Source organism: Psittacula echo (genome assembly GCF_963264785.1).
Source record: "Psittacula echo genome assembly, chromosome: 15".
NCBI classification, from domain to species: Eukaryota; Metazoa; Chordata; class Aves; order Psittaciformes; family Psittacidae; genus Psittacula; species Psittacula echo.
In genome coordinates this window covers 1,762,880-2,339,595 of record NC_137751.1, presented here as the reverse complement: position 1 = coordinate 2,339,595, position 576,716 = coordinate 1,762,880, and the positions used below count along the sequence as shown (strand labels likewise).

The following is a 576,716-nucleotide window of genomic DNA, read 5'->3' as shown; positions in this document are numbered from 1 at the left end:
TTCCTGAAACCATAAATCAGCAAGCGTGGATGGCTGCATTTTACTAACTTCTTGCTTCAATTTACTGGACCTAAGGGAAAAATGTAACAAAAGCTGCAATTACTACAGACGCTGATCCTCCGGGCCCTCGGCCAGCCGTGCCCGCAGCCCATGGGCTTTCTCAGGACACTTAATGGCCTCGATCTGTAGATAATGGATAAATCTATGATACAGAGAAAAGCAGTGATGCAATCTCCTGTGCCAGCTAAAGGGAGAGCAGGGAACAGGAGGATACATTCTGGCCATAACCAGCAACCCCAGAACAGATGAGAACAATAGGATGAAAATGAAAAACACTTCTGGAGTTGGGCTTTTAAAATGTAAGGGGAAGCGAGTGTGGTCAACTCCTTTAGGTAGCAGGACACTGGCAGGAGGTGGTGCAGCCATGCTTCCTGTCACACTGGGGGAAATAAGAGGGCTTTGCATAGAGAGGTACTTTCCCCCTCTCTCCTAGGAGAGAAGCCAAAACCCATTCAGTTGATGGACTTTACTCAAGGTTTAAAGGAAGGCTACCTACCTACCTTCAAGTGTAGGCCACGTATTTTTAACACTTCCGACACACATAAAGGTATGTGGGCAAATTTGCAGCACAACTCATTCACAACTGCTCCTATCTTACAAAATAGGCCCTGCAAATTTCAGAGTCTCCTCATTCGAGCCTAGTGCAGTTTTGATCTGGGAAGTAAAAGGCATTCAAGAGCAGAAAATGGCTGCAATTTTCTTTAGCCGTGGTATGATCCTTCATCTATTTAATGGCCCTTGGCACACTTCTGAAGCAATAAGCACTTTACCACTGAAAACAGCACGTATGAACGTGTCTGGTAACTGTCATTTCTAATTTTTTTTTAATTGCACTTTCAATACCTAAAAGCACCTAACAGAGGAAATTCATGACAGGAACAACTATAGATCATATTATAGAATCATAGAACAGTTAGGGTTGGAAAGGACCTTAAGATCATCCAGTTCCACCCCTACTTAAACAACACTGTGGAATTCTCACACTTGTGAAGAATGACAACTATGAATGCTCCGAGGATTTATCGCTGGGTAGTAAAGATGATGCATTGAGCAAGTGTCCTCATTTAATGCTGCGTGAATGCTCCAATTGCAGCTGATAAGGATAGCACGAGATAGCTTCCTTTCCAAAGCATAATCCCTCGTGATACTGATGCATCCTCAATATCCATTTAGCACCTTCAAGGGCCATAAAATAAGAACAATAGTCCATTTCCAGGTAAACATCACCACACTGCTTTGGGAAACATTCAGAAAACAAACAACCCCAAGTGAGAGGTGGCTCCTGCCAGACCAGCTCTTGCTGCGGACTTTGGTCCAGTTGCCAACTCAACCAGATCCACTTCCTTTTTGCAAGAAAGCATGACTGTACTTGCAGTAGGTCTCTCATGGTCAGTGTCTGCTCACAGGAAACGTCTCAACACTGTATACAATCAAGAAGAAAATACGTGAGCAAACACTCATAGACGCAAAGCAGCAGCAGGAATGTATCAGTACACCAAGACTGTACATAAAGTACCTTCGGATCCTTGTTTCAAAAGCATTGCTTCCGAGAGCAAAACCTTCATGTACGTAAGGGATCATTTCACTTTTGCAATAGATTGTTTTGTTAGAAGTGTCATTATGGTTAACAGCAATAGTGAACAACGGATTAAACTGAGAAAATATCAGACTTACCTTTTGTAAACAACTGACGGGTTTCAGACAGAAATGTAGTTGAGGTACAGTTTGCTCATCAGTTATTGGAGACAGCGTTTCCTTCCTTTTCCATGAACCAACAAGCCAGCGATTCACCTGCTGAAGTTCTATTTTCCTTCTAAACTGCCATCTACCTGCAAGTGCACACATGCAAGCAGCAGCAAGATCAATTCTGACCTGACTCTTGTGTCTCTGAGCTGTTACTCCTCTACTGACTAAGATTTTTGCCTTGAACTTTTCAGTTGGTTGGCCTTACGTCTTTGCAGCAACTCACAACTTACAAGCAGGATACACTAGCATGCATTAAAATAATATCCACAAACACAAGCATCATGGATGAAAATTATTCTAGGTGAAATCTCATATTCAACTTGCAGTAAAAAGGCCGAGTATTTTCTCAAATACAACATTCTCTTTCTTCCTTTCCTTTTTCAGTCTCGGTGTTATGACCCGACACATGCAGGTAGTGCTTCCTCCAGCAGTAATGTTATCGAATGAGCCAGATCTCCAGCAGAATTTGCCTTGCTAAACTCAGTATGTATCTTGTGCGACATTTTCTAAGGGCGTCTGGCCATCAGCATTACCCTCACAGTGGCGTGGCTTTTTAGAAAGTCAGACTTCCTGAATCCACTGTTAAGTCTCTGTTTAATATGAAAACTCCATCTTCCTTCTGCAGGTGGTACCAGAAACCGGGCTTCAGGATGGCTTCAGGTTTTTTCCTTCTTAAAGAAAAGAAACCCAGTGGCCATGGTGGCAAAAAACCACATTTGCCATAACTTGTAAAGAAAACCAAACCGTAACCAAACACATTGCCCTCTGTCCTGACCACAGCCACAGTACAGGGACCTGCTGGGTGAACCGAGGCGAGCTTCCAGCAGTCAGACGGAGCAGACGACCTCCTTTTTTCCAGCCCAAGTCATTCCGTGATTTTACAGACTTAGGAGGTTACAAAACACCACTGAAGGAAGCGACGATCGCCTGTGCCACAGCGTGGGGCTCTTCCTTCACCTACAGGGAGGGATTTCCTTTGCCGCACAGCAGTTTCATTCTCCACCTGTGCAAACTGCAGCCTGGAGAGGAGCAGGCATCTGCACTGAGGACACACACATTTATTTCTTGGACTGTTCTCGTGAACTGTGTTTATTTTAACTTGCATCTTTCCTTGTGCGTCTGTGTCTCGTATGAATCATATATCGAGAGAAGGGTTTTCATCTCACAAAAGCAGGTATCCTGCTTGACCTAAAATGCCTACTGATCGATTACACAAGCACTATTAAATGCTTACATGCAGAATTGCTAAGCGTCATTCAAGTCACACTCATTCGCACGCAAAGAATTTTAACTTCAGACACTGTTCCTCCTGGTGAGGCAAACCCCTCTGTGCTACCGCAGACAGAATGAGTGCATTATGAAACATGAGTTCAGGTTTCTGGTCACAGAAGGGAGCAGGCAGGCAGTGCTGCACTGCCCTGGGTCCAGCTGAGAGCAGAAGTTCAGCATATGCTATTAAAACGCTCTCATCGTACCCTCCAATGATGGAATCTGATTTGCTCATCATCCCGTTATTTCTGGAACATACTGAAGACAAGGTTTTTTATATCTAATGCCTGTTCAACTCAAAAGGAGCCTTATTTACTACAGCATGAGAACCTGGAATGAAATTATTACAGCTCAAATTTTAGTTGTCCAAGTACACATCCAAAAATTAAGGAATTAAATAGAGAAAGAGACATTTCACTTTTTTTGCCCACTTTAATAACCTACAGAAGGATTCTCAAGGGTAGGTAAGAAGGAATCCCATGTGCAGCCAGTGCACTTCTAAGCCATCACTGATCTCACTTCATATCTATGAGAATTACACCACGGATGAGAAAATGTGAGAACCACTGACTTAATGTGCTTTAGTGCGCTAGTTCTTAAGACTTACTTGTAAGAAGGAAGGTCTCATTCTCTCTCATGTACATAGGCACATATTTGAGATTAAATGGATTAATTCTTTAAAATAAAAACAGAATGTTCTCAAAAGAAAACCTAAAAGAACTTAAACCCAAAACTTAGAGGAGCTGAACTATCCTGGTAACTCAGAACTAAGTGCTGTGCTGGACAAACTGCGAAGAATTGCTCTACGCTTCCTCACATGTTTCAGTTTTTTGGATTGACAAATACATTTAAGCTTAATGAAGAGTACAGCAACTTCAAAGTGGGCAAACAGCTCTTAAAAATCATCTGACAAGAAGTGACACTTCATCTGCATCCACAGTATTTAATTTGCTTGAATAATATAGTTACAGATAAACAGGTTCACTCCATATACAATTACCGATACCTTTTTTTAATACAGTTCATATTCCAGTACATCAACACTATTTTATTTACAAGGTATTTATGTACATTAACATCTTTCTAAAGTCAGTGCATTGTCAATAAGTTTTATACAAGAATTTACAAAGTGAATGTAGTTAACAGTTAACTTAATAAATTTACTACTAATTCATGAATTAATTTAATTTAAAAAATTAATTACAACCAATGTAACAAACACAGAAGATCAAATAACATTAGTAAATTGTGCTACCTGCTTAAATTAAACATCTTAAAGTAAATCAGTTGAAAATCTTTCACTTTTCATAGAGTTTGCAGAGGGAGGAGTAGACAAACGGGTACTGAAAAAGCTTCTAACCTAGAAATTCACAAGCATGTTTGCTTGTCTTCAGCCTCAATGTTTAGACCACTTTAAAGATAAAAGACCATACAGGATAGGGAGCAACACTTTACAAGAGAGACAATACTTATTTTGGAACTGATCTGCTTCCCTTAAAGAGGCGTGACCTCCAAGGAAGACAGGGAGGTATTTGCCCGACTAAAGACAGCAAGATCAGTTGGCATCACTTCTTAACTGGATAAAACTCAGCTCCTTCTGGAAATGATAAACTTACTGGTAGGTTTGGCATTCCTGTAAAACACATTAACACGAACCCAAACATTTATTTCAGATCAACCGGATAAGTATCGACATTGTTAGTGAAGATACAAAACCTAAAGAATTTGGTAGATGATGTATGACAGAATTAGTAAGCTGCTTAGACTCAGCTGAAGAACAGAAGGCCAAAAGAGTGAAACGTTTATCTTCATTCAGATATGCAAACAATTTAACACTGAAAATGTTTAAAGAAATGCCTACTCAAAAAATAACCATCTTTCTTCCAGTCTCTGCTAAGACTCAGTCATGCTTTCCTTCATGCAATAAGCCCATTGACTTAATAGAGCATGTTGCAAGGGCATGGAAAGCAATTCTGGTTTCATTGCAAGTATATGCATACCCTGTTGTAAAAAAACAACCAAAATTTGAAAAGGCAACCAAATTTCGACAAAAAAGAGAACTCCATTAAATTATGAAATCAAGAAAGAAAATCCATCCATGAATGCTACGACAGCTACCTGACAGCCACAGCTTCTTCTCTGTTTGAAATACACAGTGGATAATTCACAGCCATTCACTCCAGAGCCCTTACAACAACAAAAACAAACTATGTTTTTGAATTTAATTATACGAATCTTTAAAAGTGCAAATTCAAAAGCAACACCAGTCATGAAACATAAGCTCAAGCATCTCTTTCCTTCCAAAAGCTGGGAACGTTCTGTGCAATGTGCACATTTTAAGACGCCACTCGTGTAATCACAACTACTCTCTCCAACCTGAAGTTTCTTCTCGAGGCACCTCAGGAGTCTGAGATGGCACTCTCCAGGCAGAAAAGCCATTCCTGAAACATGTTGATCCGCACAGCCAACATGTGGAGAAAAGACAATTATAATAAACCATTCAAGTGTAGAAATTAATCTCTTCTCAAATTATCATTTGGTCGTGCTCCCAACATACAGAAAGAAAGCAACTGACACACATCGGTGGCGGCAAAACTAGAAACTTCTCCTACTCTCGATGATAATCCTTCATGTTTGTGCACTTTTCATTCTCTTGCTTTCCCTGTTTTGCCAATAAAATGCAATAAAACTGCAGGAAAAAGGAGGTAGCAATATCATGTTGTCCAAAGACAACACTACAATTTTTTTCCCCCATTATCTTAAACCTAAAGAGAGCCTTGGGGGCTTGTTAGAACAGTTGGTAAACTCTACACTACTTTGTTTAGCTCTTATTTGGACTGTTTAATTTAGCTCTTATTTGGTCCTAGTTGGCTCTTCTCAAACCATTTTACTTAAAGGCCAATGGCAGTCTCAGCCTGATGTCTTAACATCAGAAATGTTTAGAGCATGTAGTGAGATAACAGAACAAAACAATACTATCTTTATATTAACTGCTATTTAATTAGGGTTTTCTTCTTGTGCTTTCAGGTCACAGGGTACAACAACTACACTTACGTTATCTGGTTCAACAACATTTTCACCAAATGTAAGTTTCAGGATGTTATCCCTCACATTCTCGGAACAGTCCATGGAAGATCACCTGCTTACTGTAAAACACAGTACTTCTTATAATCGGACTCAAAATCTTCGTCCATGCTGCTCGTGTCTGCCATCTTTTTGCCGTCTATCTTTGGCAGAAATTGTGCATAGTCCACCCCCTGCTGCTCATAGAAAAGAATGTAGGCAGAGTCCGTGTCGATTTCATCGGGATGCAATTCCTGAGAAAGAGAAAGGCATGCTCTGAAATATGCAGGGGGACTGTTGCTTTACTGTCACTGAACTTAAAATACCACCCAATTGCCCTGGAAACCATATTTTTAACTGTCTATTTACAACAAGAGGAAATCCATTTTCCTTCTCCCTTATTACAGTTATCAGGCTCCATTATTTACTTGAAAAGTGTGACAAATTTTATAGTGAGAACTGGAAATGCTCAGAAATATCGGAACTTAATTATTCAGTAATTGAATACAAAACTGCCAGCATCATGAAGAAGTATTCTTGGCCTTCCATTTTTAGTAAGCTTTCCATCAGTGTATAAAATAAGCATCTTTCCTTAACCATAGCAGCAGCTGATGAACAGATGTTAACTCAGAGAAAATAAATCTCATGTACAGTTTCAGTTAATTTTCATATTAATCTGATGTGACTTTTGAGATGCTCCTGATTGCAAAGAGCAGTTCTCCCCAAATGTAAATTTCTCTGGCTCTAGGTAACCAAGACAAAAAGAAGCGATTTACCTTGCAGCTACTGTCATTGTAGCAGTACCACTTGTTGTTCGGGTTTTTGGCATACGTGACATAATGACCCCCTCCCATAATTCCTGAATGGCACTGAGGAAGATGAAAAAGAAAAGAAATTCTTTTCTTAACGCCCAGATTTCACAGAATAAATGATTCATGATCTTTAAGTGAGTGACAACAGTTCATGACAATCTGTACATCTAGAGCTGACTAACTTTATACACCCAAGCAGAAAAACAGTTGTACTCTGTTTAATGACAAATTAAGTTTTCCTGACAATGGCTCTACTTTGTTCTCCTCCTCAATACATCCCTACTTTCAGTGATGAAAACAATGGAGTAAATGACTTATTCAAACCAATGCCACATGAAGACAGTTTACCTGCATAAAGGAAGTCAACTTACCGAAATTGCATATAGATTGTAAATTGGGTTAACACATACTTCTTCTCTTTGGTCATCTGTAATATCATCCTCACTGTGGTTATCAATTTGACCGTTGATGCTGCCATTACTATATGCATTCTGCTCACAGATGTATTCGTTGGCTAGAGTCATCTCATTGTCCTGAGCAGTATATAGTTCACTCTGGCTACCACCTAAAACACGCCCTCTAGTAAGAGCATCACCTTGATCAAAAGTAAATCTCTGTTCCTGGTCAGTACCGTTCTCTTTACTTGCATCCAGATTTTCTTTGCTACTTGACAGTTTGTTTTTACCCAGCTGTGGCAGACGCAGACGCCCCTTACCCCTTCCTAAAGTCCTTGGGCTACTATTTGGGCTACTGCTTTTACTTGAAGGACAGCTGGTTCCACTTTTCCTCCCCAAGGATGGAGATGCTAAAAAAGAAAACATTGAAAAACACTGTTTCACTACAACTTATGAGTAGTATATTATATTATAAGATTATCCTTGCACACACATACACCTATAAACTCAAATTTAACCCTTTTAAGAAGCACATTCCTCATCACTTACAAAAGTAGACAGGTCCAATATCTGTTGTGATCAGGATAAAACCCAACAGAAGTGAGTGTTTCAAAGTAAAGTATACTGCTTTGGCCAAAGAAACATTAAAATTTTGTTCATAATATAATTCCTCCCCCCCCCCCCCCAGATATCAGTACTGACTGTAATTTTCCCTAATTATTACTTACCTTTGATATTATTCAGGACAGTAGTGTTAAGGGAGGATGGACTTCTGTTCAGTACATCTCCTTCTCCCGGTGTGTAAGTGATCGGCCCATCTGTTTTCTTGGCCTCCCCCTGCAGAGTCCGTGGTTCTGGAAGGCTGTCAACCTGGAGAGTTAGCTGCTTCCTTTGCAAATGACTTGGATCCCTTTGTACCAAAAAGGCACTTGGGTCAAAGCTTTCTCTGGGAAATTTAACAATTTTCTGAGACTTTATCCAGCGGCCATTTACAAACTGAAATCTTTTCAGGTGAATGATCTAAGAAGAAACACATTACAGAACATTAAAGGAGGACAATTCCATCACAGTGAGTAATTCCACTGTTCAAAAACAGGGCTTTTACAAACCATACATTTTATCATGTGCTAATAAAACCCAGGAAGCATTGCTGCATATGACAGTTTGCATTTTGGGATCCAGGGGTAAACTAAGGAACTACTATTTTCATGGGGAAATGATGAAAAAGGTTGACTGGATTCAGTGATCAGCACTGTGGGTTTTGAGTAACCCACCAAATCTGAAAAGCAGCAAATGTCGGGCTTACACAACTAGACAGAAGATCATGTTCCTGGAAACACTGCCTAAGCATGAATTCTATGTCAAAACAGATGACACTGAATGCAAAACACCACCATTTCCTGCAATCTATCAGCTAAAAAGATTCAAAAGGATTTGAGGTTCGTTTTATTTGCCTGCATTACAGAAACGTATGATGCAAAGTCAATGCCCCTCATGAGACTGGGAACAAAAGCTAATCTTCTTATTCAGAGCAAGGGGACATACGGAGCAATTTGTGATCAATGCACTTTGGTTTGGTTGCTGTAGAGGAAAATTACACAAGATCATACCAAAATAGGGGGAAGTCTCCAAAGATCCAGTTTTTTGGTGGCCAAACAATGGGTCTTGCATTTGGAACAGTAGTACATCTCATCCTCCCCCAGTTCTTCCTCACTGGTGAAGGCTCTAAGACAGCTATCCAGATTGATGGGCTCTGCTTGAGCTCGTCGGCTTTGTTCAACACTTTCATGTTCTTCTACAATCTAAAGTGAGATAAAACTGTAACTGATTTGGAAACACGCACACACTGCTCAGAGGAAGGCTCTACTCACAGTATTATGAAAATAACATCAAATAGTTATTTAAGATTAAAGATAAAAACTAGATGCCTGAGTTTTAGCACACATTTTATTTCAATGAAGAACAGGCAGACATACAAATACCACATTGTCCTTACTCTTGGGTTCTACTTACAAAATTATCCATAAAGCACAAGTTTATAGGTTCAACTCACAAGTCTGAACATCTATTCTAGATTATTTCTCCTATAGGCTTACTTTTAGATATGCTTTGTTGACTCAAAGAGGAAACGGGTTTACTCACATGCATAACTGGTTCATAGCACTGGTGCGCTTAGAAAATGTATCAAATTAACATACTTTGTAATACATCATGGAGACGAGATCAAAAGCAACTCACAACGGATAGAAAATACATTGCTGTGGTTTCTTAAAAGCTGCCCTTCCACATTATGGTCACATGAGAGGTCTAACATTAAGACATTAATTTATCCAGAATATACTGTTCGATGGTCACTGACTTGAGTTTAACAGAAAATGGACAAAAGCAGCATCAAATGAAACAAAAATGGTGAAATAGGGTGTGCTTCAGAGCTATGAACAGCAAAGGGTTTACATGGCAATTTTACCCGTTCTTGTGATGTCTGGTAGCGCAGATGGAGCGCTGTTGGATCCCAGTCTACAGCAATATAAGCATTCCCAACACAAGCTCTATCTTCTGTGCACTCAATTTTACAGCCACGGCAAAATCTAAATCAAGAAGTTCAATAGTTATTGGACAGTTTATATACCACAAGTGTTACGTTACTTCACACTCTAATTCTGCTCCTTATTCTATCATCAAAGTCTCAAGCCTTGCTTTCAGTGTAAAAGAGAGGCATTTCTACAAAGTAATGAATGTCAGTTTGCTATTTTACTGCAAAACTTTAATAGAGATGAGAAATGGAACCTGTCTACCTGTGTATAATGCTGGCAAAGCTTACCTATGACACAAAAGAACTACAGGTACTTTACAGCATGACAGCTAATGTAAAGCTGTGAGTAGATGGTCAGAATACCTTCCACCAAGCATCTGGAATTTTCATTAGTATGTTTTTATTTAGGGAAAATTCCAAACCTGCTTCCAGAGTGGATTTCTTATCATCCAGATTAGTTCTTACTCTTCAGATAGCACAGGAACTAGTGCCATCTGAAAATGGACAAAAGGTAGATGGGTAGATGATTTGCATCTGAAGTTTGGGTTTGTATGAAATGCCCAAAAATCTTCCAAATATGTACACATATGTGCATATGTACACATCTATATGTACACATATGTGTACATATAGAATACTGTATATGTGTACATATAGAATATTGTAAGGGGTTAAGAGGTTTGGATAACCTGATGTCTGTCTCCTAATTTAAAGTTTCTGTGTCAGCAGAGATTTCTGCTCTCGAAGTCATAAAAAGCTACTGCCATGTGAGCCTGGATTAAATTAGATTCCATATTCTTGTTGGTTTGTATCACCTCTGAAATGTAGCACAAATCCATTACCGTAAATCACCTTTCTGCTGGAGTGATCCCCTTTCTTAAATCTAAGAAGGACAATTTACCTGTACCAAGGACACCAAGCACAAGAATTTCCATCCTTCTGAACTACCCTGAGGGTGAATGGATACTGGTACCCCATGCTATCATCACTGAAACAGAAGAGAACACAACGTGAAACATGAGCACTCATTCAGACTGCCAAGCACCTTCCTTCACTGTGCTTGCTATGTTTACTTTATCAGCCCCCCAATTATAATTTGTATTAATGAAGGTTGCCTTTATATTGCCTAAATTTGTCAGATATAATGAATTATCAGTCACTGGATGAGAAATGAATCAACCGATTTGTGTAAAGCCACCTCTTGAGTGCAGCTACAGATTATACTACATTTAACTGCAAATGCAGTTAAAGGATTAGATGTTATTTATAATGACTGCCATTATTATAAGAAGTCAAAACTAAGAAAGATGAAGCTGAATATAGTTCTACACCTTGTAAGCAAGTCCAAGCCACTGTATTATGTCATCCAAGGCAAAGACTGAGATGCCAAACTCACCAGTCTTGTGCATGATTACTGGCTTCCTGAGGCGGGAGAGGGCTGGCAAGCCTGGAAACCTGAATCCACACAGCATCATAGAGGTCTCTCTTCCGTGTATGAACTGTACAAGGAACAATCAGTGGCATTCCAAAGAGACTGGGACGATTCTTCTGAGATGAAAGAAAATATAATTCTGTCCGCATCTGCATAGGTGAAATAAAAGAATGACTCAGATGTTAAGTATGCATGAACTCACGTTACCGTCATTACAAGGATGCTGACCTTGTTACTTAGTTCAGGATTCGGCAATTAAAATAAACCATAAAGTCTATTAAAAGCACTTTATTTCAACCATTTTTTCCCAATATGATTACTGCAAATTTTGCACACCAACTTGAAAACCTTTTTCTGCTTTATGATACTATGGCAATGTTATTTAGGCATTAGAACACAAACATAAATCTGCATTTCAGCCACGTTTGATATTTTTTATGATGTGTATTTCTTACTTTTCCTACCACATGGTAATACTGTAATGCAGACATGCACCTCATGATGCTAATACCTGTCCCAAAATGACCTCTACACTAGGCATGCTAATACCTGCCAGAGAAAGAATACCTTCCTGTCTAAAGGGGGCACTTGTACAGAATTTATTCCAAGCAGACAAACTAACCTTCATGCTACATCTCCCATTTATAAGAAAGATTTAACACACTGACTTAATGACACAGGTACAGCCAACAGCTACTGCCCTGCATAAGATTTATATAACTAACCCTTTCCTTTGGTAAGATTTTGACAATGACAAGTGTGGACTCCTGGAATAGCTTCCACAAAGAACTTTTCCTAGTTTTTAAGCTGTGTATTTAGCAGCTTATAATGGCTCAGAAGTTATACCAAATCTGCAGGTACCACCAAATCCAGCCCTGATGGCCCATTGCCAATATTATAGCTTTTATCATCTTCCTACAAAATTATATATTATATATATAATATTATTTTATTTATATATTCTATTTCTTATTATATAATAATATTAATATAATTATATAATATTATTTAATATAATATTAAATATTATTATACCAATCACCTGTGAGAGTCTGCAAAATCTGAATCAAGGTAACAGTGATAACAGCGGTTAGCAGCCAGTACTTGAGCGAATAAAGCAAAGAAACCTCATACAAACACACAGTGGAAAGGGAAGTTAAAGGCCTCCTGGGCAATATCCACCAGGCTCTAAACATCAGACTTTCAAGTGTAGACACAGTACACACTTGACGTGTGGCTGCCTGAGGTGTTCAGTCATCCAGCTTTGACATTTAGAGCTCAACTTTACAAGACGCTTTCATAAAGAGTATGCCAACGGAATGACCCAGGAATGTACTATGTATCTTCACACTGTTTCCATGTGAGAAATAAAGACTTCCACATAATGGATAAGAAATGCTTTCCTAGCAGCTCCTTTAATTAGAAATTTTTCTCCTCAAAGAGTCTGGAACATTTAATCAGAGAGTCAGCGAACGCCCAAGTATGCATCTCAGCGTTAAAGAACTGGGAAGCATGCCAGTACTCAGGGAAGAAAAATACACCAACATCAGACATTATAATTTAAATTCACAAGAGTTGTGTTTCCATAGAACTGGGTGCTCACTTACGAGGGAAATGTATTCATGCTCCCTCTTCTTAAGAAATAGGGATTAATTCATCATATGGGCATTAAGAAAAAGCCTCGCTGCCTTTCCTTCAAAGTGTGTTACGCCAGCAATTCATAACAAATGAATTAGCTATTAACCATTTACTAACCAATAGCTACTAACCATTTTTCTGTGGACTGCAATGATATACCCTGTACATGGACTATCAGAAAGCAAGGGCATGTGACTGTTGAGAGTCCAGTTGGCAAGGTTACACTCTGTTCCACATGGCACTACAGTATTTGGCATTCCGTTTGGAATTAGCGTTGGTTTAGGAATGTCCCCGTTCATCATTATGTTGGGTGCTCCATTAGCTGAGGGTCCAGTTGAGACATCTGTAGATAGACAATTACATTCTCAATTACCTACAGTGACCAGAACTGACAGTGCAATTTTTATCCTTTCAATTCTATTAAATGCATTTCATGGAATATCTTCTACTCTCCTTAAGACCAACATAGAATCATAGACTAGTTAGGGTTGGAAAGGACCTTAAGATCATCCAGTTCCAACCCCCCTGCCATGGGCAGGGACACCTCACACTAAACCGTGTCACCCAAGGCCTCATCCAACCTGGACTTGAACACTGCCAGGGATGGAGCATTCACAACTTCCCTGGGCAACCCATTCCAGTGCCTCACCACCCTCTCAGTAAGGAACTTCTTCCCTATATCCAATCTAAACTTCCCCTGTTTAAGTTTTAACCCATTACCCCTTGTCATTTGCCTACAACTCTGCATATTGGAGCATGCAAGAGCAAAGAGTACCAGAGGTGTTTATAACTCACAGACGAAATCACAAACAATAAAACCAGAACCAAAACTGGACACCATGCTTCCAATTTTTCACATGTTCAGCCTTGGAGCCCATCCACAATAAATAAAGTATTTTATGTGTTTCTTGTGTCTTTAACTACAATAAGTATATAGTGATCTTCAGCCTGCTATCCTGGCATGATTCTAAGAAGAATATAGGTAATGAGACTTACTCATAGCTTCTTCGTGGATCAAAATCCTTAATTTATTTGTCTTTTGTTTAATCCTCACTGTTTACTTAGTAATAAGAAGTAAAGTTTTCTCCTGAATTTCTCCAGTACCTAAGCACAGTGCATTTGAAATGAACAGGAAAATGAGCATGTTTACTTTTACCTGTTTGCACAGGACTCGATGCTGATGTAGGGGATCCTGGAATCGGTATTTCAAATGCACACAAAAACCCACTCACTGATAACCGGACTTTCTGGTTGTCTTGAGGAAAGTTCTCCAGTAAGAAAGAGTAAGTTAGTCAGACATGTACATACTTCTACCTGTGACTCTGAACATGCTTTGTTCTTTTGACAACACCTATCTATCAGTTCAGCTCTCCCCTCCCATTTGCTTTCTTATGCTTTTCTAGAAGGAAAATAGGAAGCCAACCTTTGCAGATCTCTGTGGCAAGACCTGAGAGAGTTATGAATGGTTCTCTAACCAGACTGAGAGCAGTTTTAGTTTCAAGCAGTTTTAATCCTATTCAATGACAGCAAAATAATCTATATACACACACATACACCACAGAGAACTAAGCCAGTCATTACTTATGCCTCTGACATGTTGACAGTGTTTAAACTCATCACAGCACTCTAACTTGAGATTTATTACCACAAGATGATTTTATCCTTTTTTTTCCTAAAAATATCATTAGTAATCAATTCAATTAAGCTTCTCCAAGCTTCTGCATTGCTATTAATTCTGTTTGCAAGTGGTTTATTTTGGTTCAGCTTACTCTGATTTAAAACCTATTCAAAGTAAGCCAAATTACAGTTTAAGAACAAAAAAAATCAAAGTTTATCTGGAGATACAACTATGCTGACTTTTCATTCATACTTTTAGTTAAATTATTCACAGATCCTGTAAGCAAAGCTTAATGTCAAAAAGAATGAAGAATTATGCTACTGTACACAAATAACAAATAAAAATACCGAAAGTATGGTACAGCAATAACTACTTTCTTTTCTTCTTACCTTTATATTGGAGCTATGCACCTCTGCAAGTAGAATCTGTTCTGGTTTTAGCCCACAGAGTTCACTTAACTGTTTTTTCAAACCTGTGTACTTTTCATCCATGTTTAATCTCAGGCCATACCGAACAGGAGTAGTACCATCTAATTTAATTACTTTAAAGGGCAAAAGAAACACACTGGTCAGCAAACCATGAAAGTTTTAATGAGAATATCATGTTACAGCTACTTACTTATTAGAAAGCACTTTTTGCCCCCGGTTGAAGACATGATTTTTTCTAGCAGTCTATTTCCAAGGTCTGCAGACAAGTGCCAGAAAATCTCTTGCTGCACAGGCAGTAGTAAATGGTTTCAAATTTGATTTCACTGTTTTAATCATCTTTCCTTTTGCCTTTTTTCCAACAATACATGGGGTTCTTCACAGTATAGTTCACGACCCATTAAGTATTTCTTGTTTATACAGTCCCCGCCAACCCTTCTTTTTCTCTCTAGGGAGATTTAGGACAACCTCCACAACACAGTGAACAGAAGGATATTTCTCAGAGTCTCCATTTTCCATGTTTCTAAGTCTTGTAGTTAAGACTGAAAATGGGTTATCTGTGCTGTTCTTAAAGGTTTTATTTTAGTTTAACTGTATTCCAATGCAAATGATTTTATTCTATTCTATTAAAATGGTTACACTATTTTTCAAGTGTAAATACTAGCACAAAATGTAAATGTTTTATAGGTGTTCCACATATAAAAATGTTTATTTTAGCAATGACAAGTTTATAGGCAGTTAAACACTACTACTCACCTGTAATTTCTAAGTGCATGTAGCTATCCATTGGCAACGGCAAGGATAAAAAATTAAAAGGGTCAAACCTAACACTTATATGTCCACAAGTTTTACATTTTACTTGGGACTTCAGTTGCCCATGAAATAAATCTACAACAATGGATCTGTTTCTTCTCAGGTGGTTTTCCCAGGCCTAAAATGAAGCACAAAAACCCAATACAAAGTTAGAAACTGAAGACTATTCGCTTGAACTACCAGAAGTAGGATATGCTGGAAAACTTCCAAAGTTTCAGTAGCTATAGAAGTCAAATTATTTCCATAGAAGTTCTTTGCCAATTTCTAAGAAATACAAGTATTTAGTTTCAACATGAGTAAATAAAAGTTATTTCAATTAACAAGTTATGACATAACTTAAAGTATTTCTGAAAGGATCATCAGGATCTTGAAATATTCTGATACTTCATAATTCTGAGTTGTTCAAAATGATAATGAATTATCATCTTTATACCTTTATTTTAGTATTCAAAGCTCATTTTCAGCTCAAAGGTGAAACTTGACTCCTGAAATCACAGCTCTAACAGGTTACAAAAGGTTGTACAGTCCTGACAGTATTGCACAGACAGCCTCATCAGCAACTTAGCAACATAGTACTATACGGCGTGGGGGGAAGCAAGCAAATCCCAAGCCCAACATTTTTATCTCATACCTCTGCTGCCACTTCCCAGTCTGGTCGACCATCACTGTCTTTGAGTTCAACATATGGCTTATCATGAACTCTGTTCAAATCCTCATGAAGACCATCCAAAAGAAAAGCCAAAAGCTCCTGTGAGTCTTGCTGTTGAAAGCCATTAAATCTCGGAGCATATTTTGCTATTGTCCACTAGAAAAAAAAGCAGCCAGAAAGTTATTTAACATCATGTAACAAAAGTTTTAACAATAGGTCAGACTACTGTAGGCAAGATGCATGCTGTCTGTGAGCAGAAATCCAATTACCAAGAGTTAAAGGTAACACCCTATGACTTTGGAACAAAAGACCACTTAGAGCCAAATGCATTACCTGTTGTCCTTAACAAGGGTTATAAAAGTCACATCTTATACCACAACCTCTGATTCATATCAGGTAACTCCTTTGCTCTTACAACCACTGAACCATGACTATATTCCACAGAAAGCTGCTCAAGTCTTGAGCACCAGGACTGATGAACCCTGGCCTCCTCCAGGAGGAGGTGCACAAGACTGCATCTTGTCCCTGCACAGTCCCTTCCTGAACACCTCCCCTGCAGTGCCTACAGGCTGTGACCAGTTTGCAGTAACATACTCTGATCACTGACTGTCCAGGGTATACGGTCATTGGCTTCACAGCCAACCTCTAACATGTGAAATATATGTCGAAGTTTCCTCTCCCTTCTCTAGAGGAGACAGACTCCCAGACAGAGTCCCAGAACCATCACAATACAGGTAACATCAATTAAAAGTGCATTACAAGGTTTCTGAAGAAATTCTTGCTTTTTGCCTTTAAATAGCACACATCACAGACTTACCCGCAGCTTTAATGGTGCTATATTCTTCTGAGTTCCACTCCACAGCTCCTGAACCAAATCCCCATAGCATTTGGCCATGTGTCCTTTCATTCCTATTGGATTTGTCCTAGAAATCATAAAGTAATTAATACCACACTAAAATTAAAACGAAGTTCGAGCATGGGGATAAATAAGGAAGTGCAAAGGCTTCTTGCTGAACTGTTTCAAGTCTCCCAGAAACAAATGTTGTATTTTCCTGTAAATAATCAAGAACCTGCTGTAGAGCTGATGGTTGGTAACACTGAACTCAAGGATTTATTCACACTGTCTGCTTCTGAAGAGCTGAAACTCATTTTAAAGAAATGCTACAACATTGAAAATGCCAGTGGTCTCAAATAGAAAATTACCTGTTAAGCTCATAAAGATGTCTTCCTGAGATGAAATACCGTGTTAGAGGTTGTGTGTTACTGACGCACTGGATACTGGAGTTCATGAAGCACGTGTTACCCAGGTTGCTTAATCCAGTAGCACCCTTTTCAGTAGGAACTGAGAAAAAGAAAATATAATTATAGCAATTGTGCAGATGTGAGAAATTCAAAATGGTCTATCAGTGAAGTGAAGAACGTGACCTTTTCACAGTAACTAATTCAATTTAACCTCCTCCCAGTTATGAGACTACAGCCGCATAGATGCGACAAAGGACCAGCCTGTTCAAAATACCTGCTCTCTCAACTCCACTTAACAGAAATTGAAGTATTCAGTTTGATCTGATCCACCATGGCCATCAGTACAATCTATACAAACTATTTCCAGCTAAATACTTACGGTACTGAAATTTCTGGATTAACTGGTTAAAATCTTACCTTGCTCCTTACGTTAAAAATAGGTAATAGACACAAAATACAGAATTTGCTACATACCATTTGCTACTGTTGCATCTGAACATCTATAAATTTATCTCCCTGTACATCCAACCCTCCCATATTTCCAGCATCTCAGTTAATAAAACAGAAAGAACAAACAAAGCAGCAGAGGCATAAAAGACCTCTTCCAATGTTAAGAGCACATATATTAAAAAGAACTGTTTCAACATAATATAGCCTCTTGGAATTTTCTTCTCATCATAATTCAGTTACTAAGGTGAAACACTTACCTTTATGTCTGTCTATTTTACTGCTGTTTGCTATAAAAGACATCTCTTCTGGCCAGCTCATGTCTTTGTTTCGAACTAGAAAGAGATATGGCGTAAGGATTTGTTTAAATGGTTTGTTACTTACTCTAGACAGCTCATACAGCTCAAGAGGCTGAACTCACATTTTCTAATATCTAATACTTTGCTTATTTTTAGTTATTATTTTTGCTATTTTCATTTCAACGTTTCCAATCATTATTGGAAGTTGTTCTAATACTGCCATCATTCCAATAAAGCCACTCATGTCTTTAGAAAGTAGCCCTGAGATTTCTTTCCTGTCAGATAAGTTTTTCAGTACTTATTCTAATACTTAATAAGCATCCCCCATTAAACAACTTGGGCAGAAACAATACAAGACCCAGATTTCTATATGACCTCTGTGATGTAAGGACAACAGTAAAGTGCATTATGTATGTACTCCTCTGTTTCTCATGTTAAAAATTTAGCCAAAAAGGTCAAACCAGTTGAAAACCCAGCTGATCTGACACCTCTGACAACGGCTTAATGTGTCTGCGACAGACAGCACCGCATCATAGCACATGGCAATAGGATGTGACACAAGAGACATGTGAAACATGATGTGAAACAAGAAATGCTGAGATTGCTGACAATGCCTTTACATCATGACAAGAGCCAGTCAAGCAGCCAAGTCCAAACGTGCTAGGCTCTCTCCAGATGCACAAATAAAAGCAGCTTGTAATGAACATCTTAGAAATGAACCCAACGTTGACCGACACATGCGGTTTTCTTCACCTTTTGCTTGGTGAGAATGTGCTCATGTAAATAACATAACCTGAATTCTTGTAAAATTAGTGCAAGGAGAATCAGGTAATGAAACAGCTTCAGATGCCTCGCACTGCTTTTGTTAAATCTGGTATTTTAGTTGTTACAGTGGTTTATTTAAGTTTTTGTATTTCTTCCTGTATTTCTTTCAATAGATACATACATAGACAAAGATCTATTTACACACCTTTCCTTCCCAAAACAGTTACAAGATTAAAGTATTTAGGCATTATGCCTATATATTTGTGTAGGTTGGGCAATTACAGAAATGGGTACTACACACAATTCATTAACCATATATATATACACTCATATAAAACTATTAGTTTTTAGTGTGTAAACCAATTATAGGCCTTTTTTAATACCTTCTATTACTAAATGCTGCTCATCTTGAATTTTAAGATACTCCAGTCTGTGGTCTTCATCATCCAGCAAGGTAAGATAGTTCTGCAGGAGAAAAAAAACTTTATATAGTTACTGCTTCTAGATTTAAAATTCTCTGAGGATATTTTAATCTCAAAGTAATGAAATTAAAAGAGTATTAACAATTTCTTCACAAAAGCGAGAACACCAATTTCCTAATCATGTCCATTAAATACAGAAGTTCACTATCTTCAGAAGCATCTAGTTCAATGCTTTAATTTTATGTGGTATTTCTCTAGAATGGAGAGAATTACAGGCATGATTCCAAGGAATACATTCTTGTTTACTGTGATTTGGTCACATACACATTTGAAAAAGATCCTGGATAGCTGCTGGCTTTTGTGCCACGAGAAACCTACAGCATCATTCGTGTCAATGAAATAATATACTTTTATTTCCATTTAAAACAGTTTCTATGAAGCTTCATACCTTTTAGCCCATTGTTAAATACATGACAGGATAATTACATGTTTACCAGGCTAAGAGGGAAAAAAGAGATGTTTTCTGAGTCATTAACACCACTGCTTGGAGTGCACAAAAACCTCCAGAGAACAAGTGGCAAGAGTTTTCCAAGCTGGGCAATTAAACTGCAAAGCAAAGCTACATCCATATTTTTTCCCCCTCTGCGTGTGTATTTAATAGCTTCTAGACAAGAGGAAGATATACAGTATCCAATAGATGATTGAAAAGAAAAGGAAAACGGACGACAGACCGACGTTACCTCACTGTTGTATAACCACAGGCGCATATCTTCTTCCTTTATTCGTAACCTCTGGGAGAGATATTCGTGTATCTCTTTAATCGTTTGCATTCGACTAAAGCAGCCGGTGTAAGCCAACACTCGCTTTAAGGGAGCATTCGGTGAAGGTACATTCCCTGGATTCACAATCACGAGAAAAGGGCAAAAGGTAACACATATACCCATAAGCCAGCTGAAATGAGATCAGTGACAACTTATACGCTACCTATACTAAAAGTACTCCTAGGTATGCTGTTCTACTGCTTTTGTTTATGGATAAAACGAGTGAGACTGAAAGCTATTTGTTACTAACCCTTCGAGACAACAAACTTACTACGACAATGCAGAAAAATTTACTTCTCTTCATACCAAAACCTATTAAAAAACTGCTCCCATAAGGTTGTCATAGGAAATAATAATTTAAAAGAAGTTTTATAAGACTGGACTACTCTTTATTTCTCTTCAAAGCATTAAATTTCAAGAGGATTTCCTTTTTGGGAGAACACGGTAAATAAAATATGTCAAAAAAGACAATCTGACTAATCTTGGCAGCAGCGTGACTTTGCTTCAGCTCTGCTACAGAGATGAATGCTGATCTGTGAAGATGAAATCAGCCTGGCACTTCCACAATAGAAGTATTCTTAATAACTACATTCCTTTCCACATATTCTGTGACGCTGCCTGGGATTTTCACCAGAACTGCTCAACACTCTCACGTCTGCAACACTGATGAATTCCATCAGTGAAGATTACTGCTCTTTTGTGTAATACGAGCTCATCTTTAAATAAAAGATCGGCACAAGGGATGAGACCAACTTTACATGCTTTATTTGTTGAGCTTCCTTAGTTTTAACTTACGAAGTTCCCCACTCCTCACAGAGACAAGTCTACAACATATTCATGAAAAGCTTTTATTACACAGCCAATCTTAACTGGGCAACTGCATTACTTCAGTAACCAGAGAAGGGAGTGTTCTACTTTCACTGTCAAGAGATTAAGATAAAATAAATAGTACCATATGAAAAGATGCAATATTCCATGCACTTTGACAAGAGAGTAAAACTCTACTGTAATAAAGGCAGCAAAGCATCAGTTTTGCTTCAGTATATCAAGCAAAGTACTCATTTTTTTAAAGAAAACATAAAAAGCATTTACTGAGATTAGGTATCAGAGGATTAGTTGTAAGATTACAGCAAGAAAGCATATCTGAAACCCCAAAAGATTAATCACTGACTGGACAAATAAATTAGTGCAGAGCAAAATTATTCCAAATCAAGATCAAATCTGGCACATTGAAAGATTCTCTTTATTTGAATTTTGGCAGTTTAGGATGTCCAAACAAAGCAGTTTCCATTTTATTAGGTCAAGAAGGAAAAACGAATTTGGGTAGCGGGCAGTTTCTGCAGCGGAACTCGATCAAGCAGGCAGCTGCATCCACACATGATGTTTTAGGTTCTATCAAAACAGTGAAAAATTGAGCATCTGCATGAGATTTTTAAACAAAGGCTAACACTAGCAAGGCTAAAGGATTTAATTGGTCAGGAGAGGCCATTTCTGGGCATGGGTTACTGTGGATGCATATGAATACCTGTGTGCATCCAAACGCATATGTATGTGAGTGTCAGGGATTTCTTCAAACCTGGTGTGCAAGGCACGTACGCAACTGTGCAAACAAACTGGTAACTGCCAACAAACCGTGCAACACTTTTCAGCTGAAATGTGAAGCTGCCATCTAAGGACTATTCTTCTATTGTACCATCTTTTTGGTGAATATCACTGCAACTATGGCACATGTATTTCACTTCCTACTGAACTGTCTTTCAAAACCTCATCCGATAGTAGGCTTTATATTCCATTAACTCAATTGCTTCCTAAAGATTATTAAGTAATTTTGGGCACTAAAGCCTGGCTGCCCAAGCAACTCGGACCCCGTTGGCTGAACAGCGCTCGTCCGGCCACACCTGGAATACCATGCTCAGTTTTGGTCCTGGCTGTATAAAAAAGACATGGACAGGCTGGAGAGGGTCCAGAGAAGGGCCACAATGATGCAAGGACTGGGCAGCCGTGTGAGGAAAAGCTGAGTGAACCGGGTTTGTTCAGCCTAGAGAAAAGAAGGGTCAGGGGAGACCTTGTCACCATGTTCCAGTATTTAAAGCATAGCTAGAAAGAAGGAGACTCCCCATTTACAAGGAATCACATGGAAAAGATGAGGGGTAATGGGCACAAGTTACTCCAGGGGAGATTCCAACTGGACACAGGAGGAAAATTTTTCACAATGAGAACAATCAGCCACTGGAATAATTTTCCTGGGAAGTGGCGGATTCCCCGATCTTTTAAGATTCAGTTGGACAGGGTGCTGGGATATCTAGTCTAGGCCATGCTTTGCCAAGAAAGATTGGACCAGAAGATCCTTCAGGTCCCTTCCAACCTGATACGCTACGATTTATTACACACCACTGTACTACCAGATACATCCACCCACCCCAATGCACAGTTGCATCTATCCTATGGCTACAAAATTAACTACCACCAGGACTAACCACACCTGCCCTTCTCAGCTGTTCAGTTTATGCAGTGCTCGTTTCTCACTTCCAACTCAATCTATTTGCAGTAACTATGCGACTGAACTCACTTCCCTGAAAATGCTCCCTCATGCCTCTTCCTTTCAAGAGAAGATAGGAGGAAAGCCTTTAAATCTTTACCAAATGCTGATTGTTGCCTTTCAGTTGATTAGCTGGTGCACAAGCACAGTGGCAGCAAGCTTCTACAGCTGTGGGTCTCGCTTTCTTAGAAACTGCGCACTTGTATTCTTGCTGCATTCTTAAGTTACCTCTAGGTAAATGCTGAGGAAACATTCTCAGGCTCATCATACCCATATTCACCCAGATGTTTGACTGCTGCGTTCGAGTGGCAGGCTGCTGTCTCAGGAAGAGCAGATAGCGAGGAAATAGCTCTAGTTCAGGCACATTTGTTTTGCTGTTTTTGATCACCTAGTAGAGATGTTTAAAGCACATTTTAGAGGCTGCTGTTCAAACATGTAGGAGATGCCAACAGGAACAGGAAATAATGATGAAAGCAGATGGTTAAAAATATAAACTCTGTTTTATTATTATGAGAAATCTTCTGATCTTCTTATGGGGTCTTAGGCAAACACCCACAGGAATAGCAATTTTCTCAATTCCAAGCACTTTTGGAAACTTATTAGTTGCAGATTTTTCAAAGCAAACACCTTATTTAGTGGAGCACAGATTCCTGTGCCGCACCATGGAGAGCACAGCTTTACGATTCCTGCAATACATGTGAACCTACAATGAAGCCCATTAATTCTACTCAGTGCATATTCCCACATAAAAGTTTCACAACTGTTGAAAAAACACACATGCTGAAGGCATTTGTTCTGAACTTTAACGACAGCATTGAATTAAAGCCTTCATATTGCAAGAACAGACTGAAACTTACTTCTGCTCCATTTTTATATGTTGACAGAAAAAGCTTTTCAGTCACCATTTCTATGATGATTTTGCTGTCTACATCCAAATGCAGACATCCATAAACAGCAGTAATGTTCCCTATTTTTGTTTTAATTCTGCTCCATGTGAAGCAGAAGAAAACAGCTTAAGTCGTGAGAAGCACTATAATGCACTGAAGTGCATTAAGCTTCAGTTCCAACAACAACAATAAGGATGACATTTTCTGGAAAGCAGCAACATAATAGTCCCTACTGTGGGGTGGGAGACAGGGACTGTGAGTGCCTCTATATGTGGTTGCAAGTAACTAAATGTCAAGTTATTCCTTAATTATGGACTGAAAAGCTACAGTTTATACATACATTACTTATAATCTTTTATAGACAGGATACCCAAACTCAAATCCTCTCATTCTGAACAGAATTCTCTTTTCCAAATGACCCCACCATAAAAATCACATCAGTTCATGTATAAAGAGATATGGCCTTTTCTGGATCATGAAAGGTGTTTGTTTCCATGGAGAAGATGTGGGAGGAAGGTAACAGAAGCCAGTGATTTTTCACTGTAAAATAATTGCCAGTATTACAGCTAACAGACCAAATCATCAAAAGTCACACAGCTAATTCCCTCCCATTTGTGACACTGAATATTTGTGACACCAACCACTTAATCTCTATTGTTACCATCAAAAAATCCCTTCAAGTCTTTTTCAGTGTAGCTCCTGTAAGAGGCCACCTGACACAGAATAAATCAACCACTACATGGAATAAATATCCTCAACAGAAACTAAAGGAAGTTTCCAGCGTTTTTAAGTGAACAGACCAAATTACTTCCATTTTTCCTGCCTCTAAGATCAGCCTGGCTTTGATAAATTCAACATTAATAATTCAAAGCATGCCAGCTTTAGCTCCAAATGATTATGACCTGTTAATTGTTTTGCACTATTACACATAGAGAAACAGAGAGACAGCTCAATAAATTGTGAGTAAATGGTATGATTCAACATTGGCTATTGCTGTGTAATTACTGCTTCTCCATCAGAAATCTTGTTACCGTTCTAACTGCAACCAAAAAAAAAAGAAACCCACTGGGAGAACACAGACTGATTATGAGCCCATTTGGTCAATTCCACTTAATATACAGCACTTTCACATCTGAACATTGTATTCTGCAATACTTTCTGCATTGTGCCTAAAATTAATTGTTAATTAAAGATATTACAGCTTGAACATAGGAAATACCAGTGTCAGTCACAAAAAGCAATTTCAGTTCAAGGGTTTTTTCTTTTTTTAACTAAACTTTCCTGCAAACAATTGTTGCTTCTGAACAACAATTCTGACAAAGAATAACTTGCCTGGTTTTGGTCACTGGGATCACCTATTGCTTTCTGCTTTTTAGATCTTCACCAAATCTTGCGTGTTGTGCTTTCTATGACACTGCACCCAAAGGATGGCAACTGTTCCCTTCCTCCCCACTTCATGAAATTTAAAAGAGATGCATTTTCAATGCTGCAGGTGTCCCACTTTTAATTTCAGTGGTTTTGCAGACCTTAGCTTTTAAAGATGAGTGTTTTGAGTCTTTTAATCTGATCTCAAGCTTACTTTTGTCTGCTTTAGTAATCATGATCAGTTGAGCACCACTTCTGCCCTGCTGCAGTATCTCCTGGGGACTGTGGTACAAACCTTGTGGTACATATCCACAATTTTCTATTCATCTCCATTTCTGAGACTGCTTTTCCCCAGCTTGCTCTTCAAGGCTTTTCATTTACACTATCCATTTTGGATGATGTGGGAGATGACCATAAAAGATTACCTTGTGCAACTAGCAAAGCTCGGACACATCAGGCTTGTACATAACCACATTATCTTGGTGGTTATGGCAAGCAAACTGTGTCTATAATCACAACTTACCGGCCTGGGCAAGGACAGATTTGCTCCATACCAATGGTAAAGTGCTCTCCAAACTGGTTCTGGTACCATTACGTAGTCCCTTCCTTCAATCAATTGTGGAGATCGTTTTAGTCTTCCACCCTCCATTGTTAACGATGCAGCCTTGAAACAAAAAGGGATGTTGTCAAATCTTAAGCGGAAGAACCAGTACACAGCTACAATGGTTTTAGTTCACAAACACACAGCACTTTGGAATTATTAAAACAACTTTTAAGTAGTAATTAGCAACTGCTCTTCACACTGAAAGCTGGTATAGAAATATAACAATTAACACTCAGGTTTCACTATTTACTTTCTCTAAAAAGCTGTCCAGTACAAAACCCATAATAAGTTTCTCTCTTGTGTCACTTACACTGACAACTGCACACAGAAATGCAATCCTGCTCATCACTGATGGTGCTGGTCTGTGTTTTACATTCTGCTTGCATGAATACTGGAATAACTGTCAGTTTTGCTTTACTATTTTGTTACCTATATTCTGGGCTTATGCAACAGCAATAAACTCATACTTAGATTGAAAGCACTGAAGTGTTCAACTATTAAAATATTTCAATACTGAAAGTTGTGTTCAATTCTTGAGTTTCGTTTAAGAACATTTTGAATGATTCTCTTCTTACAAAGCACTTTATTGTAGCCTCAGAAGTAGAACACATTTTTCTCCTCTTAAAGTAAGAGTAAGAAAGCCAAATTTTGTTACATGACAAAGCAGTGTTAATTCAGAATTAGGCCACTAGCTGAAAACAAGAAAGAAATAAAAGGCTGTGATGAAAGGATGCTAAAAGGTATTTTTCCTATATTCACATGACTCCGATGCATTTACCTTCACTGGTTCTTGTGTTACTAGGGGCTGGTTATCAATAGCTCCTGGCTTCTGAGGATTAAGCTGTAGCAAATTATTCCCGTTGGTTCCAAGGAAACACTGGTTATTATTGTCCGAAGTATTATGCTGCCTAGCAAAATCAGTCCCTGGTGTGCCAGGGTGAAGATTATCTGTAATGTAATACAGGAAAAAAAAAATCAAACCCAAAAAACTCAATTTCAGTTCATGATTCCGTAAATCATAAAGGAATGAGTTAAACACTTGTACCCTTTTTTGTTTGTTTTTAAAGAAGGCTGTTGATGAAGCTTTTATATCCTTCATACCTCAGTAAAACACGCAACTCTTCCAAACTACAGTGACAAATACGCTGTTACTCTCAGAAAAGAAGTGGATGTACAAGATCCAAACACCAAAGCAGATACCTACACAAATATTGGTTTCAAACAGCTTAACTAGGTTTGTGTGAGTAAATGTGTTTAGCATTTGCTTGTTGTCTGGATGTCTGAGTATCAAGCTCCTGAAAATCTTACATGCATAACCAAATATATGTATGCAATAACAACTTATTTTTAGTTTTTCTCCTCGAAAAGGCAAATGTTTTTATCTCACAGAATCACCTTCGGTTAGAACACTAAACAGAAGAAGAAAGAACCTTTAACCCAAACCTTGTCTCCCTTCCTGCCCTTTGTCCATCTCCCCTCACCCCCACACCAGAAAGAGCCACAGTAATTTATCTACTTTAAATGGCCATTCAGCTGCTTCATAAATAAAAAGATAAATCTCAAATTCTCACAAGAACTGACTGAAAATTATCACTAAAATCTCTTCTTTCACAAAGATGGCTCCTAAAATCTGCATTCATTTGGATCATGTCCTGTTAAACTCTAAGTGTGCTTTCCCTAACTTTTTTTCTGCTTCCTTCTTCTTTCTATTAGCTGAGGTCATCCCACTGCAAGACACGGTACAATGACAGCTGGGTATGAGCTAGAAGAACTTTATGTGCAGAGAGGACAAAAAAGTCCACTTCGAAAATAGATGCTAGGACAAAAACTTGTAAATCTTGAAACAATTCTGGAAACTAATCATAACGTCACAGATGAATTGCGGTTTAAACAAGGCTCTTTCTTATCCACCGCAGACTGAAAAACCCTTTAATTCGCCAATGTCCATGTGTAAGCCACTTCTGTAATCTAAACTGTTATCTCTTCACCTGGAGGAATCCATGCAGTATGTAGTTTTCTCAAAACCTGCTCTACATTAAACCTCCAAGGAAATAAGATGTTATGCTTACTGCTGCTAATAGTCTCTGAGGCTTCTGATGCAGTAGAAATATTATCTGAACACTTTTCTTCTGTTGCACTGAATTAAGACCCCCCCATTTTGTCTTCTCCCTGTTCTGAAGCATTCGCTGCAGCAGCTATGAGTGAATTCTTACCTCCACTCAAGACAGATGAAGGCTCTGTCACAACAGGGTTTGCATCCTAAAATTGGTAGGCAAGTAGAAAAGTTAATGATAAGCCAGTTACCAAAGACGTTTAGCATCAGTCAAACCAAGAACCAAAATTCACAGCTGCGGGACCACTTCTGCATATCGCAAATGAGCTTTGTAGAAAAAATAAAGTAAAATTCTACATGTGCAGAAACAAACAGCCAAAATGGTTAAACCAATGGAATCAACTCTTCTGTAGAATATAAAAATTGCAAAATACCAGAATTATTTCCTCTATCCCAATCCATGAAAAGACAACCATTTTAGACAGCTGTAATTACAGTTTATATATATATGAAGATTCATCCTTGTTGAATTTCATATGGTTAAATGAGAACACCAGCACAACAACAACAAAAACATTCTTTCCTCAAACCTGCAACAATTTAGTCGCCCCTAACTTTGTTCTGAAACAAAGTTCCCTTGTTTCCTTTGGAGAAACAGCACTGCAAGGGCAATCTGGTTCAAAATGAGGCAAGATTAAGGGGGAGAAAAAGATCTGCATCCCTCTAAAAGCGTAACTTAACCAGTACAGACAAGATGCAACAAGAATCTTAATCAATTTACAGCACCAGTCACAACATGAAGTGGTAATAAATGAGAAAAGAGAAGAAAAAGGGAGCCTCACTGAGCCTTAGAGAGGAAAAAAGAAAATCCATGCAATGAACATCACTGGAAAAAGGGATTTTTCCTGTCTTATGTTGTCCCCTATTTACCACATCATTAAAGATAATATTCTGTCAAATGACAAATTGTGCAGTGCAGCTGAAAGTATAAAAGCAAGACTAAAATATATGTTGGAATTACAGTAATCATTTCTAGAGTTTCATGGAAATTCCAAGTGTTCTCTTTGCTCAGAGGCTGACAGGATGACTAATGGTCATGCTATTATGCAAAGGATTTGGTATGAGATCTTGTGCCCCTCTGAGCACTTACACTATGACAAGGATTATCTTATCTATTATTTCAGGCATTTAAGCCATCATTTGTCCAATTCACTGTGCATAAAGAACAACTGTAATTGCATTGTTATTTAATGCATACGCTGCATTTTCTGACTATTTTTAGTTATCTGCATTTATAAAACAGTTCAAATACTTTGATATCACTATATCAAACTTTGATGAGAAACAGTTTATTTTTGTGTAACCTGCAAAGAATATTTATCTCCACCTCAATTGTTACTAAATTTATTAAATATGATTTCTTTTGTAAAAAATCAGAGTGATGCTTTAACTTGAAAGTTTAAGTTGAAGGATATTAAAGAGCACTCTGTACCTACGAGGTTTTAGTAGGACTCTCCTGATCACCATCAGGTACTGGGTTACTTTTCATCATTGCCTGTAAACCAAATATGCCAATTCCCTTCTCTCTTTGTCCAGAAAACGCACAAGGGTGTATCTGTGGCTCAAGTGAAGTCAGAACCAATACAGGCAGCTTTATTATCAAATGGATCCAAAGACTTAAGGGAAGTACTATTGCGAGAGTATGTTTTTATTCAAACAATATTTTGACATGCAGGAATCATGAAGTGAAGCACAGAAAGGGATGACAGGTTAATGAAATTACACTGAAAATCTCACCACGCAGCAGTGATTCAGCAAAACAATTCTTTGCCACTAAGAGACTGAAGACGCTTAATTTCAAGCATTATTGGTTAAGCTGTCATTTGCTCCACGCTGTTTTTTCCATCCACACGTTCACAGGTTTAGAGAAATCACTTATTCAGTACACTATTATTATTATTATACTTACGTATTTGACATATTCTTTCCACTGGTGCCACCATGGCATTGCAATAAGAAACCAGTTGTGCCCTGGTTGAAGGCCATACCGGCTTTCTCTTTCTAACCAGCCCCTGCACATAAAGAATGAACAACATGAAGCACCAGCTGGAACAGGGAAAATGCAATCCTTCTGAAAAGTACTAAAAGGTGATTCTGAAACCCATTAAAAATTCTGAGCAAAACATGTACCTAATAATCTGCCCTTCCTCCTCTGGAGTGGCAGGTCGTAGCCCCAAAACTATATGACACACCTGGAAGAAGAAAGTAATTGTTATTAAGAACCAAACCAGTATGAAACAAGCATTGGGCAAATGAAAGAAAAGAACAGCTTTAATGAGACTTTTCTGAAAATTCTTTTGAATCATGTAGCAAGACTACATAAAATTGAACTTATCACTAAAAAAAGCGGCATTGTGAGCTATGAGATTCACAACCTGTTCCCACTGTTAAGATGAAGATACCAAGAATGACAAATGCCCCACGACAAACTACGGTGAACAGAAAATGAATTTTCAGGGCTGAAGCGCATGCTACAAAAGATCACAGGAACTGACACAGAGCAGAAATACAAAAAGTTAAGGTGTCTGTATGTACTGGGGAGAGGGAATGAGGAACAGGAGGAATGCAAGTGGTTGGAAGAAGATAAGCGAAAGGCTAAAAAAAAGGCAAAATGGAAAGTGGGATTTTATCCCGAGGACAAGAGAGCAGCCCTGGATGGCTAATATTTTACTCCTTTCTTCCTAGGAAAACCATCCCAGCCTTGCTGCAGTGAGTACATCTCTGCTGGGCTCTCCCAGCAGCTCCCTGCCATAGGGCATGCGGCTGGGAGCGCTGAGCAGAGAGGAGCAGGCTCTGCAGGAGCCTTTGTTTCCCATTGCAGGAGGAGGGTCAGCTGTCTCGTCTGCGAGACAGTTCTCAAATTGGTTGCTACTCATAACATGATTTATAGTCTTTTCCTTATGTCTCTTTGGAGGGTATCAATTTGCGTCTCAGCTGGAGATCTCTAATGACTGGTGAGATATCTTATTTAAATTTATACTACAGTGTGAGAGACCATTTCACATTCTGAATACAACAAAGGCCATTCGCTGCTGGGAAGCAACAGATTTTCCAGCACACACAACACAGCTGGTTCCAGTGTTTCTTTTTAAACTCATGGAGCACTGTGCCAGTATCAGATTCTTCCTCTAAACTAACCCTGCTGCAAACAAACCAATTTGTTGACAAGCTTTCCAGAGCGCTCCACTCAGACTACTCAGCTTTTCTGTCTGCAGATGAGACACACAAGCTCATGACAGCTCAAACAGACGCCCAGACAAATCAATGGCAGACTCTGTCCCCTGTGTGAGTGTGTTATGGAGCCTGCAGCATGAGATGGGGGTGCCTCATAGGATAAAGTTTATCAAAAGATGCTACACTTAATATATTTCTTTTAATGATGATTATCATGAAGTGTTCATTATTTCTATTTCAGTCTTGCTCGGATATTTGTTAGTTCATGAATATTAACTTATGATAGGATATTTAATGCTAGACAGTCCAAAAATAAAGACAGCCCTTTTTGAGAAGGTTGCAATGTAAGCAAAACCTGATGCAATCAGAGACAGAAAGAATCTGCAAAACTAATTTTATTCTTTTCAGCTGTGGTGTAGTTGATGGCCTCAGAATACTCTCCCTCAGTTGCCCTGAAGTTCTTGGAAAAGTATAGTTCAAAATACAGTACATAAAGTAGTCTGGGGCCATAACCAGGAGAATGAGTTGTGTGCAACCACACTTGGTGTAAAAGCCACACAGCTTCTCTCTGATGAACTATGTTTCTGCTGCAATCTGATCCTGTAACCATTTAAGCTTCACTGGTAAGATGAGAACAGAGACCACTGGTTCTCCCCAGTCTTCCTGGGAAGAGGTGAGATTGTCATATGGGCTGGAGGTGAATGCAAAACTGGGGCAAATCTTCAAGGCTCCATTCAGATTATTATTACTTAAAACTCAAAGTATCAACCTCTCACAGCAAATGGGTAAAGGAACAAACCGCAGGGAACAAAAATACTCTTAGGGGGTTATTTTCTGCACAAAGTGAGCCAGCGCTAAAGCATGGATAAATTATGAAAATCCAAATCAAGCTCAATTAAAACCAAACTCAGTACACACTTAATCTTCAGCTTCTGCAACACAATACTGATATGATATCACAGCTTTCAAGGACTGCTTCATTAAGAAAGCAATGAAAGGTTTCTTAGAAGGCCTTAACAGAAAACGTACAGGGAAAGTGGTTGCAAAGAGTCAGCAATACCTTTTCTCATGTCTTGTGTCACTTTCTCAGCAAAGATTTGCAAGAAGTGGTCAAGAACAGCCTTTTTCTAATGGAAAATGTAACTGCCGATATACTGGAAATGTCATTGCATAAACAGTAGCCTATGTTCACTTTAACAAATAAGGCATCTCCATACACTAAAAAGAATAATAATCAAATAGAGAATCATTCTGTCAAGGTAATGCACAATTGCAAACCCACATAACTTACTGCAAGAGACAAAACTGTAAGCAGGGTGACACAAATGCTGCCGCTGCACTTCGTGGCCACGCAAAAAGCTCATTAATTATTTGCCATAATTTTTGAGTTTAAATTGACTCTAAACATACCTGAAAAAGCAGATTTAGAAATTCATTGGCAAGCGCACTCTTCACACTCCATATCTGGTAGTCCTCCAGAGTGAGGTGTCCAAGCTTAGATAAAGGGAGAAGAAGGAAATGGGAAGGAAAAACCATCAAACCATTACCCTATTTCTATTACACTGCTCATTAAATGTGTCATACATACAAGGCACGACAAAGCCAGTGAGTTGATAAAAATTAGCATCTACCACTCTGCTAATAAAATTTGATGCAATCAAAGAACAAAAGTGCAGTTTTAGCATAACGTAGGCAACCTGTAACAGACAGAACCAAAAAGCTTTGAGAGTACAGAGGATGAACTAAGCCCAGCATGTAACCTTTGCTCCTCCTCTCCACTGTTCAGAGTTAGTATTCATGCTCAACTGCAGTAGTCATATTTTCTCAAACCATGAAACCAGCAGCAGCAGTATGTGACTGGTTTTGTGTCCTATTAAATGATTGCCCTAAAAAGATTGAGACAAGCTAGGACTTTGATTGTCCAAACAAGCTCTGCACATACAGTACTTGCATCCATTCAGAACCCCACCATTCTCCTCTGTGGCTTGGGAAAAACTATTTTGGATTATTGTATCCTTATGACCTTACCTTACAACACGAGTCCTAGTAATTCTTAACCACTTGCAAAGTCACAGTAGCGTAACACTGACCAATGTCAGTGGAACTTCTGATTTTCATTAGTTCAGTGATAGGATAAATCTGAATTTCTTATATTGTACTATCATTCAGAGCCATTTTTACAGCAGTGGCAGTTACTCTGCCTCTTCTTACAGACCATTTCCTCCAGAGTTCATATAGGTCAAAGCTAACATATGAAAAGAGGTTAAATAATTTATGTAATTACTGCACCATCAGCTCTTTCAGCACTACATCCATGATGCAGCTATTAAAGACAAACTGAAGACTTAGGGAGTTTAACTCTTTGTTGAAACAAGACTGCAATACACTTGCTAATAAAGTACCCCTCTGAAAAAAGCAAACACTAAAACCTTCAAAGGATGAAAGAAAGAGCTCAGTGAAGCTGCAATTTCTACTGCTTTGGTAATATAAGAAGGAAAACACTTGCCTACCGCTTTGTTGGAGTACAAGCAGGCAAGACGAATATTAAAACAAGTAATTAAATATTTCTAGGCATTCTTTATGGTTTTTATTGAATTATTTATAGCTTCCAGACACTCTCCCTAATTAGTGAAGCGAAAGATGAAATAATGGAAACAACTTCCTCTCTATTGTTTGCAGATGATAGTGCCCATCTCGAAAAAGCAAGAACATAATTAAAGATTTACACACAGCCAACTATAAAGCACAATATAAACTACTCAAGCTTTTTGCTGTGTGTCATGACAGTCATGATAGATGCCTCCACAGTTTCATGAATACTTAGTTCTGAAACAATACCACTGGCACATAGTTCACTGGTTGTATACAATATTATTGCAAGCAGAGTAGTTTGATAATGATAATGCGTAACTTATTATTGAATTAATACAACTCTGTTCTAGCACAGGAGGATAATGTGTCTTCCACAGCATAAAATATAAGATATGCTAATGCACTGCCTTCCTTTTTTCACAAGATCATTTATAACATGAAACCAAAGAAGAGCTTCTCCAGAACAAAAGTCAAGCCTCAGATTTAAAACTGGGGTTAATTTTTCACAGCAAAGCCTTGCAAACAGAATGGGTACGCTTCGAATTGATTTCATTGGTTAGGTATTTTTGGTTGAGTTTCATATATAAAAGATGGTTCATAAAATTCAAACATGTTCTTTCTCTCACAAAACAATGTGGAAAATTTAATGGAAAAGTGACATTTCTTGAGAGTGTCTTTTATTGACACGTCTCTGCTTTAAAGAAAGCGTAAGATTTTACTTTCTTTCCTGTAAATAAACTGAAGAAGCTAGGGTATAAAAATGACAAGGAAAGAACTGGAAATTCCTACCTTTGTGTTATCATGCATATTCAAAATATCTTCCACAATTTCAGACAAATCCATGTTCAATTCCTTAACAAACAAAAGCATTACAAAAGAGAGTCAAATTCCCACAGCAATCCCTGGAGCTGCATGTGTTCAGAACAAAAATACAACTAAGAAATGTTGATGATTCCTCTATGTAATCCGCAACTGAGCACTTCTAGACAGCTGTACTTTTGTACCTAAGGCTTCTTTATATGAAGCAATGTACATTATAGTCCCACCATTCTGCTTTGGTCAAAGTTACGCAAGGTAAGTTACACCCAGTTACCAATACTCCTCCGCTAAGGTAGGTAGTTCAAGGAAGCCTGTGTTTCACTGAAGCCACGTTCAAACAACATTCCCATTCCTACTTTTGAGGGATGATTTTAAGAAAGAGAAGCAACTGAATAAAACCCCCAAATAGAACTTACAGGTATTTTATCAGTACGGTTATCCTTCCAGACCTCTAAAAGTGCAACCACCATTTCTTTAAGTTCAGTGCGAGACAACACACCATCTCGGTCAACGTCAAAAACCTTGAAGCAAACTGAGAGAAAAGAAAATTACTTTTCTACGTTAGAACTACTCAACAACTATTATTTTCCGTGCCTCCCTTGCAGAATGTAAGTCTGCAGAGTCACAAGAACCTGATTTAGTGCTGACAGTTTTGACGAGGCAGGATGCATGTGTGGTAGTGAGGATACAGAGCAGCTGTGTTTAATAAACTGAAATCTAGATTCTTGCAGTTCTGTGCTGTGTTTTTTGATGTGACATAGAAGGGAACATATGTGCATCCAGAAATTTCCAGGGAAGGATGGCCTTTAAGCTGCAGCAAGAGGGCTTTGGAAAAGTATGGAACAAAGGTATTTCAAAACAAAAGAACCTTGCAGGGAGACAGCTCAAAACTGGACAGTCAATAAGCCAGAACATGCTATTTACCACAAAATCAAATAGGAGAACCGGTTTATATCTAATGAAGAGGTGTTTGCATTTCCTTTACTGAGATTCACATTTCTGCATCATAATGCAGAACACTGAAAAATAACTTGTGAATTTTAATCTCTTCCCCCCAAACAGGTTGATAATTTATACGAAGCTATGGGTAAACAATAAAAGATACAGAATCAGGTTTAATCATCCTTTATAAAATGAAGCCCTAATAATTAGAATTCCTTTCATTTTTTAACTTCTGCAGCCTGCCTCACACTTCTCCAATGGAAAAATTCTAAACACGTGGAAACAACTGAACTTCACTGCTCAAACTGAAAAGCTTCTCTAAAATAAGCAGTTAACACTTCACATACTTACACTTCTGTCTTTCTGCCAAGGGTCCCCTGCAACACGCTGAGAGCCCACAGGAAATTTCTTTAAAATCTATGTGATTGTCTCGGTTTTCATCAAAAGCATTAAATAAACCTGCAGACCACAAAAGCATCTCCTGTTACAGCATGTGGCTGGCAGAGCTGACAGTGATACTTAGCATTTACATGGAGGGTTAATGGTTAACATTTGCAAGGAGAAATACAAACACTTATGATTACAACTCTACGCATAAAAAAGGTAATTAAGCCCTACTAAGACCATTTTAAAGGTGAATCAGATCACTCTTGTATCAAGAATTCTGAACTGTAGCCTTATTCTCACACCTTCCTTCTAATGACTGATTTATAGAGCATCCACCTACACCAGCATGGGCAGGACAAGCAAGGAACAAGATGGCAAAGGTACTCAGATGCAAGATGCTTTCACTTTTCACAGTGCCTGACAGAAACAAAACTCACTGACTAATGTTGCAGATTTTGCCATGAGTGAGTTAGGAGTTTGAGTTACCAGCCTTCAAATGATTTGAGAGTTCTATTCATTCAGCACATAGAACTTTTTTTTGTCCAATAACCATTTTTTTCTCTTTGTGCAAATGACTCAGTTGCATTATCCACAAAAGACATATTAAATGACCAGAAACCATTTGAGTTTCCCCATAGCAGCTGCTCAAATTTATATCACTAAGTAGATAAAACACACTTCCGAGCAAAAGGATGTGGGGAAATATCCCTATTGAATTGAACATAAATTTTGGTGTTTTAACAGCTTGCATCCACTGCAGATGGATTTCCCATTTTCTACTTAGTGTTGCCACTTGTCAGTAAAGCTGACCGTTTGGTAGTAAAAAATTGTCACTTTAGGACTGCAGACAAGTACTAGCACATAAGTAGAATGCTACTTAATGTCCTTATATTGTGCAGTGAATGGCAATTAGACAGTTGCAACCTCCACTTATTACCAGAGTGGCTTCAACTTGAAAGAACAGCTTGGTTATTAATGGCTAAGTTGCAACACACAAATCTCCTGACCAACTCTTCTGAACAAAATCTTCCTTCACTTCCAGTGTTCAGGTAGACTGTTTCATTGACTGCATGATACAACTTCTGACCTGCAAGCTGAATTCTCATTTAACAGATGAAACTCACATTTATCAGTTTAAGAATGGTCTTCTACTTTATCTCATTCAGGGACAAGAGTATATCTTGTCATTAAGGAGCACAGTGAAAAATTTTAAGCACTCACAGGGCAAATTGTAGATAAAGTCTGACATATTTCTTGACAAATAAGAAGAACGTAACACACATCGCTTCCTTTGTCATTCCAGATTTCCCAACAAATAGAGATTTCTCAGGTGTCTTTTCTCCTCTTCAAACATTCAGAATTCAGTGGAACAAATCTCTCTAATTTAAGCTTAAAATACATTTTTAAATCAGTCCACTTTTAAAGCTATAAAATGTACATGTCAGTGGACCATCAGGTACTGAACACCTCAGCAACATCAGTTCCTCACAGGTTTGATCGAATTCCATACCTTCACTCAGAGATGGATGAATAGGAGGGGAAACTAAGGGGGCAAACGTTTCTAAATCAAAACGTCCAGTTCTTGATTGAGCTTTTAGCAGCCAGTATCGTTTTTCGAGATCGATGATGTCAGATTCTTCCACTGTATAAGCAATAAAAATAAAAGCAATTGTTGGTAATATCTAGACCATGTTAGAATTCAGCATCAAATAAAAATGCAGCATTATTTTGTCACAACAAGAAATAATGTTCATTTTTTTAATGCCCAACTCCTCCTGCTTGCAAACATTAAAAATACGAGCAATAGAGAAATAAAGATCCAATTTTACCTTCTTTATCTACAGAATCATGTCACCATCTAGAAGCTCCCATCAATAACACACAAGTGTTTAGAGATATAGAAATGAACTTTTCCCACTGCTAAAGGCTACAGCAGTCTCTTCATTTTCACTTATTTCTTCTTGGTGAATTGCACCGGCAGATTATATATGCAGTACCTTATTTTCCATGGTATCTAGTATTTAAATCCTCTAAAAGGATGCAAAGCAGCATATAAAGAAAATCACAGACTTTAAAATACATAATATAAAAAGATTAGTAAAAGGCTGCTCTTGAAAAATTCCTGTTTGCAATTTTTCATCTTCTGAGACAGTAACAATGCTAAATTTTAAAGTGACTTTTAACCACTGCATCTCATCATTAACTTTTTCTAAATATAAACCACACTTGTTTCACTTTATTTTTACACTACAGATGCACTCGGGAACCTAGTCAATATATTGGGGAGTGAAATACAAACCTAGAAGATGCTTTAAATGGAGGAACTTACAAGCTAATTTACAGAAGGGAGGACAAAAAGCCAAACTCCCAAACTAACAATGAGTAAAGCAAGGTGCTAAAAAAAGGAGAATAAAAACAGGCAGAGGAAGAAGTTGTGTTTTCTTTCAAAACCTTCTATACGAATTTTGGTCTCTATGTTTTACCCTTGGAAATAAAAAATAGAGATAGATAAACATATACTTTCTGCTCCACAACAATTTTAACCTTTTTACATATGCAAGTGTGTCACAACACTGCTTTAGGTCACTACAAATTAATTGGTTCTCAAATAGAAATGTAATGACAAAGCTGTCTATATTAAGAACCACTACGTGTGATCCCATTCCCAGATGGTTCTGAGCCTTTAAATCCACGCCAGCTTTCTAATAGGTTTAACTTGAGCTATTTGGCCTGGTTTAGTCAACAGAAACAATAATAATCCTGTAAGGCTTAAGAACAGAAGAGAACCCAAAGAAGTTATATGCCAAATTGAAACTTTATTGATTTCTTTTCCTATTTCTGTCATAAGTAGTAGTAACTTGCTCAGAATAGTAACTCAGGTAACCTATACTAAGCATGAATTAGCAGTAACTACCCAGCAGGCACATCATATAACGCATCAAAACTTACACAGTATCTTGCTCTCAGCAGCAGAAAGTTTGGAAAAATTTTCACAAAAGTCATGTCTGAATGAATCTTTCCATGCTGCTGGAAGAGTGCACGGGATTTACATCTTCCTGTAACGTATTTCTGGACAGGCTAACCAGAAAAGTAAGATCAGTAAAAACATGTCCTCCTTTTCCTTTGTACAGTCAGTACAATCACTAGACAGGCCATACAGTAGCATAGAGAACATCCACACCAAAGCTGCAGTTGCAAGGTCACATTAAACTAACCCAACTTCAGGCTGAAAAGAAAAAGTTTACCTTCCCCCTTAACCCCAGGTATGGGTGCAGCATCCTCACTTGCATCATTATCAGCTATTGTGCGTGTATACAGTAAGTGGGATAAGAGAACTGATCCAAAAATAAAACTAAACTGATTTTTCCCTTCTCTTCTCTCTCTCCTTCCTATATGGATCAATTCCTTTATCTGGCTTACCATCTCCTGGCTCTTGGTTGTGTTGTAATCATAAAGTCATTTGGGTGTGAAGAGACCTCAAAGATCATCTGGTTCCAACCCCCTGCAGTGAACAGGGACATCTTCAATCAGATCAAGTTTCTCAAACTTTGTCCAACCTGATCTTGAACATGTCCAGGGATGGGGCATCTACTGCCTCTCTGGGCAACCTGGTCCAGTGTTATACCACCCTCATCATCTAGTCTCAATCTACCTTCTTTTAGTTAAAACTATTACCCCTCATCCTATCACTACAGGCCCTACTGAGGTCTACCAAATCCATAAGGGAGCAGTAATCTAGAAACACAAAGGAATGTTATTCTACTAGAAATCAAGGAAGAGAAATGGAGCGGTTATTTCTTTGAAGATCAGCACACAGAAATATCATAGGTGCTTTGGACTGGCACAGATGTAAGCAGCTTCAAAATCCTAAGCTGAGCAGTCAGGTGATGTGGAACTGCACTGCATCTGGTATGTTCCAAGACATAGAAGGATGTCATGATGTAACAACATACCTGCCCCATAATGGTCAACAGATGGGAGCAAATCTACCAAATAAAATGCACTTTCCCTCAATCTTGCTGCCTCTGCAGGTACCAGGGTGCTACAGCACTGATAAGAAAGAGCTCACAAGACATGACATTAGGACTAGAGCACCAGTATTCTGCAGGAAATCCAAGAAAGAGTATATTTGTGGAGTTCCAAGAACAGAAATAAACAAAAAGTAGAATAACAAAGGCATAAGCCACTTTATGAGACAGAACCATAAGCACACGAAGAGAATCACTGTACTATTGTGCTACCTAAACAACTGCACATAAAGGGCAAGTTTGTACTGGCATTTAGAGGAATTGCACACACACATCATTGCTCTCATTAGCAAACACAAAAGCATTATGCTAACTCTCTTGAGCATATGCATGTAAATCAGTTTCCTTTTAATCTACCTTTGTGACTGGCAAGAATAACAAATGTGCTAGTTTGCACTCCATTTGTGAAATAATGCAACACTAAGAATATCCAGAACAACAGAAGTTCACATTGTCTTTACTGAAGAGTAAATCTGCAGAAACCAGCTTTAATGGCAGGTGCATTATTTCTTTTTAGTAATTAGGAACTGCAAGCCAGGGTCTCTGGCCAAATAAAACATTCTCCAGATCTATAGGAGAAGCTATTTGTGCTCCAGTTTTTAAATTGTACTTCACAGATGGTTTTTACAGTGCAAACTTTACTGGTTTATTATTTTAATCTCAGACAAGAAAGGTTATCAGAAAGCATCTTATCTGCAGTTCTGGCCAGCAGCGGTTGAAATAACATGGTCATTTAAAAGACAAAATACCGGTGAGTACTGGCAAAAATGCTACACTGATGTTATAGCCAAAGCAGGTCCAGGCTATTGATTTCCTGCATAAAAGCTGAACATTTTAGAAAGTGAAACTGAGAAAGTGGTAAATAATGTTGTTTGTACTGATAAGACTTACACAAGTAAGGTTGAATACAAGTAAAAATGTGACAAAAGAATACTTTTCACTCATAGTAACAACTAACTGAATGGCAGCTCATTGCAATAGTTTCACTTACATAAAATACAGAAGGATTTATTGGATTACAGCACACATGAAAGAGTAATTCTGCAGCTGAAAAGCCAGCTCTTACAGAATTTGATTTCTCCAGAGTGATTTTTGGCACATAATCTTGTAAATCAGTCTTGGGATATGTTGTGCACCATCTATTCCTCCATAAAAGTAAACTAAAAGAAATCTCTTGCAATTTATGATGTATGCATATAATCATATTTGGTAGTGAAGTTTAAATGAAGCCTGATACAAGCAGACTGCACTTATTATCCAAACATACTGATGTGTATGAAAAAAATGGTGTGTTCTAAAGAGCTTTCATAAAAAGGATTTTACCTTTTCAAAGTACAGGTTTTTTCTCCTGATTTCTGCTCAAATCCCATCAGAAGGGTGAACTGGGCTCCCATTCAGCAGTCCGCATCTTAAATAACCTCTGATTATATTTAGAAGTGTACCTCATACATCTATACAACGTAGTCCAAACCATCAGAACAGCCTGGCTTTCTAGGCAAGTAAGCACTCATTTTTGTCAGTTAGAAACATGATCTGATTATTTCAGGTCACGCAGAGGTATTACACATCTGTGAAGCTTCACCATATACTACCACATTACTACCATGTGCTATTTTATATATCACTCATCCCTTGCCCATTAAAATTATGAAAGCCTTTCAGAGCTGATCATGAATAATCATGAATAGTGTTTCTTAGCTCAATTCTCTAAAATGAGACGTATAATTCAAAGAACGATAATGTCAAGCGCACCACAAGCTTTCTATTGTAAGGGAAGGACAAGTAAACACTCTCAGTAAAAAGAGGCATCTGAGAAACTGTAAATATACTAAGAATGTGTTAATTTAAACCCAACTGCCACATTGAGATGGACAGTCAGGTCGCACAACAGTGATAAACACTGGAAAAAGCATCCTTCATTTCAATGCCATTCCGAAGGAATGTATGCCCTTCTTAAACACTACAGAGGTAGCAAGCCACAAATAATCTTCCATCAGGAAAAAACTAAAAGCCTGTTTTCATTTCAAGCACTATTTATGATAATTCTTCGTACAACCAGAACTACGGATTTCAATATATGAAAACTTTAATTTTTACCCACCTATTGGCACAATCCTCTCTGGTTCACAGCAGCAGAAGCATACCATATTCCCAGCATTTTACCTGAAACTGGGTTTGCTTTACTGTTTACCATGATATCCTAAACACAAAACCCAGTCCCTGGTCGTGGAGAGCACTCTTCATCACGCAGCAACAGAGCCAGAGCCCCCAAATGACTGAACACCAAACTCTTTCTGACTGACTACACCTGTTTATTGCTTTCAGATTAACACATGGAAGGCTCCAGGACCTGGGCACAGAGAGCTGCTTTGCAAGACACAAAATAGCCTGAGAACTAAGAGGATAACTAAGTGACAAGATGCAGATTAAGTGAGACTGAGGCTTTTTCTTATTGGCCTCATCTGCTATAATACTTTCATCTTTTCCTTTTTCATTTGAAATATGGACACACATTAGAGAAGGGAATATTATAACTTCAGCCAAAATCCTTGTCAGACACACATTCCACGCATTCATCTAGCAGAATATGGATTATCAGTGCCTTAATACAGGAACACATACAGAACAGGTATTAAACATGCTCTTAAAGGCACCTTTCACAAATCAGAAACCTTCAGAATTTTCTTCTAGTGGCCTTCCACATATCAGGAAGAGATGGTGTTTCAACAGTGGGTACCACAACTGAAGTGGGCTACCTACAGAGCATGTATTTTACATCCAGCCTTTTAATGTGAGCAAAGTTAAGTGATCACTTCACTTTCCTTTTCCTCTATAGACTCACATCTCCATCTTATCATAAAGCTCTACAGGTTTATAAACCCATCGCTGACAGAAGAGGTTACTTCTACCACATTCAGTTTCAACTTCATGGTGTTTCAAAACCTCACTCTTTCACTTCACCCATGCTGCTTGGTTAGCCAGGGTTTTTCTTATTTATTATGCTAAATTAGCAATAACTGCATGTTCTAAAATACAATTATTATACTGATTACACACCGTCTTAACTGCATCTCAGAATGTAAGAGCTGTCAGAAAAAACAGGAGCATTTTGATGAATACTTCTGATGACAGAAGAGAGTGCCTTCAATTCAAAGCAGAATTAGGGTGCTATTTAGTGAGAACTCAGTGACACAAGAAGAACCGGGTAACAAAGAAGTACAAATTACAGTCTTCCAGTTTGAAACCAGTAACCCCTCTGATAAATAGAAGTATTCTCCCCCTGAAAAAGGACTGAAAACCTAAGTATATAAGCCTGTCACATGTCACTGAGACACACCAAAATGAAACAGTCATCAAAAAAGGCAACCACCACCTATGCTGCACCAGAAGAAATCTCTCCAGCCAAGTGAAGGCAAACAATGAGGACTCACCTAGAGGATGACAGCTATGTGCCATCTGAGTCCAAGATGGAACAGGGAATGGAGCACCCGGTCTGAAATAGACTCAAACTGTGCTCATTTTACTTTGACAAAAAGGTCAAGAAGAAACATAGCAGTCACTTGCATTTATAGTGAACAGTAAAAAGGAAAAAGAACAGAGACTGTCTGAAACCAAGGACATTACTGATGGAAAACGAAGATAAACTGCCCACAAATACATGTAGAAGATGTACTGGCATCATTTTCCCCTACTGGATAAAAAACCCCAACAAAACAAATAAGCCTCAGTTATTTCATGGAAGAAATGATACAGTGACCCCCAGGGTCTGCACTGGGGGCGGGGCGGAGGAGATCTTTCCACTTCTCATGTTCCTCTACATCACTCTGACAGACCAAGCCACAGAAAGCTGTGCTTTGCAGGTACGATGGAGTCTGTTCCATTCTGATACCTACAGGAATAAACCAGTCAGAGTAGGCAGAAAAATGACACCCGCCAGTGGCCGAGGATTGTTGTATTACTGAATTACTGCATTTGGACCTAGAGCACTGGAGATGTTTAACTTGTAATTATTTAGGATGCGTAATGATCTGGGAGAATATTCCCCTACAGACACTTTTTGTATTAGGAGCAGTCCCTGAAAAGATTTACCTTTGATTTGCATGCTCCACCACAGTGCTATTCAGGATGGGGTTTAATAACAGTAATAAGAAAATCCAAATTCTTGCTAGTTGGTCAGTATTCAATGGTAGGCAACACCCATATCCCTGAAACGGTTTTTTAGGAATAAAGGTCTAGGAGAAACTTAAACTATTTTGGTAGTTTTCAAATTAAGTGATTTATATTTATGATATAAGTGAAATGGAACAAAATTTGATTAAAAGCAGCAAGTGTGTGCAACTTCCTGTAACTTTAAAATTTCATTTCTAATTATGTGTTGAGGAACATAATTAAAGTCATATGCATACCAAAATAAATGTTATTTACAAGCAAAACATTAGAATTCCTTTGTTTCCCTGGTAGCTTGGCTCATTAAGCAAATTTAAATGGAGTCACTGGTGCTTTGCAATAAAATGTTTGCTGTCTGTTTCTAAATCAATGTTAATAACTTCCAGTGTTTTTATCGCTGTGATTTTTTATGTCTCTGACATGTTAGTCAAGACGCCGAATGGGAAGCGTGCCCCAGTGAGAGGAGGCAGGGCTTGGCAGGAGGGGCGGAAGCCAGAGCCAGCAGAGGGCGCGCTGCAATCCAGCTGCAATCCCAGTTGGAGCCCAGCAGCCAGGTGAGACGTTCCCAATGGCACTGCGGAGTTTCACAAATTGCTTTTCTTTTTACAGGAGAAGAAACTGCACAAGCTTTGCTCTCTCACTGTACTCTGATAAGTGTTTGCCTAGATCCACTAAACATTATTGCGGGTACTTTGTTTAACAAAAGGCAACCATTATCCTAGGAAAAGTATTACAAACAACCTTCACTTAGAGAAAAGGAAGTGTCATAACAGCTTTTCCTATTTTACACATTAAGATGTGTACACATGTTAACAGAACTTCTCTACTAAACTTTTTACTATAGACTGACCCACTTAGACCACAATTCCTCCCAAGTGCTCAAGCATTGATACTTCCCTTACTTTTGCATTTGTTGTGCAGATTCCTATACTGCCTGAAATCACAAGGGAAATCATCCAATACATTTTAAAGAAATGTATTTGTTCACACCTGGGGAGGGCTGCTCAGTTCACCTGCAGGTTAGTTCAACGGTTCACCTTCCTATTACCTTAAATTCCTGTCAGTTTTCCGTATCTACCATCTGAAAGATCCCAGGCTTCAGACATCCTAACACAGACAACCACTTTCTGTTGTACTTATTACAACACTTCACTGGAAATCAGAAAAACAGTAACATTTCATTTTATCTAGAAGTCCAAACCAAACTGTCATTTGGTCTTTCCAAGTCTGGTTAAGTATACTGAGCCTGTGGCCAGTATGCAGTTTGAAACACGTTTTACCCATTCAAAAACACATGGAAGCTACATAGTTTTCTGGAACACAATGAAAAGCTTGTCCCCAGATCTGACATGCACTTGAAGATCTAATAATCACCTCAAACTGTCTCAAATATTTTATCTTTTTAATCCTAACAATGCAAAACTTAATTTTTTCACTCAGTTCTACCATCATTATACTCAGCCAACAGCTTATAAAAGCTGTCAGTAAAGAAATAGAGACCACCACCAACTACTAGAAGACACTGGATTTCTCAGTAATCTGACACAATATAAAGCAACAGAAGTTAAATAAAAACTTCAGAAGAAGTTTTGATTTCAAAGCATGGAAAAATCAAAGCAAGCTCTCAGGTAACATTCAGAGGCATGGGGTAAATCTTTCTTTGAACACTTAGGGCAACAGGCACTTGACAAGGATGGAGGCACAGCACATCTCCATTTGATACAGCTTGAGAGATTTTTTCCCAGGGCTTCGTTCGCTACCTTGTCTATTAGACCTCAGAGTCTTCTGTAACCTCAGTGCCTACCGCAGTCCCATGTAATGCAAATAAATTACCTGTCTATAAACTTCTAACTTTATTATGCATTTTCATTTCAGATGGTCAGAACAGAATTTTAATGCTCACATTTGAAACCAAGAGAAAAACCTGTACGTTGCTTTATTCAAGCAACCCATCCATTTAAGAGATTAAATGCCACACTGACACCAACAAAGAAAATCTATGAGAGCACAACCAGAATGCTCAAATCCCTGAGATCTCAACAGCGAACGCTCTTCTCCGAGGGATACCAAAGTCCCTTAGATGCCCTACTGTAACGTATGCTTACATTACACTTGCACATCAAGTATAATTTATCAGCCTTCTGGTTTTACACTTAATTTAAAAAACAGCTGCTCCTTTTATATCAATATAGACATAAGGAAGCACTTGCTCTTTGGAGATTATTCCTAAATGCAAATGCTGAGGACGTTTTTCTTTAGAGAATTCAGTTCCCTGACTGTATCACATGACAGGAATATTACTTATTTTACTGCAGAACACAAATTAAGAGGTAAAACTTGGTTTTGAAACAAGCATTATTTTCAGAGCTGCCTCCACAGTTTTATGATTCACAACATCTGAGAGACCCAGTATTAATGTCAAGTCACTTTAGATAAATGTCTTTGTCAAAAGAGAAGATATTTCTGCCCCCTTTTTTTTCCCTCCTATGAGAAGTATTGTAATCTCAGTATTGTTCTCTCTTACAAACAATGACCCGCAGTGTCCTTGTCCATGATGTTTTACAGGTTACAGCACAAAAAGCAGAGTACAAATTAACATGGAGAAGAAATTTCTCTCACTGAACATGTATCTCATCAGCGTAGTGAGATTTCCTGAACAGCTACACAAGGCAAAGGTTTCTGTCTCTGGAAAGCTTTGAAAACCACACATACTACCACCAAGCTTCATTTACTTACAGTGTGTGACTCCAGCCAGGGTTTGATAGAAGGTAGGGGTGTCGCTGTCATCCGTGAGTGTCACATACACACCTCCAGACAGCAGCCAGCGGGAAAACATGAAAGCATCTTTGTTGTGCAGTAGCCAAACCCTGAACTTCTCATAGTTTACCTTTTCACCCTGTAAGAAAAGTAAGAAAACAGGAGCTGTTTTTTCTCTGCTTTCTCAGTCCCCGTAAACAGGAATTGGGACGATCTCCTATGAAAATAAGTACTACAATAATTTTTTTCTTTGGAGCCATGCCTGGTTTTCCATTTCATTCTGAAATCCAGCACTGGGAAGGAAATTAAGACTCCTCAGCACTGTCCGTATTTCAACCACATACTCAATGTGGTCTTCAGAAAGTCATTTACTCTAAACCTCAGGTTAAAAGGATTAGGAGAAAAACAGTTACTGACAACTCAAAGTAACAGAGGTTATTTTTATGAATTTGAATTTATTGTGATAGATAAAAGCTCATCTGTGCCAAGTAACAGGTGCTATAAAATCGCAAACATTCTGTTCTATCTGCATGAGTATACAAACACTTAGCACATAAAAAACTGATTTTTGAATAACTAACACTATGATTAACCACAGCAGTTGCATTTCAATTTTTTGCCTCTATTGACCAAAACCCACTTTGAAGCATACATGCAAACATGACATTCACAGTATCTCCTGAGTCTCTCCTGCTGAATGTCTCATGGAACTGCCTGTTCAGGAATACATAAAAACTGGAGACTCGCAGAGTTTAACTGCTGGAGAAGCTGTTTAAACCATTTAGTTGAGTGGTTTCCAAGCTGTGGCCATGAAGCCATAGGGATCAACACACTAATTTCTACAAGATCCACAAAACTAACTAAACTAAAAGCAAACCTATTATCAGTAGGCAAACTCATTATGTGGAGATCCTCATCTCCATAGAAATAAAGAGGGGTCTGCCAAGTGAAAGAGGTTTCAAGTCACTGATTATTTAAACTTCCCTAATATCACAGATCATTAAACTTCACTGAATTACACCTCTACAGAATTCAGTAATTTGCATTTGGCCACAGACTATCTACAACTGCCAACCATAGAAAATGGAAAATCCACTACTTCCTTTGCCAGGTTGGCTAATCAAATGGCTAATCACCATCATTGCTAAAGTATTTGCTTCATATCCTAATTGTAGTGGATTAATTCAGGTTCCAGGTACTCATTCTTTTTATTCCTCTTCTTCCTAGACTAAAGAGTGTTACATTTTTCACCAACAAATACATGCAGAAATACCCCAATCCTTAAATCTACTATCATAGACTTCCACATGGTTCTAATTCAAGGAAGTCAAGATGCTACATTGCTATTCCATCACCAGTTTAATCTGTATGTACCCACACCAGTAACTGACGGCATGGCCCTAACCTTCCTCTTACCAACACAATTTCTGATCCTTCATCCCCTCTCTTATGTGACTGCAATCACAGTAGTGCAGTCAGGTGGCAAAACAGATCTAGCTGAGAAATAACCTAGAGGACTAGAAGCTACAGGAAAAGGGCTTACTTCTCAACCAGAGCAGTTTCCCAATCCAGTTTACCAAGGCATCACATAAGCCAGCGCAGGAGAATGAATGACAGACAGGAAAAGAAAGGGTAACTCGACACTGTGGACTTTGCAGGATTTAACCCTTGCTAAGCAAAAAAAAAACACCTCTACTGGGAAGTTAGTAGAGAAAAACCAAAAAAGGCAGGTTTTTGTTTGAAATTCCTCTAACAGTTTGGATTTGAGAGAAAATCATTCTCTTCCTACCTGTCCCACTCCACTTGCCCTCTACTTTTTGCATTGCCTTCTGTAAACACAACAAGAGCTGTGTCACATTTCAAACTCTGCACTGTTCCAGCTGATCACAGGAAGGACAAGGAAGGAGAGGGACAGGAAAATTTTGGACTGAGGGCAGAAAGCATTTGAAACAAGTAATGTTTACAGCTGAGCCATGATGGAACTAGAGCAATACAAGTATCACTGAATTTACTTCCTGTATTTCAGAAACAAGAGCGAGGAAAAACTCAGATATATTTTAAAGCTGGTATTTCTAGATGAGTACATGCAATAATTCTGAAGAACAGAAGTACCTACAAATCTCATCCTTGAAAGCATAAACTCATCCACCATATGGCAGGCAGGAAGGCCCACATCAGGAACATTAAACCTTCTCACTCTCCAGCAATGACCTAGTATGATTAACAGGCCAGTAAATCCTGCTGAGTGACTTATTATACTGTTTTCATTTTAAGAGACAAATCAAGATACAGCATTTTCTTGAACAGGAGAACTGTACGAAGTCAGACTGATGTCTCTTTTCCTGCAAATCTTCATTAAGTATTTCTGGATTTCTTGGTGTCGTGGTTTAAGTCCAGGTCATAAATCAGAACGACATAGTCTATTCCCCCCCCATCCTTTCTTCCCCCCGCTCTCGAAGGGATGGGAAGGAGTACTGAAAGAACGTAACTCCCACGGGTTGAGATCAGAACAGTCCAGTAACTAAGGTATAACACAAACCACTACTGCTACCACCAATAATAATAATGATAAGGGAAATAACAACGGAAGAGAATACAATACCACCCACCGATACCAAGCCCAACCGAGCAGCGAATTAGCCCTTCCAGGTAACTCTCAGTTTACCTCCTGGGCATGACGTGCTGTGGTATGGAATACCTCTTTGGTTAGTTTGGGGCAGGTGTCCTGTCCCTGCTTCCTCCTGGCTTTCCCTCCTCCCTGGCAGAGCATGAGACTCAGAAAGTCCTTGGTCAGACTAAACATTTGAGCAGTAACTAAAAACATTGGTGTTATCAGCACTGTTCCCAGGCCAAAAGTCAAAAACACAGCACTGCACCAGCTACTAAGAAGGAGAAAAAATGACTGCTGCTGCTGAACCCAGGACACTTGGACAGCATGCAATTAACTGTTAGGGTATAATTCATCACACAATATTGATAGGAAATTATAAATAGGAATACTGAAGTGGGCCAGCTCCAGAAACTGGACTGCAGTGTACATATGATCTATGATTCCAGCCAAGAATGCCTACAAAGCCAACATGATACCACCGACAGATTAAATGATCTGCCTCAGCCAATGCCCATAACCAAGGTTATCTTCAATACACTACAGTAAAATTTAGTGTAATTAAGTAATCTGATATCCACAAATAAAGCTTCTAGTCAACCAATGGAATGTATAACAACAACTAGGTTTTGCTGCTCTATAGTCTTCCAACAAGAAATGAAGCGACGAAAGCACAAACCTCTGACAATTCAACAGGATCACTAGTGCCAATGAAGTATCTGTGAATATTTAAAAGTAACAATAGTCTGTTTTAGAGGATTTCAGCAAGTCTCATAAAGATTGCATCTCTCAACCAACCCAAAGCATAAATAAATGTTGTAGCTCCTGGCAGGCACAGAAAGACAAAACTAATACTATAAAACTATTCTTTTTAAGCAACCAGTGCTGACGGGCATTTTTAAATCCAGGATGCAGATTTTCTTCTCCCTCTCAGATCTGTGTTCTAGATTCCTTCCCCACTTGCAATAAAATGGCCACACCAATGAATAAATTCCCACTAGTGATATTAGTATTCAAATTTACTTGATAATGTGATTACCCTTGGGAAACGACATCTTTCAAACTAGCACAGTAAGTAAAGCAGCATGGAGAATGCCTACATTTACATACTAAGCTGCTATTCACATCAATACAAATCACATGTAATATCACAACATAAAAAACTATGAGCTTTTATCCAATTTAGACCAGGTCAATTTGTTTCCATACATGCACAAACATGTCTATGCCAGAGGAAAACAAACTACCCGATCTAGTTTTCACATTTGTGTAACTGCAATAGGCTAAAACCTGTACGAAATACCTCAGAGAAACATTTCTTGAGTGACTCTGGGACTTTCCCATCCACCACATGCAGCATCTTCTCCATCTCTTCACGGACAACATAACTCCCAGATTCATTAGAAAAGAGGCTGAAAATGTCTGAGGAAGCAGAGATTTGTTTAAGCAACAGTTTTCAAATACCAAATTTACAGCTGGCTGACAAGGCTGGAGCTGGCTTTCCAGCAACTAAAGGACTAAAAACCGGTTGATTCAACTTCAATGTAGCTCAACAAGGTTTAGGTCAAGAAGTATCTCCTTTTTCTTTTATCACTGTCTGCTAATCAAAAGGAAAATAAATACTATCACATCAGATTAACAAGGAAGACAAAACAACAGAAGTCAGTAGGCAGATGCCTTCCTTTGTTTTGAAAAACATCAATGCCGTCCTCCTTCCTCTGCCCACATGCAGTTATCAACAGTCTTTCTGTAGGATCCTAACATTTATATTCATGATGACTTATCAAATATTTCATTTTGGTGAGTATAGAAAACAAAAATGCAGCAAATTTCAAAACATACGGCTAAAAATGTCTAAAAATACTGCATTTCTTGGCAAATATATGCCCTGGTTACATATAAAAATAGGGACTCAGTATATCACAATTTATGTTTGCTTTACATAGTGCATTTTACACTCACTATCCATTGTCCTGTTGTTACTGTTGTAAAAGACATTACTTACATTTTGCTTTCTCTTCCTCCCTGCCTCTTGTAAGTAAAACTAATCCGACTATCAAGTTATTGAAGTGCAGCCCTTTGGATATTCCTCCAAATGAACAGTAGATAACCTAGAAGAGTAGAACACAGAAGTTAACCAAGAAGTTAACATGGAGATCAGAGATGTCAGAACTAAAAGCAACAACTTATACTGAGACTCCATCATATATGGTTTTTAGGCTCATCATCTTACATTCAGCTAAGCACACTTCCAATATTAATTTTGTTACACTTGTGCAGCTCTTCCAGTACCTATGAAATAGCTTTTCCAGGGTCTTTTTTTTTTTTAGGGAAATGCAGGTACTTTTCATGAACAGCAATATAAAAAACATAGCTAGAATGCTCCAATGAAGAGAGCTTCTTGCTTGCTCATTGGTGCTATTTCCCCAGACTTCTTTATCAAGGTAGTAAAGATGAAGTCTCCTGCAGACTAGGCTTCGATAGTCTCAACACCATCCAGAAGTTGTTGGAGCATCAAGTGTTTCATTGACCCAAACACAGGAAATGCACTTCCAGTGAGCCATCAAAAACTACAGCTTTGAAAAGACGTGGCACACACAAAAAACCTCACAACTTTTCATCAACTATACCATAACTATCTCACCATGCAACTGCTGGCAGCATGGCCATTCCAGCTTAGCACCTGCCTCTAACAATAGGATTTAAATCTTTCTTCCAATACAATCAAGACTTCGAATGAGAAGTTACTCAAAGATCTACAGTGTGGATGCAGTCAGTGGAAGGGCTGAAGCATTTACCTTTCACATGGAAAGTCTGGACACTGCAGCTTGCCTTAATAGCATCTTAACAGTGATTCAACACTGATATACGAGATAGGAAGTTAACAGCTAGTGCTTTTAGTGAACAAGAATTACCAACTTGCTTACTGCAATATATTACTTCACCTTGCCTCTAAGACTACAGAGCACAAGTGAAAAGATGTATGCCGTACTGCACTTAAAACATGGACTCCTGCAATCCCAAATCTATTCCTACAAGCACCAGCACTTTATCAGTACGACACAAGCAAAATCTGCATTAGGTGTTAGAATTTAAATCAGACAGAACTTATCAATTATTCTTACATAGAAGAATTATTTCAGGGTCTATGTCTTATAATTTGATTTTCTTACAAGTATCACACTGAGCATCTAACCATAAAAAGAAAGTACTAGGCCTGGCTGATGGGGAACGATTACTGTGAAAGACCAGAACAAAGTGATTTATCACTGATCATGGTCTGTATAGCAGAGTTGTTTGCTGAACTTGTTTCTTAAATATAACTTCTTCAGAAGGAAAGATAAAGAGATCAACTTCTATTAGGAAAAGTATTGTGCACATTTAAATAGCGTTTTCTTTGCTGGCATCTGAATTATATTCTAAACACGCAATATTAAAACCAGGATGTGTAGACACTTATGTATTGCTTTTTCACTTTTCTCCAGTAAAGCCTTGAGTACGTTCTTTATACAAGAATTTAGCCAAATAGCAATAGCAGACTTCAGAGGTCAGCAGAGCTTCACAATTATGGTGGACAGATCCACTGTTTTGTGTGTTACCATTCATTAGCAGAGTGAATCATTAGTAAACCTAGGATGAAACCCACAGACCTTAACTGCAGCACCTGTGTCCCTTCCCCCTGCCTTTTGCTGGGTTTTAAACATCTGAACTCCAACCACACACAATTCTAAAGAGCTAAAGCAACATTTTTAACTTTTCTGTACTTCCCAAGCTCTGTTTGGGTTTTTCCCCCCTCTGAAACTACAAATGACATTCATTATGCAAGCATCTTTTTTGCAAGCCTTCCAAAGAAGCCATGACACCTTAGGGCCCACAGACAAAAATCCACCAACCTACAGAATTAAAATCCTCTTTTCCTTCCAATAACAGCATAGTGCTGCAGTCAGAAACCTCAAGCAGAAGGCAAAGGTGGAGGAAGAGCGCTGAATACCAGCCATGTGCATGCGTCGATGCTCTCATTATCTCAGGTGTGGTTTCCGGCTCAAGTAACAACTAAGCCAGGACTGGGAGTGACTAAACAAAACAGCCATGGACTTGTCAAGGGCACTGGATAGGTCTGGTTAAGCCACACAGCGGCAAAAAGAAGGGGAAATACCTAACAGCAGCTAGCTACATTCGATTTACTACTGCAACTGCCCTTTATGCTCTGTGTATAACGTGGTGTGGAAAATGTACTGCTGTTGCCTTTCCAGCAGTAGGAAGCAGACCAGCAGATTTCATTTGCTGGATGTGCTCTTGACAACCTCCAAAGAGATAACTGGGCAACAAGGTAGTAAAAACTGCTAGGATTTTGTCTACTTCTCTATCACAGTTATTACCAGACGTAATGCTGAAGCAGACAATTCCCTTAAGACACTCTATATAGTTCTGTGCATTACCTTCAGCAAATCCTCTCCTTGTTCACCCATCAAGCTACCCTTTTTCATTGCTATCCTCTTATTAAAAGATGTCTGAAGGCAAGTACATGCAAATGAGGCCAATAATACCAAAGGACCCAATTCAACAGAAAACATAAGGCAGAACCTGCAGCTTCATTCCACTATAAGACATAGCGCTACTCAAATACATTAACTTCCCATAGGGTGCTGAGATCATCCTCTTCTATTACTCAAGTGTAATCCATTTACAAATGCTTGCAGGGCTAAATTATTAAAACTAAATTTGTGCTCTATTTGGGCACAATGATTGTATATGCTTCATGGACAATGTCATGGCAGAAATTTCAATTCCACACTTTCTACATCTAATCATTCTGATTTCACAAGATGCCTTCGAGGCTCCACTGTGTGTGTAAGCAATTTACCTTTATATGTACATTGGAATCATTACCTTTTTAAAAATACGCAGTTAGCTCTGCTGAACGCTACAGTTTAAGTCCCAAAATAGCTATTTTTGATTTTAAAAACCACAAAGAGCACAAAAAAGAAGAATTCTTCTGTTTCAGATTAACAGCACTTCCAAAACAAAAAAACACATGTATGAACAAACAGATGAGCAATCACTGGTTTTCTTTCACAAATTTTAGTAAAACATGATCTTCATATTTTATTCTCCATCACTCAAAGGTAACTTTCCTTTTAGACTAAGCACAGCTATGTTATAAATGACCTCAAATAAAGCTATCTCCTATCTTCATCCAACTGAAAGCATATTTCTAATTCATACCAATATCTGAGCCTCTTCCACTGATTTCTGTTGAGCTTTGTATCTCAGTTCTGACTTCAGCTGAATGCCAAATATTACATTTCACAGAATCACAGAACAGTTAGGGTTGGAAAGGACCTTAAGATCATCTAGTTCCAACCCCCAACAGGGGCAACACTATGGAAGAGTTTTTTAAACATGCACAAGTGCAGGAAGGTAACTGTTTTTTATAGGTATTTATACGCACACACACAGTATTTATATCCATGGAGCATCTAGATATTATTTCAACATAACACATTGACTGTTCATGATATAAACATGGAAAAGGAATTCTACAGATAATGCCCAATATATTAGTATTATACATAATTACACCCATGGCAGTGGCACTACTTTAAGTTTAGCTGCTTAATCATTCTTTGGGATGAGTTTATAAACACTGGCTAGTTACCTAACAATACATAACAGAGATTAGATCACATTTCTAAGGAAGGAGCTCCACAATTGTTCACATTCATGTGCTGTTTGGAAAACCTCTTCTAATAAGATGGACCCTGAAATTATGATGCTATGTTGGATTTCTCAAAATTCCTTAAGACTGTTGCAGCTTTACTTAAAATAGCCACACCCGGGCAGCATCACAGCAATTTACATTGCAGAATGTAAAGTTTAGTATAATTATATGGTACATAGGCATCATTTTTTACTAACTTAAGTCTGACAAGTTATGTTTCATGGATAACGTCTTTAAAAAATAAAGCAGAAAGGAGCCAGCAGACATTTGAAACCCACAGTCTCTATTTGTGACCAAGTTTACTTCACTCAGATCAGTAATTTCATCCTTAAGACTTGCATAATAGGGATAAAAAAAGTACAAGTTAACTAAAAATACAGTTCTTCACATTTTATATTATTTCAAACCAACCCTATACAATGTAGGATACACTTCTTGTTTAATCTTACGGTCTACTAAAAGTCAAAGCATTCAGACAACATCATCAGAAATTAATACTGAAGACATGCTTTAAGCTATAAGTAAATCATAGATTTTCTTTTAATTTCATGGTGCTAACACACATTGCATTTTTTCCTGTTAAGTGCTTGAATACCCACATCAAAAAAATCAAACTGTTCATTATACTACAAGATGCAAGTAATATCCTCTTTGTCAATACTTAGGGAAAACAGGAAAAAAAAAAAAGAACATAGGAAAGATTAAGCTTAGGATAAAAGTAACTACCACAGTGTTAAACCTTTTGCAATGCACACTTCACTACTCACATTATCTAAATAAAACTGGAAGCCTTGTATGCTGCCTGTGAGGTCAGTAACACTGAAGACACCAGAAATAGAAGCTGTGATTAGAAATGACATGAAGCAAGATACTATTCGAAAGGTCTGGCTAATCTTTTTTATTTCACCAAGAGTATTTTAATTTCTCTCTCAAAACAGGGCCAACTCTAAAAAAGAATATAGTTTTTTAAACATGCACATGTGCAGAAAGGTAACTTTTTTTATAGATATATATACACACACTGTATTTATATAGCATATAAAATATGCTGGATTTTGGCCATTCTTCAGTTCATTTATGCATTTATTATACATAAAATTTTTTTAAGAGCCTGTAAAGATTAATCTGCACTTTAGAAAGCAAAGTAAAAGCTAATGGAATCTCAGAGAAACCAACAGCAAGTGCATCTCCAAAGTAAATGACATCCTCTGTTATAATGGCTACATATAGTGTTAAAACTTCCCAACCTTTCATCTAGCCAAATCTACATCTGGATATTCACCTTTACTTTAAAGTCATCTCCAACCTATTAGTTGGGCTGCAATCAGACACTCAATCAAGCACATATCCCTGACAACCCACGATGCAATTCTGGAGCATTACTGTCAGACAGAGAATGTACATTGTGATATTGTATGAAAAATGGATAGAAATCAAATGATTTGCTGTATGAATACAGGCACCTTTGTGTACATCAGTAACTGTGTGTATGCCTCCCCAGAAAACCAGCGAGCCCATAGATTACCTCAGCAACTTTTGGAGGAACTCCATCACCGAGAACTTCCCTGATGAAGCACTGCTGAGTCATATAATACGAGAGGCCACAAGTTCTCTTGAAAGCATCTTTCAGTCGCTTTAGCTCTATGTCTGTAACTGTGTTGAGTGAGGGGAGAGAAAAAAGAGTTGGTCAGTAAAGGTGCTGTAGAAATGTCATAGCTTACAGATTCTCAAAATCCCGTATGCCTTTTATTTATCTTAACAATAAAGAGATTGGAAGAAATTAAATACACAATTTCACCTAAATAGGGGGAAAACCTGACTACTAGCAAATGAGATCTAGTAACCTAATTCCTCCAAAAAGAAAGAAGTAGACCTAAAGTTAAAATCAATGATTACAACAGTTCACTGCCTAAGTTCTCTCTGCCTACAACAGCAGATTATTTGTTCTAAATTAAGCACCATTATTGTCACACAAAAGGCAAACAAGCTAGCTTTACAATAAGTTTTACATTGCATGTAAGCCAGAGAAATGATCTGTAACCAACAGTGGTGAATATTATTAAGAGCAGCTCCAGCAGCACACTTCAAGCAGTTTCATCCAGCAACCAGCCTACTTTTCTGGATTAAAAACCAAACCTATTTAAGCACCACTTACGTGCTCATAAGACAGTTCAGCAAATCAGGAGTTTAACAGGAATTCTACAGTTAAACTTCGCACTAAATGTAATTCCTCATGTAAGATTTTCCTGCACAGTCAACATCTGCTCACCAGCTAAAACCTGTTCAAACTTGCTTCCAATCTGTAAATGTTATGTCTGATGACAGACACCCCGTTCATACACGAGCTTCCTGAAAAGCAGCCCCGGCTTCCAGATTGCACAAGCATAAAGCGAATTTCTAATGAAGTGTTGAAGTATCTTGCTGAACAAAACAAGTGACCTGGATCACATGTAAGTACCACGTAGTGCAAAAAGAGCTATCTACCATCTAGAAGCCAAAAGCAATGATGCTGTGCATGATAGCTGCTTTACTATATTTATAGTAAGGCATTTTCCATGCCCTGATATAACAAGCCAGACAGAAACAATACTGACATGGCCAAAAGCTTGTCAAGCTTTTTGTCAGCCAAAATAAAACAGGATATTTGAGGGCTTAATCCAGAATTCTCTTCAAAGCTTCTACACTTCAATTCATTCATCAAAAGAGGAATCACTCCTTAAATCACGTTGAAACATTCCTCCCTAGTTCTAATCCTAGTCAACACTGAAACAGACCAGCGATTTCCTGAGCAATTGTGGGTAAAACCAGGTATCGGGTTATGTTTCTTTTCAAATTTTATTACAGATTCTGGGCACTTTTGACCAAAAAAACCAACCAAAGGATCTAAGAAATAAACCTAAAATGTGACATCCCACCACCACTGGCGCTATCGGTTAACACGGATGTGGCAAAAAGTATACCCCAGTTATCATCATCACATACCTTGTTTTAATAAAACAAGCACACTTTATATGGCAGATGAATGTTGGCATAATATTATTACCTGGCTTATATGGTGTATAATTTCACTGTTTCATATTAGCATCTGCCTATAGAGTCATTTTCATTGTGTCTTTACATGTGATGCTTTAATGAATGCTCAAACAGTGTTGGGCACACCAGTTAAAGCTTTCTTCCCTAGCTAACTGGAAACAGACTCTCAGGTATGATATTTACAACCTGAAGCACCATTCTCCACACTCCCCAGCTCTTCTGAATTACAGACACAGGAAGCAAAAGAATTCTGCAAAGAAACCGACCCCCAGGCCACAGCCTTCCCTCCAAACATGCGCAAGGAGTTAGAAGTGCTTCCCATCAGAGATGCTTCACCTCTGCTCCTCCTCGCCACTTCTTGCACAGTTTAACTACATCAAGTGTTCAGCCAACAGAGCCAACTCCCCACCACATGTTTAATGGGTAAAAGCTTGGGATTGCTGAAGGGACATAAAAAGGGGAAGCAACCAGCTTCGTTATTTTGGCAAGCTAAAGCAAACAACCCAGATCCTAGACAGACTCTAGACAGCAACAGTTCTTTGAGGAAGATGCTTTAATTCATTGTATTTTTTAATAGGCACACACACTTTTAATAAAAACAGACCCTGCATTCTGCTTCTTTCCTCCCCTTTGTCAATTGCTGTAACTCTTCACCAGCTAATTCAATCTGGTTTGTGGTCATCTGGCAAAAGAAATACACATACAAACAAAGCGTTAACTCACCAGACACTCACAGCTTTACACATATTACAACAGACTTTCAAGGAACATAATTATGCTTACTGCTAAAGTAAGGTTGAAACACATACAACATATACAGCCACTTCATACAGCGTTGTGTCACCACTGATGTTTACAGGTTTAGCTTCCTGGCTGCAGAGACAAGTCAAATAATTTTCATCAGAGATCATAAGAGAAGTATTTTTTCCTGCCATTCATTTATAACCACTGACTTGGTGTCCCTTCATCTAATTCCTAAAGGTTTCTCCTCAGAATGGCAGCAAGATGGGGAGGAGCAAAGGAGGCTCCATATGAACTCAGCTGCATACCAGTTCCACACAGCTCTGGTTACCTTCCAGCTACTGTCATGGCTGAGCCCACATCCTGCAAAAGCACTTCTCAATGGGAACACAAGTATAATCTTGCTGTCTTACTCTTGTGCATTATGTTGTTGTTAGGATTAATTAAAAGAAATGCAGCAGCCCACAGCCATGTAAACTTCCAATTACTGGTTTAATAGAAAATTTTATTTATCCAATAAATGTGAACTGACTACACTAAACAGGCCAGAGTATCAAGTGATTTTAGTCAGTCAGGTACTTTCCTAATCATAAAATTTACTGGCCATTCCTTTATGAGATTTACCTGTATTAACAGAAATTAAAGTAACTTCTAATACGACAACCTTAACTGCAGACCAGATAACTACTCCATTCCTAAGTGCACAAAACAAGTTACATGTTTGCAGTAGTCACTGAAACACAACCACCTTTCTGGTGACAGAACAGCATAGAGCCAAACTCTGGTGCAGCTAAGAGCAGTGAATTAGTTCAGCCCTGGTAGAGTTGCAGTTTTCCAGTTTCATAGGGCAGTGAAGGCCTCTACTCCAAGCAAATAGATCTCACTGTACTGAGAAAAGATGACAAGCAGAGCGAGGAAACTTGGACCAACTACATCCTGGGAACACACAGCAGGCAGCAGCCATCGCTACTTCCAGCTACAACTGCCAAGTGTGTACTTCAAGCAGTGTTCCAGAATAGGAAAATTCCATACCTACGTATCTACCACAGAAAGGACTGGACTGCTGCTGAAGGTGAGGAGAAGGTTGGGAAGGCTTGTCAACCGAAACTTCCAGAAGAACTGTCACTATAGCATTTAATAGTAGATGATAAGCTGATACCACTAGTCCACTTTAAATTCCAAAAGCAAGTTATCAGCGCTACAGACCACTTAATATCATTGGTTGCTGGCAGAATCTACAAAACAGGTCATGGAATTACAGGAGAAGTAATTACTTCCATTCTTTCCCCAGGACATATTAAAATGACTGATGCTGGCCATTTAAAATCATCTGTAAAGCTTTGTAAAAATAAGTTCATTACACATTTTAGATCCAGGCACATGAAAGTACTACTGAAATGAGCAGAGTATAAATCAAAGATATTATCAATGTTTAACATGAGTGTGGAAGATAAGTAAAATATTTGAATACAGAATCCCAACACCAAAGTACCAATTATTCAACAGAGACAGAACATGACGGCGTGGTGAGAGAAAATAAAACCAAGTCTTAAATTAGGAAAGTAACATTTCTAGAAGCAATACATCTATGACTATAATAATATTACAAAATGGAGCACTGATATACCCACAAGCTATGTTTTTTTCTCTCAATTCCATGAGTTCTATGCCCATGTAGTATTTTTAATCCCACCTTTAGAGGTAAATGTAGCTAACAGCCCCGTTTCCTACACTGACTTAAGTCCCTTCATCAACTATGCTCACTTTTTCCAAAGGAACAGTTTTACTAAAGACTGTCAGGAGCTAGTTGACAAAAACACCTCAGAGAAGACCATTCACAAGCTGCTTTCACTACACATACAAGCAGACACTACACTATCGGATACGCGGTTGCTGCTTTTGTAACCTGACAGTGAAAAACAGAACACGTAAGACTTCCCAAAATAAGTTTATAGTAGTCAACAGAGCAAAAGCATCTCCACATCACTCCTACCAGTAACAGGTGGCACAACCTCAATATTACTGCAGTGAAAGCAGCACAATTGGAACTGCACACCTAATCCTTCACACTTCAAGACTACAGAAGCTAACTTTTTACTGTAAGGTTCTAATTCAAAAGAATAAAAACAAGCTTCAGTATTTAGCTACTGTATTGTAATTCTTCAAAACGTATCTGCCCAATTCCAAAAACCACCACTGAAACAAATGGTGCTTTCCATAAAAGGAACAGTCACAGACTGTGCCCTTCTGTCTAGGTAACTGTACTTACACAAACCTCCTCATTGCTATGTTAGCTGGACGATTTCCAGCAAAGTTAAAGACAGTTTAACTGAAGATTAGTGCTGCATCCAACTCTCCAGAGAATATCCGAGCCCCAGTTTGTTTAATAATGTTTAAATGAAACCATGCAACCTCAGCTAAAAATGTCACCACCGCTGAAAGCAACTGTAATAAACCTTCAGCTCATCCAGCTGCTGAGGGTGGTTTTGGTTTAATGGTGTTACTTATACTTAATACTGTTTATATGGATTCACGACTCTACTATTTCTTTTAAATTCATATCTGTCCAAGTAACGGTTTGTGTAGTGCCTTCCAAAACAGTCCCGTGCTGGGAGCCGCCTTCTCTGCGCCGCTTTCGCTCCACATTTTTATCACCAAGTCATCCTAGAATTTTCCCGTTAGGATAAAACTGCACTGACGCTCAAATCATGCATGCCTAGACGCCTAACTCTAGACTTAAACCACACCTATAAAACTGACCTGAATTTCAAAGGGGATCCCCACCAGCTGTGTCACTGGGATAATAAATGGGAGCTGCAGGGAATCTGTCTCAGAAAGAAAAAGATGCTACGTTTATGTAGAAGCCTAATGTTAGATACCCACATTCTGGGCTTTAGAGAGCATGTTCCACTTGAAAAAGAAAGGCAGGCAACACCCCTGAAGTTACTGCCCTCCGCTTCCTTAAAACTAAGAGGGGTGTGTAAAACCAGGGGTAATCATCTGCAGAATTTACTGTCTACTACTCTGCAGTGTTTACATATGCTCAGTAAGCTACGCTCAAATATGAAGTTATGTATAAAAATCGCAGCCCAAAGAGTATACATAAAACCATAACTGACGTATCACAGTTTCCCTTCAAGCAGCAGATACTATTCTTTTTGCTTACCCATTCTGTAATGTTGAAGTAACAGCTTTAGATGTACCTTAAGTTCTGTTTAACTAAACTAAACTGGAGGAAATCAACCCTTACAAGGGAGTTTTGGCAAGTTTTGCAGGCACATTCTCTACTCATCTTCTCTTCACATCCTGTAGCACTAACCCCACCCCACCTTCTTGCCTTTAGCTTGGAAAGTTTTAAAATGCATTGGGAGTAATGAATGGTTCAAGGTACAACACAACCTCTGTCACTTCAAGACAAAGGTCACACTGAAAAGCCCAGGACAACCTTATGCAACAAACACCCATGCAAAACTCAGCAAGCTGGGAAGCAAATACCTGTCTCAGCAAAAGTTACTCTGCTGTTACAAGACTACTAGCAAAATTTATTAAGAGTCATCATAAAAATATGACTACATAGGTAAATACACCTAATATTGGTACTTTTGCTTGTTCACTTCCTGATTTAGAAAAATAGAGAGGAGAATTGTTACATCTAAGCCAATTTGTCACTAATCGGAGTACCTACATTGCATAGTGTGTCATAAATCCTTAGAGACTAATGAACCTAAGCTAAGGTTTGTACAGATCACCCCAATACCACGCTTTATTCAAATACTGCAAGAAAGTCGTTTACAACTTCCTTAATTTACTCTTTTTCTTTTGATGATGCAGCACTAGAAACACTATTGAGGCCAAGAATGTAACTGCCATACACTACAGTCTCTGCTTGGCACCAGTAACTAACCTGCACCTGAAGCGAGGCCCAACAAAGAAACTTATCTTCCTATCTTTCAGCATATGGCTGCTCTCCAATGCCCTTGCAAAAGAAGTGTAAAGATTTACAGGGGCACTGAAGAGAAGCAACACCTTCTTAAAGGTGCTTTAAGATGCGACAGTCCACACGTGAATGTTGAGCACTGCAAGAAACATACTCATTTTTTAAGGAACTTGTCTAAAGGTTAAAAGAAGTGACTAGTCAGGCTGAATGGATTTATTACAGCTGATATAACATAACTACTATATACCTTCCCTGTGACATGCGCAGTGAGAGCAAGCACAATGAATGCATTTTAAATTCCTATTTACTATAGGAATTTATCAGGAAGGTCAGACCAGCCACAAAAATACATTCCTTTACAGTGCTTCTTCCTCTACCCACCAAAACGCAAGCACAACTATTGTAAAATGCTGTGGTGATACAGAATGAGATACAAACTGCAGCTTTCAAAAGCATACAGCTGTCTCTTGTAGGAAAAGGTCAGAATAAAAGCACAGCACTTGAACTCTTAATACTGCCCAAGACATTCAGGCAAGAGACACTTAAACCTCTCCATTTCTTAATTGTCTCAACCCTAAAATTAATGTAAATTCTAGTCTACATCAGATGTTTGATAAATGATCTAAGCTACTCTGTAAAAGTACTGCAAGCTACTACTAAGAAGCTGCTTTAATCAGTAAAAAGGACAGAATCCCAGTAGTTTAACTGAGGGTAGATGGAGTTAATCTGCCAGGGCTACTACAAACTAAGAGCCAGTTTACATAATCTATAACTAACTGAACATAGACACAATGTACATACCATTTTCCTTCTTTTCATCCTATTAGAGAAAGCAGCGACTGCTGAAAACAAATGACTGGTTTCATAGCCTCTATTTAACACCAGAAACACAACTGAAACATGCATATCATCACTTCCGTTAGTATGAACAGCAGTAACAGCATTAAAAAGCTGATAAAATCTTTGTCTCAAAAGCTTCAAATATTTTATTTGGCTACATGAAATCATTTATTCTAGTATAAAGGTGGCCAGCCAAAAAAGAAAGAGAAAAGCCAAGGTAGAAGACCACAGTGTAGTGACAATGCTGGAAATCAAAACAGGAAACTAATTACTGCATAAGCAGGAAAAGAAAAAACAGAGGATAAGAAGTTCATCTGAGGTAAAGGGTCAATAAACCTGGAGCTCATCTGACGAAAGTATCTTATCTAGTAGGCTGCTACTTCTCCCCAGAACTGGAAGCATCCAAATGCCCACAACACTCTACAAACACACACACAGAATTTGAATTTCCAATGTCACTACTGGATGCAAACCAGCTTGCTACAGCAGGCCCCTAAGAACCCCATAAAGCCAAAACCAAAAGGACACCACCAGCCCTGCAGATCTCAAGTCTCCAAAACAAGGGGTAATTTGCCACCATGAGCATAGCGTTGCACTTATTCTTCACTAAAAATAACCAACCCTGAATTTTAATAGAACAGACAACTTGACCATCCTTCAGAAAACAAACTTCACTCACCTCAAACTCCTCCCGACTTTCAGCTCAGGTTTGAAGAATTCTAATATTTGGATTTTTAAGTGACAGTTTTACAGGTTCAATATCAAACTCACAGGGCATATAATTCTCTATCCAGACAATTATCTTCCCTGTAATCACTCGCTCAATATTTCCCCCAGGAATCTTCATCCTAGTTATACATGGGAATTTTATTACTTTTTTCATTAGTCTTTATTGTGAGTTAATGGCTGCGGTTCTTGCAGTTGTCAAGAACCAAAGCAATTACTAAAAAGCTTCAAAGAGGCAAAAATGTGCAAGTGAATGTAAAGCATGCTTGGGAACAACCCCAAATAGGAAGAAGAAATTGCAAAGTACAATTGAGATAAATGAACCAGCTCTGACTAAAAAGAAAACCTCCACACCCACCCCTGGCTGCCAAAAAGGGATCCAATGGGAATATTCTGGGGGAAAGCAAAGCCAAAAAAATCCTGCCTCCCCTCATGAAAAAAGTTAATCCACTCTTAAGGAGTCTTTCATAAGCAGAGTGTCACAAATGGCACCATTCAAATTACACAGCGCATCTCGCTAAAGACTTAACAGTCTTAACATGACATTTACCACTAACAGGAATTTGAGGATAACAGCAACACAGTCTTGGTATTTTGAAAAGAAAAAAACAAAAACAAAACCAAACCCAACATAAAACAAATCAAATTATTCAATCCAGTGGTATTTTTTTCCTGCTATCTATTCTTTGGGGTTTGGTAGTAGTGGCTTATCCTCATATTAGACCAAACTATGAAGGTTTAACATCTTGTGTGCAGAGACCGAAGAAGATTTAGTTACTACAATAGGATTTGCCAATTTTCTGTAACATGAATACTTAGCACTTACATGATGCTTTTAATCTTCAAAGAGCTTACTTCTCACAGTTACCATCCTCAAAAAGAATGCCAGTAAGCATCACTAGCCTGTTTTATCCATCTATAAAGTCCATCAGGGCACACACACATTGCTATTTGGATTGTGTTTGCTTCAAGCAAAGCTAATCAGTACAGGTTCTGTGATAAAACAACCCTCCCCATAAGACTAGTGTGGAAACGAATTGCTCCATAATAGCCCCAACAGTGAAATAATCCTCCCACCATTTGAACACTTAAATCTTATTGGCTATATTTTATATCCTGAGGAATTAAAGGAGCCTGGTTTTATACACTTACCAGTGCAACCCTGTAAGCCACAGAAGCAGCCTGAAAGAGCCTGAAAATTCAGAAACCTCTGCAGATCATTAAAATAACTTTTACCATGTGTACAATCACAAATGTAAGTGCAACAGACTGCAGTATTAAGAGACAAAAGTAATTGCTCTTATCAATTAAAAGAACTGGTAAGATCATTCTCAATGACAGCGATTTCTAGCCCTGATTAATCACAGCGTGCCACCTTTCCTGCCCACGGAGCCCTGCCAGAGCACTTAGCTCTTCTGCCAAGACGAGGTGCTGTTACTGCTCTAGATGCACTGAATAAATTATTGCTGATCCTGGAGAACACAGCTAACTGACCAGCACAGCCAGGCGTGAAACAGTACAGAAAGTCACAGGAAAGGCACAAGCTTTCAGTGGCTTTAAACACAGAGCATAAGCCATCCTGCAGCAACAGCACCAAGAACCCTGAGCTCTCATTAAAAGACAAGTATGAATGAGAACTTAGGGAAGCTCCGAAAGCAAGCAACCCAGTCTGGGATGCCTGCCTTCACCTTATCACAGCCATCGCTCTTTGCCCAGATTCAAACCTCCTCATTCCTTATTTTTCTTTTTTATTTTCCACTACATTTTCTTCTGATGCTTCTTCCTAGTTTACATAGCTCGTACATGATTTCCGAGGATGACGGGTTTAGCTCTCAATCTTCTCAGTATTTGGAATAGATATTTAGTCCCATTTAGATCAGAAACAAAAATCTGCTCTTCTGAGCTGTCCTTTCATCAGTTTTCCTGGCAAATACCATGAAGGTTTGTATTGTCATAGGTGAGCAGAACAGCTTCTGTCACAACTCAGAAAAGCTGCTTTCACTGTATTACCACCAGGAAAATCATCCAGACGGTTATGCTGTTAAGATACACAAAATTACATTATCTAACTCATTCCCAAGAAATAAACAGCCTATTAAAGGCAATGGCAAATGCCAACTATGTAAATGCAACCACTACATATGGACCTTGCTACAAAATAAACTGTAATACAACAAACATTTCATATCCTGTCTCCCAAAAGTGCCAAAAATACTAAATGTAGCTATACGATGAATTGTTCTTTAACTAAAAAATATAGTCTAAGCCTGAAAGTTGAATACAATCTGAAACTTCTACACAGGAAGGCTGTGTTTCCATAGCCTGTAGTGAGGACAAAGTCCAGGAGTTCTAATTCAAAATTGCTGGTATAGGTTTGATCAAGTATTTACTCAAGTGTTAGCCTCTGGCAGCCAAAAGAACCAACTCAAGTTAAGCATAGTACATAAATACCATGACAAGTAAAGAATAGTAATAAAATTGGACAGTATTTGTACACTGCTAAATCTTAATTTCTGAAGTTGAAGGGGCTGGTCTCTGCTCCCAAGGAACAAGTGATTGGACAAGAGGAAACGGCCTCAAGCTGCACCAGGGGAGGTTTAGATGGAGAGGAGGAACAATTCCTTCCCCAAAGGATGCTCAGGCATTGGAATAGGCTGCCCAGGGCAGTGGTGGAGTCACTGAACCTGCAAGTGTTCACACACTATGTAGATGTGGCTCTCAGTGCCATGGGTTAGTGGTGGCCTTGGCAGTGCTGGGCAACAGTTGGACTGGATGAGCTTAAAGGTCTTTCTTTTCTAACCTGGTTGATTCTGTGATTCTGTGAAGTTAGAAGAAAAATATTACTCACTTGCAAGTCAAGTGTTTTGGCACAAACACATTGCACATATGTACATACACACACAGCTGATGGACAACAAAAGGCTCTGTATTCCAAGTCTTCCTATTCTCAATACAGTTGTTTATATAATCTCAAACACAAATGCAATGTGAAGTATTTTTGTGTCAGGTCACAAATTAATGTCTTCTGTTAGACTGTTATAAACACATAACCACCACTCTGCTGCACAATCTGTGAATGGCTTACAACTCAACACAGAATCACAAATAGAGACAGCAGTCTATATGGACAAGAAATAAAACAAAAACATGTAGTTCATTTCAGGACCCTATTCCATGGTCGGTAGAACACCAAGAACTGAATCAGAGATTTATTTAACAGATAACAGCAAACAATCAGCATCATTATTTCCAAACGCCATTCCCACTGCTGCACCTCCAACTAAGAGAAATCTTCACTAACATCCAAGGACTAACATTTTGAAGCACTATCCTGAAGAACACCACACCAGCTTTAAGTATATCTGTGCTCTGTTACAAAATTTGTCTCTAGAAACATTCATCATTAGATGTACACTATTATTCCTAAGGTCCTACATTCAGAAGAATAAACCAGCCTATTTAGATACCCCATGTAGCAGCCGCCTGGCAAACAACCTGCCAGTCATTTTACTGCTGCTGACCAGCTTAGGTTGATGTGATGACTCAAATTGCAGAGCTTCGTATAAACGCACTGTCCACTGTTTCACAGAAACTTGAAAAGGTATCAGCACAACTTAACACTGAAGAGCTACACAGCATCAGCAGTTGGAATCTCTCCTTGAATCCCTGAAGAGACTCGCAAGATATTCTCAAGGACATTACAGCCTCTATTAGAAGCAGTACATCTACATAATAAACTATGAACTTTTTGCATTAAGAGATGTTTATGAAATACTTTATATTCTGATTTTTATTCTTGTATTTTGTTATATTCTTGTTTTCTATTCTTGTAATACTCACACTTCTGCAGAAATTTAGCCTGTGCTCTACATTAGAATTTGTGTATATTATGGTTCCTTCCTCCTTTAACCTGTCTGCATTGCAATCTACTCATTATTGAAAGAATAATGATTAGTTTACACAAAATAGTTACACAACCATTCTTTAAGCAAGGTGACTAGAAGACAATGCTGAACTGCAGGTAACACAAAAAAGTGGGGAATTTGTTAGTGATAAAATGAGTGGCTCTAATTCTTTAGGAAACGAAAAATGATGCTGTTAGCTGGAGGACTGGAAAACAGGGATGAAAGAGTTCTATTATTTTTCCACTGATAACAACCTTAGTTCACATCCCCACAGAAGGCAGAGCAGGCTACACTGACTGCACTAACTGCTGCTTCTTCTTAAAGCAATGCTGCTTCAGCTATGTGAAGGACAAATCCACTTTTCCTAACTTTTAAACTAAAGTCCAGGATTTAACTGCATCACATGGTTAAGGAAAAAGTGGCAAAAGCCTTCTTGACAAGACTGGGAAATTTCCAGTGCAAAGTTAGATTTTGCTTCTGGATAACACCTAACAATGAGAAACATGGATTGAAAGGAAGTACTTCTTCAGCCCAAAATAGAGTCATGATACCATATTCAGGTTCATTTTTAGAACAAATTCAATCTGCAAAACTGAAGTTCTCATAATTACTCTCCCAACACTTTCAGTTCTTTTTCTCTGCATCGACAGCCATTAAATCTGGCACCTCCTGCTCTGCTCAGGTTTCTGAGTTCCTCCCACATTTTTTTCATTCAAGGTTTCAGAATTTTAAAAGAAAAAAGAAATCCAAATTAAAGTGGTAAAATTAATCATTTAAGACAACTGTTTGTTGTAGAGTTCCACTGAGACAGTAGCGTATACCTGTTAAAGCATTTCAGTTCATGACTTGCTGCCAAAGCAGCCTGCCATAGGACAAAACCTGAGCATTTCCACTACCACTATAAATTAAGATAAGGAATATCAATTCAAAACACAAAAGAAATATAAGTACCCATTCTATATTAAATACTTGACATGAAATTAAATCATATGAGTAGATGACAACTGAAAGACCAGCTCACAAAAAGACAAGACACAATGAATAAGAAACACGGCTTGTGAGGAAGAATTCCAAAGGGCTTTAATAGGTTTTATTGTCAAAGAATGAAGAATACATTTTTCCACAGAATGCAATTATCCCTTCTTCTGGCCTGGTGACATTGCCTCTCATAACTTCTTGGTCTAATTCAGACTCTAAGAGAAACTCTAAAGGGTTTCTTCTTTATAATAATCATCAAAATAAATGTTTTACAAGACACTGAAAGGTATCACTGTGTTTTCCTTTGTAGTTACCAGTTAGAAGCATGTGTGGCACCGACAACTGATGTGGCTGCCTCGCTCCAGACTAGTTCTATGCTGCCTTTCCTTGTAGCTCATGGCATGTACCTGTGGAGAACACGACTAGAAGAGAACTCAAATCCCTTTTAAAGTACAGGATGTCTCACTGGCTGTTTAAAAACAAGTGTATGGCAATGTGTAAAGCCAGATGGTATTTCTGCCCACCTCCCCAGTTTGTCCAGAGATACCCACTATGAGTAAGGGGCTGTCCTGTTAGTTTCAACAGCATCCATGTACCAGAATCTCTGGATGGCTTTCAGTGCATTGCACCTTAATGCATTAGTGAATGCATTAACCTATGCAGCTTATGAAGACCATTCCAGAAAAGAGAACATTATTCGCCCCAAATTCATCACAAGCCAAGCACAATAAGCTTCTAGTCTTATCAGCATGTTTCCATGTGATATGAGAGGCTCATTATAATTGAGGTAGACTAAAAGGAGAAGGGAGAGAAGGGTGTAAACACGCTAGAGATCATGGCATGTCACTGGATATGCTAAGTCACCCTACCTGTGATAGCTAATCACTGTAGTGGCGGCAAAGGTTCACATAAGTAACTATTTCAGCACTTGCACCATTTTAACTTCAGTTATGTATACAATGGGAAAGAAACCCTGGCCATTCCAAACCGTCTCGATTATTATTTGTCCAAACCTTTCTCAGGCGTGTCCTATTTTGCGTCAAAACTATATGAAAACCTTGCTGTAAATCATAACAAAATTACCTTTTTTTTTTTTCTAAAATATACTAACTTATTAATTATTTAACCAAGAAACACACTTCTCTAGTTCCTAAAGCTCAGCTTCAGTGTCTGTAGTACACTGAAATCATGAAGGAGATTTTCTGTATTATCATTATAGTGAATGATTTACTGGTCTACACAGGAAAATGCTGTGGCTGCAGCAGTTTTTAAACAGATTTGGTGAACCACTACAAACTGTATGCAGACACATGTTGTTTCAAACCAAGATCTGCACCCAGCTCGTATTCATTAAGAATCAGGAATCCAGAAGAGCTTTTACACCAATTTCATAAAACTGCAGTTAAAAGAGATACACTCTTTCCAAACGCATCCCTACCTATAAGGATTACCCACTCCTCCTCAACTGTAAACACAAGCTCATTAAAAAAAACACTTCAGAGGTGTTAAAATTCATATGTAAAAAAGAAATGCTAAGTATTATGCACAGCTAAGCTGAAAACACTAAAGCTATACAGACACAGTCCTCACCAGCAAAACCAAGATGTCCCTGAAGAAATCACAAAAGAGAAAGTGCGTTAGGATTTTGCCACTCCTTAGGCAAGCAGGGTATTTTTATTCCAGTAAGTGCTAGCAATAACATAGTATTCAAAGTTTTGTGAATTAGACCCTTTCAAACTCTTAGGCAGAATCTACCTTAATGGCTTTTTCTTTTACATTCATCTTTGCCCAAAGGCTTCATTGTCTCATTATGTAAATGGCTTTTTCATATGAAAATTAGATGTTAAAGATGCTTTTTGTAGTTCTTCAATACTGCAAAATATCACATGGACATTCACAGTAATTCAGACTACTTAGAATTAACCTCCAGAACTTTCTTCCTATAAAGAAGCTTTAACTAGGAAGTCATCAGTTTTATTATGAACAATATCAAAGACTAGATTGTAAAATGCAGTTCTGAAAACACGCATGCAGAACTTGAAGACTTGCATGTATGCCTTCACTTTCCACTGCATGCCCTTGTAGAACACAGCTAGCAGTTAAGAGCACTCAACTGGAGCTCACCTGCAGAGAGGTTGGGCAGTTCAAATCATATGCTGCGTGCTCCTGAGTAGCCTCCACTGAACACTAAGTCCCACATGTTATTCAAAATAATTCTGTAAGTTACCACCAAACAGTTCAGTACTGACAGATACCAAGGGCACAGCAGAGTGCACAGCAAACACCAGACTCATCACAAAGGCAAAAACTTACCAGTCAAGGGCAGGCAGAAAAAGTCTCACTCTTATACTAGTGAAGAATACCATTTCACAGGTGTCCGTAAGTACCCAACTCCAAGGTTCCACAGTGAGACACCAAGCATTTCTTGGTGCACTCCCTCAGTCAGTGACAGTAAAATAAGACCACAGCTCCCAACCCTAGGAGGAACATAGCACCTATCCAGCCCTGCAGAACTCAAGTGGACACACAGCTCCTCATTGAACAAATCTTTACAATTAATAGACTACTGTTAAATAACCCAGGAGGCCTTAGAAACCCCAACTGAGTAGCTCTGGGTTACAACAGTCCTTGCACTAAGTCAGTGGACAAAAACAGTTATGGTATTCGAAAATGCAATACTTGCTCTATCCCCTCCTCCCCTCCCTTTTCCGTATGCTCACTGTATTTGGAACTTCCAGGATGAAAACCAGAAAGCAGGATTATATTAAAAATAATTAGCAGCTACGTCATACAGATGCCATAAGAGCTTGAGGACATACAACTCATTAGACCTACTTGGCACTTCCCATATACCAAATTATCTAGAATCAATGTAGAAATTCACAACCTAACCAAAAATATCCTCAACTTTCAGAAGATATTTTGTTAAATTACAGACATTAGTAACATCTGGGGTTGTTTTTTTCCAAATACAGAAACATAATAATCAGCCCTACCACAAAGCAGAAGTTTTATAATAATCTTGATTTATAGAATTAAATAGACATAGCATGCCTCACCTAATCACATCACTTGCTAATGATATGTTCTTTTTTATTCTCACAAAGCTTGTCATCCCCTCACAGGCCCATTTTTTGACCGTGATTTTTGTTTAAGTCCTAAGGAACCGAATGCTTTACTGATTTTCTGAAGTGAGACAGTAGGCTGACTTCCCTTCGAACAGAAGAAAGGGGCTGAGGGTTGTTTTACTCATTTCTGCCACAGTGCCAGCAGCCAGAAAGTCTGATGCTGTTACAAGTCAAGTACAACAGGACTCAAGCAGTCCCCTCTTTCTCCCCCCCCCCGGTTCATATTTCATTAGAGATGCTCCACATCATTTTGAAAAGCTTCCTAGTTTCTATTTTTGTCTTCTTTTATTTTCTCTGTAGAACACTGTCAGGTAGATTTAGGACCCCAATGTTGTATTTCACAAAAACAAGGCTTTACAAAATTCAAGAGGAACAGAAATATTTCATAGAATCTATCTGGTTGGAAAGAATCTCAGGAGGTTACCCAGTCAACCTTGTGCTTGAAACTGGGCCAACAGTGAACTCAAACCAGTATGGGTATTTAATAAAAACAAAAAGCCAGGAATAAAAACTAGAAAGTGATTAGAAAGAGGTGCCTGTGAAAATAGTGACTTCAATGATTGAAATACAAGAAATAAACCAGGACAAGCAACAGTTGTATGAGCTATGAGATACACAGGCATATAATCTATAAAACAAATACATGTTTTGAGTACTCCGTTTTAGTCTGCATCAATAGAAGAAAATACATTGTGTATATAATAGCCTGATAGTGTACTTTTAGCCTCTATCAAGATGTTCAAGGCCAGCTTGGATGAGGCCTTGGGTGGCATGGTTTAGTGTGAGGTGTCCCTGCCCACAGCAGGGGGGTTGGAACTGGATGATCTTTCACTTGGTCCTTTCCAACCCTAACTATTCTATGATTCTATGTTTAACACTCAAAATCAGGATTTGCTCAGCTTACCCTTTAACTTCCAGCCAACATGGCTGGAGTATTACATATTTACACTCATTTGGGAGCTTTCCTGATCACTTTGATTCAAATCTCTAGTACCATGCTGACAGGACAAAAATGCATCTAATACTATGAAACTACTGTTATGTAGAGACACAATTCACCTGCTGAAGTGAGAAAACAGAGGACTCCCAAAATTTACTGAACCATATTTAAAGGTTTTGAGGTCTTTTCACTTTAAGATACTCAACTGTTTCTTGTTTACGAGATACCTACATTCTTAAACTCCCCTTTTATTGCTGCACATACAGCATTTGAGCACTTAGCAAGCTACTGCCCCACTTAGTAGAGGGACTTGGCCACCACCTAAGAATTACTAGATTACTAGAATTACTAAAAACCTACTAGAAAGCATGCAGTCAGCTCCGTCAGGACCACAGCACTCACAGAAGCCTAAGCAGAAGACAACATTTTCCTCCAATTTGTAAGTTTTCAACTGGTATTTCATAAAGAACTTCTAAAGACCACAAAAGGCGTCTCAGGAAAGGAAACTTACTGTTAGTTAACTTAAGTTCACTAGACAAATGTTCCTCATTCCAATAGGAAATAACTTGAGCAGTTATATGAAGAGGTTGAAAACCACTGAGTACACTTCTCTGAACTTGAAACCTGAAGTGAAAGAAGAGAAAGTGGTCACTGCAACTTAACAGATGAAAAATTACAGATAAATAATCTCTTCTCTTACAGCAACCTCTTTTCATCAGTTTGTGGAAGCAGAATTCCCCGAGTCATTTGTGCATTGCAGCACATGCTCAAGAGAGACTACTGAGGTATCCTCCTGAAACAAGTATCAGAAGTGAATGCCAGAGTTGTGAAATAATTACTGGTCTGTGAATTTGAGCAGCTACTTGCAGCTCTACAGATTTATAAACAGGAAGCGTGAAGCTATGCATTCATACCTGCTTTAATTATAGGACAGAGACCTAAAGCCATCAAATACTGGCTGACATAAGTCTTGCTGTATAATCTACACTGTCTCAACAGTGGATCCTATTCATTGTGAGAGCTAGAAGAAAAAAAAGTGGCTGACAGAGACCAACGTGTCCTGAAGTATCTTCACCTGCCTATGGCATCCAAGCACTGCTTTTCAGATGTGAAGGAAAAGCAAGTAGAACAATTGCCTTCACGGGATATAGAAAGAAAAGAATAAACCATTAAACTGGTTTCCTGATCATTTTTCCTAAAAAACATCATCTGGGATTCAAAAAGTTAATTTCATAATCGGGAGTAATAAAAAGTGGTTTTCTCTGGGCTCAAGGGTTGAGTCCATGGATTTTGTCACCAGGTTGAGATTAAGACAACCTCAAATAAATGATTATATATTTGCACAAGTTCTCCATCATCCTTTTGTCAGATTTATTATATCTGTACGCTTGAGAATGTTAATGATCAGACACCACATATATACGTCTTGATTTAAATAAAACAAATGTAGCTATTCTTCAAACTCAAGCAAGACACAAAAGGTCATCAGCCAGATTTATCCTCTGCCCCCCAATAGAACATCAGTCATTTCTGGGAAGCACACTAACTAACCTTTTTTTGGATGAAAGCAGGTTTTCATTGCTTTGACAGGCTTGATGTTCTCCAATTGCACAAACATGAAAGAAAACTGTCTTCACAAATGACTATTTCATGACCTCTCCAGAGGAAAATCCTGTGAAATTGATACACCTGCAAGTTTTCCCTCAGTATTAGTCAGTCTTTAATTGAATGTACATTTTTAAAAGATGGCACCATTTTTGTTCTTTCTTTTTGCTTTTTCTCAGAGATCGCTGCACACAAACCACAATGAAATGGATCTATCTGCAGCCACTCATCTCTCCAAACAGTATACTCACTGAGCACACCAACACTGTGGCAGTTCTCCCTTCTTTACCTTGATTTAAGCAGAAAGAAAACCTCACCATCCTCTCTGGTGCAAATTTGACAGATCCATGATTATTCACTGACATTTCTTTTTAAGCCGTTACCTGACTGAATATTTACCATACATAAACCGAAAATGGTGTGAATTAACATATCTGGTTTAGGTAGCATTCACAGAAACACTGACTATAGATTCTATAATCTCCTAATTTCCAAGTACCTTCATAAATTTATGCTGTCTGTGATTATATTCTGAAAGTTCCTTAAGCAGAACACATTAACAGTCACTGAAAAATGCAGTCCTTAGGGATATGGAATAAATTGGCCATCAATACCACATAGCCACCTCTCTCCTAGGGAATCCTTATTGAAATATTCTGTACACAACACAGCTCAGAAGCTGCTGTGCTGAAGCTAATACAACAGTAACAGCAACTTCTTCCTTCTATAAAGTTTTATTGGTCTAAACATAGCCCTTTAAGGAACAGGGTGTCAAGGCTGCCAGCAGAACAAGCAAAAGATAAGGCAGACTTTAGAGTGCTACCTCCTTGGTGGAAGGCAAGGCCTAACACTGAGCAGTTCTCAGAAAGAATGAGGACTCAAATCAGAGACACACATTGGAAAAGGCACCAAGACAAAAAGGAAAGTCTGGCTGACCTGAGGCACTGCCCTAGGAAACAACTGCTGTTGGAGCTGAGAGCTAAGAAAAAAAGGCAACAAGCTCAAGAGCCACATTTCCAGTTTATGCCATCACAAACTTAAGCTTGATAAAATAACCAATAATCTCATGCCCGTTTTGGAATGAAGCGCTTCTTTTACTTCACCTATAATGACCTGTCCACGAATTTCACCTCCTGTCAAAGAAGTCATACTCAGGAGGAGGTCTAAACAGTTAGGAAGAGCTCTCACCACAAGTTCAGAACCCAAACCTTTTCTACAGCAACAGGAAAAGTAGTGCCTCTGGCTACTATAAATAAGATGACTATAAGCTGACAGTGTTCATAACGAGAGAAGAGATGTCTAAAATAGCATCCCTTACTTTTCACTCCCAAACTATGCAACTGGACTCAGATTTTACAGAACATAAGGAAAAAGGGAGACTGACGAGACTCAGTGTGACCTGCACTGGTGGACACAAGACAACTTCATCATACCCATCCACACAGCCACGTCATCCCCAGTGCAGTGAGCTGTCTCTGCCAGCAAGGAGGAAAAAAATATATACAACTGCAGTACCATCTCATGCTCAAGGGTGAAAAAGGCCATTAACACAAGACTGCTCTCATGTTTTCATCTCCTTGAATAGAAGTTATATTTTAGCTATGGTTATTTATATTGTGAGCATTTAACCACAGAAACTTTCCTCACCTTCACAACCTTTGGTTACTCCCAAAATGGAATTGCAATAAATCAAATCACAGCCATTTACAGCTTAAAAGTCAGCCTTGTTTTCTGAAGCTTACAGAACCAGCAGCACTCACTGCATTCTTCCAGGCATTCTGAACAACCAAACTTAAAATTAGCAAAACTCAAAACTATGACCACAACATTCTGAAAGCGCACAGTTCTACAGGTCCAGTTAACCACTACTGATTACATGTGAGGAATTCACAGTTGAAGAATTTGTACAACATGACCTCATAAAAAGCTTTCTGAGCATCTAACGGCCAGGACACAACGTTACAGAAGGTGGATCTAACTGGGCATAAACATTAACAAAAGAAAGCCAAATATCTTTATGTTTATCCACGAAGGCTGTTTGTGTCCGCTCTAACACCACAAGTACCAAGCATGGTTCTGTGCAAGTAAGAAAGGCCTAACAAATAATGTTTTGATAACTAGCCCATTTTATACATACAGTGATTCACTGGTTAAGTAAACAACGTAGTTATTTAGCAAAACATCAATTTATATTAGAGAGCCTAAAACAACCTTTCTGTTCTCCTACAGAAAAACAGTATTAAATGCCTCATACGGATAGAATAACATCAAAGAAAAATATTCCATTCACTGTGGAAGAAATAATTTTAAGTAACTTTCTAAAAATCAACCTCATAACTTCAGAAAAAAAAAAACCAATATTAGTTTTATGTCAAGTAAACTTTTCATAATGAAACATCCAGATCAAAGCAGAATGAGAGTTTAAACCTAACTATAAAATTCAAAACATTTGATTTTTCTTATTTATGACCTTTGGAATATACACCTTGACCAAATGAAGGTATTTTCCACCACAGAGCTTATTTCAAACACTTCCTGTTACATTCAACTTCATACCTCTACCAAGCTACATTCATAGCTCCGGTTCCTCTAAAAAATACATACACCCGTGCTTTTAAAGACTTTCTATACTTTCACTAGAAGTGAAATTCTTCAAGGCTGTTAAGTTTAAAATCTGCAAGGAAAGGGAGTTTGCATCCTACATTTGTTTTTTCTGCTTCGCAGTACGTTACTCCATTTCCCATCTGACATGGCATCTCTCAGAGAATTCTCCATAAAAAATAAACATTTAGTTTAAAAAGACTTTAAAGTCCATTTCACATTTATTTGCTTCTCCTTCAATGAACACTCAATATCTCCTCACACTTTTCCCATATCAATCATTGCGTGCTTCTCAGATTTAAGTAGACATAAAAACGGCAGCCATATACTAGTTTGTAACTAACTACAAATGTTATCAATGCTTTAAATATCAAACAGGTTAACTGCTTTAACTGAGCTACATCACACGAATGAACAATTGAGCAACAACTATTAAAATAAACGCCTATCCTCCCTGCGAACCCTTTACTGCTGAAAATTACTGTCCCTCTTTGTCCTTGGACTTGGATGTCAGTTCTAGGCAAGGTAGCTGATAGGGTTTAGCTTGCCTGTCGCCTTGGAGCCCTGCAGCTGCAGGCATTCAGCTTGTTTATGTTTTCCCTTCATTAGTTCCTCTTTAAATTCAAGGAGGCATCTAGAAACGGATTAAACCGGCAACATACATAATAAACCACTCAAGCTACATCCATCTTCCAGCTCTGAGATGCCCGATGCGTGCTCCCTATCGCGGGCAGCAGTAGGTAAACATGAGGTGCCGGCAGGTATGGGAGAGCCGTGAGGTAACAGGAGCGCGGCGAGGAGCAGCGCGGCACCCACCGGCGCCCCGGGATGGCAGGATTTCCCAACGCCGTTTTCCAGGGTGGCCGGGAGAGCCGGCAAGCGGCGGGGGACGGCAGAGCCGAGGGCTGCGAGACGGCGGGAGGGTCTGAGCTACCAGCGCCCGCCGGGTGCCTCGGCCCGTCGCCTGCCTCCCTCCGTCCCTTCCCTTCCCTCGCGGGCCGGCTGCGGGACGGCACCGCCGAGGGCCACCGGCGACCGTTGCCAAGGCGTGAAGGCGGCCGGGAAAGGAAGATCCTGCCCAGGCCCCATGGCTGAGGCAGGGGAGATAAATAAATAAATAAGGGGAGGGGAGGAAGGGGGCGGGGAAGGAGCCTGAGGTGGAGGAACGGCGCAAGTGCCTCCGCGCCGGGTCTGCCATGGTGGTGCGAGGAGCCGCCTCACGCCGCCCGCTGACAGGGGCAGAGCGGGCCCCCCTCCCGCAGCCGCCCCGCCGCGCCCCCTCCCCGCCCCACCGCGGCTCGCCCCGCACATCCCCCCCCCCCAAACACCACCCTCACCCCTTCGCAGGGCCTCGTCGTAGCTGAGGAAGCCGATGCGGGACTCCTTGGCGCCCATGGTGCCGCTCAGTCCATGGCCTCCCCGCCGGCCGCTCGGCGCCGCGGACCCGGGCTGCGCCGCTACCGACTCGGGAGCGCAGGGCGCGGGCGGGGGGGGGCGGGGCGGGCCGGCGAGAGGAGGCGGCCGCGCGCCCTCCCCGCCGCCGCCTCCTCCATGGCGGGTCACGTGAGAAGCCTGCCCGCCCGCCCGCCCGCCCGGTCGCCGCGTCACGTGACGGGGGAGGGCTGTTGTGGCTCCCCCCTCCCCTGGCACCTCCTAACGGGCGGCGCGCGCGCGCGCGTCTCTCTCCCTCTCCCCTCCCGCCACAGGGCAGCGCCCAGCGTCACGTGACGCGCCAGCCCCCGCCTCCCCGTAGCGGCCCTCCGAAAGTGGCAGCGGGCGGTTGTCGCTTTGCCTCAGCGGCGGCGGAGCGGGACGGGCTGAGGGCACCCGGCGGCCGGCCCTTGGCCCAGCGAGGGTCTGTGGGCATCGCGGGGCCGGGGTTTGGCCCAGTGACGGGCAACGGGCGCGGAAGAGGCCAGCTGAGGCTGCGCAGCAGGGCTGGCATCTCGGGCCCTGGCTGAGGGCCGTGCCGCACAGGGTACAGAGGGAAAGGGGCTGTGGAGAAGAGCGCTCCCCGCTTCACGATTTGGGACTTGCGAAGCCGGCAGCGCTCCGCAGGTGCGCACACACGCACCGGGGGAAAGGCGCAGCGGAGCCCCGGGCGAAAGGGCCGGTCTGACTGTGGCAGAGCGGCGGTCGCGGGTCTCTTTGCTTCGGGCCTTAGCCCTATCTCGTACCTCACAGGGGACCGCGGCTCTCCTCGAGAAGTGCCCTAAGGAGAAGTACTGGAAGCGCGGGGTGACAGTAGGGAGTTCCTGTCCCACTAAAAAATGGTTTTTCTGAAACAGAAACACGGGCTGAACTGTAAAATGATAAAAAATGCGCTTGTCCTCTGCTGTTCTGAAGCGTATTTACTTTAAGTATTCAGTCCACACACAATGAGAGGGTTTCCCAGCTGCCTTTGTTACACCATTAAGCCTGATGACATACCCTGGGTCACTCCTGAGCAGAAAAGGAGTTTGAAAGAAAACACTGATTTCCAAGGGCAGCTCGTTCCAAGGATGGTTCCTGCACAGAAACAAAGCCTATGAAAACACCAGTTGCAAGTTATTCCCTAAGTTCTGGTTTCCGTACTGAATGATCTTACCACATCAGAGCTGGAGGAAGATCAGGCCCAAGTTACTTTCTCGCTGATGTAAGTTCACACGTAGGTATTTTTATAGCAAACATTCCAAACAAATTTCATCTCTGATGTGCGAAGCCAGGAGTGCTGCTTACAGAGAAGCTTAGCTTGAAGGCCATATTTCTCCTCATGCAGCACTATTTGAGTGCAAAGATGCTACGAATGAATTAAGCTCCTAAAGTGTTTTTACATTGTTTGACATGTTGGAAACGTACTTTACCCACCAGCCATTTGTTACATATTTATGTCTTAAAGGGAATTTAAGTTCCTTTATGTCCTCTTACTCCTGTGCTACCTTTGCATACCTCTTCTCCAGATAGTCCCTCACCCAAGCAACTTTCCATATAATGTAAACTCTTCAAAATATTTGAATGAATTCAACAAAATTGGCAATATCAGTCAAAAGTATAAGTTGGCAATATTAGAAACAGCCAGAGAAGTCAGTTTTATCTTGTGATTCAATGAAGTATTCCAACCCCTAATGGTAGCATTCCTTGTGCTATGCTCCATTTGTGATGGATCCCTTTTTTTAAGTATTAATTTGCAGCTGAGGAGACATGGTTTAATCCCCGGCCTCGCTGTGGTGGTATTGATGTGTCACCTTATGTCTAGTGGTAATCATTTTGGCTCCTCTGTATTACAGAGATAACAATACATGGAGAGTCCTGTTTTGCTTGGGATAGGCTGTACTGGGATGCAGTCACACACCCAAACTGGCAGAGAAGTTACAGAAAGCAACTAGAGCAGGAAGCAAACACCATGGTGTTGTAAGACAGCTTCACACCAATTTCGTCTCGTTTTCACACTGATTTCTCCATGACTACTTATCCTTGTCTCACCTCCCTCAAGCCTTTTACTTTCAGTAAGTTATGTTATTAAACAGCAACAGCAAAGTAGCAAGGCTCACTGTAAAACTGCCATAACACTCCCAGGCCTGTTTCATCTAGAGACATAGGAGCAAAGGAACCTGCTGGGACAACAATTCCCATCCAGCGCTATTGCAGCCACTGCGGTTTAACTGCTGTCCTGCATCCTTTCAGTTTCGTATTGCAACGTGAATGAATTACCAACACCCCTTTCTGTATATTTACAGAACCAATTCTATTTCTTTTCAGCTTAAAAAAAAGATAAACCCTCAACAAATTAAGCTGTAATTGCCCCCCTCTGAAGTACATCATCCCACCAGTTCCTACCAGACTCCATCTGTGCTGGTTTGAGATCACGATTTCAAGACTTTTATTCCATTTTCACAAGGCCTCACCAGCACTTCACAAAACATTCCATTTTTACCTGTTTTGTCTTGACAGAGCCTCTACTTGTAGCACACTGAACTGTTCATTGGAGATTATTAAGCAGAACAGGGGCTTTAAGGACAACTGGTTCACTTGCTAAATCATGAAAAAATTAATGTCTAAAATTATAATTACAAGTCAGATCCAGCTACCAGCTTCAAGTATAGTCACAAATGGCTGACTTGGTATTTGATGCAAATGAGGAAGCAGAATTCTCTAGTGAGGAGTTCTTCTAGAGGAAGGAAAATGGATTGGAATGATGGTTAATAATGATGGCTAACACTTCATATTTTAAAAACCACACTCTTTCCAAACTGGTTAAAAATATGTATTACATTCAAGCTTGCTGCTTTTCACAGCTAAGTTGTTTAGACTTACACTGCATTTTTGTGACATTTAAAAAAAAATACAAACTGAAGTGACATCTCTCTTATGTCCCAGAGATACAAACGATGTCTAACAAGCAGTAGAATTCTGTTTGAAGAGTGCTTTAAAATAATTTACTTGATCCATTGTATGTACTATGGCTTGCACCAAATTTAATAACACAGATATTCTAGATTGGAAAATCAGGCTGGAGTCTTATGATGGCAGTGTCTTTGTTCAGATTAAATTAAGCATGTTCTCAAAGGCATTGAAGCAGGAACCTAGAGATAAGACTTTATATGCTAACCATGGATTAGATCTGGCAGTAAGTTTTTAATGAAGCCTTGTCGGGGAGCATAAGATAATAGATGTTGCTACTATTTAAATGTTAATGTCAAAGGTAAATCAAATTAAGATACAGTGAATTTGGACTTGTATTAGATGAATGGAGCTCCTATTTTCTGGCAGAAGAGTGCTCTCTATGCAAATCTAACTGGCCACGTGACCTTTTGATTGCTGGTATTTATTTAATTAATCACTAATCACAAATTAATTCATAAGCACTTAGCAAATATCTTTAAGTGTCTTTGCATCATTGTCAAGTATCTGTAGAAAAACAGACATTTAGTGCTGCACAGAAGCTGCAGGAGGCTTGCAGCAATGTGGCAATCAAAAACAAGTCATAAGAGAGCATGTAAGTCCCTAGGATTTCCTGATTTAAAAGTCACTAAAACAAAAGCCAAAAATGCATGTTCTAGGCCCTGCTCTGTTATTTTTCTCTAAATCTCTGCCTCTCTTTCCCCACTATCTGTATCCCGCCCCAGGATATCATTAATTTTTTAAGGATCAGTTGATTTTTGCAAACTACTTCAGAATATATAAATATATGATGCTATTCTATGTAAATGCTGCATTCTATTCTCCAGAATAGTGGCAGTCTTTATGCTGAGTATGATATTAAAAAACCCAAACCAAAACCCATGAGGCTACTCTTTAATATTAGTACTTACTTAATTAGGAAGTAGGAAGCAGGGTTAGGAAGTAGGATTAGGAAGTAGAGCTGAAGGGGTTTTCAGCACAAAGATGAAAAAGCATCCAGAGAGCTAAAACTAAAGCTGAAACTGCCATAAGTGTTGTATAGAAACTGATGGCCCAACAAACAATACAAAATAGAACAAGGGAATGAGGAATTGGTAGAATAAGATACTTGGTATCTTATTTGATTGGTAGAATATTGAATATAAAATAGATTGGTAGAATAAGATACTCCTGTCAGAGAGAATTGGTAAAATTGATACCTGGTAAAATAAGATACTCATGTCAAAGGCCAAAGTCGAATAGAGCTGAAGGGGTCTCAAGTTTTGTGCTTCCACAGAACGTGCCCATAGCACTAAAGATTCTCTGACTCTCCATATCTCATGAGTATTTCCCTATAATCATTACTTAGTTGTAATATTTTTGTAAAGTAGCTTCGTATTATTAAGGATTATTTGCAAAAAGGAGAAATCTGCTAAAACATGCTGTGGGATGGGTCCTCCTTAGGAATTTATGTATCAGGAACCCAGTAAAGGAGTTTTGGGGTTTTAATATTCCAGCAAGTGAGCTTGTGGCCATCAAAATAAAATCTGTGACTACGTGTGCATGTAAAAACTCAAAAAATCATTTAGGGCTTAAATTTGTTCCATGTCAAAGGTCAGCACTTCAGTCCTGAATTTAAGAAACCCTTCCTTTTCTGTCATGGGCTGCTCCAAGCAACTGGAGGCAGGAAGGGAAGTCCACTCCAGGCATTTAAACTTGATCATTTTGTTTTGTTCTCTTGGGCTTTTTAAGACAAAACCCCAAACCTGAACAAAATCATGGTCCCGCTCTACAAGCATGTAGAAAACTTTGTTTTCTGAAATGGTCACACAGCAGAAACATAAGAGCAGAATTTATTATCACATATAATGGATTCTGGCCAGACAAGTCGTACTCACTACACTAGGATTTATTCTTTTAAGACATTTAAGTGCTTTTGAAATGTATATCCCAAATCTCCAGCACAGACACAACTGAGAGAACTATCTTCACCCCTCAGTCTGGAAGGAGACTTGGTACAGGACTGTAAGAACTGATTATCATCTGTAATTTGCATTTCTTGTCACCACTGAGGATTTGAGACACACTGTGCCAGGCACTGTACAAATATGAGGCAACTTCACTCCTTCTTGCTTCCCAGACAGTGCTGAATGGAGTGCAGCAGAGCACACCTCAAACGTTTGAAAAGAGCAGAAGGTGGGAGAGAGATGAAGGTGCAGTTAAGGGTGTTCGGTCACTGTAGGCCTGCAGTGTTCATAGCAAAATGGTTTCATATCTTTCTAATTATAGTGAGCTGATGAATGAGAAAAATACCTCGAATCATTCTCTGCCAGTCTAATTCTGGTGTTATTAGAGGGAGAGGGGAAGATCCAAAAGGCTTCCTCAAAGAACAACAGAACTATGCTATCGTCAGCATGAACTTTGTAGCAAAACACTGCAGGGGAAAAGGCCATGGCTGTTATGGTTAAAGATTTAAAACAAAAACCAAAACAAAACAGATGTAATACGCACAGAATTCAGTTTTAATAAGCCCACTTGTAACTACCAGAAGCAGATAAGAAAATGGAGTCTTAATGCTATCTTAACACTAACAGGAACCCCACCCTATTTTTAATCATTTTTGTGTTGTTTTTTAGCCACAAATATTCAAAAGGGATTTCTGCAAGCCCAGTTATCATCCCACCCATTCAAGGGACACGTTAGTGAATGCAGTGCTCACCAGGGCTGTGGTGTGGTGTCGCCAGGGGACTCTCAGAGTGAGATAGTTTGGACTTTTCACCCTTATTTTCAGTCTGAGGGCACTTCTGGTTTTACACCTGCCCTACAGATCCCCACTTCCCAGCTCTCTCATGACTGATTCAAGCAGTGGCCCTTCCCCACCCACACTGACACCGTAACAGCCAGGCTGTGTACCCCTGGCTGGCAGTCAGCCCCTGCTACTTCCCAGCAGCAGCAGATGACACTTCATACCTTCCTCTCTCCTGATGAGTCAATACCACATAAGCAGGGTGGGGAGGCAGGAGGGAACAGCATGTCCCTCCCCCTGCCCCAAAGGACTGAACTCTAGTGACAGTACAGCCTGGAGGTGACAACTACTGCTACACAGGCAATAGTGACAGGAGACCTGTGATGCACACCCACATGTGGCAAACACCATACCTGTATATCAGGTTGTGGCAGATACGGGAAGAGAGGTTTGGACAGGAGTGCCCAGCCCTGCGGTCTGAAAAGACGGCAGGTAGAAGCATCCCACAGGTTCTGAGCTGCGGAGTACCTCTGTTTAATTTTACCAGCCCTTTAGATGACAATGAATTAATATTTTTGCTGAGCTGATGGTTTTGTTCAGGGAGTTTATGACAGGTTTAAAGCCACTCAGAATTGCTGCTCAAATTACTACTCAATACATGATTTCAGCTGATGTTATTAATAGTGTTATCTACACAACCAAGGAAAATGAGGCATGTCACACGCATTCTTAGCTATTTTAAGATTTGTGGGTAAGCAGTCCTCCACTTTTACTGCAGTTGCCTTTGAAACCCACAGAAGAAAACACCGTAAGGCACCCTCCACTCTTGATGTTCTCTTAAGTAAAGCTTCCATGTGTGTGGAAGTGTGACGTAATCACACTTGAGGCCCACAAAGAACAGTAAAAACACCCTTTTTTTTACCCTGGCAGACTTTGCTGGTGTTCTTCCAACTGAGAAGTAACAAGGTGCCACAGCTAATGAAAGTCACAAGGTGAATGGAATGCATTAGGAATTTTTATAAATATCACATCCTTCCTGATTTCCTATCGACCCATTTGATTATGCCATATAGAGGGAAAAGTGTGACAGAATTAATCAGCCTGCTGGAGTGAACGCTGAAGGAACAGAGAAGCTTTTGCAAGGCTGTTGTTAGCATTGGAAAAGAGAAACTGTGACAAAATAAAAAGGCAGACCTCAATCCAGAAGCACGTCAGTCAGAAAGTGAGACATGCTATGATTTATCAACGTAACACAAATTGATGGGAACGTAGATCTCCCACCTCAAAGTGTTGTATCTGTGCAGATTAAGAGTAGCATCTGTCATCAGGAAACAATGGGAAAGAAAAATGTTTGATAAAAGTTATTCTGTACTCTCTTGTAGGCAGAAAACCACTGTGTCATTGGAATGGAAGGAAGGATGCCTCTGCAGTTCCATCTTCAGCAGCAAAAAATACAAGTGTTGTGACAAGAGGAAGTGCAAATAACTAAATAACAAAAGATCAAATGAAAGGAGTGACTAACGTTTGCCCCATTTCAGAAGGTCCAAATCACATTGTAGAAAAAGGATGCTTCCGTTACCCCCAGAGCACAGCAGCAAACCGGGGCCACAGCAGGCAGTGGCTTACCACTGTGACACAACAGGGCAACTTTCCCTTTCAAAGAAAGGGCTTCTTTCTTCTCAGCTCAACAGCTGCTGCACACAGGGTCTCTGACATCCTAGCAGTTTGATTGTTGTACATAGAAAAAGCAATACCAAAGCATAAGACATGTAACAACTTCATGAATGTTTTGCCAGCAGTTGATACAATGGAAAGCACATCTAAAAACAGCAGGGCAGCAGAGTAAAACAAAAAACGTGGAGCCAGTAGTGTCATGTCATTTGGCACATTCTTGCACTTCCCTTAATGCGGTTTCAGATCTTGGAAGGGAAGGCCAAGGCATCTTATTTGCTAATTAAGGTTTCACATGATTCAAACACTGAACAAACAAAGGACATCCCCGACTAGAGAGACCTGCCAGCCTTCATGACCTTGCCAACAGACTGATGTCTCAGTTCAGTGCTTTCATGACACAGATAGTGAAAGAACTTTGGACAACTGCATAAACAAATGTGTATGCACATGCACACATTTTTATGCTGGTATGCACACACTACCTCTGATCGTGATCCAAAAGTTACACCTCCCTGTTTAAGGACGCTCCAGACACCCTGCAGACACAGGCGTAACAAATAGAAGACATGAAAATAACAGACTTCTATTCTATGGTGCCAAATGGCTAATGATAGTAATTAAGGATTTTAAAGTTCTTTACCAAGTGGTATTATCTAAGATAGCATCATGCCTGTAATCTGGCCAGAGTCAATGAAGAACTGCTGATCAAGCCACCAAGGCAACAAAAACAGTCCAGTGGCTTGCCATCTGCTCAGAGCTCTGCATTACACCTCATCCCCCTCCGTACAGCAGTGAGCCACAACAGGATGCAGATGACCAGACTGTTTAGCTGTCATTTCAGCTGAACATGCACTGGCTGTTGATGTGTTACAGTGGACTCTCAAAACCAAACATGACATATCACTGCTGGATAAATAGCTCCTTCAACATCTTGCCTTGCCATTTTTGCAGGTTGATTGTACCCACACAGCAAGGTAAGTATCAGGGGTTGATCAAAATTTTGCCTACTATATTAAGTATTTGCATGTGGTTCTATTATATAGAACACGCTGCTAAATGATCCATAAAAGCCTTTGGCACTCACTCTCCCTTTGGTTAGAAGCCCAGCTACTCCTAGAAGAGCTTTTGGCCTAGCAGCTCCTTTCAGCTACTCCACTTAAAAATTAGGCCTGGAATATTGAGTAGATTCTTGAGCAGGTTCTTAGCAATAAAAGTAAAGTTCAGGGTAGCTGGAGATTCCCAAATTGTTGCAGCTTGAAAAAGAAAATTGGTTCATTCAAGGAAGGGAGCAATTTGAAGTTCTTATAAAACACTTGGACACTTCAATGATGGACGAGAGTTTCTCCACTCATTTCTCTTTCTCTTACCACTTCCCCACTGTTTTTTCCACTTTCAGTTTCAATTTATCCCTCCATTTGTACCACACAGTTAACTAACAGCCTTCTAGTTGACATTCTGCTGGTTTTAGTGATGAGGTACCAGCTGTGCAGCCCTGCAACCTGGTACATGTATGACCTTGAAATTTTGTCTGTAGCCAATCAGAAAAATGCCTTTAAACAGTGTTTTCTGTCTCCCAGAGAGCATCTCTCAATTTTCCGCATTAGCTATATATCACTTCATAGCATCCAAAGCATTGTGCAAACATTAGCCAGCTAATACCAACAAAAATCACTCCCCTCCCAGCCTAGAGACAATAACAGGGTAAGTAACAGTGCCTCCATTTAGCTGAAGCCAGCCTAGGGAGTTCTGTTGGCTTGCTTCTCTGCAGGAATATTAAAATGGAATGAGAATGAAGATAGCTGTTAATTTAATGTCACAGCTAGGAAACCGAAGGTCTTCAGATCACACTTTCTCCTCAGTCTTTTAATTGCAAAATTATACTTCAGGATTTGACACAAGTTTCTCACCTCCCTATTTTCAAGCTACTAGGAAGCAAAACCAGACAAAAAAGTACATTTTTCCCCCTAATCTGCAGAGCCTGCACAATGCTTTAATTTCAAATAGGAGAAATCCTGCTAACTACCAGCATATTCTAACAGTCCTTGTGATTTTACAGGAAGCTGTGTCAACGTAAACCAAATTATAGGTCAGAATGTGCCAATCTTTTTATCATTATCACTAATTCCCCTTGTGACTTATGCTCTCCTCCCACCACCACCACCAACATGTGTCTTACCAGGTTCTTTGAGCCTCTGGCTCCATAATTATTCATCACACCAGATTCAGCAACAAGACATTCACAGCATGTTCTTCTCACATTTTCTTTAAACATTAGGCACAATAGCAGATAATAGAAGATTGAGATTTTGAGGCAAGAGACATGGGAATTTGGGTGGAATCAGATGACTAACAGAATTTTTGCTAAACAAGAAAAGAGAAAAGGGGGTAAAAAAAGATTCTTGAGAAGACTAATTCCTGCCTTTTTTTTCCTGGCTAAGCACTAATCCAGACCCTACAATACTCCCACTTCTAGATATGATGCTTAGTAAATCATTCCTGATTTCACATGAAATTTTCATTAAAATAGTGGGAATGCTCCCTAAATAAATTAAATCATTACTTCCTGTGAGTCTCTTCCAGATCCCACGCTTTTTGCCTTTGCCATCATGAGCTCAGCCATGCTTTGACCAATGGTGTCCCAAGATGCCTTGCCTGGCACCCCGAGTGGTTCGGCCCCACCATTCTGTGTCACCATCCCACAGCCTCTTCCCCTGCAATTAGACTCCACCTTCTGAGTAAGAAATGTATGCCCTTCGTCTGCCTAGCACCTACCACAACAGGATCTTATCAACTAGAGCCCTGGCTGTGAATTATACAAGCCATAAATCAGCAAAACCAATTTTTTTTTGCAGGTTAATGTTATGTAAGTTATGCCTGCCATAAAGCATAAACAGCAAAAAAACACACCTCTTTCCATTCCAGCATGTTGTGGAAGATCATAAAAGCACTTAATATGTTATTTAAGCCAGTTAAGGTGGATAGCACAACTGCTGTAATTACCAACAATTCTCCAAATCCCCATATGCCAGACAAAGGATCACGTTTTGCATTTTCAGGCTGGTAGGAGGGAATCAGAACATTGCAGAAATGAAATGGCATGCACTGCTTTTTTTTCTCCCTTCTGCCTTTCCCAGCAGAGCCTACCTTTCACTACAGCTACCCCGCTGCACTGTCGATACAAGAGACTGAAACCCATCACATGAAAAAAGCTGGCCTTTTATTGGGCTATTATTTTAAGCATACCAGGGTGTTGAATGCTTTAAGAAAGAGAAATGAAGCTACTTCTCTTGATAGCTACATTCTGTAGGCTGGAGGGGAATTTCCTTGCCTTTTCTTGGTTTTTTTTATAAATAAAACCAAAATAAAAAAAAAATGCCCCAAAATCTGAGTTCCCCTGGAAAATCCATGAACTGAAATAAATGTTAAGTGGAAATTTAGAAATACTCCTAAGCACTTGCATCCTTCTTGCACACAGGGTCAGGCACAGGGCAGCATGATGCGAGGGACAGGTATGGGAGCAGGAGAGAGATAGGCAACACAAGGCAGAAAGTGCACGAAAAGGGCATCAATGACAACAGAGAGAGGAGACCTGAATACTACCAGGAGCATGAACTTCATTACCCCTTGTAACCCTGGGACACATCACATGCCCAGAAGCCTCACCATGCTGCGTGCCAGCAGGCAGCCAGCCCAGCAGCACTGGCTGCACTGGAACCTGAGCCAGCCTGACACTCCTGTGCAAAGAACAAGATCACTGGAGGCAGATACTAAAGTCTTCTAAAGGAGCAGGGAAAGAAGATACGGATTTGAGAGCCTCTGCCATAAAGGGAGGCTTTGAAATTGAGGGTACCATGACTCAGAGAGAAGAGACCTGATACAGATGGTCTTGTGGCTCTGAGCCCCAATTGCTCCAGCCAGTTGTTATTTTCCATCCTCTTCGTATGTGCAGACACGACACTGCAAAAGTTTTTCTCCATTGAGTCGTTCAGAGAAAAGCCTTCAGACTGGGAACAAAAACCAAGACAGGAGAACCCCTGACATTTTATTTCTCTACGGTAGAGAGAGGAAAATCCCTTTTTATTCCTCTCCAGGTTTTATTATTTTATTCCTCTCCATTGCAAAGAGAGGAAAGAAACTCATGAAAGAGCAGCTGTTTGCTGAGGAGGGCTCGCAGCATGCCCAGAGTAGAGCTGTGAACGTAGAGCACGAGGGCACACATAGGAGATCTGCAAGCTGCTTGCTTCACCTCCCCAGCACAGCTGTGTGCAAGGGGGCTGGCACTTTGCTCTCTGACCAGGAGTTAATTTTCTTTATAACTAACAGAATAAAGCATCACCAAGCTCTGCACAGCCTCCCTAAAGGCATCCTTTTCTTGATGGGCATTTCTCTGTTAGGTTGTCTCCTTCTCTCTTTGTTTCAGGCTGTTTTCTTCCATTTTGAGACTGAGAGAGCTCTTTCCCTAGGTCCCAGAGTAATTGGGTTTCCCACTTGGTTGTGCTCTGCTGTTGCTTTTCAAGCCCTCTCTTCCCTTCCAAGCAGTGCTTAGTTCTCCCATCTCTCCCTCATTTATTTATTTATGTATTTATTTTTGTATTTATTTATTAATTACTCCGTACCTCTAGGTTCTGGGCTCCTGTTTCGTTTATGCATTTGATGTGTCTCTGCATATGTTGCTAATCCTATTGAAACCCCTGCCGCATTCCCCAGGCAGAGCTGACCTTTTGGCACAGGGGTACCAGTCTCATCATTCTCCAGGCTTCTCCAATTCATTGGTAAGATGGTGGGTAAATTTGTTAGGGAGGGGAAGCGAGCAAGGCCCCATCTAGGGCAGTTCACAGTACATGATCCAAAAGGTTTAAGGAAAGTTAAACTATTTTCAATAAAGAGATACCCAACTTGTTACAGAATTGATTTTATAAGGAGCACCAAAGGGACAGTCTTATTAACATCTCACTAACAATGTCCATTTCAATTTGTATAAAACCTGAACACTTGTGAAGCACAGCAAGACGGAAAGCCTTTAACTGTTCTGTTTCTCACAGGCTGCAACTTGCAAGGTACGGAGGAAGCTGATAATGCTCTTTCAGTTCCTGAGGACTTCAAGCAGCTTAAAAAAGTTACATGACATTAGCAAACACCATTAATAAGCTGAAAACCTAAAGACAAACATCTACGAAACTATTGAAGCATAAAATAACATAGGAATACCTGAAGATACGTCTACTGACAAGGAGGTGTACAGCACCGGATGTTAGTCACTGGTACCTTTGGGCACTATGGAAGATTTGGCTAGCTGTATCTTCTAGCATGGGAGTGCTTGGGACACGCCTGATCAGATTTTGCAAGAAATGGATAAGAGATGCAGATGTATTTATGGCTTTTACACACACCTGGTTACAAATCATGTTTAGGTTTTGTAAAGAACCATTAATTTAAACAAGTGGTGAGATGAGCAGCTCCCAGCACTTAACTATATCCTGTGGTATATTACAATGCCTCTACTAATGCCACGCAGAAATAATTAGCTAAGCCCAAATTCTCTTTCAGGTCTCTTCCCCTAATACAAGATTTTCTTAACTTGAGCAGGGAGAAGTCTCCATTTGGTTGTGAAAGTTTTCATCATCCTTAAGCACCAGGAAAGGAATTTCCACATCCAATTAGCGAAGCCTCCGCCCCTGCAGCCTGAGCAGTTGTGCCCAGTATCATTAATCACTCTATCAAATGAAGCGTTCAGCACCTTCCTGGTAAGAACAGGTTACTGAAAAACATTCCTCATTACAATTCCATTCCACATTACAATAATCTTCTTTAGTATTACATTGCAATACACCTGGCAATGATGTTTGATTTTATGTTTAACTAAACCACGTGTACATGCAGTTGGTTTAAGTATAATGTAAAAGACCTGTGTATTTATCTGTGTTTATCAGCTCTCCTTCCCTGTGGCCCACAGTAAATAAATATTGCATCAGGTGCCTGCATGTATTATATGCAGCCTGACTCATCACATCACATGTGGTATTCATGCTAAGTCTGCCTAAACCAGCAAATAACAAATAGCAGCATGAACATCTTCACAACTGTGTCTTTTTCTGGCTACATGCCTACTCTTGCACTGGAGGAGCTGCTGTAATAGAGAAGTTTGTTAGTATTTGCAATTTCACAGCTCCTGGAATACTAGGACACTCAGATAGTAGAAATTGATATTCTCAAAAGAGCTGTCAGGGAAACAGTTTTCCCTAAGGTGCAGTGTTACAGTACAGTGTGTATCATCGGCACTTAGGCTTCCTTTCCTTCAAGGGGAGAAATACGAGATACATAATCTGTTTGTACTCCTGACTTTTCCCCATCCAGTAAGAACATTGTGTCAAAGGACTCTTGTCCTTAAGTAGGCAATATAATCCAACAGATTTACATTGATGTGGTCTGGGTTATGCCATCTTCCAGCATGATAAGCTTCAAAATAAAAAGCAGAGCTGTCCTCTAGAGGGGCAGGTGGAGGGGAAATACCTGCAGACTTCCAAGGACTCAAAGGCATGTCTCATGCCTGATCTCACAGCAGCTGACTTGTCCACTAGACAAATATGATGAACAAAATGAATTGAAATCTGACTCAGTGCTACCCAAAAAAATTCAGATTCAGACAGGGCAGGTTTGTAGCTGTTTGCTCAGAGTGTAGCTTTGCACATTATTGTGCAGTTCAACCATGAAAAAAGGCATTTTGCAACCTCAGCAGTCTAGTCTTCTGTTCTGCCACTACACCAAGTAATCTGGAGAGATTACTGGAGACTAAGATCATTGCTCCACTGTGAACCGGGTTAATGGACAACGCCTAAAAACAGTGAGATCCTCAGATGTAGACTGGCCAGGAAACTCCAACTATACCTTCTGTTTGTATGTTTATGGCTTTGGCTGAGCTCTGAGTGGAGCATACACTGAAAGGTAGAGGAACAAAGACTGGGATTTTCAAGGGGAACTCAAGGCCTTCTTTGTCCTCTGAAACAGTGAAGTGTACACATGATAAGCCAAGAGAGCCACTCCATGCGGCAGTCACATGCTGTGTGGAAGCTGTAATCTCACAAGGACACTGATATGGCCATGCAAATACGGGTTATGCCTACACTAACAACTGATGTATGTCCCTAGAGCTCCTAAAGGGCTTTTAATCTAGCTGCTAATGTGTGTGAAAGCTTGTGCTGAAGAAGCTTCATTTCTCTTGTGCTCCTGTTAGCCTGGAACATGCTACCCTTCAATACCCTGTCTTGAGGGGTGAGAACATACGCTGGCAACTTCTTTGTTAAACCTTTAGAGGTATAAAGGAGGGGAGCTGCCTGCCATGCTGGGGACAGATGTCATGGCCACAGGCAGCAAACACAAAAAGAGGGTGGTTGGTAACAAGTGTTGAGAAATCAGCTGCATTCTCAACATCCCCTTCAACCAAACCACCTCCAACATAGTCGTCCCAACAATCAGGCTGAAGCAGCACAGGTACATTTACCTGTGCTGTCAGCACTGCTTTGTTCTGCATAGCTCACCTTATGTTAAATAATACATAACATACTGTAAAATCCTAGGATAGGTTAAACAAGTTGTAACATACCTCAGATGGTCAAAGCAAACCTAACTGCAAAGCATTAGAAGTTAATTGTCTTTGCATCAACTCAGCGCCTGCCTGTGTAAGGCTCCTGCATCAGACAGCTGACAGCAAAACTTCAGATGTGGGGAAGGAAGCAAAGCAGACACAGGAGGGAAAATGCTGCAGACACCTTAAGGTGAGGGCTTGTCGTAATAGATTTTTGTCATTATTGAATTCCATCATGGGAAAGGTCACACTTACCTAAGACAGCCTGAAAACAAGAACCTGTCTCTGTTTCAAGGCCCATCAATAGGTACTTTCCCAAGGCTACTACCTGCAGCAGGCATTTGGCTCAGGAGGTGCTCAGCATCTCTGGCTGCAGAGAGAAATGCTTGACCAAAAAGCATCCAAACTTCTGCCAGGAGCAGTACTGGTCCCTCCACACAGCCATGCTTGGGGGGGCCTCAGAAAGAGGGGGCCTTTGTACAGCCCTTGAGATGACTCCCGGTGCCAGAAGCGACGTGGCACAGGAGTACAGCTGAATCACAGCTGCAGCACTTACAGTAATTGTCCAAGGGACAGAACAATCGCACTTGTCTGACTGGTCAGGGCACGATGGGAGCCCAGCACATTTTTCTTTGTGAAAGCATTTCTCCTTCAAGTATATTTCCAAATCAAAGTCCTTTTAACTCCAAAGCCTTTCCAGACTTCTTCCTGGCAGGTGCAATTTATTCTAAGGGGAGCTTTAAAAGAGATGTTACCCAGGAGAGTGAGATCTCACTGCTGTTGGCTTCCACTGCCATCTGTGAAGAAAGTAATCCTGAATTTCCATTACACTGTAATGAGAATTGAGGTCTCAACTCCAACCAGCGCCCTGAAAAACACCTAGGGTGCAGCCCGAAGTCCCTTTTCCTGGTTGCAACTCTTCACCTCATCAAATAGGACTGCCTCTGTTACAGAAATCATCCCCAGCCCCATGTAAGCCTGGCTTTCTCTTGGGGCTGGTGCTTCCCTGCAGCTCAGCAGATGCAGTAGAAGAATTGGAGAAAGGCCTGCATTGAACTTGCTCGTGGCACAAGCCATAAAGGAAAACTGATTGCTCACACCAGGAGCTGCACCCTTTCTCATAGACAGCCAACGTGACACACACAGCCACGTGCGTGACTCAAAGAGCGGCACTTTGTGCCACGTTTAGAGGCCAAAACCATCTCGACTGATGCATGGTTACAGGTACTGGGCTCATTGCAGGGGCAAGCCCAGCACCAACTAAGAGCCTCAGAGATACCACCAAGCTCCCACAGATGCAAACAAAGAAAGCAAGGGACATTTCCCTCCCGTTGCCTACAGGAGCCATTGACAGCATTGAATATCCTGACCGCTACCAGCAAGGGGAAAACACAGGGGGTTCTGCCTATTTTCTTAGGACCACAAATCAATGGCAAAACTGGGGAGCAGGGGAGAGGTGACTCTGCCCCAGAGGGCCGCAATGTTGTGGGGCTGGCGGGTCTCAGCAGTTGCCATTGTTGATGGAACTTGGAACCGGTGTCCGGGTACCCTGGTTGCCACAGCACATCTTGGTGCAAACATGGTTCTGTGGCAGTTCTCCTACCTCGCACAAGTAAGACCTCAGTGAAGGGAGAGGAGGTCTGTGTCACATGGAGGAGACGGGCTTTAAGGGTGAAATGGATGGAGCCATGGCAAGGGACTGCAGCAGGGATAGCACAGCTGGCCAGGTGAGCATGGGCACGGAGACTGGCACATAGTGGGAGCAAAGCAGAGCCCACCTTCAGTCTCAGAAATGTGGTTTGGGGTGAGAGTTGCAGAGAAGTAATCTTCCAATGGAGCAGAGCATGTCAGAGAGGAAAGGACTTGTCTTCATACACACTGCAGCATGTTTTATAAGGCAACATAAACCTGTGTTTAAGTCAGTTATGTAGGAGTTGCTTTCCAAAAGATGAGTGGAGGAGTTACCTACACAAATGTTGACACAAAGAAAACAGCCATCACCCCTTGCAAGAGAAAACATCCCCCTCCCCAGACTGGGAGATGCAAGTTCAGTGGCTGAGGATTTTTGTTTTCAATCTGGCTTTGCAGCAGGTTGGCCACAGTACCTTTGCCATCAATACAGCTGCGCATGGAGCAGTGTGGCATTACAATGAGCCCATTGTAACCATGTATTTCCAATTAACAAGTGGCCATCAGCCCATGTTTGATTAATGCCATTAGAAACGAGTGACCATTGTTTACCTTGTAATTTATCAGAGGTAGGATTTCCAAAAGGGATTTCAGGTAGGCACCTAATTCTTACGGACTTTTAATTATAATAGAATACCTAGCTTCATTAAGCACCTTTGAAAATCCAATCTGAAATGATCTGGCAGGAAGAGAAACGCTTCTAAGTCCCAGGACAGGGTTTGTCCTTGGCAGCTTTTAGAGAGAGGATAAAAGATTTGTGTGAACTGGAAGACTAACCTATGCCTTTGGCAATTTGCAGACTGCAGAGGAGGACCTGTCTGGCACACTGAAGGAGGCAGCCCTTGGAACGGGCAGTGAGAATGCTTCACCACGCAAGGCCCTGCTCATCTGTTGCACACAGGGTCTTGATAAGGACACCTTTAAAATTGTGAGATACTGGGTAGCATTTAGCTGTAGAAACAGTCAGTGGCATCTCAGGGTTTTGAGAGGGAGGGAGCAAATCAAACCCAGGAGTCTGGCAGAGGGAGATAAAAAAGAACGCGAGACTTCATTCTGTAGCTTTCTTCCATGTCTAAAACTTTTTACCTCCTCATTGTTTTCCAGTCATGTGGACACTGCAGCGCTTTTAGTTTAAAAACAACAAACACAACCACCCCCCCAAAAAAACCCCCAACCAACCAACAACAAATTAATCACATTTCACAAACACAGGTTGGTTTATGGGAACAAGCACTGCTACATTACCACTCCTCATGACACCATGTGCTTCCTTGGCTAAAGTGGTTTGGTTCCTCTGCATCACTTACACTGCAGCTACCAAAGCTCCATCCCATCCTCCCCCAGCATGAGAGATAACCTTCCTGTTCCTGGTATATCATGGCATAACCACACATGGCCCCATTCATGATCTAATGCACATAACAGACAAAAAGACGCACAAAAGGGAGGGCATCCAGACACAGGGTTTGCTTTTGCATCACGTGTGAGTGTTTGCAACACATCCCAGGTCTGGCCACAGGAAGAAGCAGCATGAGAAAAAGCAGTAAAGCAGTTTCTTTTCCACCTCCTTGCAGAACAGCAGCTGTTTTGTAGCCTGAAATTTATACCTTTCACCCCACAATGTTAAAAAGGAATTCCTAGTCTTGGAAATCACTCAATTCGCTTTTGTATCACCTTTGGCATGCTTCGCCTATGGCATCACCAACCTTGGGATGTGCAGGAGCAACTCCTGCAGAGCAGTGGGAGTGCTTGACAGAGGTCCTGCTGAAGACCCACATCAGGTCCCCCATGTCTATACAGGAGACACTTAAACATAACACTCCTTCAGGGCTTCCTGCCCAGCTATTTAATCAGTTTATGTAGTGAAAAGGAATGCCTGACACCTGGATGTGAAGTGCTGACCACCTATGCCAACAATTTATATATAGTGGTTTTTGCAGTGCAAGGAGGTTTTGAGACCCTTTAAGTCTTCACTTCGGAAACTGAATTTGTCCCAGTACCACCTCATGAAGAAAAGACTGAAGTACGTAAAGAAAAGTTTGGCCATAATTGGGAACTGCATCGATCAGTTTCTCCACAAGTTCTGCAGAGCCTCAGAAGTCAAGCACTGGCAGAAGTAAGGGTCTCCTCTTACCTGGCATGGTGGTACCACACTGGCGATGCTCCCAGCGTGATAGGCTGCTGCCCCTGCTGCTCCCTGTGGGCATTTAGACACTTGCTTTGGCCATGTATTTCCAGGCACTGGAAATCAGTTTGGGTGTCTACAGGAGGCTTGTATAGCTGCTCCAACTGCCAAATACTCACAGATCTGGCAGGTAATTTTAGCAGAGGCCATGTGGTACCTAGTCCTGCCCAGCACAAGGCCAATTTTAATGTGCTGCCCGTCAGCAACATCCCTTTGCAAGTAAAGGGGCTCCTACGTAGCCACCTGCGTTAATAGGTAACCCTTCCCATGCTTAGGGAAGCAGTTCTTTGAAAGCTTATATGCTTGTGGGGGGGAAGGAAATAAAACAGGGCAAAAATCTGTGCAAAGGGTATGTCAGTGGCTACACTTGCCAAGCCAGAACTAGGGAGCAGACAAGGAAGAGGATGAAGTCTGTATTCACACAATCCATGTCTTTCTTTTCCCAAGGAAGTTATGGCTGTTTGTTGCCCTCTTCTCAGAGCTGGAAGCAAATCAATTGGAGAAGATGTACATGTACATCAAGAAAAACCGAATGGATAAGTTTCAAGTAAGCAAATAGAAAAGTTAATGCAGCCGTAAGGTGTTCCTGCTGTGGTAACTTTAAGGGATAACTGTTCCATGCAGCTTACAGAGATTGATCCATGTCAAAGGAGAAGGCCACAGATCCTGAAGATATTGCCATTCCCTTCCATAACACAGGCACTGAGCTATCACAGGCACCAGTAGCCTTCCCTGGCTAGCACTGGGAAGCAGAGCTGGTGGCCTCAGCACAATGGATTACAATTTTGGGAGCTGTTTCTGATCCCATGTTCCTAGTCAGGCTTTACAGACCAAATTTGATCGATAGTTTTATCTTATGGTGTAAAAGTTAAACTTTGAAACAAGTGACTAGTTCAGGTACAGCCTGTGTTAGCCAAAGCTGATTTCTGTGTCTGAGCATCAGCTATAAAGGGAAACTGCAACCCATGGTTTCCTGAGAACACTGACTCCAAAGGGTTAACCCATGTGAGCAGTCTCATAACCAACCATAAACATATCTGCTGAGCAAAGGCTGAGTACACCAGGAAGTTCAAAGGTCCATGAGAAACACACACTTGAAGAAATTTATTAAAAAATAATTAAGACCAGATCTATAACGAAAAACAAAAAGAGAGGAATCAACCGGGAAATTGCTCTGAGTAAATCAGAAACGAGCAGCAGGCAAGACCTTGTTGGGTTACCAGGACACTGCTTGCTTCATGTTAAAAAGGGAGCTGTGGTCATCTGATAGCTGGCAGTGAAAAGGCCATAAATAAGTTTGAGGCCACAGGTAAACAGCTGTCACTTGCAGTCAGAGAGCAAGGAGGAAGCCAGCTGTGCAGGTTTTGCTTTTAGTTTACAGGGAAACAGAACTATTTATTTATTTCTAAGGCTCCATAAAGATATTCAAACACTGAGGAAATCAAACTGATCCTAAAGAAAACAATATGCCAAACAAATGCCTGTTGCTGGCACGAGACCCAAGAGATTAATTGCGAGATATTAAAAAGGCAACTGGCAGTCCCAGGAGGGAACAGGCATTCCTGCTCCCTTCCACTTGTGAGTGCTGGGGAGGGGGAAATCGAGCTCCATTTCCAGCATGGCTCTTCTCAGAGGCTCTGCTGAGCCCAGGACATGACCTGGCTAAGGACAAGCCTCACTGCTCCTGCAGCACACAGAACTGATGGTAGCTCCTGACTGCCACACCTTGGAACAAGTATTAAAGAGCAAGTAACCCCTCCCAAAACACCTTCCCATCCTTTTTGCTCCCCTAAATAAAAACCACAACCAAATGACACATCTTCTTGTTCAAGGAGGGGGAAAGAAAAACCCAAACAGTGGGTGACAAGCATGAGTCACGCTGCATTGTGCGCTATTGGGACGCACCGGCGTGTCCCGAGGAGCTATGGCTGGGGACCAGGCTGCCTCCTTTAAAAGAAGTGACAAATTCTGCCGTTATGTGAGGGTTGACAAATGCCTTTTGTTATGCAAGACGAGTGGGAGAAAAGTAAGCATCTTTCGCCCTTTGTGGGAAGGGAACAGCAGTCGGCTCCCTGCTAAGAGCATAAACAACAGGCTGTGGATCCAGGGGGGATCGGCATGCTGGGCACAACAGAAATAGATTATTTGGAAATGCCTCGTTATTTAGATGAGTGAGCGTAAAAATACAGAAACAATATTTAATTAGTAAGCGATTGAGGTTGTCAGCGTGGTGATTTGACAATGTTGTGAGGTTTGGTACAGGAGAGAGGCAAGCGAGCAGCCATCTGCTAGCCTTACTCACCAGTCATCTCAGAATCAGGGAGCTGCATCCCCTTGCCTCACATTTGGGCTTTTTGGCTTTTTTTGTTTGCTTGTTTTTAATTAAAACCAAACCAATCAACCACGTCTGAATTTAAACTCTGGTCCCAACTCCCTGCCTTCAGACTTTGTGAAAATACCAGAGCCACTTCTCAGAACTAGAAGAGAGCATCGTTTCCCTTTGCAGTCTGCTGGTGCCTCTACACTGCTCAAAGCTGTAGAAATCAGCCCCATGTCTCAGTCTAAGAGAGTAAAGAGCTAAGTCTTCGGGGCTCTCTGAGGCTTCGGAAGTGTTGGTTGGTTTTTTAAAGGAAGGCAAACAGCATGAACACCGGCAACGCAAAAACCATCCTCTCTGGGATTGCCTCTGGGAAGGAGGCGCAGCGCAGCATCTGCATCTGCATCCAGCGCTCTGCATCCAACTCCATGCTACCATCCCACCACCCTTAGGATGTCCAGGGCAGGGATCCACCGCCACTCCTCTGCCGTCCTCCCAGCACACAGCGCCATAAAGCGACAGTGACATCCAGTGGCAGCGCACACCCGTCCACAGCACCCCCGCCCGGGCTGAGCAGCGCCCGCGTCCCATTGCACACACTTGAGCCTTTGTTCAGATGCAGCCACCAAATAGCACTCACAGCTAGTGAGGGGCTGCCCAAAGTGCCTGAAGAACGACAGCCCTCTCCCTACCGTGTGAGAAGGGTTCTTGTGTTAAAACACAGATCTTTAGGTGCTTGGGTGGACTGGGCTGCGTGAGCCGAGCTGCACAGAGCGCTGAGCTGGGCACCAACGCAGGGGAACAGTGACAGCACAGAGAACGCAGCTCTGCAGTGGCTACCAGGGCTTGCTGCTGGGGTCTCAGGTCTCAACTGCAAGGACAAACGCTGTCAGGTGAGGATTTGTGCAGTCAGCACAGTCATTTCTCAGCTGGCCACGCAACAGGACCACAGTTAAGCAAGAGCTATTGCCCAGGCGTGAGTCAATGTGTGGTGTTTGCTCACATAAATACCTTTTAAAGGGTTTTTTGTTGTTGTTCCCTTTTTGTTTTTAAGCAATTATGCTGCCCTTCAGAAAACCCCCATTCAGAAGGGGAACTGAATTGGCTTGACACCAGATGGGGTCTCCAAATACGGAGAGAGAGGTCTGCAGGAAAAGCCAGGTCAAAGAGACAGTCACCATCACCACAACTGCAAAGTCAACACCCAGCAGCAGGAACGACAGGTGAGCTCAGCCAGGGTCATTGGCACCACGCAGGAAAAGCATCTTCCTGCTTGAGGAGGGACACTGAAACGTGGCATTTTTGCCAGAGGATCAGAAGGTGAAGAGCAATCAGTGGTGGAGGCAGAGGAGCCAGGCAGGTTGAACTGCTGCCTCAGAGAAGAGACATGGGAGTAGGGAGGGCAGCAGCAAGAGAAGCTACTTTAGCACAAGGCAGTAGTAAGGAAGAAGACGTCTCTTTCTTGGCCCATGTCAGTCGGCATTAATTAGTGTGTCTTTACATAGCAGTCTGGATGCTCAAAGCATAGTTGTGGTTTGCCTTTGGGCCCACCCCAGCAAAGCCACACACTTGTGTTCTGGAGCAAAAATGCAGACCAACCTGTAGCAAGGGTGTTTGCAAAGCAGTCACTGGGAGCCTGTTTACTCCAGCCAGGACTCCGCCATATGCAAACCCTGAAGGGGGGATGGAGAAAGGCACATTAGATGCAATTGCTAACAAGATCAGCTTTGCCACAAACAGGTGCCACAGTCTGCCTGTGGAAGGAGGATTTGTCCCGCATAAGCCTATTTTCAAGCTGCTAAAATGCAATCACATGTCCTGTGGGAGTTCTCATGCACTCATAAGCATCTTGCTTTTCATCTCTTTCCTCCCCAGTCTATTTACTTCTAAAAAGAGTCCAACACGGTGTGTAACAGCTCTGAGAGAGCACTTCAAATCCAAACTGTAAACTAAGTCAGAAAACCAAGAGCTAGACGGCGTGATGCGGGAGGCTGAGTAGCAGTCCCACAGTAACCTGCTGGCTGCGTGACTCCAGGCAATCCTCCTCTGCTTGTCTGCTCCACTGTAGGGATGGAGAAAATACCACCCCACCGATTCCTATGTTGGGGAATGCATCACGGGCACACAGCGCATGGAATACCAGAGATTAGCGCAATTGAAGTGTAATGACCATAGCAAGGGTTTGGGGCTGTGGGTTGCTCACCAGCAGGAGCAGCCCAGTGTTTCTGGTGACAACGCACTTGTGGGATTGAAGCACATGCAGAATCCAACCAGGAAAGCCCCAGAGGACAGCCTGGGCACAGCAGTACCAGCTCCTGTAGGAGACAAAGCTGCCCAGAGCAGTTACGCCTTCCATTTACTTTGTGCCTTTTTTGTTGTTTTCAAGGTTCCCAGAGAACTTCAGAGGAAACAGGAGGACAGGAGCTGGTTAATGCAGCCTCATCACTTGAATAAAGAGCAGGGAATAAAAACGGTCTCCATGGTTTCCTGAATCCACACAGTACTGAAACACTTGCAGCGTCCTAGCAACAAGCCTGGACCCAAGCACAACGAAAACCAGGCTATTTTAAACCATGTGATCTTATTTATTGTTATCCTGGAGGTTCCTAACAGTGCATCAGCATTGAGGCTCGAGGGGGGATGCGTAAAGTAAAGATCTACCTTTACTGCATCATTCTTTTTGCATAAACCCCAGTAATGGAAGAGCAGTGTTTGTCAGGAAGCAAAGAGCTGCTCCTTTCCTTGCTATGGCAGAAACCCTTTTCTGATGAGACCAAGATCTGTTCCCTGCTCATTTCTACTCAAACACAGGCACACGCAAACCCTCCACATGGTCAGCAGTCACTGACTGGGAGGAGGGAATGAAAGAAGGAAAGAGACCAGTATGGAAAATACCCTGGTTAAAACAAGTTCCGTAACTGTTCCACACACACTTGCCATTTGTGACTGGTCTGGGCAAGCAACAGCCACGCGTTTGGCCTGTACCCACAACGGTGTTCTTGGCACATCTGCAGCTGACACCCATTGATCCACACTGGGGTGGCTGTAGCCTTGTTCGCCTGCTGCTGCTGCAGAGATTTGTCTGAGGGCTGATGCTTCAGTATAGGAATAGTGAGAAAATAGCAACAGGACGGGTTGGTTGGGGCTTTAGACTTGGCCAGATTTGATGTGCAGTGGAATCCAGGGCGTAAGAAAGCATCAGAAAGATCACTAGCTTGGCATAGAAATCTTACAGTCTGACCAGTCAAAAACCTCCAAAGATCCTTCCTTCCTCCATGCCAAAAACGAGGTGGGTGGGCAGGGGGCTTAGTTACTGGCCTCAGCTCTGCACCCAAGCAGGAAGAACCCCTCCTAGATCCCTGTGGAAGGGCAGATGACACAGGCCATTTTCAGAACCAAGACAACAGATTTCCTTTTTAAACGGCATCTTGGATCGCATCCGCAGGCCTGGGCAGGAGGCTCGGGTCCCTGGCTGCACTGCCACGGAGGCACCGCTGCCAGGCTGTGGAGGAGGATGTCACACGTCGCCTTCACCGGGCAACAGATTCAGCTCCTCACAGACCTGGCTCAGCAGCAGAACACGAGGGATCTTCCTCAGGTGATGGAATACTTCTTTCAGCTGCAGGTTTTCACCTTCCTCCGTAGCACACGCTCTGTGATCCAAACACAGGGGTGCACGTGGCTGCTTCAGAACCACTGCGTGCCCTCAAAGTGTCACCGTGGTTTAAGACAGACCTGAGCAAGATTAAGGCCTGCTCAAGGCTTGGATCTGTAACTTTTCCAGTAGGACTTGAGGTGACTTAGAAGTGACGGGAAAGCTCTCAAGGAAAACTGAGCTCTGCCAGAAATAACCTCGGTTTCCTGACCAGATGACAGAGGCAAAGGGAAAAGGCTGCACCTTCGGAGCTCCCTGCTCTAAGTGCACGGTAAGAAAACCTTCGGTGTCAACTACAGGATGCACCAGTGCTACTCATGGATACTACAGGGATTGCTTTATCCTGCTGTTTAATTGTGGAAGTTGGCAGCAGGGATGCTACCAAGGCAGCCTTGCGCAACTGCAAGGCTTGTAGTGCTCAATGCGCATTTCCTAACTCGGGCTGTTTGCTCTCTTCCATTGAAATGGAGCATTGGGGAATTCAAGGAAGCGTTGCGCGACCCTGGCTCAAATAGTAATGTAGAACCAAGGGAAAAAAGAAGAGACCCAAAACCCCATTCCCTCCCCCCAAACCACAGCCTGAAGAGATGCCAGCGGAGGCCACGGCTGGCAGTTAAGTTCAGGACAAGTAAAGCCCATATTTTGTGCCATAGGAAGCAGGGGCTCTGTTCAGTGGGAAACCAGAGCTATCAGGAGCAAGCAGAAGCCCGCAGCCGTGGTGCCTGGTGGCAGCCTGTCACCCTGCACGGACAGCCGGGGCAGGAGCTGTTCCTGTCCGGGGTGCTCCAGACCTTCTGCCAGCCAGGAAGAGCTTCCTGTGCTTCGGGAAGCCCAAGGGAGCATAACCCCAAGCCCACCCCCCCTGCAAGCAGGCGGCCTCCCCGGGCAGCTCGCCCCAGCCTGGTTTAGGAGGAGTTATGGTTAATTCTGTCAACATGGGGAAGAGCGAGACCCTTGCCCATGGCAGGGTCTGGGACTCTGCTCCAGCTCACCCAGGGAAGAAAGTCATTGCTGGGAGGCAGCTTCATTTAACTCCCCCGGCAGCAGCAGGACGGCCTCGTACCTCCGAGTGTTCAACACCAGGTCGCTTGTACCTGGGCAGAAGCAGTTTTGGGGCTGCTGAAGCAAACACGCTTTTGTTGTCTCCTTTTGTTGGTTCGTGCCTGGCAGTTTGGCTTCAGCACTCCCCAGATATCAACGTTTCCCTGAGGAAAAGGGAAAGCATTGAGAAAGCTGCAGGAACACACGGAGACGCCCCAGGACTTGCATCCTTCACCCGTTTACATTTGCATGGATCCTACAGATCGGCTACGCAGCCGCAAAGGGCAAAGCCACAGCCCTGAGGATGTCAGCACGGCTGCCTCCGGAGCCAGCCCTGTTTCACAAGAGGGGAACCTGGCACAGAGGCCGCACCTGGGCTCCTCAGGTCTCTGGGCTGGGTGAGTGTTTGAAGGCGGTTTTGCCTTTGAAATGGGAACCGCAGACCTGTGAAAGGAGCCCCTGCACAATGGAGGGTTACAGCTCATTCGCAGGCGCACTGAAAACCAACGTGCACCACTCGGACCTGATGGGTTCTCAACAAAAGCTCCAGAAATGTTGTTTCCAACCCGTCCTGTGCGCAGGCAGCCACAGAAAACGCTTTTGCCCTGTGACTGCTCACCTGGATGAAGGACTTTGTGTCCCCGTGGCTACCTCAGGGGAAAGCATTAGGACCAGAAGGTCCTTGGTGACAAGGCAGCCACATTCGCAACTCAATAAAGGGTATCAAACACAAAACAAAGGGGGCAGCTACAACGGAAGCACCCCCAAAGCTGCATGATCAGAGATCTATGGAAACCCAGTCATCTTGCTCAAGAAAGCTTGGCCAGCCCGGCCACAGGCCAGGGCAAAGCTAACGTGGGCAACAGAGCTTAGAGGAGACAACAAAGGCAGCCCCAGGAGCTGGATCAGCTCAACTCAACGTCTAACCTCACTCTGGCTTACTGTGCCAAGGCAGAAACAGCCAAACACCCACTTTCAGACACGCTGTGGCGAGGGGCAGCTGTTTGTTGGAAGCAGTTTTACCCAGATTCAATGCAGATACTTGGAGATGCGGGAAACACTCCATTTATTAGGTCAATATTTCATTTTAGCAATACAGGTACAGAATATCACAATGCTGGTTACAAACATAGTGTGGTTTGATGGGTACAAAGAATGCCGGGCACTGCAGTCCGTGAGGAGGAGCATACGGAACGTTAAGTCTTGACACGACAAGTGGGGTATCTCCAAGGTCTAGTAATGATGGAGGTACTTTCCTATCAATGAATGTGGCACTACAGGCAGAGATTCTGGTTTAGAGGAGGGGGGTGTATACGCAGTTGGATTTATTCAGTTATACAGTTCAAGCAACATCTTTTTTAAAATGCTATTAAATTAAAATCCCCTGTAGTTCAATAAAGTATAAAAATAGTACTGAACCTGGTAATATTCAATCAAATGTAGAGTTCATTCACATCGTTAAGTCATAAAGATACTGTAAAGTTGTAGTTACCATGGCAACATCGCTTCCCATAGAGGGACATACATCAAAGAAAAGAAGTTACACATATGGTACCTGCGACAATTACTTAGCGATCCAACACTGAACTTGTGCACCACAAACCAAGTCTCTAAATAGCTCTATATATTTATATAGTATATATCTTTGTCATCTTTAAACTTTACTTCTGAAGAAAGGAAAACAAAAATGTGCACTTCAACAAACTCACTAAGGCCACTCATGCTATAGATACCGAGGATTGCAAGGACAGATTGGTACACAAGACCCTAGAGCACGCGCCTTTCCATCACCGAAGGGAAACCGGGTTCACTGCCTAAAACATTCCTGAGATTTCGGGACAAAAGCGTCACCAGTGCTGCCAGTTCTTCACACACAGTTTGAGTCTGCTTCCAGGTCAAGGAAGTTTCCTCCCTGCTACTCAAGAGGGATCCTCGCAGGGCCACGACACACAAGGCGCCACAGGCCAGTTGTGTTGAATGGGGAGAGACCCACACCGAGGAGTCAGATCTGCAACTGGTGTTTGGGCAGTCGTTGGTGTTATAGAACAGAAAGGAAAAGAGAAGGGGGAAACAACCACCTTTAGAGGAAATAAAGTGTTTTCTGCACAGGCAGCAGAGGGGGGGGGGATCTCTGCTTAAAGACTGGTAATGGCAACATCTCCACTGTGCTACCCGCTGCTGGCCTGCGGCCTCAAACCCCACCAAATCAAGTGAAGGTTTTGTCAACAGCTTCAATCATGTTTTAGGCACGATGCATTTCTCCCGTTTGCACTCTCCCCACATGTAGGACTATAAAAAGGAAATCAAGTTAAATGTGCATTTGTTGTACCATGAGAAGCAGCGCAATGGCACCTGGAGCAAACTTCACACTGCAGCACACTGACAGAAAAACTTCATTCTTTCAACTTATAAAAGAACATCTTTGCCCTATAAATTAGAATTCAACAACAAAACCCCTTCAACATTACTTCACAAGAACTGTGTGCAAAAGGAAGAGTCCCAACCAGCAGGTACCGCTGCAGAGCACCTGCACAGGCAGGGACACCACGGCAGACACTTTGCAGGTTGTTATTTGGAGGCTGGAGAGGGACTCTTCATCAGGGACTGCAGTGATAGGACAAGAGGTGATGGGTTCAAACTGAAACAGGGGAAGCTCAGGCTGGATCTAAGGAAGAAGCTCTTTACTATGAGGATGGTGAGGCCCTGGAACAGGTTGCCCAAGGAAGCGGTAAATGCTCCATCCCTGGCAGTGTTCAAGGCCAGGCTGCACAGAGCCTTGGGTGACATGGTCTAAAGTGAGGCATCCCTGCCCATGGCAGGGGTTTGAAACTAGATGACCTTAAGGTCCTTTCCAACCCAAACCATTCTATGACTCTATAATTAATACTGTGCCATCAAAGCGACCAAAGACCCATTAGGGACCAACAGTCACGGTTGGTTTACTTCAAGTAGCTGAGGGATACACTGATTTTCAAATCTTCCTGCAACTTTTGTCAGCTCTTAAAGCCTTCGTGTACTTCTTCCCTTCCCCAAACCACACACAGCAGCCCCAGTTCCAACAACAGTGGAGAAATCCTGATACCACCTTCCTCCCTCCTTCCAACTGCAGGGTTTGCATAAAGGAGCATAGAGATCATTCACTCAAATGACACTATACTGAAAAAGAAATACTAAGGGTTTAAACAACAGTTACAATCATCTACTTTAAGGTGACCCCTGTCCTCACCACGTGTATCCCACTACTCTGGTGTGATTTCATTACTTACCTTCAAGATGCATCCCACTGGATTTCCACTCTCGGCTCTCCCCTGTCAGTGCAGCCCCAACCAGCCTCTATGAAATGCCAATAACTCATTAACTTCCTCCAGCGCTTGGAGTCGCAGGGGCACGAGCTCTGGGGGCTGTCACACAGCTCCCTCCCCAGGACTCACGCTCGATGTACAAGGAAAGCCTGTGCCAGGGGCACGGCAGGAGGGGAATGCCCCAGCTCTGCTCCCAAGAGAAAACCATGGGGATTGCACCCTAGCTCTGCCTGGTGCCCGAGCCATTGAATACTGCAGTAACACCACCAGACCTACTCCAACCGCACTGGCACAGCAGGACGGGCATTTACCTTCCTCTGAAGTCATCCAGCTGGACTCCTACTTTCTCAAAGGTATCAAACTGTAACAGCAGAGACAGCAATCACTGACCAACAGCACCACATTTCAGTCACCAGATGCTGATACAAACACATTCCGGAGCTCAATTCAGGAGGCACGGAACCAAGAACTAGAAAGGTTGCATTTATGTTATTACACGGAGAAACGAGTATCACACCCGCAGCAAGGACAGCATCAGGGTAAAGTTCCATGCTCTGCAGAGCGGCAACAGAACATTTTGCAGGCAACAGCAAAGTCGTTCCACGAACCTCCTGCACTTGAACAGCTTTAGCCATTGGCCACTGCCACCTTTCTCCATCATTTACATGCCTTGGTGTGACTGGAGTTGTGGAGATGCTACAATGAGATCAACTCAAGAGTCCAGTCAGGATTTAATCCAGTCCCATGAAAAGCATGCTATGGGTCTTACAAGGATCACTGCCAACTACTCTTGACCGAGTCAACATCTCTTAGTCAAAGTCTGCTACCAAGGAGATCTTGGGTGACATTTAGGACCTTAGCTCCTTCCAGACAAGCCAATGCACCAAAGTATTATTAACGTGCTGGTGAAGCAGCTTTGGGAAAGAAAGAGAACTCCACCAAACCCAGCAAGGCTGGAGAGCAAAGCTACAGTTAAACCAACTGAACTGAGGCATTTGGTTGTCAGAGACAAGCGTGACACCTCCCTGTCCTGCCCCATGCTGGACACTCTCCTGGCTGCCTTAACTTGAAGGCAAACAGTGAAAGACAGACACAAAGCAGAGGTGAAACAACAGCAGGGGTTCGTGTAGGCCACTGACACTGGTGTCAGTCAAGCAACACCCCTCGCCCCAAACACAGAACCTTGAGGTCTTTGAGATCCCTCAGTCAATAGCTAGAAATGGAGAGCCAGGACTGGAAATCCCAAGCAAAGAAACAGTCTGCAGGTAAAGGAAGCACAAATCCATGCACCCAGCCTGACGCTTTTGAACACTTCTGCAGTACAGGAGATACAACACAGCTCCTCGAGGACAATTCTAGGCCCGCCGTCCCTGCCTAAGTTCTGACACCAGTCATACGCACTTCATCCAAGTAGTTTTAATAGGACATTGGAATTTGTAAGAACTTTATAATTCATCAGTGGGCATTCAGGGATAAAAGCATTCTGCCTTGCAGACAGCTGCATGGTTGTAGCACCTCACAGTCATAAACAAAAACACCTATAAATAAATTAGAGTTTAAATCCACACATAGCTAAGTTGGATTTTCACTGAAGAGCCACTGAGGTTACACTGCAGTCTTAATACCATGGGGACGTTCTTCTAATGCAAATACTTTTCAAGTCAGTGAAGATATTCTAAGCATACAATCCTTACGTCTGCATTCACTAATCACATAACTGCATTTTAAAGATGGTATTATTCAGCCTTTTCCCACAAAAATATACTTGAAGGCACCAGGATATGAACTATCGCTCTGTTCAGTTCTTACGAGTCATGGCTGAGATTCCTATTTCTGCTCTGCACTCTGTCTTGAAGACCACCACACAGCTTCCCCTGTCCCAGACTTCATGCAGGAATTAAAAGCCAGACCCCAAAGATGCTGCTCAGACCAAGCCCTGGAGGAAGCGTGCTCAGAGCCCCAGCACAGACTGGCCTTTGACAGCCCAGACACAAACCCCTGAAAATAGGGGCTGTGGGGAAGGAGAAAACCCGGAACCGACAGAATGTGAACTACAGGAGCATGCTTTGTGCTGCTCTAAGAGGAACTGAGGTAACAGCAGTGAGTTGTTCCTAGTTGGCTACATTACACAGATCTTCAAATGAGATTTACCTCAACATTGAAAAGCACAAAGAAAACCAAAACCAACACCCAAACCAAAAAGCCACACAACCAAGCAGGCCCCCCAAAAGCAGAAAAATTAAGACAAGCTAGTGAGATAGGCATTATAAGAGGATCTTTACAGCTCTTCTGCTTTTTCAATTAATATAAAGGAATCGGTTTCTGGTTGTACTCTTGTTTAATGTAGAAATGAAGCATCACAAGAAAATAAAAAGAAAAGACCTGTTTGTGCTTTTTGGCATTTTCCACTGACCCCTGCGGACTGTACAAGGAGTTGTGTTCTCCAGAAACACAGGTTCAACTGAATTGGAATACAAAACTATTAACTGGTATAAACAAGTTACTGCCTCAATTATTAAAGCCCATTCAAAAAGGAGAGAAAGAAAAGAGATGGCTGCAGGAAATAGTTAAAGCATTTCTAGTTTTTGCTTGTGGCATCGACATTAATATTTGTATAAGCTCACTAGGTAAAGACATGCCATCGCAACCGCTAAAGAACGTTCACTTCCTAGGTTTGTATCTATTACATGAATATAATTTTGCACTGATCATACATCTAAATGAAATAATCCTACTGTAAAAGTGAATGCAGGGGCAGAAATATTAAATTAAAGCCACTGGTCCAAAAACTGTTTCTAGCAGGCTGGTCCACTTTCGATTTTCCTGGTCCTGTTCAGAAGATGAGCACTCTCGGTTGGTACCAAAGAAAACTACGACTGCTGGTCTACTGGATCCTCTACCACTGATCGATGAACACTGGTCCAGTTCAGGGTGTTCACAACAACACATGGTGGTGACTGGCTTAACCCCCTGGCACGGTTCACAAAGAGTATGTTGTTCTCCAGAGTGGTTCTTTGCCACTTTTCTTCTTAAGGCAGACCCAAGGCTAGGGCATCCGCCCTTCTCTTGATATTTACGATTAACTTTGCTATGTGTACAGTAGAAAGACCCTTCTCCTGTAACTTCTTATCGTACAGCATTTGTTCTATGTATCAGCAGAAAGCTCTTGATGAAACCTTCCATTCATAATAAGAATGCAACTCTTTTGAGCTCAAACAGTTTTATTTAAGGTTTTCTTGCAGACTTTCTGCAAAGTAGCTTCTTTTGAAAGAAGAGAGAAAGAAGGGGTTTTCTGGAATACCAAGTTCAAAATGTGAGCCGAACTAAACATGCCATACACATGCTGATAAGAATTTAACACACATTCATCCGTATGGGCACTCTTCAGTAGACTGGACCAGTGTTTCAATGCAAATTCCAGCCCCCAGAGAACTACAAGGTTTAGATTTCACAGTATGACTTTTCCCCCTGTAACCTGGGGGGAAAAAACCTTAACTGGTTTATTGACCAAGTTCTTAACTACTCTGTCCATCAACGTTCTGAGACATCAGAAAAGACTGGACCACTTCTTCAGTGGATTGAGGGCTGGTGCTTACGTCCTCCAGAGCATCTGTAACCGAGAACTGCCGATCCCGCAACCGGTTCCAATTGGCCAAAATATTGTGGTATTCAAAAACTTTCTCGTAATTGCCAATGGAATTGTACAGTTTAATGAGACCTCTGTAATCATATTCAAGTCCACTGTATCCTTCCCCAAAAAGCTTCTTTCCTAAAGAAATCCAAAAGAAAACAAAATTAAAAGCTTACACCTTATTTCTGCTGTCATTTTTTAACTGACACCACGAACTTTTTTGTTACGGTGAATCAAGAACCCCAACAATATGCAAGCTTCCTGAAGGATGCTTTGAAGTCTATCTACCTCCTACTTTCAGGATATTGGAACTTGTCCTCAGGGACTCTATGACTGGATCATTAATTGCGCTGCAGCTTTACATGCACAGTCACATAAAGGCTTTTCTGTAACACACTGTACAGAACTGTACAGACGGTCTCCAAGCTGAGCCGCAGCATAGCCCAAAAATGCATTTGATTTGGAATTATAAGTTTACTGCAAATGATAACAGGCAACAAAAATATTTAATGAGAACACAGTCAGGCTGATGGGCACAATGGTTCTCCATTCCTTTCACAATTTAACTACATTCTGCACTTCCAACCACAGCTCCAAAATGTAATCTAAAGACAAACACCCAAGCTTCTAATTACTCTGTTTCCAGACGCTTTCAAGAATGAATTGTGATGAAGCACTGAAAATAATACAATTCCAGAATTCAATCCCTGGGAGAACATTCAAGAAAAAGCATTGTACTTAGATTGCAACCACATATGAAATAAACCAGGCTGCATTGCAGTAAAAGTTGTGTATTAAAAACTTGAATACATGACTTAATGTTTCCCGCAGTACTAAACCTTCTATACAGTCACACATTTTAAGAATCACCTACCAATTGCTATGGACCTCAAATAGAGCTTTTCAGCATTTTCATACTGGTTCATATCATAGTTATAGAGAGAAGCTAGATGGCCCACTGACAGGGCAACTTCATAATCTTCTTGACCTAGAAGCTGCTCCTTAATCTGAATTGCCTTGATGTGCATTTCTTCTGCTTCCTATGAGGATCAAATTCACAGAGGTCAGTCAGACACCATGCACCGTAACATAAAAAGGCGAGGAAAACAAGGCAAGTTTAAAGACATGTAACTACGTAGAAGCTAAATAGTCTGTAGTATTTTATAAAAGGAAAAAAGAAAGCCAAAACTAAATCAAGTTCTTCAAGCTCTTAGTCAAGTGGATCAGCAAGCAGTATTGCTCTTTCTGTTGTCAAGATTGCTGTCACCCTGTCTCTGAAGGCATCATGCATCTCAGTGCATTCTTTTTGTGCAAAGCTTTAGAGAGATGAATTATAAAGTACAAGTTTTCCAGTTGTAAAGCTACCACCTGACGTTATGAATCATGGACACTGAAAATCATCATTTGTTGTGGCAGATTTATAGATGTCTGCAGATTTTAAGTTAAGACCTTAAGGTCAGTATAATCTTACCTTAAACTTTCTCATGGACTGATACAGTCTTCCAAGGTTGCCATAGTGTTTTGCTGTTTGTACATTAAACTCCCCAAAGGCTTTTTTAGCTAACTGGAGTGAGGACAGATGCAAGTCATGAGCTTCCTGAAGTAATCTCTGCTCAGTTTCCTTGTTGTGACAGTCTATTGCAATCTCCTCCAAGATAAGTGCTGAACGTGGGAGAGGAAAAACAACGTTACTGTGGCCCAAACACAAAGAGGTGTTAACTGTAGGCAGCCAGAAGCCTTCTATCCAAGACACCTCATCAGACTTTGTGTTTATTACAAACTGTTTTCAAACAGGTTACACCAGATATCAAGCTCCCAACATGTATTTTTATACTCTCCAGTCCTTCAAAGGTGAAGTTTTAAAGAAAGGATTTATGTATTTTACAAGTGTGTTGGCAGAGGACACTGAGGGCTAAAATTATTCCAGAGTGACATCCATTTGAGGAAAAAACAGTTGTGACATTGCCTCTGTTTGGGAACCGAATGAACACACCTGAGCGAGTGATTTCAAACTGTCCCTGTAACACAGTGAAGGGTCCTACCTTTAACTCGCTTTGAAGATGCCAAGAGAAGATGGTCTTCTGGGAGAATGTGAGTTATAATGCCAATAGCACGTTCAGCATGGAATCTGAAAGTTTAAGTAACGCATTCAAGATACATATAGACAAGTTAACAGCTGACTGATAAAATATTAGAAACATTAATGCAATTAACTGAAGCATTTAAATTCTAACTGGACAGTCCGTATCATTTAAGAACATTTTTCTCTCCTTACAGGACTAACTTTGCTGCCAGTGCCTCAAACACTTGTACTCACAGTGCATTGTCAAACTTTCCAGAGCTGTACTGGTGAACATATGAAGAGTAAGCCAAGTCTTCATGAGCTGTAGCTACATGGATGTTTTTACCACCAAATACTGACTGCCGGATATCAAGAGCTGTCTGAAAGAGTTACAAGAAAAGCATTTCATCCGTCAATACACCAAAAAAACCCAAATCAATCTCTCTCGTTGCTAAAAAGGGGGGAAAATAATCTACTGGCTCTGAAATTCTGTGGGCCTACGTATTTGAGACACTGAATATATAAAAGCCACTTTGGAGTCAAAGTACCACTTTTGAGGGTACTTTGGTGGTTTTATTTTTTAAAGAACACGCATTGCAGTCATTTAATCAACTATTATTTATCTCCATGAATTAACGCATGTGAATTTCAGCAGAAACATTTCAGAGACTACGAGGATCAAGGGAAACTGAAGAGACACACTTAGTCCTGCTGCATACCTGATAGATGGCAACAGACTGGCATATATTGTCTACGTTGAGCAGATAAAATCCGTAGTCTAGTAATGTATCAGAGTATTTGGGGTGCTTGGCTCCAAAATGCTCCCTGTAGAAATACACTTCTATTACAAGCTGAAGCAAGAGAAATGCAGTTTCGAAAGGTTTGGGGTTTTTTTTGGAATGCCACTCACCTGGCAAGGTATACTGCATGCTTTATCAGCTGCTCAGCCTTCTTGAATTCACGTTTTACAACACAAGCCTAAACAGGTTGAAATGAAGCGTGTGAAGAGGTGCACACTCCCAACTCATCTCCTCCAGACACTGGTGCACATCCTAACTACTACTTTTAATTTCAAAATATGGTTACTAAAGGATTTCTCAGTTATTTAAGAAAAGATTGACAGACAACATTCACAAACTTCTATTTTATCCTGACTAAAGGGCTGGTGATGTACCTAGTCTAGATCAAACAGGGAACAGAGCACCTTTCCAGGGAATGCTCTCAGATTAACTTTGTCATGATGTTCATTTGAACAGCTGGAGCTCAAAACCAACCCTCCCCCAGGTCTGAGACAGAGGTGGATCAATTAAACACAACTAACAAGCCCTAAGGCTCATGAAATGAACCTGGTTACCCAGGTATACTGGAGCTACCACCTATGCTCACCCGTTCTTGGTAGCAATTTAGTTACAAAAGAAACATGGAAGAGTTTTAGTTCACCTTTGAAGCTTGTCGTAAAACATCCACTACTACTTTTACAGGCAGGCCAACTGTGATCTCCTTCATGGCTTCTATGCACCATTTATAAGCCTGTTGAACAAAGTTACCAACATAATGAAGCTGGAACTTCACAAGGTTGCAATATTAAGAAAAAATATCTTTTGGCTATGAACAGTATAATGGTCACTTACATCACAAAAGTTAAATACTGTTGATTACTTCTATGTAATGAAACTTGTTCAGAGATGTGTTAGGACGGACTTAAAAAGCACTCTTACGGTTAATACTGAATGTGTAAGTATTTTATGCTAGCCTAAGGCATGTATTATAACAACTTGCACTGACAAAAAGGGGTATTTTATAAACTTCCAAGTAATCCTCACGATTCCTATTGTGTAAGACAACTTCCTGGTCAGTGTACTTAAGAGCTAAAGGAAAACCGCAGTTTATGCAGCGGTTACACTTCAGGCAGTTTTTATAAGATAGGTGCAAACAATTGTTAGCTGTGTTCAGCTATTCAGTTTCACCTATTAAAAATCAGCTTTTTAATGTGGTATTTCCTTTACAGATGACCAACACATACCACTAATTATCACACATCATTTCTTAATGTTGGTCAAAGTACTCAGAACAGTACACAGTAAACCGTCAATACATCAAGTATTCCTCAGGCACTGCCACACAGGGACCAAAACCAAGGATCAGGAGCTCCAGCTAGACAGATGAAGTGAATACTGAGCCAGTCATGGAACATCCAAGCAGATTTCATAACCAGTTTTCTGAAGCAAAACGAAATCAAAATCCCACTCACCTCATCGTAGTGGCTCTTGGCAAAGAGCAGTGCACACAGCTCCCCGTAGAGTGCCGCTTTGTTCGCCTGCTGACCGTGTTTTGCAAGTTTGTCCATGTAAGACTGAGCCAGTTTGAATGTTTCCTCTCCCAAGTGATATTTACAGTTACCATTTCGAACGTGCAGCAACCTTAGGAATATGTAAAGAGATAATCTAAATGGTGTCTGAATAAACCACGTCAATGTACAGTAGTACCACGGAGCTGCAATTTGTACTATACATCCAATAGAATCAGGCTATCATCCCAACAAAGCTGCCCTGAGTTCAGTACAGCAGAGCTATTTACTGTGTAACATTTCAGTACTCCCCTGGCTTTGTCTCTTGCATGGCAAGAATTGCTACTGCTGGAGATGTCAACTGATTTTACGTATTGATACAGTCCTACATATTCAGAGCTTCAGATTCTACATATTCATCACTTCGGTGTGGTGGATTTGAGGTTGTTTTTTTCTCCTAAAACAGTCTTCTCAACACTGATAAAATTCTACTTTCAAACCCCTGTAATATACAGTATTAAAACCCTTCCACCTCCTTTCCCCAGTACGGTAAACTGAAACAGACACTGGGTAAGCACAGACATTGCTAGCTCTCACACGTCTCTGCACTTTTCCCTCCAAACTCAAGTAGCCCAGCACTTCACAAGGGGGCATTTGTTGTTTAGGGGGGCGTCTTCACAACAGATTCAATCACATCCATTTGAGATGATGTCCAGCACTGACTCAGCACCGCCAGAAGACTATTCTATTGAACCAGGTCACAGCAATTCTAAAACCCCTCTCCTCCACCTTGGCCCATCTTCCAGTCTGCTGCCTTCCCATTTGAAGGATTAACAGAAGCTTCCTGAAACAACAGCCAAATGCACACAATAAAACACAGCACTACTGAAACACACTCTTTTTTCTCTAGAGAAATAACAACTTCAGCTTCTGGCATTGATTTAAAGCAAAAGTAAAGACTTTTTTCCTCCCCTCCCTTAGTGTAGGCTGACGCTTATTTACTTTAAAGAGATACATTCAAAATGTGTGTTATCATATTCCAAGCCTAAAGGGCAGAACTGTATTCCCACTCATTGCAGGCTAAGAGGAGACAGCTGTTCCTTCTCCATTGCAAATGCCTGCCATCTAGCACACATGAAATTTCGGTAAATTAACCTCCATTGTCCCTCCTGCAAATCTGTTATTAGACAATGAGCAATGGAGATTGAAAAACATCAGGCAGGCCCTCACAGACTGAGGACAATAGGACACAGGAAGAGAAATACACAGAGTGAAGCAGACTGTAATTCTGTACTGCAGAGAGGCTACAACTCAAAGTGGGAGCTCATACATAGGTACAGCATTTTATTCCTTTTATGATACATTATGATAGATCCTCCAACAAACTGGTAAGGGAGAAGAAGGAACAGTGAGGTTTTTGATCAAATGCTTCTCTTCTCTAAACCCATTTCCTGTTAGCATTTGCTCCAGGTAGAGATTTAAGCTATTGTAGCCGAGCCTCCTGCAGTAGCAAAACAATACATCGAAGCTCGCCTTCTGAGTTCAGCCTGCCTCTAACTTAGTCTCTCCCTACACCTTCCTAAGGAAACGTATCATGAAACTCGAGCACTAACAGGAGAGGAAATCAAGTTCACGTTTTCACAAGGGAGCACACAGCAATGTGTGAGCCATGCAAGAGAACATCAAAAGAAATGACAAGACCTTCAAAACACCCCTGAAACAAGCTACACAAACACCAGCTTTCCATGAAATGCAGCAACACGGCTCAAAAACAGAAAGGAAAAAAGCAACAGCCACATTTTTCCTTAAGTTAGGTCTGAGAACTGAACATGATGTAGAAGTGCACCATGTTCTGGGTGACAGGCAGCAGAACACTATCTAGCATTCATGCAACAAGAGAGGAATTTGAAAGAAATTTGAGAGAAAACTAAGCAATTACACTTTCCCTAAAGAAAGAAACTGTTTTGTCTACACCATTCAGTTGGGAGCTGCTATGCAACGTCAAAAATAAGAAGCCCAAATCCCATATAATGGTATAAGCCAGTAGGGATGGTGCTGCAATTTCGATAAGCGCCTGGAAAAGATAATATCCAGTATCTGGATGCTGCAGTGATAGGGTCTAAAACCAAAGAAATCAACCAAAAAAACCAGGCTAAGCCTAACCCAATCCTCTAGGATAAGCAGAGTTTATGTGATCCAGTTTAGAGTAACAAGAAATCCTTTATTAATCCAAAGGAATTTTAGAAGATAAAGCCAAGAGGAAGAAAAAAAATGCCTTAGGACATTTATGCTAATAGCTATGAATCATTTTGTTGTCTGCAATAATAGCTTTTGGGGAATAGCTCCCCCCTTCCAATCATTCTCTAAGAGCATACAAACATAGCAAACAGTGTTACACAGCAGTTTAGAAGTCCAAGAACATCACAAAAAAACCCAAAGAATCAGTAAAATGTGAAGCAATGACGTGAGAGAACCATGTATTTGTACTATGCATTTGTGCCTTCTTGTTTAACATCTAATAATGAAGGAAAGGAAACCAAAAGGAGCACAAACATGCAGAAAAGTAGCATACAGGCTCGTAGAAATCTCAGATCTTCACATTTTCTCAAGTTTCTCCATACAATTTACTATTGTTAGTACAAACAAGCACCAAATTCTATATACATAACACTAAACTCTGCATGTTTTAAACCTCATTCTATTATTAGCACAATGCATTCATTTCCCAGAGATCAGACTTGTGAGCTTTTAGAGTAAGAGCAGCCACTTTTTTTAAAAGAGTGTCATATTTTTAGAAGCTGGACTTATTCTCTGGAAATTCCACCTACCTCTGGTGCAAGCACAATGGTAAGGACAAGATATTCCACAGCAGGGATTAGACAGCAACAACAAAAAGATTATCTTACTGCCTCATGACTTCAAAGCTGAGTATAATGACTGTGCTCTCCCACAAAAAGAGTGTTCCAAATTCCTTCTATTATCATTTCCAAATAAATGATGCTGTTATTTGACTGTTTGGGAGAGGCCTGAAAATAAAGCAGTGTCTCCTCATTCAGAGCGCTGCCCAGAGGGACTTGATGTTACAAGAAGGCCGGCCATCAGTTGCCCAAACTGAATTAACATCCCCAGTTCATCCTAATATCAGATGGTTTTTCCTAGCACAAAGTGAAAATCATCTCCCCACAGCTTTGTGGGCTGTACACAGCTGTCCACCAGAGTCACCTTTTTGACTTTATTTACCTTCCCTTCATTTTTCCCCCCTATTTGGAGAAAGAGAGGTAGTTCATTTTTCAGGCACCTTCTCCAGCTTGACAAGCAGCCTGATACAACTTTTAGATTAATTAAGAGAACGAAAGACCAAGTACTAACAGCGCTACTATATATATATCATTCCCCAGCTCTAGGAAGGTGTACATGTGCCCAGTCTTTTCCTGGCATCATCTTATTTCTGGAAGAAGACCCAGTGGTAGCTGGCAGCGCAGAACAAGGCAGAGCAGCAGCTACTGTCAAGGCCCTCTGGTTGGCATATAAAATAAGCAGCTACTGGCAAAGCCTATTTATCCTTCATATTTGTCCAACTATAACACGATACACAGGGTTTTTCTGAGCAGCTTCACAAAACAAGCTTTGCCCTATATTCAGATAAATACAGTACATACTTTGTTGCTCATTACAACAGCTAAAAAGAAATAATCCTATTTTAACTAGGCTCACTAGCACACACCTATTCAAACACATACCTGGAGCATGCAAAAGAGGTCAGTCGTGGTGTTACCAACAAAAACAAGCCAGCTACTCACTGCAGGCTGCAGCAGGGCAGCACACACTGAGGTACAACTAAAAACTCAAAGATAATCTTGGAGGCCTCTGTGAATGGAAGTGGAAGCTCCAGGGACAAGACAACAGCCTTGAGAAACAAGGTACAAACGCCAAACGCATCCTAAAAGCAAAAATTCTTTTCCAAATGTTTAAGCTGTGGCTAAAGGCGTCCACAAGAACTGGACATTTAAACGTCTACCCCATCACACAGTTCAGTAGCACAGTTATAGAGCAAGAGAACTCACTGGATCTGCAATCAGGAGAGGTGTGTTTTTCTTTTATTCTGTCTCAACTGTGCTTACATCACTTCTGTTCGGATTTGCCAAATTCTTCTTGTAGTATATATAAATTCAGCAAACACCAACACAGAACACTCCTTCATATGCAAACCCCCTTGAAAACACCAAGGTGCTGGACCACTCTCACGGCCCAGCATCTGTTACCCATGACACATTAAGCAGAATGGCAAAATGGCTTTTCTTTTTTTCGCCCCCACTGAACTGTGATGCCAGTTTACAAGCAGAAAACCCAGGGGTTAGCACAAAACAAGCACCTCCTGAGCTTCCGCTCTAGCCAGGAAAGTATTCTAGTGCAGCCGAACACTAAAGGGAGCACCTGAAGCTTGATGGCTCCAAAGCATTAATATGTCCAAAGACACATTAATGTGCATTTCACAGTAAGATTTACAGGAATTAAAGGTGAGCTCACCTTACACAGCATTCTACGGCACGAAACCAGTGAAGGATTTCATCGTGAAGGGTGCATAACTGAAGGCAGGAGAGAAATACCTTCTCAGCATCACTGTACCAGCCTGCATCTGATAGGAACCCCCCTGGAAAAAAAACCAACATAAATCAAGAACAAAGAGAAATTTGAACAGCAAAACACCTTTTTAAGAGAAACACGGTTTGCCCAAGTCTTGTAAGGAAACTTATTACTTATTTCACAGAACTGTACATATATAAGAATCCTGTCAAGGTTAAATCCTCCAGTCCTGAATTGAAAAGGATGAAATATAAGAGCAGAGAAATTCTCCTTCAGTTGAAGATGACTTTTTGGTATTACATAGTCTTCCTACAGTTTTCTGGCAAGAAATATTTACCAATACTAAAGTTATGCAAAGTCTTAATGTTAAGACTTCACATCAGCAAACAAACTTTAAAGCTAAGACACCTGAAATAACAAAGATGAGCCTAGATATCCTTAGATATAAAAATCCAAAGCATTTTTCTTAAGACACCAAGTAGTTTTCTAAAAATGACATTCCAAAACCACATGTGCTCTTTAAAAAGAAGCCACAGACATTAACAGGAAAAAAGATAAGCATTAGCTTAACTGAAGCTTGCATGAAAGAAAGGATCACACTTTAAACAGCCTATCATCACCAGTTACCTAAAACAAAACCAATCTGGATTGCTTTTTCTTTTACAGCAGAATCCGACTCTGCAATGTAGGAGCACCGTCTACTGAAAGAATAGGCCAGTACAGAAGCAACTTTTACTCCATGGTCCATCAAAGCCTGGAAGCAGTGATGAAGCAGATGCCTGAAACAAAAGAAAACAGAATTTGATTACCGATGAAGTTTTTAAAGCATTGCAGCCAGTTGGCTCTTGAGTGCCATGAATTCAAATGAGTAGTGATTCAGAGAAATAACTCCAACCCTCTCTCAAACCAAAACCAGATGAACACAAGCATACGTGTCAATCTCAAGGCTAATGGATTACAGTTGTTGGATTATCCAACAAATAAAGTGAGCGTACATAAAGTTCTTTACTAGGACACCCTCCACTATAAGCAAAACACAAGCTACCCACACAATACTCGAACTGGAAAACAACATTTTCAGCTAAAACTTCATGGGAGGGAAGCCTCAAATCCACCCTCACCCCACAAGTCCCATTGAAATTGCCAGTAGACGAGCAATGACGAAGCCATGAACATCACACACACACACACACAATGGGAAGGAGGCATGTCTAAAGACTCAAAAACTATTCCAGTTACAAAAAATGTCAAGTTCTGAGCATAACACCACAAATTCAAATATTTAATGACAGGAAAACTCTTTAAACTGGGGCGACCCTATCAGCTTGATAACTCTTCACTTAGGATTTGGTACAACAGCTAACAGGTACTTCAGCACTGCTCAGGACTGGCTGAGTACTGATCAGTTGGTGGTGAGCAACCAGCGTCTTTTTGCATTGCTTGTTTTTCTTGTTTGTGCTTTTTTCCTCTCTCTGTTGTTTTCCTTCCCCCTCCCCCCCCTTTTAAAAAAAATTATTATTAAATTAACTTTATGTCAACCCACAAGTTTTCACGCTGTTACCCTTCCAATTCTCTCCCCATCCCACTGGTGGGTGAGTGAGCAGCTGTGTGGCTGTCAGCTGCCTACCACGGTTAAACTGTGGCACAGCAACAACAAAGAAAGCACTCTGGGGACCAAGTGCCACAGATGACTTTGTACATTTACATAGAGGTTCTAATTATTTTATTTTTTGGAACAGAGAAAGACTTTGTAAGTTAAAAGCTCATCTGTAAATCTAAAGAAATATTCTTATGGTTAACACATGGGCTACTAAGACCAAGAAAATTACAGATCTTCCAAATTCAAAACGCAGATCAAGGAAGAGCTGAAATAAGATTTATCAGTATATAAAGATACTTACCTTTTATCTAAAGCTCGAAGCACCTTCGCAAAAACTTCTAGTTCACAAAATTCACTACCCAGCTGACACAAGCGGCCCTGCTGGTAAAGCTGAAAGAAAAAGAGAAATACATTTTATAGTTTAAGAGTGAGTTCTTCTGGGAAGTTCAGCTTAATACTAAAGACTTGGGACAAAATCCAGATTTCAAAGTCTTGAAATACAGCAGATGTAATAGTTCCACTGTCTGTGAGCCACACACAGGCAGTGTTTGTGAGTAACAGTTCCACCTTCTCCATACAAGAGCACAACTTTAGTGTTTAAAAACTGAGCACACCAGCTATTAGAGCTCCATAGGTGGTTTCAAGGCAGGGGGGGGGAGCTATCTATGAATGTATTTCGGTATCTATGTTCACCTGCATCATCAAAACAGCAGTACATGACACACCAGAAAGCCAAGACAAAAATCAAGAAACCTGTAAAGTCAGCAAAAAATACAACAAATAGCTTGTTTCATACCAAGTTCTTTGAAAACATTTTAAAATTACACAGAATCTTGCACACAGGGGCACAAATGGATTTTTTTATATATGTGTGTGCGTATGTATGTAAACTCCAAAACCACAAGTTCTACAAGGACTGAATCACCAATACCCAGAGCTAAAGCCAGGCATGAGCCCACACCCATTAATACCTGAGCTCACACACATAAAGCCTGCCTCAGTAAATAGGACTCAAGTGAATCTGTGCATGCATTTACAAAAAGCAGTGGCTAGTTTTATGCCTAAGCTGATTTGTATCTACAGATAAGCAAATATATCAGTAGACTTGCTCATAAAAAACAAACTGTGGAGACAGTTCTTTATGCAAAGCACAGTTAACTTGCAGAGCTATCTGCCACATTATGCTATAAATACTGAGAATTTACCTAGGTACAAAAGCAACAGTACAAATATATGTCAAAAATCCACTGCAGGCTAGTAATTCCTGACATCTTGAAGCCCCTGAACCACAAATGACTGCAAGCGGGGTACGTAACCAAAGGTGGTTCCACTATACCCTTGCCATAGCTATGTGTGGCATCACCAGCTGCTGCTAGAGGTACAGTACTGGGTCACACAGGAATATGCAGCACAACTGTTATTTTAGCTGGTCTAGTAAAAAAAGCCCACAAACACCATACACACCCTTTTAAAATTAAAGAGAGGAATAAAAAGGGAGACATTGGTAGCTTACGTCTCTCAGGCACTTCCATAGAAGCTCCACCTTTCAACATAGGCCATTTGAGATTCATTTGTGCTCCTCTGTGGTATGTGCTACATGATGCTACATCAGAAGTACAGCTATCCTTATGTAAGCAAAGGTAAGGCCAAGAGAACACATTAGAGATGCTCAATTACAAACATATTTACTCAAAGTGTTAATATTCCTCTCAGTTTTAGTAATTTACAATAAAACATTTTATTGTTGAGCATCTTGTGTCTGGTTCACCTTCTTCTCCAATGAAATTGGAAGCAGCTGAATTGGGTATTCAGTACACAGCATGTGAGAAAATCTCCTCCAGCCAGAAACTTAGTTTTGGTCAACTCTTACAAAAGCACATGACACTGATTCCACAGCACAGCAAGTCTGTTATTTTAACAACAGATCCTACAAAAAAGACTTCAAAAATACTGTGACCTAATAATGTCAATTGCCAGAAATGAATGTTTTCCTTTCAGTGCTCTATTTTGCTGGGAAGAGGGGGGGAAAAAAAAAAAAAAAAGGAAGTTTTTCAAAAAACAGCACAAGTTTGCATGCAAAGTTACTCTTCAGCTAAAACAGTGCCAGGTCCCTATACTTCAAAGGGATCAGTTTCTTCTGAAGCCATATTCTCTCTGGCAGCAAAAGAACATCCAGTCTAGTGTATTTAAAAACTACAGGCATGGTTAAGTGTCCTCATTTTCTTCAGCACAGCTGTCTAACAGTAACTGTTCTATAAACCCTAGAACATATTTTCCACAGTCAAAAAGATGATTAAATCCTGCCCGGCATCCCATGCCCAAAACATCAATAATTGATGAGATCATTTCTGGAAGAAAATAAGACTCAACCCAAGCTATTTCACCAGGACTTAGGACAATCGGAAGTACTATCACATGTTCAACAATTAGTTTTTCAATCAAGTAAATCATCATTTCCTCTTATCACCTCACAGCACTAACTAAAAATCCCAGAGGTTACTCTGATACTAGTTTACCAAATACTAACTGCAGTAAGAGGTTTCAGAATTAATGCATCTATGAGGTTGCACAATGTTATGCGCCCACTGCTACATGTGATACTTAAACTGCTAACAAATAAATGCCCTGGTTGGATGGGAAGGAGGGGGAAGGTCCCAAACTACACCCTCAATTTTGACACATCAATTATTTTCATGTAAAATTTGTCTTACAGCCCAAAGGTCCAAGCCTGCTTATCTGCACATATCCCAATTCAAAGATAACCACTTGCACTATTCTGGCATACAAAAAACCTAACCTACTTTTCACTTGTATAACCAGAAATACAGTAGCCTTGGGACACTTATCATGCTATTCACTCCTTCCCTTGACACACTGGCAAGCATTTCTAAGGAACTAACTCAGTTGGAAGTCTCCTGAAACCATTGGAGATGTTACAGCAATATTTTCAAGCAAAATTTGACATGGAAATAGCGAGTATACGTCAAAACTGTGAAGCAATTCCAGGAGATGCAGTAACACTCATTTGTTCATTGAGAAGCAGTTGCAAGCACTGAGGAAACAGTTCTCTTGTTAAAGCTCTAGAGAGACGAAATTCCTGACCACAAGCCTTGCTACAGAACATGAAAAACAAACCAAAATTAACGATTCAAGAAAAACATGTCCTGACAAGAATGGCAGAGGTTTGGACTTCTGAAGAACTATTCTTTTTGTGAGAAACAGATGCCTTTTAGACACAAAATTAACCTATTTGGAGCTTAACAGAGATTCATTTTTCTTTAACTATGGAAAAATGAATAAAAGCCTTCTAATTTCGTCAGCTCACCCTGACACATTAATTCTGGCACTCAAGACAGGAACCAAGGGATAAATTTAATATACAGGCTTATTACATACATGCACAATCAAGCTGTTTTGCATAGAGTGAGAGAAAACCACTGTGTTTCTCCTCTAGGATCTGAGGCTTAGTATTTGACTTGTAACACATCCACCTAAACATGTAAAGCTGCATATAGTGGTATCCCCAATCAAGCATATTAATAATGTCAACCTATCTATTATTATATCATCACACATGCAATCTATCAAAGCACTTGTCAAATTTCTCTCTCTGGAGAGATCAAGCTGAGCTTAAACTGCATCCTAGCAAACCCCTGGAAATAAAAGTCAAAGATGTGTTAAACTGCAAGCAAAAGTAAAGCCCTAACACAAAGAAAAGGCGATAGGGTAGTTGTAGCACCAGGATTCTGGGCACTGTGCACAAGAGAAAAGACTTTCCAAACCTTAGGAAAAAAATTAATAGTAATTTCTTAAAGCAGCTGGAGGTTAATCCTAACCAGTTGTAGAAGACTCCCAAGAAGAGGAACTGTTGCATACACAGCTTGAAAAATATGTTCCTGTTGCTCCAGTCTGGAAGAAATAATATGGAGATTTCAGTAAGAATTAAAGATACAAGGAATTCCAAGTAGCTCCCAGCATGTTTAGTCATATCTAATTCTAATGGGGAATTTTATGCCAAATTCAGGGAGGACTGTATACATAATCAACAAACATCAGTATCTGGGAAAAGAGGCTTGGCTGTAAACACAATCTTCCTCCCCTACTCAACAAGAAGGAAAAAGTTTACCTGAGAGCCAACAGTGGAATGAATCAATCTGTTGACAAATGACTCTATAGATGGTGTGTGGGGGAACAGCCTTAGAAAATAATCAGGCATTTAGGGACATTTGATTCTTTTCAATCAATTTCAAAACCATCTGCAAAGCTTCTGGACAAGCATTAGTTCTACTGGATACCGTTTGAGGCGTAAGAAATGCAAGCTTCACAGCTCTGAGAAAATACGGCTAAATACTGGGCTTTATGAACCTCCCTCAAATAATAATCAGGAAACAAAAACCCAAAACAACCTGATTGAATAAGCCTAACTTCTGAAACAACTTTTGAGCCTACTGCTTTCACACACAGCACACTTCCTCCCATCTTCCCACTCACTCTTCCCTCTGTACATCAGCAAAGCTTTTTGCATCGTACACAGAGTCCAGCATAAGCAGTATGAAGCCTGAGCCTTAGTCACACACACGATTCTCAGCAGCAGTAAATGGGAAACCCAGCTTGCTTTGAAGTTAAATCAGTACAAAGGAAATGAAGTGGAAATTGGAATTACTGTTTCAGCAGGAGCCGAGCACCTCTGTTCAGATGTGACCTCATTATCTGAATTATGATGAGTTCTAGTGTTTACGACTCAACAACAAGGATACTGAAAATATGGGGGAGCTAGCACATATCAGGATAAGAAAACATGCCCTATAGTTAGAGGTTCAAAGAGGAAAAAAGGAAAAGCAGAGTAACAGGAGTTAGAAGACATGACAAGGAAAGATGGTTCGGTTCTAACCTATATTTAGATTACAGAACTAAGGCACGTGTTAAAATTAAGAGCAATAATTGGAAAAAACCTCATGAAGTGACAGTTCTCCTTCACTATGAGGCTTGAATTTAAAAAGGTGATACAAGGACACCATTTAATTCAACCAGGACTTGGTGAAGTCCTACTGCACACATTACTCAGAGTCTAACCAGCTCATCAGAACGGTTGGACATGTGTGCACACATGCAGAAAGCATGATAATTTCCCACATTTACATTTCATTTCTGACCCCCGAAAATACAGCAGCATGAGTGCAATCAGGTCTGTGTGAAGTCACACTGGCCAATCACAGCAGAAGTCCTACAAAATATGACCTGTTTGTCCTGGGATTCTTTGCCTCCCTCCCGCATCACTTGTACTCCTCCGATCAGAAAACCTCAGAACTAAAGAGGAAAAGCTACACTTTATTTCATGGATAGTTTATCCTCTTCACTCTCATCAAATACTGAAGAGACTGAAGGGGGACAAACTGGTTTTATTCTAATTTAGAGAAATTATGCTTATAATGATTCTTCATCAGTAAAAAAAAACAAACCCCAACTCTACTGCAATGCAGAGAATGGATGTTCTATTGCTTGTTGTGAACAGTCAGCAAATTCCTGTTTATTCATTTTATTTGGTTCAGAGAATATCCAGATGTGACCCAAGAGCTTTTATTAGCCATGCTTGGGCTTTTTTCTCTTAGCAGGATACAGTGAAGAGAAGTGATACAGCAGCTACACTCATTGTTATAGAATTTGGAGCTATCAGGATGTAAACTCAGAATGTTTTGATTCATATCAAGGTAGGAGCACTTCAGAAGTTTAATCTGCCACTTCAAAGAGAAAGCATAATTATAGTCTTCTGGATTTTGCCTAAAAATGAAAAGCAAAACAAGTTAGAGTGCAATTACTAAAGGTTACAGGTCTGAACTAACTAACAACAAATTAATGTCATCTCCAATTGTTCCTGTGGTTGATGATCTCATCACCAAACACGCAAAGAACATTAAACCCAAATGATTTTCAAGGAAAAACAGTGTAAAAAGAGAAAAACATGATCCGGAAAAGATATTCCAAAAGGAAAATAAATATTGCATGAAACTCTTTGCTAGCCAATATAAGACCAAGGCCATTCTGCTAGTGTGTTAACTGCAATAAATATCTATGAACCAAAGAAATGATATCATTACACAAAATAGAATGTAAAGCTGAGGCACAGGGGAAAGAACTGAATTCTGTATAAGAGAGTAACTGAACACTCGTCGAACTGGATATATCTTATTTCTATCACCAGAAACAAGATTCTTTACATTACCTCCCTCAAAACACTATCCTCTCCCCAACAAACTACAAAATATTTAATTTTATTTTCCTCAGTTTTTGATTTCTTGAGGATTTACAGTTTATTCCAGCTGTCACTTGCTTTTTAATACAGAATTTTGGCATTTGCAAGTGCTGCCTGCTAGGCATATCCTATTTAACATGAGATCCAGCATATTTTTTCTTTGGCTTCTAAAAATTACACCTCCTCTGTCTCTTTTCCCCCAAAGGATGAGAAAGAGAACCTAACTAGTTCTACCAGGAAACAATACAAGCAGGATATACACAAACCTGGCAAAGACACAAACGAAACAAAATATGATATGTTTGCACATCTGTATTTTTCCCCCTCCTCGGATGCAGGTGTGACTTGTAACAATACTACTTATTAAGATCTTAAAAATGCAGCTGAGATTAATAAGACATTTAAATATTTTTAGCACAAATGTAGACTTGAAAAATTCCAATATATATATATTTCCCAAATTCCAAGCGTCTTGCCCTGTCTCTATTCTTTTTCTAATGGTTGCAAGGAAAAGTTAAAGACAGTAACACCCTTCTGGACCACTACAGTTTTGTTGTTTTACTACAATCATGATTATTTGATCCTGCCTTGTTTTAAACTTTAGTCATTGCTCAAGAACACTACAGAAAGATAAATACACTTACTATGAGGAACCTGCCTGCTTCCATCACCTCACAGCACAGCCCATTTCTAACTAAGTTCACAACAAAGAACATTCTGCAACTATCCCATGTTTGATTCCTTGTTAACTGCACAGGTTTATGAGGCAAGTCCTAGAAGTTAACAATTCCAGAATTTTAGAATCAAAAGCAATTGCATTTCTCAGGGAATGGTAAATAAAGACAATGTATCATAACAACAGAGCCAACCACTGGATTGGAGGGTGCCCTGCGGAAAAAACAAAGACCAAAGACACTCTGCTAGCATTTTTCTCCCTTTGAGATAATAACAATTGATTATCTCTGCTGCTGCAATAGTCGTGTAGCTTACCTTGTCAATCAATGGGAACAGGCTGGCAAACTGTGCAAGACTGGCAAATGTTAAGTTTGAGCATTCATACCAATATGTATGAATAAAAGAAAAATATGAGCATGATAAAAGGAAAGTAAGTTCTGTATTGCCACTTCCAATGAACATCTGTGTATCAAAATAAAATCTGACTGATAAGATCTTTGATTTTTTACAAAATCAGCAGCAGTTTCTCCAATATCCCAAGCTATGATTAATACCTGGATAACAAACCATTACTTAAAAGTTGGTTCTAGTCTTTAACATAAATTTTTCTTCCTTTTATTAATCAGAGAAAGTGATTCTCTGCTTTTTTCAAGGTCTAAATACAAGTATATTAATACAAATCCTCAATTACAAGTCACTTTTCCTCAGCTGTATTTAAAGAATAATCACTATTCCATGTGATACTAACAACTAACATCCCCTCAACACAGCAGCAACCGCTACCACCGAAGTCTTTTCCTTGTCTTACTTGAAAAACTATTTGTGACTTTGGAAATTCTACTTCTGCTTTAAAGAACTTGCTGGTCAGGATGCAGCGAACACAGCTCAAGAATCTGAAATGGTGTTTAATATTCACGGGATTTCGAAAATAACTGTATCCAGAACCAAAACAGTAAAACAAGCACCACACGCAACACAAGGACTATCCAAAGGTGTGATGCTGTCCTCATCCTAACCTAACTCAGCTACGTCATTTGTATTGCTGTAGCCATCCAAATAGATATCAAGAACCAGTCACTAAGCATTGTATAGGTGCATATAAAATGCAAACACTGTTCCAAAAGACTTGTAATCTGGGCTAGGCTTCAAGCTACTCATTGCAGGCAGACATCTCCGCACACAGAACACCATTTAGTAAGGGCAGAGGACTTCCTCCCAGCATCCCATCAAAGATTTAGTTACAGTTGGTATAAGCTAACCTGAATGTGACTATTGAAGAGGACAGGTCACCTACACTGGAAAAGCGTTAATGACCCAAGTAGTGAAGATATGGAAGACCAGCCTCCCATTGGCAGCAATGGCAAAACACCTGCACTGTGTAGCCAGGTTTTATTTACTCTGTATGTGGACATCTTACAGATGTGTATTTGTAAGAGGAATATGAGTGCACCTCACACATTTCAGATTATCAAAGATTGTCCTGTTGTAAACCACAGAAATAATAGGAAAAGCAATGCAAATTGTTGTCATTAACAGAGATTATACTGGCTAGTGATTAGTACAACGAAACATTATTTTGAGGACTTGGCATGTTTATCATCTGCCCAACAAGACACCATACCAATGTACACAAGCAGAACAAACAGATTAGAAAGTCTTTAAAAGTCAGATATACTACTGGTTCATCATGGAACAGCTCCACATGATTCTGATTCAACACAACCCCTGAAGAGTGCTAATAAAAGGATAAGAAATCAATGAACTATTATGCTCACACACAGATGAGGTTTTAAGCAATCTGGGAATAATACATACTTGAACGTACCAATGCATGCCAAGCATGTATTGGAGGGTTTTGGTTTTATGGTTTTAAAAGCCAACAAGCACCATCCTTTCATCTGCACGAACACCAGGACAGGCAATGCCAAGAAAGTTTATTTGTCAATGGTCGTACCTACCAAGAGTTAAAAATAAACCCCAAAAAATCCTTCCACATTATTAGCTCCATATCTTCAGGTAATTGTTATATGTGAACCACATCATCTGTGAGCACACTTGTACGTGGTAAAAAGGAGTTTCCATATTTCTCAACGTATAAAGAAGAAAAATAATAGCTAGTTTACAGAAAACATACCTGCCTCTTTCAGCTCTGTAGAAACAATTCCTGTCTCTAGTGAAGATCAGCCTTCCTTGTAAACACTACTATTACTCCGCATATGCGAGGGGCCAGTATGCCCAATCATAAAGATTCATCTAAAGAATCACTTCATTCAGCACATCCTGTATTTTCAGAAATTTGCTGACAGAGGAAAGAAGGGTTATCCCCCATCTTAGGGGTTTCCTTTGTTCAGGGTTATTTGGTGTGTTTGGTTTTGGGTTTTCTGTTTCTCTCCTGGTGAATGCTCATTTCCAGCTGTTCCTGCACACGAATGAAATGCCCATTTAGTGGACAATAGAAATTAATGGACCATCTCAGTGTACCTTTTACTCTAACTCTGGATATTTTAAAGGCAGCTGAATGAGAAACAACCCTTTCAGGAAAGAATGATTTAAGGCTAATAAACTGTATCATTAAATGAGTCTCAATTCTTTTCATCTGGTTCCTACCATATCATTAAAGAAGACACAAGAGCACGGCAAACTCCGCTCCTTCTACCACTGACATCACCTTCTCCAATACATTAAAAGGAAAATATATATTCCAACACAGACAACGCGGTCCCATTCTGCCCCTACCCGTTCTCCGCCTTCAAACGCAAAGAGGTCGAGGAGGCATCTTCCCCCGCCCCCAGGCCTCACCCCCGGTCCCCATCGGCAGGCCCCTTCCCCATGTCCTCCGCAGCGACGCTGCCCCAGCCTCCATTCCGCGGCCCTGGGCTCTCCAGCAAAGCAGGCACCCACAACCGGAGGAGGAAGCCGCAGGCCCCCGGCTCTGCCCGAGCCTCCTCCGGCGCCTCCCCTCCTTCAGCCGCAGCCCAGGCGGCCCCACATAGGCCCTCACTCCCCCAGCCCGTCCTTCGGGCCCTACTCCGCTCCGGCGTGCCAGCAGAGCCGACGTGGGGACGCGGCCCGGCGATCCCTCACCACCCAGCCCCCCGGGGCAAAGCCTGCAGCAGGCCGGGCACGGAACTCTCCTCCCTCCTCCTCCTCCTCCCCCGGCCCACTTCTCCTTCCATCTCCCCCAGGCCCCGCCGGGCCCGGGCCCGGCCGCGCTCGGCCCCCCGCCACCTCCCCGTACCTTGTAGTACACGTCGAACTGGATGTTCTCGGGCAGCGAACGGATGTCCCTGCGCCTGGCCCGCCCGTAACTATCCACCACGGCCGAGATCGCCGTGTTATAGAGCGTCTCGGGCACCCACTCCAGCTCCACCGCCGCCATCTTGGGTGTGCGGAGCCGCCTTCCCCCCACCCACCACCACCACCCCCCCCCGCTCCTCCTCTCGCGGCTCGCGCCCCGGGGCTCCCGCCGCCCTGCCTGGGGAGGGAGCGGCGGCGGCGGCGGCGGCCGAAGCCCGGGGGACGTGGGGGAAGAATGGAAGGGACTCATCCACCTGAACGCAGGGCACAGTGGGAGCCCCAGAGCAGTAAAAAGCTAATGTAGTGCTATGGGGTTGTATCGAGGGGGTGAGGGAAAATACTGGGGAGACGGGCATGGGGGTGAAGCAAGAAGCGAGGTGTGGTAGGGCTGTGACTTGTGACAGGATGTGGCCTAGCCTTCAGATGACCGCCATCGTCAGGAATGGTGTCTTCCCCACATCCGACGTGGGGCTTGGGGCTGGGCGGCTCTGGGGGCTTTGTTTGCACGGGAACAATGGAGTGGGCACCCCCAGAGGCCTCAAGAGGGGGCCTTGAGTTACCCGCTTTCCAGGGCCTGCCGAGCCCTAGACCAAGCTGAAGTGTGGTAATTACAGCTTAACTTGTGGTAATATACTGCTGATATTGGGCGTTCTGTGGCTTTCAGGTGTATTGGCAGCTCAAGGTGAGCGTTATTTGGGAGCCTGGCGTTTGAGGGGAGTTGCTAAAGTACCTGAAGTGTACCTGCGTCATCTGGTGTTCCTCGTTGGCTGCTGTGTGGTAAAAACACCCTTTTACCCGTTTAAATTGACTCTGACCCATGTGGAAATGGAACTCTTATTTTGTCAATATCTTATTGTCTTTATCAAGTGGTCTCGGGCATGTTTTTCTTCCTAGTTTGCTTTCCATGTGGGGCTTGCACACACCACTAGGAACATATTGGGTAGCTCTCAGACACAGATGGTAGATTTTTAGGCAGAGGCAATTAGGATCATTTGATCTAAAACAGACTTGTGCTATTTAGCCAGTGATTTAGCAACACAGGCAAGGACACTGAGACCACTACTTAGTATAGATTTTGGTATTGTAATGAATTAGTATCACTCAACTTTGATTGCTCTGTTATGGCCTTAAATAAAGTTTTTATTGAGAGTTAAATATTTTCCATTTTCCAAGCTTGTTATCATACACTGGATAGAAAAAAAAGCCCCAAACCTAGGTGCACTAAGCAATTGGGAAATATTTCACCTGCTATCAGTCTTATTTTGGTTTTCTTAGCTAATGCAGCACTGCTACTGTGATTTCTTGGTTTTCTTTATTTTAAAAACTATAGGAGGCAGAGCTTCTGCTCTTTCATTTTGGGGACTGTTTTGAATGAATTGTTGCTATTCTTCCCTCTCCCCATTTTGTGAGAGGACATTATTCTTTGTCTTACAGAAAGAAATGTTATGGGGTGGGAGGAAAGGAATGTGACATAAACAGACCGTGGAAGATTGCTTTGTCCTGTTTTTGCTTTTGCCTATTGGTGGCCTCAGTTTTTTCTGGTATTTTCTGAGGCAGTGGGGATTTTCTTCAGTTGGGAAAAGGCAGCTGGTTTCTATTGGCAATTAGTCCCTCAAGAGGCAGAGGCTATTTACTTCAGTTACCTTGTAGAGAGCTGGTTTGGAAGGGTTAGCATTGAAGGCCTATTAGGAGGGACAGTCAAAGCAGTTTTCCAGTGTTTGAAGTGAAAAGTATTGATAATATGTAGGAAGTGGTAATTCTTGAGCTTGCAATGTTCTTTATTTTGCTTTAAAAGGGAGCATCCAGTAAGAATTCTGACAATAACAGCTAAGGTAAATAGACTTCTAAAGACAGTGCTGTGGCAATGAACTTTGTGATAAAGAAAACTTTTTGTCTTAGAAAACCTTTTACTGGCTTGTAATTTTTTTGTAGACAAAACTGTAGGATACATATTAAAGGAGAAGAAATAAGCATATCTATGAATGAAGGACATGGTGCAAACTCTCTGGAGTATGTTATGTTATGTATTCAATCTGTAGTTCATGTTGGTAAAGCTTAAGGCATAATCTTTATGGCAAAAGGATTTCATCTCTAGGTAGAAATAAAATTTAGATATAGTAGCATTTGTTATTTATTAGTACTGTATGGTGTGGTATATTTGTGTATTGAACAGCTTGGTGATCTTGTTGTAGATACATATTTTGCTTTTAAAGGTATTACTAGAGAGTTGGTGGAGTCCTTGGCTCAGGGTATGTGTGTTTAATGTTAAAGTAGTAGGTAACCATTCAGAGTAACTTAGTAGCAAAACAGACTTAGAAAAGTCTGGGCTTTTTTAAATAATGGGTTAGTTGTCCAAATACCTTTAAATTTAAGAGGTATCCTGTTTGTTTGAATGGATTCTCTCTCCTTAAGCTGATTGGCAAAATGGCTTCATTTAACGATGTGCTTTTCACATCCATAAATTATTTTAAAGCAGTTACTTGTTAATAGTTGCAGATGTTGGAAAGTCTCTCTGATTCCAGTATTGTTGGCAGAGGTTCTGATGGTTGTTCTTATCTTTGTTGGTATCTTTCTCTTTTGTCTTCTTTATATAGGGAGATATTTAAAGGATATTTACAAATGCTGCCTGTGTCTGAAAGTAAAGAGGTACTGTATGTTGTTTAGGAAAAAGCATTTGGTCAGTCTGTCTTCTGTCATCTTAGCTTTTGAAGATGCATCTGGGTATCTGAACTACTCACATGTAAAGCGTATGGAGTGCAATGGCTCTCTACATCTGTGTATCATTGCAGTGGATGGGGATGCAGACAAGCCTCATAATGGGTAAGTGTATAAGGAAAATCTAATCAGTCTTTCATTGTAAAAAACTGCCCCTAGAGATCAAACAGCCTTTTGGTTGTCAAAATTCCCTTTGTTGAAGAAGGTCATATAGAAGAGATTTTACATCTGCAAAGAAAGATGGTTGTGTAATTTCAGTAGAATATGGTTAGAGCTTGATATTGTTCTGCACCACAGAAAACATCCTCAAAACCTTTAAAAGGAAATAAAAATCCCAACCAGATATTGGTATCAAGTTACTATCTCTGGACAACAGTGAATTGCTGAAGCTCACCTCTGCTGGAGGAGGTAGTTCACGTAACTTTTCCAGACCTGTAGGTGAAACCATGGTTTCGTGACTAACAGGTCAGTTTGGTCTGCAAATTACTGCCGAAAGTATCAGTGTTGTCCTTGTCTCACAACTTTTGACTCCATGGCTAAGCTACAAACTGAAAATGTGTGGGGTTTTTTTTTGTTTGGTTTTTTTTCAGTTCTATGTAGATTTATATTTCAGTGAGATTTGAAGCTGTACATTTGTTAGAGGCTGTGCAAGAAGCAGAAGGATTGCTTCTTTTACTGGTGTGTTCTTAGGTCACATTAAGTCAGCAGCAGTTTCACCTGACTCATTTTTAAATGAAACTAATCAGGAAGTGCTCACATAAGGAGTGGAGTGTGTTTGGTGGATAGGTGTAGATGCTGATTTTTGTCAGAAAGGTAGTGATTAGCATTTGTGAGTTCTTTCACTGACTCAGTGAGGAACTGAGGTGGGATGCCTGCAGATGCTTTGCCTTTTATACCCTTATCTCAAATAATTTTGAACATGTGGTGTAACAATGTAACTACTGCAATTATTATATCGTTTCCTAGTCAAAGGAATAAACAGTGCAACATAGTTTGAGATGTATAAGCGAAAAGTCATGGATAAATACTGTGTCTGTTTTGCAGGAATATAGATCTAGGAAGCCTGGATGAAAAAGATGGGATCTGTTTCATATGCTAACAGTGCAAGATTGTTGTTAGCCTGCTTTCATTAAAGGTAAGGTACTTGTCAAAAAGCATTCAGTGTGTTTGTGAAATGGGTGTGTTAACATAGATGAAGTTTGGTGTGAACGTAGTTGAAGATTCAAGTGAACTCATTGATGGAAAATTTGGATTTGGGTCATAATCTATCCTAGTTTAGGCTATTTCAGACTTAGAGGTTCTCATTTTCTCGTGGCTTAAATCTGAGCTCGTATATGCGAAAGTTATATTTTTAATTACTATAACTGGATGTACTTAGTGTGGGGGGAAAAAAGGCTCTAAGTAAACAATAAAAAACCTGCTGAATTTTCCTGCAATGTGCTTATTTTGAAGTGGGAAGGAAGTGAACTGACATGGATAACATATGAACCTACTATATCTCCTTGATGTGGATATTAAAGGAACCTTGAAAATAGTTTATGGGGAAGTTGTTGGAGGCTTCTAATTTTAAATTCTTAACAGGAAATCATTAAACTGTAGAGGAGCCAACATAACAGACTGTTGCTCTAAAACAAGAGCTAAATGCAGAGCATTCACATGAACTTGACATCTTTTTTTAATGATGGTATTTTTTTTTCCTTTCATGTTTACTGCAACCCAGATAAATACATTTTCATTTTTGTGTTTTCCCTATGTGTTGCTTCAGTAATCACATTCTGGATGAAATGTTAAAGCAATGCCATTATGGTCATACCTCAGGGAATATGAGGAAACTGAGATTATACTCCATCATTCCCAGAGGGTGTTAACTCCTTGTGTGGTCAGATCCTGCACTCCTTTGTTGTCCAGGGAAAATCCTTTAAAAATGTGGATTCTGTTCAGTTTTAGTTTCTTCTTTTAGGTGAGATTCTCATGTTTTGTCTGAGATGATCAATACATTTCATATAGATTATCAAGAGCTGTAAGAGGTAAATAACCTTTAGGTCTCTATCTGCTTGGCTTGTTGAAGCTTACTCAGGGGCTGGAGGAAGGAGAAGGATTATTATGTGGCTGTAAGCACTAACACATGAAGGTGAGTCACCACAGTCTGCTGAGGTGCTTTACAAATGAAGGCTTCAGGAACTTAGGTTTGCCAAAGCCAGATGAGCAGTGCTACTTTCTGCTGTTCTGGGATTCGTAAGGTTATGAGCTTTTTATGTACCCAGAGCTATTGAGAACTTGGCAATTTTCATCTATCAGACAAAACCATGGCTTTTACAAAGTAGAACTCTTGTGTAACTTTAAAGCATGCTACTAGAAAAGAAAGGGCCGGAATCTGTCCATCCAGCACTGGCTTGTGGTGAGGAATTCAGCTGAAGTTGAAGGTATCTGTCTCGGTTCTTTTTGTTGCCTGATGCAGGTCAGGGAAAGGAGCGCTGCTGTGAAAAATATTAGTGTCTGTGTAAGCCTTCTTCCCTGCTGCTCCTGCTGAGGAGGTAGTTGTTTATTCACCTGCTTGAGTGTAGACCTGTAGAATGTTTAATTTCTGACTCATAGGAGGTGTCATTTGAGGAGCGATGTGGTGTGTTGGTGCACAGCGCGGTGTTCTGTCTCTGCTACACCATGCTTCTACTTTCTGCAGCATTGGGAGACCTTGTGCATCTTGTTCCCTTTTGTACGTTTCCCTGTGTCTTCTTTTTGCTTCTCAGTTGTTGAGCCTGTGGATAGGTAATGCTCAAAGGTACCCTGGTGAGATGGCTGAATGTTAGATCTCACAGACTGTAGGATGTGTAGCAAAGTTGGAAAGTAAGAGAATTGCTGGAAGTTGTGGCACTTTGCTGCTGCTGCGAGCGAACCTAACAGCTTCATCTGGGTTTAAACCATGGCTGCTTAATCTATTTTGGCCAAAGATGGGGTCATTCTTTTTTTGAAAATGTAACTAATTAAATCTAGCTTCAGCCTATTTGAGAACTTTTATAAACTAAAGTTAAAAGCAAAGCTAAAAACTTCCCATCCATAAAAGAATTTGTGGCCTTTGATTTTAAGAAACTATTTTAATTAGTTAAACCAGCCCAAGCAATAATAATGCCTGTGCAGCCACTCTGAAATGGATTTATTTCAGTAACTGTTAGCTGAAAAAGAGAATAAGCTGCCATCAAAGTCAAGTAAATATCTGCTTGTAGTTGTTTTAGGAACATTTTACATTAGATGATTGTAACTCTACTTATATAAAAAAAAGCTTTTAATTTTGATGAGCCATTTAAGCGAACTTCTCTGTATGGAATTGCTGAGGGTCCATGGGAGGTTTTTTCTTAGCATGTCATTCCTTTAAGTATAAAACCAAGAAAAGCAGTCCCCATTTTTATACACAAGCAAGAGGTGCCTGAGAAAATGCCAAACTGACCTTTAGTTATTGTCTGTTACTTGTCCTGAAGTAGAGAAACTGCAGTGGCACTCTCCATCAAACGTCACCTTTATTTAAAGCTCTTCTCCCCACATCCTCAACTTTCATATACATGTTCCTATTTCTGCAAGCGTCTGGTTTAGTTGAGTTGAAGTTTCTCGTGAGCTCAAGGACTTCGGGAGAAAATGAGGAAATATGGTTTTAGTTGCTGGGGGATCTGCTGGTTGTGTGCACTGTAAATCTTGAAGTACTTTTGTTTTCCAGCAGCGGTTTGAGGAATGCAATTGTTGCATGCAAAAACATCTTTAACGTGTTTTAATTTGGTTAAATTTGTGAATGTAGGTATGTTTTATAGATGATGGTATTGTCTTGATTTTAAAAATCATGACAAAAATGAGGTGCCTTATTCCAATTGAAAAAGCAAAAGGAATACTTGGATGTAAAAAGGAAGTACAGATATACCTTGGAGTTGGAAGAGGAGTTTCTTCCATTATAACTAATATTTTTTCCCCTTTTCTTCCTCTTTACAAACACCAGACTATTGAGAGTATGTCTACATGAAGTATAGGGGCAGGAGGTGGTCTAGTTGTTTCTGTTCCTGGAGAAGGCTGTGATTTTCCACTCAAAATCATTTAGGAAAGCATTACCTCTGTGGAATGGCACTGATCCTGATGTAATGATGCCTCTAGCAGCATTTATTTATTCAGCTATGAAATAGCGATATTGTACTTGTCAGAAGTTTCAGGGGCTTCGGTTGTCCCTATGATGATGTAGATATGATAATACTATTTTGTCCTTTTATTGTTAATAGTTTCAAGTTGGTTTCTTTGTTTTCTGGCTATTTTGTGCTAAAAAGTAGTTGAACAAAATCTGTTCACCCCCTTTTGTGTGCGTGGGACTGCTGCAGCCTTGTAAGTGCTGAGCTTCATGTGTTAGTGGAATGGGAAATGGTGATTTGAGTTGTATGAAGCTCAAATTAGTCTTGGTCTCCTTTATGCATATTTCATCATTCATGTGGCAAATATATAAAATAGTCTGTTATGAAACTGAGTGGACAGAGAGTTAAAGCAATTCGATGTTGGGCTGATGATCTGATGATTGATCTGATGGTCTCAGCAGTTGTAACCTAGGAAGGGATAGCTATCTTATCGGATTAGAGCGGATTAATTCATTAATGTTTGTAACAGGTTTCCAAATCCCCTGGCGCTCTAGAAATTCAAAGTTCTGTGGATGCTTTTCTTATTTTTTTAAGTACTGTTGACTTTAATGTGGTTAATGGCAGGAAATCCAAAGTACTTGTGGTACTTGAGCCAAACAATTATCTTCCTTCTGCTGACAGTGTCAGTGCTTTTGCAAGATTCAAGTCATGGTTTTAGCTGGCTGAAGCTTGTAGTGGGAAGGGACTCTGGGAGTTGAGAGTAGTAGTAGATCACAAAGAAAACGGTGTCTGGGATTTCACCTAGAAAAATGAAATGCACAAACCCTCCAGTATGGAGGGAAGGTCTTAAATAGACACAAGCGTAAACAGTGCATCAGCGTGTCCTAGAATTACACATCCCACAGGAAATCACTGTTGGGAAATCACTGCTGGTTATCCTCATTGTCCAAGCAGGACAGCAGGGTGTTGCGGCCAGGAGCAGGGAAGGATGGGGTGGAGGAACGTGCTGGGGTTTCTGGAGCAGCATGGGGAGTCCCATGCTTTGACTTAGTAGCTGACACCCTACTTACAGCTAGTGAACTGTGAATGTAGCCTTAAGCAAGCAGAGCAGTAGGGGCCTGCCCCGCAGTTGGGGCCTGCCCCGCCCCACGGCTGGCGCTACCTGCGTGCCCGCCGGCCGCCGACAGGGGGCGCCGTGGTGTGCGCGAACGCGCTCGGCCGCCCCTTCCGCCGCGGCAGGGGCCTGGCGAGGCCGGTGCGCGGCAGGGGGCGCTGCGGCGCGGCAGGCTGCGCGCCCGCCGATCCCGCGGGGGCTGTTGGAGGCGGCGCGGGGCCGCGGACATGCCCGAGCGGCGCCGCCGGCAGCAACAATAGTGCGCGGCGGGCGGGGAGCCATCGCGGGAGGGGAGCGGCGGGCGCCGTCGCGCCGAGCCTCTCCCCCCCCATGGAGGGGTATTCGCTGGGGGTGAGCGTGTACTCCGACCAGGGCGGCAGGAAATACATGGAGGACGTGACCCAGATCGTGGTGGAGCCCGAGCCGCCGGCCGAAGCGGAGCGCGGTCCCCCGCACAAAGGGGGAGCGGCGCCCGGAGGCCCGCGCGCCGCCGAGCCCCTCACTGAGAACGGCCGGCGGAAGGGAGGGAGCCCGCGGGCGACAGAGGAGGCAGCGCTGCCGCCCGGCCCCTGCTCCGGCCGGCGCCCGCGCCGATCCGTGGCCTTCTTCGCCGTGTGCGACGGGCACGGCGGCAGGGAGGCGGCCCAATTCGCCCGGGAGAACCTGTGGGGCTTCATCAAGAAGCAGAAGGGCTTCGGCTCGGCGGAGCCGGCCGAGGTGTGCGCGGCCCTGCGCAAGGGCTTCATCGCTTGCCACCGGGCCATGTGGAAAAAGCTGCGTAAGTTACGAACGACTGGAGCTCTCCAGCACCCCCGCTTCACCGGGCCCTCTACCCACCCGCCTCAGGCCCCGTAGCGCCGCCGTCTCACGGCCTTTACCCCCCTGGCCGTGCTTCCCCTTTGGGTCCCGCTTCTTCCCGCAGAGTGAGAACCGAGGGCACAGCGGACCCCCTTGTCCGCCTCCTGTTCCCCGTTTGCGGGTGTCCCTTGAGCGCGGGACATGCCGCCTTTTCCTCCCCCTACCCGCCCCCTCCGCACTATTGTGAGCTGAATGTTTCAAAGCCTCCCTCTATCTCCGCTTTGGAGCGGGGCACCCGCGCTGTTGGCAGCATCGACTCCGTCCCTGTGCAGGGAACGGGGAGGGGAGAGCGGGATGTGGTCCGAGGTGTCGAGTCAAGTAATTCGGTACAACAAGAAAAACTGGAGAGCATACTGTGGGAGGACACGTTGTAGGACCAATGTGCTGCGTAGCGTGATGTGATTATAGAGCTGTGGTGCGTTCTCGGGGTGTTGCAAGTCGGATCTCTAAATTCGGTTTATTGGGCGGTCCTCATCTCGTTACCTTGATGGAGCTCGCCCTTAGATTTCCCTTGCCCAAAGCGTCATGAAAAGGAAAAAAAAAGGTAATTTTAGCAAACTCGAATGAGCTGAGACAGTGTTTCATCCCGTGCCTTCATCCCAGCTGCTTCTGTAGAGTCCTGTTGGAAGGGTTCAGAATCTGTCCCATAAAGGGTAATCGTTTGCTCATTGTGTATTGTTTGAGCATTGGGAAGTATGTAGCGTACCTGCCAAAATAGGAAACAGTCAGTATCCTAAAGATTTATAGATTGTTTGCTTAACTGTAGTAGGATAGAAGTTGTGGTCCTAAATAGGTGAGGGTAAAGGAGAGGAGAGTGACAAGACAGGTGACAGTTGTTTTTGTAGCCTTCCTCCTCCATGAGATAGAGTGAGACTGCAGAATTGAGTTTTTGAAAGGAATTACTTTTTTTCCTCGGTAAGGGGAAGATTATGGTTTAGAGTATGGTTGTTGTTCATATATACTGTGCAAAGTGTGTGTTGTGTATGCATTTATCTTCGAAGCTCCCAGAAAGTAAAGAACAGTGAACAAACAGCATTTGAAGACAAGCAGGCAGGAATGGGACACGGTACCATTGGGTCAGAAACATAGACAGTGATGCTGACAGTGGGCTTGGAAGGTGAACATGAAAAGCAAGAATTGCACTTAGAGCATGGTGGGGTTTCAGCCAAGTGATAGGGGCAGGGACATGCATTACAGTGTCAAACCAGTTTCATTTTCTTCTTCCTTTTTCTTGAAGAGCAAACCAGAGAAGTTGTGTGAACGTCTGGTTCTTGAAAAGATACTGGGGAAGGCTGAGGGCACACTGATACTGGGCAGAAAGGAAAGGGTGTAACTTTTAGAAGCACCAGAACTTGACCACAGCCCTGAGTGGTGTGTGATCTCCGGGGCTGCAGGATTGCATGGTGGGGAGAAAGATGTGTGAATAGGGGAAGATGGTATGGGGTGGAAAAAGGAAGGAGTTTCATTTTCTGGATTGCTTGACCTGTTATTTGTCACTGTAACTATATGTGAACACAAGATGCAGAGAGTTGGAGTGACAGAATGCAGGAAATACGATTTTAATAATGAGTGTTTAGCAAACAGTACCTGGGTTGTGGAACCAGTTAAAATTATTGCGAGAAACAACATAGCTCTGGCTATGAGCACTTAATGACGGTTTTAGGCAGGCTGTATGGTGAACTTTTACATAGCATTCTTGGGCTTACTGGTTTCTGCTGCATGTGCCTGACAGCTAGAGTTTTAGTGGACAAAAGCATCACTATACCTAGTTTATAACTTCTCATGCAAGTTTTACTTAAGGTAAATAGTGCTCCATACCATCAACTGTAGGGCACATCTTTTACAGTAATTTGGCAACTCTATGGACTTGAAAGGGAGACTGGGGATTTTGGTGTCTTGAAACAGGGGTGGGGAAAATGGTTTGGATTTTTGGTGTAAAGAATGAAGTTTTTATTGCTTCGAGTTGATGGCTGCTGGAAAAGCTCATACTCTGCTGCTTCGTTCTTGGAACCTATGGGTCAACCCAGTGGCCATCTCTTGTGAAAAGAAACATTCTTGTGTAGAAAAGAAACACTGATCATGAGAGTACCAGAAAAAATTAAACCAGAAAAATACCCCGTTGTCATTGCTGATAATTTTTGCCCTTAATTATATGGTAATAAATTTCTCTGTATGTGAAAGGGCTTCCGAAGTAAAAGTTTGTGTTTGAAGCCTGTTCCTACAATTGGCAGTGGTAGGAAAGTTGTTTACAAGAGGTGTTCTCAGGAGGTCCCAGATTTTGAAGTGACTCTTCTGAGGACTGTGTAGGTTTGTATTTCTTTGGTAATGAATTATTTGTATAGCTTGATACTATTAAAAACATTTATTTCAGCGTGACTAGTTGTAGTTTAGAGCTGTGTGATTCTGCTTTGGTTATAACTCTTCCCATTAAATTTAATCAAAGCAATAGAAGTTCAGTAGTATTTTCATCTCTCATGAAATAGCAAGGGTGGGTTGTGAATTTTCACTGCAAAATAATGTCAGGATTATTCTTAGACATATTGAAGAGTTTCTGTAATGTATTCTAATCTGTAAAGGGCCTGAACCACTTGAGGCAATGCAGACTTCCAGGATAATGTTTTTAGGGTCTGTTGCTGTATTAAAAGTTCATATAGCATTTACTTTTTCAAAAGTTTAACAAGAATTTTAGAGCAAAACTAACTTAACTAAGGTATTGTAGTTAACCTGTATAAAACCAGGGAGATGAGAATGAAATGTATTCCCTAGCAGGTTTTGAATCCCAGAATAACTCTGAATCATTCTCAAAAATGAACAGGAGCAGAACTTCCACATGCATGTTTTGAAGCAGTCTGTATGTTTCAGATCACACACCAACCATCATAAGGGAATTTGCTTTCTAGACTGTGCCAGAGTATTTCTTTTTCCGTTACAGATGTGGTATCCAGGTGTAGGATCCATATTCTGGTGTAATAGATACTGTTTGGGATGGGTTGTTTTAAACCAATTACTATCCCTCTCTCCAGCCCCTCTACCAGAAGAAGGGTGAATAAAGTAAGGAGTAATTGCAAGTTGTGTATAAACAACTTACAGTCCTGGAAGCTGCATGGATTTGCCTCTTGAAACTGTCTACTGTTGTAAAGGACAAACTGGATTATAAATCTGATAGCTTTAAATATATTGAACACTTAATGTGCCTTTTCTCTTTTTCCTTTAATCTTCTTTCTTTGGAAGAGTGGGGAGTACATCTGCTGAACTGGAAGGTGTGGTATTTTGTGGGCAGGTATTGTGACAATCTGTAACAGGCAGTGCTGCTGGTACCCTGCTAGACGCAGATGGGATTTACCTCCTGCTCTCATTTCGCATCAGCTGGGTCAGCGTGTGCTGTGCTGTTTCATAACGATGGGATTTTTGGATGGAAAGCCTCCCAGCTGCAGTGGAGTTGTGCCCACTTGTCTTATAAAAGATCTTGTAAAAGAAATACGGGGCCTTGATGGTAGTGTCCTGTGCATGTTTGTTCTGAGGGGTTCCATTTAGTTTGCACTAAAATGTTTATAAATGCAACCAAGTCAAATTTTACGAAGTAAATTCCTTTATACTTCTGTCCTAGGCAGCCGGTGACAGTTTCATTTTGTCAGCTACAGAGGTAGCTGGGTTTACCAATTCCAAGTTCCAAAGCTGAGTGAAGGGCAGTGTTTTACAAGTGGAGGGGACAGATTGTTTCAGAAGATGTCCTGTGGCTGGTTGTATGATTGATAAAAACATGCTGTGTGGAGGAGTCTGGTAGGAGACTTCAGTTTTAATGCTTGTGCTCATTTGACACTTTTGTTAATTTCTGATGAGATGAAATCTCTGAAGAAAGGAATATGCTGTGCTATATATAATACTTCTTTCTAAACAGGAGCAAGGCATAAAATAAAATCCCTTGGTGATAGGCGTATCTAATTTCTGTTCTGCTGGAGCCTAAAACCTGAGGCTGCTGTATCATTCTTTTTCTCATAAGTGGGTGATTTCACTCTACTCTTCACTCCCATAAAGACTGATTTGACTCTCTAATATATTTTATTGCTATTGAGGGGTTGTTGCACTGACAGAAACTCATTAGTTGCAGCTTGTTTTCTGTTAAGTGCATGGTTGAAGTCCTCATTACCACTTGGCTTCCTCCCTCATTTGCTTTCCATTTGGAATGTGTTGGATTTAATATCCACAGCTAAAATTGCCAGACAAAGTACTTCAATAAGCTGATTGAATGTTTGTGTTCTTGAAATAAAGCTGCTTCTAGGGAGAAAGTGTAGTTTAGTATTTAGAACACAAAGCTAGAACTCTGTCAGAACTTAAATGTCTAAATTGCACTGGGTTTCTTGGTAGCTAACACTGAGGAAATGAGCTTTTATCATCATACTGCACAATTCTGCTTCTCCTTCATCATGTCTTCCATGCCTTCTCTTTCTTGTTTTGGGTTTCTGTGCATCATTCAGTGGCCCTAGAACCTAAGTTCCTAATCTTTTGCTTCTCTTTGAAACTTCTGAAGTTTAAAATACCTGTTTCTACAGAGGAGAAGGCCCTATATTATTTCCTTCCTTTCCCCCCCCCAGTGTTTGTTGTGCTATAGGAAAATAAATAATACAGTGCTTTGGCAGTCTGGCTTGGGTGTTTCCTACAAACAGAGTGTGTATCATAGTGGAATTTTTATGTTGGGCTGTGTGAGTGTGACTTGTGAAGTGCAGAAGATTGAATGTGACAAGGAGATGAGTCTCCCTTCTGGGTTTGAAGACGAGTGGGTGCAGTGAGGAAGAAACATGAGGTTGCTGATGACAGTTGAAATCAGTTGATAACTGGGAACTTGAGTTCTGTTTTCTGAGGGTGCTGAAGTAGGGAGGAGGACTGGTATGGCTAATCTGTCTTAATTAGGATGTCGTCTCAGTCATTTGGTGGAGTTTTGGAAGAAGATGAACTTGAGTGTGTAGACACAAAAATAGACAAGAAAAGGCGTGAAAGAGAAATTTGGATTGGACATAAATCGGGAGACAGTGTTAATGTGTTTTGAGGGCAAAACAGTTGAGAAAGGAGATTTCCATAACCATGTGTAGTTCACACTAGTCCAGGTATTTTGCTGTTCTGAATTTAAGGGATAGCTTTTGCAGATTTGAAGTTGGGTTTAGAGTAGTATACTTAAATCATCTGCTTCATTGAGTCCTCCAGGAAATGTGACTAAGGCTGTTGAGCAGTTACTCAACTTAAAATGTTCAGTGTATCAAAGTAAAATAGCATTTTCTTTCCTTCCAAGGACTTCAGGAATGTCCAGAAAACCTGCCTGCCAGTAAAATGTCCAGAAAAATGACCTAATCTGTAACGTTGCTACCTCTTCAGCCAGGGAAGTGAACAGTAGAGCTTAACAAAACACTTGATTGATCCCGTTCAGCACTCCAGGAGCACATCTCCCACCATATTGTTCTAGTAGTGCTTAGAACATGAAACCAGAAGAGACAGCTTTTTGACTCCTCTCTTGGTGCTTTGACACTGGCTTTATCTGTGTTAACTAAAGCTCTAGGTAGGGGAGTGATGTTATGAAAGCGGGGGGGATCTGAGGGCACTGGTTTGCCTGGCCGCACTATAGGTAAACACGCCCTGTGTTGTAATGTTACCCAAGGCTCTGTGGCACACCCTCCTCTTTGAGCCTCAAAACGTTACCAGTTCCACAGAATTGAAACCAAAGGTATTCTTGCTTGTTTTTTTTTAATCTCATTGCAGCAGAGTGGCCAAAGACCATGACAGGGCTCCCAAGCACGTCGGGAACCACTGCCAGCGTGGTAATTATCCGTGGATCAAAGATGTATGTTGCGCATGTTGGTGACTCAGGAGTGGTGCTGGGAGTCCAGGATGACCCCAAAGACGACTTTGTGAGAGCTGTGGAGGTGACGCAGGACCACAAGCCAGAACTTCCCAAAGAAAGGGAGAGAATTGAAGGCCTTGGGGGCAGGTAACTGTCTCTGTGCTTTTTACTTCAGTTTTGATCTCTGGTGCTATTTCTGCCTTTGCACTAGGCTTAAGCTTGCTTGTTTTGGAGGGGAGGAGCAAGTAAGCTGGTGAATCTCATGGTCTATTTATATTCATTCCCTGTCTGTGCTCTGTGTTTTTTTCCTAGCTTGTTGAGGGATAGGTTAGTGTGATCTGTTGTTGCACTGTTGTGCTTTTTGCTGATGATTTATGGTATAAGCAAACTCTTCATTTCCCGGTGGATCGGGTAGCTGAGGTGTGGTTACAGTTCTAACTGTTCATTGAAAACTTTGGAAGTGGAGATATTGCTGTTTGACCTATTTTTCATCAAATTCTGAGAAACCTGGGGGGAGAGGATTGCCTTGCCGTAAAGATAATGAGATGAGCTCTGGTGTATCTGGTTTATCAAAGGGTGGAAACGCAGCAGTTTTGACACAAAATACTCTGTAATGTCTCCTGCATTCTGCATTGTTCTGAGGTGACAGTGGCAGCTGTTGAGTAGGCTCTACAAAGCTTCTGTTTAAGGAACATAAAATAATCTTAGATTTGAAACAAGATACTGTATCTGCCATGTTTAAATGTACGCTTAAAATGTTAGAATACCATGGTTTAATGTATATTAGTAATTTCTTCACTGTCAGGAGCTGGCAGATGTTGGAACATCTCCGAGTTGTAGTTGATGTGTGTTCCTGTGACTGAGGAGGAAGGCTGGCAGGTTTGTCAGATGGCACTAATGTTTTGAGACAAACCTCAGGGCTCGCATTTGGCGTAGCTTCACAGGAGCTCTGTGTTCTTTCGCTCCGCAGTATGGCACCAGATGGATGGGCATGGTTTCCTTTTCTTGCAGTTCAGAGACAGATCGCTGAAGGTTTTCCTGTTGACATCATCCATACGAGAACCCTGTCAGCTCATTAACCTTCAGACATTTGTATCTCTAGCAGGTGGAAGCTGATCAGTTAGCTCTATTGTAGCTTTTCAGGAAGGGTAATGTGCAGTTTTGCTAGGTTAGTACTTGCAAGTATATGGGTTCCCAAGTTGTGTATCTCAGAGGCTGAAAGTCTCTGAAGCTTCAAAGAAGCATTCTCTGGAACTTTGCGTCAACAGGAATTGTTAAATCTTATTTTATTCTTTTTTAAATCTTTATTTTTACTGGTCCTCCTTCTGTGTTTCCCAGGCTGGCTGCTGCCAATGGTAGGAGTGAGGTGGGACTATGCAGCTCTGCTTATTAATGTTTTCTCTTCCGTGAAAGCAAATTGGGAAAAGTTAATGGAAGAGCATAATTGAGTCTTGTGTTAAAAATGCTATTTTCCTAGTGACAGTGTATGAGTGTGGGATGAGGCTGTGTTTCTGATGGTGGCTAAGGTTAGCTTTGTGAGGTTATTCGTTGTACAAGTGGATGAGATGGATTTCTAGGATGTGATGTTTGTGACTTTGCTGCACTGTGCATGCGAAGGATGGAGCTAAACATGCCCTTGTTGTTAAGGCCTTTGAAGACTCAGGAAGTGCATCTTGAATAGCTTCAGTATGAGGAAACTTGAGGCTGTTCCAGAGCTTTTCAGTTTCTAATTACCAATGGCTGTTCCTTGGATAAAAGCTAGCTTTTAAGTATCTAGTTCTTAACTTTTTGGGACCAAGCTTTGCTGGTTCCTTGTTCCATTGCCTTTTCTTCCTCAATCATAGAATCATAGACTAGTTAGGGTTGGAAAGGACCTTAAGATCATCCAGTTCCAACCTCCCTGCTGTGGGCAGGGACACCTCACACTAAACTGTGTCACCCAGGGCTCTGTCCAACCTGGCCTTGAACACCGCCAGGGATGGAGCATTCACAACCTCCCTGGGCAACCCATTCCAGTGCCTCACCACCCTTACAGTAAGGAACTTCTTCCCTATATCCAACCTAAACTTTCCCTGTTTAAGTTTTAACCTGTTACCCCTTGTTCTATCACTACAGTTCCTAATGAAGAGTCCCTCCCCAGCACAGCATCCTTATAGGCCCATACTGTCCTGTAGCTTCTCCTTCTAGTGCCATTTGTGAGAACTAAAACCAGCGCTGGGTGCCTTAGAGCAGGTGTTAACATTCAAATGCAGAGCTGTTTCTTCCTATCTCCTGGTTTCAGCAGATAGCAACTATGAACAATTCCTCTTTTATATGTGCCTCATGTTGATGCACCTTAAGGAAATCCCTGCGGAAGGCTGTGCTCTGTTCTCTTTTGTTTTTCTCAATTGCACTGTGCTGCTTCTCACTGCCAGGCTTTGGCAGATGGAGAAAACTGAAGGAGGAACTACATGATATTTCCACCCACGTGAGTTGATGTTGATGGTCCTCATCTGAGGAAAGCAAATTCAGATCTGTTGTTTCTCTGACAGATTAAAAAGATACTCTTACATCTGGTTGTTGCAGCCAGCCAGAATTTCTTCCACGTCTTCATTCCCCTGCTTTTTCTTGTGTCCTTCATGTCCCACTTTTCCATTTGGCTTAATACGGAATGAAACTATCTAAGTGATACTGTGTGTTTTGAAATACTTGATTGTGCTGTGGACTTCCCTGAGGGTGCTGTTGGTATTAAATCCATATTTGCATATTAAACTGGTTTTGTGTCATTGAAACCAACTTCCATGCTTTCATTTCCATTCCTTTTTAACCCCTGCTTCTTTCTGATGGATTTAGTGTGATCAACAAGTCTGGTGTGAATCGTGTTGTTTGGAAGAGGCCTCGCCTGACTCACAATGGCCCTGTGCGCCGCAGCACCGTCATTGACCAGATTCCCTTCCTGGCAGTTGCCAGAGCACTCGGTAAGTTGTTCCTGTGTCTGGGAAGTGAGACACCGCTGCATACAGGCCACCAGAACCGGATTATACTGTTTGCCAGAACATCCAGTTTAGAAGGGGCTTGCTTGCCTTGATTACAAGGCCTTCTGAAAGTGTGGCTCTTTCGAAAGTGTTTTTAATATAATATGGATTTCATTTTTCAAATAAAGCTGTAAAAGGTGTCATTGATGAGTGAAGGACTTGCCCTACAACTTGCTGTCAGACTCACAAGGATGGTACTTCATCCCTGGGCAAACAAAAATGTACAAAGCAGAATTTGTCTCCAAGGTAGAGATCACATTTGTGTTTTACTGAAGTAATAAGACTGTATTTTTTGACTAGATGGTGGTAAGAGTAAGTTTTGCTGTGTAGCATGTGAAATACTTTGGTCTTCCTGTTGTGGTGGATCTGTTTGCTTTCAAGGCTTAGCATAGAATGAACAAAGGGATGAAAGTCAAGTCTGTTACATGTATAACTTGCCTGTGCGAGAGTATGGGAAGTAATGGGAAACAATCTTTGAGGAACACTTTATTCAAAGGTCAAAAAGGCATGTTACAGTACCTAGAAAACTTGCTAGAAACTGGTTTTGGGAAATACTTCATAATTCAATCTTTGGCTACTTCTTGCCCATGAGTGCTAGTGTTTTCTGGTCAGATTTTTCCTTCAGTTTCCTTGCAGAATTCCAGTCTTGTGCAGTTCATCTTGTTTCCCTTTCCCCAATGAAGAATTTTCTATCCAGATATACCCAACATAGGTTTGAGTTTTTTGGGCATCATGTTTTTTACCTGTGAAAACTCTCCTGTGACTTAATTTCTTCTTGGCAAGCTTGACAGTTACACGATAGTGTTGTCAGTGTTCCTGGGTCAGTTGGCAGCATGTCATGGGGACAGTCTGTTCTGGGACCACGGTCATCTTGATAATTGCATAGCATTACTGTGTCTCATTTCAAAGGCAGTGATATCCGCTTCACATGGCTTTGTCCAGTGTTAAGAAGAACGTTGCAGTGATAACTAATGTTATAAAATATGGCCATGTATGAAGGAAAGAGTCAAAGGCTAAGGAGGCTGAATAGGGATCTATCAATAACAATAAAGTTTGAATTTGATGGAATTTTTTCTCTGTATCTTTAAAGTCTAAATTCTGTGTCATATTTTAGGCAATAGATGCTCATTTTATGGTTAGTAAAACTGACTTGAATAAATCCTTTGGAGTCAATAGATGACTAGGCTCTTCATCTGCTGAGCTATGTACCCCTCTTCTCTCCTTTTCTGCACAAGGGTGTGTGTTCCTCATAGAGTACAAAATTAATACATTAGTTATGATGAATCTTTACTCCTATGATTGTGAGTTTGTTGTTTGTCTAAACAGCTCAGTGACTTTTGATCTGACTCCTCTCAGCAAGTTGAACAAAAGGATTTGGCTGGGGTTTGTGTGCAGATGGGAATTCAAGGAATGATGCATCTGTTAGCCCCCTATTGCATTCTTTCCCCTGTTGCATGTGGATGAAGAGGATTACTGGAGAGTTTCAGGTCCAAGAAATGAGAACACTTATCTTTTAACAATTCTGGGTTTCAAAAAGTTAGCAGATTTGAAAGCTTAAAAGAGTGCTTTGGCATTTTTGAATCACAGAGAAATGGGTTTACGATGTGACACTGTTGTGGTGTTTGCTTGCTCAAGGAGCCTCCGTGGCCTTTTCGCATCCCCTTCTGCGGAGGTATGACAAACCTCCTGGAAAAGGGAACACAGCTGCTTCACTCCCTAGGACCCAGATGGTGCACAGACGCTCACAGTTTGGAAACAGGATTTAACTTTTTTCTGAGGCCAGCATGCCCCTTACGCTGCTTACAAAAGACCTACCACGACTAAAGCCATTTGCATTCATGCTGCTGAGGCCTGCTCGACCTCTTGGCTGGCTCCCAGGTTGCTACCCGGGTTGGCACAGAGCGGTCAGGCTGGAGCCTGGCCAAGCGGGGTAATGTCAGTGGTGACACGTACTGGTTCCCAATACTCCAGTCAATCCCACAGAGATCTAGCACAGTGATTCTTTTTGCTAAGTCCAAAATGGGTTGTTATTCTTCCAGAAATCCCAGACAGATCCCAGACTGGACAATAATTGCACAGTAATTTTTAGTAGGAGAGCAAGAGTCTCTTTGCACTGCGGAGAGGAACCTGGAGTTGTGAATTTACTGTCTTTAAAGTGAGAAGACTGATTAAAAAGGCTAAAATTTAGAACATAGATGGATTTTTTGTTTTAAGTTTGTCTTTCTCTAACGAAACTGTACAATATTTTTGATTCAGTCTAATCCCTCGTCCAGTCTTGAAGTCTGTCACTCCTCATAAAGAGTACAGCAAAGGCTTTGGAAATAGCAGGACTAAAACACTGTGGAAAAGCTTTGCATTGGTTAAATAGTTGGTCAGCAGACAGAATACTGGGGCAATAGAAGTCCTGCTCAGATTACTTCTGTTGCCATTCCTTTTGCTGTTGGGATTGTATGCAGTGTGTTTTTGCCCTAAAATAAGCATGTGTGGTATGCACTTTTTATTACCACTGCTTCTCACAACAGTATTGGCTGCATTTAAGTCACATTTAATTTAAGTAACATTTAATTTGCCTATAACTCCATAACAAGTCAGGATATTTAGGCTTCTGCTAACCTCTGTTGGGCAATGAAAACACCTTTCTTGATAGCAATTTGCCTTGTAAGAGACAGGAACTCTGTGCAGTCTCAGAATTGTTCAGCTCAGGACTTGCTACCTGTTTTGATCAGAAGAGTGTTTTTGTTTCCTTAGAGTGTAATCACTTGTGTAAGTTTCCTGGCACCCATAATTTCATGGTAACTGCTCATTTATTTGCCTGTCCCTAAACCAAGTGTGAGGTAACTTAAATTACTTGAATCCCCTTGTGTAAGACAAAGCTATGAATGTGCACGTTGCCAGATACTGTCAAGCAGATGCTCAGAGGCAACAAGCCGTCGTGTAAGTTGCTTGTGTGTTTTGGAGAATCCATGTGTATCATTGCATCATCTATTAGTTATTGTCTCCTTGTGCAGACAGTATCTCCCTGTTGCAGTCAGGAAGGCATTGTAGACCCCTGTGAGTGTCTTGGGGAAAGAATGCTGAGAGGGGAAATAACCTGCTCTACGTGTAACATAATGGCCAGATACGTGCTAGGAGGAAGATTACATTTCAGGTACGCCATCTGTCCAAATACATTAACTTAGACCTACTTCTGGGATGATAAGCAGAAAGCTGTAAGTGTACAAGATGGCGTGTGTTTTCTTCCCATGTGTTGAACCTTTATGGAAATATGGAGTGAAGAATTTAGACCTCTGGAACCCAGTTTTGAAGTAAAATCTGGCCATGTGTGTAACTTTAAAAGGTGCTATACTAAGCAGGGAAAGCACAGAAAAGCTACAGTCTGAGCTCTGAATATCTTGTGATACAACTTGAAACAAGAACAGAATGGAAAAGCAAGTAGGCAAATGGTGTGATTAATCACTGAGCTTTGTAGGTTGACTGTAAGTGCAACTTAAACTCACTGTGGCTTCCTTAAGTTGCTCTTTAAGTTGACATCCTCAGCTGTCTTCCAGACCAGTCAAGTTGACTGGTAATGCCTGGTGGGATGGCAGCCATGGCTCTTGATTGGTTTTTAAATCATATGGGATCTCTTGCTGGTAAATCAGGTTTAAATCTGGTAAATCTTTTATGGACCTTTTTTCCCTCCTCCCCTTTTCTTGGGTAATATAGAGCCAAGATCTGCAGCTGTCGAAAGGGTTATGTAGTAAGGGATTGCCTAACAGTATTGTAGCTGTTTGTGTGTGAGGGGTTTAAATTAATGAATGATGAAACCTGAACCAAGAACCTGTTACTTAAATACTTCATGTAGCAACATGAAGTATTTTTTCCTTTCTTTATGTAGAAATGTAATAGATTCACCCCCATATTTTAGATGTAGTGGCCTCCACCACACAGGCTTGACTTTTTATAAGAACATGAGCTTCCTGCTGACCCCTGTACAGGAGCAGTAAGTACGCAGCGCATGGATCCTGCAGGCATGGTGGCTCTGTCAATGACAGGGAAGCTGTTTCCCAGAGCAGCTTACTGGATGCCAGAGTAGTTTGTGAAGCTTTTGAATGTGCATACCATGAAACCCCAGAGAAGAGGGTATGGCTGACCTCAGATGATTTAAGTAGATCCTGTATAAGCATTTTGGGTTTCCTCGCATGATTCAGTTTTTGTAAGTTAACCAAATAAAATGGGCAGAGTTGCTACACAGTGTCTGCTGCTTAGTTCTTCCTTCCTGCTCCTTAGGAAGGAATGAAGATCAATCATATTGAATTGCATGAGCTAGTAAGTTGTATTGAAGTACTTTACAGCATTTTCCAGGTTATATTGGTAATAGCTTTTTTAAAATCTATATAAACCCAGGCAAACTGCAGTGCAAACTGAGGTGCATTTGGGATTCTAGTCTTGTCCTAGGAATGTCTGGCTCTAGCTTGTATAATTTTTGTGTCCCCCAAGACAATATATGTATGTATGCCTGTACAAAATGCAGAGCATGTGCTTTACTTTTTGGGTCTGTGTGTTACACCAGTCATGTGAAGCACATGTGGATCCATGTAGCTCAAATGAGAGAGCCTAGGGCTCTCCCTTCCTTGGCAGACTGGAGGTGTCTCTGTGTGCCTCTTCCTCTGTCTTCTCTAGCAGTGTAGAATAGCAATAATAAAGCTTTTCTGCTAAAGGGAGAACTTTATCCAGGTTTAGTCAGTTCCTTCTTCCAGTTTATCTCGTCTTTGGCTAAGCAAATGCTGTCTAGGATTGTCTTTCGAAGCTTGAAATTCCACCTTAGTGTTCATTTGAAGGATTTCATTCAAGGCCAGAAATTGCAGAGCTTTCTGCATGACAGTTCAGCTCTTCCCCTCTACTTTTGCGTACTAGTTCTCGCATACTTTCTCATGCAGTGTGCTGTGGTATAGCCTGAGGCAGACACCTTTCTTTCTCTCTTGCCTGTGATTTTTGCCAACATGCAAGCAGAGATGAGCAGTCATGGTGCAGACTGCCTTATAATCAGCTTTTAATTCACCATTCATTTTAAACACAATGATTTGTTTAATTTGCTGCTGAAGTGCTGCTCTCTTGCCTGGGCTTTCCTTTTCTGTGTAACATTAAGGGTGGCATTCATTCAGCTGATTTGACTGAAATGGTATGTAAAAGAAGCTCCTGAAGGAGTAGTGAGAGTGCTTCTGTGCAACTTTTCTGCTTCAGTTTTGTCACCATCCCTCATGTCTTTAATCATTCCTGGGTTGTAAATGACATTGCCTTGCAGTCGTCCTTAGACTGCTGTGAAGATGCCCTCTTGTGGCTATAGGACTGGGTTGCTATGACTTCTGGTGAAAACATTTTCCACCACAGCTCAGCCTGGATGGTTTTAAGTGGTTACTGTCCCTGTCTGTGCTGAGATTTGTCTAACTTCCTAGCAGCACTGCCTCTTTGGCAGTGAAGAAAGGAAGTTCTGCAAGGCTTCTCTTTGTACTAAACAGACCTTTCAGATAAAACTTTGACTTAAAAAGATCTGGCATTAATCAAACTGGGTTTTTGTTTAGGACTGACTTATAAAAGTGAACTTTTCTTTCCTCTATTAAAACCAAAAGATATTTTTGTATTTAAAACATCATGCTCCAGAAACACAAAGATTGGATTTATATATGACTTCTGGACACGCTTTTGCTATAAGCAGGCTTTGGGCTTAATCCAGTCCAGTTTACTTACACAATGGATGTTTTTGTTTGTAACATCAGTTACTTTCCTGCAAGCAGCTGAGTTAAAAGTAGGGTTTGTTTTTTTTTTTTCTCCTTTCATTTTAAAAAGTAATAGTAAGCAGGTAAGATAGCATATTTGGATATATTCTTACAGGCAGCTAAATCGGTTTCCTGCTCCTTTAGTATAATGGTTTCAAGCATCTATTTTTCATTTTATAAGCTGTAGTGTCATTTTTGTCTAGATCTCTGTACACTGTTCTGGATCGAGTCATGACTAAAAAACCAGTGTGGTTTTTCTGGAAGAAAGGGAAGGAGGTATATTAATTAATTATTTTTTTTTTTTCTGTTTGGAAAAGAAATACCCAAGCTTCAGACCAAAAGAAACGTGCCTGGTTTGTAAGTTTTTAGTGAAGAAGGTTGTTAAATGTTTGGGTTTTCATTTGGAACAAAAATAGTACAGCTCACCAAGTGAAGTCTGAGAACATGCCATTCCTGGCTGTAATAGTAACCTCTGGCATATCACATCATCTTGCTATCTTGGCTTCCCAGTCTGCTCAAGGATCACTGGCCTGTCTGCTTGGTTTGGGACAGAATTAAAGATTTCCAAGCCCTTTGAAATGCCCGGGGAAAGGTGTACTCTGCTTTCTGGCTTACTTGCCTCTCCCTTTTTCCTTCCCAGAATCATGCCAGAGGGTGCCAGGTAGAGTGACTCTTCCTCAGTTTGTCATCTCTTTCTCAGCCACTGTGGTGCTGTGCTCTCCAGTTGGCCAGGGGAAGATATATGGGTGACAGGAGTGTTCTATCTGTGCAGCAGCTCTAAAAAGCGTTGACTTAATCTGTGGTGCTCTGCCCTTCAGGAGAGAAAAAGCCTACTAAAATATAGTACCTGCCCCAGTGACAAGGGTTGGCTTTTGCTGGTTGGAGTTGAAGAGTCTATGAGAATTACTCTAAAGTACTCTTCATACAGTCCTGTGCCAACATGGCTCCCTTGCCTGCTGGGTCTGTAGGTCTGTGGAAGCAGACTGACAGCAGCTTCACACTGAAGACAGTTTTCCCTGTTCTTTAGGGCAAGTTTTGGTTGTTGCCTTCTAGGCTGAGTAAGGAAGAATCTGGATTTTTCTGTGTTCCTCTGGCTTCACATAAACTTTGAGGAATTTTTTCTGGGTGAAAGAACAAAAGCTTTTATCTTTTTTATTTATGTATTTCAGTTTGTGACATCCAGAGCTCCATTTGGCTTTCAGTAATTCCAGCCAAGTCTGGAACTGGTCTCACTGTGCTTTAGTGCTGCTCCATCATACAACTTTAACTAAATTGTTGTCTATTCTAAGAGATTTTTGAGCTTGAATAGGTGATGAGTACATTTGAATTTAAAACTTGTGGAGATACAGTTCTTGCTGTTCATTTGCAGCAACCTTGGAATGCTGTTTTGAGAGAGGTGATGCTACAGAGGATTATTTGGAAGAATGCATTTTGCCAAAATAATGCATGCTTAATAAACTTTAGTGTTTGAAGCTCAGTCCTTGGACTAGTCTAGCTCCTCTTCACCATTTGCTTTCAGGAAAACTTACTTTCCTCTTGTGGTGTCTAATTTTCTCTCTTTCTGATCCCTCCGGCCCCCAGTTAAAAATTATGGTAGTGCTGTAGGGATGCTGCTGCGTTGCAGATTTCTTGGAATCACAGAGTGGCTTGTTTTGGAAGGGACCTTAAAGCTCATCCAGTTGCAACCCCTTGCCACGTTCAGGGACACCTTCTACTAGAGCAGGTTGCTCCAAGCCCCGTCCAGCCTGGTCTTGAACGTGGATTTGCACATGGATTCTGCCATGGACTATTATTAACAGGTAGTCCAGCAGCCTTTCTAATGCAAGTCACACTGTGCCGTCTCTTAATTCCAGTGTCAAGCCCACACCTCATTGTGTAGTTCCCCCATGGCCTTCAGAAAGCAGCTCATTGTGGAGCGGAGTGACTGAGGTTGGAAGGCTTTCAATGGCAACCAGGACAGCTGGGCTCTTGGTCTGGGGTTTGGCCTTTGATTTGGGAGGGGTGGATTCATGCTAGGTGTTCCCAGAATCTGTGTGCCCTTCAGCATGTGTATAATCCTTGGAATCCTCTTATAACCAGTGAGATATTCCCAATGATGCCCATGAGGAGCCTTCTTCCTCTTGGAGGAAGATTCACTGAAGTCAGTGCGCTGATTACTCAGCTGTCTTCTCAGGAAGTGCAGCAGATGGGCAGTGACATGTATGAAGATGAACCAAAATTAAATAGCATCAGGTTATTTTTATCGCACAGCACAGCTAATAACATTTGTCATTTCTCCTAAATGAGTATGAACAAACTAGCAAATCAAAGCATAAAACCATGATGCATGTTGGCAATTCATGCTGCTGCGGATTCCAAGGTCTGGTTGCTGTAAGATCCCAAGCTCTTGTCTGTTTTACCTGCTGTGTCCCTAACAGGGATGATGTGAAGAACTCTCAGCGCATGAAGACTTTTTATGGCGATTTCTATACAATAATTGTGCTGGAGCTCAGCTCTTCTGATACACTATTTATTTTGATCTCCTTGCCAGCTGCTGGCTTTGTTGTGAGCCTGGGGAGCAGAGTGCTCCTTTAGCCAAGCAGGCTGGGCTTTTAATTAGCACTTATTAGAAGCATGTGTTTCTGTCTGCTGCTGCTGCACTGAGGGTGAATTGGGGCTTTAATAAGGATGGACCCTCCATGCATGCTGCAGTGAAGTGGAGTAATTGGGTTGAAGTATTCCCTTTCCCCATTCTGGAAAAGTCTTTTCAGCTGGTTGATAGCTTAAGGCAAAGCTAATGGAAGGAAGTAGCAAGACAAAAAGCTTATTTATTATCTTTGAAAAGGTGGTGATGGATGTGGAAGAAGGCTGCAGCATGCTTTCTGAAGCCAGCAAAAAGCAAAGGAAAAATACCCTGACAAAACCTTACTCTTAAACTGGAGTTCTTAATCTTCTGTGTGCTTTTCAACTCGGACATTTTAATTAATTTCTACTCCTAAAGCCATGTGTTCTGCACAGAAAAACGTAGCCAATGCTTGCAAATAATAATGTTGCTTTTTGTTGCTTATTACTGCAGGAAGAGAAGGTGTTAGTGCAAATTAACACTGTTCTGATTGAAAGGCCCAACCTTACAATGAGTTCTGTTGTTTGTTTTTTTCCAGGTATCCTTGATAAATGAAATTAAAATAAATTGATATGGAAATGCTTTCTTCTGATGGAGTGTTTTTTACCAAAGGAGGGTTTGGAAGAAGCACTTGAACCAGTAGATGTTGGATTTGAATGTGTTACTCAGATTCAGTTCAGGCTATCCTTACTGGTGAGGTGACCCCAAACTCATTTGCACAGCAGGAAGGCTGTAAAAATAGAAAGGTCCACTCATGAGGCCTTGCAACGGAGACGCTTTAGCTCTCATTTTCTGCTTTCCTGCTGGAACCCAGGCACCACTTGTGTTCCTGTGGCTTCTTTCCAACTCCAAAATTTGGCACATGGTGTTCAGCTGGACAGCCTCTCTAACACAGCACTGCGTGGCTTTGAAAGGGATGCTGATGCTGTGGAAGGAGGAGGAACAAGAAAGGGCAGTTAATAGGGGAAAGGCTTCAAGTCTCTTCTCCTTTGACCTCTTCCTTTGTTCCCTCTCTGTGGCACCTGTGTGTACAAATATATACACAGCAAGACATGACCGTGTGGTCCTGTGTTGTTTGGATGGCAGTGGAGGATCTCGGGGTTAAAAGTAAAAGGCGTGAAAAGGCGGGGTTTGGAGTTTGCAGGTTTGCTGTCTTCTATGAGCAAGACTCATTAGGGTGTTGCAGGGCAGCACAGCATCGTGATGCAGGTTGATCTCTAATGTTGTATATGATGTTGGGGAGAAAGCAACTATTAGGTGATCTTCCTCCTCAGACCCCAGCCCCGCTCTCTTAACTGTACCGTTCCCAGTGCAAGAGGTGGGAGTTTCCTGTCCAGTATTTAAACTGTCCCATTAACTGGAAAGGCAGCTTTTTGAAGATTAGGTGTGGGTTCAACAGAGTAAGAATTTAGGGTTATTCTGTTTAAGAGGAACTTCAGTTGTTCAGACAGGTTTTAGCTTGGATACTGAGGTTTCACTGTTTCCTAGGTATTGATCTGTTGTATTTTCCCTTTTTCTGAAAGCTTTAGTTTTAAGAGGGCAGAAAACCTCCTCTGAACATGGGTTGGGCTGAGTTTTTATTTGATTCTTTTTAAATTTTCGTGATTTTTCTTTTTTTTATTTAAATTGCTGTGTATTAATAAATACAATCAGAAAGTGACAGCAGCAGAACAGGAACTGTGCTGAAATTACTGTGTCAGTGGCTTGAGACTGGTGGTAATTGCTTACATGAGAACATTTTTCCGTATTTCCCAAGATTCATATTCCCATGTGTAGCACAACAATTCAAACCCACTTTCTTCTTTGCTTAGGTGATCTTTGGAGCTACGACTTCTACAGTGGTGAGTTTGTTGTGTCTCCTGAACCTGACACTAGTGTGCACACCATTGATCCCCAGAAGCACAAATACATCATCCTTGGCAGTGATGGGCTGTGGAACATGATCCCACCTCAAGACGCTATCTCCATGTGCCAGGATCACGAGGAGAAAAAGTACTTGATGGTGAGAGCAGTGGCTATAAGTTGTCGTAGAAATTTAATACTTATTTCCTCTAAAAACTGCTTGGTCTCCCACGCGTGGAAAGTACCTAACATAGCTTTGCCATACCGTATTCGTTGGCTGATACTGTGGTGGCATATACTGTCAGATATCGTGGATGTCAGCGTTGTTTAAATTACTTGGTTGTCATTTTAGGGGAGTTTGACTACCAGGGTGGTATCTGAGTAATAAAGCTGATAACATGTCCCTTCTCAAAGGAAGTTACACAAAATGTCTGAAAATTAAATCTGTGTCACATTAAGATGCATGTTACAATGCAGACAGTTGTGTATTGGCTTTTACGTGACTTGCACAAAGTCGGAGTTAAGTTTGGTTTGTTTTGCAAAGCAGTCAAGAATTTATATAGTGGAGCATCTGAGGATCAGACTGTGAATACTCTGTAAACTTCTTGAGAGACTTCAGGAAAGACTGTAGGATGTGTTACAACCAGGCTATTTATGCAAGTCATTGCGTCAGTTCTGTGGTTTAAAGCGCTCATGTGTACGTGGATTCTACAGTAAACTAATTCTAAAGTGATATTTTGTTAAGAAGAAAGATACGTTTCAATTAATATTTCCTCTTGTGTTTCTGAATCAAGCTATTTCAGCACGTGATATATAGGAATATATAACTAAGGCTGTGGCATGTAAACTGTCCATCTTCCATTTATAATGTCAAGTGGATCTGATTGCTTTCTCTGTCCCTTTCTGTGAACATGAAGGGAGAGCACCGGCAGTCCTGCGCCAAAATGCTGGTGAACAGAGCGCTGGGCCGGTGGAGGCAGCGCATGCTGCGAGCAGATAACACCAGCGCCATCGTCATCTGCATCTCGCCGCTGCAGGGGAGCAAAAGCAACTTGGAAAATGAAGAAGAACTGTATCTCAACTTGGCAGAGAGTCCCTGGTACAGCAGCCCTGATGTGAACAGCATGACGCCCTCCCGCTGCTGCACCCCACCCGTCAAGGTAACTTCCTTATTGCAGCATGTTCAGTGTTCCACTTTTGAGCATGGAGCTCATTAAACAGAGAGCAGTCTCCTCTTCCTCCTCCTAGGAGTAATTTCTTCCTGCGCAGCTTGCTTTGATGCGTAGGATTGGGGCAGTGGTGTAGGCAGACCACTGCCAGTGATTGAAGTAATGCTGCTGGGAACTACTGGCCTGTCAACTTGACCCACTATTTGATGTCACTTTTAGTTTGTGGCTGTATTTTGTTTGGTGGGGTTTTTTTGGGTTTTCTTTTGGTTTAGTTTTTTTTTGTGGTTGTATTTTTTTTTCCCCTATTTTTTTTTTTTTCCCCTTTTTATCTTTTTTTAAATTTGTATTTTTATTTAACTGCAAAGGCTTGGGCGGTACCTATGTCTGGATAACACATTTCATTTGCAGGGCAGTCATTTGAGAGAAGTCACCTGGCCGTAGCCTCAGTACTTCCCCGTACAAAGCCCTGGAGAAAGGAATGGACTTTTAATAATATTTCTTGAAAGACTTTGGGACACCAAAGGCAGAGTATTAAAGTCTTAACTTCTCAGAATTGCTGGGTTTAGGGATACAATGTTTTTATGACTGGACATCTATTAGTAGCTGTTGATCTGTATTTCTTCCTTAATGTAGAAGAAATTCTTACTGTAACTTCATGGATATAGTTCACACAACTTTAAATGCACTGTTTCTTTAAAGTAAGATTTCCAGGATCCTCCCAAAATCAAGTAGGCTGTTGAAAGAGAGGAATGGGACTACAGGGCTCAGAGATTTAAGAGAGAAATGCACCAAACGCATCCTCTTAGAGAATAAGGACAGGCTGCAGTTTCTTTTCCTGCCTTGCCATGCACAGCTGACGAATTGCAGGCTGCTTGTGGACAGGTTCTTAATCTCAGTGTAGTTGGTTTGGTTTTGTTGTGGTGTGTTCTTCTGGCATTTGTTTTTTGAAGGTAACCCATGGGTTAATGTATTCAAGCACACTTGTAAAGAATGTTTTCTTCCTGGATTGGGAGATCATGTCATCTTCTTTTGGTAGATCTAATGTCTTTGTTAGAGGAAAATTTGTTATAATACAAGGCCTTTCTTCAGGTTAGAAGTTTTAACCATTAACATAAGGCAGAGCTGTTCAGAAAAAAATGCTGGGTTTGGTGTTTTCCTCTCACTTCTAAGAACTGGAGTGTAGTTGGGAGTGGATGTTTGTTCAGTAATTACCAGCTGCTCCTAATTTAAGTAACTGTCCTTTGATGTTGTGCAGTTTTTTGGATAACTGTCCTTTGGGCAAAATAAAAAGCAAGCAAAAATTGGAAAGGGAGTTCTTAACAGTCCCTTGCTAGAAACAAGCTGCTAATAAAATGGCAAGTAGAAACTCTCCCCTTCCATTCAGTGTAGCAAAATATGTGGAATTTCAATTCTAAATACTTCTATACTTTTAAGTTGTGCCATATGCTTTGTGTGTGATCTATTATCAGTATTGAATAAACGTTGAGCTACATTGGCTTCAACAAACCAAGGCAGCAGAATTTCTGCATTAGGACTTGGTGAAAATATTGGGCTTTTCCTTAGGATTTCCCCATCCCTTCAAAGTAGATTCAGTGAACTGTGGTGGGTGACTCTTGATAAATTGCAGCAGGCAGTCACAAAGAGTTAAAGAGATCAAAACTTACAGGTCTGGTGTTTGGAGTTAGGGCTTTATTTTATTTTTATTGCTTAATGTGCAAAGCCCAAAAGAAATTTATGACTGGCTACAGGTTTTTGTTGATAGTGTGTGTGTATATATATATATATACACACACATATAAATCTATTTTAAAGCAAAAGTTTTTCTGGGATTAAAATAGAACTGGTGTCGCCAACTTAAAAACACAGATCCCCTTTTCTCATTACTTTTTTTATTACAAATACTCATGTCATAAAGGTTTCTGCTTTAACAACAAGCATCCAGCTGTCCTCACAGAGTACCTGTGACTGCCAGAGGAAGGGTGAGAAGGAGGCTGGAAATAAAATTGACAGAAAAAGACCACTGCACTTTCAGAACAGTTTTGAAATACTTGAGATAAAAACCCCATGCCTCCGGGCAGATGCTGATGAATGAAATGTCTTACTGTGGTGTCTTCTTTTTTGCAGAACAGGAAATTTGTGTAGTTACTTGTAAGTATATTTGGTAACTACACCATTCTGAGCAGCAGTATATTTTTCATAGTATAGAGATGTTCGTCAGTTAGAGAAGAGCCACAAGGGAAAGAAAAACCTATTTCCATAGATTCTGGTTATGTGATGGCTGTAGGCTTTTCCTTTACACAGCAGTTGGACTTTGTGTGAGCCTTCTGGGTGACAGTGGTGCCAGGAGTGCTGTTGGGTCAGCGTTCTCTTTAAAATTAACATTGACATGACACAGCATTTGAAGTGTTTGGGACCCTCCCTTAAAATGGTTGAATAAGTGGTTTCTTATGCCTTGCCTCAGACATAAACCGGTAGCCTTCTTGCAAGGTGCCAGTTTCTTTGCAGAGTACAGCTACACAGCTCTTTCAGACTACGCATTTTGGAATCCTTTTCTGATGGTGGTAACTTCAGGGATTCAGGAAATGCACTTATTTCATGATCCTGTTTGATCCTAGTATCAGCCTTGCAGGAGGGAAAAACCCCATTTTGCTGATTGCACAAAAGTAAGTAGGGCGATGCATAAAACCCTTGATACATAAAGCTGCAGGTAAATATATGATCTAATTTAGGTCTGTAATTAATTCATCTTCTTACAAAATTACCACAGAGTTTTACTGAGCAAGGATCGTGGTAGTTTCTGTAAGTACATGAGAGGTGGTTCCCCAGATCAGCCTCAGCTCCTGAAGACTGTGGTAGGATCATAGCCCAGAGGGGATAGGTCAGCCAAACCAAGAGGTGGCAACAGAAGGTTCCCTTGGGAGAGCTGAAGGAGGCACGCATGAGCTCGCTGTGTAACAGCTGCTGCATTCCCAAACAAGAGATTTGGAAATAGATGGAGACCAAGTCGAAGTTTCTCAATTAAACTGAAGTATTTCTTGTTTGCATATCCTTCTGGCAGCAATTCCTAATACCAGATTAATTCAGGTATTCCTGAGGCCAGTGATAAAATTTGAGTAATGAGGATCTTGAGGAACGAAATTGGTGATTCACATTTTATTTTCCTTGTTCTGTTACATCACGCTTTAGCAGTCCATCTGCTGGCTTCATTTGGCTTCCTAGAGCCTTATCCAGTCATTCCAAGCAGATGATGTTGCCAGTAAGCATCTTGCACAATTGTGGCTGGAGTCACAATTTCAGAAATGAAATTGAGCAGATTGAGTACCATTGCCAGGGCTGCTCTGATCCAGCTGTGTGTGCATGTGAGCTTCCAGCACACTGTTTTCTTTCGTTATTGTCATTTGCCTACATTGATGGTATGCAGAGTAATGTGACCTGGAAATTTATTTTTGAAGGACTTGCTGAGTGACTGGGGATTTCTTCACAATTAAATCTATAATAAGGTCATAATTCATCTCTTCAGGGCACTGCATAAGTACTAATTTCCAAAATCTCCCCGTGGATAGTGCAAGCAAGTATTGTCCCCATTTTCCTATTGGTAGAACTGAGAATGAGGTAGAAACACTTCTCAAAGGCTGCAGAAGAGATGAGTGGCTGAAGGTAGGATTAGCGTTTAGAAAGTCCCTGGTTCTCAGGACATCAGATTAACCACGTCTCTTCGACAGACAGAATGACCGTGCTTTATAGAGAGTGGATAGATGCGCTGTGAGGAATGGAGTTGCTTTCTTTGTAAGTTGTAGAGCATAAAACCAGGCAATAAAATGTGTTACTTTGCACAGCAGGCAGGAACTGCTTTTAGAATAGCTTTGTCTGGTGCTCCACCTTTCTGTGTGCAGTCAGGACACTGATAAGGAGTTCGTCAGTCTCTATCATAATCTGGATATGCAGTAACCAAGAATTCTAAATGTAACAAAGGTCAGAAGACTCTGCTGTTCGTTTGTCCTCATGGTGTTTGGCCATCTGACAGAGTGTAACATCTTCAGAGGGCAGTACAGGTGCATTTATGACAATGTCTGAAGGAGGGAAGTTATGTCTACATGTTGCAAAATGCTCCTGATGAAAATCAGAGAGTGCAGGCACAGCTTTCTGCATGGCTTACTAAATCAACATCAGATGTGTGCATCCTCCTCAGCAGTTTCTAGCATCAAAGAGGCAGGTACGTGGGCTGATTAAGTCTGCACTCTGACTGCAAAGGTGGCACATCTGCTGTTGTGAGACACTTGTAGGCTGGGGGGCTGAAATAGATGGTTTTATGAAGCTACTGTGCACAGAGTACCAAGTTCACATCTGTGCTCTGAATTTGGTTTTGCCTCTCAATGTGAAGAATAACTAACTCTGTTTTGGAGTAGGATTTTTGTGTCTCTGATAAGGTTTAGACAAGTTCTGTCAGACACTGTCTCCGCTCTCAAAGGGTAACATGGGTGAAATAATTACATTTATGCCTAAATATGTTTTCTTTCCCCTCAGCTTTTAGAAGATGATCCGTGGCCACGGCTGAATGCTTCTGAGCCCATCCCGCCCCTCGCGCATAGCAACATGATTTCAGAAAAGTATTTAGAGCTGCCAAACGAGATTGCCAAAAGCAATTTACCTCCATCAGGAGCGACGCTGAAGGATTCAGGCCCACAGGAGGAGAAGTGCAGCAAAGCGTTGGCTTTGAGGATACACGAATCCTACAGCAATGGTTTGTCAGTCAGCCTCTCCCCTTCCAACTCTGCCAATTCAGGCACGGACCAAAAAGGCTTCAAGGTGTCACCTAATGGCCAGACGAAAGCCCAGGATGCCGAGCGGACACCCACGGCAAACTTTAAAAGGACATTGGAAGAATCCAACTCAGGCCCAGCGATGAAGAAGCCGAGGCGCGGCCTGAGCCGGAGCATGAGTGTGCCACCGGAGAGCATGTCCACCACAGCGCAGCGCAGAAACTCCAAGCTGGCCATGCGCCGCAGCCTGCGCGGCCAGAAGAAGCTCAGCACCTCGCTCTTCCACCCGCCTCGGAAAGCAGTGTGCGTGTGCTGAGGGGCTGCTCCGGGGGGAGCGGATTCTGGTCTGGTTAGAATCGGAAAGTCGGTGCAGAAGTTTGAAACTCTTCCTGTTTTATCGTTTTTTAAAGTAGAAACATTTTTTGGTATCCAACAGCTTTATCCCAGCCTTGTACTTGCTTGTATTATAACTGTGAATTTTGTAGATGTGTAGGGTATAAGTTGCTGTAAAATGTGTGTAAATTTGTATTCCTTCATATAAATGTAGTCAGTTTCCTTCCTTGTATAATTGTTACAGCGGGGCTAAACCTTGTTTTAAAAAAATAATTAATAATCCTTTTTGTTAATTTACTAAAGTGATGAATTTGTATACGCTTCTGGTGAGGAGAATTTCACAACTTTTTAACTAAAGTAAATTATTAAACAGAATGGCAGATATGTATTTTCGTAGTACTTATATGTTCCACCTAAAGTGTGTCTTTTAGAGAATACACTAGGTCTATATTTTGGTTTTAAACTTTAGATTTCTCTACTCAGAAATGAAATGTACATGGAAGCAGAGGTGTTGAGCCTGGCTTTACACAGCTCAATGTCCAGTCCTTTATGTTAATTAAAATACTATGCAGTATCTTATTTAGTTGTATTTTTTGTAACATTAATCGTCAAAAGCATTTAGCAAAAAAAAAGTGTGTGTTTTAAAACTCCCCACTCCTGAGAGCATCCTATAAAGCCATTCCCATCCTCTGTTACAAATGATGGCATTTTTAGCCAGGCATAAACGTGTGCCCTATGGAGGCTTGATTTTTCTGCTATTCCAATACTGATGGTGCTGCTAATACCTTTCCACGTAAGTTCTTAAATTATTTTATGACTATTTTCATTGATCTGTGGACCATGTGTATGTTCATCTAAATAAAACACGTGAAGGTTTGATGGAGGTGCCTTTTGGTTTTAATTTCAAGCTGAAGTTCCCTGGAGCACATTCATATTTATTTTCTGTTTATTAAAAATCCAATACTCTCTCCCCTTCTACACTGTGGCTTATGAAACAAGACATCCCACGTAGTTTTATTACAGAGTTGATCATGGCACTTTATACGGGATGTTTAACTGTAGCAATATATAACCTGCATTATTTTTACTAATGGGGAAATAAAAGGCCAGTATTTTATGCTGATGGGTGGTTATTTATAGCATCTAATTCTTTACTGCTGGAACAATAAAACACGGGTTGAAATCAGGGCTGCTCTCTCTCTGTGTTACCATGGTTACAGAAATCCTAGGGGGAAGCATGAGCCTTCTGAAAATGTGGAATTCTCTTTTACCCATCCATGTGAGTGCAGCACCGTTGTACAGGGTGAGAGGGACAGTCTGTGCAGCTAAGATCCTTCAAGGATTTCATTCTTGGTCTGTGGGATGTACCTCACAGCTCACAATGTAAGTTTTGCTGTAAGTGATGTTGAAATGATACACCATAAATGTGGGGAGCACACAGGGATAACACAGCTGCATGTGCTTACCTTGCAGTGATCCTTGCAATGAACTTGTCTGATTGCAGTTTCATGACATTCAACCTTTTAAAGATGACTTGTCGTACTAAAGATGCGAGTATAACACAGTGGTATCTGTATTGCTGCTTAGGATATCCATAAAAGACTATAGCAAATTTCCCAGGTTTACTGCTCTACGTGGAAGCAAAATACAGATCTCCATCAAGTTCTGCTGCACTCAAACACGTGCCTCATCCTGCGTTTCTCACAGCAGTTCTGGCCTTGGGCTCCTCCAACCCTAACTATTCTATGATTCTATAGTTGTGAATGCTCCATCCCTGGTGGTGTTCCAGGCCATGGGTGACATGGTTTAGTGTGAGGTGTCCCTGCCCATGGCAGGGGGTTGGAACTGGATGATCTTAAGGTCCTTTCCAACCTTAACTATTCTATGATTCTATGTTGTTTTCTTCCCCCCTTTTAGTAAACCAAAACCCTACAATTTTCCCTGGTAAAGCTGCAGACTGATGATGTCAAACAGTCAAAGTGAGCACAAACTCACCTGCTGATACCACCTGGCAGCAGCAGCTTATTGGGTGCTCTTTACCTATCATTTGACTTCTCTGAAGTGAACTCATCACGGCTGAGCGAGGGAAGCGTGGGAACTGACAGCATGTGAACAGCATCCCTGTGGTAAAACCAATCGAGTTACACCAACTTTCTACTTTATCCTTGAAAAATAAAGCTCCAATGGCTGCAGTTCTCCATCACGGAGATGCTGGCAGTGCGTGGTCTCCAAACGTAATAAATAAGTAAGAATTATTTGTTTGTTGGGGTTTTTTTTTTCCTGTGGGGCAACAACAGTAGGGACTTCTCTTCCTCTTTCATGTTTTCTTCTGTCTAAAGGAGCAAACAGCACTTACTGTGTTCCGAAAACAGTGTGCCATGCTGTGCTCCTCAGCTGTTTATTTTAGACATAACCTGTGGTCACAGGACGGTTTGGGTCGGGAGGGACCTTAAAACTCATCCAGTTCCAGGGACCCCTTCCACTGGAGCAGCTTGCTCCAAGCCCCTGTGTCCAACCTGGCCTTGAACACTGTCAGGGATGGGGCAGCCACAGCTTCTCTGGGCACCCTGTGCCAGCGCCTCAGCACCCTCACAGGGAAGAGCTTCTGCCTAAGAGCTCAGCTCAGCCTCCCCTCGGGCGGGTTAAAGCCATTCCCCTTTGCCGGTCCCTGCAGGCCCTCGCCGAGGCTCCGCCCCCGCCGCTGCGTCACCGCTCCCGGCGGCGCGCGGGAGGTAAACAGGGCGCGCTGGGCGGGGCCTTTCCCGCCAAACCGGCGCGTGACTCCGCATCGGCGCGCGGCTCCGCCCCCGCCCACGTGCGCGGGACCGGCGCGGCGGCTCTCGCGAGATCCGGATGTAAACAAAGCTGCGGCGGGGGGGGGCTCGGGGAGGGCGGGCAGTGCCCGCCGCCTGTCGCCGACTCAACCCAGCTTAGAGCGCAGCCGCCCGCCGTGTCCTCTGCGTCCCGCCCACCGCTGTGGGAGCGGGGCCGGGGATTGGCCGGCAGCCGGCAGCGGCCCGCCTTCGGGGCTCTCTGATTGGCTAGCCGCGCGCGGTGCGCTGGGTGTCATTCCCCGTGGGGACCCCAAACACTGTCAGTGAGGCGCCGGGCAGAGGGGAGCGGCGGCAGGTGAGGGAGCGCTGGGTGGGAGCGCGCCCCGCGGCCCTGCGCTGAGCCCGCGGCCGGGGTTGGGAGCGCTGAGGCGGGCCCGCGCTCCGGGACCGCTCTGTGTCCGGCTCTGAGGGCGAGCGCGGGGATGAGAGGCCGGGCAGTGGCCAGGGCGCTGAGGGGAGGAGGCGGGGGGGCAGCGCGGGCCCTGAGACAGCCCCCGGCAGCGGCGCGGAGCGTCCGGCGGGTCTCGGCGCCGCTCCGAATGGCCGCGGCCTGATTCACGGGGCGGCGGTCGGGGTAGAGGCCGGTCCGGTTGGGGTGTTTTGCTCTGTGGAGTTGCTCAACAGCGGGCGGCTGAGGGTGCCCAGGGCCTCTCGGCCGCCGGCGTCCTGGGGCCGGGGCTGTCGCCCGCGGCAGGGCTCGGCACGGCCCGGCAGCTTCGCCGGTGCTCGGGGTTGTTGTGCAGGTGACAGCGGTCCCGGCTGAGGGGCGGGCCGGGGCACTGGCTGGGCTGAGGCATAATGTGAAGGGATATTACGCGCTGTTTTGTCTTTTGAGGTTGCTTGGCTTGTGTGTCAAGCTTCAGTTGCGTTGCTGAAGGTCTTGTTATTCATTTCCGTGGGGCTAAGCGCCTTACTTAAAGAGGTGCCCAAAGGTGGACTGATGCTGATACGTATTTCTCTCACTTCATGTACTGGTTCTTGGAGTAGGACAGGATAACAGAGCGGCTGGAGAGGTGTGTGCAATCTGTGATGCTTCTGAAGTGTTTTTTGCCTTTAGAAGTGTTAGGCTGAGTTTCCACATGGAGAACAGAAGCGTGAAGCAGAACTTGAAGATAATACAAAAAGCTGATGTGAAAAAGTAGTAGAATGTGTTCCATCGCGGTTTTCATGTTAGCTTCAACGTAACCCATTACACGTTGTCAAGAGTACAACAGACTGCAGTTATGATTGTGCATTATTTTCTAAGACAACCGGTTATTAGTCTTAATTAATGGTGCTGATAACTGTTGATTATCAGCAAGTACCGGTGCCACTGTTGTTAATGTACAGTTTGAAGGAAATTTTCCACTTTATCACGCAGGTCTGTGTAGTTTTTGCTTTCACGTGCATTGCGGGAGCTGTAGGGATTGAGATACTGCAAAAAGAAGTAATTTGCTTGGGGTTTATTTTGGTTTTTGTCTTAAAGCGGCTGTAAAGTGGCCTCACTGGTTTGTATATGTAAAGTCTCTTTCCTCAAGAGGTTTTTACCATCCTGACAGAGTATGTCAAGAACCAGTGTAATCAGTAATCCTGCTACAAATCGTTGTTAAAAAGCAATGTGTTTCTTACAGGTACCTGTGAAGACACAATGGCGACAGAGTCCCCGCGCCGCCCCAGCCGCTGCACTGGAGGAGTGGTGGTTCGCCCGCAAGCTGTCACGTAAGCGCCTTCTAGAAGAGTAGCCCTGGTTTGGAATTGGTTTTGTTTAGTGGTAGAAGAAGACCCTAGCCTGAACTTTCTTTCAGAGCCAGCTGTGAGAGCTCAAGTCGATCGTATGGGTTTGTTGTATTGGGTGTTTTCCACTAAAATAAACTGATGTTGCATTCCTGTGTCCCAGGACTGTGCAGGTCAAACTGTCTCTCTAAATGGGATACTTTTCACTTATACACCAAAACCTGCAAAGTTGTACGTTTTAAAAATGAAGATATTGCAATGCTTTGGGTTTTTTTACACAATTTTACTTGCTGTGCAGACACCTCTCTTAGATCAGTGATTGCAAACTTCTTCCTTAGGTTAGGAGGAACATGCATAGCATCTTCGTTTGCTGCTGTTGTAATCATACCTTGTCACAGGGGTGGATGTATTAAAACACACAAACCTTCCATTAAAGTCCTTCGGTAAATAGAATTCTGGATTCTAGTTTTTATTTGTGTTTTTACTTAAGAGAACAAAGCCAAGAGCAAAGGAAAAAGCTACTTCTCTCCAGTCAGAGTGTATAGGAGACCATGTTTTTGCTTGGCCATCCTTATGTTTATTGTGTTCACATGAAAATACTTTCATGGCAAAAGAGCTTAGTAGGAGAGTCCAGAAGATTTATGATCTTTTCTCTGTCTGTTTAAGGATCTTTGTAGCAGTTTTTCTTTTGTCCTGGGGATGTTTATACTGCTGAGCTGTTGCTGCAAAATGGCACCATATTGAAGTGTTCAATTGTACCATCAGTTTCAGTAGCTGTTAGTTTGCCCTGGAGAGGGCTGTGTATTTTGACATCAAAATTCTCTTTAGTTTTATTAGGGAGCACAAGAAACCAATTGTCGTAACACAGAAAGTTGTGTTAGAGGTTTGTCTTAACAGCCATGTGATAGAGTAAGCTTTTATTTTTACCGTTGCAGAACTCCTCAACAAAGGCATTTCTGTTTGTAATGACCTTTTCTTTAAAATACGCTTTAAAAAAAATGATACTAGAAAACCACTGCAAGAATGAAATTACCTGTTCTTTTGGTTTGTTAAATATGGTGGCTTGTGTTTGAGGTGCATAGTTTCACCTCAGAAATTTCTGTCTTTCTGACGAGAGCTTCTGTATGTGGAGCAGCATTCTGCTGCTTATCTTAAGCTCCTAGATTCTTACTAAGGGAAGATGAACTTATTTTTTTAGTAGGTTTTATTGTTATTTTGGTCATTTTTAGGCACTTTAAATATACTTTCCTGGACGTTTCTCAACTTTAGGAGAGATTTAGTGTACATGCACTGAATAAAACATTTCCTGAACACCAGCTTGGTTTCAAAATGTACTTGGGGGGAGCAAAGAAAAGTTGGTTCCTGAGCTGAAGGATGAAGACAGTGTGACTCTTGCTGGTAGGCATTCGCGTGAGAACTTCAAATGCTATTTATTACCATACCTGTAGACAAGTGTTATTGCTGGGTAATAAAGGGCTCTCAAGATGTACAAAGACAGTGTTGGTGACCTACATAAATCAAAGAAGAATCAGCACTAGAAACCACAGCTCATTTATAAAGCCTCAGTGTAAGGCAGTAAACCACGCTTTGATGCAGTAATCCTTGGATTTTTGAACAAAATTGATTTTTGTCATGAGTTAGACTAAGCTTTCTAAAATATAAAACTTTGTTTTAGAAGAGGAGTCAGCCTGTTTACCTGATCCAGCTGTTGCAGCTTTTGACTGGAGATATCTCCTCTGTTGCTGTGTATAGGACAGAGTACTTCATTCTCAAATACTAAACACCAATTTTTATTAAAAGAATATTTCACAGCACAGTGTCAGCATGAAGAAAGCAGAGGTACCTTTGGACATCAAGACTAGAGATTTCCTGGCTTTTGTTTTTTCTTTGTTGCTATGGCAAATCTTGAGTTAGCACAGAAAAAAATACTACTGATAGGAAAAATCAATTTTGGGGCTGCCACAGTCATTGCCTAAAGAGTTTGGGGTTTTAAAATTGTCTCAGACTTGATGAAGATAGTTCTTGTTGTGAGCATGTTTCAGTATTGCTTGCCACAGGAAGCACAAACTTGTTGCACAGTTTCGATGCCATCTGTCTGATAGAGTCAACCCAGGCTGTACGTTGCTTAGCAGTTACACAAGAGACTGACCACTCATGTAGGGATAAGCTTATAAAAGCATTAGTTTAAATCTATCACAACAAATGTATCTTGCACTAGATGCTCTTCTAAATCATTGCTGCTAATGAACTTCCAAGAACGAATAAGCTTCTCAGGCTATAAAATCTTACCTGAAAATCCCTCTCCTTACTAGTCTTAGTTAGGGTTTTGCTCCATCTCCTGTCCCCAAGTGCTGCCATTTACTTCAGCATCATACATAATGCATCTGAGGTCTTAAAGTTTACTTGCCCCACAAGGAGAACTTCAGCCCTTAGCGTAAGTCTTCATCTTCATGTCGTAATAGCCAAATCAAGTAAAAAATAAGGAAGAATAATCTCCAAATGCCTGCTGTACTTCAGTCAGCCACTCTGATGTGGAGAGCATGGTTTCTTTCTTGCTTCTTGTGTTTTATACGTTCCCCCCAAGCAGTTATTTCATAAACAGGTATCACTTGGCTTTTTACACACCTTCAGGCCCTATTTATCAGTGTTTGGCAGTATGTGAAGTAACTTTACTGAAGTAAAGGAAAAAGTGACTTTGCTTTGCTCTAAAGATTATCCGTGTTTTCTCTGCTGAGAAGTCTTATGTAATGTATTCATGACCACTTTGAGTTTCAGTGGTAGTTGAAATTCTCCTTCTGTTTTCAAGGGAACAGTCGTACATGGAAAGTGTTGTTACGTTTCTTCAAGATGTTGTGCCACAGGTACGTGAAGATCTTTCAGACTGTTTTTTTCGGTGTACAAAGCAGTTGAAGTGTGTGTCAGGGGGACCAGAACATTGAAAAACAAAAGCCAAATTTTGTAGTGTTTTTGAACGTGAATCTTGAGACCAGTTTTTCAAAGTGTTGACTCTCTGAAGATTGGGCTTACGGGTTTCCTCTGATGGGTGATAATTAAAGTGAAAGTCTTAGCTACATAGAAGTTAAAGAATTGCAATATAAATAGCAGGAAGAAGATTGCAGCCTTCTCCTTTGGTAGTTTTGGTGGTAGAGTAGTTGATGAGGGAGAGACTGTGCGTAATACTTACTCTGCCTCCTTCAAATATGTTTTCTTCTGGGTTGTAGTTGGAAACCTATGTATGGCTGGGTTGGTGCTGGAAAAACTTGGCAGACACCCTGTGTCACCCCAGCTTTTATCATTGGCTGAAAAGGAGAAAGTTTCCTTTGCCTCCTTTACTCCCTCTTTTTTTTGGTCTTGTTATCTTAATTTGCCTTGGAATGTGCTGGCTTCTGTGGAACTGTGGAGCTCTGCTGAACCCATCATTCCCCAGTGTGATGGGTCCTGCAGAACAGGAGTCCTCACTCTGCTTTGTTCAATTTAATTTAGTTTTATTTTTAATTTCTGGGCTCTTCCTCTCTAGAAAATAACACTGCTGCTCTTGGTCATAGTTTTCACAGGTGGTAGGAGCATGAAACTGGACTGGTCACGTCTTATTGTCCATGGGCCTCTTGGCAGCAGAGAGAAACCAGTTTTGTTTTGTTACTCTTTGGGAAAGCTGTAGTCTGTAGTGGAGGAGTGCTGCAGCTAATTGTAGCTTCAGGAAACTGTCTTGGTTCTTGGTTCGTTATGGTTTTCCTCAATAGTAATATTGATACACATTTGTGAAATGCATTTTGGACTCATGGTCAAAATTAAAAATAGTCAAAACTTTCATTTAAAAGTTTGCTGCATTCCACACATGCCCCCGTTTTTTCCCATCTGTAGTTAAAGGATACAGTCTGTGTTTTATTTCACAAATCAGTTTGCCTGGGAAGCATGGAATGTGATTTGTTTTGAAAAGTAATACCCACACTTGCTTTTTAAATTTGTATTTTTAGTTCATGTTATTGCCTTTCTGGTATGAATAAAGTTATTATACAAGCTCTTTTCATATTTAATCCAAAATGCTGCACAGTATTTTGTTATAATTAATTTGGAAACAGTGGTATTTCTAGTGTAGCTCACGTTCTTACTACCACAGCTTCTCCTGAGAACTGTAAACCCTGCAATTTAGAAACATTTCAAGTCTTCAAGTCTCCTTCAAAGTTTCTTTGTGTATGACATCTTTTTATGGGAATCTGTACAACCCAGAACTGAGACATGGATCTGTTCTACTGGAATTACAGTTTATTCTCTTTTAAATGACTACATTAAAGATGTCACAAATATAAGTAAAACATGTCAGTAAAATATAAACTGTGTAGTAAACGCCTCTTTCTTTTCGCAATCTTCCATACAAAGCTTTTAAGTGAATTAAAGAGAATTTTGAAAGTAAAAATGCCTCACATGAGAACCTCTAACTACTAAACCTAAAGGTTGTAGGAGCCGCTGTGTTTTGGCTTGACTAAATTGCTCTAAGTTGCATGGCATTTCTAACCTGCTCCAGAAGACTTACATATGTCTTGTCATTTCCACATTAGTAAAGGATGTTATGCTTGTTGAGTTATATTTAGTGTGGTTTATGTTGATCATAGAACCATTCAGCTTTGAAGCAAAACCTCCTAGGAATACTGGTGGCAATAAGATACATGTATCTCTGTTTTTCTTTTTTAACTTAGATTTTCTCTATGGTCTACAGAGGGAGGAAAAAAGATATTAAACTTTCTTATTTCAACCCTTTTGGTTTTTGCCCAGGCCTACAGTGGAACCCCACCAGCAGAAGAAAAGGAGAAGATAATTTGGGTCAGATTTGAAAATGCAGATTTAAACGGTATGGCTTCATTTTCTCTCACTTACATTTGTGGTATTTGGGTCTACGTACAATAATTTCAGTCAGCTTTATCAATAAGCTTTGTTGACTCAAGTATTTAATTTTACTATTCTAGATAGACTAAATTCTCAGTTCATTATCTACCAGGTAGAACATACGGATCTTCTGGTTTTATCTAAAGGCAGACTAACTCTTGCTTAAGAAGAGGGGTAGATAAAAAGAAATTGATTTTAGTCTAAAACAAAGCATAGAACTGAATTTATTTACTCTACTCATTGATTGCAAAGCCATGTTAGCTAACTGTGAAACCAGTCCAGGTCCCAAATACATTTTCAGTGGTGTGAATTTAGGGTAACCAAGAACGGGAGAGCAGTTGAGTGAAGGGACCAGCAGATTCCATGACATCTTTCGGGGAAGTAATAGAGCAAAGCCACAAAATATTCTTAACGTGTAACTTGTTTATCACTTCCAGTGTATCTTAATGAATCATCAGCAAGGACTTTGTGCAGAAAACAGGTCTCCAACCTTTTTAAGAGAAAATGGTGATTGCTACAAGCTTTTGCTGAGAGTATCAAGTAGATCCCAACTTAAGATGAGAGCTGTTTTACCTGTCTGTTCCAGTTAGCTTGTTCTGAATAAGGAAGTTAGGGACTGAATGGGAGGTAGTTGAATGCTGCTGTCAGGTAATTACTTTTGAATTAATTGATGAACTATGGGACCTGCCTTCTGGAGAATGCTGGATTTAAGTCTTCCAGCAAATTGCTGTTTATCATCTACCATCTTATTTTTCTGTCTAGAGCTCTATGGTCAAGGCTCATTCTGGTCTCAGAGGAAGTAGTAGCACCATAGCTAGAGCTCTGATGGGGAATTTTCAGCCTTTCCAAGAGGTTATTAGGGAAGATTACGGGTTTTCTAGCTGTTGAAATGGCACAGAGGCTGGCAGTTCATCAATTCATGGTTATTAGAACTAGAAAAGACCTGTCAACCTGTACATGGCGTTATGTCCAGCTTTGGGCTGGTTAAGGTTTGTTTGTGAGTTTGGTTTCCTTATATGTTTGGTTTTTAAAAAAATCTCAGGCATTCGCTCTTCACGTTCTTTCCTAGAGTATAACAAAAACTCTTCAGAATATTCTTCAGAATCCTTTATATTCTGTTTAAGTTTACTTTCATGCAGCCTAATCTGTTTGGGCCTGAATATATCCTCTGTGACCATCCTAAATACTTCCTCTCTTTCTTGGATGCTCATGTGCTTGCAGTGAGCTTCTGTTCATTCTGTCATGGTTGAAAATGTCCTTTTAGAGAGCTTTACTCAAGAAAAGCTTAGTATTTGTGATTGTGATGATTATGTCCTGTAGCACTCTTCTTCCTGGGGATTTTCTTCTTTTGTTAGGGTTGATGTAAAGATTAATTATATAGTATCTAGAAGTAGTTTTGCCCAGTCTATAAATTTGTAATTTCTGTATTTGTTCATGTTTATTTTGTGGATCTTCTGCAAATTGTGCTGTATTTGAAAAGTTTGCCTTTAATCATTGGAGAAGGAATTACAGAAGGTTTTGGGGTATTTAGAGACAACCCATAATGTCATCCAGAATATTTTTCTTCATTTAAAATTGTAATGCTTTTTAACCTCTTTGTGAAACTTTAACAAATGTTGTGTTTGCCTGAAAGAATATAATTCAGTATTGTTTCTGCATGCTATTTGAAACCGTCTTGCTTGCTTTTACTTAATGGCACCAGAAACGTGCATTGAGAAAACACCATCTAGTATAACTGACATCAGCCATAGTTGATTCTAACCTACTAATAATGGCTTTGATATTTACACTCAATTTAGATACATCAAGGAATATGGAGTTCCATGAAATACACAGCACCGGGAATGAACCACCGTTACTGCTGATGATTGGATACAGTGATGGAATGCAAGTCTGGAGCATACCTGTAAGTACAGAGTTCTGTGCCAGAGGCTTTTTTGTTTGTGATGTTCTGTTACTTTAATATTTTACTTCTATTTTTTCCTGTCAAAGTAGAAAGATCCAACATTTACCTGAGTGTCACATAGTTCGTTTGCAATATGCTTAAGATTAATACTGAGCATGGATCAAACACTTGAATTCACTTAGCTTCAGATTTGAGGGCTTCCTACAAATTATTTCTGTTAAGTAAATTTTCAGAGTCTAAATGAGAGTAGTTCTTGACATCATGGAATAGTTTGTATCCCAGAAAGAACAGAAGTATTTTTAACCTATAGAAAGGAATAAGGGTGGAGAAGTATGAAAAGAATTTGTTTTTCCCCTTAATGCAAGTGTGACAGTATTAATAGTATTTTACAATCACGTTTGTCATGTACATGATTTGCAATTTTAATTTTATTAAAGTCTGTGTGTGCATATGGCTTTGATTTCATGCTGTCATACACAGAACCTGCAGTTGGTGTTTCAGAATGGTTTATGAGCACATGGTCTTAATTTGGGGGATTTTCCCCAAATTTCTCCAAACTACAGAGTAAAGTTGAACACAGTAGGTTATAAAATTCTAAAAAAAAATATTAAAAATTGCTTATAACACCTTGTCCTTCAGAATAATGCAGAGAGGATGAAGCTCTTCCCCTTTGTGGAATACTTTGGTTTTGTAAGAAATGTGTGTATTTTTTATGACTCTTTGGTTAGCTATGTAGGATATGTTTATATACCAGTAGCTCAGTGTAATAGAAAATATTGTGAACTTGTACATCAAAAGTTAAGTTAAATTGAGTTTCATTGAGTGTGGGAGAATTGGCTTTTCCCCTCTTGACTGCATGTTGTTAGCCGGAAATGAGGAATAAGAAACAAGCTGTTGAGCTTTTGCATTTGAAGGAGGGTTTAGAAATTGAGTAAGTATTTAGTAACTTCATACTAAAATTTAGGAGCTTTAACGAAAATTTAGGAACATTTTAACGAGAATATAGGAAATTTTATCTGATTGTATGTCCTGAGAAACTATATTTAATTGTAACTTTGATGGCTTTATTTTTACTGAAGCAAGGCATATCTTTGTATCATTTATCTCCTTAGAGCAGAAACGTGTATGAGACAGAGAAGCTCGCTTGTTCACTCATCTTTTTCTTTTTAAATCGGCCTTTACCCTGGGTTTTGAATGACACTGAATACTAAGCATGGATTTCCAGTATGTGATTAGCTTTGCACAGTATTTTGAAGACTGCTCAGTTTTGTGTGAGTGTACAAATTTGGGGTCCAAGTGGTTTAGGAAGGCTTTGCTTTGTCCTTGGACGTGTATTACAGAAAACAAACATTAGGTGTCACTAAGACACTGAACTAAGAGAGGCAATACGACTGGAGCAGTTCCAGCAGTTACAGGCCAGGTTGATCCATTAGCTAAGATACTGTGAGTAGTCACATTGCCTTAAGCTAAAGAATTTTTGTAAACCAGCTTACTTTATCCTGCTGAAATGTTCTTATCCAATTGAATGTGTGTTTTCTGAAGAACGCATGGAAGTGCGTTGTGCTGACATGCGGCTTGTCCTGGCCATGCTGTGATAAGAGCAGCTTTGTGTCTAGATAGTTTTGTTTTTTTTTTCCTCTGTGTGTATGTAACATGCCCTTTCTCTGTGGTTAGGTGAGAGTTCTGTGTGTCCCTTGTAAGTGACTTTCTGTGTCCAAATGAAAGAGTGACTCTGTCAGAGCTATCTGTATCAATGCCCTTGAGAAATGCTGTGTCAGATGGGATCTTACATGTATAAAGAAAGCAAGAATAAAAGAGAGCTTCAGTTCTTTGGTACATGAACAGATTACCTCGGTGTAACCTGTTCTGCATTAACTGTCTGCATTTAAGCTTGTACCCCATGGTACAGTGCAGCAAACATGAAATTATTTGGTGGAGATGACTAAAAACAATGAATTGAACTACTTTGTTTTTCCTAGCTTATGTGTGCTTACTGATACTGTGAGCCAGGTAGTACAAGGTAGCTTATACATGTTCCTAGGGGGAAAGAGCTGTTTGGGTTTGTAGGAGGGCTTTTTTCTTTTTCTTTCTTTTTTCTTTCCTACTTGTATTTGAATTAGCCACAAGTTAAGGCACGGGATACTTGATGTTACCTCCTTTTTCAGTAAGACAGCCAGGTTGTCTTTTCTTTCCCCTCAGTGCATTTCACTTTGTCATAATTCCCAGCTTGTGATAGTATTGAATACTTGAAGAAAAATAAGACAGGAAATTGCAGGACACTTTCTCTTAGTGTGCTGCTTTTTTTTTTTTTTTTTTGCAGAGGTATTTTTAATAATGGGGGGAAGTGGAGTGAAATGAGAAAAAATGCCAAATGTGGGGATATTTTACCATCCATCTTAACAATGTCAGCTCTAGAGATATTACATCACATTTTGAGCCTTTCATTTGTATATTCTGTGAAATTCTGAGGCCACATTCAGAGAGGTACAGCTTCAATCTGGCAAGTTATATGTGTTAGTATAATTTCAGTGTTGGGATGGCTTCTTTGTTAGTAAGATGATCCTGGAGAGTTTCTCAGAATCGTCTTTAACGTCAATTTGAAGTATGTCTTCAGAGCAGGATTTAAATATCCAGCAAACTTGGGGGGAACATAACTTGGTTTGGGATTTTTTTTTCATGTTGTTGTTTTTCTGTCTCATTTTTTTTGCTGACTTAGTTTGAGTAAAATGAAGTCTGGCAATTATGTGACCGACTTAATATTTGGAGTTTATTTGGCAACACTTTTTTGTGTCCTTTGGTATTACACAAACCGTTCTTCTTGATCGTGCTGCATATTAAGCTTGTAATTAAGCACCGTTATTCCAGTTAAGAGTAAAAAAACCTCCACGTCTCTCTAGGTTAAAAACCTTTTAATCTGAAAAAGCATCAATTTGACATTTATGTGAAAACCCACTCAGTAAGGTTATTATCTCTAGCATTGTGCTTTTTATTCGTACAATTGAACCTCTATTCAGCACTTAATAAAGTAATGCGTTGCAGGCAGTCCAGTTTGTGTCTGAGTGATTATGAAGTGTTTATGACAGCTTCTAAGCTGACACTCTCCGTAATGGTGTTACATTGACTTCTAAACACCTTTGCAGTCTGCCTCTAGGAGTGTGTGTCTCTTTGCAGTCTGAGTGGTTTCACATTAACATCTCCTTGGAGTAAGATCTTTGACTACAGAAGTGTTACTTGCAAATGGAAGATACCGTTAGGGCTGCTTCAAAGGACTGGAATAATGTTTGGACTGCTGGGTGCTGGGATTTTGAAGTGCAGCGTCGAAATCTGTATTGCATAAGAAGCGGAAGGTGTCCATCCAAATGGCTTTTCTTTGATCTTTGTTTTGAAATGGGGGTGGGAAAGTTGGAAGTGTTCTTAAAATATGCCTCGCTAAGTGGGGAGAAAGCTGGGAATATACAAAAGTATGGCTGGAAGTTCCTATTTGATAATTGTGCAGTGTAGTTCTATGTTTTATTTGGAATTTGTTTTTCCCTTGCTCCCAGTTTCATGTTTCAAATACAATTGGAACTGGTTTCTGCCTAATGTGGTTTCCAAGTATCTGTTCTAGATGTTCCTGTTGAGGGAAATGCATGTTGGCTGGCTTTGTGGCAGATAATTTTTTGTTTCATTGTACGCTGGAAGTTTCAGAAGTAGAAAAATCATCTTAATTTAATGTTTCGTATTACAATTAAAAAAGAACGATCAAGTTTGCGTTGAATAAAGTAGGAACTACCAAAGGGAACTTTTAATAACAAGCGCAGATGTCTACTTAGCAAAGAAATACTTAAAGGCTGAGGTAAAATGAAACTGCCACAGACTGATGGGATGCGTCAGCCCATATGGAAGGTAACTTCTGTGTGGAGACCTGTGGAATGCAGAGGACTCAGTGGGCAGGGATGGCATCACACACTGCCATTTCTCCACTGCCAGACCTTAAGTTTCTTTAAATGCTGCTGTCAGTAGTACGTTTTAAGTTGTTAAAACTGCAGTTGTACAGCAGATGGTGTGTGTATGTGGATGTATAGATGGATGTATATGGTAAGACAGACATGCCAATTCCATTTTGTTTTCTCAACTACTCATCAAAAGCCCTGTCTGCCGGGGTTTTTCGATGTGGTCGTCTTTGTAGTTCTTTTTCCTTTGTAATTCTTTTTCATTTTAGCGCTGGGAAAAGGACTCCTCACTTACACACAGTAAGCTGCAATCCAGACCTCCTCCTGATGGAGGGTACCACTGTTAATGCTTGTATTAGCCACTTGGAAGAACATAGTAATGACCTAACCTAGTAACTCTGAAAAACTGTCCAGGGACTTTACAGAACGTCTATGCAAATAATTTTCTGAGGCTTCGGGGTTTTTTTACCTGGAAGATGCTGGTGGTGTGTAAGAAATGTACTGGTTTTACACTCATTAAGTGGCTGCAGAACTGCTGGAAGCTTGTTGTATTTATTTATTAATTTTACTTATATCATACCCTACACCAGTTGCAAAAAAAGCATGTGCCACACTCTGCAAAAGGCTGTGGTGAGACATGTCAGAAGAGTCCAAACAGCATTTCATGTAGCTCTCCTTGGATGGGGTCAAAGCTCATGAAGGGTGTTAGTACCTGTATTCTACCTCCTTCCAGCATTCTCTGTGTCATTCTTGTCTTTGTGTAGAAATGATTAAAAGCAATGCAGAACTGTCCCTCAAATTAGAATTTTATAGGGAGCCTGCAGCCTGGTCATGCTAAAACTCTAAATGTATGGCAGAGTGAGAATGTTGAGGAAACTGTAACCAAAACCATTTCTAAGCTGTCAGTGATTTTTAAATTCACTTAGCGTTGTCATAATTTTAAGTGCTAGGTGCAGTTTCATACTTGATTCAGTCACTAAAGTGGACTGGAACATTCTTTTAGCATTTATATTCTTGTAATCTCTAGACAATTAGAGTTGGTTTTTAATGAAAAAGGAGACCGTTAGAATTTCTGAACTAAAGTGATAAAATCTGCCCCTTTACTTACAGTCCTGCCTTCTCTTAGTAGCAAGAGACTGGTAGTAGTCTTTAACCCAATACGATTATATCACACAGTACTTTGTGGCAGGATCTGTCAGTTGCTTATTATCATAACATCATATCATGATATCTATATCATATTTAAAACCTAAATCAGGATATTATGACAACCTACCTCCTGATGTCTTCCCAGTGCTCTGTGACAGCTTTCTAATATAAAAGCAGTTTCCATTCATACAGCTGCATGGGAGTTCAAGCATTGAGTTTTGAGCTCAATTTTGCTTCAATTTGGTGTATGTTTGAGTTCTATCTTTTTTTTTCCCCCATGTGAAAACCATTTTCTATGGTTGGAAACTATTAGTTATCCTTAGTGTGAACAAAACTGCCTTTGTTCGTTATTTTTTGTGGGTGCAAACTGGTATGCTCCAAACAATAAAGCTCTGTCATCAAAAATTAACCAGCGCTCCAGATTTCTGCTCTGTCGTATTTTAAGCAGTAGCTCAAGTCATCTAAGCAGAGGAGAGAGCTCTTCTTCGTTTTCAATCTGTCACTATTGGAAGAGAGGGATGAGGACTTCATTGGGGGCTGGGTTTCTGAATCGGCGTGTTCTTTGCTTGCAGCCTTCCATGTAGGTCTGGGGCTTGTGGTTTGATACGAGGCGCTGGGAAAGCTGAAATGTTCTATCAGACTAGCTTGGAGCCGTCATTTTGGATTCACTCTTTCATAGAACGAGTACCTGAAGCTGCTTTTATAGCTTAATATTCAATTCTTGAAACCTGTTTGGAAATATTCTTGGCTTTTGAAACGGGAAAGAAAATCTTCTAAGAGCTTTGAAAGCTGCCACGGGGACTTGCTACTTCCCTGGATCAAATCCAAAATGGCAGCCACAGCCTAGTTTCTTCACAGGTGCTTTTTGAAGAATTTAGAGCTCTGTTTTCAATTCATGAAGTCTATTTATATTTTGTCTATGCTTATGAGACTGTGTAGCTCAGGGGACTGGTAATGGGATGTGGAGCCTTTTCCTTCTACTTGCCAGCCCACATCTCACCCAAGCTGGCAGTGACAAAGTTGTTAGCCAGTTAGCGGTGGGGCTGGGCTTCTCTTACATGTAGTTCCTTGTCCCAGTTTAGTTCCTAGTGGAATAAGTGTCCCATTCACAGAAGAGATTGGCTCTCTATGTTCGCTGTCTCAGGAGTGAGATAAGGCTTGAACTGGCAGAAAGATCAGGCTATATAATCTTTCTACTCTGAAGATGGTGCTTGCAGTCAAAATTGATACATGTGGCCTCAGCAATGGCAATAAAGTTTTATGTTGTATATTGATAAATGAAGGGCATTAGCATTAACCACAGTTAATTCAGAATTTTATAAGACTGCAAATAGCAGAAGTTTCCAGTGTTTTAAAAAAAGTTAATTCTAAGTCAAAGAAAATCTTGAACTCTAAAGCACATACGCATTTTTTCAATGCCAAGCAAACCAGAGGAACAACCAAGCTGTTATTTATTCATGGCATACAACAATATCCAATGCCTTCTGTGATTTCCTGTTTCTCTTAATGGTTGGGTGGCATCTTGTAGTTTCATTACAAAATCTACAGTGGGGTTATGTTTTAAGATTAGCTCTTTTTTGTCTCCCAGGAACCAGCAACTGCGAAATAACTGAGCTCTGCAGATGGCTGACGTTATCTGAATCTTTTCTTGCTTATTTCTTAGTTCTATAAAGGTTCCCCTTTCCTGGAAAAAAAAGAATCCTACAGAGACTGAGAGGAAAGGACCTCTTACACTTCAGTATTGAACATTACAGTGGTCTCAAAACCAGAGCTGGCCACCTATAATCTTTGTCACCGTTAGGTCCTCTGGCTTCGGTTAGTCCATTTAACGTTTCTTTCTATACTTTCCCCCCAGTATAAAATGATAAAATAATTACCTTTCAAATAATTAATTATAATTATTAAAAAGTAGAGCATTTAATGCATGAAAAGAGCTGGGCTGGGATTTTCATGTTAGGTGTTGGAGTACCAATAAATGTCATCTGGATTTGTATGTTTTAGGCTTTCCTTTGAAAATCTCAACTTGAAGCTTTACCAGGTCTTGGCATCACAGGCTAAATAAATGTGCTTTCTGGAGTTCAGTATATTTAATAGCAGAAAGTGAGTTAAGAAGGTTTGGACTTCTTAGTGTACCTTAGGTTTGGGACTATAACTTTATTGGAAGTAAATGGGAGTTAGAGCTGACGTGCTGGCATAGTTAAAAAGTAGAAGGCGGTGACTGAATTGGGTTGGATTATTTTATGGGAATCACTTCTTCCATACTTTTGTTATGCTAGTTCTTTTCCCTCTTGTTTTCCTTCATAGCCCTTGAGGTGTGTACACATGTGAAGCAGCATTTTCATGATTTGGGGGAAAAATTATTTAATTGCCAATAACAATAGTTCCAAAGCCTTATACTTTTATTTCTTCTCCATTTTTCCTCCATTCGTTTTTCATAGAACTGGTGTGCTTTGATGGATAGAAAACATGCTGCTGCCTTAATCTTTTTTCATCTCTTTGTTTGTGTCTCTAATTTCTTTCATTTTCTGCTTAGCTGTGCTCTACTTTCTTCCAAGCTGTCTTTTCTGCATGCAGGTGTTTTTGCCCATGTGGGTTTTTTTTTTTGCACACTGCACTCCAAATGCACCATCAGTTACAATCAGCAAACCTTTACTGAGTTGATTCCTGATCATCGTTCTTTTGTCTGGGGTAGAATCTGGTCAGCAAGCTCTTCAGAACAGAGGCCTCTGGCTGTCCCTGAGGGAGAATGAAAATTGCTTTGCAAAAGCTGAAGTACTACAATGTTGTATGTTCCGATGATGCTTCTAGCTGTAAGAGGAGAATCTGCTGTGATCGGAATATCCACCTAATAAACTACGAGCAGGGCAGACTTAGGGATTAATTCTCATATTGATTATGGTTTGAAAATGTTGTCTGTCAGGAATAATTCTGAGCACATCATTAACAGTAATCATGGCTCATACCGGTGTGGAACTGCTAGCTGTCAGCAACTCTAGAATGCCTAACAATGTTGTTTCCCTACATTTGTGTAGTTTGAATGTTATTCCAGGCGGAGTTGGAAAATCGTAGTTTACTACATCCTGTGTTTGCTTACAGTGTACAGAAGGATGGGCTACCTCTGTAGTAAAGTGTTTTCAGAGTAATCCTATGAAAGACTTGTGCTTCAGTGGGATATGTTTCATTCTGCCCATGTTATCTAAAGCAGTGATAGTAAATAGGGAGGCTTGGATTAAGACTGGAAGTAAGTTAAGAGTCAGAAGCACTACACTTAAGGTTATTTTGGTCAAACAGTAGTAGGATTTTAATGTTTTGAGCATGTCAGCTGAAGTGCAGAAAGAAATGGGAGCAACCATAAAATGACGCTTGAAAAAGTTAACTTGCATTTAGTTTATTGATTCATAAGAACCTTATTCCAAATTGTGTTCTCTTCTGATACTGTAAACTGCTTGTTTGGCAAAACTTTGTGCCAACATTTTGGCTATGATCTGAGTCTCATTACATCTGTTTTAAGTTGTTACTTATTTGGAAATTATCTTCATAATGTTTGCTGTTTTCCAAGTTTGACATTCCATATCGGATCCATTACCAGGCAGTTATGAAAATGTATTCTGACTGACCATTTACAGGAAGTCTGGAAATTCTTCTTAACTTTTGGTTTAATCTTTTCAGGGCTGCCGTTAGTGACAAACCTAATTAGTGTAACCCTCCCTGCCCCCATTTTTAAACATAATTTTTACACCTAGAGAATAGGGAATGTACCACTGTATCAAATTCACTCATCTTTGCCACCAATGTTTGCCACTCCTGATCATTGATTAGTTTGCGTTTTTCTTAGGATCATGTGCTATGCAGAATAAATGCTTGTCTTTCGGAATCCTTGAATTCTTGTGAATTTTACTCAGCAGTCAACTTCAAGTCGTTTCTTCTAAAACATGTAGTCATTAAGAGTAGACAGTGGTAGAATCTCATTCACACAGTCTGTGGCGTGTGTTGTTAGAGGCAGGCATCTTCGGTGCTGTGATTGTGTTGAAATCCAAGGCCTGTAATATATATTCTCATTTATAGAAATTGTGGATGGTTGGTTAGAAAGCCAACTTATTTTGTTACTTACCTGTCGTGTAATGTCTTTCTACCTACTTGCTTACATACTAAGTATATATATTTGTGTATATTTATAGGTGTATATATATATTTTTTACACTGTATGTTCACAGTGCATGTGTTTTGCAGATCAGTGGTGAAGCGCAAGAACTCTTTTCTGTTCGCCATGGTCCAGTTCGAGCTGCACGGATCTTACCAGCTCCCCAAATCAGTAAGTACAGATTTATATGGTTTTTAATTAAGTGTATCTTTTTTGTATAGATCTTTGTCCAAATTGTTGCTATAACCTGATGTGTAGATTTTCCCATTAATTTTTAAATTGTCACCTTCATAATAGCTTTTTACAAGTATTAGTTACTTCTTTTTTTCTCCTACTCTGTAATCCAGTGCTTTCTCCTCTTTCATCTTCACATTTTAGCTTTAATGCTGCTTCCTTTGTAGTTTAGAGGATATCTAGGTGTATCTGTGCTCAGAGATCAGTCCACAGATGTTAATGCTTGTATTTGAAAATATTATCAATATTTTATTGCTATAAAATAACATTGAAATTACTTTTTTTAATAGCAAGCTGGTGAGTGATAGCAGCAGATCTAGAAATTATTAACATCTATTCAAATCTCCTGTTATAGTGTGTTATAAAGTCTATTCATAATGTGATGCCCTTAAATCCTTTAGGTGTCTTTGTTATGCTTTCAGGAGCTGAAACAATGTGTGTAAAACAATTCAAGAAGGAGTTGATCCGAGTAATGCAGTTTGTACAAGGAGAAAATGTCCTTTTCTGGTTATTTTGATGTTTTAATTATGGAGAAAATGCCAAGTATTTTCTAAACTGTGAAACGATCTCAGTAGTCTGCTCGTGCATGCATTAAGTTTAGCAGTTGCGCTAAGGGTTTGTAAAAAAGGCTGCTTTCCTGCTCCAGTAAACTGGGGCTTGAGGTGGTTCTAGCATCTAGTTTATGTAAAACTTTTGCTTAACTCATGTAAACTTCATTCAAACAGTTTGACCTTTTTAGTGGTTGAACTTCTATCACGATCCCTTGCATTCTGATGGGTACCTCCTCTCTTCAATACAGTTTTATCAAGTTCTAAGGGAAGCTGCTTAGTTTTTGAACTGGATTGTTTCAGAGGTTCTGAGCTAACCCCTGGAAGAGCTTGCCGCAAAGTGTAAGCAACTATGCATAAACAGGCAAATCCCTTAGAAAAATGACACTGTTCAATTTAAACACAAATTGTAGACTCCTTAAAGGCTTAAGATCTGTTGGTGTCCTGGCTGCTTTTTGGTTTCAGCAACATTTACCTTATCTACGTTCCCTGTAACTTCAAGTGGGCAAGCTCTTCTGTACAGCTGCAAGTAGCATTTCCACTTTAAATTGGTTGCCATGTTTTACTTTGTGATTGAAATGTATGACTGAGGCTTTTTGATATTATGCTGGATTCCAAACTTTAGTAGTAGATTATGAATTGCTTAGTGAACTGAAAAACTACACCCTAAAATTTCATTGTTTAAATTAGGAGTAACGTAGTAAATTGTAATAATACAAAGTGTTTGAAAGAAAGTAAATGCAGAAAGCTAAAGATTAAATGACACTTTTTATATTGCCTCAATAATTTCCTATGCAGAGGAATAGAAGAAGTATGAGTATATGGGGTTCTCTAACTCTGTCATAGGTTGAAATAACTTAAAGCGAAGTACTTCACAAGCATATTGTGCCTTTTATTCTGTTTATGGGAACACGGCATAATTCCTGATGAGCTATGGGATTTTTTGCTATTATGTGTGTCATTAAGTAATGGATGTCTATGCCTCTTCCCCTCTCAAAGAGAAAAAGGGAGAAAGTGTATATAGAAATGAAAATGAAGTAAATTAATCGAAGAACCTATAAGTTCTGATTTCTTTCTGATAGTAAAATAGTGCCTTCTGATTTTTCAGTCTAGTAAGTTACACTGCTTTTGAGCTCCTTGAAGCAGTTACTGTCTGTTTCTAAATTGCGTATATTTAGCATCTGACAATGATAGTTGTTACATTAGAAAACTATTCAAATTAGCTCATATTAAATTAAGCCAAACCTTTTAAAAACATGTTTTGATCTCTTTTTACATGGCTTGCTTTAAATAAATCTTTGATTAAAAGTACATGACTGTATCATTGACCAGTATCTGGAATCAGATAAAAGTCAGGCTGTAATAAGAGGCCTTAGATAACTAACACATGAGCTTTAATGATTCTGAACAAAATAAAAGGAATTTGTAAAGGAGAAGCTGATTACCATCAGTAGGCTCAAACACTATTTTACTGTAAAGCTGTAAAAAGGGAATTATTGAAAATAGGACTCTCTTGGTGGATGGATTTGGCACGTTCCTGTATCTAGATCTTAGTTTGTGATAACAAGCTCATTCCCAGGTGTGAAAGGAAAGCTCATGGTTTTAACTTGGTGACTTTGCAGTAGCAGAACTTAATAGTTTGTCAACTATTTTGTTAAAATGCTGCAGTCCTTTGATGTTAGATCCTCTGCTGCATCATGTGCTTCATAGCATAATAAAGCATTGTTTCGAAAGAGTTACTTCATACAGGCTTATTTCATGCAGGCTTATTGCAAGGGAGACCTTCTCAAATCTGATTTAGCAGGTTATAAGTGGCGCTAGTAGCAGGGATGTGGTGCGGTATCGGGAGCTGGCCTTGCACACTGCCAGCTCGAATCTGGTGAGGTTTATTAGTTCAGGCTCTGTGCCATGCTAGAGCAGTGAAATGGCTCCTGGAACTGTTCTGACCTGGCAGCTGTACTGCAATGTTCGGGCAGGGTTTTGTCTGAGCTAGCAAACCAGGCAAGACCTGACCTGGCCCAGCACTGCAGCACTTTGATGTCTGTGTGTCCGTGGCACGGTTGGTCTGCAGCCTGGATAAGATGTCCAGAAAGAATGGAGAGATTTCTGTAAATAACACTGAAAAATGTAGACATTAACTCTTTTCTCTGGACAGAGTTCTCAACAGAGTTACTGTTGCATTTGGTGGTAGGTACGGCTTAGATTATTTACTACAGCTTGCAATATAAATGGCCTTTTTGGAGACTGAAGGTTTTACACTGTGACCAAGTTCTGAGCTTATGAGAGAAGATAAAGAATATGGGAACATCTCTGGACACTGTCCATCTTAGAAATAAGAGTACTAAAGCCTGTCACTTTGCGCGCCACATGCTGCATTATCTGCTGAGCTGGTTGCTTGGCACAGCTTTAACTTGCTCAGTTCTTCACTTTCAGATCAGTATGCTATACTTGTGTTTAGTACTGATTTAGATGTGTACAGGTGCTTGGTTTGCTGGGCTCTGGATTTTACTGTCTCTTCAGGCAAAACAAGCATATAGAGTTGTCTTTGAAGACAAATGAGGACATTGTGGTTATTAGAAAGGAGAAAATATAAACTGGTAGATAAAAAACAAAGCTGGAACTCTGCCAGTTAAATTTAGCTACTGTTCCCTGTGAAGAGGAAACCAGGGTTGGTAACATTATTGTAGTTAGTGATAATGGGAGACCAAGCAAAAATCAGGGTGGATTAACTCCCTCCTCCATTTTATATGATTCAGATTTGTGATGTCCTCACTACTAAAGTTCTGTGTATAGACCTTCATCTCCCACAATACCTAATAACTCTACTTAGCCGTTCTAACCTAATTACTCATATTCTTTGTTCCACCTGTTTTCTAGTTTTTCACCACTCCCTCAAGACAATGTTTTCCCATTTTTCCGGCTGTGTGAATGCAAACTTGTAGAATTGAAATGATCCCGAGTTCTGTATAGGATGAAGTGTCCTGTCTTGGATATGCCTACTTCTCTTGGGTGTTTTCTCTTGATTAACATTTCTGTGATATTTATGGAAACATTCAAAATACTGCTTAGTTGGTTTTTCTGTAGTACTTGTGTGTTCTTTGGCCTGTGAAGTCACTAACAAAAAAAGTTCAGGGCTCTTCTATCTTTAAAAATCTGTTGTGTTTTGACTTCATTTTGAGGTGTCTTGCAGATACGCTTCTGGAATCAGTGCTAAGGAAACAATACATTTACTTCAGTTAGCTTTGCTGTTCTGTTGCCTACAAAATCACAGTATTGCTCTTTCTGAAATGAGTCAGTATGCAGCCTCCCATTTGTCATTACTTATCCCGGGTCATTTTACAAAACCCTGGCCAAATACCTGCTTTCTGCCTTGTGCTATCGCATTTATTAAGGCAGGCTTGCGTAGTTTAAAAGTCGATCAAGGAGCTAGGAATGGCTGCAGGAATAGCATTGTGTGTGGTAATTCATGGTTAAAGGGGACATGATGACAGGCTTGTGTGTTGAAGTTTAGATCAGTCATTGTCTGTAAAACTTATTTCCATGTCTCAGCATTATGAAAATAAATTCCTCCAGTGAACATAATTAATTTATGGCCATTTTCTAGATTATGCTGCTTGCAGAAGAGATGATATAATAGTCCTGCATCTCTCAATGAATTTGCCTGCTTAGTCAAATTGACTGATGTGGAGAAAAAAAAGCAAATAAGAAAGGAAATAAAGGAAAGAAATCAGAGGTACTATGTTTAAAACTACAGAGACCCAGAGAAACCTTATGGATGAAAGGCTGAAAACTAGAATTAATATAAAAAGCTAAAATTATTTGGGACACAGAAGTTTTGCACTTGAAAATCTAAAACTGTTGAAAGTTTAAATTTTGCAGCAGATTTATCTCTGTACTCCTCCGCTTACATCTCTGATGTTGGTAAAATAAAACTGGAACCTCAAAAGCTGACTTAGCTTTATGTGCAGGTATACTTAAAAGAACTATAATATTTAGGTTACTTTCTAAAGGAAGGCAGATGTGTGTTTTGTATATATTCAGCCACTTGGGTGGCTTTAGTGGTTTGAAGTCCCTGAAGGCCAAAATAATTGCATAGTATGTGTAGCAGAAGAACTAGCCCTACAAGCTGAACAAGCAGTAGCAGTTGGTAGCTTGGTTTGGATTGGTGTAAGTGGGTCGTGCAGGTGTGCACTTCAGTTGGGTATTTTGTAAGGTTATGTGGGTTGTTGTGGTATAATGAATGTTAATGCATATGGATTATAGAAATTACAGAATGGAATTCTCAAGCATAGCAAGAAAGCCTTTTGTAGATGATACAGGGAAGAATTTTGGAGCATGACATTTAAAAGTATTCATTTCTTTGAAGATGTGTGGACTGACCTGTATGCCACCGTTGCAGTTCTGGCCACACCACATCAGTGCTTTAGACCAATGCACCTTAAACTTTCACCATGTTAGACTGATACATCTATTAAGGTGTTTTTTTTTTTTATTTCATACAAAATTCAATAAAAATGAACTGTTTCTAGCTGTCTTCAATTAAATGTGACTCTAGAAACATGGATCTCTAGTAAGTGTTTCAAGGTGATCTTGTAATTCTTTTTCATATAGAAACTACATAGTTAGGGAATAAAACTATGGTGCTGTGCAGAAGAAAGACCAACTTTCTATACACATTCATAGCTATGTGTCTGATAGAAGTGCCCAGACTAAGTTCTCCCACCGTTGCTTCCTGCAACGTTGCTGTCTTATCTCAGAAATGGGAGGGTGGGGTGGGCTGAGAAAGCACTAGATATGAAAATCAGCTGGAATTGAAGCGAATTCTAGGGTGGTAACTTTTGGAGGATGTGAGAAACGGGCATGAGGATGCAGGTACCAGAGAGGGACTTTGAAACTTAACACGTCTGGGTGATGCTGGGAGTGAAAGGAGATGGAATCATATGATGTTCATGGTCTAGAACATTAATCCCGAAGGAGCACCTGAAGTTCTGGGATGAGGACAGCAGTGGCAGCATCATTGGTCAGATGTGATATTGAGTAATGCAGTTAGAGCTTATCTGTGCAGGAAAAAAGAGCATTTAGAGATGCTACCCTGAAGCTGAGGAGAATTCACACATTATTAGGACTGACTTGAGCCTCTTTGCATCTGTTTCAAATAGCACATAGGCTTTTTGCATTTGTGTTCAGTAAAAAGCAGAAACAAAATCGTGGCGATGAGGAAATGTTAAGAAAGATTCCCCACCCCGCCAAAAAAGGTAACAAAATAGGGAGTGGAAACGGTACATAGGGAATGCCAGCCATGTGGCCTGATGTATTTCCAGGTACTGGATGGCTACTGCCCTGTTGTGGGGCAGGACCACAAATGCAACACAATTTGAAGTAACAGAAATAAGAGTTTAGTTGAACAGGAGATGCACTGTTACTGCTGTGATGAAACTTGATCGGTGGAATTACGTAGCAGACAGATATACTCCATTGTGCATGTACACTATTGCTAAATAGGTCAGAATTTAACATGTAGACAGTGCATTCCTTACCCAAGGGAAGTGAGGGGACTTTGTGTAGTTTGGAGTAATTCTTGAGTTCCTGTGGAAATCACTGGGGTTTCATTTCTGCTCTTCAGAAAGGTGTGCTGCTCCTGCTCTGTTACTATTATTGGCATTATTGAGAGGCCTTAGGGAGGCCCAAGAGATAGCTATTCACAGTTTGATCAGAAGTACAGTACATAAGCTGCTTTGAGCTTATGTGTGGATAACCTTTTGACTCCATAACGTTCTACATGTTGATTTGTATGAAATTTCATTTAGCCACAGATTTTTTTTTTTTTCAGTTTTAAGCATTTTAACTGAAGTTAGTTGTTTTGTTGGTTTTTGTTAAAGGGCATGTATCATTTAGCTAAATGGAGCTGTAGATAAGGCGGTGCCTTGTTGGCAGGAAGGGCAGTTTTCATTACTTTAATTGTGTGATTTGTCAGGATTTTCAGCTTTTTGTAAATGCTGTAGTGTTATATGACAGAATTAAAAAGATTTAGAATAAAAGGAGTTTAGGAAAAAGACTTTGCAACAGGATTTCAATACTTTTTGTATTGGAGGGATTTAGCTGGCTGTTTTTCATTTCAATCATCCCGCTGCCCTCTGTTAAACACTGTGCGTGGAGCCAGGTGTGTGCAGTGTCACTGCATCCCACATGCAAATAAACACAATCTTACAAATGAAAATTAATCCACCATAACCTGGGAGATTAAACCCCACCGCAGAACTAGAAAGGGTTGCGGGCTCCATTAAGCATTGCAGAGATCAACACATGTTGCTTTTTGCAATCGCATGAATGGGGCTGCTATTAACCTGATTTAATGCCCCGCGGAGTCCTCAAAATAATGATTCTTTTCTACGGCATTAATATTTACATTCTGAGAGTATGTATTTGAAGTAGAAAATGGATTTTTTTAAATGAGGGCCTCATTTAAATCAGAAATCAGAAGTTTAAGCACCTCTTGTACAAATTTTGCAAATCTCCATTGTAGGTATTAAAAACAGGCATTCCTTTTGTGCGGTTGTTTCCCCTGTACTCTCCACCACCTTCCTTCCCCTTGTTCCCCCTTCCCTGTTGTTAAACTTGGAACTAGAGCATAAAGAAATATATGAAATCATGTCTCTAATGTATCCTGGTTAAAAAAAACCCACCAAAATAACGTGTTGTTAAATACTTAAGGTATAATCCTGGCTCCACTTAAATCAGTGGCAGAACTCCTGGTAGTCAGCATTTCACCCTTTATGCTGAGGGACTAGCTAAGTGAACAGAAACAAATGGAGTTCATCTGTACAAAACAAATCGGTTGCCAGGTTCTTAAGAAAACTATATGTTTCATTTATCAATTCACAGGTCAGTACATACAGTACAGGTGTGACTCATAAAAGACCTTGAAATAATAGGAATAGAAGGAAAATACATTTGGCTGGTTTAGGTTACTTGTAAAGCTATTGTTGATGGTGAAGTTATTGATGGGACCCGTTCGACTTTATAAATACCCAAATGTGTAGGAGGGAAGACTTCTCCTTGTACAGATGAGAGCACTGAACAGTTTTTGTTACAAATTAATTGCAAGTACCGGAGTTATTAATAATTAACAGGGTCTGTTATGTGAAAATGTATATTGTTAATTGTTGTGCCTTTCGGAGGAATTGATTTAGTGCCGTACACCCCTATTTGTGAATTGAATTTTGAACACACTGTATCACTATTATTCTTTACAGATCAAAGGGTTTGGTGTATAATGGAGGAGAAAAAAGTACAATTCCATTTTTCACCATACACATGAATACCTATAGATAGATAATTAAAAAGGCAAAGGTTGAAAGGAAAAATAGAAAAGGCTGAAGGAAAATGAGTAGTGGTGGTGGTGGTTGTTAATCTGTTGTTTAAGCTGGGTAGAAGCATACCCTGGAATTCAGTAAAATATTATTCATGTGTAGAAGAGAGATTATTTTTTGTACTCAGTTTTATTTCTGTTAGGTAGCAATAACACAAAGTTTTCAAAACCTTGAACCCCCCATTTTAAGAAGCGTGGTATATTTAACAGTCTGATGCCTCTGGCTAAAGGTGTGACTGCAGTTTGGGAAGGCAGAGAGCTGGTTTTCATTGCCAACTCCGGTGGCGGTGTGCACAGGTCCATGGCAGGCAGAACTGTCCCAGCCTCTCGATTAGAGCAAGGGACAAGCCCGTGCCAAACTCTGCTGCGGGGCTGTGCTGGTGTTACCTGGTGAAGCTGACCTGAAAAGTAGATGGGAGTTAGCGTTAGAGCTGCGCTTTGCTTTCGCTTTGAGTGAACTGCAGGCATAGCCTTTGTCTCGCTGGAAATTGCTTTCTTAAAGGCTTAAATCGCTTGGTGGCAGAACTTGCTGAGGACTCTTTTTGAGTTGAATCTGGTATTTCCTTAGGCCAGGGCATGGCCTGTAAGCATGGGTGTGCTTTGAGCAAACGCTGGCAGCCAGCTTGCCAGGTGCTCCAGAGTGTGGCTGCGCTTACGCTGCGCTTTTATGGTTAACACTCTTCCACTCCACTTACACCTCAGTAGAAGAAATTGGAAACCAGTATGTGTCACCAGAGTTGGTGACAGTCTCATTACAGGCAGCTTCGTAAAGACAATGAGAAGTGAGCAGGAATTACCTGTCAGAGTTCCAGAACCCTTAACCCCAACTGAAGGGAGGAGGAAAATAACCCCCAAATCCTAGCAAGATTTTGCTACTTATTTTGTTACTCATTGCCATTTCTTTCAAGAACAGTTCTTCCGCTGTTCTTGACTCTGCCTGTTATTTATATTTGTATCACTAATCTTGTACAGGCTGTTAGTTTTGTATTATGTATTCAATATCCTTCCAAAATATTAGGCCTCCACAGCATGCACACCTGCACTTTGAAAGGTAACACAAACTGAACATAGTGATTTGCTTTTTCTTTGTTTCCTCTTATTAGGTGCTCAGAAATGTGATAATTTCTCTGAGAAGCGGCCTCTACTTGGTGTGTGCAAAAGCATTGGATCTTGTGGGTAAGGATGTGTTTCGTGAAGAAAGTCTTATGTATCAATTGTAATGTCATCTGGAAAACTCCAGTAGATTACATCTTTAAAGCTCTGTTCCTGTTTTGCTCATGGGGTAACACTGTGAAGTGCTTTGAAACTTTTTTCAGCGTGTCAGCACACATTTGCCTATGACTTAAACATTTCAAAAGGAGTAAAAAGTAGAGACTCTTGATATAAAACAGTGAAGAGGTGTTTTAAGTTTATTTTGTCTCAATGTAATCCTAATTGTATGAGTAGCTTTTTCAGATATTAATCCTGGTCAGAATTATTATTGAGAAGTGTCTCAAGCAATCTCTGTGTCTTAAAAAGTAGCTAAAAGATGCTTTCAAGCAGCAGTTGTGAATTACAAGCACCAAGCAAGTTCGTTGTTGCAGCCATTCATTGTTTATTAGCAAAATGCATGTTAAATCTACTTCTTTGAGTTGGAAGAATAAGTTAACAGTCTGGTCGTGTGCTCTCTGGACAGCATTGTTGTATTGCTTTCCTTACAAAAGACGGCCTTAAGATTTTGATGTTTGATATGTTGATAAAAGCAGTGCAGAGGATTTATATCTATACCTACAGGAAAATATTTGCTTTTCGAGGGTAATCCTCTGCACAGCGATCCAAAGGCTGAACAGTTGAAGTAAATCTTCGTACAGTTGTAAGACTAGCTCCGTGCCGCACCTTTTTGAGTTAAGAATTTAATCCCTCTGGGTGTGGAAGGAGACTACGAGGTCTCTGTACATTTCCCTGTATGTATTAGTACTGTGTTAAACTAGAATATTAATGTTACCTGCCTTAAATGTTTAAAACAAACCCCGTGTAGGCAGAGGAGTGGCATGTCTTTCTATTGATGTGTTTACAACTTGCAAAGCTGTTTATGGTGTGACTGTTCTCCTTTTCCCCTGCCCTGTAAGTGAATGTAATCTCATGAATAACTTTTTCTAAATAAGAGTGCGTATAACTGGAGATGCAAATATTGCTTTTGTAGGAGTTTCTGCCTTAATGCAGTGTATTTACATACGTAAAGGATATGTTGGGTGGAAAAAACTGCTTCCCTTCATACTCTTGCTTTAGAAGCTGAGATATCTGAGAAATGAACAAACTATAAGGATCATTGTTTTCACTGTTGCCCTATTACTCAGTTAATGAAAATAATTCGGATTATTGGTACTTTCTGCTTCTCTACAGAAAAATGCTTGTGTGTTTTCAAAGTGATTTGTGTAACTATTTATGAGTAGCTAAATATCTGCAAATAGAAGATTTTAATCAGGCTTTCCACTGCGACCAGAAGGCTAGCACATCATTCAAAACAAAGGTGACTGTGTTCCAGGCTCTCATGTACCCATTTAATAAAGAACAAGTTTGCTCATGGTGGTAAATATTCAACAGAAAATACTGCAACATTTTTCTACATTTACTGTTCATTGCAAATGACTTTTGAAGGAGTCCTTGCAAATTACCTGTTTTGTCAGTAGCTTTCAAGTGAAGAGTTTATTGATAGTTTGCCCTCATCTGGAGTCGCACTCCTTTTATATTGGCTTAAGCATTACACTTGGGTTTTTTTGTTACATTCGTAGATCATTTGATTACATTTATGTAATGGTTGTTATGCATAAAGCAGAATTTGTGTAGACCACTAAAATAGCTGTGTTACAAATGGCCTCAGAACCTGAACTGCAATTTTAGTTCTGCTCTTAACTTGAGGTTTTGTGTTTAACGTCTTTTCCTGTGTATCTTAATGCTTGTAAACAGATGAAACACCTTGTTTAATCATGTATCTAAAGAAAATACTACATTACTCTAGAGCATGTATTCCAAAGCAGTTGATATGTTCACTACAGCCGTCTGCTCACCGACTTTGGAGATCATGCTGGCTATGGCATGAAACCCTGAAGCTGTCAGCACACTACTGAAAATGTGTGAGAAATAGGAGGCCTATTCTGTCTACTGAAATGGCAGGTGAAATAATGAGTGAAATCATGTAGTACTGATGCTAAAATATTTCTTGTTAAACAGAAAGGTAAACTGTGTGTCTAAAAGACTGAATGATTTTCTCAAAGGCTACTTTAGACTCAAAGCAAATCTGAAAGTGGAATCCAAGTCTTCCAAGGCACAGTCCATTACACTGATGCATTAAACTACATTGTCTTTCTTTAATATAAACTAAATGAGATTGGACATGATTATGACAATAGGGCCAGTGTCCTTATCTTTGAAATATATTGTCTCACAAGAAACCAGTACCACCAGCACAGCCCCCCCTGCTCTTTCCCTAACCTCATTAGGACACCAGGTGAAAGATGTGACCTCCTGAAGTGTTTCTGCTACTTCCATAGTCCTCTGGCTTTTCCCCAATCAGATTTCACCCAGGTTATTATCTAGTATGTGTCAGGATCGTTCACAAAGGAGAATGATTTTAGGAAAGAGAAGTTTGGATTCTTCAGCCTCCGTCATCATTTGGTTACATTCCCTAGTAATTCTTCACAATTTCTGACTTCTGGTTGCTCTGCTCACACTTGCTCCTGGAACAACCCTGATAATTTGGACATTTCCAAATAAGCTTCTGTTGTTGTCTGTTACTAATAAATGGTTCATATTTGGAAGATTTGGTGGCTGGCCCCATGGCTTACTGTTGAAGAATAATTCTGGACCGTGCTGTATCTGGAGACAATAATTGAAATTGTTTTTCCTGGCAGTTATTTATGCTGAATCCATTTTCAGTAGCTCTTCTAGAAAGTGCTTTGAAGTTGTTCATTTTTTGGATGGAAGGTGAAGAATAAACACATTTTACACCTGACTTATAAAACATCAGCAGGTTGTTAAATCTTCATTAGAGTTTAGGAATTGCTGTAAATGATCACATTTTTGACCATAAGAAAACCTAGCTGTTAGAGCTGTTAATACCTTGGGTACACAGTCCTGCGTGATAGATGAGTGATTGTACTTACAGATGTTGTGATAATGTTTTGTGATTTTATGGACTCGTGCACATATATTCAAATGTACAGAAATCTTTGAGAAATTTGAATTCAGCATGCATGAAAATTTCACAAGCAAATTTTAGGTGCTACAGGTGCTAAACCATTAAATAATGTAAATCTGATAGCGTAGAGTTTTTAACTAAATCCACTGTGCTGTCATTTAATAGTGTTTTATCTTTTAGGTCTATATCAATGAGATACTGACACGTTCAAGTTAGGAGCCGGGATTTCCTGGTTCTGACCACCAGTCTGCATTAGTGGTTACCATCAGGAAATTCTTCTCTTTTCCTTTAGCTGTAAAGCAAATAGACTATAATGAGGGAAACAGGATAGAAAGATATCCTTTGAACATAGAACATTTGCCAATCTGGAATCCAAAAATTCTCAAGTAGTTATGAATCGATAGCTTAAAATATCATTTATGTTAAATAACTTCAGTATTTTTCACTTTCTAATGTGCAATGTGTTTTAATGGAAACAAATTAATAAATAATTTTATCTGTGATAATATTCTTACACTTCTTTCCTTCATTATGAAACAAAGAAGGGTCTAAAAGTACTTTATGCAAACTAATCTTTGCCTAAAATCAGTGTTTAGGTTTATGTTTCATTCCTGAATTTTTCTTCACTGTTACTTCCACAGTGAAAGATCTCCTTGGTAATTTAGAAATACAACAGTTTACCCAGGATATCCCCTAATGTTTTACTGAATTACAGATTTTTTGACAGGAGTAAAAATATCTTGTTAATTTTTAGTATGTCTGCAACAGATTTAACAATGTAGTAACTTAGAATTTGACTTTGGGTAACTTTGGTAACTTTGGATTGCATCTCCTCTGTAATGTAAGCTAATACAGTAGTCACTGATATATGCTGATAAAACTTCAGTTCCTTTGAATATCACTGTTAAGGTCTTAACATTATTTTAATATTGGTTAAGTTTAAATCTTGGCTTCTTTGTTATTGTCATGGTTGAGAACCTGCTCTAGAAAATTAATTCTCCTGTGTCTAAAATGTTAAACTTTGCACTTGTAATTTCTGGCACTTGCTTTATGTAAAAATTCTGTAGGGGGAGATTTGCCACTGATCTCAATCCTTGTGATCCCCACAAGGAGTATCTTTACAGGGAAGATGTCTACTTCTGCCTTGTATCTGAGGTTCTGACTAACTTTTGGTAAACACATTTTTGTATTTTAAAAGTCAGATTTTCCATCTAGTAAAATGCCAGAAATGCTTAGTAGGGGGGTTGGACTAGATGAGCTCTAAAGGTCGCTTTCTAACCCAAACTGTTCTGTGATTCGCTGTATAATCTTTTCAAAACAATAGTTTACGCAGCCCCCAGAAGGATGCAGTTTTGACACATAAATGGGAAACAGATTGTGTTTTTTGGCTGATACCACTGTGCCGGTTTAGATGTTGGTTCAGTCAACTTCAGTCTTAGATTACAAGATTTGCAAATTAAAGGAAAACCAAAAAGGAAAGAACATCTGCATAAATTTAGTTTCTGTGGAGTTTGGTAGAGGCATCTTGCTTTGCTCGTGGTAGTAAGGTAGAGCTTTATACACTCACAAAATGAATTGATGGGGCTTGCTATGTATTAATTAATTTTCTAGGTGGTGAAGCATCGAGATCAGTAATCTCTAAACTGAACAGAATTTCTCCCCCATTCCCTCCACTCAAAAATAGTATAGGGTTGCCCACAGAACTGCCTGGCAGAACCAGTCAATGTGTCCTGTTTGGAGCTACTCAGTTTGAAGATAACTAGATAAGACCAAGTACATATTCCTGTGTTTCCCATGTGGGTTGTTGATACCATAGGAACACATTGGATCTATAGAACACCTCTGAGTATACTTAGAGAGGTCCAAATTAGATTTGACATACTTTTTGTTCTGCTCAAATATAAACATATAGTTATCTTAAATTTAAGTAAATGCTTCGTTTTAGCTAGTGGAGAAGTTTAAGGGGAAATTGACCAGTATAATTTTGGTTTATTTTAGATTATTAAGAAAGGAATCATGGTTTTGAGCGTGATTGCAAACCTGCCTTTTGGTAGGCAACATAGGTAACGAGAAAGCTGACAAAATAGAAGTGACCACGCCAGGAGGTGGCAGGGGGGAAGCATGCGTAGGTGCAGGGAAGACCAAGATGAGTGATGGCAGTGTCTTACACATGAAACCACCTCTCCTGAGCACAGAACATTTTAAAGACTTTAAACCCTACTATTTACCTTTCCTCAGATGCCAAGTGTTCTGATGACTCAAGTGTTTACCCCATCATTCTTAATTGTGAGTTACCAAACTTTGTTTCTACTCCAGAGATTTTTTTTCTTTCCTTTATTAGCTGTGCAGTTTACTGTACATAGGGGACAGAATTCTTGTAATGAAGAGCATACTGGTCTAGCTAAAGGATTGTATCAGTACAGCTGTGGGCTTACAGCAGGAGAGGCTTTTGTGCTGTGATTCAGTGACTAGCAGCAAAGACAACTTAAAATTCCTACTCACCTCATGTGCTTGTACTGCTGCCCCTGCACTGCCACTTTCTGCATCGCTGGGCTGTGTTACTTCAGCTGGTTGTAGAACCATACGGTAAAGGAGGGGACAGAAATAATCCAAGTAAAAAATGATGCTCCCGGTTTATTTTTGAATGATACGGATTATTCCAGTCACCTGGCTTGCAAACAGTTGCATGCAAAATTACAAGGTGCAACTGGGGATGCATGCCGTTGTAGCAGGAAGGCGGGAATGAGCACAGAGGATGAAATTTGTTAGGCTGGCTTTGCTGCTAAAGCTCCTTAACCATGAGCTGTGGTCTCCCTCGCTTGCTATAATGCTTTATGCTGTTGCCCATCCCTTTTTTAACAGAGCAAAACAAAGAAGGTGGAGATCCTGTAAGTGATTTGTCCCAACAACCACATTACTGGAGAGCATTATTTAATCTTGTTAATGAATCATTCAGCAGGAGATGGGGGAAAAAAGAGTCTTGAAGATGCAACCCAGCTCTCTAAGCCATCCTTACAAAAAATATTTGCCACTTTGGTGCACTTGTCCTTTCTTCAAATAGCCAAATATAGATGCGTAAGAGATTAGGAATTTATGCCAAAATCCTATGTAGGCATGTATGATAATCAGGTAACTATATGAGTTTAGCTAATTGAAAGATCAGTTATAGAAGATTAAAAAGCTTGAGGCCAGCAGGTTTTTCAACCTTCTACATTATGGAGAGCAAAGGATCTCAATCAGTAACCGATGCAGCCAGCCTGGTGCATGTGTGAGGTTTCTAGCATGTATTTTTAGAAAGGCATATTAATTTAATGATGTCAAGTGATGGAAAATTTTGGATGACTTGAAGAATTGGATGGAGGTCATTTAAGGGCATGAGAAGCAAGAGGTAATCTTTTTTAATCATGGGAGGAGAAAGGAAATAAGGGCAAATTAAAGGAGGAGGAGTAGTTGGAGCAAACAAAATGTGTAACTTCGGCTCGCCAGCATTTTTTTCCCCTGCTGATCAGTTTACAAGGCAAATCAATTGGCAGCACATTTTCAGGAAGCGTGCTTTATTAACATGGCTACTGTAGATTAAAACCTACCAACCTTAACACAAGTTTAACTCAGGAATGTGTTTGTGGGAGCATTAAGGTTTAGGTAGAAAGCAGCTTTACATGGGTAAGAATAGAAACGACTCCATTAAAGTGTTAGTATTTTCTCACATTCAGATTTTAGAATGACATGACCCCGTTCCTTATCTGACAAAGTAACTGGTTAATGCTAAAATGCAGTGTCTAGTTCGAAGTGTCTGTGGCTTTTAATGTTTAAAATTAGCTAGCTGTGAAATGATTTGTCAAAGACAGACAGCAAAGCTTTCTGGAAGGATCACCCAAGAGAAGGAAATCAGCTATGATGAATGAAGTTCTTGTTCACAGTTCTCACACTGCTCTGAGTAACTCTCCCTGGAATATTTTTACTGTAATGCCATTGCAAATGCAGCGGTTGTGCCGTGGACTCACCTGCCTATGCCAGAGCCTGAATCTTGCAATTGAGTGTGTAAAGGGTGTATCCAGTCAAGAGAAACTACTGTGTGGTTTTTTATAGATCACACATCAAAATGCGTTGGGTGATGGTTATGATTTCCAATTGTATTGCGCACCATGAAGTAGATTTAATGAAATCTGTTAAATTTTTGTGGTCCTTTATTGAAGACTGTGCAAAATTCATTTTTTGTTTCTGCCCAGCCTTGTTTTCTGAAGACCATCAAAGCTGTGTAAGTTTAAATTTCCAGAGAGCAAACTTAGTGTGATTGGTTGTGCCCTAAAAAGTCCAGGAGGACCTTCTGAGTAAAGCTCTCTTATTTCTGTTACCTCTGAGGGGTTGAGCCCCCAAGGCTCTTACTGTTGGAAAAACATGTAAAGCATCATTAACTGCAAAGTGTGCTGTCCTATCGACTGCTTTGCGAAATTTCCTTCCCTTCTAGCAGACGAGAAACATCGTCCTCACTGGTTATTGTAGGACAAATACGTTTAGTCTCAACAGGTTGTGTGGTAGGTGTTAAGATCTTGAGAGACGCAACCCCTGAATAAAGTAGTTTGAATTCCTTTTAGTGATGTTTGATTTGATTGTTATGTGCTAAAGATAGCAACGCTCTTCATCTTAGAGCTCTTCAGAACCCTGGTTTTTTTCTTATAACATTTCTATAATTATATTAATGTACTTTAACTACTTTTGCAATATTGAAGTATTTTTTTCTGGTAATTCTGTGAATTTTTCTCACGGATTAGAATGAGAATGCCATAAAGTAGTGCTTCCATTTGTGAATACAAGGGTAGGAAAGATCTGGTGTTGTTCTGATATCCCAAATGTTTGTCTGAGTGAACTATAGTAAAAAATAACCTCTGAACTATAATAAACTGTTAATCTTGGATCAGAACTGGAAGAAAGAAAATGGGTATTTGGGGTCAAACTTTGACCAGTTGGTGAGAACTATGGGTAATTTTGACCTTCTAAAGCTTTGATTTATTATGCTGTAAAAAGATAAACTTTTTCTAAACGATCCTTGGGATAGCGTGGAGGTTTGGGAGAGCAGATTTCCGAGCTGAGGCATAGTTTCATTTTACTGCAGTTCCAGCCCCCGTGCGTGTAATGATACGGGGAGGAGATGGAAGTAGCCGTTTGCTAAATGCACAGCTAGATAAAACCAGCTGGGGCACATACCTTCCTTGAGTAACTTGTCAGAAGAAGCACTACAGGGAAAAGATAATGCACAGCGCCATTACAGGGAGAGCTGCTGGTTCCAGGGCCACTTTAAATTCCACTTTAAATTATTAAATACTGTAAACGCTATAAAGTTAATTAGAAGAGGAACAAACTCTACAAAGATAAATGTGTTTTCAATATGTTTCTCAGGGAGGGTACAGTAGAAACCAGTGAATGAGAGGAAATTTATTTCTGGCAGCACTCTAGACATGGAACTGTGGTTGAACTTTTTACCCTAATTACGTCCCCACTAATGCCTGCAGCGGTCTGGAATCAAAGTGGCCCTTCAGGCCCTGGAAAGTCTCTGATGTGGCAAGCGTTTGTTGTGTGATGAGGGTTACTTAAGAAAAAGCGGAATATTGTGACAGGATTTTTTGAGATTTCTCAGTTACCACCCACCTCACTTGTTGCCTACAAAAATAGAGTAATTGTTCGCATCTGGGTGTTTTTGTCTGTCTTAGGAATAGCTGTTATAAATCAATGTGACAAAGACCCAGAGAACAGTTGAGGATTATATTTTCTTTCCTTAAATGTTCTAGGGTTAGTTCGATGTTATGGACTGTAAAGAAGGATTTAAAGTACATTGCAAAATAGGCAGAAATTTCAGGATGACTGAACTTGTTCTCTTTTTCTGAGGATATGAACATCATCAGACACTGAGTTCTCAAACAATTCAAATATGCTATTTAATGTTTTTTCCTGAACAATGGCTGTCACTTCACGCTCCTAGTTTGAGCAGCTAATTGCAAATTGCATTAACTTACAGCCCTTGTATCTGTATTGTTACACAATTGCTGCCACTTGAGTAATCCACTACAACTTGACAGTATTTGAACTTTGCATCTGTTACTAAATGCCATTTTCTCTCTTACAGTGGTCTCTGTGAAATCCTTCTTGTCCTTTTCTTTCTTTCCTTCGATAATACACAGAGGAAACATCAAGGGAGTTTGCTGAGCTGAAGCAGTCGTGTTTGGATTAGATTCTTTTAAATCTCTGAAGTATGGAAAAAGGCAATAAAAACAGAATAAGTGGAATCTATTAAAAAAATCTGATATTATTTTTCTTTAGTTCTGATCTGTTTTTTGAAGCAGAATGAATATATTCTGGTAGGTTTAAAATTTTAAATTTACAAATAACTTAAAATTCATACTGCTGTGAATTTTTCTTGAGTGCTTCAAAATGGATCTTTAGAAGGTTCCTTGGTGAAAAAGTGTAAGGTATGGTCTCAAAAAAAGAGCTTGCTTAATCCCTTCTTTCTTTGAATTCTAACTAATAATATATTCGGAATATCACCAGAGGAGGCCACTTACCACATTTTTGGGTGCTTGCTAACTTGTTTTTGCAGTTAATTGTGATTTAAGTTATTAATGGAGTATTTGTTCGGTATAATTACCCCGTGTTCCACATGAGGCCTTAATAAAGTAGCACTCAATGTTTTCATAAATTTTGCCTGCACAGTTTGAAGGACAGTATCTCCTGTTTCAGCATCTGCTGTGTTACGTGACCCTTTGGGGAGATTGCAGTATTTCTGTGTGCCTTTCCTTAGCAATTGTAATTCCTCCTGGAAATACAGCCTTATAGCTGATAATAATAGCATTTAACTATAACCAAACTTAATGAAAAGTGGTCCAGTAAAGGAAGTGGCTGTATCAGTGGCTTCACTAAGAGAAAGGCTGTAACGTAAGCTAACTCTTTTTTTGATGTTAAGCAATTTATATAGGAGCTCAACCTTAAAGCTGGTTTCAAGAAGAGCAGGCTGTTTTGCTATTTATGGAGCTTCTCCTTCAGAGTCATTCTTTTCAAGTACTATTCCCTAAGTCCAAACCAGCTTTCAGTGAGTTCAGTTACAGTGAGGATTCTGCACGTCTGCAGAACGTGGTCTGCAATGTCAAGTCATAAAGTAAATCAGGGAAGAAATAAGAACATATAATTAATAGGCATTTGTGAAAATTTTGGCCTGCCTGATGTGACCAGAACTTCATAGAGGCTTTGTTGTTTACAGCACTTTTCAAGTGCTTTAGCCATAAGATCTAAGCTTATCTCACTCAACTTCAGGCATATGCACTCTAAAAGTCTCTAATTCTCTCTTGGAAACAGGATTGTTTTCAAGCTTCTCAGAAGTTGTAATTTGAGCCATATACTTGCATATAAACAATTAAGGTTTTGTAGACTCATAAGCAACTGAAAGATGTCTTACAATGATTGCTGTCATGCAGTTTGAGGCAGAGGCTACTTAATACAGAGGTGATGAAGTGCTGCACAATCCCCTTAGCTTCTGCTTATGTTGTTGATGACACCAGCAGCAAACCTATTGGAGATAAAACAGGTTGGTACAAGGTTTTGTGTTTAATGTTGGATCCAAAAAGTGGTTTTGCATGGGAGTTGGGATGGCGAGGCAGGTGGGTGTGGAGCTGCTTGCTTAACTTGGCTTTGTTGGCGGTGCTTACATGCGAGATGAGAAGATGCCAATAGGCCTGTCAGAGCCATGAGTCATAAGGTAAAACACAAAAAAGAAAGAAAAAAACCCAACCTGAAATGTAAAGAATTTTGTTACAAGAATCAACAGGATAAAATAGTTGGTCCTTCATAATACTTTGGCCATGTTAACAATTGCAGGTAAAGACATCTTTTAAATCTTGAGTCTTCAGTCACACACAAGTTGAGCCCTTTCACATTGACAGATTGCGGAGGAGCACGACACAACAGCCAAGCAAAGATTTGGTCTGTGTTTTCCAAAAAGCTTTGTAGTGCACTTCAGAAGAATGAGTTCTGGTGATTCCCAGATTGTTTTTAGCTTTTGGTAGGATTCTTTGTTAAATGTAACAAATAATGCCTTAAATACATGCAATTAGTATACCTATGCTGTAGTAACCAACTGCTGGCTAAATTAACTGTGCCATCTTATGATACGGCATTGATCAGACAGTACTGTCAATAAAAAATGCCTCACAATAAAAAAAACCCTGTGGTGTTGATACGGAGTTTTATGTCTCTTGGCAGTTTATAACACCTAGGGGTAGCTGAAGGTTCTCTGGGTTCTGCAGGTGCTTGGTGAAATTTGGCTGGAGCTGAGATACTTCAGCATCAGTTTGCTCTCAGCATCACGCTCCCAGATATCTGATGTTTTTCTGTTAAGCTGTGACATGTGGCTGTGTCTCTTGATATACAAAAACTCCCTACAGTTTTGATTTTGGTCCCTCTTGTATGATCTTGAAGATGGATGTGGCATTTGTTGCAACATAAATGACATGCATTTATTTCAGTGATAAATTCTGCTTCGGTGGGAAGGACAACTTCCAATTAATTCCATTCTGTATTTTTGGAAGAAACACATCTACCAGACTGTAAGCTTGATGAGCTAATCATAGAAATGTTCATCTTTGATGTAAGTCTAACAAACGCAGTTGCATTCTACTGGCGGGTTAATCTTTGCTCATGCTCTCCAAGATGTACAGAAATGATTGAAGACAGTCAGTGCAGGTTTGTAACTTTTGCATAAAAGGACTGGCTGGTTACGCGCAAGAACAAAATCTAGCCCAGAATATACCAGAAACAATGATTCTGATCTGAAAAGTGGAGCTCCAGATGTACTTTTGCTCAGTGATAGCTCTGGTCAAGTAAGCCTTGTAGATAAACAAATCTCTCGAGATGCCGCTAATCTTCCTGTATTAACTAACTGGAAATATGATGGGACAGCTATGTTTTGTAACATGTGGTATGTCTCAGTGAAGTGGAAAGTGTGTCACACTCCAGTCTCTCTGCAAAAGCATGCCACAGCTGAAAAGCCAGCTTGTGCTATATTTTACACTTCAGTGACACACATGCCACAAGCCATCCAACGAAGCAATGTAATACAGCATGCTGCAGTACATAAAGGTGGGATGTTGGTTGTTGTGTGGCTTTATTTAGCTTCATGTATTTAGAAATAAAACCCAACAAAATACATCTAAAAGTCTCTTCTGCTGACAAGAGTGAGTAATGCTGTTATAGGCAGAAAACACAATAGTAGAAACATGTTGGGTACCGCTGGTGATGCAGAATGTGGGAAGAGCCATCTGCTGCCAAAACTGAAGAGTCATTTGGAGGTTGCTGAGCATTTTAATATTTGTAAGGATTCCCCTTCCCTTTGACTTCTCTCTTTGAACTGGTGGTGCTGATCTTGTAGTATGTATTATGATAACACCAATATGTGGATAAAACCTAGTCATAAATTTTCCTCTTCTTGTTGATGTACCACACAGACTTTCTGACCCTCAACTACAGATAGGAAGCAAAGGAGCTTCTGATCTAATTGAGCAAAAGTGGGCATCATGATTGTCGAAAGTACTCAGAATTGAAAAAATCTGTGACCTCCATCAGTTCCAATGTCTATTCCAGGATTGTCAGAAAAAACTTGTCTTTTCAGACTTTCCCCCATACAGCCTCAAGAGTGGAAACAACTTTCCATTCTCTATTCAGCCGGGGTTTATCTGTCATATGAACTGTGGTATGTGATTGAGAGGAGCCTCATTGTAGCAGCACCTGAATGTTCACCCAGAGTTCCAGGTGATGGCAGTGTGCAGAACTGGAGAGGAGATGGTGATCCGCGTTGCCCTTTAGTCGGCTGTTTTTTTACATTGAAATTAATGTTTTGATGTTCCTTTATTTAATGCAGAACTGTCAGCTCTCTCAATAACGGGATCTTTCCCTGTGTCCTGTGTGACAGGCATTTTGCTGCATCTTTTCTGCCGACAGACCTTTGGTAAACTTTAGGAATGAGGACAACTTCTGTTGTAGAGGCTGCAGCAGAGAAGTCTGTTCCTGTCATTACTCAGCTAATCAAAAGTTTAGTTCAGATCATATAGTGGAAATGGCTTGCCTTCACCTGTAGTTTAGTATGAGTCCATGTAGAAAGGGATAGCAGGAATCCATGTATCTGCATCATAAAATTACATGGAGTAGATAGATACCCTGAAAATGCTGAGATGCCAAGTTCAGAATAATGGGTACTTCATTCATATAACTATTGTATCACCTGTAAACGCTTGAAATAAAATTACTTTTTTATGAGATAGTTAATGCTATTTGTCTACAGAAATGTCCTAAACATAATTATAATTGGTTTCCTCTTTCAATTTTAAGCAAAAACGTTCGGAACAATTAATCCTTATACTAGCTTGTTTTTTTTAATGAATGTACAAAGCTTATTTATAGAGTGGTGTAGATCTCCCTACAGCCATCGGCCTGCTCTTAATCTTACTTTCTTCATTTGGTTGGGGAAAAAAATCCACCAAAACCCCAACTTTAAGTAGCTTTTATGTGGACACTCATTTTATATTAAACCTTTGTTCCTACCTCTCTCTTTTCCCACATTTATCTCTTAGCAGCATATGTATAATGTATAGTATAACTATTATATATACTATTATATATAATAGTATAATTACTATATATATTATATATAATATATATAACAGTATAACTATTGCACGTTTCAATTAAACTCAGAACAGGTTACAGTCTGGAATATGCTTTCTATTTTATTTTAGAAGCTTATTTCTTTGGTGATAAATGTTTGTATTCTGATGTCTTTAAAGAAACATACTGCGTGTTATGCTGGAAGAGTAGTATGAAGGCTTTTTCTTACACAAACCTATATTAATTTCCAGTTTAATTTGCTGATAATACAATTTTTTTCCCTGTTTTTGTGTCTGATCATTTTGTGTTTATCAAGAAGATGGAACATTCTGAAACATTTCTAAGGGAAAACTTTCTGTGTATTGCTTGGTGACTAAGAGCTGCTTCTGACACCTTTTAAAAAGAAATAGCAAATCTGGAACTGCACAATTCAGTCTAGCTGCAGATTTGCCCTGTGGTACTTTGTACATTTAAATGTGTATGAAATCCTCAGATTTGAACTCTAAAAATGGGCTGGCAACTGTTTCTCACAGGTACGAGACTTCTGTATTGTCTACTGTTCATGCTCTACTGTCTGGTGATGAGTCAGTATTTAATACAGTGTTCCAACATCTTGCGGCATTTTTAATGCCACACGTTCTCCTATTTCTCCTCTCTCCCCCCCCCCCCAATATGTTTTTCCTCTAGTGCTTTATGGATAATAAACCTTTTCGAATTAGGACTTTTCTTCTTGTGTGTTTTTGTGAAGTGTCTTGTATGTTCATGCCACTGTGCTAAATGCTGTTTGTAGTGCACGTGTGTAGTATGTCCATTGTGCTCTATTGTCATGATAAGTGGATGCACTTGATCTCCTGGAGGGGACTGCTGGCCTTGCCACTTACAAGCAGCACTTAGAGAACTGATTCATGGGATGGTAATGCAGCTTCACAGGAGTCTGTGTATCTAACACTCTCAACAGCAAATATCAGCTGGCGAACTGATAAACAAGGATAAAGCAGTGGGGAAGAAGTCAGCTTGGAAGCCAACAGAAAATAGGATCATTCTTTTTTTAATAATCAAAAAGGATCTGATGGAAGAAACAGAGGCTTCTAATGTTCTGTAATAGAAACTGAAATATGTGTAGACAGAGAACAACTTGCTTTTTCACCTCAAAATCAGTGAATTTCAAGTATTAAGTAAATTCATGAACATAGCTGGCCATACAGAGAGCGTAGAAGTAAACAGCATAGCAGTTCCTTGGCGTGAAATTGCCTTTGTTATTAACAGCTCTTAAATCTCTTCCAAAGGTACACTGTTACAAATGTTTTACTAAAGGCAGGTATCTAACCATGTCTCTTTAATTAAAGGGATAAAAAGTTAACAGATTATAAAAATACATGTGCTTACCCTTGAAAAGGATTGTGTGTACAGGACTGAATAGAACATTTTTAAAAGACAAATAGTAGTACATCCAAGAGAATAGACATGAGGAATAAGGCAGAGAATTTACTTGCTTTACAATAAGCTTATTTTAATGTGCTGTTACCATTAAGTATTCTTTGAACAGTGTTCAAAGCTGGTAATCATATGGCAAGGTAATTTATTGAGTTACAAGTTTTGCCTTTTAACGAAGTTCAGCTTCTTTAAGGATCATTTTTGCTAAAGAAAAAATGGAAATAGCTTTGACTTAAATAGGTATGACATAACATGGTTGCTTGACACATTTGTCTTCTATAATTTATACCAGAGCGGCTAATTACAATGACATAAATGTCTGTAAGCAGGAAAGGTTTATACAGTACCACTCCTTGCAGGAGGGGATTTTAATAGGAGGATAGAGTTTACGTTGCTGCAGAGATAGAAAAATAAGGTACTGACAGTTTTCCTGCCGTGGTTTACAATGTTCAAGCCCAGCAGACCACTGTGAAGCTTCAGGTTCTGTCACAGACCGTGGCCTGCGTTATGCACTGAGTCAGAACCCGCTTCTTCCTGAGTCCATCCTGGATCCTACCAGATGCTACACTGTGAAGAAATGCCTTATGTATGAAATACAAACAAAATACTCCTGTCCTTGAAATTAAAGAAGTAGAAGGGGAAACGATTAATGCATCTTGTAAACATTAGCATTGGTAAGATGTAGGATCAACTGGTTTGATCCTTTTCAAGAATTCTTATCGAAAGGCTGTAAAAGGAGTGGTACCTGTGTTCCCAGCTCTTTGTATCTTTGTTCTGCTTACCTGATACAAGGTTGCACAGGAACTGATGTATATTAATTCACCTTTTATCTGTTTCCTTTGTTCAGGAAATCCGTGGTTCACTTGCGTATTGTACACACAGATGGCTATACTACGTTTTGTCTAGTGGTCTTTGGCATGGTCACACAAGTCCCATCCTTTTTTTCTTTCCCCACACAAGCAAACAACGTGGTTTTCCTTTGGTATGTCTTTCGCTATTATTCAGGCCGAGACTTGTCTTTTACCTGTAACAAAATGGATTCTGCAGAGTTGATGACTTTCTGAAAACAGTTTTGTTCTGTGCCCGTAAGACTGTGAAGGTAGTGAGGTAAGAGGGTAAGAGAGAACTTCTGATAGAAAGTCTGATAGACTTGGTCAGAAGGTTTGAGGAAGATGCAGGAGTGAAATTTGTATCTCTTGGTATTTAACACAAACATTTCGGTGCTGTATAAATAATTTCCTCTCTTGTATTTAAAGGATTAGATTTAGTAACGTGTCGGAGATCGGCACAGGTTTTTCTTATTTAGAAATAAGTGCTTCCATGCTCTTTGCAATTTGTGGTACACTTAAACTGTCTCCGCTGCTTTGTATTTCACTGCTGCACACACGTTTTTGGGAAGTGTCACTTTCTCAGAAAGCTTGCTTTGCTTTTCCTGATTTTGAATGAATCTGTTCAGTACCATGAATGGAAGTAAGGAAGTTGCTTACAGAGTTGAGCTTGCAGGCTTTGGTTGTGAAAAGTTGGGATGCAGAGAGCAGGGGGTTTTAGGGGATGGTGAAAGTCTTAATGAACCTTTTTCTGTGCTGGTGTTTTAAAGAATAAAGAATGCAGTCCTTGAATTTTCTTCCCTAAAATTCTCATTCTAGTGTTCATCCTTCATAAGGAAGGCAAGAATACTGCAATACCAAAGAGAGCCCAGAGGACAACTGCAAAGATGTCCTAGGGCTGGAAAACAAACCTCACAGCTTAAGGTTTAAAAGTCTTTTTCTCACAGATTAGTGCCTGGATTGCTTCAGATGGTCGCAGACTTATGCAAAAGATAACAGGATGCAGTGAGCTTTTTTGTGTTGTTGACAGAGACATAGAAGCTGAAAATGTACAAAATCTGTCTTGCAATGAGAAGTGATTTCATAAAAATAAAGTGATCTAAATGTTGGAACAGCTTGCCATAAAAATAGAGGAGTCTTTGTTGCTTGAAGTCTTTTTAGACAAGATTAGGTTGCTTAGTAGAAAATAATTTCTTTGAGCTTCTGGGACATATTGTGCATGGCCTGGAAAGAGAAGATGATCTTTTTAGTGTTGAAACCTGTTAATCTGAGCAAACCTTCTTCAGGGGCCTCGAGGAGAACAGAATTGCCTTTGTGGGCTCAACATGCTAATAATATTGCTACAAAGATCATAATCAAATCACATGCTTCAACTTTCCACTGTAAAGGTTCAGGAAAGAATTTTTCCAATATACAATTAATTAACTCTGGACTGTGTACTCTGGTTTTGTTTTGCTTTGCTTCCCCTTTTATGAAGCATCAAGAGAATGGCCACAGCTAGAACAGGTTACTGGGTAACCTTAACCACTGCATTGCCATTTAGAAACTTGTACTTGTGTCATTGGCAGGGTCCTCCTCATTCCTAAAAGGAAAGAGCTTTTTCTTTAACAGAACTTACTGGTAGATCTGCTGCTTTATAGAGTAGTAATTGTTAAAAGGCTTCCCAGAGTAACTTGCTGTGTGGATCATCGGGACATACGTTGTCCAGCCAGTTCCTTGGACTTGCTGTCACTTTTCTCTCTGCTGTTTTCTGTGTGTGGCATGCTGTTCAGCGCCAGGGCGGAGCTGCTTGTAAAGCATTTGAGCTAGGTAGAAGAATAAATGTCTAGGTGAAACTCAATGGCCTGCAGTAGACAGGAGGCCTGGGTGATGTAACAGTTCCTTCTGCCTTGACAATGAAAGAAGTTGTCTTTTGTAAGATAGATTTTGAAGCTATATTCCATTTAAGGCGTCCAACAACTTAATGTTTACAGAAATGTCTAATAGTTTTGTGGGGTTTTTCTTCTTTAAATCCCACAGGTTGTTAAAGCTGGGCCTTGTAAGAGATTATTGTACCAATGGGGTTTTTTTGAGTATGATCTCAGTATAAGTTTCAATATTCTTATCTATTAAAGGCACCAAAAGTAATTAAAAATAAGGCTGTGTTGGGTCTGCTGGGCTTGGAAAACAGTTATTGCAAATTGCATGGACATGAATAAAGCATCACAAGAGGAATACATGAGAATAATGAAGTGGTACCAGTGTGGCCATAGATAGAAAAGGGAGCCTGGGAACATGCAGTGCTGTAACAGACGTGCATTAATGATTATGGTTTTTATAAACAGTGAAAGGTTTTGATTTTGAATGCTAAATTGTACTTTGGAATGCACTGAAATTAAAATGGAGCTGTTTCTCTTGTGAGACAAAACTTTAAGGATTTGTCTCACAGACAAACTGTGACAAAGCAATTGCCAGATTCTTCTTTAATTCATCATTTGTTTTTATCTAAACTAGTGGGAGCTATAGGACTGTATAATCAAAGTCAAATTGCTTTTAACTGGGAGTACATGCCCTCTGTCTGAAGCTGGTTTAGTGACAGCTGTTAAATTTAATGGTCTCCATAACATGCTAGAAGGCTTGATGCTTCTCTGGCTTTAAATGTTACTGGCTTTTCCCAGGGAATGTAATACCAGTCTGTGGATTTGTCACAGTTTTATTATCAGTTGGTACTCCTGTGTGCAAGGACAGCAACAGTTGGCCTCCAAGGTCCGGAAGAAGCATTTTCTAGCTGCTAGGAAGCAGTGTTCTCCAGCTGCTGCAGTAACAAATGCCTTTTTGTCTTGCTAAATATAGCTATTTTATTAAAGATTATTTTCTGTAGTTTTTGTCCTACCTGTTTGTTTTGTATCTAGCTTCAGAAGGTAACGGGCATTGTTCTGTTGAGGTCAGTAGAGATGATACTGGGCTGCTGCTGTATACTATGCAGTAACACACATCGCTTCACAGCCCAGTCCCAGTAAATTTGAATATGAATTTGTTGAATGTTCTTTAAATAACTTGCCAGATAGCACCTGGAAGTATCACAAAAGGAACAGCGATTAGATGAAAGACTTCTGTCCTACGTTAGATCAAATATGCTGATGAATGGGAGTGTTTTCATTATAGAAAACTCTTTATGTTGCTCTGTGCATTAGGAAGGTTAATACATGATGGAAGAAGAATGGGTTTTTTTCTTAATGTGGAAACTATAAAAGAGAAAGAAAGGGATCATTACTTCAGAAAACCTGCTGCTAGTATGTGCAGTATTTGTCTTGAGGAAGTACAGAAAGGAACTGCCTTGTAAGTACAGAACAAGGCAGATGTAGTGCAGTTCTTTTTGTAATTAGAGAAAGGTGCAGCTCATTGTAATGCAGTTTCAACAGGCGAGAGGGACATGCAGCATACTGCAGTGTGGCACCTTAGATGAGGCTCAATGTATATGTGGCAGCTGAAAATAAGCTATTTCCCTTGTTCCATCACGTGAAGTCAAGTTATCAAAAAGAGTCTGTGGGTAGAGAATGCCGTAGCGATTGTCTGCAGATGACTGCCTGGCCTTTACTACAGGACCTCAAGGTGTCACAACTGAATCAACATTTCCTGGAGTTAACTAATCCTTAGAACAGTTTTTTGTGACAAGCTTTAATAGGCTATTTGTAATACTGGTAGCGTTTAGAATCCCTGTGATGTTGTGTTCTTGGGAAGTGACAGTTTCTTCTGTATTTGTTAGATCAGTTTGTGTAATCTCTTGATGTGATTTCATAGATGATTTAATGCAGTTTCACCTATTTCTAGATTTTCATTCATTTTGTCGTTTTAACTCATTAGCTGTTAATGGTAATTTAATGATTGTTTTCCTACATGAATTTGCAGAGCCATTAGAAGGACAACAGGTGATACTGTGACAGTGCTCTGTGTAACTGTACACTTCCTTAAGGAAGGTTGTATCTATTATTGTAGCAATTTTATTGTTGCCTACAATGTGTTATGATGCCATAACTTCTGTCCTATTTCCCGGGTGACATCATTGTGTATCTCATCAAGCTTATGTATGTATGTAGGGCGAAAACCAAAGTAGGTAGATGGAGATGCTTTCTACCCCTATCTTTTGTGAAGATGGTATAAATACTCAATAGTGCACTGTATTGCCCAAACACCTTCCATCCTGGGATGATGGGGTTTTAAATGCCACAATTAACTGGAAGATGCCTCATGTAAACAACGCCTTGTACAGGCCCTGGTGGTCACCTTTTACAGCAAAAGCTCTATTTCTATTTTATGCCTCTCAAACTTTGTTTTTTCTTCCTTTTTGGACTCATGAGGCTGCTCTGTGATTGATGTCTGTTCTCTCTTTGCATGGGATATTGTTCATCACATGCCAAAGTGGGGAGAGGCAGCCGGGAGGAAAGAAAACACTTGTGAGCAGGCTAAGTAAAGTCTTCCTAGGCACAGAAAGTTTTGGCCTTGTGGTGGTCCATCAGTCTTCTCCTTTTCTTCCATGTAAGGAGTGTGTGTGTGTTGTACAGTGTATTTGTCTCTGTATGCAAACATTTTGTACTGAGCTTTTATAAACTCTGTGACTCATAGTGAGCAAATCTGTGAAGAGGTGATAGTTATGTCATGGTGCACAAGCACAGATGTAGGCAAGTGCCAGCTGTACAAGGCATCTGTTACTTTTCTTCTGTTCCTGCACTGCAACAGTCAAATAGAAGTTACAAGAACCTGAGTGTATTTGGATATTTGTCAGTGCCCACGTTTTGAAGTCATTGGTGAATTTGTGTCCATTACCTTTAAGGAAGTTGTTGCTATCTCTGCATTTAACAACTAGGCTACATAAAGAAAAATAGTCAATAATCTGAGGGAGTAAGTTGAAAGGATTTTATTTGTGACAGACTTAATGTTATTACCAGACCACAAACCTCAGTGTTTTCGCATTCCTGCCTTAATCTCTCTCCTTTGCATAATCACCACTGGTACACTGAAATATGATCGGAGTCCTTCCCATCAGCAAGATGTACGTGAACCTTTAGTCCTTCAGATCATCAGAAGAAAAGCTTCTTAGCTAGAAGTCTCTTTGCTTCATTTTCTTCCAAATGATGGCAGTTAGCATAGGCTAAGATAGGTCTCCAACTACTGTATTTCAGGCACATTTACTTACACCGTCTCTATGATTATCTGATGAAATGATTATTCATGGCTATTCCTGAAATAGAGTAAGATGCAGTAATTTTAATTTCATGCAATTCAAAGCTTTTGAGAACTTCCCATTGTCAAGAGAGGCTTTTGCAAGTTTGTGGGGCTTTGTCTTGCCATCAGTGGTGGTTTTGGTGGTGTTCTGTTGTAGTTCCTGTACCGCTGGGTTTGTAGCTGAAATGTAAATGTATTTTTGATTATAAGTGGATTATGATTTTTCATTCTCATAGGCCATGTCATTTTTAGTATTTAACATTTAATTGTATGTTTGTTTGATAATTCAGTGAGGAAGATGGTTAAGAACAAAGCATTATGCCTAAGTCAGCTTTTCTAGAGACCCTGCAAAGGGCTCCAGGATGTTTATCAATAATGGTGCTTTGTCTTCCTGAACACAGCAAGTTTTGTATATTTAAATGGGGCATTTTGCTTAGTGTAAATCGTGGTGCTATATGGTAACACAAGAGAATAATGCAATGGTGTGTGTGGTATGAATGTTACAGAAGAAGGAGAACGCTGCTTTTGATCTTGGTGGTTTGGGGTTTAAATTCTTCTTAATGAATGAGGAGTTGAGCTGTCTAGCATCACAAGTTATATCCAGACTCAGTCTAGTTTTTTAACTTCAAGAATGTAAAGGGAATGTTGTAATTGTGTCCCGTTTCCTCTGCAGTGTGGGCCATGGAGCTCCCTGGATTCCCTGTTTCAAGAGGATTGGGAGTTAGGAGTAGTTCAGTGGAGGTCGTAAAGTGTCAGAAGAAGCTGCAGTGTGCTGCAGGTCTGTGGTGGCAAGGCAGTTCTAGCTTAGCCCTGTTGCACATCTTTCATTGCTCAGGTCATGTGCGTCTACTTCCTATCTTGCCTCTGCACTTGTCAGACCTTTCACTGAGCCCTTTCAGTGAACTAACTGGGGGGGAGAATTCCCTCTGGAGGAGAGATAAGGGACAAAGGGTAATAACCCTTTGTCTTTTCAGTTGCTTTAATAGGCTAAAATGGGTCAAAGTAGAATCCACTGCATATCAGAGGCTGGGTAAGGAAAGTACAAGGAACCACCGTGCCTGAGCTTTTGACATCACTGAAATGAAGGAGGGAAAGATAGTGCTTATTACTGCCGTTGAGTAGTGTCGGCTAATTAAGGTACTATTATTATTATTATTTAAGTGCTATGGCAGAGGAATTTATCCTTAGATCTGTCTGTAAACCTCATTCTGTTCTAGAAGAATTGATCTTGTTGCTAGCTGAGGAGATGTAAAGGAGGGTAGAGAAAGCCCATTCAAAAGGCTCATACTTTTAGAATGGTTGAGAAATAATATCTTAGGAAAAGAAATGAATTTTGCAATGTTGGAGAATCCTTGCTGTATGGGCCTCTGTTGAACAGTGAAATGAAAATGCTTTATTCTTATTCCCTCTGCCCCCCAGCAGGTTGAAACCATGTTCTTGAGTTGTTACTGAGGCCTGATCAAACAAGAACGTGCCATTATGGATATCAGCATTGTATTGTTATTCATTTAGGTACACAGCTTGTGGTGTGGAATTTATAAATTCTAATTTAATGAATGTTGTGTCTAACGAACTGAGAGTGCTCAGTTGCAAATGAGGCTTGTAACAGCCATCAGTTTGAACAGTGAGAAACTAAAATAACCAGAAGGAAATGTTAAAGAGAGAAATCTTTTGTAGTTATTGAAAGTTTATTTTTCTACCTTTCAACCTTTGAAAAGATTCCCAAAGTCTGAGGAAGCGCTTGTAGGTAGGACACAGTCTTAGGTGCCATGGGCTAGTATGTGGTGTCCCTGCCCATGGCAGGGGGGTTGGAACTAGGGTGAACTTAAGGTCCTTTCCAGCCCTAACCATCTATGATTCCGTGATTTTGTGTCATAAGTGGTGGATAAAGCACTTAGCCAAAAAATGGAAGTTCCCAGGAATGCATCATCTGCTGTCTGAAGACTTGTGATAATGCCACCAGCGCAGACGTTACGGAACAAGGAAGGACTACAAATGTACAGACAAATGGCAATAGCCAGGAAATGTCTAATGTATTGTTTCTGCTGATGAGGTCTTAGGAGCATCCTCAAATGTATTTGACCTTGTCTTCATATTTATTGCAGAAACCCCCAAACATACATATTATTTTCTGCTCCTGGATTGCAGAATACCATGGAATGAAAAGAAAGATAATTGAAAGAAATTTGGAGAGAGGACTTTTGAATTAGAGCTGGGTAGCATTTCGGAGTCTTTCTGACCTAGTACCATACTGCTACTTGATTAATAGCACCTGAACTCCAGTTACAGGGTGTTAGCCAGTGTGGTTACAAAAAAAATTACCATGATCAGCCAAAAGAAAGGTACGACAAAAAGTATTTGAGTGACAGGATTATTACCCATAATTTTGTTGGTACAGTGCATATTAGAAAGTACGTACAAGTTGTGTAGTTAGCTGCATGTCAAGTCAAAAACGGAACTGTTCAATACAGGCTTCTGTGGAAATAGTAATCAGTATCAATTATGCTAATATAATTTTAGCTATATCTATTTCTGTGATTTCTGTTTGGAAAAAAGAATCTGTGTACCCCTTTTACCAAAGTAATAATTTCCTGTAGGCAATAAATGTACTTAAATCAAGACAAGTTTATATGTAGACTTTGCTGGGGTTTTCTATGTTTTCTAGCAGCAATGAGCTTCTAATGTAAAGTGACTCGACTTGAGTCTTGATGTTGTAGAAGTGTTTTTGAAGGGCATTTGAAGTGCTTAAAAGTAATAAATAGGACCCTCTAGTTATTAGCCTAGGTATGTGCCTAGAAAAATGTCTATTTTGGGAAGAATTTCAGTAGGCAAATGTCAAAACTTACTTTTTCTGTCATTTCTTTCACTATTGTCTTTCTGTGCATATATTGTGTATTGTTTTTCTGCTGCATCCTTATTGTATGTACCATCATCTTGAGGCATTTGAGATGAACACTTGGCATTTGTACTCCAGTTCTCCCAAAATTTCTCAAGCAGCTTGAACAGGTCCAAAAGACAAGGAAGTGTTCTGTCAGGAATTGTGTTAAACTCTGTAAAATAAAACAGATATGCGCAAGGGGAAACACCCTCTTTTACCAATACTTAGTATATGTTTGTACAGCTGGCAATTTGTGCTCCTTCATATTCGTTGACCTAGAAGTAGCCAACGTTTTAATGTGTTCTTGGAGGGGGAAAAAGGTGTTATGGAAAAGAACTGCCACATCAAAGCCTCTCCTCAGCTTGTAAAATGGTTTCCACCACTACCTTCCTCAACTGTATCGAAACACTCAGCACTTTCTCCCTCTCAAAAGAAAGCAAGCCTTTTCATTAAGAAATGGCCTTAGACTTTTATTTATATTGAAATGATAAAAGTGACACAAAGTAGTTGAAAAGATCTATTAATTCAAACAAAAGTCCATCAGCGATGTAATGTAAATTCTGTGTAATGTGTCTCTATCAAATCGAGTCATAGGATTCAGCTGTTGCATAGAGTGAAGTAAGTACTCCCTTAGGAGAGTGTTACTCTGCACAATACTTTTTAAATAACTAGAATGTAGTCTAAAATTTCCTGCCTGGCTTGGATTTTGCTCATCGGGTCTGCTGTTCCAAAGTCTTACTTGTGACAAAGGAAACTATGCTTGATGATTACTTGCACAATACAGGTTCTTGACCATTGTGGGTATCAGTTCAGTTTTAATCATACCTTCATGTGGAAGCCTTGTATTGGCCCTTGGTGCTGCTCAGATTGTTGGATTTTTCGTGTCGTGTGCTAAATAATACAGGGAGGCTGAAATAATTTAAAAAGCTTACAAAACATCCTTCTTTCCATGAAAATCTTGTTTCTTCATTTCAGCACGAGCCCACCTTACTGCTGTGTGGACCTTTATTCTTTGCGAACAGGAGAGATGGTCAAGTCCATACAGTTCAAAACTCCTATTTATGATCTGCATTGCAATAAAAGGTAAGGATGTTTACTCTACATTCTTCCTGCATTAGGGCATGGAAAATGTCAGTATGAATGCAAGTCCTGGTGTGTGTGCTCCACGACTTGTTATTATTTTGACTGTCCTTTAAGCAGAGCTTTTGTTCTCCGTTTCTCAGGTAATATTTCAGTTTGAATAGAACAAACAAATTTGCGTCTTCAGTGGCTTTCGTTTCAGAAGCTCAAAACATTTTGCATCTGCAATCAGAATGATGTTTTATGTGCCTGGGTTTTTTGTACAGCAGCAGGTAGTGTGCTTGCATATGTGAAGACCAAAAAAGACTATGAGCGTGTATTGAACTCATGCAGCTAAGGGGAGTTAGCACTGTTGGAGATTGGATGGGAAAAACAAACAAAAAGCCCCAAAAGCCAAACAGAAAAACTTCAAAACAAAAAGAAAAAAAACCAACCCTGGAAGCCACAAGAGTTTTGTTAAGCAGACACTTGGCTATCACTGTGTTCAAGGCCAGGTTGGATGGGGCAACCTGCTCTAGTGGAAGGTGTTCCTGCCCGTGGCAAAGGGTTGGAACTGGATGAGCTATAAGGTCCCTTCCAACACAAACCAGTCTGGGATTGTATCATCAAATCTAAACATTAATGACTACATTGGGTCAAGTAGGAGTTACAGGAGAGAAGTAGTACTACTGAACAAACACCTTTAATACCACAACTTATCTAATAATGAGGAGGATATTTTGATGGTGTGACTGTTTAAAGAAGTAAAGGATGGTAGTTTTTGTTATCCCTGTCAATCTGCTTATTGCAGGATGTGGGTATGATTGTTGTATCAAAAACCAGTTTCATGGAAGTGGTTGAGTTAGTGAGAGTTACGTGCCATGAATAGGTTCCTTTAAAAGCTGTCAGAGTTCAGTACTTATCTGTGTAGCTGTCCCTTGAAAACTTTAAAGTTCCCTTGTGTACAACATGATGATAGTAAATCTTTCCAGCCTGGCCTCCTTGCAGAAGAAAAATCCAATTGTAAAAACAGTCAAGGCAAATCACCATTCAGAGTTTCTCCCAACTAAAAAGTCTTTCCAGGTGCTAATGTTTCTTTTCCTAAGTGATAAAAATGGAAATACTTCAAAGCTGTACAGCTGTATCCAGGATAGCAGCTTTTCTGGAAAGTATCAGATCCTGTTGTTATCCAAGGAAAGCTCACTACTTCAGATTGAAAATGCATTAAATGTGGCCAAGTGCAGTTCTTATGGTGCAGTAATCATACTATAGACTAATGGAGTCCAAAATTTGAATTTAAAATGAAACTTGAATTGCAGAAGAAGGGAAAGCTGTCAGTTATTTATGCATTTAAAGTCTAGAATCATGCAGCTGGTAGGTTTCATTTATGCAGAAAGACAGTGCATCTTCAAAGAGTAGAAAAGCAAACATTTACAGGATTGGAAATTATTACTATCAAATATTCCTGAGTTTTCTATATATACATTCCACGTGCACATGCATTTACAGTCTTCCCATTATTCCTTGGTTAACTTGCTTTTCGGCCTTGTGGAAAAAGTTAGAGTTGATATATTTTGGTTTGGCTTTCTTCTCTCCTGCAGTTAAGCAATTGGAAGATCTGTCATTTAACTACAACCACCGTGTTGTCCAAAACTAATATTAATTTGTTCATGCAGAGTTTCTTACTTAATAATAGAGACTTATAAATCATGAGGGGTGGAGAAGCGTCTTCTTTCAATGAGAGAGCTACAAGCAGATAAGAAATCCTGCATTAATTTCTTGTATGAGTTTTAACTTATCAGAATCCCTTTTGTTGAGTTGCATGTTCTGCCCTCTTCTTTTGGCAAGTAAGCTGCTCTGAAAGTGTGCACGTTGTTCCTGTTCTAAGTCTGCAGACTGGTGAACATGAAAGACTTTTGTCCAAAAACTACTACTTTCCTTACAAGAATTTGTATTTCTGCCTTGTTTATAGGTAGAGATGCACTGATAAACAGAGCAGAGACAGAGAGACCTGAAAGAACAGTGCTTATTACTTTAATCAGCTTCTGTATCAGACAAAAAGAAAGTGGCTAGTGTTAGACCAGCGAGCATGTGGGTAAGGTATATAATTTGATTTTAGTGTAGTCCTTCACCAAAGAGTCTTACAGGTACTGAGCTCTCATGGGATAAGAAGGAGGTATTCATGTGGCAGAGCAGGTAAAAAGGGGACAAAAAAAGAAAGGGGAGAAGTTAATAGCTGGTTTTCACGCTGATGGGAGATAAGCATTGCCCTTCATCCAACGGTGTGTGTTCACACCGATGTGATTCATCTTTACAGTATTAGAATAATAATCTTTAAAATGTGCAGTCATCATTTTCAGATAAAGCATTAGGTGTGTATTTTAGTCATTGAGAGATGCAATTAACGTTTTTGCCACATCATATCCTTACAATTAAAACTATTAGAACAGCATTTAATAATGCTCCAGCTTGTCAGCTGATTTAAAGATACTGTCTCATATTCTTCCCAATGAGAGAATAATCAGATTGTTAATTATGTCAGATTGCTGAATGTTCCAGATAGCTCGTAGATTTTAACGCTGTATTTGTCAGCTTTCCAGGTGGTTCTTTCATTTCAGGAGTTTAAGAACTTGATTTTGAGAAGTCATCAATGTAAGAGAAGATGTACTCTAGTCATAAAGCCTTCAAGATGCTTCCCTTTCAAATTTGCATCTTTGGCTTCTGTTTGTGTAGACAGGAGAGCATTTCATGCTTAGTTATCATGGGGCTGATGTTCTTCGTTGTAAGTAGTGAATGGCTATTTTGCAGCAAAAGTGTGTGCATGTACAAGTGAATACATAAACATACACCTGTACTTTTGCTAATTGACACAAATTCTGCTTCTCTCCACTGTATTTGTGTGCTGAAATATATTCTTGGTATGAAAAAACCCTGCTTTTAGTAAATAAGGTGGTTTAATAAATTTGCAGTGAGATGGGCAATGGGATTATTTCAAACTTAGCTTGTGTTCTAGTGATTGTTGTTTTGATTGTTATTTGAGTCATTGAAAGTAATTCAGGATCCTTGCAATCCCATTCTTTGTGTTTAATGGACCTTTTACTGCAGGAGGTGTATCATAAATATGCTGTGTTGTTCTGTATCAGATCTGTGTACTTCCTGAAATGAAGGTTATGTGGCTGGGATGAGAGAGAACTCTCAATAACTGCCATGTATTGGTAACCTGGCAGTGTATCACTGTAGAATTTATATTGATGCTTTTGAAATAATTACATTTAGCTATTGAATCTTTAAACCAATGCATTTAATGTTTAAAGTACGCATTCCATTTCTGTGTTTTCAGGATACTTGTTGTAGTCCTGCAAGAGAAAATCGCCGCCTTCGACAGCTGTACTTTCACCAAAAAATTCTTCGTTACAAGTATGTATCTAATTGGGTTCAGTCTCTTTGTTCTTCTGATGAAGTGGGAGAAAATAGATGGGGTTTAAATTTCAGTTATCTTTTTCTAAGATTTCTAAATCCTCAGAGCAGGTCCCCATGACTCCGTTTGGAGCTTCAGGAAATCTGTCGCTTCCAGAAACTTCCCAGATGTTACTTCGTGAATCTTTGGCTCTTTTGCATATGTGTTGTTGCTGTAAAAAGCTTCTTACTGGTGTGAAGAGCACCTACGCAGACATCCATAGGTAGCTGAAAAAGTCTTCTGCTCATTTTGCGCAAATATGTGCAAAACGGTCAGGTTTTGAGTTTCAGGTTGTGTGCATAAGCAGCAGTTAGAACACACGTCAATGGCAATCTGCCTGCTTTTCGTTTTTGTGTTGTTCCTTAGGCTCAGGTACATTATTTTTTTAACATGTCCTTGCTTTAGCAGGCCCCCAAGCTCAAGCAAACCAGTAAAGTATTGTAGTAGAAAAACTATACACAGCTACTTGCCTGCAGATGCTTTCACGTCCTGAGCATGAAGCAACTGTTTGCTCAGGCTCCCCTTACCCTCCGTACTCTTCAACTTGCCCCTCAATAGAAGGCAATTGATTGTAGTGGGTAAGGTTCTAACCAAAAGCTGTTCATCTACCCTACATGTCCTTTTGCTCCTTCAACATCTGTAACACAGTAATCGATGTGTTAGTTGAGAAAAATGGGTGTTTTCTGTTGCTTGTGCTCTGCTCTCTCTCAGGATTTGGTTAGGATTAGGATGTCATTTGCCTGCTCCCAAGACAGTGTGTGTTGTAATGCTGAACAGCAAGGAAGTATTCACCCCCCCCGAAAAAAGAGTAGTTTATTTTTCAAGCAGTTAGTGACTATTGTTACTGCTTATGGATTAGAATAGCCTCTTAAAATCTATAGATTATGGAGGGATCATAGTCTACTTTAGAAAGATCAGAGTTTTATTGTTAAAAGGAGAATCTTAAACTTTCTGGATGCGTTTTCAGTTGCATCTGGAAAAGTTCTAAGTTAGCTTTCTCTATTATCTGTATATTTAATGAAACATCTAGTTACAAGAAGCTGTTTCTTTTTAACAGCTTGAAGCAGCTTTCTGCAGTAATATTAAAGTTGCCAATAGGTGTCAGTTTCTTCCTATACATGGCTGTAGGGTACTAGAAATCTGCCAGAGCTCAGTGAAGGAAGGCAAATGGGAAAAGACTTGTTTGTGTCCTCACTCCTTTTTATTCCACCAGAGAGAATTAGGGTACAAGCCTTGCTTTATTTTAGATAAAAAATCAACATAGAAGACTCAATGAAGTGTTTACTTTGACAATTCTTGTGCTTTTCTAATTTCAGTTACTGGTTGGGGTTGTTTTGTTGGGTTTTTCTAAAGATACTGCAATTTGGTTTTGAGCATAAATCCACTGAGCTGTATTTTGAGAAGCAGGAGTATCCTGTTCCTCACCATAACGTTCGATTTGCAGTGCATTTTTGTGGAACAGCAGTGGAATTGAAAGAGGATAAAATAAAGCTTTTGGAGATACTTCCCAAATTATTTGAATATCCAGACTCCTGACTTGTCACTCTTCACAGAGTATTTTTCCAGCTGTGTTATGCTTTTATACAAGAAACTCAAGATGTTCTCATAGTTCTGGGGTTCCAAAGCTGGGTTAAAGACACCCCTTGTTTTGTACTGGGGTATTCTGGAAAGCTGTGGGACCTGACAAGCAGTTGGAGCTGCTGCCACCACAGCCCTTTCCCTGTCACCCCCCCAGCTTGCCTGTGGGGTGGGACTGGGCATGAAGATGTGGGGTTTTTCCCTAGATGAACGAGTTTCTTGGGCCTGTGCTGGTGAATAGCTGTCCTGAGGATTTTGAAGCTTAGTTGTTTCACTTAATAGCTTATGCTATCAAGAGGGTGTTATGCTCTGGCATGTTGAAGGCTGCAGTAAAGCTTTTGTCTAAGCTTTCAGGTTTCATATGTGCTGAAATCTTTGACCTAAGAGTTTATCTTTAAAAGCTTAAGGTACTCTGATGTGTTTGAAATTTGATGTAAATGAGCTACCTAGTTAACTGCATAGATTTTTGATAGTCAGCAAACTGGCCAGCAACTTTTGCTGCCTTGTTTTAAAGTATGATTTGGGAAAGGGCATTATCAGTTTAAACTGCAGAAATTGCAGAATCAGTTTAAAAGGCAGAAATCCCTGAAAAGGAAGCTTGGCAAAAGACCTGATAGGGCTCCTTGTTTCTAGTATTGGAGCATCCCTGCTCTGCATGACAGTCAGCCAGCATTGTGTCTGGACCCATCCTGGTGCAGCTGGCCAGTGGCAGTAAGAATGTCGCTGCCTGCCCAGGGAGTTCTTTCACCCTGAAGAAGATTCTCAGGTGTGTTATGTGACTGCTTTTGGTCAGAAGTGATGGCATAAGAGGTCAAAAATATTAACTGAGAATCGCTGGCTCCTGGAAGACATTTCTGTTACTGTGTAAGCCACGGTGTGGAAAAGGAAAATCTTTTTCCAAGGAGATTCGGTGATGATGTGGAAATCACATCTTCCCTCCATACCAACCAAGTGGGGTGGAGCGTCAGAACCTCACTGAGGCAGCTAAAAGGCAAACAGAATTAATCAAAAGCTGTAGTCCGTTTTCTTGCCTATTTATACATAGAAACTGAATGCAGAATTTGCTATTCAAAACAGCGTCAGGATTTGTGAGGTTCGGTGTTCCTCAGAAATGCTAATGCAGCTGTGTTGCACATGAGTGGTATTTGTCTTTCTGTTTTTGTTTTTGTGGTTCAATGCGTAGCTTAATATATTGTTGTAATAAATATACCATAAAATATTCAGGATGTAGAACATGGTCAAGTTTGTGCTGCTGTTAGAATGTTTAACTCCTGCATTTCCTGAGTTTTCTTGAGCAAATTTGACACAGTACTAATGTTGCCTTTTCCTACATGTGATTAGATGGAAATGCGCTCATTTGACTTGAATGGCAGAAAGCCAGCACTTTTTATGTGTGCCTTTTGTAACACAACCTCAGTGTACAGGTGCTCCAGTCTTGGTGTGGGAATTTAAGGCAGGTGCTTAAACTTGCAGGAAAAACATACTGTAGATATTATGGAAAAAAGACCAGGATGTCCTATAACCTCCTCAGTGTAGTTTTAAATGTCTGCTAAGGAAAGGCACGGCACCAGTCTGCAAAGAACTCAGGGCAGTAGCTCTCACTCTGTTCTCTACTGGGCCTATGCTTGGAGCCAATGCTGTTTCGTTAAGAAAGGACTTGCATCAAGGGGAAGATAAAGCCAAACAGTGATTTCACATCCTGCACTGTTTTAAGTGCTCATGCGGCCAAAGTAAGAACAATTCACTTGATGCTTCAAGAACGTATTTCCTTTGGTAGCTGTGAATGTCCAGGTGTGGATTTGAAACAGAGTTTGAAAATAGTTGAGGGTTTTATTGTGGTTCACTTAAGATTTCCTTCAGAGCCTTTTTCAACTACTTCATATGACTGAACAATCAGAAACGAAAGTGATGTACTGGCTTTTTTTCCCCTACTTTGCTTTACACAATAGATGCAGAAAAGCTGAATTTCATTGATTTCTATTACATCAGTGCTCCCTCCACCCTTCTCCAAAAATGCTTACTTAGTGGAACGTTGATGATTATGAGTATGGCCTGATGGATACTTTCTTCGCTGTAAGAATATCCCTCCCACCCCCTGGGCCCTAAGTAAAGATTATCACAGATAACATCATGCATGTGGCATTATCTTTGTGTCCAATAACTAGTGCCTGCTCAGTTTCTCTGGCCCTTCCACTCCTCATATTGATATATTCTCCATCCATTATTCTCTAGGGATGAAGACAGTTATTGCAGCCATTAGCTGGCACCACATTTCTATTGATGCTGTACAGCTAGAGCCTTAAGAGGTAATTTTCCAGATTTTAGTCAGAGTATTTTATTGTATATAAAGTCTCAAAAGACTTGCCTGACCACCAAAAATTATTCACTGTATGTTATAGGCACCCTACCTGCACCTCTTGAAATGAATAAAGAACCCCAAACCAAACAGTGTTTAATAGTCTAATCTGCAATTTGGATCTGGTATTCCTGTTTTCACTGATAATAACACATGAGAAATAATACAGTGGTTGCAGTTTGTCACAGGTCTGATCTGGAAATCATCTAGGCTGTTTTGGACGTTCTCGTTGGCTCTGTTAGAATTCCTTTTCCCTGATCGGCACACAGGGAGCAGTTTGATCTCTTTACTTTGAAGTGAAAACACTGGATGTCTTATGAAAAGGTTTTTAGTGCCTCAAGAGTTACATTCTTCAAGGAGATCTGTTTGTGTTTCCCTTCTCAGCTGTGAGCTGTGGCATTTATCCTGGCTATCCCACATGGTACAGTAATTGATAGGATTCCTGTGGCTGTGGAGAGAGACTCTTCAGTTTAGATCTAAACTCCTTAAGGCAGGTGGGAAGTGAGCTCCTGATTCACAGTTTTATCAGTGAAGAGAAGCCAAGCACGTTGCTGTGAATTGTATATAAGCAGCGTTTATGTACTCAAACATACATAGATATTTGAACATGTACCCCTTCGTGTAATGTGTAACTGCCTTCCCAGAGGAAAGTTGATTTGGTCTTGCTTTTATTTTTTACCATCATTATTTATAAGAGCGTTTTCCCCTGAATGTGGGAATCAGTGCATCACTGTTACGGGATAATGCTGAAATACTTCTTGGAAAGGTCTTTAGGGCAGTGGGGTGGGTTTATGGAAGCAAATGTCTTTGTTGCTTACAGGGTGGTTTTTGCTATATTGCAGGAAAGTGTAAATGCAACAGAAAAAGAGTGTAAAGACAGAAAGCAGGCATTGGTACCCAAGATCATAGAATCATAGAATAGTTAGGGTTGGAAAGGACCTTAAGATCATCCAGTTCCAACCCCCCTGCCATGGGCACGGACACCTCACACTAAACCATGGCACCCAAGGCCTCATCCAACCTGGCCTTGAACACCGCCAGGGATGGAGCATTCACAACCTCCCTGGGCAACCCATTCCAGTGCCTCACCACCCTCTCAGTAAAGAATTTCTTCCTTAGATCCAGTCTAAACTTCCCCTGTTTGAGCCCTTTACCCCTTGTCCTGTCACTACAGTCCCTGATGAAGAGTCCCTCCCCAGCATCCTTGTAGGCCCCCTTCAGATACTGGAAGGCTGCTATGAGGTCTCCACGCAGCTTCTCTTCTCCAGGCTGAACAGCCCCAACTTTCTCAGCCTGTCTCCATATGGGAGATGCTCCAGTCCCCTGATCATCCTCGTGGCCTCCTCTGGACTTGTTCCAACAGTTCCATGTCCTTGTTATGTTGAGGACACCAGAACTGCACACAATGCTCCAAGTGAGGTCTCACGAGAGCAGAGTATCATATCTGTCGTATCTCCTGCTTTTGACAGCTTAAAAACTATCTGTAGAACAGGAAGAGCTGTTTGTTTCTAAGTTTTTTTTATCTAAAGCACCCAAATCCTTAAAGGCCAAACCATGCCACTTTTCACATTGCCCTGTAGAGAAACAACAGCCTCTATAGTAACATTATTATCTATTGCTGACCAATTCTCTGGACAAAAAAAGAAAGTAAAGCTGACATTAAAATAGTTTGTCCTGCAATCAGTCAGATTTGTACTAAATTAAACAACCAAGCCTAATGAACAGATATTTTTAGTCCAGCTCTGGTATTGGTCTCAGATCTGTAGAATAACAGTAAAATACTTAAAACTGCCATGATAGAATTGGCAGGGAAAGGAGGTCTCCGTAGTAATAACAATAGTAGCAGTAACAATAATAATAGCAATGGTAATAATGATATTAATGATTAAAAAATTACATCTGTGGTTAAATTCCTCGTGTGAAGGAATTTTGTTCTTCTGATCCAGCATAACGCAAGATGCGACTCATAGCAGTGCTGGGTCTGTTGTGAACGTGACATGTATTATGAGTATTGCCCTGTAAAGGTGGGTGATGATGGTATATCATAGAATCACACAGTCACTTTGGTCGGAAGGGTCCTTAAAGCTCCTCCAGCTCCAACCCCTGCCACGGGCAGGGACCCCTTCCACTGGAGCAGGGTGCTCCAAGCCCCTGTGTCCAACCTGGCCTTGAGCACTGCCAGGGATGGGGCAGCCACAGCTTCTCTGGGCACCCTGTGCCAGCGCCTCAGCACCCTCACAGGGAAGAGCTTCTGCCTAAGAGCTCATCTCAGTCTCCCCCCTGTTAGGTTGAAGCCATTCCCCCTTGTCCTGTCAGTACCTGCCCTTGTAAAAAGTCCCTCTCCAGCATGTAGCATTTGCGGCTTTACTTTTTCACTTTATTTTTAGATTTTTTTTGGTCAGTGTTTTAGGTAGCAATAATGCCACTGTGATTTGAAAAGAGAAGAATGCCCGGGATGGCAAACGTGATTTCACAGTAGGGTGCATCCTGCTGGTTTGCTCTTTTTTTGCTCAGTTTTTATGGGTGATACTTAAACAGAAGGAAGTACAAGAACAATAGAAGAGTTTTGGAAAGTATGTGACAGTGTGAGAGTAATAACATTTACATAGAGCCTTTCATCTAGAAGGAACCCAGAGGAATTTATAAACATTATTACTTCATACAGTTTATAAACAAATAAATTCAGTTTGCTTGGTGATGTAAGAAAAACACCCCCAAAAGGACCAACAAAAAATATTAGATGAAACAACTTATGTGATTTGTTTTCCTTGGAATAAACAATGCTTTTGCAACAACAGCATCACTCTACCCATTATTTATTGTATATTCCCTTTTTGTGCTCTCTGTCATGAATCTGCTTTCTGGCTGCTTTGGATCACAAGACTTAAGAATGTAGTTTTGTAATTTCATTACTATGGAGTGCTGTATATTTCATAAGATCCAGAAAAAACTGCGAATTGGTTATAAGCTACATCGAGTGACTGAGAAGCAGCATAGCTTTAGTGGCTTATTGTAGCCTTCTATTTAAAATACCCCCACAAAATGGCAGTTCTTCACAGGTTTTTGCAGTGCTACTTGGCAAATAGCTCAAGTTATTAAAGGCAAATAATTCTGGTTGAAGAGAGTTACACATTTTAGAGTTTCCTCAGAAAACTGTGTTTAAAAACACTCTACACTTAAGATGGCCGATGGCATCTTTAGTGAATCTCTTCACATGCTGAAACAGAAGAATCTTTGTTGATCCAATAATCTGCTTGCTCAGTAAGGTTTCATATAGTTTTGCCTTAGGATATAGGTTGGCCTTGGAGATCTCTGCCTTTACCAGCATTCCTTGGGTTTGCTGACTGTGTCCTACCCCAGTGTTACCATACTCAAAAAAGATGCAATTTCTTCCATGGTTTGGGATTAGAGACAGAATCTTAAGGTTTTATGCTAATAGTGCCCGTACCCATATATTGTATAAGCACTCACACAGAGAAGTAGCTTGAAATAAAACTGATTTATTTTGATGTGCGTTCCTTACAAATACAAGGTGTGGAATATCCATTTGAAAAGATATAATAAATAATAATTAAAACTGATACCAAAGGAAGGATGAGTATGTATCAGTGTAGAGGGAATCAGAGAGAACTGAGGAAAAGAAATCTGTGAAAATTCCAGAAAAAGGAGGTTTTCCCCACTGGAAGGGGTGGGGAAGACGGAAAAGAGCTTCCAGAAATGGTGTTCATTAAAAAGTAAAACCAAAGTCAAGATGGAGGGGTGAAAGCCTGGCAGATATCACAGACAGATTTTTATGTTTTAGGTGTAGAGAATAAGAGTTCTTACAATGCATCATGAAGTTACAAAGCAGCCGGTAGTGTTTTAAGCACGTTGGGATGTGTTTGCAGCAAAGCAATGTTGTTCTAATGCTTCTGATTTGGCTTTTCATTCCCTTAGCTTTATTCATTCCCACATCAGTTTGCAACAGTTTCCTGCATGTCATTTTACAGTGCGTTCGAGTGAGGTCTGAGCGGGAAAGAGAGTTGTGCTCTGGGTAAGGAGCCGTATTCAATCACAAGGTCATCGTTACGTCAACTGCAAATGAGTTCTGACTTAGCTCAAAGTCTGACTGTTCACCTCAGGTTTTTCTAGAGTGGCCTTCTAGTGCATTTTTAGATCTGAATACTTTGCCATGAGAAGCAAGTCTTTAGCTCTTCATTACCAGAGCCGTTCAGGATGTGCAGGATGTTTCTGAAGAAGGACTACGTGAAAAAATTACAGCCTTAATTATGATAGTGCTCACTTTTGGGGTAAATTGTTAGTAAAAGCTGCTCTTTTTAATTCCTTTTTGTTCCAAAAGCTGCCTTATGTGTTTTATTTAAACAAATCATGTTGCTAGGTATTCTATTTTATATGTAAGCAGAGTCCCTTGGAGCACATACATTATCCATACTTCATGAATGAGAAGGGCACTTGCATAGAACATATCCAAAGATCTTGATTGGACTTGTCATAGTATCGTGGATGACAGATGCACAGCTCTGGTCCTTCTGAAGAACTGAGGTGTTGAAAGCTTGGATGCCCATAGGCTTTTAATTGCCTGTGGGATTCCAAAGGCTTTATGCTTGGATGTTGTCGTGGTTTAAGCCCAGGCCGTAAATCAGAACCATGCAGTCCACTTCCCCCCCCACCTTTCTTCCCTCCGCTTCTGGAGGGACGGGGAGGAGAATCAAAAGAATGCAGCTCCCACGGGTTGAGATAAGAACAGTTTAATAACTAAGGTATAACACAAATCACTACTGCTACCACCAATAATAATAATGATAAAGGAAATAACAAGGAAGAGAATACAACCGCTCACCAACTGGTACCTCACCCCACCCTGCAGTGATCCAGCCCTTCCTGGCCCTCTCCATTCTACCTCCTGGGCATGACGTGCTGTGGTATGGAATACCTCTTTGGTTAGTTTGGGTCAGGTGTCCTGTCCCTGCTTCCTCCCGGCTTCTCCTCCTCCCTGGCAGAGCATGAGACTCACAAAGTCCTTGGTCAGGGTAAACATTCTGACCAGCAACTGAAAACATCGGCTTTATCAGTATTATTCCCAGGTCGAAAGTCAAAACACAGCACTGCACCAGTAGAAAAAATGACTGCTACTGCTAAACCAGGACAGATGTGAAGTAGCAAACTGCCAAGTTTTTATGGATATTGGGAATCCCTGCAGTGTTTAGCCCCCAACTCTCCATTCCACACTGGCTTTTGGGTTTATATATGGGCTTATATATGTATGTGTATATTTTTCAGCTTTTTCTCTCATGAAAGCTGCGGAGCTTGATGAAGAGTTGCCCCAGTAGAAACAGTTCAAGTTCTAATAGTGGCATGTTTTGTGATTCATTGGCTTAATCTGTGTTATAGCGGAAATGACTTTTAATGGCCCTGTGCCTCTTAACAGTATTTTCCCAATGCGCTGTTTGTTTAAAAGCTAAGTGGGAGGAATGTGTTGCTTTTCTCTTCTTGGCTGCTGTCTGTGCATTCACACAGCCGTTACTGAGGCTAGAGGATGAGCTTCCTGAAAACAATGTAAGAAAAAGACCGAAGCCTTCGTTTTGTGTAGGAGCACAGCCCAATGGGAAGACCCATGTCAGAAAAGAGGGTATTTGTGTGAATTTTCAGAGATGAGCAGAGGAGATGATTTGCTTTATTATGGGCGTGTTGATATGAATCTCCAAAGGGTGGTAGAGGTTTTCATAAAGGTAATTGAAATGTAATGTAAAATAAACATGCTTTCTGTTTGCTCACTCAGGAAGCAAATATTTCCATAGCTTTTTGGAGAGCTTTAAGTAACTTCTAGGATTCCTGTATTCTCAGTAAAACCAAATATATGAAGTCAGCACAGCAACAAGTAAGATAAACCCATCTTTGAGTCCGGTTAATTGCAAACTATGTGTTTATTTCAGATTATAATTTTATAACTAAGGTTATTAAAAGAAGGGTGGAGGGGGGAAAAGCTAAAGAATTTACCTACAGTGCTGGTTTGATGTAGGGAACACTTGCATTTTGGAAATGGGAAATCCAAAGCACAGAACGTGAGTTACTGAGTGCTGCCCGTGAAATCTGCGGCTGCTATCCAGGTCCCTGTTTGGAGGGTTCCTGGAGCTCATTTCTCACTCATCAGTGCTGCTCAGGCCAGTACTAGTTGGAGTTCTTGGGCATAGGAACATAATCAGGTCAGCAGAAAAGCTTGCACTTTGATTCAGGTTTTCAAAATAGCATTTTCCTATTTGCCTTTCACAGCTTTGGAGTGGTGCATTTCCTCAGTGTGCCACTGCAAAGCACAGAGGGAGAGAGTAACTGTGGACTCAGTAGGTTTTCACCTATGCTTTTGTGGGTGATAGTCCCAGCAAAGCTTATTCTGAGATCAGATGTTGTTTAGTACTTGCTTGATTTGCTGTACTTTTGGAAGGACTTTCCCTGGGTGATCTTTTCTTGGATGACCTCTCCATACTTTCATTAAAACTTGGAAACTTTGGTCTTCTTGACAGTTAGTTCTGCATTCTCATTATGTCCGTTCCTATTGTAAACATGCTAAAGTTGCTGCTGTTATTGCTTAGAATGGATTTTTCCTCTGTTGTTTTGAAGTTTTAGTAGAGATGGAAGTTAATCTTTAAGAGAGTGAGGCTGGTAACGATTGGATGGCTGAGCTGGATGGGTCACGCTGGGTCTGTCTCTTCATTTGCCTGGTAGATGATGTTCTGCTGACTCCAGATGGTTTTTTGGAAAACAGAAAAACAATTTGTTTTTCCTTCCCATAAAGTATAACCCTTTGTTTATCCTTGTGCTGCTGCAAGTTTCCATAATGCAGAGACTTGCAAAGAAAAGAAAGGGAGGAAATAGCTCCTTTTTTACACTGTTCTTCGTATCGGGGAAGAGAGTTTAGTACCGCGTTGAATTGTTGACCTCTGTGGAGGTTATTATTAGAATTGGCTGGTTTGTGTGTGGAGCTGTGTCTGATTGACTGAGTCCAGTTCATGGAACAAACTACGTAGAGCAGGCTTGGTGAGGCCAGTTGCAGTTTTTCTAAGTGACTTTGATTTGATTGATTTTTATTTGAAGTATAATACTTTTTGCAGGTCTTCATTAAATTCACTTCACTGAAGTAATTGAGAAAGCTCCATTTTCCAAGCAAGATGTTGCATTTTGTTTTGCAGTGTTGAATTGCTTGGGCTTTGTCCCTACAGTGCATCTGATGCTGGTACTCCTTTGTTTTCTGCCATGAGGATGTTACGAGTTGCTTGCAGAGTTTGGGAAATCAAGAGACTGATTCAGAGGTCACTGCAGAGAGTTATATGATAAGGGCTATCATCTGACAGGTTTTAATGCTATATTTCATGCATAAAAGGAAAGAAATAAATGAAGTTTGGGGGACCTGAATGTCTTTACTGACCCAGTTAAGAATTGCGGAAGCAGAAGTCAGCATTAAAACCTTACTGGGCCTGATCTATAATGTCATCGGAAGAACACGTTTGTATTTACAACCAAAGGTTGTATTTACAACCTTCTTTTGCTTGCTTTGTTCCTTAAGAGGCTCTGGCTACCCACATTTTATGCACTTCTGGAATGCAATAACAATTGTGGCATCATCTCTTCAGAATTCGTTTTCCTTCCTGAGATCAAGGCAGCGATAAGGCCTTACAGAATACTCACTTGGTTTTGCTTTCCTGGCCTGAGATGGATTTAATTGGATGAATTGCTGCTTTTCTCCTTCCATTGCTTTATGACCTTTGAAATAGCTTGCTGTGATCTTTCAAGTTTTGCAATACCCTTGCTGCTCCACTCAGAAAAATGAAATAGCTGTTTATGTTTGTGAGCAGGAACAGGAGAGCAGCTGTTTCTGCACGTGCCCGACAGAATGCTTTCAAATGGGTCTTTCAGTGTTGCCAAATGCCAGTTGAAACTTACACCTATGTGCTATAATAACCACCTTCCCGCACGCCTTTCTCACTGTTTTGCAAGCATTTAAAATAAGGCCATTAAATGAAAAGTCTGTTGTCCTCACTGCATCTTCTGGACTATTCTGGGACGTGTGCGAAAAGACCCTCATACTTGGAAAAAGAAGGTGGTGAATAGGTTTGCTTTTTTTCCCTGTGGTTGACAGATGAGTATCAAGAGTCTAATGTGAGAGGCCTTGAGGAAATAGAAGCATAGCTGGTTGCATCTTCTTCATGTTGCTTCTCAGAATGCAGTGTAGTACATTAGGTGATAAATTGCAGTTGTTGGTTGTACATGTTCTAAAATGCTGTTTGCCTGATCTCACTGCTCCTTCGGCCTCTGCTGCAGGATCAGCCAACCAGGGCTCCTTTATATTAGACACACATGTCTATATGTTTTTAAACAGTTTGTTTCTTGGCCAACCAGTGAGAGAATATGAATTACTACATTGTTTGTATTAGACTAAGAACTGATGAAAACGGAGATTAACCGTTTGCTTGATAGTCCCCTCCTTCCATCTATTCTCCCCCCCATATGCAGTATTTTTTTCATATATATATATATATGTTTTAGTGTACCAGGCTGGATTTAAGTCTAGTAAATGTTACACGCATAGCTCATGGTCCAAGTTTACTACTTGAAGTTCGAACGCTCAAGCTCAAATCTTGTTATCAGGGCCCTAATCACTAAACAGTTTTGTGGCTTTATCTTTGGGGCTTCAGGATCTGAACTTTCAGGCTCTTCCCTTGACAAAGGGATACCACTGAAATCAGGCTGCTGGAGCCACGCAGCGCGTTTGCAGTGCCAAGGCTGGAATACAGAAATTCAGATAAATAGTAGGATTTGAGTGCTGAACACAGGCAAAGGTTACAGATTGATGCAGAGAAAGCAGCCACCCACCTGAAATTGCTTAATCTAAAATGATGAAAAACAGAGAAGGGGAGACAGGACGTGGAAATAGGACAGTAACAGCAGTTAGGGTGACGGTCACCATGCTACTTCCAGTTGTAGTTTACTTAAGCTTTTCATTTTGTTCAAGCATTATCTGATGGTTTTCTAGAATTTCAAATTCTGTGTTTTTACTATTAACGGTTAATTCTGGGTTGTTCTTTGGGGAGATTTTTAAAAATTCATTTAGTTTTTTAATTCAGACTTTAATATTTTAAATGGCAGTTAACATGGGCCTGATTCATTTTAAGCCCTGCCATATTTTTGTTCGCAGTTATTTTCAGTAGCTTTCTATTACAGGCATTTTCACCTTTTAATCCTCAGAAATCATTTGCTATTCTGTGTTAACGTATAAATCTGGTTTTAATGATAATGTAAAGGTAATGAAAAGCAGGTGAACAACGGAAACTTTGTCATTGATTTTAAAGGAATTACCAATTCTCTCACTGGGTAAAGTTTAGTAATTGTGGAAGTATCTTCACAGGCTAAGGGCTTGCTTATAGAATTATTAGAAACAAAACCAAAAGCATAATACACCCTCTCTTACCACAAAAATCTGGAAGAGCTTGCAGTGAACTGTAACTGTTGACCAATAGAAAGATGTCAGTCAGGTCAAGTTAATTAAAATGAGAAGATACAGAACCAATCCAGTCAAACTTGATTATTCCCCTCACCCGCTGTATCAAATTGGCATTAAAAAAATGCAAACATAAGGAGAAACGAGTATTTACACATAATTAAGTGTTCAAAATAGCTCGTCTAACCACAGGCTTATCTTCAGGAACAAAAATGCAAGCATTTACTGAGTGATATTGGCAATTGGAAGGTTTTTGTTTAGACTTTTTGTTTTCTTGGCAATAAATAAAATTCTTTGTAAGAAGTCATTAAGATATTTCTTAATGTTGCCTTTTAAAACTTTGCAGGCTGCTATCCTTGCCCAGGGCCAAACATGAACCCTGTTGCACTTGGAAGCCGTTGGCTTGCTTATGCAGAAAATAAGGTAAGGAAAGGTTTCATTTGGAAGAATACTTCTCTTTGGTTCTAGGTTCCATTCTGGGTTTGTATTTATGGGGGGGGGGGGAAGAAAAAGTCTCAGAAAACAGCTATGTGAGAAAAATGATCTGTAAGAGAAGTTGCATAACGATGGCAGACCTGATCTTTGCCCCACACTGTGCTTTGGTATTCATACATGTCCCGTCTTTACTCTGCACATTTGATTTAAGCTCATGACCTTGGAAGGCAAAAATACGTAAGTAGCACAGGCAGAAAAGACAGCTCTCAACATGTGTTTTCAGTGGGGTCCCTCAATAGTCAACCCAATTTCATTTTAAATTTTAAAGCACTTAATTATAGACCCTTCTGAAAGGTGAGCAAGTGAGGATTCCTAAGTTCTACTTGGGGAAACTGAGTCCGGACAGAGGTGGTGGGTTTCTCTGAAACAACAAAGCCAATGCACTTTGTAGATTAGGAAATGGCATTCAAATGTACTTTTTAATGTATTTGCTGGAAATGTTAGGGAAAAAAATGAAAATGTCACAATTTTTCTTACCTCTGAAGGCAACAAAATAGATCCCAAGCAAAAAAAAAATGCCGCTCTTTTTACCCAGCCCTAGGCCAGAGAAATGATGGTGTATTTAAAGCTTAAAGTGTTTGAAGACTTTAAACTCAGCTTCTAATGCTTGATCTTTATTTCAAAGGAGATGTTCTTTCTCCCTTCCACCTGTGACTGGAACAGCTGTTTCTAGAGCTGAATCAGAAATTATCAGAGGCAGACTTGAGAAATGTATTTATTGTTACACCTTTTCAAGCACAACTGATTTCTCTCCAGATTCAGGCCTGCCTTTCCTTTAATGCCATGCCTAAGTGGCTCTGTGTAAAACTTAACCAGTCAGCCTGGAATTTAAAGAAGTCCTGCTGCCAAATATATAAGCCACTGATCAGCAAAAAGATTATCTCACAAAAGGAATTTAAATGGCTTGTGTGTTCACAGGTATATTCACTGTGGACTTCTGCTTTCTCCCAAGTTTAACTGTTTTTATTTAAATAATGAATATAAGCAGGAAAGGAAAGTCTGTCGAAATAAAAGCATCTTACAGCAGTATTTAATTTTCTTTTAGCTAAAACAGTTAAATGGGCAGCATGTTCTGTGTACAACAACAATAGGGGTCTTTTGCCATTTTATTTAGTCAGAAGCACAGATTCTATTGTTATTTAGGATTCAAAGGCAAAAAATATTTTGGTGGGTTGATGGCAGGTAGAAGAGTCTTGATATATTAATTTGGAAGAAAGGCAATACAGAGTAAACCCCATGTACATTCTGTTAGATGAGAAGTTTAAAGTAGCTATTTTCCTTCGTCATTTCTTTGCTTGCTAGTCATAGAAAGGAGGGAAAAGCCACACTCGGATTCTTAGAATGTCTGATATTTAATGTTACATATACATGGCTAAAGCTTCTGATTATATTTATTTAAATTTATTTGTGGTATTGCTGCCAGACCAAAAATCCCACCATTTCAAAGTTTATGAATTCTTAGTGACTACTCATCTTGTAATTGAAAACTGGAGTTGAGTACGCGACAGTCTGGGTGGCACCCAGAAGATTATAAAAAGGGGTTAAGCGTCTCAGCAGGGCTTTTTGCTATTTGTAGGAAAAAACACACCACTGTACATGATAAATAAGAGCTATAGTAATGGGTTATGGCTTTGTGTAGTTTAATAGTAGTTACTCGGTTGCTGTCTTTCTTCTTGTAGCTGATCCGATGCCATCAATCCCGTGGTGGAGCCTGTGGAGACAACATTCAGTCTTACACTGCCACAGTCATTAGTGCTGCCAAAGTGAGTACATCATCTGCTGCTGGGAGAGGTTAGCATGTACGATAATTATTAGGTTTCCCTGCTGAATTGTACAGTGTGTCATCGCCCCCCCCCCCCCCCGCCCCGATTCACACAAGAGGAAAACACAGTAAGAAACATGCTGCCATTAGCAGCTTGCCTGTGGTCCTGATCCTGCAGATCTCTGAGTAGCTGTTGTTTTTCACAAAGTATTCCTGTCCTTCTGAACTGACTGTTTTAAATTTCATGTATTACAAGGAGCTATTTGTATTAGTGACCCCTGTTAATAGAAAATCATAGTAAACTGGTTTTGCATAATGGCTGTTGATAATATTATGAGCTTGCATGATTAGAAATCAGCCTTGTGAATTATTAGACTTTTAGCATCAGGAAAACTGACTTTGCAAGTGCTTGGTGCTTTTTGGACTCAATCACACTAGCATTATGTGTTTTAATCTCTCCGAAGGATGACAGCACAGCACTGGAACTAATTAATTACTTGGCAGCTTTCTTTGAAGGTTAGAGTTTATTAATGACTGTTTACATATAGGTTGCACTGCCTAGGTTTCTTCGTTCAGATGACATTATAATATCCCTCCCTTTTCAGAGAAATGTCTGGGGTTTTATAGTATCAAAAGATGACCATGGCTTGGAAAAATCTTAAGTGAGCCAAAGAGTATGCAGAACTGTTGTTTTACTATCCCCATAACTTCCTCCTTTCCTTAAGGACTTGCCTGCAACATTTTGCCAAGTAGTTTCTTTTTCACAGGCACACAGTCACAAAGTGAGTTTTGGCACTGTCTGGCAAAGTTCGTGCTGATTACAAGCTTTCGGTGTAACCACCAGCCTTTTCATTTCTGATATGCACAACAAAACAAATCTAATAATAGGAATTAAATGACAGCGCAGAACAGAAAGCTCAGCGTCACTGAAGAAAACAACAGTTAGAAGAACCCACAGAGAGACACAGGGCATGGTATCTCATGTGAAAACAAAACATGAAAACAAACATACTCTATTAGCATAGCTTTGGACACCATCTCATTGTGGCTGGAGGAGGAGAAAAATCACAAGTTTTGTACATTGCTGAGGAGAGCATGAATTGCTGCTGTGCTGAAGGCATCTGAAATTTGCTCTGTCTCTTTGCGTGCTTTCACCAGCAGGAAAAAAACAAACCAGGAGGGGAAAGTCTCCCCAAACTCCTTCAATCTCGGCATCAATCACATGGGTTTTATAGCACAGATAAGTCTGAAAAAACAACTGGCTTGGCATGATCACTTTTGGTCAGAGGCGGTAAAATCTTACAAACAGATCACTGTGCTGCCAGAGCCAAGCCTGCTCGTAACTGAAGAGGAACAAACAGGCCGAGGCTTTCTTAAATCATATAATGATTGTCAGAGCATTCCATTCGGCATCGAAGACTAAGCACTATTCTGCTTAATCTGTTTCAACAGCCTAAAAAAATCTAAAAAAGGAGGACATCTTTTATAGTCTTTAGACCTAAAGACTCTGGATAACTAGGTTTTAAAGCCAGTAAGGACCAAGATGGTGACCTTACCTGCTAAGTAGTACTAGGCAAGGATCATCATCTAGAAAATCCCACATTAAGCTGAACGTATGCAAACACCGAAGTAGTGCTTTGCATCAATAAGATAAAATGTGGTTATAGTCACAGGAAAGAAAAGATTGTTGGCCTCTGTACAGAGATAAGGTGGTTGTGAAAGTTAGGAAAACAGATTATCATAAGGACACAATCTCTATAGTACTTTGTATTCTGTATAGCACATTGCTTTTGCTCGCTACTGGCTCTTAGATGTTGCTGTAATAGATAAATACTAATATAGTTTTTAAATATTTGAGTGTATCTCAGCCTTACTGTGTTAATTTGTTATTTATACCTGAGTGTGTAATAGTAAATCTGAAATGTTTGATTTATTACTGATTTCATTGAATCTTGGCTCACTATCTAGCGTGTTTTTGTCTCTGATAACTGAAATGCTGACTGTCTTGTTGGCAGTTAATATACTCCAGATATCTGTTGCTTTTTGCTCATCTCATTGCCTCGCCATAAACTTTACTCCTTGCTTAAGTAAGTCTTCATTTATAAACCTCTAGTGCTGTTATATCTTATCAGCCTGCAATGGCTTGTAATTCATTTGCTTTGATCAGCAGAGGGTTTAGCTTTTTTGAAAGTGGATGTCCTTTTCTGTTCCTTGCACTGCTGCTCTTTGGTTCAGAAGTGGTTCCATAAAAGTTCTTGTTTTGTCAGATTATCTTGGGTTACAGCCTTTTTTCTGGGTTCCAGTTTCTTATTGAAGGAAGTGAAAGAACCTTCACATAAAGCAGAAAGATAAAGCTGAGAGAAAAGAGTAATTTCAAGAGGGTCACTCTTGAGAATTACCTTTCAGATCCTCTGTAGAAGGTCTCATGGCAGTACAGAATATTTACTTTGGTGGTATTCCCTTTGATGAGAAATGGTTTTGAACGTCCTGGTGGGTTTGTCCTCAGTGTGGGGTTCTGCTGTGTGCCGTAGTTGATGCAGCAAATACATTTCTTAATCAAATAACTTCAGACTCAGAAGCTCCCTGTTACCTGAGTAACGAATACCAAGGTCAAAATTGTGACCATGTTGGAGTGTGTTGTTTACTGGTGCCAAAACTCTTGTTATTCTGGTGACATTTTGAAGAATTCCTTTATGTCTTCTTCCCATTTGCTTTGGTACTTTCTGGAAGGACTTTGTTTTGAACATGGAATCGATGCGTCTTGCAAGAGCATTACTTTCTGCTGTTGCTGGAAAAGCCCATGCATTTTTTCTGGCTCAATCTCTTATTTTCATTTCCTTACATTTGTCTGGTGCCTTTCTGGCTGTTCATATTCTAAAAGGCTCTGATAATTTCTTTAATTTGAGCAAGCAGAAAATTTCTGGAAGTAGAAAATGTGTCAAGATTCCAATTCAGGCAAATCCTGAGCAAAGAGAGAAATAGATGTGTTTGAAACCCGTGAAAATATTCTTCCTCATAGTGTAAAGATTCTTTTCACTGTACCTGAAGAACACAGTCGAAAGGCTGTAGGATGTGTTTCAGAATAAACCCCAGTATTACTTAGCAGTATCAGTGATGGGAGAACACTCAGGTGCCTAGTTTGAAATAAGTGTCCAAATGTAAAATTGGTTGTTATAATTATCTATGTTCATCTTAGATGCAGCAAGGAAGGGGAATTAGGAAGAGATGTTCTCGTGTCTCCATGCTTGTTTTTCCTGCTATGTCTCGTTGAAGAGAGGTTTGCTCTCATCATGTCCCTGTGTGAGTCATGCTGCAGCTCACTCTCTGTTTGACGGGTGCTCACGCAGACCTTCCCTATCCTAATGTATCCGAGTGATCAAACTGGCCATGCTGTTTAAGATGAATTTTCTAAGAGGTTTCTTCCCTATCCTATCTCTTTTCAGAACCTGCAGCAAGAGCAGGGAAAGGAAACATCTTTGTGAAGCATGAACTTTTCAGCAAACATTTAGTTTGAACACGAATCTATAATCATGTGCTCACTTTGCTCAAACTAACCACGAGCCCCCCATGTTGCTGACTACCAGGGCACATCTTTTGGAGCTCTTTCTGCTTTCTGTAGATTTTTCACTTGTAAACAAAATAAATTGTGTAAAATGTGTTTATTACGAGAAACAGGAACAAAATATTGTTTAGTCACCGAAAGAACAGAAGAACTTTGTTGGAACAGAACAGACTTAACAGGCGCTGAATGATGCGTTTTAGTTTAATTAAAGTTCTGCTTATTTTTCAATTAAATGAGGTATGAGTGCATACGTTTATTTTAATTAAATACGGCTTTCTATTTGAAGGAATGTGAACAGTCTTATTTTTAAGTAGATAGCGTACATGTGAGCATCCAAATAACTTGTGTGTGTGCACAATGTGCATTGTTGCTTACAAGAGAAACTGGATCAAATATTTTCACTTATAAAGAAGTTTGCATTGGCAGGTTCCCATCATTGACAAAGGAACTGGGACAGTGCGAACTTTAGCCTATTTCATTTAAAATGTATTTGGTCTGTCAAATGTCTAGCATCAAATTATAAACCAAGTTCTTCTCACCTCATAACTTCTTTAGTTGATTCTTTCTCCATATCTTTTAATCCTATAGTGGTAAAGTGATTTAGCAAAGACTGCATCTGTTTTCTCTTGTTACCTGATAACTTCTTAATGAGTACTAACAGCTTATGTGAGAGCAAGGTCATTAGCTCTAATGGATAGAGGGGACAGCTGATATGGCATGGGAAAGGTTAAAGATTACCAGGGAAGTTTTTGCAAATATACACATAGCACAAAGCAGTGAGTGCTGTAATGGTTTTGCACTGATATTTCTGAGCTAATGGCCTCGGCCTCGTCTTTGTTCACCTATTCCTTCTCAGTAGTCCTGCAGTCACAGTCTAACATGTAGCACTAATTCCTTTTGCTAGATAAGCATGTTAATTTTTTGCTAGAGCGCTATAAATTTATAATGGGCACTTTGTCATCGGATTTCTTTTGTTATAATATTAAAGATATTTTCCAAAATAGGTCAGTTACAATTCTTGGTCTTTTAACTTGCCATGGAGTATTTTGCCATGTAGTATTTCTATACCGATTTCTCTTTCCTGCTGCATAAACTATCATTTTATATGATTTTATCTATTGGCCAGAAAACTGCCTTGTCAGGTTTTGTAAGGAAAGTTGAAATGCATTCCTGCGATGGCACTGGGGCTGGTTTAGATCTGTCCCTTGGATATCATTATCTGCTTCGTTACGTTTTTCAGTCTTCTGAATTTGCAGCTGTTAAAATTAGCTTTATTCTCATTTGTTGTCTCTGAATATAAAAAGAAATAATAAGAAACAAATGGCAGGATATTACTAAAGACTTTAAACCCCAAAGACATTCCTGTGCTAAAGGCACGGCTCGATTTTAAGTGGTAGTATCTCCATTAGCATTAATGGGGTAAGTACATCAGCTGAGGCATCTCAGAGGTTAATCAGGCTTCCTGGCTAGATCTTGCCATCAATACAGTGTGGCGCCTAATTCTGTTGGCCCTTCAGAGGTTTTCCTGACAACACACTAACAGACTTTGTGTAAGTCATTTCCTATGAATTATTAAAACAAACGTTTGGCTGCTAATTGATGAACACTAATGTGTTTTCTAATCACTGCAGTTTGAGATTTTAGCACTAAACAAAGCAGTTGCAATTGATTTGTGGCTGCTTCTTGGTTTCAGCCTGTGATGTGTACGGTTTTTTTCCTTTTTCAATTTAGCAAGCAGCTTAGCTTGTCTTTTTAGTTAAGAATTGGCTTGTTATAGTGTCGTTCCATTCTGATCTCTTTTGCTATTTCTTATTTATATTGCATAATAAATCTGCTCAATTCTGTCTAGGTAAATAAGGCGCAGTCCTTGATTCAAGGAGAAAATGTTTAAAGTTGTAGTTCGGGTTGTTTTTCTTTAAATCTCTGCCTCTCCTACTGTGGGTACCCTTGCTCTTTCTCCACATAAAATCAAACAACATAAAAACAATCTTCAGCATCTTTAGATTATAAAAGCTGGTGCAGTGAATATGTTTTGAAACCCCCATCTGGAAAACATGCAGACTGTGGAAAGTCACATTATTTGTAATGGGATATGGGTCTACTTTGTACAGAGCTGTCCTTTCTAGTACCTTGAGGATGGCGTTTGTAATTTTGCTGGGTTTCAGTCGCATAATCAGTTTTAATGCTGCAAGATGCATAGTTGCAAACAAATTCATGTGTCTGTCGTATCTATCAAAGGCCCAATTCTGTGTCTCTTGCAGTTGTACAGAAGACATAACTATTTCAGCATTAAGCATTAGTGACCATAAGTATTTCTGTGCGTAACGCTGCCCTCCGCACGCACTCATCTTGGCTTCTCCATGTGATTCTTATAACTATCTACGCTCTGTGCCTCTTGGAATAAGTAAATAACAACGTTAAAGAAAGAAAAAAATAACATTTAGACAACATTAAAGTATTTCTTTTTTCAAGACTGTTTTGGAAGCTTAATTGCACAATACAGGTAAATACTTCAATAGGACACTAAATTTTTTCAAGCTGTTTCTTTATATACAGCCTTTTGCAGCTTATGTATCACTTATTAAGATACTTCTTTTGTCTGCTTCTGGTGTGCACAATCATATATTGTTGTTATATTCATAGTGTTGAGAAAAAATTCAAGAGAGATCCATAAACCAACTCTAAGCATTATTCATTGGTTCTCTTTCTTTTTATAGACGATAAAGACTGGACTTACAATGGTTGGGAAAGTAGTTACACAGCTGACAGGGACGCTGCCCTCAGGAGCAACTGAAGAAGAAATTTTAGCTCATAGCAACATCCGTCGAAGTCCTCTGGTGCCTGGAATCATCACCATCATTGACACAGAGACAGTTGCAGAAGGGCAGGTAATACAGTTTGCACCGAAACAGAACGTGCATTCGTTGTCACAAACATCGCAGGAAAATGTGGTTTATGCTTAACAAAATGAAAAATAGATGAGATTTTTGCTAGGTCAAAAACTTCTACAGACACACGCAGCTGTAATAAAGTCCTATTTGGGACTGAAATTAAGCCAGAATATATATTGTCCTTAGAACATATTTATGTGACAGTTTGACAAGATCAAGTGTGAAGTGTCACATTTTGTCTCGCTAACACTTGTTCATAATTGACATTGATTTATGCTGATCAGTTGAAATGTATATGTAGTCTGATTGTATTTATTAATATAGAATGTGTCTGGAAAATGTGGTCATCTGGAAATACAGTGAATTGTTGAATTCCAGTTTAAAAAAGATGATGAGTGGAGCTGGATATTAAGTATAAAAGCTTCTGATTTTACAGGAATTTCAGAACTAAAGTGTAATCAAGTGTGATGCTGGTTTGTGAGGCGTATGCTATGTACTGTTGTTCTAATAACACACCGGAGAGTGTGCCAGGCAAAATCATTTGTTAAAATATCCATGCCGTTATCACACAAACTTTAAGTTGTTTCGGACTGTCCTTATGGCACAGGGATAGCCATGTCTGTTTGGTTTTGACAGTCAGTTAATGTTGAAGTGTCTGGTCCTGCAATGGGTGTTTTTGCAGGGCTCCCATGCACTGCATTATTGTGTAACCAGTCTGTAAAACAGACTAACATTCACATTTATTGAATTTAAAAAAAGGAAAACCGGTTTCTTTCCTTTTCCCCTACTTTTGTGATGCTTATCGCAGGTAAGTGAATAAGTATTAATGACAAATCAGCCGTGAAGCTCTTTTCCTTTCTTACATGAAAGAAAAATAAAATATCTTACTTGAAAATGAGCAAACCAAACAAAAACCCCAGTCTGCTGCTTGAGCTGTGGTTGTTCCTGAGAGCTAGCTGTGGAAGTACTTAGCCAAGTAATGTTACATTGAAAGTGGATTGTTCATATAACGTTAAAGGCCTTTTCTTGCAAAATTAAAACAGGAGAAAAAGAAAAAAGAGGAGGAGAATAAAAAAAGGAATTTATTTTACTTAAGGTCTTGAAGTCTTAAAATCAGGTTTTTGGCCACTGGAGTTTTTGTTTCCTGGGAAAAACAAGGTTCTTTTGGCTGTTCTTATACTGCCAGATAAAAAAGAAAGAAAGAAAAATTTTGCTTCATCAATTTCTCATGAAGCCGTGTTTAATGCGGTCATTACTTGCGGTGGTCGTTGCCTGGGCTTTGATTCTTCTGCATGGGCCTAGGGGGAAAAAAAAGATGTATCTTAGGTTTTTAAGTCTTGTTATGTATGATTTAGAGGTTTTATGAACTTGTCCTCTGACCTTAGCAATAGTAGGGAGCTATCAAGCCTAAAGGGCACTATGGAAAAGTAGTTGTAAAAATGATAACGCTTGCCTTGTCCAAATAGTGCTGCTGTAACGTAAATAAGCCATCAGTTGTAGGGAAATAATTTTTGTCTTGAATCTCTAGGGGAGCAGGCTCTAAGTTAGATACCCGAGTTGTTTCTATGCCTCGCATTCATATTGTTGTCATCTGGAGTTTTAAAATCATCATTTATTTTCAGTGCTGAGACTTACTTTCAGGATTAGCTTTAGTGGGGGGGGGGGTGGTTCCCCAGGAAAAAACAAATCATCTTTCATTTGCATTGTTAGAATTTCATGGTACAGAAGGTTTCTCAACAATCGATTCTTACAGAAACATGCATTTAACAAAAGCAAAGTTGATTAAAACCAAATACAATTTGTACATGGTTTGAATAAAGGCTGTTCTTGGACACTGTTCTAGTAAAGAACCTTCTAATGCAAGGAGTGTCATGTGTCCCCACCGAGTTCTTGTCCATCACTCCAGCCAGGTGGGAACATAAGTTTCTGCGCACACAGTTCCATTGGAACATGATTTTAGCAATTGTGTGAGGCGCCTCATCCTGGGGAGCCTGGCAGGGCTCCTATGTCTGTGCGCTGACAGAAGCAGGCAAACGTGCAAGAAATGGCATTCTAGTTCAGATGGCACCTCTTTGTGCTGGCTGGGCAGCCCTGGCTGGGTTTTATAGCATAACTGAGTGAAGCTTCAGCTCAAGAAAGCAATTTAGCAAGCCTGACCTTTAAATGATGTGAGTCATTTCACTGAGCTAAATGTGCTTTCTCGTAGGCTTCACTATAAATTCGTGGTTGAGCATTGTGCTGGTTTGAAATCTCTACGGCTCTCTGAGCCACACAGATTCTTCCTCATTGTATTAATTTCTCTAATTGTATTAATTTCTCTAATTATTTTACTCCTCTGTGATAAATTGGTTTGCTGATAGTGGTCATCCAAACTACACTGTTACTGACACACTGGTGGAAATAGAAGAGTGATTGAGCAGATTGAGTAATGCAGAGTTCAGCCTCACCTGCGCTGAAGATAAAGTGTGTGCTGTTCAGCAGCTTGGCATAGTTTAATCTCAGTTTTCTTGCTGATGTGTGGCAGTGATTTTTCTAAAGTTATTGGTTTATAATCCCAGTTTTTAGATTCCAGGGAGAAATAAGAGATCTGGGTGGGTACAAAAAGAGACACTTAGTGTCATTCTTGCTTCCTTCTGGTTTGGAATGTTTCACTGCTGCTTGGATAGGGATGCTGCTGGATGGCAGTGCCCATTACAAGCATCAGTCTTCCTAAACTGGCTGGGAAATCACAAGAATTAGTAGTGCCAACTTGTGTTTTCTGGGCTGAGTTAACAGTTTGAAAGCCTTGCATCGCTTTCATTAGAGATTTTTCTAGCAACTATGTAAATGTACTTGTGTGTGTGTGTGCATGGTTTTCAGAGGTTGTCAGCCTGATCGTAAATGAGGGGAGTTTCAGAAGCAGAAAGGGGTTGTTTTCTCATCGTCAGCGAACTCCTAATGTAATACCTCACCTCCTTCAGGTCACTAAAGATTTCTGTCTACCTGCATAGCCTGACTAAGAATTTGGGTGTTGTGATGAAATTTCCAAGTAATAAAATATGTCTTTAAGATAATGAATAGTAAAAAAAAATAAATGGAAGCAATCTGTTTTAAAAAGAGAAAGAAAATGGAAGAAGAGGACAGTAAATCTTAAGGCGAGCAAGCATGTCCTTTTAAAGGAGAAATAAAGAGGTTTTTTTTCAGTGGGGAAGCAGTTGAGGTTTTATTATTAAGTATATCTATGTAAAGGCTTGCAAAGTAATGATGCATGTGCCTATCCATTTACTTTGAGCATAGCAACACAGGTTTCAAAGAAGGAGTGAGCTGCTCTGTGCGTGTGTACAAACATACAGATTTATTTGCCAGTAGGACAATTAAGGAACATGTTTTGGACATAAACCAGAAGGACTAACTACAGCTCTAAGTTTTCCCTAAATTTTATTATATCTGCCATTTAAAAGGTAGCAATATAAAGAATGTGAGATGGAGCTCAATGTATTTTGTTAAATGTACTGTGCAGAGGTTGAAATGCTTGCTCACCACTGAAAAATATACAATTAAAGACCAAAGAAATCTTCTAATGTAATCTTGCAGGATTAAATCTGTAGGGAAAATCTTTTTAATAAACCTTATGAATGTAGATACTGTAGTAAAATCTCATACCCATCAGTTCTTTGTATGATAGCTCCTACTTTCACAATCAGTGGTACTTTAAGAAAATGTGAATTATGAGACAGTTAAAGAAATGCAAAGGAATGCAGAATTATTGAAGTTGGCTGTCGTGATATATTTGTAAAGGGAGTAAAAATAGTTATTAAGATGCCCAAGTAACTTTGTGGTAAACCAAAATATGTTAACAAGGTTGTGTGCTTGTTTAAACGGCCTTCTAATGAAGTGTTAGCGAACTTTTCAGTTAGATGTAATGACTATTTATTTGAATCTGTTAATTAGGGGAAATGGCTAAAACGAAAGCTGTGCAGATGTCCTCTTTTTCAGTAATTGGGATTAAATGTGTAAGCCTTTAGTGGCTTGAGTTTTAAAGAAAAATGATTTTCTTTTGACCTTTGTTTCTGTATTCTTAATTAATTCATCAGCTCGGCCACCCACATGTAGGCTGCAATAATGACCTTTCTCCAAAGCCGCCAGTTTTGTGCCTGAATGTAAATCTGTTAAACAGCTAACATTTAGTTGACAGAGAAATATGTGGTCATTTGAAAATACAAAACTCGATTCTCAGTGCTTTCGATAGAGCGCTGTGATTGATGAGATATCACAGTGTTGCTTTCACAGATCATCCAAGATTCAGGAAAATACCTGAGGAAACCTTTAAAAACCCACTTACTAAACCAAGATCGCATGTTGAGCTTTTCATGTTTTCAAATGTGATTGCTGCTTGCTTTTTTTTTTTCCTGTTCCCTATTAAGTTTTTATTGCATTAAGAAGGAATTTTCAGAAAAAGCCCTGCAGACTGCTGCAGTTTCAAAAGTTCATTTTCCTTTAGTAAGGAGCTAATAGCAATTGAACCAAATAAAGCTGCTTATCGGGAGCAGGAATTGTGAAACTTTGGTCTGAGGCAAAAAGAAGCTAAAAGAATCAAGCATATTCAATAATAAAACTTTAACTACATGCGTAATTTCACTGTCATTAACACCAGTGCTTTTATTTTGAGAACAGCTTTCACAAAGGCTAATCTGATGTTCTGATGCTCATATATTTGGCATCAATTTTCTTCACTTTTTATATCTACGTGTATTACAGAAGAATCCTTTTTATATATAAATATAAAAAGAGCAACAGGATTCCCTCAGAGCATAATACTGTCTGCCTTACTTTTATTAAAGGGGATCTGTTTTTTGTCAAGAAGACATTTTTGTCTCAGATAAATGGTTCAGGCTGAGCACAAGGCTGGTTTGAGTTTATGCTGGATTCTATTAAAAGGAGTGCAGTAGTTAATGCCACAGATCTATCACTTTTAGCCCTTTTCCACTGATGTTTGACCTTAGCTATAAGTTGGGGAAGGCTGACGGGGGGGTCAGTGTGAAAGGGGGTGGGTTTTGTGCTTAGGAACTGAGGCGAACACTGCCCTAACTTCAGCTATTTAAATCAATGCAGATCTTAATAAGTGTACATACAAAGATCTCTTTATTATATGCTATTCATATTTATAAATATTGCCCGACCTATTTGTTTTTATGATGATGGGATTATTCTTTCTTAATTTTATTAAGAGGAGGACCTGCTTGATTAGATTTGTGTCCGTTTGTATTTGTGTTACTTTCATGTTTTATTTAAAAACATCTCTACTGGGGTAAGTGGTGTAATTTGCCTTTAAAGATTAAAATAATTGAAGTCATAATTACAAGTGGCTTCTGTTCAGCAGTATGGAAAATACAATGAATGAAGAAAAATATGGCACAGGAGAAAAAAGCTTTGGCTTCAGCTATCTCATGCCCTCAAAGCAAACGCTGTTTTCTGATAGTAAGTGTGTTGTTTCTTTCTCTTTCATAGTGAGATAAAGAGGGCTTGCTTCATCTTCGATTAACTCCAGTGTTCTGTTGAACTTTATAGAGCTGGCTTGAGAGCTGCAGCATTGGCTTGCATGTCCAGCTACTGGCTCTCTTAGCTGGGCAGCCTTTTTTGAACATAGTGTTTCAGCTCTCTTGATAAGGTACTATTTGGGCATCAGAAGTAGACTGAGTGCTTCTTTACAAGGCCATCTTGGTACAAGAGCCTTTCTGTTTGTTTCTTGTTGGTTGTTTTTCTTAAAATGATGTTTCTCCTTGTAATGGTAGGGAACGCTATGAGGAAGATACTTGAGCATCCTCCTGAACCTCAGTGACTGTGCGGTTGTAAGGGTAATGCTGAGATTTATGAGACTTTTTCAATGAAAGACTTTGTAAAGTCTTTTACTCTTAATAGAAGAGTGACTGGAGGCCACCACCTTGGGGAATGAAGCTTATTTCGGATGATAAAGATTGCAGCCTCAGATTCCTGTGGGCTTTGTCTGCAGCGTGTGCTGGGAAGCTGAATGAGCTGCTTCCTTCGAGCTTTCTGACAGCGCTTGCATGCGTTGTCAGGCAATTTGTACTGCTGGTTTGACTTCCAAGAAAAAATTTCCATCTCTGCTCTTTTCAGTGGTAAGAAACCATAAACTGGCCGAAAGGAACCAGTTGCACAGTGTCAGTATCCATTGAATGGGCTCTTCGTTAGCCTATGGACATCGTTCTCTCCAGCACTTCGCAGGTAGCATCTTGCACTTCAGCTTTTGCAAAGAGTGGTTTCTAGAATTTGTGGCAGAGACCTTTGATACTCCTTCATCACTGCACAGCTCTGGTTTTCATCCTTCTCTGCACGAATTCTGTGCTGTTTGATCTATCCGAATGATATAAACCCTCTTGTACTGAGGTAGTTATGTCTGTTTAAAGATATCTAATACAGAAAATAATGTATGCCAGTATAAAGCATCTTGTGTTACACCAGCATAATTTTGTCTTCCTTAAGTTATATGCAGTGGAGAAAATCATACTGATTTTAAAGGTCTGCAAGCTTTAAGTTGGCATGTGAACCAGGCTCCTGTTTTATGGCAGGTTTGGAAGGGGCATTTCCAAAGAGGGTCTTCGTTGGTTTATGATGTAGTTAAGTCAACTGCTGTAACTCCTTTGATTTATTCCTCCCCCCTTCCTTTGTAGTGTTGAAACTGTAAAAGGTGATGTATGTTTTCCCCAGCAGTCCACTGAAGGACATGACAAATCCATCAGTGCAGCCTCAAGATTTAAATAGAAGTTGGTGATTTTAAGCCAAGCTCTTTCCTTCTCTGTTCCACAAGGATTTATTTTTCATGTTGATTTTCAAAAGCTGAAGAGCATTTTTCAACTTCATCTTAACCTTACGAACAAGTGTTGTTTCCATGTGTGCCTCAGAAGCAAGTATTGCCATCCTGCGGCCACAGTTGGTGGGGACTGACAGATATCCGATGTCAAGAAAGGAGGTGGCGCGGCACCATCACAACCTGAGTTTCAGATTCTGCGCTGTCCAGGGATCTCCAGCCTTTTGTGGGTGATGTTTTTGGAGGCTGACATCTTTCAGTTTGAGTTTGAAAGCTCTGCATGAGCCAGGTTTGGTGGCAAGCAAAGGTTTTCGGGCTCTACAAGCTCACAGTTGCTTTTCTTTCCTTATTGGACATTATGCCAACAAGATCTTCTTTCTTGTCTTTCTAACACAGAGGAGAAGGCCAAAGTAAGGGCCGGTTTGCTGTACCTGAACATCAGCTTTTACAGTGAAAAGTGAAGATTTTTAAGAACTCCTTTTAGCTGAAACACAAAGGGTGTTTTCCCAGGAAGATAATTTTAAGCAGTGTTTGAGAAAAAGCATTTAAAAGCATGGAACCAGTTAGCATAGCATACAAATAATAGGTTTGGGCTTTACTGTAGTCACAAATTGGAATGTCTGAGGTGTTTCACAGTTTTTAATGTTGTGGCATTTTTGCTTTGTATCGTATTTCCAGAAGAAAAATATTTAAAGGTCATCTTACCATCCAGAGTGTTCCTTGTCCATTGAATTGGGGGTTATGTTGCAGAGATAACAGTGGAGCATTTATCATTAGTTAATATAGAAAGGGCTTGCTGAATTAATCTGTCTCCAGAAGGTGATGCACGTGCAATATCCTACGGCACTGTTTTTAGCAATCATTTTAGATACTGTTGATACGTACACGTTCATAGATGAAACACTTGTGTTTAGCAGACTAGACTTAAAACCACCTATTTCTTCTGTAAAGCTGGTTTATGATGTTACTTTATCATTATTGTGTGTCTTTAACTAGAGCAAAATGTTAAGGATAAGACCAAGTTACCTAAAAGTGAAAAAGATGATCTATGGGAGTTATTTAGTGCAGCTTATATCGGCTGAGAAAAGAACAGTGTTTCTTTGAAATGCTCTTAGGAAGATCTCCAGACCCTTTGGTTAGTGGTTCTGGAATAAGCACGAAATGCTGACAACGGAAAGCAAAACCATAATTGTGCTTATGTGACAGTGCCAAGTAATTTGAACGTTTAAAGTAAGTCAGGCGCAGGCCTCTTCATCCATATTATGTGACTTCTTTAAACATTTAAAGATGATTTCTCTTTTTGAAGCATAAAAATATCTCCAAATTATTCTGATATCAGTTAGGAATAGGAAGTATTAAAAACCTTTCAGATTGTTTTGGAAGCAGCAGACAAATTATTCTGAACTTGAAATGGGAAATTTTGCACTCTCTTGTTAAGAAGGTGGTTTTTTGCTTACCACAGAAACCCGTTTACTAAGTCCTGTCCTGACAGAGTTTTCTTCTTGGTTTATTTCATTTAGTCATTAACACGATGTAATCAAGGAATAAAATACTTTTACAGGTCTTGCGTATGTTTTGTTCACACTTCTTTTGGTTCTCCTCTAAATATCTCAGGATATATTTTCCCTCTCCATACAATTGGATTTTGGTAATACTGTGTTCTTTCGGAGATCCTTTCGTATGTCTTCACAATCAGCTTTAGTTTTGACTGGGCCAAGTGGTTTTATCAACTTCAAATACCCTTTTGTTAAAGAAAACCAAAAGCTCATCCTTTGTCCCTCCCTCCAGAAGATGCTGCACAACACAGATTTCAGGCCAGGTATTTCCTTTTCCACTTTATTTCCTTCTGCTGTGAAAACTCTCTCCTACCTTTTAATTATCTTTTTTGTTCACAAGAAGGTATTTTACAACAGCAGAATTATTTAACCTTTTGTAATACATTTTTTAACCTTTGCAATACTGTTACTTAATGTCCATTGAGGCAATTTAAAGAGGGATAAGATTCTTGTTTAGCAGTGCAGTTGCCTTCATACACGCTCTTAGTCCTTAACATTTCTTGTGTCATTTGGAAATCCAGATACCTCAAGTCTGTCACCACTTGTTAGCAGGATGCAAGCTGTAGTGTTCCTACCTGTGTAGCTGATGGAAAGCAAACCCATGGTTTATGGGGTTTCGATCTGTTTTTCCATCCAGTGTATACTTTGAAACCTCCTGAAGAAAATACTGATTTATGTAACAGTTAAATATTCCCTTTAGTAGTCTATGCTACCTCCTGTTTTTCTTTCCATTATGTGATTTTTGTTATTGCTTAAGGAAAATCATGTGTTGCTTACAGTTAGAGAGCTATATGTGCTCTTTAGAGTAATGACACTGATCCTCCTTATGTTAGTCTGACTGCATGATGCTGCAGAGTCTGGTGGAATGAGAGCTCTGGTCCATGCAAGTGCTGAAGGAGCTCCTGTCACAAGTTATGAGTAATGATCACAGAATCCCACACTGCTTTGTGCTGGAAGGGACCTTGAAGCTCATCCAGTGCCAACCCCTGCCACCCAAGGACACCTTCCACTAGGGCAGGTTGCTCTAAGCCCCGTCCAACCTGGCCTTGAACACTGCCAGGGATGGGGCAGCCACAGATTCCCTGGGCACCCTGTGCTGGTCTCTTCACTATGTAAGATCAGAGACACACAGCGAGAGCAGAACCTTTGCTTCACTCAAAAGCAGTGGAAGCAAATGCAGCTTCCTGGTGCGCTGCATACAGACTGCTTTTGCAATAAGCTTCTATTCAGCCATTACTACTTCACTTAGCAAAACAGTACTATTTTTCCGTTTTGCCTTGTTTGAATAGGCTAAATAAATAGGGAATCCAGGTGTAAAGTGCATGATCTTGTCTATTTAACAGTAGGTTATTTGAGCATGTCTCATGTCTCTTTGCCTGAAAAAAAGGCAGAAGGTTGTATTTAGTTCACATGCTAATTTGTACCACTGTATCTGTAATGTGAAACAATTCCTGTATCATTAAGTTGAAATTTTCTCTTAGGTGTATTTTTACTTTCTAACCTTCCTTTGTCTCTATTAATATTATGCAGGTACTTGTCAGTGAGGACTCTGATAGTGATGGTATTGTGGCCCACTTCCCTGCTCATGAAAAGCCTATTTGCTGCATGTCTTTTAACCCTAGTGGTAAGTTATTTTACTGTTTTAACATGATAGTTGGAAACAAGATGAAGACAGCAAAGTATCATAAATGTGTGCTCTGGAGGAATTGCAAATACCGTTGTGATACATGCAATTATCTACTCATTGCTTCTAGGACATTTGACCTGCTCTGTTGAGGGTTGAATGTGTCACCCAGTGGTTAATCTGTCTTTTTTTTGTTTGAAATTTCAAACTTAAGCAAATCTGTACTGTGGTGTATGTGAGAAGATTCAAGTCTACCACTTTGAATGCAGCAGAAGTACTAGGGAATTCTTTCTGTTGGTTATCCTGCCCACCAGGTATCCAGATGTTCCAGTATGCAGGTATCCAGAGGATCAGCACACATATTAAATTGTACTCCTGTGTAAATATGACAATGAAATTAATTGTTTCACTTTTAAAGTATCTTACACTGCTGTTATGCGTTTTGTTGATGGAGTTTAGAATTCTGCCCTCGCTCTGAGTGAAATCAGCTGTAATTTGAAAATGCTTTTAAGAACTACCTGAAAAGTACCTGTTCTTCTCCTTTTTCTTTATAAATGAACAATGCCTGTGGGCATCACAGAGATCTACACATCCTGTCTGTTAATAAATCTTACCAAATTGACAATTAACATGTTTACTACTCTGCCTATAGGCAGAAGAACCCCCTAAGTGTTGCAGTGGATTGCAGTAGTAGTCAGTGCAGTGGCCGGTGAATCAACAGCTCCCACTTGCCCAAATGAGCAGTTTCTAAAACGTAGCAAATGCCATGGAGATCTTGAGGCTGAAGTCACATTTCAGAGAATAAAACTAAAAGTGTCATTTGTGTTTTCACTTTTACTGACCAGTTGGTCTTACTCTGACATCCCATCTGTTATCTCAGAACTCTTTAATAGTGGTGTGTAGTTCACTGCATTTTCGCTGCCGGTTTTTGACATAAACCCCCTGTATTCTCATCTGGCTGAATTTTCCTCTGATACTTCAGAGAATTTCTTGTGGAACTCTGTGCATTTAACTGAGAATCAACTATGCCAGTTCCAGAACAGTAATGTTTTTGCTTCATTCTCTTGTAGAAAGATAGTACCTAGAGTTGAGCAATGCTATTTAAGTGAAATAAATACAGCTGCTTAAATAAAATACAGTATAGAGATTAATGAAATGCCTCCTTAAGGCAATTTTTATGATTGTATAAACTTAAGAATGTTTATGCAAAAGCAGATTAACTTGTTATTTTTTAAATGGAATGATGTATTTGCATATTGTTGGATTACTTGTTTTATAATCAAGTTCTTTTGGTTTGCTCGGGGACTAAAATGACAATTCTTTGTGTATGATATAACGTTCTTACCTTAGGTCTAATGGTGCAGTGAGATACTCAGTGGCAAAACACTTTGTCTAATTGGTGTTCTTCTTGACTGATTGCAAATTATGTGTGTTACGGGACAATTGCAGGAGGGATGAGTCACAGCCAGGTATCAAACCAGTTGAAAACTGTCACCTCAGCTGCCTACAGTATGAAAGCAGCACTTAACACTGGATTCTGTATTCTTTATTGAACATCAAGGCAGAGCTTTGTTTGAGGCCAGTGTTTTAACGTCATCTTCATCCATTCCATAGTGGTACATTGCCAGTCAAGCTGATCTCATTACAAAGCAGAACAAAACAAGAAGTGGCTTTTGATCCTGTCTTTGGCTGTTGGCTAGTTGTAGTGAAAACCCACTTTTACTCTTAATTTCAAGCAGCGTCTGTGATGCTGCACTAGAACATAGCAATTGCTGATTTTTGCTTTAAAGGCAAACAGGGAACACCAGTCTGTTTCAGTGAACTATTTTATTCCCTATGGCTCATTAAATAGCTTAATTTCATCATGTCTCATCCCAAGGGTCCATGGGCTCTACAGGTATTCAGGTCTGTAAAAACTTACAGGATTGTGTTTGAAAAAAGTCTGGAACAAAGCCACTGCTGACATGGGAACTCCCTGAAAGTCAATGGATATGGTAGATGGATATATATGTTTTTGTGTGGTAAACCAGTAAAACAGCGCCACAGCCACTTCAAGCTGTGTTTTAAAGGTATCAGTTACCAGTAAGATACATTTTGGGGGGTTTCTGCTGTTTATTTTTCCGTGCTGAACAAGGAGCTTGCTAGGGATAAGTTATTAGTGATAAAATAACAGTACAAAATGTATGGGTATCACTGAGAGAATAGCTCCTTGTAATAGATTGTTTCAGTCTAGGATTATCAGAAAACAATCCAATGGGAAGGGGAGAGAGTCACTAATGTCAGTAAATGGCAGTCGTATTTTCCCCTGGTCTTTCTTTTTGAAACCAAGAAGAAATCCCGTACTACACTTAGGGCATCCAAGATACATTAGGTTATTGTGGGCCTGGCTGAAAGTCTATTGCAAACAGTGGCAGGACTCTTGCTGATAGGTGTGTGTGTCTTTTTTGTTGGCTTTTCTGGTTTGCTTTGGGTTTGAGTCTGTGGGGTTGTGTTTTCCTCCCGGCAAGGTAAATAATCCATGTGGAGTTCCAAGCAGGGCTGGCTGGCAGGGAGAACTGGCTGTATGTGTTACAAGGCAAAAGGCTGAAAGAACAAGCAGGGATGTTTCTGCATAGCACTTCATTGTGCTGCGTAGACGTTTCTGTAGTGACTTTCGCTGGCATTAGATCTACCTTTTGTTCAGATTTAAGGCAAATCTGTTGACTTCTTTACCCATTTTGAGGTATTTGAACAAACTTGGCATCCAGTTAGCTTTTTTGGTATTAGACCTATGGCTGCTCTGAAAGCCAGCTTGGATAATAAAATAACAAACTTGAAATATAATTTCTGAGTATATTTAGGGGGAACCACACTTTGGGGTTTTTTAATGCTGCCTGGCATGTCCCTGTATACCTCTTCCAGACCTATATGTTAATAAAAGCTTGCTTCTGAGTCAGGGAGACTGTAAAAGTCTCAGTCCAAGACATGTAGCAAATCATGTTTAGCATTAGAAAGGGGGAAAAAAAGAGAAACATAAAGATGAAAAACAGCAGTTCCTGGTGGTTTCGGATTTTCTGTGTTTTTTCCTGTGTCCATCAGAAAAAGTTGTGCGGGTTTACTATGGGCAGTGGGTTGCTGGGGTTTGGGGGTGGAGGGGAGGGTTTGTACTGCAGCTGAAAATTTGTGGCCAGGCATCCCATCCACAAAATCCCTTAGTCCTGTGGAATTTCTAAAGGCTGGGTCCCTGCATGTATTGTTATTGCCTCTCTGCTCAACGTTTTTCATTTTAATAGGTAAGATATGCAGTAGTTCAATAAAAGTGAAAAAGAACCGGTCCTCCTTTGCCATTCGTTGCTGGTTGAGTCTTTGGGAAGCAGACACAAAATGCTGACGGGGTCCTTATTCTAGTGGTAAAAATCAAAGTTATGACGTGAGGCTCTTTAATCCGCTCCCTTTGCCAGCTGTGTTGTCAGCTTTGGGGGCAGTGTTTCTTCTGGCTGGAGGGCACACTTCCTATATAACATTCTTGTTCTGTTTTTGGAAGTGCGCTTAATAAATCCGATTCCAAGTTTGAAGCTCAGGTGATCTGGCACTATGCCTTGTTTTCTTTCTCCTTTTTTAATTGCTAGAATGTGAGTATTTCATGGATCATTTTCTTCCATAGGAAACCGGCACAGTTTTTCCAGACACTTTATTATATGTCAAAATCATGATTTATTTATATAATGCCATATATGTCCGTGATTGCTTTTGTGACTTACATGAAGGTAAGGTTCCCCTTCTGAAGCACAAATGGTTTGATTTTTTTTGTTTAAGACATCCATCCAATATTGAATAAATTAAATGCTAGGATAATAATTTGGCATTGCCAAGTGCTGTGGAAGAGATGCTGCCTATTAACAGGACAAAGGGATCTGATTTTCGGCTCTGTTTGCTCAGTAAGTAATGCATACACATAGTATTTATTTATGTTTTACCACAGCCTCTTCCCATGAAGTGACTTTTGCCACCACAATATGTGGCAAGGATACTTGCATGTAAGAGGAAGGAGCTCCAGGGTCCTGGTGCAGGTGATGACCAGAAGTGGGCTCCTGCCAGTAGAATAATTCATGCAGCTTGGCAGTGGCCAGCAAGGCGGATGAATTCTGTGGGGAGCTGGGGCAGATAGACTGTGCTGTAGCTACTCCAAGGCTTTTCAATGGCACTCACTGGATGTCTTTTGATTATAGCACTCTTTTGTAGTTGATTGGGAAAATAGTAATCTTTCCTCAACCTAATTGGTAATGATCCACATCCAAGAAGGTGGGCACATCTCTAGCACCACGTCCACTCTCGTCATTGCTGAACAAAGGAAGGAAGCTTCTAACTTTTAGGAAGACTTTTAAGCTTTTTATTAAAGCACTTCAAGATAAGAATAAGTAATACAAGAAAGTGAGGTAATATTAATAGACTGGGGACTTCATTACTGTACCTTTGGCGTATCTATTGACGTAGTGGAAACAAGAGGCTTACACAGAGACCCTAAGAACAATTACTTTAATTCACTTGTTAAATGAAAAGCACATTAAGCCATTGTCAGGATGCTTTTACTTAGTGTTAACACTGGCTTGAATATTCAGTTTCAGATTAATTGAAGGCAAGCTTACAATGGACAGAGTGTCCTGGCAAAAATGTAGTACTGTTTACTGATTGCCATTAAGTAATTTAGATTTATTTAGATTTATTTTTCAGACCGCATCTATGCAGATGTGCTCCCAAACCTGCACATCATGTTTATTCTGCTTACGTGTATATGTATATATATATATATATATTTTGTCCTGAAAAATGTTTTAATACCTTTATATTGAGTCCAGAACCAAGGCCTGTCTATGGGGTTATAGTCAATACACCTTGGCCACACAAAAGTAATGTAGGATGTTGTTAGCGATGTTGAGTTGCAGATTATGTCACCTGGTAATTTGGCCTTCTCTATGCTATAAATGTAAGATATCTAGAAATGTTAGTTATATATATATATAGTTATATAATGTCAAACAGCAGTATTGACACTAAGGTCTCTATTTATTATGGTTGAATTTTTACCACAGTTAAAATGTAGCCAGAATAAAAAACACTGACAAATATTTTATTGGTTATTAATATGTTTCTCTGTCAGTGCAACATTGTGCAAGAGTTTGTCGTCAGGAGGCCTTAATTTTTACTATATATATAATATATATACATATGTGTTTATGTCTATTTTATATATTTTTATAGACTAAAAAACCCAGGTACAAGCCATTTGCAGAATGTCATAGTCACTACAGCATCACAGAAGAATCCTGTCTGCTGTGTAATGTAAATGACAAGAGCTTCTTGTGTAAACTCTGGATGAAGATGCCCTGGACTAAATTTTGGAAGGTTGCAAAAGGAAGGAATACACCATAGGGGGTTACTTAAATGAAGATGTTTACAGAAAAACCTCCCAGCTTTTAACGTGTTGATGATAGTCTGCCAGGAATTGTAAGGGTATGCAGGGTCTCAAATGGGGAGAGGGAAGGGAGAGGATTAAATGTTACCAATTAGAATCAGTTGCGCAATGGCAAACTGGATTAGTCTAAACTAGAGTGTCTAGACTGGAGACTGAAGGAACCATGCAAACATCCTCGTTTTTCATTATGTTGTATTAGACTCTGTGATTTGGAAAGGAGGAAAAAACCTCACCAATTCTGATGTCAGCCGTAGTCCATTAAAACTAATTCACTTTGTGTCTACGATGGAAGAGGGAACAGGGATGATTGCTAGTCACTGTTGTTAAAGGCAATAAATACGCTGGGCTACACAGAGCTCTGGCATGGTCTGTTATGGAAATTTCTGTGTACAGCCTCGTTCAAATGTTTTGGTTTAATTCTATTTCTTTTAATGTTGGTCCAAAGTATTCACTGTTTTACTTTCATGTAAGGTCTTGGGACTTGAGCAAAGTTGTGGAAGCAAAGATGGTACAGAGAATTCAGGCTTCAGTGGGATTTGGGAGGCATTAGATCTGCCCCTTTTCTTTCTCTTTCTGAAAAGACATTTCAATCCAAAACTCTCAGGGTACATATTATTTGCAAGTAGAATTGCCTGATGTTTAAAATAAATGGTTATTTTTTATTTTTTAATGAAAATATGCCCCCCAACGCCAAAGAAACAAAGTGTTTAGTTTGGGGGGGCTATGAGGTGGTGTTTCTTACCTTTTCTCATATCAAACCTGAACACTGAGAACAGGAGAATGTTACAGATTTGAAAAACACACCAGTACACGAGGTTATAGGTTGGGTTGTTTTTTTACAAAATATGATTATTTGTATTTTCCTCCGTCCTCAGGAATATATTCCAAAATAAAAGGGAAGTTCTGGCTTTCTTGCGATCCTTACCTTTAAATCATCTGATTCTGCATTTGTATTTACAGTTTTAAAAGGATGTGGCCTCTTTTTGCTTTCCAAATGAGTTTCTTTCAGGAATGGTCAGGTTCCTAATTCGCTCTCCAATTGATATTTGTAAACCTATGCATTCTGGAAAGGTGTTGTCAATCGCTGTTACAAAGACACATTAAAAAGAATACTTTTAAAGCTATAGCAGTGAGTTTTGGGGAGCCCATAGAACAGCACAAGTTTTAGGTTTCCCTCCTCTGCATCTAGTTCTTCTGTGTGATTTTTTTGTACTGCATTTCTAAATACTTTCTACATGCAGAGTTTCTGAACCATTCATCTGCTGGGCACTGGATATATTGGAATGGGCTCTGAACTGACACACAGGCAAATGTGTGTTCTACATACACAAAAAGTTCTGGTCCTCTTCTGTATGAGGAAGATTATGGGAAAAGAAGACAAATGCTGTATCCATTGCTAGTACATGTCTGAATGTGAAACCTCCAGCAAATAGTTCACCATTGTCTGCAGACTGCATCTCGAAGGAAAAGTTAAAAATACAGTAAAATTTACATGACGGAATAACACTGCAAAATGAACTCAAAAGAAAATAGTGCTCGGTTGACTCGCTGGCATGCAAGCTGTGGTGTATGGCTTCTATTCATAGAAGTGAAATTAAAGGATGCAGTTAAACACAGTTGTGAAACGTCCAGTCCAACAGCTGCATTTAGTTTGTTTTTCAATTTCTCGTTGCCTTTCTTGTTTATTAGCTGTGACTCTGAGGTCAGAATTAAAACAAATATTTTAATGGCAGCATTTATGATGTTGGCCGGGAATGCTACGGCTTAGTGCCGCGAGCTGGCCAAGAGGCGATATGGGTGGTGTGAGGTAGTCCCTCCTCGGAACGGAGTCACCATCGGTGAGACTTCCCAAAGAATACAATCTGTAAATCACACCACTGAGAAGCATCCTGGAATCTGCTCTTTAGTTCTGTTAGCAAACTGGACATGCTTAAAGGATCTGAGTTGTAGGAGGCCAGAAGGGAGGATCCTTCTAAAGATTTTTATCCTGTTAAAAACTAACAGAATTCCTCTCTTCATTGTGGCAAATCTAAGGTCTGAAGGCCTTTATGAACTGTGATAATTAAAACCAAGCTGTGTGTAAATTACACACATCTATTCATACTATCAAAATGGTTATACGTGCTTTTGAGAGTAATTTTAGAGCCTGCAGGGCTGTAGTTTTATTTTCGGAAATTGTCTTTACTTCACCACATTTACAAGCAACTTATAGACATTTTATTTGTGCTAATGCTGAATATTAGTTGCTAAATATATTGTTGTCCACACTCGTGCAAGTTCAGCCATAGATAATACAATAGTACATAGATAATACATAGATAATACAGCCATAGATAATACAATAAAAATAGAATCCGTAAGGAAGGAAATCAGATCAGTGTTTCAGAAATCAGTTCCAGACAGATAGGTTTTTACCTTATATTGACCATTTCTATTAACCAGATTTCATGATAAACTGTAAGCTTCCCCTCCACCCTCCAGGAGAACAGAAAATTTCATAGACACGCCAAGCTTAGGAAAGTTTTATAAATAGTGAAGCTAAAAAGCATCAAATTTTTAATGTTAACTTTCTATTTCCATGTGGAATGAACATATTTGTAATATATAACCATTTCTACTAGTGTTTCAAAGAAGGTAAAAAAGTAAATTCTTTGGATTTTGGCAGTTACACAGGTCAGGGGTTTAATACAGACTACACAGCAGTAGAAGCTCCGGAAGTTCTTTTCACGTTCCGCCTAATTCTAAGACTGAACGCTGCCGGGCTGTTAAAGTAACCGGAAACAGTTGGTTCAGCTTTTCAGTCTAGACCAGCTGCTCATCTTGCTTTAGCCAGTGTTATCACCAGGCCTGGCAATAACCAAACCCCCTGGTTCTGAAGTCTGTCTGTACCCTTATTTATCTATTTTTTTTAGGCAAAACTATATCTTGCCTACAGTTGTATCTTTTGTCTACAAAAAAGGCTGATGTGGGACTGAACTTTTGGGAAGATTAGCTGAAAAAGGAACTTCTCAGTATTTGGAGTCAGTGTTGTAGCTGACACAGGCATTCTGTTTATTTGGTATGGTTTAGGGTCATAAAACTGGGATTTTCTAGGATTTATAGAAATATTCTTTTATAGGTTAACTTTACTTATTTATTGGGTTAGATTTGACACAACAAATAAATGTGTTTCACCCAAAGGTTGACTTTTCCTAGAGATGCTGAAAGAGAAAAGGAAGTTAAATTGTGTATCAAGATGTAACTAAGAAATCACTTTTTACTCCACGTTTAAGATTTTGATTCCAGTAAAACAGTGATGGTATTGATACAATCAAGTTTTTAGGTGGAAATAGTGTATTTTGTGATTGTAAAGCTTGTGTTTGTTGCCTAGGAAAATGCTTTCTAGTTAAGGAGATTTTTGTCACTGAGACCTAGATGTTTCTAGCTAACAAATGTGTGACCAAACCTAGCTTGTCTGTTTTCTTTTCATGTCTGGAAGATTTTATAATCAATTGTACGTATTCCAATTAAAACCAAACTTTACTGTGTGTACAAGTTGTTGAACACTGCGTGTTAATTGTGGTTTTTGGCAAGCTTTCTCCATGCTATACGGATGATAGCTGTGGTTTATAGGTTACATTTTAGATGGTTGGTGACAGTTTTAATGAACACTTTAAAGTCATATTCGTTTTATTGTCTCTAACATAATTCCATTCTGTGCAATTCACTAGTTAATGGATAGTCTGTTCATTTATCTAGTGCATGGGTCAGTAAGTTTCTTTCTCCTCTCCCTGCAGAGGGGAGGAAGGCCAGATCCTCTCTAGCTCGCAGAGGAAGGTATGTTTTCTATCACTTGCTCTGCCTGACACGCACATTGTGGGATCACAGTTTTAACAACAGTCCCACAAGCAACGGGGGCTGCAGGAGTGTGCTCTGTGTGCTCTATGGGTATGTGCTGCCTTCCCTGCCAGGCAACACTGGATGCTTTTTTCTCCCATTTGTTAACAGTACTCCTTATAAGACAGAAGGAAAGCCACAGCCTACTCGTATTGAACACAGTAGAAATGCCATGTGTTGCCTGTTGCAGTTAACGTGTGTTTCAGTGGCATAAGTTGTCTCAGTCAGGGTTGTGGTGGAGTCAGTGGTGGTGAGGCGAGAAGAGAATGTGCTTGCTAAAGCTGAGAACTCTCCATGCTCTCCGGCTGCCGGATTCACGCAGCAGCTCTGTAAGTGGGTGTGAGGGTGAATAACCTCTGTGTCTGCAGTGAAATCCCCCGCCTGCGCTTGAACTCGGGTAGCGTTTCTGCAGGCAGAATGCTGTGTTTCTGCCAGGCTGCTGAGGCGCTTCTCAGCCCTTATAGAAATCTGAGACAGTTAATTTGCATTCTTCAGGCTGGCACCATTCCTTATGAACATGCGGAGGGATGCTAGCTCTCCGGTGTGGCAACTAATTACACAGCTTTATTCCCTTTGATTTTATGTATCTGTCTGTGCTGCTGAATTGGGGTAGTCTTACACAAAGAAAGAATAATTTCTGGCTTATCCTGAGAAACAGAACCAGCCTGTCCCTTGCTGGAGATAAACTATATAAATCAGACCTTCTTCACAGGGCTAGCATACTTATCTGTTGTTTTGAACCTTCACACAGAAGGGTACTTTGTAGACTTTATACTGATTGCTGCAATGCTTTTGGATCACAAGGTCGTAAGGATGCATATGTGTGATTAAGCAGCATGTGAAAACATGTATATACCTCATTTTCACAATTTATAGATAAAGTGTAGGGATATTAGCCCTAAGTTTCAGACACATCCACCGATTCTGAGAACCTCGATGTTGAGATATTGAGTATGATTTGGAGGACATCTGCTCTGGTTTTGTCCATCTTCAATGTGAGCTGCAGTGCTGCTCTTCCTGTGTAGCTCTGCTTTCTATAGAAGCCTCAAGTTACCCAGACCAATGTAGTGAGTAACTCTGGACGTTAGGCTGAGCGACCGAGGCAAGCAGAACGGGAAACTGTACTTAGGTCTTAACTCCTGTTTTTCACCTCTAGTAACCAGCAGTGCACAATCCGAAATGGTCACAGCCTCCTGTTCTCCAGACGGGGTTCCCAACATCTGTCCTGCCAAGGCTTTCCGAGGAGGTAGTCCAGGCACCATGGGCACCGTGGTTGTGGCAGGCTGCCCTTCAGATGCATGTGCCTTCTCCTTTCTGTGGTGCATTTGGCACAGTCTTTGACATGAATTCCTTCAAGAGCTCATAGTTGCACAGTAACTGTAATAGCACAAGCCAGTGAATTATAACAGGATGGCAGGACCTCCTTGTTGAGCTAGGACGAGCTCATTTGGACTTGGACTGTAGCGTTGGACACTGCTGATGGGCAGCAGAGCTTTGCTGTCATTTCTCTGCTCTTACTCCTTGTTACTGGGAGCCTACATACAAATGAATCTGTTACCCGTGTTTGTTTTGGGAATCAGGTTAAGAGTTTGCACATCTATTTGAAGTTTGTTTAAATCTCATTCATTACTGTTAGCGTAAGGTTTGTGCCCCGTTTCTCAGGCTGGGGAGGGAAGTTTTCTTTGCCAAGAACTATATGTACAAAACTCCAGTAGGTGGCTGTGGGTAGCCAGGAAAGAGGAGAATTCTCCTGTACTGGAACTTTTTTAGAGGCTGTGCTTCAATTGCCAATTTGTTAAGGCCAGTAACCAGCTTCACAGCCTCTGAAAAGGACGTTCTGTTACAAAAGCTTAGTGGTGGTCTTCTGGTGGGACAGGGTTTTTCAATAAAAGCTTTTCTCCACACGTCTTAAATGTAGACATAGAAGTGTTTGCCAGCTACAGGATTCTGCAGTGGCTGCTTACCATTTTGGAGGGAGCAATAGATGCAATATTTTGGGGTACAAGTCCTTGAAACCAAACTGAATATATGGTAATTAAGTAGCACGTCGCTGTAGCTAAGTACACGTTCAGTTTGGCAGTAGCACCAACCTTTAAATTGGTGCGATGGAAAAGGTATATTCTTACATATATAGTTAATATATATTAACCTACATATGTTGCGTAGAGAAGTGTAAATTCATGCAGCTACCTTGCTGTTCAGAATGGGACGCATTACTGGACCAAGATAGCTTCTACATAAGGCAGGAAAGATACAGGATGTAAGACTTGATCCTTATGGAGCTGAGGGCAAGGTGGTAAGAAAGATTCCAAAGAAATAGGTTTAGAGGGGAAGAAAGAAGTTCTTAGTGAACGAGAAGTGGGAGACTTTTCAAGCTGTGGTAATTCACTGGAGGGGATAGAAGTGTGCAGACAGTGTAGAAAACAAAGAGCAGAACTCCAAGGTGCGGGTACAACTTCAATCCAGTTTATAAGATGAGGAGAGGTTAAAAAGCAGGGTATGTTGAAAATGAACTGTAAGAACTTCAAACTTTTCACTTCAGGGCTTGAAAGCTAAGAGTGGGAAAACTGAAGAGTTGAGCAGCGGTCGCTCACTCAAGGTTATGCAGTAACTCAGCACCAGAGAAGAATATTACATAGGATTCCTGATTCTTAATCCATTGCTGAAGCCAGTACATGACCTGTCAAATTCAGTGCATGTTTGTACGTTGATTTTGTTGATGTTTAATTACAGGAATTTGGATGTCAGAGAAAGAAACTTTTCACATGCAATAGTCAGTAAAGAGCTAAAAGCTGCTGGTTTATAAATGCGTTCTGCTTTGCAATGTGTTAAATGATGTGCTCTCTAGGAGTGCTGCTGCTGCCAGGTTAGCAGCTGAGAGCTGGAAAGTGCAGCACAGCTCAAATATAGAAGAGTTACGATTCCTTGGCTACATAAGATATTTTGCCCCCATTAATACTGAGAAAATTAGTGTCGGAGCAGCAGAAAACCAGATTACACTGTATACCCCTGTGGATGCCTGACTGCACCTTTAACGGACCTGAAATTCCTCTGATTATTTAAATGTTCTATATTGAAATGTGCTGGTGGCCTTGAGTTAATAGTTAAAGAGGTTTAAATTGGAATGTCTCTGCAGAAGTCTTTCCCATTGATCTGAGCAAGTAGGCAGAAAAATACCTTATTTGCTTGTTGGGAAGCACTGATAGCGCCTCACAGAGCCACAGAAATGGTTTTCTTTCTGGTTTTCCTACCTGAGAAAGGTACCAATCACTACCAATCAGTCTCTCATTAACCGTATAGATTGGTTTAAGTTTTGGAGAGATCTTTTATAGCTGTAGAAGGTAATCTATTGCAGTAGTGATATGGCTGCAAAGAGCACCTTCTCTGTGCTTGGACTTTTATACTGACTGCAACTATTTTGCAGTCATTATTACTATTCTATTATTAATTATATAGTATATATTATATACTATATAGTATATATACTAATATGTGTACACTAATATATACTGATATATATACTAATATATAGTATATATTAATTTTATTAATTATAATTAATACTATATTATTACTATTATACTATTAGTAATAGAATCATAGAATATCTCGAATTGGAAGGGATCCATAAGTTAATCTCATTCTGGAACATCACCTTTCTAGATGTGTCATCTAGGGGGGAAAGGGCTGTAGTTAATGAGAGAATATTTCCTTCGGTTTTATCTGTGTAGTTGGAGGTTTTTTCAACCTGAATTACTGCCTTTGAAGACAAACATATTAAAACCAAAGTTAATAGCATCGTGTTTGGTGAACTGCAGTTACAAAGACTGTGACTCTATATCGCATATGATGGGCCAGAAGGTGATAAATAAGTCAAGATCTGCCGCTTGCTAGCATTGCTTTATGGTTTGTTTGTGAAGGAGAAGTGTCAGTGGAATTTCTTAGCAACAAAAGTATGAATAAAAGGACTTTATAGACAGGAGAAAATCTTGTCAACACGTGTGCTTTGAATGACAGCAAACGAATTATGTCTATGTCTGATTAGGAGGTAATTTTTCCTAATGAGAGAATGGAAATATGAGGGGCTTAGTTTCTTTAAACATCAAAAATGTACAATTGTCCTCATCTAACATTATCCGTGGTGGCTTTATGCACTACTGGAGAAAATGTTAGTTTATTGTAGGATGGGTCTTTAGTCCCCTTTTTATGATCATCTTTTAATAGAAATTTTAGTCACCTTTTTATAGAAGTTTTCCATTTTGTTAAAATCTGCCAAATTTGCAGGTAAATAAGGTGAAGTTTAATACAATGCTGAACATACTGAAGAGACATGTGGGCTCCCTTGTAAATACCGATTTGTTTGGGTACCACTATTGCTGCATATAGTCTGATATGAATGATAGATTCATCTGAGTGATAGATTCGTTATGAATTCTGAAATAGATTAAAATTATTAGCAAACCAGCCATTTAGCACAGCAGGAATTGCTAATGGGGTGTTAAAGATGTACAACTGTATGAAAAGGGTAAAACTATTTCCTGTCTTGCAGTTAGTGGCAAGAGCTCTGTGGACTTCAGGGAGGTCAGGATTTTGCCCTCTTTCTCTCTAACGTTTACTTTATCGTTACTCCAATGAAGAGAGAAAAACACAACAAGATGTTTCAGCAGGAAAAATGTTTACTGCCATCTCTGCAACTAACCAACCCCCATGCATCAAACACTAACAGAATGGTGGTGGCTATGGATTTGTGTCCCTTTTGGAGGAACTACAAGCAAGGCCAGAGTAAAAGGGAGTCTGTTCCCTTTGATCTTTTGCTCTCGTTTGCTCATTGCCCCCAACGTGCGTCCTTAAGCTTTGGGAGGGAGGAACTCATCCTGATAAAGTTGTAGTATGTTTTGGGCCATCAGCTGCAGCCGGTTAGGGTTTGAAACTGGTGAACAGTTTTTGGTATGTAAAGCATACCACTGAGCTGTCTGTTGGGCATGACAAATGGCTGACAGTTTCCATACATCCGCCACAAGCTCCATATATTCAAATTGAATGCATAATTGTCCTAGGCAGTGGGGAGACATCTCCAGAAATCAGTTGTAGGTAATTATTTACTCACAAAATAATTTTTGTCTTCTCTTTCTTTTGACTTGCTAGGGTGGGTTTTATATACATATACATATATAGGGTATCTTCATGTACTGGTGTTAATTTTGATTGAAATTGTTAAAGTCACTTTTTTTAATCTAGTCAGTTCTTTTTGAGACCAAATTTTGTATCTCTAGTGTATGTCTTACACTTGGAAGCATACATGGGCTTAGTAGCACTAATATTTGGCTGTATTTTGACTAGCATCAGACTCAGAGAAGAATTAAGTGAATATAAATAAAGCTACTGTTCATAGGTCAGGTCATATGTTTCATAAAACCATGGGCCATATAAACTTTGTCACATCTTAACAAGATACGTATGCAACTGCTTGTGCAAGAGGGCTGCAGTGAGATAGAGATCTGTTAGCATGCAGAAGGTAGGAAAGCCGAGGAACTGCGTATGGACCGAATCAGGAGCGATTGTAAGTCAGTGTGGTTCTGCTGAGCCTTCTGATCCTGCACTTTGAAAACCTATAAACCATAATATTAATGTTGCATGACATCTATGCTCATATCGGAAAAGTAAAATCTGAGGGGTTGTTCATAGTTTTTCATCGCTGCTCGTGTAAATGGTGTGGTTGTGCAGTGGCTCTGCAGGTCTCTATATGGCTGTGCGTGCATGGAGATCTGAGAGTTGCATTCCTAAATTAAGTATATCCGCGAATATGTTTCCTCCACGCAGATGCATGCCTGCTTTCCTAACATTTGTGCCTTTGGTGTTTTTAAAACAAATCCAACACAGCTTGAACGTGTTGAGTTCTTCAGTGTGTAATTAGAGAATGACATTGTTTTGGAAGGCGGAAAAACCCTTCTGTTCCTCTGCAAGCTGGCATTATTTAACGTGAAGTTACTCATGCAACTTAAAGCCAAGGTGAAATTGTGAGTACCTCATCTGTATGCGTATAATAAACAACTATGCAATTAGGTAGGTGTTATAAATAGGATGTGGTGGAGATGCTCAGGCTACTCAGGTTTCCTAGATTTTATAGCAAGTCCCCAGCCGAGATTTGCTGCTCTCTAATTTTGCCGTTTGGGCTAACCAGCTGACGCCTAGTTGAAAAGAGTTATGTTCCTACAAGGCCACAGAAGCCTTAGTATTCAGTCTCCGTCTCCTTCGGATTGCGGAGAACTCTGTGTACCATCAGCAACTTCAATCCCACCCTTTAGGCCAACCCTCATCTATCAAGCCCGGGCTGAGAGAGAGCGAGAGGAAGCTCCCAGATAAACATACAGCAGCGCCTAAACTCCTAATCACTCTGGGCTTCCGCTTCCAGGCCCTATAATTAGAAGTCCTTCTTTTCCTTGTATTCCCAGTTGACGCAAATGCTTTTTGTGGCTTGGCACCTCATTTAGGGCGTGGGCTTAGTTTATGGCCAGGCCAGAGTCTGGTTTAGTCTTCTGATACTGCATAAATAGCTCTTAACCCACAGTCTACATCTGTACTAGTTTTTCCTTTTATGCATATGTTCTCTGTAGTTTTTAATGTTTCTATCCTGAAAGGGGCTTATTGTTTCCCCAACAGAATGCATGAAAAGTAGGAAGCTGTAAATAAGGGCAAATGTATCTCTCAGGTAAAACAAAGCTTAGGTAATTGATTTTTTTTCCATCTAGGGTATCTGTGCCTTTTAAACTGGATTTTAATCATCTCTGTGGATTCGAGAAACCACGCAGTAAACCAGTCATTAGTTTAACCTAGCTGCGCCCCTCATATTAGGGATAAGCAAAATCAGAATTGTGCACTGAGATACTTATTAAGTAATATCTGCTTTGCACATGAATTTCCACTGGGTTCTGTGTATGCAAGGCTCTCAATTGATTTCAGATGTTATCTGTTAAACAGGGATTAATGCCAGTTTGAAAAATAAGCAGGAAATCCTCGAGAATTATTCACTTTTCTTCTGTGATTATTCATACATCAAGTACATCATAAGAGAAAACATTTTGGACTGAACCTATGACAGCTTTAACCCATATTTCCGTCTGAACAGCTTTTGGGGGAAACTGTCACAAGGTCTTTTAGAAAGTTGAGTTGAAGTTTCCTGCACTGGAAAGTGAAAGTGAGGTGAGGACCAAGGCTCAAGTTGATGTTTCTCTGCTGGGATTCTGTGCTTCTATTGGGGGTTGCTCCTTTTGTTGCAGGGAGGTGGAGAAAGGAGCGAAATGGCTGGGCTGTTGTAATTGAAAACTGATTCTTCAGTGTGAAGTCACGAGAGCTGGAAGTTCCCACCCCCAGACCCAAGTCAGACCTTCTGAACCAGTAGTGATTTACTGGTCGAATAGCAGGAGTAAGATACTTCAAAATGCTGGTTTAGAAATAACACGCTCTTTCCCATCTGTGGTACAGTGCTTGGGACCTCTGTGTTGATCCAGGTTCTGTGAGTATGTATTTGTATTTCAGATGCAAGCAGGAGTATGAAAGGTCCTCCTTTACCTTGCTGAAATACAGTCACTAACAGAAGGAAGGGCCTGTTTTCCCTCGGCTTTCATCTAATAAAATGCATTGATTCCAAGCAGTGAGAGGCAGCAGGATTTTAGATTAGGCATGCAAAACTGCCAAATCAGATAGCTCCCAGCTTTCTGTTTTTAAGCCAATTCCCTTCCACCCGCAAATATATTATCTTTCACCTCTATACTCCTCCAAGTTAGCAAAACCAGATGAAAACCCCAGGCCCAAAAAACCCCAAACCCCCAAAACCCAAAGGCATCAGTATGGAACGAAAACCCATGTAAATCATATGGAACTGATCAGACGTGCCGATAGACAAGAGCATTTCACAGCTTCATTTGTTCAGGAATGGTGTGGATCATCAAAAGAACAAACAGCTAACACCGTACGCTTTCTGGGTTTGTGTGTGTTGGAGTGTGTGGTCCCAAAGCGAGCTGCCTACCAGTGCCCTGCTCCGACTGAGATTACAGACTTGGGAAAAGATCGTTGTAAGGAGAAGGGTGGAATTCTCTCCCGCCTGCGTACCGTGGGGTTTGCTGCACCGTCCGCAGCCACCTGCGTTTCCAGCCAATATTGGAAATGAGATCCTGGTTAGCTAAACAGCCGATGGATTTGATGGACAACGCAGCATGGTAATTCCTGTGTTTTCGCTGGCTCGGGATTATCACGTAGCTTTCTGGTTCCAGCTTCCAGGCAGATTTTTGGCTCATTTCAAGGGGTTTTTTTACGATCTTCATTGCCCTGTGCCATGTGGTGGGATACACATGAAGACCGCTGTGCTCAGATCTCTGGGTGCACTCAGCTCTGCGTATGTATTTATGAAAGACTTCTAGCACTTTGGGGGGGGAGAAAAAAACCCTGGTTTTCTGTGGCCGTCTGCTCACTTTTGAGAGGAGCTTGATGTGTTCATCTCTTCCAGCTTCCCCTTCTCCAAAGGTCCTTTCCATCTGGAATAAGAGAGCTCTAATGGACCAGAAGCACACTCAGCTTCTATATAAAGCTATCTAGTGCGTGAGGGGAGGCAAACATGGGAATGTAGAAAATACTCACTGTGTTGAATTAGAATCATTTGGAATATCCTCGCTCTGATAGTGGCAGCCTAATTCTAGCGCACAAACCCCTATTTGCTTCCAGCTTTCTTCGCTGGAAATGCTGTATATTATTGAGGACCGCACACTTCACTAGAAGGGAAGTCTATTTTGTGATGTTGCAGGACAGGATTAATGCAAATTGTGTTCATAATCCCACACTAAAGACTTGGCTGACTTGCACTTGAGCAACTTTAGCTGTATTTCCTATCAACACAGTCACTACAAATCAAGGAAATTGCCAGTTAAGCCAACATTAACATCCAGACCAACCTCAGCTCACATGCCTTACCGCCCAAACATAATACCCAAATGCACTCACGGATTTCTTAGCTCCATAACAAACTCTCTTTCATTTCTAACACTCAGGATCCGAGTAACAGCCTGTAACTGTAAAAGTATGTCTACTGGAGGGAATCTTGCTGAGGTCAGATTTAAGATTCTGCATTTGTGTGATTCCGAGGAAATGGATGTGTGCAGTGTGGGTGGCCTCGCGCTCTGGCCAAGCCCTACCAGCATCAGTGGTCAAGCTGAGAAGGAAACCTGTGTCAGTTTTGTCCCTAAATGCAGTTAGGGTTTCTCTCCAGTTTTGTACCTCTCTGCTGGTGGGCCTCAGAGTCTCGGAAGTATTTTCTTACCTTCCCAAGATCCTTATTTCAGAAGAGGTATGGTCAAGACAAACTGAGGCAATCATCTGTGCTCCCGTGATGTCTGCAGTGATGCAGCGTTACCGTGTTCGGAGGCTTCAGGGCTGTGCTTTTCCTCCCATGAGCTGAGGCCTGTGCTCACAAATCTGCTTCAGCTTCAGAGGAGGAGCAGGGGAGTGATGTTGGGCCCAGAAATTCAGGGCTTTGGCTGCTGAAATCCTTCTAATTGGGCTTGAGGGAAGGGGGATTCCAGGAGGGAGAACACTGAGGATGCCGATGTAGTGATGCTGTAATGGTGGTTCGGTGGAAGAGTTAATCTTCATTAAGAGAGTGTTTCCCTGCTGCTCAGTGCACACAGGGATTGATTTCTTCCAGGTTAATTCTGAAGTCTCTAAAGTGGCACATGCCAGGACTTCAGCGGTGACGTGCGAGAGCTCCCAGACTTGTGCCGTGTGTGTTTGTTTAGCAGCAGTGAGCACAAGAGGAAAAGATGAATTGTGGAGCAGTGTGTAAATACGCTGAGAAAGTGAACAGTCTCTTATGGCAGGTATAAGGTAATCATTTATCCTTTGAAATAGGTGTCCTGGAAGGTGCAGAGAACTGCGTTCTCTTCCTGAAGGATAAAAGATTTCAATTATGATTTATGTGGAGAATTAACAGCGGAGCTGTGTGGAAATTCCTGGTCTTCTTTAATGGAGGGTACCGTGGCAGTTGTTTAGAAGGCACTCCGGTGTAACTATTGAACTGCTAAAGCCACTTTGTACTTGACATTAATTAAATGTGGGAGGACAACTGTGGGTGATAATTTCTTAAATTTCATTGCTAAGCATGGTCATATGGACATTTTTATAGAGAAAAATAATTCTCATGTGTGTTTATTATAGTCCTAAATTCTGCCGTGATCCATACTTCCCTTGTATGTACAAAAATCCTTATTTTTTGTATAAAAACTTACAGCAAATTCACTTCAAATATGTTTGTAAATGTTTAAAAACTGGGTAATGGAGTGACACATAGTGGAAGAAAAAAGTAAATAGCATATATAAGTTACTGTGATTCTGCTGGTCTAATAAAATCATTTCAGTACATCCATCAGTGACCTGGTTTCAATGAAGTTAGTACCTAATTTAATATTTCACTGCAAGCTCTCAGCTCTGATTTGCTGCCTTTCAAGCAATAAATCAGATGGTTTCTTTCACATGCATATATAAGGAAGATGTTTCTTCAGGCTTGTTTTTGGTCTGGGTTGTTTTGGCTCTGTTCCGATAATGTCTCTTCTTCCAAAAATGAATACTGTGGAAACATCAATCTTTTTTATGCTGGCTCTTTCTCAGTGAAGAGCGTTTTGGGGTTTCGCTCTAACATTCATCACTTCAGTGCTTCATATTGGTCACACAAGTTCTCAACTTCACTTAGGATATTCCCTGATTTTTCAGTTGCCTTTCATAAATCTGCATTGTAATGTGTTAGTAGTAATACTGTTAATACGAGTTTGGTTGAAGTTCTGATTCATTTTTATGAAGTGAATCCCTTGCAATTCAGTAATATTCTGCAACTGTTTTCTTTTGTTTCCAGAAGACAAAGTGTAAGCCACGCTAGCTTTTTTAGATAGACATTCTTAAGCGTCTTCTTTTGCAGTGATTAATCTCTTATGCTTTTGTGTTTCTTTTTTCTTTTCTTTTTGTTTTACCCAGGGATGTTGCTGGTCACTACTGACACATTAGGCCATGATTTCCATGTTTTTCAAATACTGACACATCCTTGGTCATCATCACAAAGTGCCGTCCATCATTTGTATACACTTCACAGGGGAGAGACTGAAGCCAAAGTAAGTTAAACTATTTGCTGAAGAATAATCCCCAGACACCTTATACATTTCGTGTATGTTGGCACTTTAATGTTTGTTTCAGCACACAAAGAGCCTTTCTTATGTTGTAGCCACAGAAAGGATAAAAGCACAGCGTTTAACCTGGGCAATAATAAATTCTTGCCCTTTACAATGAGGTGCTGTCAGATTTATTCAGATATGACACTAGCTCCAAAGAGCCCAGATTATTAGCTGTGTTTGTACTTAACCTTTTCTCATGTAACATGTTAAACATTTGTCTGGTGCCCGTGAAGCAACTGTCAGGGTTTGCTTGACTTTGGTGGTAAAACCAAAGATGGACAATTAGAGAGTTAAAAGGAAGAGTTAATCAAAAGACCGTGATTAACTTCTGTCTACACTTTAGCCAAGTGGGTGAACCCACTGGAGGCTGTAGTGATGCGTACTTACCTTTCCAGTTTAAAAATCCCACTCTTAAACATGGAAGACTAAATCAGGCTATTGGCAGAGGGTGAAAAAGTCTGAAATGGTATTTTACATAATGCTCAGTAAACTGATTTACTGGTCAAGTGGATAAAAGAGAGAGATGACATTTGCTGAGCCTCAGTGTGGTAGAAGCAGCGCAGCATGTTATGCTTGAAGCCTTCACTGCAGTGCTCTTAGGCATCAGGAGAGCCTCACCTTTGCAGCATCGAGGAACTGTTGGAGAACCTGTTTTAAATACATAAATAAAAATGTCACCACAGGGTAAGAAATGAGTATTGCACTTGCTGATGCAGTTACACACTGGAAGCACAGGCTTGTGACAGGCTGGCACATTTAAACTAGTGTGACAGAGAGAAGCCTCAGGCACTGTGGTTATGACCCTGACACTGGAAGCTTGGATTATTGTGGTACAGTGACTATAGTTCCTTCAAGCTGGTTTTTTTTCCCTATGGGTTGTGCAGTTTCCCATACGGTTTTTGCCTTGCCTTTGTAACAAGTACAATCTGAAAACTTTATTTCATGTAGTAGTGGTTGAGAATGTTTCAATCTATGTGAATTTAAATTACTGGTAGTTTAAATATGCTGAAGCTTTGCTGCTACTACTCTGGAACAGTGTAATTGCTATTATAGTCAGTGGTTTATTATAGGAAGGAATAACCAATCTGGAAAGTGAGAGGAAATAAGGAAAAATTGTCCATGTGGGATATGGTACTGATAAATAATTTTTATCCATAATATAGAGGTCATTGAGATCTATGTGTATACATATACTCTGTCATTTGAGCATGTACTATAATGTGTTTAATGCTTTAGAGTTATTTTTGTTCTACTTTCATACAAAAAGTGGGAAATGTCTTGTAATCAGTATTGAAACCCAAAGCATAGGACTCCAGTCACTCGGAACAAAGATGTTCTTCTGGTTTTTACAGCTGATAAATTTGTTTTTAAGGCATACATTGGAAACCAACCATAACATGGCTTAGAGAATGAACCTTTCTTGGTACATGTTTTTGGGGGATATAATATTAGCATCTCTGTGAAAGCATTGCATTAAAATCCTCAGAATCAACATAGTAAAGATTTTTCCCAGTTTGCCACATAGCTTTCATTTGGGATGGGAACAGTGTAGCTTTTGGGGCAGTATAAAGTAGGGAAAATTCTAACCAGTCTGAGGCACATTGATGGATTTCACAACTCTCTTGATAATTAAACTATCCAGCAACAGGATTGCATTGGTACCTGTGATGCTCAGTTCACATCTGTGATTTAAGATCTTTACATAATCTGATTGGGTTTACTTTTTCTTTTGGAATAACAGTGCTTGTAGTTGTTTAGTGAGAAGGGGAGGATGTGGCGCTGTTCTGTTCTATAAATGTCATGTATGAGTAGCATTAGACAAGACTTTTGGAGACTGTTCAGTATAAATTCCCTGTGAAGGTATTCTGAGGCACACACTGGGAGCCTCTGTACCTCCTGTCTTGGTTAGAACAGTATTTGCACATTTGCAACCAGACTTTTTCTGTTTCCCCCCCGCCTGGGTTTAAAGCTAACTGTGAATGAAGGCCAATGGTCTTAAAGGTCACCTTCTGTACTGGAGCTATAAAAAGTTCTAATTTGTGTTGATGGACATGAGTGATTATCAATGTCAAAATTTGTTTAGCTAGAATCCATTATAAATTGTTTCAACATCCTCATTATGGCCTTGTTATATGTGCTACATTAATGTCCATACTGAAATCATCTGCTTTTGTACGTGAGATTCTGGCCAATGGAGCTTTGCCACACGTTCCCCAAAATATCCTCATGTCCCATGCGTGATTTTTCTTCTCTTCCCTTGTGATCCATCAGTGTGTTCTGGTGTTATAAGGCCGTTTAGTCCATGGACAAAGAACTGGTACATTGGTAATGTCTATAAAAGTTGCCTGTACTTGTCTGAATGGCTTTGTCTAAGCTGTGGGACACATAGAATTTCCCTGTCAGGGATCAGTGCTTCTGCATGAATTGACTGTACATGGAATACTCTGTAAGGCCGATTTTTCCAAGGAATATTGGATATGCAGTGTATGCTTTGTGTAATAATACATGGCATACCACTTTCACTCTGAGAGCAGAAATCTGGGAGCCGTATATATTGGTGTTCCAAATGGACAGGTATATTGTGTGTTACACGTTTGAATTGTAATTTCACCCAGTTTAGAATATCAGCCCTGGGATGTCCCCTCTTGCAGGGCTGCACAGTCCCCAGTTCTCCCTTTTATGTTGTGTTTAGTGGTTGAAGGGCAGAGCACTAGCTTGGATTTTCACATCTGTCTCCTAAGAGGAGGTGACAGGAAGTCCCCTCTGTCATTCACACCTTAAGTGGATTAAATTGCACACTTAATGTATATTAAAGAAGAAGAAGCAAGTGTTGTCATTTAATAATGGTGTTTTCTGATTGATTTGTTGCAATCGAGCAGTGTCTCTTAACTCACCCCCATGTCTCCCTCCTGAGTCAGATGTTTTAGCTGTGTGGTTACTTTGACAAAACTAAAGACTATATCTTTCATTTTTCTAAATTCCTGATAAATTCTGGTTTGGGGTTGAGAAATTTTAGTCTAAAAGACCATTTCTGCCTTTTCCTGACCATTTCTGAAATACAAAGCCTGGGTGTACAGAGATCTCCAGGGCTTTTGTCTCCTTTCATCAGAATCTTGCCCTTAGCCAAAGCAGAATTCATGCTAAGCATTTGCAATGGGTTGGCCACTCCAACCAGGCAGTGTTGCTGAAACCATACCATTAATGAATGGGATAAAACAGAGACTTCCTATTTTAGTTTTAAGAAAAGTGAAAATGGATTTAATCCAGAGCGTTGTGTTTGCATTGGTAATCCATCCCAATGGCTATGCTTGCGCTGTTTGTGATTTTCTGCCCGATGATGGAAAAAGGGATGGAACTGTTACAGATTCCTCCACAAAGATAAGCTTTCCCTGCACCAAAATGTTGCTCACAGCAGATTGTACCAGTATTCTGGTCACAGGCACTTTCTGACCAGCTGATGGTCACTGTACCCTGGAGTGGTGTCCAAAGGCATTTGCTAGCCATCTTTCAAGTAGTTTTGTTGTTGATCTTAGGGCTTGTCTGCCATGCCAGTCCATGTGGTGTTGGCTTCATGATGCTGAAGAGATGTAGGTACTGTGCTTGGTAAGGTAGTGGGTATTTTAAGCTTCCATTCCCCTTGACACACAACTAAGGATAGGTAGTGGTATTGTCCCTGACTGTTCACAGCTAGTCTTCATAACATGGTTTCCCTTTTCTCTTCCTGCACACTTTGAACCATAAAACAGCGTTACTGAGTTCTAAAGTATTGTTATTGCAAATCTGCATTGTATTTGCTGACTTTGAGCAGCAAGGATAGGAAGAAGCCTCTGTGCTGACTAAAACATTGAGTCAGGCCTGTGAAGATCACTCAGTTCCTGTTCAAAGCCACCGACTTCTTTGTATGACTCAGGTGAGGATGGGGTGATGGAAAGTGGACCTCTGCCTCATATGGGAATTGCAAGGACAATGGCCATGAAAGAATGTGAAGTGCACAGATACTTCATTGGTTCGAGTGATGCAAGTCCCAAGGTCACTATATTCCAAGTTACTTTTCTGCAAACACGGACAAAAGTCACGGTTTCAGTTACATTGGATTAATATCTTTTAGTCTTTAAGTACCACTTATGCTTTAGGATGTTTTTACCTAAGAGAACACAAACCCGTGTGTTTGCTGCGCTGTGTTACATCGTGAAGGTTCATTGCAAGTGCTGGTTGTATTTAACCATACAGAGGGAGAACTGAAGCTCTCCATGCTTGCACAATTCAGCTGCAAAGGGGAAAAATGTGCATGTGTATTTGGTGCACATTTTGGCTAAGGGTACATTTCCTTGTCCTACAGCTCTTGCAGTGTGATTCAACACTTCCTGCACTCATTTTTTTCACCCAAGAGCATTGAGGAAGGTTTTCAATGAAGGTATAGCATGTTCTGAACTGAGGAAGCTCATTTACTTGCAGGTGGAAGTCAGGCTGTCACTCGAGGAGCCTCCCTCTTTGATCTGAAATTGTAAACAGAAAAAACCAAAATCCCTGAAAACAGAATTATCTCAACCTAGAACAAATAAACGCAATGATAGCATCAGTGGGCTGCTGGCCAGGGCCCTCTGTCATCTTTTATGCTGTCAGACTTCTGTTATTCTGACTCTCAGACTGGTGCTGTAGCTGCAGCCAGCGCAGGTAAACAGAGGGAATGATAAACACATTCCAGCAGGGACTGCTGCAGAACACGTGCAATTTTACACTTTCCTCGGGAAAGCATGGATGTTTTGTGATGTGATTTCACAGGGACTGTTCAAGGTTGTGTCATGAACCGTGTCCAGGTAGTGAAACACTGGAAGCGTTTATGAACATGGGATGTAGACCTCTGTGGTTAATGGAAGTTTCTTCCTATCCTTGACATAGTTATGTAGTTGCAATTACTGAAATAGTCTCTGGAAGAGAGACTTTCTGATGTCTGGAAAGAACCTGGGGACAGTCTTGTCATAATAAAGATAGATTTAGGGAAGTTGATCAGTCTTTGATGGAAGCAGACAATAAGAGACTGCTGCAATTAAAAGTAGCTTAACTATCTTGAGGAGACAGAGCTGTACACAGAGTGGCATCTGCAATTTCAGTTATTAAAGGAAAGCAGCTACGCTGGCTGAAGGACCCTACCTGAGTGCCTCACAATGGCCAGATTCTGCTGTCGTTTCTGTACAAAACTGAAATCAGTTTTGACGACTCAGGGAGACAGCGTTGGGCCTGTGTGGCTCTGATAAATCCTATTGTGCAGTCCATGATTGTATTATTTTTTCATCTGTTTTTTACTACATCATTTTCTTAATTTTCCCAACCAAAAAAAATTCAAATGCAGACCAGTTCTGTAATTTATTTTGACCCTTGCCTCCTCAGTCCTGCTGCTCCTTCTCATTGTTTAATGATATTGGGGTTTTATTTCTGCCATCTCCCTGCAGAGCATGATTAAATACTTAAGTCATGTCCTTCAAATGGTGTGTTTTCTCTGTGACATTGCATAGTGTGCCTGAAACTGGGATAAGTTCCTATTGCAGTAGTGCCAGTCGTGCTTTATTATTGTTTCACTTCACTATGGAAGTTTAGTTGAATGCAGTGAAATGCACAAAAATGTACAAATTGTACTTGGCATAAGTTACCACAATGGGAAAAAGGATCCTAGGGAAAAAAGAGCACCAGGAAGATCAAAATGTGCTTTAATATTTATGTCTTATAATTACTGTGAAAACACCTGGTTCAGTATTGTGAGCTTTGTTTTCTAACTATTCCATTATGCACATACATCAGGAGCGGATTTGCCTGGGGAGGTGCGTGATAGCCCAGCAAGGTCCTTCTCCTTAAGAACATAAGTGATAGTATACATTTAAGCACTGTGCAGCAAGTTAGTACAATATTAACTTTTAGAAGCCCTGAAATACAGAGGCTGGGTATGGGCTGTCAGTCATTCCCAAGAGTGGTGGCAAACAAGGTCACTGCCTGTCCTGGGTGATGACTTGTGTCATCAGCCTTTCCTCTGATGGGCCCTTTTTCATCCACTGCTTTTGAAATAAGTTTTCTCTATGCTGCTTTGCTTCTGTTTTGTTTTCTTTTGGTTATGGCTTGATTTTTTAAAAGCCTATTTTGTGAATGTGTTCTAATTATACCATGTTTCAATATGGAGGAGTTGTGGGGATAAGGGAAGAATTATGGCATGAACTCCCCTCCCTAAAGCAAATGAATGTATGTCAGCTGTGAAACCTTCGGATCAGATGCTTTCCTCCGGGTTTTCAGAATATCAGAAGTCATTGTTTGATCTGTACAAGCTTCAGTAAAGCTGAAGACACACGCCATGTCCTGGTAGGACTCTGGGTATTAAATGATGCTACTGTCTCACTCAGGTCAGACCCTGAACATGGCAGCTAAATTTTCATTCAGATTTGTGAAGGGTTTTCATCACAGGGTTCGCAGCCCAGCCTGTTAGGAGAGTGGGAGTTAAAAAGAAGCAGAAGAGCAGAGTCATTGAAGGAAAGCAGACTGGAAAGGAGTTACAGAGGTCTGAAGTGAATGCTTTGGTGGAAAGGGTTGGAAGAAACAAATGGTGAAGGTGAGGGAAATGGCAAAGCTGAAGGAAGCTGCATGGTGGAGGTCTCATTGTGTAATGCAAGCGTATTTAAAGACTTCTTTCTTAGCATCTGTAAAGAAAACCCTTCTCAGACTGCTGTTTCCTTTCCATCAAAGTCCTGGATGATTTCTTTCCAAGTCATGCTAAAGCCTCCCAGAATATCTGGAACATTGTTGAATTGTCTCTGCTAGGAAAACAGTCATCTTGTCCATGACTCTGAAAATAGGATTGAGAGTTTCGTAAGGGTACTGGTTATTTTTTCCCCAACAGAGTCATCATTAATACAGAGAAGAGTCCATAACAGGCAGTAATATAAGAGGAGCTTCATGTCTGGGCAGCCAGAAGCCCTTTTGGGTTTGACAAGTAAGATTTGGATTTGTGGAGGAAGCTGAATAGTCTATAAAATATGGACAAACCTCCTGTATGATGGGAGTCACAGAATACCTGGTTTAGACATGGGCAAACGAGAGGATGTGTGCTGTTACCCTTACAAAGTGCTGTGGTTGTCCTAAGTGCGTTCCTTTGGGCCAGAAAAGCCTGTGGTGCTTTCTAATGAGGACTTTGAGTATCCAGGGATTTCACTGAGACTTTTGGATATGAGAAATGTAGCTTGAAGCTTAAGAAACGGAACTGCTCACAAACCAGGGGCATGAAATGAGAATGGAGATAGGAGAAAGCGCTGATGTTCCCACAGAAGTATTTAGTATTGCAGTTTAAATTATCGTAAGGGTTCCCAAGTTAAGCAAAATCCCAGGTCTATAATTCCCTTTACTGGCCCAGGCAGAAGAGGATAGATAAAACTTTGATATACAGATGTGAGTATTAAATCTGATGTTGACCTTGAGCTATAGAATAAACTTTGCATCGTGAGAGATCTGCTGTACTTTGTAGTTTATTAACATATATCTGTAAACAGTATGGGGTCTTGATTGATCTTTGGTATCTAAACATTACATCATAATTAACAACAACTCCAGAAATATATTATAAATACATGAAATAATAGTACATTAACCTAAAGGACAGCAATAAATTGCAACGCTTAGCATAAACTTGAAAACCACTAATGAGCCACTGTGCAGTTTGTTTATACAATACGCAGTCAAGAACTCTGTGTAATGTACAGTAACAGCGTGGTGGAGAACAGCAAGGCTGATGTGATTAATTGATGTCTGTTATTTTTCGTGGACACACACAGCTGATTTTTGGAAGTCATTTCCAGACTGCTGTGCCAAGCATCCTCTTTTCAGCCTGGTTCACAGCTTTCTTCCAGGGCTACTGGAATGTTGCAGACTCCTTTGCCTTGCACAGATGGATTTGTGCTGGTTTGATTCATGCCCTTGTATGAAATTGGAAATATTCTCTGAATTACCTCCTTGGACTCTCTGTGGTTCTGCTGCTCATTGCTCATCTGGGAAAGGCCAGTGTTCAAGGCCAGGTTGGAACGGGGCTTTGAGCAACCTGGGAGGAAGTGTTCCTGCACATGGCAGGGGGTTGGAACCGGATGATCTTAAGGTCCTTTCCAATCCATATAGAAATGTCATCGAATTCTGTGATTCTAAGTCAAGGCCACTTTTGAGACTGGTAGGAGATAGGTGGAATCACTGCATGTGTCACGGTGGTTTCCACAATACTTTTTGTTGCTGCCGACTAGGGTTTCATAACTGTATTCTTATAAATCCTAATTCATTTCACACTCGTCTGTCAACACTTTCTTTCTTGTTATTACTGAGTCTTAAAAATCTGTTTGTTCTTTGTCTCTGTGGTTTCAGCCATATTTTCAGTAGTCATGACCATGACACCCACTCTGACTGCAGCGAGTGTTCCTGATCGGTATTTTAAAGAGAGGGGTTTGGATTACGTTGTTCCAAGCGTTCTTCCTGAAGATCAGGAATACTTTTTTCTGTGTCATGTTTACATTGGGAAAAAACATCCTGTCATGATTGTTTCCCACTTTCTTGGCTTGTGTCATCCTATGCCAGGGCTGTTGTATGTGTTTTCTAAAACAACATAAAATCGTAAGGATGCATACTGACAACTGAGTGTTCATGTAGAAACACACACGTCTGTTAGGCAGTAGGGAGATATGGTTTTTTTTTTTCTCTGTCATCTCATAGAAACATCCTCTAAAAGTTCTCTACCAAATAACATAAGGTAAGAGAGGGTATGTGACAGATGTGAGTGAAAGCAGTGATTTAAAGAGTTTGGCTGTGAAATCAGCTGAAGGGCAGGAGGAAGAGATTGAAGAGGCACAGGCAGCCTGAGCCTGTCCTTCAAATACAGCCCAAATTGGTCAGTTCACAGGGAGAACTGTGTCCCTAGACTGAAGTCCCTTCTAGAGCTGCACTTGTGCAAGGAGCATGAACCAGCTGAACAAGACAGGTAAAACTATGTTGGAGTTACAGACTGAGTGAGCAGAACAGTGGAGAAGAAGGAGGAGAAAAGCTGTTTTCTTGAGGCTGGGACGGATAGATGCTCTTAGAAATCAGGAAGGGAATTTAAAGCTGGATCTAAAACAAATACCAAATATTCGGAAAGAGAGATGTGTCCAGAGGGGCCACATGTCACTACAGGCACAGCCCTCCTTTGCATTGTTAGAAATTAGAAAACAGGGCCTTGGATGGGATTGGAGTGGTAATCCAACAGCCTTAATGATTTTATTATATTGGGGCTCTTTCTGTTGTAACTGAGAATGGCAGTTTGTATTGAGTTCTTAGGTTTGATTTTGACCAGGAGAAATTGCCTCTTTAAACAGCAAGTGAAATACTCTTGGTGCCATAGTTTTTCTCTGACTCCACGCTTTGGGGTTTCGTTTTCTGGCTCTTGTTAATCCCTGTGGGGTCTCTAATCCTTTTTGAGCAATCTATTAAGGTGAAACACTTTGTAGGCAAACTAGGAGCTCTAAGTGCTGTGACTCGATGTCAGTGATACCAGAATCACTGAAAGTGCCGAAGCTGTCAGGTTCTGGGGAGGTTGTTTGGCTGTATCATTAGCAGATCATTTGGATATGTCACCCCGCTTGAAAAGCGCAGGTGTGTAGCACTGTGTTTTAGTTTATCTGTGTAATGTCGATGAAGCATTTTGTGTCGTGACAGTCTGTCAGCCAGATACCTTGTCACAAGTCACAGGACTTAAATCCTTGTTTTATCTCAAAGGCTTCGGGGCTCAGTTGGAAACTCGCACTTTGATGAATATTTGCTGCTTTTGTCTGGAATAGCTGGAGTGCATTTCTGGAATATTTGTCAAGATGTTATCAGTATTTACTCCAGTTTGAGTACCTGGTGTATTGTAAAGCTGCCTTCAGTGAAATCTGAAAGAATTTTATTTAGTTTATGCTGTTTAATAATATAATGAAAGCTAATCCTTCGTCTATATGTTTGTTTGCCATGTTAAATCCCACTTGCGTACGTGGTTCTTTTTAGTCAGCTTTTACCTTTAAAAACATTTTTAGGAGAGTTGGTTTAGGATTTGTTTTCTATGATAAATCAGTTGAACCCAGACTGCTTGTTTTCTTGAGTTGTCTGCCAGTACAGGGTTGGAAACAAACTTTAATCTCTCTTTTAAAGCATTCCTTCAGGAACAAGAATTTGCTTTCCATCAAAGCGTTGTGTAAAGCACACTTAAAAGAGAATTAAATCCTTCTGGACTTTGTATCTGGGATCTGTGCAGTGACTAACTGCAGTAGAAACTATTTACCTGTAGTTTTATATTTGCTTCAAGACTGGCAGTTTTAAGCTAAAGTAAGACTTGTGTTTCTCAAGTGGTGGGTAAGCACCTGTCTGCGTAAGAAGAAATCCAGCTGGGGTCTTTACTGGGACTTTAATAGCTGATTAATAAATATTATGTGTACAGTGGAGTGGGTTTATAGAGAGACATGGCCAAAGTTGGTCATTTTTTTTCTCGACAAAATTCTAAATCCAAAGACGAGCACACACAGGTCCAGGGGTACCTGGGTGAATGGTAGTTCCGCTGAGGGAGGGATACACTGACAGTAGCAAGATCAGAGACCGTTACAGACAGCTCCTGAAAGTACTGGCCGTCGATTTTTGGTTTGTTAACTTGCATAGGACGTGGTATTTCTGTTGACGAAAAATACAGTTTTGAGTGCCAGTATTTGTCAAAATCAGGCCTAGTGATGAGATCTCTCTCTTCTTCTCGTCCTTCCCTTTTCCCTTTTTGGGTAATCGCCAAAAATGAAAGGAGCAAATAACAGAAGAGGTAATTGAAACGATTTCCCAACTCTTTTCAGAACTAAATTCCAGTTGAAAATCGTGGCTTTCTGCGGTGCTTTGCAGCAGGGTTTGTTTCCAGAAGTTCAGGCCTGTTGAAAAGAAAAATCCCAGAGTATTTTGCAAAGTACACACAATTTGGAACTGGATATTATAGTGCAGCTTAAAACATATGCTGAATATATACCCAGTTCATCGGTATATATGCAGAAATTCAAGTTGTTGCCTAAACTTAGAGGGTTTTATTCGTATTTCCAATTAAGATTTGTGTTTGTGTAAAACATGATTGTCTGTTTCCTTTGTTAGATACATGTACATTGGTGACTGCCTTCCCATTTCACTCCCCTGTTTTCTAGGTACAGGATATCTCCTTCAGCCATGACTGCCGCTGGGTTGTGGTCAGCACACTTCGGGGCACTTCCCATGTTTTTCCTATCAATCCTTATGGCGGCCAGCCCTGTGTGCGAACACACATGTCACCCCGGGTGGTAAATCGCATGAGCCGATTCCAGAAGAGTGCAGGGTTGGAAGAGATCGAGCAAGAGCTGACATCTAAGCAAGGAGGACGCTGTAGCCCTGTTCCAGGCCTGTCAAGCAGCCCCTCTGGCTCACCGCTCCATGGTAAATCTCTTTTTTTGACTCTTTTCCTTTCCCTTACATGGTCAAGAAACCTATTCCCTTGGTTTCCCTATTCCCTTGTCATTAGTGCCCGTGTCCTCTAAGGTGTTCCAGTACGTGCTGTGTAGCTGCCTGACTCAAAAAGATTTGGTTCCTCTATACCTTTGCAGATGCTGGCCTAAAGATCTTCATGGTCTTCCAGCTTCAGGTTTCAGTAGTATTTGCTAACAGTTGATTTTACCAGAGATTACAAGAATTTATTTGGTTCATTCTATCTGCTCGTGTAGTTTGTGCCACTAAAAAATGAGTTCCATTAAAGAAGATGCTGCAGGTATTGTGCAAAAATAAGTAATGTATGCGGAGGCAAGGTATAAATACTTCAGAAAGATAGTTCTAGTTATGCAACTTGAGTAAACTCTGCTATCACAGCTGTGTTAATAATTTCCACTCTAAACTGAAGGTTTTGAAGTCTTTGGGTTTCAAGTTTTGTTTCCATCTAGCACATGGTCATTAATCTGGTCTATATTCAAAAGCAGTTATCTGAAGTTCTCATTGCTCATCAGTCTTGATGATCATGAAGTCCATTTGGGTATCCACAATAAATACTGTTTGAGGAGAAATGTGGAAACTAGGCAATGTGAAGTTGATGGCTTAGATTTTTGTCCACTTTTATATGCGTGTGTGAGCAATGTGAGAAGTAACCTCACAGACCTGTACATCCTAGCCCTGGGGTGGATATGCTTTGGAGAAACTCAAAGGACAGGAAGGAGAGCCTCTAAATAAGGTTCAAATATCATCATTGTCCCAGCTTCATCAGTTTCGTCTTTGCCGTTCTTTTTGCCCTTCGCTTTCATGAGGTCTGTACTAGAAGCTGCTTTGTTTGGATTCAGGATTTGCTGCATCCTTGCCCCTCCTTTCTATTAAGAGTAAGTCACAGCTTCCATTGAAGTGAAAGTTTAAATAGCAGTTTGGTATGGAGAGCCACCCTTTTCCAGTCTGAGAGTATTAAAAACGGCCAAGAACAGTCCCTCTTCCCTAATTATGAGTAGGATTAGAAGTGCTTGTGAAAGCCCAACTATGTGCTGTTATAGTCGACAACAAAGACAGAGAGTCAACTGCCATAGAGAGAACCTTTGTTGGATTTCTGAATCAAAGGAACATTGCTATGACTTGTTGATTATGAAGGGAACCAGACTTGTCCCAGAAGAAGCCTTTCTATTTTCTTCTTTCTTTGGACTTTTCTAAATGTAGTTTTCTGCAGTGCTGTTCTGGAGCCATGCTCTTCTGCCTGGAGCCACTGGAAGGCACCCAAAATGCGATCTGTAGTTTCCTGCTCCTCAGAGATATTTGGGTATCTACCATTTTACTTTCTTCTGTCACATCGTTGTACAGCAGCTTAGCCTGTAAGGCTTGAAACAGGCTGGGAAGTGCTGTAAAGGTTTATGTGGCACATCCAATCTCTTCTAACTGCTGACATCACGTATGGGGAAGGAAGGAACTATCAATTTGTGTAGCTTTCATCTAACCAATTCTGGTTTGTGTCAAGGGAAATTGCAGTGAGTTGTTGGCTTTACAGTGCTCTTAGGTACATTTGAAGTTCTGAATAGATTTGACACTTTTCTCCAACCCAAGAAACAGCAATTTCATTTGCTCTAACATTCTCATTGCTGGACAGATTTTGTAGGTGGGAGAAAGACATGCATGGATGAGTTACTCAGAGAAAGGGAGAAGCATTTGTGGGAGTGTCCCAAGAGTTTTACAGTTTCAGTTTTCAAATGCCTGTCTTGAGATATCATAAATAAATCAGATTTCCCCCCCCCCAAGATCTTTGTGCAGTCATCAGTGTGTAAAAATGAGTGCTGTTTAAGCCATTAGCTCCATGAGAAGGCTGAAAAGTAGTTTCAGTTTCTGAAGAACTTCACACACGTTGTGCTCATCACTTTCTCACAGTGTCAAAGAGCTTGAAGTTGGATGCATGCAAAGACTCTGTTGGTAGCTTGCAAACCTTCATATGAAAATATCCTATGAGAAATTTGAGGAGATTAAACAGAAGTGTTAGCGGAGTTGCCTTAAAATCTTTGGAAAACAACCCAAACACTAGTTTGGTTTAAAATAATCCATTTGGTAAAATATTGTAATGCTTTTAGGACTATTATTGCTGCTTTTTACTTTCAGTAATCTTTCAGGTTACCCGGCCGGAGGCAGGCAGGATATTGAACCATAGCGTATGCCTTTTACAACAAGCTATTTATCCTCAGCTTGGGAAGAAAACCCCTGAAGTTCACAGTGACTTTCAGTGGAGGGGTTTTGTGTACGTGTGTGGCAGCTGGATTAGCCAGAGAGCGGTGATTATTCTGATGAGTGAGCTAAGATGGGTTTACTCAGATTGTAACAGCTCTTTATCATATTAGAATGTTATATTATTGTCCTGTGGAGGAATTACGGCAGTCTGGTGACAGGAGTGTAGGCTAGTACTCAGAACAGAGCAGTTCTGGGTTTGATTCTTTGCTTTACTTTCAGCTTGCTCTGTGACCCTTGGGTCAGTTTTATGCAGCTGATTTTGTCTCTCAGCTTTCTGTTGTGTAACAGGAAGAGTAATCTCTGTGTTCCCTGTGTGTGGAATTACTTGGATTCTGTAGTTTTATTTAAGAAGAGTAACTGTTTCGTCAGTCTTCGCGCTAAGTGCACTGGCTTATAATGGAAATAAACCCAAAAATCATGTCCTGAAGAGGACTGTTGCACTGGGACAAATTGTTGATCAAGTGACCGATCTTCAGAGCAGACTATGATAAACTGGTTTTATCTCTGGAGAGTGTTCTGGTGTCATCATGGTTTTCCTCTTCTGTGCTTTGCAATCCGGAAAAGTTTCAATAAACCCTAAAACTATGAAAGAGAAACTGCTGTTAATCCTTCTGCAAATATTTCTTTCACGTTACAATAGCATTGCTCCAACCTGAGGCCAAGAGACTGGACTTCTGTGAGCAAAGCCCTTGCTTGTTGTCTTCTTTTTTGATGAGCCATTGTAACCTATTGATGTTAACTTGTGATTAGCTTTTGTTCTTGTAAATATTTTCAGAGTTCAGGCTCTGTGGTATTTTTCTCGCATGTTTTTTAACTCTCGTTTCAAAATTAAACTGTTTGCTATGTATATAGTAGCAGGGCAATCTGTTTACTTTTTGTTCAGAGTACCCTAGGAACTGTTTACCCACGCGATGTAAGCCTTTACTAGGGGTGGGGATGACTTCATTTCCAAATGAATCAAAGTTCGGCTTTGTTCTTTTTAGCAGAATGAAGTAAACTGTAGAGGATGATAAAGAGATAGTTCCTTTGCACCTTTGAGAGCTAGCACAGATTTTGTTTGGGCTGTTGTGCCTGTTAATCCAGTGACATTGTGTTTTTGTCATTCCGTTGGATTGCCAGAGTGTGTTGTCAGTAATATCGGAGTTAGGTTGGGATCCTTTTATGGGCTTTTACTATTGTAAGACTGTTACGACATCAGTTGGTTGTGGGGCTAAACATTAGGGTAATATACGGCCTGATGTGACCTTTTTACTTGTCTAGAATGGGGTTTGTGGTACTTACCTGTCTCACAGGTAGGCAGGGTGGGTTAATGAGTGAGTAGTTCAAACTATGCTTTTGATAATGCAGACGTATCCAACGTTATCATCAGGACCTGTATGTGAATAGCAAGGAGCGTTTGGCTGTAAAAATTGAATGCTTTTCTTGGAAGATTGAAAGCTTTATATAACTCTTATTATTTTTATTCTGCAAATGAAAATTTACAGTCTGGTACTATCATTAGTTCTTGAACCACCCATAAGTTAAAGCCGCTCTGGCTCTGCTCGGAGGTTTTTTCTGTTGCTGGCTGCAGGGATTTCCAGTATCAGAACAATAATAGAGTAAATAAGCACACATTGGACCCATAGCTACACATCCACACCTCCTAAAACCAGTCAATAATAATACGATACTCTCTGAATTTCTCTTGTCATTTTGTTGGGGGTTGAAGTATTTGTTTGGCTGTAGTTTTCCTGTTCATAATACGCAGCGGTTCTGTTTCAGATTTAATACCTATGCTGAAATGGAGCACATAAATTTAGAACTATGAAAAACCACATTCTGTGTGTATTGCATTCAGACGTGTGTTTAGCTCTTTAGGAATATTTTAGTATCGCACATTTTTTCATTGCAAATACTTTTGTAACTCTAAAACCCAAAAGGGCTTCTCTCACTTTCCCCTCATTTGTGACATTCACACCACGATTAAAACCCAAGTGTAAACCTAGAAGTTTGATGAACATGCAGCCTGAGATGCTTTGAATATTTTCCCCTTAGTTTTCACTATTTCCCAGAGTGAAACTCCTTTTACTAGAAGAATTCTTATGGGAAAGCAGAGTTGAAAGGACTGACATCATCAGCCCTTCCTGAAAAACAGATTGGTTTCCTTTAAGTAACACTCACTTAAGAAACCACCTATTTGGAGAGAGGCGGACAAAAATAGTTTCAAAGAAAATTAACTGTATGGGAACGTAAAGCACTGGAGGGCAGCTCCCTCCCAAAGCTTAGCTCCAGAGCTGGCGCTGTAAACACCAAAACACTCGCTTTAAAAGTCTCTGTGAAGCTTTACTTTTCCCCTGGGTTAACTGGAGCCTCTCCCGGCAGAAAATAGTTTTTGTAGAGGTATAGAATAATACAGCAAGCTGCAGAATAGGTTGTTTGATTATTTCTTTTTAATGTCCGTTTAGTGCTCCGCTGTGTTTAACCGCATTGCTCTTCCACAGCATCACGTCTTATTGAAACCTACTTCCCCGTCATCCCTATTCCCGCTTCTCCTGGGTGTCTAAATTTGACCAAAACTCCCTTTTTCCACCCCAGCCCTGAGCGGTGGTGATCGGCGGCAGCCTGCAGGGGGCGCCCTCCCCCCGCCGTGCCGCGCCTCTGAGGGGAGCGGGGAAGGGGCCGGGGCCGCGGCCGCTGCCGGGGCGCTGTTAGCAGCGCTTATTCCAGCTGGGAGAACGCTTCCCTCGCACCCGCGGCTCCTCACGGACTCGCGAGGGAGCTGCTGGTTGTTTCATCGCGGTGTAAAACACTTGGCAAAGAGGGGTAAGGAGAACGGACCTTCCTTTTGGTTAATGGAGGGAGAATTTACCTCACGGTCGTGAGGTAACCCCTGTGCAGCCGGCTGCCTTAAAACACGTAGCGATTGCTCTTGATCTCACACTCTCATTTGAAGTTTCTCTTCACGAGTTTATGCCTATTAGGGGGAAATAAATAATAATTTACCTGGAGGGAGTTTCATGGTCACACGTGAGAGGTACAAACAGCTCGAAAGCACCAGTTTGGGAAATGGGCAGATCTTACTGCTTGGAAATGAGCTGTGGGTTTAGCTGTGTCATTCCGTGTCGTGTGTCCCCGTCGTCCCCCCCCCCCTTTTTTTTTTTCCTTTTTTTCTCTTTTTTCTTTTTTTTTTTTTTTTCCTTCTTAATGGCTGGAGAATCAGTGGAGTGAAAGAAGTGGGTGGTATATTTTGGATAGTTTCTGAAGAGGAAGGGGAAGATCCATTCCCTTCAGATAAGTAGGGAAGTAGACTGATAAATTCTGTCACAAGGGAAGTTCGTGTCTGTACATAAAGTGTTTTAGAAGTGGAGCTTGTGTAAACAGCGTAGATCTGAGACTGGGGCAAACGTCTGTTTGCCTTTATATTTGGAAAAGGAGTCGCAAGAATTCCAGATAAATTGAAAATTGGAGGAGGCTGATATCAGAGGGGAATTGCAGTTCTTGAGATATGAAGTGTAAAAATCTATGACTGAGTGATTTAGCACAGCAAATGCCATGGCAGCGGTCAAAGCAAACTGGTTCAGAAAGATTGTGGGTAGGCAGGCGGAGGGGAAGTAATAGGTAGTGCACAGGAGACCGCGATGTCAGAGATGGATCGCGAGGTGAAAGCAGGGTGGAAGGTGGAGAGGAGTTGGATTACCACAGATGTGAGCGTCCCACTGAAGTTTTCCTGTCAAGATGGATGATTTCAGTCCTGGTAACATCAAACCAAAGAGAATTTCTGTAGGGTCAAGTGTTGATGCGCCAGAGGCGTGTACGGAGGGAGCCCAAGGAGAAGGGGTAACTGGATTTTTAAGTGTTTCTCTGAAAATAGCTTAATAAAATGGCATTTGGGGATTCTGTTGTTTCAGTTGTTCCATCCATTGCTTCCTCCCAACTTAAAATAAGAGGATGTTTTTCCATCTCCAAATCTCACCAGGAATGTAAAAGCCAAGCCAGTGTATTTTCTTCTCGTACAGCGTGAGAAAGTAAATATCCTGCAGATTATGCAGCGGTTTTGATAGGATCATGGAGTTGGCAATTAGAAATTGATAAATAGTGATAATAGTGATGCACAAGAAGGAATGTGCTCAGTTGCTTTACAGCTTCTCAGTATGCTTTGTGTATCTGTGCAGAGGACTAGGTACACATGTATAGAGCTGAGGGGTGTTTTCAGGAGAAATAAGTGTGTGTGATCAGCATAAAGGCAGTCACTAAGACTGAGCTTTGAAATAAACCAGCAGAAAAGAGCTGGTCACTGAAGGAGTGATGCAGGAAGTTTCCTGACAGTGCTTGTTTCCAGAGCACAAGAGTGGAAAGGCTGGGATTATGTCAGGAGAAGAGAGGTCTAGTGGAGGGGAGACAGCGTGGTCCACAAATTTGTTGGTGGGTCAAGAAATGTAAGTGGCCTGAGGGCGATGTGATCAGTGAAATGACAAGAAGTAGCTTTGCTCACCTGATACAAGCCTGTAATATGTTTGGTCAGAAGGTGAGAAAGTGGAATCTAGAGTTTTTCAAGAGACAGTATCAGCTGAAGGAGGAGGTTTAAGTATTGAAGGTGTTGTATGACAAGTAAGGTTTGGCATGAAGGAAGGTGAAAGCATGTGAAGGTCTGTGTCAGTAACCAGAAAGGGAAAGGAATGGGACAAAAACTGGTGGGAACAATCCTTTTATCTGATGAACCTTCTGAGTTTAAGCCCAAACACCTTCTGCTTCCCCTGTCAGTGAGTAGTCTGGGGCACAGCCATTGCTGAAAGGGAATCCAGGGCTGATCCCCGGTGCTTGAATCAGATTGCCTGTGTAGATGATTGGTGATTGATTATGCAGTAAATGGGTGCTGCCCTTGTTTATTTGTTTCAGTTTATTATTCTTAAGTCAGGCATTTAAATCAACTGCATTTTTGGTAGTCTGAAAAAATGTAAACACTTTATGGAAAGAAACGTAAGCATAAAGATTGGAAATAAGATATACTTGTATCTTTTAAAAGGTTTATCTTTACCCTTAAATATGCTGATTGGGCTTATTCTTTTTGCTTAGTCTTTTGGGCTGTTAAAATCAGTTGCTTTTTCCCATCTCAAGGAAATGCATCTTTGACACTTCTCATGACCTGAGTCACGATGCTGTCACAGAGCCAGAAAACATCCTTAACGGTCATGGGTAAAAGAGCAGGGCTGCTGAGGGTGTGTGGTGGGTGGAAGAGGGAGAGAGATTGCTATGCTTTATTTCAGTTTCCATTCTATGGGTGTTTCAGACAAGCCATTTGTTATAATTACCCATGGATATTATTGTCAGGTTCTCATATGCAGCAGTTCTTGAGGCACTTTTTTATTCACATAGCTTGGGATAAATACTGTGTATTCAACCCAGGTTGAATTCAGATGCTAAAATCCTTGTGCTAATTTTTCCAGCTAGAGCAAGGGAAAATAAGGCATAGGTAAAAAGGTGAGGGTGAAGCCACAAATATGTTAAGATGTAGTTTATTGTCAATACTACATTCTAATTAGCTAAGACCTTTGGGTAACGGGCTGCTATTAAACTTTCCCTATCTCCTCACCCAACACAGCTGTAGAGGTGTCCTTTAGAAATTCCCAGACCAGTCATTTTGCAGTTTCTTAAGATGAGCTGACCAGTTTTTCTGACTGTGTTTGCCCAAACAAATTAAGTTTCCAAAGATCATTTTCTTCTGTATCATTGGAAGAGAAGTGTGTTCACAGTGCTGAAGCATCTCAGAGTCATCCCTGAAAGAAAGCTTTGAGTTCAGGACCGTGTTGATATGAATTATGATTGATTGGCATGACAAGGAGCAGTAGTAGTGAATACTTGTTTTCTCAAGCGTTTCATCATTCACCAGCAGACAGTGTTAGTAAAATTCCCATGTGCAAGAAATTGGAGTAACAGAGCCTCTGCACTTTGCCTAGAAGCTGCCTGTACGATAACCTCATTAGTCGCCTGTTAAGTCTGAACTCACATAGTTCTTCCCTTGAAGAGTCTGCAAACTCAAGTCTAGTTCTTTGGTAGCTACAGCCACAGCATTTGGTCCAGAGCTTGCTTATGGCCATGTGCTGGGGAGAGTGGGCAGTGCACCTTCGCATCTGTTTGCAAAATAGTTCCATGGTTATACCTATAGTATTTACAAGAAACTAATCTTGCAGTCCTTTAATTTGTGAAGAGTTGAAAATACAAGAACAGGTCCAAATAGAATAGCAATGCCTGCACCCCCCTGCCTGTGGCTGGTGTTCGCTGGAGATGGCTTGAGAGCAGAAAGGCCAGTTTGGCTGATTCTGCTGGTACCCACCATCTGGAGCAGACCAGCTGAAGTGTTACTGCTGTTGCCTGCTTTATGGCTGTGCAAAGCCTGGAGCCAACAGCTGGCAAACACGTCTTGTTGTTGTTGTTACTTCGAATTTTGCCCATAAATGGACTTGAGCTTTGCACCAACAATATTTTTAGTTAAATAAGTTCTGAAAGATGATTATTATGCCAGACTTGTGTGTGTGTGTTTGTGTATGAAGGGGGGGGGGGTTGTTTTCCAAGGAAATGCTTCAAGGCACTTTGTTGTGCAGCTCTTTGAGGAACTTTATCATAGCAAACTGGTAAAAATGAGGAGGGAAAACAGTAAGGAAAGAAGCAGACATTTGTATCAGATTTTCAAGGAGATGTGTTTTACACGAGGCAGTTAACACTGTGGATGTCCTCACAGCTGCTGCTGAGAGGTGCGATGGGGCCCAGGACACTGCTGCTGTTCTGGCAGAAGTAGCTTCCTCTCCTTTTTGATTCTTCTGGACTGTCAATGTAATTTCTTTTCCATGCAGAAAAAGAAGAAATACACACAGAGGTAGGTGAAATGGCCAGCTGTCCATCACTAATTGTATAAGTAAATGACAGGTTCAAATCCCAGTTAGAGCTTGAGGTTTGAACTGTTATCTTGTCATCTATCTTAGGCCAGGTAGAGGTAACGGGCAGTTCCTTCCATCTTCTGACTTTGCCAAGGACAAGAGGAGATTTTCAGGTTATCAGTGGGATGCTTTATAACTGGGAACAAAATTTTTGAAACCGAAGATAGTAGAAGTAAGAAAAACTTCAGAAGGAGGAAAGGAATATTAGGAAGTGATGTTCAGATTTTGAGTGGATGATGCTGACAAGCATTTGGAAGAGCTGGAGTTCAAGAAGCTCGGGTGAGAGGGCAGAGGACTCTGTCTCAACAGTGGCTGAGACACTTGGGCTGGCGCTTGCATGTCTCAGCAGAGTATTCTGACTGAGGAGCTTGCCTGTCACTGTCATATGACTTGCCTGGATACAAATAGAGAGAAAGTTCTGCTTTCTTAGGACAGTCATGAGATTTAGGGCAGGTTTTTTTTCAAAAGTTCAATATTGAGCGGTTTTAAACATGAAAACTGCTGACTGCAGTATTTTCTTCCATCCATTTCAGTGGAATCAAGTTAGTGCTAGGTTTTGGACTTGTACCAGTTTAGCTGAGAGAAAAAATTGGTCTAGGTAGCTAGATCATATGCATATACATGCTGTAGCTAATGCGTAATATTCTTCCTTCAGTGGGTCTAATTGTATTGGAAATATTGCTGGTTAGGGTGTGAAGTGGGTCTAATTTTGATAGGATACAATTGAAGGAAATTGCAATCTAATTTTAATTTGGAAGCAGTCATTAACTAAAATAATTAGTTTCCTGACTTTTTTTAGGAAAGTGTGTAGCATTTCACAAGGAAAGATAAAACATGTTTGACTGATAAAACATAAAAGAAAAAGCCCACTTTCAGCAGTAATTAGCGCTTGTGGTGGTGAGTGTGTTTCTTGGGACACTATTGAGTTTGTCTGTCAGGCTCTTCCAAATGACTTCTGTGAGCCAGCACTGCTTCCGCAGGGTTCTCTGCTCAGGTCACAAGGCAGTGTTTCTCACCAGGGCGCTGCTGTTTTCCTCTTCCGACTGTAGTAGATTACAGATTATACTGGAACATGTCTGAGAAAAGGTCAGAAACGAGGGTGAAAGTCTTGGAACTGAAGCTGGGAAGCTTTCCATTCTCATCCGGGAAACTTTTTGTATTGAATAAAAGCAAAGCAAAATAAACCATCACATCTATGACACTTCTGTTTTTCCTGCTATTTTTTGTCTGCCAGTTAGAAAAGATTTTATTTCCCTCGCATTATACGATTAGTGAATGTTTAGCTGAGGAGTCTTCAGTATTACACTAAACAGAAATAATGGCCAAACACAGTTCCTTTTCGTGTAACTCAGCCTCTACATGACTGCATAGCCTGGAGTTACTGCGTATTTATTTACCAAATTATAGATGTTTATGTGTAGTGTTAATGTCAGTAGACTACATGGTGCACTTTGAAATGTAGTCTGTTAAAGACTGTAAGATATAAAAGCTAATCAAGTGGGTTTTGAATTTTAATGACAATGCATTACTAAGCTTTTCATATTGGAGTAATGGAAGAAAAATGGAAAAAACCCCAACATAGAATCATTTTATTATGAGGCTGAGAGGTGCTCAATACCACTTTAGTTTTTCATGTAAAGTGTATCGAGAAACTAAAATCCTTATGATCATTACTTTCCTACCAGAAGATTTGTCTGGGCCAAGTCCTATTTGCTTTGCTCACTAATAGGGTGGAATTTGTCTATGCAAAAGAGGATCCCACAACTCTTGAACAGCGAGACGTGCCATGCACAACTGACACTGCCAGGGAAATTTACTGGCTAAAGTGATTTAATTTCCGTTTGGGGATAAGTTGGTGTTTGCATCCCATAGGTGTTAGGGTGTAGGTTTGGTTTTAAGCTCGGTTGTGGGTTACCGAGTTCTGTCTGATGGAGTGGTACCAATATATTAGAGCTACGTTTAAAACAGGAGAGAAGCGATTTGGCCACATTAACATGGTGCTATGCCTGGAGTAAAGAGAAGGGCAAAGTAAGAGTAGAGCGATCCGTGGGGCTGCATCCCCATAATTCTTCCAGGATCCGGTAAAGTCTCTTTGTGCAACACTGGCTGCATTGCACTGTGTTCACAGATGATCTCCTTGGGGCTGGCAGGAATGTATCTGCTGTGCTGCATTTTGATGTAGGATTATGTCATTAGTAGTTGCAAAGATCAGGATGTTTTTTCTTCTCTCTCCTCAAAGATGATCTCTGACAGTAGTGCCCTGAAGTACTCTGTTCAAATGCTGACCAATTTGAAACCTGGCCTGAATTCATCAAGGCTCTTAGTTGATCAGAAGAGGACAAGTTTACTGTATTAATTGCTTTCAGTTGATTGAATGCTTTTTAGACAGTGTTACAAGCTCTCAAGTCTGGCTCGTTTTCCCCTTGGTGTAGCTTTCCTTTCATATCCAAAATTATACTTCAAAAACTTAGAAAGGTGTGTTTTGATCAAATGTTTAAACCTCACATTTAAGCCTTAAGAGTATTTTATAGGTTTAACAATGATTGTAAATAAAATAATTGTAAATAAAAGCTGTAGCTGTCCATAAGTCAGAGTTGTGCAGGTACGTGGACACTGAAGAGGGACTCTGACATAGCTTGGAGCAGGAGGTGGTGTAGCTGGTCACCAGCCATGGGCTGTGGTTAGGAGGATGGAGGTGAGGCCGAAGCAGTGAGGCCACAAGCCTGGCCCGACTGTACCTGAGAGCTGCTCCTGATGTCTTTTCCACAGATGTCCAGCTTTGTCAAAAACCAGTAAATCTTGTGAAGTTTATTTTCCTTGTAGCATCTGTGTTTTATAATGGTGCTTTTAATTTGTTTTTTCTTTGTCTGCTGGGATTTCTTTTGTCCGGCGCTTTCAGGCCTCCCTTTTTTCTCGGTGGAAGTGAGTCTGTTAATGATGGCTGGCTTGGGAATACACCCTGGCCAGGCAGGCCGGGCAGCCGCTCCCTCCATCTGACAACAAAGCCCATTGTTGTTTTCTTTCTTCACTTTTATCCTCAACTTAATCCATTTTTCCTTGGACTGTATGTGGAATAAAAGGTCTGGAGAAGCATGGCTCATGGCTTTTGGGTGGGTGATACGATGGCGGTTTCGTTGTAAACTGTAATCAGACAGGTACAAAGGCAGAACTAACTGATCACATTTTTGATGTTTCAGTATGCAACGTTTATTCCAATATAATGCTGCACTTGTAAATAAACTTCTGCTGTCAGACCACCAGAACCATGACATCCTCAGCTTTTCCCAAGTCCCTTAGTAAAATTAGAGATTTGCCAGGAGCTTAAGTTGAGACGTAGGACATTTTTTCTTTCATTTTTCTCCAGTGGGACTCCAAAAGGCTGAATGAGGATTATCTGAAGGAGGTTTTTGACTTGGCTTTAGTTGTGATCAAGAATTTGGATCCTGAGTCTGTAATATTTGAGCAAAGATAATGGAAGCACTGCTTTTTGCGAGCATCCTGAGCTGTGGCCCAAGCTGGATAGGCAGTGCAGGCAAATGGGCTTTTCGCTGATGCACACAGGGAAAACAAAACTCAGCCTGGTTGGGCTTTAATGTATTCTGTGCACAGCTCTTGAACTGTCACCTGGAAATCTCTTTCATGGCAGCCTGTGGAAAGACAAATACTTGACCAAAAGGGCTTGCCTTGCCCGGGGTCCTGAGGGCTGTTAAACTCATGCTCTGGGTGATTACCAGACTGACTCATCGTTCAGAATGCTCTGCTGGAAATGTTCAGGCTGGTTCTTGTGAAGGCATGTTTGCCATGGAATTGTGATGGTGACATTTAATTTTCTCTAAATTAGTTGTAATAGAAAGTATTCCTTGAATAGTCAATAGGATGTGATCTGTGTGTCAGTGTGCAACCAAGTTAGCATTTAAAGTTAAATTATCAGTAAGTGAAGCTCCTTTATTGAAGCTGTAATTCCAGGGCTTTATCCTTTATTAATATATGTATTTCCTTGCAAGAATGAATATATGGCATCCACATGTAGCAAGGTAACTTGGGTACAGGATTCTGCTGTATGAGAAATGTTTGATATTTCTAGTGGACTTAAACTTTGGCTTATTTGTTGCTTAAGCTTTGACAGTGAATCAACAACTGCTTGAGCTGTAGAAATAATGTTGATGCTTGACTGCATTCTTTGTGCTCTTTTGGCCTGTTACAGCAGTCCAGGGCACACGCAACTCCCATTTGCTTGCAGGAAGAGTTCCCTGCCTCAAAGGGCTGGAGGAATGGAGGGTGACTGTTGAATTTCTGGATGGGTACAACAGGACATCAGAAACTTAAGGGGGTTTAAAATTACTTATTAAACATAATGTGTAGCATTATTTTTTCCCAATGAAATGAGACAGAATGTAGCATACAGCTTTTGCTGCATGCTTATGGATGGAACAGCCCTGGTCATGGAGGGCATTTACTGGATCAACAAGTACAACAAGCATGTACTTCTCTGATAGGTCTGAGGCAACATACAATGAAGTTATAACAGTATAGATCATTTCCATCATCAAAATGGCTAAAAATAATTCAGTGTAAACGGCAGCAGAATTTGCATTTCTTCTGTTAGGCAAGATTCTAACTTTACTCAGCCACGCTGTGTTAATGTTACTGTAGTCAGATTTTCAAGAAAAGCTTTACTGTCAGAAATAATTTGTCTCCTTTTTGTAGCATTTCAACTTTTAGTTTTTGACTAGATCACTTTTAATTATATTTATTTGCAGTTAAGCAGCTAGATGTTGCTGCAGAAATTATAGATTGGTTATATATTATGTATTTACAGCTTTTCCCTTTGTCATAGCTGAATTTTTGAATTGTGGTTGTGCTGCCAGGTGCTGTGCATGCATGATGAGCTCTGGTTTAGTTAGTTTTTTATTGATGTTTGTTTACATCGGATTAAGTATGCATTTAAGAAGGAAAGTCTTGACCTCTGAATGTTTGTTTTTTTCTAAAGAATCATCATCTTAGATTTTGGTCCTATTCAGCCTACTTTTTACACATTTTCAGTTCTCTCTGTATAGGTTAGTCAATTTTTGTGTGTACTTCATGTTTTCTTATGTGTGAGCCTAAGCATTTGTAGGGGGGTGTTGCTACAATTAATAAAAGCCTCCTAAGCCATGATGACTTAATCCTCCAGTTTTCTGAACATCCTTAACTGCCTTGGGATTCCCCAGCTTGTATGAAAATAAAGCAGCTCATCCTTCTGTAGGAAGGAGATCTGTAAACGTCTCATTTCCCTGCATGCAAATATTCTATTGAATCAACTGAAGGTTTTGCATATGGAGAACCACATGATGTTGAGGGCAGAGGGCACTGAGTAATTAAATGTGCTTTGAGAAAGGGAGAGAGGGGACTGTTAGAACACAGTCATTTGGTTCAGTAGTTCATGGTTAATAATTATATTCCTAACAAGTAAAGGAAAACAAATTACAGCCATTTGGAGCCCCCTCTGTAGGTACTGTCCCTGTCTGCTGCATAGCCTCATGGAGAATACAGGAAAGCGAAACACTCTTGGAAGGGCCTTGATTGCATGCAACAGTAACTAATTAGACAGCAATGCAGAAAACTGTTCCTAGTCCTTTCACAAGAACTGAGAAAGCATTATGAAACCAATCTTAAAAAAATTAATTGCATCTCAGTTTAAATTTAAATCTGAGCTGGGTTGTTGGTTCCCCCCCTCCCCTCCCCTTTCCTTCCCTTCCCTCTCCTCTTTTCCTGTTTCTTTTTATTCAAAGTTGGTGCAGGAGAATTGCTATTAATGAAATCTGCTCTCTGAGACTTCAGTAGGCTTGTTCTTCATTAAAGCCTTGCTGTTTCTGTTAAAATGTATTGACCAATGTTCGGGCCAGATACTTAGCACAAAATACACTTTGTAATTTCATCATTTTTGTTATTGTGTTTTCTGAGATGCAGGGGTCTTTGGACTTTGTAGAAAAAACAAATAAACCCCCTAAGCTTACAGTTATATAGTATTAAAAGAAGGGTAAAGGAAGCATTGAGTGTCTTTAGGATGATGAGACATTCATTAAGATTTTTCCGCCTTCCTTTTCCTATTTTCAATCCATCTGAAGTACCATTAAAGCCTTTCAGGCAGCTTCCTGTGAGAAACCCTTTTCTGTGCTGTTTTTCTTCCTTGAAAAAAGGTGGCTGCTCTTCAGTCAGATTGTATGGATTTGGCCTGGGATTTGTATAATATCTATGTAGAATGCGGTGGTTGTTTAGGAACCTAATTCCCAATATGGCTCCCTTTTGATTAAGAACAAAGCCAGCGTTTCACAGCATTATAGGAACACAGAAAAACAAGTTAATGATCTAAACCTTTTAATTCATAGTTGCTTGTCTATTTAAGGTACTTTTGATTCTGTTATAAACAGACTGGCCCCTTTTTTGTTTAACTTCTTTCTTTGGTTTCTTCACATTTCTTTCTTTACTGTCCATGAAATTTGTAGCTAGTTTCCTTTTCTAACTGAAGAATGAAAGGTTGTGACTACAGAATGATACAGAAAGTAAGAAAGCGTATCTAAACTGGGCGTATATCCAGCACAGACCTCTTTGAAACAAGCTAAATTTAGGGTGGTTGGGATTTCTTTTTGTTATGTTTTCCCCTTCCTTTTTAAAGTACCTATGGTTTGTTTTGTTCTTCTTCTTTGTTGAATGAAGTTGGTTACTTTCTTGATACTTTCTTGTTTTTATGTGTAGTTTGGCATGACTTTATTTTATATAGTTACGTGTTATTTTCCTCTGGTCTTAGTTCAGCAGATTACTATTATGTGTGCTTTTATCCGTAGAGACAATAAAAGCAACCTTTTCAGGACTTTCAATGACCAACACTGTATGTGGTACTTTAGGAAAATAATTCGCTTCCAGATACTCTTTTTTTCTAAAGAGAGAATTGGAATTCAGGGCTTGTTCTTCAAATTGAACTTGAAAACTTTCTGGTGAACAAAACTGTCAGGCAAGCAGCAGCAGCACAAATAATTTCCCTTCCATGGAAGGGGACCTTATCCCCACATATAGAAAAATAACTATTTGCTGCTTCTATTGTAATTTATTTTTTACTTCAAATGGAGATGGCTGTTAGATAAATTTTTGCTTATAACAGGATCTCATTATTTTTTGCCTTTTTTTTTTTAAACTTCTATTTCTTTTGGCAGTGGCTTCTTTTAGGCAGTTTTAGAAATGATAAATGAAGAAAAAGTTCCAATAACGTGTTTTGTTACGTCTCCATCCCATTAAGGTAAATTGAACAGCCAAGACACTTACAATAACTTCACTAACAATAATCCTGGGAATCCTCGACTCCTGCCTCTTCCAAGTTTGACTGTGGTGTTGCCTCTTGCTCAAATCAAACAGCCAATGACATTAGGGACCATCACCAAACGCACAGGGTAAGTGTATCTGCAAAAACCTTTCTTATTTGTTATTTATAATTTATAGGGAAATATTATTTATAATTAATATGGAAGTAATTTGTGTTACTAGTGATAATGTAGTTTTATTCCTCATTTTAATTTGAAGTATAAGTAATTTAATGACAGAAGGGTTGGGAAGGGAAGAGGAAACAAGAAAGGAAAACCAACATCAGATAAGTAAACAAAACCTGAAAACAAATCACTAAAAAGTCAGGATATTCATTGGGGTGGGTCATTTTCTACCATATGGGAAATACTGGAGAATTCCTGACATCAGGAGAAGTTTCACACCAGGAATTGGTATGAAACATAAGCAGAGCTGTATTCAATCAGAATAGGTTAGAAGTTTTCTTCTTTTTTCTTATTTTTTTTTTTCTCCTTAAAGTTTGTTTATTTTGATTTCCAAACTTTTCAAGCGGAAATGATTTTTGACTATCAGAACTGCAAAGACAGTAAACCAGGTTGAGCAGAAAGGCAAAACTTAATCGGGCTGTTTTCTTGACCTTGTTTTTCCACTGAAGTGCCTGTTCTGTACTATGAAATTCACGTGTGGACTTTCATTTTTGAGCCAGCTGCACTTTGGTACTTTCCCCTGTGCCGTGATAAGGCACTTGAAAATATTTGTTCCTTAAAGCTCTACCAAATATCTGTATGTGATAATAACAGAAGATTTTGTGAGCTTCCTAAAGTGTCACAGTTGTAAGTTAATTGATACTGTTTAACAGTTGAAATTTTTCTTTTGCTAAATTCCAAATCTTTGGGTTTTGAAATTAATACAAAAAGCCAATGAGTGATGATTTCAATTTTTTCTATTTTTTCCCTGTTTTTAAAAAAAAAAAAATCCTGAATAATTTCTACTCAAAAGTCTGATCCGTTCACATACAGACAGCTTTTGTATTTTTAAAATACAAATAGCTCGAGTATGGCATGTGGCTGGGCAAAACAACTGAGAGTCCTGCAGGTTCATAATGTTTTCCTGTGTTTTGCCAAATAGGTGCAGGCACTGTCTAGCTTCAGTGGTTTCTTGCTGAAACCCTGACAGGGAGGTGCATTTCACCTTGTGTCTTGTGAACCGGGAATTGTTTTTCAGGCGAGAGCACACGGATATTCCCTCTCTCCCTGAGTAATTCCCATATTCTGTGCTTGAGTGTTCAGGACATTGTGTAAAATCTGGTATTGTTTTGTTTAGTGCACTAAGTATGCATGATGACCTTCTGAAGCTTCCATATGTGTGCACAAAATACGTATGTGTATGTCTATCTAACAATACAGTTCTGCTCTTGCTGCCGTAAACAGGAATTTTATTAGGCTTGTTGAGCCAAATTGTGACCCACAAACATGTGATTACCCTAAGCACAGAGGCTGGGTGGAGATAAGTTCCTGAACTTCATAGATAATTGTAAATGGAACTTAACGAAACAGTAAAGAAGCAGTATGGGGATAACGTTGTGGTTTAACTTATTCCACACATACATTTCAGTTGCTTACTTTTGCTCTTTTTTTTTCCCTGCTTACAATTGAAATGCAGGCGAGAGCAAAAGATTACACTAGCAATCAGGTGAATTCTGAAGGTATAGAAAGGTGGGGTCTTGAGTGAGGACAGGAAGGGAGGTGGGGTCAAGGAGATGTTGGTGTGCATGGAGATAAGCACGAAGTTACAGTTCCTCAAAGAGGGAAAGTATCAAAAAGCTGACTTGAAGAGTACAGTCAGAGAAGGGCAGAAATGTAATTCTGGGCTCTGTTGGTAGACTTCTAGAAAGGGAATAGACATTTAGAACTAGGTGTAGTAAGGCGCAGAAAGAAAATAAAAAGCGGTCTGAGGGTCTGCCAGGGGAAAGGTCTGGTCATAGAAGCAATGGTGAGCATGATGATTTGAGAAAAAAGCACTTGGCTTACAATAGTAATTCATGCAATGGCCTTGGAAAGGGCTGTTTCCTTAGTGCTGTGGTGATACCAGGAGGCTTTTCTACAACTATTACAAATGTATGAAGTCTTCATTATTTTATGTTTTGTTCTTAAATATCTTTAACATATTCAGAAATGTTCATATTCATACTTTTCTTTAAGTATATTTTACTATTCACAAGCTATCCCAGTCCTAATATTTTGTGTAATTTTTAAAACGAATTAAACTGCTCAGTGAAGCTTATGTAAGGGGTGGGGGGAAACAGCAGTCATGGGAAATGTCCTGCTGTGTAAATGGAGTTTTCATGAATGAGAATCGTGATTTTCAGTGAAGCCTCTGTAGATGTGTAATTCTAAGCTGAGAGCTTCCTTCATTTGTTCTGCATCCAATATGTTTGATGAAAGTACACAAAATTAACATGAAAAGCTGTATTTATAAAGCAGGGATTTAAGAGGAATGCCTAGGATCCAAGAAGCCTGGCATGCCTAAAATGACCAAATTGAGACAGCAGCCTTAACTTAAACCCCCAGGGGGCAAAGCGTGTGTTTAACATATTTAACATCTGCCCTCATATTTCTAGAAACACGTAGCAATGTAAGTCTGTACAGTGTAATATTTAGACAGGACAGGGACCATCTGCCTCACTCTTGAGAAGTGTAGGAGGCATGTATTACTGCAAATGGCAAAAGACAGATGTATTTACACCTACATGGTCAGCACCTTTAAGCAGCGCTCCAAGGAAACAAGGCTCTTCTTTGGAAGCAGCTGCTTAACCTTGTGATTGTGCAGTGATCAGAAAAAGGAGATGAACTCGTGATCTCTTGGATTTTACAGTCACTGTTCAGTGGCTCTCAAAGCAGGTTTCTTTTCTGTCACTGCTACTTTTAAAGAATTAAAAATTTAATCTGTTGCAGTATATTTCTAAAAGTAAAAAGCAAGACTAAAAGAATATCACAGATTTATCAGTTCTGGATTTTTCCCTTTTATTTGCTTTTGACATGTAAAAAGCGTCTTTAATACTAAATATCTTAATTATTTTTTGCAGTTTTTATTAATTAGAAACTCAAGTTGGTTTTTGTTCTGCTAGTATCCAAGACAGCAAAATATTTTTCAGGCACTGAAGGGACTGATCAGGGCTCTTACTATCATCTGTCTCAAGCAGAGCTGCAGAGAATGTCATTTTACTTGACAGGTGGAATGGCAGTAAATTTTTTAGAAGTGTTCACTATAGCCCTATGGGAATGCAGGGCCAGAGTCTGGGGTTGGGTCATTACAGTGCTGCTCAGCACAGATGCATTCTTTTTTCCCCTTTTTCATTCAAACTTTTAGATTTTGGAACATTTTCTGATCAGTCATTAAACTCTCTTATTCTGAATACAGTTTCCATTCTCAGCACTGAGTATCTCAGGGCATTACTGCCCTTCTTGCCACCACTATCATTTTCTTGCTCCCTGCTCTCTGTTTCTTCCCTTTTTCAGGTCTCTCATAGTAGTTTCCGCACCTTCACAAAGCACTTAATTTTTGTCCCTATATTTTGTCATACCATTGACTTGCTTTCCTGTAGTTTGTGCTGTCAGCGCATTCTGAGGAGCAGACAGGCTTTCCCAAAGGGACTCTAACACTAATGAGTAAGGAAGCATCTTATGTTTTAAAGATTAGGGGGATGTAAGGCAGTAGGAGAGCCAGATTTAATAAGTCCTTATATATCCGTGCCTCAGTTTCCCTCTGAAAACTTTACTGTTAATGCTGAATTCCTTCTCAATTCTGGGGAATGGGTTACTTCATTGCTCATTTACAAAGAACTTATAGATTTGAAAGGGGAAGAGCTGTATGATCTATCTCATGCTTGTCTATAAAAGGCAGTGAATCAGAATATGTTAGAAGACAGCTTTGTGCGTTGCAGTAGCTTTATAAGCTTTCCTTGTGTTTGTGGAATGAGTTTTAGTTAAGTTTCCAGTTTGTAACAATGTGGAGGCACAGATGCGCTGTAGTGCAGTGAGAAGGAGGAAAATAAAAGATACAACTCTCCCAGAAGAAAAACTATTGTAAAAGTTGGTTTCTCTGACAGCAGCATTTGTTTTAACTTTCTCAAGGGATATAGTCATTATATTCGTATCATACTTCATTCCCAAATTCATTATAGCTTTGGTGAAACACCAGGATGTAACCTGCATTACTTGGGTCTTGTCAAAACAGGCATCCAACATACCTTGCAGGAAAAGGAGTAAGCCTTACTTTTTTTCCATCCAGAAGATTTAGATAGTGTGTTTTTAAGCATGAAACTCTACCCGTTCTTCATCCCATCCTTCATCCCACCCCCAGTAAGGAAGGGAAAAAGTAGGTAAAGTGATGCAATTTTATCATTCAAGTGTTTTTCATTGCTTACATTATATGTACTGAAAATCAGTGACATCCCTTTGTTTTGTTTTGACTCAGCTTAATTTATCCCAGGTTCTACTACTGAAGCAAACAAAAATAAAGAGTGCAAAGTCATGATGTCATAATATAATTAAGTAGGAAAAAGTAACTGAAAATGTCAAGAAAAAGCCCTAAAAGTCAAGCTAAAGAATCCAGTGCAGTAGGTCAGTTTTCCTGCACGCTGAAGCCATTCTCTTTCTGGCACATTTCTCAGAGATGTCTTATGTCACCTTAGGTTATATAATACATTTTGATAATAAAGCAACTACTGTAGTGATTTGTATTTGATATGAAATACAGTGATTTGCACTAGGTTTTGTTCATGTGTCACTGTGAGAGGATTCTTGCTATGGCAACATGTAGCGATGAGGGTTACAGTAGATGGGTATTGCACAGTTTATTAAAGGCTTAAATAGTTTTTATTAAACACGATAAACAAAATCGGTTTTCAGTTGGCTAAAACTCAGAATCAGATAAGAAATTAAATGAATTCTGTTGGAATTTTGATTTGTAATTAATTTTCCTTTGGAATTTCTCACTAGCTGTGAGAATGGGGAACCTCAGCGACTTTTTTGCCTTGGCATGGCTCTGTTTCTGTCACTGAGCGCAGCCATCTGGTACTGTCTTTTCAAGGTTGGCTTCTCCTGTAATTTGTGAATTTTCTTTCTCTCCGTTAGCACACCATTCATATTACGTGAAGGAAATAGTGAAAAAGAATTGCTTAGATAAATATCGGGGGGGGGAAAAATAGCCGCCATAAAAGGAACTAGTTCTTGTCAACAGAAAGGAAATGCTAAGTTGTCTTTCTCACACTTAAGGCTTTTTTATTCAGACTGCTGTAGTCTTTGAAAGTGCAATTTTATTTTCTTTATGATATGAGATTTTGTATCCATTTTAGAAACAAACAAAACCTTCCATTAAAACACCTGGGTCAATTTGTAATTAAAATAGAGAATTTGTTAATTTGGAAGTATAATCAGGTCAACATAGTATGCTCTTGACCAATATACTATGCTTGAGGCGGGGGGGAAGCCTATGTTATCTTCTGAAATGTTCCGATGAGCTCAGCTACATGTCTTTGGCTGTTTTTGCAGATAGAAAAACTGCTTCAGAGAGGAAAATAACTTGCCAAAACGTCCAGGATCATGATTTAAAAATTCTAAGCTCCCAGTCCGATTCAAACACTCTCCAATGACTCTTCAAATCTATACTAGATGCATTCTAGGTTTGAAGTTATATTTGCTATGAGTTGTGCAGAAAACTCATTAAACAGTGTAATAGTGCTGGGCTCATCTTCTGTTGGGCCATTAGAATGGTCTTTAACTTGGAGTCAGTTCTTCAGCATTTTTGTGGATGAAGGTATATCCCAAATGAGAATCACAGAAGCCTTGAGCATATGAGTAGCTCTAAATTTAGCTCCCATTCCTCCTTTTCAGATTTTATGAAAAGGTCAGTATGGTGATGGCTTTTTGAAAGGTGATGCAAAAAACAAGGGAGATAGCCCTTAAAAATGCACTGAAATTAATGGGGTGTGATACCACTGTAAAAACTATCCACAGTACAAAATACTTGAACAGAAAAGAAATCAAATCATGCTGAAGATAAATTGTTGAGTGACCAAAAGCATTAAGCTCTACATCAGGTGATTTTTAACAGCAAATATATTTGAAGTAAGTTAGGGTTCTATTTCCTACATTCCATGCAAACTTTTAAGTGGAGGAATAATATTGCTGTGTCATACAGTTGCTAAAGATTCTATGATTTAATAGTGTGTTTCTATCCTAGGAAAAGGGCTGAGTAATTTTCTCTAATAAATTGTGTTTGTACCTGTGGTTTTTACTTAGGACTTGCCTATTTTCAGTAGATTTGTAAAACTGTTCCACTCAGACCTTCAGTGTTTCATGGAAAACACCCACAGACTTGTTGCTTTTGATGCTAATTTCCTTCTTCTAGTTCTGACTTTAATGTTGGTTTAAGGCTCTTGACTCCTTTTGCCTCAGATTTAGCAGCAGATTTCAGTAAGGAGACCTAAGCTGTCTAACTTGAATGATAATGTTAAAGCCTGCTTGCAACTGGTGCATTATGTTTGTCACCGCAGTTGTGCATGAGGGGCCTGCCCCGTCAGCTCCTGCTTCCATGGGTGGCTGTGTTGTCCCTGGGACATTGACCTGGGCAGTTGTGTCTGTGAGCCTTAGCATGTTTGTGACATTAGGGATCTACATCTCTCTCAGGGCATCATGAATGGTTATAAGAAATTATTTTGTTTACCTTCTGCATAAATCTTAATAGCATGATATACAGTGTACATGTTGGTAATGGAGTTCTCATCTAATTTCTGTGCATTTTTCCCCTTTACATGAAGACCTTACCTGTTTGGAGCAGGATGTTTTTCCATAAAAGCTCCATGGTGAGTTCCCAGTTCAAACCCAGCATGCCTATAATTCATCTGCTGTCCTCACTGAAAATAACGCTGTGCTTAGACTTTAATTTTGGATTAATTTTTTGTTTAATTTGTTGACTTGCATGGCTGATCCATAGGTGGAAGCACTGCATAATTTCTCTCTTAAGCTATGGATGCGTGTTCACCATTTTGCATTGTCAAAGCATTCACTTGTTTTTTCCATTTTTACCTGTGAGGGGGCATTTAATTTTTAAGTAGCAGCAAAGTTGAAAAAATAAATTATTTCCCAATGGGCAAAAATGATTGCAACAGCTTTCCAACACAAGCCTCTTTTTTCCTATATTGCTTTCTTTATTCCTGTAGCACTAAGTTGCTTACAGACAGAAAGCATCAACGATGACCTCTCGGAAATAAGCCGGGTGAGCAGTGAGTAGACACTGAAATACTGCAGTAGGAGGAGTGAAGCAAGTAAAATGGGCACTGTAAACAAACCCAAACCAAACAAAGAACAAGACAAACAAAAACACAAAACCAAAAAGCTTATCACACTTGAGAGAAAAACCAACCAAACAAGCCTCAGTTCCATTAAAATAATGATATTTAAAATTATGAGAGGGTTTGTTTTAATATGTAAAATTGCAGCATATTACAAAAATGTAGACAGAAATAAAAGCAAATTTTAACAAGCTTCCCTATGGTGGAGCTTGGTTCAGTGTTCATGCAATGCTACAGAAGCCCCAGTCACCTCTTTATAACGAGATGGGGGTAGGTGCTTGAAGCTCCAGATAACAAGAGTGGAAGAATTTTGAACATCTTAAAACTTTCTTAGAAAATTTAGAAACTTTCAGCTAGGAGGTGGGCTTTTTGGGAGGGGGTTGTTTTAATTTTAGCTGGGGATGCTTATTAATATCTGTTAGAATATTCGTATGTGGCTCTTGTTTCTACTGCTACAAGTTTGTGCCACATGTATCACCCCCTTATGTCTCTGTCAAAATACTATCTTCAGCAGAAGGAACTTCCCAAGAGTTTTGTTAGGATACAGGCGACTTGAGAGGGGAGCTGGTGAGGGACACGAGAGTTATAGCAAAGGGGAGAAACACAAAAACACTAAATAGGACACTACAGGAAAGAAGGTGACATTGCCCTATTCCTATGGAATATGTGATCACTCTGTAAGACTTCCTAAGAACCATTTTAAAATGTAGCTTGTGATGCACCTAAGTATTTCGTGTGATTGTGATCTAAGAACTGAAAAGGCTCTGGAAGGAGAGTTTTGAAAGTGGATTGTCTTAGCAAATGGATGTGTTGGTCAGCCCCTGCATGAAGCAGCAAAGATGCTTGTCAACCAGAAATTATTTTAGATGGAGGCAAGATTAAAAGGCCTAGATTAAAGAGAGGAATATAGGAAATAGACTCAAAAATTCTTGCCTGTCTTTCACAAGACTCTTTTGTGGTTTGTTTAATGCCAGTGCTAGCTCGAAAGTATGGTCTTTACTAGCCTACAGTGAAATTAGGATAAAAAACACACTTTGGGTGGGGGAAGAAATCATGTTGTTTCCATTAAGGTCTTAATGAGACCTAAAATTATGTAAACAACTTGAATGGAGATTTGACAGCTTGCTGCCTGGCGAGTAAAGAAGCCTACCATTTCTTTTCTTGCTTTTCCTTGTTTTATTCATAATTTGATGACTGGAAATGTGTGTTTGTTTTCTTGTTTTAGGCAGAGTGATAAATCAATTAAAATTATGTATTTTGAGACAGATATGCTTTTTCATTAATTCTATGTGTAATTGCAAATTTCATGCTGTATTTTTCTCGTGATACTTTTGTTGCTGCTTATGTAGCCCAGATAAAGTTTTACTTCCAGAAATTGTATGTTTCCATTTCAATGGGGTTAGTTGTGGAGTTGTGAATAAGTGCTTTTGTTTTTATGAATCTGATGTATTTAAAGCCTGTTCTTCGGGAATATAAAATCAATGTGATTCTCAGTCTTTGCAGACTCTCGCTATTTTAATTTGTAAAGCAGTTCCGTCATACCATATACGTGCAATTTATTTTTTTTAGAGTCATGTCACTTGTTTGACTATGAACATAAGGACAAATTTAAGAGCCAGCAGTAGTTTGAGACCTAAAGCTCTTTGAGGAACACTCCAGTACTGCACTGTACTCTGATTTTCATATCTGCCTATAGTTTTCAAAATATTTAAATAGTATTGATTGCTATTGATTTTCTTACCTAAAGTAGAATAATAATAATTGAAAAAAAGTAAAGTAGTTACAACATTGACATTAGTTATTATTTTTATGATTCGTTACAAAAGTCAGCTGGTGGTAACACTGAATTGTTTCATCTTCATCTTTTCTTTTGCCTTGTCAACATGAAAGAACTTGCATGCTACTGCTGAGTCTCTTAACTTTCTAAGATCTGTCAAAGTAATGTCTTTTTTTCTTTAGTTTGCTTCCATCACTTTTTATGCCATTTCAGTACAAAATGCTTATATATGTTTTGCACTGGACATGTATGCATCTACATCTCAGTGTTTCTACATTTAAAATGGAAATAATCCCCCAAAATTATGTTAGAAAAGTCAATAATGGAAATTTCCCCAAATATTGTGGTATTTAGCTGGAGTTTGGGGTTAACTTGACCTTTAGTAGGTGACTTTGTCATTGACTTCAGCTGATGTAGGTGAATGTCAACTGCTGGTGACTGAAATGACATGAACATGATCTTCAGTTGAGGCACAGCTCTCATTAAACTTATATCAGAACAAGAACTACGAAAGGGATTTTTTATTACTATTGAACTCCTGGTGTAGGTTCCTGCACAGATATAGGTTCCTGCACAGATACAGTTCGGATAAAAATACCGCTGTGTCTCATTTAATTCTTGGTGTAGTTACACAGTTTGGTAGATCCAGAGAGGAAGAAGTGCACTGACTTTTTATCCTCCTTTTATATAATGCTCTTGTTTCTAATGTGGAAGATTGAAATTATGAGAGCTTTGGTTCCATTAGCTTCACGTTCTTGTTTTTAGTGTTGATTCCCAACAACCCTCGCTTCTCCCTGCATGGCAGTGCCTTTCAGTAAAAATATGGTATAATCTTTTGAAAGTTAGCATATTGTGAAGATTCTTTTAAAGTAACTGTTTTTAAAAGTGAGGCCAAATGTGCCTTTATTTCAGTTCTTGGAATAATTTACGAAGTGCTGACAGGCTAAGAGCAAGTAAAGAGCAGGAGTTCATAGCAGAAACCAGTCATTCACCACCTGCCTTCAACATGATTGTTTTGTTATCATTTATAAAGCTGAAAGGGTGTTTGCATCTTCATAATAATGAGGATTTATAGTTTCCAAGTTGTTAAAATATCACAATGACATGAAAATATATTTTTCTAATGGCATTACTGTTCCTGAAAATAACTGGGCTTTTGAGGATTGCTGAAGGAAAGAAATTTGAGTTGGAATGTAATGGTGAAAACTCAGGGATAAAGTAAAATGGTGGTAGAATGAAAGATTCCTCAGTTACAATAGTTTTCAGAATAGACTTGTTGACATCTCGGCAGTTTCTTCAGAACTGTGTCTGAACCAATATGATGCGCTAGTCAGGTCTTTTGTTTGTCTTTATTTTTGAGCAGGACTAAGTTTAACCACATGAGTAATCATGTTTTACAAGGTCTGCTCTTTCTGTCTACAAAACATCCTTCTTGAAGGGAAAATGTTTTGGCACTGAAACCAACACTTAAATGCATGCCTTGAGAGATGTACATCTTAAAGGCATGGTGTAAATAGAATCTAGCTTAGACCATTTCCTTTAAGGTTGGGCATAGGTCTTGGGACTATGAGTGTGGAGATCTCTGCAAAAAAGTATTGTTAGAGTACCAGGTTCCTTGAACTGAAAGGCTTGAAGAAATAGAAGTCAGTTATGGCTCTGTAGAAGTTTACTCCAGTCTGTAGGTGAGAACAGCATTTTCTGCCTTTTTTACATTTTTTCTTTTTAGATTATTTTAATGAATAACCTTGGATTGTATAGAGTGAAACTTCAGAATATTAAGAGTATTAAGATAGTGTGGGAAGGATTATCTTTTCAAGAGTTTATAAGAGGAAGTGTATACAGCTGAATCATATCTCTATCATAGTTTGTTTTGTATTGATTGATGGGTCCTTCTGAACAATCTTCGTCTATATTAAAACCGATCATCTATAGATTGAAGTATAGATCAGTAAGTAACAAGTCTCTACTCAGTGGATACATTACATTTTTGTTTCTGGAGGAATATTAATGCATGAATACTTGGAAGGTGAGAAGTAAAAACAGTTCATGATACACAGTTTGGTACAGGTCTGGTTAAAAATACTGCTTCTGTGACAGATAACTCTATCAAAGAGAAAGAAATCTATTCTGCATTTTTCTGAGTAGCTATTAAATACTTCATATGTTAAGATAAAATATTCCAATATAGATCATAAATTGCCACTGCAGGCAAGGTAATATATTTATACTCGGAACATTTTGGAACACAGCTTTCTGACCCAGTAATCTATAGCTGTAGATTTAACAGTTGGATATTAAGTACTTTGTGGTGGTTCAGTCTCAGATTTACTGACTATAAATTGCAATTGCTCTTTTGTGATGTTCTAGCTTCTCCTGCATGTGTGAGAGCTTCAGGACTGATCTAAGTCCGTGAAAGTTTGTCTGAATCTTTCCACTGACTCTAATCAGTGTGATGGAATTCCTTTTGAAAGTTCATTCTGTTTTGTTTTGTTGGATGGGTGGGTTTTTTTCTTCTAAATGAAATGTGTGACCATAGGCTTGCTGCATGTGTGATTTATAGCAAGCAGCTTAGCCTCTCTGTGCTTCAGTGAGCCCGTCTGTAGAACTGGCACAGTAATACCACACAAGGTGCTGGGAAGCTCAGTTACACTTTCTGTACATCCCTTTCAGAAAGCTGGCTGAAAATACAGTATGAGATAAACAATTAGTCTTTTCTCCCATTGTCACACATGCCCTAATTTCTGAAATGCTTCACAAAAAGTGTTTGCTGCTTTAGGTGAGTTCAAGTTGAAGGTGGTTTTAAATGTTTCACATAGCATGACAGTAATGATGGAGGCGATATGTTTAACCATATGCCATATTATTTTCCACGTGTCACTTACTACAGCTTCTTGTTGGAAGGAAATGAAGTGTTTGAGATCAGGGCAAGTTTTGCCATTTATTTCAGTGGGACCAGGACTGAGCTGTGAGGGATCAGGGACCAAGACATGGGTGTTTGTATGGGTGCAGCATCCACAGTCAGGTGCAGGAGTTTCAGAGGAGCCCAGGTTGTAGAATAATGTTGGTTTACCTTATTTTTCTTATGTTATTTTTACATTATGTTGATTCATAATCTGTCTTTGCTTTAATACCCCCGTTGGTTCATTCTCTTGAACCACTTCACCTGTATACAAGTATTTTGTCATTGAAAAAAAAGGGTGGTATGAATTAAGTGCCATTCTAGTTATGCTCAATGTTTGTTGCTTTCTCCTGTTTTAAAATACTCTTATGATGCTTAATTCCATCATGATACTTGCAATAATTTCTTTGCATGTACATATATGCACGCACACACTTCTCAGAATTGAAGATCAATACTTAAAAATGACCAAGTCAATATGATAGTGTGATCACAGGCTGATATAATGTGGAACAAGAAATTAATAGGAGAAAAAAGGAAAGGAGGGAGAGGTGGCAAGACAAGGGAGCAGTGAAATAGAATAGGGAGAGAAATATCATAAAGTCCAGTTTAAAAGATGGGAAAATATAGAATGTGGAGAAGGAGGAATCCTGCACAAACTTCTCGGACAGCTTTTCTCTTAAGGGAAGGGTAAAAATCTGGTTTAATGAATTGAGGAAATGGGCAAATTTTGAGTTTATAGAAAGCAGAATGTTGCGTATCTTCAGCTTCCTGTAAGGAGGAACACTAAATGATGTTTCAATAAAACATAATTATAAACCACTGGATCTGCTACATGCACATTGTGGAGTTTCAGAGGAGAATGTTTCTTAATCTCTCTTTACATGATACAGTTACTGATTTGTTTTAACACGTAGCTCATGAGCATATGCATTGTTTCCCTTTCCTCATATCCTCTGCATGTTGTTCCCTCTTACCCTCTTGCCCATGTCATATATATCTGAGTGGTTGCAATGTGCAGATATACAGATCAGCAGTCAATGTTAGCATTAGTTAGAGGGTTCTTTTGAGAATGCCAGAAAATATCAACCACCTAGAAAGACTGACCCAGAATCTATATTTTAATTCCCAAAGGACTTACAATTATAAATGTTTGTATTCACTTCAGAAGTTTCTATTGAATGGAGATATTCAATATTGGGTCTTTTAAACAGTCCAACTAATTCTCCATTATGAGCCAGTGCTGTCCTTCAAGTTAATGAGTTCAGTGATCAAGGGGAATTTAGGACGTATTACTGAGAACCACTAAGCATCTGTAAATTCTGCTAAATCTCACGGGAACTGCAGATATTCACCATTTCTGAATTCATATCTTAGAATGACTGTTAAGCAAGGGACATCCTGATTTTTGAGAAATAACTTTCATAATTTTTTGTTCTTTCTTTAAGCAAATCCAAACCAGCTCCGCAGATTTCACCCAGTAAGTCTGTGGGAGGTGAGTTTTGTGTCGCTGCAGTCTTTGGATCATCAAGGTCATGGTTTGCAAACAATCCCGGTCTGAAAAGAGAAAAAGGTTGGTATATTCCAAAAATGGGACTTGCATTCAAATTGAAATGAGTTTATTTTCTCATTTTGTGAGCAGATGGTGCTTATCTGTAGATTTTTATCCTGAAACAGTGACAGTGGACATTTTGGGGAGCATGGTTGGGGTACTTTTGGTAAATAGGACCAAAATGTACGAGAAAGTTTGATTAGTGAAATCAATAATTGATTTTTTTATTATGATACAATGACAGAAAACAAACTTTGGTTCAATTCAAAAGTACTGTGTGAAGTGTTACTGTGAGGTAAAGGTCCTTTGCTAAAGCGAATGTGCAGACATATGTTTGGCAACGTGTTGTCACCTGGACCCACCTTGGTGTGAAACTCTTGTTCCACCCTCTCTTAAATCAGATAATCGTATTTTTTTTGAAACAAAGGGAAAATTTTGTGCTTGATACCATTTTCTCTTTGTCTTTCCAGCCCTCTCACTTCTTTCAATTGGTGGTTTTGAGTGCAAGCATATAAAGCAAGAGACTTAAAAGAATAGGCTACTATTCCTGTAAATATTTTTGCTGTTTCTGCTGTGCTATTCCAGTGAGATTTTCTTTCTTCTTGCAAACAGATCAATCAAAACAGTTTGTAGTGGAGTCGTTGTATATTATCAGTTGTTATGGCAGCCTGGTGGAGCATGTATTGGAGCCACGTCCACTCAGCACTGCTCCGAAGATCAGTGACGATACACCTTTGGAAATGGTGACATGCCCAAGAGCCAGCTGGACTTTGGTTAGGTAGCTCATTCTTTTTACTATTTCTTCCTCTTTTTGTCCAGGAAATGGTTGTGATTTTTTTTTTCTGGAAGGGGTGAATGTTCATTCATGTATCATGAGGCTGGTGAGCGGCTGGAACAGGTTGTCCAAAGAAGTGGTGAATGCTTCATCCCTGGCAGTGTTCAAGGCCAGGTTGGATAGAGACTTGGGCAATATGGTCTAGGGTAAGGCGTCCCTGCCTGTGGTAGGAGGGTTGGAACTAGGTGATCTTAAGGTCCTTTCCAACCCAAACCGTTCTATGATTCTATGAGTTTCACCCCTATTTTTATCTTAAAGTTTATCTTAAAGACTCTTAAGGTTTTCTGTTGAAAAAGAGGGCTCTCAGTGTTCAAGCCTACTTTTTCCTGTAGTTGTGTTAGGGCTAACGTGTCTGAAGGGGAGCTAAGCGTTTAAATACTTCTGTAAACACGGAGGTACATGAATGTGTTTACAGATCAATAGAGATCCTTATCAATTGATGATTTTAAATGATCAGATTGTAATTTAGTTTTTTTACAGAAGGACTAGAAACAATTATTTTAATAGTGTTAAAGTACAGAATTCTGCCGTGAGTCATGATGAGGTTTCCACAGTGAAGCATTGCAAAGAATTAGGTAAGTTATCCTGTAAGTAGCTGAAGGTAGCATTTCTCAAGACAGTTGAAGAAATTATTCCTGACATGCAGAAGAAAGTAAACAAAAACTGATGAGAAAGTGTTGTCAGTGCTTTTGACGTTTTAAAATATTTCCCTATCGATTTTTCTTGGCTCCTATATTCCTTAGTGCTGCTTATGGCTGGACTAGATTGATCGATACTTGATTTACCAAGCTATTTAGGAATGGCCCACCCTAATTAAAATTACAACGCAGACTTCTAGACCATTATTGTTGAAATGAGTAGGTTGTAATGGAATTGAAAATTCTAATTGGATCAATAGTCCATAACTTTACACAGCTTTATTTTCACAGTTTGTGAATGCTCAGTGACTTTACAGTATCGAAGTAGTGCTAGTTAACAGAACAAAAGAGCTCCCCAGTTTCTGTTGTGTGTTTATATAACGTCCGCATGACATACAAGGGTCCTAAACATGTTTACCAACTTAATCTAAACCACCTTCATCGTGAGCTATCCCATGTTGCAGTCAACAAACAAGTATTGTCTTTGCCTCACAATCTGTGCTGTTTGGTCCTGCTGCTCAAGTGCCTGTGGTGTATTGCAGTGTTTGAACAAGCTAATTTAAATAATTACAAACATTTTGTGAGCTTGTATAGATAATTACATGTGATGACAGAAACACTGATTTACATTCTCTGTATTAGCTAAAATATTAATAGTCTTGTGTTTTACCCCAGAACTCCTCAGTGGAATGAACTCCAGCCACCATTTAATGCAAACCATCCACTGCTCCTGGCTGCAGATGCTGTGCAGTACTACCAGTATCTTCTTGCTGGCTGTAAGTAGCTGACAACTTTTTGTCTTGTCTTATGTGCACATTTTAAGCTGAGTGTGACTTAGTTTTTCAGCCTGCATTTATTTCAGCATACGTTTAACCCCAGAATAGGGCTGATGTAACTATATTAGTAATGGTAGTGAATATAAGTATCTTTTTGATATGAATCAAAGTTGTGAGCTTATCATATACCCAAAATGTGAGTGTTTGGCTGGCCTTGAAAGTGTGACTCAAAAGATCCCCTGAAGTCTTCAGGGTTTCTTCACCTCATTTCTTCTCATGCTTTTAGCCATTTCCTATCATGAATTCAGTACTCAGTGACAAGCCAGTGCATCTGCATTTTCCCTCTCCCCGGAACTCCTGATTACTGGGCTACTTCCAGCCAGAGTCTCAGACAGCTGCTTCCCTCGGGAGCCTTGGCATTGCTTCCAGGTTTGGCAGCCCACCTGCCTAGTCCTCTGTCTTATCCAGCCACATCGTTTGCAAGGAGCCAACATGCATGGCATTGCATATTCAGAAACATTTATATATCTATAGATATATGGTATATGTATATTATATAAACCCATGTATTTTATATTGGTTTTATAGATAAATGAGTATTTATGTTATTTTTTATTTTGACTGTTCAGAAAAGAGAAGAATAATATGACCAGTAAGTAGCAATTCTCTATCTAGGATGTAGTCAAGATCAAAATGATGTAGCAGTTGAAGTTTCACAAGGGAACAACTCTTGGCATATGTAAAGGTACTCATGGGGAAACTAGAGCCTCTGCACAGTTGTCAGTGCAGCCAACGCCAGCACATGATGTGACACAGGCATTTTAAAATGCAGAAAGTCGACATCTGGGCCAAAAGGCAGTTCAAACATGACTGGTAAAAGTGATATTGGCGCCAGATTAGATCTGTTGCTTCTACCTTTCCATCTGTTGCGTGTGCTTCGAGCTCAAAACGTTGTGGGAACCTGCAAGGTTATTGTCTTCCTTGTTCCATGCTGCATAGAAAAAGGAAGAAAACTCAAAAGGTAGAAAAGAGTATGGAAAAGGTAATTAGTAGCGTACTACACTGTTAGGTGTGCCTTTGGGCTAGAATTTTTTGCTAGATCCCTGCATTATTGTACTTTGACATATAGGTACAAGAGTTCTGCTTTGAGATAAAAGGTCGTTGCAAGGATGTATTTTGGTTGTATGATAGTTTATGATACAAATATGGATCTCTATTTTCAAGTTACTGTGTCTAAAATTAGGTGTGCGAGCCTGTACTTCCATTTTCAAGTGTTTTGAATTGTTGAGTCCAGTCGGGTCAACAAATATATTTGTATTTTATATCAAAACCATTAATAGACACTGTTAACTATAGAGCATAGATCTAGTTTCATATTGTAGTTTAACGTGACTGCTGCCACAGAGTCTGCTTATGCTGCTGATAACTCATCTTGATATCAATATTTTTATCCATTTCTTATGCACTGTTGTTGCTTTTGTTACTGAGTAGTCTTGAAACAGTCTCCAAAATCAGCTTTAATTCACAAACACTACCTGTGTTTGTAGGTCCTTGCAGCTTTGCTGTTTAGGCCAGATTTATTCCCCCTCCTCCCCCTCCCCAGATACTCTCCTCTAGTTTCAAGATGTCATTATCATCCATACTGGTTTCAGCTATTTCTTCTGCATGCTATCAAACATACCAATGTATAAATTGTTGTATGCAGCATGCAGTTCTTGCAGGATGAGTCCAAGAGCACAGAATGCTCTCCAGAGAATTCTGAGCATTTTGTAAGAGTAGTTTGTCTGCTTTTGAGTTTCTGTTCAAATGAAAAACAATGTTATGCAATGATATGGTCTGAACAAAAAACCTTTCTTTGAATGGCAAAGCTTATATACACAGATCACATTTATTCCACAGTCTGAAATCAGGAATGGATGTGGTTCACTCTGTGTGTTTCATTAATGGCTCAAGTACGATGCAAGTCAAATGGTTTGGTATTGAAAACGGTTTAAAGGAAAAATAATGGGTTGTAGCTGAATTGCAGCAAAATAATGAATTTGAATTACTTGAGTTACGGTGAAGACTTTTAAAATCAGGTTTTATTTCACATAATAGGAACTTTTTAAGATGAGTGTGAAATGTAAAGGAAAATAGAATAATAAACACTACAGACAAAAAAGTATAGAACATAGTACAAATGGCATTAATGGAGAAATTTGTGTATATCTGATCTTCTTTGAAGTTTTATTTGTCTTCTGGATTTATTCTATCTGGAGCTTCTCAATGAAGTTTTGAAAAAAATGGAGTCAGAGCAGGATTCCCACAAAACAGTCCAAGACACCTGTTGGCTTCCCCTGTTAAATACACGCTAAACTGAAGTTATCTGTCTCTGCTTACCTGCGGTAGTGTAATGGGCTGGCATTAGCTGAAGCCTGGGGTTTGATGTGCTATCACTTCCGTCAGTAAGTTTAATTGCCAGCAAATGGCTAAATAGGGGTTTAGGGTGAATGTTACATCTGTCTGCCACGTTAGTGGTAAGAGGAATTCTGGCGCCGTTTCAGGGTCACTATTTGTATCTGTCTATCAGAGGTAGAATACAGCAGTTTCTCTCAGTTTCTGTATAGCATTTCTGCCAATTGTTTGGCTCCATTAAGTGTGCAGGGGAAATAAAAGCCTGAATGACCAAGTCACAAGGGGGTATGGATAGACCCTTTCTTTGTCCACACTCAGAACATTGCATTAGGTCTCATTATCCATTTATAATAAGTGACCTTTGCCCTCTGGGTCATTGGAAAATACTCAGTGTGCTTTTTAGCACAGAGTACCTCTGTCAGCAGACGGACAGAACAATGAAACGTCTGGCGGTCTGGTTGGAGGGCTGTGCTCTGCAGGTCTGCAGAAGGATACAGTTTGATGCCAAAACACAGCACCAAAATCTTCCTTAGTCTCTGGAAAGCATAAAGTAGGCCAGTGAGTTCTTGTGATAAAGAGAATATTCTAAAAAAGCTGTATTTAGTTGTTTACACACAGTTCAGCTTCTAGTATTTTTAAAGAATCTGAAAGTTAGACCCACAGCTAATAAGGAAGTAACAAGGAACCATTGTTTGAAGAAATACATAGTCCAACAAGTGTCCAAGACCTTTATCCCAAGGGTATTTGTAAGTGGATTGGCACAGCTGTTTCATTGCTTTGAGGTCATCTGTGACATCTGCTGCAGAAACCTGGATCAGAGTGCACAGTTCGTATCTACCTGAGCGCTTTATCACAGCTGTGGCTTACTGCAGAGAGGTGAGGAAGTGGATAACAAGAGATTTGGACCTTTCTGTAAGTTCGTGGCTCGAAAGTGAACTTGCATGTTAAATTCCACAGCCTGCTGGCCTGCAGGAAGTGTGGGTATCCTGCTCCTGACTGCTTCAGGCTTTTTGCAGTTTGAGAGTAAAAATAACCAGTCTGGAGAACCTCCTCACCTTCTAACAGAGCAAATTTCAGACTTAACTGTTGTTTTCACAAGAGTTCATCCTGCAGAGCCCGGAATGTACTGCAGGCTTCAAGTCCTTTGTGCTGGGTTAGATGTTTCTCTCCAAGCCTTTTCAGATTTAATACACAGTATTTTGCCTTATTTGTGTCTCTAGTATTTGCTCTTTATTTCCTTTGTTCTGAGTAACTCCTAAATCTAATCACAACAGAGGAGGGAAATTTAAGTCATATTTTATCTGTCCTAGATGTTTTACTTATCTCATAAGTATCATCACCTGGTATTACACTATCACCACAGGACTGTCATAGCAGACCTTACAGAGGAGCAGAGTTGTGCAAGGCACTGTGTGCATACACAGAAGGGTTTCTGGTGTCCACAGAAACTTGTCGAGTAAAGGATGTGCCTTTCTTCAGAGAGTTGCCAAGTTTCATTATTACTTATTCTTTAAATAGTACTTGCTTCCTGCTGTTTAGTACTTAGGAATTAAGATGCTTCTGGTAGTATAAACTCTCGAGGCATCCTGTTAAGATGTACTTTCCTTGTTCCTGATAATCTGCTGTTTGTGGTCAGGTTTTTTCTCTAATGAATACTTTTCTATTGCCATGACCCAAATTCTTCCATATTTGACTGACTTAACCTGTGTTTCCTTTGTCTAACTTCTGTATCTTCTATTTTAGCATGTTTGAATTCATTCAGACACGTGCATGGCACAAAATGGAATTGTAATGAAAATAGGTAAATTTGCATAACAACAAAAAAAATCATACATCCTTATTTCAGGCTTCTTATTTCCTTTCTTCCTCAACCCTCATCTTTGAATTCACTTTTTCATTGCACTGGAGGAAGGGACTGTAGTTGAAATATCTGAAACATGGACAATTAATGCATTAATGAGAAAAAAAACCCAACCTTGAAATCAGATCAAAAACTGACCAGAAAAGGTACTGAATAAAATGAGATATGATTTCTCTCCTCTGGCTCTGGCAAGGGCACCTTCACATTCCAGGCAAAAAATTTTGGCTCATCAGGACCAATTTTATGGAGATGACCTGCAGTTGTCAGAAGCAGGCCAATGACAAGAATTAATATATTAACTGGTATGCAGTACTCTGACAAATTGCTTACTAAATACATCAAAATTGATTGGACATTCTGTGTTTAAATTGACAAATGACTGCATTAGGGGAAGGAGGGAAATCCATTAATTACAGCTGCCCTCAACCATAGGAAATGTAATCGTATAAATATAGATTTTGTTAAAACAAAAGTCTCTACTTTACTACAGTGTTGCTGGTAAGTGTACTTGCACCTCCTTGCTATTTAAACCTCCAATAGGAGGTATTGAAGACAGATCTTTGCAATTGGCTTTTAAATAATCAAAGAGCATTTCTGTTGTGTTAAAAGGAATGATGCAGTGCGTCTTTATCCCACTCTGACCGCTTCTGGAAATTGTTTCTCTCTCAGAAAAATGGACACGTAGCTGAGGCTTCTGCTGTCTCATTAATTGTTTATTCTAAATGCAATGTAATTCATATTCCATGATGTTAGGATTCAGACCAGCACTCTTTATTCTCATTCCTTGTTCCTGTACTGGTCTTCAAGTAATACTTGCAGGGCTGTTACTCATTTCTGAGTAAGAATTTGCACTTGAGTTAGGCCTGAAGATATAATCAGTTTTATAGACTTCATTAAGGGATTCTTGAAAAGATTAAGGTCTGTATTTACAGCTGCCTTTGACTTCTGGCTGTTACAACAGATTTTCATTTCTGGACCAACTGTTGTACATATCTGGTGTTTTCCTGAAAATGGCTTTCATTAGAAGGCAAACTTAGTAACTATTCATTGTCTTCAAAGGGAGGAGGTTAGCCTTTCCTCACTGTTTGTTTGGGCTAAATGATAACACAATTTATGCAGATAATCTCTCTAACTCTGACATCATGTTTGCACTTCCTGCTCCCTCTAATGAAAGCTACGCACCCTGAGCAAGAGTTTTGTCTCTAAGCAACACTGCGGTTCTTTATGGCCTATTTGAGATTCCTTTCATACATTCCATTGATGGAAATAAAAATTGCATGCATAGAGCTAGTGATTATTGTGCAGTGGAAAGCAAGACTGAGAGTTAACAGTGGAGAGTGTATTAAATAACTGTGTTATTTAATTTATTATTTATTTTTATTATATATTATTATTTATTATATATTATTATTTGTTTTATTTAATTATTTAATTTAAGAAGACAGATACTATGAAAAACAAGCTACGATGCCTGTAATCACAGCCGAACTGCTGTCATGCGAGTCTCACTGAGCAGACGCAGTAAGGAATCTGGTCATTCTGGTCTACAAGCCTTTTTCCCTGAGCAGCAGAGCATGATGATGGGCTGGTAATAGACTAATGAACTGGGACTGATAATTATATTTATTGTTCTACCACTTCTCAGCCTTCTACCTCTTATTTTTCTTCTTGCACTCTTTTGTGTGTGCGTATTTAATCGTGTATTCTTTCTCTTGCACTCATGTAAAACAATATAAGTTATGGTACATACCGCCCTATATCCATAACTACAGTGTGTGTATGTGTAGCATGTTCTGGGAGGCAAGAGCTGTATCTTGCTATGTGTATGTTCAATGTCTATCACAACGACGCTTGATTTCTAATAATAAAACTGATCAAAACCAGATCCTGTTCTGTAACAACAATTACGCTATCATGTAGTTACGAGGTGTTCAAAGCCTTTTTGCTCTGTTTCTTTGGCATCTCTGCATTGCCGTGGTCAGATGCAAGTTTGGAGCTGTTTCAGCAGTCAGTGCTTTTGGCTGCCCATTACGGTGTCTCTGCTGGGCTTTACTGGTTCTGCAGCACTTCAGAGCAAAATTGGGCAGTTTAACATAATCCGCGATGAAGGCAATCTAAACAAAGCTCTCTGACCTTATCCTGAAGTGGGTGAAGCCCACTTGAGTTTATATGAGCTGCCGTGCTGTGAAGCCTGGAGAGGAGTTGGATCAAGGATTGGTGTGGGGGTTAATGTTTTAAACTGCCATTATTTTTATGTACTGATTGTATGACTGTTGCCTAAACTACTGGCCTTTCAGGTGTACCTGTGCTCCACAGATTTAGGCTTTCCACAAAATTGTCTCAATGGAGTGTTACGGGCTTAAAACTGCAGGAAAATATACACCATGTGTGCAGAGCTGGAGTGAGTGAGATGGCAATGGCAAAGCTGCAGGAAGGCAAATGGAAAGCTTCATCTGAGTGGCTGCAAAACCAGCCTTTTGGTAGATTGAATGGGTCCCTGATCACAAGACGTTTGGATGATTCTGCCAAGTTTCCCCTCCCTCTGCTCCTCTATTAGCTGCAATACTCCCACTGAGAGTATTGCAGCTAACCCTTGGTGGGAAACTGTTACGTTGTTTTGGTATTTGGTGTACAACCAGCATATAGCTAAGACTTCATGTAGTTACTTGGATATATATGTGGAACTTTATTATCCAGATGGGATTTTATATGTGTATATATATATATTCTAGATTCTCAGTTTGCCATTATTATTCTTTCTACTTGAAATTGCCTCTAGCTAGTGTATCGTTGTCATGAAATTCTACTTTGTTACTGCTACGCAATAAAAGAGTACAAGATGCTTTTTAAAAGAACTTCCTGGGTCTTTGCATCGCTAGTTTCAAAGGAATTGTGCAGATGTCCTGTAAAAATCCACATCCTTGGGAAAAATATTCCTCGAGATTTTGAGGACATTTCTATACAGACAAGTGAGATGCAGAATTTCAGAAAATGAATTCTTAAGTGTTTATCTTGGCTCGGGTATTCTCTCCAATTATATATATTTTCATATATAATGAAATAGAATCTATAATTAAAATATTTAAAATATATAAAAATATTTCATATAATATTTTCATATATATTCATATATATAATTGGGCATATATATATAGTTATATGTATCAAATGATAAAGATAAAATATGTTGTAGAAGAATTTGCAATTCAAGAAATATTTAATATTTGGAATTTTTTACTGAGTTTAAAACTGGTGCAGATCTTAAATATGTGTAATCTATACAGATGTATATGTATTTTTTTTATGACAACAGTTACAAAACTTCAAGTTCAACTGATTGTAAGGATGCTTTTCTCTTACAAGATTGTTACATGTATTTGGGGTTTTCTGGCAGTGGTCACAAACAGTGGAAACACTGTTTTCAGGTTTGCTTCTTATACTTGGAGACATAACAGATTTCAAACTAATCTGGATCATCTTCCCCTTCCAGAAAAGGTGTTTCTAATGAAATTGTAGTTCATGGTATTTTTTTAAGGGAAAACTATGTTTCCCTAAAACTGTAACGTGCACTTCCTGCTCCCTGCAGGAAACAGGACTGAGTGGTAGAGGAGAATGAATTGAATTTCTCACTGAACATAGGAGTGATGGGGGTAAATAGGAACAGGGTGAATGACAGTTCATGAAAGAGCTGCATCACTGCATACGAGCAGTGGAGTAAATCCGGATATATTCTTCAGCTGTAATTGTGAAATTATATAGACGAGGTGGATAAACATTAACTCTGTAAGGTGCATTAGATGCTGGCAATGTATGTTACGTGTTTGATGCATGTGTACACCTGGGCATGTGCGCGGCGTCATCAGATTAACTCAGTACTTGCCCATCTTAATCCATATTTTATAAACTAAATGCTGGAAACAGCACTGCATATAGGAATTAAAATACTTTCAGATGTGTACAAACAACAATAATGAACAAGGGCACATGCTGAAATAGTTCTTTACTATTCTTACTTGGTCATCTGGAACTTCTTAGAGAGGGGTCCATCAACACGAAGGGGTCAGTTTTCAAAGCAGTGTACAGGGATTTAGCCGCGCGACTCCTATTGACGTTAATGGGAGTCAAACGGGTAAATCCCCACGCACCGCTTTGAAAATTTACTACTAAGCCTCTTGACTTCTCACTACATACTTTGATTGTAACAGTAATCCATGGTTAACATAATTTTCCCGACAATAATGTCAAACATACTTTTGAAGTCAGTGAATTATAGAAATAGTTACCTCTTCCATAATTCTTTAAAGATGGCCATCAGATGATTTTGCCATAGGTTCGTGCAGTTGAAATTATTCTTTAACTCAGGAAAGAATATATATGTTATCCTTTGGTACAGAATGATTGTCTGCTCACAGTCTGAGCATTTGAAGTGTTGAGCAGCCTTAAGATGCTCCATACTGTGAGTAATGTTGGGTTCTAGCTCTGCCCACCTTTAGAAGTTCACTATACTTGACTGGTTTCCAATGGGAACTTTAGAAACAGAAGCTGGAGTTAAGGCACAATGTCCATACACCAGTCTTGCAATGCAACCAGGAGTAATGGTGAAGCCTGGACACCTTATCAGTCTCTTTTTGAGGGAAAAAGAGAAAAAGCCAGGCTGTTGACTGTCAGACCAGCATAAAGTAGGAGCAAGTAAAGCAGTCCTCAAAGCTGGGAAAATCTGAGGAGAATTCATATCCTGATTACAAACCTACCTATTCCTTCAAGATTAAAGTGCTGATACAGAGAATGGATGGTCTATAAAGCACCTAATAAACTGTGGGCAATATATAAATAATGAATGGATAAATCTGTAAGTTAGTTGGCGGTGTCAAATAACTGTTAGGCTGACTAAACCCTTGGTTTACAGGGGGCTTTTTAGCTTAATTTTATGATATTTACACATACAAGAATCTCAGAAAGTCCTAACAGGAAAAAAATGAGTGGGGAGAAGTTTTGGGTAAAAGAGGCTATTTTGATTTGCATGGCATGTTCCTGCAGAAGTTTACAAGCTGAAAAATGCATTAAAACCAGAACTTTATTCTGTAACATACAGCCACAAGTAAAAACACAAAGAGCATATCACCCGACTACAAACAGTTTATTTTAAAGATGGCTGTAAGCGTTCTGTCTAAAATGAAAATCTGGTCTTCAGTCTTACTGTCAGACTTGAGCAGAGGTAGAGCCAGCAGTGCATAGAGGGATGTGCTGTAAGGGAAGATTTAGGAACATCCCTGCAGTAAAACTCGCTAGGCAATTGTTGGACTGGAACTACGTGGCCAATCTGGGATACTGAAACCAACCTCTGGTGAAGTGAGGTCACATCTATAAAGTGCAAAAAAGGTGAACCTGTTGAATTTGAAGTGGCTGCATGTAGACCTAAACCAGAACTGTGGCATTCTACTTGCCATGGGTAACACGATGTAACTAATGTGCCAGCGGTTCCAGAAGTAGCATGAAGTAAATCATTCAGATTGTACAGCTTAATTTTAAGAGAAGTACTCCTGAATCTTGTTGACAAGCATGTGATTACCTCAGGTCTCTAAAACACCTATGATCATTTTACATGTAACTTAGGAACCACAGAAAAAGCATCAAAATCAGATGTTAGTGTGTGATTTGTATGAGAACAAGGGATATGCAAGTTTTGTTCTATGTACTTGTTTGTCTGGAGATCGCTGGAGGCTGCACATGGACCCAGGGCAGACTTTAGACTTTATGAATCACTTGGGAAGTTCTTGTTTCTGTTTCTATGAGATTTTAGAATCTTATTTCAAATTATGAATTTTGTATATTCAACTGAAATAAAGGAAAGCTCTCTGGTTGTCTGCAGGCATGTGTACAGCAGGCAGCACAGGACAGTATTTATAGTCTGCAAATGCCTTTGCTCTCAATTTGGACAAACATACATCCCTTAGAGAAGAGCACATTGAGAATTTCATATATAACTCTCAATTAAATTGAATTGTGTAAAGCTTATTTATATAAATGAGAAAATTAAAACCTTTTGGTTCAAGAAGTACACAAAACTAAGTAAAACTAATGATTTATTGTTCACAAATTAAAACCATAAGTACGCACACTACAATTGAGCTGTAGTGTTTCTTTGTTCCAACACTTTTATGCTGCTGAAAGATGACAATTTATAATCCTTGAATGAATAAAGGTTTGTCTTAGGTTTAGGTATTTAATGGTATAATGAGCCCATCTATGAGCAAAACCGCTGCTTGTTAATTCCGGTATTCATCAAGCATGGATATTGGTCTAGGTCTGGTTCACGTGTAAAGAATGTCTATGCAAATTATCTGAGGTTAATATAAACTGTTTTCTTCATTTGTTACTAAGTATTATGGAAAAGTTTCAAAACAATGTATTTGTTTTCTCATGCTTAATCATTGAACTGTGTGAATCAGGACCTGGAGTTCCAGCGGGAAATCAGCTCAGCTGTATTTTAGCCTTTGTTTTGGCTTGTGTTGAAACTTTTGCCTCAGCAGTCACTTCTGTGCAGTTTTCCTGGCACTATCAATTATCACACAAATTGCTAACTTTGTAACATGGGTTTTTTCAGACTTTTGCCTTTATAATAGTCTTTCTTCACTGTAGTAAGAAGATTAATCCTGCAGTTGCAGAGAAGGGAGTCTGTAAACTTCAAAAATTTACCTTAGATTATGGGTAAGCACCTGTACCTTTGATTTTGAGGGTAGAAAATGAGATGAGTGTTCAAGTCAGGAAAGAAGATCAGGGACAACAATTTTTGTTGAAACTGTTTTTCCTCAGTTAAATGTGGTTCAGTAGAGCAAATCAAGATGGATGGACAGGAATATATTTCAGATTTAGAGCTGATGCAGATCACTTTTCACTTGAGGGAGGACAGAGATTAAAGGTGCCACTACTATTTTTGAGCAGCTTAAGGATGGTTTTTGCCCCTTGCCAAGTATTTATGGCAATGCTCTGGCTTTTGCTGTACGTAGCAGTTAAAAAGTGACTTTAGTGCTTGCTTATGGAGTTTTTTGCATTTATAAGCAGACTCTAGGAACTCATATCCTGTTATACTGCATAAACAGAAGTTGTATGTTGTAATTCTCACCTTAGGTTTTTAATAAATACTTCTTTTCTTTGTACTTTTTCACTCCATGGGTTAATTGTACAAATTTCTATGTTTGTGTGTTTCTAGATTAAACAAACTCGGTTGTGTTCTGATATTTGATATGTTTGTTCCAGATGTTGCTGTAAGAATAGCAAAAAGTAAAAAAATTGGCATAGCTCAGACACAAAAGCATGAATTAATTATTTTAGGAAGGTACAAAACATCTGCAATTGCCAGTAAAATACCTCTGTGCATCAAGGGCTTCCTCTCTTATTGTCTATATGTGTGCTATTTGTGACTTTCTCAATGAAAGAGGAATTATAAGAGCACAAGAAAGAGCACGACCTGCTGCGGAGCTTTTGAAGAATTTGAGTTGGATTATTTGCTATCCTGCATTATAATGAAATCATTTGGAAATTGAAAAACCTCTGTTTTAACATTGGAACAGCTTCATGATGTGTCAAAGGCTGCTGTAATTTCCAGTGTGAATTCAGAATTTCAAAGAATTAAACTGGAAGATAAAAGATTATTTTCCAGCTCAAATTCCTGGAAGTACCTCTCAGGGCATAAATTAATCTTGCCTTGGAACATGATAGCAATGCAAGAGGTGTGCGACCCAGAAATGGAGAGAGAATCGGGTTTACATTTTTAGAACGTTCTTGTTCCTATAACTGCAAGGGCATTTTTAACTTGAAAAAACTGACCATATGTATATCTGTGACAAGCAGTACAGCGATGGCAAATCTCCAGCAAGGATCACTTGTCTTGCAAGGTCATATCTTGGAGAAGGCTGCTTGCTCTCACAAAGGGCAGTGGGAGTCAAGCTTGCCTTGCCTCTGCTAAGGCTGGGACCATCGTTACGGGATCCTGCTATCAAAACCAGACTCTCTTTAAATGCCTGCTTTTGTGATAGGTGTGGTACATAAATGCTGTTTTATTAAATAGCAAAATAAATTACCGAGGTTTGACCTCAACTGAGGCTTTATCACTGTTGCCCTGCTGGTGAACTCTAAGGCAGAGCTTTTTCGTGGAATTCAGCATGTCGTCACTTTTTGGTAGAAAGAGTTAATGCTGCACTCTGAAGCTGCGCTGAGACGTGTGTTATTGCAGTGCTGTGATTCCTCAGGAGAAGGCGTACAGCCCAGGACCAAAACTATTCTTAAATCTGAATTTCTTTCTCACTGTAAAGGCATCCTGAATCTTCAGTAGAATGTAGGAGTATTACACAAGGGAGAAATACAGTGACAAGGCAGGGTGGATGCTGCTCCCTGGGCTAGCTTTTTTGCAGCTAGTCACTGAATAGCAGCTTCCCTAATCTTGACAGCTCTAGTAGTTGCCCCTGGGATAGAAAGAACAAAAATAATTCAGAACAGTCCATAAAGTTCCCGTTGGTTTGAAAGCAGAAACATCTGCTAGAGTCATGAACAGTTTGTTAGCAGAGTTCAATAACAGGAAAGCCTGCACTTGATCAGCTGTGCCCTCAGAAACCGGCATTGCTGCAGTCAGTAGAATTTATTGCAAAGGAGTCAGGAGATATGGGGAAGATTAGGGCACCAGCAAAACGTGTCAAAATAATGGGTTTGTTCCATTGGTTTCAAATACAAACTTTACCAGTAAGGAAGAAGTGGGGGCATTATGGTTTCATATTCAATGTTTACTGTGAATCCTCAGCTGTTTGTAATCCAGGAAGGTATGTGTATTTTCTTAATAGGAATTTGGTATGGGCTGGATAGACACATCCGTAAGTCATTGAATTAGATCTGTCACGGTTGTAATGAAGCAGATGAATGTAGTTCCTATATTATCTTGAAAAACCAATGAACACACACTGTTGAAATAATGCCTGTGGTGCTGAGGTGTGGATGTGCACACACAAACAGGCACAGATTCTAGTGATTTCAGTGAATATGGCAGTATCTCATGGGAAGAACTTGGCACTTTGTAAGACATTGTCCAAATATATAGAGCATTTACAGTAATTCTTTCATAAGTCAGGCCCTGAACTGAATTGATACATGGCAGTTTCCAAATACAAACACTCCATGATACAGGGTGTTAGAAATGGCTCCATAGCTGAGGTTGGGTTGAGATACCCTCTTATACAAACAGGATGAAAATCCTTTATTTCATATAGTGTATAGATTTATGAAAACCCCGTGCTGTTTATATTATAGAGGCGCCGTTCTGTATTTATGGTTACAGTTGTGTCTGCGCTGCCGTTATAAACTCCTATTATTAGGGGTTTACAACATGGCTGTAAAAATTTGTAGTGGATGGAAACTTGACACATAAAGGTCAACTCTGTAATAATACAGTTTTTAAAAATCAATTTTAAAAATGTTGAGTCATTTTTAGATTATGTTAATATAAAAATCTTGGTTCTAATTTTAGGACTGTACAGCATCTTAATGCCATAGCATAAAACTCGCTTGTTTTAGCAAAGTAAAAATACCCTTGTTGCAATTGCTTCTTTTAATTTGCTCTTGTGGTGTCTACTGTTCCCTCAAAGTGGGTATGGTTTCTTGGTATTGACTCCAGGGCTCCAACAGGCCTCTGACAGTAAGCAGGTACAAGAAAATGAGAAATACCTCCTGTCGTATTGTTTGGGGTACTCTTACAATGTGCTTTTTCTAAACTTCTTCAGCTTTCTCAAGTGGGAAGTTTTAGTTAGAGCAACGTAATGCTGCAGCTGTAAAGTAGCTAGACTGTAAGCTTTGCTAATAGATTTAGATGTCTCAAGGACCAGGCATCATGAAATATTCTTGACAATAAGGAGTCTACAGTTCTTTCTCTCTTTTTGTGGAGTGTTGGAACACTAGATTGTGATTTTCCCTAAAGTTGGATGTATATATGGTAATAATTTTAAAAGTGGTTTGGCTATCATGCAGTCTGCAGAGCTGAAGAAGTTGCATCTTTCTGTTCTAGTGAGCCTGTATGAAGACTAATAATGACAGTGACTACAGGAACAGAACTAAGTTTTGTTCTAAACCAAAAAAAGCTCTGTGAATTGAGGTTATTTGTTTCCATCAGTCTTCTGAAAACAGCAGAGATGTAGGTATTTAAGCAGTTAATAGTAATGTGAGATTCTCACAATACTGTCAGTAAAAGGTTTGCTGGTGGGCATTGCAGGCAGAGCTGATGTTGAGTCAAACTGAAAGATGACTCAGCCTCAGATCTCTGGTATTGACTGGAAGCAGAGTCCCCATTGTCCAAGAGTTTGGAGGTTATGAACTTGATGATCTTAAGGTCCTTTCCAACCCTAACTATTCTATGATTCTGTGATTCTTGGAGGTTGTGCCTGGACAGTTGTGTTTAGTAGCCACTGATGAATTTCTCCCTTGGCTTGGACTAATGTGTCTTTCTAGTTATCAGTGTCACCTGCAGCTGAAAAAAGTGTTCTTTCTTATCTGTCCAAAAGTGTGATACAGTATTACTGCAATGCACTGCAAACCTCAAATACAGAATTGATGGTATTTTACAGTCCAGTGAAATGATCTCAGTATTTAGTCTTTGTAGCAAATTAAACATCAAACTGTACTTTCTTATGAATTCTTAATATGTTACTCCTGTAATGAAAAGGTGACACTAAGATGACAAGCACTTCCGGTTAAATTGTGAAACAATGAAATCCTAAAATTCAAGTTGTTTGTGTAGCAGGTTTTAATTATCAACATTAATGTTGAACTGAGAATGATAATACAGTTCATGAAGTCTTGGAAGTACTTTGTGTTCAAAGTCAGTATATGGACCACTGCCTCGAGATAGCTTTTGTCAGCTCACTTAAGCACAGTTCACCTTCTGAAAAGTCTGTGGAAAAGGCTTACATCACTGACAGCAGCGTTTCTCAGTGGTAAATTCCTCAAGGCAGATGGTTGTCATCTGTACTGGGCTGTTCTGTATGTTTATTGGGTAGTTAAGGTTAAAAGAAGAGCCAACTGGGTTATCATAGTGGCTGTATGTATACATTCAAGTCAAAGAAATCTTTTCATCACTTTTGATGTCTATACTTGATCTGTTTCAGTGCTGCAACATACTGTCACAGATTTAGGAAAACATATGCAGTGCTGTACCAATAACTCACTGAAAAAGGGGTTTTTTTAAAAAAAGCATTTAACACTAAATCTGATTTTTCAGTTTTCTGGTTTCTTTCAGTGGTTCCACCCGGGAGCCCTGGACCTATCACTCGGCACGAGTCATACGACAGCTTAGCATCTGACCACAGCGGGCAGGAGGATGAGGAGTGGCTCTCACAGGTATGCTTTCTTGGGCATTCCAGTTCGGGAGTGAAACTGTAATAGTATCCACTGGAAGTAAAATCCACAGCTTTCCTCAAAACGGAAAGTAAGCTTCCGGCAGGCCATGGGTGCAAAACTGTGTGCAAAACTGACCTCAGCCCTGAATTAACATGGTATGAATTTGATGCTCTTTCCATTTTGTACAAACTATACAAGCTATATTAAAAATGAAATAAAGCTTCCATCATTACTGGCGTACGTCGTTGGGAAGTTCAAGGTGAGGTAGGAAGTTTCACTTGGCAACAGAAAGTTACCTTTCTTCCTTCTTCTTTGGCGTGGTCATTTGCAAACATGGATAAAGGAAGTTGGCTGGGCAAAATGGAGATGCCTTTTCACTTGTGACCTGTGCTATACTTAACATTAAAATGGTAAATGAACTGGTTCACTTCCTTCTTTTTCTGGTTATCAGCTACTGCATTTCCTGATGATAATTCCTGTGAGTTATAGCTATGTACAGATATATGTAGTGCTTTAAAATGGTCATGCCTGGTAGGATACTTTCCTATGAGGTTAAATTTTTGTAGTTTTATCAATTCTTTCTTTGTTTCGGTCAGTGTAACTTCTCTTTAAGAACTTGGTGCATACTTGAGTGTTTGGCTCAAAACATAATTTCAGTTTAAGAATGTGGGTCATGAATAATACACTGAGGATTAGTTCCTGTTAGTAGGAAAAGGTTAAAGTTAAATAAATAAATAAAATTTACAAATGCTCTGGATTTACCAGATCAATTACAGGCTACCTGATACCTGAAATTCATCCTGACAAATTAGGTGGGTTTCCTTTGGTTTATGAACAGTGTTGTTATGGGAGTGATGCATAAAATGTGTTGCTGGGGTGTATGGTATAAATATGAAATATTCATGGATGTGATTTGCTTCTCCCACTGGTGAATAAATCATACACAGCATTTTCCTAAAATGAGAAGTTAGGTTTCCACATGGACCGGTCCAGAAGCGGCATTCATTGGGGAGTCTGTTCGTGTGAATCCACTTACTGGCCTGAGTTTTCAGCTATGGCTGCACATTGATATCTTTTCTTTGCATATGCTTTCTCTAGTCAGAGCATAAAGATGGTGAAACGGCTCAATCAGTGCAGTCAACAGGAATTTTATCACTGAGCTCACTGAGGCCAAGATTTCACCTGTGGTTTTCTACCTACCCTCTCTAGTACTGTTTGGGTAGTTTAGTTTATTTTACTGTTCTGGTGACTTTCTGGTGCAGTGTGCAGCCTCAGGAAAGAGACAGTAAGGTCAATATACGTTAAGGGGTTGGTTTATTACTAATTCTTGGAAGATGTAAAATATCAAAGGAACTTAAAACTTCTTGAACTTCATCACATCTATCCCTCTAGAAGAGTAAATATATTTATGAGAAAAAAAGAACCTCCAAGTGATGTCACAGATAATTCAGAGAATGCTTCCAGAATGTTTAATTTTTCTGAGTGAAGAGAGTGCTGATAGCTCTTCCGAGCACAAAGATGCTAGCCTTCTCTGCACAAGCCACTTCAGATTAAGCCTAAAGTGCAAGTATGTTTTTCAAAATTAAAGTGTTGTTATCAACAGTAACAGCATGCAGTGAAAAACATCGCCCTTCACTTCAACTTTTCAATTAGAACAGTGGGTAATGTGTGCTGTCAGTGTGAAGTAGATACAATATGTTTGTCCTGCACACAACGGGAGAGTGAATAGGAACATCTGGCCATAGCCTCAGTAAAATTGCAAAGGCATCTGTTTACCTCTCGGCTCTGAGACACTGATGGTTTCAAGCTTAAAATATACAGATTACTTTATCTGTGGCCTAATTTACACTGCTACATAAAAGCTACTTGCCTCTGAAACGTCTACAGTCAGTCTGAGTTACACTAAGATAAATGCAAAGATGGAAACAGTGCTAAATAGGCTGTGCATTTGATGTCTTCCTTTAGCAGAGAACCTAAACAACATTATCCAATGTTTAAAATTGCTTCTTAGAGAGGTAAGGATCGCTACTAGTATATATCTATGTCATCTATATACAAAAATATATTTTCATTAATTTCCTCACTAAACTGAGTTTTTGCTGTGAAGCTGATCACTGTTTTAGCAGAACTCAGTAGGGATTCAGCAGTCTGGTTTTGTCATCTTAAAATTGTGAGTTCACCAGAGCTTAATTGTTTCCATTTCATATTTCCTTTTTCTGATACTTAAAGGCTCTTTTTGATTTTTCAGACTGTATTACAGAAGACATATGCTTAGGTTACCCTTTTATTTACATGGCCCACTTTGCCCTGATCATATGCATTTCCAGCAATGTCACCATCTTTAATTTTCATGGTTGTTTGCATTCCTATAGTTGACTCACTTAAGAGTTTGCCAGAATTGATACACCTCAGGTTTATAGTTATCAGTGTGAAAAGACATTTTTAAAATACTTTGGAAGTTTGTCTCTAGGCTCTAACTGGGAGAAAATATGGATATTTGAAGTTGTTGTTTGTTAGACACATCACCTGTGTTCTGTAGTTTGGAAGTAGGCATGGAACTGTGAAGCTTCTGTGTCTCTGTGTATATCTACACATCAATGTACTTACAGTAAATATATCATGTCCGCCTATTACGTATGTGTGGTTGTTCATTGCAAGCAAACACTGTTTTAACTGTTAGAATGTCGGTTAGATTAATATATATGCATGTGTGTAGCTGCCCTTCTAAACTCCATGTGTTGCACATACATGTTATATCACATCTGCATAGTAACTAGAGTTACCTGGGCTGTTCGGTGTCTCACAGAGCACTTCACATTGCTTTCTGCTTCAGGTCCTGTAGCTTCCCAGCAAGATGGTCTCTGCCAGTGGTATCCTCACATATGCCAACAGTAATTAGGAGATTTGATTTGAAATACAGTTCACACCTATGTATATGTGAAGCAGTGCTGTTTAATGTGTGAACTTTTAGCAAGCGGCTGTAACAAACTGTAACAGCTTGCTTTGAAAAAGTGCATCCCTTGACCTGGTCAGGATTGAGGTCATCTGGGGGAGGTAGACTTCCCATTCCTTGGTCTGCTGTGTGCAGATGCAGGCAGAAGTGTGTTCCCCTGCTTGTTGCACCACCAGGGTAGCTTTGTAGCGGCACATATTTCCTAATGGCAAGGGGAGGAAGAGCAGGATTCAGGTGAAGTGATAGCCAGAGTGCAGTGTTCATCTTCGGAACAGTTTAAGAACTGGGATGCAGTGTTCTCAGGCTGGTGGTTCATACGCTTTCAAGGCTCTGCAAAAAGCTCTTGGCTTTGGCTGGAGCATCCTGTCTCTAGCAAAGACATTCTGAATTTTCCCCTGTTCAACATTCCTCCAAACTGATGGCACAAAACACTCTTTTTTGTTTGAGAACAACAGGATTCTGGTGATTCAATGTACTGAAGAAACCATTCTATCAAGTTGCAGTTTTGTATTAAGCATTTCCCTATATTTTCTTTCCCCAGGTTGAAATAGTGACTCACACTGGGCCTCATCGACGCCTGTGGATGGGCCCACAGTTCCAGTTCAAAACAATCCATCCCTCAGGCCAAACTACCGTCATCTCATCCAGTTCTTCAGTGCTGCAGTCGCATGGTCCAAGTGATACCCCGCAGCCTCTTCTGGACTTCGATACAGATGATCTTGATCTCAACAGTCTCAGGTAAAAACAAAACCAATTTCCAAGCTGCTTCACATTTGTTGTGTGAATAACTTGCCTCATGCTTAAATGAGACCATCTGTGTAGAATGTGTAATAGTTTTCATCAGTCTTGTCCAGATGAAAGTCTTAAAAGTGTGTGACTCAACAACAATAAAAATTCACCCAGGCCAAGCAGCTCAGATTCCTTTCTGCTGCCTCTTCTTGGGTAAATGACAGTGAAAGACAGTACGAAGTCTGGTGCCTTGTTCAGCATCATCTTGGCTTTCACAGTTTTTGCATTGCTTAATAAATTCATTTTCTCAGACATGAGTGGGAGCTTTATGCCATAGATTTAGACGCTGACTGTGAAGCAGTCAATGTGTTGGAACAATAACTGAACTTCTGGAATGCTTTTTCTCTCCCTGTTTTTTTCCTCTTTCCTTTGCTTCTTTCCTTGTACTTCTTTTTCATGTATTTAATTCGTCTTCTTTTGGACATTGCCTGATTTGGAATTGAGGGTAGGGGGTTGACCTAGGAAAGGGAAGGAAGGTAAATGTGGGTTTATATTTACTTACTGAGAGCTAGTGATTTTTGTAGAAGTGCTTTATGCACCATGTGTTTCTGTGTCCTGTCCAGTAACTCAGGATTTAATGAGTTTCCATGCTTCTCACTGTACACGTGGTTTGAAGTCCAAAGTTCTGTGGTGTGGACATAGTTTGGGACTCTGTCTGAGACTCTCATGAGTAAAATGAGAGATGGATAATATGACTAATCCCATTGAAACTGGGCAGATTGTCCTTGGACTGAAAATACGTGGGTTTGAAATGTGTGATTTCTCCTTGCATGTAATTGCTCCCACAAGTAAGGATATGACTGTCAAATACATTGGTTTTTTTTATTGTATATATGTATACATATGCAGAAAGAAAGCAGAAATTAAAAAAAATATAAATATCTGTTACAAAAAGGACAGACAATTGCAAATGTCTTCTCTCCTAAACTGACAAAGAAAATGCTGCTGTTCGGGAGGGTGATAAAGGCTTTTTATCCCATTTGGATAGGCTGAGCTTCTGCCTTTGAGGTTTTCTGAGAGCTCTAGCCCAGACACAGTTTGGGGATATTCATTTTGGGTAGAGTGTCAGTCTGTCTCTAGACAGGTTATGCAGGTCTTGGCTCCACAAAGCAAAGAAAAACACAAGTTTTCAACAGTTGGTTGATTTAAAAATAAATACTTGCTTAATTGGTTGAGCTGATTCAGGTTTGTGATTTAATTACAGCTTTCATGAGCAATGACACAAGTAGTAACTATAACTTGTTATTTAGGATTCAGCCAGTTCGGTCAGAACCTGTTAGCATGCCGGGGTCACCACGTCCAGTTTCTGATCGCAGAGGAGGTTCAACAGTAATTGATGCTACCTCAGGTAGAAACATGTTGATATCATGTTTTCTTTGATACACATCAATCTTGTCTTTTTTTGTCTGATAACATGTTTACTAACTATTGCCATATACTTAATATCATGATTTTCAGCTGTACAGTAGGGTAAGTGCTGTCTTATACAAATACTTAATGAAAGCTACCATAATGATGAATTTTTTTCCCCTCTTACTGCTCAAATGTGAAGTCACAGCATGGTGGTAAGATCCGAACACAATATTTACATGAAGTTTAACATGAGCTAGAGAATGCTAAAAACTGCCTAAACTAAAAAGCAGAACATTTGTAAATACTAACACTGAAATGCTTTTATTAATGAGTGCCTAAAGCATAGAATATTACAGTTCCATGTCATTTATAAAATAGCTTTCATTGAAATGTAATCATAAATGTAATTGATTTCGGCGAACAGTCAAGACAACAGGATAGTTTATCTAATGTTTGTGTAACAGTCACATTTTCACTACTCTGCTCTAAAAGGGCATGTAAATTTAATACTACAATGGTTATGTTAATATCAACATAGTAATATATGTACTATAAAGTTTTCTTCTTTTTTTCTCAGTGGTGGGGTATAGTCTATGTAAAGAAACAAGAACAGCAGAGCTTTATATTCTGCTACAGCTGTATAGCCTCTGATACGTCCACACAGCAGGATTTTGTCAAATAATATCTCTCACAAGTAGAATTATTAAACACACAGCATTAGTCAAACAGTCAAGTTAGAGAGGATTTTAATCTTTAGTGATTTGAAAATCCCTGGAGATTGCTGATTGGATTGAGGTTAAACTATAAAAAGAGACTGTAACACAGAGAGAAACTGGTTTCTGAAAGTTGTTTTAAAGAGAGTTAAAATAAAAGCTCCTCTTCCAGACTGTTTGCTATTGATATAAATTCTGAGTCCAAGATATTGCATTATTGCCAAATTAATTTATTTGGGTATTCCAGGATATTTCTTAGATGTGTTTATAACTGAGTTCAGTAATAACTACATTTGCTTTGAATATTGAAGATTGTCATTATAAATTCCATTTCAGATCTTTAAAACTTGTTAAATTAATTCACGTAGAGCTTCGACCAACATCTGATGCTGGTTATTTAAAGGGAATTTTGTTTTACTATGTGACAAAGTAATTTTGAAAATAATGGTATGATACAGAAGCAAACAAATGCATCAGGTTGGTTCGTTTGTTTTTACTAGTTCATCTATGCCTATTAGCCCTAAAAGGTTACAAGCTTGAATCATAAGAGTGCTTCTGTCTGTGTAGCTCACACTGCAGATTCAGTGATTAACAGTATAGCTGTTTTTCACTCTCAGTATGCCTGTGCCAGCTGATACAGATGGAGATAGCTGGGTTATCAGTGTTGGTTTTCCTTTCCTCTTGTGTCTGAATGGAGCAGTGCCATTACCTATTTCAGGGATGTGTAATAATGCTGAAATACAACCACTCTGTAACCATAACCCACTCTAAAACTGTGCTAGTCCATCTACAAGAGAAACAGTGAACCCCATAGGGCTGTACCTCTTCTATGCTAAACAAGCTTTGCTCAAGTGTGGATGGGCCTTAATGTGAAATGGCTCATGTGAATGTGATGAAGCTCTGTTGGTAATGCCTTTAACATGTGTGTCCATATTAAAATTGCCAAAGTCAATTGTATACATGGTTATGACACTGAAAATATATTTACTGTATAGCAGTGACTCAGTTTTGTTATAACACCTCATAAGTTTCTTACAAACAATACATGGATTTTGTTAGGGACATGCTGATAGCAGTATTTTATTTAACTTCACTGCCAGACAGTTTGGATTTGAATTGGTTTTTGATTCAGGGACTTTACATCTCTGTGCAATTTTTGAATTGTCTGATTCCCATTCTTTCCCATGCAGGAATTATTGGCCCAAATTAGGGTAGATATGCCAGATTATGTGTGATGGAATAGGGCTGTGAGTTCTGCTACAGAGGAAAGACGGCACAAGGGAAAAACGTGCTGTTTTTTGAGATCTCATGCTACTCTTGTGGCAGAGCCCAGCCAGGCAAGCAGGATATTTTATGCTGACTTTCTTCTCCTCCCATCTTTGAGATGTGCAGAAAATTACATTAAACTCAGCTCTGAATCTAAAGGTTTTATTGTAAATACAGTTCATGTACAACATTGCATTTTTTGTGTTCTTGTCCTCTACTGTAAGTATTCTCATTTCCTGCTATTACCAAAGCATGCCCTAAATGGCTTACGTTCTTTATGGAAAACAAATCTATTGAAAAATACCTTTTTAGGTTTGAAGGATTTTTAAGTAGGTCATAAATTTTTACTGCCTAAGCTGAACCAGGAAGTGATTCTTCAGTTATGACCCATGCATTCGAGTCTGTTGCACTTTATGAAGATGCTTATCTGGCTGTTTGATTGCCTGTTGCTTAGAGATACAACCAGCGTGGCGCCTCTTCTTATCTAACTCCATCGCTTGCTCTTCCTATCAAGAGATTGCAAGTGCATGTTTACCATCTTCCATTATTCTTCTGCTATCCTTGATAGCTTCCGTCCGTCTCCCCTGTTGGTGACAACTCTGTTGTCGCATTTAACAAGAACTTTGTGTAGGTGTTCTAATTGTGATTTTCACATGTCTGTAGAACTGTGGTATCCTAATGTCAATATTCTCTCACAAGATCTTTTGCAAAACTCATCATTCAAAAAGCACAAAACATTTTAATGCTGCTATTAATAATGAAACTTTGCAACGGCATTTTCAAGGTGGATGGTCACATCTGTAAAGATTACTAGGATAAATGAAAAAATGCATATTTCAATGTGGTTATCTTAACTTAGAATTATCCTAGAATATTAGTCCCTGGGTTGTTTGGCGGTTTTTTAGTGTGTGGCTTTGGTTGCTTGTTTTTGGTTTTTAATGAAATCTTTAAGAGAAGTTTGCAAAATGTAGTCACCTAAAGCTACTGGACATTTGTCCCTCAATGCACACATTTTAGTCATATGCATCATAGAGTATACCCTTAAGGATTAAATGCACTGGAATTCCAGATGCTATTCCAGATTGACAGTTAGAAATGTTAAAGGGACAACACTGAGTTTAAATCTTTATAAAATATGAAGCCATTAATAAAAAAGCAGCAAAAGAACCATTACTGTACACGTAGTAAGTGCACAAGTGTGTAGCAAGCAGGCGTATGTCCTTGTGTGCCTGTGTCTGTCCTTCCTGAAGAAGTGCTGAGCCTACTGGCTCGTTGCGTTGGGTTTAACAATGGTGGGGTCTTAGTAAGTCAGGTTATGTTTAAGACTTTATTAGACACCAGAGATGAAAGAGAAACCTTACAAGTGCCTTGTCTGCAGGAGATGCTGCTACACAACCAAACCAGCCAACCCAGAGATAGAAATCTGAACTGCAACAAAAGAAGTGTTTGTTGCTGAATGATTTGGCTCTATTTCAGAAGACTTTACATTACCTGTATGCGTTGAATGCTGTCCCTTTCTTTGATGTGATAAGCCTTAGATACAATTTCCAGCTAGCTGAGGGTAGCTACAGAATGATGGAGACTCACCTAGAAAATACAAGCCTCAGCTGGACGAGCATTTCCAGGCACCTTTCTGATTTTTGGTCCTGTGACCTGTGGGTGATTTTATGCATGTCAAATATGTTGCATACCTGAAAAATCACACCTGGTAGAACTCTACTAGTAATAAATAATGCAGAAATTGAAGGGTGTGGGAGGGCTGGATGTTTGTATGGGACATCAGCTCTGGACTTTTTAGAAATGGAAAACCTGTGGAGAAGGGATTTCACAGCAGTTCCTGATCACAGTGAATGTGATCGCACAGCTGCAGTAAGTCTGTAAGGGCAAGTGTTTCCTTAAGCTGGAACAAATGTGGTGAAGACTGCCAGTACTCAGGTACGCTCAGTCAGAGCTGTTAATTCAGTCCTGCTCAGTTAAAAAAAGTGTGCATCTGTGTGTGTGTGTTTATGAAAAGCCTTGTTTATTCCTTCATACAAAGAGGGTTTTGACACTTCTTCATCATTCACGTAATGATGTTGTTGCATTGATAGCAGAGTAGGAGAGTGCTGATGAAGAAGTGTGATCTGTTTTGCATGAACTTTTTCCTTTCCTGCTTGGAGGAGATCTCTTGTTTCTTTCTTGCTTAGGACAAATGCAGGATTTCGGGTGGGGAGGATTTTAATAAATAATATTAATTTAATAATATCAAATCATAGAAGTAAAAGATCCTGAGCATTTTTTTTTCTTCTTTGATTATGTGTGGGGTGGGGAGAGCCTTTATGTTCTCTGAAACCTGGCATGAGCTTTGCTGCTTAGGGATGCAAACATCATTTTTTAGTAAAGATTGGTTGTTAGTGTTATATGAAACTAACAATATTAAGCTCTCTTCTGGTTACTTCAATCAATGCCCACTTAAAATTGGCTTGTAATTTAGCACTTCCCTTCCTTTTCATGCAACTGGCTAGTACTGGACACAGCTTGTTGCCTGCAGAGGGTTTGGCTTATAATGTAGCACTTCCCTTCCTCTTCATGCAACTGGCTGGTCGTGGACACAGCTTGTTGCCGGCAGAGGGTTTGGTGAACAGAAGAGTTGACTTAGGTTTTGTGGTGGAGGGAGTTGCCTCTCTCCTTCCTCTCTGCCTGTGAAGGCTCTGTTATTGTTCATCACCACACCTGTGAGATAGGGACCATGGGACAAATTTTTACTGTCCAGCATTACTCTCACTTGGAATTTAATAAACACTGCTGCTGTCACACCTTAAACCATCTGAGCTCTTTTCTGTTGTATGTGCAATCAAATATTTATTCCCAAATGCTGTACACCAGAAAGTGCTGCCTTGGAGTAGTGGAGATCACTTATTCAGGTAGTAAAGATGTGTGAATGCAGCTGGCAGATGAAGTCACCAACATTATGAATTCCCAGGCTGTCCTTACTGCCACAGGCAATAACGGACAGGCCTGAGTGGTTACTGGTTTCCCGTTACGGGGCACTGGTAGGGCCCAGGGAGTCCTGGTGTCACGGATACTTGAGCTGCTGTGCTTGAGAGGAGCCGGCCAGCGCTGGAGGGTCCTTGCTGCAGAGAGATGTAATCAATATGGTCTGGAGTCCTTGACCTGAACCTGTAATTACCTGGATGGTATAAAGGTAGTTTGTTGTTGCAGATAGAGATTGCACTCAGAAACTCCGAGTATAATGCTGAGCTCTGAGGCCAAGGAAGAGATTTGGCCCTTGGTCTGTACTTCACAGCAATTGAGAGGTTTTAATAATGGTCATATAACAAGCTGTTCTTAGAGGGCATCACAGGTTCAGTAACAGCAAAAATATGCGTCCAGCACTGCTAGTTTTGTCCTTCTGCATTGTCTCAGCTTAAAAAATCAGTTTAAGTTCCAGTTCTTTTCTGCAATAACTTATAAGCCAATTCTGCTAATATTTATTTAGAACACTTATGTTACTTATTTGAAAACCATTTTCTGTATTGTTCCTAGAACAGTGGTAGCATGTGGAATGATATACCAGGTACTTTTGTGTCCTTGGTGCAGTAGCGCACTCTTGCACGCACTCAAGCTCTCTGTCCTTTTCATTTCTCCTGCTAAATGCCTGTGTGTGCCTGAGCTGCTTCAGACAAAATTCTGGTTGTTAGTATTTTTTCAACTTGATGTATTTCGTCTAATTTGAGAAAATGTTATCTGATGATTTTTGAAGAGAGCCTTAAGACAGAACTGACTTCAGCAGGCTCCAAGATGCCAATGCAGTATACATGATTACATCTAGAAACAGCTATGCCCTATAGACTATGGAGATGTGAAGAGGAATTAAAATGACCTGACACTACTGACTGGGCACTTGCTGCTGGATCGTTGCCTGGCTTGGGAAAAGACTCAGCTGCAGGGATACATGGAGTAATATTAATGTCTTGAAACACTGGTGGGTGTTTTCTGTAAGCAGAAGTATGCTGGAGAGAGGACGAGTATGGGAGGAGTGACTGAAGGGCAGCAGAATCCTTATGTACTGATTTATTTTTGCCTCCCTGTGGTGGTTGTGGGTGGGTTAGTCTGTCACTTCTAGAGATGGGAGCTCACTGTGCAGCATGATGTAGTGATGTGGGCCAGCTGTTAACCCTGCTAGTGACAGCGGAGACTTACTTCTCATCCCAGTTTGCCTTTGGTTTAGCTGAGGAGGCTCGTAGGACTTGAAACAGTTAATCTCTCCTAAGGTGGTTGTGCTTTGACACGTAAGTGTGTATCAGTTTTAAAAAAGTGGTGCAAATTGATGCAAGTAAAAATCTGAATTTGACAATTTGTAGACCCTGCTGTGTTAGGTGGAATTTGACTATAAGCAACTTGCATTACTCAAGGTGCTTAATCCCCTAAAGGCTGATCACCTTGGTTATCTTGCTAGTGTGATTTTTTTGATGGTTCACAGGGGATTTTGACAAACAAGAAACCTAGCAATTTCCATATTGGTGTCATAGCTAGATGAAAGCATAACTGTGGCCTAACCGACATAATAACCAAGTACAATAGGGTTTTTCTTCACATACGAAGCTAAGTTGCAGCCAGACCTGTAGGGGCCGTGTTAATGGTCAGTGGTGCAGGCTGCTGGTGCTCAGACAGTTGTTCTCATGTCACACAACCTGCTTGATGCACGTACCAGTGGTCCATTTATACAGACAGTGGAATGTCTTATTGCTCAAGTGTTACACACTACCTTTCAACTGGGGAAGCCACCTTCAGTTCATATAATGGTTCATCAGCTGAAAAATAGCAGTGTGCTAGAGTGTGGTCTGGCCCAAGCCTGTAAATGCCTTGTATTTATTTATCAGGAAAAAGTCCAAAATGCATAATAGGTATTTTGCTTATTGGTAGCAAGCACAAACTCGTTCTGAATATAAGATTGTCTTATATATCCCTTAATTGTCTTTCATTAACAGCTGTTAATGTTCTGTGAAGGTAGCTTTAAAGCCTCAAATAAGTAGAAAGTGTTGATTCTAATCATATCTGACACCACAATCTTCTGTGGAACAACACAGGAGCTGAGATTCCCGATGGGCTCCTGTAGGATACAATATTTATTATAGCTTGAGATCTAAGAGCTCCTAGCTACTGTTAAACTTGCAAGAGATCCAGAAACCTCAGTGTCTGTACTTGTGTTTCCATAGTTTGCACAGAAATAACACACGGTACAGTATTTGCAAAGAGGCTGTTCACTGACATTTCTGCTCTTTTTATACAATGCTTAAAGGAGTTCTACAGATCATGATATTTTTATAAGTTTGTAGTATGTTCTAAACTCATTAATCTAGACTGTTTAAAATGTTCTTTAAACAGTATTAGATGTGCAAATTGAGAGTATTTGAACATCCATCTGCAAATGAATTTTGGAGTCAGTATTGTTTCAGGGAAAGCTTTCATTTAGAAACAGTTTTTCAGTTCATAATAGAGGCATTCTTTTGTTTAATGATTTCACTAAATTAGGCTACACTTCAAAGTATTTGCTCACTGTTTTCCATGTTTGCTTTGAAAAACCTCTAAATATGCTTCATTATTTCTTGTTTCAAGAGTATCTCCTCCCATTTGGACTGTAGTCTCTGTCAGATGCCAGGTTTTTATCATCAGGATTGCTTACTGCTTCTGGTCCTCTTGAGACCCTCCAACTTTTCCTCCCCTGCTTTCAGAAACTGTTCCAGAACATCAGACTTGTCCTCAAGGCTCTGCAGACTCTTCCTCTTGTCTTTCAGCTTCCTCCTGCCTGTAAAATACCTATAGAGGCTTGATGTCCATGTCCCTAGAGCACAGCAGCTGCCTCAATACTGTAGGTTGTGATGGCTTCTTTAGAGCAATTAAATCTGTAGGTATAAAACTGGGCATTAAGCCACCTCCAAGAATGTTTTTTGGGTTTGGTCACTGAAGGACAGCTGGAAGTGGTGCAGCAGCTGCTAAGCAAGGTCTCCTAGTTTCATTGAGTCATAGAATAGTTAGGTTTGGAAGGGACCTTAAGATCACCTAGTTCCAAACCCCTGCAGGAACACCTAACACTGGACCATGTTACCCAAGGGTCTGTCCAACCTGGCCTTGAACACTGCCAAGGATGGAGCATTTATCACTTCCTTGGGCAACCTGTGCCAGGACCTCACCACCCTCACAGTAAAGAACTTCTTCCTTATATTCAGCCTGAGCTTCCCCTGTTTCAGTTTGAACCCATCACCCCTTGTCCTATCACTGCAGTCCCTGATGAAGAGTCCCTCTCCAGCATAGTAAATCCTAATTATTTTTTTTATTCCTCTTTTCATTAGATGGCAAGAAGAGCTTTCAAAAATAAATACATTGGCTTGTTTGTAATTTTTGCTTTTTTCCCAGTAGTGTGATAATTGTGCTGCATTTTAAACCAGAACAGTTTACACAAAAGGGAAGGAGAAACTGAATAAGGAGTTGCTAAGCTGCTGGTTAACTGCTCTAAGCTATGCAAAGTGCGAGTTGACCACAGTGTCATACCAGAAATTATTTTCAATACGAGTTGCTAATTTTCTTCTCACTTGTATTTCCTCATACTACAGATAATATATTGCTTTGTGGATAATATTTTAATAATGAAACGTTTGACACTTAATATTTCCAGCGCCACAAAAGCTTGTTCTTTCATCAGTTGTCACAGGTTTAATGACGGGTTTCAGAGTTCATCTGGTCTTACCCACTGCTCGTGGTGGGAAGACTTTATTAAAGTCTCCACAGAGACAGTATTTGGATCTGTACTGAAAGAGCTTTAACCAAGAGCATCAGTCTTCACATGTGGGGTTTTTTTGAATGTAATATCAGCATATGCACCTATTTTCACCATTACACAGTATCACAGTATGCTAGAGATTGGAAGGGGCCTCAAAAGATCATCTAGTCCAATCCCCCTGCCAGAGCAGGAACACCTAGATGAGGTTACACAGGAATGTGTCCAGGTGGGTTTTGAATGTCTCCAGAGAAGGAGACTCCACAACCTCCCTGGGCAGCCTGTTCCAGTGTTCTGTCACCCTCACTGAGAAGAAGTTTCTTCTCAAGTTTAAGTGGAACCTCTTGTGTTCCAGTTTGTACCCATTACCCCTTGTCCTATCATTGTTTGCCACTGAGAAGAGCCTGGCTCCATCCTCGTGACACTCCCCCTTTATATATTTATATACACTAATAAGGTCCCCCCGCAGTCTCCTCTTCTCCAAACTATAGAGACCCAGCTCCCTCAGCCTTTCCTCATAAGGGAGATGCTCCACTCCCTTAATCATCTTTGTCGCCCTGCGCTGGACTCTCTCCAGCAGGTCCCTGTCCTTCTTGAACTGAGGGGCCCAGAACTGGACACAATATTCCAGATGCGGTCTCACCAGGGCAGAGTAGAGGGGAAGGAGGACCTCTCTCGACCTACTGACCACCCCCCTTCTAATACACCCCAGGATGCCATTGGCCTTCTTGGCCACAAGGGCACAGTGTTGGCTCATGGTCATCCTGCCATCCACTAGGACCCCCAGGTCCCTCTCCCCTACACTGCTCTCTAACAGGTCGTTCCCCAACCTATACTGGAACCTGGGGTTGTTCCTGCCCAGATGCAGGACTCTGCACTTTCCCTTGTTATATTTCATCAAGTTTCTCCCTGCCCAACTCTCCAGCCTGTCCAGGTCTCGCTGGATGGCAGCACAGCCTTCTGGCGTGTCAGCCACTCCTCCCAGCTTAGTGTCATCAGCAAACTTGCTGACAGTACACTCAATTCCCTCATCTAAATCATTGATGAATATATTAAATAATACTGGTCCCAATACTGACCCTTGAGGCACTCCACTAGATACAGGCCTCCAACTGGACTCCGCCCCATAGACTACAACTCTCTGGCTTCTGTCCTTCAGCCAGTTCGCAGTCCATCTCACTACCTGATCATCCTGACCACACTTCCTCAGTTTAGCTGTGAGGATGCTAAATTGATGTGTCAAATGCTTTGCTGAAGTCAAGGTAGACCACATCCACCGCTCTGCCATCATCCATCCACAATGTTATTTCCTCATAAAAGGCTATGAGGTTGGTCAAGCATGACTTCCCCTTGGTAAAGCCATGTTGACTGCCCCTCATAACCCTCTTATCCTTGATATGCCTTAAGATGACACCAAAGATAAGGTGCTCCATCACTTTCCCAGGGATGGAGGTGAGGCTGACCGGTCTATAGTTACCCGGGTCCTCCTTCTTGCCCTTTTTGAAGACTGGAGTGACATTTGCTTTCCTCCAGTCCTCAGGCACCTCTCCCGTTTCCCAAGACTTGGTAAAGATGATGGAGAGTGGTCTAGCAATGACTTCCACCAGTTCCCTCAGCACCTGCGGGTGCATCCCATCTGGACCCATGGATTTATGGATGTCCAGATTGCTCAACTGGTCCCTAACCCATTCCTCATCGACTAAGGCAAACTGCTCCACTGACCTGACTTCATCTGAAGTCACAGGGGTACAGGGCTCTTCAGGACTGCTTCCGACAGAGTAGACAGAGACAAAGAAGGCATTCAATAACCCTGCCATCTCTGTATCTTCTGTCACCAGGACACCCATCCCGTTCATCAGTGGGCCTGTGTTGCCTCTGGTGTTAGTTTTATCTGCCATGTATTTGAAAAAGCTCTTTCCTCCAAAATGGGCAGGTTTTAGCTGTTGCTTAGATTGTAATACGGATCATAGAATCATAGAATACCAGTTTGGAAGGTACCTGAAGTGTCATCTGATCCAACGTTTTTAGGCAAAGCACGACCTAGATTAGATGCCCCAGCACCCCTTCCAGCTGAATCTTGAAAGCATCCAGTGAGCAGGATGAGTGAGCAGAACTCTGCGTTCAGGTATATACCGTATAAAACTGAGCTATTTGGCATGATAAATAAGCCATGCATTTGATCCATGTTGAGTTGAAGTTTAATACTTTGAGAGTGTTATAATCACAGCCTCCTCACTCTGACTTCTCTTTGCTGAACTAAGGATGTTCTCTACTGGAAATAAATATTTATATCCAAGTTGAAATATAGCCTGTTGGTACTTGGTTGTATATACTTTATTGCCTCCATGACGTAAGGGGTAAAAAACCAGATGGAAAATATTTTGGTTTTCTTAATTATCCAATCCTGTGAAATACCTATTGGCCTGCAGTCACCTTGGCTCCTCCCCCTGCCTTGGACTCCATCCCTGGCACCATCCCAGCCAGTTTTTAACAGTGTTTTATCTGCTGCTTGCATTGCTTTTAACTTTCACTTCTTATTACAACCAAAGCCAAATTGGGTGCTGGTAAGTACTCTAGCTACGGGTGGAGTGCTGCAAAAAGCCAAAGCTGGTGCCAGGCAGCAGTGGCTGCAGAGAGCAGCCGGTGCATAGGATGATCCCGTAAATGGGGGTGAAAGGAGCCCCTGTTTGTCACCATCCTCCTCGGTCCGTTCTCACATGTAAGCACAGAGTTGCTGGCAGTGCCTCCAGCTGTGGGAGCTCTGCAAAGAGGAGATCTGTTACAGCCTTGACCGCTGCTGGGGACAGCCTGCCTGGGGCTCACCTCCTTCCAAAAACGAATGCAGAGTCTTAGAGGGAGCACATAAAGCCAAGTGCATTGTGTACATAAACCTTCTGGTGCTATTCCCCTTGTAAAGGTGAAAACAAGCAGGTCACAGTCAGTAAATTACAGAAAACAGGCTTGGGATTATTAACATCATTAGCACAGGATTTCTCCAGGTATGAGAAGTGGTGTATGAGCCTCTGCTGCCCCAAGGCTGTCTTTCGTTCACTGCACAGGGCGTGGGCCTTTAAAATGCAGCAAAAACAGGCAAAAGGAAAAGGTGGTAATATGACTAACATATGGGGTTTGCTGGAGTTTGGCCACAGATTTAAGGCCTTGGAGTAGATTCCTGGGGCCTTCGTATGCTATCCCAAAACCTGCACGAAAGCTTTCCAGATATATTTTATAAGGTCTGTGATTGTAATAGTCCCATCAAAAATCCCATGTTCCCAGGTCAAGTGGGGTGCAGGCCCTCCTCTTCTGAGATCCCAGGCTCACCAAGTCTCCCTCACATGATATTTCCTTCCAGCAACAGCGGGCAACCATTTGTGCCTCTTGCGCCGGGTGCACTGTGCACAATACCTATAGGGGCGTCCAGCACAGCTGCTTTCCCTCGAGCTCACATCTGCTCCGAGAGCAGGACCTATGCGTGTTCGCTTGCCTGGGCTTTGGTCCCAGATGCAGCTGGCCCTGGCTGTGTACAACCCACCTGTGTTTCTGGGTAATTCGGAGAATTTGCTAGGCTTTGGCACAGAGGCCAAACGCTTGGGAGTATCTGGTTGGGTTTGAGCATTCGTTTTGGTAACTGGCTCCGTCTTTGTCTTTTGCGTTACTTTTCCTTTGCGCCAAGTTATGGTGCCATTGATGTGAGAAATGCAGTACAGGAACTGGAAACTGTAATCCATAGCCTCATTTAATGTTAGAAGCCTACACAAAGCCCTGACTATACTGCTCCAGGAAAGGAGGCCTCTAGAAAGATAGTACATACATATTTTTGCCTTGATACAGAAAAGCAGTAGAAGCCACTGTTACAGTAAAGAACTTGCTTGCTCTTTGCTATCAGGACGATTTCCATTACCTGAATTTGCATTAATTGAAACCGTACCTCTTTGGACCTTCACCTGTATTGTTTACAGTGTGAGTGCTGAGCAAATCACTGTGTGCTTTGTAAAAAATCACTGTTTGACCATCACTTAAAATATATTTTCGAAGTAAGCATAACATTCTGAAAACTTATTTGTGATTGAATGTCAAATGTCGTAAATGATCATAGATCATCCAGAAGGTTGTTTGTGTTGCTAGTGGCTTATTTTAATAAACAAAATTGCCCTGAAAGAATTTAGAGAAGAAAAGAAATACTCTTGTGTTAGTGGTTTTGGTTGTGGTGTTCCTATTTAAGCTTAAAAAAACCAAACCAAAACCAGCAGCAGCAACCAGTGTACAGTGAAATGCTTACATGGAAGTACACTTTACCACTAAAGTTAGATAAAAAATTCACTGTATCATAAGTGAACCATTTCCCCCTTGATTTGTGTCCAAAATATGAAGAAAAACCTTACAGATGCATTATGCATTTTACAAAAGAACGTATGCGCACATTTAAATCATTTACATTTCATCTTTGCTTTCTTTTATTTTTAACCTATATTGCAGTAACTAGCAGCATGTTTGGAAAACCGAGGTTGAAAGCAAAGTTTAAACTTTCATATGCAATAAGCTAAACTGCAACAGTGCTTCACTGTTTCGTGGTTTCATTTCAGACTTTTGCTGATGCTTTTTCCTTTCTCTCCAGTGAAACATCTGACTGAAACTTTGGGAATCTGGCTTGTAAGAGATAAGAATTACACTGTGATCAGTTTGTGCTGGCCCTACAGTGCCTGCAAAGACAGAGAATTCATCCTTATTGAAGCAGGCCCTCAGGAGAATGTGCAACCATGTTGAAGCAATATTGTTATATTATATGTGTATATGTATTGAATCTGTAATTTGTGTGTTTAAAAATGCTCTGTATCAGGGCTCAGTGAGACTATTAGTTGTTGATTGTGAAGCATTATCAAATATACCTCAAAGTCCTTTTCCATAGAGGGTGAGGAGGGTACAATGCAGGAGCACCAGTTCTACCTGATATAATGCTTTAACCCAAGTACTTTCAGCATTACCATTCTGTGTGTTAAATCGCCAACTTTTACCTTTTATAGCAGGTAGCTGAAAAAGAATTTGCATTGTGGGTATAATATTTTGTTTAATGTCATCAGCAGGTGCTGCTTTCCCATTGCTATGAGGGGACAAATAAAATTCAACTTTATTGGCCTAGTTATAGCATTTTAATAACCCTTCAGTGAAAGATTGTGCATGCCATGAAGTGTTGAATGTGTGTTCTAAAGCGATGTAATGTGACAGAAGCGCAGTGATATGTCAGATGAGGGGTAGCAGCCTCTAATGCAGGTGTGGGTGTATGCACAGCCTGCTGTCTATGTGCAAGGGAGCGGGGGAGCTGGACTGTGGAGGAAAGAGCAAAAGCACTGTGCAGACATAGCTAGGAGATGCTCCAGGAGTTTGTCACCTTCTCCTTGGCCCTGGCTGTGCCACCCATGGGCTGGCTGTCTTCAGAGCTGCCTGGAGGTCTCATTATGGCACTTGCCCACCGTAACTGTCACAAGACAATGCTGCCGAGACCTGAGCAGGATCGGTATGGAGCCAGCTACAGTTTATTAGCTTGGGCTCCATGCCATGCATGGACAGATAAACCACTTGCAGACATCCTCCTGGATCAGGGGAGCTGAATCTGGGCCCATTTCTGTGTGCTAACCACCTGGGACTTCTGGGGTTGTCAGTGAAAGTTCGGCACGCGTCGAGGCCACAGAATTTGTTTGTACAAGTAGATTTGAAAGTTAGATATTTATACATGCCTCTTCAATTCAGAGCTCAAAATACAGAGTGGCTTTCATCCTAACAGCCCACAGAAATTCTTCCTTGTGGTCTCCACCTTCCAGACTCTTTGTGAGAGTTAAACCCAGAGTTCTTCATTTATTTTGCTAGTAAAGATTGACTTATAATTGAGGATATCACATGGAGGACCTCTAACTTATTTGTATATCCATCCTTCCATGTTTAAAACCAAGTCAAGAAACTAATGAGGTTACAAAAATATTGCTGATCCTGAAGCAAATACAGTTGAAGAACATATGCTTTGGTTTTACATTTCTGCCTCTAAAAGGTGACATGTCCCATGTTTGTCATTTAATTTAACATTCTATATATTTTTAAACGGCTGTATGATTTGAAATCTCCAGATGCCATGCTTTATGCTAAACGAGGGTGACAGTTCAGTGATGTGGAAGGCCATTATCTCACCTTTGTGCTTCTAAACTATAGCCACTTGCCTTTGCCTGTTCATAATGCATTTACTGCATTACAGTGGAGGCATTTTTAACACCTATTGAAAGCACTAGTTAGGTATGCCATACTGATGAGCACTTTCAGAGAAGTGAAAGGCAAGAACTGATGCTGTTTGTTGAGTTTATAATTCTCTCATTGCTTGTACTGGGAATTCAGTAAATAATGAACTCCAGTAATAAACACGGACTGGGATGCCCTGTATTCCATATTGTCTGACTCTCAAATTTCACGATAAACAATTACCTATAGTAATTATCTGGAACTTAGGTGGTATCTTTAATACTCCACTGAAAAGCAAATGTAAGGTGATGAGATTCTGGTGGTATCTTGGTGAGATGTTACTCACATGATCAGTGTAACTAAGATAATGTAACAGGGACTTCCAAATCACACTGTGCGAAAACTGCTGGATTTTCACACGTTGCTGTGGTCACTCAGGTTGGCTAATGTATCCTAAAGGAAGATGATTAGAACAAAATAAGTGATTTAAAGAGAAAATAGTAATATTGTCGAGGCTTATCCTGAGGTTATTTTACTCAGAAACGTTACTATCTATAAACCAATAAACCAAAATTCAGACTTATGTATCCTGTTACCATTGTCCTGAGTCAGCAGGTCTCCTATAGTATCATTTTTCTGTAAACTTGGAAAATGGATAATCATTGCTTGGACTGTTAAAGTTCAGTAATACAAGAATAAGTCATAAATATGTCACTTGTGCCTTAAAAGCTAACCAGCTAGAAACTCTCCCTCTTGTCTAATCTGCCCTCCAGTGCCTTTGATCACCCATTTTCTCCTCTTTCTCAGCACTACAGCTAACTTCTTAGTTTTCCACATTTTCCTTTGCTGTTGTGATAGTGTTCTGCTGCAGATTACAGCTGTGCTTAGGCACCATAAGGTTTATATGATTAGTCAGCATTTGGTTTCCATATATAGCAAAAGTACGTCTGGAGAAAATATTCTTATACATATTTCCAGGCAGTAGGATCAAAGACCTCTCTAGGTTCTCAATTTTAATTTATCTCTTCTTGCTCGCTGTATAAGGAACATCAAAAAGAGTCCGTGTTTGCGGGAGGGAAGGGAGCCTTTTGCTCTGTAGCTCTGGGAGCACCATTCATCCAGGCCAGCTTCAAATCCTGGCCTTTCTTCCTCCGCAGCATTGCAAAACTGTGAACTTTGGGTTTCATGCCAATGTGTTCCTATCCAGGTGTGACTCCTTTCTTTTCCTGAGTCCTGACCTCTCCCATTCTTGTTCCCATGATACTCAAAGTTATCTCGTCTCCACTGGTCCCAGTTGCAACTGCTGAGCATGTCTTTCTCCTTTGTCACACTGTTTTCTGTAGTTCTCAATCCTGTGTAGGCTCCTCCTATGCTGTAACATGGGCAAGGTTCACATACTTGCATCTGAGCATTTGAATGCTTGTTCCTATGTAATCTTCATGTTTTGTGGTAATTACCCCCAACCTCTCTTCGTATCTCTCAGTATTTGCTTCTACACAAGCAGCTCATCCTTCAGGTGTCAGCTCAGAACACACAGGACCTTACTGAAGCTCTACATCTTCCATGATGTCTGCCAGAAGTGTGCGAACCAGCAGCGCTTGCTTAGGTCTGTGTGAGGAATTCCTGAATAGGTTTAGACTATCATAATAGGTGCTGTAGTTACATCAGTATTTCTTGCAACTCAATTAGATGCTTTTCTCTGTATCTTTCATTAGATTCTTTCAACAACAATTTGTAAACTTCTATGTTGTTGCAGTGTGCAGCAGCGCAGGCGCTGCTGGAGGCAGCCATAGGTGATTGTCATTAGTAAGTAAGCAGCATGCTGTGGTTATACAAATCTGTGTCACATTCTCATAGGAGGAACTTTTCTGAAATACTGGTAAGTGTAGTTAGCAAAGACATTTGAGACCTTTTTACATCACTGTTTTAGAAAGGCCTTTTTTCTGCTGATGGAAGATCTGCATTAGAAAACCCCAACATAATTAGTTTGATTTCAGTCATCTACTCAACATTTCTAAGCTACTTGCCAAATGATCCCAGGTGTGGGATTGCAGCAGGTAATTTCCTGCTCTGTATTTGTGCGGATGATTTTCTGTGTTAGAAGATGATATCGGCTCACCTGGCTTCTCAGTGACAGAGAAATCCTTTGTTTATTCATTTAGTAGGCAGATTAACCCTAATGAATATGGCTTCCTGGAAATAGATACGGGGGACAATAGCAAAGTGAGGAGTGGGGAGAAATGGGGCAAGTTCCCTTTTCTTTCTTCACTTCTAAATAATGGTAGCTTTCATAGCAGGGTGTTTTAAATCGGAAAGGAACGCGAAATATGTCAACCAGAAATTCTTGATTTTAAACAAAATCTCTTCTTTTATGGTTCAAAGAGGTGCTGGGGCTTTCTGAGTGTATCTGGTACATTTCTGCCCTATTGAATCTGAACGCTTTGTCCTGTCAAAAAGTAGGATAATGTGGGCATCTGAGATACTTGCACCCAATGGCACTTAAGTCCTCGCTGTGTGTCATGTGTGTCCCACTGTTTTGTGGGATATGCTTTTTTATATTATTATCATTCTATGAATGAGGGGTTCCTAATGTAATTTTCCAGTGGAATAAATCATACGTTGTATGAGGCAACCAGAGAAAAGTGTTAGAGTTAATGGTTTAAATTATTTCGTTCTATCTCTGTTAGTTTTATGGGAGTGAGAGTATGGAATGGTGTGTTAAGGTGTACATTGTGTTTATGTTCTCTGAGTAGCTGCGTTATAAAAGAAGGCAGTGTTATACAAGGGTTAGGCTGCACATCTTGGGTTTGGGGTTTTTTTCCCAGTCATTCTCTGACCTTGAGCTGACACAGAAAGCTTCAGGAAAGCATTGCAATCAGTACACTTTCTTGTATTCCTGTTGTATGATGTGTGCACATGTTCTGCACGAGTCTCTAGGAGGTTTATGAAAGACTGCACCATTGCCACTTTCATTTAAATAAAAGAGGAGTAATTTCTCAGATGTTGTTGACATGAGATTGGACTGTTGTTCATAACATAACGTGAGAATCCACCTGGAAAAGTAGTGGAGGTGAATCCAAAGCCCTAAGAAACTGAGGGAAAAATGGTCATTGACTTCAGGGATATAAATCAGGCTTGTTGTGGTATTACGTGCAGAGTGACTGCAGTATCACTCAGTTTATGTTTGAACAGCATGAATAAATTAACTTATTCAGGCTCAAAGAGGGAATAATGTCATGGTGAATTAAATTGTGTGTATGTTAGTATTTATGTATTTTTTAATGCATACACACATTAAATAGTATTTTAAATTAGGGGAAAATTTTGAGTTTGCTAGCTCAGATCCCTGTTGTAAGCTACTAGTCAAAGCGTAGACATAAGCACAATGAATGGTTTTGCTGCGTTTGAGAGAGGAACAATTTCTTGCATTTTTATGTGACTGGTACTCAAGATACATTATTCCCAAGACGTGGATGTGTAGACACAGATGTGAAAATCTCTTAACTTCCAACCAAACTTTTCCAGATCTTATCACTATAATTTATTCTCTACTCTCTGTAGACTAGAAAAATGTCTTCTTTCACATAACTTTATACATAGGAGGAAAAGGAAAGTTCTCTTCCACCACATGGTAAGTGTTGAAGATAGGATACTGTTGGCTTTAGCACGCTGTCTTTTGTAGTTGCCTGTAAAAACTCTAGAGTTTCAGAGGGAAGCAAAAAACCAGAGTTTACCTTTCCATGAAGAATAAAAGTTTCCATTGTTTCTTCATGACATTGCTGAAAGCATAAATGTGCAGGAACAGATAATTTTTGTGAGTATACATTTATACATGGGTATGTGTATATGTGTATCGGCCAGCAATAAATTACAAATGAATTTGTTTGCTCTGCATGGAGATTGTTTTATCCTTCGTAAAGCTACTATTTATATAACCTTTAACCAAACAGAGAGTAGCCAAAGTATTTTTGAGTGAGAATTGTTTTTCTGGCTGGTGTGTGTAACAGCTTAATTCACTCCAATCGTGCGGTGCAGCGTGCGCGCACGCTGGGCGGTAACTCACCACGTCGCTGTGCAGACAATTTGCCAGGGATTTGTGTTCTTTTTCTGCACATGAACGCTCCAAATAGATACGTGTCACATTAGGTATCATTAAAATAGAGCTTGTGATAACTAATAATAAATTTAGTGGTACCTAATTACTTTCAAGAGATGTTGACACAGTTGCAAAAGAAGAATGTCGCGGATCACCTTTTGAAACCATGTGGAATGTCTGTGTTAGAGGGTTTTTTTCCGTTTAGTGAAAACCAAAGGACAACAGTCATTATACGATCCTGTACTTTAAGTATTTTCATAATCCAACATAAATTGGCCCACCCAAGGATTATGTCTGTCTTATAAGGATGTGTTTATATAGTCATTGGGTGAAAGATTGCAGAAGTTGAACCACTAGTTTTGAAAGTCGAGCCAGACCAGGAAAAATCAGGATACAATTTGGCACTTATGGAGACTAAATGATTTCCTTTTTAGCTGCTGATTTCTACTGGGAAATGTATCCTTGGACTGAAAATTGCATCCGGAAAAATGTTTATGTAGTGTTTTTCAAATGACTGATTATTCCTCTAACCTTTAACACGCACTGTGTGTGATTTTCTTCCTTATTAACTCTTTCACAACCAAGTGAATTATTTCCTTCACTGTAAATAAAATTAAGCGTGTATTTTAATTCATGCAATATATTAATGCTGTGATAATGCAGAAAAAGACAAGCCAGGGATTTTACCGAGTCAGTAACACAGGGAAATCCAGCTCATCTTTTCTGTCAGGCTCTCCTGGAAGAAGAGTATCCTGCTGTGACAGGGAGGCAGGCAGAGCACACTAACTTTGTATCCTGATTACTGCAGAGAACAAAAATGTTCTTAACATACCTTTAGATGCAGTTTTCTGCCAGCCAGGGGAGATTTCCCCAAGGCTTGTGGCTGAGGTAGAGGGACCGTGCTGCCAACTACTGGCTATTACTTGCTGCTGAATGCAGTGAATTAGTTCATTGTAGACTTGGGGTTTGTCTGCAGGGGAATTGATTGGTGCAGCTAGAACAGAAGAAGCAGTTTCAGAGTAGCTCTGTCTCAAGTTAAAGTGTTTGCAGTGGTGTTGTTTTCACCATAATTCACTATGACCATGCCAGTCAATATTCTTGTGTAGGACATCTTCATGGGGTGTGTTTTCTTGCATCTAGAACCTTCAGGATGTGAGTTTGCACACAGGCTGTGGTACTTCCTGTGCTGGTTTCGGTGCAGGATCCTGATGGTACTCCCCTTAGCTGTGTGAGGAAGCTGCAGGCGACCTTGTAAACATCACAGAGTAGGACTAAGCCACATGTCTTTAAAAGGCATTTGAAGTGATCCTGCACTGAATGGATCACACGCTAACAGAGGAGTGGGTCTGAAACTGTAGTTTCCATTTTGGCAGAGCTATCTGTAAATTACAGTTTGTGTTTTCCTATGTACAGACATGCAGAAATTCAAGATTAGTCCATCCTGTTTCTGTAAAATGTATCACCCAGCCCATCACAAGTGGTGGACTCAGCAAAATTTGCTTGAGTAGAAAAGGAGACCAAAGAAAAGCATCTCAAGAATAGTCTTACAGTCGGAGCTTCTCATGGCCTCATCCAAAAGGACACCTTTGTGTCCTGAGAGAGGAAGTACAATCAGAAAGAAATGAAATTCCAGCCCTGCTGATCCTGATGGATTCGTGCAAACATGTCTGCTTCTCTGCAGCTTCCACCCTGTGCTGGTGGCAGCCGTCATGATCAACAGGGCAATCTGTCTGTCCTTCTGACACCTGCCGGGGGATTAATGATGACAAATAAAAGCTGATATTCCTTGTGGCAATAGTATTGGTCATTCTTGCTGTGGTGGGGATAAGGGGAAGTGCCTGGTAGCTACTATTTTCTTTCATCTCTTCATCCAGTTCTTTTTGATCGTTTTCTCCTGCAAAGTTTTGGGTTTGTGTGGTGAAGGGAAGATGTGTATTTTTGAGCAGACGGAGGGTGCTTACCTCAGCTTCTACCAGGAGCAGTGATTCCCAGGCAGTCCCTTTCATTTGAGGTAATAATGGTTTTAGGAAATTTGTAGAATGTTAACAGTCAAACATGTTTTAACCACCTATCGATGGAGTGAAATTTGGCAGATGACAGAGCAACCTTGCATTTTATTTCTAAAGTCTAAATAGCTTGACAGCTGCGCAGAGTCCCTCGAATTTATGAGATCTGAATGTTGGGGTTTGGGGTTTTTTTCATGTGGAACCCAGCAGAGTCTCTGACGGAAACTGTTGACCCTTCTTTGTGCTGTTTCTTTACTGTCTCGTCAGACATCTGGAAAACAGCATGTTTGCAGTCATTTCACAACATAATTTTGCATTTACATCATGTGTTATCTGGTAAAAGTTTTCTTGTTTTTTCAAGGGGAAAAAAGAAAGGGGGGGGGGGCGAAGAAAAATCAGCAACTCGAAGGCTGCCACAAGGTCAAGTGGTGACGGTGGATGCTGCCTGTACTAAACATATGTTTAGCTCAGAAAAGCTAAGGCAGTTCCCAAAAATTTGGTAACCATTATAGTACTTCCTAAGACAGTTCCGGATGTCAGGCCCTAGGTGGAGGGGGAAGGGGCCGCGCCGAGTTTCCTACGGCTTTCCACGAAAGGGATTTAGTCTGGCAGCTGATTCAGCCAAGGAGCACATCACGCAAGGCACAGCTAGACAGGAAACGCTTCTGAAAGTGCTGTTTTGAGAGAGGATCATGAGATCAGGCAAGGAGCTGTGAACTTTACGTGCAGCCAAGGGCAGATAGCATTGCACTAGCCACCTGAGGGCTTAGAAATAAGAAAGGAAATTAAAGGATCATTTAAGTGGAGTGGGACCAGACAACTTAAATGACAATTTTCATCTTTTAGAAAGGAACACTGAAGTATATTGAATTCTTTGAAGTAAAGGAGCACGACTGATGTAGAGAATATTTTTGTTACATTCCATGCTCCGGTTTAGCAGCTCTTCTGATATAACCCTTCTCTAACTTTACTAAACCACCTATTTACAGTGCTCAGAAGATTTGACTTTCGAGCAGATTGCGCCTGCCTAAACTGAATCCTGTATTCTCCTTTTAAACAATCTGAAATTAGCTGATTAGATAACTTAAAAATTCAAATGTATATTAATTAGCATCATTAACAGATTATTTATTTGTATTTTGATTCACGTGAAGTAGTAAATGTTTTTATGTTGCTCACTGTAACCCCTTTGAGTGTAATAAACCTGAGTGTGAGCCTAGAACCCTTCAGAAGTTCATGATGAGTTAATAGCAAAGGTTATAGCTCTTTCCTTCCCCACTGTTTGGTGTTCAGGATTAAACCTTTGGTCACAAGCTGCTCTATCTCATTGGTGCTTTACGGTTTGGCAAAGATCATGCCCAAAGCAATATGGGTCTTACTACCATCTATTACTACTTAGTACCATCCCTGGAGGTATTTAAAAGATGCGTACATGGTGGCACTCGAGGTACCAGGTTTCCTCAGGCCTGAGGAAGCCAGTTAATAACCTGACAGAGCCCCCCACTGCTAATGGGACACTTGCAAAGCTATGAAGCCTACTGCTGCTAAAGCACAGGACGGTTATACTTTCTTAATTTAAATCAGAGCTAAACGCAGGATCCAAAGCTGTGTTAAAACTACCATGAGACACAGAAGCTATGTCTATACATCCTGCCATAGAAATACCAGACAGTGGAGCGCATGCAAGAGACCACAAAATTTGGGCCATGTCAAAGCATTTGCAGGTGCCCTTCCTTACATCCTAGGTATAACTGAGGCTGTTCTTCAGATTATGTAGTCCAAAACTTCAAGGAGGGGATGGGGGAGGAAGTAGGCAACAGTAAATAATTCTGGTTTGTTGGGTTAGGATGGTAAAAGGTTTTTCTACAGTAACGCTCAGTTTCAGAGCTGGAGTCTGCCTGCTGGATGGATGTGATTTCTGGACCTTCCTGAGCTTTGGAAGTAAGAAGGGTGGAAGATTCTTCTTTTTCTGTGATCTTTCCACGTATGGCCATCATCGCTTTATCTACGTGGGCCAGGTTTCCAGGTACCATAGAGATGAGTTTTAACAGGGAAAAAATTGTGGATGGCTGCAGTTGTGGTTGTGGAAAAGCTTGCTCTGGGATTTTTGTTTAACAGCTATTGGACAGGAGGGTGCTTAGTTTGCTAATTTGGATGCCAATACTTAGTACGGTTTTACAGCTCTCAGTTATTTCATAGTGGTCCTGGTATCCAAGCTGCTTGGGGAAAAAAGCAGAAGGGTTTTGGGTGTGCATTCAGCTTTTTTCTGTGATGTGTTTGGCAAGCACTGGTGCAGACTTGGGAATTCGGACAATTTTGAGGAATAATAATGACTATCAAAATATTAATTGTTTCTGCAGTTGGAACATCATGCAGTAGTTTTAAAGGGATCAGTTGCAAGGAGATGGCCCTGAGTACAGATAACCTATGCAGATATTTTCCTTTTAAGATGGCATCTGTTCAGTTGTGTTTATAAATAACCTTTTAAAACAAAGGAAACGGACAAAATACTTTCCTCTTCCATTGCAATAATATAGGAGGTGTCTTGTTAATGTGTTATCTTTTATCCATTTCCCTTTCTTCCTCTTTCAATTATATTACAGACTGATGTTTTTCTCCAGTAATTGCTGGATGGCAGCACTAGGTATCCATTACCAAGTTTGTTTCCTTGAATGCTTTCTAGTAGAAGTGAAATAAACTGAATTAGTCAAACCAAGCTCAAGGGTGATGGTGCATTTCCTCTTTATCAATAAAGCACCCTTTACACAGTGAGAACAATTTGTGTGCAAGAGGCTTTTAAATAATATCTCCGAATGCAAGTCCTGCTAAGCCTAGAAGGTAGTGATGGTTCACTGACTGATTATTTTTATGTAGGCCGTTCTTCCTTGAGGCCACTAAGCCTTCAGGTTTCTCCAAGCCTTTAGTGGTCTGCACTTCACTGTTATTCTTTCCCTGAGAGTGCTGATTAGTGACTTGCGGTATGGATGCTGATTTATCGCAGCCGAGAGTTGCCCCTTGGGGGCTGAGCAGAAACACTCATGAAGGAGCCCTGATTAAAAAGAGTGGTAATGAAGACAAATGTTTCAGAGGGAGTCAAGAGCAAACCAGGCCTTGGCATTCCCACTGCTCCTCTGAGCTTTTGGAGAGGAGGTAACAGTGGCCAAAGGAAATATTTCCCCCTTGTTGTTTATTTCTCATGGCACTGGAAAAATTTTTCTTTTCCTCCTGGGTGTTCTAACTCTCACTTGTTAACTGCTTTTCATGCAGGGTTGCAATTAACCCTTGGCAGATACTTACCATGTTCCCTTTATATCCACTCTATACATAAAGAAGTTTTTATGTTTTGACCTGTTAACCATTTTAAGATTCTTTAAACTTGACAGTTTCATCTAATTTCTCACATCATTAAATTGTACTTTATTTTCCAACAGTCCATTCACATGAGGTTTGGTGTTTGTTTGATACCTTTAATCATCTTTTTTCCGCACTGCCCTTTTTCATAAGGAAAAAGAGTGACAAAAAGTAATGCTTACAACCAAGTTTTAAATCAGAGAGAGGTCAGAAAGTTCCTATCTAGTGTTGGACATGTAACTTAAGTCAGATTTCAAAAGCCTATTGGTAGGATCTAGATGGTCCAACACTTCTATTAACTAGGAATTCAAAACAAAAATAAAGGTAATGATTTCACCCTATTGTAGTTTTTAAAATTGTGTGGTTTTTTCCAGTTTTAAAGATCAGAACAGGCTATAATTAGTGATGAACTAAAAAGCTGAGTATGTGGAAAAACATGCCCTGGCTTTATTGAGCTTTGTACTATGTGTGCAGGGATTAGGGAGGCCTATTAAAATCCATCCTAATCGCTGCAATTACGTTCTTGTCAGATCTGTGCTCGTGAGGATACTGTTGATCAGGAAAGGAGGAGATATATCCACTGTAGGAGTATTTATTAATGAAGCAGTGACTGGCACCAAACTGGCATGCCCGAGGCACCATTGGTCTCTGCAGCCTGACCAGGTGTGACAGGAGCTGATATTGCTGCATGGAGCTCTTCTTTGTAAGGTGCAAGACTTTGTACTTGTCCTTGTTGAGTTTCACCAGGTTTCTGTCAGCCTGTTTCTCCAAGTCCCCCTGAGTGGCAGCCCTGCTCTCACGCACTTCAATACATCCTCCCAGTTTGGTGTCCTCTATGAACGGGACAGTTGCTTCTTCCAAGTCAGTGATGAAGACAGTAAAGAGGACAGGTCCCAGGACAGCACCCTGGGACTTTTAAGTGTGACCTGTTCATCACTGCTTGCTGAGCTTGATTAGCTGAAAATGATAGCCAAAACCAAAAGTAAAGTGCAGTTGGGAAACTCTTGATTGATCTTGCATCTTGAACGGGTAAGTCTGACTAACACCTCAGAGAAGGGAGCAGTAGTGAATGTGGGATGTGTTCCTGTGCCATCCTCACAGATTTGCTACCATTTGTCATTCCCTTCCTTCAGGAAACAAGTAGTGAGCTGAGCGCTTCCTGAGTGGTGAGAATGTGTGGATGGCCCTTTGCATCCAATGGTAATTGCAGGGTACTTTCCAAATGTTAACATTCTCATGAAATTTTATCTTATGCTTTGCTTTCAAATGCTGTTCTAACCTCTCATGCATCAAGGTTCTCTTTCTAAAACTGTGTGATAAAGGAACAGCTCATCCAAGAAAAGAACAGGGAGAAGGGCTTTCTCTGATTGACTGGACTCATTCATGATGCACCTAAAAGGTCAAAGATTGTTTTGAGAAAGTATTTTAAAGGATGGGTCTGTGTTTTCTCTCTGTCTGAGAATCTGCTTACAACTTCCATAGTAGTTCTTGAAGTGTTTAATAAACTTACTGTACTAGGACATCTAAGGCTACTATTTAATCAGTTTCATGCTTCCAAAGAATGTAAAAATTGTCCAGCATTAGGTTTGAAAATAAAACAGAAACTAAGGTCGGTTCCTTAATACGATTTTTGTCAAACAATTATTTTGTATGCTAGTGACACAGACTGAAACAATCTTGGGGACTGTGCCCTTCATGATAGGCGAAAGATTGTATGTGATTTAGTGCTGCATTTTTAAAGGAATTGCTCAACTGCGCAGCTGTGAGATTCCAAATGACATCAGAATTTCCCAAACTGGCAAAGGAATCCCAATGGTTGTAAAACTTTAGAAGTAACTTTTGAAAATTATTTTTGGAGATGCTGTTTTGTACACCTCAGAGTTCCATCATTTTAGCAACATGAACTTACTTCAACTTACTCCACAACGATGTAGGATTCAGGCAATGTTCTGTATGTATTGCTAAGTGAAAAGTCGTCATAATGAGGTTTTTTCCGTGAAAAGCTGATGAGCATAAAGGGGAGGAACTCCATCTCACTGGTAACAGTGTCTGGAACTTTAAAGGATGGCAGCAACTGGTGTAAGCTTTAGTGGCACCAGCCTTTATCTTTGAGCCATTGCCCTGTGCAGAATTTGGGGAGTTTTTGGTTTTAAACCTGATGAAGTTGGTGTTGGAGAGCTAGTTTGAGGCTGGCATTGCTGCACTAGTCAGATTGCATCACCATCAGCTGCCCACTAATTATCAGGAAATTTATAGCTGCATTAGGTAAATGTCACTTCACTGCAGTGGCCTGGAATAAGAGTGTTTTCTGCTCTGAATTAGCACCATCGGCACGTCTCAGTGAGAGTCTACCCAAGCAAGCTAAGGGCTTTATTTATGCACAAGCGTATTAGGGTTTGAAGAAAAGGTAGCTGAAAGATGTTGTATTGCTTTTTTGAACCGTAACATTTCCATCATAAATATGTGTTTACTTATTCATTAGGCATAATCACGTGTAAAGGGTGTAAGAATAATTTGCTAATTCCAGAATAGCCAGACCTGCGCTCAGTAATAATCTGCGTGTACTTGATCTGCAGGCACTCTTCAGAAAGATAGTCCAGAACAAGGATTACTTGGTCTATGTTCCTGTTGGTGAAATTCTGTGTTAGGTGATGTCGTACTTCTGCAAATCTAAACAAGTGTTCTCAAATGTTGCAGAACTAAGTAATATCTCCCAAATTGGTATTTCTGAGTTCCTCAGTAGAACAGTGTCCTCTTCAACTAAGATTTTGGGCAAATAGTTACCACTGTCTTTCTGCATAAAAGCAAGGGAGCACAGCTGTCCGTTCTGACACAGAAACCTCTCTTGGAAAAATCTGAAGGATCTCACATCCCTAAAGGCTCAAGACAAAAAACTTGAAGGTTAAAAAGTATACACAAAAACCCCACTGTCGTTCTTAATGCGCTGGAAATAAGTTTCTGTACTCCTCCCAGAAGCTCATCCAAAAGACCATCATGAAATCCATCATGCTTCAGAGTGATGGCAGAATACCTGAAGAGTTTGCCACTATGAATTCTTTATAAATACCAGCATGAATGATGGCTGCTATTCAGCGAAGGACAGCAGCTCAACAGTTACAACACACTAGAAAATAGAAGGCCGCTTTGGAAATCCTGATTAAATTCTAGGCAAACTTACCGTTTACATCTGTTTCAAGAAGCTCAACAGTTTTAGTGGTCCTTTTGCATTTTTCTGCCATCAAATCGACTGTTAACTTTTGAAATTTCATTTTAAAAATCCATACATGCTTGAGCTGTGCCTGAGTTTTAGGAAACTATAAAGAGAATCTCTGGACTTTCATCACAGTGTTATTTGCTTTGTAGTAAATATCATGCAAATGGACAGAAGTACTGTTTCATTCTCTGCTTTTTTTTTTTCCCCAGGGGGATAACCTGGTATTATGTATATTTCATATTGGTCATAGATTCCTCTCAAAATGCTTCCTTAATTACATCTCCTTTCACGAATAATCCTAGAAAGTGAGAAACTGAAATTACAGGCAAAGCTTTACTTGGATTCATTTCAGGATGCACCTACCACACGCTGCTGTTACACGGGAGATTCAACGTATTTAGCAGTTAGAAAGCAGAAGAGGTTTAGAGAAAGTCGCTGTCCAGTATTAAGCACTGGGCTTCTCTTCTGTTTTTACTCTTGCTGCTTTTATGGTTCAAAGTGATACAGATGAGACAAAGCTTTTGCATACTGTATTCAGTGGGCCTTTCTTCTGGGTTAGTAACACAAGCAGTGGCACAAGCCAACTGAACCACTTACTTCAAAAGGATCTTTTTATCAGATAAGAACAGATACTTACACATCATCGTCAGAGGAATATAATTTTTACAAAAGCTGGTTCTGCCTGTGGGTCTGTTTAAAGGTTGTATTGAAGCTGTTTCTTTGTTCTTCCTAAGATGCAAAACCCCATTACCCCCCTTCTGCCATACCTCCCAATTCCAGCGTGCAAGTGAAGGACTGAAATTCTGGAAGTAAATTCAGTCTTAAACAGGTTTACTGCAGGTATTAAAACTGTCTTGTGAGAGAAGACTTCATCTCTTTCCCTTGCATAGTTAATGGATAGAGTTCTTCCTGGTGTGTTCAGTAGGAGAACAGTGATTGCTTTGGAGTTTTGTATACAGTGTGTCTCAGTGTTTAATTACCTTGTCTTGTGGAAGGGATGATTTTACTTGGGAGTTTTGAGTTTGTCTCAGTGTTAGGGGTTCACAGTGATATTAAGGGTTTTTTCCCAATGGAAGCGTGGTCAGAAAAGTCTGGGTTGCCATGGCCAAAATTTGCCATTCCGTGGCACTCTGATGACCTGTCCAAGGGTGATTGTTTTTACCCTAGGTTCTTTCTTGCTGTGGCTCTGAGCTTGGTCCATCCGAGGGCTGCATTCATGTTCTTTGTAAATCAAGATAATTCTCTGTTCCAGAAGGTAAAACACTTGTGAGATGGCCAAGAGCTTAGGAGGTTTGCTTCAAAAGATGCCTAATTAGTCCATGTGCTTAAAGCATTGATCGTAAATGCTGGTCTCCAGGGAGACAGGTAAGCACAAGGCAAGCTCTGGGACAGGGAGACTATGCCTTACACACAGATACAGGAAGGAGCTAACCATTGAGGTCCCTTCGGTCCATGATTCTGGTTGCTGGTTAATGTTTTGTAGGCCGGGCAGGTTGCCTTTCTGGAATGCAGAAGTATGTTACATGTGTCCATGTTACAGTCAGAGGAGGGCTTCTCATCTACGATAGTAAATTAATAAACAGCCAGACTGTTCTTGCATGAAACTTTTATCCTAGTGCTTTTCTATAAGAAATGACCTTACATAATTAGGTGTGTTACAGTAGTATGAATTTATTATAATATGTATATATATAATATGTGTCATTTGGATATTGCATGATTTAAAATCTGTGTATGTTCTAATTTGGAAGTGTTCTGGCAAATGCTGTCTGCATTAAAGACACTTTTTCCTCTAACTTTAAGCTGATCGATCATTTTGCAAATGTGTTATTACTCTGATGCAAACAGAATACTGAAGGGGTGAAATAACAGATGCATTTTTGATGATAGTGATTTATTGCTAGCTTTTACCATGCTTCATATAGAGCTGCTCAGAGCTAAACATGGTGCTTCAAAACTACTTTATACAGTGTTCCCACAGCATACATAATTTTGAGCAACTTTACTGACAGTTGCTTTTTTATGGGCCTTGATGGAAGCAAATGACAGTCTTCGCATTCCCTGGGGGAACATCTGTCTTGGCAGACAAGAGCCACTGTTGTACAATTGCACAGTTTTGGACTAGTCAGAAAGGTTGAGGGGAGCAGAGATGTGGGGCTATCGTCAGGGAGGGGTGCTGACATTAGAGCCTAACTTCTGTCTTAAACTGTTTGCATTGGACATGGAAGCCTGATTTGGATGTGATCCTTAGGATGGCTGCTCCCAGTCTGGCATCCTCTTACTCCAGGGCATGGCTGAAGTGAGCCCCAGTATGCTGCTTATCCACCCAGCTCTTAAATCCTCATTAACCAGCTTGACAACACGAAAGCAAGACACAGGGTGCTTGTATTTGGTTTTGGTTTTGGGCACCATCAAGCTAGTTTGAAAGGAAAGCACTAGCATTTCAACAAGTGTCCCAGCAGCTTTCTTTTTTGTGGAAGGCTGGTGCTGGAGCAATTCCTACTCCTCACAGCAGCTTGTTGAATGCCAATAATGAATGTTAATCCAGCCTCATTGTTCCAGGGTCAAACACACACAAAAAGAAATCAGTCAGGGTGACAGTGTGGTAAATCATGTTTGTTTGCCTTCGGTATTAGCTTGGGGTTTTGCCTCTTTTTTTTTGACCTATCATTTTTAGCGTGTGCTTTTAATTCTGTTTTAGAGTGTAAGGGAGCAGGCATTCCAGCTGAGTTCAGGCTTCCTCGTGAGGTGAGGACTTTTGTCCTCCATTTGTTGTTATGCAATATGGTGCTGCCTGAAAGCAGTGATGAAGTAAAAGAGGAAAAAAATTGTCTGCCAATGCGGCTGTGATATTTGGATGATTTATCTCATTCCTCTTCTGAGCAGCCTAACTTTGACATTATTCGTGAACTCCAAGCCTTGCTTGCGTTGTTCTTGCTAGTAGAAAACATAGCAGGGATGTAGTGGGTAATTGAACCCAGATGCACCGAAGACTGCTCAGCCAGACTGTTATTTTAGCCTACACTAGTAGGTTTTTTAATACGAGTTTGACCTTGCTTTGAAACATTCTCAAAATACCATACTTTAATATCAGTTTATACACTCTTGCTTTAAGATCGGGTAGAGTCATTCGGAAAACTAATGAAACACTTTCTACCTGCTAATATAGGAGATACAGAAAGAGTTTTGGAGTTAATTTATGTATCTCAGGAACAAGTTTTACATTCTGCCTTTCTAATTGGAGTGTTACGGTGTGCCTGTGGTTGGGATCATTGCCATCAGGGGAAACGTCCCTGTCGCTTTAGCTGTGCCAGTGGTGTGTGGTGGCCTCTGCAGCAGGGATTTAGGTACACAGTGATAGGAAGATTTACCAAGAGTCCATTTCAGTAAGTTATTAAACAGAGTTTAATAGCCATGGTACGTACTCATCGGAATTATTTTTAATGGCAGGTAAATGTTTAGTGTATATGTTCCGTGAGGTTAAGCTGCATTAGTTAAATGGCTTAGAAATGCATTTCTGATTTTAAGAAAGAAAAAGGAAGGGAAAAAATAAGAAACCCCCACGTTTCAGTGCCAGAATGGTAGTTTGATGTTGACATACGTGTAATGTACTTTCCATATCCACACTGTGTTTGTCTAAAGGAGGAGCTGCTAATAGCGCAGAGCAGAGCCATCTTTCCCTCTTCAGTGCGTGCTTTGTCAGTAACAACTGAGCACAAAAAGAATCTTCTGTATAATTAAATTTCCTGTGAAGATAGCATAGTTTTGTGCTTCAACAGAACTGGTTTTCATTCATTATTGCTCTGGTCAGGTGGAAGCAAGGCTGGTACCTTTCTAAGGTGTCTAATTATTCTTTGTTACATAATGGCAGGGAGTTAAAGTTTTGTGGCTGTACATCACCAGCCTGAAATAAAGTAATAAGGAAACAAGGTTTTGTGGTACATCTTGAAGTTAAATACTTAAATCGATGATTTTTTTCAATTTCACTCTAATTTAGGGTGAATTCTTGTAACTGCTTTTGGTGAAATGGAGAAGAGATCTTTAAGGGATATTGAAATTGAGTGGGTTCAAGTTATTTTAAACTCTTCTTAAGATATTGCTGTATGCACTTGGTGTTCGGCAGAAGTGCTGCCATTAGCTTCAGACCCTAGTCTGTTGCTTCGTGTAAAAACAGAAGCTTTAATCAAACTGATGGTGGCAAACTGCTTTAAACCTGCTTGGCTCTGGGCAGCTTAAAATACAGAGAGCAAGAAATTAAAAATGGGTTAGTGTTTTTTTCTTTCTGCTCTCTTATCAGAAATGTTCATTCAGACTGTAACAACTGTTAGAACAAGATAACAACTTCAGGCCAGCTGTCAAATGTTTACCATTATCAAACCTCTCCCTAGGGTAAGATGCGACTTTGGCTCGCCTCACCGGCAGTAATTTAATTTTTCCTTGGTTCTGACTCGGAAATGGCAGCATTTTTCAAAGCTTCCTCCCACTGATGGCTGAAATTTTCCTTGTGAAATGATTTCCACCAGTCTTGAATCTTTCTTGCTTCTGCCGTCTTCACCTTTACTGATGGTTCTGCAACTCATCACCAGCTATGCAAACTGACAGTTCACATCCTGGGGCAGCAGCCGGGTCTGGCCTGCAGAAAGGAGCAGCCTGACCAAATTTACGCTCACAAGATCTCTTAATTCACAAAAGCATTTGCTCTAGTTCCTGTTCTCTGCTGCAGGGGCTTTTGGGGGGGGGCGGTGAGCAGGAGAGCGGTCGGAGGGGAGAGAGGCACTCTTCACACTCTGCTGAGTACACAGGCTTTCGAGATGAAAAACAGACGGAAAGAGACATTTCCAGCCATCTTGCTGATCTGTGCCGGGGTTCACTGAACTGTGCAGCGTAGCACCAGACCCATGTATCAGTTAATGTGCTAATTTCTTCTTTCCTTTTTTTTTTTCTCCCTGAGTGAAGGAGTTTCTCATTTTGTTGACAAGCATATTAAAAATAAAAGTGGAAACAGTTAAAAGAGAACCTAAAATGTAAACTCAGTACCCACCGGTTACTTCCTCCTTTGACATTTAGAGCTATGGAGAGATCTGCTTAGTTTTGAAAAGCCTCTGACAAATGAGAATAGTCAGAATAAGTTTTCTATTTGGTCTGAACTGCACGGAACATCGTGATGTTTGATTTTTTTCCTTCTTTCTCCCTCACAAGCTGAAACACATGCCATATGCTTGCCCAAATGCTTCCCCTTCTTGCGCTACAAGACGGATACAAAACTTTTGTTACATTCTTCTCCTAGACAAATATTTTGTTCCTTCTCCCTTATAGCCTTTCCCTCTGTCCCAAGGCCGTTTCCAGGCAGGGAGGAGTGATGCTCCCCACTGCAGCGCAGCCATCAGCACAGCCAGGGTGTGCGCGCGCAGTAGCAAAAGGTCATTCAAACACTTTCTTGGTATTCTTTGGCTCTCTGTTGGGAGCTTCTCCTAAGGATAACCCATTTTTACGTTTTTCTGATTACCTTGGAGACAAACTGTGCAGTAATACCAGAATGGAAATGGGGGGGGGGGGGGGAACAACATTCCAAGTAATTTGACCGTACTCCTGTAGTATTTGCTTTGGTACTTTCCTATCATTAGCTATCCAGTTGCTTAAGAAGCAGCTGCACGGTCTGGTAAATTAATATATGTTGTAGTCAAAAGTTTAGACAGAGGGAAAAGTTAACTTTGTACTACATAGATCCTCATCTTGCTAACTGCTGTTCTAGTTGAAGGCGGAGGGATTCTTATCTTTCTTCTGTGTAAAGTAGTCCTGGCTCCCAGTAATGGTGGAGTTTTGCAAAATATTCGTATATTTCTAATGGTATCTAATGTCCTTAGCATTAACTCTACTTGTATTTTGTATTTTCTGAGCTTTTAGGCATTGTGAGAAATACTGAGAGATGTGTAAACAGGGGTCAGATTTATCAAATGCGTGGATTCCAGTAAGCAGAATACCTGGTTTAGAAATGTGAATGAACAGGACACCGTCTTTCTGCATATACTTTGAGGAGCACAAAACAGTGGTACCTGGTTGAAATATTTGTCATCTTAATAAACTGACAGAACACAAAACAAACACGAATGTTATCAGTCTGCATTTTTGGTCCGGATGAAAGTGTTTGAAGAAAAATCATAAAGGAATCCGTGGTAGCTCAAGGAGGTTAAACTCAACAGTTGTTTCCTTTGAAGTGTATGACCACAAGGTTAATTGCCAAAACTGCTTGTGGAAAAGGTGGTAACAATTTAACAAGACTGTACAACTGCAGCGACTCAGATGAGTATCAGGTGTTTGCAGATGGGGTTTTTTTTTTTGCCTAACAGAAAAAGGGAAGAGAAAACCAGAATGAGAACCAGGGGACAGAGCGGGAGAAGAAAAGCCCGACTAAACAGCCAATAATTCCTTGTTTGCTTTGCCAATGAGGCTGTAATTGGCCGGGAGGTTAAGCTGTGGATTGGCGAGCGGCAGCGCTTGCTCCGCGCTGGCTCCATGCTCTTAGACAGGACACGACAATTATTAGAGCTTTCACGTCTCTTCTTTAGGCTTACGACGACTGATTTATTAATCCCAGTAAGACTGCTGCAAGGAGTTCACAGCTCAAGGCATGGGGGTTGTATTTCTGCTGCTTGCAGTCAGGTTTATTCCAGAATTTCTTTTCCCCCCTCTGGATCAGTAGGTTCATTTGCCCCTTACTGAAGCTGCCATGTTTCTAAATCTTAATTTAGTGGGAACAAAGTCTTTAAATGCGGAATTCCCTGAAACCCTCCAGAAACCCAATTAAATCAATGCAATATCATAATTGGAAAGCTGAAATCCCTTTACCATTAGTTACACTGCGTAAACAGAGATGCAAAAGTGTGACATAAACAGAAGAAAATCTTTAAATGTTGCTTTTCACTTCTAGAGGGTGACCCTTTATAATTTTAATGTCATTTTAATTTTGCCATCCTTTCTCCGAATCCAGCGGTGGTTTTTTTCCACTGTTACACTTTCTATCTGTAGCAATTTGTGGAACTTGGAAAATGTGTACCAAGTACAGCTTTTTCAAGCTTTACTTCTGTAGACAAAGAGTTGGCAATGCCTGAAAACAATGAGAAAGAATCTTTAAATCGTTAACTAAACTCTTTCGAACCTCAGAGGAAGTCTCTTTATGACAGACAGCTTGCTCACCAGTCACTAATCCCTACTTACATAGATTTCTCACTGTCAGATATCCTTAATGAGCTGCAAGTTTTATTAACAGCTACTCAAATAATACTTTTATGGCTCAGTGTTTAACTGAGCAACCGGCAAAACTTTGAAACCTTTCTACTACAACTTAATTTACTGGGTGCAACTGTAAAGCCAAAGCAGCGCCTTGAATCCTAAATTTAATGCATATTGTAATTTTTCATGTCTTGTTCCACTGTTTTTGTAGTGTGTTTTAGAAGCAAAACTTCTGGGAAGAATCCTCCCTTTGCAGCAAACAAACCTCTGCGCTCCAGCTGGAGCATCTTGGGATGTTGCTGGCCACCATTCACAGCAGTCAGGAAATGTTGTGTGCTAATGGATGTAATGTTACTCAAAAAACCCACATCTTTCTGGTCTGGTGAAGGATCATGAATTTGGGTCATGGTGGAATCACCCAAATAATGACACTCTGAAGTACGTTCTTTAACTGATCACTTTTTAGAAACAGAATGCATTAAATCACAAAGTTGGGCAACTACGGGAAGTGAGTACAGCCAAAGGGCAAGGTATTGTGAAGCCTCTAGTTTCATCCTTTTCTACAAGATCTGACTGAAGGAACTAGATTGTCTGCCAAACACCTCTAAATCTGCTCTAGCATCTTGTCTGTCGTAAGCCATTTACGTGTTTCAGTTGTGGTGGTTATGCTGTTCCTATGCCAGCAGAGCTTTACAGGTGGCAGAAGCCCCAATTCCAACCCTACAGGAGCTATCTGCAAGTCTTGCTTTCTTATTAAACAGATACAGCATTTATATAACACCGTTGCTATAAACCATAATTCACACTTACGAGAGAGGCAGAAGAACTCAGTTTACAAGTGTGATATCTCTCCAGTATTGATTTAAACTCTACCCATGAAGACAATGACATGTTAAAAATATATGTTGCTTAATACAGACCATGCTTTCTTATTTTTCATACTAAGGTGGTCTCTAATGGCTTTCTGCAGTGGGTCTGTGTGACTCTGCAGACAAAAAAGCTTTGCTTTCGTCAGGATGCTGGGCAAGTCTCTGCTAGGGCAAAGAGGAGACACTGACTCTCATTCCTTTTTCAACTTTAAGGATATTTCTTCTTCATTATAAGAACACATACTTACTAGGACACAGGGGGAAGATATTCTTCCATATCATTCCTCTTTGAAAAAGAGGGGGAAAATGCTTTGCAATCTGCATATGCAAATCTTGCCGTGGTCCTCCTAGACAGGAGGAAACTCTAACTCTCAATAGATATTTATTTTCTAAATTGGCGACAGACATGCAAGCGAGAACGTTCAAATGACTTCAGCTCTCTTTCTGCCTTCATTATGTCAGGCTAGCAGATCACATATGGCATTATGGAAATCAGTAAATGAAAACCATATTGATCAGCATTGAGAACAAATGTAAAAAAGCTGGACTAAAGGAGGAGAGGTGGAGAAGTATGCTTCACTGTTCAACCAGATAGGCCTTCGTTAAGGCCTTTAATCATTTATTAATGTAAACTCCCTCCTTCCCTTTCCACTCAAATTACCTCAGCCATAGAGCATCCTGCTCCATTTATCTTTTAATGTTTCCTTTATTTAATTTATTTTTAAGCTATACATTATACTTTTATTACAAAATCAAGGGGTTTTTTCTTTTCTAGAGGACAGTATTGAGCAACCAGATTTGATAGAAATGTCCCAGCAAGCTTGCTTGAGCATTAAGGGGGAGAAACAACAAGCAGGGCTTGCATTTCGCTGGATGGCAGGTTTGGCGTGCTGGAGGACTTGCAGTAAAAAGGAGTGTGTGTTACAGAGCCTTCCCCCCTTCACGCTGTTTGTAATTAAGGTTGTGTCAGCATTTCCATCATAAACCCTTGTTTACAGGGTTTATAATTCAGCTGTGAAAATTTGCTCCAGGCCAGATTTGACATACAAGGGTTCAACCTCACAGTAAAGGAGACTTTTACCCTCTCTTCCTCCCCCAGATCCAAAAGCTACTCAGTTCTAAAGATACCAAAAGAAGAAAAAGCATCATGGTGGTTTTGGGGGACAATTGAAGAGAATTATTATTAAAGTAAAAATGATAAAGCATTGGGCCAATGTCCTATTTAAACAATCTTAAAAATCACTTTTAGACCCGTACATGATGATGCTGTGTGCCAGTTTTAGCAGAAGCAAGCTTTTTTGGTCAGGCGGTTGGGTCTCTAACTTGCAGTCATTCATCAGAATCCTAAGTGATGGACATCTCAATCATGATGGCCCTTTGCTTGATTACTCTGTTATTCTCTCACAGTTTAGGTAGAAATTTCCATGACAATAATTAGGGGGTTCTGGTTTAAAATTCATACTGTTTGATGCTTCTGACAAAGCTCTTGCTGGCCCATGGGGTATTTCCCAGTACCCGCTCTGCTGTGTAACGTAGGCTGTTCTTAGAGATAATAATATACTTTTTACTTGGAATCCACATCTTTCCCACAGCAGAAATATTTTCTCTGGCCTTTTTTAATCCATTTAGTTAAAAGGAGAAAAAAAGGCTGATTTGTGTGTGTGTGTGTGTTTTAGGAGCGGTTGGGTGTCTGTTGCATGTTCATTTAAAAATAACTAATAAAAAGCATGAAGAAGAGCCAGGATGGTTCCCCCCTTACCCAGAGCAAGTCAAGAAACTGAGAATAAGTGTGATGCTGCACCATTCAGGCATCTTGCTCTGATCATGGCTCCGGCAGCATCATGTGCCTCATCAGCGGCAGGATGGAGGTGCAGTGGGCTCCAGGAAAAGCACGTCAAGCCTGGGTGGTGGGTTGCTGGGCTGCTGTCAGGTTTAGTTAAATCCTTATCATTTTAATGTTTTTATATTCTCTGTGATAATGGACTTCAAGTCTCAGTCATGTGGATGGCTCCTGATTGATATGGGATGATACTGGCGTCGCACACTGCTGTATGTACGTCTAATTTGGTTTAAGTGATATTCCAGATTCGGGGGGGGTGGGTGGTGACAATTCCTAAGAGGCAGCAAAGATACATACAGCAATGTATCTATAAAATATGTGCGTAAAATGCTTTCCATCCTTCCTCTTTCTTGCACACTCACCCACTTCCAACTTCTTTTCCTCTTTGACTCGCATTACAATCCTACTTTCCTTTCTCTGCTCTCAACATCAAACAGTACATAAATTACAGCAAGAGTGCTGTCTGTGGCAGACATACAGTCCTTGTTTGTGGCAGAAGAGCAGAGCATTAAACAGTGAGTGGACTATGCAGAGAGCTCGCTCTCTCTCTCCCTGTTCCCAGTGGGAGTGTTGTTTATAGAGCATTATAATTTATAACTGAAGAGAGTGGATTTAATTTCAGTGGAGGGGGCTCGCCAGCAGGGCGCCAGCCTGCAATCATATGAATCAGCAAGCTGCAAACTCTATTGAATGGAAAGTATTATCGCTGGCCACAAACGGACACTGTTTCTCCTTAAACAACTCCCTCGGTGCAGGAAGACGTTGTCTTCATTCATCTATTTTACATATCTACTCCTGTTTTAATTTTGCTGTTTCCTACAAGTCCTTTCTTTTTAGAATGCATCTTTTCTGTTACTGCCTTACTTCCTGGTCTGACATTGGAAACTGATTATTGTATGTATGTTGCTGATTTTGTAGCTTTTAAACTCGCCTTCTCTTTTTAGTGTTTTGTTTGTAGTTTTAAAATTGCCATTTTCTTCTGATCCTGTGTACAAGCAAGTTTTATGGAAACCGAAGTTAAACATGTAAAGAGTATGATAATCCATTAGCATTAATATTGTAAAATGGTAGTCACTTTCAATCACAGGAAGATTTATTTAATCATGGATGGTTTGTGTGTTTCCCCTGCGCTTCTCTTGCACAAATGGAAAGATCTTTTTTCCCCTCTCTTTAGTCTTTAAGAAGTTTAACATTTTGTCCTTTGAAATAGGACCATCAAATCCAGAATGAAGTCTGACGACTCTCTGAAATACTTTCAAGCAGTCTTTGCTTTGATTATATTCTGTATCAATTGTTTCTTTGGTGTTCAAGGGAGGGCGAACTTATGTGCAGCGCTTGGGCTGGTGTTTCCTGGAAGGGTTTTATGCAGCTCATGTAATTTATTAGACATTTGCAAGCAAAGCAGTAACACAACACATTAACAACCTATGTCAAATACCGGGTTTACGTGAGTTCCTTCCTCCCCCCCCCCCCCCCCCCCCTTCTTTTTATAAAATAATAGCTAAGCTTTAAGGAAGAGCAAAAATGTGGGGTATTGGGTGTTGTTACAGACTTGTTCCTGGAGGATAATTACAGCAGCAGAATACCTGAGAGCTGCTGCCCCTTGCATTTTGGGCATCTGTAAGAAATGGGACCTTTTCTTTTTCTCATAAGCTACAGGCACCACACAGACGTGGCTGCAAGGCCGGGCTTGCCCAGGCTCCATTCACCCTGTAGGGGGAAGGGGTGCTGAGAGGGCATCTCTCACCAGCAGAGCCATGGAAACTTCTCTCCCACTTTTCAAAGGAGGATTTCACTATATAGGAGGGATTGCACCGCTTTAGGGGAGTGTATGTTAATTATACAGCTCGTGTCCCACACAGCTGGATAGGAGGATGTGTCTTGCTTTTCCCTGCCCTACATATACTGATCTTCAGCCCTGACTAAGGAGCTTTGTATGTCTAGCGGTGATTGAACACTGGGGGTAACCCTTCCCCCCGCCCCACTCCTCACCCGAGCCAGATCTGTGCCATGGCATTCATTTGTGCAGATTCAGGAGTGTGATCAGGCAGCCTATACCATAATTGGCCTAATTCTGCGCTCCTTTCACAGGAAAATCCAGAGCCTTGGCATGGCAGATCTGCTTCCGTGCAGGCGTGCAAGGCAGCTCCTGGAGGTGTTTCACAGCCCTCCATAAAAATGCCATTCCTGTATTACGTTTTGCAGTTTTATGCATTGACAAATAGCAGCTTATCTAATGTATTTTAAATAATTGTGGCTTTTTTGGTTACGTATGCTCTGTAATTTTGCCTCGCTAAAACAAGTTGTGCAGCTCCACAATCTCCCTGATGTTAATATCTAATCGAACTTCTGCCTTTTGTTCAGCATATATAGAAGTAGCATCAGTCTCTGCTTGCTTTGCATTGCATTTATGAGTATAATAAAGTTATTGCCCTCATTTTCACAGAGAGATTGTCCTGCATTAGCAAAAAAAGCCACATAAATTATTTGCAAATGAGTGGCTTGTTTTTGCTTATTGATTTCCCAGAAGTGGCAAAATGCTTTAGCTTATGTTCACGACTATTTATAAAACGTAAAATGTATTTTTCTCTCTGCCTCTTGGCACAGACAGTGAAGTTTGTTAAAGGATTAAAGACTACATCCTACCCTTCCTTCCTTAACCATACCACAGGCTTTTAAACAGCCTCCTTGACTGCATTTTCTGCACTGAACTTCATACTAAATTCAAAAGATACATGAAATAATTGTAACTCTTTAGTTCCATATCACCATATATGGACCCTTTTGATCCCTTTAGGAGGAAAAAGTCTAGTAAAATCCGAACCTGTAGGTCAAATACAGCCTGTACCTTCTAGCTTCACCTCATTACCTCTTTTGTGTGTATAGGAACTGTTCTGTACTACAGAATGACCATGTTTTATACTGTTTAAATCTGAGTCAGAGCTAGTAAATATTTTGGGCATACAGAGTAAACTAGTTAGTGTTTAATTTTTGATGTGCAAAAGCCAAGATGATTCACAGTGTTAACATTTCAATTCCGTGTTCTTTCTGAATGCAGTGGGAATGAGTTAGAGCTGACACTTTCAGTCGTTAAGGATTTAAGTTATATCCTGCCTCTCTCTAATTTTTTTAGCACTTTTCAGATAACTTAAAATGCTGAACCGCTGGGGTTAGTTTATTGCTAAAATGCTTTTCATTCTGGTTGGGCAATAGGATCCTTTGTATCTGGAGCTTTCTTTTTCTCTGAACTAGTATGTTTGCGACATACGTGAACAAAAACTGCCACATATATAAAACTAACAAGAGGAACCTCACCTGACGTATAGTTAGGTGAAACTGTAGCATTTTGTGTGCAGCAGCACCATCTCTGAAGGAATGCTGTGTTAGGGAGGTCTGGCTGGGTTTATATAGTTCAAAATTACTTGATCAAAGAATTTTGAGAAATAAAATGCAGAACTAATCTTTATTGAAAATATACTTTTATTTTACTAGGTGACTTACTACTGTATAACACTACTTGTTCTCAGTTACATGTGCTTCTGCTGTAGGTCTTGCTATAATAAAGACATTTTGGGGTTTGCTTTGATGAAACTTCACAAGAGCCGTCTGTAGGGTAGAAATACAATTTCCCGTGTGCTTTAATTGTGCTCTGTCGCGTGTTTGGCTCAGTTAACTGAATCAGGGGGACTGCATTCGGGTGAGCTGAGTGGATCTTATCAGCGGTGGACTCTGGATCATATTTTTAACTCTCTGCCCATTTGAGAATTAGAATTTGCTGCGCTGTTTTATTCTCCCTATCGTCACATGGGGCGAGCCAAGCGCGCTTTTGGGGGAAGCAGTCGCATGAATGTCCCCCCCATTTATGTGCCTCAAAAAAAGGTCATGTCCTTATCAGTGATTGTAATTGATAACAATGTGGTGGTTTCAGTCAAATCGGTGACCTTGGTACCACAGCGGGGCCCCTGTGCTGGTCGCTGCTTTCCTCACTTGCTGCTGCTTTGATGTGATCCGGCAGCTGATAGAGATGCACACAGGTCAGGGGGAGGCAGCTGCCTGGCAGCGCCAGATTAAAATAGTTCTGACCCGCAAAAGTAACCAAATGCCCATATTTCTTCATTTAGCATAATTAATACCTTGTATTTCCAATGACTTTGATAAACTGTGTTCCACCCCATCCCCCCTTTATTATTTTATTCCCTGTAGCTTTCGGTAATGATTGCAGGGGATCTGTAGTTAAAATGTTTTACAGACTCTGAAGAATAACATGCTTGGAAAAAGCTAAGATCAAAAGTCTCAATTAGGTCACAGCCTAGCAGGAAGCTTATAACCACATTAAAATAGGGAAGTTATTTCATTTTTAGCATGCTAGTTTTTCAGTAGCCAGCATAGTAAGCTGAAGGCAAAAAGAAGCATATAGGATCTCACCAAGGAAATCCGCTTGCTCTTACGAATTTGCAGTTAGGGAAGATATGTACAGTTAAGTAAAAGTGTTCGGTGTGCTTTGATGTGTATCCTGGAGAAGAACTTGCTGCAATAGCAATGAAAGTTTTATTTTTTTTCTTTTTGTCATAAATGTTCACTGTGAATTGCTATTGTCATCATTTAAAATCACTGTATACAAGGTGATTGTGGAGTGACTGCCTGAGTCTCTGTGTATTAGCTCAGAGGATAAGCATAAAAGATCTCTGACTAACAGTGAACCTGAGAGTATCGATCGAGGACTTGAATGTCAGCTGATGCCTTTAGTTAAAAAATGATAACCAAAGCCGGCTCACAGCCATCTATCTGGAGGGTGTCGTGTGCTGTGGGCAGCGACATTTCTAACTGCTGCTCTTTCAGTTCTGGGTTTGTCACAGGGCAGAGCTCTCTGGTGCAGCTCGTTCCCCTGCCCGTGGATCCCTGTGCCGCTGCACGGCGCTTGTAAACAGAGTCCCTGGGCAGAGATGAACAGCACCAATTTGTTGTGATGAATGGAGCTCGGTCAGGTTGCTCCTGTAAGGCAAGAAAGATATTTCATGCCATAACCAGGTTTGATTCCTTTTTACCAATAAATTTTGAATTGCATTTAACAGCCAGATAAATGCAGAGCTTATTTTATTGCAGTTACGATTCTAGATGTCTAGAATGCCACAGAGATGTGCAGCAGGATGGACAAGGAGCCAGAAATCTCAGTGGGTTTAATCCCCAAAGTGCTGGGGTTCAACTCCCCCTTTTTTTTAAACATCAGAAGCATTTTATACATGTAAATTTAACTCATTGTGTAACTGATGTATTAGCATTTAGGAAGAAAATTGAAATAAAAATTCATGCTATGTTTGACCAGTTTGTTGGTTTGACTCTGAATACATTGTCTCTTTTCGAAATAGCTGATACTTACTCACCTGATCTCTTTAATTTTCAGGAGTTCTCATCCTTTTTCAGTTGGATTCATCCACTTTTCAGAGATCTCTTACCCATGTAAGCCCATGGGTATGCTGGCAGCTTTCCCTGCCCCTGTTGGGGTTCAGACCCCCTGCTCAAGTAAATAGTGGGGTATCAGTACAGCTGTGATTGGGTGTTTTCTGTATATGGAGCTTTGTAAGTGGGATATTGTACTGCAGTTAGAATAACCTTGTGATCAAACAAGGATATCAATTACCTGTGCTAGCTTTAGTGGATGCACAGCATCTCTTGCTGTCAGGATTTGGCATATTTTACTCTTCTTGTGCATTTTACATTTGGAACAACAAATCTTAAAAGCCAATTGCAAAAACCTAGCAGTCAGGCAAGGTGGTGGTGTTAGATTCTAGGTGTGGCCCAGCCTGGCACTGAAGCTATAAACAAACTTACAGTAGGGACGTCTTGGGTTCAGCAGTACCAAAGCTGTTCTTACTACAGTGCACCTGCAGAACTGGCATCTCCTCCACCTTCATGAGAACTCAATTAACCCAAACTCTTCATGTTACATAAAATGCAAACGTGTTTTCACATGTCTGGTATGGCTTATTGATCAAGTCTGAATTTACTGTGAAATATTTGATAAAGGGAGGGAGTTGTAGAAGGCTTGAGTCTGGTAGAAACAAACGTCAGCATGCTGATAGGTTAGGCCTTTAAGTACAAGCAAGTTGCTTTTCAAAATCAGAGGAGCCCCACTGGAATCTAAATTTTGTCTTGAACAGGTGCTGCTTTGAGGCTCTGAATGTCTCTCACCTCTTAGTGACTGCAAATATGACTGGATTGTGCGTGTGCTTTGGGAAGTGTTGGGTATTTGGGGCTTGTCAGTATTAGTAATTACTCATCGCTAATTGCGAAACTGGCAAAACCCAGAAAAATTAAAGTCAGGGGATTCCTTCTCTTTACGTGTGTTTGCAGCAATGTTCTGTTAAAAATAGCAGCAGTGTGTATGTCAGTTACTTAGCAATGCAACTAGGCTGCTGTGAGGCTTAGTCCTTGCATTACCATTCTTTCCCCTCCTGTGTGACTGCTTTTGCACATGCTGGGTACAGTCATTCTCAACATGTGCATCAAATCCAGGAAGCATCAGAGCTACCGTGCAGATGAGCTACTGCACATCACACAGGGTCTGTCAGCATGCTGCTCCTGGCCTGCAGAGGAGGAGAAGGCAGCAGAAAGCAGTTGTTGCACAGCCTGCTTTTAAGACCAAAGCAAGGAGTGGCCCACAGTCTGGGTGAGGTGCTGGGGGTCTTAGGACCATGCAGCAGCTGAGAGCAGGCGGCTGCTGCCACCAATGCCAAACCTTCAGCCCAAAGCCTGCTCCTTTGAGAAGAAGGCTGCCATCAGCACACTGCCCTGAGTGCCTGCAGCGAGCCCTGCATTCAGCACTTTCTTCTTCTACAGCAACTTCAATATATATATATATATACACACACATATGTGCTGCATTGAAAGAGAAAAAAAATGAGGCTCAGATCATGTGGATGTTTTAATAAGCATCAAACTAAAGTGCAGGTAGTTTTAAGACTGTGAATCTATTCTTATGCTTAATAATAAACGTCTGTGTAGTTTTCTTTACCCTAAGATTTCAGACAAGCCAATGTCTGAAGAGCTCATGGCTCAGCATAGATGATTTACAGCTCAGGTCAGTATTTATGCACAGAACGCTTGGGGTAGCAAAACCAGAAAACATCCAAGGAAACACTGTGTTTCAGGGATGACATTAAGAGTTCTAATTCAGAGTGGAGTATATGTCTGTAACTTGCATATTGTATAGAAATGTTTAAAAAAAATCAGTTCAGGCATGGCAAATCCAGTATTTAAGTGTATTTTGTGCTAATTCTTTTAAAAGAAGCCTACATTCCAGCATGTCTTCGTTCAGTAATTTAATTGGGATGTAGTTCTTTGAGCTAGTGGCTGATTAGAAAACATGACCTGCTTGAGAGATCAAGAAGGTAAATTGATAAATGTTGTAGCAAAGGTTAGTAATGTGTGAGAGAGTAGAAGCTGCTCTGGGCTTTGAATCACTGATCAAGGTCAGCTGCAGTTCATTAAAATCCTTAGAGATTTAGATTCGTTGTAAATATGCGCACATACCGTAGTTTATCTTGTAAATCCTACATATTGGTTGTTTAGTGATATTGCATATTATTGCAACAGTTTTATGGTAGTGAATTTACACCGAGGTGCAAAGGCAAAGTCTTGTAAAACATTTGAATTGGAAAACCAGGCTGAAGGGACAGACCCGACTGATGAGACTTGCTCTAGCACAGCCAGCACCCAGTCCCCTGGTTGGCACATCCCATGTCCCTCCATCTTCATGCCACAGCATTGCCTCCATCCTTGTTTCTTTGATGATCAGAAATCTTCTCAGGTACACCTGTTTTTGTGCTGGTGCTGTCCTTCAACTTAAATAGATTTTCCTTCACTGGTGTTTATGTCCCGGAGTGTTTGTGGAGAGTGGTCACGCATTCATCCTGGCTCACAGCTGAAATAGGAGGATCCCCTGCTGCTTTTGCTCCCTTACCTGAGCCAAGGCTTCTGTTCCCCTCATCATACTGCTTTGTATTGCTTTCCAGTTTTCAGCTTGAACATGGTAACACATGGTACATGTGCTGGAAATGACATCTAACTGCTGTGCTGAACAACATGGTATTTCTGTGTTCTGTGATACCTGCTTGGAGCACGGCCGTGCCGGACAGTGAGCTCATCACCATCCTGCAGCTGAAAGACCTCGGGGGTTTTCCCCCAACCTTTCCAACTGACAGGCATGCAGGCTTCTGCATTCCTGACCTTGCACATTCTGCCAATACATCTTCTGCTTTTCTTGGTTCCTCAGGAACTTACCTCTCCTCTGAACAGTCCATCCTCATTATTGGCATCATTTGTTCCTTATTTTATCTCAAAGGCTCTGAAAGCACAATGCTTGAAGGCCATGTAAAGGGCTTGTTCTTAGCCACGTTCAGCCAGGATGGTCCGTCAGTACTCTCCAGTTCAGCCTGATTCTGATAGAGCTCGTTTGGATGCTGTCTCCCATTTGGTGTCACTCTCCATGTCTCTGCTTACATCACCAGTGCCAGGTCCTGATTTCATTCCAGCTACTCATTTAGGTTTTGAAGAACATGCATCTACTGCTTTCATCTTTCTGGTACATGGTTCAGCTGACGCTGATGCTTCTCATTTATGGTGCTGTGTTGGTTGTGCACTGGTCTGATGTCCAGCAGTCTGTAGTTTCGCCACAGCTGAGCGACACCTCACCTGCACCTCTGGCTCAATTGAACCATCAGCACTGGGAAGGCTTTGGGGACAGAATCCACTTGCTTGTTGCTGTTCAGACATCTTCTCTCTACTTGTCCCGCAGGCTACCTTGATGAAACCAAATGTAACATGGTTTTATGTGCACTGGCTTATGTGTGCTTTAAGTGGTTATATTGTTAAGTAAAATGCATTTGCAGGTGTTCCGGTAACAGCAGAGAAAAATGTTCTTTAAGACTTGACCAAATATCTTTCCTTTAGGTTATTCCTGGCTCAAATCTGTTGCCATGAGGTTAAAGTGATGTTAAATCTACTAAAAAAAAAGTGCCTAACAGAAATACTTTCAAAGTCCTTTTCTTGAAGCATAACTGAATCACTTTGAGCTTAATGGTTTTAAAAAATCTAGAACAAAAGAGATTTTTTCCCTACAACAGCTGTGCAGTTTTATTAAAAATTTAAAGAAATCTTATGTGTCTAATCCTTTGAGCGGATGTGTAATTACTTGGCTTGGGCTCTTACACATGGATAACCTAGCTGTACTGTGAGACAAGATTCTTATGTTTAATTTAAAGAATCATGGGTGTGCTTTGGAGATGATCAACACCAAGCCTCGCAAAGGAGCACAAAACCAGAACAACTCATATACATTATCATTTGTTATACAGATGTTGCAAACCATCTGACTAGCAGATAGGGCAGTTTGCAAGAGGATTAGCAAAGGGTGGCAGAGTATGTGGAATAAAACAATTGGAAAACCAACTTTCGGAAGATGTTTCCACTTCTCACATCTTTTCCCCCTGTATTTCGGTGTTTTCATTTGATACGTTTCCCGTTTATGTAAACCTGTTGCTTTTATAATCAGTTATTTAAACTGTGTTACCGCTTTCTGCCTGCAACAAGCACCTTTCATCGTGGCCATTTGATTTGAAGTCTGATTCAGCCACATTCTAGGGCTTAAACAAGCCAGTATCTGTGCTATAAATGCACAGTTACATTAAAGGGAGTTTTGTACCTGTCATAATGTTACTGCTGCAGGTTGGATGCTTTTAAAATAGCGTAAGATCATACAGAACCAGTTAAAACCCAGTTCATTTGGCTTTAGGTGATTTCATCAGGATACATATGATTCATTATTTAAAATGTTGAAGAACTAACCCACATCTGAAATGAATTATAATCTCTTTCAATCAACTTTGAGGTATTGGTCAAACTCACCCCTAATATGAGCAGGTACAACTCCATTGAAGTCAAGTCTGCTTACAATCAAGCTGATTTTAGCCAAGGGACATTTTTTCCTTATTTTATTTGAATTTTTTTCCTTCCCTTTCTCCACCCCCTAATACTAAATCTTCTTCCTATTAGTTGCGGTTTTTACTCTTCCCTTTGGTTGTCATCTCTTTGGTAGGACAGACACATAGCATACCATTTGCTTCCATAGAAATCATGTGTGCACATTATTTTCAAAATCTGTATTACAAAGTCTTTTATCCTTTTATTAGTTTAGTACTTAAGCCCTAGACATAAGAAAGAAGCCTATCAGTGAAAATCAATTGAAATGCAGTTAGATACAGATCTGATGTACTGTGCTTAGACACGGCACAATAAAATCAATCAAGGCCTTTCCAGCCCTATATAGTTTTACCCGTCCAATCACTTTTCACACATTCCCTCCATTAGTTTTGCAAGAGGAGGTTTTTTTATATGAATTATGATGAATGAGACCCTTGTTATGAATATATAGATGGGTCATTACCCTACAAAAATCAGACTGTACTGGTGCTTAGTGATTAAGGCTTTCTGCTGCTACTGTCAATAAAGTTCAAATTCATTCGCCTCAATGTATGATAGGGAAGCTGTAGCCATTGTTGTCTAATTCACTTAACAATGTTATAATTGTGATTTGGTTTTGTTCATCGTAATAATTTACATAAACCCTTTTGTATTTCTTAACAATTTGGATTAGTCATCAAGCTTAAGGAATGTAATAGGGAAATAGAAGGGAAATAATAATATAAAAAGAGGCACCAGGCCTACCCAGACAGATGTGAGGAGCAGATTAAATACTAGTTGCATACGGTGCCAAAAAATGAAATGTTTTGGATTGAGAAGTTACAGACATACAAAGCGCAGGTTAGGTCACGGGCCAGAGGTGTAACACCTTGCTCTCAAAACTCTTTTTCCTTTATGAGAGGGGATGGCTTAGTTGAATTTGAATTTAAACCTAAAATATTAGCCGAGGCAGGGACAAGTGGGCAGACAGCTTTGGTGTATGATGTGTATGCAAATGAAGATGCACTAAAACAAGGCTCCTTGAAAAATCTGCCCTAGTAAATTAGCGGAAAATGCACCGCCATAAACAGCTGTTGCATTTTAATCAAGCATCTGTAGAGTATATTTTGCTTTGTGTTACAAACAAAACAAAAAACACCCAGATTGTGGCAACCTCATTTTATATTCAGAAATTAACCCATTCTGCACTGCTAAAAAAAGAGTCATTCCTGGGTCACAGCTTTAATGCACCAAGGGGTAGAAGTAGTTTAACTCGTTGACTTTCAGGTTACCTGGTTTCGTTTAAAAAGCAGTGTTTCAGAAAGGAAGAATAATCAGCAAATTTTACTTCTCTGTCATTCTCAGGAGATTTTTGCTTGTGTGTTCTCATAGTTTGAAGCACAGTTTATCATGAAATTGATCCAAATAGGTTTGAAGAGTGTTTCTTCTGTACTTCTACCTTGGCGCAAATTAGAATTACTCTTGCAAAGTAGTTCAGCAGTCAGATCTTGATAGAAAGCATCCTTTATATTAGTGTGATACCAAATCATACATCTTGGTTTTCAAAGAGTTAATAAACACCCCGAGCTGTGCTGATCTTGTAGCTTTAGTGAGCCTTAATCTGTAAGCTTGATTACCTCCTAACCCTCAGTCGCCTGCCTCCCTTCTAACACAGCAGGAGTTTTACGGCAGCATTAGTGGCATTTTGCCCAGCTTTGGCTTTAGGGAAATCATTCAGTGAGAAAGAAAAGCAGAAGGACTGGATCTGTCTACTGCTGTGAGGTCATTAACACAGCGGCATGGCCGCGGCACTGGAGGAGCTCAGCGGTGGCAGTCCCCTCCACCACAGGACAGGTCACCTTCCACCATGCTGCCGATGGGGTTTAGGCACGCCGCTGCAGGTGCAACAGCGGCTCCCAGAAATGGCTCACTGCGCGTGCTGCAGAAGAGCATCATGTTCTTTAAATCATACACACAGCATATGGGCATCAGTTTATGTGTCTTGGTCCTTCTAAGAGCAATATTACTACAGATTTATGTGCTCCGGGCTCTTTGTGCACACAGAGGCAGACAGGAATATTTAGTGGAGTTTGCCCTCACTCCAGGAAAAACTCACAAATGGGAATAACTCTTACCCATCATACAAGCTGGATGGTCTTTATTTATAACACTAGCCAAAACAAATAGCCACCTTCTGCCTACCTTACTCATACGGAGTAAATCTTGCTATGCACATAGTGGGGAGGAGTCCTTTTAACATGTCATAGGGCTGTGGTTCAGTAGGCTTGGTCAAGGGCTCTGCTGATACACAAGAGTGTTCAGAGCTTGGCTGTTCTGGTTCATGGAAGGTCCCACTACAGTTTAAAGTAGCGATTGTTTCTCTGGCTGGCTCTTGGCACATTTTTATGTTAACATTCACAAACCCGTCTGCTTCTGTCTCTTGCATTACTGTTGTCTGCTTCTGGAAAACAGCCTTGGCACATCATACTATTAGCGTTTTCTGTTTCAGAAGAAATAGTGCAGTTAAGCATCATGCCAAGACTCCACCTGGAGTTGTTTGGCAGGAGAAAGACCCTGATGTTGTAGGTGTGGTATATCCAGCTTTGAACAACCATTGTTACACCAAAAGTGATCCCTGTCCAGGGAACAGGACAGTGCAGGCAGTGAAGAGGTGGAGGTCAGGGCTGGACCAGAGCACAGCTCCAATGAGAGACTGCGGTCAGTGCTGGGAGGTTCTCAGAAGTGACTCAAATTGTACCTGGTTGCTAAAATGTGCGCTCTAAAACCTGTCAGGGGTTTTGTATTTTCAACTAATTTTGTGAACAGGTATAGACACCATCCTAAGTAAGATCTATTGCATTTGCTTTGAACCTAGGCATTTATTAAAGGTACAAGTAACTGAGACCACTGCTCTCCAACTAAAAAACAAGCCAAAACAGCTCTTGCCTGAGATCTGTTCTGGTGGTCACGTTGGTAGTGAAAAGAAAGCACTTTTTATTCTCCTCATTCATCTGTAATCTGGCCATGTCATTGGTGTGGATGTGTCCCACCACACCTTGTTCTTCAGTGGAAATCCAGAGTTAAACGCCTCAGGTACTCCCTGATACTGTTTGATTCAGGAGGGACTTCACAAGTAGTTGGTCAAGGACACACCTCATCATCCTCACCTCTCTGGTGACAGAGCATCTTGCCTGTGGGCTTTAGCTGGCTTGTTTGCCATGTTTATTTAATAAAAGTTCAGCCTTTGCTGCTGTTTTGAAGCAGTGGGCATGTGTTTATCCTCATTTCAGCATGCTGTCAGCAAGCTTTTCCTTAAAAAAACCATCCTTGTTGTAATATTCCCTCCTCTATTGTCGACTGTAGCACGTCTCTTGTTCAGCAGTGAGATTAAGAGCAGTGTCCCGAAGGTGCTAAGGCTACAATCCTGCAATATGTTAATGCATCTCCTCAAAATGTCATCTTTGCCTAATAATACTTTACAGAAAATGTTGATGTTACCCAGCGCTCCCACCGCTGAACGCCCCCTGTGCTGCTCCTGCTCATTTGGATGAGACTAATCAAATCTGCTTTATTATCCTGGAACTTGAAGGAATTTTTTTCCTCTTGCCTTGCAGTGCAGGAGCAGCAAAGTGCTCATGTCTGGGACAGAATGAGGATGGAGAACTTTTCTACTTGATGTAGAAACAAATACCATCATTATCTTCACAGCTTTCTTGAAGTGTACAAGGTGGCACCACCACTTCCTTTAGATTCTTGGAAAATAATAGAGAGTGCTTAAGCATTGAAGCTTTGTGTTCCACTTTTAACCTTTCTGCTGGATATATACTGCTATTCCAGGGTATTCCAGGTCAGTGTAGAGACTGCAGCTCAGCTGTGAGAGTTACACTACTGTTCATAGAAATTGCATTTACAGGTCAATAAAGTCAGACGCAGATACACACAAACCTGTCAAAGACACCACATGCTTGACACCTGGTCTTTGTACAAATAAATTTTGGTAGATGGGCTCAGTGTTTCTATACATATTGCCTTATAACCCACCAAGATGCACAGGAGTGGTGTTTTTAGTGTCCTGGATGTACAAGTTATCACCAGTATAATAGATCTGGGAAACAGAAAAATTGTCTTTTCTTTACTGCTCTTCTAGGGAACAGACATACAATGCACTGAATGGGGAAGGGGGGGTTGCTTTAAAGTTTTAGCTGCCAGCTACCCTGATAGTTAGGAATAAAGACAGAATGTTTGCATATAAATTGCATTTGAGTTTAAAATCTTCTGCTTTTGATATCATCCTGTAGTTTTGCACTACTGTCGAATGTTTGCCAGCATTTCATATCCTCTGTCTTTTCGGTGACCATGCCATGACCTTTCAAAATAAAAGTTGCAGATCGGAAGTAACTGGCTGAGAATTAGTGGTTGGTGTATTCCAGTTTACATAGAAATGTCCTCAGTTAAAATATGGTTCATTCATCGGTCAAACCGTCCTTACTTCCTTTAATTGAATTAAGATGGGCAGATGAGAGATGTGTGCAAGACAGAGAAAAATTCTGTTGCAAATCACTGTGCTCCTTTCGACAGTGTAAAACGAATCAATTAGAAACATGTCAAAGCACCTTTTACACATGCACAACTTTGAAGCAGAGAATATTTCATAAAAGTGGGAATTTAAATTGGAAATAGGAGAATGTAAATTAGATTTTACAATTACACATAATCTAATTTTTGTTTCTGAGAAAGATGGATGACTGCTATTTGATCATATTTTATAGGCTGTTGCATCTACTATAATCATTTTTATAACTTATTCCATTTAAAAGCATGCTCATGTACATTTTGTCTCATTGAATTGTAGCAGCAGCAACAACAACAGATTTTAGCTGTTCACCATTAAAAGGGAAGATTCTGTTTGTTAGTGGAGAGAACCAGCCAGGCACCAGGCCCAGAATACAGCTGATAAAACAGGACTTTCAGAAGTACTTACACTTTGACATTACTCTCTTCTGTGTTTCCTGATCAGTCAGGCAACAGGGATCCACAGCTTTCTGTGGCATGTTTTGGGGGTTTTGTGCTGTTAGAGAAATTGGCCTTTGCAGCACTTACTCATCCAGTCTCTTAACAAATTGGTTTAGATGATTAGATGAACAGAACAGACTGCTTCAACTCAGAAATGTTTAGAGCTGTCAGAAACTTTTGGCTGGTGGTTTTCCCTTTGTTTTTCTCTGGGTTTTCATTTGAGCCAGGGACAGAGAACAGCAGGGGACTGGCAAGGCAAGGGGTCCTCTGGTGGCGTTAGGTGGGTGACAGGCACTGTATTTGGGGTTCAGCTGTGGCAGCTAATGCCTGTCCTGGTGTTCTCAGGGCTCCTGTCAAAAGGAGTCTTGTGAACATTCACGCTCTACGTGTCAATTTTTAATTGGAAATAATGCGTTTAAGTTCATAAATATGTGCAGTTACAGTATCTTCAGTAAAAGTTGCACATTCCAAACACAGGGACTGGTGTTATGGGGTGTTTGAATTCACGTCAGGTATCATTGTAACGATTGCTTTGTAATTTTAACCTGGATAAAAATTGAATTTACAATATAAAAACCTTAGAAATTATTTAATTCAAAAAGCAAAACATAGCTTAAAAGAAAAAGAGAGATGGGTGAAAGGGTCTGTCCTTCTGGCTTACTTGTATGTGAAGCGTTTCTGTAGAGTGGTTTTAACGTTTGCTTTGGTTGCCTTCTTGTGGGCTGTGTGGAGAGCAAGAGTTTTCACAGTACCCTGTAGGCAGGGACTTTGAAAACCTGTACATCCATCGTGCTTTTTTGCCTTGGAAGGTTTTAGAGAGTCTGCTTGCTCTGTGGCACAGCATATATTCATGGGGGTTTTATCATAGCTGAAGGAGTATCTTGGAAGGTAGAAAATCCAGCTGTGGTCTAATGGTAAACTCTATCCATAGGCTGCCTTATTTGTGGCTGGCTTCCTTATTGGAAGCTTTTTGTTTGTCCCACAAAGATAAATACAGAGAAAAAGAGGAAAACCAGCAAAAATGACATGACCATTGCAAGAAGCTCTAAACACATTAACAACAGATTTGGAGTTATTTATTGATGGGTTTGCCCACTGGCAGTGTAAAATGCGTGTCAGTTGTCATCACCAGTAACAATTTCAGCACATTGTGTTCCTTTTTTATTTACACCAGTGGCAACATGCTTATAAACACCATCACTGGGGGTAGGTCAGGAGGTCAGTGCTTGAGGTTAAGAATGGAAAGGGTCATCGGCTATTAACCTAAGTTTAGCAGCAAATAGTGCAGCCCTGTGCAGAGCGGGGCCTCAGCGCCTGCCGGACTTCATGAAACTTCTGTATCTCAAATGATTTGGCTGTAAGATATTTTCTAGGGTTTGAGTTTTGGGGGGGGGGGGGGGGGTTGAGGGTAATTAAATCTCCTACATTTTGTATCTATGGCCGTCTGTTTTTATGGGTTCCCTGATCTTTACACCAAAAGTAAACTATTAATTTGGGGCCTAATATCCTTCTGCTTGGAAGCAGTGGGAGTTGCCCATTTGGCTTCAGCAGGAGCAGAGTCAGACGACACGTCACAAAATCAAAAAGATCAGCAGTGACTGAAACGTGAACTCAGGACTGATGAGGTAGAGGCTTTTATAAAACAAAAACGTGAAGGTTTTCTTTCACTTGCCTCAGGTTTTCAGGCATGTGAGCCCAGGCTGTCAAGAAGAACCCAAAATCAGAGTTTGCAGAACTGGCAAGTGGTTTGGGTGTGCAGCCCGGCACATTGAAGGGACCTGCTTTTGAGAAAGTGCAGCCCTCTAAAAACAGTTCCCCTGAAGGTGTTTCCAAATGAGCACTGAGAGAGAAAACACGCGAGTGTTGCTCGTAGCTCAAAATATCTTGGCCGATGTGGTTGCAAAGGATGGCTTGTTAGCCTCTTATTTATTCAGAGCATACATGTTGCAACTGCAAGGCGTCAAGGGAAGAGAATATTCCCTGAGGACCTTCCGCCTCCTTGACTTTTATAGAAGCTTTTGCTTTTAATGTTCTAAAGGCAAAGTAATTTTTTAGTATATACTTTGTATATTGTGTTTTCTGGAACCTTTAAGGGGTTTAAAAATTCATAACAAAAGAAAAAACCAGGAGTACAAGACTTCACCTATCTATTTCAACTTGCTACTGCATAGTAATGAGATCCATCAGCACTGTTAAAAGAGACAAAACTGTGCCCATTAATGTTCCCTGTATTTACAAGTTACACTGTGTTTTGAATCGTGTACAGTCCTGAACATCCCTTCATTGCTGCGTGCTCTGAACGTTTATGTACCTGTCTGAAATTCCCTCTGTTCCCATCTTTCTCATGCATTTGACACAGTGGTGTTTCCCCGAGAGCTCTGTCTGTCTCCTTGGCCAGGCAATCTCTGCTGCAGCATCCAGAAACTCTGCTTAGAAACCTCTAAAGAAAGCTGAAATTTTACAGTTGCAGTTAAACACGTTAGCTGAGTGTTTCCAAAGATACCTCGTGGATTTGAATACACAGATCTAATGAATTTTAATGGCAATAAGCTTTGAATTATGTAAAATATAGTAAGATGCTCATCTTGAACCAAACTAAAATAATCTTTTAAAGTAACATTTTAATACACAATTTATCTAACATAGATAATTTATACAAGTTTCTCTCAACCCGAAGTCTGTTCTGGTAAGCAGCATTTCTGCCAGAAAGCTTTTCTGTTTCATACAGAAGCATGGGTTTACTGAATTGGACTCAAGGAAGTTACATAAAGCTGCCTTTAAATTCCCACAGTCCTGTTGTTTGGATGGTCAGAATTTGATTTGTAAACAAAACTTGCAGTTTGCCCAATGGATCTTTTGCTCAACCATGAAAATGTCTGCAGTATGATAGCCTTAAAAGAAGAATTGAATTCATAGGCTGATACATGCTAGGTAGCACTTATTGAAAGCACAAAGCCACATTATTTATAGATATTATATTTGCATAATACATGAAAGTAGAAGGATTTTTTTTCCCCTTTTCATTCTGAGTGGAGTGTTCCAAGTCAGGCTTTTCACCACAGTGAATTACTGCCCTGCTGTTGAGGAGGCGGCTGCGTTCGGAGCGCACGGCGGGGTGAGGAGTGCAGGGCAGCCTGAGGTTCCGTGTGTAGTGACATTGCTCGCTCATTACTCACACTGTTTGATGAAGATGTTTTTGAAGGCTGTAGAATCAGCGTTTTCAACCTACGTAACCTATTGGGGGAATTACAAAACCTCTGCCTTCGGTTGTGTAACAGGACTGGATTTCTGGATTGTTGCAATATGTGCACACCAATGGTGTTACTATTAATTTTCTGAATCAAATCCTGTGTGAGGAGCCAGATGGCTTGGGAGCATCTTGTCATCCCAACCCCTGCAAACACGTCTAGCCATACAAAAAAAGAAGATTGAACTGTGATTTCACAGATTTTGCATTGGTTAATCTGGGATAGAGAGGCTTCAAAGATCCCATCAGTTAATTCTCTCAGCACTTGTGGAAATTTCTGGCACATTGTGCTAAAGCTGGTTTGAAATCCAAGCTGAGAATCACTGCCTTAAAGAAGCTGATCTCCTCTGTGGTGATATTAAAAAGAGAGTAACTAGAACTCCCCTTGTGTGGAATAGGACTGAAGCTGATGTCTCAGAAAACGCTTTGAATATTATCATATTCAACTTTATCCAAAGTAGTCAGTGAAACTAATATCAGTCAGGGATCTATAATACCAGTTTAATTCCAAATGCTTACAGAAAGTGTTCCCTAAATTCATTGTTTTCTAGATATACATATGCTAAAAGCAAGGATTTTTTTTTCCCTTTGGCGAGCTGCAGTGCCACTTTCACCTTTGCAAAGAGACCTACTAAATAATAATCAGTTGCGATCTGTGAATTTCCCTCCTCTTATCAATTATTAAGTATCATAAACCTTCTGTTTGGATAATCTTGGCACCACTTTAAGCGTTAACAGTAAATTTATTTTTAATTAAATCTGTGCATTGAGAATAAAACGAGGCTCTTCTGCATACTAACCAGAACACATATGCCACCTCTACTTATTATCAAAAACTCTGATAATGCTTATGGAAGTTGTAGAGGCGACAGTTCATTGTCTGTGTCCCATTTAACTTCAGCAGTATTAGTTAAAAACAGCCGAAGTGAGTAACTGCCATTTCCTCAGAAGGGTTTGCTGAGAGCATTCCCCTTTTACAAAGTAATTCTTTAATATAGTTCAGAATATTCTTGTTTCAGCGTAGTTGCAGGTGACCAGGAAACATGGGGTATTTCGTATGCTGGATATGTTTCCAGGACAGCGCTTTGGGATACAGAGAAGATGGTTTTCCTTGTCAGATGTGTTGATCTGAAAGTTTAGAGATGTTACTGTTGTAGGTTGTGACTGATTTTTTTTTAGTATTATTATTATTTAGCTGATTATTTGGCTGGAATTCGTTTTCAGGGGCTGTAGTGAAGATTCATCATCTTACCATTCCATGGGAGGAAAACCAGGGCGACAAAAATAGTTCAGGAAACTTTCTGATACCTAACGTAAGATGTGGCTGGGTGAAAATGCCTCTTCACGTGTGTTTTTGTTAACCTTTTTGCTAATAAGAGCAGTATCTGAAATCAGCGAGCGCTTCTGCTGGGGACAGGAAGCCTCCCACCGGTGCTGTGAATCTCATCATTTATTTTTTCTAAGCCCTCTTTCCATTTGGAGCTGTGTGACATTAGCCCAAAGGGAAACACCGGGCCAGCGGCTTGCACTGGGCAGCCATTGTCTTATCTGTCACAGCAAGAACGCGTGAAGCTGTTTGCATAGCGTGCTAACTCTGTCAGGGTCAGTTCCAGTCTGGGGCCGCTAAAAATGAAAAACATGCCCCAACCGGGACAAGAGCAGGGTCAACAGCTGGCAGAGGATATGGCAATCATTTATATAAATATGCTTTCTCAAGCCCACAAAAACAAAAAACCCAAACCCAACAGCTGGGAAGGGTTGGAAGTAGCCCCAAGGCTGGTTAGTTCCCTTCCAGATGGGGAGGTTAGACTGGGGCTAGCCAGGCTGCTCCACATAGACTTCCGATTCGCATTAGGAATAAAAAGAGTGGAGGAAAGGAAAAAGGAAGAAAAGCTACAAGCATGACTGCTTTGTTTTTCACCTAACTTAATCAAGTAAGTGAAGAGTTTCCGAGACGGAAGGCTTGCATTTATTGGTATTCACGCTCAGTTTTCTGTGTTTATCACGGTGTCTGATAACACTCCTTAACTGTTTAAAAGGGAAGCATATACAATATATAGAATACTTTATATGTAATGTCATGGTCATTTGTAGACAGATTGAAGAATCATGTGAAGATTTATGCTCCGTTCATGTCGTCTGAGTATTCAGATAGTCAGATTGAAGGAAGGGGAGACAAAGAAGTTTGCTGGCTGTGCCTGTGAGTTTTAATTGGCAGATAGGGTTTATTCCTGCAATTTGCTTTAACCTGTATCTGTGCTTTTAGCACATTTTTATCTGTCAGGTCAAAGCAGAATCCTAACCTTGACAACTACGTACCATAGAATCATAGAATCATTTGGGTTGGAAAAGACCTTTGAGATCAATAAGTCCAAATAATGCAGAAAAGAAGTCTGAAACGTGAAAGGCTTGCATTTCAGAGTTCACAACTGTGGATTTAGGTTTTATGGTACAGAAAAGACTGTTGCAGTGATACATGATGCAGCATTTCAAAGTCATCACACAAATGCATTGCTCATAGTATAGGTGGACATTGCATCAGTTGAACAAATACAGACCTTTACATTCTGTAGCTTTCATCCAAGGCAATTAGAAGAACGTTTTTCAGGACTGATTTACTAATGGTATCTTTTGCTGTTGAGGCAAATCTGCTGTAAAAGAGAATTTAGAGGGAAGCACAGCGGGTTACATTTCTCAGTGCAGTGTTCAGTAATGCATCTGTCCTTTAGCAAAATCTCTAACCTGTAAATTGCTGAGGATGTTGCTCATAACTTGTGCTTTGTGCTTTACTCTGCTGTTCTGTAATGTTAATTTAGAACTTCCCTTTGATTAGAACTGGGTGACATGTAAGGAGATCCTAGATCGCTGAGGCCTGTTTCCAAAGCTGTCCATGAAGGTGGGAGTTCACTGGAAGTGCAGAGGCTGTTTTCATATGAAAAGATGACAGTTGTTTCTTTTTCACACAAACTAATTTCCCATAAGAAATGAAGGAACTCAATTTTCAGTTATTTATCATCTTCTGAATGATGTCATTAGTTCTTTTATTCAAAAGAACATACATCTTTTTTTAGTATTTGTAATGTGAAACACAATACTTTCATAGGTTAAAAGTCCACATTTTCATTTTAGTTTGACAAAATCAAGCCCTTTATCTACAGTTTTCTGTGGTCTGTGCTTTTCTTTAAGGTTTACTTTGGCGGCTTACAAGAGCACAGTGATTGCCATGGTCACTTTCTGTTTTACTTTATGTTGGTGTCTTCTTCAGATATTAAAAAAGAAACAAAACCCAACCTAACAAAAAACCCCTGCAGCAGCCAAGCTCCTTTTATGGCCAAAAGTAGGTACATTAGAAACACACCACCACATCTGCAGTGGGGAACACTAAATCTCAACTTCAGGCTGGAGTGGCAAGCAGAAACTTAGACAGCCCTTTCTTTCAACATCATTGCTGCCCACACTGTGATGTCAGGGAAGTTCTTTCATGGCTGCTGATGGTGTTTTGTGACCATTAATTTTACATTACCATTCCTGTGTTTCATGCCATCCAAGCCAGTGGTGTCAGTTCTTTGATGATCATGAAGTCGTTACTTGAGCATCCAAGCTGAAAACTGGGACTTCACAACTTCATCATACATGGGGGGAGGGTTTCTGTCCTTTCTGCTGCACGTGCAGGTGCATAAAGTCCTACATGTACGGCTAAACCTGCATTTTCCATTTGCAGTTTGTCATATGTGTACCCACACCTGTTGGTATTTGGAAAACAACTTATGGTCATGCAAATTAATCTTTTGGTTCTGTAAATAATTATTATCAGAAAGGCCAAAAGAGATCCTGGATTGCTTATCAGCATTGCAGCTCTTCTGACTATGAAATCACAACTGTGTTGTGGGGGAAAGAGTCCTTTTCAACTTCTGAACATCCAAACAACTTACAGTCGGAAAACAAAAGTAATATTCACATTAGCTGTGTGTGTATATTCATGTATGTGATATCAGTCTGCTGCGTTTGATCTTATCTCTCTTCGTCTTGGAAAAGACCAGTGAAACAAGGTAATTTAAAACTACCTGAACACATCCTTCCACCTTACTGTTAGGCCCTGAAGTCATAACCTCCTGACCCCGGAGGTTACGGGTCTAGTGCTTTTTATCCTCCCTGATTTCTCAGTATCTGCCCACTTCCTCCTGACATCGGAGCTTTGTTATATAAGGAAATTGGAAACACCACCCAGCCCGTCCGGGGCCAGCAATCTGCCCCAGAGATAAGGGCCAGCCCCTGCCCTGGTGCAAGAGGAGTGTTGATTTTAAATAGGCATGTGCACCGAGGGTGTTTCAGAAAGCTGAAGTGGCTTTGCAGTGGCCGGGGAGGAGTACATGTCCTGAAGAAATGAATCAACATTTTTACTCGGATACAGTAATTTAATTTTTCTTAAGTGAAAAATATATCTTGAGACATCTACAGCTTAAAAGAATACCTGTAAAAATCAGAATACTGTAGAGAGGTTCTAGTACCATAAAGGGTTAACAGGAGGAGTGATTGGATGCATTAATAAACAGTTTGATTTCTCTTGTAGTTGCTACCTTCAGGCTTCTGAATTTTTTCTCTTAACTCTTGTCTTTCTGAAGTAGGCGTATAAAGACCAGGCATCAGGGGTTAGTGTTAAGAGATGGATGCTTGAGCTAAGCTCTGCCTGCAAGGCAGTGAGCTCAAGGGACAATTTCAGCATTGGCGGGAGAAAGAGAACGCGGCAATGTCAAAGTCAAGCAGTGTCATTTCTCCTAAAGATGGTTGTTAGACGTCTGTCTTTACGGAGTTAATTTTCTAAAGTGCCCACTTGTTTAGTTTCTGACAAACAAAATTCCATAAAACAAGAGAACTGAACGGGATCTAGGTATTCTAAATTGGACAAGGAGTTTAAAGCAAGAGGTGATGGTGATGTATCACGTTAAAAGACTAAGGCATGCATTGGTTGAAACCCAAAAGCAGTCATTAAGATGGCTGCATTAAAGGACATCAGTGTTTACAAAATAGTAATTCAAATATACTCCTGTACTTTTTGTTGTCTATAAAGCTTAGTATGTGTAAGAATAACACTGCATATGGCAATGTTACTGTTGGAAACCCTCACCAATAGCAATAATTGGAACAACTATAATGGAGTATTGTAATCTGTTTCTTCACAGCTTTTGATAGAAGCACAAAGCAAGGTGAGAGGAAATGTAAAGTATTTCAAGTACTATTCCATGAAGTAACTGGTAGGAAGCATCTGAGACTGATAACATCCATGGGATGTGCTTGAATAATTTCAAATCCAGACTCCAGGTCAAATAAACTTCTCTTTCAGGGCACACAGTCTACCTTCCAAAACCTAAAAAAGTATGTTTGTTTTTCACTGTAACAAATCTGGTGCGTAGAGGAATAACCAGGCAAATGTTACTTGAGGCCAATCCAAGGGAAATGTGCAGCAGGGCTAAGAATGCAAGCTTCCTTGGCAGTAATCTGCCGGCTTCTTGACAAAGAAGAGCCACCATCTGTAACAACAGGGCTTCATGTGAATCTCTGAGCTCCATCACTTTCTTTTGAAGCATATTTCAGTACAATTTTAGCTTTGTTGGTAACAAATAAACAAATTCCTGTTCCTGGGAACTAAGATGGGTGGGTTGGAATAGGGCCCTAAATATCTCGGTGACAGCAGAGGCACAAGAATCTCTCAGATGCGGAAATGGGAGGAAGTGCTGCGCAGTCAACAAGAGGTAGCAAAATAATAATGGGTAGCGAGAGCTTTCTTTAGGAATTTTAGGAATTAAATGGTAAGCATACTGTCAGTTAATTAATATCTCTGGTTCTTGGAGTAAAATTCTGAAGCACATAAGATAGATTAAGGGAGGTAAATTTTAACTTATGTACTGGCGGTTTAAACTGTATCATTGATTTAATCTCACTGAACTGCTCAGCAAAGCACAACTGATCCACATTACTGAACAGAACTTGAACAGGAAAGACCAAAGAAGAAGAAAAGGCTGAAAAGTAAACTACACAGTAGCAGACATGCTAAAAGCTTCATGTAATGAGCAAAGCAGAAGACTTCATAAAATGAAATAGTAATTCCTTTCCAGAAGATTAACCAAATGGAAATGTTCAACACACAGGACTGGTTAATTAATAGTCAGGCCCATCATTTCACTGTAGGATTTTCCATTTAAGACAGAGTCTCTCTTCTTGAAGCAGAGATAGGTAAATGATTCAAGTTTAATTATTTTTCAGTTTTAATTATTTTATTTAATTATTCTAAAGTCACTTTCAGGTTTCCATAATACTAAACTAACCCTCTTCTCTTAGTGGTTTTCAGTTCCTTGCCTTTAGGATAAATTTCCTCTTCCTCCTGTTACATTGATTGGTAGAGTTCTTGTTAAATATGAGCATAATCTTAGAGAAACTCCTGTTTCTATAATTATAGTGTCAGAAGAATTAGTGCCTTGCCATGTACATATGCATAGAGTTGGCCTCAATTTTTATTATTTGGTGTTAACTTACTTGACCCTTAGAAAGTCCCCTATAAATGTGGCTTCACTCAAGAATTATTCTTTCTGTATGAAATCTACACTACAAATATTTTTCCTTAGAAGTCACCTTTGGCTTTGAAGTGGCAAAACCAGTGAAAATGGTAACTTAAATGTAGCTTAAAGTCATTTCCTTCCTTCCTTTTCCTAGGAACATAGCTTTAAATGCATGTCTGCAGCAGAGCAGGCTGACAAAGTGGGGTCTCTGTGGTGGCCACGCTAATGGACCTCTGTGCTGGCCCATTGGTGGCTGCAGAACTTCTCAGAGCAGGGCTGAGAAGTGTGTTTAAAAGCAGTGTGAGTTTCACTTGCAAAGTTTAAATCTTTCGCTGGTTGCTAACCCCCCAAAGCACAAAAAATCTCTTAAAGTAGAAGGGTTTGGTTTGGCTGGTGATGAGAAGAGCCGTTTGAAAAATTGTAACCACATTGCGAGTGTGTCCAAGACATGTAGAGTTTGGATTCAGGAGTCATTTTAACTTGAATTTTGCTTTATAAAGAAAGCAGTAGAGCTAGACTAAAAGAGAGGATTCAAAGTACAAACACCCTCCCCACGAGTATTGCTTTATTCCTGTTTTTTCCTCCACTAAGAAGCAAGTTTAACTTTGGTATTAAATTCCAGTTGCTTAATGTCACGCTGTAGTTCTTACTTATGTTTAACAGGCATTGATCAAATGATTTCTTATTTAATCTTTTGCCTACCAACTGTGCTTTCACTGTAATGTCACTTTTCTGCCACCTAAAGGAAGGAGGAATGCCCCATGGGCTCTTCCCCAAAAAGCAAGACCTGTTTTCATCACTGTAAACCAAGTTTTTCTCCCTAGTTGCTTGTTGCGTTGTCTCATAATGTAGGGAACAGAAGAACAGGGCACTTTAAAACCTCGTCATAAACTGTGATTTAAACCCCAACATTTTAATCTAGATGTAATATGTAAGTAATTTATAAGGATTTTTTTTTTTATCGTGGTTGTGGAGCATATAGGCCCCAGTCCAGCAAAGCACTTACATACGAGCTTAACTTCAAACATGCAAGGAGCTGAAGTCAAGTATGTGCTTAAGTACTTCCTTTGCTATGTGCTGCCTGCCAGTGACACACCGCGGGGTGTTTGATTTCCACAGTAGCAGGTGAGTCATTTTATAAATCTCTCCGTATTATGAAGTGATTTCATGACGACTTTTTAACTTGAAATAATCATTCCTGGGTTTCTTGGCATCAGATGAATTAAACTCCCTGTATTCATACATGGGTTTGTAGTGTCTGCATTTAAAAATGTATAATTTCACCTTCTGGCAATGCCAGCTCTCAGAGAGGCCAGATTGTTGGGGTTTTTTCCCTGTGTGTGAATTCAGAGCAGCAGCAAGAACTTAAAACTCCGTTGCTGAGATAACAAGGTCAGTCGGTATCAATCTGTAGGGAATTTCTTGATGCTTTAACAGCTTATGTTCTGTTCGGTGAAACAAAACCAGGTATTGAGATGATGTGATGGATGAGTGTGTCAGTTCTGGCGGATGTCCTCAATCTGAAATCCTGTGCATTTCGCTTGCTTTTAAAGAAATAGGTATTTAAAACCCCAATCAAAATTCAGATGTGCAGAAGAATAACCGAGAGACGAGCCCGTGTGCAGATACGCCCTTTCACAGCTGGGCTCTTGGCAAAGTGTCATTCCTGCTGTTAAACATGGTGACCTTGCTGCCTATGATTTACTAACTGTTTTACAAACATTTCCTCACTCTGTGAGGTTTGATATGTTCTCCATCCTCAACAGCTCAACAGAGTCACTCAGCCACTGAGCCAAACCTGCCTTTGTTTACAGCTTTTCCGGAAATATTCACAGAGAAAAAAAACTTTCTCCTTTTCCAATGTTTTATTTTTAACTCAACACTTTTCTATGGTTTATTTGTGCAAAGCAACATTCGGGTACAAGGTATTGCACCGTATCCAAGCAGGAATTGCTGCCTTTCTAAAAATAAAGTGGGGGTCATGTGAACCAGTGCAGAAAAGTCTGAAGATACCAAATATTACAGGACCTTTACATTTGGTGCTTCTTTTTTCCATAATATTCTGGGCCTGGATTTTTCTGAACTTTTTTTCCCACATTAGTTTCTATAATAGAACACAACGTAAAATGATGAAACACAGGAAGGAATCTTCTTTTAAACAAAATTATCAGTGTTAAAAATAACAATCCTATTTTCCCTCAGTGTGCATTTTTTCTCGTAAGGGCTTTATTTAGTAGTCTTGCTATTAGATATAGCCAAAGGGTCCAGTAATATTGAAGTGGCATTTTATTTAATTAAAGCTTAATTTTCCTGAACACACGCGTGCCGTAAAGCCCCATAGATTTCATTCCATGCTTTGGGCAGGGAACTCCAAAATGGGGGTGCTTTGGAGGAGGAAACGGGGCAGCTGTGTCTGGTCCTTTGCATTGAAACTTAGTGCAAATTAAAGTTAGAATGGGATGGGAATGTTTTCATTAAGTGCTTTCACAGTGGAGATACGTTTCATGGAAATGGCCTTGTTTTGATGAGTGTTTCTCGGGGTCAGGGTGGAATTCCTAGTGAAAAGTGGGAGACAAGAATAACCTGGGCTGCTTTGACAAGGGCCCGCGGGGCTCCTCCACACCCAGGTAGCCAGGAGTTCTCAGGAGTTGGCGGTTCTTTCCCTTCTCTCTTTCCTTCTAAACCATACATTCACTTAACATACTTGTTGTTGCTACTGAAAATGCTGCTAGTTTTAGCAGGAGGAGAGACATACTGTGAAACATGCTGCCCTACAAAAACTCCCTTTGTGTTCTTGATTCTGAAATACCAGTCCTCTTTGATATATCAGAGTAAAGACATAAAATTAGCAGGTTTAGTGGTCATTATTTTGTAAAGTTCCAATTGATGATACAGGAGGCAAAGAAATTTCTAGATGATCGTGTCTTCTTTTAGGTTTACAGGTCACTAAAGACTAGTTATTAGTTTTGAATCTACTTCATATACTTAGTTTTCAGTTCTGATCAGTATATTCTTTGAGCTATATCCCACCAAATCTGTATTTTTTGACCTATCTGAATAATAGAAGTTTTCTCTGGATTTTACGTCATTGAAGTAGATTGACTGAAGTAAAACTGAAATGACCTTACAAAGGTGTCGACATTGAACTCCTGCACAGCAGAAATGGATACTGCCGGAGTACCTTCTTGATATGTGTGTATTTATATACTGTGGCTGTATTACATATATTGCATTTTTAATCCTGCGAAATACAAGTGAATTATGATTCTAAATCTTCTTTTTAAATGCATTAGATTATTAATGCTGTTAAAGGAAATACTCACAAATGGAATTACTCCTGGAGGTTTTGTTTGCTTGTTTTAATCACTCAGAATCACTCAGGCATTTGAAGTGAATTTCTATACCAGGGTACCAAATGACAGAACCTTCACCATACAAAAGCCTTCATACCTTGATGAAGAAGACTTTGAAAACATTTTAGGTCTAGAAATCATGGTGAGTCATGTAAAATGGGTTATTTAATGACAGTGTTGTAAGGAAATATTTTTGAATATTATATCTCTTTAGTTTCCATACATATATGGGATGGAATGAGAAACAGAAAGAGAAGTTATCTTGAGTCCATCTCAGCCCATGCAGTAGCAGTGTGAGGACTGCCTGCCTGGAGCAGGACAGCATTCCCACTGTGGAGAAAACTGTTTCCTGCTTTGATTTTCTCTAAAATGTTAGTGTGAAAAATTGAAGAGTAAGTGACTGTTCTACAGCACACCGTGTTCAGAAAAGTGGTGAAAAGGGAGTGAAAGTGGCAAATGGGTCTTGAGTTTGAGCTTGAGTCCTGAACACAGGAACAGCAACCCTGTGTTCCACGCCTGATGTGGAATGTTGCTTCTGACTTCCGGGGGGATCATTGCTTTTAAGAACAAGCCTTCACTCAAGTTCTTCAGGGTATTTCATAGTCTACTGGGTTTCTTGGCTTGTGCTGTCCTTTAAGGAGGAAATATCACTATATTTCAATTTTGGACTGTCATTTTCAGTCTGATTTTATTGCAGGTATCACAGTATCACAGAATATTAGGAATTGGAAGGGACCTCAAAAGATCATCTAGTCCAGTCCCCCTGCCGGTGTTGTGATTGAAGCCATGAAGACTCGCTAATAGATGCAGTGATTTGGTTTGCGATATTTTGATTTCTTTCAGGATTCGCTAGGGTTTTTTTCTCTCTCCAAGCCTATTTTTAAAATGTTCTCATGCAGTTTGGACTTTGTGTGACCTCATGTCAGGAAAAGCGGAGTGGGCAAACCAGCACAAGGGCATGGTGTATCATGCTGGATGTGTCTTGGCCGTATATTGAATTAAATCTGTAGTTTTGGTGATGTCTATCATCCCAGAAATTAAGGGAGCACAAGGAACACATTTGGCCTTATTTTGGTTGGCAAAGAAAGTGGCTGACAGCAACATCTTATAAAGTAGATGTCCACAAATCAAGAAGTCAGGTATGAGTCGTTACTGTAGCTGTGTGTCAGAGGTAATTCTGGATGAATCCTGCCTGATGGGAGAGAGGTGCAGGAAGCAGAAAGAGAAAAATATATACCTGCTTGTCCCTTGCTGTTGAAAACACAGCAGCCCTTGACAGGTCTGGCTGCACACTTCAGTCAGCTCACCAGTGCTCTCAGCATGCTTGTGGTTCGAGCATATGATATAAGTAGCGTAGAGTGGTTTTGTTGCTATGGGAAAAGTGCTAAAAAAGGCTGTATCTCTTGTAGAGCTCAGATCCTTTGGGTATTTAATGTACAATTTCTGCTAAGGACACTCAGAATTATACCTCTGATTCTAAATTGCTTAAATGTTGAAACATATGGTCTTGTGTGCTGTTCACTAGGAAACAACTGTCTGTATCCAAGCTGCCAAATTCACATAAACTCAAGACTGTAGAAGCAGGGAATCTGCAGCAGCTGAGCAGAACTTTGAAAGAGTGGTTGTACTAAAAGGCAAACCTGACGTATAGAAAAATGCTTAATTAAACTAGTGCCCTATATCGGTAACAGATAATTAAATGTTAATAGCTGAGAAGTTTTTCAATTAAAAATGAACTGTTTGTGTCCTCTTGATTTCTTTTGGGGGCCAGGTTCGTGGAGCCGTCGTTTGTTGAGCTCTCTGCTACAGTAATCATTTTAATAAAATGCAATTATCTGCATAATTAATTTCTTTGACTGCTCTGCTGTGTCCTCCTTTTGCAGAGGCCGGAATGTCAAAGATCAAGTAGACTGGGGAAAATAAAAAATGCACATTGTGAAGGGATATAAAAAAATACTTGGAATTTCAAGGCATTGGCTTCTATTTATCTCAAATGTCAAGGGCAGTGTAAAATGTATTTTTAAAATGTGTTTTTGTATGGTTTGAGCCCATTCTTGGCGTAGTTGTGAATCTAGAGGGGCCATTGTTCTTTGAGAGAGTTTGAGGGGGTTTCTTTGTACAAAGTGACAAAAAGAAGACTTGGAGTACTGGGCTGCCATTGTTCCTGTGCGGCGCTGTAAAATTTGATTTGAAATTAGGACCTCAGGGCAAGCTCTTCAATAGCCAGTTTTTATTTTCTGCCAGCATTTTAATCACTCTTGGGCTTAAAGTGGATGACCAACATAATGCCTCTATGTTTAATAGAACAGTTCATATCTTGAAGGCCAGTTAACTGAATTCAGGGATCTGTCATCTGCCCAACATTAGTCTTTTCTGTTTCCTGTCTATTTATGAAGATAGCTCTCCATTCCAGCCAGCTCTCAAAGAAGAGCAACTCTTTCTTTCTTTCTTTCTTTCTTTTTTTTGCTCCTCTGAATTTCTTCAATGTACTAACATCTCTTTTAGTGGTCTCTTAAAGGAGCCAAGCAGCGATGCTGCAGTGCAGACGCGAGCACTGGCTGGAGCATCAGATTGTGTTAATGCAACTGCTGAATTTCACCAGATGGGGCAAGGAGGAAGGAACAGATGGAAGAATCAGCTTTCGTGGTGAAATGGGATGATGGGAAGGGAAAAGTGATATGTTGGCCTAAGCCTCATGCACCTCGTTGGGATGCTCCGTGCGGAGATGTGCAAGTAGGGAAACGAGGAAAATTGAGAAAGAAATGCTGGAGGTTTTAAAGAGCTCATGCCCAAGTCGTGTCGTGTTTAGGAGTTACGGAACAGCAGTACGACTGCCGAGTGTTTTAGTCAAATTGCAGGGGGGTGTTTTATGTGTTTGGATTGTTTGAACACTCTGGATGTGTTCGTGCTGTGTTCCAGATAATTCGTGCCCCTGTTTGCTGGAGAGGTGTCAGGCTCGCAGCCTCCTGGCAGCTGCACAGCACGCACGTGATGAAGCTGTGAACGTTCAAGGCTCTGCAGGAACCAGTGTTGTGGTCAGGTGTGCACTGATGTGCTCGTGCAAGAGAGGACAAAGTCAAAGATGTGTTTCAGATTTAAAGGCATTTTGTAAATATGAATTAACAAATGCGAGGTTTTACTGGATCATAAAAGAGCTACTCTGGGAGTTGTCGTTTCTCCAGCAACCTGAGGTCCTTGTGCCCCACTAGCATCCTGCCCCTCATCTGTGCCCTCACCACTGTGGCAGCAGGCCCTGCAAAGAGAGAGTGATCCTACTGCTTCTGTCCATGACTGGGCCATCAAACAGGAGTTTATAAGCAAAGGTGATTTTCCAGAAAGCAGCAGCATGGTGCAAACTGCACTTCCCTGGAAAAGACATAAGGATTGGAATGGACGTTCATTCAATAGCTTCATCTGAGCTTCATATCTGAGCTTCGTATCTGCCAGCCAATGTCCCTAGTTTCTGTTGAGATAGCAGTTGTAAGGGCTAATTATGATGGTGGTGGTACGTACGATTAGGGAAGGGACTTAAGCCGCAAGGCTCTTTCATGCAGACGACTAACTGCTCATTAAATGGCGATGACTTCTGATTGAGTTTGAACTGGTTGAAGCTGACACCAGTAACCTGAGGTAGAAAGGAAAATGTTTCATATCTCATTATTAATTATGATACACATTACAATTAATTCCTAGCAAGTATAAGCTTGGTTTTAAGCTTGCCAGAAATGAAACGCCTTCAGGCACAGATTATGATTGTCAGAAATCGCCTCGGTGATAATCATCTGATGCCTTTGTTGTCTTTATTTGTATGTAATCAACAGAATCTCGCTTGTGTTCAACACTTCCTTGTGCAGAGGCAGAAGAAAAGTGGCTCACCAGAGCTGGAGTACTGTAAGAGGCTAACGTATTCAACATCATCAAGCACAGCTTTTCATTCACTTTCAAATGGAGCTGTGTGGGTGGCTGCACAATGTGGGAAACGCTTTTCATTGAAGAATCTGAATATTTTGTAAGGAAGTGAATAGTTGCAAATAATCTTTCCTGTAACACTGATATAAAGAACAAATGAGCTATTCTCAGGAAATACTGAAGCGTTATTGTTTTCCGTCATTGAACAGAGCTGTACAGAAAAAAATATTCCAAACTTGACAGATTCATATCCTAATCTTTTGCTCCTTCATCAGGAGACTGTGTAGTTTGTATGGCTGGTATCAGCTGAAGCAGAAGGAGTTAAAGGAATGCGTTTGCTTCAGCACTGCATGAAAATAAACATTTTGGGGAATACAGCTCAATTTCTTAAATTATAACTGTCAGATAGAGCTGCAGTAGTCAACATGTGGCCATGGACTGGAAAAGTCCTCCAAAACACACAGCAGCTCGTGTGTGCTGTGGTAGAGCTGCTGCAAGGCACTCTCCTGCCCAAGGCTGTAATGGTTCTTCCTCACTGTGTGTCCAAGACAGCGTTGTGGGTTTGTATCAAAACACTGTATGCCTGTTGTTTGAAGAGGTAGTTTTATTTTAGGAGGTAAAGAAGAAGAAATGTAGAAGATGCCATATTAGAATGGTTGAATGAAACAAGAAACATGTTGAGTTTATTTTAATAGTCCCTCATTTTCCTACCATCACCTGCTGGAGATGTGGGTGAGATCTGTGTGAAAAACAAAACTAAAATAGAATCACAGAATAGTTAGGGTTGGAAAGGACCTTAAGATCATCCAGTTCCAACCCCCCTGCCATGGGCAGGGACACCCCACACTAAACCATGGCACCCAAGGCCTCATCCAACCTGGCCTTGAACACCGCCAAGGATGGAGCATTCACAACCTCCCTGGGCAACCCATTCCAGTGCCTCACCACCCTCTCAGTAAAGAATTTCTTCCTTAGATCCAATCTAAACTTCCCCTGTTTCAGTTTGAACCCATTACCCCTTGTCCTGTCACTACAGTCCCTGATGAAGAGTCCCTCCCCAGCATCCTTGTAGGCCCCCTTCAGATACTGGAAGCTGCTATGAGGTCTCCACGCAGCTTCTCTTCTCCAGGCTGAACAGCCCCAGCTTTCTCAGCCTATCTTCATACGGGAGGTGCTCCAGCCCCTGATCATCCTCGTGGCCTCCTCTGGACTTGTTCCAACAGTTCCATGTCCTTTTTATGTTGAGGACACCAGAACTGCGCACAAAATAATTCAATGTAATTACTACAGGAATTCCTGTGACACCTCCTCGTTAAAGTTTTGGGCCACAAGACAGAGCATAAACAAACCAAGAACTTTCAGTAGAGAGAGAAAGAAGCAAGTTCTTGCCTATGTAGAGCAAGAGGCTCCTGGCAGTAAGTGCGTTTGGAGCTACTAACAGCTGTGTCTTGGCCCTATGATGTGAACTGCAGCTCTGTGAAATGTGGCTGCTCAGGACAGCATCCCGATCAAATCCCAGATTCCTTTTGGAAGAGTGACAGGAATCATACAATGTGAGAATTAAATTGGCTTTCACTGTTTTTCCGAGATGAAGGAGTTTTTCCTCAGTTACCTATTAAACGTATTACTGTCTGCAGGGTTTCAAGGACAGGACCAGGCTTCAGGAGTCCCCAGATTGTGACCTACAGCCCTGGTTTCTTGTATTTCCATTGGAGTATTTAGCAGTGGTACAGCTCCATGTGCATCTCTATTCCCGTATAGATAAAATTTGCACTTAAGTACAAAGGATCTCTGAGGCAAGCCTGAGTAGGTCAGCATTAGCCTTAACTAAACGTGATTAACTTTATCCATCTCCTGGTGTATTTCTTTGCAATCCACTCCGGTGCTTGATTTAATTTTCCTTTTATGTAAACTTAAAGATTTGGCTTCATTAGAATGATTGCAGGGATTCACTGCATATGGCCTGCTGCTTTCTTTATCCCTCCCGGGTTTTCCTACCAAACACTTCAATCTGGTGAAGGGGGGGGGCGGAATTTCGGAAGTCGCTGACAGTGGGGCATGAGAAAGCTATCATGAAGAAGGTGCTCTGAGATCTAGTAGGAATCCTGCTTGGGAAAGTGAGCAGCAGGTTAGATCACATAAGGCGAGGAGCGAGGCTGGCCCCAGGACTCTGACCTTGATGCTGGGGCTGCTCCTGAGTCACTCAGGTCAGCAGATGCTCTACTGGGATCCAGACTAGGTGAGGTTTGTGCCTCTTTCCCTGAGCAAAATGTATTTTGGGTGATCAGTAGATTTTTTCTTTCTTGGGTCTGGGGTTTTTTTATAATTAAAAATTAGCTGTAAAATTATTTTGGAGAGATTTTCTAAAAACCTATATGTACACTTGTACAAAATTAGCCTGTTTGCATGTCTGCAGAGGCATATCTTGTGCTACATGAGCCTTCATTTGGTTTTACCTTTTATAGCACGTTCAGAAACCAGCTGCAATTGTTCTCAAGTCTTGGGAGGTTAATATTGTATAGGCCATTTCAGCCACCATTTTAAACTCATTTTCTTATCAAAAAAAAAGAAGGCTTCTGGCTCTTTCCACAATATTAAATCTATCAGATCAGAGTACTTTACTGGATATTTTATTGACCGTCTGCTTGCCCTATGCTAACCTGCCTGACATCCAAAGTTTCTCTCTCTCTGGAGATGTGATGTCAGTTCTCATTAAGCAGCTGAGCGTGAATTTTTCCTTCATATTTCCTGTGAACAAACTCCATCCCAGCAGGCAGACACTGGGCCCTGGTGCATCACGGGGACATCCAGATCTGGAGCCAGGCGTCAGCAATGGGTGGATTTAAGGTGGTCTAGGTGCGGGTGTACTCTGCAGCACAAGTATTTTCCCTTTGGGGCTTGCATCAGCATTTTGTCTTAATTTTGCTTTACACAAATGTAAAGGTATTGAAGAGGAAAATTTCTTCCCTGACTCCTCATAGAAGGAAAGGTTGAAGGAAAAGCTAAGAGGAAAGTACGTCATCTGCTTAAATTAGGCAATCTATCCAAGAACACGGATTTGATTTACCAAGCAGTTACAGTTACAAGTACATTTTGTCTCAGTTCATTTTCCAAACTTTGATATCTGTTTCTAATATTTCATTTTACTGTCTGTGTAGCTTCCTTTTTAAAATTTAAAGTCTATATTTTCTTTATTTCTAGAAGAAAAACCCCAGAAAATCTTGTTCTGTCATGTATTATATGGCCATATAAACACTTTGCTTGCAGAGCCTTCTCTTCTTGGCTGTTCGTTTTGAGCTCTGCGCTGGGCCTGACTCCCTCTTAATATTATGCCCATGGTTTTGCTGTGCTATGTGACATTTACTAATTAATTTTAATATGAAGTAGGTATAAATCTTTCATCATTCTGTAGCTGACACGGTTGAAATAGTGGACAGTTTCATTATGTGCACTCCTTTGTATGCAATGATTGTTTGGCAGACTAGTTATGGTGTCTCTTAGCAAGCATCCAGGGAAGGGGAAAAGATCATTTTATTCAAATCCATTAAATACTTCAGGCCACCTTTCATGGTGTGTTACTTTCAAATGCTGCATTAAATGCAGACCTTCAGAATAATTAGAAAATGTGTGTTCCTTCAAGAAATCAGAATTTATACCAAGAGCCTACCATGAGGCAGCTCTTGAACAATATCTTTACCTGAGGTCTGCTGTAGTTAAAAAGCTCTTGGAAATAAAACCAATTTGGAAGGATGGACTATAGCTTTGTGTTTTGAATTGTATGTTCATTGTTGCGGAGTTGAAGAGCTGAACAGAGTTGGTTCAAATGATATTGCTGTGAGTCCACCGTACGACAGAGCTGCATTCACAGCAACGTGTCTCTTATTCAAAATGCAGTAAGAAAGGGAGGAAGTTGAATTTACTTACTGTGGTTATGGAGGTCTGCAGGGAAGTGGATCTGTGGGGTGCAGTCCTTGGGCTTCGGGTCTTTAATGTCTTTCTTTTTTTCAAACTTGGTGTCAGATGTTGTAAGTTAATTTATTTTCCTATTAGTTTTTGCTAATGACACTAAAGCCTTTTTTAAAAGCTTTCCTAATTAATGATCTTCTTGCTCACAAACAAAAGCTATATTGTCTTTGAGAAGTGCCTGAATATTTTAAGTCAAGGGGCCGTTGGTAGGTTTTATTGCCTCATGAATGTAGGGTCAGCAAACCCATTATTTGCCAGAGTTAATTTGTGCTGGGTTATTGACTGACTGGGTTGTTCGGGATATCTGACTCTTGTAGAAGTTACACTCATCTCAAATGGTAATTTTAGTCTTTGTGTTCTAGTTGCACAGTGGCGCAATATTTAGCTGATAAAAGAAGAGAAACAGTTGTACAGAGGCAGGTATTTAACTTCAGGCTTGTGACACTAGGGGAAATAAGACAGTCATTACTCTTGATATTCCTTCATTCTAACACTGAATGTTTTAACTTTCCTTTTGATAAGGAGGGGGAAAAGACAGCTTTCTACAGTCATAAAGACGTGTAAAAATGGAGAAGATACTTTGGGTTTGCAGAAGTGCCTGATGAGGCTTTTCAGATGGCTCTGGCTGAGTTCAGTGCTTCTCTACCAAGGTGAAGTTAGGCCACTTGCGATGAGCTCAGCAGCACTGAAATAATGTGGCTAACACCAACTCCCGGTAGGAAAGTTGAAGAGCATAGTTTTGTGTATAACTCTTTGAACGTCATGGTGAAAACAGACCTCTTGGACTCTCCAAACTGGAAGCACAACAGATAGTAAAACTAGCAGTTGGGTTTAGAAATCTCATAGGAAGCCATCCCTTCTGTGCTTACAATTCAGGGATAAATTGCAGTCCTGTAGAATCATTGCTGCTTCTGTTTTTCCAAGTGTCCACTTGCATCACAAATCTGAGCCACATGTCTTTGCGGGGTAGAATGCTGGCTGCTCTAAAACATAGTCCTTCGCTATAAACCAGCCTTCAAATATGCAACAGCAAGCCAAGAAGTCTCTCTTGCTGTGTCATGCCTTCCAAACTCCCATCGATAAGCAGGTCCTCAGCAGAATCCAAATTTGCACCAGTCAGTCACGACCTGTACTGTGGGGCTTGGAAAATATCCAGTTGTTCTGCAGGGTGTACTGGAAAATGAGATGTTTCTGTGTAGGAAGCTCAAAGGGGTGGTGAGCTTGGTCATGTTGTCCCAATATTTTCCTGGTCATGTTTTTTTACTGTGCCCAAATACGTTACTGCTTAGGGTGAAAGTAATGCATTTCTAGAGATAACTTTTGCCTTGTTCTGGGCTGATAGAAACAATTAAAAGTTATTCTAGAGTGCGCTGGATCTTCTGCAAATCCAGGGTACACTCAACAGCAGTTTGTAGACAGCACAGTCACTTCATATTAGAAGATAGGCTGATATTCTGACCTCTGAATGCAGGGCTGCTGAGCAGATGACAGTCTAAGTCTTTGCTTCATTTCCAGTGAGCTCTGTCTTTCGGTCCTCTGCAGTGGATGTTGCTGCATAAGAAGGGAGAAGCATCTGATAGTGGTTTAAGACATTGGGTCTAGGAGTTTCACTGACTGCCATAGCAGTTCTGAGGACAATATCTAGGAAACTGAAGCATCCATGATTATTTAGCCGAGATGCACATGGTCTCTGTCATGATTGCTTTATAAATATCCCATCTTTCCTAAATTATTTTTACTATTTTTTGTGGGTGTATAGCCTTTTAAATTGGAAATCCAAAAGCTGGCTCTGTTCATTTTCTCATGAAATTGTAGCCAGAGCAGTAAATTCGTAGTTAAGCACTTACTCATGGGCTACTGTATTATAAGTAACTCTTCACCTTGGCCCTGTTTCTTCAGCTGTTCTTCACTGTGAGTAGTACTTACTTACGAGCACAGAGTAGCAGAGAAGTAAATGATTCTGCTATCATTACTCACACTTTTAGTACCCTGGCACATCAGGAGGTCTGTCTTCAAAGGAGGCACTGCTCTCCTGGAGGAGAAGTAGCAAATTTTCTTGCCTGGTAGGAGTATATCTGCAAAAACTACCCCAAGGAGTGACTACTGAGTCAGTGCTCTCACAAATCAAAGCGAAGTGGGGAGAAACTACAGGTGTACAGTTGGGATATTCGGGAGTGGCTATGCCTGAAAGTGTTATGGTTTATCCTTCTGTCAGAAGCGCAAAGCTGGCGAGCAGATTATGATCACTGATGGGAGAGCCATCACTTCATCCCTCCTGCTTTCTCCTTGCTATTACACTGCTTTGCTTTCAAAGTGTAAATTAACTTAAAGGTTCAAAGCTTTTGGGAAAGATTCCAGAGCAAAGGTCATCTTTTCTGGGCGGTTTACTGGCTCTCCTGTGTTTGCCCACATCTCCAGTGTTTACCAGCTGAGGGAGTTTATGAAATTTTGATGTAGGAATTAGGTTGTTGCTCATCTTGTACCTTCTTGCTCATATTATTGACAGTACCGCTGAACTGCTTGAGGCAGATAGTATCTCAGTGATCACTGTGCTCTTCCAGCTCTCCACTGCTGACAACATCAGAAGTGTTTTAACAGGGTTTTAATGGGCAGCCTCTGTAGCTCCTTGGAGGGTTGCAAATAGCTGCTGTGAAAAACCTTTTCTGCCACTCTGAGCTGACATGCCCTCCTTTCCCCATCCAGCTGCTGCCTGTTCAAATGGCTGCAGCACTGCTGACAAGTCCTTCTGATTTGGGCCGGGCACTGTGGGGACCATGCAAGTTCCTGCATCTTTTGGGTAAGCTGTGAAGAATAACAACATGGTTGTGAAACCACTGGGAAAAACAGCATGAGGAGATGGGAGCCCAGACTGTGTTCAGAAATCCCCTCTTCTCTGTTAGCTCCTTCAAAGGGTAATCGTACAAGTTACACTCACGTACAATGCAATGTTCTGTTCCTCACAACATTTCCAATGATATCCCAGAGCAAGAGTTAACAATTTTGAAGAAGACAACCTTTCTTTTTTAAGAGAAAACAAACAAAAGGGGATTAAAAAAATCACTATTTCTCAAGACAGAGCTTTGATTTGATAGCAGTTTCTAGCTGACTGGTTGCCTTGCTCTGCTTGTTACCAGAAATGAGGCTCTGCTCTGAGCACAGCTTTCTTTGGACTATGTAAAAGCTGTCTCCTCTCTGTTTTGCTTAATACAGCTATAATGTGCCCTTTATCACACTTCAACTTGAGTAATCCCAGTTAAGAAATAGTGCATAATACCCATGGGAAAAAGCGCTAGAAATGTACATGATAGGAAGCATACAGATGAAGCTCAAAAGATCCACTGACATGTAAATTTAATTAAAAAATGAGGGGTTTTCAGTGAGGGCTGGTGTCTTCGATTCCCAGTTTCCAGGAGTTCTTCACAAAAAGTGTTTCTTTTTTGCGTTCTTGGTGAAAAACCCACGGAGGGATATTAGCATCCCCCCGAAAAGTAGCTATTCTGTGTCACAGAAACAAAAAAATACCCCAAATATGTAGACTTGAAATAAGGAAGAAAAATACTCACTTTCCTGTTTGATTTTGATGCTCTTTAACAAAAGTTAAACTTCCCAGTAACCAGCATTGCATGAAAAAGCATGTCCTAACTGTGTGAATAAACTTCCTTTTCACTGCATGTGCAGCTTTAAGGTATTTCTGTAGAAGGCATGTGAGAGTGGATATAATAGCTAAACTGGTGAGTGGGCAAGCAGAGGAAGAGCCAACAGCCAGGGGAAGAGGCAGGCTATAAATAGGGCTCATTATATAAAGCATCATTGTTCAAAGAGGATTCTGCCTTAAATAAGAGAATCCCAAAGTGTTCCTGAAAATCTTATGAATTGCTCCATCTACTGCATGTTTAAAGGAAGAAATCCCCAGCAACAAACCCCCACCTTCCCTGGCAGCATTTCCTGGCCAGGAGTGTGCCATGCAGAGCAGCCTGGCGCCGTGAGGGTTACTGCAGGCAAACACAGAAATGTGCTAAATCCAGGGATTCTCCTCTGCCCTAGGTCCGGAATCCTGAGTCAAAAGTAAAACTTGAATTTCTTGGCTACTAAAAATCTAAAGGTCTTTGAAACTTGCCAGGATTAAATGCTTTTCTGCACTCTATTCTTCTATCTGCCCTTCTTTCAGCAAACCCAATCACAAGCTGAACTACTTAAATATCAGTGTATTATAAGAGCAACTTCTGCTTAATACCCATTATTTCAGTTTTTAATGCAGTAAAGGCAGTGGCTTTTGTGGTGCTTTATTAAGACCAAAGCAACTGTTCAAAGGACCAAATCCTAAGCTTAAGGGAGAGAGAAAAACCCCTTGTTCGTGGAATTTCGGCCCCTCGGTAAATGGAGGAGCTGTTCAGAGCAGAGCTCTGACTTCCACACTTCTTTCTGCCTTCAAGCTTGTGAGTTGCAGCACTGAAAACCACTGTGGTTTTTGTTTCTCTAACTTCATTAATAAAAACAATTCATCAGTAGCTGATGCCTTTCGGAGTGGTTTTTTCCCTGAGTCAGCTTACTGGGGAAGAGGTTCATTATAAATTGTAATTAGAAAAAGAAAAACAATAGGCAAAAAAAAAAAGCTGCCGATGTGGCAGACTTCTCTTAACATAATGTCTCAGCCTAGTTTATTTGCAGAAACGTGCAGCCAAAATGCTGTAATCTAGTTTATATCCATTGTTCAATGTATGCAATGGCAAAAAAAGAGTTTCAAGTGCTCCATGAGCAAGAGCAGAACTTGCTTGGGGATTATCTGTTTTAAATTCCACAAGTTACTATCAAAACAGGAATTTCTAAGATGTACTAACCTCGTCTTTGGAATTACAGAATTAGCAGTATTTGTTTGACAGCACACTTTAAGTGGGAGAGCTTTATAATCAGCTCTATGTTCATGTGAGGTTTCCTATGCTGCATGCGTTATGTATCTATACAGCTTGTACCACCCCTGGGTTAGATCCATGCGTACCTGCTTGTTAATGACCTGCAGCAATCATCTTCTAGGGCTTGGTGTACCTGGTGTGTTGCCAGCTTCGGAGCCATTAACAAGAGCTGAATGTGCTTATCCCTCTGCACTTCACCTTCCCTTCCCACCTCCCGTCTTGCATGAGCTGTGACAAGTGACTTGTCATACAGCTGTGATGCGCTTCCAGATGATGGTGACACTGTGTGGTGTTCCTTTCTGTTGGGTTTGATCTTGGTTGAGGGAAGAAAAGGGAACACATGCTGGTTTGGGCTTATTATTATGCATATTGTTTGTCACCTTTGTTGGTTCAGTTGATGCTTTGAAGTTAGTCTTGCATTAGTGTTGTGCCTCAGGCAAAATTGTTTACTGCTTCACTGTTCATGTTATTTCTCTTGCTTTTATGTTCACTTCTATTTCGTAGCTTTGCTCTGCCAATTTGGATATAATTGTATGAAACTTGGCTTTAGGTTTTATCCTGTAACTTTTTCTTACAGGATCCATCCTTTACCATGCAGAAAGAGTTGTGTGAATGAAAGGCATTGGGCTAACCTTGTTGTTACCGAGCTTCCCATTAACAGAAAGGGAATATTTTTAATCTGGTTTCTGAAGATGTAGGCAAGGTCAAAACCAATTAGAAATCAGAGCCACATTCATTCAAAAGGGTGAATCTGATGTAATTCTGCATCTTCATCTGGGTGCATTGTATGATTTCAGTGAGTCCGTAGTGATCTGCCTAACCTTTGCACTGTAGCAAGATCTGTACAGGGAGATTTAAAGGATGACTGCATCACACTCCTTCTCAGCTTTGCCCTTCTTCTCCCAGGTGGAAAGGCAGTGGGGGAGGCAGGGCAGAGGCTGGCACTGCTGTCTGAGGCTGAGCAGAGGATTTCGGCTTCCTATTGCTCCGTCAGAATGAGCAGGATGCAGGTGTAAAACAAATGCATATTTATCCTGCGGGTCTGGATTCAGGCAAGGTACTGCATAGCCAGTAAAGGGCACTTCCTTGCTTCAGGGTTGAAGAGTTCCTTCAAAGTAGACCCTGTGTGTGACTCTGTAGGTTAATTCACCTCAAATAGTTTTCAAAGTCTCCTTACGTGGCATGTGCTGCTTCAGCACATGAAGCAAACCTAAGCTGCAAGGTGGTAATGAGAAAAACAACAGAAGAGGAAATCTCCCTGGGCTTCACTGCGAGGGCTCGTGTGTTACCTGTGAGATACATGTGCTGCCCTGGAGCATCTCCTGTATCTGCCCGGCAGCACGGAGAGGCTGCAGGGTATGGAGCTGTTCTGGGCACAGCACCCATCATGCATAGTGCAGGGTGCCCAGGCGAAGGCCACACTGTGACGGAAGACAGCTGAGATGCTGGTTCATGCTTTGTATTATCCATTTTTATTTATGGCCTTATTTTGAAGTGTTTAAAATATACAAACTGTGATTTGTATTTGAATCTTAAAGTCACTCCACTGCTAACGTGCCTTTAAGAGTTTTCATTACAAGGTGCTTAAGTAGGAACAAACTGGCCTTGTAGGAAAGTGTAGAGAAGTTGACATGTAGGATGCCAGGTGAACTTGAGCTTCTTCAGCTGGGTTTTGCAGCAGGAGGCAGCAGGGCTGGAGCATGGCTGCATCCTGCCCCTGCCCCTCCATGGAGGTAGCTCTTTCCTTACCAGTTATTTTGCCTCCAACTAGAGCTAGCCCTGGGGCAGTCAGGTATAGAATATTGATGCTTGATTAATGATGCCTCTGGCTTTGACAGAGGGGTGGGTATGCCTGCTCTCAGCTCCAGCCATCTCAGCAGGCTCCTGGGGAAGCCTCTGCCATTGCTGCCTGTCCTTCAGTGACTAGAGATAGGGTGACTCATCCTGCAAGTGTTCATAATCACATGCTGCGGAGGTTTTTAGGCAAATTTTGTTTAAGCAACTGTCAGATGAAAACTATCAAAGCTCTGCTTTGTTCCTAAAGTCTCAGAATAGTCGTCATAGGTTAACAGGGATGAAAGCAGTCATGTGTAGCAAAGCCACACTGCTGGGCTCTTGTGCTCAGGAATTCAGAAGGAAATGAGTATCATCTCTCTTTCATTTACTTTCATTACTGTATCTTCCTTTATTTCCATGTGCTGAGGTCTGATAGCCTTTGAACTAGCCAGGTCATTTCTAAAATGCAATATTTACCCTATGCCACTTACGACGAGTCTGCATCCTCAGTGACAGAATTGATTCGGTTGGTGCTGCTGCACTTTTAATGTTACCTTTTATGTTCATGTTTGTTCCCAACAGAGCGGCCACTAGCACAGACGACTTGAACTTGTATCACCCGCAAACTGACAACGCTGGAGCCACCAGTTTGTCATTATCCCTACTAGTGTATCTGATTTAATTTTGTGACAGTGGATTAATTCTTAAAATTGCAGTGCTTTTTGCTCGTTAATGGTCAGTAAATGATTCCAGGAGGGGGTGGGGGAATGGAATTCATCAGTTTTGTAGTCATTTTAATTCTTCTAGTTTTAAGTTGTTCTATAAATATGTCTTTATGGATGTAGTTTTACTAGCTTAAAAACATCTAATTGAAAACAGTTGCTTAAATCTCTTTGGATCAAGAAGGCAGTAATAAGCAAAGAGAGTATCTTATCCCTGCAATCCAGAAACGCTTAGTGACTGGTATACTTGGTGCATGTGTAATCAGCTTCTTGTTTCATCTAAAAACCTTAGCTCTCTTGGTGTGATTTAGTACCTCACCAGCAGCATGGTTTTTCTTGTCTCTAAGATTATCAACTAGTGAAACAAAATATAAACCTAAATGGCACAACATACAGAAATGGCTTTAGAAATATTGAATTAATTTTTACTATCTTGGCGTGTGTATAACGTGTTATCTGGAATATCACCAGGCTGCCGAAAAGAAAAAGCATTAGATTTGCCTTCTTGTAAGTTAACATGTTGTTGCACATTATGTGATGTTATTCTTACGACTTAATGTTTGTATCAGGGAGGACTGATCTCTGCTGTTTTGTAAGGTACCCAGCAGATGAACCGATAGCTCTTAGGTGAGGTCAGCCTGTGCGTTTACCTATTGATGCTGCTTGTGATTCCGAAACCGATGAGCTCCAAGGGATAAACACTTCGATATGCATACCTTTGCTTTCTGAAATAGCTATATTCTGTGGATTGGGTTTGGTGAGGGGTTTGGTCCTGTGATTTGGGTTTGGTTCATTGTCTACTGTTTGTTTAATGTCAGAAATTCAGGTCCTTTCTAGCTTATGAGATGTAATGACTGTAGACGCCATACATGATAGTGAATTACTTCAGTTATTTGAAACACTCCGGGTTATGTTGGTAACTCATTGAAACAAAAAATTATTGCTGACCACTCTGGTTGCTGGCCCTTTTTTAAAGGCTTATACTGCATCCCTCTGGCTTCAAATCTGGTGCCATTTTCCAGAGTGATCCTTAGAAAGTGCTCTACCAAACCTCGGATGTCTATAAATGATACGTGGCTCATTGCCAAGCTTGGAAGCAAGGAAAAGAAAGCCAGTCTGTGCTGGTAGAGAGGGAATGCAAAACCACAAATCTTTCTTCATGCAAGTGGGAAGTAACACAGGTTAACTTACATGGTTAACTTACATGGTTAACTCACATGGTCGTCGGTGATTGCTGCTTTGAAGACTGGGGTTCAGATGACCAGGACTGTTCCCATGCTCAGTTATAACATCTCATTAGGAGTCATAAGTAACAGAGGTGATAATTCCATAAATCACAAGGACACATCTAAATGTGCCTTAGATTGCATGGATCTTATTTCTTGCTGCCTAAACAGGCAACCTGTGTCGTGGACTTTCACGGGAAGAATACACCCCTCTGCAAGTTTTGTCATTTTCCTTTTTATTCATTTTATTTCTGAATGTCAAAGAATTTCATACAGCTTTATTAATCTTAAATACTAAGAAGTTGTGGTAGGATCACGTCTTGCAGGTTGGGCAGGCTGCCTTCCCGCAGTCGGAAGGAGCACACACTTGTTCAGCATCTTATTCTTTGCAGTGAGAGTTCAACCCCTGAAATTCCTTTTCCGAGTCTTTTTGATAAGCAAGTAGACTTCACACAAGCCCATTGTGAAAAATCACTTGCTGTTTAGTGGTAGAAGAAATGCGTAAGCGTATTCTGTCCATCTAAAAGCCATCCGTTACAAAAAAAAATCAAACATCCTTTTTTTTCTTGTACATTTGTGTCATTCTGTGAATCAGAAGCATTTTATGTACTAAGGGCAATGTGCTTTGCTTTTGGAATTCCTGAGTTTCACTAAAACCCTGGGGCATAGTTGGTTCAGGAGACCTGAGGTGACCTGTAAATAGGAGCTGCTGTGTCCCTTTGCTGCTTAGTAAGATCGTTTTAAAGAGAAATTGAAATACAGTGTCCAGATACAATAGAACGTTTTAATCCAGAGAGAAAAGCAGTATTTTTATATTAGCTGATCTCTTGAAAGCACATTCAGACATTAATTATTTCTCACAGCTCTCCTCTGAGAGAAAGATGGGCAGTGTCCTGGCTTCTAAGTGACAAATCTGAGGCAGAAAAAGAATCAGATGGCATTCCTGAACCCGAAGAAACCCCTTGTGCAAGCAGGGCAAGAGCTGTAGAGTTCCTGTATAGGCATTGGCAGGCACACAGCTTTGAATGCTGAGCTCTCTCTGCAGGCAGGAAAGGTGTAGGGGAAAGTAGGATCCTTTTTGCAGATTGTTTTGCTTTTGTTCATATGCTGTCTCGGTTGGGACTTCAAATAAAGGCTTTAGTTTTTCTCCTAAATCCCAGTGATTGACTGTCTATAAACATGCTGACAGTCTCAAAACTAATGATGAGAAATGTGCTCACTCTGCGTGTGTGTGTTATGTCCAACAAAAAGAAGTTAATGTTGTGTTTAAGCAGCTGGGCTACTGTCTTACCAGGGTTCCCTTCTTTGGTCTTCCCCAGCCTTCCTATGGGATCTCTTCCTTCAGTTTAAGGTAGCTTAAAATTAAGAATCCTTCTGGGCATTGTCTTGAAGTTGGGTTAATTTCTAAAATCTAAACTATTTCAACCTCTGCAGGAGAGCAAGTGTGAATCTCTTTCCTCTTCCTTTCTCTGTGGGTGCAGTAGGATTATAACCCTCCCCTGCCTCTGCATTGCAAGTCATGTCTGTCCAGAGCAGCACGTCCTCGGGGCCGTGTAACACCAAATGCAGCCAGAGCTGCTGCAGGAAAATCACCAGAAGTGCAAGGGCTTATTTTACTGCACCGCTTTTGATGATGCCTTTGGGTTTGGAACTGCAGAGGTAATAGCAAGAGGTTTATCCTTGGCCCAAGTCAAGGCGCAGACCTAGAGCTGTGGGTCAGTTCTGATGGAAGAAAAATGGAACTGTTTTCCTACTGGTGGGATGTTGAGCAGAGGGCTGCTGCTAGCTTGTGTTGATCATGTGAAATGCAGAGTGAAGTTCTTGCATCAGTTGGGAATTTTGTGGAATTTGCCTCCATTTGACAGGGTTTCCAGATGGAAAGGAGCAACTGTTTCTGTACAGTGCCATTTTAATTTACTTTATGTGGGTTTGAGTTTGGGGCAGGGGGTCTGCTGCTTTGCTTTCAGTGGCATGAAGACAGATGTTATTTCACCGGGCTATTGGAAGCTTTTTCTCATCCTGCAGTTCTGTTGTAGGTGCACATCTTTTGAACGAAGACGGATTCCATTGGAAGTGTTATAAAGTTAGGTGCATTTTCAGTTATTTTAATGAATCCTTATTTTTCTAGCACAGTAGGTTAGAAACGTGTTAAAGCTAGTGGTAAAGTAATTTATGAAGGGCAGATGGAGTTCAAAAGGTTCAAATATACAAGTTCAGTTCCAGCATCATTTGGATCTTCACACCTCAGTGTCCCAATAGAGAAATTGGATACTGAGTTTTTACAGGTTTTACTGTAAAAACTGAGCCCTCCAGAACTTCAGAACTAATGGATTTTGCAGAAATGATTTGACTACCCTGGATGTCCATTAGCTGTTTTGCTTTTCTGTCTTTGCTGGAAACCTAAATGGCCTTTACTTGCACTTTTTTTACTAGTTATATGTTTGAAAGAGATGTCTTTTGTATTACAGTAGCCGGCAGGAAAAAAGGGATGTACTCAGAAATTGTCAGAGCATTTAATCATGGTCAATCCTAACTAGAATTTAAACTGTGTGTTGTCAAGAAAGTTTCCATCTGTAGCGTACCAATCCCAAGCTGACTGCATGCAGTTTTAATCTTCTGACTCTTGAATTCATTCTTTTTCGTGTGGCTTTGGTGGTGTTAAAATTTAATCCTCAGTAGTTACATTGTATTAAGTCTATATTTCTCTCCTTTCCTTGCATGTCCTACTTTATTACTGACAATGGATTCTGAAATACCCTGAAAATCTGTGGTTTCTAATATGGGGATGGTTGATAAAATGCCTTTCTACCAAATGGGTGGTTTAAGCAAGTTTCCTCTCTTATTTGTTGAGCTTTTAGATACTTAGCGAAATTTAATACCTTGTAATATACTGTTCCTATTAGAGGGGCATGTTTTTGATGGGAGGTTCTCAAAACTATCTTGCTGATTTAAAAGAATTTTGTGTCCAGTTCGTCATACATTACTCTTACTGGTTTTATCTATATTACATCATGAATGAGAGTTAAGTTTGTACACTAATATTAAAAGCAATTTCTATATTGCAAATGGAACAGAATAAGAAAACAATAGAAAAACCTATAGATTTTCAGGTGCATGTGACAATTCTGGAAGTTTTACACATGGAAAAACTGGCTGGCGTAACAGCAGGGGAATGGTAAAACCACTTCCATTTTGGAAGAGAAGGGGGATAGGATGGGTGTGTTTCCTCATGTCAAACAGCACTTGGGAGGAAGGTAGTGTTGAAGCTGGTATGGTTCAGCACACAAGGGTTTATTTTGTGGTGGAAAATCTAATCTTTCCAAGACCACTTCTCTTGGGTATCAGTCTGAAGTCTGCTTTATATTGGGAGATTGGCATGAAATCCACAGCACTTAAGAGGATAGAGGCCTTTGTCTCCAAACTGTACATTTTTTTTGGAACTATAAAGGCAATGGAACAAGAAATGGTTTTAAGAAAATAATGTTAAGATCCAACCTTGTAATCCTTTCTCAAGTAAAAATATGTCATAGATCAATTTTATTGATTCATCTCTTTTTTCCATGTGTTTTAGAAGATTCACTTAAAAAAAGAAAACCTATTATATTTAACTAATGATCAAAGAATTAAAAAAAGATTAATTAGAAGGACCTACTCCAATTAGCCAGAATGACATCTTCTTCTGGTTCCTTTGTAGGCACCCTTTGATTCTGGGAGAAGCATCAGAGACTTGAGAACTGTTGTGCTTGCGATATTTGAAGCCCTTCTGTCCTTCCTTCAAAGACTGTAGAAGGATGGATAATAAATATAAGGAAAGCACGGGAACAGAACAGGGCAGGGTTAGGAAGGGAAGGAACCGGGTGAGAGAAAAAGAGGTGATGCAGGGAGCTGCTGGGTTGGGGGATGGCTCTGTGAGTAGCTGTGTTCAGTTTTCAGTTTACAGGCAATGGGACAGAAAAAACAAAGTGAAGAGGAGGAGGAGGAGTTGAAAGGAATGAAAAGACAAGAGATTTATTCAGTAAGTAAATTAGAAATTATATCAGATAACTAGACGAAAACAAGAGCAGATCCCTGACTAATGTAAGTTGTTCTGGCACCACTGACTTCAAATCAGTCTACACCAACTCATGACCTGGACAGACTGGCTGAGTTGAGACCAGAGACTAATATTTTAATCCGGACTTCCTTGCTTTGTGTACTTAAATCTGACGTTTTCAAACATGGTAACTTAATATGCAACAAAAATAGAATTGGCATAGGTACTCACAAGGAGAGGAGTGATAAAAAAGATTGGATGTCTGGTGCTCAGTGATCTTTGATGTCAGAGGATCACAGCTGTTAGTTTATAAGTTATAATGAACATGGCTACTTTTATCTTGAACGAGCTACATACTCTGGCTGATGAATATTGACATGATTGAAGTGAGATGACGTAGATTTTAATCAGTTGAGGTTCTGGCTCAATATGGGCAGTTCTAATTTGCTTTGTTCTACCTTAACGTATTAGATTTCTTGCAACAATATTAATGATTTAGGGAAAAATACATGTATTTGGAGAATATTTGAATACTTTGATATCTGTCTGTCTCTCCATCCGAACTGCTCAGTGCAGGTAGCCGCACTCTCTGCTTTCCAAGAAGAACCATAGCCTCTGACACTTTAGAAGTCAATTTTACTGCTCAGAAAAAAAGAAACACACAAGTATTTCTTCTGTTCGCATTAAGCTGTGGGGAAAGCAGCACCTCCTGAATTGCCAGGCAGCTTCGTGCCTGGCCCTCGTGGTTTACTGAGCTAAGGCCCCTTACCAACATACACAAAGAGCTAAGAATTTTCTGTTTCTTAAAGGACTCATTTTGATGGTCAGTTTGTTGGCCAAACGCTGATACACTTCCATTCAGATGTAAAATGTAGAGCAAATGATGTGCAGCATGTTGCTGTGGGATGCATTTTTGTGTCTGTGGAGCAGTGTAGTGCTTTGGCCATCCCTCCTCCATTTCTGTTAAGGCACCTCCTGAAGTCAAGCTAAAGCTGCTTTTAAAATGAGCCAGCATCACTTGGATGTGGGTGAGGTGCAGCAATTTGGGAATTGCTCCCAGCTGGTGGAAAAATGATTTCCAAGCGAGCTGGGTGGCTCTTAAACTGCTCTTCCCAGTAGAAATAAGCTAAAATACATCGGAATTGTTGCTTTGACAAATAAGCTAATGAGCCACTCAAGTTGCTTTATATATTGAATGTAGCTGCTTGACAGTTATTATTATTTTCTAATTATATTAAGTTATAAATTATTAACAAGTGTTTAATTTTAGTCCAAACAGATCCAACAAAAGGGATTTGTCCAGTTATGAATTGCAGCAAAATACAAAATGGTTGAGCTTTTAGTATATGCAAACTTGGAGACCCTGGTTGTTTCTCCCTCTTTCAACAGCCAGTCGTGAAACTTTCTTGACCTTTTCACCTTTAAACTTTATTTGAACTTGGAAAGAAGACTTGTGAATTGTGGAGAGGGGAAAAGGAAAAAGAACAGGGGTGGGGGCTGGAGGAGGGAGAAGGTCTGATTATATGTTACCGTAACAGTAATACTAGCAAAATAATCCTCCTCTTGTGCATGAGTGTCTGCTACTGCAAGCTTCGGGGTAATAAGCTCACATGACATGCCTAGAGGCTAATGCTGGCCTATGCTTTTTCTCTCTCTTTTCCTTGTACATATTTAAACAAAGGCTGATTATCCAAACAAGAATTTGGACTGCATCAGCTGGACCAGTTAAATTATAGTTAGTAAAACTTGGCACCTTCGGAGCTTGGAATGTTACAATTACAGCTGGATCCTCATTTGTTAGGCAGCCTCACAAAACAATAAAAGTGGAGATTTTTATCTTTATAGGACACAGCTTAACTCTTTAAATACAGAGGACTGAGTGCCAAATATTATAGTTAGTGCTTAGACATACTATTCCAAGCCACTAAATGTGATTAAACAGTTGTATCCATGCTCTATAGGACGTAGGGCAAAGGGAGCTGCTTTGCCAGCACTCGGACGGATGCTGTGGCACTTGTAGTGGATGTTCATTACCCTCTAGGATTTCTCTTGAGATAAGGGACAAGAACACAACAAGCAATTTGTTGTTTGATCTCCCTTATCTTGTGCTGCCCTTTTGACAGTACCACTGTGGTTTTATGTGAATTTCTCTTCTTCCTGTATTTCCTGCTGCTGTGAAAAAAGCTTGTGTCTGTGTGGGATCTAGATGGTCCCTGGAGCTGGGTCCGATTTGCACCTCTAGGATGAACTGGAAAACTGTCTTCAATGCTGGCTTCAAATTATTGGCAAATTTTTTACTCTAACCCCCGAGGCCACCAGTATTGGGTGTCCCCATCACTGTCCTCGTGGGGCTGCTCTGGGCTGGGTAGGCTGTAGAGGATGTGCAGTTACGTTTCATTTTAACATACTGCTGTGGACCATTCCAGACTTGTTTTCCCTTCTCTGGTCCTACAGAGAATTGGCTTTGAGTAGTCACTTGCAAAGCCAGACTTTGGCTTTCTTGGTTGTGTAATATATAGCTCTGGTTGCCAATCAGAAAATGAAAGTTCTCTTCCTAAAATTAAACAGAGAGTCCTTATCATTAACCTAGAACAAATCAATGCCTTTGCATTAATTCACATGGAGCAGGGCCAATTTACAGCTCTCCCTGATCTGCCTGGTGGGGGTTTTTTGTCCATAGGTTTATCTCAGCTTCTTTTTTAAGCAAGTGTTTATTGCTTCCATTTTCTGAAAGCCTTATTGAGTTATAATGATTGAAACAAGTACTCAAGATGATCCAGAATGTCTGCAGAAGCCCACCAGATAATGTTTAGCAGCCTATACCAGGAGTTTTGTCTTCTTTGCAGAGTATAAAAGCAGCTTTCATTAAAGTGTGAAAAACTTCGTTTCCTTTATTGTGATAGTTTCACCATGTTTCAGTGTACTTTCGTCTCAGTAGTGATAACTAATATGGATAACATGTAATTCTGCTGTCAGGATACCATGGGAGTTACGAGAGCAAGCAGTAGGTAGTCTTGAATGGAAGGACATGTAGTTTTCTTGCATTGAAAACTGAGAAGTTAAAGATTCTTAATCAAGATAAACTTGCAGATTCATAAGGTGCAGGTTAGGCTGGGAGGAATGATACCAACTGGAAATAAGAAAGACCTAAGGAAAAATTGTGAGTTAATGTTTACTCTTTTGTTCCTGCTTTAATCGAGTGACTTTACAACATGACCTTTTAAATTGTGGCTGGTTTAAAAAGGTGTATTTGTGTGCCGCAGGCCCATAGAAAGTGCTGGTGGGTGCAGAGCCTGTCTGCTCCTGAGCTCTAGACTGGGCCAGCTCCGTGCTGAGGGCAGGGCCCAACAAAAGGGCTTTATAGTCAAACACTCAAAGTTTTCCATGCTTGTAGCTCAAGGGAGAGCTCTCTCTGTCCCCAGGACTTGGGGCAACAGCCACTTTCCATAAGACTCTTGGGGTTTTTTGGTGGGGACTGTTGAGCCTACAGGAGGTAATGCTGCAGGAGGAGGAACCAAAACCTGGATTCTGAGGGCAAATGTTTGCACCTTGTCTTCTTTGAATGTTACCTGCTGTGTGTTTGGGAGGCAATCAAGGATTTCTTCTCCCTGTTGTGGGAAGGAGTCCGATTCTTGCTCTGTGCTCCCCTTGTCATCTGCTTTTTGCATAGTTTTTAACCACACCATTGAGAAGAAGTGGGGATGCCCCAATTAGTCTTCTGCATGACAATATTTAATTTCAAGCAACAATATTTGGCTTCTGGCCAGAAGCAATCCTTGATTTATTACATCTGCTGTCCTTGCTTTTTTTCTGTATTGAATAGACTCACCTCATGCCATAGTGAGATGACTGAAATAGTGCTTTGCTGATTTAAGGGACCCAGGTTTACAACCTAGATACAAATGTCTGAAGTACCTGGAATACCCATCAAGAAAATATCCTTGGTAGTAAAACAGAAAAGAAAGGTTAGCTGATCCGCTAGGTATTGCACGTGAGATGATCACGTAGCTGTTGACAGGGGGAATCTAAAATTTCAGAACCTGTCTTCAGACAGTCTGAATGTATTTTCAGCTGCCAAGAAGAAGTCAGCAGAAATGATCCATGCATAAATGAGAGCAACATGCAGTGTCTGCAGGAGACAGTTTCAGTACAGCAGCCTTGCTTTTCAACTGGTTTCTAAAACACTAATTAAGAAACAGTCCTGGATCAGACTGTAGGTAGCCAATACTGTATTCAGAAATTATTCCCTCTTGTAATGTTTCTCATCTGTGGTCTCATCTAATTCATCTTGTCTTTTTCCATCCTCCTCTGCTCAGTAGATTTATTCCTGGATGAGCAAGGGGGAGTGAAGGAGAGGAAGCAGGGCAGGAGTTAGTTACCATTGCAGAGGTCATTTGGAACTCTAGTTCCCACCCTCTTCCTTTTTCTTTCTTGCATCATGAATTTACTGTGAATTAATAGTAACTTTAACCTCAAACAATTCCGATTAAATCAGAGAGCAAGTAAAGAAGCAAGTTCATGGTATAAGAGTCAAAGTGAGAGGAGGTCCTCAGTAAAATTTCATCAGACAGAGCTATACTTGGGAAAGAGCGTGAGTCATATGCACCATTACAAAAAGGAGACACTGCCCCTCATTCTAATCTGATGTACTGTAGCTTCTGCAGGAGACCAGGAGACAACCTCTGTGCTACAGACACTCTCGGGCTGTTTCCTGTAAAGAATGCTTTAAATCAGTCATGGAAGTCGAAGGAGACAACTTTTCACAAAAAGAAAAAAGAAAGAACTGATTTTGAACTATTTTGTTGCTGAAGCTATTGCTGCAAAAGCCACTCCTGATGCTCCAGATGCATTATAACAAACAAGAGTCATTTTCAATTTATTTCATTTTAATTAATATTATCAAATAGTTTCCATAGGTGTAAAGGAACCACGTGAAAAGTTGCCTTTTTATCTGTATTTTGATTTTTCAGGAATGGTTGGTGCACACACACCAACAGCTGTAAGCCTTCTGAGGCTAACAGAGAGGCAAGTGGTTCGGGGTTTGTTTAAATCAGGTTTCTCAGTACAGTCAGTCTCGGGTGAATGGAACAGCAGCCAAGTCTGTTGGTTCTTGTGGGCTGTTTGTTGGTTTAAGTTTAATTAAGGAAGCTTTTGCTGAAAAAGAAAGGGGGACGTTCCATTTAAATGTAGGTATCTATGATAACAACTCTGTAATTTATCTTTTTCTCTCACAAATTGTGTTTGGAATAGAGGTTTTACATAGATGGCCATAGCCGAAAATAATATGGAAATTCTATTTATGCCCCAAGTTAAGAATTCCCATCACTGGCAAATCTTAATTTACTTCTTCATCTGATTTCTGATGGGAAAAATCTAATTGCTTTTGTACTGGAAATAAAGTTGATTGAACTCGGAATTTTTCCAGTGGCTCAAAAGGTTATTTCCCAAGCAGTGCTCTTTTCCAGACTGCAGTGGGTTTTAGTTTGTCTGCTTCCTTCAGCAGATTAATGTTCAACATGAATATACGTAGGGAAAGATAGCCTCCTCATATTACTGTGTTATCCATATTGATAGGCAGAACGTTATTGACCTCCAGAGTTTCATGTGAAATCTCTTCTTTTAGGTACGCTGGCAGTAACACCCTAGAGATGGAACTGTGATACAGCAATCAGCTAAATATAATTTCTGTGGGTTTCTTTGTTTCATATCAAGCTCTGTAATTTCTTTCTAGAACAAAACACTTGAGGACTTTTGCTGCCTATAGGAACCGTTCAATCAGGATTAACATGCAACTTGTCAGGAGCACATTCTTAGAAATACTTACTCCAATTTCCCTAGGCTTTGAATCAGAAATGCCAGTCATGAAAAATGAGGGGTTATTGTGGGTTTTAATTTTCTAAAGAATGATGGCATTTCTATTTGGTTTGGGATCTGAAGATAGAAAATAAAATGTTCTTTGCCTTTTTATTTCATAGAATCATGTATAATTTACATTTATTCCTTGTAGTAATTTCATTTGACCTGAGCAGTACCTGTTGGTGAAAGGAAAGCTGATCACAGGCCAGCAGCTTTAGCATTCAGTACAGTTTGCCTTGACAAACCTATTTAAGATGATCAGTGAAAACTGGGTTTTCTTGTGAGATATCCAACTTTTTCTGGTTTAGGCAAATTCAGAGCTATTTGGGGACTTGTGCTGCTGGAGGGGTTTCGCTTTCTGTAGCAATCCCAAGGAGAAATGTTCAAAGTAAGGGTGGTGTTCTTTAAACTGTCATCAAACTTTTCAAACCTCAAAGGTTTACACCAAAAGCGGCATTTGAAAGCTTAGATAGGTTTGCCTTTTACCAGGACCCTTTCACAGAACTCATTTTCCCATCACTTTGGCAAATTCCATTCAGTTATTTCAACCAGCATGAATGGATCTGCCCTCAGAAACGATTGCTGGTGCTGCATTTTGTAGGCATCACGTTGCTGAAAATAAGTCAAAACTACACAAATGGCTATGGTTGGGTTTGCTTTACATATGTTGGAATTACTTAATTGGTGGAATTACTTAACTCAAGAAACCGGTTGGGCTTGTGATTACAGTAACATTTTTGTCTGCCAAGTTACTTTCAATATAGCAGGTTTAAACTGATCCAATTAGTAGTGAAATTGGTGTAATTAAGCTAGCCATTAATGGTAGGGGTGGGGGGGGGTTAATTATCCTTGTTACAGAAAGCAAATTTCTCTCCATATAATCTTTATTTAAAGCCTTTGTGATGAGTCTCTGTCAGGTAATGGGGGTCGAATATGATCTTGATGATAACTTGCCGAATTCTTGGGGGCTTGGGCTTCTTGTGGCCTGAGGTCCTGGTGTTCAGTTGTACTTTGTAAGATACACCTCCAAGGGATGACTGTCGCCATCGTAGTGCCAAGAGATTAATCGGCACATGGAATGAATCAGCTATCTGTTACAGCAGGAACCATGGTAAACACTTGACAGGGTTCCCCATGATGTGGCTTCTTCGGTATAGAGAACAACTTAGCAGCAAGGGTCATCCGTGGCTGGTATCCTTGCAAAAGTCAAGTTCAAACTACTTCAGAGAAGGCCCAGCAGATGCCCTCCCAGACAAGAGAGGCACTCTGCAGGCTGCAGAGATGCTGCTGAAACTCCTGTGTGCAGCATGATGGAAAATCTTACTTCGCAGTTGCCTTCCCTGCAGCTGGTGAATACAAGATTTCAGTGTTCCCAGTCCATTAATCTTCACAAGCACATCTGCAGGCTGAAAAATATTCCTAAAAACAACATTAAAGAAATTACAAGCACAGATAATTTTGAAGATAAAAAGAACTAAAAAAGCAACAATAAACTTAGTTTGCTTCCTTATGTGAATCCCAATCCTACGTGAGAGAGGAGCTTTGCCGTTTAAAATAGTTTAATTGCCTAAGAGGAAAGCTTTGAAAAGCGGTTGTTCCGCAAGCGTTGTGAATGCTGTTCCCACTGTGGAATATCCTGGTCTGCATTGTATCAAGTAATAATATCTTGCAAGTCAGAAGGATATTAGGGAGGTGTTAGAGACAACACAGGAGGAGTTAGTTAATGTTGGGGGTTGAGAAAGTTAATTATGTTGAAAAGAAACTAATGGTGAAGGTGTGCAGGAACCAAATCGTAGGAAAGCAGGCTTTGGTATTTGAAGGAGTACACAGCTAAACTGGATAGCTGGAGCCATTCTTTTCTAGCACGTTTGTTGATACAAATACGAGAACAGTGATGTCCAGATGACTGATATTTCCTGAAATAGAGTATTTTTAAGGGTTCCCTTTATCTTTTGAAACTGCAGCTTAGTGAGCAACAAAACCCGTGCTCAGTTTTATGACCCTGGATTTCTGTTTATTTTATTAAGTACTTTTCTAGTAAGAAGATACCCAGAAAGCATGCCAGGCAACTTTGTGATCGCCTTCCCATTTATCCCAGAAGTACTTAAAGACCTTATTGTATAAAGCAGCATCTGCTTCAAGGGAAGGCGAGTCAGCGCGGTAAAACCTCCTTGTAGACTCTGCTCCCCGCTTCCAGGAGGGAACTGCATTGTGAGGAAACTCCGGGCTTTCAGCTCAGGCAGGATCTTACCACGGACCCACCTTCTCCCAGTGCCTTTTGGGTTGAGATGCTGCCAGGCACCTTCTGCCAGCTCCAGCAGCCGTGGTGGGACAGGGGCAGCCGTAACATCTCCAGTGGCTGCTGAGAGGTTCGCCAGCGCGGCTTTGCTCCCAGGTCCTGTATCCCTCCCTGAGCCAAGTGTTCCCAGCCACAGCAGGAACGAGGCACCAAGAGCGAACGGGGCAGGGAAGGGACAGAAGTTTGGGAATTTGGGTTAGCCCTGATTTAGATCAGATTTTTACCAAAAGTAGCTGGATTCTAAGTTCATTTAAAGAACTAATTTTCTGGATCGGAGTGGTTTTATGGTGAAGGGATGTTGTAAAGAGTTGTTTATAATGGAGTTTATCTTAGACTGAAACCGTTTGCCAGCCTAATATCAGGAATGGTCTGAAAAAGCCTTACAGTGGTGGTAGCTTAAGGAAGGGGACCAGGGTGGGGGAGAAAACCTAATAAAAATAGCTGAGATCATTCAACAGTTATCAAGAAACAGATACTGCAGTTTTATAACAGAGAGCACTAAAAGTATATGCACTCTTAAAAGGCAATTAAAATGTATACTCCAAAACTATAAAACATTTTCTTTTCATCTGGAACATTGAGGGCAGATTACAACACATTAATAACGTTTTGTTTACAGTTCAGTTTCTGATGGCTTCCAAATGCAGTCTGTGTAGATTAACCAGAAGGAGTCCAGTTCTCTTTTAAGAGAGCTTGTAAAGGAAAGCAATGTGGTAAGATTGTTATGAAAAGCTAGTGTATTTAGGAAATAGCACTTAGCAGGGTCTCTCTGAATGGCTGCCAGGTCAGGAAGCTGAAGTGCAAGGCTTGGCCCTCGTTCAGGCCCCCCAGTCCCGGCTCCTTGACCACACAGTACGTCAGGAGCATGTCACGGCGAGCCAGGAGCTCCACCACGCCTCCACCGCTTGGCACAGGCATTTTCACATAACCCAGGGCTCCGGAGGGGAGGGAGGCCCGCCGGGGCCAAGGGAACAGGCTGCTTATTAAAATAGAAATGGATAAATAAAAAAGGCATGGGAATGGAGCGGCCGCTCGGTCCCGTTGCCGCAGTTAGCAGCGCCGGCTCCGCGGGGCGAGGATGCCGACAGAGCCCGCTGGTGGCGGAGGGATCGCACCCTCTGCCTGGGAAGCTCGTCCTCTCACCATCCCACAGGCCTTGCCTGAGCTGGGCCTCTCAGTAAAGGAATCAAGGAGTATGCATGAGAACGTTGTCCCAGCAAGTTCTGTATTAAACACGCAGGGAACGGTGGGTGGCTCAGTGGCATGGCCGGGCTGGCAGCCCTGAGGCTGCCTTGTCTTTAACAAGCTTCTGGGTGGCAGGATGTGGGAGCAGAGCACGGGCTTCTGCCTGAGGTGGCCACTGGGCTTTGTGCTTGTGCAGGGCGAGGGGAGCTGTCAAGGTGCCTCGGGCTGTGGAATGGGCACTTGGAGAGGCTGCTGGGGCTGAACGGGCACCTGAGCTCTGCTCCTGCCATGCGAGTGGCTTTAGTTTATCCACTGAAAGAATTTCTTCTCAACATAACTGTATGAATCCTCATTCTCATCCCGCGTATCCCCTCCACATGATAATCTTGCTGCTTTTTAAATAGCAGCAATGGGGGAATGCAGTATATTAAATCAGTGCTGGTAAGGTGTACCAGCTTTCTCTAAGTCTTACCAGTGTAGGAAATTACCATGCAATCTCCAGTGAAGCCTTAAATCGTGTATTGCTGGACAGGCTTTGTCTCCTCTCCCTCTCCATCTCCCTGAACTCAGCTGTCCCTGCTTTCTGAGGGACTGCTTGAGCCATAGGCGCAGTTTAGTTTTGGTTTTGTCTGGTGGATCAAAGTGAGGACATCCCAGTGAGCCCAGCAATATTGTTTGCTTGCTTACGTGCCCCAGGTGCTTTAGCTAAATCAGAATGGCATTTTGGTATATATTTAGTTCAGTTCATAATACTGCTGGCACTGCTGGCGGCTTTTCCACTGCTGTTTTGTATTGTGCTCTGTGGACCTAGCACACAGTGGGATTCTTCAGTATCTCTTTGCAGCCAGCTCTGTAGAAACCCACCAGGAAACCCACCAGGCATTGAATAGAATAATATGGCAGAGAATCTTCTTCATCTGAAATGCCACGGCAGTACATTCTGTATTAAAGCAGAGGGAAGATGATTGCTCTCCAGACACTCCTTCAAGACAGAGTTGTCCTTTGGCCGTGCTTTATTTGACTGTATAAATAAGTGCTGTTCATTTGTACAGGCTGTGATCATGGCCATCGAACCACTCTCGCACCCTCAGAAATGGGTCCCCTGGTTAGAAAAATCTGCTTTTCACAGCCACTAAGTTCACTTCGGAAATACTTTTACTGAGAGATGAGGGATAAAATGCATGGTTACGTTTAACACTTGGTACACTGATAACTCCTGCCTTTCCTGGGCAGAGCGTGGAGCATTAGTAATATGTTGTACATTAGCAACTTGTACAGTTGATGGGAAAATCTAATAAATTGTCATTACTCAGAACTGAGTAATTATACACAAAATGAAATGTGTGTGCATGTGTGTATGTGAGAGAGGGACTTCAACTTGTTACTGGGTTCAGACAGTGACTCATTAAGCCATCCTAATGCCTCGGATATGCAGCAGGAGACTCTGAATGTTAACACTTACATTCTCATCTCCATAAATGAGGATTTGAACACATAATTCCCTGAGATGAGACTATACCTCCTGATTTTTATTTCTAAATCTATGCTGAACTGGCAGATGTTAGGGAGTAGCTTTTAGCATTTTTCATTTAGGTTCTGATTAAAAGATAAGTTTTTTTTCTTAAAACCAGCAAAACTAATTATTCATGAGCGCAAAAATCATCATCCCTGGCTAACAGACATCTCAATTTAGGGTCAGCAGCAGATAACATGAGGTCTGTAACAACTGTTGGATCATTCAGAATGCTTCTGAGTCCCCGAATGGTGTTTCTGGTTTTCATTATCCAAAGGAATAGAGGAGGAAGTTCAGGGAGCCACTCTTGCCTTTGCTCCCACAGTGGCCATCCACACATCGTGAGGGCCGTGTCAGTGTCTGGTAGGATGTGGGTTTGCTCAGAGCTGCAGGGGTTCCTCTGCTTCTGCCTTGCTGGGCTTCAGCTATCGGGTGATCATTCCCAGGGACTGAAAAGCTGAGAAGTGAGAAGGACCAGAAAAAGAGGGTTTAAACTGTTCCAGGGTGACTGAATTCCTTCAGCTGCCTGTGGACTTGAAGGCCTGTTACTGGAATAACAGTTTTCCCGTATTTATTATTCATATCCTGTACAGTTATTGGTTACTTGTCACCACACCTTCATTACTGTCAGGAAAGCCATTCTGCACTGGCAGGATGAAAACGTATTCAGTTTCTCTCCTGTATTCCCGTTTTGCTTCCTGACGTTGTGCAACACCTGAAATGGTGATCCTTCAGGCAGGCAGTAGCAATGTGGATTGCTACAGATTGTACCACTGTGTGCTGTCTAAAATCCATGACCTGAAGAAAAAAAGAAGTATCTGATTTCATTAGCTGAGAGATCATAATCCAATTGTTTTATTTTTAATTTCTCTTCCCTGAGCTCTTTAACAGATGCTGCTTTTTGGCCCTTTGACAGAAGCCTTTTAGGCTTCCTTATGAAAAGCACCGATTGTAGCCTTCCGTGTGGGCATTTCTTGACTTATACGGTTAACCTGAGAAGGCAGAAAAAAGCATTATTACATTGCTACAAGCTGCCAGCTCCTTCCTAATAATTTAAAGGTGTGGGTGCGTGTCTTGCTCTTGTGTAATATCAGTTCTCTGTGATTTTGTAAACAGAACCCTGTGAACTCTGAGTATCCCAACTGCGGTGTAAAGGCAAAACTAAAATTACTCATTTAAGGTCATCTGTTTTTACTGACACACCAAAGGTCTAGGAGAAGGAGTGAGCAAGCATCATATTTCTCAAATACAAAATTTTACAGTGGGAACGTGTTATAAAACATTCTGCCAGTGTTGTTTCCCTTGGGATTTAGAGTGAGAGACATGAAGGCTGACAACTCTCTTCCTGTTGTAGGTCAGAGCTTCAAGGAACTCTGTAATCTTCCCACCAGCTTTACTCTCTCCTGGAACTCACGGTTAAAATTAGATGCTGGCTGAACTTTAGCCGTTCAATTTGAAAGCTTTCAGAGGCAAAGTAAAACAACTGCAGAGGAGAGCTTTCTCACAGTGCCATTTTGAGAAGCCACTTTGTACAGAGTAACATGGTTTCGCTAACCGATGGGTCCTTGCATAGATGTTATCATAAATCATGATTAACAGGAGAGGCAACGGGGCATCATGGAAATAATCTCAGTGTGTACTTTGTCTTGCAGTGAGGTATCTTTCTTTAGGATATTACATTACCTTTTGATTTGATTTTTTTCCCCACTTACTCTTTCACCTCTTGCCCCAACGTTTGTCAGTGACAGCAGCACGCAAGCAGTTCAGTGCCCCAGCAGAATGCAAAAGATCAAACAAACGCAGGGAAAACAAAGGGTGGCGAGGCCGTACCGTGCGTGATGTGAGTTACGAACTGCCGAACCAAGAATCAGCCTCGAGTTCCAGCAACACAGGAGAGCCTCAGCATACAGTGCAGAAGGGCGAGGTGTTCTGCTTAGTCTCTGCTGCAGGAGGCTGTACCCTTCCCGCTTATAACTCAGCCTGGCTTGATTACCCCTTTTATTCGGGACTCAAAACAGCTTGTAAATTTTTTTATCATGCCTTCCTAGTGTATTGGAGCCTTTGCTTTCTTTTGCCCACATCTGTTTTCCAAACTCATTACTTTCATGTTATTAGGTTCATTTAAAATGCTATGTTTATTTCCATCCCACAAGTGTATTTTTTACCTTTTGAAATAATGCAGCGACTCCATCAAATGATGGTTTGTTTTATAAAAATCACCGTTTACCAATTCTTCCTGCATATTGATTGTTGCTAGCAGGGGCTTTGTCAGCGGACTGGTATCACCATCAATGCTGAGGACTGTTCAGAGATGCTGTGCTGGGAACACTACTTGTAATTTCAATTACTTGCAATAATAATACAAATACTTGCTGTAATTTAGAAGGAAGCCCTCCTGAGAAGAGCTTTTGTCTCACTCCTTGCACAGTACCTAGCACAGCATTGGCCTGATCCTTACTGAGGCTGACAACTTTTCCTTTTTTCAGGTAAATACAAATATTAACCTGAGCCCATGGCCATTCTAGCAACTATCTGAGGACACTGCCATTGCTGAAGCGTGTGTGGCTATGGCTTTCCAGACTAATCATCATTCCTATCTCACTGTTACCTTATGGTGTTGGCAGGTCTGTGTGTTACTTTTGCCACCTATAGCTTCTGTTTCCAGTCTCTTAACGGGGTGTTTGGGGGCTGGCTGCTTTTTGGTTTCTAGAAATAAAATGTCTGAAACATCTGCTTGGTTGGGGTCCTTCATCTGGCTGTGCTATGGGAATAGTGAGTAGTGATCACAAATCAGTGACAAGAGGTGGGGCTAGCAAAGTTCTCATGTATTTAATCCAGCTTGGAATTTAAGATAAGGAATAGAAATTTATTGCAAATTTCTCCTTTTTTCTCATCACAACTATAGGCACTCCTCAGAGCTGAGAAAATTATTTATATGCAGTTAATTACCCTCAGAAGTGCAAATCACATTTGCTGCAAGTTCTATGGAACAGCTGCCCCTTGGCTTCCTGATCGAGATGGGAGGGACAAAACAAGGGGGGAATCGTCATCTAACCTGGAGCAAGCCTTGCTGCGTGGCTTGAGGGGAACCAGGAGGTCTCTGTAGGCCAGATTCCTTCAGCGTTAGGGAACAGTTCATTCCACCAAAGGTGATTTTCAGTTCTGTCAGTCCGTGCATAAATCACTGGAGATTTATGGCTGTTTGTGTACAAAATGTACATCCCAGAGGCATCCTGAAGGTATTCACAGTAAACTGCTGACTTGATTCTCCATTATCGTGTCCTATATATGGGGGCTGGTTAGACTAGTGCAAAGTGGTCTAAAATTGTCTTTTATCTTATTGTCCTCAAGTGCCTTTTTTTATTATTATTATTTTTAATTGAAAGTGAAGGCACAAGATATTTTGGCTTAGAAACATTTGCTATCCATTAGTACACAGTAACCTATATTTGAAGTGAAGGAGAAGCCTTTGGCAACTGTAAGCAATCGCTGGTTATCAATGCCAAAGCTGTAAAACTGAAAATAGGAAGTCACTGCATAGGCTCTGAGTGTTAGTGTTGTTTACATTGCTAATTCAATTCACATATTAACCACAATTAACGTGCTAGCAAGATCTCAAGCATATGTTTCTTCCATCACGGAATGGTTTTTTCTCTTACGCCTTACTCCAGATTATTCTTAGCTGGAAAACCTTTTAACAAATGCAGGCGGTGGGAAAGAATTGCTGTTTGCATTATCTTAGGGGCTCTATTTGTTGGAATTGGGTGGAGGTGTTCTGTGCTGTGACCTTGCTGAGTACTGGTGTTTTAGTGCTCCGTGGGCTTCTATAAATCTTCAAGGACATGTTCAGCTGTGGCTGGGGGTGAGTTTCCTTCTACGTGAAGCACTTGCCTTTTTTCTCTGGCATTCCCAGATGGGGATGGTGTTCTTGGTTGCAACTGGAATAATAATAATAATAGTTCCCTGTGAGTCACATCCACTGCTTCAATCCTGGTCTTTCCCTATTGCAAATAATCCCTCCATTCTCACCCCACCCCCTTTGGTCTAAACTCCTTCATCGCCCCCATTTTCTTATGTAGCCCTGTGGGCTATGGGGGAATTAATTGTACCAATAAACACAACTTTATTTTATGGTTTAATAGCATGATTAGCTATCAAATACTCTCTACTAAAATAACATTTGCTAGTCTGTTTCAAGACAAAGTTTTGTTAGGCACAGCGGGCCTTTAATCCCCGGAGGAGTTCAGCTAACTAAATATAATATTAGTTAACATATTTTACTGATGTTAAGAAAATACTTCTGTGCTACAAGAGCGATCCTTAGCCATCGTATTCAGTCTTCAGTAATGGCTGGTTTCCTTTGTACTTTGTAAGCTGGGAGAGGAATTTGGTTGATGAATTCTGTTCCCCGTATTTTTTTTAATGGTGATGGATATCTTTTATTGGAAATTCCAGTTAGTGTTACAGAGAGAGCTTGATTCTGTCATCGTGCTATTAATTAAGTCATTATAGGAAATGGTTGTTTGCATAAGCTTTTTAGAGCTAGCGTTTAGGAACAGTACTAGGTCTCTCTTGTGCCATTTTTCTGCTGGTTTAATTCCACTGCCTTGGTGGAGCTCTTCTAGATTTATGTCTGATACAATTGCCTCACTCCATGCCAAATTCTAGGACCTTTATAAAATAACGAGGAATTTTATGGTTTTTGGGGCAGGCAGAGCAGGCTGCGATGGGTTTTTTAGGATGTTGAACTGAGGTGTCAGCTCAGACAGATCCTGATGATTTGGGAAAGAATATTCTGGACACCAGAGAAATAACTCTGTTTGCCAAGTTGGGTTAGACTACAGGATAATCTTCCAAGTGGTGGCGACCTCACCACGTGAGATGTGTAAGGTGAAACAAGTGTTTTTATAGAGAGCAATGCCACGTTTGTCAGAGGGAGAGGGGAGATGGTCTAACGGCTTTTCAATTCCTGAATCCAGTTGGAATTTACATGTAAAACCACATGGGGAAGGCTGAGCCAAAACCCAAGTAAAACCTTATCAAGAACTAGTCCTATGGGATATTAGCTGGAACTCAGTGGTCTTTCTGACCTCCTAGGAAGAATCTGTTGCCTGTTAGGAGCAGGTAGGTGTCCCTTGCATGGGTTGCCTCTGATCTCGCCACCCTGGTGAGTGTGGCTGTAAGATTCTTGCATGTTAAGGACTCTGAGAGTGTAACTATCCAAAATCTTTTAAGTGACCAGATTGTTACAGAAAACATGACTCAGTGGCGCCTTTGCTTCTGTCCTCATGGTGTTGACCGCCCTTTATGCTATGTTAGAAACTCATATGTTTTGATCTAGTGTAATCCAAATGTATTTAGTCTGTATTTTATTCCACTTTATAAACACGTTTTTTCCATAGCTGCAAATGTCTCCACAATTATTTGTTTCAATTTGTAAATTGAACAAAAGGCTTTAATAAACAATGTCCTCAGGCAGCCTCTCCTCTTCTTCTCATGAAGAAACATGATTTCTAAACCCAGCAGCCTGTAGACTCTTTAGCAATTCATAGGGGAAACTTCCACCATTTTGTTCAGCTTGGCCATTTAGAAGTTGAAAGCACTTCTTGCCATGGATAAACTGTGTAGTTGAATTTGTAAATAAAGTTTGGAATTACAAGTTGGTATTTCAGAGCCTGCTGGTGGTGCCCTTGGTCTCATCCAAAACGTGGCACCGGTGAGAGACTGTAAGGCACTTGATTGCTTGATTCAGTATTCAGAAGATACACTCAGTAGCTAACCAGGATGTTTGATTTTATACTTTGGATTTCTGCTTATAATTGCTAATCTGTAATTAGACAAGTAGAAGCTCCATCAAGCAGCTTCTGGCTATGGATACTGTAAACACACAAGCTCGGACGTCATGGTGGAGTGGAATGGCCAGGCAGTGACAGCCAGGAGACCTGCGACTGCAGAACTTCACTGGAAATCAAAGCTTGTTTGTAGGATCCCCAAAGTCCACAGCTGTTTCACTGCATTTCAGCAGTACCTGATACAATCTTCAGCTTCCCTAGAGCCTGAGGAATTTGAACTGAAGAATTCCTGATTCAAAGGAAAGTGAATGTTGTTTCTATCACTTACACAGAAGTGTATTATATATTTACTCATGCGTGTTGATAACACATACACACACCCATTCATAGAAAGGAATTTAATCTACTAAACATTGGAGTGGTGACAAGAGAAAGCAAATCTGCTGATTCAGTTCATCTCAGGACTACAAAGATGTTGTGAGGTTATGCAGGGAGAAAATCAAAAGGGCCAAAGACCAACCGGAACTTAAATCTGGCTTCTGCCATAAAAGACAATAAAAAATATTGTGTAAATACATAAGCAACAAAAGGAGGGCTAAGGAGAATTTCCATCCTTTATTGGATGTGAAGAGAAACATAGTGACAAAGATGAGGAGAAGGCTGAGGTGCTTAATGCCTTCTTTGCCTCAGGCTTTAATAGTAAGACCAATTGTACCCAGCCCCTTGAGCTGCAACAACTGCAAAAACAACTTGCTCTGACTTGCACAGTTGATCCTTGGGCATCTGATATTGTTGGGAGTAGGGCTTCGAGAGTTAACTCTAGTTAAAAGGTAGAGATTATCATTTGGTCTTTCAGTGATGAAAAGTGGAAGCTATATCTCAGGGCATCACATATTATAAAAAGGCAACATGAATATATTAGAACTTGGTTGTGGTGCATAGTAATAACTTGCTTTCAGCAGTAATAGTGCTTCAGATATTCTGCTTTTATTGCTTGGATTCACATTTTTATCCCCCATTCCACAAAAACGGGACTTCATCCTATAAACTTCCTAGATTTTTTTTCTGTGTGTCTTCTAGAGTAAGAGAATGGTTATTTTTACTTTTTTAATATTAAATTATTAAAAGCTCAAGTTTTCCCTATCAGCCTGTTGTTTGGTACTGTGGTTCCCATGGAGTTTTGCTCAGGGAGAATGGGTTTTGCTGTGATCTATCATCTTCTTATCTGCTAACACGATGTCCCATTCAGGGCTCTGGTGAGGAGCAGCATGGGCTCACCTCAGGACGGATTTCCTCCTCCCCTGCCCACTGTTTTCCCTTCCTCTCACACCTGAAAATTACCCCCCAGCACACAGCAGCACAATTGCTCTGTAACTGCCACGTTTCTCTTCTGGCATAGCGAGGTAACAGCACTCCAGGCAAGTGATTCATCAGCAGAGACGTGTGTTTAGGAATGTCCACGACAGGTATGTGCTGTTCATTGAATACCGACACTGGTACCAATGGAGGTCCAGAGTGAGCCCAGACAGATGGCCGGCATACCCACTCACATCAGTTTGGGAGAAAGAGTAGGTGATCTGCTGTGGTCAGTGCTCCATGTTGTTTTCCTCTTCTAGGTAACAACAATCACAGCAGTGGTCCTTTAGTGTTGAGTTTTTATTTTGTCCTCTAGCACTAACAAACATTTAACTACCAGTCACTATTTTAGAGCAGGAATGGAGAGAGGCAGAAGAGTCTCTAAGGGGGTTGTTTGAACCTTTCTTTTGATCACTGCTGGCTGGAACAACTTCTCCTTTCAGCATGTTTTTAGCTATTTCCTGATTGGCACCATGATGCTGTTAGTCGCTAGCGCTGTTGGTAAATCACGGCTCAGGTAAAGAAGCACAGATGTAATGGGAAGGGTTCTCCACTGCTGTTAAATTTGATGCATAAAACATCCTTCTGCTTGACAGCAGTAGTTTATTGTGTCCTTTCCAAATCACTCCTGGAGATCTCAGTATTGATTTTCAGAACACGGGGATTGGAGTTTTGCTGACAGATCACCAGCTGGTTTTCAAAGCCCTAACCCTTTATTGAAAAGAAGTTTTTAATCTCTCTCCCTGGTACCTGTTGCAGACACACTGAGCTTTGGCCTATCTGTATCTGCCCATCTAATCCTTGGCTTTTTTGTGAACAAGAAGGCTAGTTTTGTTTTGTTCTCCTGAATTTCATGGGAATTTTTAACTTCTTTTTCTTATCAGCCTTTTCTTAGGGAGGGAATGGGTAATATATAGACTCCAGATGGTTGGTTCTCTGCTAGGTGATTCCGTCTTTCTCACAAGTCTTTTGCTCTTTTCATGCAAAATATGGTGTGTGAGATTTTTATTTTGGTTTTGGTCAGATTCTTCTCCCATTGACTTCATTGTAAGTGCTAATAAAACCCTGGGAAATGTTTTGATGGATAGAGATTGCAGTGACTTGAGGTTTAAGCTTTGATACTATATTGGCTGCTGCATATAATCTTTGGTAAACCAAAGATAAAAAGCGTAGCTTGTTTTAGAAAGTCTTGGGCTTTTCAGAATGACACTTGGCAAATTTTGATACTCACATTGTCAAGTATTTGTCCACATATCAGTTGTTTTGTGCCGATGTTTACACTCATTTTGCCCGAGGGCTTGTTTTACTAACTTGGATAAAGTGTTTATTATGTGGGTTGCAAAATATGTTCCTAATAGTATGCTAAACCATGGTGCCACAATGGCTAGGAGTTGTTCGAATCTCCTGTTGTGCAACAAAGAGCATGGCAGGTAACCACAAGCCATGGTGTTGGCTATCTTTTAGGGAGGCTGGATGATTGTGGTAGGGCAGTGCTTTGCTTTCCGCTCACTGGTCTCCCTCACCATTAACTGTTTGCTTGGTTTGGCTGGTGGCTGCTGGCAGGATCATCTCTTAGGAAGATGTTAGTCTCCTCTATGCCCAGAGGCTCCCCTCAACAGTTAGTGCCAAACTGCAGCAGCTCCACAGGAATATGCATCATGGCACTGTGAAGATATCTGCTACAAGAATGAGCGTAACAAGCTTATTTTTGAGTGCCAGTAGGTGAAGGGGATCTCTGCAGCAAACCAGCAAATTACTGTTCCCCCTTTAACCTCTCATTCTGGGTTGACTTGAAGTTGCTCTCCTTTGTAGCCTGTTTACAGCAGTTGTGTGGACACTTACGAACATGGAAGATGTATTTTGGGAGTCTCTTTCCGTCTCATGGAAGATGTGGTGCTTTTGTTGTTTCAGGGTATCTCTCACATGTCACCTCTCAGATTGCTCTGGGTGGTCAGGAACTTTCTCCACTTCCAGGTAGCTCAGCTATAGCTCATTTAGCTAATCTTAGCTAATGGAGGTTAAAGAACTTATTCTAAACTACAAGTTAGGATACAGTCCTTCCAGAGCCAGAGTGCCTCCTGGAGATTCTGCTTGAAATAAATAACGCTGGAAAAGTTTGCTTTCCTTAATGCAATAATATGTAGGAAGGTAGGTCTCCTATTAAATTACTTTATATGTGATAAGATGTGATTATAATAAAGGAGATTTATGCTTACTATAAAAAGGAATGTGATTGTATTATAGTTTAAATAAGTTATTTGCATTTCAGATTTATTTTCGAATGGTGTCCTTAGGCACCAGCTGTACACTAGGTTCATGTGTGCCAGGAGCTGTACAAAGAAAACAAGATTACTGCTGCTTCAGGAGCCTTGAGGGAACTTGTGGCTTCCCAGCTTGTATCGCTTCACTCTGCAGAGTGAAAGTGTGTTTCATGTAGAGCCTCATCCCTTCACTGTCAGAAAGTGAAAACAACTTTGAGAATGGAGTTAAAAGCTGTGGCACAGTTTGTGCACCTGATCAAAACCTACTAGGCTGTTTACTAGGACCCCTAGTTTTAAAATGTATTACTTCTGTAGTTACATAAAACGCAAGCATTCGTCTGACAGGAGGCACAACTGGGATCCCTGGCTGGGTAAATAATGTAGATCTAGTTGACTTGGATGAGGTGTAAATTAGGATCACAGTTTGCTGGGTGGAGTGATTTACATTCTCTAGTTAGAGCAGTTAATTGTGGGTGCCCTGATAAGACTTGTTTACTGCCAGATCAGCTTGTCATGGGCCTGCTGAGCATCAGGACCTGGTGACTGGAGGGTCAGTTACCAGTTCTGCTTGCTATTTCACACAGACAGTTGCAGAAGAAAATCAAAATGCCTTCTACTTTGTGCTTCAGGATTGTAGACCTGAAATTCCTATTTCAGATTCTTCTCCACAGAGACAGCCGGGGAGCAGAAGTGTGATAGGATGAAGGCTCTAAAAACATGTTTTGAAGAAAGAATTTTTAACTAGTCACACCTTTTTTTGAGCCTAATGAAGGGCATTCAGCCTCTTTCACAGGTTCTGCTGCTTATCACCATGCCTGCCCCTTACAGAGAATTTGAAGGCTTTAAAGAAATGGCTGTGACCCTGATCAGGCCTTTCTGGAGCTGGGAAGTGAAATGAAAGCTCTCTAAAGATGATCTGTAGAGGAGATTGCACAGACCACAGGGTCCATCCTTCTGAAGGTCCCATTCTTGCCTCTTGGGCTATCAGGGACAGTGCTGGGAGGCTCCATGGAAAAGGCAGCACATTCCCCAGCTTCTGTTACCTTTTTGGTGTAATTCCCACGGAGCAGAACGGGAGCAGTTCGTCTCCTTTCCCGACCCTTGACTGTGCTATTTGTTCCAGCCTGCCAAGTTTCCACTCCTTTTGTAGGCACATGCTCATGCATGGAGATGGGAGGGAAAGGGCAGGATCTGCAAGCAGCTCAAGCACCCTTCCTTCCCCAGAAGTTTCCTGCTGCTCCACATGCATGAAGAGAAGGATGAGGGCCTGGACTGCTGCCAGTTGTGTGCATGCTCAGGTGGTGAGAGGCATGACCTAGCTGGTGTGATGTGAGTCCACCTCCTTCCTACTGTCCATAGTGGTTTTTCTCTTCCATCTTCCTCAAGAGTTTGTGTCTGCTCTATGCTGCCTGCAGGGTGCAGATCAACTTGAAGAAAGACATGTCTTAAAATAAGCTGTAATGGTGTCTAATGACAAAAGATGAAAGATGCTTCTAAATCATTCCTTGCATGAGAGTGATTCTTAACTGAAGCTTTTAAACCCCTTTCATACGTGGGCTCTTCTGTAAGAGAACGGTTGGTTGTACAGCATGGCTGGTACCCAGCCGGGTCAGATTGCTGTTTTTTCCTAAACGGGAAGAAAAGGAGCATCATGGCACATGCTTTCTAACTCAGTCATTCTGGGTCTTCACACGCACACTTCTGACAGCCCTGCTTGAGTATCCGTTGATACATCTAGAATGTAGCATCATGAAACAGCCTACAGAAAACCTGTGTGATCAAGTAGCAGCCTATGATTATCTTTTCTTAAGTCTTAGTTATTTTTGTTTTAAAGCATCACTGTCTAAATTGCATCTATTCAGCAGATTAAACAAAAAGAATCTAAGGTAAAAATAAAATAAAGGATTGCCCTTTGCAATGCAGTGAATGCAAAAAAAAAGAAGTAGAATAATGAATGTTTTGCACGCGCACACACACACACACTCCCCCTCCAATAATAACCTACAGAAAAACCCAGTGCTCTGCCCCAGCAGCTAATAACATTCATGTGGTGGCCCAGCCTGGCTTTCAGGGGTGCGAGGGGGCAAGGAGTGAGCTCTGTCACTCAAAAGGAAAATCCAGCAAACTTCAAAATAATGCATCTTGATGGCCAATATTTTGTATAGGTTGCAGTATGCCAGTTAATGAATGTGAAATTAGTATGTCAGTGTTTCCATTCCCCAGCCTTTTAGGGAAGACAATTTAGGCTAATTTTGCATGAATATAAAAAGCTTGAACATCCAACACAGGCTTGTACAGGGGTCAGTTTTCAAGGGCAGCTTCAGCTGGCCAGAAAGTTTCCAGTACAAGTAGTGGCAGCTAAAAGATACCATTGCTACCTTCACGGGCCTGGAAAAGTGCAGGGCAGTTCTGCACGTGCTTCATGGGTTCTCTGTGTGTTCCTCCAAATGAGAACGTCAGAACCTATTGACATGGTGATGAATTTTAGCTTGATTTTCTTCTTCTTATATGGAGTCCTGCTATGTTGGGTTGCCAGGATTCTGGGGAAAGGAGAAGACAGTCTATAAATGGTCCATCTAGTGTGTATGTGGAGAAAGGCTTAATTAAACCCATTGCATCTCAAGCAGGCCTAGATTTGGTCTGTGTGTCCATATAATTGCCATTGAAACCCATCAGGATTGTATTTATGTGCGCAGGAGCAGAGCTGCTGACACTACAGGGTTTCTTGAAGGCTGCAGGGTCGCTATTGCCTTGTGGGTTTCTCTCTTTATTGTATCCTCAGATTTCCTGAAAGAGCTCATTGCAGACCAAGGTTTCACTTAAAAGGTACAGTAAAAATTCAGAATAAAAGGGCAATTGCTCTTGTGAAGAACTTAGAGCCTAAATAAAGAGGAGACTCACAAGGTACAGATGTGTACATTGACCCTACACATTGCCTGACTTTATAGGCACCTGGTTATAATCTCCATTGTGGGGTCACCCGCGTAGGGCAAGGTGACTGAGTGTCTGACTATAACTTCACTGAGGCCTCAAGTTTTATTCTTTGTACATCTAATCCTCTTGACCCAATTGAATTCCTGGTGGTGATGTGAATCTCCCAGTACTGAGTTCAAATTAGAACTGGGTTTCGTTTTTCATGTTAGTAGCAGAGGCTTCTGTGTTTTTACAGTGCAAAAGTAACTGGTCATTTCCCTAAAAAATGATGAATTTGAAATCCATTAAAATGAGATATTTCTGTCTTGTGACAAGAGCTTAATAGCTTCTTGCGTTTGTGTTTGGAAACATATTCTTTGAACTTTTGTGTAACGTTCAGCCATTATAAGGCAAACATTTTTCTCCAGTTGGTAATAGGCTGTCTGGTATCTGTAATTCAGTTATTTAGCTTTAAAATTAACTGTATATATTTGTGAGTTTTTAATTAAGATGTGTTTCTACTCGGAGCTTTTCAGAGCTTACTTAGATGAGCATCAAGCACTACATAGTTTTGGTCTTTACTTTCTGCCTATTAGCTTCTCCTTCTCTGCTTATAAATTTCTGATGACAGACATAAACATTTACCTCCGTAGGCATTACTTAACTCTGAGATCACTTTGTTCTATAAATACAAATAAATAAAACCCCTTTTAATGGGTGCAGGGAAGCCAGCAGCGAAGTGGTTAAAGGTTTCTGCCGGCAGACTGGCCAGCAGGAGCTGGCGGTGTGGAGTAAGGGGGACGCCAGCCTGTCTCTAAACTTTTTGGCCCTCCCTGAGTGCAGAGATGAAGGAAGAGCCCTCTATAAATCACTGGAGATTAGAGACCCTGTTCTTGCCGACTCTGCAGGGTTGCACTGCTTAATGTCAAAGCCTCACGTATTACTTTAACAGCACTCCTTTTCTTTATTAAATCCACTTTGAAATAAAAAAATGATGATCTTTCCAGTGAGGGGGAGAAGGCCTAAAAGGATTTAGAAAGTATCTGTTATGTTACATTACGGAGACTAATAACTGTACAGGGAGTAGGTAACATTTTTGCACCATTTCAGAAAGTCAAATGAATAGACTTTACAGAATTTTCCTCCTTCAAAATATTTATTGCTGTTGATTTTGACCAACCTTTGTGGGCTCCTTAGGAAAAGTGGACCGAGCGTGAGTGTGAGCGGGGGTTTCCTTCCAGCTTTGCAAACTTACATTTGCATCTTCATTTTTGCACATTCTGCAGCATCTGGTTTTAGATTACCTTTTTTTTTTTTAACTTTACATTTATTCTGGCTGAATTTTATTCGGTCTTTATCTCCATCTGAGTATGATGAAGACATATTTTAAACAGCTGTATCTGTGTCAAATGTCAGTGTTTGCTTGTAGCCTCGCTGTCTTGAGGACATACGGAGGCTTCCAGGCACTGCATATTTATCTACTGTTATGACCTGATTTTTCTTCTGATTTGTAAAAGTCACGTTAAACAGGATATGATATTTTTGTTTAGTGCGCACAGTTAATGTGATTGTTAAGGTATAAAATGCCGTTGTTTTTCCACACGTATTTCGTTTCCTCATTTAGTGCATTGCATCCCGGCTAACAAGTATTTCAATTGCACGTATGTATTTTTTCTGCACATAAGTGTTTCAGATCCTCCGGGTCATTTAGTATCCATTAGGACACTAAAGCTTCTTACTGTTTTCTCATTAATAGTCGAGCCTGTTACCACGACAAAAACAATTTCTGAGAGACGAGATTCTTTGAGAAACATCCCTGATGAAAGTCCTGGAAATCCTAACAACAAATGTTGTCAAGTTAGATTTCAGCAAAGCATTTCTTTTTAACTGTGCAGCCTTATGCCCCAGGAATGTAGTTTTTCTTTTAGCCTCATGACTTTAAACACAACATTGGCATGAAACCCATTAAGAATAACAGATTTATAAGCTCTTGTTGATGGATTCTGTTCAAATGCAGTAGAATGGAAGGTGAAAATATTTTTAGTCTTTAAATGTATTAAAAATAAACTGTGATTATTTTAATTCTGTACATTTGAAGTCATTTGCTTCTTTGCAACTGTACTTGGAGTGTTTTTCTACCCGTTCACAGTTCATTTACGGTGCAGTTTTGAAGTTTGGAAATAGTTCACACCTATAAAACGTGGTTTTGCGTTTGCCAGAGAAAATGAATATTGTTTTGCAGTGTATCTTATCCAAAAGTTGACAAGTAACAGCTTTTTTGCTAGTTTATTCTGACAAACAGCTTGAAGGTATCACCTTTGTAGGCGGCTGCCGCAATGAATTGCAGATATTCATTTATAGCTGTTTGTATTCTGTGTGTTCTTTCATGTGTTCAGGAATATTGCCCAGTTCGAAAGTATGAGCTCTTAAAATAACTAGAAATGGGGGTGGGGTCAAGATACTGTATAAACACAGCAAATTTCTGGGCCTGGCTATATGCATATTTAAGAACGCAGCCTCGGCGATCCACATTTCACAAGCGTACTTTTTAGCCGAGAAAGGAGCGGAGCAGGAGGTTATCGTAAGACCGTGAGCAGTGGTCCCGAGGCCGACTTTCAGACCAGCAGTCAGTGTTTTATTAGGAGAGAACAACTCTATAAAAGGAACAGGAGATTCAATCATAATATAGTGGGGTGACATGAAGGCAGCTGACAGCATGGCTTCAAAACCCATTTAAGATCCAAGAAAAGTTGCCACAAGTAATGTGCTGCAGCTGGGGAGATCGTTTTGGAAAAAGCAGAACCTGCCATAGCCCTGCAGATTTGCGTTCGGGAGCAGAGCCGTCGCCTCGCACGGAAAGGCTGGGCTGGGCCTTCGTTACCACACACAGTCACAACTGGGAAGGATCACTGTGTTTTTGTGTGTGTTTTTCCTTCTCTTCTCTGAAAGTGGTTTGGGGAGAAGTGGGAAGCAGTGACCAGGCTCGTGGTTCGGGTTGGAAAGAGAGGGAATAAAGCATTCGCTGCGAAGTGCTGGAGCGTGTGCTTCTGGAGGGCGTTTGCTGCTGTAAGCAAATGCGTCCAAGAAAGGCCATTTTGAAAAGGGAAGGGGCTCCCATTAGGGAATTTTTAATGGTACGTGAAGGAGTGAAATGCAATTTAAAAGAAAAAGAAAATCCTATTTTCTTCCCCTTAATTCTTCCTGCTCTCTGGCAGTTTAATAAGTCACCATGCCTCGCCTGAAACAGCACTCGGCTTTCCTTGATGGAATATCAACTGTACTTCAGTGCTGCTGACTGTGACTTTCTGCTCTCTTCCTTTGATACCCAGGCCTGTGAGCCAAGTCCTGGGAGGTGCAAAGCACTAATAAATCTCGGGCAAAGACTGGAACACTGAAAAATTGTAAACTTTGGTGTGCCAAAGCTGGTTTGGGTTGTGACTGCTTAAACCCAGGTAATTGGTGAATTGGAATCGTTTGGAAATAGGATACCATAATGTGTCTAGCTCAAGAATGCGTTTTTAAAAGCCTTGCTACTTCGTTAGTTGAGGTATACTCTTAAATTTACATTCCTTCAAGAAATCTGGAGGAACTTCATGCGTACTCTCATGTAAGGAGGGCATGGGGCAGTTTGTATACGTGGCTTAAATTGGGATGTGATTGACAGGTGGCTAGATGGGCTTTCAGAGGGCAGCAGTATCAGCGAGGGTGGTGTCACTGTTTAGGGAAGAGGCCAGATTTGTACTCAACTCTGATCCAAATCGTAGTTAACTTATATTTAGGCTGAAAGTAACACATCATTTATGAAGAAAAGCTCATCTTCTCCTAGGTAGAAGGCAGTGAGGTTGAAGGTAATGCTGATTTAGGAATAACCTCCATTTTTGTTTAGTTCTCTTGCAGAGGTTGCTGTCATACAAAAACACACTGCGTGGAAAGGGGCTCAAAGAGGAGAAGCACAATTAGATCAACTATCACTGTTTTTCTCTGAGTAATTACAAGGAATTCCTATTTGTTCTCTTCTAAAAGGACAACAGAAATACAGCGTAAAAAAAAATCTGGAATTAACACATAGGTTTTCATTGGTTCCCAACAGGGAAAAGAAGTAGCCAGTACTGGAAAAAATCCCTCAAACAAGCAGATCTTTCATTTTTAATTTATCTGTACTAGAAGTAGAATCAAAATAGTTACAGTAAGTGTTTGGAATTCCTTTTTTTATTAAAAAATTCCATGCTGATTGTATTTTTTGGAAAAAAAAAAGAAAAAAAACAACCAGCAGCACAGGTAGAATTAGGAAATCCAGGCTACCACTGTCAGCCTCAGCCTTGCATTAAATTGACTTTAAAATGGGCAGCTGGTGACACTGACATGGATACATGGAAAACAAGCTCCAGTGTGGGGAAGGGGATCAGTCATCTTTCTGAATCTTCCTGCCATCTGCACCATCTTCTGAGTGCTCTGAATGGTTTGGTCCTTTTGAACAGGGGACAGCTGCAAGGATGACTTGATGAAAAAACATACTCATTTGTGTTCTTGCTCCTTCTGCCTCTTGATTTCTTATTTTTCCCTCCTTTTGAAATTCCTTAGTCTCTCTCTGGTGCTGCATTCCATGCAAAAGAGATGGAATGAGAATGACTGATTTAAGAAATCATTTTGTGTGTGCATGAGGAGTTGGGGTTGTTGTTTCACCTCATATTTACGACTGGCAAGGTAACATAAAATGCAGTGTGGTACTTTGGCTCCTAGGGAATACAACACTGCGAGGAGGATGGGGTTATTAGCAATGCAAGTTATTCGTCATCCTGAAAACGAGATGGCTTAAAGACTGTACTGATTCACACTTGCCATAGCGTAGCATTACTGTTGCAGAAAATGATGGAGAATAAGCTGAATACTCATTTGCCCATAAACCTTCAGGGGGGTAATGCCCTAAAAAGCCACTGAAATTGGATATCTGGAAAATGAACTCATTTTTAAGTGGGTCATGACATCTGTGATTATCTTGTTGGGATTACTAGCGTGATCATGCTGTGGTATTATCAACTGCTTCCTCTGGACTTCACCCCTCTGTGCCGAGGCTGGCAGTGAGAGCGTGCAAATGGTCTGTGGCTTCTGCTGGTGGGTCCAGCCAGCACATGCACAGCTTGCCTGCCTTCATAGGTGCGTGGAAGGAGTATGTCAGGATCGTCTAGAAATGCTGGATGCACCATTCCTGGTTTAAAAACACCGACTTTGATTTTAAATTAGGGATAAATTTTGACCTCTTGTCTCCCACCTATGAAAATAATCTCATGCTCCTCTATGCTTTTGTATTCCTACTTTCTAGGAGATAATTTTAGATACTCCCAAGGCTTGAAAACAATTTAGAAAATACCAGGAAATTTCTTTTCAAAATTACCCAGAGCCTTGAGTGGAACTGTGTTGTGAACGTGGACCTTCCTTCGCTTCCCATCAGCAGAAGTCCTGCTGAAGCAGGATCCAGTGTATTTGGGTAGGGAATAGAATGTTTTCTCTATGAGCAATGCAGTTAGAAGGTGTAGCCGCAAAGTTTCAAGCAAACTCATAATCAAAAGCCCCCCAGATAATCATGTTCCCATTTCTTTGGAAGGCTCAGTGTTGTCATTCCAGTTCATGGTAATGACATTCATTTCAGCCTTTTGCATCATTCTAATGGTGTCCCTGCCCATGGCAGGGCGTTGGAACTAGGTGATCTTCAAGGTCCCTTCCAACCCCAAACCATTCTGTGATTCTATCCTGCTTTTTCAAACAGGAGACAATTACCTTTATTCACTCCTCTCTTTCAGTGGGTTTGACCTGTACATATTGGCAAGGCTGCTGAGTCTCCACTGGTGAGCACTGTCACTTTGAAGGCCCACAAATGGGTTGCTCTGTAGCTAGATACTGGCTATGTTTTTATTGAGGTACTTTCATTTGCCGGTCAAAGGACACGCTCTTTTTAAGTCATTTGGATCCTTCTTTCTCCTCACTGTCAGAGCTCTATTTCATTCCTTCTCTTGGAATCCCTTTGTGAATATGTGTTTGGGGCAAACTACAAAGGATTTTAACCTCTTAGTGGTTCTTCCTTCACAACCTTCTATAAATGGTTCCTCACTCTAGTCCTCAAGGCACTTTAGGCTATACATGTGGTGACTTAATCCTTGGAAGATGTGGGAATCCTCAAAACTATGTGCTGGGATTTGGGGTGGAATCTCAATTTCCTTCCTCTCAGATAGAGAACCATGAGAAAAGGCTGTGGTGGTTGCAGGAGCCACCTGTTAGAAATGAGCTGTGATAACCCGGACCCAGAGCAACCATCACACCCCCAGCCAACCTCCCAGCTTCTGGAGGATGCTCTCTTTTCCCATGCCTCTGCCAGGAGATGAGGCAGGATAGGGCAGCGAAGTCTTGACTCCAGAAGCCTATGGAATCGGTATTTTTTATTCCCTAATGGCAATAGCAGTTTTATGACAAAGAATGAGGCAACCTGTGGAAGAGCCTGTGCTCCCAGGATGGTTCTCTTGGAAGGATTTAGAACTACAATTGACTGAAACTTGAAAAACGTGAAACACTTGCTCAGAAATAAAAAGCTGCTTCTGTTAGATTAGTTCTGTAGAAAGAAAAAAGCCAAAACCAGCACTCACACATTCCTCTCCTGCTTAGCACTTTGAACGGAGGTAGGCCTGCTGTCACTGGAGCCCCCAGCCCCTTGTTGGGGCAGCAGGCATCTCAGTACAATTTGGAAGAGCCAGGCCTGGTTGTAACCAGGTTGTTTTTCCCAGCGGCGGTGGTTGGGGTCATGGGCTCCCAAAGGTTATTTCCTGCCACACAGTCAGCCGGCCAAACAGCATTGTTCTTGGGGAGTGCCAGCTCCAAACAACATTATGGCCCCAAGCAGTTGTTTACCTAACACAGTTTTTGCTTTGTTTTTCTTCTCATGCTACTTTGGTTCTGGTCAGGCTCCCACAAAAGATAAAACAGGAAATGGTAAAATGCAAAGAAGTAGAGGGCAGAGCAGTGCAAGGGAAGAGATTGATGCGGGTTCAGCTTGGGGGAAATGTGTATAAGGGTCTCTGGAACCTGAAAACATTCAGGTTTCATGTATTTCAGCTTTGACTATAAGCAGCTTAGAAGTGCTTCCTTATTTTCATGCCTAAAACACAATGCAGGAAGCTGCAGAGAACTGAAATGTATCGTGAGATTTATGAAGGAATGGCCTGAAGAGCTTTCATATGTAGTATATAGATGTCATCCATATCTAAATACACAGTGGACTTGCATGGTAGCCCAGGAGAGAGGTCTTGTCATGAAACATGACAAAGCAATTCTTGATCTCACCAGAAGGGAAAGCAGTGCTAAAAAAGCACGGGGCACAACAGAGAGAAGGATTGAACGCGACAAGGAGAGGGAAGGAGAGGCCAAGGACAGGTTCCCAGAGGAGTGGGCCTGAATCCAAATACCCCAGATGCAAAATCCCTCAGTTTTGGTAAACTTGGATTAGCATTTAAGAACAAACAGAAGAGCGCAGCTGGCCTTCTAGCTCTATCATTGATTAAACAATATCTGAAAGTCTTTGAAGTCTGCAGAAGTTTGGGGAGCTCAGTCTTGCAGTTTATCTGGAAGGGTTGAAGTATTCCTTCCTGGTTTTCTGTTTTAGCACCTCTGCAAAGAGTCTTTCTAATGAGCTAAATATATAGAAAGGTGTAGGGAGAAACGTGGGACTCGTATATGGAAAAGATCTATTTAGAGAAACCCTATAGTAATTGTACTCGAGGCAGTTTTTAGATGCTGTATCCAGAGCGGTCTGTCCTGCACGACTCCCAGCTCCCCCAGTTCAGCACACAGCTTTCCTATTGGCATCACTGTCATCTTCCCACTCGGGATGTTGTCAAAGAATTACTTCTGACTAGAAAACTACCTTCCAAGCCTTATTTGTATTATAAACACAGGGGTTTCAATACCAGGGGGGACAAAACCTGGATTTTTAAGCTAATATTGGTGTGTTTAATGAATAATTACAGATATGGGGAAGAAGTGAGCTGTAGGGCTCAGAAGGCAGAAGTGGGATGCAAAAGGCTGGAGTTTTATTTGTGATTCTCTCACTATTTCTCATGGTATATAGTTGAATTCTCTTATAAACTGTGAATAAGGCTGTTCCCATAAAATGTTTAGAAGGGACCACATGGGAAGCAGTAAGCGTGAACTGTTAGCTATAACTGGAAAAAATCATGGGTGTTTATGAATGCCCAAAGGCTGGGATCCATCCCATATGGGTTTCAGCATGTGAGAAAAGGTGCTAGAATTGACCTCATGTTCTCCACTGACTTCTTAAGAAGTTTATAGGAACTGTGTCCATAGCTTAGCCACCAGTTATGTGCCTGGAGCCAGGCAGGATGACTCTGAACCTCGGTTACTGAAATACCATGATGCTTAAGTTTCCATCTGGCTTTGCGTACAGGGCTTTCCCACTAGCATAGGCTGGTTATTCTTCAGCTAGGCTTAGGAAGTCTTCATGCAATGAAATCTGGTGCTCTCTTGCTCCTACATGGTGAACAAATAGAAGAATCAGTGTTGTGAAATTGTTAATTTCAAACTATATCAGAGATATATATCAGAGATGGTGTCCCTGCCCATGGCAGGGGGGTTGGAACTGGATGATCTTAAGGTCCTTTCCAACCCGAACTACTCTATGATTCTATGACAATTAATCTATTTTCATCCAGATTCCTCAAGCATTTTGTTGCATTCACCACCATCCTCAAACCCTGAGGAGATGGCAGTGACCCTGTAGTTGTTTTACGTACTAATGATCTTCCTTCCCTTTGTGATAAACTCTCACTAAATCATTCAATTGAAGCATGATTTATAGTCTCTCAGAGAGAGCTCTTTTTGCCAGGATTGCAGATTTTTAGCCCAGTCCTGAGTGGTGTTTTGAATGCCCTGAGCACTTCCTCTCAATGATGAAAGTCTTCCTTTAATTCACCGTGATTACTCTCTATTTATTAGCTTGCACACAGTAGATTCTGTGACTGTCAGGATCTAATGTGTTTGTCTGTGCAGTATCTGCCGTGATAGAGAAGCATTGCACCATCGCTTGGAAGTTTTGTCATTGATGTGGTGGAGGAATTGAAAGCCCAAACCACCGATGAGCTGCGTGCATAGGAAGTGTGAGTTTGGCTTGGCATTGGGAACAGGAGCGTGAAATCATGCACAATGGTTACTGAGCCTGTGTCACCTCCAAGCAGCCAGTTCTGTCCTTGTAGCAGAGCCGTGCTGGTGTAAATTTAGAGTTTTACTGATTGGTTTCCGAGGCAAATCAAAAGAGCTTTACATAAGTACCAGGAGTTTTGCTGGACTAAAATGTCTGGATCTTCAATGACAAGTGTGGGCTTTGCTAGCTTTGCTGTGCCTCAGACAGGGAGATCCTGGGTGTATTGAAATCACTGGCAAAACCATCGCTGACTTCAGTGGAGACGGGACTCCCTCCTCTGATTGAATGCTATAGGGCCATGTTGAGAATTTCACCTGGGGTCTTACATAAAGGTTAAAAATTCTGAAGTCCTTATTAAAAAAGGCTTTGTTTTCTTGTCTGTTGTTACCAGTGAACATTTCTTTCTGGATGAGTTTATGGCGGTGTGTAATTCCAGTGTTAAATGCCAACTTTCTTCAGTAGCTGAGCTTTTGTTACAACTGAGTAAAAAGAGATCAACAACTTTGGCTTAAATATCAAGCAGTTATGTTTCAGAGCAATTGTAACAGCTTTATAAATGTGAGCATTTTAAATACCTTGAAGGAGATGCTCCCTGCATTGCAGCTTTAGCTGCGTACCTTTATTCACCATTTGTATGAAGTGCCACAGATGTTGCCTGTTTTCCACTGGTAAATATTTACTCGCCTTTGCACATATTTGTGTGCATCAGACAAGTTGTAGAAGGAAAGTGTTCATTGAGAGCATTGCTGGTTTGAAGATAGATGTTTGGAATATGAACTGCTGCCTTTCTCAGATGGGTGACTGCCGACTGAGGGTGAGGGGCTTTCTAGGGTAGAGTACCATCCTTCCAGGTGAGCTCTGCTCCCCTTGTGTGGGGCAGTCCATGTGAACCCAGGCTCAATCACAGTTCGCCAGATGAACTAGGACAAATCACTTCCCTCCTGCTGCCTCAGTTTCCCTCTATTCAAAGTGAGATTGTGGTGGTATAACTCTCTCAGGAGCTTTGGGATCTATGGATAAAAGCTGCTATGTAGCCCCTGGAAATTATCATCATCATCAAATCCTGTTATGTTTAGTAGCTGGCTGTTCAAACAGTTCAGAAACTACAACAGCTTCCCCTGCGTTTTGCAGTGGCTACTGAAATCTTTATGGCTAATCTGAACAGGATGATGTAAACCAACTGGATAGCCCAGATGACTCTGCAGATGCTGTATAGAGGCATCTTCCTGATCAGTTAAATGAGAATTTAAAAGAAAAAAGAAAGTTGAAAAAATACTTTTCTTAAACCAGTGCTTTTAGAAGCAATCTGAAGCAGTTCTGACATTAAGTAGTTGTGATTATTTTTGGTCTCATGGAAGTAATAGCCCACTTGCAGATACGTGTTTAGGGTAAATTTAGTTCTCTGTTTGGTTCAGGTAGACTTGTGTAGTGAGCTTTGTACCCCAAGTTCATGGAAATGGTTTATTTTGACTGGTTAGTTTAATAGAGTTTAGTAAAACCCTTTCATTGCTGTAGCCACTGGTCTTACTATTTCAGCCCTCCCCTTTCTCCGAGGCAGACTGCAGGAAACTCTCATATAACATGCCAATCCCCTCCCTCTCCCATACTAAAGAGAGGTTGAGTCCCACAGAATCGGAGCTCAATTGTCATGTTCTGGTGCCACATCTTCCCAGGCTGCTTTTCGTGCCCTATTTTACTTCCACATCTTTCTTCATTTTCATTCTCCTCCTTAGTGTTTCTTTCACACCCTCAGGTATCATTTCCTTAGGCTTGCAGAAGATCTCCCATCACTTTTCCAGCAGTACACTGTTCATTCGGATCCCTTCTTAAAACTAACGTCTCCCAGGAAATTTTTCCTCCTTCACTGTTACTAGTAATCTCTCCCACATCTTCTTCAGCATTTTTCCTATGTCCTGTTCTCTGTTTTGTCAGAGTTTCTGCAAGGCATTGAGTGTGTTTGTTCAGATTGTTCTTTACCATATATACTTCAAATAGATGCTATGAAATAGTGCTCTTATTAGAACCTTGAAAAAGAGAATTATCGAGCCTTTGTACACCTGGTGCTTTGTAACATCCTGATTCAAAAGGTACATGAAGCAAAGAGACTAAGTTCATCATCAGCTTATCTGGCTGGTGTAGGTCATGGGTAGAACTGCCTCCTGCATGGCTGTGAGGTCCTATATCTGCTCCTCTACATAATAATGTTATTAAATGTTATGAAAAAAGCAACTGCTCCTGCTTAGGAAATGGAGTTAACTAGCAAGTTTGATTGCGTCGCTTTCAGCTAGGAGATATGTTTAGTAGATGAGTTGAATCTGTATTTGGTTTTGGAGGCAGGTTCTCTCCAGCTGTAGGGGTGTGTGCATGTGCCTGTGTATTGTACATCTGTGTAATCTATTCATACATGTACAGTGTGTCTATGTGCACGTGCTACACATTAAAATACTAAAGTAACGTGACCGGATTTTTATTTTGCATGAGTGTGCTGTGAAGTAAGAGCTCACTCGTGTTATACTGCAATAAAAGTGGTAATAAAAAGATTGGATTTTAAGCCTGTAGCTAAATGGTCAGTTACGCATAAACACAGACACGTATTTGAGAGCAAAGGAGAGATACGTGGGAGATAAAAGAGAACAAATGGACAACTTATAATTACATGTATTTTAGTTCATCTGGATCCCAGATGATCATCCTTGCTTCTGATGGTTTTGACAAATCAGTTTATTAGAACTGTAAATATAACCCAGGACTATGCAGTAGGCAAGGGAACGCTGAATTGCTATTTTTTTCATATTATATTCAGTCATTTCATTATTGGAGGTAAATACTGCTTGTACTTAGAAACACAACAGCTGGTCTCATGTGAGAAGGCAATCCACAGATTAACTTGCCAAATGTATGACCAGTTCATTTCACTGGGCTGAGAACCTAAGGGTATTTTAATAGTTTTGACCTTGATCAGACAGGGGAAAAAAAACCCACCCTCATTCTCAAGTTGAACCTGCGACTTAAACAGTGATCCGGTCTAGTGCAGCACAAAGTGAGCCCCAGCAGCCTCCTGGCGAAGCAGGCTGAGGACTGAGGACTCTATAATGGGTCGTATTCCATGTGAAAGGTGTGGTTGTGATTCTCCGGTTTGCTCAGGAGAAGAGATGCTTTGATTACTTCTTCTGCTGGTTTCAGAGCTGCTTGCATGCACAGGGCAGCTGTGTAAGAGCTGTTACTGTGCAAATCTGCATTTGAGCAAGGAGGAGCTTTTAGTCATGTGCTTGCATGTCTGATTTGGCTTTAGTGTAGATTTTACCTTAAAAAACAAAATGGTGTTATCTAAATGGAAAGGCCAGATGTGTGCAACCTCCTACCATTTGCACACCTTGCTCCCTGCAGGCTCATGGCCAAATTTTGTGCATGGTGATACAAACTCTGGATGCAAAGTGCATTGTAAAGAGCAGCTTCAGTGTATCCACTGCTGGGGAAACGAGCTTCAGTGAGAATGAAATCGCAGCAGATCTTCCAAAGAGAGACTATGTTTTAAGGGACTTTTCCCTGTACTATTGTTCGCTCCATGGGAGTCTTCCTCCAAGGAAAGCAGGGTGCTGGATGCTGCAGCCTTTCGGGGCTGGTGGGACCATGTCCTGGCATTTTGGGCTGTTGCTCTCCACAAGCAGCCTCTCCTGACAGTTTCTCTGTCACCTCCCCGGGGACCTCTCACACCCAGACTTGCCCAGTGTTGAAAATTGAGCAAGATCAGGCTTACTCAGTAGGGTAAACTCACCTGTTGGAGCTCAGCCAGGTGCAGTCGCTTGAATTGAGGTCTCCAGTGCCTGCGCAAGTATGTGGGCTGGACTGTCTGCTTTCCTTCAGGAAGACTTATGAGTGCTAAGGATTTAAGGGTGGGACTTCTGAAAGCTTTTGACATTGGCCTAATTCAGTTTCCTTTGAAGTTGAGGGAGCTTTGCTGTTGATTTCATTGGAAGCAAAGCGTGGCAGGCGCCAAGCGCTTTCCAAGCACCGCACTCCGCTCCTGGCGCAGAGGAGAAAAGGGATTGGGCTGCCCTGTCCTGTTCAGAGCTGTGCGCTGCCATTCAAGGGGCCACCTGGTAAAACCTCTTCCCCCTTCCCATGTTTGAGTCTCTCCTTTCCTCTGTTTTTCCCCCCTTGCTTCCTTCTGCGTGCAGCACCACAGCCAGACATGAGAGCAAACAGATGGAGTGTCAAAACCTGGGAGACCCCAGGCAGTCCTGACGGGGGCTGAGGCCTTCACAGATTTCGTGTCTAAAGTTTGTCTCATTTCTCAGTCAGATCTTTTGTAAAGTCTCATGGTCATTTATCATTCATTTTCTTTAAGAACTCTTAGAAAGAATCTAGCTTTGAAATGCAGGGCAGGCAAAACCAATGTCACGCTTCTTTCACAAAACCTACACCTTATTGCACAGTCCTATGACTGGTTTAATAAATAGCTTCTCCCTACATCTCCAAAATCCCCTCTCCTGCTCCAGGATCTTTGAAGTGAGATAAACCAGACAAGCGTCAGGATTTTTATTATTTTTTTTACTTTTTTGTAACATTTACCAGATTAGCAAATAGGGATTTACTTTGCTCTTCCCTTCTACATGCTGTGTCTGTGAGAGACAAATAAAACTCTGTATTATGTGTCTCTCCCTGATCTGCTAAGCATTGCATCAAGCCGTCTGTTCCGACAAAGGAAGAATAGATCTTTAAACTTGAATTTCTGCAACAAAACTCCTTCTGTTTGATTTCTAAACAATTTGTAATTGCTGAATCTACAGATTGCATCTGCAGGTGACAATAGGCATATAAATACGTGTATGTCATTGCGTTTCATGTAACTAAGACATCTATGTCCATAGTGCGCTGCGTGTCTCTGCCATGCAGTCGAGATTCAGACATCACTGATCGTACAAGTAGTCCTTTTTTTTACCTAAAGTTCAATCGATTGTAATCAGATTAAAGCACACTTTGAAGGTACAACTTTTAAATTGTTTCCCTTAAGCCTTATTTTAGCTGCTCAGCTGTAATTCTGCTGTCCTGCAGTCTGCTTTCAACCTATTCAGGAGTCACTGTTAGCTGTTCTGGCGTCATCCGCAAGGTCTAGTACGGATTAAATGTGCATGGGGGGTTGAGGATGGATGGTGAAAACAGGGGTCTTGCTTATATGGTCCCAAAAGAAATTCAGTGTGATACTTTGCTGTTGGATTCAGTGAAAGCATGTTCTGTTTGGGGGTTAGGGGGAGGAAGGAAAAAAGAAGAAAAAAGAAGAGTAAGACTACGCAGAAAATCCTAGGTTTCTGTTTAATACCATTTCAAGTAAAAATAGAGGCTCTTTATTCTATTATTTCCTTGGGTTTAGAATAATTCAGAATCCACATTTTCTGGTAGGCTTCATTTGATAATAAGAAGGCAAGAGTACTTTCCTTACCATTTTATACTCCAACTGTGTTTACTTTTTCGTAGTAACACAGATTTGTATTTCGTAAGAATTTCAAGGTGATTTAAGCATCCATTTATATCCATTTCAGCATGTTTTTACTAGTTTTGACATGTAATTTCCTGAACACTCGGACACTTCCCACCCTCATATTCTAATGGCAAATGTTGTTCCACCAACACCAGTTTTTTTTACTCTTTCACTCCATTCTCCTCTTTGATTCTGCTAGTTGGCGATGAAAAAAGGTTGAGTTGCCATTATCAGCTCAGATCAATAAATCTGAAGGAGGAAAAAGGGGAAACCTCAACTCCGGGGAGTTCGAGTCAGCAAACATTTGCTGATAAAGAAAACACTCGTATATCTGACACGTCATCAGCTCTCAGTGTTTGCTTACGCCCCAAGTGCTTGTTGCTACAAGAAAAAACTTACTGCTACCGGAGCTGGGTTTCCATGGTCCCTCTGAGAGCTGCTTTGGCTGTGAACCACCAACTGAAGTAGAGTGGAGTCTGCTGTTTTCAAGGCATCTTCCTCAAAAGATGGGTGACTTCAAGGGATGCTTTCCAAGGAAACCACCAAAATCGCATTCAGTTGATGGTGGGAATAAAGGAGCGCTTGCTGTTACCCAAGTGTGTATGAACTTTGTTGTCACGGTGGATGAGATATAGAAACGTTGCTTTATAGTTGCTGTGGCTCATGGTTTTCTGGCCCTGATGCTACAGCTGGCAAATAAATGGTATTTATTGTTGTCATTGGAATTTGATGTTAATTTAATTAAAAAAAGCCCAGCAAACTGAAGATTTAAGTGATACTGGTAAGAGCAGAGTGTAATGCAGGTGAAGAATTAACCTCATACTGAGGGAGTCATGCAGTAATGCTTTTCTTTTAGTGCTGTGTGCTGGTTGTATTTCAGATAGGCTCTTAGTCTCATGAGCTGGAAAATCCTGAAAGAAATACAGCAGGTTCAGTTGTGGTATCTCCACTGAGGAGCATTACCCACACGAGAAGTCCTAAGGGGATGCAGGAAGTTGCTCGAGTGCTTTGGGCCTGGATTTAAACATACTTGCACTGCAAGTATCTGGAAAGAAATGAAAACTTTGTTTATTTTGCAGTGTGTTACTTCAGTTATTCAGCAGACCTCTGGCAGCTGCCTGATCTATCTTCTCTTTGTCTTGCTGCTGTAGCATTTCATTTGAAACGTGATTATCAGTGGTTGGAGTGACACTTATGGAGTGACACTTACACAGGTTAAGTCCTTTTCCCACGAGGGTGTCCGTTCTATACGGCCATGTAGCATCACACAAGTACAGTTCCTCTTTCTAGTTAATACCTTAAGATCGTAGCAGATACATAGGTTGGTGTCTGTGAGGAGGGGTTCTTTGCAACAGTATTGAAACCCATCTCAGTATCTCTTAGGACCGAATGATGTTTAATGCTGTTATTTTAGAGAGGGCCTGAGCATGTCATAGACAACTTTACAAATAATGTTATAGCCTAAGTAGGGATTTGAGCTATAAATCTATACAACATGAAGAAGCACTTAGACCAGGCAGATGGCTTAAGTGCATTGCTAGGAAGACAAGGTCTGCAAACAGTTCTTTGAAATGGAAACTAGCATAGCTATGAATCTTATCAGGGTTCCTCTGAAGGGTTTAACTGCCTCAGTTTCCCTCATTTGAATTAGATTTTATAATTTACAGTAGATTAGGGCTTCACAGTACAAACTGGGTGAAAGTCAAGCTCTTTCCTCAGAAGATTGGAGACCTTCAATACACTGATATCCCTAATGTTTGCTCATTATTTTCACAGGCAAATAGAGATTTAGCTTTGTTTATCTGTGGGATTAGTTGTCGGGATTGGCTTTGAAGCTCATCATATTATGATGTTTGTGCACAACACTTTAGGAAATCTTTGCATTCCTGTATTATAAACAGTGCTCATCTGTATGGTAAAAATAGTTCCATGGGAGCCATGCAAGTGGCAGCCGAGGTGCCCTGATGGCCCTGGAATCTCCACTGGGGACTGCAGCAGGGTAAAATGAATTGTTCTCCCTACCTGGAGGTGTGGGATCAGCGCCTGATCTGCCACTTCATTCCGTGTCAGCTCAGCCCCTGGGTTTCCCCAAAGCACAGCAGTGGGGATGCCCAGAGCCTGGGCAGGAGGGCCACGTCCGTATCTCTCCATAGGAGCAAGGGTGAGACCACCAACAAATTCCTGGGAGGCCACAGTAGTCACAGATGGTAACTACTTTCAATCATGATGAACTCAGCTGGATTTAAACTGGTGATTTAGAGCTGAAAGTCTCTGTATCCTGTTCCCATGAGCCCTCAAGTACTCGGGCACACCTCATTAGTGTGATGGGTGAGGGAGAGTTCTGATTCTCAGGGTTTGCCGAATATCTGCCCTTTTTGTCTGCTTCACTTTCTCCAAGGACTCCCTCTGATAAATCTCCATCTAATTCGAGATTAGGTTGTTAATTGAAAAAGGGGTCACTGCAATTTTTAATGTCTGTTATGTGCTCAGCCCCTGGTCGATGTTGAAACCGGTTAAAGATCTTCCTAGTCTGGACACCAGGTGAGGGCTCTTGGCTGTGGATGTGCTTTGCTGCCTGTCCAGGCAGCTCCAGCTGGGCCCGTGTGTCATAACGCTGTGTAAGGAAACAGATGGGGAGGTGCTGGGAGCTTTTCTGGCCAGGTGGATGGGATGCCTGGGCATTTGGCAGGAATTTCAGTGAGGGGCTGCATGGGCAGAGACTCTGTTGCTCTCAGTTCCACAGTTTTACCACTGGATGCAAATGTACTGACTGTTCTGTCAGAATTCCTGTTTCTGATGATACAATTTCTCCTTCTGATGTACTCCGAGGAGGGACTCTTTCCTGACGACTTAAGCATCTTCCTGAGCACAACTTGGTGAAGCACTGAATGAAGTTCCCAAAATTGAGCAGCCCTTAATACCCTGAAACCGGAGCTGTTTCAGTTGTACTCTGTCAGATCAAAATTGGAGTCCGAACTCAAAGTGATTTTGAGGATATTGAGAGCTGCACGCTTAAACCACCTGCTCGAGAAGTTAATGCAGCAATATAAAAATGTAAAGCAGAAACAGGGATATCTATTTGATAATAATTCAAAAATGCCTGTCTACTTTTTAGCATCTGGGGGGGGGAGGTGTTAGTTCAGCGATTTATTATCCAATCGTGTCCTAATGGGTCCCTTTTTTATTGCTGTCTTCATTTTTGGATGTGTTTATTCCTTTTTCCTTATTTGGGTTATAGCATCTCATTTTTTTCTGTCCTTTCCTTTGGGAATAATGAAAACCAAAAATACCACACAGTAATGAGAAACAATAGTGTACAAAGATTAACGTCACAAACCCATCACTGACCTCAATAACATTTCACAACATTTAGTTTTCATTACAGTGAAATGTTACTGCATGCTTTTTACATGAACTTCTGAAGAAAAATTCATGATAGGGCTTTCCAAAAATACACATATGTTGGGGGGAAAAAGACTTCTAAATCAAGAGTTTTGCACATACACCGATCACATTTGACGAATCAGATGTATGGTATTAATTACTCTGAACACACAGCAGACCGTCTTAAACATTTAGAAAACAAAGATTTTCTGCTTTGCTGATACAGACACGTGTCAGGCATTCTTCAAAAGGTGCATTCTGACTTTTAGTGCTATTTGCTCCCTTTGGATGATGAAAGAACATTCAATTTTTAAATTGTATCTGTAAAAAGTATTGCTTGGCATAGAGTTTAGGAAAGAACATTTAGAACAGGTTGATCTGTAACACCACAAGCAGTCTGTTTTCTATCAATGATTCCTAGCCAGCTTATTAAACAGATTTATACAATGAAAGAATCTAATAACAAAAACATTCACCTCCTTTATTACTTGGCATTATTTATGGCTCTTACTTTTTTTTAGCTACCTTTTTATATAGCGAAATCTGCCAACATTGTATTTATAAAGTTTATGTACGAGCAGCATTTGTGGGGCAGGGATTTGGGTTATTTTATGTTTCTTTTCTCCTACACTTGTTATTACTAAATCTATATACAAATGCTTGTAAAGATTTAGAAAAAATAAAAAATCTGGAGAAATGGAATGTTTAAAAAGTGAATGAATTCTGGAGAAATGGAATTTTTAATGTACTTACCCTTTAGATATTCTCTCAATAATAATAAAAATAATGGTGCTTATGACAGCGCCTGTTCCAAGGCTTACTGTGTTCTCCAAAATCTTCAGTGTTGAATCATAGATCAGGAAGTGTTTACACACTGCGCAATCAAAAGTTCCTCCTATGACCATCAATTCAAACCTCTAAATATCTATAATTATAGCCGAAGAACAACTTTGTCTTCAAAAGCTCCTTCCTTCCTTTCCTCCTTCCTTCCTTCTGTCTGTCTCAAGGCGGCTGTGCTACAATGGCGCGTTTGTCATCATGAGATGGAGAGTTAATGGGAGCCATTGAGCCTTCTCCCGCTGAGCTCCAAGTGCCAGCTCTTGGCTCGTGTGTTGAGTCAGGGCTGGGCCTGGCACAGATATAGCCATGGAATTAAAATATAGTCGCCCTTTCCTATAGATTGTTCTTTCCTGGCAAGCCAGATCAGTGGCCTCAGAAGTGGCCAGGGCAGCCTCTCTCAATGGGACACAACCTGGCATTAAGACTTTTTTTTTCTAGAAGGCTGCTGCTTTCTCTGATGCTTCTGTGTACACACAAGACAGGCCTTTTGCTGAAGTTAGAAATGCCTCGCGATGCCTTTTCTGTATTCAGAGAGAGAAGTAAAGGATGATATTTGAAACAGGACTGGAGGTCTTACTGCAGCAAAGGACTCTGAGTTCCCATCAGCAAACTGTGAGCAAAGTAAGGACAGAAGTTGGTGGCTTGTTCAGCCTGCAGCACCCCTGGTGAAAGGGAGGCAGTGAAAGCCTTGGAGATGCGTGCAGCAGGCACAGGCAGCTTCTGGTTTCCCCCTGCAAACAATAGCCCTAAACTGTTCAAATAAATACAAAGTGAGACGTAGGAGTGGGGGAAGTCTTGTACTGAATTCTCTTGATTGAAAGTCGCAGCTATTGGTAACACCCCATTGCCGTGCTTCCTGCAGAGCGGCTGCTCGGGGCAGCAGCCTTTTCCCCCCCACTCCCACCTGAAGCTTTGTTGGTTTATAAATGACCAGTCCAGGAGTGAACACTCTGATACTGGCTCTCAGTTTGCTTTTGTTCCACCCTCGCGGAATGGTTCCTCCTGAATGCCCATGCTCTGGCTGGTTCAGAAGAAAACCTTCATTTTATTTCCACTGAGGTTAACTGAGCCTCCTTCTGTTTTGTGGTGCTCAGCAGTTAAGGCCAAAGTTTACAAGGAAGGCAATTACAGTCTTACTTTTAATTGTAATTAACTATAAGTAAAGAATCAAAATAATCCAGCTACTCTTTTGCTGAACCAGAGCAGTATGTATAATGTGACAAAGAAAATGGCTTGCCCTTCAGCCATTAATTTTAGCAGCTCTGTTATTCCTAAATTACATAAACCTCTGGTGTCAGAGGGGAAAGACTATGAATCAGCTCAGATATTTCCTAGGAATACATTGCCCGTAGTTGTGTCAGAATGTGCAGTGCTTTTGAAACACTTCAGGTTATGATAAATGAGAAACGCATAATTAAGAAAATGGGGAACTCCAAATAAAGAGGTCACAAGTGAGAAATGTTGGTAGTGCATTACTGACCTCTCTTTGTTCATAAGATCTGTACCTAAACTTAGTCTTTTGAAGGGACTTTTTACCTTTTAGTGCAAAAGACGTTGGCGAAGCGTGAGTGTGGTGAGGAAGCTGAGCACAGTGCTGGTTTAGGTGACAACGCTGCCATAAGGAGGTGTTATTTGCCTGTAAATTGTAGGAGAGACACGTACATATGTGTGTATATGGATGTATATTCAACATAAGATGAAGATGGCAAACATTTTAACTCTATTATTCCTACCTGTATTCATTGATGATGACCAGGAATCAAATTCTGAATGTTTGCCCCTAATCGTGACAAATGTTGCTCTTCCTGAGCTCGTTCTTTAACTGGAATTGGACTCCTCTTTTCTTACCTGACATTTGACTGCACTGTGGTCACTTTTCTTGTGTACGTGGGAGACAGCCAGTCCCCAGGGAACTGAGGAAACATGAGGATCAATGGCACCATTGGTGACAAAGAAAGAAGTTGAACCTATTCTTGAAAACACAGCAAAATGTCAGATATCCATGTTTAAAGCCCGTACCAAAGCGGATTTTACTTGTGCTGCTGGCACTTAGAGAGCCAAAAATCCAAGCTGACACAGACCTTGGCAGCATGATCAGGGGGATCTTCATTTAAAGATGAACTATTCTTGAACAATTTCTCCTCTGTATCTGACACAAACAGGCTTTTCTTCAACACCAGACGTGCATGTCTTCTTGCTCCAGCTATTTTTTTCTTGAACAAACATATGTATTGTAGCCAATGCAAGGAAAATCCCACTCACTATTTATGTTTGAGTTCCCTATGTCCCATTAACAATATCCCAGTGTACTCATGGCAGTATAGTATCTTGGTCCAGTTCCAGAACTGTTTTCCTGGATTCCCCTTTGGAGAGTTAAGTGCCACGAAGCAATTGGTCTTATTTAGTGATCTTCCATCCCAGAGGCTCTGTTTTTTGGGCACTGAAATGGTTTCCTGTCCCTTTTTACAATTTTTGCTAAGTAGAGAGCACCTCTTACTGTGACTCCGAACTAAGAATATTTATGAGGACTAGCAACGTCTGAAACTTGGTTCTATGGCAGGATGTTATCTTCTGTCCTGTGGCTCTTCTAAACGTATAGGAGATCTCATTTTGGTGATGCTACTGGTCATCATGCAAAGAATTATTATTACAAGTACACTATTTGAACATACTTGAAACAGCACATAGCTCTCAAAGGGCAAAAGCTTTCTGTAGGGAAACAGCTCTGCTGCTGGTGCGTTTTCCTTTGACGCTGCTCTCCTTTGCTGCAATATATAGGTGCAGATACAGAAACAAATATATTTGAGTTTGGTATATATATATTTGCCATATGTTGTGTATATATTAGGGTTAAATGCCACTGACTGATTTCTTGAGTGATTTCTGTAACTAATAATGTAGAAAAATAACAGAATAGTGACTCTTTGTCCTACAGACAGGCTTAAAGGTGAGAGAAGCCGAAGCCATAGCACTGCTCTCTCCCCCATTAGCACAGCACTCACAGGACTGCCGTAGCCTGTCCCCTCAGACAGCAGCTATATTTGTCCTGCTGTAATCCCTGCAAAACCAAACCAGTGATTTGACTGAAGAGGTTTTGGGAAACAGCAAAACAGGAGGGAAAATGGCACTTGATAGAATCATTAAATTAAAAGGATGTACCCAAGCATGAAGTCTGACAATTAGGTGCAGCCAATTAGAATTACCTGCTTTCTTCTGAATATGTTTTGGTATTTTAGATCACTGGATAGCCTACTGCTAATACTTCAAGAGAGCAGTGTAAAGAAATCTCTTGCCCCACTGTATACATTCAGACTCCATTGACGTTTGGCAGCCAAAGCCCTGAATGGAAAGCTAAGCCTTCTCGCCGGCTGGCGTCAGATTCCTTGTGGTTACTCTTTGTTTTTGTGGACACAGAGATTTAGATGTCTGCAGGCCCTTGAAAACCAGCAAGATGTCTGCTAGCTGGCTGGTTTCGATTCATCCCGACACCATGAAACACGCCCCTTCGTTTCACCTCTTTGTCAGCAGCAGAAGAGCTCAGATGCTCTGCAAAAGATTTGATGACACGGTCAAAATGTTTTCACTTGCATGCAACCCGGTGGCAACCCCACAATAAAGGCAACGGGAAGGAGCCACGCAAAGATCAGACACCAATAAAGGCAGCAGTTAACCTCTCTGGCCTGACTTTAAGGCGCTCTCCGCCTAAGAATGTGTAGCTGTATTTTAGCACCTAATGCTAAAAGATCTGCAGCTAAAAACCTTTCTTGGTTGCTGTTTCCCAGTTCATCTGTCTCAGCTTTTTTTCCTTCTTTTCCTTTCTTTCTTCTTTCTTTTCCTCCTTTTTAGTATGAAGGATGGTTAGGTGCATTCTTCTTTGATACAAATAAATGAAGCCTTTGTACTAATTAAAAACAAGTGATGGTAGGGACTACCATTGCATAACATTTATTTTAGTATATGTTAATGCACATTTAGTCTGGGATGCAGTCTGACTGTTTTTGTTAGCTTAGCTTTGAAAGCTGGATTTACAAGCTCCCCTCAGCTCAGTAAGTTTTCTGTCCCATCAATGTCAGCCATTGATTTATCCAAACAGTCATATTGTTTACAACAGAGACATTAAATCATAAAACAACTTTCATTGTATCCTCAGCTCAGATAGACAAAAACATTTCCTAACTGTTAAACCAGCTGGTCTAATCTTTAATGACTTTGGTTCAGTGGCCAAATCTACTTCTTTGTGCTGTTATAATGCTACATTAGATTAGTTACTGTCTCTGAAATTGCTGTCAGTCAGGCTCTGTTTATGAAGGATCATGGTATTTTTCAGAAATCATTTTTTTCTCCTTTTGCTGTTTAAAGGATAATAGTACTGTAGCTTTGCAATTGTTTTATGAGACGGTAATCTTGTTCCTATTGAGGATAAACCGTGAGGCCAAAAGCAGTGCTTATCTCCGGAGAAGCCAGTTATTGCTGAGGAAATCACTACAAAACATCAATTATCACTGCTGCGGCGCAGGTTGTACCCCTTGGACAAGATTTTGTGTCAAAAATAGTCCATATAATCAGGCCCATGAAATAAAAATGCAGGTTTGTGGGGTTCTTTCGCAATTAGTTTGCAGCCTTCTGAAGTGAGTTTACTTGAATATCAGAGGCCAACATCCTCAGATATTACTGCATGTGCTGCTCACACCGGCACAGGTCAGATGCTGCAGCCTGTGGCAAGCTCTGCTCACAAAGCAGCTGCAGGCTTCTGCATCATCAGAGTTGCATCACACTCAGCCCAAGGAGCAACCTATTCCCATAGAACCATACAGAGAATTCCTAGTTCACTCTTAGCTCCTTCGTTGTGCCTTTAATTCAGGCTGCAGGAGGAGGATTTTCCGCTGTGCTCCGCAGCTGACACAGGGCTGCACCCGCAGCAGCAGCACCTTGGGAGCTGATTGCCTGTAGCTAGATGTTAGAAACATTTTTAAGCCTTTCTGCATTTAAAATCAACCACAGGAAAGCAGCTCGCAGCAATGAGCATGGTGCTGAGTCCGAGGTTTGCAGAACAGGAGCAATCCCGGGCACGCTTCCCGCAAAGGTCCATGTCACACACACTGGCTTGGAAGTAGCATAGCACCTAACTGGCAAATTGCTAAACACCCTGCATTGATGCACTCTGCTGTTAAGAGGTTTAATCAATTAACAGTTTAAACTTTCATTATATTTTGCCATTTGGTGAAGAGGATTCTTATGCATTTAATAGTTTTATGCATTTACCCATTAGCCCTTTAAGCGGGCTCGCTTGGACGAGCTCTGCCATTTTCCCAGCGGTGGGGCGGGGGTGTGGGGAGCCGGGGCGGGCAGAGCAGACAGTGATGCATGACACGTGTCACGGCCATTTGTATCTCCCTGACCTCCTCAATCCATCTCTCTGAAGGTTCCTCTGCATCAATCCTGCAGCGGCTGCTGGTACAACCGCTTCTAGGTACTGGGGCAGGTAGCCGAGGGTTCAGGTAGCCTCTTTGCACACCAAGCTGTAGAAGAGCGCAGATTGGCAGTATGTTTTCACCAAAACTGAAACTTAGAAGAAAATGGCATATGTTCGTTAACCTAAGGTCTGCTGATCACTTTAAATACTTTAAATTAATCCAGCTTCATTTGTTAAAACTAGCATCATCTGCTTAGCGACTAAGGGTACGCTGTTTTATACTTAAAAACAGGCACCACAACAGATCTGGCAAATCTTGCCCTGATGTCTAAAAATCATTTTGCAGCAATATTAATGTTACGTGTTAGTCTTTATCTATATTCCTCTTTAAATTCCTATTGCACAGTGGTCTGCAGTTTTCCTTGCCTTGTATTGCAAATGTTTCTGGCCCTGCTCTGTCCATAGAGAAAGCTGGGCAGGTCACAGGATTTGTCTGCATCCAGGCTGCTCTACAGGGAGCTGATGCTGAGGCTAGCCCGCTCCTTTCCTTAGTCTGCAGGTAAATTCAAGTAGTCAATGTGCAGATTTGGAGCATCGGAGGCTTCAGTTTTTCAGGTCTGTTTGGCTTCTGATAATGGCAGAGAATGAAATGTTTGCTGCCTTAGGAAGAAATCATTAAAAACTAAAATAAGCAATGGTCATGCAATTACAAAAACGTTGAGAAATGCAATAATGAATCGGATCTGTAGTTCCTGTAGAAAGCCCATGGAACAGTAACTCCTGCTGGAGACAGTTATTTCAGACCCTGAGGAAGGACAGACCTATGGCTTTTTTTATTTCTGGCGGTTTCTAGTGAAATAATCAGCATATCACATCATGAAAATAATTACTGCAAGGTCTTAGACCTTTGAATGGCTCTGTCCTCTTGCAAACAACCCTTAAATCTATGGCCACCAGAGAAAAGGCATTCCTGGTGCAGTGCCCTTAGAAATCACTTCCAGTTGGGTTTAATAGAGCTGGAGTCTATTCCCTTAGGGACTGTTGCCACCCTTTATTTGCCATTTGCCTCCAGTATTGAGGCTGAAGTCAGAAAGAACGAACAAATTTGCCAGTCAGTTTTTATACTCTATACAAGCATAGTTGTATAGGTGCTATTTGTTTATAAAATCTCCAGTAAGGTCAATGTCAACAGAGATGTCCAGGAATATTCAGCTGCCTTAAAAAATAATGAAAAGCCTAGCAAAACTCACTTGCATAGAGGATTTCTGCATACCCTCACTGCTTCTAAAGCCTTCTCCTAGTAATAATCAGTATAATATTATACCTGTGTTAAATTGAGCAGATTTAATTGGTGTGATTTCTGGCAACATGAGTATTGGACTAAAATGCAGTTGATCTGTGTAAGAAGCAGCCAGCTGACAGGGAAGGAGACGTTAAGTCAGCATTTTTGTGTCAACAGGCTTGAAAGGATCTGCTGGGTAGTTTAGTTTCAGAAATGAACCCAGATGAATCATCCCCTGCCTGCTCAAGGGGTTTCCTACCGAGTGAGAAAGGCACGGGCTTTCCTTCCTAATCTTGCGATCAAGCTACACAAAGCACAGTGTTTTAGTTGAGATGTAGTCCATCAGACAGACATAGTTCTGCAGCTCTTAGTGGGGAATCTCCTGGAAACACTGAATATTGATTATCCGTAGCTCAGGTGACTTTTTATTCCACTTGTCGGTCTGCTTACTGTGAATAATGATGCATGGAAACTCTTGAAGTGCTGTATTAGCGGAGCATGCAGCTGTTTTCTTGTTTCTTATTATTCTCTCTATTATTCGTTCTTCCCTTGCCATCGGTTCCCAACGTGTTTACTAGAGCATTGTGTTCTGGCAGGTCAAGCTTCTCCAGCCGTGTAATACTCCCTGACCACCGTGGCTGCACAAGGAATGCCGTCAGGGCGTGCAGGGATGCTTGGCCATCTCTGGGCTTCTGCCTGTGTTTAGCACCCAGAGCAGCACCGTAACCATTCTCCATTCCCCAGCAAACAGCAGCCTTCTCCCAGGCACTGCTCTGCAGCAGGCTCCTCTACTGCAGATGTATTATTTTCAGCCAAATATGACCACCTGCAAGTTTGTGCTGGTGTTAGCATTTTCATCTCCCATTATTCCAATCCAGCTGGCTTTCCTTTGAAGTTAGTTCCCTCATGTTAAATGTTAACTATAATTTCTCTTGGCCAAAGAAACAGATAGTGCATTCTTTCCTGTCTGTGTGATAATGGCCACAAGTGTGCTGGCTGCCTTCAGCCCGACCCACCGCTGCAACTAGTTTCTGTCCTCAAGAAGGAATGTTGATGCTCAGCCCTGCCACAAGGAGTGGGTTTACCCTGCAAAAAGCTCTGGGCTGAGCCTGGCCCTGCTGACTGACTGCACATCAGCTGTCTCATGTGTCCAAACCTCTCTTCCAAGACTGGCATGTGCTTAGGGTAGAGAAAAAATACCACACCATCACATCTAGGACTAAATTTTCACAAGCCCACGGTTCAGGGGGGTTCAGTTTCATGCAGGCTGATGTTTGGCTCTTTCCAGATGTACTGGCATTTTTCTAAACATATTTCAGTGCTTATCCTTGCATTAAGCACAATAGCAATGGAGGGGGAGACTTGTGACCATTTGAACTTCAAAATCCCCAGAGAGCTTTTTATTCTAATAAAACAGCAAAATATTGGATACATGACACCCCTTACATCAAACTCTATCATATTAAGGAAACCTTAGAACTCTGGTCTGCAGTCTGGCCTGATACATTACAATTCATCTGGGATCAGTATAAGAAATAATTACATCTATTTATTTATTCCACTGTCAGAATGTTGACACTAGTTTTTCGTATTGTCTCTGTCATGAAGAATCATAATTAAATAACACGTCAAATGCATTGATCATACATTTATAAATTTGTTTAATGTATCATAGAGGCCTTTTGTTAGTAGGAGATATCACAAGATTAAAATTAAAGTTTGCCAAGCCATCTACCTCATTCTACATAGGACTTTTTCCTTGTAATTAACCACAAAATGTTGATGGCTTGTCATTCTGATACTGCACGAAGTAATCCCTTCCTTTTATTCCAGGTTCAGTAAACCATTTGCCTTTGACCAAAATCAGGCTAGACAGATACAGTCAGACAAGGCTAGGAAATGCCATTCTTCTGTTGGATTTTTTTCCATGTTTCTGTCCTAATTCCTTTACTTAAGAGGCACTTGCTTATCACAGAGGTCACCTAGAGCCTACCTTCAGGTTTTGTGCTCTTTCTGCACAAAACGGAGAGAGAGAGCCTTGAACACCATCCTTTCTTCCCCTGTCTCCTTAGTCGCATGTGGACCCAACCCAGATTCCAGTCAGTGTCAGTGAATATATGAATGCCTTTGGGCACAACAGAGTTTTAGGAAGGTGACAAGGACAAGGAAAATCAGTCACATACATGTCTAAATAGTGCTGTTTCTTCCAGAGCAAATATAGTTTGCAAAGACTCCTATTCTCTGTACATCCCCTGTGCTACTTCAAAGGATAAAAAGATGTAAATAAATAGGCATTTGTTGTCCCTTTTTGATGTGTTTTCTTCTGTTTTCTGTAAGAACATAAGCTAGGAAGGTTTTACTCAGATTTGGTGGCAGAACACATGCATTAAGATTAAGTTTCTTTTTAAAATTTGCATTCTTTGCTTTGTATGTTTCCTAAATGGGGCAAGAGGGTTTCTTAGTATGTCTTAGTATTAAAATCTAAAGTAACAGACCTTCATTCTAATGAGCTTTGTAAATCTGACCTAAAAAGTGTCGCCTGGCATCTTTGAAATGAGTTTCCTACAACTTCCTCTGATCTGATTGTGTGTTTTAGGGGAGGTTAAATGGGTTAAGATTCTTAGCTGTCCTAAAGCCATTGCAGTGATTCCTTATTAATCTTTTTCACCCCCTAAGACATCATCTACAGATCTAGGCGGATTTAGTACGTAAGATAACATAGTCAGCCCTGCTATAACTATCCACACAGCTTCTGAAAGGACAAAAGGGTGACAAAAATATGCAGAAACCCTTCCAAAGGTTCATGTTAGCTCCAGTCTTTGCCTCACCCATATTCAGCTCTTACTTGTTGCATAAGACAAGTTTTATCGTCATAGGATAATATCTCTGTAACTTGTGATCTAAATTACAAAGAAGTTTGTTGTGCTCCATGACCTGTGGCAAAACTTGTGAGCATAAGACTGGGTCTTCAATTAGCCCTATTACTGCTGATAACCAAGAGCTTCTTGTTCCTGCAGTAAGGGTGCTCGGCATCCATGCCAGCAGCTCCTCCCTGCCAGCTCCTAAACAGCTTTTCCTATGAGTCTCCTCTTTGCAGTACCCTTGGTAAGGCTGCTGAGGTCTGGACAGGGGCTGTGCTGATGGTGAAGCTTTCCAGAGCTTTAATCCAGGCAGAGACATTTCCTTTCCACCAAGTAAAAGGTGAAACACTGGCACCGGTTGCCCAGACAGTGGGAGACGCCCCATCCCTGGAGACATTCACGGTCTGGTTGAACTGGGCTCTGAGCAACCTGGTCGGGTTGAAGATGTCCCTGCTCATGGCAGGGGGGTTGGACTGGATGACGTTTAAAGGTTCATTTCAACCCCAGCCGTTCTGTGGTGCTAGTCTATAATTCTAAGTAACAAAAGAAGAAAGTGAAAATCCAGAGACAGTTGCATTCATCTGAGTGATTGGTGGTTTTGTCTTAAGCATCCTTTGACAGAACAGAACAGTTCAAGGCCTTTGTTGCTGGCAGGAAGGTCATACAGTAGCGTTGCAGTATTTTTACCATAAAAATGGTGTTCTTTGGAAGAAAAAAAAAATCCAGTTATCCTTTGACATCAACCCTACATTTTACGTGATTCCTTTTCACCCTGTTCAAGTGTTATATCTGTATGGCAGCAATGGTGTTTCCAGTTCCACCCTCTTCTGCTAGAGTTTATTTGCTCATAATCATTTGCTGTGCAATAAAATAGAGCGAGGTCTGAGGCCAGAGGATTTTTATATGGCTGCCGAGGGCATTACAGCATTTGGGAACCTTAGGTGTTGTACCAATAATGGTGATATAATTTCAGGGATCAGCTGCCATTTAATCAATGTCAGGAGACTGTCAATTCCTTCCGTGGTTTATGGTTGTGAAAATACAGAATTATTTGTAAAACAAGAAGCATCCTCTCTGAAGGGGCTTTTTGAAAACACAAGAAACTGAAACGCAAAACTATTTTGGAAGAACTTTCTCAGCATTTTGAAGTGCTTGCCTTAGCGTGGAGCTCCCTGTTGACGTAAGTGTTCCTTAGTTCTTTGCAGGTGCTGCTGTTGTCTCATGGAGCTCTCAGGAACCTATTACAGTCTTTCAGCCTCTAAAAAAAAAGAGAAACACTTAAAAGGAGTGAGTGGCTTCTTCAAAGCTGGAGCGCCCTGATAAGTAACCCAAGTGTATGGTTTTCCATGTGTTTTAACGCTTTCTGAAATGTAAGAGCCCAGCCCCTCAAACCCTGAGGGGCCAGCACTCCCTCCACCTCACTGGGGTGTTCACTTCAATCATATAGGTGAGCATATGCTTCACTTCTTTCATGCTGAAGACAGCATTTAAGCACAGTTCTTAAATCTCGGTGGCTCTAAATCAAACGTATCCTTAAAGTGTTCTTCTCTTTCGGGTGGCAGATCTGCCAAGGAAAGGGTGCTAAGAACTGGATAGAAATCAAATACTGCGTACTTAAACCATGCGCTGCTGCAAGCTGTTAGGGAGGTGGGGTTCTGCAGCACCCTTCCTAGCTCCTCCACAAGCTCACCTGGGCCCCAGGCTGCATCATTTGGACTGTCTCTAAAATGAGACTCGTGATGGGGTTCTTCTGGTGCTGCAGATATTAGAGGTCTTCATATTTATAAGATGGGTTCAGGTTGCCAGGTCATCAGCTACTTGTACTTGCATATGCTTATTGTTAGCTGCATGTGTTACAGTATCTGGGAGACAGAGCGGCAATAGAAGCACTTCTCAAAGAATATGTAGCTGTCACTCTTCCTCTTTAACAATATTCAAAGCAGGAATGATTACACATGTATTTGAAAAGCTGTCAGACCTGTGTATGGCAGAAGTTGACAAAGCTCCCTGTTTTCTAGCAGTTGTGAAGCAAAATATATGCCTGGTGTTGCCCTCTGCTCAATGAAGGCACCTTGCTTCTATAATTGCCCTCTGGTACTTCTGACACCAGCACGCCAGGGATTTTTAGATGGAGACAGCTTTGGAGGCTGCAGAGATGTTGGAGGCAGAATCTGGGAGAGCTCAGGAATGTGGGCTTGATTGAAAAAACCACACTGGAGGCAGTTTAGGTATTTAGCCCCTGGAGCATTTTTTGTGTCTCTTAATTACTCATAATCTGACTTTTCTTTCTAATTGAGGCTCCCAGCATCTGTCTAGCTACCAATACTCTTAACTACTAATTTACATTGCAGTTGGCACCTGACCTTACATGACACATGTAAGACTCTTAGGCAGATAATCCTGGCTTCTTCTTGAGACTTATGTCGCCATGGAGGGGTCAGTGGTGTGAGACAGCACAGCTTGAGGTGCGAAGTGCCGCGGCGGCTCACACACTTTACCTAGCTGAGTCTGGGAATCCCTTAACAGGCTGATCCGGGCTTTTACACAGCCAGGCCTCCTGCTTTTGTCCTGAGCAGGCATTTTTCTGCCTGTCACTTGCAGGCCTTAAAGCAGCGTGTCTGTGTTGGTTAATTTGCAGACATCAGTAGACACATTTCACACTGAATTCCACCCTGTGGGGCCGTGTCTAATTGGACAAATTTGAGCAGCAGGCAGAAAAGCCACCGCAGCATGGAGCAGTGATATATGGGCACAGGCAAAGGGTTGCAGTCTTAAAGACGCAGCTTCTCTGCTCACCTGCCCGTGCCAGCCAGGCTCCCACATGTGAAGTAGGACTGCCCCGATGAGCGAGGTTTAACATCCCTCAGCATCACATCGGTGCCACAGGATTTTCCAGAGCATGTTTTCATGCATTCTTTCTGCTAATGAAGCACACTAAAAGAGCAGGAAAGTGTTTGCAATGTTGCAACTGGAGGCACAGGAACATTTGGTCTGGCCTGAACCCCTGAAATTAAAGGCTTGCTCAGCTTTAAACTGCACAGCTGCGATCCACATTAGAGTTTCTTTCAGGGAATTTCCTGCAATATTGCAGCAGGCAAGGTGAAGCACTGTTATTAGCAAAAAGAAAGGGGAAAAAAAATCAGAACCTTGGCAATAAAAGTGAGTTGAAGGGTTGTTTCTGGTCATAGATGTTTCTTTTCCATTTTATGTTCCTTAAGCATAATAAATGTCAGATGGCTCGAGTAGCATGTTTTATTAAAATAAGTGAATTTGGAGTTCATGAAAGAGTGCTGCATTGATGGCGTGGAGCACAGGAGGGCTTTGTTGGTGCAGGGAGCAGGTAGGGGGGTCCAGCCTGCCCCTCACCCGAGTCTGCAGGGACCATTTTTAGAAGGGAGGAACAGCCTGAAACCCTGTTCCCATGTCCTTGCTCTGGTTTTGGTGTCTCTGCTGAGTTCACAAAGTGCCATCTAATGACAACTGTGAAAAGCCTTTTGGAATGCAGACTTGGAGGATATTCTGTGGTCTGATTGGGTTTGGTTGGTTGGGGTTTTGAACACGTTTGGGAAATGGACTGTGACTCTAACTCACGTTCCAGGAATTGCTGAAGAGCCACCAAGAAGATGATGATTTTCCATTGTCACTTCTCTGCTGCTCTCATCGAGTGGTGCAGCTCAGCAAAATGGTCCCTGGCAGAACTGCAGCTCCCAAGTGTCTTGGTGTGAAGTTCATCAAAGCAATTTACAAAATATCATCCCCCAGCAGTAGAATTGTTTCTTAGAATGCATTTCTGTTAGTCCATGCATTTGTATTAGTGACACTTTGGTCTTTTATGGGATCCCCACTTGGTTTTTGGTTTTTTAATCATTGCTGAAGAAACTTAGCTCCATTCTGATTCTTCACGGATAACATTAGTTCTGAAAGGGATCTTATTAAGCACAAAAACAAAGTGTTGAAACAGCTTCCCAAATGATGGCTTTGGTGACAAGTGCTTATATTTCACATCAGTCAGACCACTGTCATGAGTCTGAACTTGGACCAAAAACCTCTGCCTCACTCTTGAGAGTGCAGAGAGCTCTCTGGGTGCAGCAAACTGCTCCAGAGAGAAAGGGGGGAAAAAAGATGCTTGGTGGCTTTGAAAGGAACTGGCCAGAGTTTTGTGCTAATACTGTAATATATTGATGCTCAAGGACGTAAAGAAGTAGTGGTAGAATCACCATCCCTGGAAGCGTTCAACAGCTGTGTAGGTAAGACCCATAGTGACATGGTTTAGTGATGGCCTTGGCAGTTCTGGGGTAACAGTTGGACTTGATGATCTCAAAGGTCTTTTCTAACCTGGCTGATTCTATGATGTCCTTCAGCTCTTCATGCAGGTGGAGTATCCACTAGCACGGTGTCAAGCAACATGTCCAAGGGAGGCTCCTCGGCTCTTGCCGCCTCAAAATGCCCAATTATGTAGATGTTGTAAAGAGGTCTCTGCCACATGGCTTGGAAGTGATGGCTTCAACTGATAGAAACAGTAATTATTGTTTTTGCTCTGTGATTGATGTCTGTTTATATTTAATGTAGTCACTAGATGAAAATGGAAGTCTTTCGTTAATCAGATATGGGTTTAGAAACCAAAACTAAGTCATTCATGTGGATACAGTTGAATTTCCTCCTCTCCTTGTGACCTCTTCCTTCAATCCTTTAGCTTAGATCTGAGGGTTTGCTTTACTTAACTTTTCCAAATTGAGATAAAAAGCAGCTTACTTTAACGTATATCATGGGAGCACTGTGGATTTTTTCCCCTCCAGGCTACTCAAAACAAGCCCTAGGCCCAGCAGGACTGAAAACTTGTGTGAGGCTGAAAGTGCAAGATTGAATGCCTTGTAACTTTAATCTGTCTCCATAATAAATTATTTATGCGGAAAGTGTCAAAAAATATTGTGTTGCAAAGCATTAAAACTTGCTGCCATGGTGGGTGAAGGCAGGGGAGGTCGTGCCGCTGCCCACCAGCATCTTGGGTGGGTGGCAGAGATATCAGCTGTGATTCAGGCTCTCCTCTCTGGTTACATTGCTGCTGTTCCTACAGGAACAGTGCTGCTTCCCATTGCAGCTGATGGGAGTCTCCCAGTGGAAGCCTGCTCAATCCTGTAGAAATACCATGGTGCCTATAAATACTAGAATGTCTGTAAAGACATGTTAAGCATTGGGCCAACAGCTGCCAGGGTATGAACAGGAAGGCTGGAAAAAACAGGGTTAATAAATACTTCAGGGCCAGTTTTCACACTGATGGGGAAAGGCATGTGAGCAAGCAGGGAGCGAGAGTCCTGCAAGGAAGCCCTGGAGCCCAGTGCAGGGAGCCCTGTCCAACGCCGGACTCCATCACCCACTTACTCCACTATCCGCTGGGAGAGACAGGACGTTTCTGCCCTCTCCATCTCGTTTTTCTCCTGTGAAATGGGAGGCACATCTGACATACCCAGAAGGATAAATGACGAGGGTTCCAGCCCCGTTGTGAGCCCAAGCCTGAGCTCCTCCGAGCCTGCAGCTCAAAGCCCTGTGCATCCATTGGCAGGAACATGAGGAACTTACATAGAGACTTGTAAATGTGAATTACTGCTTAAGCGCCAAAATTATAATTAAAAAAGTTTTCTCTTTTGGCTTTTGCTACATACTTTCCTAATATTGTCATTTGGCAGAGCCAGGGTGTCTCTCACAATGTAATTGCCGCAGAACATTTCCTTGAAAGAGCAGCAACACCCCGCCTCCTCCTAACACTTGCATGTGGAAAGCACCAACTGTTTTATAGGCATTAGTGAATTATGCTTTTCAGTGCAAGGAGGTATTAACTGTCTGTACAGCTGAGACAGCTGTAAACCAGCTTCTGAGATGAAGTGACCTGCCTGAGGCTGCGCTTCAGATGCTGTAGCAGAGACAGGAGCTGCGGTTGTGCCTTTTCCAGACAGAAAATACAGAGGCCTTTACCAGATAGGCTGTGTGTATTATTTGTTATCTCTTCCTCCTCTACGGGGGTCTGTACGTGAGAAGGGACCTGCTTGGTCCCAGGGCAGCAGTGCTGTGGGCTGCGTGATCACACCGGGCTGTGTTTGTGGGGCAGAGCCAGCAGTGGTGCTGCCGCTCCCAGCTCCCGTTATTGCTGCCTCTCTGCCCGGTTTTCAGTGGGAAAACGGGGTTGCAGGGATGCCAGGCCCACTCCTCTCCTCAAGCCTTTAGGTTTTTAAGAAACCAAAGGGCTCTCCTGCCACCCTGTTAAACAGGGCCAGGTAATCCCTTTATGTAGTTATCAGCAATTCCCTACCAGCGCATCACAACCTGCATGGAGGACAGCTGAGAAGTGCAGGTGCCTCCCTTGATAGGGGCTGAATGGCAAGAGGTACCTCAGGGTTCAGTTTTAAAGGAGCAGTTGTGGTAATACTAGAATGAGTAAATAAAACATCTTTAAAATCAGTTGCAGAGCATACTTTCTATTTTTAGGCAAAACTTTGAAGATCTGGAAGTTTTCCAAGTGTTTTGAAATGAAACCTGAAGTTAGAACGATAACGTGGGGGATTGAGGGGCTTGTTTAAGTGTTTTTTTAATCTTAGAAAATTAATCTGCTAGACAGGGTTTGAGGGAACAATAGTGCACGGGCAATTAGGACTTTTTGTCCTCATCAGACTGGTAAAGTGAAGTTTAGGGTAATAACAGGCTCAGGTCTTCAGCTGGCCTAAATTAGCGCAGCTCCGTTCAGGCTCCAGCTGTAGGCACATAGAACTGTTCCACTGCAGCAGATCTCATTTATGACATGTTTGTAAAGCAGATCTGTGAAATGATCCAGCTTTAAAAAAATAACACTAATAAGGGTGTAGTTACAAGAGCATCTTATCCTGCAGCAAAGCCCATTTAAGAGGCTCCCAGCCCTTCCCTGACCCTGCCTTCTCCCTCCAACCCCACGGTTCATTTCCCCTCAGCTCTGCTGCTGGAAGATTTTGGTGTTTGTGGGTTGAGGGGGTTTTTTTCCACTTTGTTGTAGCCCAAGTAGAGCATGTTTCCTTAACACATGTATGAGGAGACCGCAGCATGTGGTGTGCTGCAGGAGAGGGATGGTGATGAGGGACGAAGGGAAGGGTTGGGAAGTACACTGCTGTGGCAGTTTTACAAATGGACTTTGGGAGCAGAGGGGATGTTCCTGCAGCTACTGCTGAACTGCTCAAGTGCCTTTGCAGGGGTTTTAGTCAAAGAGCCAGGCAGTCTCCAGGAGTGATCATAGTCTCACAAAATAGTTTGGGTTGGAAGGGACATTTATTGGTCATCTCGTCCAACCCCCCTACCTGAGCAGGAGGAGCAGGGACATCTTCAACTAGATCAGGTTGCTCAAGAGCCCTGTCCAGCCTGGTCTTGAATGTTTCCAGGGATGTGGCATCCAGCAGCTCTCTGGGACAACCTGTGGCGTTAGCTGGGACTTTGGCTCCTGGAGTCAGCAAGGCACATAGCACTGTTGCAGTAAGTTGCTGGACCTCTGCTGAATTTGGGCCGTAGCTAGCAGGTTATTAAGTAAATCACACTGATTTTTTTGTTCCCAACAGCAGCTTGGTTTCACCAGAGCAGCGCTGATGTTAGCACTGGAATAGAAGAGAATGAGTCTAGATTTCAAGGAATCTCAGAATAGTTTACTCTACCAGGAAGTTCAGTCTACCGGGATTCTGCACTACATAGTAATGAGATCAAATGCTTTCTTAACCTATTTACTTTAAATGTATCTTGAATATTAGTAATGATGGAGTAAACAGACAGATCCTTAAAGAGCGTGGTGCCTGGTGAATGTCTGACACAACATTTAATGAGTGCAGCAAGGTTTTTCGTTCCAGCTGCCTTCAGTCTGTGGAACGTGTTTTCTCCTTCTTGTTTTGGCTGGATGGATCTTGTGGCTGATCTGTTCAAAAATAATTAAGTGAACAGTTGCAGATACAACATGGTATCTTAGACCTGCACGTGGTCTAGCTGAGGTGGAAACACTGGGCTTTCCTTTGTATGGGGTGTGGTTATCAGTACCCTCCAAACAGTGCAGGCAGATATCATTGCACATCCTTTCTAAAGGAGCTGAAAAAACATGGTGACATGTAACGAAACCTCCCTGGGGCTGCAGTTTGGTATTTGATGGGAACACAGCAGGGTCTCGGAGTTTTACTGTGGCTGCTCGGGCGATGCAGGGAGCTCCTATTCCTTGGCAGTGCCGGGTGAGTCCCACGTCTGCGGTGCACGGTGCTGGCCGTAACACCCCAGTATGGGTTTGCTTGTCTGCTGCTTTCTGGGAGCAAGATGTATTACTCCTCTTATTCCTTTATGCATTGCACAGAGTGGAAACAAAAAGCAAATACAGACACAGAGTCCGTCAGTCATTACTAACCTGAGAGATAGACTGTAATAGTAAATCTTCCTTTTTCTTCCTCTTTCTTGTCTTTATACACAGCAGTGCAACATGCTGTAGGTAACGCAAGAAGAATTAAGTAGCTCAGATGCGCACCAGAGTGTAAAACCCACTGCCTATGCCGCCATCATGCCTTGGGCAGCATACCTGTGTGCTGCACCCCTGCATGTGGGTGAGAGCTGACTTCCCCTCTTTTGGGATTGCAGGGTGGTTACTCGAATGGTCTGGAGGCAACCAAAGGGACTGTGAGTCAAAGTGGTTTAGCTGAATCAGGAATAATGTGCTTAACCACAGACCCAGGTGGAGGCGATGCCCAGAATAGACCCCTAAGTACAGACTGGGGCGAGTGGCTTTGCCATTTGGATTTCTTTCAGTAAGAATTTTTGCAGCAGTGCCAGTGAGATGATGGTGGCAAGAGGTGCTTGTTTATGTTTGGTGGTGATTGGTGTCATTTAACCTTTTGTGTACTACAGCTGTTCACTGCAATCTGGAGGGGGTTTATGATTTGAGAATTTATGATAAAGGCACTTCAACACAAGGAATTGAAACTCGTGAGGTTAAGCTGGGTGTGCATAGGTTATGGCAGCAGCATTCACTGGCTTTCCTTCCTCCTGTAATTCTGTTGATACCAGTTCAATGATCATTAAATTCATATTAGAAAATTAGCAAATGCAGATGTGTGGCCAAATTCTTCAGGCTAATTTTAATCCTTCGGAGAAAGTGCTTCATTTTTATCAATTCACAGGCATGGAAGTGACAAGCCTGCTTATAAGTATCAGTGATACAGAACAGCAGCTCCTAAATAGCCATGGGATTTTGGAATCTGCACTGAGAAACTTTTCCATAAATGCCAGGAATAACATTATATTTGAATATTTAACCCTTACCCAGGCAATTTGAGGACTGGAAACCATATGTGCTTTTTATAAGGGGAGCCAAGATGACCCTACATAAAGATAAATATAACTACATAAAAGCATTCAGGAAGGATGGTGTTGTGGTTAAGAGCTGGGCAAGGACTGGGGAGCTCGAAGGTCTAATCCCAGCTCAGCCACAGGCTTCTTGGGTGATCCTTGGCATGTAACTTAATCTCTGCGTGTTTCAGTTTTTCCAGTTGTGAATGAAAGATAATAATACTGCCCACAGCCGTGCCTGGAGGATAAATGCATTGCTGCTTGGGAGGTGTGGGCTTGGAGATGGTGGTGGTGGCCACCAGGAGAAGTCTCAGCCAAGTGCTCTGCTAAGGGTACATGCTGCACCACTGTCAGTGGTATTCCCAGTTCCACCTCCCCGGGATGAATAAACTCCTGCCTCGATTAGGCAGTGTGTCAAGCGGGGTAGCACACCTGAAGCCTGGTCTGGGAAGTCACATCACCGGCAAATGTTCCTTGTTTGAGCATAATTTAAATTCAAAAACAATGAGGGGGGGAGAATGAGAAAAGAAAGGGGAAGCCTGCAGTAGATGAGACCATCTGGTTTTGCTTGAGTGCTACCTAAGTAACTTGTGTTTATTGGTTATAGACTGGTGTTTTCTTTATACAGTCTCTGGCCAGGTAGCTGTTGTTATTCTCATGACTTGTCATTCACTTCTGCCCTTTGTGAGTCTGCTCTGGAGGTACAAATCCTCATCCTCTTATGATTCTTTGAAAAGATGGGATATTTCAAAGGAACCATCAGGACGGAGCCTTTCCTTAAGTGGTCCCTGAGAATTTCCACTCATGGCCTGCGGCACGCATGGGAATATCATTTCATCCAGGGCAGTTGAGCTGATGGCCCATGGGAGAGGCAGCCTGTGACTGTCGGCGTGAGGAGGAATTATGTTCATGAGCTAACACCTCCGCTAAGGTGCCATCCCTAGCAGGGAAGTAGGCAAAAACTGGCTGAAGGCTGAGCAGCCGGCCCCGGGCTGGGCTGTGTAAGGTGCGGGGGAGCGTAATCGCCCATTGTTTGGAAGGAAGAGTTTTGATGTAATTATACCCTTCAGCCATTGCCACACTTTCCTCCCTTTCATCTTCAGGCAGGTCCACACGTTCAGATGTGAAGCTGGAAATGAAACACATCTGGACATCCAAAACTGACAACAGACTTTTATTTGCTATTTTTGGTATACAACAAAAGCTTTGTATCTTGCTAATTGAACATATGGGCTCTCGGTTGCTTTTTTCCCTGCTAAACTCCAGTTTTCCATGTGTCATCATACGATTCCAACATTTGATCTGTCGAGTCCATCTTGGCCATGTTTTTGTTGTAATCTGCTACACATGTAGGCTTGTTTTCGTGTGCGTCCTGACCTCCAGTGAGAGCTGCAGTTGTTTCCATCATGGATAGTGTTGAGGAGTTACACATCCTTTTTATCAGTGTATTTGGCCACCGGCAGCTCCTCACAGCGCAGATCAGGGATCCTGCCAAGCCTCTGAAAGCTCAGTGTTTAGCTGTATCTGTTTGTATTGTGATACCAGATGCTGACTTTTTTCAGTGTAACAGAAGCAGAAGGGAAAACTTCCCAAAAATAGAAAATATCCACATAAGTAAAATCCAGTGTCCCAGTGAGGGAAGCTGAGGGTCAGCGTTAGTTAGAGTTGGAGCCGAAGGAAGGGATGGAGGTGGATGGCGTTTCAGTGGTCACCGGACAGACCTAGGTCAGCATCATGGTGGCCAGCATGGAAGGGCAGCATTTGCTTGTCCAGAAGGCAGCGTGCTCTTCAGAGTCCAGAGCAGAGCAGTCTGCAGGAGAAAAAGAGGAAAATGCCGTATCTGGAGAGCAGGGCTGAGCCCTTCGAAGCAGGCTGTGCCATAAATACCCACTGGGAACTTGGCCCCACGGTACGGACGTTCGTGAGACTCAGCTCATTACGGATACAGGACCTCTTGATTAGCATGAAAGATTCGTCATCAGAATATTTTGTGCCTGTGGGGGATCCACTTACTTATTTCCAACTACAGCTCTAAATTGTTCCCATGCTTCATCATGGTTTGATTAGCTAAAATCTTAGAGTAACTGTTTGAGGCACTTACCGTAACTAAAAAGCAGGTGACTGATCAAACCGCAGGGTGCATTGCTGGGACTGCTTTTGGGTATGGAGCCTGGATGTGGTTGGAGACAAGTCTGTTACAGGTTCTTGAGCAATGAATAGATGTATCACCTGCACACTTTCGTGCTGAGCACTGCTGCATGTTGTTCTGCAGGATAAATGACTAATGCAAAAAAAAAGGGGGGAACTATGCATTTAAGTGCCTGCACACACATGCATGCATAGCCCCAGCCTGTGCATCCACATCACATTACAGCTGTGCTTATAGTGTGTGCAATAGTCGCCTTTCTTGCAGTAAATATTGGGCCAATTTCATCACATTTGGTTTATGTTTATCAACACAGCATTTAAGCAATGGGGTTTTGGTTGCAATGAGGGAAAGAGTGCGTTTCTGTCTAGCCCCGAGGTGAGGGAATGCGAAGCCGTATGCGGTATGGCCTGGCCAGAGGCTCTGCCCTCTCCATGTCGCAACACACCCGCCTGACTGCAGCAAATCAAATATTTGCACTTGAAGACAGAGCTGAGGCAGTTTCCACCAGGAATATGCCGTCTCTCCCTGGTTGAAAAATACTGGATATGCATCGTGCCATTATTCTGTTCAGCTCTTGACATACACGGCCGAGCAGTTGTGTCTTGAACTCCCATTTTTCTATTTAGCCCAGAGTGTAATGTTAAATAAATCTGAGAGTTGCACTTGAGGACTTCCCAATCAACTGAAGAGTGAACCCTGAAGCAGAAGTTGTATTTAACAAAACGGACTTACAATTATTATTCGTAAATGTGCATGTTATGGCTGCAGTTGTTTCACTTCTTTCTTTTACAACCCTATAAATTGTATACAGAACATAAAGGCTTTACTTCTTAAATAAATGTTTTGCAGCCGCCATAAATTATCTTTCTTGCATTCATAATGAAAAAAAAATCACTGTTTGATGTTTTATATCCTCTTCCCTAAAATGTAAGATATGGTTCTTGGAGCCAGATTTTATCTCATTTGAAAATAAAAGAAGGTTCATTTCCTACTAATTTTTTTCAGTCTTAGGTTTGGAGTTCCCATGAAATGTTGCCCAATCTGCAAAGCAGCGTTACAGTAAACTCTGCTTTATCTGAGGGTTTGTGTTTGAGTTGTACCAGTGTTAATAGTCATCGTCGTGAAATGACTAATGAACATCACCTGAGTCTCTTTTAATTTGTTTAATCCCTAATGTTGGTTATATTGCATCTTTCTACGCACCCCAAGTCACTGGTTGAATATGGATTGTTGAACTTTTCTCTTCGCCAGCCCTAGGAGGACCCTGCCCCAGCATTGCTGTCCTGGAAGCAGGCCTTGCTAAACTCCCAGCTCACTGGTTTGCAAAGCAAACTTCAGCCTTGTGCTATTTACCTTGGCAAGTGCACGACCAGATTGATGATCTGTAAAGTGGATTTGTTATTTGGCTGTTTGCTTTGGCAGCTCTTGAAAGCAGTTTGCTGATTACAGTCCCAGATGTCATTGCATACGTTACTGTTCACTATAAGTTTCTTTTAAAGTTTTAATTTCAGCCACAAATACTATTAAGCTTTTTGCACCTTTCTGTCTTTAACTCATGGATATTAAATATCAAGAGCAGACAGCCTTGATTTCCTTAGATTTTCCCCTGATTATCCTTGTTGGCCTCCTCCAGGCATCTCTGTAATGCTGGCAGCCAGGAGGAGAGATGCTGCTGGCTTTCCCTCCAATTCGGTGCTGTTCCCATCCATGCCATAGGCGGTTGGAAGTTGGTCACATGCAGAGTTTTCTAATTGTAGATAACCTGGAAAATTGACATAGCATTTTGATAAATTCCCAGGTTTAACATGACCAAATACTTGAGTCAGTAGAAAAGATCAGGAGTCATGTCTAAAATAGCCCTGTGCCCTGTTTGTATCAGGGTAGGCACAGAAGGGGCATGCGTCTTCAGAGGTGGTATTTCAGGGTTATATGTATCTCACGTAACTCTTATCTTGGTTTTTAAAGGCTCTCAAACCCGATAAGCAATTGGGCAAATCAATAGGCTCAACATTGATTTGTTTCTGACGTCAGGTAATCCTGGGTTTGGCTCTGATGCCAGCAGTGCCCTTGCTCCGGAGTGCTTCGCTCCCGGCCCCATGTGCGCAGCCAGTAGGATTAGAATTGAGGAATACCAGGATATTTTATTTCCACGGTGCCTCAAAGTGCATTTGCCCTTCTAAAGTCCAGTAACAGGCACATAAAAAGCTCAGCTGGGTGTTTGCTGCTCACCACCATGAGCGCTGCAGGGCTGCCAGGGGAGCAGAGCGGTGCCTGGCACAGTTCGGTGTGGATGGCTGATTGCTGGTCCTGGGTTTGAGCAGTTAAACCATCCTTCCTGGACAGGAACATTCTTTTTGGTGGGCTTACTTTCAGCTTTGAAATACTTGAGTTGAAGAAGTTCATTCACTTCAAGTAAGTTTACTTTTTGAGGGGAGGATATCGTTGTAGTATTTTTGGCCACTGCTTGAAAATTCCTCTAACCCTTTACTATAATAAGCAAATTGAGCAGATTAAAGGCACATTACACTGCCAAATGGTTTTTCTACGCAGGGTGACATATATTTTTTCTGTGGAAAAGGTTGTGGGGGTTTTTGTGAGCTGCTATGCTTTTTTTAGCACTTCCTGTTTTATTGTGTTTGAAGTGTCTTTGTGGTGACCTGTTGGGGTAAGATTCTTCCATATGGAAGTGTTTCTTCAACTTTTAATCATTTTGTTTAAAAAAAAAGAAAAAAAAGAAGAAAAAAAGGAAAGATTTTCAATCCGATTTGCAGATGTCTCTGGTTTTGTTCGCAGAGACCTTGTCCAGCTCACTACAGTGTTGTAGAAATGGGAGTCATGATGAATTGTTTATACACAATGCGAAGATGACATCCATGCATTTGCGTTCTAAGTTAGGTACCTTCTTTAAAATCTGTTTAAAGTGTCTGTAGGAAAGCATTTCTTTGTATTTTAATCATATTCCTTTAAAGGTTTGAGGTGAAACCCTGCCTTCACTGAATGCCTTGGCATAACTCCTGTTGGTTTTAGTGGCATTTCACCAGTAGATCCCGACACTCTTGTAGGCATCTCTGAAGTCAAGTAATATCAGGATAACAAGCAGTTCTGCCCAGTGCCTATTACTGGAGAAAATGATGCTGGGATTTTACATAGGGTCAAAAAAAGTTACAAGTTTATTTTTAAGTCTACGAGACAAAATTCTTCATTAATGTGCAACAGAATGCGTTTTCTCTTTGCTCATATTGGACTTGCTGGGTCATAACTGAGACCAGAATTTGGACCACTGTGTTTGCATTATAGCTGCATCCTGTTTCCTATTAGTTTTGACACTAACATCTGAATTTCAGATTTCTTCTTGTTTAGGTTTAACTGCTCAATCAGTACATGCAACAGACGTCTCGGGACCTCTCTGTAGTCGTCTGGCTTGCACCGGGTGCAAGGGCAAACCTTGGCATCTGCGCGAACAGGCGCTGGAGCAGCCCCTGCGTTTGAGTTGGTAGAGCACAGTGTGTCATTACACAGACAGCTGGGGTTGTCGATCAGGCATCTCCAGACTTTCCCTCTGTATCATATCCTCAGCATTTTAACCATAAGAAAACTGGCTTTGACAGTATTTTTGAGCCCACATGTGAATACCACATGTTGAGGTCTCATGTCTGCAGTTTCAGTCCTAATTAAGTGTAGATGTAAGTACTGGGTATCATATAAGGTCTTTGGCTCTCTGCAATTCACCACAAGCATCTAATTTCCACTTCCTTTGTCTTGGACCTATTATTTATATGAGAGGGGTAGGTGGACTCAGTGGTTACAAGTCTGTTGGATTATTATGTTTCTGTAGCTGTCATCCTGTCAAAGGTCCTGCAGAAATCTGTACTATGGGCTTTTGCTAGTTTTTTATGGGTAAAATCCCTTCCCCTGCCGAAGGCTAGTCCCAGGTCTGTGCACAACCTAAGTCTTACTAAGCCCTGAAAATGTGTCTTAAATGGCGTATTGGCCTTGCGCCTGTGCTCAGCATGGAGCTGAATTGCATTCTTTATGAACAGTGAGATTTCCAGTTCAGCTTCGGCTGTTTGTCTTCACTTAGGACGGGTTTGCTAAACCTGCCTAAAACTTTTGATGCTGCAGCGCACAGAAGCTCAGGCCTTGCAGGCTTTCTGACCTAACAACAGAGTGGTTTGAAAAACAGCAGCTTTTTGATGTAGATGGGCATGGCACTCATCTGGTTTGGGTTTTCAGGGTGTTCCAAAGTTATATTGTTAGCTACAGGGGGTCTTTTGTGAGCAGCAATATGCACTAACTTGCTACTGAGACCTCAGAGCATTCCCAGGTATTTATTTTTGGAGAACTGAAGTTAAGTAGCTCTATTGTCTCATGTCTACAGAAACTAAGGCGTAAGGTGGGCAAATGACTTTAGTGGGCTGATCACAGTAGGATCAACAAGACTCGGGCATACAGCTGGAGGGCTGTTTTACTATCTGCATTAATTCTTGTTTCCACAGTATTCAGAGAGCGTTGGAAAATTTTTCAGTAAAGAAATCCTTGCAGCCTTGCAGTATGACCCAGAGAAGGGGATACTGATGTCACCTCTTCAGGTGATGCCTTCCCTTGTCCCAGCTGACAAACTAACGTTTGATATGGGCATGGATTTGGGACTGGCTTTGAAAGTTGACATGAAGAAGACTGAATTATGCACTTTATCATCCCCGGGTCATCTGTCTGCTGTGCCCTGGCAGGGCTTCAGGGGCGCTGGGGAAAAGGAGCCTTCAGCTCAGTACAACTCTCCAGTTTAAATATTTCACCGAAACACCTCCAACAGATCTCACATCCTCACTATTTCCAAACGCTGTCCCAACTAGATGAAAATTAGCCAGTGCCTTAGTTTGTAGAGCTACAAAGGTCAAATGTCTTGGAGAAACAAGGTGCTAAGATGCTAATTCTCTCCCTTGCAATGAGAAGGCAGTTCTCTGCTCCGTTAAGCAGAAAATGCAGGTGGTCTTAAACATCTCTATTTTGCCTCCTGTTTTGAATGCAATTAAACAAAATCTGCTGTAGTTGCAGGGAGGATAACCAGCTGCCAGTGCAGTCCCAAATCCTGTCCTAAGATCAGTTATGAGGCAAATGGCTTGGAGAGGGAGCACAGAGTGCAAGTGTGCTAGCAGAGAGGTCCTGGGCTGGTCCCTGCCCCATCTGTCCCCAGTGCGGGACATACAGGAAGCCTGTCCTGAACTTCTGTTCTCACACTGCACCTCCTACACTTCTCCTCTTGGAATCTTGTTTTCCACTTTTTGGAGATTTGTGAAACATATGCTTTGGAGGGTTCCCAATTTTTTTCACAGGAGGAAAAGAATTGCTCTCTGCATTGTAAAAAGCCTCACGAAAAAGTATGCTCCTTCTTTATAATGGACTTGCCTGGCACAACTCAGCAATCCCCATTTCTCATCGCTTCACAGTGTACTTTTATAGGGTATAAAAATGGTGTTATGATCCATGTTCCCAAACCTTGCCTCAGCTAGCAAGAACATCAATAAACATGGCTTGATAGACACCAGAGCTGCATCGCTGTTTCCCTCGGTGCTTTGAACATACCCTAACATATCTTTTGAATCTATTCTCCATATATGAAACTACTTGTGCCTTTGTTGACCTTTTAATGGCTCAAAGGTAATATTGTGTGCATAGGAAAAGTTACTTCTCCCAGTATATGTTTCCAGTCTGGTCACTTGCTGTACTTGGAAGTATTTCCTGTATTTCATCTCATGTCCCACTTGATAGTCTCTTTCCTTAACTTAATCTGCAGATAGGGTCAGTGTACCTGGGACTGGCAAAAGATTTTGCTTCATTTCTCCTCCCTTTCTTTTTTCCTTCTCTCTCTGTAGAATTGCTGTTGTTACTTCCTCGGTTCACAGCTGAGATGATGGGTGGCTGTTTGCACAGTCAGGTGCTCTGTTCCACGAAATTCTGTCTCTGTTCCAAGGCTTCCAGCACAGAGGCTCTTTTCACCTTGATCTTTCAGCAGAGCACTAAGACATTTGTTAAGTTTCTTGTGACATTTTTTGCTGCTGTCCAGGGTTTTTGAGAGATTCCCCTTGGACAGCTTCCACCTTTGAGCTTGCCCACTGTAAGAAATACTTCCACTTGTATTTACACAGCCACATCATCAGAACTGGTGCATCCCTCTCACATCTTCATCAGCCAGTACCTGACACCCACTCGCTCACCTCTTTGGATTTGCTTCTCTCTGGTTTTAAAGCAAGTTTTCCCTCCTGACACTTTGTGCCAAGTTTACTTGTAGATGGCTTTGTGCTGGTGGGAAGATCATTGAGACGCAGGGTTGAAACAGTGGTTGCTCCAGTGAGTTTGCAGATCATTACTCTGCTGACAAAAGGGAGGCTGTTGGAAAGTGATCCCCTCTGCGAAACATCTGTAGTTTCACTCATTTTAGATTGGAAAAGATGTAGGATCAGCTGCTACCTGAGTTATAGGATTCTCTCTAGTAGAATTACTAGTAGAATTAGATTTCTTTTCCGTATTAAATACCCCAGAAGCTTATGATTAGCCCCCACTTCTGACAGTTCACAGCAGCTTAATTCTACTGTAAAATTGTCAGTAGTGATTTTCTTTTTTCTTAAGATGGATTTTGGTTCTTGTACAGAACTACTTTGTGCTAAATTCCTTTTCAACCAAACACACTTGTCATTTCTCAGCCATTAAAGACAATAAACTCCATTTTTGGATTTTCACATGCTGAACTTAGTTTATAATGATGGATACTTGTTTATAACACACCGAAGATTTTTGTTAGCTTTCTGGCATAAAAATTGGAATCTTCTCTTTTGATTCGTGGTTATTAGTAGCAGGTTTATCCTTTCAAATGTAGGTACAAGCTATGATTTAAGTGGAATATTTATTGTCCACAAGAATGGTAGTATGCAGCTCTCAGAATCTATCTTGCGTTGGCAAGCAGCACAGTTATAATCATCAAACTATTCATATGGACTAAAGGTAGTTTCACAGGAGGATTTAAATACTGGAGCCCAGAAGGTCACGGTACCTGGTGTTAGATGCTAGGGTCTCCAGGGAGAGATGACCTTTTCTCCTCTGGCCAACAGGGCTGTGCATAATGGGCAGCTCCATGTGTGGGTGGGAAGGGTTCTGCGTTTGCCGGGTGCTTAAGCTGGTAGGAGCAATGAAGTGTATTTAGAGGCTGCTGGAAAATGTGTGCAGAGCTGACTGGCTGAATCAGGCTTTGCATTTAGCCGTCAACAGGGAACCATCTTTCCCTAACTCCAGTTTGCATTTGAAGTTGTTACTTCAAATTGCCAAGTGCAAACCTGAGGCGTGCAGAAGGGTAGATCTCCTGCCCTTTGAGTACAGTCTTTGCCAAGGATGAGAGTGAGATGAGTTAAATGACCGAAAGCCTTAGGCTGGGACATGCCAGTTGCAATAATTTTTTCACTCCATCATCTCACCTTGCAATGTCGCTCTGCCTTATCCAGCCACCAGATGTCTGATGGATAACATAAGTGACAAGGGCAAAACCTCCTTAACGTATGCAGAGGAAAACTTCAGACAGCGAGGACCGGTCTGCTGGCTCCTGACCAGCAGGGTCCTGCCTGGCCCTTCCAAAGCCTGTATGTCTGGAGTGAAATCCTTCCTGTGGAAAGGGTTTGGTAGGAGATCAGAACTTGGTACAGCGAGTCACCAAGTGCTCTGGCCATGCTCCAGCAGCACACTTAAGCACACACTTAACTTACAGCGTATATATACTACCACTGAAGTCACTGTGGCTGTTTGCATGCTTGAAATTAAGTATATGCTTCAGCTGGCTTGGCACCAGGGATTTCAGTGCTTTGTAGGTCCAGTCCATGCTGGAGCTTAGATAACTAGCTCGTGCAACTTGGCACGTGCCTTTAATGAATTCAGAATCGGGCCAAAAGAATTTATCTTCCCAGACTTGGAAGGCTTACAAGGAAACAAGTTTAAGGTTTTTTGAATTTTTATTATTTTCTAAACATAAAATTTCGTATTTCTCTGTAGCCCTTAAAGAAACATTTTCCTGGCGTTCTTGGAGGGATCTAGAGACTTGGAGTGAGCAATTTCCAGAACACCCAGAGCTGATGGAAAGGTATCCGGGACCTGCTGCCTGGCCAGGGCAGGGCTCAGTGGCTCTGGAGGTCCCATCTGTGGTTTTGTACCTTCTAGGAAGATGTGGCATTGCACTGGGTTGTCCTGGCAGAAGGTTTCTTTCTGGGCAGCTCTGGCACAGACTTTCCCTTGGGTGAGTTACTTAAACCTTGGTGTTCCAGCGCTTCCCTGGTGTAGCAATCTTCATAACTTGTTTTGTCTCGGCTAAGGACTTTTCCCCCTAGGTGTGTTTTGCAGTCTCTCCTCCATTCCCTGATCTTGGTCACCCAATTAATAAGTAGCAAAAATAAGTTTCCAAACCCATTCCTGATGTTAATGGTTCTGTATCCTTACGGCAGCTGCTCGGCTGCCCGAACGCAATCATTTCCATCACTCTGGCTTAATAACTGAATACTTGTGCTGTTTGTAAAGTATATTGTAATACCTGTAGGGAAGCTGTGATTAGAGCAAGCTATGTACGTAGCATTAGATATAACCCTAATAAATTAAATGTTAACACACATTTGCTACAGAAAGTGTCAGGAGGTCATCATCACTCTGCTGTTACTCCCTGAGGAAAAGCTAGTTACAGCATAAGTGTATGGCAAGGAGTTACGTTGCTGACATGAAACCCCCTGCTGTAAATGACTCAGTTATGCTCATTTCCATGAAGCTGTTGCAAACCATGAATGCCTCGTCCTTACGAATGCTGCAGGCAACGTTGGGCTGGGCAGCAGTGGGCAGGGGCATGAGGCAGGCGGGCGAGGGCAGGAGCCAGGGCATTGCCATGGATGTGCTGGGCAGTGACAGGCAGGAAAGTAGAAGTCACCCTGCAAGCTGTTCCCAAACACCCAGTGAGTGCCTAGTATTTGCAAGTGAGTTTTATTCATCCTATATACAAGTAGTTATTAGACAGTAGCTTGGAACCATTGCGTACATTATCTCATAGTGAGGTAATACAAATAAATTACAAGTTAGAGGCCCGGAGCGGGGTTAGTGATGCACCTTAGGAAAATATTTTGGTTTCTGTTTATATGTCAGCTGGGTTGTGAAATGTTTCATCTGGGAAAGGTGATATGAGACCAGAGGAACATTTGCTCTTATAATGCAGAAAATATTTCAGTTTCATTCTTAACTGGTTGCTAGTGATATAAACTAAATTTCACATTTGCAGAGCTTCGAGGGCTGCTCAGCTGTGTTCCTACAGATTCTCTTCTGCAAGCTTTCTCCTCGACAATAAGAAGCTGTTCCTTTATTTCCCCTTGTTGTGAACATTGTGCACATATTACTTATAAAGAAGAAGTTACCCAAAGCCCAGCAGAAGGCTCTGTCTCTGATAGACCCGGTCTGCTGAGTGGGAGGGCATTAAGGATGCTCAGACAAGGGTAAGAGCCATGTCCACCCCTGCTATGCAGCTCTATCCGGGCAGATCTGTGATGAGGAAACCTTCACCCCTCCTTTTCAGTGCGTTTAAAATACAGGATCCCCTGCCATTCAGCTGTGAAGGAACTGTACCCATGATCTGGGGGTTGGAACTAGATTACCTTAAGGTCCTTTCCAACCCTAACCATTCTATGATTCTATGAACTTGGCCTTTCCAAGCATTACACTCTCTGTTTCTATTACACAAGACGGAGTCTCTTATTACAATTTGAGTGATATATTAGTATATAGCACAGTTCCAATGTTTTTTCAACACTAAGATTTTTTTAATTCAAATGAAACAATCAGAATTAAATTCCTTGGCTCACACAGTTACCACTAATTCCCAAGCAATATGACAAATCCACGCTTGTGTCTCAAAGTGTAACATAAGATCTTAGTTATCCAGAAAACCCCGATGAGTTGTCAGATCTTTCCTTACTTGTGGGTAAATATGAGCCTTCTATAATCCAGTATGTGTCCTTTGTACGTATATATGTGCATTTGCACATGCCACAAGATTGATAATAAGCAAGATAAATCTTGCTGTTTTCTTAAGGGAAGTAATATATTACTCAAGTCCTTCCAGTGGAATTGGCATATTTCTACCTCACCAAGTGAGCTCGCTGAGACAGGGTATGCCTGGAGACCTCTTCCAAAGAGTTCAGAAATGACTTGGTATATAAACAAATAACCAAATAAGGACCATTAGGTAGTGTCACAAAAATACCAGATGTGTCTTACGCAGCTTTTCCTGGTGAAACCAATACAAAGGCTTCAGCATCATAAAATTGAGGCTTTTATTCAGATGAGAAGTAAAACAAAATAAAGGCTTGTCTAAAAAAGCCTCCACTGAGATTTAATGGAATTCCTTGTGTGTTTAAATTTCCTAGGCATCGTTGAAAATCTCAGTAATCGTCTTCTTGTAAGCTTAACTAAGTCATAGACCTTCAGAATGGGAAACGTTACTAGGAGAAAAAAAAGTTCCTGGATTTTCTAATTTTAACCAGGACTGAGAATTGTAAGCATGTGAATACCACAAGAAAACATTTCCAACCTTGCGAAAACTGAAAAGTGCTGAAGATCTTCTGTGAATCCTTTTTTAATGAAATTTCCAGACCTGGAGGTTGAAAGAACATCAGGTGAAGCTTTTCTGCTCTGCAGAATTGTGCATGGTAAGGCGCAGCCGCCTCAACTACCCCGGCTTGTGCAGAACTCTCTGTCCTTCAGGACGCTCTCTGTCAGGATTAAATGTAAAGAAATGTTAATCTCCAAGGGGGCTTGGGGCTGATCATAGCATTCCTGACTTTCTCCAGGCGTTCTCATTCTGTAAAGCCGCAAAGAGTTAAAATATGCAAGAATCTTGCTATTCAAGGGAGAAAATATTTTTTTCCTTAGAAATTAATTTTATTACAAAGGTGTATTTTGTTTTTAAAATCACAATAGCATCCAATTGTACTGTAGCTTCCATATCTTTTTGCTTTTAGACAACTAAATAAATTGCATCCAGTGCTGCAAGAAATACACTCATTTTTCCATGCCCTGTATCTCTTCGGCTGCAGATGAGTCTCTCCTCTTCCATCAGTGCCTGCAGGATGCAGCGGCAGCTGCCTGTGCCCACAGCAGAGCCTGTGCTCGCCCCTGACCCCTGTGTTACTCTTTAAAGCACGATGACAAAGTCCTGTGCTTCTGGTACTGCAAAACCACAGCATAAATTTCCCCAATGACACCAAACGCAGAATTTTTGCATTTTATCTTTTTAAGTCCTGCTTTGGATGGATGTAACATCCTGCCTCTAGTTTTTAAACCATCCCGTCTCTCTCCTGTGTCCTTTTGCTAACCTCCACGCCTCTGGGGAAGCCAGGAGCTCGGCCAGGGCTGCAGGAGCCCTCGGTGATGCTCGGGGGGCTCGGGGAGGGGTTGGTTTAGTTTTTGCCAGCCTGGAGCTAGGCGTTGATGCTGCGATGACACTCGGGTCCCTCGTTTGGTGGCCAGGTGTATTACCAGCGGGCTGGTGTGAAACTACAAATGGATGGCATATGACAGAGTCGCAGGGAGCATTCAAGGCAAAGGCAGAGTTTAATAAATATACTTAATCATTTATGTTTTGACCTTAACCCAGACTCGTACTCAGACACAGAAAGCAGAGAGTTGAAAACATACTTTGTCAAGGCTCCTTTGGCTGATGCAGTGGTAAAACAGGGCAGCCTTGCTCTGAGGAAAGGCAGATCCTTCAGAAAGGAGAGTGAAAGGTCAGAACTAATCCAAAAGGACAAGCAGTGTATGTCTGTGTGTATATTGGGTTTCACATATGAAATCCAGTCATGATAAATCTGATGGCTTTAGAAACATCTACTTTGATTAATGAAAACATAGTTCCCATAGACCATGGGTTTCGTACTTCAAAGTTCTCCTGGATTTAGGACCTTAGGTTTTGGTTATTCATATAACATGCAGGAAACTATTTTTAAATGAATAAGGGAGTTTAAAAAAAAAAAAGAAAGGCAAATGTTTCAGCATCGGTGGTGCAGATAGACTGGGTAATAAGGAGAAAAATTAACAAACAACAGACATTTTATTATGCATTTTACAATAATGTTTACATTCTTTCCTCTATATTTGTTTTTCCTTGAAAAGATTTATGTATTTATGAAAATATCTCACTGCTCCAGCTCTGAAAATTGCAGCCTCGCTCACATTTGAAAGCCTTCACGATGGCTGTGATCGCTGGCTATGTTCCTAATCATCTGAAATGCTTCTCCTGAGCCGCTGGTTAACCCCTTGTGCAGGACCAGAGAAGACGGCATTTGTCAGGGCAGTGAGGAGGAGGGCGAGATGGTTCTGAAGGACCTGCCAAGCTCGCACCGTGGCACCTCTGTGACCCTGAATGGCACCGTCCATTGCGCTGGCCACTCTCCTGAGCTGGGCAATTGGACATAGGCAACCTCCTGCCCAACCACCCACCTTCATCCCTGCAGAGCCGCTGGGCACGGGGGCTGCGGGGCCACCCTGCTGCCGCTTGCTCCTCCCGGCAGCTGCGTGTTTGCTTAAAACTCATTTAGAAATAATGACAGAGGAATAAACAGTGTTTTTGCTTACAAGTCTGCAGCGTGCTGAGGAGGCACGCAGGAACCTCTTGGCCTCACTTAGCCAGAAGTTCAAAGGGATTTGAAAGTGTTCATTGCCTGTGGGACTGGGTACCCCGACTGAAGTCTCCATTAATTAAATGCACTCACAGGATACAGAGCTGATGAGTAATGTCCTGTTTATAACAGAACTGTGCGCGATGCTGGAAGAAAAGAAACTCCGTGGGAGGGACGATGACAGGGCAATACAGTTACTCGCAAAGGCTGTGGCTCCTGCCATCGATTCCAAAGGTAGTAATTAACACTCACACCTCAATTTAACAGCCATGCCGTGGAGGTGAGCTGTTGCAAAGCCGGTCACACGTAAACTGATGTGCACGTGCCACGGGAGAGCGGGAAGGACGGCAGCGTGTGAGCCGTGCCCAGGAAAGGATCAGCAGCACGTGCCGCCGAGCATGGGCACGTGTTCAAAAGTCAGATATGGAACGGGTCGGGGAGATGTGGCTTCCTCCACACTTAAATGAGGCAATTGCACAGATCCCCGTTCCAGTACTGAGAGCCGCTGCTTTGCGGCGTTCCCCCTGGAGTAACAAAGTTATGGCATGAAAGTGAATTGGCAAACCGCGTAGGAAAGTTCAACCTTTAATGTTTAAACAGGGTATGTTACAGTTTGACTCACTACTTGGGGCAAGGAATTTCCATGTGCTGGTTCCTCACACGCCCTCGGGGTTCTCGCTCCCGACCGAGGCTTTTCTGGGCAGCTCTGTGATGCTCACACTGCGGTTACCTGTGCGTCCGGTGCCGAGTGGGTTGGGACTCCCTTCAAAGTCCACTCCTGCTTCTGCAAGGGCCAGAAAAGGCAGAGGCTTGGTGATGGGCAGCCCCTCCTCTCTCTCCAAGACAATCTTGGTCATGTCTCAGGGTCTGCTTGTCTCTGGGGGTCAAACCCCTATCCCTTTCATGAGAAGGATGCATCTTTTATCAGTTAAAATTGGCAGGTCATTTCCTCCCCTATTTACTCTGTTAGTTTTGCTCACACGTATGTTGCAATATGCAAGGTGAGGCTCAAAACTGTCAAGCTCTTTAATAGAACCATTACTGTATTTTTGGAGAACGTACTCATTTTGATTTACTGTTCCTTAGAAGACAGGAAATGGAGCTACTTGATTTCATATTTTAAACAAAGCCGTCCAGAGGTTTAATGAAAAAAATTTCCCCTGGCTTTCAAATTAAAGGGCTATGGTGAAAGATTTAGCTTGGCTATTTTGACTTAGAAAAATAACACACTAGAAGCATTAAAGCATTTTGTAAAAATACTTGTTACTACTAGAGTTTTCAGAGAGGAAAATGAGCTTCTCTGGGTTTCTCAGTCCTGGTAGGGCTGCAAAATGAAAGGATGTTTCCGAGGTTTGTTGGGTTCTTTTGTTTTGTTGGGTTTTTTCCTTCTGTAGAACTTATTTTCCTTTCGTATTCAAAGCCTTGAAACAATTGCAATGCAAAAGACAAATCCTGTGCTTCTAAGCAAGGTAATTTGGTATGAGTAACAACAGAAGCCTTTGCTGTTAATAAAATGCGAGAAACATTAAGCAGAAAGATGGGGGGGCCTGATTCTGCTCCATCAGCAGTGGCATGAGTAAAGGGCAATGATCGTTGGGAGGCAAATGTCAGTGGAAGGACAGAAGTGGGAGATCGGTATCAGGAGAAAATTAATGTTTTAACAGGAAAATCCTGCGTGTGGAGCAGGATTAGCTTGGAGTGTTCGGGGCAGTGTAAAGCTAAACATGCTGGAATTGCAAAACAAAGCACTTTCGACCGTGTTGTTCGAGCCAAAGTTTCTGCCTGTTTCATTTAGTTTGATTTGGACTTGATTTTTACTTTTAGTGTCATGGGTCTGGGACAGTGCTTGGGTATCATACAAAAGAGGCTGGTGGTCTTCATTTCCACCTGGTTTCATCTTCTGTAAATAGGGGAGAAGTAAATGTTCTGCTAGCTTGAAAGCACCACGCGATAGGATGAAATATTGACACAATTTTAAGTCAGTGGGGGTTTTTTTCCAGTGATTTAATGAGGTTTCACCAAGATTTCACTAGTAATTGCTTGACTAAAATAATACCTAATTTGTTTCTTTCTTGAGTTGTTTCTAAATGAATTGCTCCTTTTAGGTGGAACCTGTTCCACCAACAAAGCTGTATCAGGTCTGGGGGCCAGGAGAAAGGCTTCACACATCAGGGTCTGATATTGGTGGCTGTCAGTAGGATTTCAGCAGTTTGTCAGTAGAGGCATGGGGCAAAGCCTGCCTTCTCTCAACCCTGCAGTAATCCCTTGCATCAGCAGGAGCTTTCTCAGCCGCGCTGGTTCTGTAGTTACACTCTGGCTGCAGGTTTGGGTGATTTTCAGAGCAGGACACTGAGGTTTGTTTGTAAACCTCTCTCTAGTCGACGATGGGGAATTTGATACGTTATCAACTGAGATACTGGGATTGAAAAGGGGAGAGCAAGGCAGCCAGAAAGAGAGATTACAATTTAATAAATAGCAAAGATACAGTTAGCTGCTATCAGTGTAAGTTTAATGCCATTAGCTCATGTGCTGTTGGTAACAGTATACATAGGGCAAAGCACCCAAAGGCTCCTGGGGAGCAACCAACCCATCTGCCATTCCATACACTTCACACAAGAATTTTCCAAGGTGTAAAAGTACCCAAGACTTAATTCTACCATGAAAACAAGTATTTTACTTTATGTGTGTGCTGTCTGCTGATGCAGAGGCAAGAAGAACAGGAAGGTCCATGACAGTTGGTCTTGCTTTTCCTGAAACAATTTTGGTTTACATCAGAGAGGGACAGAGATAGGGCTTTATGGTAGGACCTGGAAAGGACCTGCCTGTTCAAGCAAGGTCCCATCTTCTACTCCCATGCCCCGAGTAACCTCAGTTGCACATCTGCATGTTCAGCTTCACGAGGAACCCCTTTTTATCAATGTGCATATTGAAGTGAGGAGGAATTTGTAGATTCCAACACAACACAGAGCAGATGACAGAGTACAGTGGTGGCTGGTGAATCATAGCTGGATGCCTGGATGGGAATGTCGTGGCCAGATGTGAACTCCTGCCATGGAGAAGGAGTGAAAAGGGAGCCTCACACTTTTTTACCAGAAAACTTTCTATGCAGTTAATCCCTCTAACCTGCATTTGCATTAACACTTGCAACCTCACACGTCGCTGCTGAGAAGTTTTGGCAGCTCTTGGCCCTGATTGCAGAGGTAACACTGCACTTGTCTCCTTTGCTCTCACTCAAGTATCTCAGGAGCCAGAGACTGGCTCTATGAAGTTTCTCCCTTACACATATGCAGGCATCTTGGCAGAGCTTCAAAAGCCATTTGCCTTATTATTCATATGTCTGCTTATAGGAGCAGAAATGCTCTCATTTCTCACTTTCGGAATAAGGGCAGGCACTAGTAAAGAAGAGATTTCTCATTCTGGCACAACCCTGCAAACCTGTGGGAGCTCCCCACTGCCACCCCCGGCATTTTGGGATGCAGGTTTAAAGGCCCCCCCTCCCCAATAGCTCTCTGGGTATATAAACAACCCCATCAAAACCAATTGAAATTGGTGGGGTCTTGGAGTTATGTGCAGAGTGGGGGTCTCAGGGGTGCATGAAACCAGGGAAGAATGACTTGAAAAAAGAGGCTTCAAAAAAAAGGCCAAATTTTGCTTTTCCTCCTGCAGTTAGGATAGCTGACAATATGGAAATGTTGCAGAAACTCAAACATCAGCAAAATTACTTTGCCTCCTCACTGTATTTTCTCAAACAAGCTTCAAGAACCCTTGCTTTAAAACAAATTAGTAGACTGGAGTAACCTTATAAATCCAAAGACCCATTAAAAGTTGAAATATTTGGTTATTCCTCCTCTCAGTTTAAACTGGGATTCATCCAGAGTTCAAGTGCATGTATCACATAAGAGCCACGGTCCCATTTTGTAGAGGTCCATTTTAGTGTTGATGGTTTTCTAGTGCCAGGAATCTACTCTGCAGCCAGGCAAAGAGATAAATCAAAGTTGTGCGCGCCGATGAAATTCAGGAGCCAGAAGTCACCATTGCAGCCCATATAAATCCCTGAATGCCAGCCCTGGTGCTTTTGTCCATGCCATTAGAGTTCAAAATTATCTGCCCCTCTTTGCTGATGTATGGATTAACCGGCTGCCCGAGTGTTTACTAACGGTTATCACCCGGTACTTTGGACGTTATCAGAGGAAGGGACGCCTGCCGCGGGGCTTGGTCTCTCACCCTTTCTATTACCACCTGTCAGTGGCAGGGAGTGTGCTGTGAAGCTGTACAGTCACAGACTACAAGTGTAGATAGTTTCTGACGGCTGATCAAAGGGGAAAACCAAAGGCCTGATAACAAGGACGTGTTTCATGTACTTTTAACTTTGAGAAACATTGGTATTTGCATTTTTTCCCCTCGGTAGGCTGGCAGAAACCAGGCACAATAAATGCTGCATATTCAGTTACCTAATAGTTGAGTAAATGGTATGTGCTTGAAGCAACAGCACAACTGTAATCTTGTTCCAAGTGGGAATGATTTAAGTAAGCCTTCGCAGAAGACTTGCTGTATAATAAAGCAGAATAATTTTAATTTGTACTTTGAAGTGATCTTGAATTCAGAATCTAATCTTTGCATTCAGCAGAACATCATACCCTGCTCTGAATGAGGTAATAAGTGCAAGTTAAGGGATTATTTTAAGCATCTTTTGTAGGTACGTGCTCTCCGTCACAATAGCTGGTATCTTCAGTAGAGCACTGCTGATGAAAGGGTCTCTGAGCGCCCATGGTTGACCTAAAATTTCACAGTGCAGGAACAGAGGAAATCCACAGATACCCCGAACTGAAAGAAGGGCTCGCTTTTTTCCTTCAGTAGACATACTTCAAACAGAAGGCAGAAAGCAAGCCTTCCTTTCCTCACCACTCTAAACACTGGTCTACTTCTCTGTGCAAGAGCAAGAAGGGGATTTTAGCTAAAATTCGTGCCCATTAGCAAAGAACAAGCATAGACTTGGTTGTTTGCATTGAGAAAGGGCAAGGAGGGTACTCACCAGCAGCCCAGTGAAAGATCAACTTTAAAAATAATTTCTAGTGGTCTAGCATGTACTTAATAACACATATACGGTTTCTTAACATTGCATGTCATTTACATCAGTGTCATTATGCTCATTTCCTGACTCTCGCTAATGTGAGACCAGAATTGGGTCTGTATTTTCAATTTGACCTTTTTGCTTACAGCTGCTTGGTCAAAGCATTTCGGGCTCTGCTCGCTCCTGCTGTGCTGTTAACACCAACATTTTAACTAATGTGTTAAAATTAGCTTTTCAGGAGCTCAAAACACAAGAGCTTCTGTCTTTCCAGTACAGCAAACAATATGTATGGAAGTAGTTTAGTCCCAGGGTGTCCCAAACATCTTCTGTTTTGTTTGTTGAAGGTGCCTTTGACCGGAGCGTGACCTTGCTGGAGGTGTGCGGGAGCTGGCCTGAGAACTTCGGTCTCCGTCACATGTCTTCCATGGAGCACACTGAAGAGGGCCTTCGGGAGCGCCTGGCCGATGCGATGTGCGAATCTCCCAGCAGGGACATAGTGGGATCCGGAACAGGTACAAAGAAGAGGTGTGATCAGAGATCACGTACATCTCACCCAATGGTGATTTTTGATTTTTTTAAGTTTTGCTTTTCCTTTTCTCTTTATCTCTCTGATTAATCAATCAATTCTCTGGGTATCTCAGTGTGAGAGAAGTCATTTATAGAAACAAAGCAGTGGTAGATCACCTAAGCACGCTCTGAGAACCCGAAAGTAACTTGAAGAAAGATACTGGTGCTTGAAGCTTCCTTAGCGTGTAGCTGTGACAAGGGCTCTCCTTCCTCCCCTGCCAACTCAGAAGCATCTGAGTCTCTGTGCAGATTACTGCCCTTACACACCCTGCTCCAAACAATGTCATAATCACACATCCTCATTTTGTGTCCTGAATAGAGCCACTGCGAAGCGCTGGTTCTGTAATCCAAATTAATCCATCTTCATCAGTGTCCATTATATTGATAAATTATATCATCTGTTTAAGTAAATGGAATGGCACGTCAGAGATTATGCTGCTCAGAAGGGGCCCAGTGGTAGGAGGTGCTCAGAAATGCTAAAGAGCAGTTTTGTGGTTTTATGGTCTCCATTAGTTTTAACTTGTTTTTAAAAACACCATCTACTAAAAGGACCAGGCCTATCTTTGATCCAAACACCGTTTGTGTTGTGACCAGCAGTTAATAGTAATGGTGGCTTCTAACATCAGCTGCCAGCTTGCTTGTCACTCTTCTGGCAACTTGCCTGGGAAGGGAAAAGAGGACAAGCTCTAACAGAAACCTATGGGAATGCCAGCCTATGGACAATACAGGAAGGCTGTGTAGAGCAGAACCTGTCTCTTCCTTTTGCTGTTGGCCGTGATGTATTGCTGAGGGCCTTGTGCTGCTCTGAGCTCTCCCTGCTCCTGGAGAAGGCCCTGGGACTCTCCCATCATGGCTCATCCCCCTGCTTTGCGGGTAGGTCACTACTGAGCAAGTAGCCCAAAGCAGGACACCAAACCGCTGATACCTCCCACAGTATGCAGGAGGAGGAGGCTGCAAAGAAGCCGAATTTATGCCCTTGTATGTAGGTACAGATAGCAATAATCAAGCTGCTGAGTGGTGCCGACACACCCTTCATAGCCCAACTTGTCACCTTTCAAACTGTCTTTCCTCTTGTTTCCATCTTGAAAAAGATGGAGCCAAGGGATGGTTTAAGATGTGGTATTAACAGGAAGAGTTGGTTGAACACTAAATATGGGTGTCAGTTACAGATCTGGTGCAAATTCTCACCAACTTGTTGCCTTGGACGAGGTACTTAGCATGACCATGACTCCAGTGCTCCAGTCGCTGCAATGAGGATAGAGACACCTCACATTGCTGGTGTGAAGTTTAATCAGCTTATGCCTGCAAAGGGCTGTGAAGGTGGAAAAACAGGCTGTGAAAACACACAAAGGCACCTATTTCATCACTTACTGACCCATACTGTGATCAGAGTGAACTTTGGGATGATATCCACTTCCGACAATGGGTCAGCTCCCCTCAGGCTGTGTAAATTCACTGAAAGGTGAGGGAAATACCTTCTCTGAAGGCTGAAACCATCTAGATGTGCCAAGTTAAGGGGACTGGCTGCCCTAGAGACTTGACATTGTGTTACATTTTAAACTGAGGACTTTGTCAGACAGAGGTCTATATTTTCTTCCCATTTTCACCAAACCCAGCTGATAGTGGGTGCCAACTTCTCTGGCATAAGATTAGGCTCAGGGTACTGCAGGTGTAAAGACAGAAAGCAACTGTTTATAGAGATGCCATCACTGAGCTAACATTCATCCAAAGAGATTTCTCCCTGCTTTTACTCCAGACACAAATCTTCATAATGAGTGTAAGATAGGTGCCATCTCAAAGCAGGAAATGTAAGCAGCAATACTGAATAACATGAGCACTGACCCAACTCACCCCATCCCACTACCCTTCTCTCGCTGTCGTTATGCTCTGTGTTTTCCTGCCTGTTGTGGAATTCTCTCTACCACTAACACACTTTATTCCAGGGATTTGGGCATGTGGTGGGTGACTCAGTGCAGCAGAGAAAACCTAGTGATAAGGCTGTGAACTCCCGTGCCCTTTCCACTTCCATACCCTAACAGCTCTTGAGCTCTTCTTCTTACCAGATGGCCATAAAAAGTTCTTTCCTGCTCAGATGATACCTGGGAAGATGCACTTGCCTGGGGAGTCGGCTGCTCACTGCAGCATGCGTGGCTGCACTCGCGGCAGGCTGCCAGCCAGCCATTTGTCAGCCTGCGCGCACCGCAAAGTGCTAGCATCTGTCTGCTGCTTAATAAATGGGGAAAGATAAGTTTGGAGGTGCATTACCCTTGCTTCAAGGAAGAGGTGTCTCTCTCGGCTCATAACAAATAGAGGAGTTTTCACTTCGCCCCAGACCGCTTACATCTGAACAAACCTGAACTGAACTACCCTAGAAAAACAGTTTTCTTCCTTGGATTCTCTGCTGCCCGCTCACCTCAATGAAATGATAGCAAAGGGTTCAGCAAAACAGAACACTGTACATCTGCTTGTTGGTAGTTGATTTATATATTGGTACTGGTTCCAAAGACAGTGTTTATATTTCTGCATTGAACTCAAAGTTAGGGAAGTTATAAGTTATAAACCTCCCTCTAATAACCCAAAAATGACTTATTTTAACTTATGCATGCCTTTATGTTATGCATGTTTTAACTCCTGTTTCAGCTCCTTGCCTTCAGTCCTTAAACACATTTTGCAGAGATTTAATGGAATTTGCAAAGCCTTATTCAAACATGAATTAATGAAAATTTCTTACTCTGAATGTGAAGGAACGTGTACGTGCAGTGCTTGGGTCCACTGTGTGGACAAAGACAAAATGGGCAGTAGGGTGGACAGTGAGACTTTATCAAGTGCTCAGCTGGTCCTGACATGCACTTAATGGCAAGAGATAAATAGATTCTTTCAATGCCTTAACTGTTAGGACATAGCTGACGCATAGATTTATATAGTAATCAGGGCTGATATGCTGCCGTAGTGTGGAGGAAACACATGCCCATGGTACACAGACCACTTTGAGGAGTAGATATTTGCAGTGTCTTTGTTTCTTACCTGCTATGTTGCATTGCAAAGCGGGGTTGGCAACACCTCACTGGTTCAGTGGACCTGACTATGGGCAGAGGCAGAAATGACCCGACTGGTTATAGAGGAAAAATCAAACTGAAGGATGCTAAAAACATGAGGAATAATCTGGCATTTGCAAGGAAAGGGAATTGGATGGCCTGATGGGTCTTTTCCACCTCTGACTAGTTGCCAGGGGCTGTCGGACACTGGATGGGAGAAGAACCAGGTATGGAAAATGACCCCCCAAAAATCTACTTTCCTTGTGACCTAAATGATAACTCCAGTCATCCAGCTAGTTGGCTTGATTGGAAAACCAGCTTTCCTCCTTGTTATCCAATTATCCAGACAACCCATGTCTATCTGAAGTGGAGTCTGTGGTACATAAGCTGTCAGCCTAGATACACATTTCATTCCAAAGAAGGCGTAAATTGGCAAAGATGCAAAAATATGTTTTTGCCGTTTCAGTTTCTGTCAAACTCTCACTGAAAAAAAGATGCAGCAAGGTCTGCTCACAGAATGTTAGTGGTCAGTGACCTCTTTTGCTTGCAGAGCTTTGTTTTCAAGCAGCCACAGTATTTACGTTTGCAGTTTAGTTTCTGAGTATGTGCTGGAGCTTCACATTGCATTTGCAAAGCAAAAAAATACTAAATGAAAGCTGGTATTGTGATTTATGGAGCTGTGCTTCCAGGAGACAAAGATCTCGGACCATATTCCACTCAAACTGGACATGCAGAAATTGGCAGCCTAGGATAGAAATCTTTCTCTCCAGAAATACTGTAATCAGCAAATCCTCTTTCCACAAGTACATTTCTTGGTATTTTGCTCATTTCGAGGCATAATATTGGAAACTAGTCTGTAACAGGGCACCAAAGCTTTACAGTCTGAGCAATGGGATGCTTTCTGAAATACATATATATGTAACAGTAGAATACTGTTGCTGTGGCTATCCCCTGTTTCTGTGCCAAGTATGCTGAAGCCCAGGAGACAGATTCCCCTTGCACTCTCTGCCTGTTCCCTCTGGGCTGAGGACGGCATCTGGAGCTGTGATACTGATGTGGGCTCTTCCTACAGAGGTCTGTGTGTATCCCGAGGACCCAAAGTCACTTGTCCCCCGGTCAAAACCACTTAAGATGTAGGCTGGTGTGAAGGAATACCAGTGGATCTGACAGTTGGTCCCAGGAAGGAGTTACTAGCACCAGGGCAGCAGCAGTGAGCATGAAACTCTCAGCTCTGCACCTGAAGCACCAAGAGGAAAGATATTCTTAACCTTGGGAGTTCATCCTAGCTTCTCCTCCCTCCTTTGACCTGGGTGAAAGGTTTAGCTGGATGTTAAATTCAGGCACAGCTTCAGGCTTGACTTTCACATGATTTACCAAGTCGAAACCCATTCTCTACATTTTCTCAGGTTTATTACTGTAAAGCACATAGCACAGTGGCAGAAGGGTAGATTTATTCTTTAGGAGGCGAACACAACAGACAGCTTCCAAGGGAGAATTGTCAATATATAAGATAAATAAGTATTCATCACTGCTCAGGTTATATTGTCAGAATAGGCAATACTGCAGACTTCCTTTAGAGATAAATGTGCTGCTGCCACTGTCAGACCCCTGGGGTTTTTGCCAGAAAGAGCTGATGGAGCCTGGGCAGCGCTGGAGGGGCAGGATGGGGCTTGCTGTGCTTGCATTGTATGATTCCACTCCGTGCCCATCTGCTGCGTCTTCTCTGTTACAATTTGCCTGCCTGAATGTTGTACTTATATTCATATCTAACTTATTTTGACAAAGCCCACCCAAATGCACATTGCTGCAGCATTTTGCAAGTGGCAGAACTGTTCTGTGGATATACAAGGGTAGAATTGGTTTTTGTGGGCATGTGTCTTTCTTTTTAACTCATCGTGAAGTCCAGTACCCTGTGATGGCTCAGTTTACACTACAGTTTATGAAGCAAAATAATCTGTCCTGTCTCAGAAACACACATTAACTTGCAGTAAGAGCCCGTATCAAGAATTGCAGAGCACCCCCCAGATTTTGCATCTCAGAACGAGCCCATAGGTCTGAGCAGGGAAGAATGGGCACCATCGTGGTTTATACAACCCGTGAAGTTTAAAGAATTTAAAGCAAAGTGTTTAATGCCCATTATGAAGTTTCAGCTAAAAAAATAGAGGCATGGCTCATTTTTTTCCAAAACTCCAAGTCTGCCAGTCATGGAAAATGAGTGACCCAGCAGTGAGGTGCACAGAGCACCCTGCGCCTGGCCCTTGGAAGAAACCATCTGGATTCCTTCCAGATTTCATGACCAAACTCATAATGTGATGAAGGAAGCTCATATGTTGAAGCAAACTCTTTAACCTGATTAATGGGATGTAAGTAAGTGGAGCTAATTAGACTTGCTGTTAGGGAATAGCCTGCACGAAACCCAGGATTGGTGCTTCAGGCAGTTGGGATCCTCATTCGCAGCCAGAGCCATGTGGTTACACCAGCCTGAGCCTAACTCGGGTCTTGACACCTCTGAAGCTTGCAGGGTTTTTGGAATCTTCGTGTGCAGTTTGCAATTGGGAGAGGTGAAGCCTGGCTTGAGGTGGGAAGCGTGCTCCTCTGCCCTCTGATCCCATGCAAGGAGCACCCTTCCTGGCTTTTCCAAAAGAAAAAGTCTCTGTAGTCACACGCTGTGACCAGAAATGAGCAGCAGCCACCTGGGCATAGGTGTACCTGTACATACAGTTTTAGGAATAGGATTAGCCCTGTATAGAGTTAGAGCTTTGATCAGTACCTTCTCCCTCCCTCCTTCAGATCTTTCCTTCTTTCCTTCCTTTTCCTTTTAATTTTTTCCAAGGTAATTTTTCCCTTCCCTCTCCTCAGTTGGTCTCAATCCTCACTTGGACATGGGATATAGGAACACAGAACAATTGATTTTCCCTCCAAAGAGCATTTCTGCAAAAAGATTTCTGCATAGGTTCAATGCACAATCAGCTTGAGCAGCAAACACACTGGTGTATCAAATAACACTGATGCTAAAAGCAGCCTTTGAACTTGCAGGATATTCATCCCAGGGTCAGAGATTAAATTACCCCCTCAAATAAGTCTTAAGAGCTCGATGCAGTTCTTCCTACAAAAGGCTTATTTGGAAGAGCCTTGCTTTAAAAAAACAACTAAAATTCAAGGCTTTTAAGGAGCCACCATTTTGGAAGGGGTGGGTGACAAGAGCAGCATTTGCACTGGACACATTTTAATATGAGTTTATTAGTTATTTCTCATGTGCAGCAACAGTGGAGCTGCCCTGGACAGCTTCTCGCTTGCTCCTGCCCAAGCTGGTGTCCCTGGAGCAGCCCTGCCAGGGCAAACAAGGGCATTTTTCACTTCTCCGATCTCCATATCCAGCCCTGGGAGTTTCAGGAATTTCTTCCAGGTCATCCATTATTGAAGGGAGTGGGGTTGGGGGATGAATGCTGATACCACAAATGTTTCTGGTGTGTATTTAGGTTTGTTACTGTTTGCAGAGAAAGTCTGCTGCTGTTACTAAAGGGAGCGCTGATACCATAAGACAGCTCTGCCATTGATAACGAGTTGATCAACTGCATTTGCTTAGTATCAGTTGTGGTGTGGGGAGATTCCTTTTCTTTTTCTTACTATTAAATCAAGGCATTTTTTTTTTAAGAATTATTTTATTTTTGATACAGACACAGCCGGTGAAGTAGCAGTTAAAAACATCACCACAAAGAGGCACATGGCTTTGAAATGTTTTGGTATGTAACAAAACTGTATTGTTATCAGGTCTTAACTTTTGCACAAAGAATATTTCTCCTTGTTCTAAAAGCAAACCCTCTGTCAGCTTTCAAAGGGTTATGTACATAACGTGGTCATAGGGGAGCAAACCAAAAAATATCTAAGTGTCTCAAATCATTTCACAAATAACATTGTTCTATTTCTCTCCTGCAAGGAACAAGAGTTTCTTTGATTTTCTTTCTTTTAAAGTCAAATTTAGGATTCTGCTGTTCAGAGCAGAGAGGTCACAAGGCCCTAATGTATTTAGCATTGACTGCCCTCTCTTGTAGTGCGTCTATTAGTCAGTAATTTGATTTGTACCTATTCATTTGCAGTCCCTGCAGGAGCTCTGAGCTGGCCCCAAGTATAATTGGTGCTGTCTCTATTTTTACATCATTAGATTAGCCCCGACTCCTGGCCACTTGTTGTCTGCGCTTGTCTGTCCATTTATACAACCTAATGTAACACAAAATTCATTACTGATCACATTACTTTCAACTCTGAAGCCAGCTTTGTGATAAACATTTTGTTAACCCTTTCTTGCCAGCACACAGACCTGGGGGATAAATGCACTTTCCCTTTGCAGAAAAATCAATATCATAATAAAACAAAGTGCAGTCACATTTCTAGATTTGTCATTCCTCCTGGAGAAAGAAATGGGGAGAAACATATATGAGATGACTAAATGATGTCTGCATCCAGGCATCTCGCGCTGCTGTATATGAAATGAGCTCAGCAGTGTCCTTTCTACTAGAATATAAAGAAGTGACACAAGATAGGGCCAGCACTCAATTTAAAACTTAATTTCTTAACTCATTGTTCTGCAAGTGTTTTAGGTCTTCTGTGCAGGCTGTAATCGGGTTATGACATTATTGGAACTGGACATTTTTCTTCCAGTGCTTTGTCTAAAGTAGTTAACAGACGAACAGTTCCCTGTCTCCTTAGAGATTTGTTCCTGTGTTAGATTTTGCTTTGGTTTGCTTTGGTTTGTGGTTTTTTCCCTCCTAATAATTAAGCAAATTAATTTTCTTACTGCAATACTCCAGTATTTCACAGGAAAATGTAAAGCTCCATTCTGTCTAGCTTGGCTTTGCTCACATTTGCCTGTTGTGCTGAGTACCTCCTAAAGCATTAAGCTGTTTGCATCACTGAGGCTTCTGCTATTGATTTCAAGGGGAACAAGAGGAAAGCCACGGTAGGTATTCATTTAGGCCTGGTTCTGCAAAGAACTGAGCATCCTTACAACCCTGTTTGCAGCATCATGCCCATGAGGTGATGCTTGCTATTCAAAGGACTGTATTTTGGTGCATGCAAAAGCTGTTGATTTTTAACAGTTTTCTAAATTCATTTTCTGTTTGTACAGCTTGGCTTGGAAATCTGTTATTTTGGCTTTTCTAAATATTTAGAAACATTTCTCAGTGTTTATTAAATCTTCTCTTTAAGTCCAACTTCTGAAGCCTGCCCCACACTGAGCAGGGCACAGGAATCTAGGAGACTACATGATTTTTCCATCTCTAGTTCCTATAATTACCTTGTTATGCCTTTTAGGAGTCTTTGCATTGTATTTTTATGTAGGATACGACTTACAGCACTCATCTCGCTCTCAGTAAGTATAAGAGCCCTCGTCTCCCAGCATTTCAACCAGGACTGGTATTTTTACGGCTCTTTTGTGAGCCAAAACTTGTTGCAGCTGCTGAGGTGGTGGCAGAATAAAGGCAAGACAGCTCCTGTCCCTCCTCGCAAGCCCAGCAGCCCCAGAGAGCCCTGCAGTATTCCGCTGATTTTTGCATAGTGATTCTAGGTGTGTGCAGTGTTGGCTGGTGCTTGCTCCTAAAGCCTGGCTTAGCTGGGGGAAGGCTTTGCTCAGCTCTGCTGCTGCCCTTGTGTCCCTCGGGATCTGCTCCAGCTTTGCCATCGGAGCCCTGGGGAGGCCAGCGCGCCCTGAAATCCCCGTGCAGCCTTAGGTAACCCCTGGGACCCTCACTTTAAGGATGAGCTGCGGCTTGTGTCGTGGTGGAGATGACAGAAGGTCTGTGACCAGACAGGGTGCCACCACTCCACTTCCCCCTGAGGATCCCGCTGTGTGTTGGGGACGGTTAGGCTGATAACTGCTCCTGTTTCTGTATGCTGCACATCTTGCATTAACTCTTTGAAAGTTTGAGCCTTTCGTTATCTTAAAAACGCCATGCATCCAATTTGCCGGCTCCCCTTCCTGCCTGTGCAAAGCATTAACATCAGGCTGATGCCAAGGGCATCTGCCATTCCTTGGATTGTGAAAGGGCGGTGGCCCAAGTCATTGCAAAGCTCTCATAAACTATGCATTTTCCTCACCAGGGGAAACGGGAGAGAAGGCTGTAGAATGGAAACCCATTTATGCACTAAATTGTTAAGCAGTCGAACTGTTAAATGAACACTTCTGATTAGAAAGGTATGATGAAGTATGAGTCACCAAACAGCAAAACAAGCATTAACACAGCAAAACCCCCAACAATAAATGGAAGGTCAAAAGCTAAAACAATTAAAATGTTCCAGTGTGAGCCAACCCTCTGGCCCTGCAGCTTTCAGTTCTCTCAGCTGCAGAGGCCCTTCTTTCACCAGGGGATCTGCTCCTTATGCTTCGGCATCAAGAGGCACAGGTCTCTCAGTGGACTCCCAAAGTGCCACTTCCAACTCCGAGGGCCTTTTCCTACCTGTTCAGAGGCCGTATCATTTCCTAGCGTCATACTGTAGTCTGCAGCCCTGCTGTCACCTCTCATCACCCCCACACATTTCTCTAACAGAATATCAGACAAATAGTAACCTGATTTTTCTGATAATCTAGCCTTGCTATCCATGGTGGAGTCTGAGAATAGCAGGGCTTAGAGCCGCATCCTTAACAGCGATGTCCTGAGCTATCTGATGCTCGTAGTGTATCTGGAGGAGATGGTCAGGCATAAAGTGGGAAATGGGGAGAGAAGGCAGGAGAAAAGGAGAGAAGAAAAATAAAGGGGATTTTGGCTGGGGAAGGATCTGATCGATGAGGAGGGAGACTCCCTGGAGCATGTTCTGTGGGGCCAGATCTAGTGGCTGCCGTATGAGGAAGCAGTGTTGTCACCAGGTCCCCAGCAGTGCTGGGAATGGTTAGTTCTCCTTGAGGTATACATCATAATTTCTGGTATGAAAATACTAGCTTTCCATCCATTCCTAGCCTGCTGTCTCCCCACCATGGATAATATATAAAACAGTGGACTTTTATTCATTAACATTTATGGGAAAATGTTAATATTAAGCTGTAAGTGAAAAGCCCTATCTTATTGAATTCTTCTGCTGTGTTATTGGGAGCCTAATTACATTTTGCATTTAAATAAAAACCAGATGACTTTCAGGACAGTCAGGCAAGCATTCTGTAAGTGAGAATTTATCTTGCGATCTGGGTAAACAATGTCTCATCATTTAACAGTTATTATAAATAATGGGGTTTTAAGCACTTTGCTGAGAGTTCATATTGGCTCCACACGGGTTGCACTAAGGGAGAAAGAATTTCAGTGACATCTTCCAGGCATCCGGTGAGGAGGAATCACATCCTGAGCTCACTCCTCAAGCTGCAGCAGTTTTCATCCTCCTCTGTTCATTATTGCTCAATATCGTGTGCACAGTCGGCTGACAAAAAAACCTAAGAGTAAGAAAAATGGCAGATCGGTTGGAAGCATCCTGCAAATGGAGAAGCCATCCCTGCTGCTGCCCCAGCAGAAGTGGAAGGTGTTCAGGACCCCTGCAGAGGTTCATGCAGGGAGTTGAAACCTCCAGAGGTGTATTCCGTCTGTGAAAATGGTGCTGTGTAAATGTGTGTTCACAAGGAATGAAGAAGGCAAAACATAAAGACGTAAAGGGAATAGACCAGCTCCTTTTTGCTGTGTTTCTGCTGGTGCTCTCTTAAATTACATCACTGGTATTACATGCTCAGTGTAATGTGTGAGCTAGTTTAGAAAAAGAGTAAAACTTCTGAAACATGTAGACAGCTTTTCCCCCAGTTCTATGTTTGCAGTCTGCATTTCACTCCTGTCACTTCAGACAAGGTGGTGGTGCTTTTGTTGCTAGCTGCCTTTTAGTCTTTGCTCCCTGTTCCTCAGACATTAGCGAGAGCCTCTGAGAGTTCTCCAAGGCGTTTCCCATCGCAGGCAGGGAGCAGCTTCCCCAGAGCCTGTCCCGCATCCCAGGGAGGAAGGAATTCGTTTCCCACACCATCAGAAATAGGTGGGAAGGGGATGAGTTTTATGAGCACCCATGTGCTGTTGTGAAAGATACAGAATTTGGGAGTGCCTGATGCTGGCTGGTGGTGTGTCACCTCCTGCCATGCCAGAAGCTGCGCACTCTGTAAAACAGCAGTTCTAGGACATGAGCTGGTTACTGCCTTTTCCTATGCAAGGCCCATTTTTCCGAAGAGCCCACAGCTAAAGTACCATCTTTTTTCATTTATTTGATTTTGGCATTTGTTTGTTCTTTGCTTGGTCAGTGACTTTCTCAGTATTTGCCCAACACATGAACTCTGTGTTTACATCAAAAGCTGATGGTGTTGTGAAAGACAGAGGGTCCGTATCACTTCTCAGACTGTTTCCAAAGATGTTTTTCTGGGAAGGCCACAGCCAGGACCTGCCCCATTCCCTCTACTCTGGCTTTGTGGTACGGCAAGGGAGTGAGGAGCTGTGAGTGGCTGGGGATGGTGCGCACATGCAGAACCTTGGTCGAGGTGCATGGGATGGAAATGGTGTCAGTTCCCCAGCCAGGTACCATTTTGGGCGCCCGGGAGCAGTGCCATGTGGTGCGCTGCGGAGGGATGCTCAGATTTGTTGCTATGCTGGATTTCTCCTAAGGCAGAGCACAGAGTTCCCATGGATGGCATCTCCCATCTATTCTCACGTGGCGTGCAGAGCAGCTTTTCCCATTGGGCAGTCCATCACTTGAGGCCACATTTTTAGGTGGAAATAACATTTGGAGGCATTAGTCAAAAGACAAATTAACATAGCAGCCTTCCCCCTCATCTGCAGCCACAGAGGCAGCAGTGGCTAGGTGAACTGTACAGGAACAGATACCTAACCTGAAATCTGAAGTGTGTTTTTGTGCCTTCACTCAGCGCTGCTTCTGTCTACACCCTTTAAACCAAAAAATCTTTATATTGTGCCAGGATTCTGTTGTCTCTTTGGTTTATCTTTTGGCAGCATGGCTGGTCACCCATCAAAATGCGAGCAAGTGTCTGCAAAAGAGCACAGCATGAGGAGCAGGTAGTTACGTTAACTTCACTGCCGGATGCCCGAGTACAAGGCGTAATCTGCACATCTTGAGATGATTGGAATTGCCTTTTATGTGGGATGTGGCCAGAGGAATACCTTGGTTTGCCATTAGCTCTTTTAGATTTCACATGAGTTATCCTCTGCACTTGTCCACAGGCTGCAGCTCATTCACACGTTTGACAGTGCTTGTAAGAGTGTAACTAAAAAGGCGAAGTATACTGAGATCAATGCTTGGAACCATTTTGAAAGCACGAGGTTTAAAAATCAAACCGTTGAACTTACTATTTTCAGCTGCTTTCCTGTTTCATGAGAACTGCTGTGTTGATCAGCTCCATTAACAGGGGGCCGGATGAAGCTTCGGATGTCATTTTTATCAAGGCTCTTTCATATTTATGTCTCACATCAGAATTTGGAGCTATATAAATAAGACAGAGTGTATTAAGAGCCTCAAGCAATCCTGCAAGAGCGCAAGCCCACAGGGTTGGCCTGTTGTTTTTCCAGGCTCAGTTAATAATCTAGGTAGAGATGTGATTTTAAGAGCACTACTGCAAGCTTTGAGTGCTCCGTAAAATCAGTTCTTTGTTTCAAAAATTGGTCTACTTGAAGCAGCGATGTCAACATAATCTTTAAAATAATTGACTAAATAGACCAAATAAGTTGCATTTGGAACTAGGATTATTTGGATGGGTTTGGAGTTTCTCAGCAACACTAAAACCAGCACCAGGGAAATGAAAGGCGGAGACCTCTGCTCCTTAGATCTCCACCTGAGCTTTTCCAATTCTAAAGCCTTGAACTGTTTAGATGAGCAGACAAGGCTGAGTCCGTGGTGACATAACTTCGTGAGTTTCAGTGAAACTCTTCTGATTTGGACCAGCTGAGCATCTGCTGCCCCCAAACTTTTAACTTTTCCTTTGAATCAATCCCAAATTCCAGTCCGCTGTAGCTTCCTCCTCAGCATCAATCTGCACTAGGGAGACAGCCCAGAGCCTCTCAGTAGCTTTCCTCACTGGCCTGAAAGGCCACTTCATGTCAGAAGTACTAGGAGTTGTGCCAGGATTACTTTGCTTTGTAATATTATACTTCTAAAATGAACTCAGCAGTACGTTTGTGTCAGAAGCACACAATGCACATATGCAAGATGCACACAGAGGCACATTCCGAGCACAGAAGTTGTCCTCCCCTGGGGTTGCCTTGTCTTCCTAAGTAAGGGTTATTAAGGAAGCCAGATAACCGAGGTAGCATCGCAAGAAGGGGAAAAAATAGGTCTTAGACATGAAACTGCTGAAGTTCGGAGGGCCAGGGGTGTTTGAAATCCCCCATTCAGCGTACTGGCGAGGGGCTGCCCAGACCCTGAGGTCATCACTGGGTTTGTGGTTTTGATCTTCAGGCAGTTTTTCCTTTCCCAGCTCTTTTGCTGGGACCGTTTGGCAGAGTCCAGGAGAGGACGAGGGACCCGCAGCACTCCCTGGGCGCCCCCGATCATCACACTCCTGTGCAGTGGCTTTGCTGCAGCCACCTTTGAGATAGGACCCCTCAGCCCTGAGATCTCAAGTGGCTCCAGCTCTGGTGGGAAGAGGGATGCGTAGATCCACACGTTGGGTCCTGACTTGCTCTGGATAGAAGCATCGTGGTTTCAAGAATAGGAGCTTTGTCAGGCAAGAGCCAAAGAGTCCAGAGGGTGTAGGACACAGAGCTGGTAGGTGTTGTGAACATGCAGATTACGTTGAATTTCCTTTGTGGAGTTGGAGGCTGACAGAGGGGTCACTGTTGAGCAATCCGAGGCATTCCCATAACCCTGGGAATGAGAGACCAAACCCAGGAATTTTAATACAGTGTTTTCTCTGCAAATACTTTTGGTCTGATATACACAGATGTGCTGCTTGCGTAACTGAAGATACAAGATAATTCTGCCTCAGTACATTAGAAAACTTGTGTACACTCTGGCTTGCACAGGAAAGTGGGTATTACATATAAGGTACATTATAGAAGTTTGTAGTAGCAACATACTGAGACTTTCAAAATGAGGTAAGAGAGAATTCCTTTAAACCCTATTAAATGTATCTGCATATTCCTTTCAAAAACTCTTCTGCAAACCTTGCACAAGGACTCGTAGGCTTACATGGTGTGGGTGGGCTATGGAAATTGTTTTCTATAAGCATTTGACTGCTCCAGCTTTTGAAATTTCACATACTGGCTAAAATTGGCAGCTCATCCTTCTGAAGTGCCATTTAGGTAGGAAAACATCCTAAACCTCTTTACAAAAACACACAGCTCTAGGAAACTTGAGATTATTTTTTAAAAGCACTGGAGTCATTGTGAAAGTGCCTGTCATGAAGAATATTCTCCCTCTAAATGCTAGTCCTTTATCTAGTGCACTTTTAACCTTCCATAAAACGCTCAGAGTCAAGTCTGGCAAGATGCCACAGTCTTGGGTCTCCTATTCCATGGACTCGAGTTGTATGGAGCTTTTCAGGTTCTCTTTTTAAAGGACAAAACAAGCTGCTTTGCTTTTTCTTTTCCTTTCCCTTTTTTTCTTTTTGGTAGACAGAATTGTGTAGAAGTTCAAGCATGGCAACGTTTTGTCCATATCTCAACAATCTCTTCGTGCCTGAAGTAAACCCAGACATTTACGTAAGTTCGCACGTCCTCCCCATTTCATAATGGGGGACATTTCAGTGTTAGTTATTTGGCATCCTAGCACTGAAATAAGGCACTAGAAGTTAAATTTGCTGTCTCAGAGGGGCTCTGATGTTCAGACGGCTCAGTCTTCATTCCCCTGGTTATCTCCTCCTCTTGTACCTCCTCATCTCCTTGCTAGATCCTGCCACCTCTTTTCCAACATGCCAGGTTTCATCTCCAAGTGCATGGCACTAACGAACTCTATGTGGATTCAGCATTAGAGTTATCATAAGATAGTTTGACAGTAACTAATATTTTACATAGGCACTGAATTCTGATTTCAGAGACGTTGCTCAGGCAGCGTTTGCCAGTCTTTTTCACTTTGCAAATTTAATGTAGGTGCTTTTGTGGTGTCTCAACATCTTTCAGGTTGCAGCAGGATGTAATAGTTCTAATACAGGAATTGTTTCTCAGTGATCAGATGCTGTTGTGTTATTTCCTCTTTGGACTAGAGTTTAGTATCCCTTTTTTCACACTGCTGGGTTAAAAGGAAAAAAGGGCAAAAGAGACATTTTTTAGGGGCAGGTCTATCATGGTCACCCGAAGAATCACAGGAAATCAGCCCCACAGCTGCCTGTGTTGGTTGCTGAAGCATGGGGAGAACTGGCACAGGTTAATGGCTTCTGCAGGAGTAGGGCATGGAGCTTGGGGCAGAGAGCACGTTTAATTGACTTTTAAGCATTATCACAATCAGACAAACTTGTAAACACTGAAGTAATATATAAAGCTAGGAACTGACTTTCTGTCTATGCTCCCATCGGAAAGGAGCAATGTTAAACTGCGTTTGCCCAGAAATTTCTTTTCAGCCATCTCAAATTAAAAGGAGCTTGGAAAATTAAGAGCTTTAATGAGTTCTTAGTGCTTTCATTTCACTACAATTTAATATTAACGATTCTTGCTTATCCCAATACCAAATGTATAGGTTTCCCCCCGGGGTGCAGTGCCCCCCTCTGCCCTCAGCACTGGCAAGTCCCTGGTCCAGTGGGGCTGGAGCCAGCTCTGCAGGTCCTTGCCTCAGAGCAGCAACTAAGGGCAGTGGAGATGGATTAATAATTAGAGCTCCCTCGTTAGCCTAATTGCATTTCATTAAAAGAAAAAGGAACACTCAAGAAAAACCTACAACTGCAGTAGCAGCAATGCAGTTTCCAAGCCTTTGTGTTAGGGGCGGTATTTCTGTACCCCGATTTGGTTACAACCTCACATAAGCTTTTGAGCCCTTTTCTGCCTTGGGCTGCCCCGTGCGTGTCCCAGGCAGCGGCACTGGCTCCCGTGAGGACCGGTTGTGATGTTCATAGTAAATGTTCCTGCAGAAATAGAGCCAGAAGTGTCCAGCTGAGTTTGGGATGTTGTCTAAACACCAGAAGACAGAGAGCTTACGTGTAAAAGTGCGTGTTGGCGTACAGGGGAGCGGAAGCTGTGTGTTGGGGGCCGGTGTGAGCTCCTCCGGGGAGCACGTCCCACTCCCCTTGTTGGCAGTGAGTAAAATAAAAATGTTTAACTAATCCATTCACGGGGGAGCGTTGTGTAAATGACAAACAGTTTAAGAGATCCTCGAGACTTCCATTGTGTTCATACAAATTGCCTTTTAGTGTTCGCTTTTTATAGGATCCTTTTGAATGAGAATCCAGATGGCAGAAGCTACATAATCATTATTCATTACAGTTAATAAGTAACACTCGGAAGCCCCAGCAGTCCTGCGAGTCCCCCATGATAGGCATTGTGCAAATGGAAGGGTAAAGAAAATAATCCTTGCTGCAGAACATTTTATGACTTTGGTTAAAGACAAAAGCTGTGAAGGGCCCTTAGGTTTGCATGCCCAGGAGCACAGACCAGGCTGTTGTGCCGAGAGCTCTATCTGCAGGGAGTCTTCTCACTTCTCCTCTGAATGAAGGAAATTAACTTTGATTTTAAAATGAGGCTCTAATTTTGGCCTTTTAGCCATTCATTCAAAAGCTGCTCGTGGCCCGAGAGAGGTGGTTTTAGCAAGCAGCACCTCATTTCTCTTCCACACTGCTGGAAAATGCCCGTCTTGTATCCTAACTTCAGAGAGGGGCAAGCACATTCCGGCAGTCAGCCTCCTTGGCGCATGGCGGAGCCCAGGAAGTTCCCCAAAACAATTGCTGTGAATGACAGAAATGAAATCAAGGAGATTCAAGCTCCGCTGGCCATTACCCCACTTCCTGCATTCCTACTTGTTAATTGTCTAATTCCTAACGAGTCTTCAGGCGTCTGATGGACTTTCTGATGTGCGCTCACTCCGACGCTTCCTCCCCTCCCGTCCCTGGCCTCATCCCTTGCCAGAGACCTTGTTCCTTTAAAAATGCCATCCTTAAAAATCAGAAATACTCAGCCCAGCAAAAGGAAAAGGGAACTTGACATTAGTTGAGCTTGAAAGGCTTGGTGCTGTGAAAAGTGACTGACGTGTGAAAAGAGGCTACAATTAGTTCTTTCCCCGAGCACTCTCCCATTCAGTCCAGGGTCACTCCTTCAGCGAGCTGCGGCTTTGAGGGTAATGCGTTGTGACAGTTTGAGATGATGAAGAATAATTCTTGTATTCAGAGTTGCTGCCGCTTCCCCGCTGCCCTGACACATCAGGCTGCTGTCATTGTATCATTTATCCCGGCTGCGGCTCCGCTGGGCTGTGCGGGAGCCTGGGCAGCCCTTTCCTAGGTAAGAGGAAAGGGTCAGCTCTTCCAGCAAATGATTTTGGAGGATATTTTGAAACTGTACTTAACGGGGGAAAAGCAAACAGAGAGAAAGGAAAAACCATTAGAAGAAATAATGCACTGGAGATGAGATTTTTGAGTAGACATAAAGGAGATACCACGGCTTCAAGTGGACCACTACAGAGAGAGCACGAATAAGAAAGGCAGCATAATTTATGAGTGTTCCGGGCAAAAGAGGGCTATATAGATTTTCTTCAGGCATTGAATTAATGTACCCTATAAAATGGTTTCACATTTAAGCTTGGCAGGGCTTTGTACCTTTCTGGGTTTGATGGGGTCCTTTGACAGTTCCTGGAGCTTTCTGGAATTGAGGGTGCAGCCCTGGTCAGGGGGCAGCACTGCTGTCCCCAGAGCAGCTCCTCCTCCTTCTCTTCCTCCTCCTCTCCACTTTGGCAGCCAGCTCAGGGAGAGCCAAGTGGCTTGGGCAGCAGAACAAGGGACAGAGCCATCAGGCTGTTGGGAATATCATCTGCGCTAATGCTGGTCTGCCGGGAAGCCCACTGCAAGTAATCCCAAGGAGAGAGCACACAGCGTTTGCTTTGCAACACCTTTAATGCCCCGTTGCTCTCTGAGCAGTGTCAGTGTTTCCACAGCCCCTGAGCATGGCCTTGGATGCTGCAGGGCCGCGGGAGGAGGTGGCTGCTCCCCAGGGAAGGCTGGGGACCCAGCCAGGCACTGACCGTGCCACCTGCCCTCCCTGCTCCCAATGGCCACTCCTCCCCACACCAGCAGCAACAAGGATTTGAACTGCTGCTGCCTTCGCCACTGCGGAAAGTGCATGTGCCCTCAAAGTCCCGGTTGCTCTGGGACCCTGGGTGATGGCAGCGGTGCCCATTACTGTTCCCATCAAAAGCACAGGCAGGGCTGCTCCCAGCTCCCCTGAAGTGACTTTCTCCTCATGGCTTCAGCAGATGTTCCTGCTCCTTCATCTCGTCGTTGTTGCTGTTGTTGTTGTTTTCAGGGCAGTCAGGACTTTGTGAGTTGCTTCCTCCAGGGACATGGGCAGGTTTTAGTATTTGCGTTTCCAGTATTAGCATTTATTTGTATTTGTGTTTGTTTTTCACAGGCCTGTGAAAGCCTCAGGGAGCCATTTATGGGGCCAAAATAATGCAAGTGCTGGTCTTCTCACAGTATTTCATTTCCTTGATGGTGGAAATGCTACGAGAAGAGCAGGTCTCATGTTGTTTTGACCCCATAAATAGCTCCCAGAGGCCCCTTTCTTCCTTCTCCCACCCACTCCCCCCCAGATCAAATATTTAGGTTGCTGCAGAGCCTGACTTCTCAACCCTTGGTTATCTTGCTTCAGAAGCAGCAAATTGCAGTTATTACAAAATAGCCAGAGAGTCTATAAGGCCGAATGGGTTTTATATGATGCACAATTTGTTGGCTACTGTACAAGTTCATTAAAGTGTATCATAAGAGGTTGTTTTACTGGTACATTTAAGGAAGTTAATACATCTCGACAGTATATGCATCGGGGAATGCAGATACAATAACCCTCAGACATGCTGGGGCCAAGTCCATTCCTGGCCTAACTCCACCTAAGTAAACGAAATCAGTCGCTGGGCAGACATGTCCTGCTCTGCTGGCGCGGTGCTGAGCCTTGGTCCTTTGCAACAGCTGCTGCTTCAGGCTCTCCTGTCGCTTGTCCCTGTCTTTCCATGGGGGTATCCTGGTTTTTCCTTCTCTTCTGTGTTCTTCAGCAGGTGTGTTCCCAGCACATCGGTGGTCTGACCGGTTATATGGCACGTCTCACTTAGGTCTCGGATGCATTTCACCTCCTTTTCAGCAGTGCTGCAAGCTTGGCTGCTCCTTCCCAGCACAGTGGGAGGGCAGCACGGCCTGCGCCAACCATCTGTAGGGACCTGCCTCTTCTGACACCCAACAGCCCACTGTGTAGTGGCTCCTTCTGCACTCGTTGGGTCTATCCAGGAATCAGGTCTATCAGAAATCATCCCGCAGGAAAGGTGTCCCCATGTGATGGAGCCGTTCGGATCTTGTCTGAGGTTCTCATGAGAACGGCATTGATGTTCCTGTGCATGTGCCTCTGCTGGGTCCAGGCCTGCTGGAAGATCTGGGGGGAGGAATAATAGTTTGCATAGTTTTTATTAAGGAAATAGCTGAGGAAAAAATGGACTTATTTGGAGGGATATAGGAAAATGTGCTGACTGTGGTCCTAGGGGTCAGATGTGCAGCACAGGTAGTCCGTGGTGACCCTGTAATGGCTAATTGCACATCTCGTGTGACCTGGCGTGCACACGAGAGCTGGGCCTGGGCGAGGGCAAGAGCCCAATTTCCTGAGCACAGCAGTGTTTTCTGCTGCAGTGGTCGGGAGGTTTACAGTGCTTTCTTAGGTATCAAAATACATTGCTCGTCTGCCTCGCCATGTAATTAGTTCCAGAGCCGAGTGGGTTCACAACGTAAGGCTGTTTGAGAGCGCCTGGACTCGTTTGCCCAGGGTAATGTGTGAGTTTGCCATCCGCAGTGCTTGGGATGGCAGCTGGGATGTGGGAGCTCCCCTGGTTTTTATCCTGAACCCCTCCAATCCCAAAGCGGGCTCCGTGCAGGCTGGAAAACTTCCTCTCCACTTCATACTGAGGTTTTGCATCTCTTTTACCCTCTCTTCTGTCCCTCCCCGTTGCTAATTGAAAGGGGTCCCCATGCCCCACAGCAGCAAGGGGGGCTCACGGCCCCTGCATTCGAGGGGATGGACCCCAGCCTCCCCAGCCCGTCCGTGCACCCACCGCTCTGCCTCCCCTATGTTCTGTCCATGCTTTTTCCCTGGCTGGCATCAGCCTCTGCAGTGCCACCCCCTGGCAGTCCCCCGCAGAGGTGACAAGTGCTGCCGGCTGCAGAAACCCTGCAGCCCCCGGAAAGGCACCGTGCGAGCCCCAATTCCCCCACATCCCATCCTGGCGGGGTTTCAGCCCTACACAAGTCACCGAAGGACAGGCAGGACACGGCATGGCCAAGGACAGGCAGGAGCTGGCAGGCTCAGCCCTGCGGCCTGAGGGGCAGAAAAGGCCACGCAGGAGCCCCAGGGGAACAAATGCTTTCCCTCTCCCTCCTTTTGCTACGGTTGCTGAAAACACGTTTGCCTGAAAATCAATTACAGCTTAGAAAGAGAGAGCAAAGCCACCCCGTGAGGAGTTCAGGAGCCCCAGCGCTGTTCGGGGGAGCCCCATCCTGCCCAGCCGGGCGATGGCTGCCCAGCGCCCCAGAGCTCTGACGTGGGACGTTTAACCGAAGCCAGCTGTGTGCAAGGGGAGATAAAAGCCTCAAATCAGACAGGATAAGCACAGTATTAGTGTGGGATACGCCACTCATTTCTGATTTAAATTACTGTTTTTACTTCCTGAACTCATGGGAGAGTGAGGATGTGAGGAAAATGAAGAGGTTTAGGCATGGACATTCCTTCACCAAATACTGGCAAGAAACCGTGATTAATACAGCTGATGTCATTAGCATCACTGCTTATAGGGTGGCTGGTTTCCTGCTGATCTGTTTTTCATGTATCCTGGGCAGATTTTCTCCATTGCAAGTTACCTCCACAGTCAAGGATTAAATCCCCTAACCCTCATTTGCTAGGTGTGCATTCTCCTGGCTGCTGTCACTGCAGTGCCCAGGTAGTAAATGGGAGCGGTGTCTGAGGATGCTTTTGGATTTAGTGAAGAACTAACTTCCTGCTTTTGCCATGCACTTTGTGTATAGCCGTGTCCTTATCATGGAGTCCTGTTGTACAAAGTTTGGTGTTGACAAATGGTTAAATATCCTGGCATGAGACAGAGGTGTACGAACAGCGGAGGTGCGGTCATATTTAGCGGAGAGCAAAGGGGCCACCACTCCTCCAGCTCCTGTGTGGCTTCTTTCCATCCCCATCCAAGCAAAAGTCGCAGCTGCAAGGGCAGGAAAAGCTGCCTGTCTCCTCTAGGGGTTGTCCCCCATGCACACATGCACACCACCACAAGACAGTTTTCCCTCTTTCCCCTTTGGCAGCAGAGGAATTTGCCCAAAGCTCCCATTCCCATCCCGTCCCCTCCAGCGCAGGCTGCGCGGAAGCAGGCGGCAGAAGTTGCACTCAGGGCCGCGCATTGCAACTCGCCAGAATATTCCTTGTAGGCTGTCACTGCGTGTCTGGGAGAGGATTCCTGTTGTGTCCGTGGGGCTCTGCCTAATCTCACCGCTGCATGCCGCCGCTGAGTGCTGGCCCGGGGTGATGCTGCCCAGCGGCGCTGCTGCACGCTGCCACTGAGTCAGCTGTTGGGTTCAAGTGGCTCACAGAGAGGCCACAGTTAGAAATGATGCTCTGCACACACAAAAATCCTCGTGTTTCAAGATTAGGGAGCAGTAAAGGCTTTGGGAGGTCAGCAAGGGGAGATGTCTGGATGTGTGTGACCAGGAGAGGGAGAGCCTCAGTCAGGCCTTCTTTCTCTTTTGCTTTGAGGCACAGCTCAGGCACGTAGAAAAGGGGGTATTTTCTCTTTGGCTTGAAAAAGCAGAGTTATTTCTGTCTGTTTGCTCAGGGTAAAGGGCTGTGGAAAGTCCCTGGTGTTCCCAAGATGGAGAATTACAGTGGTTATGCACCGCTGGTACACACCACCAGTAAGTGGTGTTGCTGCCACTCCCCCTTCCCTACCATCCCAGCAGCACTGCTGCAGAGAGGAGACGTTTCATCATCTGCCACCATACCCTTCTCACCCTGCTCAGTTCAGTCATGAGCATCTCCACTGTTAACTCCTGACATGCCGTGAGTGAGCAGCCTCATCCCCAGGAAAGGGGCTGCTCTGCTGGGCGGTGTGTAACTGCAGCTCAACTCTGAACCCAGCAGAGAAGTAGAACCAGGAGCTGGGGTGCCTTTGGTGTGACTCGTCAAATCCCCCTGGAAAGGATGGATGATGAGCACATGTTAGAGCAATGATACAGTGAACAGATTTGTCAGTAAAGCAGCCGCCTAACAGCGCTCCAGGTTTATTTGAAATGCTAACCAGGACCTGCTCTCTCTTCCCATTGCAGAGCTTCAGCGAGAGGGAAGCATAGAGACGCTCAGTAACAGCTCTGGTTCCACCAGTGGCAGTATCCCACGCAACTTCGATGGCTACAGATCACCCCTCCCGACTAACGAAAACCAGCCCCTCAGCCTTTTCCCCACGGGCTTCCCTTAAATGAGCCGAACATCCAAGGAGAGATCCAGACAGGGTAACGAGCCGCTCTCCACCTGAACAATCCCGATGTGTCTGTCACCCACCAGTCCACCGCTGCACTGGATGGTTCTCATTACCCTGGTCAATATTGGTGACTCTTAAACCTTCCTCAAACATACTCACAAAATCTTGACTTTGTGTCCCTGTGCAATATGAAGAGACTCCGTCTTCGATCCTGATAGCTCTGCGGCTTCTTTTTTCACTGTGTTCAGGAAGAGGTTGGTTGAGGAAATATTTCTAAGCCATTTTTGGTCCAGCACATGGTTTCACTACTGTTCTCTGCTTTTTCGTGTTGAGAGATGGAGGAAATCTCCATAACTCAGAGGATCTCTTGCCATTTGCAAAAGTGCCGAGCATTAACAAATGAACTGGAGAGAGTGGAAACTGGAGAACTTTCTGTGGACAGGGTTGATAATGTTATTCCTTCCTCATTGCGTCTCCTTGCTGCCCTCCTTCCCTACTGATGCTCACCCATGCCAGGAGTATTACAAATGGAAATGTTTCTTTTTGTTCTTTGGAAGAATTCCCTCTATTGCTCCGGTTTTATTCTAGTCTTGTATTTTAGAAATGTACTTAATTGACTAACTGCAGTCACAAATTTCTCATATTTGGTTATAAAAGTTGTTCACTGGAACTCAGATATCTGTCCAGAAATGCATGTGTCATTGAATAAATCTAAGTTAAACAAGAAACTGCTTAAATGGCAATGTTCATGGAGTGTTACTGGGCTCGCTGTGGGCTTTGTGTATCTTCCTGGACTGGACAATGTGCGTATTTACTAACTTGAAGGCTTTAATTAAAGCCATCAGTGGGTGTTACGCAGCCAGTCTAGCTTGGTTTTGCGTCTCTGCTTTCTTGTCCCCTTGTGCAAGGACAGGATTTGTAAAAATGAGTGTGCCTTGCACCCACTTAGCACCTCTGAAAATCAGCACCATCTTCTCTGTGTGTCTGGTTCCAGCTCCCTTGTATTGGTTGGGGTCCTGCTTCTTCGTCCCTCTGATTTTGGTGGGATAAGGCCCGGGCACGCTGGAAGCAGAGGCACCCACCTCCATCTGTTGTGTTACAGGATCATATATAAGCAGCTTTGCAGAACCTGCACAACAGCCTGAACCTCTGTACCCTGCTGAACATGCACAGTCAAAACTAGCACTGCATAACTCTGCTGATAAAATAGTCATGGGCTCACACATAGTAACCACATGAATTCCTATATCTCAGCCAACTTGTGTCGAGAAGCAGAGAGTGAGATGGGACTGTCAGCTTATGAAATTTCCTTCCCACTACTTGTTTTTAATAGAAGCCGCTTGAGTCATGGCAATGAGAGGAAACCAGCTAAACCCACAAATCTTTTTGCACTCTTACAGCTTAAACCAGCCACACTGAGTGATGCAGAACCGACCACCCTCTTCCTACTCCATCTCCAAACACCAAATACCAAATTGAGTCTCGGGCTTGATTTTTTTATAACTGTAACGCAGCAGCTCAGGTCTCAGCAGCCTTCTTTTCCTCTCTCTTCAGGCTTGGAAACCACTACTAATAAAAAGTGAGAGTCTGCAGCAATAATTTCAGTTTCTTGCTTGGTTTTCAGTCAGTCCTTTCGCAAGCAAAAAAAAACCTTCTTTGGGATGAAATGAGAGAAGAGTTCGCTCGTAAGTACAGCTCCGGCCCGCTGGCTGTATCTGCTGTAATGCTATGTTCCTTTTGTGTCTGTAAAATAATGGCTTGAAGTAAGGGGCTGAGGGTAGGGCTGGCACCGTGGGCAAATGGGACCGCAGGGTCAAGTCAGTCCACACCAGTCAGGATTTTTAACACAGTTCAAGCCAAGGTCAGCTCCAAAAGTTCAAACAAAATCCAGATTAACACATACAGAAGGGATTGTGTTGTCACCGTGATGCTTGTTTCCTTTCAGGCTTTCCAAGGAGCAACCATAAAGGACAAAGTTCTTGCAAAGGAAGGAAGACCGCTCTTCTCCCTCCTGCCTCGGACAGCTTGGTTGCTGGTTCTTACTGAACACACAAAGTAGGATAGTGCATAACGCAGAGTGGTGTCATTGGAAATGTATTTGTTGTTGGCAGGCATTAAATCACTTTTTATAAGTGCTGCAATATGGCCATGTGGAAATTCCCAGTCTGCAAGAAGCTCCTTTGAATCAGGATGTTTTGTTTAAAGGGGGGGAGGAAAAAAGAAAAATCCTACAATCTGGGACTGTACCAAAATATTTTCAGTCTGGTTCATTGAAAAGAATGTCCTAAATTCCCCACTGTTGATAGCCCCGTAGCCAAACTGTTAAGAAAGCCTCGAGCTTAAAAAACAAGAAAAGGCACTGCTCTGAGGTGGCTAATTTAACTTGATACTTTCACAGATGACCCAGCAGAATAACCGCTGAGTTCCAGCTCTTCAGTGAGCCAGTGAAAACCAAGTGTGTTGCAATGATAACTCTATAGGGTCTCATTCAACACGTCCCCACTGTGTGTGCCTCGCTCTCATGCCCCACCAATGCCCCTGCTTCCAGCTTGCACACAAAAGCCCCCCATTTCAACTGGGTGCCACGTGCTTTCCTGCAACAACACCTTTCCTCCACCCCCACCTCAGCAGCAATACTCTTTTTGGGCACCAGGAGTGAGTATTGCTGCTCCTCAGTGATGTCTACAAGCTGCTCCTAAGGGAGGGTTACTCCTGACCTAATCCAAGCCCCACTTAAAGCAAAACCAGCCCGTGGTCTTCGCAGGATTTCGGACAAGTGTCTCTTATTGTGGTGAGGATAACCCAGGTGAGTTTCTGAAATGATGACTTCTCAAACGCAGTGGCTTGCCAGGGGTCGCAGGCAGCCCAGCAAGAATGTGGTGCCATGATATATAAACCATTGGCTCAAAAGGAGCCCAAAAGACAAGCCGGACTTGCAGGTTTTTAAACTGTTTCCAGTAGTGGTAAGCAGCGGCCTCCTGCTGAGTTCAAAAGGCAAAACATCTCATTTAAAGTGGGGCAGACTGTATATCACTCTGTGCATGAGGTGGAGCTCTTCTATTAAAAGTTCAGTTCAGATTTCATGAATTAGCATGAAATACTGCTTTCTTATCCTACCCTGGTTTCTGTAATAAACACATGTATGTAGCTTGCTTAAAATCAAGGGAGGGAATCGTTTTGCTGGTTGAAAAGAATTGGAAAGTCAAAGGTTCTCCAAATGTGACAGCTTGAAGTTCAAATGAAATCAAATCTCAAGACCAGCCCAGGGCCTGGGCAGAGCCAGCGGGGCTGGTGTTTCCCAGTGCTCTGCAGAGCACGTGAAGCTCGGGCTTTGTTTGCTCTGCCAGCAAAGCCCTGATGATCCCGATAGAGCATGGTGCTGTGTCCAAGCAAAGCCAACAAACCCCATCCCACTGCTCATCCCTCCAAGGGGATAGCTTCTGGCTGTCCTACCCTGAGCAGCGTTAGCCAGCTCAAGAATGAGGTTTGTTGGCGACAAGGCTGGGGTTGGCTGGAGCCAACCAAGGGCAAAACACCACCAAGATCTTCATCCTCCTTCCTCAGCAGAGAGCCCTGAGGAGGGGTTTGCTGCAAAGTGCATCTGTGAACCCCCTGAACGCTGCTCCCACTCCTCTGTGACCCTCTGAGCATTGGGATAAACACATGGTGCGTTCCCTGGGGCTTCCTTAGTGACTTTTTAAGGATCCAAACTGCGTCTGCGCCACGTCTCTACATTTCTTTTCTCTCTCCTTTGCTCTGGCTTGTTGCTGTGCAGGGTAGGAAAGTTTGCGCCATTTCCTGTTGTCTTTCCCTTATGCTCCTGAGATATTGTAAAAATGTTCGGTATCCTCCAGTAGGTTGTAATCACTTCACCCTAATGTTTCACAGCTGCTAAGTGTAACTTTAAACCCAACCATTTGAGTGCTTACAATTAGCGAGTCAATGGAGCTGCGATCGGGTCTTCGCAAAAAGAGAAAATGAAACTTTTTTCCTTCCCCCCCCCCGAGTTTTAGTTGGATAAAATGGGAACAAAAGTTGTGGAGATGAGGAGGGTTTTAATGCAATAAATGATTAGTGGCTTATGTGCTAGGAAAAAATAATTGAATCCACTGCTTGGCCTGTTTCACAGATGGAAAAGGCACCAGGACAAGCATGTGTCTGTGGCGGCAGTGCACAAACCCATCCTGCACAAACCCATTGGAGCCCGTTGGAGCCCACGGCTCTCCGTTTGTAGGAGCAGAGCTGGTGAGAGCAGAATTAGCAGGAGACAAACAGCCTCAGCTGTGCTCTCACCTGTCCCTGCTGGGGCTGCGGCACAGCCAGGCAGTGCTGCCACCCCCAGCGCTCCGTCTCGCTCTGGTGTAAAACCATTTTGCCATGAACCCCAGCACTGGCTGAGGCTTCACCCTCATCTTTGGCCTCCCTCAGTGCCTTCAGCCCCAGCTGTGCCGGTGCTGGGAGGGGAGATCCACACTGCTCAGCCGGAGAAAGCCATGACCTGAGCAGAACAGCACACGGCTGGTGAGCCCAGCTGCAGGCGCAAGTGAAGCAGATGAAGGTGAAGGTTGGCTGATGGAAGGAAGGGCTGCCTGGCTGCCTGCGCTGTGCTGCCTGAGCCTGGTGAGGTGCAGGCAGGGCCCTGGCAGAGGTAGTGGCCGTATCCCCAAGTGGCTTCGCAGCCAAAATGAGGAGCAAAGCAGTGGGTTCATGTGTGGAATGTGGGGGGGTCTCTGCTGGTGGCCCCGTGTTATACAAGGCTGTTTGTAAGCATGCTCTAAGCTTTTCATAGAACAGGGGCCATTTAATCTGATGCTGTTCCTTATCATTCACTGAATGAGAGTGTAAACTGGGGCTCATATTGAAGAGTCCTCCCTGCCCAACAGGGTGAAACCTCCTTTGGCTGATGTTACTGGGGTTGTTCCTGCTCAGAGCTCCAGCCTCCTGCACGTGTTGGGAGCAGGTTTCAGTTATACCAGAAAATGCCTTTACCCTGATGAAAGCAAAGGGCCCGACGCAGTGAGGATACAAGTTTCGAGCTCCAGAACTGGACCATGAACATGGCATGGTCACTGCTTTCCTTGTCCCAGATGGTGACCTTCTTCCCCCAACACCATCTGTGAGTGTGATCAGCACTGGAGCTGGCGTTACCCACTGCAGGATGTGTCCAGGGGGATGTGCTGCATGTCCCACCAGCACTCAGGGCATGTGGCGATTCCTGGCTGTGCCTGGGCATTGATAACGGTCCCATCAATTGCCACCCTGTCCTTTGCTCAGATGTCAGTGAGTTCCCAGGCTGAAATTTTGCCTTTCTTGGGAATTTCTGCTGCAGGAAATTGCACTGCAGCAGTGACAGCCCCATGCAGGTTGCAGACAGGTCACAGGCATGGGCGTCATCCAAGCAGGCCAAGGCAAGCTGCCTGTGCCAGGACCACTCCTCCAGCTGCAGAGCTGCCTGCCCTGCCCTGCACGGGGACAGTCCTGTGCCCTCACTGTGTCCAAGGCCAAGTCCTGCAGGGCTCCCAGTTCCTGCTGGGAACTACTGACCTCATCAGTCCCCAGCACGCACTCAGCACCCTGCAGGATCTGGCTGTCTCAAAGGGGGCAGCCCCGCGCCCCATGGGTTCATCCCCCAGCAGCTCTGGCCTCACTGGGTGGTCACTGCAGTGAGCAGGGTTAGGGGCTTGCAGCCTTCCATGTCCCCTCCACCTTCTTCCTTCCATCCCATTGAGTTTCACTGCATCCCTGGGGATGGGCATGGAGCAGCAGCCTTCTCTCTGCGGGAAGCACTCCTGCCACCTGACCATAAATACCAATTAATAGCAAAGCCCTGGTCTAGATCAAGGAGGAGGCTCTGAATTTTCTTGGGAACGTCACTGTCTGAAAGGTATCTTAAATATTCCCTAGCACTCAGGCTATCAGTAGGTCAATTATACAGTGAGCAGTCATACGAAGTTAATTTCTAATTTAATACAATGTTAAAAGGTTGTCAGGTTAAAACCTAATCTATAAACAAGACATGAAACGTCTCTTTAAAACAAGTGTCATGAACCGGTCCTGGCTCAAACCACAGACTGCTGCTTCTTTTATGGGATGTAATTACTTCCCAGTGAGTATTTACAATATTATTATAGGTCGGTAATAAAAGGCTGGTGCTGGCTGTGCCCGCGTGGCGGCCCGGTGCCAGCTGGGTGCTGATCCCGCTCCCATCCCAGCCCCTCTCCCTCCGGCCCCTGCTCATGGGAGGTGGGAAGTGCTGGCTCGTGGGGCTCTGCTCCCTCTGCATGCCGTGGTAAACAGGACGGGTGAGAACTGACTGCGTTTTCACTCAAATACACTTCAGTGTCAGGGGACGGGGACACCTCTGATGTGTTTTGGAGGGAGCGCAAGTGTTGCTGTACCCCAGGCTCACCAGCCGCTGTGATGTGCTGTACCTGACAGTCCCAGGTGGAAACGGTGGGTGAGCACGTTCGGTTTTGAGCAAGGAGGGGAAAGGACTGCAGCAAGGTTTCGCTGTGGGCTCAAGGCTGTGAGCCACGTTCAGGCCACCAGCTTCATTCAAGCAGAAAACTGGAGGCAGCACCTGCAGCCCAGGGCAAAGAGCCAGCCCCGTGCCCTGCCACCCCACATCACACCCTCTCCCCCAACTCCCTCCATGGGAGGCATGGGCAAGACGCAGGCAGGGAGGACCAGGCACATCCGCTGCCTCTGCCCCCACAGGAAGGGCGTCCGCGTTGCAGCCACTTCTCGAGGGACGTTGAATTTTGCTCCTGTTGCTGTCCAAGGGGAAAGTCCAGCTGTCATGTGGGAGTGATGCCACGGTCCCACCGGGCCGGACCACGGGACTCCTGCTCCTGGCAGTCCACGGCGTCTGTGGGAGCTGTGGCCGTGTCTGCGCTCTCCTCTATGCCCAGGAAGCCCTGGTAAGGTTGGGCTTTCTAAAGAGACCAAGATTTTGATGGGAGCAAGTGACGCCCCCCACAGCAAGGGCCGCAGAGAAGCATGGAATGATGTAAATACCAGTGCTAAAATGGAGGGAGGTGGTGATGCGCTGGTGTGACCTGGCCCAGGGAGCTGCAAGGAGCGCGTGGGCTCTTTCCTGCAGCCCCTCTGCTGGCCGTGACTCCGTCCCTTGCCTCCCCTTCCCTGAGTTTTCTGGTAAATTCTGCTGCTGTCTGTAATTGGGAAAAGCTGCTGCTCACATCTGCGCCGGCACCGTCCGCCCGAGCTGGCGGCCGGGGTTGTTGCTGCTTGCGCTGCCGGTGCTTTGATGTGCTCTGATTCACGGGCTTGGCGGGGGCCGCCCCACAGATGCTGCCTCTGGGTGGTGCGGGACAGCACCCCTCGAGGTGAGGCGGCACCCACTGCATCTGTGCAAACAGCAGCCCCCTCGCCAGGGCTCGGGAGGTGACCTCCCATCTGCAGAGGAGGGTACCCGGAGGCATCCGGAGAGGTCGGCTCAGGCGCTTCCCTCCATCCCACCAGCGTGCGAAGGGCAGAGGGGTGGTGATGCACGTGTGCCGGCCGGCATGGCAGAGCCCCCCAGCACCGGTGAGAAGGAGAAGCAGTGGAGCGGAGGGAGCAGAAGAGCCCTGGGCTCGGGGCTGGCGGCACCAGGCAGCTCTGCAGGCACAGTGCAGCCCGGGGAGCGCAATCTGTGGCCTTAATCCCGCCGTGTCCTGCGCGCTCTCAAATCCCCTTCACTTCAATGAGCGCTTGTAGTGTCAGGCCTGTGCCGGGCGAGACGGCACGCGGGGACGGCGGGGAGGATTTGCTCAAGAGGCACTGTTTTTAAGGTGAGATTTGAAGGATGGAAGACAGATGGCAACTGGAGAGGACAAACGGATCAAGTGAAGGGTTTGTTTTCAGTGTCGAGGGGAAAACACAGGAGGGAATTACTGCTGGCTACAAAATGGGGGCTATTAATACCTGCAGTGTCTCGAGCTTTGCACTTAGCCCGGCGAGCCAGGATCCTCATGGGGCACCCCTGGTGAGGGCAGACACCGCCCCCTTTGCAGTGCAGGAGTGTGGTTGTTTCTGCTGAGATGAATTGATCCCAGCGCAGCGCTGAGTGTACCCAGACAAAGCCGGGAGAGGGGTTATTAGCCAGCCGGCGGCCCTGCCATTGTCCCTGCTATCTTTTCTTCCCTCTCAGCCTTCCTCCCCGTGGCCCAGGTCTCAAAGACCATGTGCCAAGAGATTAGTGACCTGCGCAAAGGGGAATTGCTTGCTTTGTGCCGGCAGCCCGGCGTCGGGGCTGTTATTTGCTTGTTACGTGGTGCTGCCTCCGCTGAGGTATCCATGGAAAACACGCCTGGAGAGCAGTCTGCCGGCACTGCGGGCAAGGAGCTGCGAGAGGAGGCACTTCCGCATGGCAGGTTTCAGCCTGCTCGCTGCATGTCCACACTGAGACCCCCAAAACCCCTGGGGGTTCAGTGTAAGAGCCCAGCACCTACAGAGAAGCTGGGTAGTGAGAAAATGGCACACAGCGCACAGTGCCTGGGTCTGTCACCGGGCAGGATGCTGGAGCCAGCGCAATGATGGGGCATTGCCCTGCAGCGGTTTGAGTTTGCAGACTTGCTTTAAAAATGGAAAGATGGGAAGAGCCTGTCCTGTCTTCAGAGCCCTGCTCCACCTTCCCAACGCCTCTCTCAGCGCTGAGACTTTGGGGAAACGTGAATAAAAGCAATGAGAGTTGGCCCTTCCATGCGGAGCTGGGTGCGTGTCAGATTTGTCCGCGGTGAACACCCACGAAACAAGCAGGTGCAATAAGAAAGCGCTGTTCCTGCCCATGACTTACTCTGCCTGGTTTTGTTTTCTCAGCAGTGAAATGCGCTCCCCTGTAAACACGAGACGGTGATTTTCTGCAATCCTAAATTCAAACCTAGACCAAAACCACAACTCACGTGACGTCAGATCCTGCTTTAGATGTGATTTCAAACATGTTCCCAAACCCCGTCTGAAGTGGACAGGACGGGATGTGAGCCCCCGTCAGTGCCGCACACCCTCTTTTGTTGCTGTAACTTCTGCCAAACTCCCAGCCCCAAACACAGAGAGGTTCCTGGAGGCGCAGGGCCCCTGCTCTGCTTACAGGATGGGGCCAGGTGGGCTGGGGGACTCCATGGGGCTGGGGGCTGCCCTGCATCTTTTCCCTTCCACTGGTGACCAGGAGGTGGTTGCACCCACCAGGCACTGTTTAAAAGGAAGGAGGGAGAGAGACCAGGGGGAAGGACCCAGCTCGGGCCATCCCCTGCCCTCGGGGTCTCCGTCGGGGTTTTGCTGTCCAGGAACAGGCGGGGGTCCCTCCCGAAGTGGGATTTTTGGGGAGCAGTGGCCCCGCTCGTCCCCACGGAGGTTGTGCCGAGCGCGGAGACCCCCGCTGATGTTCTCCCTTTCCCCGAAGCGCTGGTTCCGCCGCCTGCCCGGCGCCGCTGCTCCGATCCCGGCCCCGCCGCCGCTTCCCCAGCACCGCGTTCCGCCGGGTTTCATCCCGTTTCGCCAGGACTCGGGCGCTGAGCCGGGCGCTGCAAGGGTCGGGCCGGCCCCGCCTCACCGCTCCGGGCACGCTGCAGCTCAGCCCGTCCCAAATCCTCTCTTTGACCTCGGGTCCCCTCCTGGGACAGGGTTCCTCGGGGAACCTGGGCTGAAAACCTCACCCCAGTTACCCATAAACACCGGTGCACCCCCGGGGTCGGAGAGCGCTGGGAGGCTCGGGGAAGGGCTGACAACGACCGCGAGGTTCCTGCCGTGGGGCGCCCCGACGGAGCGGGACTCTGCGGGTCCGTTCCCAGCCGGAGCCGAGCCGCGGTCACTGATGGCGGTGGGCTGGGGATGTCCTCGCCCTCGGCCCCATCCCATGACGGCGATGAGTCGGCGGTAATGCCATTACCCGGGGATTACGCGCCCGCGCCGGGCTGTGACACACTTTCTCAAATGGAAGTTTTTTAAACAGAGGGATTTGCATGATCCCCCCCCTTCATCCCCATCCCCGTCCCCGCCCGCCCCCCGCGGTGCCAGCTCGAGTTTCAGGCCCCTGCCGGGGCTCCCGTCTCCTTTTAAGGCCGCGGGCTCGATGCGTGCGGGCCGCCGGGCCCCGACGTGGGGAACAGGGCAGTCCCGGGACTGCGGAGCGGGGCGACATCGCGCCCCCGCGCAGGGAGGGCTCTCCGTAATTAAACCAATAACAATAAAATCAATCAAGCGGCGGGGCTGAGCGGGCTCCTGAATCAAAGCGGCGCGGAGGTAACGAGGGCGGGGTACGGGCGGGGCGCGGAGGATGCGCCCCCTCTCCCCCAACGCGGGGTGCGCAGGGGCCGCCCGGCCGGACCGGGGTCACTCAGCGCCCGCCGTGACAAACAGGCTGGAAAATGTGTTTATAAATTGTTCAAACTCTGGATAAACTTCAGCGCGTTTGTGCCCGCGCCTCCCGCCTGTTGTTATTTTCCAGAAATCTGGATTACTGGAAATATTTTCTTTAAAGCTGGAGAGAAATCTAAACAGTCTGAGGACGGGGGAGCTGGGGCGGGGGGGGGGGGCGGCCCGGGGGCTGCCGCGCTGCCGGGGCTCCTCGGGTTTTCCCTCACCGGGCCGCGCACAGACGGGGCGCGCAGATCCGCGGCCGCACGGGCGGAGGAAGGAAGAGAGAGGACGGCGGCGCCGGGGCTGGTGTTGGGTCCAGCATCTCTCTCGGTTTCTGTCGATTAAAGTCCATCGGGCGGGCCCCGGTGCCCGGCACATCCCGGGCAGCTGCCGCCCCTCCCCGGACCCCCAAAGGGCACCGGAGCACCGGGGGAGATGTTTTCCCGGGATCTCCCGGAGTCAAGGGGATTCCCACCCCACCGAGGCGTGTGAGGGGAGATGCAGCGCCCCGGGGAAGTGAGGTGGAGGAGAGCTCCGGGGTGGGTGAGAGCAAATGAAGGCAGTTTGATTGCACGTAGGTTTATTTTCCTCTCCAGGTGGAGTGGGAGAAGTGGGGCCGCGGAAGCTGCCGGGGCCGCTTCTCGCCCTTTCCCCGCCTGCCCCACGGCTCGGCCTCTGCGGGGTGACTGGGCCGGGACAAGGGGGAACGCCGGAGCTGGAGGAACCGTCGAGTCCGTCAGGGGTGCGGCACCCATCGGGCTTCTCCTGCGGTGCGAAGGGCTCCTGCCCGGGCCCGAGGCGGGGGGAGGTCCTGAATCCGCAGCTGCGGGTTCGCTTAGGACAGCGCGGCCGGAGATCTCCGACGTCCCCAGGTCTGCCTGTCCAGCTGCTCCCGCGGCAGCAGCGCAAAGCCCAGCCCGGCGGTACCGGCCCCCTCCCTTCACTGTACGGCTCTTTCCCATCCCAGCTTGGGTTCCCCCAGGTCGGAAAGGTGCGAGCGGCCGGGTCGCCCTTCAGCGAGCGCCCAACGGATTCCTTTTGCCGTGGCATCAGGGCCGCGAAAGAGGGGCCCGACGGCTCGCCCTCAGCACAGGAAAACTCCTTTCGCCCTGAGCCGGCGGGGCCGCGGCCGATGCGCCCTGCACAGCCCCGTCGGGGGGGAGCGCTCCCCGGGACGCGGGGCTGCCGCAGCTCGGTGGAGCCGGGAGGAGAGGAAGGCGGAGGCCCGGCTGCTTGTGAGAATTGTTATTTTTCATCAATCACCCGCAATTTGTGTAAGTGCCCCGGACAGGACACCAGCCGTCCTGCTGGCTGGGGTCACCGAGACAACACAGCAATGGAGAAGAGCAAATTGCATTTGCTCACCAGCTCACAGATCCAAATTACGGCCCTCGCATGGCGCGGGGAAGGGAGCGAAAGGTCCATGTGACATGAGGGAAATATGAAGGACTTTGACAGGTCTTAAACGGCCTGGCGCCAAGGCCTAAGTCTGCCGGCTAAAAATAGAAAAGGGATGATGAGTGGAGATGGGCAGAGATGAAAGGGGAAGAGCGAGCGGGGCCGCGCTGCAGCGCGGGGCAGCGGGGACTGGACGGTTCCCCCGGGACGGATCCTCGGGGCTGCCCTTTCGCCACCGTCCCTGCCTGGGGACCGCTCACCAGCGCAGCGCCGGGCCCGCGGGCGGCCGGGGCTGCTCCCGAGAGCCAGGCGCGGTGCCTCCGAGTCACGGATGGGGCGATGACGGGTTTCACCCGGCCGTGGGCACGAGCCGTCCGCCCCGTCCATGGGCGCAGGTCCGAGCCCCTGAGCCAGGGGGCCGCGGCTGGAGCTGCCCGGGCAGTGGGTGCCCCTGTCCCCGTTAGCTCCCCTCCCCGGCAGTCCCAATAGGGAGCGCGCTATAGAGGGTCGTGGAGACGAAGCTGCTCTGGATCGGGTTTATTCTGCAGGCGAGGGCGTCTGCGACAGTAACAGTGGTGCGAGGAATCCCGGTCCCGGGCCGGGAGAGAGGACCCCTTTTCTCCCAGACCCCTGAAGTCTCCAGGCCTGATGCGCCGGGCCCCGCGTCTCCCGGCAGAGCAGCAGGCGAGGTGTCCTCGGAGGAGCCGTCCCCGTCGTGGGGCGATGCAGCCCCGGGGCAAGGAAAGGGTCCGGGTTTGCTTTGCGAGGAGAGAATTGAGAGAAAAAGAACAAATACAAGCAAGCCCCGTTTCTGCCAAAGCTGCCTCAGCAGTTTTGTGCGGTGGCGAGGAAGCAAAGTCCAATTCAGGTCTAAATTTCAGTCCCCGCTCCCTGTTCAATGGTCAGCGGGCCTCCCCCCCCCCCCGGCCCCGCCGCCAGGGACAGCCCAGGGGGGAACGCGCTGTGTCCGCCCCGTCGGGAGCGATGGCGGGGCCGGGCAGCGCAGGCAGAGGTGAACCTGCCGCGGGACACGGGCAGGTTGCGAACGCTTCCGAGCACAGCCCGGGACTTGGGGCTGGGCTCTGTGTTGCGCTGGGGGCAGCGGGCGAGTGAACCGCGGGAGGGGGGTAAAGAGAAAAGTCGGGGTGCGAAGGGGACACTCGGGGGTTCCCGCGTCCCACCCTGCGCGGGGAGCAGCGACAAGCGACCCCAAGGACTCTGAGCTGCTACGCATCCGCGGAGCGGGAAGACCGGGGGGGTCAAGGCGGGGGGCAGAGGAGGGGGCCAGCCCGCACACCCCTCCTCGTCCCGCCTGGCCGCAGCGCAGGCAGCGGGGGCAGGAGCCTTGGAAGGGTGTCAGGGCGCTTTTTGAAGATTTGGGGGTAAATATGAAGTGACAAGAGACGGGTCTTTATTGTGAGGGCTCAGCCGCCTGGCGCCAGGGCCCTCTTCAGCCACCGCGGCCCTCAGTTAATCAGCGCAGATCTCCAAACCGACCTCTCCGCGGGGACACCCACCGCGCCCACTGCCCCCCCGGGCCCTGGCGCGGCGGGACCGGTCCTTAATCCCTCTGCAAACAGCCCCGGAGTGTGTGTGTGTCCCCCTCCTCCTTATCTGCTTCCCCCCGCCTGGGTAAACAGCCCTTGTGGCCGAGCACAGCCGCGTCTGCCCCCGGCAGCGCACCCAGCGCGCCCCGACGGCCGGGTTTGCACCTTCGCCGTGGGTGCGAGCCCGGGAGCGGGGACCCCCCCCCCCCGCACCAGGTCGTAGCGGCTGCCGGAGGGGCGGGGGATTGGGGGGCGACGGCAGGGAGCGACTCACCCGCGCTGGAGGTCGGCGCTCGGGGCCTCGCCGCCGCCCGCAGCTCTCCGCCGGGCAGCGCTCCCGGCGGCCGCCCCGTCGGCTCTGCGCAGCTCCACGCGGAGCGGCGGCCGGGGCGCGCCCCACTTCGCTCCACTCTCCAGGCTCTGTCGTAAGACGGCAGCCGCCGCGCTCCCCCGGCCAACCCCCCCCGCCCCGGCTCTCCTCCCCTGCTCGCTGCCCCTGCGGACACCGGCCGGGGGCCCTCGGCCTCCTTTCCCCCGCCCCCGAGGCTCCGGCCCGGGCGGGCCTGGGTGCCGCTCCCCGCTCCGCCGAGGTGGCTCCGCGCTGTCCCCGCACCGGCGGCGGCCGCTCCCCGGCCGCAGCGCAGCCGGGGCTGACCCGGTATGCGGAAAGGAGCCGGGGGTGGGATTTGGAGCACTTTTCGCTGTCATTGGTTAATATTTTATCCTGTTGACATGTTTTCTTACTGCCGAGGCTTCCGACACCTTCTTCTCTTTTTTTTTTTTTTTCCCTTCTTTCCTTTTTTTTCCCCTTCTTCCCTTCCTCCCTCCCTCCGCGCCCCCCCCGCCCCCCCGCGCCCCGGAGCTTGGCCGGAGCTGTCAAAACCACGCCTATGCAGATCCACAATTGGTCTGAAACGCGTAAAATCAGCAATCAAGGGGGCTTGGCTCATTAGCGGGCGGATCAGAGCAGGAAGGACATGTGAGATAGTCACAGTTTTACAGAGATCAGGACAAGATCCAACCGTTTCCACTCCGGCTCCCGGAGCCATGAGCAGCCCTCGCCCCAGCGCCGTCCGCGGAGCGCGGAGCCGGGCCGGCCCCGCCGGGGCGCAGCCAGGGCCCGCGGGGGTGTGAGGGCCCCTGCCCCGCTCCGCGCCGCCCCGCGCAGCCCCGCGCCGGCTTTTGTTTCTATTTTAGTGTTGGGAAGGACTTCACTGGGAGGGCTCTCTCCCTCGCTCGCTCTCCCTCGCTGCAACAACAACAACAAAAAATAAGGACCTACTGTCTCCCCTCCGCAGACCGGGAGTCCCAGGAGCCGGGAACTGCCTCTCTTTTTTTGTTTCTTCTTCTTTTTTTTCCTCCTTCCCCACATCTCGTTCCGCTGGGGTTGATTTTTTTCTTTTTTTTTTTTTTTTCCAGCTTTTTTCTGTGTGCTTTTTTCCTTTTTTTTTTTTTTTTTTTTTTTTTTTTTGGTGTGTGTGTGTTGTTGATTTTCCCTTCCTCTTCCAGAGCCTCGAGCGAGTTCGCTGGGCAGGAGAGGGGAAAAAAATTACTAAACCAGCAACAAGCAACAACAAAACCTACACACACGTTTTTGTAAAGGGAATCCCTCTTTTTCTCCTGGATTTGTGGATGCACCGATGAGAGATCCAGCCTTCCCAGGGACTGCCATGGCTTACCACCCCTTCCACGCACCCCGGCCGGCCGACTTCCCCATGTCCGCTTTCCTCGCAGCCGCCCAGCCTTCCTTTTTCCCCGCTCTGGCTCTGCCTCCGGCGGCGCTGGCAAAGCCCATGCCGGACCCCGGGCTGGCCGGGGCTGCCGAGGCCGGGCTCCACGTCTCGGCCCTGGGACACCACCACCAAGCCGCCCATCTCCGCTCCCTCAAGAGCCTGGAGCCCGAGGAAGAAGTCGAAGACGACCCCAAAGTCACGCTGGAAGCCAAAGAGCTCTGGGACCAGTTTCACAAGCTGGGTACCGAGATGGTGATCACCAAGTCCGGGAGGTAAGAGACGGCCCCGCGCAGCCCGTCCCGCACCTGCGCGGCCGCGCAGCGCCCTCGCCCCTCCGGTTCATCCTGCTTCCCCCGCTGCTAGCCAGATCCGCCCCGACGAATTAGCGCTGGGAGCTTCGGTCCCTGGAGGTTTTCGGAAGTATTTAACCCCCCTCCGAGCTCCCCCCGCTCCCCCCAGTTACTGCTTTCCCGACCGCGGTCCCAAATTAAATTTTGCGCGCTAATTGAGCGCCTGCGAGCCCCCCCCCGCATTTGTTTACGTTGCTTCTCACCGATTCCTTCCCTCCTGCCAAACTTTCCCCGCAGCCGGGGTCTTCCCGGCCCTGCCCGTGTCCCCGGTCCCGGGTAGGGCAGCGGCGGGGCCGCCTAGGTCCGGGTGAAGGCAGGGAAACGGGATGCCTTTGAGCCCCTGTTTCCCGGAATGGGGTCTTAGAGCTTTCTCCCCGCTTTCTGCCACGGCGGATGCAATAGAGCAGGGTGAGGAGCGTTTGGGACGTGGAAAGGCTGGAAATCCTCTGTGAAGCTGAGATAAAAGATGGTGGTTTCGAAGCGGCAGCCGGGGCCGGGAGGTGCGGGGCGGCTCGGTGGGGCTACGGCCGTCGGGGTCGGCAGTGGGCGGGGGGCACAGCCTTGTACCGCTCTGGGTCTCTCCGCAGGAGGATGTTCCCCCCGTTCAAGGTGCGGGTGAGCGGCCTGGACAAGAAGGCCAAATACATTTTGCTGATGGATATAGTGGCGGCCGACGATTGCCGGTACAAGTTCCACAACTCCCGCTGGATGGTTGCCGGCAAGGCCGACCCGGAGATGCCCAAGCGCATGTACATCCACCCCGACAGCCCGGCCACGGGGGAGCAGTGGATGGCCAAACCTGTTGCCTTTCACAAGCTCAAGCTCACCAACAACATCTCGGACAAGCACGGCTTTGTAAGTGCGGCTGTGGGGCAGAGCAGAGCCAACCGAGCGGGGACCCTCCGAGCAGGGATCTACCGAGCAGGGACCCTTTGGGTTTTTCTGGTACCGGGCTGCCAGGCCCTGCTCTGCATGGGGCGGCCTTGGAGAACCACGGGGCTTCAGCGGCTTCTTCTCCCGCCAGCAGCGTGCCCGGGGCCGGGCTGGATGTCCGGGCCTTGCCGGGCCTTGTGATGCCCTGGCTGTCCCACTGCCCCCTCGGCCGCTGGTCCTACCAGGCATCGAGGGGTAGCTCCTTGCCTTCCTGGGGATGAGTCCCCCGGGGAAAAGGGAATGTTGGGCTAGGGACAGCCTCAGGGTCCCTCATCCCGGGTCTCCGCGGCCTGTCCTGCCGCCTTTCCCCCGGCCCTCGGGGCTCTGCGGGGAGCGATGTTTGGAAGGGTGCATGTGCGGGGCCGAAGTTGTGCGGTGGGGTGCAGCGAGGGCAGCCCCGACGGAGCGACGGGGCTTGGGACGGGCAGGTGCAGCCCAGGATGTCGCTGCCGGCAGAGCAGAGCCGAGCCGAGCCGGGCCGAAGAGAGAGGTGCTGAGAGCTGCAGCACCTGCACTGGGCTTCCGCGGCTGGGAGCAGTGCCGGAGCCGTTGGCTGAAAGCCCCTATTTATTTCCCTATTTATTCGGAAGCCCCTGATTACTTCCCTATTGGTCATATCTGCATCACCTAAAGGAGGTAAAACAAAAAATAAAGCCGAAAAAATAAGAACCCAACAAAAAAAAGGGAAAGAAAAAAAAAAGAAGAAAGAAAGAAACAGAAGTGTGTTGCAATTTTGCAGAGATCCGCAGAAATCAGGGTCAAAACGCGAGGGGAGCGTGATCCTGCGTGAATGCACGGGGCGGGGAGGGGAAATCACAGCGCATAAGCCAGCGGTCTCAGGCCTCTGGACAAGCATTTCGGGCGATAAAGGGAAAGTTCGTCGTGCAGGGCTGGTGGTACGGTAATTAGCGGGGTCGGAGCCGGCGGAGCCCGGAGCAGCGGGGCAGCCGCAGGACTCGGCGCTCAGGTGCGGAGCGCAGCGCAGCGGCTCCCGGGGTAACTTTTTGCTCTCGTTTTCTGTGTTGGGTTTTTGCCCTGTCTCTCTCTTTACTTTTCCTCTCTATTTTTTTCTCTGAAGGCAGGAAACGGCGTTTTGTTAAATAATACATTGCGAGGTTATTTATAGGCAGCAAGGTAAATCGATAGATGGGGAGTCTAAAAAAATATCTTTTTATATATATATACTAGGGACAAACTAGTTTGATTCAGCGTTTTTAACGGTTCGCCTCCTTCAATTAAAGATCTTTTTTGTGCCTGTCGTTGCCCAAAATCCGGACTGTGTTAAATCTGGGAGATGAGGGTTTAGCCAGTGCCCATCTGGTCAGAGAAGGATGATTACTTTTTTTTAAAGGAATGCAGATTTGCTCGCCTGAATGAGACTTTTTGCACCATTTTCATGATAAATCCAGTCTAGATGATATCAATATAGTAGCGATCTGACAGTTCATCAGCAGGTGATTATTGCTGGCGTTAAAAAGGGGGGGATTTTTCTTTTATTGCCTTCTAAACTGAAATGAAGTGATAATTATTTAGCCATTTGGCCGACGTTATTTGACAATAATTACTCAAGCTTTCGCCGTTCCCCTACCCATTCCGGGCGGTGAATGCTGCATTTCAGCCCGACCACAGCAGGGTGGAGAATTATTTAATCGCTGTCGGGCAGAAAAACGTTGCCGATGCGGGCAGCAAGGGGCAGAGGGTCGGAGCAGCCCCGGGCTCTGCTCGGGGGGGTTCAGCCGCTTCCGAAAATACTCAGCCAAATCGCGATGAATTCGGTTAAAATAAATAAATAACATGAGAAAGGAGAAGGAGATGGAGGGGTAGAGGGTGGCTTTGAGTGCTGCCGATGCTTTCAGACACCTGATTGGGGAAAAAACCATGTCTGTTCCTTCTGCAGCTTTGCTTCGAGACATAAATTTAACATGGCTCATGGTGAAACGCTCCTTTCACATCTCAGGCGCTGGCTTTTGCTGGCCCGGGTTTCTGCGCCACCGACACAAATCGAGAGGCTTTTTAAGATATTTTTTTTTTGTGGTGGTGAGGTCGAGTATTTTTTTAGGGTTTTTCTTTTTTTCTTTTTTTTTTTTTTTTTTTAAGGACGGAAATACGAAAAGCGGCGAGAAATGTGCTGAAAACTCGCCTCGTGTTTGCGGGGTTGTAATAAAACGGGGAGATCTCTTTTGCTGCTTTATTGCTGTGCTTAACACCCGCAAGGATGCTACTGTGCCTGCCTTCCCCTGACCTCCTTATTTGGGGGCATATCATGCAATGGCATAAACAAAAGAAGAAGAAATCGCCCTCTTTGGCATTTCCCGGCATTGCTTCCTCAGGCTGAATTTATTATAAATTTTTTGGTTGTTTTCGGGAGAAAAGGGATTTTTTTGGGAGGTAGCTCGATGTGGACCGCATGGCTGACGGCAGCTGCGGGCTGTGCTCTCTCGTCCCCCCAGACCATCCTGAACTCCATGCACAAGTACCAGCCCAGGTTCCACATAGTTCGGGCCAACGACATCCTCAAGCTGCCCTACAGCACGTTCCGCACCTACGTGTTCCCCGAGACCGACTTCATCGCTGTCACCGCTTACCAGAATGACAAGGTACAACCGGGCAGCCCCTGCCCTTTCGCTGCCCTCACCTCTTGCCCTGTCCTTGGCCATGTGCCCATTTGCTTTCCCCTCCACCTACAGTTGCTCCCACCCCTGTCCTATCCTTTACCCCTTATTAGGGTGTATTTGTGTGTGTCAACCGAGGACATTTTGGGGGAGAGTGGCCAAAGAACAACAGGAGAAAGGTTAAACCCCAAGCTCTCCAAGCAGGAGGCACCTTTCGTACTACTACCGTTATTATTAGTATTGCCAATACGACTGCTATTAGTATTTCTGTTAATACTATTTATAATTTCCTTCTGGACTTTGTTGCACTTTTTCTGGGCTGTGGGAATCGTTGTGCAGGCCCGGGCAGCACCGCGGCCTGGGCAGCCTCATGGAGAAGGTGCCCTGGGCTCGGGAGAAGCCAAAAAAATGAAGCCAGATAAGCTAATTTTAGTTGCTTTCGTGATTTAGCAAGTGTTGCCCTGTGAGCAGCAGAGCCAGGAGAGCTCGGTGGTGAGTGGAGGGCCTCTGCCAGCCCCTCCAAGGGTTGTGTATGTGTGTGTTTTAACCCAAAAGCTGACCCCCACCTCCACCCCTGGCTGCTGATGCTAATTGACAGCTCTGTCTGAGGGTCCTGGTGGGCTTGTTTCCCTCGTAAAGTTTATGGCGAAGAGTCACAATCGATTAAAGAGCACTTTGTCTGCTCGCCCGCCGCAAGCTGCGCGGGGCAGCCGCCGGCCGGTGGGCCTCGTCGGGCGGGGGATGCTGCAGGTCCGGGCGGCCGGGTGGGGGGAGCGGCTGGGCTGGGCCTTTTTCCAGCGCCCCTCTCGGGGCCGTGTTTCAGAGCCATGCATTATTGAGCATCCTAATGTCGCCGGCCTCAGAAGCCCGTGGCAGGGAGGGATAAGAATAGCTTTTACCCAGCGCCGCGCGGCTCAGTCGCCATCTTCTCTCCGGGGGGCCGTGAAAAATAACTTCCTATCATTAAGATTCTATTAATAATTCAAACCCAAACCTCAGCATCATTTTTAATAAAGCATGCGGTGTGTTAAAGTGGGGCCGCAGCGCGTTTCGCAACCTGCCGGCGCACCCCGGGCTCCCCGACGGCGGCGGGGGGTGTGGGGGACAGGCAGAGCTTCAAACCACCCCCTCTCTCCATCTTGCCCCCTCCCGCAGATCACCCAGCTGAAAATCGATAACAACCCCTTCGCCAAGGGCTTTCGGGACACAGGCAATGGCCGGCGGGAGAAGAGGTAAGGGGTGTCCCCCGCCCTTCCCCACTCCGCACCCGCGGAGGGCCGGGCGGTGCCCAAGTGCCCCTCTTTCCGCAGGAAGCAGCTCTCGCTGCCGTCCCTGCGGATGTATGAGGAGCCCTGCAAGCCCGACCGCGACGGCGGCGAGTCGGACGCCTCATCCTGTGAGCCCGCGGCCGTGCGCGATGCCCTCCACTCGCCCGTGGGTGCCCTCCCCAGCCCCCTGCGCCTCAAGGGCAACAGCAGAGGTAAAGGGGGAGACGCGGTCCTCAAATTTCCCCAAACTTCTGGTTTTCGCTCCCTTGGTCGGTGCCGGTTACTTAGGGGCAGTGGGGCAAACCACCGGGGAAGAAGAAATGAGGACGGGCACGAAGGAGCCCAGGGGCTGACAGAACAAGAGCAGAGCAAAGGCTAGTGGGGTGCAGCGATGTCCTGTTTCAGCCATGGGATAAACAAAAAGAAACGGCAAGGCAGCCCGTGGGCTTGACACATCTGCCCAGCTCCTCGCTGGTGCATTCCTGCCTGTCATGGCTACATTACCCTCCCCTGGAAAAAAAAAGGAAAAAAAAAAAAAAAAGAGAGAGAGAATTAACACATTTGAAAGGGGAAAAAATGTTGTAACTCCAAGACTTCAAGCTAGCAAATGAAAACAAACTAGGCGTTCCCACGTTGCAGTTTTTAGATGCTGGGTTTTGTCTCGCCGCACTATCAATCTGCTCTTTAAACTTTCCTCCAGCCCAGTTCCCTGCAAACCTTCATCAAAACTGCAGCCCCCCCTCCCCGAGGTGGTGGGAGGGTTTATTACACCCCTCTCCTCTTTCAAAGGCTTCCCGAATATTCGCCCCAGCCTGCAGAGCTTCACCTAACCCGCACCAAAACGTTTTCTTCGTTTAGCAGGAGGCGATCAGGCAGGGGCTCTGCTCCCCTCGCCATCTCCTCGCCTCTCATCCCCCTTCCTCCCCTGGGAGCTCGATGGGGCCCTTTAAATTAAACCCCCTTTTAGGATAGTCTGTAGCATGCCTCTTGCCATAAAACCACCTCTTTAACCTGACTCAACCTGCACGTTTGGAGTAAATCCACGGCGTGCTGTTGATCACCTCCATGTAATTAAATATATATAGGACCATTTCCTCCAGTGCTGTCCACCCTCTTCATCCCCTGGTCTGCAGCCCGCTTTGAGTTTGCAGCTAGCGAGAGCGATGCTGTAATAGATTTTGGTCCTCCATCAAACATGTTTTTCCTGTTTGGCAGAGCAACAGACCTGCTGTTGTTAATCCCCTTTCCCCAGAGCGACCGTGGCACAAGGGCCCATTTCTGCCCCTGAAATGAGTTTCTCCCTTTAATAACGATTGGAGCTTTGCCGCCGCAGTCTCTCCCTAACGCCAGGGCTCTCACAAGTGACACACTCCTTGCCTCCCCTGGGTGCTTCTGCTCTGACCCTTTGCCCCTCCATCCACTTGCAGAGGAGAAGCCGGGGGCCGACAGTGACACGGAGGTGGAGAAGGCACCCGAGGAGCGGCCGGCAGCAGTGGCCAGCCCCACTGGGGAGGACGCGACGCCCCGTGGCAGCCCCCGGTGCCCACAGGAGCGGAGCAAGGAGAGGCACAGCCCGGAGAAGGTCAAGGATGGTGCATCCCCCCGGGAATGCCCTGGTGAGGGCCTGTTCGGCACGCGAGGCCTGGAAAAGGATAAGGTGGAAGGACGGAGGAAAGAGCCAGACCCGGGCAAGAAGGACATGGAGGGCAGTGGGCTAGGCAAGGAGGCCTTTGCCCCGCTGATGGTGCACACGGACAGCCCCCCACACCTGAGTGCTGGGCACCTGCAGAGTCTGGCACTCTCTGGCCTCCATGGGCAGCAGTTCTTCAGCCCTCTGGGTGCCGGGCAGCCCCTCTTCATCCACCCAGGACAGTTCGCCATGGCTCCCGGCGCCTTCTCTGCCATGGGCATGGGACACTTGCTGGCCTCGGTGACCGGTGGGGGAAGCCTAGAGAATGGAGCCCTCTCATCTGCCCCAGGCACGGCAGGGACAGCCACCCCCTTCCCTTTCCACCTCTCCCAGCACATGCTGGCCTCTCAGGTAAGACCCTGTGCTCATCACATTACCCCACTGCCCCCTGTCCCCACTGCCCAGCCGGACCCTGAGCCCTCCTCTCCGTGTCCTTCCCCAGAGCTCCCTGAATGAGCAGAGCTCTTTGGGAACACAGGTCCCAAAGGTGGGGGGATATGCATGGGGGAGCAATAAAAGTGCAAATAAGGATCTGCTGGTCTCCCCAGCATCCTCAGTGTCCTCTGCAGCCCCTGGGGACAAGGAGGTGAGACTCCCCAAGACCTTTGACATGCTGCCTGCTGCAGCATGGGCAGGATGTGGGGGACATTTTGAAGGTTGGCCTCAGGGCTGATTTGAGGAGGAATCTTGTTAGGTTTTTTTTTTTGTAGCTGATCCTGTTCCCCCATAGGCAGGGGCAGAGTCAGGAGCATAGCCCTACCTGACCTGGCTGTCCACATCCAGCAGCACCCCCATATCCCTGTCAGTCCCAAAATGGCTCCTGCAGTGCTTGCGCTTGTGTTGCCTTTCCCATTGCCTATGATGAAATTCATAAAGATGCCTTTGAACTCCCGTAATTTCTCAATCCTACTTAGCACTGTGTTTTAATCTGGTTAAAGGTTAGTGATGCTGCACAGACTAGGACACAGAGTACACACGGAGGAGACAAAGCAGAGATGAGGCATGTCCCAGAGAGGGGTTTGTGCCTGGCAGAACCAGCCCAGATCACTGTACAGGACTGTACACAATCCCTTGGCGTGTCTCACAGGGATATCCCTGCACTGTGATTTTAGGATGACACTGGGGTGCCTCGGCTTTCTTGGGAGAACACAGCTGGGGGGCCAGGCAGGAGGGAGGATGCAGTGGAGCATCAGCATGGCTCTCACCCCTCTCTCTCTGTCTCTCTCTTTCTCTCCAGGGAATCCCGATGCCCACCTTCGGCGGACTCTTTCCCTACCCCTACACCTACATGGCAGCAGCAGCGGCGGCAGCCTCGGCCATGCCAGCCACCAGCGCAGCGGCTGCTGGGCCGCTCTCCCGCAATCCCTTCCTGGGCAGCAGCCGTCCCCGCCTGCGCTTCAGCCCCTACCAGCTCCCGGTCACCATCCCGCCCAGCACCAACCTGCTGACCACCGGTCTGCCAGCCAGCCTCAACCCCGGTTCCGAGGGCTCCAAGGCCAGCAGCAGCCGTGAATCCAGTCCGCTCCCCGAGGTGCCCCTGCACAAGGGGGGCAGCCAGCGCCCCACTGCCTCCCCCAAGGGCTCCCTGAAGGAGTCCCTCAACGAACTGCAAAACATCCAGAGACTGGTGAGCGGGTTGGAGAGCCAGCGGGAGCTGTCACCCGGCAGGGAGTCCCCCAAGTGACCGACGGGGCGGGCAGCGAGCCCTCCCGGCGGGGCGGAGAAGCACTGGTATTTTGTACAGCACAGTATAAATATTTATTGCAGAGCAAGGGGTGGGGGACGGACAGGGAAGCCGGGTGCTGGAGCAGAGGGATGGAGCCCCGTCGGCCGCACAGACCCACCACCCCACAGCCAGGAGTGAGAGGTGGGAGTGCAAGACTCATCCGTCCCTCCAGCTGAGGGGCTGGGAGCGGCTCCCTGACTCCAGCATGGCCATGGAGACCCCCGACCACTCTGCTGCCCCTCTCGGGGCACTGGGCAGCTCTGGGGGTGCAGTGAGACCAGGCAAAGCCCCATGATGGATGGGGCAGCCCCGACCCCCAGCCCCAGCACTGGTCCCGGGGAGATGTGCGGGGCCAAAACCTCATCTGTGCAAGGGGGGAGGGAGGGAGGGAGGAAAAAAGAACTAAAAAAAAGGAAAAAAAAAGAAATAAGAACCGAAACATGGGATACAAACCGCCTCGGCAGCCGCCGCCGCGCAGAGCGGGTCCGGCGGGGGGAGCCCCGTGGGTACCCGGGCAGATATTTATGAAATAAATGGTAATTTGTGTAAATAAGCTATAAGGATCCCAGAATATGCAAATTGGTATTAATTTATTCAGAGTTGTACATTGGTGTGTACATAATATTTAGAGTTTAACTCATTGCATTTAAGTTTTTTTTGTTTTGGTTTGTTTTGGTTTGTTTTTGGTTTTTGTTTTTGTTTTTTTTTTCATTTTACATGAACATATATATTGTAAATGAAAACTATTTAGCTCTTTGTGATTGAAGGAGATACCGGTTTCTTGAACTGTATTTTAAGATATTGTTTATCCCGCCTGTTCTTTAGGACAATCATGTGCCACCGGTAAAACAATTGTTGGAGTCATTGAAACTAAGAGTTCAATTCTTTAACTGACTTTTGCAAGGAAAATAAAACAACAACAACAAAAAATCGAATCCAAAATGTAACGAAAATATCGCTGCAGTGCGGGGTAGAGAGAATGCAGGAATAAACCTCAGGTTTTTATTTTTCACTCCAAGAACAAAAAAAAAAAAAAAGAAAAAAAAAGAAAAAAAAGTATAATAAATTTAAATATCACAGGACTGTGCTCTATATTTGTTTTAAAATAAAAAGATACATGATTCGCAACGTGCTGGTTACTCGGGTATCTGTCTGTTCAGTTTTGATGAATTCTCACATCTTTCAATAAAAAAAACCTACTCGGAGAAGTCCTGCCGGCTCCCGCCTGTTTCATTCCCGTCGCCACCCCGCGGCCGCAGCGCCCCGTCGGGGCCGCAGCTCCTCCGCAGGTGCGCAGCGCTGCGCGGGCGGCCTGGCACCGCCGTGGGGCCGATGGGGAAAGATGAAAACGGTCCGAGGTGCGCTGCCGCCCGCGCCGGCGGAGCGCTCCGCGGGGGCGCCCGGGGAAAGGGAAACCCCTCCCGTCAGGGGGTTCTGCCCTCAGGGCCTCTGCCCGCCTCAAGAGCCCCCCCTGGCTGGGCAAAACCCGGCAGGTGCGCGGGAGAGCGCGAAGTTGTCCGCGGGTGCGCTGGTGGACGCGCACGGGGATTCCCCGGGTGCAGCAGGAGAGGATACAGCGCCGGGACCCTCTGCGAGTGCGGATCTGTCCGCACCATCCTCGGGGGGCAGCGGGGCTGCCGCGGATGCGTGCCAGTGCCTCCCCGGGAGGGCAGGGCCCTGGCAAGCAGGTAGCGTCCTGTCACGCTACGGTGATGAGCATTGGTACCGCCGAGAACGGGAAAGGCTCCGGCACATCGGTTCCTGCCGAAATCGGGGTGCGCCGGTCACACCGGCCCCAGCGCGGAAGGGATGACAGGGGCAGAGCGGCACCGTCGGGGATGGGGCTGCCTCGGCCCTGGGGGTCCCTACTTTCCCCACCCCCGCCTGATCCTTTCGGGACGTTGCGGGGCGCGGCCGTGGAGGACGCAAACGGCCCTTTTCCTCACCAATTACCCTTCTCCCGTTCCCGGCAAGATTTATGATCCCAACTGCGGGCGGCGGCAGGGGGCCCGTCCCCCTAGGGCGCGAAGGCGCAGCGCCGGGCGTAGGTCGCCCTCTGCTGGTGCCACCGCGCACCCGCCGCCGCCCCTCCTCGACGGGACGGGTCGTGAGCAGTCGCGGCTCCTCCTTGGCCTGCCCAGAACTCCCGTCTCAGCGCTGCAGCGGGGACTGCAGGCAGGGAAGGGGCTGCGGACCCCTCCCTTTGCAGCGTATGAGGGGAGATGCTGGGGCTGGGTTCCCCGAAGACAGGAGAGGAGAAATGGTGCTGCATGGAGAGCAGTGGGGCTGTTCTCATCTGTGAGGAAAACCGGCAGGGTGGGAACAGCTTCACGAGGAGGAGGGAAGTGTAGTTACCAAAATTAAGCTTGCAGGATTATTCGGTATAAACATCACTCGGGATGAGTAACAATTTAATGGGCTCTGTTTTTAGAGGGGGGAGGGCATGGTGTGTGCAAGTGTGGGGGCTCCCCTGGCCCTTTCCAACACCTTTCCAATCATGCTGGGTTTAGGCTACACGGGCTAACCACAGCAGGGAGATAGCTCAACACAGCCAGCGTCAGGGAAGCCTGGTGCAAGGATCAGTGAAGATTTACACGTCACTTCCTCCTCAATGGCTGAACACGGGAGCCAAAAGGGCACCCCAACCTGCCCTCTGAGCATGAAGCCACTCTTCACTGGGGAGGGAAAAATGCTCCCTGCAAAGTGTGGTTTCATGGCTGTGACCTCGAGGGATGGTGCAGGAGGCAGGGAGCAAGGCCTGCCCCCCCCATCCAGGCAGTATGGGCAGCAGAGCATTCTGTCAGGAGCTGAGCTCTCCAGGCCTGCCATGGCCAAACCCAGTCCCTGAGAAACCCTGTTCAAACAGCCTAAGGAACAGCTACTGATTAGTCATGCCCTGCGCTGGGATTGTTTTCCTTAGCTATGAAAAGACACTAGGAGGCCCTGCGGGGGCACACCCGGCACAGCCCCCCCCTCCCATGGCTCTGCTGCTCTACACCCTTCAATGCACCCGATGAAACCCTGCTTGGCCGTGCCGTGTGCTGTGGTCACTGTTGAGTCATGAAAATGAAGTGCTGGGTGCTCTACTGACCTCTGTCTGATGGAAGGTGTTGAACCAGTGAGTAGCACTGGTGCCATGTCACTGGCACAGTGAAATCCCACAACTGAGGATTTCAATAGGGCTAGCGGTGGCTTTGGAATTTCTTCAGTTAGATGGACAGGGTGCTTGGCTAGACACTAAAAATAGCTTCTTACCCCGAGGGTTTTGTGCGCCTGGTAGGCAAACCCTGACTAACTTGGCCACTGACCAGCTCAACACGCTGCTGAAACGGCTCCATGGGAGGGCGTTTGTCAGCAGGAACACGGGCTCACGCCAGAGCATCACACAGCCCCGCAGCGGAGGGAAATCTGCCACAACACCCATCCCTGCACAGGCCCAGCGGTGGCTTTTTGTCACTTCCCCAGGCTGAAGGGCTCTGTTGTTGGCGCTGTGCCTGCATGTCAGCCCAGTGCCACCACACACTCCCCAAGCATGTTGGGTTACGGATGCATGGCAGAAGGGGCAAGGCAGCTTCAGTGGGTGTGCTCAGGCGCTGACTGCTATGGAAGGTGGGGAAATCTGGCTTTTTGTCACTGCTGTGTGGGGTTTATAGGAGCTGACCACTGCACATCCAGAGGAAGTGCGGGCGGGGCAGCACCCCGAGAATGGTGGCATAAAGCTGGGCACACCGTGCCCTGTGCTGGGAGCTCCCCCAGCCCTGTGGAGTTTCCTTGACCCATTGGTGCCACAGGCAGGTTCAAATCCGCCATTTGAACACTTCAAGGATCGCTCGGGCCCCTCTGCCAGCCCCAGGACGCGGCCGTTCGGGAAGGAGATCCCCGAGTGAGCGGGCAGCGGAGCGAGCAGCGGATCGGCAGCTCTTGGTGCCGGCTGGCGCCTGCCTGCCGCCGCGCTGCCTGCGCGCCCTGGCCGAAGCGGAGCGGGCCGAGCCTCCGGCAGTGGCTCGCTATTAGGGCCCGGCCGGCGCTGCCGCTCGCGGAGCGCAGGGGCGGGGGGGGGGCGCGGTCACGGCCTCGGAGCCCCAGTTCCCCGCGGGGCCGCTGCTCTGTCTGCCGCCCCCAGTGGAGGATCAATAGATAAAGGACAGCGCAGGGGCCCTCCGCAAAGCCCTGCTCCCCCCCGACCCCGGCCGGGCATCCCTTAGTGCTGCGCACGGCGGATCCGCCGCGCCAGGGTACCTGCGCATCATGCCGCACCTGTGCTCTTGAGGCGGGATGCGCAGCCGCATCACCTGCGGGCGGGAGTGATTTATGGGGCTGCTGCTAGGTCTGGGTCAGGTTTGTGGGTTATTGTGGGGTCTTATGTTCTTCATCTTCTGTCCTGTTTAGTGGCATTGAGCCCCGGCGGAGTGCCTCAGGAGTCCCCAACGTGGAGCACAGCTTGCCTCTGCAGCAGCCGGCTCGGTGAGACGCCCCCTCCTCCCCCATCTGCTCCAGGTTTTTTTTTTCTTGGGGAAGCCCTGGAGCCTCTGCCCAGGTCTTTCTGCCAGGCACCAGTGTCTCAAAGGCCTCTTCATCCCCTGCAGGCGGTTCTGGCCCGTTAACCCCGCAGGGGCATAGTCCTTGGCACGGGCTGGGGATGAGGGAAGGATGAGGTAGCCATCCAGGCTGTTCCCTCCTGCGATGTTCCCGGAGCCGCTTTGATCTGTGCGGGTGTCCGGTGGGGTAAAAACATTATCAGGGAAAAAGCAGCTGTTTACTTGGATGCAAAGCTGGTTTTTAGCGTCAGGCACCGTTTGCTCCTTCTCTGCCCTAAGGCAGGGTGGGAAAGGGGAAAGGGGAGTCTCTCGGTTTATTCCTGTTGTTTACAGCGGCGGGTGACAGCGAGGGAGAGCCGGCCCCGTCGCCCTCCGGCGCCTGTCTGGCCCTTTCCCAGACCTTCCCCGGAGCCGCTCCGGGAAGGGAGGAGGCGCAGCCGCGCCCCGCGGGTCTCTGCTCGGGACATCCGACGGCACGAAGGCTGCTGGGGGACACCCAGCCGCCCCCTCCGCTGCTCCTCTCGGGAAAGCAAACCTCTCCCAGCCGCTACTGAAGGGCAGCGGTGAGGAGCTGGCAGCGCAGCACCGCTTTGCCTTGGGGTCGTAGGAAACAAGAATACCGGGGTTTTAGTTCCTCGGGATGTGCCTCTGCTCCAGAACGGGACGGCCGTGCCCGCCGCTGCCCCGAACTCTGCCACCAGGTGGCGCAGTGGCGCCGCACGGTAGGGGCGGCCCCGGGGGGGTGGCAGCAGCCGGTACCGACGGCACCGTCAGCGAACGTGGGGGGTTTGGGTGCCCACAGACCGCAGGGGTGATGTTACTGCGAGCTGCGGTAGTAACACCCCTCTGGGCCCAGCTTGTGGTCACAGCTGGGGCCCTGCCACCTGTGCCGCTGTGGTGTCCCTTGCTGGGTGCCATAGTGTGGGTATATGTTCACTTTTTCTATCCATGGCCCGTGTGCAAACACAGATGGGTGTGAGCAGCCGTCCTGTGTATTGACAGCTTTGTGGGTTCTTCCAAAGATGTATCTATAGACCCCCTCAAAAAGAAGTGAATGCTTGCTCTGAGGCACCTAAGCACAAACAAGCAGCCAGAAGTGGTAAGGCTTTGTCTTCTGCACACTGAGTTTTATATTGCCTGAAGTATTAACAAATGAAATCATGTGAGAGAGGCTGCTTCTTTCCCTCGTCAAGCTGGCATTGCTGTAACTGGTGACATGAGCACAGGTACATCTGTCCTTCACCTCTCACTGATATCTGTAAATGGTCCTTGCATTCAGCCTTGGTCCTGGCAGGCTCAGTAATTCTTTGGAAATAAGATCTAATTGAAATGAGACAGCACTGTCAAAGGACTACCTAATTGTCTTTGCAAAACGACCTTGTGGAGATGCTGGCTCTTTTCCCAGCAGAAAGGTGTTGTCAGTGCAAAATCCTGTGCAGTTGGGGAGAAAGGGCTAAAGACTTTTGGGAACTAATTCTCTAGGCTGGGAAATAATGAGCTGGTGGAGATGCTGCAATGCTGTTGTCTCTACTCCAGCTCCAGAGCTGTCCTCCCCACCCAGGCCTCACTAGGGCTCAGGGACACTTTCAAAATGGCTTTAAAAGAGACAAATTGCATGCACCCAGGTTCAGCCTAGGTAAATACCAACAGGTACTCCCAGCATTTCCGTCTGCTCCTCCATGTGCTAAATACATGTGCTTTCTTCCCACATCAGAGAGAAGGGAAGGTGATTCGGCTGTTACAGCCTCAAAAGCACCTGAGATCCCCAAGCAGTGGGTACAGCAGTGCAGCAAGCCCTGAGCTTGCCCCATCCCATGCGTGCTCTCTGCCACTCATGCTGAAGATCCCTGCTGGGCAGTGAGGGGCTTGGATCCATGGGGATGCTGCACAGTGCTGTGAGGGGAGCATGTCACCAGCTCCCATGGGCCCCTTGCTCCTGCAGAACCCATCATCCTTGGGATCGTTTTTGAAGCAAGATCTCTCCTGGTCTCCAAGCCGCGGGAGAGCCGACCTCCACGAGAGGGAGCATTTTCAGGGATTTTGATCCAAGCTGGATTGGTTTGAGTTTTTTCCCAGTTGTTTTCAAGCAAAGATTCATTGCTCCGGACTGGGGCCAGCCTTGGAGCCCTTCTCCTGCATGAAATGCTGATTTTCTCAGGGTAAAGGGAGAACTGGACAGAAATCTCAGCTTACCCAAGAGAGCTGCCATGCTGTTGTCCGGCCGTGTGTTGTGCTTTGGTGACATGAGGGGAAATCCTGTTGTTTCCCTGGGTGGGTGACAGGGTCCTGTCCTTCTGCCTCACCATGGGACCAGGAGGATGTTTTCCTCTTTTTGGCATTTCATCAAAGAGGAGGAGTCCCTTTAACTGGAGTGATTGATCTTAGTCAAGTGTGGGCCAGGACATGAGGCTGCCCTGGCTGCAAGCGAGGGGCTGAACAAGCCCCCCGTCCGGGGCAGCAACGATGGGGAACACTGGAAGGTGCTTCATTGCAGGGCCAGGTCCCCCAGGTGGGGACGATTGGAGAGACCGTGGCTCTGGGTTACCCCAGTGTGCCTTTTTGTGGCAAAAAAGTGGCTTTTGCAGCTCACATGCTTGCTCTGTGACATGGGGTGGTTTGCTGGGACCCTATTTCACCCCACATCTTGCTCTGCTTTCAGATCCTTCCAATGCCAGTGATGTCTTCGGAATGGGAAACGGCTGTTTATGATTTCCCAAGTGCCTGCTGCAAATCCAAGGTTAAAAATTCCCACTTCTGAGGGTGTGCAATCAGGCTTGAGCTCCTTGGTATCCGTGTGTGCTGTTGGTGGTTTACAAGAAAGATGCACAACCTGATAGAGCCTTCAGACAGGACTGGGGTCCTGCCTTCCCCAGCCTTCCCTGCATGTCCCTGGAGCCTGCAAGTGCTCAGACTACCCTATTTGCAAACTGCAGAGCAGATTATCAGCGAGCGTGTCTGAGATTAGAGACCCGTATTTATGTCTGCTTCCCCCAGAGCCGGGGGGAGGCCGGAGTTGAATTTGGTGCAGACTCTTTGGCACCACAGGGCTGACTACTGGGGTAACCATTTCTTTTGCTGGGAGCATCACGGGGAGGACTTGAATGACTTTCAATTAAGGAAACAGGAGGGGAAAAAAGGAAGAGAAAAGAGAACACTCAACAACAACTGTTTCCTCCCTCAGGGTAGTGGGAGGGAAGTTGGGTGCATCTCTGAAATGCCATCAGTTTGCACAAGTTGTAACCCATGGGGCAGGGACTGAGTTATTGGGGGGTTTGACCCCGTGTGCTTCTTCAGCTGCTCCTTGGTGCTGTAGATTCTTGATCGAGAACCCAGTAAGAAGCCCAGAGATGGTGAGTTTGCAGCTGCAGGATGCAGAAAAGCCCCGGGGCTGTTCCTGGTTTGCTGTCCCAAATGCATGTGCCCTGCAGAGCATGTATGGGTGTAACGCTGGCTGTTGCTGGGTTGCAGAGCCTGGCACTGTGAAGAGAGGGTATCCTCATCAAACCAGAGTGACATCTTTTTCTGAGGGCTCTGGTTAGGGGAAATGGCAAAGATTTCTCTCTGCATGCTGTCTTCTCCCAGGCAAAATGTGTGCCCAGCTGTGAACAAACCTCAGGCTTTGGAGAGTGTGCAGCTGAGCAGTAACTTTGCTGGGCTAGCTCAGTGCCATGGCCGGCAGGAGCAGATACCCCTGACCAAGCCAGAACGGCTTCACAGGCTTAGTGTGGTGGTGTTCTTATAAACAGTCACATGAATAAGTACAAATCTCATTAGATCCAAGCTTCTCCCGGCCTCCTGTGTTCTTAATGCCAGGAGCAGCCCCTCGCAGGGGTTCTGTGCAGTCTCCGGGTGAGTAAACTCTTTTGAATGAGCTCTGAGCTGCTGCTGTGGGTGCTTAGCTCTTGTAGCTGCATCCTTGTGGAGACATGGCGTTTTGGGTTTGCTTTTCTCAGAACCATTTCCATTAAGCTTAATGGGCGGGAGAGCAGAAATCTAATAGGTAAAAAGCCAGTCAAGGTCCTTGGCTTTTTTAAACCTGATTTAAAGCTTTGGTCACTCTGTTAGCATGGTAATTCAGCTGATGTTGCCCAGGGGTGCTTCTCATGTCTCCCTTGTCTAACATGCACCCACTGCTTATGTGCTCTGCTCCAGCTCAGCACCAGCCTTGTGGGCTTGTGGTGCTCATCCCCAGCATCTCTGCTCTCCGTTGGTTCTGACTCTTGGCTGTCTACAGGCCTGCTGCTGCAGGCAGTGGGTCTGTTTCAGCAGGGTGTCATAGCATGTCCAGTTAAAACATGAGAACTGCCGGCTTAGCCTGGAGTGCCTTGGGGAAAGGAATGGTTTTTCTCCTGTTGGTGCTGTGCCATGCATGTTCGCTGAACACTGACAGCTCCCAGGCAGTGGCAGGGCTCTATCTCTCCCATTTCTTCTCCCAAATCACTACAAGATGTGATCAGGAGTCTCTGTTGTTCCAGAACTGTAGCTGCTCCTGCGGCAAAGCACCTTGGTTGGTGCTTCAGGGCCTGAGTCGGGCTCCTGAGAGCTGAGGCAGGAAACGCCACAGGAACTTAAATGACAAAAAAGTGTTTTCTTGCATCTCTGCTGAAAGTCTGCTCTTCACCTCGGCAGAGGAGGGATGCAAGCAGCAGAGGATTGGGGCAGGCAGCAGAGCTTGAGAAATCTGCTCCCCAGGGACCTGGGCTCTGGTGGAGCAGCACAGGATAAATGAACATGAGAAAAGCAGGCTTAGCCCTCCAGTCACCCTTTAGATGTGTTTCCGGCTGCTTTTCATCTCGCTCTGAGTTTAAAAGCCATCTCATTCCAGCACTGCTGCTGCTGCCAGCTCCGGCATGGCTTCAAAGTAGGGCAGTGCCGGGATGGCCCCTGGGAGAGGCACAGGGAGGAGAGGGAAGGCTGTGTCCCAGCAGCACCTGCCAGCCCTGGGAGCTGCATCCTTGGGAGCTGGGAGGGTCTGGCCTCCAGCAACCCCACTGTGCACTGGGAGCGTGTCCCGCAATGCGTCTGTGTCTTCCCAGGAAAGTGTGGTGGGACAAGGCTGTCATCTCAGGGATGCTCTTTCTCCAGCCCTTCTGTTCCACTTACCATGAAGCTCAGCCCTACAGGGACAAGTGGAGTCACCTCTAAGCCAGGGACTGATGACCTCTCAGTTTTGCATTCCCTTTTTACATTCCCACTTACCTAGATCTCCTTTTCTCCCCTGTGGAGCTCTGTGGTGGGGCTTGGGACAAGTGCCAGGAGCGGTTGGTGACACTCACTGCCACATATCCAGTTCTGGATGGATGCACTTCTTTTTTCCTACCCCAAAGCTCATCTTAGAGGATGAGCAGCAAACATACCCAGATGGAAACATGCTGCCCAGACTCTTCTCTTCTTGGGTTTTGTTTGCCAAGCGCCTGGATGTGATGTGATTCTCCATTTTTTTCCAAGAGCTCTTGCCTCAGCAAATTCGTTGGGAGAAGTGCACTTACTGCTTGGTGACAAAATGCGTTCTTGGGATGGAAAAAGCTTTTTTCAGGAAAAACACGACATTTCAATGGAAAAGTAACTTTGCATGCTGTTTCTAATTTTAAAGCTCTGCCTTGGAATGCTCCCATGGACTTTGAAATCAGAGCTGGCTCTTATGCTTTCCAGGTTTTATCCACCTTACCCATATAATTCCAAATTGCTCCCTCTGTTAATGAGACAGTATTAATTCTGCCTTGCTGGATTTTCATAGATCACTTCCAAAGTGCAGTTTCCCTTATGCCATCCCTTTTTTCTGGGAATTCCACCCCCCTCCCCGCCCCGCACCTCCAAGCTCTAGCCTATAAATACCTTTAGACCAGACTATGAGAGCTGCACAGAGCTCCGTACCTGGCTGATGACTCCTGAATGGATGAATGTATGAATGAATGTGCTTCCTGGTATTGCTCCATACTAGGATTAACTCCTACAGCCACCTGCTTCAAATTAATACGTCTGCTCATTCGTAAAGCATTTCATCTCCATTAAACGTGCTAGCATTAATTTCTCCCCTTTAATCTGACCTGTGTCACTAGGGAGCAATGCTGGTATTTTTTCCCCCTCTGTATTCTGTGTAGTGTTTAACTCTTCTACAGCTGAGGAGCAAAAACCGTGTGAGTCAAGTGCTGCAGCTGGTTGGAGCCAGCAGAGGGGAGGCGAGAGCAGAGATTCTCCTTTTCCCCACTTCGCAACGAGTATCAGGAGAGGGGGGAAATGGGTACTGACTTATTTTTACTATTCCAAAGTAAGAACGATCCAGTCAAGCTGTTAATAGGTGCTGTCAATAGCAATCGATCCAAGAGCAAACCAGCAGTCTCGGATGGAGCAGTGGGGCAGGCAGAGTCTGGAGCGTTTTCCCCATTCCTTGTCCCCCAGATTCAGAGGTCAGCCACAGGGCTGATTGCTGACAGCTGCATTTCTCCTGCAACACCCTGTGTCATCCCGATCACGGCTCCTGAATCCCAGCTGCCACCGCCTGCTCTTGGTGTGTGAGAGAGGCAGACGCGGCATGAGACCATTGCACCAGTGGCTGAACCTTCCTGGCTCACAAGGGGACCAAGGCCACATCCTTCCCATTCCCTGTGGGACCACTGACCCAGGCACTCTTCTCCTTGGCAGAGCTTCTGCTGGCAAGTACCATGATCTGGGAAAGCAGGGGAATATTTACACTGGAAGATGGTATCATGGTGCTCCCATGGAATGCTTGTCCCGAGGACAGCTCGAGCTGTCCTTTGAGGTGAAGCACAAACAGGTTTGTTTAAACAAGGTCACCCCTTTAACAAGTTTAAGTGGGTTTCGCTGTAAAATGAATTTATTTCAACAAAACCTTTTTTGATAAATTAAACCAGTACCACTCTGTATATAATTTCTATAAACAATCTTCTCTAATGTTTACCTAACCTGGGCACACAGAAAGTCTCACATGTTAAATATTAGATGAAAAGGAGCTATGAAAGCTTTAAATATTCTTTTTCTTGCTTTTAAGAAAGCCAGCATGCCATGGGAAAATACTTTGCTGCTTTTGAGCTGAGGCTCTCCAGGCCCTTGCCAAGGGTGAAGGGAAGCAAGCCCCTTGTGCTTCTATGGCTTTGTGTTGGGTTATTTTATGTCCAGGGCTGCAGCAGAGGTGTAGTGCAAGGATCAGCAGGGCCTGCTTGGGTGCACGGTGCTGGCACCCATCTATGCTCAACACTGTGTAGATGGCGGTTGGTAGTGCAATGGCTATGTCGTGTTTGTAGGGTCCTGGGAAGCCCAGGGCTCTCATTAATTTGTGAATTAATGTTAAAGCATTCATTAATTAAAGGGCATCAGCCCAGCCCTGCTGGGAGAGGTAAGAACTATCTGTGATTTGGAGTGCTGCAGTGTTTCAGGCTCCGCCAGGTCTTTTGCCAAGTGATTTGGATGCTTTCCCTTGATCACTCTGTTTGCAGAGTGCCACTGGAAAAGATGGACATGACTTCTGTGAGGACAAACTGTCCAGCTCATAAAAGATAGCTGTGGTGAGTGAGAGATCTGCCTGACATGAGAATAAAATTTCCTGATAGGGGATATGTAACTTGAGAGAGTTTGGGTGATTTTGTGCTGTTTGCCTCCAGAAAGAAGGAAAGGGTGAGTGGGTTGGATATATTCTTGTGGAAAGCTTGGATAAAGCAGCTCTCTTCCAGCTTTGCTCCTCAAAGGTAGATCGCTCCATTGCTTCAATTCCTTCTTGGGCTAGACTCCTGGACTTGTAGGAAAAAACTCTTCATCTTAAAGGAAGTCCTTGCTGCAGCTGACTTTTCCCTAAGACATCACCAAATGAAGTCCCAGGTCCCACTGTTAAGTGAAAATGAGGAGAATGTGCTTTGCAATGAAGCATATAGCTTAACTGGATTGGAGGGAGGAAAATGGAAGCATTTTTGCTGAATAATTCAGTATTTAGAGACCCCTTCATAGCACATGTCCTGCTCAGCTGCTCAGATCTTTATCTAGAGCCTGTTAAGCCAATGACTTTATGATGAGTTAAATTATTCAGTAATATATAGATTAAATTTGGCCTCTTTAGGGTTACCAGAATATTAACACAGAGAGCTGCACCACAAGGCTGTTTGCAGATCAATCAGCCACTGCAGCCACAGTGGTTCTTGCTGAGACCTGGTGCTATCAGGGGATCACCCACCACAAAAACAGCTCCTCTGCTTCCTGGCACCCAAGACCTGGTGACCCCTCTTACCCGGGATGCCCATGGCTCCATAGCTTTTTCTTTTGCTTGTCACTAAAAGTTTCCAAAAATGGTTTTTGAGGTTATTTAAATGGTTTCCCAGTCTGCTCTGGCAGGTGACAAATAACCTGAAACACTCAGTGAGACGGATGGGCTGCTCACGGTATTAATGGTAGTGGCAAAGTGATGCACAACTGCCTGCAGGAGAGAGAAATGATGTAAATGACACAGGAGGTAGATAGAAACAATATAAAATGACACAGGAGGTAAGAATGATATAAAATGATACAGGAGATAGGACCGATATAAAGCAGATCTCAGCTGCAGGACTCATGAGACAGGGTAAGTCCCTGTCTGCTGGGGATGGGGTGGGACCCTGCAGCCCCCAGCTGGCGCTGGGACTTGGATGGGCTCAAAGTGGCTTTTATCACTGTCTTCAGTGCAAGTGCACAGAAACCCTTTTGCCTGCAGACAGGGAGAGGCTGAAATGAGATCTCATGTTTCCTTGGGACTTTGTTGATACTGGGATTGCAGGATCTGTCTAAAATGTGTGCTAAAAATCATCTTGTCTTCCAAATAAACCCCCAGAAATTCCAGTACCTCAAAGATATGCTTGGAAGTGATTTATTCTTTTTGCTTTTGTTGTTTTCCTGACGCTTTTCAGCATTATTTTTAATGACACTGTGTTACCAGAGATTGTTTTTGGTGGATAACACAGTATTTATGGAGAAACCAACAGCTAAATCTGGTTATCATTGACGTTGCTTATAAAATATACATAGCGATCAAGATACTGACCATGGCAGTAAATTGAAAATATATTGAAAACATAAAGCATTTTTTCAGTTTATTAGTAATATAAAAAATATTTGGGCATTTTTTTCCTCTTGTTAAAAGGAAATATATAGAAGCTGTGTTAAGCAAATTTGTGGTAGTGTTGGTCCAAATGGTGGCGTGGTGCAGAGGGCAAGTGGTGTGCAGGGGTCTGTGGGCTCTCAGATATCAAACAACCTTCTTGGGACACACCACAGCAGTGCCTGGAACATCTGCTGAAGGGCTTGTGGACAGAGCCCAGCCTTCAGCAGGCGTTGTCTCAGGGTTAACACCAGCTGCCCTGGCCCTAAGGGGTCCTGAGAGCAGCTTTAGGTGCTGCTGGAGGGCTGGTGGCTTTCCAGTGGTGGCATTAGAGTATGTGACTTTACCCTGCTGGCTGCAGCCCCTGGTGCTGGGCCAGGTCACTCCTCCTGCCTTCACTGCACAGCACAGTTTGGGCACATTGTTGAAGGGTTAACGCCAGCAGCTGCTGGGTAAGTGTAAAAATGTTAATAAGGCTGCCGGGGTAGCCCTAACCCGGGAATTTATGGTGGTAGTCAAAGGTAATGTTTTGGATCAATGCAACATCCCTTCTCAGAATGAAAAAATAAATTAAACAGACTGTCATGCGGAGGATATGTAACCAAATCAATCATGTTTATTGCATTTAATCAAAACTTGATTCTGTTAAATTTATTCCATATGATAGCTGTCGCAGGATGCACACCTAGCTGAGGTTGCTGGCGTGGCTCAGTGAGCTCTGCTCTGCTCACCGGAGGGAGGGCTCAACCCCTGTCATTACACGTTAATAAGATTAGGGGTATTAATTTGTGTATGATGCTCTGAGCACTGGATGGGGTGTGTGAATATGTACCCAGGGAAATGGTCACAGGGGCTTTACTGTAGATAAATACTATGTATTTAGCAACTAATATAGCTCCTGCTCCCACTGCGCTGCCCTGTTTGTTTGCTGCTGGCTGCATCTAAAGGGTGGGATGTGCTGCTGCCGTACAGCATGCTGGCCTTGCTCCATACAGCCACCAGGCACCATTCATGGCCATGCAGCTAGGTGTGATGGGGCAAAACCTGTCAAACACCTCGGGAGTGTCCAGAGTGGGGCTGAGCAATGTGACACAGGCACATTGCGGTTTATACTGGGCCAATATCCAGGTGATGGAAACAGAAGCCCATGCTGTCACCCTTCCCACGCCAGTGTGTGGCTAACTGACCCTGGCAAAGTCTCCTGGCCCATGTCGTCCTTGCCCCAGTGTGGCCTGGGCTGCTTTCAGCCTCACCACTAATTGAATCCACCCATTCTGGCCAGAGCCACCCATTCCTTCAGGAAGGGTCTTGCCACTGCCAGCAGGAGCAGGTCCTCAGGAGTGAGGGATGCTTGCACCGCCAAGTGCTGCGTTCCCATCCTGGAAGGAGGATTCGATCACGCAAATCTTTCTTCTTCTTGAACTTGCATATTCGAGTTCTTCCTAGCTGCATATATAATTCAGTACATTAATCTTCCCTTAAAACATGCTCCTTCCACAAAGCCCTTCTGTATTGATCAAACAAAGACAATTATATATTATGGGGGGAGGGGGAAACAGCTGAAATATTTGAGATTGGCCCTTCAGCAGGATTTATTGCACGTCTGAACTATAGTGTCTGCCTATTTTTTATTCTAAGCCTCTATGACAGGGGTCATGTCATCCTCCATATACTGTACAGTGCTGTGCAGTCCGATGGGGCTATATTAAATACTCAGGATGATTAATCACACTGTATAAACACACTTCTGTTGTGTTTGGAGGCATGCATGCGTGTGTACATCAGCGGTACTGCACAGCTGGAGCATCGTCTCCCGCGACAGGTATTGCTGCCCCATGCACGAGGCAGTCGTAGGGTCCTGAGCAATGTGGTCTGGCTTTGAAATGCTCCTTGATGTGTGCAGAAGGTTGAACTGGAGATCCCCAAGGTCATTTTCAACCTAGATTTGTTCTGGTTCTCTGTTTTTTCCCGGCCCAGCTGCTTGCAGTGACCTTTCCAAGTGGATGCATCTTCCAAATGTGATGCAGAACCCGGGGTCTTTTCTGGTGCCCTGCTTCTGTGTAGGAGCTCATCATGCTCTGCCTTTTGGTGCAGAGACCCAGATTGTGAGGGTGCAGTGTGGATGCCCTTTAGGAGAGGGATCGTACTGTCTCCATCTGTACCCCAAAACAAGGAGGCAAAGCAGACAAGCTGAGAACGTCGGAGTCTGACTGGGAATGAGAAAATAATAAATGACCAGAATTGACTGTTTGTAAAGGTGTGTGAGATTAATGAGCAAAAGCTTCTCCATAACACAGAAGGCATGAAATCAATCCCTTGCTCCAAGAATAATGAGGGAATCAATAGGATTACGAGGTTAAGGCTGGAGTAAACCTGAATGACAGCTGCAAAATAAATTTTATTTGGAGGACGTGGCTGGGGTTAAATGAAATGTAATAAATAATGTAAAGTATTTAAGGGGTGGGGAAATGGTCCAGAGATGTAAGGAAGAACAGAAGGCCCCACAGTTGCTAAATCTGTCCAGTTTATATCCCCACTGTGTTTTCGCAGGCGTGTGATGAGTGTGACATACTCCATACCTGTAGCTAGGCTAGTGGCACTGCAAGGTTATGGTGTCTCCCCTTGTTGTTCAGAACAGGGACAGGAGTGGGAGGTGGCAGTGATGGCACCAAAGGAGGATGGGGATGTGCATGTCTGAGCCTTATAACACAGCCTGGGATGCATTTAGGGTGCATTGCATACGAGCCACGGGTTTGTGCATCCATTTTTTGCTGTGTTTCTCCTCTGATGTCTGATTCAAAAAAGCCACCATTGCCACCATTCCATTTCCCACTGGCCGCAGACCCCCTGGAGACCTGCTGCAAGGCACAGAGACCTCCCACTGCAGAGCCCACAGCTGCTCTTGGGGCTCACACATACCCCCATGCACCCATCCTTTGCATGCCATGGTCACTTGCAGGGACATGGACCCTTCTGGCAGCAAGTGCCTGAAGCTGCTCCACCTTTGCACCCATAGTAAGCACAGCCTGTCCTGCTCTGTGCTCCTCAGGGCAGCGGGGAGCCATGTGGCTGTGGCTGGAGGAGTTCGGTGTCCTGCTGACCTTGGTTTTGGGGATAAAAGCTGTGCAGGTGGGTGTAGGGCTGGGATTTCAGGTGCTCAGCACCTTCTCCTGTGTGGCTTTGAGGGGCTGGTTGTGGAAGAGCTCAGCGCCTGTCAATGCCTCAGCAAAAACTGAGCTGCTCTGTAAAACTGACCACAGGGTGTGTACTGAACCAGGCTGAGTGCTAGGTTGTGACAGTTGCATTGATTTTTCTTATGGGATTAATTCCTGGTCCTGCTCCTCCCTGCTAGGAGTTCTCAGGGAAGGAGATCTGGAATTCCCAGGATGTGGTCAGTGCTTTAGAGACAGAGCCCAGCCCAGAGAGATGTCAGCTACTTCTGCCTCCAAGAGAACACATATCCTGCTCCAGGAGGAGCAGCTCTGAGCAGGGATGGGGAAGCAGAGGTTTTGCTCTTGAATCTCCATGTAAAAACCCCCTCCTGCTTCCTTCTGTTGCTGGTTCCCAGGGGTCTCTGTGGGGCACTGCTTCCCCCAGATGCTTTTCCATCAGGTTATCCTGCGCTGCCAGGGCTTGTCCTCCCAGAGCAGACCATGCGTGTGTGGCTCAGCCCTGCTAATAAGGGTTGCATGTGTTTTTCCAGTCATTAAGCATATGACTAATACTGCTGTCCTGGCTGCTTAATGCACCCTGACAACAAGGAGCCTCAGAGGAGGGGAACAGAAACAGAGGAACATGAAGAAAATGTCTTAGATTCATCCCCGTGCCAGTAGCTGTGTTTTCCTTATAGGTGTTGTGTCCACACCTTGCTGGGGCAGGAGCTTGGGGAGCCCCTTCCCATTGCAGCTGCCTGGGGCTCTGTCTGTCTGTCTGTCTGTCCCAGGCCATTTGATGCAGCACAGTGGCTCTCTGTGCTGTGATCTACCCCTGGTGTGGGAAATGCTGTGTGTTCATCCCTGTAGGTGATGTCCCTGTGCATCCCGGCCCGCCATGTGCTCACTTCAGTTCTGGTGTCAGCAGGCTGCTATTGGCAACGCTGGGTGTCAGTAGTTTATCCTACTGTTGCACACTGAGTGTGTGTGAGGAAGGGTTTGCAAACCTCTGAATGCACAGGCAGGTCCCTGGTGTCCATGCATCTCTGCATGCCCCTGCACAAACATGCCTGGTCCAGGGTAGCACCTCCCCACCGGGGTCCTGCAGACCCACCTGCCTCCCACATGAGACCTCTCTGCAACGGGATACAGAAAAATGCCTTCAAGTTTCCTTTTAATAGCTCCTGTAAATCTTATTCTATGCTAAAGGTAAAGACACATTTATTATTGTCATAAAGGAGAAAGAACTAGGGACTCCCTGCCTGGCCCCAGAGTGGGTGACTTGGGGAGAGCAAAGGCATCAGGTCAAAAGCCATGGGTTTCCCTTGCCATTTGGCATATTTGGGGACATATCAATGACAGGAGGTGAAAACCTCCAGCTGCCCATATGGTGCAGACCCCTGCGCCTGGGATGGGCTCTATGAGCCAAGGAGCCCTGCGTGCAGCACATGGAGCTGTAGGTCACGGCTCAAGGACCAGGCTGGAGACACGTGTCCAAGCACCCAGGCTCTGGTTTAGCTCCAGCATCCTCCATGCCGTAAGGAACCATGCAGGATGTCTTTTTCTTTAATGTTTTTATTTAATATTTTTAAACCATTGCACATTCAATCTCAATCCCAAATCCCAGCCCAGAGGTCAGTGGAGAATTGGCCCTGCACCTGCAACCTGAAACCAGCTCTGCCTGGCTGGTGAGCCTCATGCTGCGCCTCTAATTAAGGGTTCAGGGGGTTGCTTTTCTTTTCTATTTTATTTTGAGATGCTGTTTTGAAGAGCACAGCCAAGAATGAGACTTTCATAGGGTAAACAGAAAAGCTGTTCTCAAGTTATTTATTGGTTCTGTTTTCCAGCACGTGGACTAGTATTGATCTATTTAGCAGCCTCTCTAGAGGCTTCTTCAAGGTTAAAATGTAGACATCGCATGTTAGGCTGGACTAAGTACTGGCAGGAAAACACATTTGGCTCTTTTAATTGGAAAAACATATTTATTTTATCACCCTAAGGCCAAGACTCTACCACAGCAGCACAGGGAGGGCAGGGGAATGTATACTAGCACAAGATGCTCTGGTTCGCACTTGCTGCAGGGGATTGGGTGGGAACACAGAGCCCCCCACAACCACAGCTGGCTCTTGGGGTCCCACTGGGTCTTGAAAGCAATTCCCTGGGGGATGTCCTGGGTGGGGAGGCTGGTTATGAGTCTTCTGCTGACCAAACCTGTGTTGGTTTGAGGAGCTGCCACGGCCAAACTTGGTCCCGGCTCCATTTTTGCTTCTCTGAGCTCATCCCAATTGACTTTGAGGGCCAATCAGGCTCCTACTGCCTGGTGGGGACAGCTCATTGCTGGTCCCCAGCAGCTGATGGCTGGGGTTCATTCCAAGTGGGGATGCTCTGCATCAAGAGCAGAAGAGACCCACATATGCCAGCCTCAGACATCACTATCCCATGTTTTCAGTCCATACAATTGGAACCATTATTCAGCTGGAGAAGGTGATGAAAAGAGAATTCCTCATCCCTAAGAAGCACTTGACAGCCCCTTACATCCTCAAAGTGCTTTCCAATCCCCATGCTACTTCTGTTCTGCTTGTGTCCTCTTCTTTGTCAGGTTAAGGGACTCACCCCAGGCCACAGAAGGAGGTGGTGTCAGAGAAAGGATGGCTGCTGCAGCTGTGGGTCCTCCTTCTCTGTTGCTTCCTTGCTGGTGGTGAGTGCACGCTGCCGGCACGGAGGTGGGGAGTTCTGCTGGGAAGGTACAAGCTGAGGTTTAGAAATCATGATGTGTGAATTGAAATGGGAAGCAACGGATCTCAGGAATCACCGCAACTGCTACAAGGTGTTCCTGAAGCTGTCAGCAAGCCATCTGCCTGCTCGCCCTAGGTAAACACCATGCTGCAACCAGCCCTCTTTAGAAAGCCATGAAGCCGAAGAGTCCCATGGGGTGAACCCTGCTCAGGTGGCAGCGTGGGCTGAGTGGGAACAGGAGGGAAAGGGCCCTGCTGTGTGTATATGGAAGGAGCTGTGCCACCTCGCTTGTGTTGGGGCTCTGGAGCAAAGCCCTGGCTGCAGCGCTCGCTCCTCGTAACTCATCACAGGGACACCCGCGGTGGGGAGGCAGCGGTGACCGCGCGAGGGCCACGGCCCCGACACGCAATTTATGGCTCCAGTAGAAAAAGAGCAGCTGGTGTGGGAGCAGAGCAGCAGCAGGAGCAGCGCGCCTGGGGTCGGGCTGCTGCCCAGTTTCTCTCACTCGGAGCTCGTTATTCAAGCACTGACTCTGCCCTTCGCTCCCTTGCACATGCCACAGCCACCCCGGCTGCATGGTGGGTGCAGTGGGGAAGGTGAAGAGCATCCACGCAGCAGGGCACAGCTTAGGGCACCGGGTGGAAAGCCTTCCAAGCTTGTGTCCCACTGCTCATCGCAGCTTGGGCAGTGGGGATGTCACGCTCCCCCCAACAGGGACATCTGGATCCCTGATGCTCTTCACCATCAGGCTGCTACAGGCACCGGTGCTCGTAGTGAGCCAGCTCAGAGGCCACGTGGAACACTGAAATGGCCACGAGCCGGCCCCATCCGCAGCCCCAACACAACAGGGCAGGCAGGCAGCCCTGAAGAGGCTGATTAATAAAAGCTGGGTGACCTGGGATGACACAGGTGGCTGGTGAGTCAGTATGGCCCCAGAAATGGGCCCACTGGGTCAGGACTGCAGCATTGCTGCCAGCCCCGAGGGTGGGAGCAGGAAGAAGGGTCCATGCCTGAGGTAGACCCAGTGAGGGAAGACCTGGGGGGACACTCATGCTTTCGCATGGGGTTGAGGTGTAGTCCTGGTTGGTGCTCCCAGCCCCTTG

At 42.1% G+C, this 576,716-nt stretch overlaps 5 protein-coding genes across 11 annotated transcripts; 3 read left to right on the top strand and 2 right to left on the bottom strand.

Moving 5' to 3' along the window:
* Positions 1–4,031: 4,031 nt before the first annotated feature.
* USP32 (ubiquitin specific peptidase 32) lies at positions 4,032–79,091 on the bottom strand. Of its 4 annotated transcripts, none has more exons than XR_013958095.1 (35): positions 78,925–79,091; positions 56,679–56,806; positions 51,437–51,542; positions 50,735–50,853; positions 46,803–46,962; positions 37,382–37,513; positions 35,836–35,943; positions 34,959–35,074; positions 34,513–34,575; positions 32,542–32,625; positions 30,088–30,149; positions 29,867–29,969; positions 28,058–28,103; positions 26,623–26,792; positions 25,764–25,904; positions 23,217–23,376; positions 20,369–20,523; positions 19,590–19,671; positions 18,403–18,477; positions 17,657–17,795; positions 17,271–17,376; positions 16,436–16,609; positions 15,748–15,922; positions 14,956–15,107; positions 14,105–14,216; positions 13,080–13,291; positions 11,275–11,459; positions 10,780–10,866; positions 9,813–9,933; positions 8,956–9,147; positions 8,074–8,365; positions 7,322–7,755; positions 6,915–7,007; positions 6,130–6,392; positions 4,032–5,516 (listed from the first exon to the last, which is right to left on the bottom strand). XR_013958095.1 is itself a non-coding variant. In XM_080630302.1 (35 exons), the coding sequence occupies exons 2-35, from the start codon at positions 58,795–58,797 to the stop codon at positions 6,219–6,221; spliced, it is 4,665 nt and encodes a 1,554-aa protein (XP_080486428.1). In that variant the 5' UTR covers positions 58,798–58,868; positions 78,925–79,052; the 3' UTR covers positions 4,032–6,218. The 4 variants fall into 4 exon arrangements, 3 of the variants coding, with proteins under 3 accessions (XP_080486428.1, XP_080486426.1, XP_080486427.1); XM_080630302.1 differs by adding an exon at positions 58,791–58,868 and having other exon boundaries at positions 4,032–6,392; positions 78,925–79,052; XM_080630300.1 differs by having other exon boundaries at positions 4,032–6,392.
* Positions 79,092–105,913: 26,822 nt separating this feature from the next.
* APPBP2 (amyloid beta precursor protein binding protein 2) lies at positions 105,914–132,605 on the bottom strand (the record flags this gene model as incomplete). The annotated part of the gene is made up of 13 exons (XM_080629824.1): positions 105,914–111,906; positions 112,643–112,808; positions 113,240–113,430; positions 113,811–113,896; positions 114,086–114,210; positions 114,550–114,655; positions 114,741–114,808; positions 115,271–115,360; positions 116,082–116,250; positions 120,645–120,768; positions 121,329–121,480; positions 122,603–122,691; positions 132,465–132,605. The coding sequence occupies 13 exons, from the start codon at positions 132,603–132,605 to the stop codon at positions 111,653–111,655; spliced, it is 1,761 nt and encodes a 586-aa protein (XP_080485950.1). The 3' UTR covers positions 105,914–111,652.
* Positions 132,606–140,633: 8,028 nt separating this feature from the next.
* On the top strand, positions 140,634–167,493 carry PPM1D (protein phosphatase, Mg2+/Mn2+ dependent 1D). The gene is made up of 6 exons (XM_080629795.1): positions 140,634–141,230; positions 147,059–147,287; positions 149,973–150,097; positions 160,324–160,514; positions 161,272–161,514; positions 166,048–167,493. The coding sequence occupies exons 1-6, from the start codon at positions 140,783–140,785 to the stop codon at positions 166,597–166,599; spliced, it is 1,788 nt and encodes a 595-aa protein (XP_080485921.1). The 5' UTR covers positions 140,634–140,782; the 3' UTR covers positions 166,600–167,493.
* A 2,197-nt stretch (positions 167,494–169,690) lies between these two features.
* BCAS3 (BCAS3 microtubule associated cell migration factor) lies at positions 169,691–533,192 on the top strand. 4 transcript variants are annotated; one of them, XM_080629979.1, is made up of 25 exons: positions 169,691–169,745; positions 171,061–171,148; positions 173,970–174,024; positions 175,934–176,009; positions 177,844–177,950; positions 187,262–187,343; positions 196,427–196,499; positions 221,461–221,568; positions 224,885–224,961; positions 238,772–238,848; positions 240,600–240,683; positions 246,962–247,132; positions 257,027–257,120; positions 277,462–277,595; positions 288,851–289,115; positions 305,598–305,748; positions 319,117–319,241; positions 319,833–319,998; positions 321,369–321,469; positions 337,000–337,100; positions 340,595–340,791; positions 342,093–342,190; positions 509,639–509,806; positions 516,574–516,639; positions 532,344–533,192. In XM_080629979.1, the coding sequence occupies exons 2-25, from the start codon at positions 171,078–171,080 to the stop codon at positions 532,490–532,492; spliced, it is 2,796 nt and encodes a 931-aa protein (XP_080486105.1). In that variant the 5' UTR covers positions 169,691–169,745; positions 171,061–171,077; the 3' UTR covers positions 532,493–533,192. The 4 variants fall into 4 exon arrangements, with proteins under 4 accessions (XP_080486105.1, XP_080486106.1, XP_080486107.1 ...); XM_080629980.1 differs by lacking the exon at positions 516,574–516,639; XM_080629981.1 differs by lacking the exon at positions 516,574–516,639 and having other exon boundaries at positions 509,639–509,853; positions 532,344–532,495.
* A 13,488-nt stretch (positions 533,193–546,680) lies between these two features.
* Positions 546,681–557,634, top strand: TBX2 (T-box transcription factor 2). Its single transcript, XM_080629774.1, has 7 exons — positions 546,681–547,801; positions 548,467–548,734; positions 551,263–551,409; positions 552,580–552,656; positions 552,735–552,904; positions 554,120–554,733; positions 555,620–557,634. Exons 1-7 carry the CDS (start codon positions 547,437–547,439, stop codon positions 556,064–556,066), a joined length of 2,088 nt encoding a protein of 695 aa, XP_080485900.1. The 5' UTR covers positions 546,681–547,436; the 3' UTR covers positions 556,067–557,634.
* The last annotated feature ends 19,082 nt before the right edge of the window (positions 557,635–576,716 follow it).

What these genes read in the sequence shown, in the direction of transcription:
- BCAS3 (XM_080629979.1), top strand. Translation starts at nt 171,078, where the DNA reads ATGGCGACAGAGTCCCCGCGCCGCCCCAGCCGCTGCACTGGAGGAGTG. An exon ending in CATGTCTTTTAACCCTAGTG is followed by an intron (nt 257,121 to 277,461) that starts GTAAGTTATTTT and finishes TGTTTTACCCAG; the next exon opens with GGATGTTGCTGGTCACTACT. An exon ending in ACCATCACCAAACGCACAGG is followed by an intron (nt 305,749 to 319,116) that starts GTAAGTGTATCT and finishes TCTTTCTTTAAG; the next exon opens with CAAATCCAAACCAGCTCCGC.
- TBX2 (XM_080629774.1), top strand. Translation starts at nt 547,437, where the DNA reads ATGAGAGATCCAGCCTTCCCAGGGACTGCCATGGCTTACCACCCCTTC. An exon ending in TCTCGGACAAGCACGGCTTT is followed by an intron (nt 548,735 to 551,262) that starts GTAAGTGCGGCT and finishes TCGTCCCCCCAG; the next exon opens with ACCATCCTGAACTCCATGCA. An exon ending in CCTCAAGGGCAACAGCAGAG is followed by an intron (nt 552,905 to 554,119) that starts GTAAAGGGGGAG and finishes ATCCACTTGCAG; the next exon opens with AGGAGAAGCCGGGGGCCGAC.
- USP32 (XM_080630300.1), bottom strand. Translation starts at nt 78,982, where the DNA reads ATGGGCGCCAAGGAGTCCCGCATCGGCTTCCTCAGCTACGACGAGGCC. An exon ending in ATCTGTCCTTGCCCAGGCCG is followed by an intron (nt 23,377 to 25,763) that starts GTAAGTTGTGAT and finishes CATCTCTACTAG; the next exon opens with GTGATCAAAAACAGCAAAAC. An exon ending in TGCATAGCTCCAATATAAAG is followed by an intron (nt 14,217 to 14,955) that starts GTAAGAAGAAAA and finishes TTCTTACTGGAG; the next exon opens with AACTTTCCTCAAGACAACCA.
- PPM1D (XM_080629795.1), top strand. Translation starts at nt 140,783, where the DNA reads ATGGAGGGGTATTCGCTGGGGGTGAGCGTGTACTCCGACCAGGGCGGC. An exon ending in GGCCATGTGGAAAAAGCTGC is followed by an intron (nt 141,231 to 147,058) that starts GTAAGTTACGAA and finishes ATCTCATTGCAG; the next exon opens with CAGAGTGGCCAAAGACCATG. An exon ending in GCTGCACCCCACCCGTCAAG is followed by an intron (nt 161,515 to 166,047) that starts GTAACTTCCTTA and finishes CTTTCCCCTCAG; the next exon opens with CTTTTAGAAGATGATCCGTG.